The following is a 555,765-nucleotide window of genomic DNA, read 5'->3' as shown; positions in this document are numbered from 1 at the left end:
AAAAGGGAAATTCAATCCTTGATGTTTTGCAAATAGTTTTATAAATTTGAGGATGAGCGGTTAGGAATGGAAATCTCTGAAAAATTTTACTGTGGTTTATTGACCAATTACGCTCTACACAGTTTCAGAGAGATAATATTAGACCTCCACTGTTTTTAGAACTGTGTTATTCATAAAACAGCTTTAGCATTTAGTACATTACCTAGTTTGTTTGGAGAAGATTGGTCTTAAAGACACTAAAAAGTGAGATCTACCTAGAATACTGTTTGAATTGAAATTGTAAAATAATCCATAGACTACTCAGTCCTCAGATACTAAGCAATATTTCGGAAATACTAGTTGGCCAAGGGCTGAGGAGTGGGTTTGGAGAATGTATGGAGGTGAAGGTGTGGGGGCTAAAGGAAAATCTGAAGTTGCCAAGGTCATAGAGACACCTGCCTGGCCATTTTTTATCTACATATTCTTACAGCAAGGCCATACAGTGAGGGCATAGACCACCTTTGGAAAGAAGTAGAGAGTTAGGAATGCAACCGAGAACAGAAGTTGGGAGATGTGATTGGCTCATGGTTCAGTGCTCTGGCTGGATCCCCTTCTCAATTGGGTACTGATCTATGGGGGCGGGAAGAGGGGTGGCTCTTTGTAAGAAAGCTCTTTGTAAGAGAGAAGGAAACTTGCAATGCAGAGGGGCCTCAATGCCTGTGTGTATGGATTCATTCAGAATAAAATGTTTGTTATAGTTCTCAGCTTCTAGAAGCACTCCCCTGTGTTACAATGGGAGCAGCCCCAGTGCCAGCTAAGGAGTGTCTGGCCCTTATTAGTAGCACTGCTTTAGTGAGGGTGCTGGTAGGGGGTAAGAAGACAAGAGGGAGTAATTCAGCTAAAGTAACTTTGGGAAGCCAGTGGGTATTCATTGTTGGTGCAGTCCTAACCTGCATCCTGAACCCAAAGGCAGTGAGGTGTAGAAGTGCCTTGTGACCTCGAGAGTCACCTTCCTAATGCTCCAGTCCCTTGTCTGTGAAGTGAGTGTGATGAGCCTACCTCAAGGCATTGTTGCGAAGCGTGACTCAACACAAATGAAATGACTGCCACAGGTGGGCCATGTAGTAACTAGTGGCGAATATTTACTGTGCTTTTGGTGAGACTTGAAAGAAGAGGTCTGCTATACCATAGAAAGTCATTTAAAACAGCTTAGGTCTCCCTCAAGTCCAGAATTCAAGGATGAAAACTACTAGAACCACAGATACTTGCATCTTTGTATGAAAAGTATATTTTAATTCTTAAATAGTCAAATAGATTTGTATTGTATGGAGGTTTGGTAAGTTTCTAATCAATATAGAAAGCAAAGTTCACTAAATTATTTCTATTCCAGGCTCCACTTTGGGTCTGGTGTCCCTCCCTGCGGCCCCCGCTCTTTGCAGTCCTGTGGCCCTGACCTAGCTCATGACAGTGTCCATCCCAATGTCCTGAACATGATGGTGATCTTTACTGCTTCCCACAGTAGATCATATACCTCTCGAGGACACGGACTATGTCTTTGTTCAGCACTAGCCCCACAGGGTCCAGCATATGACATGAAATAGTACTCAATAAATATTTATTCAAAAAATGGATACATTGGCTAAATACAAACAAAATTGTCACTTGCCTTTTTATGAATAAATCTAGCTTTAAGAGCAATCAAACTTACAGTTAGAAAGGCATAGAGGCAAATTGGTCTTAAATTCAGTACATTCATTTTGTTTAATGTATGTCGTGTGCTTCTTGGAAAATTGTCACAAAGCCAGCAAAATGAGATTTCTTTTTTCTTTTCTTTTGGCCCTACATTATTTCTGAAAGTTATAGCATTTTAGATTTGTATTGTTTTATTAGCTGTCGTTTTTATTCATGTCCCCTTTTGTTTCTTTTTCTCTGGCCCTCTTCCTGGTTTAGCTCGACTGTTCTCTGGTAAGCCGTTCCTCATATGGAAAGTTGTCTCTTCATCAGCACACCATAAATAACCAAACCTGGGTGCACTCCAGTGCCTTCTCTGGCTCCACATGCCCGCTCCCAGCTGCACAGCTCCAATATTTTGTGGCCCCCGTGACATTGTTGGCAATAAATGCTCGACTTCATTTATTTATTAGAATTCTCCGATCTGGACTCATTTGCTCCATTCAAGCTGCTGACGTGCATTGTTAGGCACATATTTTACAGTCTCCCCTTTTCACTGAACTCCTGATAAAAAGTACCCTGGTAAAGATGATTTAGCAGAACAGATTTTTAGTTTCAACTTTATACTGACTTTCCTGACAATCAGCAGCTTATCTAGGCTTGTGGTGCCATGCCAATATATATTTTAATGATACCCACCTCTTCAGAAATGTTCCTTTTGGAGGTGAAATGTTTATTGTGTATCATATTTGGTCATAGTCATTGTTATCCCCATAAGAAACTGACTATAAGCACAGTTTTGCAAGCACAGTTTAAATTGGTGTTAGCTTACATTTTCCATACTCTGAAGTGTGAAAATGTTTCAATGTGTTGCCTAACCCCAGGAAAAAATCACTATCTATTGAAGGACACCAACTATGACAGCAAAAGAGAAGTTAAGATAACTTGTTCTAATTTTGATGTGAAGCTAAGCAAGCTTGTTGCTTTATTTGTTTATTTAATGAAACTTGCTCCCGTCTTCAAAATTGCCCACACCTCTTAGCCAGCCTAGCAGGAAAGAATTCGCCTATAATAGGGTGGCAGCATTGCCTCTGTTAGTATGCTTCAAGGGCACAATTTCAAGCAGTTAGCATTAGAATAGATCATTTTTGATAAATCAAACATCAACTAAGTACTATTCAGAAAAGAAAAGATTTTACCTTCTGTCACTAAATATTAATTTAATCTCCACCTAAGAGTTGTGAGGAGACCTCCAGCTGTTCTAGAGGCATTTGTAGAAACAGAGCGATGAACTTGATCTGGTTATGGCCCAAGTTGTAATGCATATCTTACTACAAAAATTTGGCCATGGATGGGATCCAGGTGGCTCAAACACATGAGCTGCATAACCATCCCTAAGCTCTGACTGTATCTGGAAGTAATATTAAGAGTATGTTCTTAGGAAACTAAAAACTGCCTTTTCCTAGTCTAATCCAAATTAAAGCATAGTTAAATTTTTCATAAGACATTCATTGAAACAAGGAAATTTAAAATATCCAAGACTACTAAGTCTTTCCAATGGTGTTTATTCCTGCTGGAGGTGGTGGGTGGGGTGGGGAAAGCAGGAGGGCAGAAGTGCTGTGTCAAGACCAGGCATGAGGAACTTTCTGATGACAGAAGGCCCAATGGGGCTCTATAAGAATAGTAGGAATCCTGGCTTTAGTGTCCAAGCAGCAAAATACCATTAATATTCTGGTACAATCTCAATGGAGCAAACAAAATTTGGCAATCTCTGTCAACCTAAAATGCACAGACATTTTGACCTAGGAACTCCACTTGTGGAATGTGTCTTGGAGACCTGACCACACAAGTGCACAGCCTCACTTGAGGGCGTTCGCTGCAGCACTGTCTATAGATGCCAAGGACCGGCATGCTTTCATGTCCATGAGAGCAAGTTAAGGAAATTATAGTGTACTGTGTGCTAGAATACCGTACTGTTGAATAAAGTGAGAAAGATTGAAGTAGCACTTCGTGTGCTGAAACTGTATTCTGTGGAGGAAGCAAGGTGCAAAACGAAGTATAGTGTGCTCTCTCATTTGCTCTTTAGAATGGAGGAAGAAAGAGAGGGCGAGAAGGAACTAGAGGCCCGGTGCACAAAATTTGTGCAATGGGGGGGGGTGGGGCAGGAGAGGGGGCGGGCCATGTCCCTCAGCCCGGCCTGCACCCTCTCCAATCTGGGATCCCTCCAGGGATTGGGCATCGGACATCCCTCTCACAATCCAGGACCGCTGGCTCCTAACTGCTCACCTGTATGCCTTCCTGATCGCCCATAACTGCCTCTTTCTGCCTACCTGCCTGCCAGCCTGAATACCCCCTAACTGCTCCCCTGCTGGCCTGATCGCTGCCTAACCACTCCCCTGCTGGCCTGATCACCCCCAACTGCCCTCCCCTGCCGGCCTGATCGCCCCCACCTGCCCTCCCCTGCTGGCCTGATCACCCCCAACTGCCCTCTCCTGCTGGCCTGATCGTGCCCCTAACTGCTTGCTCCCCCTGTGCCGACTTGATCTCGCCCCTAACTGCTTGCTCCCCTGATGGCCTGATTACCACTAACTGCCTCTGCCTCGGCCCCCACCACCATGGCTTTTTCCTGAAGGAAGTCAGACATCCGGAAGATGTCGGATCAATCCAGTCTAATTAGCATATTACCCTTTTTTTAATCTAGATGTTTTGCTGCATTTTTTTTTTTCAATCGAATAAGTGGCTTCTCTGGATTAAGCTGTAGCTGGGCTGTTATTGTTTCGGAAGTCTCAGCAAAATTGTGACGAAGGAAAATCTCGCCTTATGACTCAGCTTTAATGCCTGTGCATTTCCTTACCTGAACCCCTGTACCTGACAGAACCACATAGACAATGGCCCATGGCAAGGGAGGTGTCTTTTCAACACCTGGCATGCACAGATCCACACCTCCTTCCCCTTCTTGAGAGAAAAGAAAGATGAGGAAAACAAAGAAACTAAGACGGAGACCTACAATCAGGACAAAAGTTTGAGTTCATAAAAAGAATAATGCAGTGTATTTAACTCACATGTATTTTTATATGTTCTGTTCTAATTTCCTTTTTTAATACTGACTATCTCAGTAAATGGGTTTCACAGCCCACTGACAGGCAAATACAATCTGAAATACACTGCTGCAGACTTAGACTCTTTACCCTCTCTATCCATCACATCTTTTCTGGGCTGTCACTCAGTCCCTCAGTCCCTGCTATCTTGAGCTTGATGAGTGACTCATCTTTCCTCATGCATTTTACAGGCCTTTAGAAGGGTGACCTCAAGCCAAAGGGAGGACTAATGCAGACAGCCCCTGGCCAATGGGAAAGCCTTTGGTGCCTCTCGTGTAATGCCCTGGCCCTGCGTGGCTCTGGTGCCCTTTGGGAAAAAGGCAAAGCCATCACTTAGGAGCCAAGAATCATTGCTGTCCAGCTGAGGGTTCACCCCATAAGCACTGGGTTTTAAAACCCTTTTTCAAAGTTTCACTTGACTAGAGTTGTGCACCCTTTGGGTTTGGGTTGGGTTGGACTTGTCTCTCATTTCTTATCCTAATTCAAATAAAATGGTGTGGCAGAGATGGAGAAGGGAATGCAGATTCTGGCTGTACTGGAAGCAACAGTCTTCCTCCACCCTCCTCCCACTGCCCTCTCTCCTCCTGGCTAAGAAGTAGGTGGGAATGACCCTTTCCTTCTCTTCCCTGAAGCCTCCTTTTCTGTTGAATTCTCTGCCTCTCCAGCCTGCAGTATCCTGGGTCACAGTGGTAGGATGTGGTCAAAGGAAGACCTCTTGGACTTCAAAGTGATCTGTGTCCTTCCAACATCTCCCCAGGGAACGGTTCTACAATTAGACCAAGTCTCTCTAATTGATGCAAACAAATGCCAACTGCCCCTCCTATGTCAGGTCATTGGGGGTTGGAGGGAAAGTCTGCTTTTCACTCAGTGTCACTTGGCCTAAACCCCTCAAAGGTAACACCTCGTTAATTCTCATTCTCCTGTGTGTATTCCTCAGAGGTCTCCCTTTTTCAATTTTAGTGTGTTGACTTGAGGAATATAGGTCTGGTTCCCTTTTTTATAGCAGCTTAATCTGTCCCAAGTTGCTAAAAAAAAGTGTTTATGGAACTATTCGGGGGTCCTCCAAGGAGATTCCCAAATCAACACATAGTTCCTGAGTGTTTACCCTCCATGGAGAGCACACCCCCACTGTGAGGACCCGGCTGAGGGCAGCCTCGCTGGGCCGATCTCTCAGGCACCAGGGGAGAAGGAAACTGGCCAGTGGTGGGCAAATGAATGTTTTCATTTTGCTTTAATTTTCATCGGTGCACTGAAATACTACTTCCAACATGTTCATCATCTCATACGGAGAATAATAATGTAATCTAATAAAGAGGGAATATGCAAATTGACTGTCACACCGCAACAAAGATGGCGGTGCCCACAGTGGAGGGGGTGGATTTCCATAACACAAGATGGCTGCACCCACAGCGGAGGCGGGGTTTTCGTAACAAAAGATGGCTGCACCCACAGCAGAGGCTGAGTTCCTGTAACAAGCCTTAACAAGCAATCAGCAGGGACCTGAGGCTGTGTGGTGCTGGGCTGGGGCAGGGGACCTGTGGCTGCGCCCCCCACCTGGTGGGGCTTGACAGGGGACCTCAGGCTGCACCCCCTGCCCTGGCGCTGCACCCTCTGCCCAGTGGGACCTCACGCTGCACCCTCTGCCCAGTGGGACTTGATGGAGGACCTCAGGCCATGCCCCCCGCCCTGGCCTGGGCCAGGAGACCTCAGGCCACGCCCCCTGCCTGGTGGGGCTTGACAGGGGACCTCAAAGTGCGCTCCCCGCCCTGGCACAGGCCGGGGGAACCTGAGGCCACGCCCACTGCCACAGCACCAGGCTGGGTGACGTGAAGGTGCTCTGGGGGACCTGAGGATGTGCCCCCCACCTGACGGGGCTTGATGAGGGACCTGAGACTGTGCCCCCCAGCCCAGTGTCAGTCCGGGGGACCTGAGGCTGCACCCTCCGCCCAGCGCCAGGCCAGTGTACCTGAAGCTGCGCCCCCCCCCCCACTTGGTGGGGCTTGATGGGGTTGGGCTGGCGGGTCTGGGTCTTGCGCGATTTCGTGGCATACACGGGTGGGCAGGGACTTGATTCTGGGTTCCAGACTCTGACAGGAGGAAGATTTTCATATACATTTTACTAATTTTCTTTCATCTCTGACATTTCTATTATAGAGAAAGGGCAAATAGCAATATTAATATATTTACTCTAATTAATTCCCTTTTAATGTGTACAAATTTCGTGCACCAGGCCACTAGTTACAATAATAATTGTGATAATGCTGAGGGCCTTTATTGTTGAAAAGGGCAAGCTTCTGCCAGTTTCAGCCAGTTTCACAAAGAACTCATGCTTTTCTGGGCTCTGTGGGGTTCATTGGGGAGTTCAGTCCAGGACAACTGGGAAGATTTGTACATCACCAAACCCATGGGCACCAACTGGCTTTCTTGTCTGTGGCTCTGGAGAGAAAGCTCTGGGCCCCCAAACAGAGTGATGTGCTGAAGGATTGAGATCATAGGTAGGAAATCACGGTGCTGAGACCCAAACTTGCTCTCTCCTGGGACAAGAGAGTGTCTGGGGCTACAGGACCATCAGTGGCACAGGTAGTCTGTACAGAAGTAGCAAGAGGTTCAGGAAGACCTTCAGCATACTCCAGCATTAATAGTCCTTTAACCCAGGGAAGAAACCACTGAATTCTGGCTGGTGGTGAAGCGGGTAGAGGGGGTGGTAAAGCAGGTAGAGGGGGTGGTAAAGTGGGTAGAGGGGTAGAAAGCACTCACTCTCCTGAAGTCAGAGCGGTTAATGGTGTTGAAAGAAAGCAGGCTAACCGCTCTTTCTCTGGTTGTGGCTCACTTGTAAGGGCTGCATTAGCCTTGAGTAAAGTGAGTAGGCCCTGCCCCGCTGTGAGGTTTGAATTACACCTTTCACACTCGGCAGCACTGCAGTCAGAGTTGCAGCCAATCCTTAGCTAGAACCTGCTGATTTCCTACTAAGTGCCGTCTGACATCGGTGCCAATACAGGCAGCAGCAAGCCCCTAAAGTCATCACAATATTTTCTTTGAGAAAATGTCTTATATGGGCAATTCTTCCTGAAGACTGTTAAAATAGGACTCAGAAAAGATTAACAACCACCGAAAAGTCTTGAATCTGAACTCTGCAGAAAATCACACACCTCCCGCCAAATCAATGGGCCATCTTATTCTCCCCTCCCCCCATTTATTGTGAGCCTATGGTTTTACAGCCAAGCCATCCTGGGCTTGTCCCATCCAGAGAGTATGGGTGAAACTAACTTACCTCTGGCTCTAAGATCCCACCTTAGGGCTGACCTTCTCTCCCACACCCAGCGCAGCCTCCTTCTGCTTTCTTTCCTGTGACAGGGGTTGCCCCAGTCAACTCTGCTTGCCTCACCTCTCTGTTTGCACAGCTGTTCATTTGACAACTCTCACTCAGTCCTAAGGATGGAGCCATTCCTCAGAGGCCTCAGCTGCTCTTCCACTTGAATCACACAAGTCTAAGCCCACCACCTCAAACAGTGACACAGTTCTTTATTGGGCCCCTAACTGGGAGGTAGCCCAGCTCTCAGTTTTTGACAATGATCCTTTATTCCTTGTTTACCCTCTTTCTGCCCAAGTGTGAGTCCAGCTCAGTGGGGGGCACTGTGAGCCATAGGGTGCCATGCAGGCTGGCCCCCTCCCAGCAGCCTGCACGCCTGCCGTGTGCCTGTCCTTCAGCACTTCTGGCAAGCTTTCCACATCTGGAGCTCCATCCTGGCTGTCACCACCAGCGCAGTTGGTTTTCCCTCCCAGGCCTGCTCTCATTCCTCCCGCCCTCCTCCCCCAACCGCACGCCCTGATACGCAGCCCGGGCACCCTGAGATGCCAAACAGGAACTGCTCCCCTCTCCGCTCAGAATCGGGGTTCTGTTTCTTGTCTTGTTATAAGTCACACAATAAGCACAGAGTGGAGTCCTGTCTTCCAAGGGTTGAATTCTGTCCTCCATGAGGAAGGCAAACATCAAAAGCTGTCAGACCGAGCCGGAGCCCACGCAGCACAGGGCTCTGGGTTTTGTGAATGTTTACAAAGTACAGTGATGTCATGTCTAACTCACAGAACATATGCACAATGCACGTTTACAGTACTTATAATTAAGGTGGGGGTGGAGAATGAAATTTATAAAGGAAACCATTCAACCTGCACAATCCTGGGATGAAAGTGGAGGCTCCCATCCACAGGTGGGGAACTGCAGAGCCATTCCTCCCATCTGCCTCCGCCAGCCTGCCCACAGGACGGGAGCGGCAGAGGCAGGGCCACACTGGTGCCCTTCCTCCCCGGCTTTCCCGGAGCACCAGTGGTTCAGTTCTCACAGGGAAATGCAGGCCAGATGGGAGTCCATGGCATGTCTGTGCTGAAATTGTCCACTCTGCAGGGTGAGGAGCCCCCTGATGTTTCTGGTCTCCTGAGGAAGTTGTGCATCTCAAGCTCGAGGGCCTTGAGCTGCTTTTTAAAGGGACCTGGTTACCAACTAGTTAAGCAAAGGAAGGGCTTAAGTGCAGCACAGGTGACCAACAGGTCCTGCTCCAGACCGGTAGAAGCAATTAAATGAGTGAACCAAGCTCTTTATGCATTTCAGGACCATAACACTGTAAAAGTAATGACCTTGCTAAGCAACTGAGAATAGCATGTCTTGAACACCAAGGCAAAGGCCCATTCTTCTCTAAAATAAAAGGGTGCTCTCTTCTCCTAAGTGGAAAGGTCATCAGCTCAAAAAAGTGAGCCCAGGGCGGGGCGCTGGCAGGGATGACCTCTTGTGAGGTGGCATAGGCCCTGGACCCGTGGTCGGCAAACTGCGGCTCGCGAGCCACATGCGGCTCTTTGGCCCCTTGAGTGTGGCTCTTCCACAAAATACCACGGCCTGGGCGAGTCTATTTTGAAGAAGTGGCGTTAGAAGAAGTTTAAGTTTAAAAAATTTGGCTCTCAAAAGAAATGTCAATCGTTGTACTGTTGGTATTTGGCTCTGCTGACTAATGAGTTTGCCGACCACTGCACAATTGTTGACTGTGATTGATTAGTGCAGGGAAATTTGGAATTGAACTTTACTGTTTGGACTCACCTGCATTTGAAAGCAGTGTATTTAGTAGTCCATCTTTCAACACTGTATTTTCTCCACTTTCATATCTTTCTGATGAATTAAGGGCTTATGTAAGGTGAGGGATTGAAAACATTAGCCGCTGAATCTCTTTGTGGATCTGCTTGCCAGACATGGCTGGATGGAAAAACACAGGCACCAATTTTAAATGGTTTCTCCACCAATTCCCATCAGCCGTGGATTCGGATGCTTTCTTGGTTCAACAATGGGTGGATAATATCAAGTTTGTCATGCCGTTTTGAACCAGGTCTGCTAATTGAATTCAGTTGTTTGCAGTTTCAAATGCTACATGTTTTCCACAGAACAAGAATATATTAAACTCATTTCATCTGTCATCCAAGAAGAATTGGAGCCTGCATTTTTATTACCAACTGACTTGTGTTTACCTTTATACTAGATTTCTTTGCATATATTTGCAATGCAATTAAAAACAATCTAAGTTAAATTATCTATTTGAATTTGTCCCTTTTGGGGAAGGTTAAGGAGAAAAGGTGCTTCATTTATAATTACTTCATTTTTGCAGAGCATTTCTGCCTTCTCACACAGAAATACATGGTGTGTCTGGTCACCAAGAGCATTTTGTAATGTCACTGGTGATTTAATAATTACAAAATATTGTAATTAAATGTTCAGATGCTCACATGCGTTTTCCCATTACAAATGATGGTGAACTTGATTAATTGCAGCCTGTTTACAAAGGACCTGGCTCTGGTGATATTGTTTCCTGCAATGCACACCTCCAGGGAAGACTGTGATCTGAATCCTGAAGTCAGAACCAATTAAATTCTTGCATTTTCCCCACTGCAGCCCTGAGAGGAGCCACATTTTTCAGGCCTGGTTCAAGCAGGCTTGGCAGGTGTTGGGAGCTCAGTGCCTCTGGGCGCTGCATGCCTACTGCCAGCTGTGAAAAAGCATTCCCTGGGAGCAGCACAAAATAGGGACGGAAACCATAAAGCCACAGAGGCTGGGCTGCAGGGCACACGCGGGGGCCCAGGCTTGCTCAGCACCGGCAGCCTGGACCCGGTGAGGAAGCCCAAGGGTTGGATGGTCACAAAGGAGCTGTGGGACAGAAAATACAACCTCCCTATTAAACGTCAGAAGGGGAGAGAGGCCTCCAACAGAATTTGGCCTTTGGGCCAATTGAATACAGAAAATATGCTTAGATCGGCTGTCAAATAAGAAATTAGCAAGCGGGGGCCAGTGACCAAGTCTCCGATTTTTCAAGTGAGTTTTAATGGTTCCCCAGGCAATTCATAGAAACAATTTTAATGTCCTGCCTTTCTCCTTTAGAGAGTGGAAAGTTGTGTCATTTCGCTCCATCTGACTTTTTCCTTGACTTCAGTATTAAACAAACAACAACAGCAACGACCCAAATCTCCAGGATAATTAAAATCCAGCAATGAGTTGTCAAAGAAAAGTGTGTCCTCTTCCCAGAAGGAGCGCCGCCAGGCTGTTGACTTTGGAGCAGCGGTCACCAACCTGTCGGACCTCACGGACCGCCAGTAGCCCACGGACCACCGGTTGGCGACCACCGCTTTGGAGGATCCAAACCACGCTGCCCGGCGCAGTGACAAACGCAAACCCCAAATTGGCTGGGCCACCCTCTTTTTATCACTCTTTTTATTTTCCCTTTTATTTTTTTTTTAATGTTTAACCTTTTGCACTCGGATGTCGAGTGTGACTCGACACGGTTAGCATCGGTAGCAGCTCTTTTTATACTCTTTGAATGTATCAATAATTTGAAATATAAAAAAATCCAAATAAATAAGTTTGTATGAAAAGAAACTCCAGTTTTTTATTCTACTGCCGAGCTTTGTAAAATCTGGGGTATTTAAAAAATTAAATCCTGAGTAGAATAAAAGAATTGAGAAAAAAGCCAGCGAGTGCAAAGGGTTAATATCTATATTTTTATTGTTGATAGTATTACAAATGTCTCCCGACTCTCTCCCCATTTTTCCCCCTCTTCCCAGCCCCCTACCCCACCCCCCACCAGGTCTTCATCACTGTTCATTTATAAAGCACCTGGGCCGGAGTTTACAGCTTCAGAGATGAGATGAGCACCAGCGGGCAGGACCATCGCCGTGCAGTCTGAAGCCAGCAGCCCTCTGGGTTCCTGATCTCGGCTCTGCTAGAGGCATATCAGTATCCACTCTGCATCACCTGCACCTTCTCTTTGCTCCTGCTTCTCACACCAATATATGTCCATGTATTAATAAATTAAGATGAGTTCAAATCCTTCCAGATAGTGTAATTTGAGCAATAATTGGCTAAACCTTTCTCATTAATGCTGTGTCATTAACAGCCAAGCAGAAAACAGCAGTGCATCCTTTGTCTTTACAGGAGATGTTACCCATGCTGTCCTGATCCTTCTCAAGGAAATCGCCCTGCAGACGTGCGCCAGCACCACCTGGCAGAGGGAGGTTGCCGCCAGCCTCCTGGGCCGAGTGGAGACGGCCTGCTCTGGCCACCTGGGGGCTTGAACAGGCCGTGCCATCTTCCCCCGTGACTGAGCTGTGGTGTGGCCATGTTCCAGAGAGGCCCCAGCCCCGGAATGTGGTCCCCTGGTCATCCCATGTCCAGAGACTGAATACCAGCTGATAGCCTGGGGCAGGAGGAAGAAGCACCCACCAATCAGGAGGGCGTGTTTGGGGACCCAGAAAGGGAGTGGGGGGGGGGCCCGGCGTGCTGGCAGGCTGCCCTGGGCTCTGGAAAAGGCTTGGTCCTGCCGGTTTTGTGCTCCCAGGCTGCAGCACCTCAAAACAGGGAAGCAGCTCAGGCCTCTGCTGCCTGAAGAACCAGGCCGACCCAAGACCCAAAGCTTTAAGTCAGCCCTAGTCAGCTCCAAACCTGCCTTGAGGCTTGGGAGTGCCGGCCTCTGGAATGGGAAAGGGTTGATAACCTGGGGGAAAGGCCAATTTAAAAGGAAGCCAGGATGGCCCAGCTGGTGTGGCTCGGTGGTTGAGCGTCGACCCATGAACCATGAGGTACCCAGTTCGATTCCTGGGATGGGGTACCTGCCCTGGTTGCCGGCTCGATCCCAGTAGGGGATGTGCAGGAAGCAGCTGATCGATGTCTCTCTCTCTCTCATAGATGATCTCTCTCCATTCCTCTCTCTCTAAATCAATAAAAACATATTTGGAAAAAAAAAAAGTGAGCCAGTATGGAAGCACAGGGAGCTGGTACAGCCCAGGACCTGGCCAGAGGCTTCTGGGCCTGGAATGGCCCCCCACTGCTCCGTGGCCCAGGGGCGGAACCACGCATGGTCTGTGGGACTCAGCACTGTTTTCTCAATGAAGGATGCTGGCACTAAACCGGATTCCCCATCTTGGTGCTTCTGTTAAAATCCCATAACTTCTGAAGCCCAGTCAATTATGACTGGAGAGGGCTGTTCAAGCCGGGCCCGCCTCTCTCTCCCAGTCATTACCAGCTTGGGCCCATATAGGTTAAAACTCTGAACTGGGCTGAAGTGCGCCTTGCTAGATACTGTGGAGATAAACAGATTGAAAGGCAATGTGTTTTCTTCCAGGCAGCCTTATGTGGATTGACTACTCTGGTTTTCCTGGAAGTGTGAATGTGAAGGATAATTACCATCGTGTGTTACCTGAGATTACAGGGTTGTGTTCCAACTAATGACACCAGGAGAACCAAGTAGTTGTTAATATTTAATCAGTCTCTTGGCTTAACAATTGGATAAATGAGGTGCGTAATTACACAATTATAATAGCCATTTCAGACAGGAATGGTACCAGTATTAATACTGAAGGTATTAATACACCACCAGGTCACTTCAGAAACATTAGCGAAGTAGACCCTTCAAAGGGGTCTCTCTTGTGAAATTATAAGCACAGATCTTAAATGCTTTTAAATATGGACTTTCTCTCTCCCTTGGGGGTTCCCAATATCGAACATCAGGCCAGATGTTTTATTGCTATCACAGGTAACTATCACTGGACTACTTAAATGGGCCCCAAGAGGCAAGCTCCTGAGTTTCTTCAACTGCACTCTAAAGCCGAGTCATGTAATGGCCCTGTGTGCTGGGAATTTTGCTTGTTTTATTATTTTTTATGTTTGGTTGACACCTGAGACTAAATAAGCCAAAACCCAAGACAGTAACCACCAATGCCGTCTTCCTGAGCCGTTCCTACAGCCTCTCAACCCCCACCCCAGTCTGCACCTCCACTCCCCATGCCGGGTGGCACTTGTCTAACCAGGAAGCAGCCCAAGCCGTCCCTGCTAGAGGATGCTATTGGCAGGCACCGTGCGCTCCAGCTGGGCATCCCAGTTTCTCTCAGTCGCTCATAACTTCGCAGAGGAAAGTGCCATTTTCTAAGTGAAGGGCCCAGGCACTCAGTTATCTGTGTTCTCCCATGCCCAACACCTGGAAAACAGAGTCAAGAACTCATCAAAAGCATCTGGCACAATTTAGCACCCAAACTCGAGCTGCTGTCAACCAGGACAATGGCAGCTCCGTGACAGGAACCTCGGAGATGCGTGTGGAATACGTTGTAGGCAGCTCCACATCCCTCCAGCGTCACTTGTCAAAGTTGCAGACACCCTTCTTCTGCTGCTCCATTTGCTGACAATTCTAAGCATCACCAACTTCCCCCGTGCCCAGTGGTGTGCTGTTAGCAGCAGAGTACCATCTCATCCCCTAGCAGGCCTCCTTCAGGTCTGGCTCCAAGGCTCAATGGCCTTTCTTTCTGTCTGCGCTGAAGGGATGGATTTTAAGAAGCCTCTATTACACCTCACCTGTCTAGCAATGTTCCTCAGGATCCAAGTTCAGCTCATTGGCATGTGCTCCAGCTCTGGCAGGAAGCAGAGCTCTCCTCACACCTGAGCCTCTGAGGGTGAGCACCATAGCTCTGGGCCATGGGCCATGAAGAAAAAGGAGTCTAGAGACAGGAAGTCTCAGCTCATTTTGCCATTCAAAGGTTGCCCTCTCTCTGGGGCCTTCCCCAGTCTCCTATAGAAGTCATCTCCCTGTGCCCTGGGACCTAGTGAGTTTGTGAGGCTGAATGATGGCCGGGAGCCAGCCAGGGTTTGGATTCTGGCTCTGCCACTTACTCTCAGTGCATACCAGGAGTGATTGCCCTTCCTATGCCTCCATTCCTCAGCTGTAGGATGGGGTGTGGGGAGGGGAGAAAAGCCCAGCCCCAGACCGGATCTGGAGATGCTGGCTTTCTCCCCCTGATTCTGGCAAGGGAGATTATTGCTGCCACAGACTAGGGATTTCCCGATCTTAATGCCATTCAAGCCCACAGTAAGTCCCCAATGAACACGAATAATAATTTTCAGCTTTGTAGCTTTTTATGGTGGCCTCTGTAGCTTTTCTAAAAATCTGAACTTCACATTTTACCATCTTGTCTTAAAAAATCTGAGTGTATGTACCTGACATGAACTCATATACCTAAGAGTTTACTAAATAAATGAACTGAATGCATGTTGATGTTATGCCCTCTCACTGGAGGGTCATTGAGGCCGCATGATCGAAGCTGTCTGCGGGCAGGCGGCTTGGCCGGGGCTACTGACATACAGTATTCAAGCAGGTCCTTTGATATCCACATTGGTCTGCAGGCCTTTCCAGGGTCTTGGTCTGTGGGCAGACAGAGGCCTGGAGAGGAGGATCCTGGGTCTGAAAGATCTGAGCATGTCAGAGAAGCCTGTCATTCTGCTCTTTCCTTGGTCCAGGCTCACAGAGGACATACACCTTAAGCACAGTAGCCAGACAGGCAGATCATCAAAGGTTTGCAGTTAGAACCACCCAGTTCCAGGTAGAAAGAAGCACCATAAGCAGGTCTGGATTGGAATGTCTCTTAACACATTTGCACTTCAATTGTTGGGGGTTCTAGAGGAGAAATATTTAAATCACCATAATCACTAGATGGTCAAAGTAATCAGGGGAAAGCTACCACTAGCGCATGGAGATTTGGGTTGCTCATAAACCAAATCATGCAGTTCTTTCTTCAAACAAAAGTAAGATCCTCCAGTGTCTGTGTTTCAGCGAGAGGTCTGACCAAGAAAGAAAGCGAGCAGAGACCTGGGACCAGTGTCACTGTAATGTGTCCTCTTCATCCCCTCTCCGCCCATGCACCTCCTCCAGGCTCAGACCTCCTGGTCTTTCCCTCCAGGCTGGTGTTGAAAGGCAGTCCTCAGATAAGTAAATAGTACTGGGAGGAAGCCAAGGCACTTGGAAGTGAGTTAATCCTTTCCCCATCAAAATCCCCAACAGCAATCCGGGCTTGTTTAGCCACTCAGCACTGGTGTTTCAGTGCTTTTTCATCACACCAAGGGATCACTCACTTGGGCAGTGTCACTCACAAGGATGACCGCACTGTTCCTTTCATATTAGGAGATGGTTGTTACTCTGCATCATCTGCCTTGTCGTACAAGCATGCCTGTTACATGAACACCTCAATAAGAACACCGTTTCTCCTGAAGCTGCACACTCATTGGTCTGCAGGCCTTTCCAGGGTCTTGGTCTGTGGGCAGGCAGGGGCCTGGAGAGGGGACCCTGGGTCTGAAAGATCTGAGCATGTCGGAGAAGCCTGTCATTCTGCTCTTTCCTCCTGGGGCTCCCACTCTACCCTTTCAACCACTGGTGTCAGCCCTGAGGTAACCCAACATGGCAGAAATGCTGCTGTAGACTGGCCTTCACCTCTGCCCATCTATCCACCCGCGTGCAGATATACTCCAGTTAGGGACTTTGAATGGGGGTTCCAGACCCAATTCCAACCCCTCCCAACAAACAGTTCTCAGACATCAGCTGGGTGTCCTACAATTCAGGTCAATTCTAACAGTCTACTAGGAGACAGCACCAGATCCCACAGGCAAAGAGCTCAGTCCTCAAGACTGCCCCCTCCACCAACACATACACACATTTCAGAGGCCAGATGCAAGCCCAGGCTCTTCCCTATGCTTCTAACCTACTGGCTATAGACCGAAGGTTCCAATGACCTCCTCCACCTCAGAATGCCAATCGCAATTCCAGGTCGTCATCTGACCAAGTGGCTATAAATCAAAGGTTCCCTAAACCCCTCCTTGGGTCCAATTAAGTTGCTAGAATGGCTTGCAGAACTCAGAGACACATATTGCTTGCTAGATCACAGACTTCTTACAAAGGATATTGAAGAATATGGATTAATAGCCAGATGAAGAGATACATGGAGCCACATTCCCAAGGAAGGAGCTTCTGTCCTTGAAGAGTTTGAGAGCCAGCATAGTGGCACGTGGAAATGTTCTGCTTCCTCAAATTGGAAGCTCTCAGGAAAAAAAAGGCCAATGTGCTGTCCTCCTGGTTTTTATGGGGGTTTCATTACATAGTCATGATTGATTAAGTCACTGACCATTGGTGATTGTTTCACACTTCAGCCCTTCTCTCCTCCCCAGAGTTCAAGGGATGAGGCTGAAAGTTCCAACCCCCTTATCAAGGGTTGGCTCCATTGGCAATCAGCCCCATCCTTAGGTGCTTTCCAAAAGTCACCTCATTAACATAACAAGAGACACTTGTCTTTTTTCACTCTCAACACTTAGGAAATTAAAAGGGTTTGGGGAGTCATTAGGCTGGAACTGTGGCTGAACACCAAATCCTAATATATAAAAACCCTGGGTCTCTCACATCCGCAACGACAAAGAGGCTCAACCATTCACCAGGCTGCGAGCGCAGCAGGCGAGCAGGCTGAACTGCTGACCTCTTGGGGAGAGAGAGAGGCGGGGCTGATCAGCAGTGGCAGTGGCTGCTGGTGAGGCCGGGAGAGAGAAGCAGGGTGATCAGACACTGCTTCTCTTTCCCTCGCCAGCAGCCAAGCCTCTCTCTCTCTCTCCCAGAGGTCAGTAGTTCAGTCACTCACCAGCAGCCTGGGGCAGCTGCTGATCAGCCCCGCCTCCATGATCAGGCCCAGAGATAGGCCTGGAGATGCTGACTGGCATAGCAACTGACCAATCACAACCAAATCTGGATGAATTGCAAGGAGCCAATGGCTAACTAGGAGGCAGAGCTTTTGATACTGATTGGCATAGAAACCGACCAATCAGAACCAAATCTGGGTGAATTGTGAGGAGCCAATGGCTGCCTAGGAGGCAGGGCTTTTGACACTGACTGGCATAGAAACCGACCAATCAGAACCAAATTGGCCAGCAGAGGAGGGCATTTGGGGGCAAGATCAGGCTGGCAGGGGAGGGCAGTTGGGGGCAAGATCAGGCTGGGAGGGGAGGGCAGTTAGGGGTGACCAGGCAGGCAGAGGCAGTTAGGGGTGATCAGGTTGGCAGAAGAGGGCAGTTGGGGGTGATCAGGCTGGCAGGGGAGAGCAGTTGGGGGCTATCAGGCTGGCAGGGGAGGGCAGTTAGGGGTGACCAGGCAGGCAGAGGCAGTTAGGGGTGATCAGGCCAGCAGAGGAGGGCAGTTGGGGGTGATCAGGCTGGCAAGGGAGAGCAATTGGTGGGGACCAGGCCTGCAGGAGAGGGCCATTGGGGGCAAGACCAGGCTGGCAGGGGAGGGCAGTTGGGGCAACCAGGCTGCTGACAGGGGAAGGTAGTTGGTGGGGACCAGGCCTGCAGGGGAGGGCAGTTGGGGGGAACCAGGCCTGAAGGAGAGGGCAGTTGGTCGTGATCAGGCAGGCAGAGGCAGTTAGGGGTGATCAGGCTGGCAGAGGAGGGCAGTTGGGGGTGATCAGGCCAGCAGGGGAGGGCAGATAGGGGGGACTAGGCTTTCAGGGGAAGGCAGTTGGGGGCAACCAGGCCAGCAGGGGAGGGCAGTTGGGGGGAACCAGGCCTGAAGGAGAGGGCAGTTGGTCATGATCAGGCAGGCAGAGGCAGTTAGGGGTGATCAGGCTGGCAGAGGAGGGCAGTTGGGGGTGATCAGGCTGGCAAGGGAGAGCAATTGGTGGGGACCAGGACTGCAGGGGAGGGCAGTTGATGGGGACCAGGCCTGCAGGAGAGGGCCATTGGGGGCAAGACCAGGCTGGCAGGGGAGGGCAGTTGGGGCAACCAGGCTGGCAGGGGAGGGTAGTTGGGGGCAACCAGGCCAGCAGGGGAGGGCAGTTGGGGGGAACCAGGCCTGAAGGAGAGGGCAGTTGGTCATGATCAGGCAGGCAGAGGCAGTTAGGGGTGATCAGGCTGGCAGAGGAGGGCAGTTGGGGGTGATCAGGCTGGCAAGGGAGAGCAATTGGTGGGGACCAGGACTGCAGGGGAGGGCAGTTGATGGGGACCAGGCCTGCAGGAGAGGGCCATTGGGGGCAAGACCAGGCTGGCAGGGGAGGGCAGTTGGGGCAACCAGGCTGGCAGGGGAGGGTAGTTGGTGGGGACCAGGCCTGCAGGGGAGGGCAGTTGGGGAGAACCAGGCCTGAAGGAGAGGGCAGTTGGGGGTACCAGGCCTGCAGGGGAGGGCAGTTGGGGTCAACCAGGCCTGCAGGAGAGGGCAGTTGTGGGGGACCAGGCCTGCAGGGGAGGGCAGTTGGGGGTGACCAGGCCATCAGGGGAGGGCAGTTGGGGGTGATAACAGGCCAGCAGGGGAGGACAGTTGGGAGCAATCAGTCCAGCAGGGGAGCAGTTAGGTGTTAATCAGGCCAGTAGGGGAGCAGTTAGGGGGTGATCAGACTGGCAGGCAGAAGCAGTTAGGAGCAATCAGGCAGGCAGGCAGGTGAGCAGTTAGGAGCCAGCAGTCCCAGATTGTGAGAGGGCAGTCGGACATCCCCCAAGGGGACCCAGATTGGAGAGGGTGCAGGCTGGGCTGAGGGACATACCCACAGTACATAAATTTTGTGCACTGGGCCTCTAGTCTATATAATAAAAGCCTAAGCGACCGTTATGGCAGAACGACCAGAATGACCAGTTGCTATGATGCGCACTGACCACCAACAGGCAGACGCTTACTGCAGGAGCTGCCCCCTGGTGCTCAGTGTGCTCCCACAAGGGGAGCACCACTCAGCCAGAAGCCGGGCTCATGGCTGGTGTGCACAACAGTGGTGGCAGGAGCCTCTGCCGCCTCTGTGGCAGTGCCAAGGAGCAGCAAACAGGCGGTCAGTAAGGAGCAAGGGGTCCCAGACTGTGAGAGGGATGTCCAACTGATGGCTTAGGCCCACTCCCTGGCAGTTGGACATCCCCTATGGGGTCCTGGACTGTGAGAGGGTGCAGGCCGGGCTAAGGGACACCGCCCCCCCCCCCCAGTGCACAAATTTCATGCACCAGGCCTCTAGTGTCTTTTAAATCACAATATGTCAGGCTTACACTTTGCCCAGAGCAGGTGGGGAGAAGAAGAGGTGAGAGGTGGTTTGCAAAGACCCTGCAAGCTCTCTGCTATAATCTCAAGGGGTGATGCTGTGGAGGAGCAATGAGTGCCCAGATAGCACTGTGAACATCCTCAGTTCAGCTCTGCTCCTCCCACCAGAGGAGGTACCAGAGGCTGACCACAGGGGCACCAATATGTGCTCAATCCAAAATGCAAATGCTCCAAAGATGCAGCCTTTTAAATTAGCAGATAGGGCACTGGAGTAACTCATGTGCTGCCTAGTTTTACACAACCTCCTAGATATTTCTTTGTACTCTATTGAAACATGTACTATAATGTTAACGTAAGAAACATTCAAACCTGTAAAGAATTTTTGTGAGTTTGTTTGAGCCAAACTATCAACAAATGCTAGGAAGTAGAATCTCAATGAATTAAGATAATGCTCTGGAGAATGGTGGTTTTTCAACTATTTTTATACATTACCATCGAAGGAAGAGACATAAGTGGGTTACATGAAATCCATTGATGATAGATTAGGGAGGTGGGAGAAAGCAAAGTGAGGAAACCTCTGGGATTGAATAAAAAGTAAAATGATAGACACATGCTTCTTTTACAGAGGTGGGTGCAGGATAGGTAATAGTCAACAAGTAACAGGATAACAATAACAATGAGGGAATTTGTGGTCTCTGTCCTGGTGCCCTGGCACCTTGGTTGTGCCCTGAGGGGTTGGGGCAAAAGGGAAGTTACATGTTACCCTGACATTCCAAAGGTAGGTTATCTAGATGCAAAAAGACAATAGGCTCAGTTAAGACAAAAGTTGATCTTTGTCAGGGAAAATACTGGCCTACCACATGACTACCCACTACAAACTGCTTTTTAATTTAAAAAGTTTTAATGTCAGACCATCATTTGTGGTTACTTTAGGTCTCTGAGTTTGTGAGGCTGCCACGCAGACCTTCCCTGAGTTAGCTAGTTTAGCATGTGCCCCCTTTCGTCCGTCCACAATAATGTGAACCTGAGACCAAAGATTCCTTTGATATGAGCCCAAGAAAGAATTTATCTGCTGAGATGGATCCCAAGGTCCAATTTTGTAAATAATAAGAAGTTAGTGGTCATTTGTGGACTCTCGACTCCAGGAAGAACCTCAGACTGAACTCTCTTTCCACACTATGCAGTCAAACACTGCAGGGAAGCCCTGATTTCCTTTTTCTTCTAAAGGACTGAGACCTGCCCTGTCCAATCAGAGCTGCACAGTTTTGAGACTTCATTTATATAAAACTGACCTAACTGAGAACCAGAGCAGGAACTTTGGCTGTAAAATTTGGCCTCCCCTTTGTCTCAGTGAAACAGTGTAAGCTGCTGCCTGAATCTGTGTCTCCAGGATACAGCTCTTTTTGCTCAAATGTTTATTCTTTATCACAGTCTAAAATTAATTTTCACTTACAATAACAACCCCTGTACTTATGCTCCTTTGGAGCCAGACACTTCCTGAAAATATCTACCCTGTTACAAGTCAGGGACAAAAGGAAGAGCTTAGGAAGGGAAAGACTGAAATAACTGAAGTCACCTTGAAAGTCACCACAGAGAAGCAAGGCTCTGCCCCATTGATGGAAGAGGGTGGGAGGATTTGATTCCAGGGCCCCAACTCCTTCCAAGCATCTTGTTTCTCTCTTCTCTCTTCATTTGCTCCTCTTCTCTCTTTCCTCATCTCACCTTCGAATTCATTTCTCCTTTCCCATGTCACCATCTCTGTTTTCTCTCCTTGATCTTCTTTAGAGAATTTTACACTGGAAGTTGGTAGTGGTTGCACCCTCATGCACACCATTACTGAAAACCTCAGCGTCTTCACCTCAAAACAAATTCTTGGCCTGGGTGCTCCCTAGATTCCTTCCCATTACCATCCAACCCACCGCAGAAACTATCATCCCTTCACTGGTCCCCAGCTCTTAAAATATGTTTGTTTGTTTGTTTGTTTACTTATTTATTTATTTTATTGTCTAAAGTTTTATATATGTCTCCTTTTTCCCCAATTGACCCCCCTCCCCCAGCCATTCCCACTCCAGGCAAGCCCCCACCACCCCAGTGTCTGTGTCCATTGGTTATGCTAATATGCATGCATACAAGAAAAGAAACCATCAACAAAACAACAAGAAAGCCCACTGCATGGGAGAACATATTTGCCAATGATACTTCCGATAAGGGTTTAATCTTCAAAATTTACAAAGAGCTCGTACAACTTAATAAAAGGAAGAGAAATGATCCAATCAAAATGAGCAAAGGATCTAAATAGATACTTTTCGAAAGAGGACATGCAGAAGGCCCAGAGACATATAAAAACATGCTCAAAGTCACTAATTATCCAAAAGATGTAAATCAAAACAACAATGAGTTACCATCTCACACCTGTCAGAGTGGCTATCATCAACAAATGACAAGTGCTGGCGAGGATGCAGAGAAAAAGGAACCCTTGTGCACTGCTGGTGGGAAGGCAGACTGGTGCAGCCACTGTGGAAGACAGTATGGAGTTTCCTCAAAAAGTTAAAAATGGAACTCCCATTTGACCCAGTAATCCCACTTCTAGTACTATACCCCAAGAAACCAGAAACACCAATCAGAAAGGATATATACACCCCTATGTTCATAGCAGCACAATTCACCATAGCTAAGATTTGGAAACAGCCTAAGCACCCATCAGCAGATGAGTGGATTAAAAAACTGTGGTACATCTACACAATGGAATAGTATGCTGCTATAAAAAAGAAGGAACTTTTACCATTTGCAACAGCATGGATGGACCTGAAGGACATTATGCTAAGCAAAATAAGCCAGTTGGAGAAAGATAAATATCACATGATCTCACTCATATGTGGGATATAATGATCAACATAATTTGATAAACAAGAATAGATCCAAAGACAAATGGTAGGGTAGGAGGGAGTTAGAGAGCAACCAAAGGACTTGTATGCATGCATATTAAAATATGTTTAATAGGCAAATTTCTCAAGAATTCTAAAAAAGTAGTACGTCCCCAAATTTCCAAAAGAATCTAGAAAATTTTATTCTGCCTTTTGGTAGAAAAATTGCACTGCCATTGTCAAATCGTTATTTGACTATGCTGGACTCAAGTGCCAAGAAAGCAGTGCTTCACTGCTCTGCCTATGGCTTAGAAAGTGTCCAGTAAAACAGTTAATGCACATCAACTGAGGAATGGAGGAACCTCATCTTAACTTGGGTCCAGTTCATCAGCTTCCCCCATTTGACACAATGTCATGCATATGAGATGTGGCTCTTCACACAAAATGCTGTGTTGAGGTCATGCTTCCAAACTTGTGTGAACTTGAGAGAATCAACTTCAATAAAAGGAGCAACAATAAAAGGAGTTAGCTTAACTCTAGACATCCATTATGGGCATCACTGTCCCATTCTCGTGGGCAGAGCCATGTGAAATGCACTCAGCAGAAAGGGACATGGTCTGCAGAACATCCTCAGAACTTCCAGGAGGAGTTCATAAGTCACACCAACAGTTAGTTCTGGGCTTTCGCTTTAAACACTCAATCAAGCTTTCAATCTAGAAGATCCCAAACAGGAAGTGAATGCTCAGATGGGGCGTGCTTTTGAAATTTTCTGGGAGTTGGTTAATGATAAACACAGCTATAGTGCGTAATTATGAAAGCCATGCTTTCTCAGACGCAAATGTTATTGAATTGAACATTTTTGCTCTATCCTGTTGGAGTTTGTTCCTAAAAAATACCCCCAAATGTATTAATGGAAGCAAGTCTCTGAAAAAAGGTCAACCCAAAAATGCATTTAATCAAATGCAGTCACTTTCCACACTGAAGATGGAGGGCAGTCCCAGAGAAGGGGGAAATGGGAAAAGTGAACTAAGTTGGCAGGAACAAACCATTACTAAATCCAGCTTATTTCAGTAAAAACAGGCATAAGAGCAAAAGCAAGTTTTAAAGCTTGAATTCTTTCAAGATGACTCATGGGTCGTCTTTCCTATGCCAGTTTTCAATCTGTTTTTATAGATGAATGAATGGAGACTCACAACATGAGCCTAATCTTGAAATGAACAATGAGCACATCTGACACACCGTAGGAGCATGATGTTGAAGGGGGCTCTTCACCCAAACCTGGACAAATATTTGGATGCTTTTTTGGGAAAAGGAGATAACATCCCATTGGTCTGTTTTACAATGCATTTGTGTTAGGGGGATGGGGGAGGAAATGGGATTTAAAAATAAAAACATCTACTTCAGCGATGTGGGTTATAAAAGCATAAGTTTCTCTTTCAGGACTCTCTAAAGCTGGAAAGTATGAATTACATATACTCATTAAAACTTTTCATGTTAAATTCAAAGAGTAAAATTAGAAGCCACATTAATGACCCAACCATGCAGCAACTGGCCAACAGATGTGGAGCCTTATGGTTAAGAGATTACATGGTTGGAGCCGACAATTGGCTGTATGTGTCCCTGGCAGAGAGGAGGTGTAGCAAACATATTATCAGACGCAGAAAATATGCAGCCCCGGAAAGAGGGGACATGCACATCGGACTGCCTGCGATGCTTTCAAAGCTGCACATTTTCCCACTAAACTGCTATTTCAGAGACCTGAAGGGTTTTCCCCCCTTAGAAACGAAGTTAATCTCCAAGTTCAGAGCCAGAAACCTGTCCTGTTAAATCCCAGTGAAGACCGACATTCTTTCCAACTTCCGGACTCACAGTGTGGCCGAGTTTCCCGTGATGCACAAACTAAGCAGCTGCCATGCAAAGCAGAGCAGAGCCATCAGGCAGGCGTCAGGGTCTCTGGGATTCCAAGCTGGGGACAGCTCTCCTGGGGTGTTGGGCTCCCTTTGGGAGAAAAAGCCTGGGGAGTATGAGGAAAAAAAGCCTGAAAGGACAGGAAGGGCTGAGGGGAGGCTGGGGGGCTGGCCTGGTTTACACAACACCATGAAGTCGCAGTTTTATCCCCTGCCAAGGCGCCAAGGACACTAGTGGAAAAGTGTCCGAGGCTTCCAGTCTCAGCATTTCATTCCTACCCCTCAGAGCTGCAAATCACCAGGAAAAGGGAGATTTGGGAGTGAGCTAAGAAGGGGACGGTGTTTCCATGGGAGAGAGAGAAGGTGCAATCAGGATCCCTGTTAGGGTTGTGTCAGACAATCTGGCTAACTGGTCGTTTTCGTCGGGCTCCCTTAGGTGAGCAGGGGCTCGGGTGTGAGACGATGCTGCTGGGCCTGGTTCCAGGCTCCTTTTTCGTCATGAACTGCTTGCAGCAGTTTAATTCTCTTTCGGGACAGCTGGCTCCATTGTTTCTTTGGTTTCCAGGGTTTGTCCGGTGGGTTACCCAGGGAGCGTGGAAAAGTTCTGGAACATCTTTGTAGCTGACACAGCTGCCTTCTCCCAAAGGGGACTGGTAGATTTCAAGAAACCAACTACAAATCAAAGTTTGGGGGGTCCATGGCTTCCACTCATGCACCCCACATGCTAGAAATGTGTAGACCAAGCATGCCAAGCTCAAAAGGCTAACACGGGCCAAATAAACAAGGTTTAACTTTATGTGGGCCTCAAAAAAACAGAAGCTTCAATTTACATAGAAATGTAGGTTTATTTCGATAGAGACATGCTGAATACAAAGGACTGAAATAAATGAATAATCGTTAACATAAAATAATATAACATTTTAATAAAAATTAATATTTTTTTCTTGAACATTAACTTAACAGACATTGAATAACTGTACAGATTAATAAGCATAATGTAAATAAACCTATTTTTCTTGTTTTCCAAAAGCAAAATATTTCCTGTTGCGCACACCAAACAAGTCAGTTCAAGACTAATGACGTGGCATCAGCTGCTAAAATATTTGCTGCTGGTATTAGTGGAGAGAAATGGTGCGCGTAAGGCGCATAAGGGAAATAAATGCAACATGATTATAGTAATCAGTCATTAGCAAATGTTTCCAGTTTCTCATTGAATGTTTGCAGTTTCTCATTGTAGTTCATTATTAATAATCCTATCTAATAAAAGAGTGATATGCAAATTGACCATCACTCCAACACACAAGATGGCCGCCCCCATGTGGTCAAAGATGGCCGCCCCATGTGGACACAAGATGGCCGGCAGGGGAGGGCAGTTGGGAGGGACCAGGCCAGCAGGGGAGAGCAGTTAGGGGTAATCAGGCCTGCAGGGGAGGGCAGTTGGGAGGGACCCAGGCCAGCAGGGGAGGGCAGTTGTGGGGGATCAGGCCTGTAAGGGAGGGCAGTTGGGGGGTGCCAGGCCTGCAGGGGAGGGCAGTTGGGGGTAATCAAGCCTGCAGGGGAGGGCAGTTGGGGAGAACAGGCCAGCAGGGGAGGGCATTTGGGAGGAACAAGGCCTGCAGGGGAGGGCAGTTGGGGGGGACCAGGCCTACAGGGGAGGGCAGTTAGGAGGGTCAAGGCCTGCAGGGGAGGACAGTTAGGGGCAATCAGGCCAGCAGGGGAGCAGTTAAGCATCGATCAGGCTGGCAGAGGAATGGTTATGGGGTGATCAGGCTGGCAGGCAGAAGTGGTTAGGGGTATTCAGGCAGGCAGGTGAGCAGTTGGGAGTCAGCAGTGCTGGATTGTGAAGAGAGATGTCTGACTGCCCATTTAGGCCAGATTCCACCGTGGTCAGGCCTAAATGGGAAGTCGGACATCTCTCGAGGGGTCCCAGATTGGAGAGGGTGCAGGCTGGGCTGAGGGACAACCCCCTCCCCCATGCACAAATTTTGTGCACTGGGCCTCTAGTTATGTATAATAGGATATTGTAAAAATTAAGTTATGAAATTTTTATTAAAACTTTTCTTACACACCGTTATATTGGCTGGGCCACAAAAATATTCATTGTGGGCCACATGCGGCCCACGGGCTGTAAATTTGACATGCCTGGTGTAGACCAAGGGAGTATCCCTAGTGGCCATTGGCTGGATGCCTCCCACAGCCTGGCAAGCATGTCTACTTGTTAGAATGTCTACTGTGTCCCAGGTCTGAGCTGAGCACTGGGCAGAGAAGACAGGTTGGGCCCTGTAGCCCCAGAGCTCACAGTCTGAGGGGAGACACACACACCAGAACGTTCCACCCGCCCTGGGCTCTGTGAGGCAGAGTGTTCCTCACCTGCCACCTTCCAGCCTGTGCCTGACAAACTACCAACCACCCCTATTGCCTGACAGCGCCCCCTACCTCCCAGGAGAGTGAAAACACCAATTCAATGAGAAACTGCAAACAGACGGGCCACAATTCACAGTGAGGGAAGGCCAAGCAGTGGCTGTGTGAGACCAGGAGAGAGGGGTGGCAGCAGGATGCAGCGGTCCCTGGGAGCAAGTTCACAGACAAACCATTCAGAAAATAAAGACCGCGTGGCCTCGGGCCCAGGACAGGCCAGCGTCCACCAGGGCACTTCCACCAACTTCTAGTCACTCCTTCCGGGTCCCCAATCCTGGGCTTCTGCTGCAGTGCCCACAGTGAGCACAGGAACAGCAAGTTAGCCTGGGGAAGGGCCCCAGTTCTTGAGAAAGGGGATCCATGGAGAGAGCCCTGGAAACCCTGAGTGTGCCGGCAGGGAGGGGCAATACTGCCCTCTCTGGTCTCAGGGTGGCTCCTGGTCATCCACTTCCCTAAGGCCCTACTGACATAAAGACAAAAGTCCCTGTGTCACAGCTCAGAGTTCCCAATGGACTATCCTCCTCCTGCCCTTTGCAGCTGAGCTATGGAAAGCTGTGGCAGCTACAGCTGTGACTACCTGTGGACGTGGGGAATACCGGAGCCAGGTATCTGACGGGCTTCGGTTTAGGAGTTGTGAATCTGAACAACAGCCATCCCTCTAAAGAGCACTTTTCTTCCTGATCCCATCGGGGACGGCAGGGCTTTCAGGTAACAACCTGCACCCGGTGTTGGTGTTGGTGGTTCAGTGCCTGATACAACAGTGACCATGAAGAGTGCAGGCAATGAACAGAAATATGGGTTCTGTGTGGTGTAGAAGAAGGAGAAACTGTTACAGAGAAAAGAAATCAGGAAAGATGGGAGATGTGTCATTATAGATAGAATGGCCCAAGGAGGCCTTGTTGAGAAGGAGGCAATGAGAACATGAATGTGGAGGTGAGGAAGCCAGTTGGCTGTCCAGGAAGTACATGGTGTCTGGAGGGCAAGGCCCCTGAGCACCAGCAAGGGGCTGCAGTGGCTGGAGGGAGTGAGGGGAGCCTGAGGACAAAAGGCTGAGGGACAGAGCCAGGTCATGGCCTTCTGCTTTCAACAGAGAAAGACCATGAGTGACAGGACTTAACATAGTGAGGGCCTCAGAGACTCCCTCTGTGGCCTCAGGGACTCTCTCTGTGGCCTCAGGGACTCTCTCTGTGGCCTCAGGGACTCTCTCTGTGGCCTCAGGGACTCCCTGCAGAGCAGGGAACAAGGCAGGGGCCACAGCAACAATGCAGGCAGGAGGCAAGGGTCTTGAGCTGGACACTAGCACGTTTTCAGTAAAACACCTTGATGTCAGGTGTGACAAAAGGAAATCAGGAATAACATCAAGGGTGTTGGGCTTAGTGCCTTGGTGGATGGGTTTGCATCGTCAGAGGGTAGGTATGGGGGTGAAGTTGGAGATACCCATTAAATGTCCAAGTGAGGATGTCAGGTGGGCGGTTGTATGTATGCAGCCCACGTTTAGAGGTGAGGTACTGGCAGGAGACAGAAAGTTGAACTCACCAGCTTAGGAACTACTATATTTGGAGAACCACTCCCAGGGGACTGGGCATGGCCAGAAGAGGTGGGGCTGAGCCCTGAGGGCAGAGAAGGTTAGACTCCAAGGTCTAGAAAGCCTCTTGTTCAAGGGCGGATATGCTGGTCTGCTTGGCCTTTTCCAGCTCCTGAGGCCTGAGGAAACAAGTCCCCAGCCCACTTGGTCTTCTTCATAGGGCTTTCTCTGGGCCGTGAGCAGCACTGATGGCCCATGACCAAGTGCTGCATGCGTGGGCCAGCGTGGGCAGGAAGCTGCTCGCTGACCCACACAAACTGGCAATGCTGCCAACCAGACGCCAATGCTCAGGCCCCAGGACTGGCTTGGATTCCAGGCTTTAAGGACAGGTCAGCACAGCATTTGCAATTCTGAACCGAGCAGGTCCCTGTTAATGCACCGGAGCCTACAAGCAGCAGGTCACACTGCTTCCCCGCAGTCCCTGGGTGCTCCCATGGGAGGGCTGAACCGCCTCTCTCTCCTACTTCAAACCCTAGGACAAAGGTTTCAGAGGGATTCTCAACCTCCCACCGGCCCTCCGCTCTCTCATGAGCCTCTCCCCACTGGCAGCTTGGAGGTCATGGCTATGTTCCTGGGGGTGTTTTCTCAGTCATGCAGTCCCGTTTCTAGAAACTAGAAACTAGTCACCTGGAGATTTCTCTAGATTTTTAGATTCCCATGTTAGAGGAAACCTTTTGGTCACCTAAAACCACACTGAAAATTATTGACTGTGCAAATCCACATATCTGGTGTTTGCTTTTTGTTTTGTGTTGTTAAGCATGTGACCAGACAGGATATGGGGAGGCCATGGGAGGTGACTCAGCGTTTGAAAGCCTAGTTCTACCACTTGCTGGCCCTGTGAACTGGGGCGTTACTCAGCCTCTCAGAGCCTTATTCTCCTCATCTGTAAGATGGGAATAATAGACGTCCTGGCTCACAGGGTTAAATGAGTCAATTTCTTAGAATAGTGCTGACACATAATGACACCAAATCCCAGTGACTAAATATTCCCTGTAGGAGAGTGATAAATGCAGAGCCCTAAACCAGGCTGAAGCCATAGTCAGAAAATAGAAAGTTTTACATTATTTAAGCCTGCCCTTTTGCATATGCAGTCCTGTCACGTTAAACTGCAGTAGTAAGGGACCAATCGGAGACCTATTTGCGTTACCTGAAGGAGCTCTCCTACATGTTAGTTTAAACACAGCTAAGCAGGTGTACTTGGAAGCAGTACGAATTAAGATAATCTCATCCAGTGAATTAAATCCAGGCTTTGGGATCTAAAGGGACTGAAGCCAGATGGTAAGGCAGCTAGACAGATAGGAAACTGCCCACATTGTGGCATTTTCTTTCCCTCCCCAGACTTTACTTGTCCTCAGGCACCTGTCACTTCTAAGGACAATCAGGAGAGACACAGTTCTGGACTTGGAAGCTGGGTTCCAGACTCAGTGAGAAGAGCGAATTCCCTCTCCAGGGTGCAGTGTTCATTGCTGCTGCTCTGAAAACCAGCTGAGTGTTTGTGCTGCTCACCCGCCTCCCCAGCTGCTGGCTGGAGGGGACCTGGGGGACTGATGCTGAGCCTGTCACCCACAGCTACCTTCCTGACCTACACAGTCAGGAGAGTCTTTCCTAGAGGAAATTCTGACTTTTCCTGGGTGTCTATAACTGCAGTCATCCTTTGCCTGCTCACAATTTTGTCATTTCTGCTCCTATTTATGTAAAATTCAGGAGTGAGCACATGGCGCAGCCCCCGGGGCCACCTGCTTCAGCCTTCATTGAAGCAAGAACATCTGGGAAAGCGTAGGCTGGGAGTTTTAGTTCACTTTTTTTCCAAATAAATGTTAAAACAAAAACATAACTATGAAAAAAAAAATGTTTGTCTGTGTATCACCAAGGTTACCTAGGTTGCCTTGAACATACCATCATCACACGTGGGGACATGCTGTGCTGGGGGTTGTCACTGCCAGACCCAGGAAAGTCCGCAGAATCATGAAACTACCTTGTCTGAGAAATTAGGATACTGAGACTCAGGGGCAGCTGAAGGGGACTCCATACAAAGCAAGGCCCTGCCTACTTCAGGCTGAGTGAAGGCTTAGTCACATCCTGATTCCCCGCTGCCCTGCCCCCAGCCGCCCTGCCCAGAACACTCTTCGCTCTCTTGCTTTCTCCAAGATCCCAACTCCCATGCACCCTGGTCTCCTGGGAGCTCTGCACACCCACCGGCTTGGGCACCTACTCCTTGCTTTCACATGGTCTTTCTATGACCCCCCACATCCAGTCTGACCCACATGTATAGACGGCTCTCTGGGGCCACCCAAGAGGAACAAAGGGGAAAGAGCCCCAGCCCCAGGCCTCTGCCACGCACCCCCAGGGCTGCACAGGGGCTGGGCAGAAGCTTCCTGCAACTGTCACTCCCGAGGTGGAAGGCCTGGGTGTCTGATTGTTTTGAGAACCAGACCCCAGGGGAGATGTCCTCTCAGTTTTAGGTGTTTCACTGGATGTTCTAGAACTAAGGATCCATCAGCTGGTCCCAGCAGTTGGGTTCCATGGACTTCCGGTGTTCCTTGGGATGTTCTAGAAAAATGGGCTCTGTGACCAAGGAAATTTGGGCAACACGGCAGGTTCTATTGCCTCCTGGAGCTTTATAACCATGTAGCTTATGAAGGACTCTAAGTAATCCTAAAGCAGAGACATTTGTTTGGCCCAGCATTTTCCCACCTTACTTTATCACAATTTTTTTTTCCTTATAGAACACAATTGGAAATGGTAGAAAGCACTGGATTATATTAATGCTTTCCCAGCTCCATACCCTAACCTCTCTTTTCCTCTGGTCTGATGGTGAGTTCTCAAACTTTAGGACAGATAGACTGATTTTTCAGAGATGGCAACAATTTCTGATAATTGCATGTTAGAAGCTTTCCTTCCCCCTCTCTCCCATAGGAAACATAACCACAGAGGGAAAATCTGGCCTCAAATGGAAGTAAACAGCTGGAGCTGATGAATTCCAGAAGCAAGTATTCTTTTTGCCTGTAAGCATCTATGAGAGAGAGAGAGAGAGAGAGAGAGAGAGAGAGAGAGAGAGAGAGAACAGAGGCTATGTAAATATAATTATTTCTAAGTAGAGTATCTTCAACATTTTCCATTAGGTTGCAGGGAGGTCATTGTGAGGCCAGCTATCCAAATATGGCTGCTGATTCCCTTGAGTCAGCAAAGTATATAAAAAAAAAAGATCTTTGGGACAGAAATTTCTTGCCACACATTCTAGCAAATGTACGGGATATTATATTTTAGAGCTGTGGTTTTCCAACGTTTTTCAAAGCATGAAAACCCCTTTTCTCAAGGGAAATCTTATTCAAAATCCCTCCCTCCCACCCCCAGGCAGGCTCCTGCGGTATCTTCAGGAAACCCCAGGAATCTAGTCTGGAGACCTGTGGCCATGGGCCTGCTGCTCCCAGCAAGGCCCTCAGACTGGAAACTTCCGAGTCCCCTGGACGCTCGTTAGAAACTCAGCCTTGGGGCCCCGCCCAACCCGCCCAATGGATTGGGTTCACTTTAAAATTCTAGAGGCAGATTGAGGGGATTTACTCCTGTGTTTCTTCCTCTGTCCCATCATTCTAAATACCTGGATGAGACTTCCTGAAAATCAGTCCGGGAATTTTAGGTTTCCACCCCAGCTGCAGCTGTAAGTGGGGTAATCCCCGATAGTCATTTTTTTGCTTCTCTCTGTACCTTCTATTCCATTCCCCTCCCCCACGCCAGAGGAGAAGTGAGGGCTGCCTGGAAAAAGGAGAAGAGAGCAAAGTGATTAAAAGTAGAGACAAGAAACCTGGGTTCCTGGGTTTGAACCCAACACTCCCACCCTCCTCTGCGTGGACTTGTGCAGGTCAGTTAAGGTTCTATGCCTATTTGTCCCCATCGGTCAAAAGAGGTGGGGAATGATGGCAATGGTGAGGATGATGAGATGATGGATGAAGCCCCTAGAATCGACCCCATGGAGCCTTACTTTAAGGAATGCAGGGGGCACAGAAATCACCGTAGGGTTCTTTCATATAATCCCACCACTGAAAGTATGACCAGAAGAACAAATAAGATTTAAACGTTTTCATTACATGTATCTTCCTTTTAGACTTAAGTCAGAAAAACCTTTTTCTATAGGGGCTTTTCCACTTATTAGCACAATGAACTTGGCCAAGTCCCTTATAGATTTATGTCATCCTCCCTCCCCATCCAGGGTGGGGGTGGCAATGCTGCCCTGCCTAGCTCACAGGAACTCTGGAGGCTCGGTGGTGAGAATGGACACTTGAGGCCGCAAGCATCCAGAGTTCCCATTAGAGGCAAATGCAAGGACGCCCAATACCTAATCAGGCCTCGGGAGAATATGAATGCACAGGGGGCCTGCATTTCCAGGGTAGGGCCGTGGTAGGAAACAAAATAGGAAAGTGCTTGAAAGAGTGAAGAACAGGCAAGAAGTAGTGTTCTGGCCAGTATTATTCTGGACACTGTCTCCTGATTCTATAGAGCACCAGCAACAGCCACCTGCACCCCAGGCTTTCTCCCTCACCTGAGATAAAAGTGAGGCCCTCGCTAGAGCTCAGGCCAGGCTGTGATGCCCCCCAGGCAGTGGTTGCAATGCACCCTGAGTACTGGCTGGGCGGGTGCCTGCAGAGGGTGGTGCTGGCGCCAGGAAGCCTTTCTCCATTGCACTTGGAGTCTCTGCGGCCTCTGGTTTCTTGGCACCACAAGCTGCTTGATCTCAGTCCAGCAATTTGCTCTTATAAACAAGAGGGGGTGGGGGAAGAAAAGTTGTGAAAAACAGACACAGGGAATTAGGTCATCCTAGAAATTCTAAGCCATCAGCAAAGCTCTTGTTGAGCATGATTTAACGCAACCGCCACTGGCCACAGCCGGGCCTTGAAGGTGCAGGCAGAGGAGTATCAAAATGGCCTGGGGCAGACAGGAAGGGGGTTAGGGTGAGGGACAGCTCCAAACTCCACTGACCGCTTTCCTTCTGCTGCAGGAGGCAAGCTAAGGGCCAACTGGAATGGTGAGTGCGTTTGACGTTCTTTTTGATCTGGGAGTTTTGGATCCTGATGTAATAACTGAAGCAGGCTGCACCCCCTCCTGTAATTCAGCATCTAGTTCTCCTGCTGGCAGGACACTAAGCTGCCCCTCCCCTTCTCTGTGAGCTTCATCATTGGACTTCCACTTCCTTGATGCCAGTGTAGTGTTAATGGGGGATGGAGTGTTACCATCATAATTAGCTAGTTAGTATTAATGAAGGGAAGAGAGCAAAGGGGAGGCCAGACATTATAAGCATGGTCATCTGGGCAGCTTCACCAGGAAGCTACAGCTTCACGCTCCCCAAGGAACCACCTGTCCATTCCCTGCAGATCACTGGGTAAAGGGGTCCAGCAAAGGGGGAGATGGGTACATGCACATTGAAGTTGAGGTGATGCAGGGGAGGTGCTTGCCTGTCAATCTAGCCTGGGGAACAATGGATTGGCTAGGGGGTGGACCCCATCAGAAGTGTGCAAAATCTTGGGAAGTTAAAATCCCTAGACACAGAGTTCCTGCTCTCTTGCTTGCTTGCTCTTGCTCTCTCTTAACCATGGCCTGCACTTGCTCATACACTTGCATGTTCTCTCTCCATAGCCATGTGGCCTTAAGCAGTCGCATTGCCCATGGCCGTGCAGACTCAGGGTCCACAAGCAGGATGCCGGACTTTAATATGGAGCCGAAACTCTGGGCAGTGGCCTTTATTCTGGGCCTGCTGACGACAAGATTGGACTTCTTCCGCAGACAGAGATGAGACCTCGGAGGTGAACCCCCTTAACTTTACATCATCAATAAAGCTTCCCACAAAACCCCGTCCTCCCACCGGAGCCTAAAGAAATTCTTTCCTCGAGTCACTCCAGGAACTCCACTCCCACCAGTAACAGGAGCAGTCCCCATGATTTTTCCTGCAAAACCACCCCTAATGACTAAAGCTGTCTTCTGCTCTGCTGTAAGCCTTTAAGCCCCTTGTAAGGCTATTTTTACCTCAACTGCATCTTTCCATAGACAGTCACCAGCCATGGCAACACATTTACACCTTGGAACAGCAGAATGCATTTTATTTATTTATTTATTTATTTATTTATTTATTTATAATCCTCACCCAAGGACATGCTTATTGATTTTAGAAAGAGGGGGAGGGAAGGGGGGGAGGAGAGAGAGAGAGAGAGAGAGAGAGAGAGAGAGAGAGAGAGAGCCATCAATCAGTTGTCTTTCCCACATGCACCCCAACCGAAGATTGAACCTGCAACCTAGGTATGTGCCCTGACCACAAATTGAACTCACAACCTTTTGGTGTATGGGACAATGTTCCAACCAACTGAGCCACACCAGCCAGGGCCAGCAGAATGCATTTTAATTGAGTTAATCACACCTGGGAGAAGAGCAAAGATGAAAGGTCCTGATCCTGGGACAGCAGAACCACCTGTCCCAGGAGCCAGGGGCAGCATGGAAAGTCTCGCTGCTACTGATCCTGAGTGAGAAGGGAGCTGCTGAGGGGAAGAAAAGGGGACTAATGGTAGTGGTTGGATTAGAAACAAAGGAAAAAAGAGTCGTGAAATTGTGAGATGAGCACTGGTCTTGAGATGAGCTCTGAGGCTAATTATATAACCTATTTTCTCATCTGTAAAATGGGTGCAGTGATATCTATCTATTGATGTGATGGACATAAAAGAAGAGGAGGTTTCTGAATCCATTAAGCAGGATGCAGCATATTATAATATTCTTCAAAGGCTGCCACGGACATGCACTGACTGGGAGGTGGACACTGTGCTAATGATTGCAAGGCCATTGTCTCTTTCCGTGTTTACAGCAACCCTGAAAGGAAGACAGGATCGCTCTCATGTTACAGAAGAGGAAAGCCAGGTGAATTCACTTGCCCAGGGTCACACGGCTGGTAGGTGAGGGAGCTGAGCTGTGCCTGAGTGCATTCTTCACCTTTCCCAGAATCGCTGTCTTGGCTTACTTGGACTTCAAATGGGACCAGAATGCTGGGCGACTGTCACAGGACATCTCATCCAGTGCTTGGCATGCAGCCAGCTCCTCTGTGAGTCTACATCCCTGCAGAGTGTAAGCCTCCGTAACACAGATGCTAGGGTGGAGTAGCATTTCATCGCAGTGACTTCAGTCATTGCCAAAGTGCCCACTGAAGTCTACCTCTTCCAAAGGGACTTCACTTGAAGAGAATCTTATCCCCATTTTCTGTGCAAGGACATCAAGAAGCCACCTCCATCCAGTCTCCTTTTCTCTAAGCAAAACCTTCCTGGACTCTTGTCTAGGAGGTTATGGGATCCGGCTCTCAAAATATGTGCATGGTAGCATGAGGCTGCCTCCAGCTTCCTGCATCCAGAGCTGGTCCACCCCATGTCTGATCTCCACCCTCACCAAACACAACCTAGTGAAACTGCCACCCTCTTTAAGCTTCACCTGCCTCATTTGTAAAACAAGGGCACTCACATGTGGTGGGAAGATGGAGGGATCTGGTCACTCCAGACAGGGCTCTAGAGAGCTGGGTAATTAGGAGAGAAGATGGGTTTTCTGTAATTGTCCACATTATATTGCGATTCTTCATCTGCATTTACAGACTCCAACTTCCTGGAAAGTCTGGAAATTCTGAAAATCTTACCGGACATTTTCCTTCCAGAGCCAGTGAGCATTGAAGAACAAAGCTGGGGCTGGGCCCGTGCTCTGTGCAAGTGGGAGCTTGACTCCTGACCTGCTGAAAACCTTGGTGTGAGGGGTGATGCCAGGGTAGGGAGGAGAGCAGAAGGGGAGGAGGGAGGGAGGGAGAGAGAGAGCGATTTGCCCATACATAAGTGAATGAATGAACTGGAATGAAATCCAGTCGAACTCTAAAGTCCAGGCCTAATGTCCATCTAAGGTGCCTTAGCAGTTCCAAGTCAGATTGGGGAGGGTGGGGTTGGCTGTCCAAGTCCCCCCACTCCCAGTCTGCTCAGCCAATTGAAGGGAACAGGGTTTCTTCCTCTCTTTCCTTCCTCCTCCTCCCCATTTCCTTCCTCTCCCCTTCACTTTCCTCCCCCTCCACACTTTTACACATGCTTATCAAAGTACAAATCTATAATTAACGCACAATAAACTGCACATGTGTAAAATGTTCAGTTTGGTAAGTCTTGGCACATGCAGGCTTGGTGCAGGCCTGGCCCGGCCCTGCTGGAGCTCTTGATTCCGCAGGGTAAGAAGGGCCAGGTCTGACGGTCTGAGAGATGCTTCTCTGTCTCTGGATCTGTTTTTGTTCATCAGTTTATGTTGTTCATTATGTTCCACAAGTGAGTGAGATCATGTGATGTTTATCTTTCTCTGACTGGTTCATTTTGCTTAGCATAATGCTCTCCTGGTCCATCCATGCTGTTGCAAATGGTAAGAACTCCTTCTTTTTTACCGCAGCGTAGTATTCCATTGTGTAGATGTACCACACTTTTTTAATCCACTCATCTGCTGATGGCACTTAGGCTGTTTCCAAATCTTAGCTATGGTGAATTGTGCCGCTATGAACATAGAGGTGCATATATCCTTTCTAATTGGTGTTTCTAGGTTCTTGGTGTTTCTAGAAGAGGGAAGGTAGGGGAGGGTGGGGGGAAAGGGGAGAGTTCAACCAAATGACTTATATGCATGCATATATGCCTAACCAATGGACACAGACTCCAGGGGGGTGAGGGCATGAGTGGGGGTGGGGGGGGATAATGGGGCAATAAGGACACATATATAATACCTTAATCAATAAAGAAAAGAAAAAAACAAAGCTAATAAGTACTCAAAACTTGTCACTTCCTAATTATTTTACTACACTTTACTATTATCCATGCTGTTGTATCTGTAGTGGAAATACTATATAATATTTTACAACTACTCATCTCTTTGCAACTCCACGTTCAGTGATGTTAAGTTGGTAGTTTGAAATAAACCATAGTAGTAGTATTTACAACATGAAAATAAAAAAAAAAAAAAGGGCCAGGTCCCTGCCAGCCCTGTGTGGCCAGACTCAGGGAACGTGGCAGCAGCCATACAGTCATCTTGGATTCACGTTTCTAAGACTGCTGAGAGAAACCACTCTCAAATTGAAGCTAAAAGGAAGGAGGAAGGAGAAAAAAAGCAGACAAAAGAGAAGGCTAATAAGAAAGGAAGAAAAGCGACCATAATGTGGATTTAATTAAATTCCAGCTTTAGTATGGTCACACTAGTGTCCCAGTGCATGAATTCATGCACATTGAAAAGAAATTAATTAGTTCTTCTGCTGCAGGTACTAATGCAGGCGGTCCCGGGTGGTGGCTGGGCAGGACTGGGCAAGATGGGCCAGACACGCCTTGGAGCCAATCCCTGGCTGGCCACACCTGGGCCAGCACCGCAGATCAAAGAGAGTGAGCAGGGTCCCTCCAGCAGGTGGGGTCCCTCAGCCTGGCCTGTGGGTATAGGGCTAAAACCGGCTTTCCAACATCCCCCAAGGGGTCCCAGAGTGCAAGAGGAATCATGAGGAATCCGGCTCCCCCTCTCTGGTTCCGGGGTGCGTCACCCGAGAACCACAGCTGTCAAGTGACTGCAGCTTGGCAGCTCCTGCATTGAGCGTCTGCCTGCTGGTGGTCAGTGCACATCATAGCTACTGGCCGGTCGGACTGTTGGATGGTCACTTAGCCTTTCATATATATAGATTATGAGTTAATTCTTGCCTCCGAGACTATTTCATCAGAGGCAAATCCCACAGGCCACATGTTGTTTTATCGGCTTTTCTTCTCTGGTGGAGACACTGGGACTCTGCAGAGGGGACATGGAGCTGTAGCCAGAGAGTGTATTCTCCTGGGGGAAAAGAGGGAACAAATGAATGATAAACATCTTGTCTTCAGAACATCATAAAATGTTCAATACCAGGCCCCACGCACATTAGAGTTTTCATCCTTAATTTGAACACAGATGACTTGGTAACAGCACACACTATTTGCATCCCCCACAGTATGCTTTATTTTCTGTATGGGTCAAGAAGGAAAAAAGAAGACAGACCTACGCCTCATTCTGTTGTGTCTGTGTGGCATGACTGTGTGTTGGTTTCTTTGATCAAATGATAATGTCCCCTCTCTTTCCTTCTCCACACAAGGGAGAGACATGGACCAGGTGTTCATGCTTATATACTTGACATACAACAGCTTTCTGCATTTCTCTTCTGTGGTTCATTCCCAGACAGCTTGAGTTTTGAATGAAAACTCAGCAAACCTAGAAGAGGTCACAGGCTGGTGCCATCCTGACAGGCATCTCTGGCATCAGAGGACCAAGACAAGTGGCTACAATGTTGATGTTTGTGTTATTTCACCTCAGATGGATAACATTATTCTGTTATCAAAGGTAGTTACCCAAAACCCCAATAGTGGTAAAAATTCAGATTTTAAATGACATGGATTGAGTAGTGGAAACAGGCTGGTTGATCTGTCAGGTGATTAGCAAAGGCCATCCTCCTGTTCACTCTCACAGGCTGGGCACTGAGGAGGCCTCTGACCTGGCTCTCAAGAAGGAGCCGGCCAGCCAGCCCTGTGGCCTCAGCTCCAGGACCCGGCCCCACCAGGCCTTTGCCAACCTCACTGCTTTGTGGACCTTTGTTTGTGTCACCTCTTTGCACCACCATGCCCTATAATAATTTTTGCCATATCCACATTTACTCAAACTTTCTTCCTTAAATAGACTCATATTTTTACTTCAATCAATTAGCTTATTAGGAAATTGCCTATTACTTCACTATGGGAAAAGTAATATCCTTAGACAGACATAGAAGATAATCATAAAAGATGCCATGAAAACAAAACAGTGTCATCAAGATTTAGCTGTGGCCTTTGGAAGCCTCTGGGTCTGGGGCCTACTCTCTGCTCATCAGAAAGATTAGGCAGCGAGGAGAGGGGAATGGGCACTCCTGCTTGAGATGGAGGCTCTTTCGGACAGCGCCAGGTGGAATGGAAGAAAACAGGGGAGGGAACTGCTTCTCACCACGACTCGGGTTACTTGCAGGTGGCAGTTCTCCGAAGCCTAATGCTGGGACACTGTTTCTCGCCACTCTCTGGGCCCTTCCTTTTCCTCAGGCCACTGCAGTGTGGCCTAGCTCTCTGGGCCATCAGGAACTCCTGGTCCTGCCATTCTGTGACTTCACCGTCACCCCCATCATTCCGGCCTCTTTGTAGCATTCAACTCCCCTCCTCTCTGGAAACCCCTTCCCTTGGCTCTGGCACTGCTGTCCTGCCTTCCAGAAGGTTCCCCCTCTTCACCCACCATTTGGAATCCTCCCTCTCTTCCCATCATTTTCGTGCTGATGCAGCAAAGGGCTCAGAGCCACTAGGCACCTCTAATCTCCAGGACCACGAGGCTGCCTCACTGACTTCAGGGTTCTTGGACGTCACCTGTAGGACTGTGCTCCAGGTGGACAAGCTGAGCTGGGAGGAGTGAGCCGGGTCAATATGGTATCAGCTGACTGGAAGGCCTGCCAATGCTTAGAGCCTGGCCTCCTGGTTTTCAGGCCACTGGACACTTGGCGCCCGAAGGACAGGCCGAGCCTGGCACCGTCATGCTGGCAGGGCTGTCCTTGAGAATCAGACTCACGCTCCACAGAATCAAAACCAGCAGCCTGTGCTGCTCAGTTCCCTGTTCCAGTTGCGGTGGTTGGCCTGGGGGACAGCAGCTGTTGTCCCCTGAGGGCCTGCTCCCTGCAGAGAGCAGCCAGGCTCTCAGGGCTGGCCCTGCGCTCCTCTGGTAGGGTCCAAGCCTGTGTGCTGTCCCTCTCCTGCACCCCTCTTGCCTGGGGTGGGGGGGGGGCACTCTTTGCTGGCAGACACATCCTCTCTAAGGTTCTCATAAGTCTCGTGGCATCCATACCTGCCACCTCCCAAATATGCATTTTAACCTGGGACCACTTCTGAAGACAGCTCATTGACTCCATGGTGAGGAATCCCACCTGGTCAGGTTGGGAAAGAGTGGTTAGGGTGCGAGTTATGCCTGCCCAGTTACAACCTTCACAGCTCTTGGGGCCAGCTGTCTCTCTGCTCAGCTTTCCACTGCTGGCTGAGTGTGAGGATTGGATTTCTGCCCCTCGGTCCCACCTCAGAGGTGCATCAGGCTGACAGGGCCACTATCTGCCTCTGAGCACCTCCCTGGGTGAGTAGGGTCGCTTTGCACACATCGAGTCTCAGCAGGCTACATCGCAGGTCGGGGCAGAGGGTGCTGCTGCCCTGGGATGCTCAGACCAGGACTGTATTTTTGCTCAGAGCGGCAGGAAAGCACAAACCTGGTTCTTTCAGGTGAGAGACGGGGAAATAAAACTCACAAGGATTGAAGTGACTGATGGCAAAACCTCAGACAAATGCTTTCACATCATTGTGCAGTGACCACACCCTCAAGGCTACCTCACAAGGGCACTTCGCTGCTTGTTGTGAGGATGAGGATGGCCAGCTGACGGCCAGCTGACACAGTTGCGGCTCAATCCCAGGCCATCCAACTCCCAAGGCCAGGCCCTCTCACTGCGGTGGGCACAAATGTCTTGTTTTCACACCTATTGAAATGTTAACACTCTTAGGTTAGATTGTGATGCTAAGTGATTAGATTAACTGGATTTTCCTTGCCCAACGGGTTCTTTTGCTAGGCTGTCCTGGCCTGTGGGTCTCAGGCCTCACTTGGAAAAGACAGGGAACAAAGGCCAGGCCTGAGACACAATTGTTCTCTTTGAAATCAGGACTTTGGAAAAACAAAACAAAATAGTGCCTTGTCCCATCAAGCGTGGGTTAGCCACAAACTCTGAGAACCCAGTATGAGGGCTGGATGGAGACAGGGTAATGCTGGTGTCATGAAGTCTTGTACCCGTGTAGGGCGCCGTAGGGCGCCGTAGGACGCTCACCGTAGGACGCTCACCGCTGTCTCCACCATTGCAGCCATGTTTCCACCCCCCAGCCTATGGCAGTGCAGCCCCAGGCTGAGCTTAGGGGGGACATGGGGTTGACACAGTGTGGCCCAGGACCATTGACTTGGTCGTGTAGACCTGTGTTATAAGCATAAGACGGAAACACAACATTCAGCTGCCTGGTTTGCGGTGTTGAGACTTTAATAAAGCAGCTCTTTGACAAAAGACATAGTAATGGTTACTTGGATCTGTTTCAGTAGTTCATGTCACCCCTTGCTCTTGGAGATGTTACCAAGCTGTTGTGGACATGGTCCAGCGTCTAGTTTTACAACTTCGTTGCTTAGAAGTGCAACCGGGTGTTGGCTCAACTGATGTTCAATTCTTTGGAGGAGTTTAGGGGGGAAAAAAGATTAAAGTAACTATAAAACCACAAACTATGTACAAAATGTATCATGGACTTTAATCTGCAAGTTGTTCTTTTTCTTCTTTTTTTCCCTTCATACAGCCTGAGGCAGAGCTTTCCAGAAGAGGCTGCTGTTTGCATTTAAAGCTGCTTTGTAGAAAAACTCCATTTTCAAAGGTTTGAGCCTGGCTGGGCCCGGAAGGCTGGTTCTCTGTGAGTCAGGCCTGGCTGAGGGCTGGACTAGCTGCTCCAAGAGGCCTGCCTGCGTGGGGACAGGGCTGCCAGGGTCAGCCTGGGGCAGAAAACCCTAGAGCTCCAGATCCTCACCGGTTCCTCATCTGCCTCCCTAACTCCAGGGAGTCCTAAGTGCTTGTCTTCTGCCTTTGCTTTCTTGTTTCATTCTTAAGAGTTGGCATTCCAATGTGGTCTTTAGACATAAACGAAATCAACTACCTTGACCTTCTGATCCTCCAGTTGCTTATGAGTTCCAGGTGGCTTTGAGCATAGAACACAGTATTGTGAGGCTGTTAGGGGCAGGAGGCCTTTAGTTCTCTGTTGATGATGACAACCCCTCATGCTTTGGGGCCTCTCATCCTCTCTGTGTCCTGGATGGTGAGATCCTGTGCACGGTGGATATTTTTTGCTTCTCCTCGTGGCAGTGGGTTTGGCTTCATACACAGAGGATGAGCTCTTTCAAGCCAGACCCTTACAGCTCCTTTTTTTTGACCAAATGGTAAGAGGACTTATTACATAATCTGGATTGAATTGAAAGTCCGGAACCCAGCGTTCCAGCCTCAAACATCTGGGTCTGGAGGAGGAATGTAAGAGCAGCCAAATGCCTGGGATAAAGTTGCTGGTCACAAACTTGGCCTTTTAGTCTTAATCAGAAAATCATATGCTCAAGGGCAACATGAATCCTTTAAAACCTGCATCTTGTAACTTAGGTTCTGCCCTCCTGCCAGGTCTCACACTCAGGGGCGGGACCTTCAGCCCCCCTTTTCATCCACACATGTAACCTTGAGGGATCAGCTCCACCAGACCCTTCATTCTAGTCCAAGTTCTGATCCCAACTTGGCTAGGACTTCAAAGCAAGTTCTGTTCTGAGCATGATGATCATAAAAACCCCATCAGAGAGGGTCCAAGAGTTCAGTGAATCAGGAAACTTTTACTAGACACATGCCACATGCTCTAAGGTCTCAGAGCTGGAACTCAGATGTGCTGACTCCCAAACTACCTGGAGTAGTTTGCCAGGGCTGCCAAAACAAAGTACCACAAGCTAAGCATCTTAAACAACAAAAATTTATTGTCTCACAGTTCTAGACACTAGAAGGTCAAGGTCAAGGTGTCAAGCAGGTTGGTTCCTTCTGAGGGCTGTGAGGGAGACTCTGTCTCAGGCCTCTCTCCTAGCTTTTGGTGGTTTGCTGGTAATCTTTGTCCAGTCCTTGGCTATAATCCTTGGCTGAAAAGCATCACTCTAATCTCTGCCTTCATGTTCACATGCTGTTCTTCCTGTGTGCATATCTGTGTCCAAATTTCCCCTCTAATCAGGACACTAGCCGTATTGGATTAGGTCCCACCTTAATGATTTCATTTTCACTTAACCAATTACATCCATAATGACCCTATTTCCAAATAAAATCATGTTCTGTAAAACTGAGGGTTATGGCTTCAACATATAAATTTTGGGGTATGCAATTCAACCATAACACCAACCTATTTTTGGACCTTGGGTGAGTGAAATACTTCTGAACATTATTTTCTCCACCTGTGACATGGCTGATCTTTAAGATTCTTTCCAGTGCTTAAGCTCAGTGATTCTAAATGTCTATAGAGTATGATGGTCTATTTTATTTACTTTCTTAACAGTTTTTGAGTAATTCATTTCATTGAATGTCATATTTTAAAATTATTTGTCCGAGTTTTAAGGAACTTGTCATTTTTTTACCTTTGATCATAGTTATTTGTATGGATAATATTAAATATATTTAGTGACCATTATGTCAAGGCCCCAAGTAGTCAACGATCACTGGCCATTATAATTGCACTGGGACATACTGGAGTGTACTGTGTGGATCCAACCCCTGGCTCTTTCTGTATTGCCTTAGCTCTCCATTAAACTTAATATTTTTCTTCCAAATTTTTTTCTTGTTTTAAAATAATTATGTAATTATTACTGACAACTTTAAGGAACAAAATATCACTTCTTAGTAATACATTTTGGTATCTAAGTGAGTTTTTGTGTGTATTTTTCTTTTTGATAATTTATCCTAGATATTTTTCTGTGCCATTACATACTTTTGAAGACATGATTTCCACCAGCAGTATCTGAAAATATTTTAGTGATGTTTTCTCTTTTCTTATTTATTTGTAAGAGGTCTTGTTATATTTAAGAAATTAGATGCCTTTTTAGCAAATTTTGAAAATTACACTTTAAACTTCTTAAAACAAAGGTCAACATCTTATTAAATGTTTATCTTTCATAATATCAAGTTCCATGTCTTGTGCACAGTAACACCCAATCAATATCCAAAGAATGTAAAAAGATGACTTCTGCCATTGAGAAATATACACTGAGTGGCCAGATTACTATGATCTCTGAACACATAATAATCTGGTCACTCAGTGTGTGAGGCCGGGTGCATGAATTTGTGCATGGGTGGGGTCCGGCCAGCCTGGCCAGGGAGAGGGGACATGGGCAGTTTGCCGGTCTGCCTGCTGGTCGAACTCCTGGTCGAGGGGACAATTTGCATATTAGCCCTTTATTATATAGGATATACACTGAGTGGCCAGATTATTATGCGTTCAGAGATCATAATAATCTGGCCACTCAGTGTATATTGCAGTCAAAGATATATAAACAAATATAAACAAAAAGCAAAATGAAATAAATGCTGTAATGGAGGCACTAGGAAAACACTGTGGATCTAAAGAAGAAAGTGTGATCAAGTCCAACAAAAGAACTGGGGATGCCTTCATGGAGGTTCAATTTCATTTAGGTCTTGGATTTGATTTTTTTAACCAGAGAAAGAGACATTCTAAGTTGAAGGATCAGCATAAAAACAGCATATGGCATGCAAATGCCTGGCATGCATAAGAAAGAGAGGGGTTCACTGCCTCTCAATGCTAAGAGAGTCTTGAAGACTGCAAGACTTTGTATAGCAATGGGAACCAGGTGGAGAACAGCCTGCTTTGAACTGTGTTTAGGGAAGATGGTGCTGGTAGCTTTATCAGAAAGGTAAGTGATTTACTCAATAGAAAATACAAATTATAGTTATAAAGATGCTCATTGATGTCAGGAAAGCAATGTGTGAGCAAAGTGGGGATTTTAACAAAGAGAAAATATTAAAAAGTACCAAAAAATATAATATAATTGAGCAATATAATAATTGAACTGAAAACTTTAATAGAAGGGTTCAATTAGATCAAGTGGAAGAAAAGATCAGTGAACTCAAAGACAGGGCAGTGAAATTCATCCAATTAGAAGAGCAAAAAGAAAAAGAATGAAAAAGAGTTAACATGTCTTAAGGGACTTATGGGACATTATGAAACAGACCAATATACACATTACAGGGATTCACAAAGGAGTCAAGATAGAGAGGGCAGAGAGCTTATTTAAATAAATAATGGATAAAAACTTCCCTAACCTGAGGAAAGAAACAGACATCCAGATCAAGAGTTTCAAATATAAAGAATCTAAAGAGACCCATACTGAGATATATTATAATTAAATTGTCAAAAGTTAAAGACAAAGAGAGAATCTTAAAAGCACCAAGAGAAAAGCAACTCATTACATAAGGAGGACATTCCTGCCTCTACCCCCAGCCCCACCACTGACACACACACACACACACACACACAAGAGTATCAATAGATTTTTTTTTTTTAGCAGATATCTTGTGGGCCAAAAGGGAATGAATGGGATGATATATTTAAAGTGCTGAAAGAATAAAAACAGGCCAACCAAGAATACTTTACCTAGCAAAGCTGTCCAGAACCGGAGGAGAGATAAAAAGCTTCCCAAACAAAAGTTGAAGGAATTTACCACTAGACCAGCCTTATAAGACATGCTAAATGGATTTCTTCAATATAAAACAAAGGATAATAATTAGTAACATAAGTGAGATCATGTGATATTTATCTTTCTCCAACTAGCTTATTTCACTTAGCATAATGCTCTCCAGATCCAGCCATGCTGTTGCAAATGGTAAGAGTTCTTTCTTTTTTACAGCAGTGTAATATTCCATTGTGTAGATGTACCACAGTTTTTTAATCTACTCGTCTGCTGATGGGCACTTAGGCTGTTTCCAAATCTTAGCTATTATAAATTATGCTGCTATAAACCTGGGGGTGCATATATCCTTTCTGATTGGTGTTTCTGATTTCTTGGGATATATTCCTAGAAGTGGGATTACTGGGTCAAATGGAAGTTCCAATGTTAGCTTTCTGAGGAAACGCCATACTGTTTTCCACAGTTGCTCCACCAGTCTGCCTTCCCACCAGCAGTGCATGAGGCTTCCTTTTTTCTCCACATCCTTGCCAGCACTTGTCATTTGTTGATTTGTTGATGATAGCCATTCTAACAGGTGTGAGATGGTACCTCAGTGTCGTTTTGATTTGCATCTCTCAGATGATTAGTGACTTTTAACATGTTTTCATATGTCTCTTGGACTTCTGTATGTCCACTTTAGAAAAGTGTCTATTTAGATCCTTTGCCCATTTTTTGATTGGATTGTTTATCTTGCTTTTGTTAAGTTGTATGAGCTCCCTATAAATTTTGGAGATTAAACCTTTATTGGATATTACATTGGCAAATATGTTCTCCCATACAGTGGGCTCTCTTTTTGTTTTGTTGATGGTTTCTTCTACTGTGAAGAATCTTTTTATTTTGATGTAATCCCATTTATTTATTTTCTCCTTAGTCTCCATTGCCCTAGGACAGTGGTCGGCAAACTCATTAGTCAACAGAGCCAAATATCAACAGTACAACGATTGAAATTTCTTTTGAGAGCCAAATTTTTTAAACTTAAACTTCTTCTAACACCAGTTCTTCAAAATAGACTAGCCCAGGCCATGGTATTTTGTGGAAGAGCCACACTCAAGGGGCCAAAGAGCCGCATGTGGCTCGTGAGCCGCAGTTTGCTGACCACGGCCCTAGGAGCTATATTGGTAAAGATATTGCTACGACATATGTCTGATAATTTGCTGCCTATGGATTCTTATAAGATTTTTATGGTTTCCCATCTTATGTTTAAGTCCTTTATCCATTTTGAGTTTACTTTTTGTATGGTGTAAGTTGGTGGTCTAGTTTCATTTTTTGCATGTATCTGTCCAATTTTCCCAACACCATTTACTGAAGAAATTATTTTGACTCCATTGTATGCTCTTACCTCCTTTGTCAAATATTAATTGAGCATAATGGCATGGGTCGATTTCTGGGTTCTCTGTTCTGTTCCATTGGTCTATATGTCTGTTCTCAGACCTCAGAGGGAAGGCAGGGGAGGATGGAAGGGGGTGGGGGTAAGAGCTGAACCAAAGGACTTGTATGCGTGCATATAAGCATAACCAATGGACACAGACAATAGGGGGATGATGGCATGTTCTGTGGGGTGGGAGTGGCCGGGGAGAGGTCAATGGGGGGGAAAAGAGACATATGTAACACTTTAAACAATAAAGACTTAAAAATAAATAAATAAACAGAAAAAATATATGAAAGTATAAAATATATAGTTAAATTAAAAATCCACTGATATTGTAATGATGGTGTGCAAATCACCTTTAAATAGTATAAAGGTTAAAAGACAAAATAATTAAGCATAAGTATAACTATAATAATTTGTTAATGAGTATACAATATAAAATATGTAAATTGTGACATCAAACACATATAATGAGTCCTGGCCAGTGTTGCTCCATTGGTTTAGCATCATTCCGTGCACCAAAAGGTTGCTAGTTTGATTCCCAATCAAGGTACATGCCCAGGTTGTGGGTTCAGTCTCTGGTTGGTGGCATATGGGAGGCAATGGATTGATGTTCCTCCCTCTCTCCTTCTGACTTTCTATCTAAAAAAGCAATAAAAAATATAATGAAAGGGAGTATAAAAATGTAGAGTGTTTAATGCATTTGAAGTTAACTTATTAGCTTAAAACTGTTATAAACATAAGCTGTTTATGTAAGCCTCATGGTGACAACAAAGTAGAAATCTATAGTAGATAAACAAAAGACAAAGAGCAAGAAATCAAAGCATACCACCAGAGAAAATAATAAAATTACAAAAGAAGAGAGCAAGCAAGAAAGAAAGGAACAAGGAAATTACAAAACATCCAAAAAATCCTATCTAATAATAGAAAAATATGCAAATTGACCATACCTCTGACACACCCACAAGCCACGCCCACCATCCAATCAGAGAGAGTATGCAAATTAACCCAAACCAAGATGGCTACAGCCACAGAGAGCAAGATTTCCTAGGTAACAGAGGAAGCCAAGCTTTCCACCTGCCCTGGCCAGGCCTAAGCCTCCACTCAAGCTACAAAGTTTTAATTATAGAAGGTAAACAAATTCAAACAAATGGCGGCAGAATGGAGCTTGAGAGAGCAGGCCAGGGTTGCCACCGGCAACAGGGGAAGCAAAGCTTTTCCCACACCTGGCTGGGCCCACCCGCTTAAGGCAACAAAGTTTCAATTATAACCCCAACACAAATGGCTACCAGCCTCGGAGGGAGCCCCAGGCTTGGCTCTGCTCCAGGTTACAAAGTTTCAATTGTAGAAGGAAAATAAATTCCAGATACCAGGGCCTCCACTTGAGTTGCCAGGGGGCATGGCCTGCCTGCAAACCACCACAGGCCCCTTGCTCAGGCCGCCCCACACCCCAAGGGAACCCCCACCTGATCCGGGACGCCCTTCAGGGCAAACCAGCTGGCCCCCACCCCTGTACCAGGCCTCTATCTTACCTTATAATAGACAAATATGCAAATTGACCGCACCTTCGCTACGCCCAAGCCACGCCCACCAACCAAGCCACACCCATCAACCACGCCCACCAGGAAACCGTTGCAGGGACGCTGGGGCCGGTGGCTTACCGGGCCTTGGGCACCAGCCGGGTGCCTGCTCCGATCGCAGGGACCCGGCTGGGGTGCGGTGCGGCGGAGCCCAAGGACCGGAAAGCCGCCCGGGGCTTTCCGGGCCTTGGGCGCCAGCCGGATCGGAGCAGGGACCCGGCTGGGGTGCGGTGTGGCCGAGCCCAAGGACCAGAAAGCCGCCCGGGGCTTTCCGGGCCTTGGGCGCCAGCCGGGTGCCTGCGATCGGAGCAGGGACCCGGCTGGGGTGCGGTGCGGCGGAGCCCAAGGACCGGAAAGCCTTGGGCGCCAGCCGGATGCCTGCTCCGATGGCAGGAGCGAGCCGACCTGGGGGTCTGCTCCTGCAATCGGGTCGCAGGGACGCTGGGTGCAGCTGAGCCCAAGGCCACCGCCCAGGGCCAAGCTGGGACCCTGAAAGAAGGTAGAAGGCAGTGGCCACAGCCAAGGCCTGGGTCCCTGGTGCCGGCAGAAAACTGGTGCAGGCAGCCAGGTGAATGAAGGTCTATTGCACGAATCTTCGTGCAAACGGGCTACTAGTCCTATCTAATAAAGAGTAATATGCAAATTGATCATCACTGCAACACACAATATGTCTGCCCCCATGTGGTCAAAGATCCTGCCTGCATGTGGACACAAGATGGCCACCACATGATGGCCAACAGGAGAGGGCAATTGGGAGGCACCCAGCCTGCAAGGGAGGGCAGTTGAGAAGGACCAGGCCTGCAAGGGAGGGCAGTTGGAGGTGATCAGCCCTGCAGGAGAGGGCAGTTAGGGGTGACCAGGCTGGCAGAGGAGGGAAGTTGGGGGCAAACAGGCTGGCAGCGGAGTGGTTAGGGGGTGATCAGGCTGGCAGGCAGAAGCGGTTAGGGGCAATCAGGAAGGCAGGCAGGCAAGCAGTTGGGAGCCAGCAGTCCTGGATTGTGAGAGGGATCCCAGATTGGAGAGGGTACAGGGTGGGCTGAGGGACAACCCCCCTCTGTGCACGAATTTCGTGCACTGGGCCTCTAATAATTAATAAAAGATCAATAGCAAGTCTATACCTATCAGTGATTACTTTATATATTTTTTGTAATTCAATATTTTTCAATTATAATTGATATACAATATTATATTATTTTCAGGTGTACAATGTAGTGATTAGAAATTTTGTAACTTAAGAAATAAACAGAGTGGAGTGGTGGTTGTCAGTGGCTCAGATCGGTGGGGATGGGGGAAATAGGGAGAAGTTGGTAAAGGGTACATATTTTCCATTATAAGATGAATAATTTCTGAGGATCTAATTATAACATGGTGACTATAGTTGATTACACAGTACTGTATAACTGCAACTTGCTAAGAAAGTAGAAGTTAAGTGTTCTCACCAAAAAGAATAATAATAAAGGTAAATATGATGGATGCTAATTAAGGACCTGATGGTAGGAATCCTTTCATATATATATATATTTACATATATATACACACACACACACACACACACACACACACACACACACACACTTAGTGGCCAGATTATTATGATCTCTGAATGCATAATAATCTGGCCACTCAGTGTATATTCTATATAATAAAAGGCTAATATGCAAATTGTCCCCTTGACCAGGAGTTCGACCAGCAGACAGGCCGGCCAACTGCCCATGTCCCCTCCCCCTGGCCAGGCTGGCCGGACCCCACCCATGCATGAATTCATGCACCGGTCCTCATATATATATATATATATATATATATATATATATATATATATATACTAGTAGCCCGTTTGCACGAAAATTCGTGCAATAGACCTTCATTCACCTGGCTGCCTGCACCAGTTTTCTGCCGGCACCGGGGACCCAGGCCTTGGCTGTGGCCACCACCTTCTACCTTCTTTCAGGGTCCCGGTGCCTGCAGAAAACTGGTGCAGGTGAAAAGGTCGGCTCGCTCCTGCGATCGGAGCACGCACCCGGCTGGTGCCCAAGGCCCGGAAAGCCCCGGGCGGCTTCCCGGGCCTTGGGCCCCGCCGCACCCCAGCGTCCCTGCGACCCAGGTCGGCTCGCTCCTGCGATCGGAGCACGCACCCGGCTGCCGCCCAAGGCCCGGAAAGCCCCGGGCGGCTTCCCGGGCCTTGGGCTCCGCCTGCACCCCAGCGTCCCTGCGACCCAATCACAGGAGCCGGTTAGGCTGGCTCCTGTGATGGGAGCAGGTGCTTCCCTGCAACGGTTTCCTGGTGGGCGTGGTTGATGGGCGTGGCTTGGTTGGTGGGCGTGGCTTGGGCGTAGCGAAGGTGCGGTCAATTTGCATATTTGTCTATTATAAGGTAAGATACACACACACACACACACACACACACACTGAGTGGACAGATTATTATGTATTCAGAGATCATAATAATCTGGCCACTTAGTGTATGTGTGTGTGTGTGTGTGTGTGTGTGTGTGTGTGTGTGTGTGTGTATAATCTTAATAATCATAATGTTAGTACCCTTTAAATAGACCACAACTTTATTTGTTCATTATACCTCAATGAAGCTGAAAAAAAAAAATACCCATCTTTGTGACATCCAAAGCTTCACTACAGTTACCACATCTCTCAACTGCAATATCTCTCAATACCTCTTCTAGATGGAAGAATGCAGTAGCTCTAACCTTATTGTTTCTCAGCTCAGACCTAAAGGTGGATTTTCATGAAAGGAGCCAATCAGTCTCTGTGGATTTGCAATCCAGTTTCGAAGGTCCATCTCAAATTTCACCTCCTTAAAAGAAAGTTTTACTGACATAGAAATCACATACCATACAATTCACATGTTTAAAGTATATAATTCAACGGCTTTTGGTATATTCACAGAGTTGTGCAACCATCAGCACAATCAATTTTAGAACACTTTGATTTACTGCCCCAAAGAAATCTTGCACCCCTTAGCCATCACTCCTCTCTTATCTTCCCATCTCCCCAAGTACTAGGCAACCGCCAATCTACTTTGTCTCTAAAGATTTGCTATTCTATTGACAGCTTTTGGGTACAGTGGGGTAGAAGGATTGAACAATAAAAAAAAAGAGACAGAGAAAAAACTCATGGACAGGGACAACAGTGTGATGCTTGCCTGGGGAAGAGAGGAGAGTATATGGCGATGGAAAGAGGCTTGACTTGGGGTGGTGAAGACACAGTAAGTGTCACACCAATAAATTCAGGAAAAGGGGGGGAAATTTGCCTATTCTAGACATTTCATATAAATGCATTATATGAGGTCTTTTACATCCGGCCTCTTTCACTTAGCGTAACGCTTTTAAGATTCATCCACACTGTAACATGTCTCAGAACTTTATTCCTATTGTATGAATAGGCCATGTTTTCTTTATCCATTCAGCAGTTGTTAGACATTTAGGTTGTTTTTACTTTGGGGTTCTTCTGAATAATGCTGTTATGAATATTTAAAATGTTCCATCTCCTTTTGAAACCTTTTTTACCCTTTCACCAAGTATGATGTTCCATTATGTGATCCCTGTGTACTTGGCTTCTCTCCCATGACCTTAGCACCTCCTAACTTACACCCCAGCCATCCAGAGGCCCTTCCTAAGTCCCTCCTGGAGGCTCAGCCCTACAAGAGTGTTCCTTTCTCCTCTTGCCTCTGAGCACTTAGCTTGGTGGCTGGAGCCTCTCGGGGGTATTGCAGGACAGTCATCCCCACAACGGGGCAGACCTCTGTCCTGGAGACAGGTGAGTTGAAATGTCTGTATGGGAAAAACCAAAGTGGGCCTTGTTGCAAGTTACCCTACCAATTTTTTAAGTTCTTTCCACACTCAAGAAAAAGAGAAGCATTTAAAGCATTTAAATTGAAATCATTACCATCTGATGTAAAATAACAATACGATCAAAAGAATAGGCAATATGATTTCACCAGGCTGTCTAAGGCAGGGGGTCAAAATGCCATGGGGTTAAAAGTGGTTGTTCTATTATTAATAACACAGTCTATAACCCTCAGAAAAATACATTTTTCCAGCTTAATTGAAATTTTAATGAAGACCTTTTAATGTTTAGGCTCTAATGAAAACCTTCTTTTTTTTTTAATGTAAGATGGATATGACATGGTTGTGAGTTTTGAATTTTAAACAAGGACACATCTATCCTGGCCTCAGATGAACACTCCAGAGTATCCCTAGGTTCAGAAAAATATGGTTTTATGGACTTCAGATTTTTCTTTAGCCTTCCTCCAAATCCCCAATGCCAAGTGACTCCTCATGCCTCTGTCTGCCCTGCCCCCTTCAAAAGGGCAGAGAAATAGAGTCACAGTAAGATGTAACCAATACTGCCCTAACTGGTTTGGCTCAGTGGATAGAGCGTCAGCCTGTGGACTGAAGGGTCCCAGGTTCGATTCCGGTCAAGGGCATGTACCTTGGTTGTGGGCACATCCCCAGTAGGAGGTGTGCAGGAGGCAGCTGATCAATGTTTCTCTCTCACCGATGTTTCTAACTCTCTATCCCTCTCCCTTCCTCTCTGTAAAAAATCAGTAAAATATATTAAAAAAAAGAAAAAAAAGATGTAACCAATACTGAGGCCTATGTGTGTCTACCTTGGGTGCTGGCCTTTTCCCGGGGCCAGGATCTCTTGTCGTTAGGAAGGCCCTCCACTGCAGTCCAGTAGTCTGCTTATCCCCCACCTTTCTTTATGTTGTGTGTTCTTCTTAAAATAATCTTCCCCCTCTCCCAGAGTGTAGTGGACAGGTAGCAGATCTGGGGTCAGAGGGCTTGGATTTGGGTCTGCCATTTTCCAGCTGTGTGATCCCCAGTCAGTTAGTAAACCTCCCTGGGTTTTGGAACCAAACCTGCAAAATGGGATAACATGTGCCTTATTGATCATGGTTTAACCCACAATGGGTGCAGCCCCAGACACAAAACAGGCAGGCAAGTTGTGCACCTCCTCTTCCCCGTGTTTCTAATAGTAATTGCCCTGTCATCTGAATTTCTCAGAGACATTCAGTTTATCCTTTATTGCCATTTGTCCCCGTGGGCAGTAAGCCCTCTGTTCCGGGCTTCTCATTCTCCCCCGGCTCCCAGCAGAGGCCTAAACATCCTGAGGATACATGCTGCCCAGATGACTGTCTTCTCCTCTGTCTCAGGGAGGGGATCGCCACTTAATGTTACCGAATGCGGAAAGTATTCAGACATGAGGACCAAAGCCACCACCTGGATCAATTATTTTCACAGGATTTTAGTGTATACACATTTTCTGCTACCCTCCTTTTAAAGGCAGGAGGGGAAATCCCCTAATTCATCTGTGTGCTATTTCGTGCTGCTTCAAGGAGAATAAAAATGATGAACATGCTGTGGTTCTCACGGAATAAATAGTTCATATAAGTAAGTAAGGTAATTTGCAATATGGATTTTTCCCTCTGAGTTATTAGCATCTGTTCAGTCAGCACATTCGGCATCCGTCTCCAATGATATATTAAGTTAACAGCACTCGCTTCCAGCCCATCTCAGGTTGTGGATGGGGCCTTGAATTTGCCTTGGGAGGTTGGGCTGAAGGAAGAGGGAAGTGGAGGGAAGGTTCTGCGTGGTCAGAGCGATGCTCACTGGTTTACAGCTGCCTTGAGGACACAGCCCACTGAGAGCAAGGAAGGGGAAGGTGCCTCCGGTGTGCCTCCCTCCAGCCTGTGCTGCTGCCACAGGGCCCCACAGTCCCCACAGTGCCCTATGAATCATCCCCCCGCCTCTGCCTAAGAGGGGCCACAGAGACTGGGTGTTAATTCCCACAGGACCTGTCAGGTCTCCAGAGATGTACACCCATGTTCACCTGGGAGGTGAGGGGAGAAATTGCAAAATTTTAAAAAAGAAAACGGGTACAAATAGTTTTGCTTGTCTCTAAAAAAGCCCTCCTATAGCTAATTCTGTAAGATATCAGGAGCCATGAACTACGAGGGGTGGGCACGGCCACGCGGACGCCTCTCTCCGGGTGATGCAGCTCACCCATCTGGCTCCACGTTTCCCATATCTCTGAGTGGGTGAGTATGGGCTGTGATCACACTGTGTTGATTCACTTAGCACTTGCCACCTTCTAGCATTATTGCATTTTGTGATAATATTTTGGTTCCATTCGCCAGGGTGCCATGCACTTTCCTTTGCTTTCACTGAAATGATGGAAGAATACATTCACATCACACACATCAGGTTTGAAAAACCAGTGGTAGCTTGCAAAGTTCAGGTTTGATATATCCTGTTTAATAAGTGAGTCAGGACAGGCAGCTCCCGGGCCTGTGTAGGTCTTGCCATAACCCTGTCCTCAGGGTCTGAAGACAGAGGGCAGCCTATAAGCAAGACTCTGTTAGTATCTTTGGATTTTAGTGTCTTTGATGCCAGAAGTGCCCCTTCCCCTGCACTGCATACTCCACCGTGACAGCTGCTTGGTCCACATCGCTGAGCCTCCCATGGTCTTCTGCTTTCGTGTGCAAGGACAGTCCAGCGTCTTCACGGCATTTACTGAAGTCTGCCATTGCACCCTAACTCAGGAAGCCGTGCTGGCATTATGAGAAGTGACTGGCTCCAGGTGTCCTTGCCAAGAATTGAACCCCAAGTCATGAGTGACATCCCAAGTCAATAAATTCTCCCCTTTTTAAGCCACTGATTTCCCACTCCCAGTCCAGTGCTGCCAGGAGGTCCTCCCACACCTGTTCCCCAGTGCCTGCCAGATTCTGAACTCCTTCAGGAAGGCCACCTGCTCTAGAAGCATGGACTGCACCCCCCACTTGGGCTGGGCTGAGACCTAACCCTAATTATCTTCCCATCCTCAGAGGATGCCGAGGGCTGGAGGAGATCAATGGCCCGGCTCAACCAGTCAAACAGAACGTGAATTTGAGCTTTTTCTGCTTTTTTACTCTATTCAGGCCCTTGGTGGGCTGGAGGATGCCCATCACCATTGGTGAGAGCCGTCTGCTATACTCAGTGCGCCCGTTCAAATGTTGATCTGAAGACAGAGAGCAGCCTATAAGCAAGAATGACATTTAACCAGCTAGCTGGGAGTTCCGGGTCCCAGTCAAGGTGACACAAAATTAACCGTCACATGTGATGAGGTAAATCTTGAAAAGGAGACAAAGTATCACTTTGCAAGCTACTTGCTTCAGGTGAGGCCCTTGCAGGGTCTGCGGTCAAGGAGAGGCTGTCTCCTCTAGTAAATGGGAGTATGGAACATTCAGAAAAGTCAGGGTTCAAGACTTTGGGACTTCTCTACCCAAATGTCCCCATTTCAGACCTCAGGTTCCTACTTTTTCCCATCAGTGCTCTGAATTTGACATGGGAGACCTGTCAAAGTTGTGTATTAAGTATCATTTGTGGTTCTCTCAATCTGATTAGATCGTAGGTCTAATTATCAGCACAGCTTGCCCTGTGGACTGAAGGCGATAATTGTTTCCTTAGATGCTGCCACTGAGGCCCTTTGCTTTCACAGTGTGTCTTGAGTTGATAATTGGCACTCCTCAGCCTACCAGTCCTGGCCTACTCCAGTCCTTACAATCACCAATGTCTCCATACTGAGCAGATGCCACAGCCACCACCACCCCCAATACTTCACCTCCACCTGCACCACTCAATCCATCACAGATAACAACCTGAGTGATTATGACACTACTAGTGGCCCAGTGCATGAAATTCATGCACATTAAAAGGGGATTCATTAGAGGAAATATTTTAATATTGCTATTTCCCCTTTCTCTATAATAGAAGTGTCAGAGATGAAAGAAAATTAGTAAAATTTATATGAAAATCTTCCTCCTGTCAGAGTCTGGGGAGCACCGTGGGACCCAGAGTCAAGTCCCTGCCCACCTGCAGCACCTCAAAATCGCATGAGACCCAGACTCAGCTGGCCCCACCCCTATTGGGCAAGATCCAGACGTGGCCGGCCCCATACCCGTCAAGCCCCACCAGGCAGGGGGAGCAGCCTCAGGTCCCCTGGCCTGGCACCAGGCGGGGGCCACAGCCTCAGGTCCCCGAGTGCACTCTCAGGTCCCCTGGCTTGGTGCCGGGGTGGGGGCATGGCCTGAGGTCCCTTGGCCTGGCACCAGGGTGGGCAGCATGGCCTGAGGTCCCCTGTCAAGATCCGCCAGGGGTGAGGGGGCACAGCCTGAGGTGCCCTGGCCCAACACCAGGGCAGGGGGCACGTCCTGAGGTCCCCCAGCCAGGCTCCAGGGTGGGGGTTGCAGCCTGAGGGCCCCTGTCAAGCCCTGCTGGGTGGGGGATGCAGGCTCAAGACCCCTGCCCCAGCCCAGCGCCACACAGCCTCAGGTCCCTGCTGATTGATCCTTAAGGCTCGTTACGAGAACTGGGCCTCCTTTGTGGGTGCAGCCATCTTTGTGATGGTGTGATGGTCAATTTGCATATTCCCTCTTTATTAGATAGGATTGCACATCAGATATTATCATCACCCACTTACCACATGGCCACCACCATAGGCAACTGATACTCTTTTCTGAGAGACCTCTGAGGAATTTATGGTGCTGTCTCAGAACTTGCTGCTGGGGAGACAAAAGGCAGAAGCCTGCCTCTACCTGTCAATTCTTGCCCCCCATTGGTTGAGGATGAATCCACGGGCATTACATCCCCACAGTTCCAAGTTGCACATGTGAGTGCCAGGAAATCTCCCACATACATAGGAAATGCCTAGAATCAGGGATCAAGAGATAGGTCACTGCAGGAGCCTGGGGCAAGGTGCTGTTGGGCTGTACCCAGCAGAGCCAGTCAGTCTCCATGGAACTGGTCACTGGCTACAGCACAGATGGGGGTTAAGAGGATGTGAAATGATGCGTGAGGGATGTCCCATCCAACCGCCCATGTTGATGGAGGAATAATAGGTAATTACAGACAACATAATGCGATTGATTGGGGAATATCATTAGCATTTCTTTCCTATAACATCTGCCTTTTTAATTTGGTTCAGCTCAGATTATACTGAGATTGCAAGGATTGCACCCCCTAAGCACACCTAGATAGCCAGGGAGGCAGGGCGGGGAGGGGGAAGGGGGTTAACCCAACCTGTTATTTGAAATGCCCTGCACAGAAAACCCACATGCTATTCATTCATTCATTCATTCATTCCACAAGTAAGCATTATTCTGGGCACTGGGATTACAGCACTGAACAAAATATAATTAAAGAAACACACCTCTCAGACAGCTTACAATATATACAGGAATGAGGACCATGGATAACATAAGTAAATTAAACATGCCTCTAGAAGGTGAGAAATGCTCTGAATAAATATCAAGGTGGGAAGAGGGTAGGGGATGCAGGTGAGAGGGCTCGCTGCTTGAAACAGATGACATCTGAGCAGAATTAAAGGAGGGGCAGACCTGTGGCTACCTAGAGACAGAGTATCTGGGCAGGAGTAAAGGCCTCCAGTGGAGCGGGCCTGTCTGGTGGGAAATGGAAGGATGGTGGGGATGGGATGGGGGAATGAGCCACAGGGGTAGGAGGAGCCACCATGGAGCATGGAGGGCCCTGGGAGGCCTCTTTGGAGGGAGGGAGAAAGGAAAGGGGGAGTGAGGGAAGGAGTGGAAGAGGAAGGGAGGGAGGGAGAAAGGAAGGGAGGATGGAAAAGGGAGGGAGGAAGATAAGGGATTGGGAAGCACTGGAGGCTTTTGAGCAGAGGAGAAGGTGATGCTGTGATTATGTCTGAATTGTTTACACACTCACACTCCATGTGAAGCCAGGTCTCAACATGGTTCAGTCAGATATTCATAGGGCTGTCATCCAGCAGATGTGGCAACTCAACATAGCTATCAGGGAATGCAGTATTGAAGTCACTATCTGAAGACCTGGACAACGATGGGACTTTGGTCATAGATATGACAGGGCGGATGTTGGAGAAGTCAAGACACAGATAAACTTCCAAACTGCATGGATGGTCACCATCGAGGGACCCAGGGACCCAGGGGAATCCCCAGGGGAGGCCCTGGCTGCGCGCTGCACCCACATGGCGGTGCCTGCCCCGCGCCCTCCAGCCCAGGCAGGAGGTGCCCTGCTCTCCTGTCCTGCACAGTGTGTCTGGCACTGAGCTCTCACTTGTAAACCACACCGTTGACAAGCATGGCAATAAAACGTCATTGCTCCTGATGGCAGTAGTCTGTTTTCTTAACCTTTGGCTTCCTTTTTTTCCTGGTATTTTTATACATCTGGTTCTGGTAAAATAAAAAAGATTCACTCTGTTTACAACTGTACTTCACGCTCAGGCCAGGTTTCGCTCCCACCCCTCCAGCTGAGGGAGAAGTGAAGGTGCCCCTGCTGGCAAGAACCGGGTTCAGGCAGGTCAGTGCCCACTGGGTCCTCGGGCCCCTCCCTGTGTGGCCAGGATGCCATCTGAAGGTCACTGCGTAGGAAGGGGCATTCCAGCAGATCCCCTGGTGGGGCTCCCTGGGCCACCACGCCTCCTGAGATGTGGCTCTTGTCTGTGTGGCCTTGTGTACTATTTCTATCCTCTACCGTGTTTGCTTGTGTTGCAAAGCCTTCAATATGTGGGAAGCCCCTCACCTGCAAGTGCTCCCCAGCATCTGAATGTAGTAAAAGAGGAAGGAAGGTGCCAGAAGGACGAAGGCTCCTGCAAGGCCCACAGTGAAAGCCGCTCAGTGGGGCTGAGAGAGGGGGCTTGGTGAGGGGCTTTCCCAGGCCCTTAACTGCAAGTGCTTCCTGACCCATAAAGAGGGCCAGGCAAAGCTAAGGGTCCCCCCGGCCAGGTCTCAGGCTGCCCCTCAAGTCTCACTGTGTGACAGGAAACCTCACAGTCAGACAGACACCAGATGTGATCCAAGCAGATTCTTGGAGATACAACCATGGAGCAGGGCCCCATGGCCAATGCTACCCTGACCAGAGCAGCACACTGTGCGCAGGGCTCTGGCCGGTCTTCTCTCATCTCCCCCCACTCTTCCAAAAAGGAAAGGGACATCCTGACATTTCCACTTTACAGAAGAAGAAGAAAGCTCCTCAGAAACATAATTTGCTCAAGTTTCCACTGATCTACATGACTCCAGACCCACATGACTTTGTGGATATAAGTGAACAATACACACAGGTACACAAACACCCCACACCCACACATGCACACCTATACACCACCACCGGCACACACACATACACATTCAGCCCACATGACATACAACACCAAGCACTCTACACACCTCACCACATATATATATAAATGCATATCCAAAAATATGATAGAAAAGGAAAAAAAATTAAAATATTCAGATTTACTAGTGTTCAAAGAAGTACAACTTGAAGAAAAGATGAAACTGACCACATTAAGCAAAATACTACTCTGTGTGTTGAAAGTATGGACTCTGGAGTTAAACTTGCTGCATTAAGTGTCAGCTCTACTGATGACTTGCAAGGTGACAGTGGGCAAGTTAGTTAGCTTCTGTGTCCCCTCCAGCTCCTCTGTGATATGGGACAATAGCACCTACTTCAGAATGTGGGCTGTGAGAACTTAATAAGTAAAAATATGTGAAGTTCTCAGAATAGTGCTTGCTACTCGGAGAACTAACACACAGTCCAGTGTTATTATTATCGTTCCCGTTACTGCTACTGTTGAGGGAGCTACAGAACAAGTGCTCTCCTCGCCATTGGTGGAAAGGCCTCTCTGAAGGAGACTTGATAAGATATATCCAAATCCTTAAGAACTGTCATCCCATACCACCCGTAACCCCTTTATTCTGAGGACATATACAGAGAGGCAGTCACAGATTTGTATTCAAGCATGTTCATTGCAGCATTATTAATAGCAACAGAAAGAAAAAATGGAAACAACCTAAAGCTTCTAGAACAGGCCACTCAAGCAAGAAACCTTGAAGACATCCTTTGTTCCTCCCTGACATCCAGTTAACAGCCAGGTCTGTCCTTTCCACCTCCCTCAGGAATCTGACCACTCTCTGCAGCAACCAGTCAGGGCTCTGCCAGAGCAGGACTCCCTCAGCGAAGCCTCCCAGCCCCTGCCCCCCACTGACCGACCTGGTAGGGCCCCTCTGTCCCACACTGGCGTGATACCCTGCCCTTTCCCATTGCACTCAGCACTTTTGTAATGACTGGTTCCCACTTCTGCCTCTTCCACCAGGTGAGGAGCCCCACACAAGCTGCATGCTGCCTCTCTTATGTACTTTTGTACACCCAAAGCCTGCACAGTGCCTGGCACACACAGCTTCCTGCGTGAGGAACAGCAAGTGAAAGAAGGAATGTGACTCAGCCTTAAAGCTATATTCTTAACAAATCCATATGGAAAAATGCTCATGAATACAATATTAAATGAGAAAAATGTCTACAAACTGTCTATCACACAATGTGAACATTATTATCCATAAATATATGTGTAACAACCCAGATGAAAGGCACTAAATTGTTAGCAGTGGTTACTCCTGGCCATTTTAATTTTTTCTTCTTCATTTTTGCATCTATTTTCCAATAAGCATCTATTTCCTTTGTAATCATGAAAAGAATGGATGAAGATAGTTACAGCAAAAGATTCAGGACTTTTTAAAAATATATATTGTTATTGATCCAAGAGAGGAAGGGAGAAGGAGAGAGAGATAGAAACATCAATGATGAGAGAGTCATTGATTGGCTTCCACCTGCATGCCCCACACTGGGGATCAAGCCTGAAACCCAGGCATGTGCCCTGACCAGGAATCGAACCTTGACCTCCTGGTTCATAGGTTGACACTCAACCACTGAGCTATGCTGGCAGGGCCAGGACCTTTGAAATGAACCATAATTTGAGTCCAGGGTTGAGGCATCCTGTGAAATACCCACATTTGAACTGGCCTGAGACTTATGTCTAGTACACCTGTCACTTTCAGAGCAGCTCGCACAATCGCTGGTGTTTTCCCCAATAACTATGCCCTTCCTTTCTTGTGGGGACCCTTTAGGCTGAATGCAGCAGAGTGGGTAGGTGGAGGTTTCAGAAAGACAAGATTTTTTTTTCTTTTTCCTAAAAGAAAAATTCAGGGTAAACTAGCCTTTTTTTATTTTTAACTTTTATAAGTCACCATACTCACACATTCGGGTAAATGTTGTAGATGCTCTTACCGGAGGACTTATTCCTACGTCCCCATAGCAGCATATTTTACTGTTGAAAGGTGTCTATGTGATAGCCCCCACAGTGGGGCCATCAGAGTGTCTCTAGGCCAGACTTCCCAGGACTTGAAAACCTGTGCAAGCCCAGGTACCCAGCACACAGATGGAGGCCCTGGGACGGATCTAAGGAGGATGGCACCTAGTGTGAGGGGTGTCTACACAACTTGGGACATTGGTTTCAAATCTTGATCTGGACTTGGTATTTCCAAATTTCTTTTTTAGCCTGATTTCTCAGCACCTCAGTTTCCCATCAGACAAACTGGAATGTTTATGCATCTCTCTGAGGCAATTTTAAGGAGTAGTGAAATTCACAGCATGCCCCCTGGGAAGTTGGTATTCTGACCTTCTGCCCACAGGTCTCTCTGAAGCAGATCACCAAATGAGGAAGAGTGGAAGGAAAGAAGTAGGGCTGTTCAGCCCAGAGAAGAGTAGAAAAAGGAAGGTAGAACATAAAAATTGTCATCTTCACAAAGGACAGATCTGTTCCATATGGCTTCCCAGGGTAGAATTGAAGATAGTGGTGGGAGGTCTAAAAAGTCAGACTTCTGCTTCACTATAACAAGAACCTTCTCAGAACAAAAAAGTGACCCAAAAGTCTGCCTTGTAAGGTAGCACTGAGTATTTCAGTGGTGGTGACTGATCACAGGATGGTTTTGGTAGAGGGGGATCCCTGTGTTGAGTTGAAACTAGATAGATAACCTCTAATGGTCCTCCCAACTCCAAGAACTTAAGTTTATGCCATTTGGCCTTTTCACTTTTGGAACTGCTTGGAAATAATTCATAATTCCTCCTTAATACCATTTTATCTAGGCCCAGCCAGAGCTGCAATTGCCAGAGGGCCTCCATCCCTTCTCCCCACAATGGTGGAAACTTGTCTCATTTATGACTATCTCCTCATTACAGGAAAAACTCACAATATGGGGATTACCTTCCCAGAATGAAAATCAGAACTCAAATTCCCAACCTTCCTTGCAGGAAGGATGAAGTCTTGACCCTTTAAAGCAAGCATATCAAACTCACAACCCATGGGCTGCACGTGGCCCACAATGAATATTTTTGTGGCCCAGCCAATATAATGGTATGTAAGAGACGTTTTAATAAATGTTTTGTAACTTAAATTTTACAATATTTTGTTATACATAATCTATATATAAAAAAGCCCAGCAACTGGAATGGCGGAACAACCAGAATGACCAGAATGACTGGTGGCTATGACGCACACTGTGGCAGCCAACCAGCCTGATCTAGGCCCCGATCACCACCCCCCACCCAATCTGGGGCAGGGCCGGCTGGCCAACCACCTGCAGCCCCTCTCCCCTGCCAGCCTGGTCCGATGGGCCCCCATTGGGTGGGCTGGATGGACCCCACCCATGCACAAATTTGTGCACCGGGCTTCTAATTATTAATAATGAGCTACAACATTCACTAATGACTGATTACTATAATCATGTTGCATTCATTTCCCTTACACACCTTATGCGCAGACACAACATTTCTCTCCACTAATACTAGCAGCGAATATTCTAGTAGCCGATTGCCACATCATTAGTCTTGTACTGACTTGTTTGGTGTGTGCAATAGGAAATATCTCACTTTCGGAGAACAAGGAAAATAGGTTTATTTGCGTTACGCTTATTAATTTGTGCAGTTATTCAGTGTCTGTTAAGTTAATGTTTAAGAAAAGATACTAATTTTTATTAAAATGTTCTCTTATTTTATGTTAACAATTACTCATTTATTTCAGCCCTTTGTATTCAGCATGTCTCTATCGAAATAAACGAACGTTTCTATGAAAATTGAAGCTTTTGTTTTTTTGCGGCTCACATAAACTTAAACCTTGTTTATTTGGCTCGTGTTAGCCTTTGAGTTTGACATGCTTGCTTTAAAGGCTCCTATTCAAGACTTGAGTTTGGAAGTATAACTGAAGGGTTAAGGGGGAGACGGAGGAAATAAGAGAGAAAGGGAGTTCTGCCTGGTGCCTCCAGACTTTCTTAAAAGTGTTTTGATGGCAGAGACATCCGGCCTTCAGTAGTGGCAGCTGTTTCACAGATGTTGCAAGGTCAAGCCTGGGACCTCACGTTTCATTAGTTCTAGCAGAGGTGGCATGTGCAATCAAGCAGGTTTCTTACATTTAGTGTTTCTGAGTAGAGAGGACACTGCAGTCTACTCATCAAGTCTGTTGCTGGGGCTTGGGAGTGCTCCTGGAAAGTAAACCTCAGTTCTCACTCCCACCTGCCTGTGACTCAGTGCTCTAACATCAGCTACTATCACCTAAGAGAATGGATAGATGCTCACTTGGCCCAGTTTCTCTTTGTCCTTGGACACACGGAGCTAGACTGCCTTTCCTCCTTCTCCTTTCACTTGGTGTGATCATTGGACTGCGTTCTGTCTAATGGTGTGTAAGCAGACATGGCAAGCTTCCGTTCCTGGTCCCTAAAACCTCTGGGGCAGTCTCATCTCCCAGAAGAATCCAGTAGAAGACATCAAGAGTCCTAGAAGATGGGGATCCACTAGTAGAAAGGAGTCTGGGTTCTTGAATCCCCAACTGGACTGTGCCGTAAATGGGAAATAGGCGTCTTATTGTTTTAAGCCACTTTGAGTTGGGGGTTGTTGTAGGGTTAGCCCATCCTGATTAATATACTGAATAAATCAGTTTTCTGCTGAACTAGCCAAAGTAGATCTTATTTTTTATGACTAAGAGCTCTGAGTGTTTCACTTCTCTACTTCATCTGCCATCAAGAGGTCTGATTTGTTGATTAGGTAGTCACCTCTGCAGGTAGGCTCTGGTTCCCTCAGAATAAGAGGCATTGGGCTTGACTTGCAGTACAATACCTGCCCCATTGAGTGGGCTCCAACTCCTAGTGACGCTATGAATGAGTGATGTCCACAATATCCTGTCCTGTAGACTCATGCCTATGGCTTCTTTTAAGGAGGAAATTCATCTCATATTTGGACTTTCTCTTTCCCTACTGCCATGACTTGGACCTCTCCTCTAATGCAGGAGTAAGGGATGCAGCCAGCGCCCCACCCAGCAATCCCACCCTTCCTCAGGACCAGGCCACAGAAGTTTCTCCAAGGGAGAGTCAGCTTCTTCTCCTCTCTTGCCACAGCAGGGCCGGTGGCCTCACTCCAGACTCCCTGATGGAAGCTGAGGAAAGTCAGGCATGTTCTACTTGGTGCTCCTGAACTCCACCCAGGGAATTCTGCCTCTCCTCTTTGTGGTAAGAGAAAGCCAGCTCTGAGTCAGGAGCTCAGAGAACCATCTCTGAGGAAATTACCTTGCAGCTAATTGAAATCAGGCTTTAGTCAGTGTAGTAGATCTTCCGGCATCTCTCCCCTGCTCACCCTGGAGTCCCCAGACCCACAGGGGTTGGCCCATGGCAGCCATGCTTGTATCATGTGACTGGCTCCCCTCACAGTTGATTGGACCGGGACTAGAGGTGATCAAAATGGGGCCAATGCGTATTTTGTGCCTGAAATCTGGCAATTTCAGGCTGGGCTGCTTTGAGCCCATCTATTGAACAGAGCAGCTATAAATTGATAAATGGTGGATGGGGCCGCTTTCTATGCCATGTAGACTACGAAACAGGCCTAGAGGAAGCCAGTCAGCTAATGAAAATAAAGTAGCAGAAATAGAGAAGGAAAGGTGAGTGAATTAGAAAGGGAGTTTCTGAGCCTCGCTGCATCCCGGGCTGTAGGACCACGAGGAATACATTTTCTCTAGTCTGCTGAAGCTCCTTCAAGTTCATTTCTAAAGTCTAAAATTGAAGGGCCTTAACTGATTCAGGAAGAGGTAAAAAATGTTACCCCACAGATTGCCACCTCATGGACACTCGGCACCTCCTGGCTTGTCATGAACTGGGAAACCAAAAGGTACTCCGAACTAGAAAAACTATAGAGGCCTCATAGGCCTCTTGGGCCTTACTTGTACTAGTAAGTGGAAAGGACATGGCCCTTCTCTCCAGCCCAGCAGCCTCATCTCCCAGCGGAGCCATGCAGCCTCATCTTCCAGCTCCCAGAGGCAGCCTGGGTTGACGCTGGAACCCGAGTCTCATCCTCCCAGCTGCAAGGCCAAGTACAACCCCAAACCTGAAATCCCCCTTCCAGTGAGCGTCCCTTTCCCACCTGCAGCCCAGGACACTGTCCCGGGCAGAGCTAATTCCCCTCGCCGGGCTGGTCCCCTGTCCCGGCCCTGAGACGCCGCGCTGGGCGCGCACGTGCGCACTGGGGCGGGTGACGGACGGGAGCAGCTGCCGAGGCCCCTCCGCACCCACCCCTGCGCCGCGGGGAGGGCCCAGCCAGCCGGGCCTTTCAGAGTTAATTAGCCCTCATGCATATGGATGCCACCGCGCTCCAAAGAGGTGGAGCGGTCGTACCCTGACCACCCGAGGAGTGCGGGAAGAAAAGACTACTTTCTGGGCTCGGCCTCTAACAGAAAGCGGGGCAGCTGGGCGCCGCGCCCCGGGTGTGACCGCCGCCGCCGCCCGATTTCTCCCTCGGGAGCCGCGCTGAGCAGGCCGGGCGCCCCGCCCGCGCGAGCCGCACTCTGTGGACCCGCGGGGCTGCGCAGGCGGCCCAGCCTCGGTCCCCGTGCGATGCCGCGGTGGTGCTATCTGCACTGGGAGTTCATTCTGCAGCTTTCCTTTTCCGTGATGGTTTTCATTTCCTGTCTTTCAGAGCTGGAAGCGTTTATGGAATATCACATGGTTTTCGTTTACACAGGAAGTCAGCTGCAGTGGTGAGGAGATACCGACTGACTTTTTGTGTTTGTTTTTTAGGTCCCCCCACCCCCCCGCCACCAAAAGAGGGGGCGGGGAGCGCGCGCGTGCGAGCTTGCAGCATTTTGTTTTGAAATAGTTTTCCTTTTTCATCCAAAGTCACTGCTCTCCGAAGTGGCCTGTGACTACGTACAGAAAGCAGCAGTTTATTTCTGACACGTGGTAATCACTCTACGTGAAGAAAGCTCAGCAGGAAGAGATGCTTTTGCTTTTCCCGGAGCTAAAGCGTGAGCCCGGGGGATGGGCGAGGAGCCTCCGGGACTGGCCTCGGGGAGAGGCTGGGAGCCCAGCCTGGACCCGGCGCGGCTCTGGCCGCCTGCCAAGCTCGGTTCCCACCCTTCCGGGGGGGGGGGGGGGGGGGAACCCCACAAAAATGGCCATTACCGCCCAGTAACCCGCTAGGACCACTCTGCTTAAGCCTGCACGCAGCATTGTCTTCCCTCCCCCTCACGGACAAGGGCCACAGTAGGTCTCTTCTCATCCACCCCCAACCCACCACCCCAGCAATCAAGAGACTCTCAAGGCTTTATAACGGAGATGGAGAAGGACGTGGAAGAATTTGCGATTTGTTCTGTAAGCTCCGCCCTCTGGTCAGCACTGAGTTAGGAACTCCTGACTAGAACCTCCCACAAAGACAGCGCTCTCTAGTTACCCTCTCTCCTCCCCCCTGTGTGGTTCCAGCAGCTTCTCACCCTCCACCCAGGAACCTAGGGCAACTGACCACCCTGGGCAATAGCGCCACCACGTGGCCAGCACCCCTCTCCAAACATTTCTTCCTCTCCCTTTTCCAGGAGCCTGAACAGACCCTGTGGGCCCTGTGGACTGGCTTGAGAGCACCCACCGAGGGTTGAAATGGTCCCTCCCTCCTTTCTTCTTGCCCCTGAATAAACTAAAAGGAAAGCACAGAGAACTAAAGTCTCCTTTCCTGCCATCTACTATTCCACTCTAACAGGCCAGTTTCTTAGTTTAAGGCTGAGCCCCAATTAAATGGAAAATGTCCTTTAAGAGATAACATTTAGGCACCTATTTTAGGATGAACCAGTTTATCACCTTTTCCTTAGGGATAACGGGGTTCCTAGGGGGAGGGGGGCACCCTGAGGGGCAGGAGGGGCAGGAGCCAGCACTGCAGAGGCCATACTTCAATGGCAGCGGCCATCCTGTGCTGGGAGCAGGAGGTGGTGAGGTGGCTCTGGGAGGCAGGATAGGACAGTCCTGTGCCCATTTCAGTGGTGGGCAGGGAGCCCTCAAAGGACATCAAGTCTCCTTTGGGCCCCAGGACCCAGGTATCCCTGGCAGCTGAGACCCGTTTATTTATTCATTGATTTAATCCTCACCTGAGGATATGCTTTTTTTATTGATTCTAGAGAGAGGAAGAGAGGGAGGGAGGGAGAGAGAGAGAAATTAATGTGAGAGAAATAAGTTGTCTTCTGTATATGTCCCGACCGACCGGGATCAAACCCAAAACCTGGGTATGTGCCCTGACCAGGAATCAAATCCACCACTTTTGGGTCTTCACATTGAAGACGACGCTCCAACCAACTGAGCCACCCGGCCAGGGCCAGGTGAGACCCATTTAATTGAGACTCTGACCGCCTCACCATGACCATCTTCTTTTGCTCCTTTACCCCAGCCCATAAAACTAACAGCCATCTGTGTGAACATGAGCCCTACATTTTTATGGGCTGCCTACTGGCGGCTGCAGGATAAATGGGGGACAAAGGCTGATTGCTACAGCCCTTTCAGTCTCCCAATATTAAACTGGGTAACGTGACCCATTCCCTGAAACTAAATATTTTGCAAGGACACCCAGAAGGCACCTGGCTACCAAATCTCTTGATCAGGTGGGTCGTTTGTGCTGTGAAAATTCCACCTGGGGATTTTCTCAGCTTCTGAAGGTTCAGCAGGCGAAGCTCCCTCCCATTGCGCAGGGGAGCCTGGCTCCGCTGTTACAGGCGGGCCTGGGTTGGGGTGTGCAGACTGAACCTCGCCGGGGCCTGGGAGCTGAATGAAAGAAGCCCTGTGCCTCTGTGCCACGGCGGCTCTGGTCTCTGTCTGAGGCTGTTCTCCTCCCAGGAAACTGCAGCGCCTCCTGCTGCCCGTTACCTAATGGAGGACTACTGGAGGCATCAGGGTGCTTCCGAAGTCCTTCAGCTCTCAGTGAGCAGCCCACTCTGTGCTGAACCAAGTCATTTGGTAGGTTCTGAGAGGCGCCCCTTACCCCCTCCCCCTCTCCTACCCCGCACTCTTTTCTCCTCTCTCTCTGGGCCTATGAGGTCTATTGGTCTTGGGGGGAGGGGGAAGTGGTTGTCACAAACTTAGTTACTATAAACTCCAAACCCTGCCTGGCCGTTGGGTTTTAAGGTGATGGTCCCCAGTGAATCACAAGGGCTCTCAAGTGGCACACTCTCTGCTTAGGACTCTGCCTGGTCCCTGTGGCTTGACCCTCTGGAAAATGGGAGGATTTGCTGAGGAAAGGGGAAGTTTTAAGAGGGAAAATCAGATGCCCAACCCCAAAGGCTTCTGAGAAGCTCCGTGTTCCTGGCCGAGCCTCGGCCGGACAACCCTGCCTCTCCTGGAGAAGTCCGTCCCTGGAGGGTGAGTGACCCAGGCAGGTCTGGACCTACGGCTTTGCCATCCCAAGCTCAATTTTCTTTTTCTCTCTCTCTCTTTTTTAACTATAATTTTTTCATTATTGATTTTTAGAGAGAGGAAGGGAGAGAGAGAAACATCCATGTGAGAAACATCGATTGGTTGTCTCCTACAGGTGCCCTGACCTGGGATTGAACCCTCACCCTGGGTATGTGCCCTGACTGGGGATCGAACTGCTACCTTTTGGTGCACGGGACAAAGCTCCACCCACCTGAGCCACACCAGCCATGGCCCGGACTCAATTTTCAATATGCGTTTATTCCTGATGAATGTATTAAAAAAAAGACCTTCTGGTAATATGCCAGAATGAGGTATATAATGATGTTGTTTAGCAGCAACTGTGTCATTCTGTGTTGTTGACAGTAAAATAAATTAACGTAATAAACATAATTTGCTCAAAAACAGCTAAGGAAAAGCAGATGGTTAACACATTTTAGCAGGACCTGTTGGCCCACGTTTGCACGGATGTTTAGACAGTGCGCTGCCTGCAACAGATGCTCGCCTGGGTCTCCATGTGATGGGCACAGGTGACTCAGCATGGCCCGGGGGAGGGCTGGGCCACCTGGGGGTTGGCATCGTGTCCACGGCCCTCCCTGGAAGGGGGGTAATGCACAGCAGCCACTTGCCTAGGTCCCAGCCAGGGCTGGCTCAGGGCGGGAAGCCCGCCTCTGCCTTCCCCTGCCTTCCCCCAGGACAGGGCCCACGCTTTCCCAGCACCTGGCCATTAGCATGCGCAGCCTGTCCCTGCCCAGTGACTGTTCTTTGTGCTCCTGGAACAAGCCAGCTTTCTTCCCGAGAGGACGGCGTTCCAGCTCCTGCCCATGAGCTCCCCAGCAGCTTTGCTGGCCAGTGGGCCTCGGCTGGCCACGAAGAGTGGGTGCCCCATGGCCCCTAAAAGAGAAGAAAAATTTATTTCGCAGAAGGAGGCCCTGGCTCCCCCGTGCCTGGGAAGCAGGGCGAGGAAGGGGGTCTCCCTCCTCACCAGGTTGGAGGGGTTGGGGCTGCAGGTCCCTGCCGTCCCAGGTCCTAGCGGCCAGGACATGCTTCCTCCCCCAGCTCCTGTTTGCAGCTGGGGACGCCCGGCCGGCCACTGAAAGGGGACCCTTCCCAGCATTCGGACAGGCACACGAAGGTCCTGGGAGTTCCGCACTGCGTGGGCGCCTGTGCACAAAGCCTGGGCGCTGGACTGCAGACGTCAGACACGGTTCAGAAGTTCCTGACAGGAGAGAATTTGGAGGAGGGGTCCCAGCTGTCTGTGAAATACCCAAGAAAACCCTGCTGTAAAACAGCTCGCACCTGTCTGAGTCCATCTCCTTATTTTCCAAGTGGAATCATTACGAAGAGAGGGCGTAATGACTGTACAGGGTGCTTAGCACATGCCCAGCCTGGGCCACATGCCCACTAAATGGAGATGTTAATCTCCACTGCAACACCCAAGCCAGTCTCATAGGGAAGGCAGCGCTTCCCCTGGGCCCTCACCCCCATGCCCGGAAGGCCTTCAAACAGAGCTCGGCCAAGTCTTCTCTGTCCCAGATTTGCTCCTCAGCAGCTTCTGACTGAGCTGCACCTAATCGCTCCTCAGGCCATCCTCCTCCACCGCTGCTCGGCCCGCTCCGTCTTGCCAGGTGCTCTGAGCCAGAGTTAGAAGGCTCACAAGGGGAAACGGGTGAAGGATAGAGGAGTGGAGGGGCAGGAAGAGTCAGGGAGAGCCTTCAGACCAGGACCAGGTCTGACACTGGGAAAGGAAGGAGGAAGGAAGTTGGGTAGAAGAGCTGGGGACCAAGGACCGCAGTGGAGTTTTAGAAAGCCTGTGCCCACCCAGCGGGGAGCCCCAGGGTCCCTGTCGCAGTCAGTCACGGGCAGGGCGTGGCCTCACGACAAATGCTGGGTGGATCTGGATGGCATTGCAGCTGGAAGCAGTCAGTCAGCTGACCACTCTCCTCCCAGCAGGTTCTCTCCGGAAGGGAAGCAGGGCACCCCCTTGGCACCACACTCACCAGGAGTTCCCTTGCACTTAGAGCAAGCCCCCTCCTACCTTGTCCAACTCATATTCCCCCGCCCCACCCACTTCTACCCCAGCCACTGTGCTTCCATCCACGGAGCCTCGGACAAGCCGAGCTTGTCCCGATGTTGTGGCTTTCAGGACCGCCTAGAACACTGGCCTCCTCATCTCCCTTGGTGGATTCTTCAGGCGGTTCAGATCTCAGTTCAGGTGTCGGCAAGCTTCCCTGGACCTTCTGCTCTAGAGCAGCCCCCACCACTCTTCGCTCTGCACAGCAGCTGGTCTCAGTCTTGCATAGCCCTCCTCACTGTCTGCGTTTTGGGTGTTTCTTCGGCTTCTTGTTTATGTGCGGGCGTTTGCAGTGTCACGTTTATTGGACCAGAGGCCTTGCCTTCTCTGATGTGCTTACCACCCTATTTCTCGAGCAGGACTTGGCTCACAGTAGGCACACAATACATTCATGTGAAGGCAAGGCCTGGAAGGGCTGGGAGCACTAGAACTTGATAGCTGGGTGTTCTGGGCAAGGTGCTACCCACTTTTCAGAACAAAAAGAGTAAATTTTCAGAAGAAAAGGAATGCGGAGTGTGTGTGCCTCGACACGCCTAATAGGAAAATGTAACAGGAAAGTGACCCCAAAGCCAAGGACACTAGGCACGTGGAAGGTATTTATTCCTTATCTGAACCTCTCAGGGCTTTTAGCATAAGGAGCACTGTGATGTGCTAACAAGCTAAGGAAGGGTGGGTCCGAACCTCTCCCCCAGCGTCCCTTCTCTCTGAATAGTTTTTAAAAATTCTTTAACACAATAGGCCTGCTTTTGTTGTATAGTATAGGCTTAACTGTTGGCAATTTAGTTGTTACCAGCAGACTTGGTTCTAGAACATTCCAGTTACTGTGGCCTTGGGCACTTTTCTAGCATAATTCTTAGGTTATTTTGTGGGGACACTGGGAGGGCATATCTATATAGAATTCTTCTTGCTGACATCAAGCAACCCCCCAGAACCACACCCAACAACAACCTTAAAAGCCCCCACATTTCCAGTTATCCCAAATCCTCTTGATTAGCAGAACGTAGCCCGCTCAGTACTGTATGTACCGTGCTAGCAAATCACCCTACAACTATTACAAAAATCTCTGGGGCTGTGGCAGCTGCAGCACAGATGTTTTGCATAGCAGCTGAGCATTGTTTAGTATCAATAAACACTATCTTCGAGACATAAAACACAAACGTGGCACTAGACATGGCAATAACAAGAGCAATGATGACCATTTGCAGGGAAATGGAATAAGACTCGGGCTGTGCAGCCCCCCCTCCCACACGGCGTGCCCCATTTCGGAGCAGGCTGTTAGGTGTTGAGTGCTGGCCGGCCCCAGGGTCGGATCTCTATGCCAAATGGCCAGTTTGCTCCCTAGAAATGGGTGCCTGGAGTTTGTGCTAAACCCAAACACCCCAATTTGTGGTTCTCGGGGCCCATCCCTTGGCATTTGTCTTTCGGATGTCACCAAAGATTTAACTCTTCAGGTGCTGATTTCTGAAGCTGCTCAGTCTGTGCTCAGCTTCAGGTAAGGTGGGCTGGCCACAGGCAGTTTTTTAAAAAAAAATAACTCCCAACTAGATACCATCCCTCCAGGCTGTCCAGTGAGTATCTCTTGCTCTCATTTCTGCCAGAACATCCCTTTAGAGATGACAAATTGCCACATTGAACCCCAGAGCTCACCAGAGGTTCCTGGAAGGAACATGATGGAGCATTCAATTGACCACCAGCAGGAGGTGATGAAGCCAGTGCCACGCGTCAGAACACCATTGGACTTGAGCCTGGAGGGGAGAGGGGCTAGCCTAACCCTAATTTTTCATATGTGGAAACTGAGGCCAAAGCAATGATATGGCTGTTCAAGGCACAAGGCCAGGTGGAAGCAGCCAGAAATGGACCCCAGGCAAATCTGATGTTTGATGCCAACACCCACTTCCATTTAATCCTCCTTTGGTTGTGTCTCATCTTTTAGGTTTAAGTAATTATGGGGTGATTAATATATACTCATTTGAAGGAAAATTATTCAATCAATATTTGACATTAAAGAAAAGTCAACACTTTAAAATGTTGTTCACCCTGCCTGGCCAGCATGGCTCAGTGGTTGAGCATTGACCTATGAACCAGGAGGTCGAGGTTTGATCCCGGTCAGGGCACATGACTGGATTGCGGGCTCCATCCCCAGTGTGTGGTGTGCTGAGGGCAGCCGATCAATGATCCTCTGTCCTCATTGATGTTTCTTTCTCTCCCTTCCTCTCCAAAATCAATAAAAAATATATATATATTTTAAAAAGGTTGCTCACCCTGTAATATGGGAAAGACATGAGGTTGTAGACTAGACAAACTCCAGGGACATTTGTCCCTAGAACATAGGAGTCTCAGGGGTTCCATTGACTCTAACAGGGTTAAGATCCCAGAAAAATCTTGCTTGGATCTGTTCCCATCTACTCCAGGGTTAGTAGAGTTGTTGTGTGAGTCAGACTGTCGTGTGTTGCTCAGACTGTAGGGGGCAGGTCCAGGGTGGACACCTCTAAGGACTGCCTGTGCCAGGAGTGATCTGAGTCAGGGCCGGCCTCTCAGACCACCTGGAAAAGGCTTCCAGGAGCCTATGCTGGTCCAGACTGGGGTGACAGTACATATTCCCTGACCTGTTACCCTGTGACTTGTCTCCTTCAGCATCTAGTACCACTCAGAGAACTACTGCTAGGCCAAGGCAAACGTCCTAGCCCCACTATTGGTGGACGGCCTCTTTCAAAGTCAACACTTCACTTGCATTGAGCCTTCTTTCAGAAGACATTCCAGGTCAACCCTGATGACCTCACTTTCTGTAAGGATGTGGAGGTCCCCAGCTCTGCACCAGCCTCGGTCACTAGGCACTCATAAATCCTGTCTCTGTCAAGGTCCTACACACAGCAGCATCTTGTTTGTTTTGATGCTTGTTCAATACCAGTCTACATAATAACTCTTTGCCTGTCTTCTAAGGGTTACCCAGTGGGGATCATCCCTTCTAAGGCTCTGTAGCTGAACATTTTGCTGAAAGGCTGATGCACAACTTCCAGGAAAGAAAAAAATTTCAGAACTTTTTTTGACTAATGAGATTCTGCAAACTTCACCATTAAGTTTCAGTCACCCTATTTCAAAGGAAAATTATTTCCCAAAAGTGGCCTGTAGTGACTGTGGGATCAGTCCTGGTCCAGAACAAACCCATCAAATCCCAGCCACTGTCCCTCTGGCCCTGTGAGCCAGCTTTAGGGAACAGGAGCAGAGCAACGCCCCAGCATGTTGGAGTTCAGAGCAGCTGGTGAGAGGTGAGCAAGAATGGACACCTGCCTGAAGACAGCCTTCTGTCTTCTCATTGATGACAGCCCAGAGTGAGGTGGTGCTGGGGCACTCAACACCATGGTGGCTGATGCTAAGACTCATGGGAGGCAGATCTGGGAACATCTATCATCATTAGATCAACATTTGTTAAACATCCGCCACATACCGGGCTCTGTCCTGGGTGCTGGGACCACAAGAACTGGAAAGCAAGCTGCCACCATTAGCACATGCAAGAGGGAAGGTATTTCTGGCATCAGAAAATGCCCCGGTGCAGGTGGGGCCGGGTGTGAAGAGCATCTTGGGCAGAGAGAGCAACTCAAGCCTCAGCAAGGGTGGCAGATGCCGGTGGGTGAGCCTCTCACATGGTTCTTCCTCTGGACCATTCAGGTAAGTACAGCACAGGTGCTGACCTGGGCTCCTGTCGCTCTGATGTTTGACCTGATTTCCGTGTGTGTGTGCCTGGCTGTTTGCGGGCCAGATCGGGTTCTAAGAAGGCAGAAACAGGTAGCGCCCTGCTTCCTCACTCTGGCTAAGTGTGCTAAGGCAGGGGGTCAAGTCCATACTTTTGCACCTCTCCTTCCTGAGCTTCTCCTGTTCGTTGTGAAGATGGGCACGGCAGGCACACCTCTGCCACTAGTGGGGCATGCTTTGGGGGTGCCAGATTTTCAGGTATATTGGGTTCAATGGGGCTGAATGATTAATGAGACTGGGACTGAGGCTAGGTGCTGGGATTGATGCTCAGGCCAGGATCTTCCTCTCCTGGCTCCTGTTTACTGCTCTTGAAAGACAAGGCAGCCACTGGATCCACCCACCTGGGCCCAGGCCACACACCCCAGGAGCTGCAGGGCCAGCCTTGGCCAGATCTCCAGGCGGCTCTTCACGTGGGTTCTGAAAGCAGCACATGCATTTACCCAAGCCTGGTGGGATTAATAATCGCCATTTAAATATAATTAGAACTGATTTATAATTAATTTCAGAAATAGCCCTTGCCAAACAGCTCATTAAATATAATCTCCCCGGGTGTCAGGTCCACTCATTGTCAGGCTTTCAGGTCTCGTGAGAAGCAAGGCTGAGATTAGTCAAACTTTTCAGTCAGAATCTGTGCCATTTTCTACTGCCTTCCCGATTCCCGGGCCACCTGATGTCCCGGCAGAACCTGTGCTGTTCTCTGTGGGCTGGGGTGTGGGTGTGGGTGAGGGGGCCTAGGAGGGTACTTGGGGGGGGGGACACCTTGGTGACAGCAGGTGCTCTCAGGTGACTGCAGGCAAAGCCAAGACATTCTTATTTCTGTGCTCATGTCCTCCCTGATGTTCATTTTTTATTGTTGGGCTAAGTGCTGATGTGGAACAAAATCCAAGCAAATGGGAGGCTGTGCCTCAGTGTCAGTCCATGGAGCAAGTGGCAGCTGGGGTTGCCCAGGGGCTGCAGTCAGACAGTAGGCTGGGGCCTGAGCCCCTGTCCTCTGGGTTTGCAGTGGAACATGAGTTCTCTGAGGTGAACTTATATCACTGAGTGACCAGTGAGTGAGGGAAAGAGAGCTAGAAATGGTGGGCCACAGCGCCAGCCAGGTGTGCAAGGGGCCAGAAGAAGGTGGCTTGGTGAAGAGCATTTTCTTCCTCCTCGTGCCATGTTTGCCAGCAGTTGACTCTGCTTGTGCCAGAAGTGTGCCCTATTGAAAGTAATATTGGCCACAATTAGCTAGACACTGGAGACCCAAAGAGCAGTGACTCAAGCCCTTGCCCTTTGTTGACTCAGGCATCAAGATTGCTTCTAGCTTATGGGTCTGCAGTGCATGTCTTTCATCCCAACAACTTCTCATGGTCCATGATGGCTGCTGCAACTCCTTCCCATCATTCCAGGCAGAAGAAAGAAAGATGAGATGAAGAAGAAGGAATGTGAAAGACTAAAGATGCCCATAAGTTCCTTGACAATTCTCCCACTGAGAAGTGGGGATTCTGTCTTCTCCTCTTGAGTGGCCTACTTCTTGCACTACAAGATGGAACCAGTGATGTTGTGCTGGTTTCCAACCCAAGTCTTAAGAAAAGTATCTGGGAACATTCTGCCTGGAAGCCTTGAGCTGCTATGTGCAACGCCTTATCACCCTGCCTGCCATGCTAGAGAGGCCAGGTATAGGGATGCTGGCTGACAATCTCTGGTTAGCCCAGCTTCCCAACCATCTCCATCAAAGCACCAGCTATGTGTACAAGCCATCCTGGCCCCCATGGGTCAGCCCACCCACAAGCTGAGTATCACAAACTGAGCCAGTGGGCTCTATCTGAGTTTCATATACAAAAAATTGTGAAAAACAATAAAAATGATTGTTATTTTAAACCACCAAGTTTGGGGCTTTTTTTTTTTTTAATGCTGCAATAGATAATCAGAAGAAAATTTAGTACCTGGAAGTGGATTGCTTCCATAACAAAAATCCAACACATGGCCCTGGCTTTGGGACAAGACATGGAGCAAAAGCTGGGAGGACCTTGAGAAGATTGTTAATAAAAGTTAGGAGGACCTCAAAGAGACTGGTGATGAGAGATTGGAGGGCAGTGAGGAAAACGTCATTGAAGTCTAGACAGAAAGTTTGGCAGCGTTGTCACCTGTGTTAACATAGAAAACGGAAAGAGTACCCAGTGATCTATTGGGTCTGGCTGAGGGGATGCTAGGCAGAAGACAGAAGGTACCACTGGCTTCTTCCAACTGCCTGTGATAAACCATGAGAAAAGAGAGATGAACTAAGGAAGGAACTATTAAGGTGCGGAGCAGAGCTCAGAGAACATACAAAGAGGCCAGGACTATCTGGATAGGATAGTGATAGGATAGGATAATATTGCATTTCCATTGTCTTTCAACAAAAGTGTCTCATGATGAGAAATGGCTTCAGGACAAAGATCAAATCTAGGGAACTTTGTACAACACGGCCTCAGGGTAACAGTCCTAAGGTTGTAGCTGGGAAAAAAAAAAGACCCTAAGAAAGATTAAGGATATACCTAGTAGGGCTTCTGAGAATCTTAAAGGCATGCCTTATAGGCTTTCTCAAGGCTGACTAAGAGCCACTGGGATCCGCTCCCTGAAAGAAGGACTTGGCTCTACTCAGGTATTCGAGACAAATGTGTGCCTGGCCAGATTCCCAAACTGCTATGGACCAATTGCTGCTGCTATAGGCTTCCTTACCTCTCATCTTTTGAATGGTGTTAAATGGAGTTTTCTATCCTAATCTCATCACTGTTTGTTGAATGTATTTGGGGGGCATGGCATTCTCTTTCTAGTTCACAGGTCTTCAGAACAAGAGGAACCAGAATTGAAGAGCTGCTCCTGAGGAAACACCCAGATAGACCCAATCCTGCTTTAGAAAAGGAGATGCCAGACCTCAAGTTTGAGCCTGAAGCTGTAGTGGGAAGAGACTTTTGGGGGTCCTAGAATTTTGTATGTGGAATGAATGTAAGAAATTAGTACCAGAGTACGGTTGGTGGTGGATTAAATATACAGCAACAAGTTCTTTGACACTCACCCACAATGCTCTGGGATTGGATCACATACTAGCTGTATTTGAGGGTTTTTCATTTTGAGATGACTCTATAGTCTAGTTTAAATGCAAATGAAAACATTGAAGATCAGTCCTTGGAGTCTACAAATAATGTGTCCACACTTCAATTCTATAAAACCCAAGCTGAATTCTGAGTGGTAAGAATTGACAACATTGTATGACAGGTGGAAGGGCAGAGGCAGCAGTTGAAGACCTGCAGGCGGGTGACAGGGAGCTGGGGAACACGTGGTGAGATCCCAGTGACGGTCTATGAGAAACCACTTAGAAAAAGTGGGGTTTCCAGTTCTCTGTGGACATGTCCCTGAATTCTTTCCATGGGAGGTCACACATCTACAGGAGGGAGAAGTACATGAGCCCGTGGGAACAGCTTCCCTATTCTGCACTCTCCCTTTACTTTCTTCTTATAGCTCTGTGACTGTATCCAGTTTTGTCTGCTCAACAGTTCTTCTGAAACCATATTTATCCTCATCTCCCAAGAAACAGTTTAGAAATGATTTTTAAATCAACTCTTTAAGGTCAGGGCCCATGCGAATTCCACTGTGGAACATGAGCAGCCGTAACCGTGCAAGAGAGAGTCCCAAATGCTTCCTTCACTCCCCTCCCAGAAATGCCCTTTCTCTGTTCTACAGAAACGCTGGGCTTGTTTAAGCTCTTCCTTTAAGTAACTAAACCAAATAGATTTTATTGCACAAAATTTTAATAGCCTTGAGTTAAACAATAAAAAATTTTGACTAATATTCTGAGGTTTAGTTATAAAAAAAGCGAAGTGAAGTGCGCCAATTTAAGGGACTGGGACTGAGTTCCTCTGGGGAGAGAAGTTGGAGCTGTCAAACACCCAGCTGCTAGTCAGAGCTGTACTTCCCACTGCCGAAAAGTGACAGTTGAGAATGAGGCCGTAATGCCACACTCAGAGAGGGATGAGGAGGCCTGGCTGCTCCTGGCAGGGGGGAGGTGGAACTGGCACGGGAGTCTAGTCCTTATGTTCTCTTGATCATATTTTCCTAAATGAGCAAGTGCTCTGCTATAGAAATGTCAAGCATTTTCCAAGAGACGTTCCAGGTAGAGTAAGTCAACTCCCAGTTCTGAGAAAGCACTTAAACCAAACGTCAGGAGCACATGTCCGCATTTTAGAGCCTCCTGACATTGCTAGCGGTGCAGGTGGTGGCTAGCGTGGGTGTGTGGACATGGCAGGAGCTGGCACCGGCCAGGAGGCAGCACGTGGCACATCAGCCCCCAAAACAACCACCAGGGTGATGAAGGAAGCTAGGAAGGATGAGCTACATGCAGGGGAACATTTTTATTCCATAGCAGATGTGAACTCCCATTATGAGAGGGAACAGATGATCCCAGACGGCTGCTCAGGACCCCTGGTGAGGGGACCCGTGGGTGCTCTGGGCTGGGCCCAAGAGCTCACTCTTGAATGTAAGGTCTTGCCAACCTTCTGGAAGGTGCCTGGAGACCCTACCCTGGACTGCTATCTTCAGACCACTAGGTTGCTAGAAGCAAAGTCATGCAGTTACCTGGGTTATAGCAGAGCCAGTGCCTGGGCTGCTGGTGGCTCTGCACGTGGTCCCTGCACTGCATGGGTGGCTGTCCTGTCCCTCCCACCGCACCACCGCCACAGCAGCAAATGTGTCCCATCTGCAGCTAAGGGCTGAACTGAAGAACTTGTTTCAGGAAGCAACGTGGCCTCTGCCCTAATTGTAGGGGTGGGAGCACAAAGCAGCCACAGGTCTTTCCTTGCCAACAGAAAGGCTGCTGTTTGGTCTTCCCGGTTTCATTTAAAAGAAGCTTTAAAAACCTCTCATTTTGCCTAAGTGCTGCCTTCACAGAGTGAAATGGAGACTTTTATTTGTCTCTGCCCCCTTGTTTCTTCACCCCACCTGCTTCTGATGTGGTCTAATGAGTAAATCACCCATGTCCTGCTAACCAGGGCCAGGGCCAGGGAAGTGAAAGGTGCCAGATACCGCAAGGCAGACAGCGCTCCATTTTGCTCCTCCTCCCAGGGGCCCTGAACTTGTGCACTCTCTGCTTCCAGTTAGACCCTGGGCTCCAGCTGAGAGCCTCCTGGGGAGCCTGATCTGGGTTTAGTTGGGGAAAATTTGGATAAGAACTTTACATATGGCTTTTCCACTCATGCCTCTTGAATTGGCCATCAAGGTCTGACCCAGGGTTGTTCCTGCCACTCCCACAGCATGGTGGGCATGGCAGAGCCACAGGACCTCGCTTGATTCAGCTATACTATATTTTTTAAAGGAGTGTTTGATTGCTTAATGTTAGAAATTAAAAAAAAAAAAACCCCAAACAGTATTAAGCTTTTGGGTTCAGCTTTCAGTAAATCTAGCATTCGTTTTTAACTTAAAAGGTTTGATCCCATTTTGAGCTGTCATCTTACCCAGCTCATCCATTTAAAAGGTTGGGAGGCTTTGTGGATCTCCCATAATATTCTTAGCTTGGAGGATCCAAGATGGCGGATGAGGATACAGCAGGCTGCAAGATAGTGAGTAAGTGAAAGGAGAATGAATGGATGTGTGGGGAGTGTCTGTATTTGTGAGTGAGGGACAGTTATATTCCACAGGACATTGGGGGCTGGCAGACCAGGCTCCCCTGGCTGGGAAGCCTCTACTACCACTGAAATATCTCCCAAAGAGGCTGACTCTGCCACAGAGACCGTGCCATCTTGAAGGGGAGAGCAGCTGTAATCGGAAGCCTAGCCTTACCTTCAACTAGGGAGACCTTGGATCCCTCCCAGGACCCTACAGCCACAACGCCCAGGGACAAGCTGCCTCAGCTGCAAACCCACAAACACCAAGACTCCAGCCTCCCTGGCTGCAGGCACCTAAAAAGTTTGTCCAGGGGGAGACAAGGTGGTGGCCAAATACGCAGACAGGTCCCGAGCCTTCTCACAGAGCAAATAGAGGAACAGCTGAATCAAATAACATCCACCTGGAATTGGCAAATTAAACACAGCTGGTGAGGCAATCCATGGATGGAAAGGTCAGAGATCACCTGGAGAGAGGTGAGATCTGGGATCCAGGTTGGAGGGAGAAACACATGCAGCCGGGACTAGAGTCTCAGAGGGAGACTGCACCTCACCAAATCTGCGGCCCTTGGGGTCAGTGTAGCTCTCAAATGTGGAAAGGGGTCCACAGGGCTGCTGGCAGAGGGTAACTCTAGATCTAAGCCCACAGCCATGGGAGAGTGTTCCCAGAAAAGCAGCCTGAAGTTCTATACTGCCTGCACAGTGCCGGGGGGCGGAGGGGGGGGGTGAGGGAGAAAGACACAAGGTGGCACGGTTCCTTTGTCTTTTTTACTTCCTTGCTTTTGCTTGCTAAGCCCACTAGGATCTTCCAATTAAAAACACTCACCGAGACTGCAGGGGAAGGTGGTTTTTGTGGAAACTGGGGGGAAGAATAGGGAGAGATGAGCAGGAAACCAGCTCTGGGTCAGTTCATCCCTCCAACCCAGTCTTAAGTGTGGCAGGGAAAGAAGAGTCTAAACACTGGGTTGAGAGGCCATTTGGTCCCAGAAACTAATACAGAAACACCACCACTCAGGGGCTGTGTCACAAATAGATGCTTATCTAAATACAACTGAAGGCAGGCAGAGAAACAAAGTGAGCAGAGTGTTCCGGCCTGCTTAAAAACAAGGTTGTGGCTTATGACACAGAGGAGTGGTGGATCACGGGGAACTTCAACACTGTGCTGACTACCTGACAGGAAACATACATGCCAGGCAGAACAGTAGAGGAAGTGAACAACCTTCACTACTTCACTTTATTTTTTATCTTTTACTTAAGAAACTAAAATTTTTTTCTCACTTTATTTTACTTTTGTATTATTATAGTTTTATTTTTAATTATTATTATTACTATTATTTTACCTTTTTAAAGTTTTATTTATTTTTTCTTTATCTTATTTTATTTTTGTATTAGTGTTCTACATTCTATTTTTCTTTTAGCATTATTTTACTCTATATCAATTTTTCCTTTATGCCACACTCTTCCTCACTTTTTCCCTTTTTCATCCTGTTTCTCTTACCCTGTTTCTGTTTTAGTTGTTCTTTATCCTTTCTTTATATTTCCTGTTAAAATTTTATCTTACTCATATATCTAATTTTATCTCCCCTGCTCCAAGTCCATGCACACTTCTCTTTTCTCTTTCTTCATTAGCCAAATTTTTTTTCTCTTTCTTTCTGTCTTGTGGTTGTTGTTTGTTTGATTATTTGTTAGGTTTTCTTTTTTTGTATTTTACTTTTCTTCTTATACACTCATTCTATTTCTACCTCCTCTATACTGAATTGTGGCAATTTCCCCATTCATTCAATTCCTTGACCTTATCTTCTGGAAATAAGCTCTGCCTCTTCAGATTCAGCTTCCTTCGTTTTCTGGGTGTTTGTTGTTTGAATTTTTTGGATTAGTTGTTTGGTTTTTTGGAGTTTTCTCCCCATATACCAGTACATACATTTTTCCCACATCTTTTTCTTCTCTTTCTTTTCTCTCTTACATTTTTTTCCTTTTCTCAATATCATTTTTTCACTCCTTTCTCTCCCCTAGTTCTCTTTTCTCTGGTGTTCACCTTTATTTGGGGTTATTGGTATTGTAAATACATTTGCACTCTTTTCTCTTCCCTAATTCTCTTTTCTCTTGTGTTCAACTTTATTTGAGGTTATTGGTATTGTAAATATATTTGTGCTTGATGCCCGCTGTGTTGTGTCTGGTCATATTGTATTTTGTGCCTTTCAGCCAATGCATTATAGAGAGAGCTACATAACCAGATACCCTGAGAAGAGTGAACATGGGGAGACAAAGAGAAAGCCCCCATACAAAGGAAAAGGAGGAATCACCGGAAAAGGAAGTAAATTAAATGGAGGCAAGCAATTTGTCAGAGAAAGAATTCAGAGAAATGGTCATAAGGACGCTGAAAAGGATAGAAGACAAATTCAACAACATGTGTAAGAACCAAGAGGAAATGAAGAAGAACCAAGAAGAAATGAAGAATGACATTGCTGCAATAAATAACACAATAGAAAGCATCAACAGTAGACTAGAAGAAGCAGAGGACTTCATCAGTGAGCTAGAAGACAAGGTAGGAAAAAATACCCAAGCAGAGCAGTAACTGGGAAAAAACTTAAAAAAACAGGAGGAGAGCCTAAGAGAACTTTGGGACAACATGAAATAAAACAACATCTGCATAATAGGGGTGCCAGAAGGAGAGGAAACTGAGAAGGAATAGAAAACCTGTTTGAAGAAATAATGACAGAAAACTTCCCTGATATTGGGAAGAAAAAACTCACACAAGTCCAAGAAGCTCACTGAGTCCCAAACAAGATGAACCCAAAAAGACTGACACCAAGACACATTATAATTAAATTGGCAAACACCAATAACAAAGTAAGAATCTTAAAGGCTTTCAGAGAGAAACATAAAGTTACCTACAAGGGATCTCCCATAAGACTATCAACTGATTGCTCAACAGAAACACATCAGGCCAGAAGGGTATGGAATGGAATATAAAAAGTCATGCAAAGCAAGGGTCTGAATCCAAGAATACTATACCCAGCAAGGCTATCAATCAAAATTGAAGGTGAAATCAGGAGCTTCACAGATAAAAAAGGACTAAGGGAGTTTATTACCACCAAACCAGCAATGCAAGAAATGCTAAAGTGTTTGCTGTAAAAAGAAGAAATAAGAAAGGAAGAAGAAACACCAGTATAAAGAATAAAAATGGCAACAAACAAGTACCTATCAATAATAACTTTAAATGTAAATGAATTAAATGCACCAATCAAAAGACATAGGGTATCTGAGTGGATAAGAAAACATGACCCATATATCTGCTGCCTACAGGATACCCATCTCAGAACAAAGGACTCACACAGACTGATAGTGAAGGGATGGAAAAAAATTTTCAGGTGAATGGAAATGAAAAAAAAAAAAAAAGCTGGGGTAGAAATAATTATATCTGACAAATTAGACCTCAAAGTGAAGGCCATAACAAGAGATAAAGAAGGCCACTTCATAATACTAAAGGGAGCAATTCAACAAGAAGATATAACTCTGATAAACATATACTTTTTTTTCAAGTACACATTGGTCACTTTCAAAGATAGTCCACATATTGGGGCACAGGCAAAGTCTCTTCAAATTCAAAAAGATAGAAATCATATCAAGCAAATCACAATGGCATAAAATTAGAAATTAACTACAATAAAAACAATGAAAAAAGTCAAACACCTGAAGGCTAAATGGCATGATATTAAACAATGATTGGTTTACCAAAGAGATCAAGGAAGAAATAAAAAGCATCCTGACAATGAAAGACAATGAAAACACAACAATCCAAAATCTATGGAACACAGTGAAAGCAGTCGTGAGAAGGAAATTCATAGCTCTACAGGCCTACTTCAAAAACAAGAAAAAAAATGGTAATAAATTATCTAACCCTACAAGTCAAAGAGTTAGAAAGAGAGCAACAAGAAAAGCCCAGCATATGCAGAAGGACGGAAATAATAAAGATCAGAGTGGAAATAAACGATATAAAAAATTAAAACAAGAAACAAAAAACAACAGTAAAAAGATCAACAAAACCAAGAGCTGATTCTTTGAAAGGTTAGACAAGATTGACGAACCTCTAGCCAGGCTCACCAAGAAGCAAAGAGAGAGGACCAAATAAACAAAATCAGAAATGAATAACTCTATTCCAACAAAATGGACAACCTAGACAAAATTACATATTCTTAGAAAAATACAAGCTCCCAAAACTCAATCAGGAAGAATCAAAAAACCTGAATAGGCCAATAAACACTGAAGAAATTGAAGCAGTGATAAAAAATCTTACAGCAAACAAAAGCCCTGGTCCAGACAACAATCCAAAATCTATGGGACACAGCCAAAGCAGTCTTGAGAGGGAAGTTCATAGCTCTACAAGCCTACTGCAAAAACAAAAAAACAAAACAAACAAAAAACAAGAAACAATGGTAATAAATTACCTAACCCTACAACTCAAAGAGTTAGAAAGAGAGCAACAACCAGTTAAAAACTCCACAAAGAAGAGAACTACAGGCCAATATCCCTGATGAATATAGATGCTAAAATCCTCAACAAAATTCTAGCAAATGGGATCCAGCATTACATTAGAAAGATCATACTCCATGACCAAGTGGGATTTATTCTGGGGATGCAAGGATGGTACAATATCTACAAATCAATAAATGTGATACATCACATAAACAAATTGAGAGACAAAAATTACATAATCATATCAATCAATGCAGAAAAAGCTTTTGACAAAATCCAACACCCTTTCTTGATAAAAAAACTCTCAGCAAAGTGTCAATAGAGGGATCATACCTCAACATAATAAAAGACTTATATGATCATACCTCAGCATAATAAAAAGCTTTATACAGCCAACATCATACTCAATGGGCAAAAACTAAACTCATTTCCCCTAAGAATGGAAACAATACAGGGATGTCTGCTTTCACCACTCTTATTCAACATAGTGCTGGAAGTCCTAGCCACAGTGATCAGACAAGAAGAAAAAATAAAAGGCATCCAAACTGGAAAAGAAGTAAAAATGTCATTATTTGCAGATGACATGATATTGTACAAAGAAAACCCTAAAGACTGGACCAAAAAAACTACTAGACCTAATAAATGAATTCGGCAATGTAGCAGGATACAAAATTAAAACCCAGAAATCTATGGCTGTTTTATACTCCAATAATGAACTCATAGAAAGAGAAACTAAAAAAACAATCCCATTTACCATTAAAAAATTAAGATACTTAGGAATAAACTTAACTAAGGAGGTAAAAGCCCTGTGCTCAGAAAACTACAGGACATTGAAAAAACAAATAGAGGAAGACATAAACAAATGGAAGAACATACCATGTTCATGGATTGGTAGAATCAACATCATTAAAATGTCCATACTACCCAAAGCAATCTACAGATTCAATGCAATCCCCAACGGCATATTTCAAAGATCTAGAACAAACTCTCCCAAAATTCATCTGGAATTTTAAAAAGACCCCGAATAGTCACAGCAATCCTGAGAAAGAAGAACAAAGTTGGAGGGAGCACAATACCAGAAATCAAGCTATATTACCAAGCCACGGTTCTCAAAACTGCCTGGTACTGGCACAAGAATAGACATAATAGACCAGTGGGACAGAACAGAGAATCCAGAAATCGACCCAAGCCATTATACTCAATTAATATTTGACAAAGGCAAGAGCATACAATGGAGTCAACAGAGTCTCTTCAATAAATGGTGCTGGGAAATTTGGTCAGATACATGCAAAAATATGAAACTAGATCACCAACCTACACCATACACAAAAACAAACTCAAAATGGCTAAAGGACTTAAATGTAAGATGGGAAACCATAAAAATCCTATAAGACTCCATAGGCAGCAAAATATCAGACATATGTTGTAGCACTATCTTTACCAACACAGCTCCTAGGGCAATAGAGACTAAGGAGAAAATAAACAAATGGGACTACATCAAAATAAAAAGCTTCTGCACAGCAAAAGAAACCATCAACAAAACAACAAGAAAGCCCACTCCATGGGAGAACATATTTGCCAATGATATTTCAGATAAGGTTTTAATCTCCAAAATTTACAGAGAACTCATACAACTTAACAAAAGGAAGACAAACAATCCAATCAAAAAATGGGCAAAGGACCTTAAATAGACACTTTTCAAAAGAGGACATACAGAAGGCTGAGATACATGTGAAAACATGCTCAAAGTCACTAATCATTCGAGAGATGCAAATCAAAACAACAATGAGATACCATCTCACACCTGTCAGAATGGCTATCATCAACAAATGACAAGTGCTGGTGAGGATGTGGAGAAAAAGGAACCCTCCTGCACTACTGGTGGGAATACAGACTGGTGCAGCCACTGTGGAAGACAGTATGGAGCTTCCTCAAAAAGTTAAAAATGGAACTCCCATTTGACCCAGTGATCCCACTTCTAGGAGTATATCCCAAGAAACTAGAAACACCAATGAGAAAGGATATATACATCCCTATGTTCATAGCAGCACAATTTACAATAGCTAAGATTTGGAAACAACCTAAGCACCCATCAGCTGATGAGTGGATTAGAAAACTGTGGTAGATTTACACAGTGGAATACTATGTCGCTATAAAAAAGAAGGAACTTTTACCATTTGCAACAGCATGGATGGACCTGGAGAGTACTATGCTAAGTGAAATAAGCTAGTTGGAGAAAGATAAATATCACATGATCTCACTCATGTGTGGGATATAATGAACAACATAAACTGATGAACAAAAACAGATCCAGGGACAGAGAAACATCGATCAGATGCTCAAACCTCAGAGGGAAGATAGGGGAGAGTAGGGAGGTGGGGGGAGGAGGAGTTAGAGAGCAACCAAAGGACTTCTATGCATATTAGCATAACCAATGGACACAGACACTGGGGCCGTGGGGCCTTGCCTGGGGTGGGAATGGCTGGATGGGGGGGGGGAGGGGGTCAATTGGGAGAAAAGGAGACATATATAAAACTTTAGACAATAATTAATATATATATATATTCTTAGCTTCGCCTGCAGTCCTTCTTTGTCTCCCTTTCCATGCAAGTGCTCCATCACATTAGGGGGAACTATGACTTGGGAAATACTCTGTGTTCAAATGTAAATATTAAGACTTGGTTCTCAGTATACTCCATTTTACTACACATGTTTTGACAATGAGCATTGATTGTTTGGCATAGGAATTTTAGAGTCCAGATCAAGCTGCCTTTTTCACCACACCGACTGAACTATTTTGGAAAGAGCCCTTCTCCCTGTCCATTCTTGTATCTGGAGGGCAGGGTTAGAGCATGCATCACGGAGGCTGCTGGCCGCACAGCCTCCCCTCAGTGGCCTGATGGCCCATTTGAAGCGGCTTCCATCTCTGTCTACCTGAGGACCTGGGTCTGTCCTGGGCTCCAGTCCCAGCCCAGCCTGGGGGTAGAGTGAAAGCACTTGCTCACCTGGGGCAGCTCCCCTCACCCTACGCAGTCACACACTTCCAGACCTTACCTCCAGAGCACACCTCCAATCTGTGTTTAGTTCCCGAATGTCATTAGCACACAGCTCATCTTTTAGGACCTCTCCAATGGCATAGAATATATTCTGTAAAACTGTTTTTGTGTTTGATGGATACTCCCATGAGAAGTGATTTCTCAAGTATGACTTGGAAGAGAAAGTCATTGCTGGAAAATTAGGGAACCTTCAAAGTTTAAACACACACATTATGAAGTTTTGCAATAATAGATTATTAACCAAGTCTTTGGAGAGTTTTTAATGAGTCCCCTTCCCATGTTATCCCTGGACTATCGTCGGTGGTCATTAACAGCAACCAGGGCACTTGAGTTGCCAGTTAAAGGCATCCTGAGTGCACCCCACTGCTTACGGGCCTGCGCCACCCTTGTAACATGAGGTCGAGGCGGAGCAGGCTCAACTTAGCTGTTGAAAACAGCAGTTGTATAATGCCCTGACTAGGTAATTTGAAAGGTGCCCTTTGGGATCTATTTATTTTCATTGTGAGACCTTAAATCATGAGCAAGTTTATTCGATCAGGAACAGGCATGGGGGACTGGGCAGAGAGGAAGAAAGAGTCCACAAGGCCAATTACACCCACTCTGCACCCTTAATGGTGCTGGCCATGTCGTGCCTGTGAGACAGTGCTTATCATTTCACTGTCTGATTTGAGCGTGTGTCCGAGAGCAGGGACTTCTGCTTTCACTCAGGCTGATTTATTTTTCTTTTCCTTTGTAATTGTTAAAAGACAAAACAAAACCTCCTGGAAGACTCTTGGAACTTCTAGAAAAGTCCCCTTGCTGAGGACTGCAGGACTTAAGGAGTGGCAGGCAGAGCCAGAAGCCACCCTCCGCAGCCCTGCCTTTGCTGGAGCATGTCTGGGTGTGCTCGGGCTCCCCAGGATGCCACGAGGGAGCCAGAGGCATCTCGGAGCAGTCAGCAAAATAAACCAAACCAGAATGGGTTTGTGTTGGCAGGAGGCACTAGGAAACCTTGCTTATGGCATGAAAGGATGGCTGCGTCATTATGGGAATGAAATCCTCCTCCTCCTCTTTAATTACAAAGAAGAAGAAAATCACTAAAAATGTTTAAATGTCTTAATATAAGAGTCTTTGTAACCAAAAGCCACCTTCTTAGGCTTTGAAGGCCAAGTACTTTAAGGCAGTTTCCAACTGTGTCTGTTGCAGGGGTATCTAAAATGGTCATGGTGAGGATTCTGTTCCAATAAGTGTCCTGTCCTGGGTGGGGGTCATGCTAGGTGAGGAGCCTCTTAAAAACAAGGGGGTAGAAACTATGCCATTCGCCTCCTTCTCCAGCTAACTGCCAGTGTGTGCTTGGTTCCGGCCCCACCCCTCTTATCGGTGCCCATGAGGACACCTGGCCACCCTTTGGGACTCAGATCCCAATGCCTGCCTGGCACCGACAGGAGCAGATGCAGACTCAATCTCCCGCCCCCCACCCCCACCCCACCCCCACCACCCCAGCTCTCTGGGATTGCTCAGGCCATGGAAGTGATGTAAAGCCCTTACAATGTGATGACAGAGTGAGGACAATTGTGGCCTCAGAAGCCTCTATATACTGGACTCTGCATGATACCCTAGACCCGTGGTCGGCAAACTGCGGCTCGCGAGCCACATGTGGCTCTTGGGCCCCTTGAGTGTGGCTCTTCCATAAAATACCACGGCCTGGGCGAGTCTATTTTGAAGAAGTGGCGTTAGAAGAAGTTTAAGTTTAAAAAATTTGGCTCTCAAAAGAAATTTCCATCGTTGTGCTGTTGATATTTGGCTCTGTTGACTAATGAGTTTGCCGACCACTGCCCTAGGGTGCAAAAGCTGCCCCTCTCTTTAGAATCCCTGTTTCTGGTTGTATTGCCTTCAGGTGGACCTTGAGGAGGCTGCAGGTGACGGAAGAAAGGTCCAGGTGAGCTGCACGTACTAAAGGAAGAGGACTTGGTGGTCCATTGGGGCCCTTCAGCATTGGCACGGTCTCTTAGGCAGGTAGATCTGTAAATGGTCCCTTCTGCATCCCATTTCTGTGTCTGTGACATCATCTTGACCACCCGAGCACTCTTGTGAAGTCCTGCCTTACTTGTTTGCATTGCTACCCGTGGCTTATTTTTCCCATGGGGGTCTTGATTGTTTGGGGTCGATGTCATATCTTCCTATGAGACCATGCCCTGCCTATATTTACCTCCTCCTCGCCCGAACTCCCCAACCTCAAGAAGCTTAACAGTCTTCTGCACTCTGAAAATGAATAACAAGCATGTGCTGAGTCATTTACTCTTTTTTTAGGTAGACCCACCTTATTCTGGAAAGCATTTAAGGTGACTCATAAGATAAATAAAATACAGCTGGATGCAATAAATTATTTTTCTGATTGTATGTATTTTGGTTCTTTCCAGATCTGAGAACCTAAGGGTTGACACATACAAGATTCCTTCTACATCAAAATATGCACATAAATGGTCTTAAAATATACACATGAAGATACAGTCCTATTCCTGAGTCTGAAAAGGAGATCTACCACTTGGTAGTTCACATCTGGTGCTAGAGCCTCTGGATTTAGGTGGAAACTCTTAGACCTTCATGATAAACTGTGGCTTCTGGGTGACCTACTGAGACCCTCTGATTCAGGTTTGTGAGGATTTGAAATAGCGATTATTTGCAGGGCATTGCTTAGACATTTTTACCGATGAAGGATGGACATGCTTTGCTGGGTGATGATTTACAAGGTATTGCTTAGAGATTGTCCCAACAAAATTCCCTCAGTTCTGACACACATTTGTGTATGCAGTAACTTTACAAATAGTGTTCACGGTAGTTTTGTGTTATTGGTGTCTGTCTTCTGCATTCCTGGGGATGCTAGTGAGCCCAGTACTAGCCAGGGAGCAGTTATGATGTGTTAGTGCATTTCTGAAGACAGCTGCTCACTAGTCAAATGGATCAGAGCCAAATTTGGAGAGTCTTAGAGCAATCTGAAGACACCGTCCAGATCATCCATTCCAACTTCTTAATCTGAGAGAAAGCTGAGGTGCAAAAAGAGTGCTTAAAGGTTTCTGCTGGACTGGAACTCTATGTACTCCTTCTTAAAAGAACGCGAACACGGTCTGTGCTCTTCTGGCCTAGGAGAATGAGCAGTCAACATGAGCAACCCCCTGAAGCCTAGCAGTTTCTCAGCATTTTCTAATGGGTATGGCATTTCGTCTGCTTGATGTTTGTTTTCTCAATTGCTTTCTTCCAAATGCGCTGCTGCTGCCTTCGTTTTGAGAAGCTGCACAGTTGGCCCTCTTGGTGCACAGTCTGCATCTGGCTGTGACACACCTGTTCTCCCACCTGTTTCCCTGATGCCCCCCAAAAGGAGGGGAGGAGTCCTTCCCCTAGAGTGGGTGGGAGGCAGGAGCGGGCCAGAAGCTGCACAGCTGGAATCATTCAGTGCAGGCCTGGGGCGGGCTGGCCCAGCCCCAAATGGAAATTGTTTTCCATCATCTGCCCCACCTTCTTCACACAAAATATTCTCCTGGTTTCTTTGGGAAGTAACTTTACACTAGCCCATCTAAGCAGAGGCAAAGAGTTGACATTTTAGCGTAGGTGCATTGGGAAGCAGGAACAAAAATTAAACAGCACAAGATACTGTTTTTTTGCCCATTCTGACCCTGACTGCATGGCCTCCAGCTGGAATGTGGAGCGTGCACTGTGGAGTACACACTGAAACAGGTGGACTTTATCAATGGACCCCATGTTAACCCATTGGTTCCAGGAGTTGGGATTTTCTGACCCAAAGCACTAATATTTGCACATTTTTTTCTCCTTGCCTTTCTGACTTTTAAGGAAACAGGAGCACCACGTGTGGGCAAAGAGGCCAGTTTGGGTAGCAGCAGATTCTTTCTCCATCTGCTTCCTGCTGCAAACTTAGGAGCTCAGAGAAAAAGGGAAATACAATTCAAATGACCCATTTCTTTATTGTTCTTCACAGGTACGCTGCAGCTCCAGGCTCCTGTCCAACACTGTACCTTTTCCTCTAGCCTTTGGAAAACAAAACCCTAAATAACATTGACACTCATCACTGCTCCCTGAAACAATTAAATATCCGTAGGGATCTTGGACTGGAGATGGGGAATTCCCACCCTCTCAGGAGCGGGTACCACCAGGTCCCAAGAGAACCAAGTTCCCTCCTTCCACTGGACTCAGTCAGGAAGAGAAACAATAGTTTGTGGGTGCGTGGGCTGAGGGCAGGGTGTCAGAGGAGGCCAGAAAACAGGCAAACTTCTTATGCTCTTTGAGGATTGGCTTAATGTCTTTCTTGTCCCCTCTTCAGAGAGCTGCACAGAGCTCACTCACAGGAGCCTGCTGGTAGCGAGACTATAAAAGGAAACTAAACTAGAGAAGATGGGATGCAAATTTCCTACCCCAGACCAGTTAGTCTGTTTCCACCTCTGATAATTAGCTGTAGCACCCCTAGATCATGAGCCACTGTGAGCATGAGAGCAGTTACCTGAGAAATCCTGGTGCAATGCTGGGCGCCAGGATCTAGTCAGTTTTAGTTCCTGCTGCCCCTTCAGTAGCTGCATCTTATGCTCAGACAGAAATTTCCCTGCAAAGACCACCATCAGGCACATACACATCCATGGTCAATTGGCTGGTGGGTAATATTATTGGTATTTTCCAACGAGTTGCAAATGTTCCGAACTCATGGTTAAGCTGCACATATCTGGCACACGTTTTGATGCCGTTGTAATTAGCTAGTTATTAATAACTAGTGGCCTGGTGCATGAAATTCATGCACATTAAAAGGGAATTAATTAGAGGAAATATTTTAATATTGCTATTTGTCCTTTCTCTATAATAGAAGTGTCCAGCTGGCCCCACTCCCATTGGGCGATACCAAGACCTGGCCGGCCCCACCCTTGTCAAGCCCCGCCGGGCTGGGGGGCACAGCCTCAGGTCCCCTGGCCCTGGCCCACGCCACTTAGCCTCACCCAGACCCACCGTGCAGCGAGACCCCAGACCCACTGTGCCACGGGACCCATCAATGCACCTTTTTGGTCATTACGGATGAAAATAAAGTCATGCACTTAAGCATGCACATTCATTTTCAATGCCTGATTTGTCTACGTTCTCTAAATTGCAAAATAAATAAGATCTTCAGCCAGATAGCATCATAATGCCAAGTTCTCTATATAATGACACATACCATTCTCTCCACTCACTATGCTCCATTTGAATGGATTAAATGTATGTGACTCATATGAAAAGCACTGTTGCTTGCTCTTAATAGAGGAAGCATTAGCTCATTACCTAACGCCATAAAGTGGTTTAAATGGCATATACCGACTTGAAGAACAGAAGGAAAAATAACAGAAAAGACAATGTTCAGTGCTGTGGACAGCAGAATCCTCTCCCTTTCCCTTTGTTTTTTTCTGCTTTTCCCATGAACCTATTAGTGCTCTGCCTCAAAATCTACACAGAAGACAAAATCAGATGCTGTAACCTGCATTTTATAGTGCCATTTGAGTACAAAGAGGTGCTTTTCAATCTTTACTGTTTTTTTTTTTTAATCAATGCAGCTCAAACTTGCTCTTAATGTTCCAGGAGCCAGGCCAACATGGCTGTGCGGACATACCTTTGCTAGGTGCTGTCAGGCTTCAGGGCTGGGGCAGGGAACACGCCAGGTGTTGCTGGAAAGGCATCAGCTCTCCTCTCTACATAGCAGGAGTCTTTTCATTATAAAATGCAAAGCAGCAGCCATTTTCCATTACCCCCATCCCCAGGCCTCCTCGCCCAGGGGCGTAGGAAGGGGCTGGGAGGATATTTACTCTCGGCTCTTTGATTTCTCTTATTTAACTGAGCCCAGTGACAGCTGCTTCTCTGAGCGCAACGCCAGCCAGCTTAGGGCTAGCTGCACCTGGAAGGCAAGCAGCAGAGCTGACCAGGGGCTTTGACCAAGCCCGAGGGTCACAGCAACCTCGGCAGGCAGGCTGCTCCCAAAGACTCTAGGCCCCTCCCAGCTCCGCACCCCAGCTCCCTGCTCTCCCCCTTTCATCCACAGGCACCACCGGTGTGGTGTGCCCCAAGGTTTAGTGTGCAGACGCCAGGATTGCAGGTTCAAGATGCTCTGCCTCCTCCTGGCACTTTGAGCCATAAGCGCCGGCAGGGACCTTTCCACTTGGTCTTGGTCCTTGGTCACTGCTGAGGTTGTCTGGACTCTTGAGGCCAGGGACAGCCAGGACCTTTGCCTCTGACCAACACCATGCCTGCAGCCTGCCTGGGGTAACCCCAGCCCTGGGAAAGCGTGGGGGTGTGGCCAGCCTGGGTGAGGGGCTGTGGGGGTGGGTTGTGGGGAGGTTGGCTAGCCGTCCCACCCTCAATTGGGGTGGGAGAGGCTGATCAGGGGTGGGGCTGGGCAGGGCAGCCATCTTGCGACAGTGTTACAGTGTGAGGGTCAATTTGCATATTACCTCTTTATTATATAGGATAGGAAGGAACAAAAGGGAAAGCCAGACATTATAAGCATGGCCATTTGGGCAGCTTCATCAGGAAGCTGCAATTTTGCACTCCCCAGGGAACCACCAACCTATTCCCTGCAAAACACTGGCAGAAGGGGTTCAACAAAGGGGAAATGGGTGCCTGTGCAGTGAGTGAGTCAGGGTGACTAGGGAGGGTGCCTGTCAGTGGAACCTGGGAACAGAAATCATTGGCTAAAAGGGATGGAGCCACAGTAAGCCCAGAAAATCTGGGGATATATAATCCCCCCAAACAAAGGAGTGCTCTCTCTCTCTCTTGGCTCACTCTTGGCTCTCTGGTTCCTTTGGCTTTGCTCCTGCCCATGTTCCCTCCATGGCCATGTGGCCATGCAGACCCCAACATGCAATGGACTGATGGGCTGCAGTGGGGAACATAAACCAAGCTAGCCGGATGCCGAACTAGACACTGCTCCACTAAGGAGTGAAATTTCTGGACAATGGCTTTGATTTAAATCCTGCTGGAAGCCAAATGGGACTTCTTCCTTGGCAGGACAAAGGGAAATGAGACCTTGGAAACTCAGGAGTTTAATTCCACAGAAATAAAGTTTTCTACAAAATCTCATCCTCCTGTGCAAGTCTCAGAAAATTCTTTTCTCCAGGACATTGCAAAAAGCCCACTCCCACCATGGGGAGGAGGACCTCTCTCCTCTGGTAACAATTTGCCTTCCTGTACCCTTGCTGCCCCTTTCCCGGATACCCCACCCCTCCCTGGTGGACCCCGGCCTCAGCCAGGAGATGGGAAGTCTTCATTTTCAGGAAGTACAGCGTCAGGGTGGGGCCATCCTGCACATCCCTCCACAGCCCAGCGGAGTAGGGTGAGGCACCTAGGATTTGAGCGAGCACAGCAAAGCCACGGTACTGGCCTAGGAGAGTGGAGGGGTGGCGCTCTCACGATGCATGGGCCTTTTCTAAAGTGTTGTCAGGTCTTGGGCTTTCAGTGCCTGCATACAACCGACTGACCAGGACCAGGACTGAGGAGAATGCAGCAGACTCCCGTCCTCTGGCTGCAGGCGGTGATGTAACAGACCAGCTGGGAGAGGCTGCAGGAAGGACTGGAGACAGAGGGGCAGCACCCACTGCTGATGGGCCCACGACCCAGGCCTCCAGGATGTTCCAAATGCCGTGCTGGATGGGGCCCCGGAAACAGCTCCTGTAGCCCTCCATTCTGGAAACGCTGCCATTTGTGGGACTGGGTGGTCTCCTGCGAAGTGCAAATCCCCCCAGGAAGGGGGCGCTCAGAGTTTAGAGATGGTGCCCTCTAGAACAGGAGCCCCTGGGGTGCTGACGTGCAGGAGGAACGACAGGAGAAAGAGGAGACTGCTGCCATATTTTTCCTCCTTCACAATTATGCCCTGGGCAGCCCGGAGAGCAAATGGCAAAGCGGTCTTTTAACAAAAGGAAATAAGAAAAAGATGCAAGGACAGCTACTACTCTTTCCCTTAGACCTGACTTCCACTCGCCTGTGAGCACCCTGAAAGACAGCCCAGATTTACTTAAAAGGCCGGGATGATTTATGAAGAGGTGGAAGGGCAGGTGGGAAAGGAGCCGCTCAGGCAGGCTCGGCATGAGATGGAGGCAGCCCCACCCTGCAGCTGCTGCAGGCTCTGCTCCCTGCAGGGCTGGGACCCATCTCCATGGGAGGCTGGAGTCGGACGAGGGGCCCCCAGCGAGGCAGAGGGTCACCTGCCGGGATATCACCCAAATGCCAGGGAAAGAAACAACACCCGCACCCCTATTACTGGCTGGGCGGTGGCGGTGGCGGCGCTGCGGGGAAAGCCCGGTGCTGCGGAGTGCTCTGATCATTACTAGGAAGGAAGGCAGAGAATATTGAATTTCTGATTAGGCCTGCTGCCTGATACTCATCAACCCAGCTCTGATTCCTCACCGCCATGAATCATTTTTATGGCTGGTGAATAAATGATTATTATCTACATAATATCACTTCCGCAAAAAGGCGGGCCTGTGCTGACTCCAGTGCCACCGGAAGGGGTGGGGGAGGGGTGGGCCCAGCAGCCGTCCTGCTCCTAGAGGCGACCTGGGCGGACCTGACCCGACACAGAGCGGGTGCAGACAGCCAGGGCCTCGCACTCCTTCCCGCCTGGCCAGGGGCTGGGCTTGGGGAGAAAGGGGAAGGGTGGGGGGTGAGGTGCTTTCCTGTGTGGTCTGTAACTGGCAGGAGCCATCACGGCTCTGCCCATACTAAGCAGGGTGCTCTGCTGGGAGGAGGAAACAAAAATCCTTGTCTGAACCCCAGGTTTCTCCAGCAGAAGCCAGGGCCCTCCTAGCAGCGCTCCAATCAGCAGGCAAGGCCACCTGCAGGGCAGAGGCAGGGCCTCCTCTGAGTTGAGCTGAAGTGATAGGGGCTGCTCTTCCGTTTGATAAACAAACGGGCAGGCACACTCCTAAACGGGGTTCTGTCACGGCAGTTTCTTGTCCTGCCGCCCCTCGGGACACCCTCTCTAGACCCAAGGGCAGCAAAAGCTGCAGGCTGCCCGGCGGCCAGATAATGCAGGCACCGTGTTGCAGTCACATTTAATTTTCTTCAGCTGTCGCGTCTCATGGGGCCTCAGCCTTTGGAAGACTCATGGTCCCCTTCTGTGTGCCAAATAGCCCTGACTCCTACGTCTGCGACGGGCTGTCAATTAGCCGATGAAGTCAGAGATTGGATTGCCAGCCACCTGGCAACCATCCTGGCGTCTTCTCTCTCCCTTCCTTAGTATACAATTTCAGCCTCAGGATTCCCAGTGGGCAACTCTATACAAAGAAAAGACCCAGGTGGGGGCTTCCAAGGCCAAGACCAACTCCGCAGGCCCTGGCACCCTCCCCGGTGGGTGCTGGCCCTGAAGAAAAGCAGGGATTCCTGGTCCTCGCAGCCCCTCCCCGCCAGCAGCTTCCTTCCTCTGGTTTTGTAATCTCTGCTAATTGCCAGGCACTTTCCATTGTGACTTCATCGTGGACATAAGGCTCTGTCAGTTCAGTGAGTGGGGGCTGAGCCAAATATTTTCTGATCAACTTCATCCTCCAGTACACTCAGGGCGGCTGGGCACAAACAGGCCTTTCTTTCCCAGCTGCCGTTCCGGCTCCTGATGAGCCCAGGCGCCCTCTGCCGGCGGCAGGCCTCCACGGCACCCAGCTGGCCTCAGGAGCTGGGGAAGTCAACTCAGCCAGTTAACAGGCCTTCTTCTTGACACTCCCAAATAACTGTAAGGGAAAATTAAGACAGAATTTGTCCATCTGGTCATACTTAACTTGGTAACACCTACTTTCCTAAGCTGAGCTTCCAGCACTCTGGCTGTCCGTGTGTTTTGTGTACACAGTTAGGATGTATTCTCAGTGAGGAGGAGTCTCCTCGCCCTGCATGGCACAAGGCACAACTTCCCCCGCCCCCCGCCCCCGTGCTCCAGTGAGCTTCCTCTTATGTGGATTTTCTCTTTGCTTCTTCACTCAGGGATCTTCCTGAGATCCAATGCTGAACTTGGAGTTTGACCACAGCAGCTGTAAATGTTTCTGAATAAACGTGTGAAGCAGGGAGTGGTTCGTCTCTATGGGGGAGAAAGGTCTGGTCTACTGAAATATTGAAAGAATTAAAAAGGCACTGAGTTAGTCACCAATTTCTCTCAAAAGTTGTCCAACCTGGTTGGTACCTTCCCCGCAGACTACCAGTCCCCACTGCCTGACCTCTCTCTGTTAGCAGCCCACCAGAATCTGTAAGCTGGGTATTCTAAGAACATCTTCCTGAACACCCATCATTTGCAATTTCAGAGGTAGACAGTGTACAAGCATATAAGCACCAAGCCAGGACATGCAAAATATAAAAATAGATCAATGACCCACACAGTGTTTTTCTTTTCTTTCCTTTTTTTTTTTTTTTTTTTTGTTGTTGTTGCCTCAGCTGGATTTCCTGAGGAGTAGGAGTGACAAAGCTGTGAGCCTTGCCTCTCACCTCAGGAAATCCTGACTCCCCACATGGCGGTGGAGCAAACAGCCTCCAGTGGGAAGGGGCCTATTCAAAGGTCCCTTTGCCTGTTGTCATTAAGAGGCTGGGGGAGAAAGACAATGGTTTCTGTGGTAATCAGCTTGTCTTAAATGGAAATAATTAGCCACAACTTCTGAGCAGAGTGAGGCTCAGAGCGGCTGGCTGGCCCTGGTCAGTGCCGGGCATGCAGGGGCCCCACCAACCTAATCCTCACCAAGGTCTGTGAGGTTTGTATAAGTGGCACCTTGCCTGGTGACCTGCTAAAATAGGCCAGTTGTCAGAACTACTGGCGGTAGCCAGAGAAGGCCCCCCTCAGGGCACGGGGCCCTGTAGTTGCAGGTAGGCCTCTTCTCACCAGCCGCCTGCACCTCCCTCAGCTCTCCGCCCCATGGGGTCCAGCTGGCTGGCCCTTAGAGTCTGACTTCTTCTGGTATCAGGTCCAAACTCCTCTGGTGGCTCCGAGGCCCGCCTATTCTGACCAACACCCCATCCAGCTGTCTGACCCTCTCTGTCCTCCGAGTGCCCCAGGCAGTCCCCCTCCTGGCCTTTGCCTCTAGTTTCCTCAGCAGCCATACCTCACAGTCTTTCCTGGTCCAATCTCCCATTTAGCCTGCTGTGCCCAGGCCACAGCCCACCTCTTTGTCTAATGAGAACCTCAACTCAAATGCCGCCCTTTTGAAATCCGATGATGCTTAAGTATTTTTGTTTTTGTTGGTGTTTTTGTTTCTGTAACTCTGTAATAAATCCTTTTGGAGAGGTTCTGTGGTGATAGAGGATGAGCCACTTGTAGGCAGAGGGCCTCCTGGGCACTAGTTCTGGCTCCATTCTCTTCATTAGTCCTTTGACAAATTACCCCACCTCAGTGGATCTCAACTGGGGAGCCATTTTGTCCCTCATGAGCTATTTGGCAGTATGGAGACTTTTTGTTGTTGTTTTAATTCTCGCCTGAGGATACTTTTTCCCCATTGATTTCTAAAGTGAGTGGAAGGGAGGGGGAGAGACAGAGAGAAACATTGATGTGAGAAAGACACATTGATTGGTTGCCTTCCTCATGCTCCCTGACAGGGGCCGGGGATTGAGGTACATGCTTTAGATGGGGCATCGAGCCCATGACCCTTTGGTCTGTGGGCCGACACTCTAACTACTGAGCCAAACCGGCTAGGGATGGAGACTTTTTTGGTTGTTTCAACTGGGATGGTGCTATAGGCCTCTGTTGGGTGGAGGCCAGGGATGCTGCTAAACCTGCTACAATGCACAGGACAAGCCCCAACAAAGAATTATCTGGCCCCAAAAGTCAATAGTGGCAACAGTGAGAAAGAGTGCCCTACCTCTGTCTCCTCACCTGTAAAAGAGAAAGGTTGTGAAAAAATAAATGCACTGACATGATTTGTGTGAAAGCAGATGAAAACTGTGAATACTGTGAATGTTATTTATAATATGCTCTCTACACCCCTCCTTCAGTGTTTCTTTTTGCAAAGTAGGGATGGTGTGAGGATAACAGCTAACATCGAGTAGATGCTTATTGTGGATTATCTTGTTGGATCCCGTGGAAACCCAACTGCATAGGTTTATTGTGGTCCCAACTTCTCAGAAGAGAACACGGACGCTGACAGCCACCGAGAGGACATACTCAGTGGTGGGGCTGGGACCTCTGGGCTCACACTCTAATCACTGGTCTCATTACCTGGAAGCAAAGTTTTGTAAAAGCCTTTGAAAATGCTTAAACTCGGTTCAAGTCTCAAGTCTTTCTCTGGAATCCCTCTTGTGCCACCTCCTGCAACAGCACAGTGTTGGCCAGGCAGTTAAGGATCAATAAATACCTGCAGATGAACTCAGTGTGAATTCCTCTGGTGAGTCAGGAGAGGCTGAGAAACTGAAAGCTGCTGTGTGGCCTGGAAGCAATCGCTAGAGCCTTGGAAAACTCTAGAAGGTGGGAAGAGCTGCAAGGCCTCAGGGAAGCCCAAGACCTCGTGAGGAAGAGTGGTACACAGCCCCCACCAGGTCTGACTGCCACCCTCAGAGGTCATGCAGCCCTGTGCGCTTACCCGCACACTGCTCACTTGTTCAGGCAGCTGGTGAATGGACTCAGCAACCAGGGTCCAGAGCAGCCTTCCTTCTGGTGCCAGCAGCACAGTGGACAGGGCAGCAGTGCTCACACCAGGGTGGTGGGACCAGAGCTTGCAGGAGTGGGCAGCCAGCATCACAGTGTGATGTCCACAGCGATGCCATGTTTTCCACTGAGGAGGATGTTAACCTCCAGGGAGAGGCTGCCAAGTTTCCAATGGGGACATATGTCTGTGAAGCTGGAAGGCCAGCCTTGGCTGCACACATCTACCTAATCACAATTGACCATTTGCCTTTCTATCTTTAAAGGAAAAATGACATCATTGTGGCTTGCCTATCATGACCAGGCCAGCTTTGGGAAACAAAGTTCCTCATCACTATTCATTCTTTCCTCTTTGTTTTTCTACTTGGGAAGTGAGAGATTACATTTGGATCTGAAAAGGTTCTCTTCTGAAGATAATTCTGAGATTAAGAATGGTTATTCCTATGCCCTAGGGATTAAAGCCTTTAAGACTAATAACATTGAGAAAATTCTCTGGATGATATGCAGGAGGCAACATAATCCTTCTGGTAGGAAAAATACCAGTGCAATAAGAAGATAACATATTGCCCATTCCCCGGTAAATAAAACAGGTCCCATCAATTTCTCTTCTGCTGTGATCAATGACCAACTTATCAGGTATACACCGAGTAATGATTTTCCATGGGGACAGCAGCTCTTATGATAAAGTACTACTGCTCTGGCTGCATTATTATAAGAAACACCCAATTTATGGAGTTAGGAAGCAGATGCATTTCTCAGTTATGTGTCACGATTATCTAGAATGAGCCATAAAATCTAGACTGTCATGTGTTTTCTGGCTGCAAAATTCAAAGCATTAATATTCTTGTGAAGTGGTCTTGATCACAAGCCCAATTTAGAAATTAGTTGTTCAATATGATGATTAAATTCCAGACTTGGAACTTGTTCTGGCCAAATGTGAGTAGCCAAATGTGACAAATCTTATACAACTTTTCAGACGGAAGGAACTGTTCGAGACAAAGGGGATTTTTGGTGAATTTCCAATGAGGCACCTTCACCTTAGGAGAATGCCACAGGCTTGCCCGGCCTTCCAGAGGAAGATGAGTCACTGGTGTTTTCCGGTATTCAAACACTATGCCTGTCCGCTAGGCCTGAGTCAGTGTTACAGAGGGGGCAGGCGCTCGCCTGGATGAATCCTTGGCCTTTATGGATGGCAGAATCTCAACATTGCTCTCCCTGGAAGTCCTTAGATGGATACCCCCTGTCCTTCCCCATCTCAGGGAAGCCACACAAAGCTGCAAGCCTACAAGGCCCTAGCTAAGAACTAGGAGACATGAGATTGTGGAAGAATAAAGCTTGGGGTAAAATTTGAAAACATGACCCTCTAACATATGAATCTATGCCACCAGAAACTGAGTGGAAAGAGTGACAAGTGATGAGGATATTGCCACTGACTAATCAGTTATTTTAAATACTAGAGGCCTGATGCACAAAATTTGTGCACGGTTGGGGGGGGGGGTCCCCTCAGCCCAGCCTGGACCCTCTGCAATCCGGGTTTCCTCAGGGGATGTCTGACTGACGGTTTTGGCCCGATCCCAGGCAGACATCCCTCTCACAATCCGGGACCACTGGCTCCTAACTGCTCACCTGCCTGCCTGACTGATCACCCCTAACTGCCCCCCCCACCAGCCTGATCACCCCTAACCACCTCTGCCTGCCAATCTGATCGCCCCTAACTGCCCCCCTCGCCAACCTGGTCCCTTCCAACTGCCCCCCGCCAGCCTGGTCACCCCCAACTGCTCCCTGCTGGCCTGGTTGCCCCTCACTGCTCCCATCTGCTGGCTTGGTCACCCCTAACTGCCCCCTCTGCCAGCCTGGTCACCCCTTACTGCCCCCCCCCCACCAGCCTGGTTGCCCCTAAAGGCCCCCCCTCTCGCAGACCTGGTCGCCCCACTCAGCCTGCTTGTTAGTTGTTTGGTCGCCCCTCGCTAACCCCCCTGCTGGCCTGGTTGTCCCACGCAGCCTGCTGTTTTGTTGTTACTGTGAGGGTGTTGTGACCAATTTGCATATTACCCTTTTATTAGTATAGATACAGGTAAGACATGTGATAGAAAATTTCTTCCATAATATGTCAGCAAAATAGTTTTGTTCCATTAATTAGTTTGCAAAACCTATTTCAGCATTTAGTTTGCATTTAAATACATCATTTGTTTCTTTGGTCATTTCAGAAGTGCTCCCTGTTCTGTATTTATAGGCTCCCCAGGATGGTGATGAATTTTTAATATTTCTATTGATTTCAGAGAGGAAGAGAGAGGGAGGGAGAGAGAGATAGAAACATCATTGATGAAAGAGAATCATTGATCAGCTGCCTCCTGCAAGCTCCCAACTGGGAATTGAACCATGACCTCCTGGTTCATAGGTCAGTGCTCAACCACTGAGCCATTCCACCCAGGCTGGTGATGAACTTTGAAGATGAATTTTATGTATTGAATATGGCCCATTAAATTTAAAATTAAAGAGCCAAAAATAAGCATCTGGGGTGGTGGACACTCAAACACATAACTTGTGAAGTTAGATACTGTTCTGAAACTTGGGAAAAATAAGTTAGCAGTAAATATCAAAACGGATCATCCTTTGACCCAGCCATTTCACTCCCAGGAACTTATCCTAAGGAAAGAGTCAGTGAAGAGTTGATAAGCTCAGTGTTGCTTGAGCTTACAAATGTCCAGCATAAGGTTAAGTGTTGGGACATTCATGCAATGTAAATATATATATATATAGCCATAAAAATTATGTTATGAAATATGTGATGGCATAGAACCACTTAAAAAGCAAAATATATCATGTGATCTCAGTTTCATATAATAAAGGATATATTATATATGTTTGTGGGAGATTAATCACCAAAACATTAATAGTTGTTATCTTTGCAGGGTAAGATAGTGAGTTATTGCCAATTTTTCTTCTTTGTGCATTTCTGAATATCTAGCTAATAAAAGAGTAACATGCTAAATGACCGTACCTTCACGATGCCCACCAGCCAATCAGGAGTGTGTATGCAAATTAACCCAACAAAGATGGTGGGTTAATTTGCATACACATGTGCCAAGCAGCTGGAAACAGGGTGGGATACTTGCGTCGTGGCCAAGGCAATGATGAAGGCATTCTGCACCACCCCAGCTGCTCCTAGCCTCTGGGCAGTGTAGGAAGGCAGAAAGGCAGCTCCAGGCCAGGCCAGAGCAGAAAGGCTGCTCTGGCCAGAGCAAAGGCGGTGTCGGCAGCCAGGGGAACGAAGGCCCATTCTTGCACTAATCTTCATTTGTGCATTGGGCCACTAGTTGTATAATATACATGCATTACATTTGTTTTCAAAGAAAAAGAGGCAATATAATTGTTGAAAAGCATTAGTTAAGTTAGCAGAATGTTTATAAATACTGTATTTTCCGGCGTATAAGACGACTGGGCATATAGAAGATTTTCCTGGGTTAAAAAGTCATCTTATACGCCAGAAAATACGGTACTATAAGAATATATATGATATTTTATGTTATATTCTATTGGACCATATCATACTATAAGGTCATAGTTATCATGAGGCAATGGATGGGGGGCTTCCTGGCAGTTCTATTCATGACTAGGAGGTTTTCAGGAGAAGCAGGTGAGGGAAAGCCAGGGTCAACTTTTCTAAAGAGTTTAATTTGTGGTGATCTCACCTTGGAAGGATGGAATAAGTGTACTAGATCTGCTTTGGTTTGGAATTCACCATAAATTAGAGAGAAAATGGTCAACTTAGCCTATAACATAGCTTTGCATCCTGGTTCATTAGTCAAATTGTCTGCCCATGCAAGATAGAGCAGCGAAGCCAATACTGGTTATGTCTCCACTGCTCAGAGTGGATCTGGTGCCCAAGAACCAGTAGGAGAGGAGCCTGGCCTTGGGAGCTAGAGTTGGTGACTTGCATCCAGCCTGTTGGTGGCTCCATGAGACCCAGTCCTGGGCCTTCAAGTTTCCCCAGGCAGAGCCAAGAAGGGAGTGTGAGGATGGTTGTCCTCATCTACCACCACCCATGCACACCACCTGCTTTGAAGCCAGAGTCCATCCACCTGTATGTGCATGTGTGTGTCCCAGTCACAATCCATCCAGGTGTACGTGCACACATGTGTGTGTGTGTCCCCCAGAAACAGTCCATCCAGCTGTGTGTGTGCATGCATGTGTCCTGGCTACAATCCATCCTCATTTATGTTTGTGTGCTGGACTTATACATCCACATGTGAGTATGTGCTTGCCAACCAGAGTCCATCCACATGTGTGCATGTATGTCTGTGAGTGAGTGTGTGTGTGTGAGTGTATGTGTGTGTGTGTGTGTGTGTGTGTGTGTGTGAGTGTGTGCCAGCCATACTCCACATTGGGAGGGTCCTGCTTTGTTTTGGCACCAGGACTGGAACAACCAGGATGAGGCAGCTGTTGGTACCACTGGTTTGTTCTCTGTATCTTAATAAACAGTGATTTTCTCTTTTCAAGGTATTGAGGGTTCAGTTTCTTAGAATTATGGGGCTTGTTTAGGGGAATATATAATTTTATTATGCCCTCTGCCCCAAATTTCCTTTAGTATTTCTCAACAGAGGTGCTACTGGCATTAGAGCAAGAAATTTTTTTGTTGCATGGGATTGACCAAACAATGAAGCACTTCAATTTCCCTGGCCCTCCGAATGAATACCAGGAGGACCCTTTCTGACCTTGTGATAACCAAAACGCCCCTACCACTTCCAAAGCCACTGCAGGAGCCTCTGCCTCGGAGGCTGACTCTCCAAATTGGTCTGATTCTCAAAGCCTCAGGACCCGACTCCTCTCTCAGCCTGTGACCTCTCCTCTAAGAGAGTGATGGCTTTCCTATCGGTTATTCCTGGCTTTGCAATACTCCATCCCTCTGATCAGAATCTGTCTCTGTGAATATGTGGAACTTGTGGTCTTAACCTATTTTGTGATGTCATAAATCTTATAATATCAAAAAAAGGCTTCAAGGCTCAATATTTTAACTCACTTATTTCTTCATTCATTCTTTCAATCAACCAGTCAATCAATACTTGTTAATATTATTAGTTAGGCACTGGTTAAGATCCCGGGATACAATTCTGAGAAGAGACTACACAGTTGTAACTGAGGTGCATGTTCTGAGGAAGGCAAAAAATAGGTTAAAGGGGAATTTGTTACAAAGGAGCCATCCAGGCTGAGTAGTCAGAGAAGGTGTTTAGTGACATGATGCTTGAGCAGCGATCCAAAGGCCATGCAGGGTTAGTTTGGACGAAGGGGTGCTTGTGGTGGCATCTGATCATTTTAGTGTGCACACAGGCCTGTTTGAGAGGGCTCCTGGAGCACTGGAAGAATTAAAGAAGCCAGTGTGGCCAGAGCACACAGAATGAGGCGTGTTTGAATAGGGGCCTATAGTCGTGTCAGAGAATTGGTTTGTATTTTAAGGGCGTTGGGAAGCTATTAAGGTTTTTAAGTAGGGCACGCTAGGCTCAGCCGGCATTTGGGAAAGATCACTATAGATGCAGTGTGGGGATCAAATGGTAAGAGAATTGGACCAACCCCAAAGAGGTGGCCACCACAATCGTCCAGGTAAGAGGAGACAAAGGCAGCCTGGACTCAGGTGGTGGCAGTGAAGGTGGTAAGAAGTGGGTGGAGTTAGAGATATTTAGGCAGTGAAATGGTTGGCCCTTGGTGATGGGTTAATTTGGGTGGGAGAATAAAGGCAAAGATAACTATGGCTTTATTTTCCAGCTTATATCAGTTTGGGGATGGATGTCATGCCATTCATGGATGTGGAACCTCAGGAGGGGTCAGGTGGGGCTGGCAACCAGGCACTTATTTTTGAACAATGTGGGTTTGTGGTGTCTGAGACAATTTGAGAAGTCACAGGGAGATGCCTGGGTAGGGGAGGGGTGGGCACAGAGAGGAGAGCACAGGAGACATTGCAATACCAGGCTCACAGACCTTTGTGCACATTTCTTTCCCTTTTCTTGGTGGCTCTGTCAGATGCCGAGTGGCTGTCCAGTGTGACAAGCAGTGAGCGATGCTTGTCTCGCCAGCATCTCTTGAGGAAAACAAGAAGGAACTAGAACTCTGTTCAAAAATAGGAGTAAAAGTAATATTTTGTCTGTTGAAAACCTGAAATAATAGCATAGCGCATACACAGCCTAGAATCTTTTAATGAACCAGTAATATTGATGAATTGGGAATTAAGATTTAGGAAAACAATGTACAGAAGCATTCTGCCTTGTTAGGACTCCCTAAAGGGCCCCAGGGACCCTGGCTCCAAGGCAAAGGTGCGCCCGGCCTCTTCTAATATGAGCTGCAGGCCTATACATGTACGTCTTCAAGGAGGTTCTCAGAGGACCCTACCGGGGCCATTCATTCATGGGTGTGCTAGTGATGGCTGCCTCACATCCTGGTGGCTCCCAGTTACTTTGAAAGTTTAGATGGTGAGGTATTTTTCTAACAACCAATTCTCTCACCTCCCAACACAAGTGAGGGTTCAACAATTCACCTCAGTTCTGACACTAACTACCCAGAGTTAGGACAGATCCACAGTAAGGGCTCATTCCCACAAGTCCCGGCTTCCTGTATTTCTAACTGACCAGCTATAAGTAGGGATTCCCATGATAATTTGCTAGAACAGCTCACAGAACTCAAAAACACACTTCATTGCATTTACCAGTTTACTTTACCAGTAAAGGACATGCTGAGGGATAGAAATGAGTATCCAGATGAAGAGATGCAGAGGACAAGGTCTAGAAAGTTCCCGAGTGCTCCTGTCCCCACTGGGTCAGTGGGCGCCACCCTCCCAGCACGTAGATGTGTTCACCAATCCAGAAACTCACTGAATCCCATGTGTGCTATTGATTTTTATGGGAGCGTCATCATGTAGACATTAACTCAATCTCTGGTCCCTCTCTCCTGCCCAGAGGTCGGGGGTGGGACTTAATGTTCCAAACTTCTAATTAAGGTTTGGTTTCTGGTGACCTGCCCCATCTTGAAGCTTTCTAGGGCCTGCCCACCGTCATCTCATTACGACAAGATGCTCCTGTTTCCCAGGAATTGCCAAGAGAGATAGAAGCTTTGTGTCATGAATCAGGGACAAAGATCAAATAGATAGAACAAAAGATGTTCCTATCACCACTACCACTCCGAATATTCCAAGGGTTTTAAGAGCTCTGTGTCAGAAACCAAATATATTTCTTATGTTTAGGTACCTAGGTTTCTTATGTCTAGGTGCTCCTTGGTAGATTCAATCTTGTGGGAATTCTAGAAGGCATGTAGAAGCCACCTCGGCCTTACCTGCCCTGGGCACCACCCTGACCTGCTGGCAGAGGGAGCCCATCTCTGATGCACAAACCGCCTCTGACCTGTAAGGGGGGCATTCAGGAAGCCCCATGTAAGGGAATCTGAGGACTTTCTGGCAGGGGAGAGAGTGAGGGATGGAGATAAGGCCATGTTCACGCAATAGGTTCGTGCCTCTGGTGTATGACTGTCTCATGAAAACTCCTCCATCACAGGCAGTCACGTGTTCAGTGGGAAGAATAGGGCGATGCTCATCACGCAGAGCTTCTACTCTGTGGAAACATTCGCACACATTATTGCTAATTCTCAAACCCTGGAGGGAGGGGTAACTGTCCCCATTTTATAGATGAGTTACTGGAGGCTCACAGAGGTTTAAAACCTTGCTCAAGGTCACAGGTAAGTGGCAGAGGCAGGATTCAAACTCACATCTATCAGGTTCAGATGTCTGCTCTGTGCCCTCCCATGATGCCTCCTGGTTCACATTAGGGGGACAGAACCAGACCCCGTGTCTGATCCCTAAAGGCTGGCTAGACCCAAACAGCAGCTAGGAGACTTACCCCATAAACAACTAACGACAGAGCCCACAGGTGCCCTGGGGAGTCTGTCATGGTTTGCAGCAGGATATGGTTCAGTCAGCACCTTCACTGGCCTGCCGAGATGGAGGGGAATTTCCTCAACTATTGCCACGCTCTCATTCTGGTGTCTCTGAGACCCTATTTGCAGACTCATGCGTGTCGTCATGCAAACTGTCCAGCTGAGAGAGAGCCCTGGCACGGGCCCCTCTTCTCCCTACGACACAGCCAGTCCAGATCCTGGCCCACACCAGGCCCCTGGCCCCCTTCATGGGTAAGTGTTGGGGCAGGACGCAGGCAAGAACCTGGAAGAGAGTCCACCAATTGGCACAGACAAGCCATGAAGCTCAGTATGCAAACAGCTTTCCCTTTACTCCCCCGATCTCCCACGGAGAAGGGTGGGTCCCTCAGTGCTCCCATACTTACTGCTCACACTGCCCTTCCTTGTACTTAACTCACTTTCTTCGGCTAAAGAGACCATGGCAGGAGGCAATCCCACGTTGTCCCATTGGGCAACTCTGCTCCTTTATTCAAATCCACAGGTGCTTCCACATTTGCTCAAACACCATCCTCCCTGCGAAACCTTCCTCAGCCCTCCCCCACACACCTCACTCCCTTTCTGATCTCCTCTAACACTTCCTCATGGCACCATACTCTTTGTAAAGCAACTTGTCTGGAGAAGAAAATAACTAGCGTCACACGTTAAACTCCCTCCACCCCCCAAGTTACGTTTCGAGCTCTGTGGGTGACTTCACCTATATTTACCCCTCCTGGCAGGCAGTGTGCTCATGCCATCCTGTGATTTCCTCCTGGAAACGTCTATTTCGGAGGCACATTTCCATGCGTGGACATCAGTGGCACACCTGCCTTTCCAACGGCCCTGCAGTGGCTGTCACGTCCCGAAGTTTCAGGTTTGCTTAGTCATTACAGCATGGCTGGGCATTTGGGTTGCTTCCAGCAAGTTGCTATTATAAATAGCACTGCTGCCTCCCAGTCGCTTTTGCATTTAATCACAGGCTGCTGAGCTGTTTAACTGTTTCCTGGGGTACTCCTACCTATTATACCACAGAGAGGGATGTGGTTTAACATTTTGTACCCGATCACTGCCCACAGGGGCGCTGAGCCCAAGGGAGAGCTTCATAGTAAAAGAGCCAGTCACTTCCCAAGCCCTCACTACCTGCCAGCCCCCGCATAAGCATGGTCCACGTGTCACCTCCTCTCTGGACCTTGTGCGGTAGGAGCCACTGTGATTCTCATTTCATAAGTGGGGAAACTGGCACTAGTGTGGTTGGGTAATTTTCCCATCACACAGCCAGAAGGAGGTAGGGTGTGGGTCTGGCCCTGGCCACGGGACGGCACACACCTGCTTGACCGGTCTTACTGAACTTATCTGACCCCACAGGGGGACTCCTGGGCCTCACAACTGATACGCAGCTTGGTAAGAACTTCCTGCAAGAGTAGCTCCACGCACGATCCCGTGGCTGAGAGTTACCCACGTGCTTGCACTGCTCATTCCAGGTCAAAGAGCAGATTGGATGTCTGCCCCGTGGCCGCTGTGTGTCCACTCCAGCTCCTGGGGCCCCAGACTGGGTTTTCAGAACAAAAGGTGTTCCTCTGATTCCTACAAGTGAGGGGAGAAGGGGGACAAGGAGGACATGGAATTCTGCTCCTGGGGCCCTTTGTACCTCAAATATTTTAGAGGAGAGAACCACAGACGTGCCCTCTGCCTCGGAAGCTCGACCAACACCATGGCCCTGTGGTGAATGAAGAAGAGCCGGCAGGGCCGCAGCCTGAGAAGAAGGGTCAGAGCCAGTCCCTTCTTCGAAACTCCTGTCCAGGCTGTTGGCTCCAGCAGGCCTGGTCAGGCCCAGGACATCTGTGGCCCTTGAATTAGTCCTTTACTGTCACCTGCTCAGTGCTGTGAAGTGGAGAAGCACGCTACCTCTGCCATCCTTGTTTCTCTAGCCAGCCCTGTCCTAATCACATATGTCCATACCCTGAGAAAAGTGGCCTCACCAAGCAGGCTCCTTCAAGACAGAGACCAGAGGCATCAGAGCTGGAAAAGCCTTTCCAGTAGCACTTGATTTGGCCACCTGCCTTCCGACAGGTGATTAGTAGCCCCATTTCACAGGTGAGATTGCCGAGGTCCAGAGGGTCAAATCAAGGAGCGTCATAATGGACTCAAGATGGCACAACTCTGCCGAAACCGGTTTGGCTCAGTGGATAGAGCGTCGGTCTGCGGACTGAAAGGTCCCAGGTTCGATTCCGGTCAGGGGCATGTACATTGGTTGCGGGCACGTCCCCGGTGGGGGGTGTGCAGGAGGCAGCTGGTCGATGTATCTCTCTCATCGATGTTTCTAGCTCTCTATCCCTCTCCCTTTCTCTCTGTGAAAAATCAATAAAAATATATTTAAAAAAAAAAAAAAAAAAAAAGATGGCACAACTCAGAAGTCGCTGATGGGGCATCATGTGACATTGGATATGATCCGGAGTAGCAACTCACCATTATCAAACGTCTTTTTAAATAGCATGAGTTTTCTTCCTGATTAGAAAAGTAGTACATTCTCATTTTAGAAACTGTCAAAAAAGGAGAAATCCAAGCTGTCCATTCTCATCACTTGGAGATGACCCAATATTAATACATTAGTATAGTTACACTCTTCATGAACTCATGCTTTTTACATAATTATGTTCGTTTACATGAAATGTTTGTAGCCTACTTTTCTCACTTAACATTATAAACATTTTCCCAGTTATTAAGAGATCTTTGTAAACATGCTTTTCATAACTACATCATACATTTTGTTTGATATCAAGTCAAACTTATCTTAAGCATTGCCCTATGTAATAGTTGCTCAGTTCTAACTTTCTGCTATTATGAACAATTCTGGAATTAACATTTTCTGAGTAAGTCTTTTCTGCATTTTTGTGACTTTCCATAATACAGATTCCCCGGATGTGGAATTACTGAGTCAAATGACATGAGCTTTGAAGATTCTTGGGAAGTTGCTGTGCAGTGCCTGCTCCACCCCATCCTTTCCAGGTTGTGTTACTAAAAATTTAAAAATACATAATAAAATGATCAAAGCTCATCAATGTCTTCAGTCATGATTTTCTGATAATGACTACATTTATGGAGAGTGTCCTGTACACCAGACTCTGCTAAGATTGCATGTGATATCCCTAGCATTCCAGGTCAGGTTTTTATTGCCTTTGCTTTGTACATAAGAAACCTTAGGCACAGAGCACACAGCTACATGTGGTGAGCCTTCAATTAAAGAATCTGTCTCATTGCATGGGTCTCATTCCTGGTTCTGAGTGATGAAGCCATGATGAGCTTCCCCCCTAGTTGCATCATGGTGAAGTCAGGGGGTAAGCATGCCAGGGTCAAACCAACCATCCAGTAGCAGCTTTCCACTTTGCCCAATATATTCAACACCACAAAGTGTTGAGCTGTTTGTGATGTGCCCAGCTCTCTGCAAGGTTTAAGTTCAGAAAAACATCATTCTTTCCCTCAAAAGTTTATATACCAGTTGAGAGGTGAAAGTCAAATACACAAATGACTGTTTTATAAGATAGAATATATAAGGGCCTTAACAGAGGTAATATTTGAGGGTCTTGGGTATTCAGAGAAGGAAATGACATCTGGATGGAAGGTTCCACTGAGGACGTGCATGTGAATTCCCTAAAGAGTGAGAATTTATTTGGCAGAGATGGCAGAAGGGGACCCCAGGCACAAGGCTTCAAGCAACCCAGAGACATGGTGCTAAAGGAGCGGTGGGATATTCCATGTGGGAAATGAAGGAAGCTCATTTGAAGGGTAGTGGTTGCCAAGTCCAGGACTTTGCTCTCCATGTAGGCTGCAGGACTGGAAGTTGTGTCTACCAATGTCTAGGGATGATGCCAAATGCCAATAGGAATGGAGGGAAGATCTTTTTTTTAAATATATTTTTATTGATTACAGAGAGGAAGGGAGAGGGAGAGAGAGAGAGAAACATCAATGATGAGAGAGAATCATTGATTGGCTGCCTCCTGCACACCCTTCACTAGGGATCGAGCCTGCAACCTGGGCATGTGCCCTTGACCGGAATTAAACCCAGGACCCAAGGCTCTATCCACTGAGCCAAACCAGCTAGGGCATGGAGGGGAGATCTTTAATTCAGGCAAGAGATGAAGAGACTTGACCAAGGAAGATGGATATGAGAATGGGAGAGAAACAATACATCTCTCCCATTCCCATCCTACATAATAAAAGGCTAATATGCAAATCAACCGAACGGTGGAACAACTGGTTGCTATGATGCACAGTGACCACCAGGGGGCAGACACTCAATGCAGGAGCCGCCCCCTGGTGGTCAGTGTGCTCCTACAGGGGGAGCACCACTCAGCCAGAAGCTGGGCTTATGGCTGGCGAGCGCAGTGGAGGTGGTAGGAGCCTTTCCCGCCTCCACGGCAGTGCTAAGGATGTTCGACTGACGGCTCCCGACTCTGAGAGGGTGCAGGCGGGCTGATGGAAATGACATCTGGATGGATGAGACATCCAGATGGTCATCCTGAGACATCCAGTCTCACTTATTCCTACCCCCAAGTGCACAAATTTCATGCACCGGGACTCTAGTAGAGTTTATAAAGTGGAATTTTCAAGACTGGATGATGGGCTCAACGAGTCAGTCATGATTGCTTGAATCCCTGATTCCTGTCCTCCTGCCCCCCACACCAATCCAATAGCAGTCCCATTGGCTCTGCCTCTAAAACATCCCAAAGGCACCAGTTCCCTCCAGCTTTTCAGCCACCATCCACCGAAGCCCCCCTCATGGCTTGTCTATTTCATTGAATTCATTTCCAACTGACTTCTCAGCTTCCATGATGGATGTTGTCACACCATCTCCCTCCTATGCCCAGAGTCAGGGGAACTTGTGATTTGTCATCTGAACCAGGACACTTTTGAAAGTGAAAGGAGACACTAAATAGTTACACCAGGCAAAAGGCATAAACCAGGAGAGTACCTAAACTTCCTAGCCAGAAGGATCATTTGCAAACCTACTAGGTCTCATCACTCCCCTGCTTAATGGCTTCCCTCTGCAATTCAAATAAAGCCCTGCTGAGGTCTGCGAGATCTCACCTTCTCCCTCCGCACTCCCTTTCCCTGTGCTTTGGCCATTCAGGCTTTTCTTTTAGTACCAAAAACTTACATCTGCCAATCCCAATGCCAGACCACCCTCTGCTAGATATTCCTGCTGTAGGCTCCTCCCCACTGTTCAGTCCTTCTCCAGCTATCTCTCCAGACAGGCTTCTCATGACCTCACATGAGAAGCTCTGCCCCTCCTCCCCAGTCAATTCTCTAACCCTCATCACCATCTGAAAGTAAGTTATTTACTGACTTCCTGTTTCAGCTCCAACATGAAAAGAGCTTAGAAGTTGTCACTCCCATCCTTACAAAAGAAAAAGCTGCATGAACTGAAAACTAATGACTTTTTTGGGCACTCATTAGGTAACTGAGGTTGCAGGGCAAACCACTACCCAGAAATCTACAGAAACAGGCGAATCCAGAAAGTCACAACCAAAGGCTGATCACCTGAAGCAGAAGCTACTGCACACATAAACTTGTAGGAAAAATTAACTGGTCAATTCGATGAATTGCTGGAGGCTGTGTGTGGACTAGTGTGGGAACAACAAATTCCTGGTGACTGTAATCTTAGGGGAACTCCACATATTTTTGGGCTTTTTCTCTAGGAACTCCACCAGAATCTCATGGTGAGGGTCTGAGAAAGCTCCAGGGCTGTGGCTCGGGTAAAGGAAGAATGATTCTCCATTACTAAAGCCTGCCTTAAGGGAAAAACTTTGCCAGAGCTTTGTCCAGGACCATTGGATGGCCAGCCCTCCCAGCCTGGCCTCCTCTGGTCTTCCTACCTCACCTAGAGGGAAGGTACTGCACAAGAAGAAGCACTTATGCAGGTCACAGACCAGAGGCACACACTCACTAAAGCACTGAGATGTAGTTGGAAGATGTAGCACTTTCCTTTCCTCTACAGCAACGGGGCTCCAGGTAATAATAGCAGGTTGAAGCTGAAAGAGCTTTAAAACACAGACTTTCTTAAGAGGAGGACTTAGGGAAGCCCAAAGTCAAGAGGGAAGACAAAAAGCAAACACACGGACACTAGAGTCTTTGGCACCTATAGCTACAGAATACATTCAATAAAGCCAGCTCCTAGCCAGATCATCATAAATCTACACTAATAAAAGAGAAACATACAAATTGACCATCACTCCGCTATGCCCACCAGCCAATCAGAGCGAGTATGCAAATTAACCCAACTAAGATGGCGGCGGCCATGGAGCTGGAGCCAGCCAGAGGCTTGGGTTGCCCCTGGCAATGGTGGAAGCCAAGCTTCCTGCCCACCCTGGCCTGCCCTGGCCTCTGCTCAAGGCTACAAAGTTTCAATTATAGAAGATAAATAAATCCCAGATACCTGCTTCCAGCCGGCCCTGGCCTATGCTTGTGTAGCCAGGGGGCGTGGCCAGCCTGCAAACCACCACAGGCCCCTCGCCCAGGCTGCCCCATGTCCCAAGGGAACCCCCACCCTGATCTGGGACATCCTTCAGGGCAAACCAGCTGGCCTCCACCCGTGCACCAGGCCTCTATCCTATCTAATAAAAGAGTAATATGCAAATTGACTGTCACTCCAACACACAAGATGGCTGCCCCCATGTGGTCAAAGATGGCTGCCCCCATGTGGACACAAGATGGCTGCCACAAGATGGCCAGCAGGGGAGGGCAGTTGGAAGGGACCAGGCCTGCAGGGGAGAGCAGTTGGTGGGGGGACCAGACCTGCAAGGGAGGGCAGTTGGGGGTGACTGGGCTGGCAGGAGAGGGCAGTTAGGGGTACCAGGCTGGCAGGGGATGGCAGTTGGGAGGGACCAAGCCAGCAAGGGAGGGCAGTTAGGCATCAATCAGGCTGGCAGGGGAGTGGTTAGGGGGTGATCAGGCTGTCAGGCAGAAGTGGTTAGGGGCAATCAGGAAGGCAGGCAGGCAAGCAGTTGGGAGCCAGCAGTCCTGGATTGTGAGAGGGGTCCCAGATTGGAGATGGTGCAGGCTGGGCTGAGGGACACACACCCCCATGCACAAATTTCATGCACCGGGCCTCTAGTCTTTACATAAGAGGCCGATTTACCTATGCGCCTATTACCCAATACAGCTTGTCCAGCCTTCAATAAAAGGTTACAGTCTTACCTAAAACCATGGAAAATACAGTCTGAAGGAACAAAGCATCAAAATTAGGCTTAGAAAACACAGATGTTAAAAATGATCATATAGGGAACTTAATTATGACTGATTCTTTTTGTTAAGGGCTCTAATGGACAAGGTACACAACATGCAAGAATAGATGGGTAATGCAAGCAGAGAGAGGACAAACAGAGAGACATGGAAACCTCAAAAAGGAAAAGCACTAAGAGAAATGAAGACTGCCTTTTATGGGTTCATCACAAGACTCAACATAGCTGAAGAAAGAATCAATGAGCTTGGAGATATACTAGTGTAAATACAATAACCCCCACCACCCAAAAAAAAGTAAAAGAAAAGAAAAAAATCCAGAACATCCAAGAACTATGAGAATTACAAAGCTGTAATACACATGACTATAATATCAGAAGGAGAAGAGAGAACTGAGCAAAACAAATGTTTGAAGTAATGATGGCAGGGAACTTTCCAGAATTAATGACACAAAGCAGACCACAGATCTAGGAAGCTCAGTGAAATTAAACTAGCTACATTTGTGTTTGTCAGGTATTGCCTGCCCCACCCCGCCCTTGTATGCAGGCTCCTTGAGGACATCAGTCTTGTTTATCTCTGTGTCTCTGGAGTCCAGACAGGGCCTGGCACACAGTAGGTACTTAGTGAATGTTTATTGGATGAATGAAGGAGTCAAATTGTTTTGAGCCTGGGTGCCTGCAGACTGGTTCCACAGCTCCAGATGTGCAGGAGTCCCACAGTTCACAGGACCTTGATGTCCTGTTGCCTCTTTCTTGGCCCTGGCATCCTTCACTCAGCTGACTATGAATCCTTCTGATGAGGTCACAAGAGGTCACCTGCCTGGGTGGAGGGCCAGGTCAGCCCAGCTCACCAAAATGTCCCATAGCTTGGGCTTATGACCTCTGTTAGATTCCCCTGTAGTCAGTACACCAGTTTGGGCCACTATTGCCCCCTGCTTAGAGTGACCACAGCAGCCTTATGATCCGCCTGCCTGATTCTAGTTCTAGGCCCCTTCAATCCATTTTCCACACTTCAACTAGAGGAATCTTTATTAACACAAATATCAATCCTTTTATTTTCTCATTTCAAACATGTCAACAGCTCCTTATTGCATCCAGGAGGAAAATCTCAATTCATGATCATGGCACCCAAGATTGTCCTGTTGTCCACCCCATGGTGCCTCCCCCCTGCCCCACTCCAGTCTCACTTATTCCAGTCCCAAGATCATCCACACCCCACCATCAGCTCTTCAAAATGATTGGCAGATCTAGGTGCCCCTTCAAAGCCTTTATACTGCTTTTTTCTGCTTCCTACATCTCCCCCCAGACTTGATGCTATACCTGGTTAACTTGACCATCCTTTTGGCTGAGGGCTATTTTCCTGGGAAGCTCTTGTGCCCCATGCCCCAGTCTGAGGTCAGTGGCCCCCTTATGGGCTGACCCTGTAGTAACATGTCACACACCATTTTAACTACCTGTTACTTGTATCTCTGTCCCCCTAAAATGTAAGTTCCCTGAGGAAGTCCTAATAGTCTGAAACTTGGAAATGAGGTACAAATACCAGACAGGACATCACTCCCTAAGTCTGCAGTGCTGGGCTCTCTAAGGAAAGTTGTCTTGTCTGACTGATGGCTTGCTATTGATCAGTCCCAGATGCTAAAGTTACATGTGAACTTGTAGGAAATGGAGAAATTGCAAATAGTTTTTATCCAGTAGAGGGGCAAATGATTTCTGACTGATAGAAAAGAGTTACTGAAAATGTTAATGTTTTTATTAACATTTGCACCTGACCCAGTTTTGAATGTAATTTTGAAATCTGTTTCCCTCATTCCTCTTCCCACTGTATACAGAAACATGTATACTATAGAAACACTAGAGGCCCGGTGCACGAAATTCGTGCACGGGGGGGGGGGGGGTGTTGTTCAGCCCAGCCTGCACCCTCTCCAATCTGGGACCCTTTGAGGGATGTCCGACTGCACTAAATGTGCGGTCGGACATCCCTCTCACAATCCAGGACTGCTGGCTCCCAACCACTCGCCTGCCTCTGCCTGATTGCCCCTAACCACTTCTGCCTGACAGCCTGATCGACACCTAAATGCTCCCCGGATGGCCCGATTGCCCCTAACTGCCCTCCCTTGCTGGCCTGGTCACCCCTAACTGCCCTCCCCTGCCAGTCTGATCACCTCTAACTGTCCTCCCCTGAAGGCCTGGTTGCCCCCAACTGCCCTCCCCTGCAGGCCTGGGTCCCCCCCAAACTGTCCTCCCCTGCAGGTCTGGTCCCTCCCAACTGCCCTCCCCTGCAGGCCTAATCCCCCAAACTGCCCTCCCCTGCAGGCCTGGTCCCCCCAACTGCCCTCTCCTGCTGTCCTGGTCTCCCCCAACAGCCCTCCTCTGCTGGCCCAGTCACCCCTAACTGCCCTCCCTGCTGGCCTGGGTTCCCTGCAACTGTCCCCCGCCCCCTGCAGGCCTGGTCTCCCCCAACTGCCCTCCCTGCTGGCCTGATCACCCACAACTTCTCTCCCCTGCAGGCCTGGTACACCCCAACTGCCCTCCCTTGCAGGCCTGGTCTCCCCCAACTGCCCTCCCTTGCAGGCCTGGTCCATCCCAACTGCTCTCCCCTACAGGCCTGGTCCCCCACAACTGCCCTCCCCTGCAGGCCTGGGTCGCCCCCAACTGCCTTCCCTTGCTGGCTTGATCTCCCCCAACTGCCCTCCTCTGCCAGCCTGGTCAACCCCCAACTGCCCTCCCCTGTCAGCCATCTTGTGGCAGCCATCTTGTGTCCATATGGGGGCAGCCATCTTGTGTCTTGGAGTGACAGTCAATTTGCATATTACTCTTTTATTAGATAGGATGTTTCTATATTCAGAAACATGTATGTGTCTGTATTTTCTTTCCAAGCCCCTTCTGAACTTACATTACCATTCTGTTGCTTCTGTCATTAACCATCTAATGAATTAAGTCTCTGGCATGTGCTGTGAGGACGGCGGGCAGCTGGCAGCTGCTAGGTGCAGTGACTTTCAGTCCACTTCCACTTTCATGCCAGTTAGGCCTGGCTAGTGACTCAGCCCTGGAGGTCCTGGGTCTGGACATTTCAGCTCATGTCCTCAAGAGGGTTACCCCTGTTCTGGGGCTCCCCATGGATCGGCCAAAATGTTCTCAGAGCTACCCCTCAGTCCGAGGCTCTTCCTTCCGTACCCTGATGATATGTTTATTTATTTTAAAGAGAGAGGAAGGGGTGGGGGAGAGTAACATTGATGTGAGAGAAAAATATCCATTGGTTGCCTCTGGTATGCACCATGACCCAGGATGGAACCTGCAACCTATGTATGTGCCCTGACTGGGAATGGAACCCGTAACTTTTTGATGTATAGAATGATACTCCAACCAACTGAGCCACCAGGGTGGGGTTCCTTTTGTCTTTTTTTTTTTTTTTTGGCCCCAATACATGCCTTGTACTTCTTGAAGCTTGTTTCCTGAAGGGCCCCAAATATATCACCATACATATATCCATAGAGGGGTTTTGTTTATAGCTTTTTGAAAATTATGCTTTGGCAGAAAGTCAGATACAGTCATCTGTATCATCTTAACATGCATATCTAGCATAGCTTTATACCAATGGCTTAGTAAATATTTGCAGAACGAATGAACAAGAAAAAAACAATTTTGCTGTGTACTGGGAGAGCACCACAGTCTCAGTTTGATATGAACATAAACTGGGCCATATTGCTTCCAAGCAACTAGAAATGTCTCTGAATCAACTTAGACTCTAAGCTGCTTTGATGTCTTGCATTTGAAAGTGCTGGTGTCTTGCACATGACCTAATTTCTCCTCATGGAGTCTGCCAGGGCAGAAAGGGGGCAGGCATGTGACAGGACGTGAGGAAACAGACCTGAGTAGAAGAGAGAGTGTGACCTGCCAGGACAGAGTGGAGCTTGGGGCACACAGGCGAGGCCTCCTGGCACCAGGCCGTCCTATGACTCTGCCCTAATGCTGCTGCTGGGCTGTGGGCTTAGTGATTGTCCAGGCCAGGCAGAGGCTGCCATGGGCAGCAATGGCCTCAGCCAATGGGCTGAGTGGGAAGAGAGCCTGTTTTCTCAGGGCCCTGGGAAACAGGGAGAAATTGAAAGGTTAATTTTAAAATTCTCATAGTCCTGACAGGTACAAAATCTATGAAAACCTGTATTTAAAATTATATTTCTGCTCTGACCATTTTCTCTGGTTATTCAGCAAGATGAATAGATTATGAATCATCCCCAACTGTGGCTAATTAAATATTTGATAAATATAATTTATCACTTTTCATCTGCAGAGAGATTTCCTGACATTAACTAATTGATTCTAAGAAAGGTAACACCTTCATTCCATAGATGGCAAAACTGCCAAAGAGAAGACATTAAGACGTTTAAAGAAGGCAAAAAAAAAAAAAAAAAAGAACAGAAAAAGAAGTGTGTGTATATGGGGGCAGGGATCCTTATACAGAACCCCCGACCTTGGGGGAGTTTCATTTAATTGTGTAATTTCTCATGCTGTATCACTGCAATGCTGGCCTCGGTGGATTTTCATTCTGGAAGCCTCTCGCAGGGGCAGATAGAAAGGAGGCTGCAGGATGGGAATTGCACTCCCAGAGTCACTGAATTCAAGTTCTTTGTTTTGGATACAACTTCAGGAGTGGAGCTGGGGGTCATTCAAAGTCAGCTAGGGTCTTAGGGTCCTGGCGCGTGTTTTAGAGAGCATGACTCAGGTCAGTGGCTGGGAGGGGCTCTTCTGCGGGATTCCTCTGCTTCAGCTGATGAGCAACAGCGCCACCTTCTGGCCCTACAGCTCCTCCACTGCAGACCTTGGGTCAAATGCCAACATTTTTATTCTCTAATTTCCTTATTTCTTTCCCTGGCCAGTTGCAGCTCAGAGTCCTGACTTCTCTAGCTGGAAGGAATGTAGCTAAATTTGTCAGAGCACCATTGGATGTAAACAGCCTAACCCTATCACTGGAGGGTCTGGGGAAGGTGGGTTCCTGGGACTTGTCTAGAAGCTGTGTTTGCATAGCAAGCACTTTCTTCCTTAGGCTGCGCACTGGTTGAGGGAAGACTGGGGCAAGCAGGCGCTGATGGAGACCACAGAATTGACACAGTCACTGAGCTTGGCTTTATGAAGACCCCACCTGAGGCACCTGGTCAGATATCCTGCCACTTACTCCCGCCCAGTGTGAGGGCTCCATCTGCATCTTTTATTTCCCCCAAGTGAACAGAGATGGGGAAATCTTCATCTGTTCTCCCAAATGGTGGAACAAGTTCTGAATCACCCCCCGAGCCTAAGCATCCTTCCTCATTCAGAGCAAGGTGACACAGCCTCTCATTCCTGCCCTGCGGCCCAGGAGCTGCTGACTGTGGGCACCTAAGGAGCCCTGTTCACACAGATGCCCAGGTGGGGACTGAACCATGAGGCTTCTACAGTGAAGTGAGGTAAAACCCTTCTGCAGTCAGAGTCAGAGGGAGGATGGCCATGTCTTCCACACCCAGACCCGGCAGAGATCCGTCCTTGGGATGAGGAAGCTGGTGTCTCCAATGCCCCATCCGGCTTCTCTGAGGTTCTGGAGCCCTGAACTAGATCCCACTGGGAACAGGAGGACCCACCAGAGTGGCCCTGAGGACAGCCGGCCACTCCACCTTCCACACCTGGAGTCCTACTGAACAGGCTGCCAGGCTGAGCCCTGCACCTGAAACCAGAGGTGGATATCTCCTGAAGAGACGGAGAAGGCCACCTGCTGAGTTCCTCTGCAGACAAGGGCCCAAATTCCTGCTGGGGGCGTCCTGGCCCCAGCCCAAGTCCCAGGAAGCCTGAATGCTGAGGCTGCTGCTGCTCTAGTGTCAGTGGATCCCTGTCTTACCTCCACCCCCTGGCCCGCCTTCCTACATTATTGAGCAACCGCTCTGCGGTATTGCAGAGCTTCGCACATTCTGCTATTTCATACCACCTTGCTCGGGGCAGGTCCCCATTTGACAGATGTGACTGAAGGAGAGACACAGATAGGTTAGGGAACTTGCTCAAGCCCCACAGCTGTAAGTGGCGGGGCAGGGGCTGGGAGTCTGAAGGCCCCAGCCTGTGCTTCCCGGGTAGTCCCCCCTCCCTCCGTGTTACATGCCCACAGCCCCTCCCCTGATCTCAGCCTCCAACCCAAATGAGTGGGTAGGAGGCGCCAGGTGGGCAAATGGGGTCCTTTTTAATCCTTGAAAGAGTCCAACTTCAGATCAGAGATCTTGAGAGCTAGGACCCACTTTCTTTCAGCCACGTGGAGGCGGCAGGACACAGGGGAATCAGAGGCAAAGTCAAATTCAACGTCTACTATGTTCTAGCAGGGGGGGACAGGTGGGGAACCTGACCTTCATGGTATCACCTACACAATGGGGACCACAAGCACTCACAGGGATGCTTCATGGATGTGTGCAGTCGTGTAGAGAAAGCTGGCACAGGACTGGGAGTGTGATTCATTTCCCTCCATTCCCAGTCCCTCCTAAAGGAAGAGACGGTTGTGGGCTTTCGTGGGTCTCGATTACTCAATATTCACCATATCCAGATGGAGCACAGATCATCGCTCTGGGTGCATTTGGCAGAGCCATCTTGTGGTCAATACATTTCTGCAAAAATGTCACTATTGGGTAGAAAACCCAAACCAGCATTTCCAAAACTGTTGGCGGGAGATTTCAGAAATGCCTTTATATGAAGACTAGACTAGACAGGGACTGGAAAGCCAACACTTTTAATATTTGAATATAAAGGTACAAGTTAGAAGGGAGATCCTACAGTGTATGGTAAGCAGGTAAGATGAGACCAGAGGCCCTAAAAACAAACTCACTGCGTCACAGCAAGCATGGGTGCTACCCATTGGCCTAATGCAGTGGTCGGCAAACTCATTAGTCAACAGAGCCAAATATCAACAGTACAACGATTGAAATTTCTTTTGAGAGCCAAAAAACGACTTCTGCGCATGGGCCACGAAGTTTCAATCGCACTGTACGTGTGCCCTCGCACGTGGTATTTTGTGGAAGAGCCACACTCAAGGGGCCAAAGAGCTGCATGTAGCTTGTGAGCTGCAGTTTGCCGACCACTGGCCTAATGCATCCTGGAGCCCAGGAGTCAGCCCCAGATGATGTTGCCAGCTCGTCCTCTCACTTGAAAATGTCCTTTGCCCTGGACCAAGCAGTCTGTCCATTTCTAACATCCTTCACCCATATTGTACCTTTACTTTAGCCTTGAGGCTATAATTACTATTCCCTTCTCCTACCTGTTCCACAGCTGAGAGACTTGCACACCCTCCTTCTGCATCTCCCCTTTCTAAATATTCCCCTTTGGAGCTATTGCCTGATGGGCTGATGCCAGTTGCAGTGAGAAATCCTAACAGTCCAGGCACTTCCTCCAGGAAGCTGTCCTGATTGCTCCCTTCCCTCCTCCCTCCAACCACAAGTCCCTCCTTTGCACTCTGTATGTTTCCTAGAGTTGCTGTAACAAAGTAGCACAGACTGGGTGGTTTAACAGAAATTTACTGTCTCACAGTTCTGGAGTCTAGAAGTCTGAGATCAGGTGTTGGTAGAGTTGGTTTTTTCCAAGGTCTCTCTCCTTGGGTTGGAGTTGTCTGTCTTCTCTTTGTTCTGTTTTCCCTCTATGAATGCCTATCTTTGTGCCCAAATTCCCTTCACATAAGGACTCTAGTTATACTGGATGAGGGCCCACTCTAATGACCTCATTTGATTTGATTACCTGTAGATTATCTCCAAATGTGCGAAGGTATTGGGAGTCAGAACTCCAGCAGATCTTTTTCTTTGGGCAGGGGAGGGGCCACAGTTCAGTCTGTAACAGACGCCCATGGCATCTCGAGTTACACTTTTGGTGAACACTCATCATTTTCTTCCTGGAGTACACGGTCCTTGCGGGGTCAGAGCCTGGACATGACTGTGCATTCTCTGGTGAGGCCTACACTCTGTGCACTCATAAACACTGGAGTGAATGGGGACTGCCATCATGACAGGTCTGCGTGTACACACGTGATCCTAGGAACACATGTCAGCAGGTGACGTGGCTGCCACTGGAGTCTGACTGGACCTGTGGAAGGACCCTGCCAACTGCCAGAAAAAAACACATTTCCCACCAGGACCTGGGGTGCCATCACTGACAAATGAGGCGCTATGCCAGCTCTTTGTGATTCCTGATTTAAAACATGAATCTCTCCCCCGCCTCAGCCCAGGAAGCTCTGGTGTTTGGAGGGGAAGGAATCACTGCAGGTGGAGATGGAGGAGTAAGGGAAGCCAGGGGAGGAGTTAGGGTGCCTAATTTACGGTCGCCTTCTAGGATGGGCTTTGACCAACTAGGACTTACACTTCCCAATGCATTGTCTAACTGCTTACTTTCTTCTTACGTAGAGACCACCAATCAAAAAGTGCCCGTCGCCCTGCTCGCCTTGTCCCATCTTATTTTTCTTTGCTTCCACATAGGCTTAGGGCTGGCTCCTTGTTTAGTTGTTCAATATTTCTTTACTTTATGGAGCTAATACGTCCTGTTAAAACCATTTCAGGATGGATGCTAAAATGGTGTTCAGATGGTAAAGTTGAACTTAATTCAATGAGATTTAGTAACAGGCAATTTATGTAGGCCTCCAGTTCAGACGCATCAGTTCCAATATTTCCCTTCAGAGACTTCCTGAGCTCCACAGCATTAGGTGTTAAAGACCCTGCTTACCACTCTGATGAGGAATGTTAAACCGCAGGATTTTGGACAACCCCTGCCAGTGTTTGAGCTTGCATTCATTTCTACTCCTGGGACTTTCTTTTCAATGTTAGCAGCATGATAGAAAAGCTCAATAGAAGGCCAGCTCATTATTAGAAATGAGGCATGCTGGTCTGTTCATCTTTCTTCCCTATGCACCTGCAAGGATCAACATTATGCCCTGTATATTCAAATGGTGAAACCTGTGGGCTATTTCCACACAATCTCAACACTCGCAGCATATCCAGGGTCCTGAGTATAGGTACACAAAATCTCTGGTGTTTTCCCCTTACAAATCCATCTTTCCGATCTAATTCCTGGAGTATATCTATTGTAGGTCGTCCAAAGCAGCCCTAACATCTTTTCTCTGGTGCAGAAAGAACAAATGTATGCAATGCAATGCTTTTATTTTTTCAAAGTAAAATAAGAAGGTTTATTTGGGTCAAATGACACACCAATATAGTCAACTTTACATTAGTTGCATTTGAATCATTACCTTGATCTTTGACTTGTTATTGTCCCCTTGACCCCTACCCACTATCCTGCTGTCCAGAAAGGCTTTGTATGGAGGCCTGCTTTTAGAATTCTGGCCCTTAACTCTGGATCTGATATAAAGAAAGGCCTGCAAAAACGTATCTCCAACCCTCTTTCTGGGCCCAGGAGAGATGCTGCCCACCCTGTGAGAAATGTGGACCAGCCCCGGGGTGGGGGGAGGTCGGTGATTTAGCTTCCACACTGCCCCACGTGACCTCAGAACCTCTCTCTCTCTCTCTCTCTCTCTCACACACACACACACACACACACACACACACACACACACACACACACACACAGATAAACACCCAAGGACTGGTGTCTGAGCCCTACTAACAGGAAAATTAAGATGCTGAAAACAAATCAATTTTTCTCTTCAAAAATATATGAGCATGCATCTCTACATTAGTAGATGTAAAGAAAAATCTAGGACATTAATCAAATTATTAAAGTCCTTCTCTTTGGGAAGTGATGACAGAGACACTCTCCTTGATCAAACTTTAGTCAGACTTCTCTGAGCCTGACTGGGCCCTGTCCTTGGGCATGTCCTTCAAGAGCCCACTTTCAGCACGAATCTTGTCAAGTACGTTAGGCCAGCTCCCCAACCCTTGACACCTGATCACCCTTCTATCTGACCAGGGTCCACGTCCTGCACTGGTGCCCAGCTGGTGTCTGAGCCCCAAGATCTGCCTCAGTCAGATCCCTCCTTACCCTCGTCCTGATGTTTCCTCTTACTCATTTTCCATCCACTGAGCACCACCCCCTCTGCTCCTTGGCTATAAATTCCCGCTTTCCGTTGTCTATTCCGAATTGAGCCCAATTTCTTTCCCCTAGAGCAAACCCTCACTGCAGCGGTCCCTATGCCTATAGCAATAGCCCTTAATAAAGTCAGCCTCACTGTCTCTTTGTTATTGTTAATCCTCACCTGAGGGTATTTTTCCCATTGATTTTTAGAGAGAGTTGAAGGGAGGGAGAGAGGGAGAAAGAGAGAACATTGATGTGGGAGAGACACATTGATTGGTTGCCTCTTGCATGTGCTTCCACCAGGGCCGGGGATCAAACTTGCAACCTAGGTATGTGCCCTTGACTGGGAATTGAACCCACAACCCTCCAGCGGGCAGGTCAATGTTCTAACAACTTAACAACACCAGCCAGGGCTCAGCCTTTCTGTCTTAACAAGTTTCATGGATAATTGTTTAAGAGCAGCAATATAATATCTATGATTTTCAACTCCTAATTTATATATCCTTATAATAGTAATGTTTGCATTTTTCACATAGATCAGTGTTACTATTTTGTAAAACAGCTTTCTTGAGGTATAATAAACATGCCATAAAATACGCCTCTGCACAATTCAGTAAGTTTTAGTACTTTTACAGAGTTGTGCAACCATCACCACAATCTAGTTTTAGAACAATTTCCATCTCCCCTAAAAGTTCCCTGCACTCAACCTTCATTCCCACCTCCATCTCCATCCACCCTGATCTGCTGTCTGAATAAATTAGCCTTTTCTGGAAACTTCCCCTTATCTATCAGAAATGCATTCTAAGACCCCCCAGTGGATGCTTTAGACTACAGATAGTACTGAAGCCTACATATCCTGTTTTTTTCTATACATACTTCTTATGACAAAGTTTAATTTATGAATTAGGCACAGTAAGAGATTAACAACAATTAATAATAAAATAGAACAATTACAACATACTGTATGTGAATGTGGTCTCTCTCGTCTGATAACCAGTCTGCCCACCCAGATGGGTCCTAACTGACTAAGGATTGGGGAGCATCTACAGCATGGAGACACTGGACAAAGGGATGACCCATGTCCTGGGTGGGACAGCGCAGGAGGGACGGCACAAGATACCATCACACTACTCAGAACTGTGCACAATTTAAAACTTATGTTTATTTCAAGAATTTTCCATTTAATACTTTCAGGCAACAGTTGATCATGGATGGCTGGAACTGCAGAAAGTCAAACCACAGATAAAGGGGGGGACTGTAAATAGAATTGAACATGTGGCCTTCTGTGTCTGGCTTCTCTCACTTCTGGAGGTTTATCCATGTTGCAGTATGTATTAGTAGTTTGTCCCTCTAACTCAGGGGTGGGCAATGCCTGGCTTGAGGAACGTATGAGGCCTGTGAAATCATTTGGCCTGGCCCTGCCAAGGCATTAGGGGTGAGTGAGTTAATTAAATGTTTGACCAAATTTACCTGGCTAAATTTTTGTTGTTGTTGGTTAATCCTTACCCGAGGATATTTTTTCCATTGATTTTTTTAGAGAGAGTGGAAGGGAGGGGAGAGACAGAGAAACATTGAAGTGAGAGAGATACATCTATTGGTTGTCTCTCCCATGTGCCTGGACTGGGGCGGGGATCAAACCTACCACCGAGATACATGCCCTTGACCAGAATGGAACCCAGGCCCCTTCAGTCTGCTTTAATCATTGAACCAAACCAACCAGGGTTAGCAGGCTAATTTTTAAGTTGAAAATTTTGTATGAACCGCAAATGATGTTATACTAGTAAATATCCAAATGGCCCTTGGCAGAAAAAAGATTCCCCACCCCTGTTAACTGTTGGGTAATTTGTTGTACAGTGTACCACATTTTGTTTACCCATTTGTCAGTTGATGGATAAATGGTTGTTTACAGGTTTGGGTTATTATGAATAAGGTGCTGTGGACATTCATACACAAGTCTCTATGTAGACTTTTATAATCAGAAATAAAGAAAAACAACAAAAGCAAAGGGCCAAATGGATTTTCTGAAATGCATCCTTTACCAGAATGGGAGCTCCATGAGTGGGGATGAAGTTCTAAAATAAGGAGAGAAAGAAGTGGTCTCCTGAGCAGGCTTTCCCTGGCCCTGGCCTGGGCACCGCCTATCAGGAACAAGTTGGTACAACAGTTGCACTCCTCTGAAAACCGTTCACATTCAGATGTTCCTTCCAAGCCTTAGAACACACACAATGTCTCGTCTGTCCCACTGCAGCTCTGCTATCAATCCCAACCCAAACACCAGTGCCCCTCTGTAAAGCCCTTTAGCTCAAAAGCATCAAGTCGTGGAGTCACCAATCGCCTGACGCTGCTGTGTTTAATAAAAGCTCACCAGGGAGGTTTGCTTCCCCAGAGGCTCTGGAGAACGGCCCGAAGCACTGGTGCGGCATCCTTGGCCAAGTTGTTCAGATTTAGCCATTCTAGTTTTTAGCCTGGGTCCTTTCCCAGTATGCAAAGGTCAAGTCACAGCTATGAATGGAAAGGGACCAGAAAAACCACATAAGAGAGGATCTACTTCTGTAAGCAGGAAAGAGATATGGGGACAACGCAGAGGCAAAGAGGCAGGAGGTGAACTGGCAATGCAAGATGGGGAGCCCTACTTCTAGAGAAGAGGCGGGAAGCAGACTGACAGACAGCACTGGGGGACAATGTTTAATACAAGGCGATATACACGATTTGAAAGCCCTTGGTGGTAATGATTATTGCTGATGACACTTATCTATATCTATGGCAGGATCCCTAATGGAAGCTCTTATAGCAACCTGAGTCACTTTCCATGCATGTACGGATCCAGGTGACCTCTTTGAACTGACATAGGCAGCCCTGCCTCCCTCTCTTTTTTAGTCCTCACCTGAGGATATGCTTGATTTGAGAGAGAGAGAGAGAGAGAGAGAGAGAGAGAGAGGAACATCGATCGACTGGTTGCCTCTCACATGTGCTCTGACTGGGGATCAAACCCACAACCTAGGTATGTGCCATGACCAGAAATCGAACCTGCAATGTTTTTGGTATATGGGACAATTCTCCAATCAACCGAGACACCAGGCCGGGGCCCTGCCTCTCTTCTGCACATTCCACTGGCTCTTTGAGTCCTTCTCTGTTTCCCATTGCTTACTACCCATGGGGCCTATACTCTGAGCTCCTTTCTCTCCTACAGTTATTTATTTGAAAGAGTCCACTCATTTTGGTTTAATCTATAATTTCAAAGTGTGTGACTCCATTCTTTAACTTTCATCTTCCCTATGCCAGTTACAGTAACAATAATAGTAATGCCAGCAGGTACCTAGGATTTGACAATATTTAAGGAGCTTCCACTTGATCCTCACCAAGTATCAATTCTGTGATGTGGTCAGGAAAGCTGGTATTGACTCCTTTATTTATTTATTTATTTTTTTAAAAAAGGAAATGTAGGTAGAATACATCAGTGATTGTTCAGTATCACATAGACTTAAGGTGGTGGGACCATTAGGGGTTACAGTCCCATGGTGAGAGCATACAGGTAAGCGACCATGTTTAAGGCAAATGCCATCCAATATGTTAAACTTAAACCAAAGCGGGAGCAGTAGCAACTTACAGTAGGTCCATAGAATTTGTTCAAACTACGGACCTAGGATTTTAACAACATATGAGCCTGTGAAGAGTTTTCTGGCTCATTTTTAAGTTTTCTAAATGCCTTATATATTCAATATTTAAAAAGGCACAGAGATCCTGAATTTGAGATCTAGATATAGTTGTAGGTAAAGAGCTTCTGTTAAAGGATGATTTACAAAAATATGCCATTAATGTAGTACTTACAATTAATTTTATGGGTGGGATATCTGTCTATTTAGTCTTATGACCCTGTATAAAATCTTGCCCTAACCGCAATTAAAAGAGCAAATACTGTTTAATGGTGGAATATTGGTACTAGGCTAACATTTGCAAAAAACATATTTTTCAGAAAGGAACATGCTTAGAATTCAGTGTGAACCAATCAGTTAATTGCTGTGTTTATTCTGAAGCTTTTATTTTGGGGTCCTAGATTGCAAAATGACATGTTTAATGTTAACAACAGGCATTAGAAATTAAGGTTTTTTTTAATTTCTACTATTTTAGAGTAAAATTGTAGATAATGTTCCAAACCATCATCAAAAAAATGCAGAGCAAACTTGTATGTATATAAACTGTACATAAAAACAAGGCACTATACACGTTGGGGAGATATTAAGGTAGAAAGGTGAACTTGCACAGATTCCATGCCAGAATGTGCACATTTTCTGTCTGTTTTAGCACCGGAAGCAGCACTCAGAAGAAGGAAGATCTAACGTAATGCCGAAGAAGACGTTTCTGAACACGGTGAACATACGTATCGGCAGAAGCAACTCCATCTACTTTGACACCTCCCAAAAAATCTTAAAAGTGAATGAATACATACTGCTTTGTTAAATACATATTTGATTTATATGGTGTTTATATAAATATATATATTTTAGAATCCATAAACTATCAAAATAACACTTTATAAAGAGAACTGCTTAAAAAACATCGGCAACACTGAGCTGGAACCGGGGGCTGAGGAGTGCCGGTGAGCTGCACCGCGGATTTTATTAACGTTACCGGCTGAATCGCGGAGAGAGTTCCGGAGTTCTCTTAAACAATTTACAAAATACACAACTACAGGACAAGCGGTAGAGCTAATAACTTCAGGTTTTGAAATCTCTGATTAAAAAATATTTTTTAAAACACAGGTCCAAAAAATATCCATCTTCCTGGTCCAATGGTATTGAAAGTGACAACAGGTTCCACCAGCATCCCTCCACTCAGAACAGACCTTTGGCTTTCTTCAGGTTCACCTGCTTCCAGGCGGGCAGTGCACTGAATTCCTCTCTTGTCATGTCTAGTGCAAACTGGAAGAATTGAGAGAAATGCCCATGTGTTGAGGAAGAGGCCTCCCGTACCAGCCCACCATGTGGCTTACCTGCTGGCCTATCTGAAGGAACACTTACCTCAAAGTCCTCATCAGTGAGATAAATCTCCAGCTTTAGAGGGTCAACCCCCTCAGGCAGTGGCCTGGCCAGGAGATCAGCCAGTGGATAAATGGTTTTACAGAGCTTGGCTAACACATCTTCCACAAGGGTGATCTGGTTGGAAACTTCCGTATCCTAGAGAAGAGAACGGGGCAGAGAAACTCTGTGTCCTATATCTCAGCATGCTCTATCACGTGCCTGCAGACACACAAGCCTGTCCGATCTGCAGGCCAGCCTGGGGACTCTCTCTCAGGGGGAAACAGGGCTCTAAGGTGGAAAGGAATTGCTCAAAGCCCCCCGTTCTCCCAAAGGTCCAACAAATCCTGTCTCAGGGCTGCCTCAGAGAAAAGCTTAGGGGATTTCATTTGAGTGAATTATCACATAAGATTATTAAATTTGAAGTCTAAACACCAGAAGCATTCAAAAAATGATGCCTACTGAACAATATTTAAAAATAATTAGCCTTAAAAGGAATCACCTCCCCTCCCCCCGAACCAGGCTCTGTTTCTTAATCCACAATAGAAAAAGAAGGGAAGAAAATGCATCTAGAATACACTGCGGTTGAATCAGGATTTAAAATATATATATATATATTTATTTAAAAAATATTTTTATTGATTTCAGAGAAGAAGGGACAGGGAGGGAGAGAGAGAGAAACATCAATGATGAGAGAGAATCACTGATTGGCTACCTCCTGCATGCCCTCTACTGGGGATTGAGCCCACAACCCAGCATGTGCCCTTGACCGGAATCGAACCCGGGACCCTTCAGTCTGCAGGCCCGATGCTCTATCCACTGAGCCAAACCAGCTAGGGCAGGATTTTTTTAAAAAACCACTGACCAGCAGTGCAGCAATATCTGGTATAGACTAGTGGTCAAGAGGTGGGTTTCAGAGCCAGCCTGAGCCTAAGACCTGGGGCAAGCTGCTTCCTGTTTCTGTGCCTCAGCTCCTTCATTGGTAAAATGGGGATAATAATATGATTAATCTCAATAGACTGTTGTGGAAATTAAAGTAGAAATCAATGTAAAGTGCTTGGAGCAGTTCCTGGCACAGACCAAGCTCTCAGTGAACGTTCATTATTATTACAACTTGTTGACGTGGGAAGCCAACCGCTCATTGGCTGAAAGCCTGCAGCCTGCACAAGACATTGCACAGTCCTCCACCAGCCCCGGTGATGGAGCATGAATACAAAAAATGGCCATGATTTATGGCCTTGAACTTAGACTGCAGCAACAGTGCTCCTATTCCCTAGAACTTTAAAACTTGGTGGATCGCATAGATATCATGAACAGAGCCTTCTCCCTGACTGTGTTGGACAGCAGGCTGCGTGAGCCCTCCCTGTGCAGATGAAGTCCATTTGGCCACAGACAGGGTAGCACTGGTAGTGATGCCTGCACTATGAAAGGCTTCCTCCGTTGTTAAGCAGCAATGAACTTTTCTTGTTTAAGTTTATTCAGACCTCCTATAAAATGCACTCATGCCATCTCCACCCTTCTCGGAAAAACAGCTCTCCTACACAGAAAGAAAACCAAAACAGACCTACCAACCCATTACCCACCCACCCAAAACACTATTGGAACTGCTGTTGCTAGCAATGTTAAAAACCTCAGAAATTAAGAAATTCTATATAGTTGCAGGAAGCTTCCTTTTTTCTGTGCAGATGGAAATTATAACATTCTGGTTTACCATATTTTTTGGCAATAGAGATTCTGATAAATGCCTCATGTGCTAATACCAGGTGGTCTCATAAAAGAATATTAATGAGATAGTGAGCAGTACCTTATCAAGAGTGACTCATAATACATTCATTCACTTAGTTATCTGCATATATTAATGCATCTCAGAGTTATTCTGTATCTCCTTTAATACAAGGTCAACGTCTGAAACACGAGCTTTGTTGTGCCTCATGTGGCCCTTTAGAAGCAATAGATTTTTAGCTAACAGAGTGTAGAGATGTCAGCTTTTATTTGTGGATATTTTCAAAGTAATTAAATTCACCTTTGCTTTTCAGTTTTTAATTTGAGTACTATATGTAGAAAATTACCAAAACACTTCAATTGATTTCTCCTCAGGCTTTTCTTCTTCCTAAGCTAATTCTACACAGACTTGTTAACATGCTGTGAATGAAAAGACATGCTCTCACTTTGAAAATGCAGTGGGATGCTTCTCCCCCAGGGAAAGTCCACCCACAGTCCCCCGGGCAGGGACCCACCCTCCCAGGGAAGGGGTGTGCTCACCATTTCTGTGATCTCCGCAATGTCCTCTCTGTGCTCCCAACTGGGAAACATATTAGTGAACGTCAGGGGCTCCAGACCCGCGTGGATCAGGTAGGACTTGGGTGGCGGCTTCTTGAGATTTTTCCCTGTGGTTACACAGGATGCCAGTGTCAGCTGACCCCGAGTGGGCACGGAGACCCTGTGTCTCTCTGACTTCCCTTGAAACCTTCTCTTGTTTGTTTGGATCTCCTGACTTCATACTTGAAATCGAAGTAATGAGTATTTCATAACAACACTTGGATGATGTTTACATAACATTCGTTTCATGCATATGACTGCATAAAATTGCATGTACTCCCTCTGACTATACTGTCTGAACATGACAAAACGCGTCTGTGTCCTTGGACGGGAAAAAGCCTCTCTCTGTGCTTCTGAGTGGGACTGTCTCTTCTTCCTGCATTCAGTGTAGTCCTAATGCAGCGTCAAGTTCAATGAGAATTAAACAGCTAATGACAGCATTTTATATGCCACTTTAGCTTAAACATTTGGTGGGAAGTTTAATAAGTTATTTGTTACTAAAGAGCTTTTCAAGAACAGAATCCATTGAATACTTAGTGACACTAAACTAATCAATAAAACCTTTAAAATTCAGAGAAGACACTAATTATTGAAATCTTCAGTTTATATAAAAGTCCATAAATTTTAGATGGACAGTATAATAGAAAACCATGAGTTGACTATAGACCTTTCTTTTTAGCTATCATGCTAAAAATAATAATGAATGGTAACACGGTTGCCATTGGCTTCCCAGCCTGTGGGGGAGCTTTCTACTCCACAACAGCGTGACGCTGCATGTGGAGAGTGTCCGGTGGAGGCCAGCATGTCCCACACCATGATTGATCCTGAGTGCAGAAGGGTTCTAACCAGTCCAGGGCATTCCACAATGTATGTGACCCTGATCAACACAGGGGTTGAAGGTACAAACACCCCATGTGGATAAAAAAAATCCACATATAACTTTTGACTCCCCCAAAACTTAGTTGCCCCTTCTTATCCACAGAGTATTGGTTCCAGGATGCCCCACAGATCTCATAATCCACGATGCTTCAGGCCCCTATTTTAAATGAAATGATGTAGAACAATGCATGTAGTTGGCCCTCCACATCCTCAGATTTCAACTGTGGATCGAAAATACTTTTTGATCAGCAGTTAGTTGAATTCCTGGATATGAAACCTGTGGATATGGAGGGCCAACTGTATAATTATTGAAAAAAATCTGGGTATAACTGGACCTCACAGCTCAAACCTTGTTGTTCATGGTCAACTGTGCAGCCTCAAACCTCCAGGGCAACAAGTTAAATGGCTTCACAATATGAAAAATAAAAATGAAATCTCATTCATGCTGGCAGTTGAGAATACATGAATCTGAAAATTAATAAGCCTCAAAAGTTAAAGGGAAAGAAAACTGGTTTTATCACTGTCTGCCAGGCTTCATCAAGGCCGGCTGGCACATGCAGAAAGGGAAGGCCTGGTCTGGGACGCTGACCAAGTCTGCAGAAAACCAGCTGGGCACTAGCTTCTGAACGATGCTGGTCACCATCCCCCAGGGGTACCTGGCTGGCCCCGGCCCCGGCCCCCTCCTGCAAACGCCTCACCTCTGCAGTACTGGAGCACGGTCTCCATGGCGCTCTTTCGATCGGAGGCCCAGCGAATGCGGGCGGAACCGGTGATCTTGTTCTCAATGGGCCACCAGCCTTGCCAGAGGTACACCTCATGGTGATTGTCCACAAGAAAAAGCGCTGTGAGGGCAAGGACAGACCAGACCCTCAGAAGCTCCTTCCAGGCCACTCTTCCCCAGCCTAGCAGGTGCGTCCCTCCAGGCTGCCTCTGTCACGGGGAGAATCCCCTCGGCAGTTACTTCCAGGGGGAAGGGAGGAAGGGCCTCTAGGCAGAGAGGCGGCACTGATGGTACAGGCCGCTTTCCTTCCCTCTCCTCCTCTCTCCTCCTGTTCCTTCTCCCTTGGTTCCTCAACCGCAGACCTGCCAGTGGGCCTCTGGGAGTCCATAGGCTGCTAAGAGTGGAAGGGGTAATGCACATGCCACTCAAGGGGTGTTAGTACCATTTATCTCTTGAGAACATGAACACCTGGAGAGTACTTCATGCTTGCCCTGGGCCTGAGTTCAAGCCTGTGTATGATTGCTTCGCAGGTGATGTACATTCATGGCTCTTTTAGAGAGGAATGAGCTCTAAAAATGGTGCTCCCCACTTTTTCTCTTCATCAAACCATCCGCCTGCTCGTACTCCACACGGCATAGGGCCCTCACTTGCTAGCCCAGTTTGCTCTGAGTCCGAGCATATGTTTCAGGATTCTGTGAAATCCATACACTTGAAAAGCCAAGTGGAGGTTAGTAACCCATCCTGAGCCAGAGGGTGAAGAGGGTGGGGAGCAGCCTCCCTTTTTAAAAGACACTTGCTAATCTATCCCACAGTATGAGCGTACACCCATCACCCATCAAGCTTTTAACATGGTGACCTGGGCGGCCAGTGGTTCCAGGCTCTTGTTATGGGAGAAGGGAGAAGCCATGAGGCAGGGGCGGCCGACCTTGGGCTGGACTGCAGGGAGGGCAGGGAGGTCTATAAACACAGCCCAGTCTGCGGTGACTGTGACTGTCCTAACCAGAATGAGAGCACAGAGGTCCTGCCTGGAGGTGGTGGTCGAGTAGAAACAGACCTGAGCTTGGGCGAGAGTCGGGGCTCTGCTGTGCAGCCTTGGTACGGTGGACACTGCTCTTTGCCTAATTCAGCAGATACTCCCAACTTCCTGCCCCTGGGCCACTTGCTTTACCAGGCTCCCTTGCATCTGGGGTGGCTATGTGACAGAGCTCTAGCCAAAGGGTTGTAGGCAGAAATCTGCTGGGGGCTTCAGGAATAAAAGGGAGAGATGTGGCCACAGGGCCCAATACTGCTGTACTCAACCTTTTCCAACAGATGTATTTGGGTGAGTTAAGTAACTGAGTTTCTTATACAATGTGGTGGATGCCAGTTTTCTTTTGGGGTAGGTGTGAAGATTAAATGAGATGATATAAAAAAATGTTCTAGCAGAGTACTTGGCAAATAAACTGCCTAATAAGTAAAAAGGGGAAAGAGAAAGGCTTTTTGGAAGGCATATCTTCTGCTGCTCCCATGACCTTTGCCCGCCCTCTGGGGCCATACCTGGCTGCGGTGCACTATACAGATCTTCCTGCAGGAAGGGCATGGAATTGACCACAGAGGGGGCTCGGGCAGGATACATGAATTCTGTGGCCAAGAAATCCCCAGAGGAACTGCTGAGGATGAACAGGCGGGGTGTGAAGTTAAAATTTCCAGGATCTTGGAAAGAAAAGAGAACAAAGTTAAAGACAAAATATGTACCAAAGTAAATTTCAGAGGGATTAGAGAATTCATGTAAAACACAAAATAATAAAGGAATTAGTATAAAAATAGGTAGGGTTTATCTGCACTTGGAGGTGGAGAGGCCTTTTTAATTATAATTGCAAAAGAAGCAATCAAAGGAGAAGAGATTTATGCATTGACAACATAAAAATAATTTTTGCATTGCAAAAATACCCACAAACCAACAAAGAAAATGAAAAGGCAAGTGAAAAAATGGAAAATAAGGAAACTTAATATCCTTATTACACCAAGAAATTTAGTGAAAAGGTAAATACCTCAGTGAAAATGTGCAAAAATAAAACATTCATCTAAGTAGAAATACAAATGGCTGAATATTCATATAGAAATTGTTTAACAGTACTTCTAATCCTAATGTATAAAAAGCCAGGGGCTGTCATGACCTAAATGACCAGATGGACGACCGAACAGCAGGCTGCGTGGGGCAACCAGGCCGGCAGGGGGGTTAGTGAGGGATGACCAAATGACTGAACAGCAGGCTGCGTGGGGCAACTAGGCAGGCAGGGGGGTTAGTGAGGGACAACCAAATGACTGAACAGCAGGCTGCATGGGCAACCAGGATGGCAGGGGGGCTGGGGGTTATTGGGGGCCACCAGGCCAGCGGGGGGGGGGGGCAGTTGGGGGTGAGCAGGCTGGCAGGGGGGGCAGTTGGGGTAACCAGGCCAGCAGGGGGGTTAGTTCGGGATGACCAGTCCGGCAGGGGGCGGCAGTTGGGGGCAACCAGGCTGGCGTGGGGGGGACAGTTAGGGGTGATCAGGCCGGCAGGCAGAGGCGGTTAGGGGTGATCAGGCTGGCGGGGGAGGGGGGGCAGTTAGGGGCAATCAGGCAGACAGGCAGGTGAGCAGTTAGGAGCCAGCAGTCTTGGATTGTGAAAGGGATGTCCGACTGCCAGTTTAGGCCCGATCCCGGGGATTGGGCCTAAACTGGCAGTCGGACATCCCCTGAGGGGTCCCAGATTGCAGATGGTGCAGGGTGGGCTGAGGAGACCCCACCCCCGTGCACGAATTTTGTGCACCGGGCCTCTAGTTTACAATAATGAGTGAAAACAGTGTTTAGATAACATTTCCCCCATCAATGTTGGCAAAGGTGGGAAAGGTCATGTACTGTGTCTGTGACTGTGCTGGGAAATACACTTTTGTACACCGCTGGTGAATGAACCTTGGCACAAATGTTCTGTGGGTACACTTGGTGATATGGATATAGTTGAACATAGCAATTTCATATCTAGGAATTTACCTTAACTAGGAATGAATTCAGATCATTATTTTAAAAGTTATTTACAACTCTATGTTTATATAATAGAGAAAAATTAGAAACAAAACTCAACTTTCCAACTTTAGGAGCCAGGTTAAGTAGAAAATGTCATATATTAGAGAACATTCATGGTATGCCCTGCAGACATTAAAGTCTAAATATTAACAACTTGAGAAACTGTTCACAATAAACTAAAGAGAGAAACCAGCTTACAAACAATATGTACAATGCTATCCAAATTTTTTATTTTTTTGCTAATCCTCACCTGAGGACATTTTCGCATTGATTTTCAGAGAGAGTGGAAGGTAGAGGGACAGGCAGAGAGAAACTTCGATGTGAGAGAGAAACATCATTTGGCTGCCTGCAGCATGTGTCCCAGCTAGGGCCGGGGATCAAGCCTATAACCGAGGTACATGCTCTTGACCAGAATCAAACTCGAGACCTTTCAGTTTGTGGGCCAATGCTGTATCCACTGAGACAAACCAGCTAGGGCTGCTATCCAAATTTTATTTTATTTTATTTTATTTTATTTTATTTTATTTTATTTTATTTTATTTTATTTTATTTATTTTATTTTATTTTTTTATCCTCACCTGAGGAAATGTTTTTATTGATTTGAGAGAGAGAGACAGAGAGAGATAGAGACATCAATGAGAGAGAGAAGAAACATCAATTGACTGCCTCGGGTACGTGCTCCGACCAGGGATGGGTATGCGTCCTGACTGGGAATTGAACCCACAACTATTTGGTGTAAGAGACGATGCTCCAACTATCTGAGCCACACTGGCCAGAGCAAATTTTATAAAAAAAAAAAAAAAAAAAAAGTATGTATAACAGAGAAATGTGAATTCTGGTTATCTTTGAGAGATATGATTATAAGTGTCTTATTTTCTTTTTTACTTCTCTGTATTTTCAAACATTCTCCATCAATATTCATTATGAAAAAACTATAAAAATTTATAAAAATTGAGAGGTAGTATATTAGAGGGATTATGTGTACAGTCCATTTTTGTCCAATCTTGGGAAAGTTGATTAACTTCTCTGTCCTTCAGTTTCCTCATCAGTAAAAATGGAAGAGTGTTTGTTGAGTAGTAAGAATTAAATGTGTTAATGTCTATACAGGCGTCCTCAAACTACGGCCCGGGGGCCACATGCGGGTGTTTTTGCCATTTTTTGTTTTTTTTTTTTACTTCAAAATAAGATATGTGCAGTGTGCATAGGAATTTGTTCATAGTTTTTTTTTAAACTATAGTCCGGCCCTCCAACGGTCTGAGGGACAGTGAACTGGCCCCCTGTTTAAAAAGTTTGAGGACCCCTGGTCTATCAGGTGCTTACAGTGCCTATATCATCCTAACTGCCTAATAATTGTTAGCTTTTCTTCTTATCTTAATCTGCATTTAACTTGATCTTTACATATTTTGTATTTTTGCATTTAAAACTGACACACTCTCTAAGTTAAACTCCACCCCTTCCCTGCACCCTGGAAGCTGGCCACACTGAACGCATCTAGTTCCATAGGTTCACACGGTCATTGCTCATCTGGTTTCCTGGAATTTTCCTCTCCTCTTCCTCTCAAGTCTCACCTATCTCCAGATCCATGTAAATGCAGTGTCTCCGTGGAGCTGGGTGTGATTTTTCCTGGTAGAAGTAATGTTGTTAAGTTTTTATTCTCAACCTCCTTCACCTGTACCTCTTTCATGACACAGAATTTTTATTTGGCATTATAATTAGTTATACAAATTATTCAGCCTTGTTGGGTTGTAGGCCCATGAGGACCTAGCCTAGGTTTAATTCTGTATGCACTGTACATAGCTCAATAAATATGTATTGCATAAATGAGTGGCCAGAGGCTACAGAATGTGGTATTACCTTGAAGCATGCAGTCGTAGGCTTTCCTATCTCTCCTTCCTAACGCGTCCCAGAATCCCAGAGGCTCGGAGCCTTCCTCACACTCGTGTATTGTCACTTTGCTGCTACTATGCAGTCCTGCTTCCAGGGGGCATCTGTATGAAGACCAATCATTTTTATTAAGCTTTGAAAGTACTGACAGCACAAAATTATTCAAGATTAAATCTACAGGTGAGTTCGCCATCTCTCTTCTACTTTCTAACTAAATCAATTCTTACAAATGAATAAAAACATGCTCTGTGGGGTAGAGGTTGGTGTGGCCCTTAGAGAGGAATGTACAATTACATGTAATTTGTAATGAATAGAATACACATTTCTATATGTAATATATATATATTTACTATTCCTGGTCTTCTCCTGTGGGAACATAAGCTTCATGGGGACAGAGCTGGGATTTATTCACTGGCAAGTCCCTAGTCCCTAAACCTCTGCTTGGCACCAAGTAGGTGCTCAAGAATTGTTGTTAAATGAATGAGGGAATGAGTTCTTTGTTCTTTTGTTGTTGTTTTTTCAGAGGTCCATGTAAAGAACCTGATGGGCCATGAATGCCTTTGAATACCTAACAGAATGTCATTTATCACCCCTCCCTACTCCCTGGCCTGCAGGATGGTGTTTTGAGATGAAACATCTTGCCTACAGCCACCTGCCTGTTGAAAGTCCACTGGCCCTCCTTCTCTTCTCCGCCCTCTCCGTGTAGTGCTGGGTTTTAGAGCAGTCACAGGGAAGGCAGGCCCACAAGTTTTGATGCCCAGAGAATGGATTTTTACCTTGTGGCCCTGGGAAACTCCTCATTTTACTGTATAGATGTGACAAGGTCCTCCAAGTTCTCACTGAGGAAACGCTGGGCGTCTCCTGAATGACTGGGGGGCACTGGCATTTCTGTGTCAGGTTGCAGTGTCCACGCTGCATGAGCTGCTGGGAAGCGCAGAGCCCCAGCAGCAGCCTGCCTCTAGACTGGTGACCGGCCGGGACAGCCCCCTCCTGAGGGCCTCACTGAATGCTATGGCACCGTATGTTTTCTCTGTGCAAGTGGTCAATGCCAGTATCTGCCTGGGAGAGGAATAAAACCCTCCACCTGGTGGGCTCTGTCTGAGAACTGCCTCAGGGATCCCATAACTCTGTTAGGGGGCTGCTTTCCAGAATGCAGAAATACAGTCGTTCTCTAAAGAGGCACATCTTACTCCAAACTCTTCATTAGCTAAGTGCTTTTTAACATTCCACTGTTATGACAAAATTAAACCCTGAACTTCTAAAAGATATCTGAAATTTGCTCTGTTTAAGTAACACAGGACTTTTAGGCTTATAATTCAACAGCTGAGTCACACCCATAAAGAAACTAAAGTACTTGTTGAGGTCTTTTTCATCACCCCTCACTCTGCCTTTTATTGAGGCAGATAAACCCTCAAAAAGTGGGAGAAGCCCTCAGGTTGAAAGTTTTGGCTGAGATGCATCAGATCCACTTGGAATGTTAGACCCTGACAATGGTGAAGTCACTGTAAACACACTGGGATGTCCACTAGGAATCCAGGGAACCCTTCTGGCCTTAGGCGGCAAGTCCCACAGGTAACCCTCCTTCCAGAAGAGGCCCTCACGCCCACAACACTCACTGTTCTTTGATTTTATTTGCTGCAGTCCTTCCAACCTCCTTCGTGTGGGCTTGGGCTTTGCATCCATGCCACAGGTAAATGAGGGCTTTAGTTACGTTGAGAACAACCATGGACGTCCTGGACCTCAAGCTACTACAGTGACAGGCCACTTCCAGCAAATTTCCTTCCATGGGCACTTCTCCTCGCACACAGTACAGCCTCCACTCACCTGTAGGGGGCACCAGCGGCACAGGGTGAGGAGGTAGGCTGCACAGGGAGACTGGCCTTTGGGGGCCCTCCTCAGCAGTCAACAGCAAACTCCATTCTTTGACTTAAGGGAAGGTGGAGGCTGAGGCCATGGGCCATCTCACTGCCAACCCAGAACACAATTCCTTTTGGAGTTAGGAATAGGTTGTCAAAAGTTTACGATGCAGAGATACCATTTTTACAAAATTTATAAATGCCTAGGTAAGTCACAGAATAGGCATATATAAAAAAAACCTCTTAAGCTAAGGGTTTATTTTGTGTTGGTTTTTTTTTTTTTCGGATGCTGACCAATAAAAATTTATAATAGACAATCCACTGATTTTTTTTTTTTTTTTTTTTTAAAGAGAGAGTCACTGTGAGGATTCTGTTTAAGGTGAAGTAATCTTGCAGCCTCCAGCATACAATGCTGGATGCTGGGTCCACCCATGGGGGTGGGAGAGTGACAGCCCCGTAAAGATGCTTTATGAGGCAGACATCAGGTGGCTTTCGGTGGTAAAGCCATGGCCATATGAAGAGAGACTTACTCTAAACCCCCACGCCTATAAAAACACCTTCGAGGAGGGGGATGGGGGGGGAATCTAATTTGAACAGTAAAAGTGACTCACTTTGCGCATTTTCTTCCTCCTCTTCCCTTCTTCCGGAGTGCACCACCATCCCCCCCTGGAAGCACTGCAGGAAACAGGGGGGCTCCTTTCCCTGGAGAACCTGGACCTTTCAAGTTAAACACATTAAAATAAGTAACCTGCACTGGTTTTCCAAAGGCATACAAATTATATGCCCTATTGTAGAAAATGTGAAAAAAATACAAGAAACAGGAACAAAAGCCAATGACAATACTATTATCTAAAGATAACCACTATTAAAAATCTAGTGTATAACTTTACTTTCAAAGTATTTTTCAGATATGTGTTTTTTTCCAAACAAAAATATGACTATTGTTTCATGTTTGCTTTCTACCCTGATTTTTTCCTCTACCCTAATTTTTTCCACTTAAAGTTTGTCTGTTATTGAGTATTTTTTAAAACATGAATTTTGATATATAAATGGTATTTTGTGGTATAAATATAACATGATTGATTTAAACACATTTTTAACAAAGTACACCTCTGAGCAATGAGGATGACTAATCACCAACTTAGTAATCCTGGGGGAAAGAACTGTCTCTTTTGTAACATTTGCAAGAGTCTGATCAGAGCCTTTGTCCACCAACCACGGCCTCCCCTGGCCTGGTGACGCACTGTCTTCCACCAGGTGTTAGCTGCACCATAACAACGTCAGCGTTGAGTCAACTCACGCTTACTTTGGCAAGACATTTTCCCTTAAAGAGGGAAGTGTTTATTGAGGCTGGCAGTCGGGACACTGAAGGTAGGAAGCATTTCTCACCATGAGTTAATTTGTCAACCTCAGGGCCCATTTTGCATAATTAAATGCCATTTTGTGGCAGTGTTTTATATGCCTAAAGTGATTTTCCATCTGTTGGATTGATAAAAAAATGAAATGCTTCAACCGGATAGATTAAAACTCAAAACTCTAAAGATGATTTTGAGGGCATTCATTCATGGCCTTTCAAAAAAAAAAAAAAAAAAGGCAGTTGAAATTACTCATTATTACGAATAGATGAAAAAGCAACGGTCACTAATGACTATGAGTAAAATGTAGTCCCCAGCAGAAGAGGATTGGATCTCAGGAATCCAGAAGGCTGAGTGAGTAGTGCTGTTTCCGGAGAAAATGCCTCCGTTCTCCCTCCTCCTGCTATTGTTCACTGTTCACCCAAGATGTAAAAATATCTGCACCGAGAGCCAGCTCTTAATTACTGGTATTGAAGGATGGAACCTGAGGCACAGGTAATCCAAACCCTAAGAAAGAATGTTTACAAAACCTTGGATTTTAGTAGTAGTAGTAGTAGTAGTAGTAGTAGTAGTATCTGCCCGTTGTTAACCTGGCTCTGGGCTATAACTGGGAGGAAGACCAGGACAGATATGGTCTCTTTCAAGCTTGTGGGGAAAGACAGATAATAAATAAGTCAATAAAACCACCATGTAGTTTTACATAGCAGTAAGTGCTATGAAAAAAATAGCACATTGGAACATAAACCTGAATCAGACGAGCTAAGAGCATAAACCTGAGTCATATGGGCAAAGAGTTACATCCAGATCCAGGGGTAAGAGTGCACAGGCCCTGGGTGGGCAGGAAGAGGCGTTGAGGAGCAGCAAGAAGACTGGAGCAGTCGGGGCTTGTGCAAGAACAGGGAAGGTTGGAGAGATGTGCAGGGCTGCCCATGAGGGTGCTGGGAGACCACGGGACAGGCTGCTGAGAATGTGGGCCACGGGTGGTGGAGAGCCAGGGGTGATGCGATCTGGCCTGGTCTGGAAAAACCACTCGAGCTAGTCTAAGGAACGCAGATGTTGGAAACATTAGTTTTTACATTAATCTCTGCTATCTCCTTAGGGTGCATTTGTGTAAGTGGAATAACTGATTAAAGCTTATGAACATTTAAGGTTCTTGAGCCAAAGCTGTTTTTCAGGATGGCTGCTTCCAGTTACACTCCCAGCAGAAGCATGCGAGGTCCTCACCCACGGAGCCCTTGCCAGCGCCGATCCAGACTTAAAAAATCTCTACCAAGTTTAGAAATAGAAAATAGCATCTTTTTATTTTATTATGTCCATTTCCCATTTCCTTGATGATTAGTTAGGTGGAAACTTTAAAAAAAAACACTTATTAGCCTTTTGTCCTTATTTTGTGGATTTGCTACTATGTAAAACTACATGGTTGTTTTGTTGACTTATTTATTTTCTGTCTTTCCTCACAAACTTGAAAGAGACCGTATCTGTCCTGGTCTTCCTCACCATTAAAACCCAGAGCCAGCTTAATAACGGACAGTTACTACTACTGAAAACCAAGGCTTTGTAAACATCTAACATCTGCTATTTGCAGATACATTTTGATGAAGACCATGTTACAACAGGTGGGCCTTCCTGGCCCAGTGGTGGGGGGAGAAAAATGAGGCGCAGCCTGAAGTGTGGAGAAGCCCGACCAGGACTAAAAGTGTGTTGGGTGAGTTGTCTTTGTTCATTAGAATCGGGTCCTGAGGGGACCAGGCGGCCCATGCCGGGCCAGCTCTCTCATTTCCGGTGCAGCACTCTCCAGGACGTACCTGGGCACCCCTCTCCTCATCCAGCTCCACGGTCATCAGAGCTGACGTGCCCTTCTCACTCACAGTCGACTGCCGGCCTTGCCAGAAGAAGTAGACGCACTTCTCTCTGCCAGCCACCCTTACAGAGTGCTCTGCCTTCTGTCGGCTCCCCACTGCAAACACAGAACAGCAGAGGGCGGGGTGAGCAGCTGATAAGGCAAAAGAAGGGCAAGTGCAAGGCTCTCTTCTCAGGCTCTCTGAGGAAAAGCAGGAGAGAAGTAGCTTTTGGGCACCCAAGCTGAGGAGAAACCATTCATCACTGGAGGGAAAGGAAACCATACTGTGGGACAAGAGAAAACCCACCTCTCCCAGCTAACGGATCCTGCAACCTCAGCTGGAGGGAAGTGATCCTGATGCCCTAAGACAACACCTGCCATCCTAGAGGAAGATGGCGCACACTCCCAGGTGACAGAGGAAGTGGTGACGCCACAGCAGGACCTACAGCTCCCAAAGATGCAGGCGCAATTTCCGAATTATACCACTCTTTGGCAAAAGATGTGCTGGTAGAGATAATCTATTGAAAACAACAGCTGGGCCAGCTTTAAGCACAAAGGAAAACATTTAGTCTGTTAAAACTATTCTAGTGGAAAAAAACACACTTTGATGTCTCGAAGTTCTGTCAGAAATAGAAGAGATGAATCGTTGACATATCACTTTCATCAAATAATCTGGGATTTAAATATCTGTCACCGGGGCTGCAGCCAGGATTACTAGTAAGTGTTGCTTATCCTTACTGTCGGGCGCCTCGCAGGCACTCGCTACCTATTAGCAGCCCACAGAAGGCAGATCCCACTGAAGAACAGTCACAGAGGGTTAATTGGCCAAGTGGTGGTTTTGGACAGTATTTCAGACCTCAAAACCACTACGTTTAGGAATAGACCTCACTTTAGACGCTCCTCATTCATTTGCTCAGCAAATATTTATTGAGCAACTACTGTGTGCCAGGGGGACTCTTTAGGATTCTGGGGCTACAAAGATGAGCAGGACAGACACCTTCTTTGCTTTTGTTCTAATAAACAAATAGATGAGCAAGATACTTTGAGACCGTGGTAGCGATGAGGAAAACAGGCAGGGCCAGGGTGCATGCTCATGGGACTGCCTGTGGAAGAAGGCCTTTCAGCAGAGGTGGGTAAGTGGAGGCCTGAGTGATGATGACCTAGAAGGCAGAGTCTTTTAGGCTGAGTAAGGTCAGGACACCAAGCTCTTTACTAAAATGCCCAGTGGCCTAGTAAGTGGGCTCAGGATGCCAGTGGTTTTAACACCCATTATAAATGAATGATAGTAACTGTACTCTCTGCTCTATATTACCTTAATTTTTCTCAGCTCCAATCCCATGTACTAAATGACAGGTGTCCTGAGGTTTGAAGATAAGAAAAAAACTTATTTAAGATCTTAAGAGGTCAGAAGCCATATTTATTTATTTTGTTTGTTTTTTTGGCCCATTAGCAAAGTACTCTATAACAGTTCATAAAGGATTATAATTCTTAATGAATTTTGACTAAGCACTATCTTCAGTGCCACCTACTGTACACCTCAACTGGTCGAGCCTGTGTATTTTTAGTGGGAAAGTGAAATAGCAACCATCAATGAACAGGTTATAAATGTCCACGATTAAGTTGGAAGGCACCTGATTGAAATTTATGCAGATTTGGATAGGAATAAAGGTTTGCCTTTGATTAGCAACCTTCAACATAGTGAAATTTAGTTGTGTTAACCTGATTATAGGGAAAAGATATGCTTACAATAGGTCACAGCAGTTGATGCTTATCTTGGGATTTGTTAGCTCGTAAGTACATTGTGTAAATATATAGTAGTCATGCTCAATAACCACGGCTTGCACCCTAACATTCTAAAATGGACTTGAGTGTCTGTACCGAAAATAGAATTGTGTTTTATAAAACAGATTTTTCACTAATTTTTCTTGAAACTTTCTTCAACATATCCAAATGTAATCCTATATACAACTTAATTTTTAACTCATTTATTTATTTTTAATTTTAGCAAAGGAAATATTGAGCTTTTATTAGTAAGAACTTCTGAACTACAATCATTATAGCCATCAAATGCCTAATTTAAAGTGTTAATGTCATCAAAATACTTTCCAGAGTAAGTTCGTTAGCAGCAGTTGTATTTAGGAGAAACAGAAAACTGAGGTATGAACTCTCACGGTCAAGGGTCTAGAGCAGAACCCCCTTACTGATTGCTACTTGTAGGAACCCGACCTGTATCACGCTCCACGTGGCCTGGCCCAACATCACTGGGTACCTCAAGCAGCTTATTTCCTGACCTTCGGGGGCAAGAGCCATGCCCTGCAGCTCCTGAGGTGGTCCCTAGGGCAGGGCACCGACCCACCGAGGCTTCGGGGCTCCCTGCTGTGGACCCCAAGGAGCTGAACTCTGTGTGCCTGTGGCTGGGTGGCCGGTGTCCAGTAACAAGATGACTGTACTGCTGCTTTCTGCTGAGCATGCCCCAGAGCATCCTGAGCTCTGAGTTCAGCTCTGTTTGCAGGTGCAGCCCTTGTGGGATATGACTGATGAGCAGCTGGACTAGCAGTCAGCAAGGGGCCAGTGCTTCTAGGAGGGCCACATGTGACTGCAAATGCCATTGGTCTATGCTTTTCTGCTTTCAGAGGGACGGTCTGGAACCTGAGTGCTCCCTGCTCTAACTTAATTCTCTGAAGCTGGACTTCTTCAAAGCTGTAACTTTGCTCATAAAGATACTGCTGGATCTGGCTGTGAGAGGAACACATTGTCTATTTGGAAGAAATACAGAAAGTATTTGCCTGGCTCAAATCATTATTTCTTAGGGGCCTCCAGGGAAATAGTCTATGAAGACCTAAAATCTTACATTTATTTAGTTAATTTATTTTCATCTCATTTCATTCATTCATTCACTTGCTATTACTTTTTTTTATAACCAACAGCTCAAGTAAGGAAATGACTCAATTTTACACTGTAGAGCCCCTTCGTCTCCTTTTATAAAACAAGTGAACAGTTCCCCTTGTATTTTAAGAACATGAACTAGTCTTCAAAGGTTATTCCTTAAAGTTCCCTGTTCCACACCCAGAGCTGAGTAGTTTCTTCCCCACTAAATTCCCTCTTATTGTTTTTATGGCCAGCCAGCAGCACAGGTTATTACTTCCATTTGCCAATTCTGCATAGTGACTCATGGGAGTTGCTGTTGTTTTGGGTAAATCGACATTATCTCATCTTCACTTTAAAGGTAGTAATTATGCCATTGCTGCTGAGAATGTCAAGGATGATTATTTCCTGCAAGGCATATGCTAAACATTATACATACCAGCCTATAATATTCTATGAGTTGGGTGTTATAATCTCTATTTTCCAGGTGAGAAAACTGAGGCTCAGAGAGGTAAAGTAACTTTACCCAACTTGCAGAGATAATATGGAGGGCCTGAGAGAAGACCCAAGCCATATGGCTCCAGGGCCCGTGACCTTCCCTCTAAGTGACAGGGCCTCCTTATGAAAGGGAACATGGTTTCAGTGCCCAGCTCCGCTCTCTCCTAGCTGTGTGACTCCAGGTGAGTTACTTAATTTTGTGTCCTGCTCCTTATCTGAAAAATGAGCACAAGCACAGAACACATCTCATGAGCTCGCTGGGCACTCAGCTAGCGCCCAAGGTAAAGCCCCGTGTGTACCTGTGTGCTGGGTGGCCCCAGCACCTGCAGCCCAGCGCTGGGCACAACCCTGCACAGCCTCCTGTCCCGCCTTCCCACTGCGGGCAGTTGCCATCTCAGGGGACCGAGCTCTCTCATTGTCATTTATAACATACTAGAGGTCCCATGCATGAATTCATGCACAGGTGGGGTCCCTTGGCCTGGCTGGCAATTGGGGCTGATTGGGGCCGTCTCACACAGTCCCCATGGGGCCAATCTGGGCTGTCCGGCGGGACCATGGGAGGTTGACTATGGGAGCGCACTGACCACCAGGGGGCAGCTCATGCATTGAGCATCTGCCCCCTGGTGACCAGTACACGTAACAGCTATCGGTCAGTTGTCCAGTCATAACAGTCGCTTAGGCTTTTATATATATAGACTAGAGGCCCAGTGCATGAAATTTGTGCATGGGGGAGGGCGGGGAGGGTCCCTCAGCTCAGCCTGCACCCTCTCACAATCTGGGACCGCTGGCTTCTAACTGCTCGCCTGCCTGCCTGCCTGCCTGCCTGCCCCTAACCACTCACCTGCCTGCCTGATTGCCCCTAACCACCTCTGCCTTGGCCCCTGTACCTGGGACTCAGGCTTCCCTCCTCCGGCCAGCCTCAGGCAACTAGGACCTGGGCTTCCCTCCCTCTGGCCAGCCACAGGCACCTGGGACCTGGGCGGCTTTGCCCGGGCCGGCACCCGGGACCCAGGATGGTGCCGCCTGGGCCCTGGCTTTGTCAGGAAGGACATCCGGAATGACATCAGTAAGATGTATGCTCTATCCATTCTAATTAACATATTACCCTTTTATTAGTATAGATACTTCTTGAAGGCAGGGTCTGAAATATTGACTTGCTCCCTATAAAGTCTCTAACACACAGTAAATGCTGTGCAGTTGATTAAAAGCTTTATTTTTGATAAATTAGGAAAGAAATCAAATGGTTCTAAGTCTACAGGTGTTTAATCAGCAAACCATGTGGAGGCAAAGGGGATCATAAGGAGGTGAATCAATTCCTCTGTAGTTGAATCTCAAAATCAGAGTTGTGACATAAACTCCCTGCTGAATGGGTAGGGAGGACGGACACTGAGCATAACAATGATAAGGCTACTTTTTGGCAAAAAAAAGGGAGTCTTTCTCCAGAGTCCACTCACTGTCCTCCCTCAGAATAGCTTCTTTCATTTTTAATACATCATTTTTGTGCATGTATTTGCTATAATGTTACTATACCATTTGGTTTCAGTTCTAAATCATCCACATATGCTTTACTCAACTACTTTAATTTAAGCAGCATCCATCTACATGTCCAATGTCATCTGGAGGCAAATGATTACTTGGCTAGAAAAACCTCTGGGGACAGGGCAGGGGAGGGAATGAGGTTCCTGGAAAAATCCCAACGTGCAAGTTTCATCTCTGTAAGGAAAAGTCCCGGATGTTAGCAGTACTGGGCTGTTAGGCATTCATCTACAGGTTTACTAACTGGTACTCAGAGCGAATGAGTATGCTGGCGCGCTGCCCCCACGCAGCCAGCGTGAGACATGGCGCACAGGGAGTCGGGCTCCAGCAGCCCTGCGGCTCCCAGCCTCGGTGTGGGGGCTGGGCCTGCCTCAGCGTGAAGAAAATGTAAGTCACTAACCTGCAGTGCTCACCATGTACTTCCACTTGACCACATAGGCGTCCCCTTCGTGGAATTGCCCAATGCTCTGTTTGGGGAGCCTGCTATAGTCGAATTCGAGGATATGCCAGACATCCACTGAGACACTGGCAATCTCAAAGTGCCTGCGGTCATCCCCTTCCACTAGGCCATAGCCACGGCCCACGTTCACCCCATCCAGCACAGTGCCAGCTGTCGTCTGGGGCACTGGCACCATCCGGGTCACATCGTATGGCTTGACTTCAGCCCTAGGATCTTCCTACAGGGAACAGAAAATGTCTGATCAGTTGCCTATTTTTCAAGCCGTTTTGTCTCGCACTCCATGCTGCTTCACGGTTAACCGGACAGTGTAAGAGCACAGCTTTCACACTCTGTCCCAGGGCACTGAACTGCACTAGGGAAAGGCTGCATTTATGGGAAAGACTCGGGGAGGCCTGAATACCTACCCCACCATAGTGAGCGGGACGCCCATAAACCCAAAGGGGCAAACAAGGCTATTTTCACTCTTCGAGTTGGAATATAGTAGGAAACTGGTTTGCTTGTTCTACTAGTAAATCCTGGGAAGTCTTTTAGCTTTCAGGCCTCTTTTGTTGGGACCCAAACCAAGCCCTGAGGTTTGAGGCCTGGCCACCCGGAATACCTTCTGCTGGGCAAGTTCACTGGCGTTCTTCTCATTAGGTCTCTTCAGTTCGGTCCAATCGAGAAATTTTTCTTTGAACAAAATAGTCTCATTGTGTTCTGTAAGTCTCCCAAATATTGCCCAATCAGGCCGCCCCTGTCCTTTTCTGCAGGTAGGTGGGTGGTGGTGCAGACAGGAAAAGAGCCATAGTTAAGCCATGATAAAACAAAGGAAAGGAATCTAAAACAAATACATGTGGTTATTGAAAAAACACACACACAAAAAAACACCCCAGAATATATAAGTAGTATGTAGAATGGTCTGTTCTTTCTTATTTTACCAAATAAGTGACATTTTATTATTTTAGCCCGAAGCCTTGCAAAGCTTTGTGTCCACAGAATTATGAGTTGAGATGCAATGAGGACCATGTCAGGACTGGACTTTTCTTGCATCCTAGCAAATTCTCGTGTTCGGGAGAGCCTGGGGGTTGTGCATTAGGCTGGGAGCAGGTGAGGCAGGAATTACATGCATATCTTCCTGGCCTCCTTCATGCCGCCCTCAGGCACCTCAGCTGCTCACCAAGTTTCTGTAAAGTGGAATAGATGGGAGTTCACCTGAACTCTATTATTTTAAGTCATGTTACGACAAACTCTCCAGTCTAACTCTCCTCTGTTACTAAACTGAACATAATTTCATATACCATGAAGTTAAGGTTTGCATATTTATTTCTAGGCCCCTGGACGTGACAGTAGGCAGGGAGAGCACAAGGACACAGGGAAGGAAGTGGCACAGCCCAACCTGGAGGGCTGGTCCTGTCTCAGTACCTCAGAATGTGAACCTGTGCTTGAAACAAAAGGTGACCAAGAGAAAGGTACTGGCATACCTCAGAGATACTGTGGACTGGGTTCCAGACCACCACAGAAAAGCAAGTCATAAGCTTTTTGCTGGTGGAGGGTCTTGCCTTCAACGTGTAACACTCAACATTTGTGAAGCGCAATGAAACGAAGTATGCCTGTACATCTGAGAAAATACATGCTGTGGAGGGTCCAGCCCTGAGAAGAAGGTGCAGGCATTGCTCATCCTTCCAAATCAACCACTGGTTGTGAATTATGACCAGGATGCATATGACGCCTCAGACCGATGGGCCGTGCTCACTGGGCCCTGCTGTGGCTCCTGTTTTGGACCAGACTACAGCTTCTGGCCCAAAGGCACATCACAGAGGCTGCCTGTCTCAAAGGAGACCAAAGCAGGGTGCAGATACTGCTGCCTCATTCTCCCAGGGGACTTAAGGAACCAAGTATCAGCAACTATGGAAAATGCAGGACTCTCTTGAAAGGCTGTGGTCTTCACCAGAAATGCCGAATGACTGTCTTTTATATAAATTTGACTCTGCAGACTTGCTAAGATGCCTACAGGAAATGCACTTGGTGTCAGTTTTAGAAATGTGTCTTTTAAGTTGTGAGGCTGCACACATACGAGAGGGAACAGGCCTCAGAGTGACAGTGGGAACAGGAGTGGGAGCAGGTGTGCTTGTCCCCATCCCTATGACACACACTATCCAATTGGGCTAAGTCATGACACCTCAGTGGTTTCAGCCTCCTTGTTTCTTAAGAAGGGCTAGAGGCTTAATCTTGGCTGCACTTTAAAATGTCTGGGAAGCTTTTAAGACATACTGATACTGCACACGAATTGAGAACACATCTCTGGGGCTGGGGCTGGCACATGCATTTTTTTAGAAAAACTCCTCAGCTGATTCTGATCTGGGAGATGTTGAAAACCAGGGGGCTGAGTACTCCCTCAGCTGCTTCCAGATCTGTGGGCATGTCACTGCTAAATAGGAATTGTCCATCATATGGATTTTATGCTCACACATTGTATTTTTCATTTATTATACTAAGTAAGAGATTCTTTTTAGCCTTCACCTCTGTCTGTAAAATGCTAGTTATTACAATACTAATTTTAGGTTAAATGTGATTAAAAAGGGTTTGAAAACTTTTCACCTTATATCAACAGAATTTTTAATAGTTTCTATTTGATAATAATAAAATCAATAACTTGATTTTAAAACAGAAAACTAGGTAGGAAAGTTGAAATTTGTATACTAGCTCAATGGAAATGATTAAAATGCAGTTGTGTGATACCTATGCACACCTATTTCTATGACACACACTTCTTTTTTTCTAGTTGTTAAGAAAAAAAATAATCCCTTTGCATAAAGAATTATTTTTCTTATGATCACATTTCTTTGAGTTTGTGCGAATTCTTAGGATTTGCCAAATTACTTTAAAAAGTCCAGTATGCTGTAGAAAATAATAATTTTACAATCATTATTTTAATTCCATATCATCCCCCCTCCTTCTGAGAGAAGGCATAAATGTCACCTACTGCCAAATAAATGATAAACCCTGGAATTCAAGGGCTATGCTGGGACAGTATGAAGTTAGAAGGAAATGTGTTGCTTTTGCACCTTTAGATTAATGGCTGAATTCCAGACCCTGGGAAGTTTTCAGATCAACATGTAATTTGTTTAAACAATTGCTATTCATCTTTCAATAGCACCTGGAATGCTGCAGGTGAAAATAATTTGTTCACTCCAAGACATGTAATATAACAAACATCTTCCAGAAGACATCTGTATTTCTGTATTACTTAGGTAAAAGCTAAAGAAATGTTCCTTTGTAAATATTCATGGTACTGCACGGCAGTCATTTATGAAAACAAAAACCTATGAAGAGCAACAGTAGCCAACTGGGGTGAGAACTGAGGCCCCTGAGGGAATCTGCTCGCTCTACAGGGCCATGAGAGCTCACAGGAGTACCTGGGAATAAGCGGATTGCATTCTCCAGGATCCAGTGGGTTAATGTCACAATTCTCATAGTCAAAGGTTCCATTCCATAAGTGCTTTGCCAGCTGAAATGCTATTTTCCGTTGTGCCAATGTAACTTCTTTTCCGTGCCACACGTAAACTTCACTACCAAAATCAAACACCAGTACCTGGGAGAATGGCACAGAAGAATGTATTAACTTCAAGGATAAGCTCCAGTTGAATCAGGCTCCCTACTGACAGTGAGTCAAATGGGTGATGATACAAACCCAGGTGGAGCAATCAATACAAACACAAAAAGATAACAAGATCTACAAGCTGGCACTTCCAGCCAGCCTCTACCCGATGGGTAGAATTCTGTTTCATTGTCCTAAATGCCCAAGTTAATGTTCCCTCCTCTGAACTCTCAAACTACCTCAAACTTCTGATTCATCAAAGAGTGAAGGCCATCTTCCTATCATCCTTCCCTTTTCTCCCCCTCCTCCCTTTCTTCTTCTATTCATTCACTTAGTATATACAGGTCACTTCATACATTCCAGGCACAGAGATGACAGGTGTCATCTCTCCTCTATATAGTTCTAAGACGCTCAAGGGCAGAGACCATACCATACTTATATTTACAATAGGGTTTACTCTTTGCTGAGTGAATTCATGAATGGGGTACTATCTCTTATTTTCAAGCCTATAGTTTGTTCTACTCTTTCTTCCTAGAATAACTTCTCCCTTCATTTCCAATAATCCAAATTCTACTTAATTTCAAACAAGGCTCAATTTCACTTTCTCTTTAAAGTTATTCCTGATTATTTCTGTGACTGTTTTTTCCCCCATTTAAATGCCCACACATATGATACAATCAATCTAGTTTCAGATTACAGTCTTTATAATACTCTTTTATTCAATAAAATTTTGAGTAGCACTTTTTCTCTCAACACTTAGATTACTTACTTAATGGACCTGGAAATGTATGTATTTAATATTTAGGGTGGGAGAGAAAAAAAGGACATAAAATATGTATTTAATATTTAGGGTGTGAGAGAAAAAAAAAGGACATATAGAAATAATATATAATTTCCTGAAACTTAAGGACTGAAAATTATTTAATTTTTATACAAAAATCAAGAGATACGGCTAATATACATATACTGCCTAAAATAGAAAAAGCTTCAATAATTTATTGAAACTCCTTTGAACAATATTCTAAATTCTATATTAGTAATCAAGATGGAAGTAATGGTTGGAAATTACAAATAAATATCCTTTCAAAAGATGTTACCAACTCACGACAGTACTGACTGATAGCTAGCATTTATGGGGCACTTACTATCTATTTTATTGGGCAGCCCTGTGCAGACTGCTCCGCCCACTCCCTATACCTCTTTTGATTGCAGAAGGGAGCACTTTGGGATTTTCCCCCAGAAGTCGTCATCAGGAACAAGCTTGTCATCCACCAGACGGTAAGTGCAGTTTGTTTCTATTATGGCTGTTTCATACAGTTCGTCTTCCTTTGGGTCTCCAGCAGCTTTGGGATATGAATAATGAGAGGGTATTACATTAGATGTTGAAATGGGGCTGGTTTAGAAGGATGAAGTAGGGGAGAAGAAAGGATATTTAAGTCTTGTCATTCTCTAAAATACAGTAAACTCTTACATTGGTAACTGGTTTGGCCACCCAGAAGCTTCCAGAAATCTTTGGCTGCATGAGTGTGTGTATTAATTCCTTCTTCAATAGTTTGGATATAAGTAGCTCTACAACCGAGTTCCCTCTTTGTCTGAATTAAAGTTGCAAGTTCTGAGGCCTGAAAAAAGGGAGGAACACCATTATCTGTGTAGACAGCCTGTGGCTAGCTGGAGAGGCACACTCTGAAATCCAAGACCAGAAGTGGTGTGTCTGAAAGGAAAACCTGGTGACCAGGAGCCCAAGGCACTGGTGGATGAATATTTTCAACAAAATTAAGAAAATGTAACTAAACAACCAGAGGTATCAATTCTTTAGAGCTATAGTTCTTAATCTTCAAATTCAACAGATCACACGAATTGGTAAAAACTACCTGTTCGCTGGACTTTTCCCCATGAGATCCTCATTCACTGTGTCTGGAGCAAGATTTCACAGGGACTTGGGATAAGCAACTTTGAAGTGATGTGCCAGCTCCTTTTTTACACAAGAGTGAGAACAAAACCAGGACTTCAAACCTGGAGGGATAGGTAACAATCCCCCTAAAATACCACACGTGTACACCTACTGAAAGTTTGTTTGAGAGACATTCAGAACAATATCTATCCCTTCTCACTCAAATGAAACTGGGCACTTGAGAAGCTTTGCAATCATCTGGCAACGATAGAAGATTCTGTCGGTGTATAAAGGAGATGCTCAACTAAACTATCTTGTTGTTCGGATACCAACCTTCGCCTTTTCTATGACATTTGCGAACTCTCCTGCCCACAGGAAGCAGTGGTGGGGGGAGAGCAGGAGGAAGCAGTCCCCGCTGTTGAGTGACGAAGCCCGAGGTTCCACCAGTCTTGTCTGCACATGTCTTCTTCCTGAACACAAGGCAAAGAAACATCAGCTCCCAGAAAGGAGAACGCCCCCAGCCACAGGAAGGACCAGAAAGCACCCCGTCCGAGCATCGCTTTCAATTCTAAACAGTCTGGCCTACATATACTAGTTCCCGTGACTGGGAATGGCGGGGGGGGGGTTCAGAATGGCAGCATCATAGATTACGTTCCTTTTGGTGCCTTCCCAAATGCCACCATGTCCTCAGGACCACTGTCAGTTCCAGTTACAGCACAGATACGGGTGAGCTGGGGTTCCTTCCTCCAGGAAAGACAGCACCACGCTCCTTTCCCTTGTTCGCTCATCTCCTAGTCTTCCCAGGTGAGGGTGTGCCTTTCACAGCTTCGGCTTGCTCTAGAGTTTTTGGCTGGGAGTCCTTTGGGCATCAGCCTAGAGGCAAGCACTGCCTTGTGGATCTTTCTACAAACACACTGATAGTGTCGCCTCCGGGTTAGAACCAGGAATAGAGGCTGGTTATTGGAGCCTGTCACTGGGAAGGACAGTGGACATGCACAACATACGGGGAACCCTCCCAGACAGAGAGGAGATTTCATCTATCCTCTCCTGGTGATTAATATTGAGCAGTTGCCACTGGGACACATCCAAACCTATGCTCACAGCCCAGAGCTAGGTCTCCTTTGCTATGGATAGAAAAGGTGATGGAGTGGAATCCGGTTCTACCTCACTTGCTCTGCTTCCTCTGGATTCCTTCTCCAAGGATGTACCTCTCTCCCTCTGCCCTGCATTGACTCTTGTTTGTCTCGGGGAGGCAACTGTGTGGAGAGAACACTATGACAACTTAGGGGGTCTGGTAACTGCCTGACAGTGTGTGGCAGGGGCCCCGGGGTAGAGGGGGCAGCTGCCCAAGCTCTTTCTCAAATGGGAGAGACCTAGGTTCAATGCTGCTCAACAACTGCGGACCACAGGCACATTACTAAGCCCCTAAGCCTCAGTGGTACGCCACCTCCTGGGTTTTAAGAAGCTTACTTGAGAGGAGGAAGTTCAGCACCTGGTGCACTGCAGGTCCTCAAAAGCGTGAGGTGAGTTCCCTTCCCATGAGAGGCAGTTAAGGGCAGTCAGGACCCCTGATGCTGCCTGACTGAAGCCCCGGCCCTGATGTAACTCGTCCTGCTCTCACACACCTTTGATCTGCAACAGCATCAGCTTCTTGTAGGGCACTGCGCTGTTGTTAGAATTCTGTTCCGTCAGGTTGACGCTTCGCAGACTGACGCTGCTGAAGTTTTCTTTACTGGCTAAACCTGCCAGGGTGACTTCTGAGAAGTTGGAGTTGGAGGACACTGGGCCGATTGAATAAAGAAACACAAAAACACAGGGAAAAGCAAGATGTTCAGGTGAAATGACAATGTTTACAATCGGAAATTATTCATAACCAGCTATCTTTTTCTTTAAAAGTTAATCCTGATTAACAAGTCCGATTAACTATGCAGTGCAATGCTTAACCCCTCCCCTGTATTAAGAATTCAACACTGTACTGAAAGTATAAACTGCTATTGACAAGTGTCACACCTCACCACGTAGAGACAAGAATAGAGTGAAAATGTGGTACAGCTACTTTAGTATGAAATGAGGAACTGGACTCATTTGTTGAAATTCCACTCAAAGCTGTTAATTCCTAACAATGTTGAGATGTTGAAAATGCATTCTCAAGGAAGACTGTTAGGTGTCTTTCACCAAAAGCCTTTATTTTCTACCAAAAATAGAAAAGCAGGCATTCTATAAGGGATGGTTAATTTACAATCTTTTTCTGGAGGCAAAGTGATAAATTACTGATCCCCTGAGGTCCTCCTTTGCTTTCAACTTAAGATTGTAATAACAAGATGCTGAGTTTTCATGTGGACCAACAAACGTATATGTGCCAGTCACCACAAAGTGCCAGTCATCATCTGCACCCCCTAAAGGTGGAAATAGAGGAAAGATATATAAGACTTGTTTTAATAAACCTTCATTTCTCCAACTCATTGTTTAAAAAAATGTACATGCTGGAAAGGAATTCAGAAAAATTATTTTGCTGGGATTAGGTTCTAATACTGAGGAAATATATAACACATCTTGAGAATTCATGAGGCACAGTCATTTTGAAATATACTTTCTGAGTAAACCAGTTATGTTGACAAGACTCAATCACTTTATTTAGTTACTATATTTCTAAGAAAAGCTTTAGGAAATTGGTTTATGAGTGCTACAGGAAAATAAAAATTATATTCAAAATTGAAGAATATTCAAAACAGCACAATTATGTATGTCATTATCGCTACCAAGGAAACCTCTGTTTCAAAACTATGAAACTCCACCTTCCTGGGCAGGTAAAAGCAGAGCAGCACTGTTGCATGAGGCACACAGCCTGGAGCCTACCTCCTCATGCTCCTTTCACTGCCCCTCCCAACTCCCCCCTCTCCAACCAGCCCACATCCCATCAAAGACAATTTGCAGAGCACTGGTTTGTGCATTAATTAATAATATAAAAATCTAGGATTAGGCAAAGCAGTGATTTGGCACATTTTCCCTTGAGAGATCAAATGATTTCCTCTTGAATAAGATTAAGTGGAGAATTATTGTGTTTGGGCCCTACAGAGCTGACAATGGGGTGAATTACAAAGCCCCAAAACATCCTTTTCCTCCAATCTCTTGGAAAAAATGCAGAAGGGTAATTTGAATTTTCCAATTAACAGATGCTTAATGCTATAAGAATTTCTGTGAAAAGCCTTTACATTATACACAGATTTTTTGCAGGTGTGCACAAATTTACTCATTTTTATTTAATGAGTGTCTTATGAGCAACATTATTGGCCTTTGCAAGGCAGAAAAAGGAGGATTAAAATCACCACATCACACCCTGGCCAGAATGCTCAGTGGTTAGAGCATCAGCCCACACAACTAAGGGTCTTGGGTTCGATTCCTGATCAAGGGCACAGACCTGGGTTGTAGGTTCAATCCCCGGTCCTGGCCAGGGCACATGCAGGAGGCAAGCAATCATTGTGTCTCTCTCACATTGATGTTTCTCTTTCCCCTTCTTCCCCTCCCTTGTAGTCTCTCTAAAAATCAATGGAAAATATATCCTCAGGTGAGGATTAACAAAAAACTATATATTAAAAAATAAAACAAAATGTGCACCCTCAACTGTTAAAAAATATATTGCCAGATCACTAGTTCCCAAGCACAGAAGCAAGTTGGTGGTTCCAAATACTCACTCTTTTCTACTTTCATCCGTTTCGACTCCATAAAAGCAACGTTTAGTCTCTGCTCAGTATATTCCTGAAGGAGGTCTTCTCTTGCTGCCAGCATTTTCAGCGGGTTTTTGGAAGCCTGAACCCGGCGCTTGGGTCTAACTGCACGCTTGTGCTCGGCCACGGCAGACGTCAACCTGAGGAGCAAAGCAGAGCTGCAGCCTTGGTCTATAATAACTCCTGGCCTGTTGAGGTTCTCTGACCTGAAGCAATGGGCTCCACAGTTTTATTCCCTAATTTCATTATAAATCTTACAACTCTTCCTCCTGCCTGCCACTCTCCTGACATAAAGTCATAGTATCTTGGGGATGGAAGGGAGATTCAAGGAGAGAGTCATAGAGTTTAAGAACTCAGACAATTCCCAAAGCCCCCACTCACCCAACCCCGTGGGCTCTGCCTGAAAAGCAATAGTCCCTAATGGGGCAGCTTATCCCACTCCTACATAGCTCTTAAGGGTAGGAAGTTCTTCCCCAACCCTACACACTCACAGACCCGTTCCATCTCTGCCCCTTGTAATAGTACACATATCTACCTCTTCTGTTACTAGCAAGCCCTTCAAGAATTTACATCCAGCCATTGCTTCTCCATTTTATTCTCTTTCCTCCAAACTAACTTTTCTTTTCACAAAATAATTTTTCACTTCCCTCACCAACTCTCTCATAACGAGTCTCCTCACAACCCATTGCCCTCCTCTGAAAAATAACTACTATTTTGAAAAAATAGATTGAAATAAAATAGGCTCACAAAACCATCTATGACTGCTACACATTCACACAACTCTGGGGCAGAAGATCAGACACAAGGAGGTGGGAGGACCCAGTCACATGACTTCCCAACAGATTCCCGATGCTGCTCTCAACTTCCAACTGCATAGGTGTCTGCAAGTCTTCTTTATATATAATATTATCGTGTGTGTGTGTGTGTGTGTGTGTGTGTGTTTAAACATGCACATATATTTAAATTATATGTAATGATTTAAAAAATTTAAACAGTTGAGTTGGGAGAAGATTGAGAAATGGCTAAATAACCATGCACGCAAATACCCAAAATATTATTTAAATATGAGAAATGGTAAAATGTTAATTTTCTTAAGGTAGCAAATTAAATAAAAGAAGCATATTGAAACATGCAACAAATATATCAGAAGTAGTTTAAGGAAAAATTTATGACTACACAGACTTAAGGAAGAGACTGTCACTCTGATAAATTTTTATAAAATAGATAAATGTGGTCAATAGCTGTGGGTTTACCCTGTCCAGGGTATTTTTCCTGCTTCTGGTAAGAGCACCCTGACTCTCCTTTGGAGGACTCATCTCACTCCATCCCCTGCCTCCAAGCCCGGCTCAGGATTGGATCCAGAGACCAGCTCTGGCCAATCACTGTCTTGCATCTCTTTGGCCACAATGATTGCTTTAGGGATAGACTCACATCCAAGAAAATCAAGCCTGAAACTTCTGCTGGAACTACTTGGAAGAGAAGCTTCCTGTGCTGGAGTGGCCAAGTAAGAGCTGCCTCCCACCCCATGGTCACAGCCCAACTGAAAGTGAAGCAACCCAGAGGAAAGTAGGCAAGAGAGAGACCACATTCTGAAGAGGAATCATAAACCATAATTGCTTTCCTTAGGTGACTTAGTCAGGTTCCTATGTGAAGACAGGCCCTTGGACATCCTGAGAAAACTCTCAGATCTACTGATTTTATAAATTACTAGAGGCCTGGTGCATAACATTAGTGCACTGGGAGGCGGGGCGTCCCTCAGCCTGGCCTGTGCCCTCTCACAGTCTGGGATCCATCGGGGGATGTCCAACTGCCAGCTTAGGCCCACTCCCTGGAATAGTGGGCCTCAGCTGACAGTCGGACATCCCCCTATGGGTCCTTAGCGCTGCTGTGGAGGCGAGAGAGGCTCCTGCCACCTCCGCTGCACTCGCCAGCCATGAACCCGGCTTCTGGCTGAGCGGTGCTCCCCCCTGTGGGAGCGCACTGACCACCAGGGGGCAGCTCCTGTGTTGAGTGTATGCTCCCTGGTGGTCAGTGCTCATCATAATGACCAGTCGTCCCACCGTTTGGTCAATTTGCATATTAGCTTTTTATTACATAGGATCGTAGTTAAGTAACATGCTTTATTGATTTTCTAGTTAGTTGTATTAATTTGAGCCCATGAGATCCAAATACTTTTTAAAGTCATGAGTAAGAATGGTATGTCAAATAAAAGATGGTATAGAAATCTCTACTAACTGATGTTAATCTAAAAATATGCAGAACAATATTGGAGTATGTGAAAAATCCAGTGACATTTTAGGAACAGGGCAAACATCTGTGGCACATGCTCTGTCTGTAAGACTTTCTGCCTGAATGTGCATCGGTTCTGGGCACGCATGTTTCATCTACCCACAGCACTATGTGTCTGGTTCAGAGAATACAGTAGACCCCCCCCTTTCCCCCATCCACGGTTTCACTTTCCATGGTTTTAGTTACCAAGGGTCATCCACAGTATGAAAATATTAAATGGAAAGTTCCAGTAATAAATAATTTGTAAGTTTTAAATTATGTGCCATTTTGAGTAGCAGTATAACACTTGTTGCCATTCCATTCCATCCTGTGACTCATCCACTTTGTAGGTGTTCCCTGCCCATTAGTCACTTAGTAGCCACCTTGATTATCAGATCGACTGTGACAGTATTAGAGTCCTTGTGTTCAAGTCACCCTTATTTTACTTAATAATGGCCCCAAAGAACAATAGTGATGATGGTAATTCAGAGATGCCAGAGAGAAGCCATATAGTGCTTCCTTTAAGTGAAAAGGTATTTATGAAATACAAGAAAAAATATATATTATATGAAGAGTCTGGTATGATCTCCAGATTCAGGCATCTTAGAACATATCCTCCATGAATAAAGGGGGGGGGGGGCACTACTGTAATAATTTGTCTGTAATGAAGTTTTATCAGAGTGAGAGAAAAGAGCCTCATGAAAATACTGGGTAGAGGCCGATGAAGGAGTCCATTCTCAGTAGGTGAAAGACAGAAATTTCAGTAACTTACTTGGGGGCATAAGGGTCGAAAATAACGTCAAAGTCTTCTTCCAGCTCTACAGGGCTCCTTGGCACGGTATCATCCATGCTGCGGTAAAATTTGGCAAAGGTTTCGTCATCATCCAACTTCATCACCTCCTTAACAGATTTGCCCGTGACGGTGAGTACAGTTTCTTGCATCCCACCAACTATCAATAAACAAGCAAGTAAACGGAGTAAATTTGTATAAAATCATTATTCCAACTGCACCTCACAATATCTTAAAAATTATTCCCCCCTCCCTCCATAGTGATAGCCATAATAGTGATATCCAGGGTCCTGTGGATGCCTCCTAGGCCTTCCTTGCTTTCTCACAGAAGGACTTCCAGTGTGAACAATGCTTGCGCTGTGATGTGTAGAAAACAGCAAGGCTGGCCTTGCTGCATACAAGTCCACTAAGTTCATTTTGCTACTCGAAGCAGAAGTAGCCTTGGTCTCTAAATGAGGGGACAGAAAGATGTTTTTCTGCAAAGGGCCATGAAGTACATATTTTAGGCTTTACATGGAAGGCTATATGGCCTGTGTTATAACTACTCAACTCTGCTGTTGTAGTGCAACAGTGACTACTGCCAATACCTTAACAGTGGTCATGACTGTGTTCCAATAAAACTCAATTTACAAAAACAGGTGGTGAGTTGGATTAGACCCCTGGGCTAGATCACTGTTGAACTGGTTGCACTGCTTGCCTTGCCAGGTTAGTTATCCTATTACACTTTTACATTTCTGGTTTAAAGGGTTTTTATTGTTTGTGGTGGTGTTGTGTTTTTTTGTGTGTGTGTATTATTTCCAATCTATTAGGGGTCAGTGTCAATGATAGGGACTCCCAAAGTATAATATTTGATAAGCTTCAAGTACTGGAAATTTTAATTAAGAGATAAGGTTATTCCTGCATTTTATTCTTTTATTTTGTATACTCCATTGACTTTTGTATTGAAATATTTATTTCAACATATTATTTACCAAAATTTCCTTTTAGAAATTATTTGTGATTATAAGATATATCAACTGCTACCTTATTGGAAATTGACATATACAATTTAAAGTTCATCAGGCCCAAGATCATGTTGACTTTGTATAAGTAGAATAATCTGCTTTCAGGGTTAAAAGCAAAATTAAATCATGATTCTGAGTGGATGACACCCCAAGATTTAGATTTTAATAAATGTTATTGGGGGTCCCCAATTTAGTACATTATCAAATGGGTAAGAGCTTGGTAATACAATCAGACTTGACCAGTAACTTCATTTTTAAAAAGATAACAGCAAAGATAATGCTTATAGAATAAATCGGTCCAGTCATGTAGAAAGAAGACAATTTAACTGAGGAGAAAGCCATCCCAATTGGGACTTAGAGGTTTTGAGAGAGGAGCAGGTTCTTTTTAGGTTCCCTTAGCTACTCACTGAAATACGAATCGCAGTGTGCTACAGGTATATAAACCAAAGCTTCCCTCTGGCTTCTGGCATGTACCTTTGTTATTCAGCCTTCTCAGAAAGCTTTCCAGCCTGTCCAACTTCAGGTCCGATTCTAACTGCATGTCTGGTCTGGCTTCAATATCTAGGCAAGTAGAAACCATCAATGAGAGAGAACCACTGAGGACTCAGAGTCCCTGGCATATCGGGTGCCTTGGTGACTTACCTTCCAGGGGTTTGGAAATGGGTGTTGTGCCCCTTGTTTTACTGCAAATAGGGGACGCTACTGGTGTTATGGCAGTGGGTGATGCCAAACCTGCAGAACAAACAAGGAGCTGTTTAGTATCTCAGGGTCATTCCTGAAAATTCTCATGACCCTGTTGGATCTCTCTTATCTCCAATGTAGATTTTACAATTTATAGAATTTATACACAAACATGCATGTGCACATACAAATACATTTGGCAGGTACCATGACTGTGTAGGACAACTGCACATGTAGATAGAATCTGATAGTTTCTAAGGAGTGTAGTGGCTGATAAGCTGCCATTCCAAAACGAATAACGAGGATGTAGGAAAACATGGCCATAACACGTAAGTGGGATAAGAAAGTACAAGTCTATCAGAATATACTTGAACAAATGGAGTGTGAGCTCTGAAGGCCCTTTGTGGTGGTGCGCATAGTTGAGGAGGAAGTCTATTTGCACCATCTCCCACAGAGAAAGAGGAGAATGGATTGTGTCGCACTGGCTGGCAGTGGCTGCCAGCACGAGTTTCCTTCCAGGCTGAGGTGAGGTAGGGACAGTCTAGCCTTTGGAGCATCACTCCGAGGACAGTGGCTCTACTGAGCAATAACTGAAGAGTGCAAACCCTGTAGAAGAAAAGACACAAGAGTACACAGTGAAAATGATTTGTGATCTTTGGAAGGGCATTATCCATCTCTTGTGTGGCTGGGAACCTTGATATGCTTTCTCATATATTTATCACGAAGCAGGGTGGGGAATCTTTAAAGGGAGAAATGGTAAGGGACACATGAAAGGCAAAGAGAAATTCCAGCATGAAAAAGGTATCTGGTCAGAACAAGAAATTTTAATTAAAAAAAAAAAAATCAGCATCCCCTTCCTCCCACCCCCTGCCCAACTTAAGTAGAAGGATTTGGAAAGGAAAATAATTAGTACATTTACAAAGGACAAAATGAGGTGTTAATGTTCTGTGTATAAATGTGAAATCCTTAGATAACATTGCCACTTTGAGCATCCCTCAAAGCACATCTGAAGATGTGAGTCACTATCACCTACAAGGAAAAATAAATGAATGAATTGCTGTGCTCCCTTCTCCTGTGAGCTAGAGAAAGATGTATTACAGCATTAAAATTTTAAGGCAAAATACTGAAATCTAGTTTAAAACTTAAGTTTTAGGTGATATTCTAGAAGTCTTCAAGACATACATATATTTGCTTGAGGATGTCAACTTTTCAAATTTTATTTCATTTACCAGACCTGCAAAGGGTTTACATCAGTGAGAAAATAAATTTTTCCTGAAAGATAATAAAGATAGGTGAAATTTGGTTCACAGGCTGGGGCAGTAAATCATTACCTATAAAAAGGATGCAAAAGAGACATGGAAAGGTTCACTAGCACGGAGGTCATTAACTCTAAAGTTAAAAATAGGCAACCAGGAAACCTGGCCCTCCGTACTGCCCATTCAGACAGCAGCATGCAGGAGAGCTCTTGGATGTGGGCCACCTCTTTCCCAGCTAGATATTAGTATTCTTCTGCATGTGAGAGGGCAAATAGATTTAAATTACACACTAAAACAAAGCACTCCCAACACCTCTTTCAATGACTTCTACTTGCAATAACCATTGCCCACTCTCTTCAGGAACATTTTCACATCCCCTTGTTCAAAGGCATACTTTGAGTATTTTTCTTCCAGGAGAATAGTAGAATATCACAGAAACTTTTTGGAGTGCTAATTGTTACAGATACTCTAGGACAGTGGTCGGCAAACTGCAGCTCGCGAGCCACATGCGGCTCTTTGGCCTCTTGAGTGTGGCTCTTCCACAAAATACCACGTGTGGGCGCGCACGTACAGTGCGATTGAAACTTCGTGGCCCATGCGCAGAAGTTGGTTTTCGGCTCTCAAAAGAAATTTCAATCGTTGTACTGTTGATATTTGGCTCTGTTGACTACTGAGTTTGCCGACCACTGCCCTAGGAGTATCAAAGAGGGAAAAAGTCCTAATGAGGCTAGAGAACAGTAGAGTTTTCTGGCCTGAGAGAATGAAAATGATAGTACAGTGTGCCTCTTGGTAACTTACTGATACGCAGTAACTTGTATGTGCCATTGTGACCAGATGAAATGGGATGTCTCAGTGACTGTAGTGTAGGGGGTTACTCTATTCTATAGCGAGTATAAACCAGATGCCATATTACGGCAAATAAAAAACAGCTGACAACGCAAGTGAACCATATAACCCAGTAGGTGGTAACAAATACTAGAAAAATAAGGTACAGTGTTTTTCATTAGGCTAAAAGTGTAAGAAAATTATTTCCTGAGCCAACAATATAGCACCTGTTAAATAAAGATCTCTGATTTATTGAGGAAAATGTGAATGCAAACTCATCCACTGAGATAGGAACTTCTTGGATCTTGCTCTCCAAGCCCATGTAAGAGCAAATCTCCTTCCTCTGACAGTGCTGTGGACTAGAGCAGTGGGTTTTGGTAGTAAGTGGGCCTACTTACAAATCAATGTGATTTTTTAAATGAAAGAAAAATAAAAAGTCATCAGGATAAAAGTGCAGGCTAGATCTGAGCTCTAGTTCATGGTCTCAGCTTGAATTCTTCTTGATCAATGTGGGCCTTAAGGAGCTGCTTTTGATAACACAGGATGGGGCTCATATTAAAGTAGTTTAACATGATTACACTGTTCTGTGATTTGGTGAAAATACTCAAATGCTGCCTCATTTTGTGAGAGTAAATTATCTGCTATTATCTTTCGACAATTCCAAGATTAGTTAAGAATTTGTTAGAGAGGATTCTTCCGCCAAAATTTGAGTTAATCACAATTCAAAGGTTCCCCCTCCCTCTTTTCCTTCTGCAAAGATTTATTATGAGACTACAGTGAGTTAGGCACTATGTATGAGTGAGAATCGTGAAAGATTTTGAGAAAAGGCAAAGATAAACCTAGAAGAGCTAATGACAATATAAATGAACTCTAAGTGAATGTGAAAACCTTTATCACTAACTTAGAAAATTTGTTTTTAAACAATAACCCAGAAAATGAAGGCATGCACAATAAGAGACAAAGGGATCCTAATTCTAAACATTTCCTACAGGATATAGAGGCTTAAAGCTCTCTGGTGACTTTACTAACCATGTGATTCCCCAGTTTAATAAATCTTTGTTTATATGTTTCAAATTAGTTCCAAGAGCTCAGATGCAGAGAAATGACTGTCTGCAGGGAAATCCCACTCCTTGAATTGGGTATATCTTTTAAACATCTATTAAAACATACTTGGAAATCCATCTTTGTAAGCCAGAGAACTCAGCTTTATGGAAAGGGACCTCGGAATTACCCTACTCAAGGGAGAAGACGGAAACTCCTTCTTCATTGAGAAAGGCTAATTTGGGTTAACTGATTGCCAGATGGCAAGAAAATGTAAATAATTTGAAAGCAATTATGGGAAAGAACTAAGATTCATTAACAGATTTGCAATTGCTTTTGAAACCTGTGCTCAATTTCCAAATGGCTAAGTTTTGAAATTGAATTATGCTTTTTACATTGAAGATGACGCTACGTATAAAAAAAGGTTTCGGTAGGAATATCTCAGAAAACCGACCCCAAAACCATTTACACAACATCCGTGAGATTAAAAACTAAAATATACCATGGTGTGATTGTTTTCATTGAGCTGTCACGGACCCCCCTCCCCTCCATGGGTGACGAAGCATGTGCACACACATGTACACGTGTGCAACATGCACATTCGCAAACTGACCTTTCTTCACCATTCTCCCGGCCACGGTAAACTGGGTGGAGTCGTTAGCTGCCCCTTTGCCTTTTGTCTTCCAGGCTTCCTCTCTCACAGTAATGAGGTGCTTCCTCTCTTCGATAGTCATTTGGCTCTCTCGACTTTCTGTGACCTGCTTAGTTAAACATGTACAAAGGAGAAAACAGAAGAGGGAAATGAGAGAGAGGTGAATTTTAGTCCGTAGCATTTCGTGAGCTGAAAAGCAGGCAAAGAGGATACAACACTATCCGAAACTGGCCATAGCTATTCTGAAGTAGGTTTGACTTCCTTATTTCCAGCTTGGATCAGAGATCACCATCAGCAACACTGAAACTTTAAATCAAAGCCTAGTTGGTTTTTTAACTACTTGTCTGGAAAACTGGAACACCAGAATAATACTTTGTAAAAATAAACAAAAATAGAGACAGCCTTCATGCCAGGACCTTTACAGAGTTTTAAAATTGGTCTGTTTTACCTATCTGGTTAAACTCAGGTGATGAGAAAATTTTCTTCATATACAAATGTTTATGTGTGTGTGTGTGTGTGTGTGTGTGTGTATGCATACATATATATTACACATATATCTATCACAAAGAACACTCTTACCAACTAAGTACACAGGAACATGGTCAATTATAAAGCAGGAAAAGCTGATCAGGAGTAAGGTGTGCTGTAAGAAGGTTTTCTGGAACTTGACATGCTTTTTTCTAGAGCAACTATGTTACATGGGCAGTTAGTCAATCAGGGTCTAACTTGTAGGTCATAATATATCTGACATTGAGGATGGACTGTGCTACAGATATAACTTACATATATAATAAAGTTTTTATGTAAAAAATGCTTTTTATAAACTTCTAATTGGGGTTCTAGAGATACCTGCCTCTTCGCTTTCTAAGCCACTGGTGATACTCATTTGGCCCAAGGGAAAGCTGAGGGGCTGAGAGAGCAGGACAGGAGGGAGAGCTCAGGCTGCTGGGGCTGAGGTGAGAGGATGAAAAGCAGGAAGGAGGCAGAGGACAGGGCTCAAGGCACCCAGGCCCAGAGAGAAGGGGTGTGGCCCTGAGAAAGAGTGGGTGATGGCAGCAGGGGGGTTCGGGCAGGAGGCCTTCCAATGTTGGCAGGACAGAGCTTCACTATAAACCCCTCTCGGTGAAAGTATGGGCCCGGGCCTGAAGCAAGGGAGAGGGTAGGAGCCCTGGGAGCCAGTGTGGGGGAGGAGAGCCCCTCCCAGACAGGAGCCTCTGGGCTGTCCCCTCGAGGTCATCCAGGAGGGGCTCTAAAGATGGTGGGGGCCAACTTCCTGGGTTTGTGCTTTTGCTTTCACCTCAGGATCTTCTTAGACCGAGGAATGCCATTTCCGCTAAGGCATCTGGCAGTTTCCCCAGCTCCTCTTCTCTCTAAGGACTTTTCCTTTGAATAACATGAATCAAAGTGAGGGTCAGGCTTCCAATGACACCGTGTGAGTGCTAGGAGAGCCCTGAGAGGAAATACATCTGGGGGCCACTGATTCTTCCTCAACTCCATCCAAGTGGCAAATCAGCTTCCCTTAACTGACCAACAGGGCATAACTTCCAGATTTCTTGGGGGCCTCTGGAAGCCCTGGGATGATGGAGGCAGTGCAGGAAACAGGTCTTTCCTGCCTTTCCAGCCGCATAAAACCAGGCCTGCACTGACACCACGGGCTTAAGCCATGAATATGGAACTCGCCATCATCTCGTTTAGGAGTCTACCTTTTACAGACTTCTTCCATAGAGCAGTCATAGCCAGAACTGGTTCTAAGATCTTTGGTCACTTAAATTAGGTTAAAAACCTTTTCCTAAAGAGACAGGGCAACAAAATACAATGCATGGTCCTGGCTTGAATCCTAAATGGGGTGTGGGTATGGGTAAAAGGGATGTCATTAGGGGGAAATTGACACAATTGAAATATGAATCATGGATTAAACATCTATCAATGTGATATTTCCTCATCTTTTTTTTTTTTCTCATCTTGATGACTGTATTATAGTTGTATTATAGTTATAGAAGTGTGCCATAGATTGAATGTCTGTGCTTCCCTCCCCTCCCCATATTCATTGGCTGAAAGCTGATCCCTAATGTGATGGTATTGGGAGGTGATCTCTCTATATATAAAAGGCTAATATGCTAAGTGTCCCTCCGCCTGTCTGGTTGGTCGCTATGACACACACTGGCCCCCAGGGGGCTGGCGCTCAACACAGGAGCTGCAGAGCTGCAGTAACTTGGCAGCGGTGGATCTCAGGTGATGCACCAGAAACCAGAGAGTAGGGAGCCTGATTCCTCGCGGGGCCTTCTGATTCCACCTTCGGCCGTGGGTTATGTTGTTGCTGGGGCACTGTAGGCCCCGAATCTGGTTTACTGCCACACTTGCACACTTGTGTTTGCGTTCCAACCCTGTATGATAGCAACTTTGCAGAGTGCCCTCTCATACTCTGGGACCCCTCTGGGGATGTCGGAGAGCCGGTTTTGGTCCAATCCCCACAGGCCAGGCCAAGGGACCCCACCTGCTGGAGGGACCCTGCTCACTGCATAGACACCCTTTGAGCCACAGTGCCACCCCAGGTGCACCGGCTGGGGAGGGACCAAGGGAGGTTGGCTGCAGGGCATGTCCGGCCCATCTAGCCCAGTCCTGCCCCGCAGGCCACCTTCTAATTAATTTCCTTTCAATGTGTACGAACTGTGCACCAGACCACTAGTAAATATATAAGGGAAAGCAGCAAGCCAGACCGGGGTGGGGGATGGAGAGAAGAAGGGTGAGAGAAGTTGGGGAGGGAGCAAATGTCAACATATCAATCTGGTAAAAGCTCTAGACAGTTTGGCTCAGTGGATAGAGCATTGGCCTATGGACTGAAGGGTCCCGGGTTCGATTCCAGCCAAGGGCACATGCCCAGGTTGCGGGCTCGATCCCCAGTAGGGGATGTGCAGGAGGCAGCCAATCAATGATTCTTTCTCATTTATGTTTCTATCTCTCTCTCTCTCATTTTCCCTTCCTCTCTGAAGTCAATAAAGAAATATATTTAAAAAATAAATAAATAAAAATAAATTTGGTAAAAGATATATGAGAATACCCTGTCTCTTACAATGACTTTTCTATAAGTTTTAAATTTTATCAAAATAGAATTATCAAAAATGTTTAAAATCCTTTTTTTTTTAACTTTCCCACTTGCAATTGTCAAAATGACCCTAATTCCAAGTAACTCTGTGAATCACATACCTTTCTTAAATAAATTATGAGGTTGACTTGCCAGGAGGATATCATCAAAATTCATAACAGAAAATTAATTTTCCTTGAAAATGATGTCCCAGGAGTGAATTTTAATCAAATCAATATAGCACTTAACTTAAATACTTTTGGGGAAAAAAATATAATGTGCCAAGGTTTGCTTGCCAAGGATCCACAATCACTGGTCTATAGTGAACTCAGTAGCATCTCCAAGGCCCTGGGTGTGGTAGTGGGGTGTGGTTAATGACTCAGAAAATTGGTATCCCCAAGTCAGCAATTCCATTCCCCAAAGCACTGGGATTCCCCTGGAGCTCCTTTGAGAATGTGACACATAGGAACCTGGGAATGATACAGCTGTTTCATCTGTGTTAAGAAGGCATATTTTTTATTCCCCTCTAAGTGATAACATTAAACATAAAAGGTTTTGTTTCTCTAGAAGTTTCACCTTAACTCTGCTACTTAGTGGGGTTGGTTTAGGGCCCACTAATTCCTGCTATCTCACTCTACATGACTCTCCAATGAGATAAGAAAAATATTCTATATAATAAAAGCCCAGCGACCGAATGACAAAATGACCAGATCGACCAGTCAACCAGTCACTATGACGTGCACTGACCATCAGGGGGCAGACACTCAATGCAGGAGCTGCACCCTGGTGGTCAGTTTGCTCCCACAGGGGAAGCATCACTCAGCCAGAAGCCAGGCTCATGGCTGGAGAGTGCAGTGGCAGTGGCAGGAGCATCTCCGGCCTCCGCAGCAGGCGGACATCCCCCGAGGGGTCCTGGACTGTGAGAGGGTGCAGGCTGGGCTGAGGGACACTCCTCCCCCCAGTGCACGACTGTCGTGCACTGGGCCTCTAGTAGCTTGTATATTCACTGGAGAATCTAATTAAAAAATTGTCCCAAGTTGTATTAAATTATAGAACTCAAAATGTGAAAACAAGTAAGATGGACATCTTTGTTCATTTACTTTTTTTTAGCTTAAGACTTCATTATTGTACTATTTCAACTTTCTAAGTTTTTCTTCCCCACTTAGAGAAGGACATAATACATATTGCAATAAGTATTGGGTCAGTTTTCCAGGTTTATCCAGGTTTAGTCAATGACATTTAGGATTGCCAGGAATAGTAAGAAAGAGTTGTCAGAATATAAATAGAAGCCCTACCCAACCTGTGCTTCACTTGTTCCAACACAGATTCTGTGAACGAGGTGTGGAGAGATGAAGAGGGAGAGGGGAGGAAACGTGTGTGTGTGTGTGTGTGTGTGTGTGTGTGTGTGTGTGTGTGTTTAAAAGTCAGTTAAATAATTGAGAAAAGAGGATATTCTTAGGGTGGCCAGGAAAACAGCTTGAAACTGAGCAATGGGTCATCCTGCAAAAATGTTTTCAGGCTACCACCTGTTACTGATGGGTTTGCCTCTATACACCTACAGTTGACTCTTGAACACCATGGGTTTGAACTGCATGGGTCCATTTACTGGTACATGTGATGTTTTTTTTTCAACCAATACTGTAAATGTATTTTCTCTTCCTTCTGATTTTTCTTAATAACATTTTCTTTTCCCTTAGTGTACTTTATTGTAGGAATATACATAACACACAAAATATGTTAAATGTGTTAAATTTTATCTATAAGGTTTCTGGTCAGCAGTAGGCTACTAGTAGTCAAAAGTTACGTATAGATTTTCAACTGTGTGGGGTGGGGATCAGTACTCCTAACTGCTGCATTGATCTAAAGTCAACTGTACTGAGAAATTATAGTGCAAATCTCGCTACACGTTTCTGATACAGGGAGCTAATACCAGGGAGATTGGGACTAACCTGTATCATAGGATTAGTGCAAATTTAAGAGTAAATTTTCCCATAACTGGAGAGCTTTATGGGTGGAAAATATTGTGATGTGGCTTTAAATTTTTCATCTTATTCACATCTGCTTAAACTAAATTATAGAAAGAAATGATCAAAGAACATGTTAAGTAACAGAAATAAGGTAAAGTGACAAATAAGTACTTCTCAGTTTTCAAAAATGCTATTACCATTTAGAATTCTGTGCACTGTTAAAAAATTTAGCTTTCTCCCTGTCTTAAGTGATTTCCATCCAAAATGAGGGCATGTAGTCTCAAGTAACCAGAACAAAACATGAAGAAGATCTCAACTACGTGTAGACCTCAAAGTAACCATAACCTGGTCTTATCACCATCCACCAGCTTTTAAAATAAGAGGAGGAGAATTAAGGAAAATCTTATTCTGGTATAGCTCCATGTGAGGAAGAAGAAATTGTATGCTGAAGCTTAATAAAGAGACAAACAGTTCATTAGACACAGTGTGTGTTCCGTGTAAGTGCTGTTTTCTTCTCTGAGCCTTTGTCATTGAATGTTGACACCAGGACTACTGAGGAAAGCAGTCTCCTGACATCTGAGAAAACTGAAAAGCTAGTGCCACTAACTGGTACATAAAATATTTATCTGGAAAGACTGTCAAGAAATAAAAATAAAAAAGTTTTAAGACATTTTTAACTTTCAAGTGATAAAACATAGATTGCCTCTAGTGAATATATTTTTTAACTTAAAAATAAGAACTCTTATAACTCAGCAATAAGAAAACAACCAATTGAAAAATAGTAAAAATATCTCATCAGACATTTCACTCAAGAAGATATACAGATGGCAAATAAATACATGCAAAGATGCTCTACATCATATGCCATCAGGGAAATGCAAGGTAAAACAACGAGATACTGCTACACACCTATTACAATAGCAAAATTCCAAAGCCTTGTACTCACCAAATGCTGGTGAGGATGTGGAGCAACAGAATCCCTCATTCGTTGCTGGTGGATATGTAAAATGGCCACTTTGAAAGACAGTTTGGCAGTTTCTTACAAAATTAAACATACTCCTACCATATGATCCAGTAATTGGCTCATTAATACCCAAAGGAGTTGAAAAACTTCTAGCTACACACAAAAAGAACACCTGTATATAGATATTTATTGAAGTTTTATTTCATAATTGCCAAAACTAGGAAGCCCTTTGGTAGGAAAATGGATAAGCAAATTGTGTTATATCCAGACAAGGAATATTATTCAGCACTAAAAAGAAATGAGCTATCAAATAATGAAAACACATAGAGGAACCTTAACTGCATATTACTGAGTGAAAGGAGCCAATCTGAAAAGGCTGAATGATTTCAACTATACAATATTCAGGAAAAGGCAAAACTATGGTGACAATAGAAAGATCAATGATTGTCAAGGATTGGGGGTGGGGAGAGAAGGGATGAATAGGCCGAGCACAGAGGGTTCTTAGGGCAGTGAAACTCTTCTGCATGGTGCTATATTGATAGCTACAAGCTCTTACACATTTGTCCAAACCCATAGAATGCACACCACCAAGAATGAACCCAAATGTAAACTATGGACTTTGGGGGATAATGATGTGTCAGTGTAGGTTCATCAACTGTAACAAATGTATGTCTCTGATGGGGATGCTGATAGTGGGAAAGGCTATGTGCATGGTGGTGGGTACATGGGTAAATCTCGGTACTTTCTGCCCAATTCTGCTGTGAACCTAAAACGTCTCTAAAAACCAGTCTATTAAAAAAGTATGTATGTATATAATATATATGTTTCATATTTAAGGAACTCAATAATACATCTTTTAATTTAAAGTTGACTTATTTAGAAGAAATAACTCATGTGCCCCTCTAATTTCAACCTCATTTTTGGGTGGACACTGACTGGCTATGTGAGGCTGGGCTCACAGCCCAGCATGCCTAACTTCAGAGGAAAGAAACCAAGGAGAGTGAGGGAAAAGTCCACCTGCAGGAGTAGAAATGGGGAGTTTCCATGTGTGAAGATGCACAATACAGACAGAAGGGCCCCCAGAAACCTCTCTCTGGCAGCACTCTGTCGACTTCATGTTTGAAATCCTGCACCTAACACTCAAAAGCCTGTTTTATCACTACCAGGCCTAAGGAGACATTCCAGTCATGAAATTTTTAGCAGAGGCCACCTTAGAGCAAATAAAGTCCCTAAAAGGGAAGTGAGTGACTGAGCCAGGTTCCATTGGTGAAGGGAGAGGAGAATGTGGGGATCATGGCAAAGTGTATGTAGCTGCTTTTCATAGCTCTTCTGACACCAGAGACATTCCAAGGGGAATAAAAACCAATCATGGAGGCAAAGGGGGGTAGAGACTCCTGCAAAAATGTCAACATTAGAAAACCAATCATGAGTATTTTTAGCTTTAAAAATTATCACATATTAGGCACCAACAGAAGCCTTGAGCCAGGCTAGGTCTCCCCTCTGGGGTGGGGTTCAGATGGGGTACGGAGAGTAGGGGGCAGGAGGCTTTGGTTTTTCATTTCAATAGAACCACTGCAACCAGCTCATGCCATACTAGCCCCTTCCTCCCTGTCACTTCCACACCCCACACTGCCTCTACCTTATCCCTCTTGTTCATCGAGCTAAGCAAGATGGCATGATTGCTGAGCTGGAGCAAGGAACTCTCCAGAGCAGCAGTCGCCAACCTTTTGGACCTCACAGACCACGAGTGGTCTGCAGACCACCGGTTGGCAACTGCTGCTCTGGAGTATTTCTTAAACCAGTTTCATGATTATGAAGTGAATTAATCTCATCGGGTCTATCTGAAAGTCTGAGCCAAATATATGATACTAGAGGCCCGATGTACGAAATTCATGCAAGAGTAGGCCTTCGCAGGCCTGGCGGCTGCCTCGGCCCTTGCCGCCTCGGCATCATCTGGACAGTCATTCCGTTCCGCTGTTCGGCTGTTTGGCCGATTTGCATATTAAGCTTTTATTATTATAGATATGTGACTGACTATAAATATATGAACTGATTACACACACACACACACACACACACACACACACACACACACAGTGGAGTTACTTCCCTAAGTGAAACAAGCTTCCCTACTGCTCAGAAATGGCAATGAGGCTTAATATGTTTAGGCTTTCCTCACCTGATTAATAGATACAAAAGACAGGTGTTTATGGGCAGCAGGTATAGTAGGAGAATAAGTAGAAGCATATACAGGTTCCTATAGAGCAAAGGGAGAGGATTAGAGGTGAGAAGAGAAGACTTATCAGAGCCGGGTGGGGAGAGGGAGAGACAAAAACAATGATTTCTCTAACAGAATGTTAATTTTTCATTGCAATTTCAGTTAGCTTTTCAAAAGAGTCCTTCCCATTTGTTCATTTTTTAGAATGCTGACATAAATCCACAAGCACAGTAAGTATACTCCGGTCAGTTTTATGATTTAGAGAAGATACTCAGTTACAGAAAGGGAACCACGAGTTTAATTGAGTTTTAACATTTACCATAAAATATCTACTTTAAAGCCTTTCAAGGTTTTTCATTACATACTAAAAAAAATGAAGGACACAGGATAGCTCCCCACTCTGAATGAAAGTGACATCTTGCCTTGGGATAAGAAACCAAACCCAGAGGGCACTAAGGGAGTCACCCTGTGAGAATTATAGCTGGCAGGCATATTGCTATAACCCAGAGACACCTGTGTTAGAGTCAGGCTTACCCAAAGCAGATTAGAAACGACACTATCATCTGTAAATCCTCCTTCTTCCTACAGGTTAAAACAGATAGGTAACATTGCAGAGTGTCGGAAGAGCTGAGTCAAGTTAAGATGTGACAGTCATTTGCCAGGATTTTGTGCCTGGGTTCAGCCAGAGGCATGCATGTACTCACACTGGCAGGCGACACACACCAGGCAAGCTCACCCACTCCAGCAGGATGCTAAATTTTAACCTGGGCCTCTCTTCCTCCTGCCCTTGCTCTTTAAACTGACTTCACTCCTAAATTGTGATTTGCAATTTCAATGACAGCAGGAATGAGAATATGCATGTAGCAGATTTATCTTCCCTAAATTTTCAAAGACTCAATCTGGGGACATCATAGATCTTAGCTTAATTCACTGACCTGATTTTATATATTTTTAAAATTTACTTATTTTTATAATGGTAGTTTTTCTGTGTGTTTTCCTTTATTTTTTCATTTATCTTTGTCAAAGTATTACAGATGTCCCCCTTTTTCCCACCCATTGCCCCTTTCTTCCCCACTCCTGCCCCCTCCCCAGGCCTTCAGCACACTACTGTCTGTGCATGGGTTATGCATATATGCATATAAATTCTTTGGTTCATCTCTTCTCACCCGCACTACCCCATCCTTCTGAGATTCCTCAGTCTGTTCCATGCTCCCATGTCTCTGGATCTATTTTGTTTGTCAGTTTATTTCATTCATTAGATGCCACATATAAATGAGATCATGTAATGTTTGTCTTTCTCTGACTGGCTTATTTCACTTAGCATAATAATCTCCATGACCTGATATTACTGAAGGACAGCAAATATCAAATCCTAATTTGTGACCCAGAAGTAGACCCAGGATTGTAATGACAAGCTCTGTACAGGGTTTTTATTTTCTAAAAAAGTCTGATATCCCCAGTGATTATCTTAACAAAGGGGCATGGGATTCACTATCTGTATGCCAACATGAGTGGGAATTTAAAAGAATTATTTGTTTAAAATAAGTAACTGCAATGTCATTGTAAAACTTAACAAAAGGAAGATAAACAAACCAATCAAAAAATAGACAACATACCTAAATAGATACTTTTTGAAAGAAGACATAAGGAAGGCCAAGAGACATATAAAAACATGCTCAAAGTCACTAATCATCCGAGAGATGTAAATCAAAACAACAATGAGGTACCATCTTACACCTGTCAGAATGGCTATCATCAACAAGTCAACAAACGACAAGTGCTGGCGAGGATGCGGAGAAAAAGGAACCCTCCTGCACTGCTGGTGGGAATGCAGACTGGTGCAGCCACTGTGGAGAACAGTATGGCATTTCCTCAAAAAACTAAAAATGGAACTCCCATTTGACCCAGTGATCCCACTTCTAGGAATATATCCCAAGAAACTAGAAACACCAATCAGAAAGGATATATGCACCCCTATGTTCAGAGTGGCAGATGAGTGGATTAAAAAACTGTGGTACATCTACACAATGGAATACTATGTTGCAGTAAAAAAGAAGGAATTCTTACCATTTGCAACAGCATGGATGGAGCTGGAGAGCATTATGCTAAGTGAAATAAGCTAGTTGGAGAAAGATAAATATCACATGATCTAACTCATTTATGGAATATAATGAACAACATAAACTGATGAACAAAAACAGATCCAGCGACAGAGAAGCATCAATCAGATCGTCAAACCTCAGAGGGGTTTGGGGAAGAAAGCAACCAAAGGACTTGTATGCATGCATATAAGCCCAACCAATGGATATAGACACCAGGGGGATGAGTGCATGAGTGGGGGGGGGGGTATTGGGGCGATAAGGACACATATCTAATTCCTTAATCAATAAAGAAAAAAACAAAAAACTGCTAAATTACTTCTTTAAAATGTCACTTTGTTTCATTGCATTCACTCTTTTGATGGAATGAATTACTCTGCAGGAAACTGTCCACAGATTGTGCCCATGTGTACACATGCCACATGGTGTGGACCAGGCCAAATCTACAAACCAAATGGCTTTAAAACTAATTATATATGCTATAAAAGCAAAAACGTTTAAGTCAGGTTAGCACTGCCCTGGAATAAGCCAAGAACAGGAGAAAGAAAAGAGGAGGAAAGAAAGGTGGTAAGGGAGATAGGAAGAGAGGAGAGAGAAGGAACCTGAACTCTTTGTCAGAGGAAAGGACAGAGTCAGCTCTGTCAGTACTTAGTGCTCCAATTTACCAACTCTGTTTTGGGGGACAGATTTGGAAAGCAAGGAACTGCTGTCAAGTTATATATTCTCTGAGAAATGACTGATATTCCAATAGGAAAAGGAACTAACTTAGTTCCCCAAATCGATTCATGGGCGTAAAGAATATTTTCTTAACACATAGGCCCCCAAATGAGATGCTGGTTACTGCACCACAAATTTATTTTCTTTTGGGATAAAACCTTTGACAGAAACAAAGCAGCTATAGATTTTTAAGGCAACGTTTACATTTTTAATGTGGTACCTAGATAACATAAAATTACTATGTTTACTGGACAGCAATTACCTGGTATTTTCACAGGGGCAGTTCAAGCGATTTTGAGTCTTGTCTCTATTTCCTGCCTCCTCTGTGTTCCCATAGGCTACAACTCAAGGGACTATGCCTACAGCACACAAAAGCTTGAGGGGTACAGGGTGTAAAATGATTATGTGCTGTTTGATGAAATTGTGCAGGGAGTGATGACCTGGCTGAAAAGCCAGCTCCTTTCCACCTTGGTGGGAAAGACGGAAGGTTCTGGTGCTCACTCCCCTGAGCTGGCCCGCACAGCAAGGTCCCACCTGCAGAAACCACAGGTCAAGACTGTCCTTGCTCTCCAGGGCAGCATTCAGACTGCAGCACGCAGTGGTGTTTCTCAAGCACTCCTCAGCTGTTTGGGGACTGTCCTAAGACAGATCAGGTTTAAGGCACCTCACATCTGAGCAGAGTGGAGGTGTGACAGAAATTTACTGCTGGCCCTTGGGAAGAATTCAAGGCAAGGACTAATCAGAGGCCATGTGAAACCATTTGTTCTCCACAGAACCTGAGATGTCCCACTGTCTGCTACGAAAGCCTAAAATAGACCGACTTATTTTAACTTCAAAGAGCTGATTGTCTCAGGCCAAAGTGAATGAGGTCACTGGGGAGGAGTGGAGCAGTGAGTTCACCATTGCTTCCATTAGTCCAGAGCAGTGGTCGGCAAACTGCGGCTCGTGAGCCACATGAGGCTCTTTGGCCCCGTGAGTTTTTAGCAAAGGCCAGCTTAGGAGTACCCTAATTAAGTTAACAACAATGTACCTACCTATATAGTTTAAGTTTAAAAAATTTGGCTCTCAAAAGAAATTTCAATTGTTGTCCTGTTGATATTTGGCTCTGTTGACTAATGAGTTTGCCGACCACTGGTCCAGAGCATCACTCACACTCAAGCCCAGTCATGCTCAGAGCCCCAGTGCTTCCGTTGACTGGGATTTCCACTCCACCGGCAACTGCAGTCACCTTCTCCCATTGCTTGATTTCTAAAACCCTTAGTCAAGTGTTAATGTAGTTCAGATCACATCCTCTACTCACAGCCTCTGGTTTTCAGAGCCGCAAATGACCTGTCTTCTAAGTGGGTGGAGCACTTATCTCCTTCCACTATTCGTGATGAATCTATCTAGCTTTGTGTTTTGTACCTTTATTTGAATTTTCACCTGGCCATTGCGACTGCCATCTTCTCAGGCTTCTTTGTATCTTCCAAAATGACATAAGTGTTAAAGTTACTTTTGAACCACTGATTTCAAGACTTTTTAAAATAAAGTTTGTGGGCAATGGGACCTAGTTGAAGGACCCAATTTCTTTCACTTCAGGATCTCATTCTTAAAATCCAAACGTCAAATGTATGCAAATCCAAAAATCACATGGGATTATATTTGAGAAATTTACTAATGACTGAGAATTAAATGTTTTAAGTCATTATCTTTAAGATCATGTATGTTTCAAAAAAGAGAATTCAAATTGCTATTCCAATTTGACCTATAAAGACACAGAAAGTCTATATAGTATAGTGTCAGAACTCCCACCTCACAGTTCTGTGTGCAAGCATATTTCTGAGTTTCTTAGTGTATAAAGGCCACATTCATAATTTCCCTCTTTTACAGATGCCTAAGTTGGTGTGTGTTTTTTTTTTCTGTTTGAAGACTTTTGATGCTGCCCGTGGATGTGCCTGCCCCAGGTGTTCCCCTTGCCTCCAGCCAGCAAGACTTTTGCAATCACCAGGCCAAGCAGCAGGAAAGCCAATATCTGTTTTGAAAGTGTGCACTAACTGGTCAAATGCTGGTCATTATTACATTAGTAATTTAACAAATAATCAATACTTTTGCATATCAAATCCTTGCCAGTAATGATAATAATGTGTTACTTAATTTTAATTAAACTTGTTATATATCTTCCTGTATATTCTCAATAAAAGGCACACCTGCTCATTGTGAAATATGCTTACAATTATGAAATAAGGTTTCACTGACCACAAAAATGATGTCCCTATTTTGTATACTTAGGTTTTAAATCTCAGTATAGGACATTTAAGTCCATACTTTATATGCAACGTATAAAGTGTTAGTGGTCAATTAAAGTTGTTCATTATATAGGCTTTAATAACATTTTAAATTCAGAATTCATTTAAGAAGGTTTTAAACCGAAGTAAAAGTACACATTTCAGAATTTAGGAACTTGTTTGCTGATACATTATGCAGGTGGTGCTGTTACCAGTTCTATGACATCTCAAGACTTTACCTTTTGATCGCCTGAAGCTGCTGTGAAACAGACTTTAAGTGTGAACTCAAAGAGCAAGGAAGTGCTAGCGCCTCACAGAGCAGTGATCAGTGAAGTCATGCATGCCTGTTTGATGCACTTCCAAGCATGATGTCAGTGCTTTTCCTAACACGGAAAATGTTACCTTCTTCTTGAGTGACTGTTCCACTTCTTGTATGTGCAGGCTACTCGCAACAGTCGCTTTGCTGTACTCCTGCTTTCTCGTAAGTCTGTTTTTCCAATCTTCCTCCCCACTCTTCTTCAGCAGTGCTAATCTAAGGAAAACATGTCAACCGAAGAGTTCAGCAACAAACTCTTACTTGTGATAAAACCATAATGTAGATAAGTTAGAAGTCTTTGGCCATTAAATGACTATAGTTACCTAATTTTAATCTTTCTGAATTTCATTTATTCTGAAGTATGTCTAAAAAAATAATATGGGCATCCCCTTCTAAGATGGCCCCAAAGATTTTAAAGTTGATGGAAATGCAAAGCTGTAATTTGACTTGCCAGATAAAAACTGCATTATCATTCCCCTAAAGGAATAGCTGTTATTTTTTCCTTCTTCTTGGGCTGAGAGCATGATCCCAGAGAAACATGTATGCTAGTGGCCCCTTCTGGTCACTTGATGAAACAACATTTAATGACTTGCTAGGTAGTAATTTACTTGCAGAAAATATAGCAGAACTTGGTTTAAAAACTTAAAGCTATAAAACACTGACAATCTCTTAACATCATATCTTTCAATTACAGGGAAAGAAGATGTTTAAAATTGTTTCTCTTCCTGTATCCTAAGCCATGATTTTTTTCCCTTCAAACAAACTTGGTCTTTCCAATCTATCCTCTTAATACAGAAACTTCTCTACAAACCCACTTTAAAAGTTATTACTTCAACTTTCCCCAGGGGAAAGCTATACACAAAAAAAGAATCTAATTAACTGAGACTTTTACCTAACCTACTTTATTTCAACTATAGTGTGACCTGATATAAAGCTGCTTAAATGTTATAACCTGTGAAAGATTCTTTTGGTGAACATGAGGCTGTTTCAGCTAACTCTACTATAATAAGTGAAAAATACTTAGACATTTAAGTTAGACAAACATCTATACTAATAAAAGGGTAATATGCTAATTAGACTGGACATCTTCCGGAAAAAACCATAGTGGCAGGGGCCAAGGCAGAGGTGGTTAGGAGTGGATCAGGTCAGCAGGGGAGAGCAGTTAGGGGGCGATTGGGCTGGCAGGGGAGAGCAGTTAGGGGGCAATCGGGCCAGCAGGCAGAGGCAGTTAGGGGCGGTCAGGCAGGTAGGGGAGCAGTTAGGAGTATCAGGCTGGCAAGCAGAAGCGGTTAGGATGCAGGTAGGTAGGCAGGCAAGCGGTTAGGAGCCAGCGGTCCCAGATTGTGAGAGGGATATCTGACTGCCGGTTTAGGCTCGAGGGATCGAGCCTAAACCGGCAGTCGGATATCTCCCAAGGGGTCCCGGATTGGAGAGGGTGCAGGCCAGGCTGAGGGACCCCCCACCCCACCCCCCTGTGCATGAATTTCATGCACTGGGCCTCTAGTAGGAAAGATAAAAGGCAATAAATAAATAAATAAATAAATAAATAAATAAATAAATAAAATGGTGATCCCTAAACTCATATGAGCTAATGCTCAACAACTTTAAAGATTGGGAAAAAAATAATTAGACTCCCTTGACCTCTCTGCCCAGCCTGCTGGGCCGTGCCTTTTAAATATTAACACATGCCCAAAAACAGCACACCAGCTCCAGCCTGGCCATTAACTCTGGTTAAGTAGCCTGGTCTCCCTTCCTTATTGGTCATTTTGGGAACTGGACTACATGGTCTCAAAGGACCCTTCAATTAAGTTTCCTGATTCAATTAAATATTTGAATTGGAGATGGGATGTGATATACTCCATGATAAAATTTTGTTAAACAAATAAGAAAAATTTTGCAGTACTTAATAATCCATTTACATTTATAAATTGATACATGATCACACCTTATACTTGTCCATTCATTCAGTCATATAATGGAAAGCCATGAAGAAAAGAACCCCCCAAAGCGGGCAGGAGTTTCAGATCCCCGCCCCAATCACTTCCTTTCCCTTCCCTTCTCTTCCTTTATGCTTCATGACAGCAGTTAGACCTCAAATGTCCATTCTGTAAAACTGGTATAATGCCACCTTATCTATCTGCGATATTGCGACTTATAAAAAGAAATACATATTTTGTCTTTGGCCCAGTTTTTGGCCCAGAACTCCTAAAACTCCTGGAATTTCCTAAGTGATGAGAGCCATAAAGTGTCTTTTATTGTTAATGGCATGACTTTTGGGAATCACCTAAATATGGGGGCTGATGCCAGGAAAACCAACCAGGTGATTAGAAGGCTGAAACTTTCAGCTCCACCCCCTGACCTCTCCAGAGGGGCAGAGGCTGAAGACTGATTAAATTATTGACTATTTGCAACTGAACTTAATAGTGCTTATGTAATGAAGCCTTCATAAAAACCCAAAAGGACAGGGTTCGGAGAGCTCTTGAGTTGGTGGAACATGGAGACTTGGGGAGAGTGGTGTGCTTGGGGAGGATGAGGAAGCTCTAAGCCCATTCCCACATACCTTGCCCTACACATCTCTTCCACTGGCTGTTCCTGAGTCACATGCTTTCATGATAAACTAGTGATCTAGTAAGTAAATGTTTCTCTGAGTTCTATGAGCTGCTCTGGCAAATTAATCAACCCAACGAGGGGGTCGTGGGAACCTCTGAATTATAGCTAGTAAGAAGTACAAGTAATAACCTGGATTTGTGACTGGCATCTGAATTGGGGGTGGGAGGCAGTCATGTAGGACTGTGGTATCTGATGCTAACTCCAGATAGAGGGTGTCAGAATTGAGTTGAATTGTAGGACACCCAGCTGGTGTTAGAATTGCTTGGTTATGGGAGAAAAAACACATACATTGGAAATTGAAGTCAGAATCTTACTAAGAGAGCCCCCATTTGGCTCAAGGATCAATTTAGTCTTAAATTCTATAATCAATGATGTTTGACAAGACTCTGCTTGCTACAAGGGCTAGTTCTAAATTCCTTTTAGTGTTTTCATCTGAAGTTCAGTCTATATATACACCTAAGATTTATATTTTCTCCAATTATTCTCAATGAGTCAGCTTTTTCTAATAAGAAAGAAGAATCTAACAAAATCAAATCATGAAAAGATATAATTAGTATTTGCATGCTGCAATAAAGCTTTCAGAGTTTTCAAAATATCTATACATGAGACTTTCAAAAAGTAAATGTATTTTTACAGCCAAATGAAGGGGTACTTCTAATTCATCATCCTGTGTCATCTCACTTTTATCTTTCATGCAAACTGGTCTCATCTCTTCACTCTTGACACAGACCAGTAGTAATTCATCTTGGCCATCTACCCTTTTAAACCAATCAGATTTGATTTCAAGTGATTTGAGAGAATTTAAAAAAAATAAGAAATTCATCCTCAGGAGTTGGGTTTATTAAAAATAATGCACTACAGTTTTGAGGACCTTCTCACAAAAAAGCTTCCAATTCCTTGGAGCAATGACAACATCATCTAAATAATCATTTGGTTTCCCTGTCTGATTTGAGGAATTAAAAACTGACTTAGAAAAAAAAATGAGTTGGGGAATCTTAAATCACTTAATAGTCTACCTTATAATCTGCTGATCTTTATAGCAGTCTCTAAGAAACTAAATATTGTTATTACCAATCTGACAGACAAGGAACAATGCACGCAGACCCAGGATTTGGTTGACAGAAGCCACACTGTGTGTCAGTAGGACAGGCAGATGTGGCTCCAACACAGGCATGTGCTGCCTCCCACCAGGCTGGTTTCACAGCATTAGTGCATGAGCTGACCAGACACATGTTTGCCCTCAGGTTTCAGGAGCAGCACAGAACTCTGGCTTTCTTATAATGTTCTCCCTACCCCCATCCCGGGATGGCCTTCAAAGATTCCTCCATTCCAAGAACCTAAAATCTTGCTTCTGGATGTGCTGGCAGGGCCATCATCAGGGACTTCCAAAGACTACAGAGTAACCAAAATAATCTGGATGAAAACTGTGGTTCAATTGAGCCCACATGGTACTCGGTCCCAGCCCTAGCCTATGGAATGCTAATGGTGAATAACTTAAAAATAACACACACTGAAACTTTAATGTATTATTCTGTCCCTTTAGATTTCCACAAGCGGAGCAGAGCAAAAGACCTTTCCAAATGCCTTCTTGCCTCCTGCAGTCTCATGACCCTTCTGACTCACTGCACACAGACCACCGTGTACTGGAGAGGGCCGAGGAGCTAAAAGTCTGGCCTTACACATGACATAAACTATGGCCTATGCCATTCAAACGACTGTCAACACCTCTAACACCCGCCAAGTCCAAGTGCTATTTGAAGGGCTGTGATGTTGAGAGCTTGGGCATCTGCTTGGTCTGAGGCTGAGAACCTAGTGAGTGGCGCTGTATTAGCCTATTAACCCCAAGGCTTGGCCAGGGCCACCAGGACATGTGCTTGCCAGGCCGCCTGGGGAAATGTTCACCCCTCTTGCCACAACCCACACTTTTTCAGTGGCACTGACCTGACAGCCCTGCCTGACTAGAGCATGTTCTGCAGGCTCACAGCAACCAGGGCTGATCAAATTGGGGAGGGGCAAACCATGTGCCCCTAATCTTCAATGTGTCTTCTTCCCGCTTTAAAAATGTCCCTGCATTTCAGAGAATTACTGCACCTCACAGATTTCAGGTAGGGCTGGACAGTGCTGGTTAGTACTGACAATGCCTTGGCTAGTTTGCAGGCTGAAGGAGTGAACTGATGTGTCTTTTAAATGAGGAAAAGCCAGAGACCAAAAAAGGAGGGTTAAAGGGGAGTGATACCTTCATCCCTAATTCTTACATAAATCTGGGGCCCTCTGGTGGCTGACATCTCCCAGCTACAAGGCAGGAACCCAGAGTCTGCTGGGGAAGCTTGAATACAGCCTGTGCTGGGTGGAGGGCAGCAGGGTGGATGGAGGGGCAGGCGGGGAACACAGCGGGACCCCAGCTGCTCCCCTAAGTCAGGATTCTGCAGGCTGGCAGGAGGCATGGGAGAGTTTTCCAATATTCTTCAACTAAGTCCTCACATCCTACCAATTTCCCAAAGTGAAGGCATGGCTCCTTTGCCTTTTTTAGTAATCTTCTCCCTAAATATAAAAGCTCAGATTCAGTTGTTTCTGTAATAGTGGAAATAAGATTATAAAAGCCTAGTGTACTTTTAAAGAAGTATCAAAGGTTTTATCCCTAAATGACATACACATGATTTGATTTGCAGTGCTTTTCCAAAGAAGTTCCCAAACAGGAACAATTTACTCTCCGACCATTTGGACAGGTATGAAACAGTGATTTTATTAATCAAATGAAAAAAAGCAGATTGTATTTAAGTTTTATGCTCATTGGGGTTCAAACTTGACATTCTAGATGTCAGAAAAGATGAAAAAAGAAAATACACTTTAATATGTTTCTTCATGAGCATCAGTCATGTTCTGAAAGAGGAGTGGACTGAGGTGGATGGAGTCCAGCCCTGCTGTCAGTTCTGGTCACGGTGTGACCCTTGTGGACACTGGAACTGAACCCCTCCTTTGGCCAACTGAGGCAGTCAGAGGAAGTCAGAACAAGGTTTAAAAGTTCTATTTTACATGTCACCTCAAAAAAGAAAAGTAAAACCCCAAAAATTACATGGATAGCATTCTTATTTAAAATAGGTCAAGTTTCATTATCTCATTTAACAGAGGGGAGAGAATATAAACCCAATTTAGGGAAAAGTAAATGGATTGTAAGGACATATAGTTTTGTTATTTCAGCAAAGTAAGAGTAAAATACCATCAAGATCAGGGGGAGCCCAGCTGGTGCGGCTCAATGGTTGAGAGTCAATCTAGGAACCAGGAGGTCACCGTTTGATTCCAGGTCAGGCCAAATGGCCAGGTTGTGGACTCCATCCCTAGTGGAAGGTGTGTAGGAGGCAGCCCATCAATGATTGTCTCTCATCATTGATGTTTCTATCTCTCTCCATCTCCCTTCTTCTCTGAAATAGATTATATATATATACATACATACACACAGATCATGGGGGATCACTGGCAAAATATTTTGTATTAGCATAATTTATTATAAACACAGCTGCTAAATAAAGTGCCCCGCATCCTTTTTCAAACATCATGCAGGGAAACTTTGTTTTTTATGTGCTTCATTTTATTCAGCTTCACAGATGTTGCATGCTTTACAAATTGAAGGCAAGACCCTCCACCAGTGAAAAAATTAGGGCTCTCTTTATTGTGATACTTGCTTTATGGCAGTGGTCTGGAACCAAACCCACAATAAATCTGAAGTGTGCCTGTATATCTAACAATTAAACTGAATAGCAGGATATTTAACAAGCATTCCTGCCGAAACCGGTTTGGCTCAGTGGATAGAGCGTCGGCCTGCGGACTCAAGGGTCCCAGGTTCGATTCCGGTCATGGGCATGTACCTTGGTTGCGGGCACATCCCCAGTAGGGGGTGTGCAAGAGGCAGCTGATCAATGTTTCTCTCTCATCGATGTTTCTAACTCTCTTTCCCTCTCTCTTCCTCTCTGCAAAAAATCAATAAAATATATATATATAAAACAACAACAACAACAAAAAAAAACAAGCATTCCTTACTGTTATGGTTCTGAACAGTTTGGGGTCACCCTTGGAGACTGAGAGAGGTTCTGTCTCCCACTCACCAGAAAGTGCCTGTGCACACACAGTTGATTGAACACTTTCCGGCAGTTCCCAGAAACCTTGCAGCCATCCTTGAACTCCTCAACCATCCACAAAGCCTAGGTTAAGAAGCTGCACCTTTACTAGTATGGCATCTCCCATTTTCTAAAATGAGAGTCTTACAGGATTCAAACTGCTTTCTACAGGATTCAAACTGCTTTCAGAAAGATACAAATACATTAAAATTTATTAAAAATAGCAAATAAATCAATAATTATCACACCATGAATAGACATAAAACTTCACCAAAGTCTTAAGTCCCAACAGATAGATTATGTCCTCAAAGATGCGGAAATACCCCCTAGAAGCCTTTGAGAGAAGGAGTATCTTAGTATTTTCCATTGGAATTTTACCCCAGAAATATTTTCTGATCTATAGAACATCAGAACTGCATAGAGCGATATTTTCATTAATATCCTTAAATGAAATCTCTTTCTTCTCACCTAACCAGTTATCAATAGTTGGATCTCTGGGATCCAACTTCTTTGAGCCAGGTGTCCACAGAGGATTCAGGCCAGTTTCCCATATTCAGGACATCAGTCCCCTCACTTAGTTTACCCCGTCAGCCCTTCACTGATGCCTCCTCAGTCTAGTAAGTCTAATTTATTGTGAATTTTAAATAAGATTTAACAACCTTGAAAATGGCACCATCTAGTTAATACTTTAGGAATATTGTTCAAAAGCTCGCCTGGAAAAACAGAGTGAAGAATTTTCATTATGGTTGGATATACCTATTGTCTTAGGTAGTTGAAATGTAGCTAAATAAATCAGAGTGACTGGAGTCTAACAGAGCAAGAACACTTCTGGGTGGTGGGAGGTGCTAAGGAAGTCTAGGTAGGCAGAACCGTAAGGAACTGATGGTAGAAACAATTCTGCTCATCACATCGGGAAATTGACAAGACCTTCTTCCTGCCGTGTTCCTATCACCATTACATCTTCTGCTACTTAATTCAACTGAAGGTTAACAAGGAAAATACAACTTGAAGTATTTAGCTCCCATTCTTTGTTTCTGACCCATTTAAATATATCCTATCCTATCAATCCTCCACCATTCTTTTGAATTAAATGATGTTACGATGTTGATACTCAAATGTAATCTTTCATAGCTATTACCTGATACAAAATTTCTAAATGCAGTTCATAAAAGGCATCTAATTTATTTTCTGTAAAACAAACAAAACTTAGATCTTAATCCCAAAAATTTATATTCTAAATGACCCTGGTCAGTGTGGCTTAGTTGGTTGGAGCATCGTCCCAAACACCAAAAGGTGGCAGTTTGGATTCCCAGTCTGGGCACATACCCAGGTTCCGGGTATGATCACCCATCAGGGAGTGTGCGAGAGGCAATTGATTGATGTTTCTCTCACATGGATGTTTTTCTCTCTATCTACCTCTCCATAAAAATCAATAATACCAGTACATACTGATTTTCTAAATGAATTTATCTTCATTTTAAATGAATGTATCTTCATTTCCTCAAATAAATATACAAATCTGTATTTGTTTATATACATACTAGAGGCCCGGTGCATGAATTTGTGCATGGGTGGGGTCCGGCCGGCCCACCCCAATGGGGGCCAATGGGGCTGGGCCAGCTGGGGGGAGGGGCTGCAGGAGGTTAGCTGGCCGGCCCCACCCAGATCGGGGTGTGGGGGCCTATCGAGAGCAGGGCTGGCTGGGGGGAGGGGCCACGGGAGGTTGAGGTGGGCCAATCGGGGCCCCGATCGGGCCGGTTGGCTGCCACTGTGCACATCATAGAGACTGGTCATTCTGGTCAGTTGCCTTTTATAGATTTTATATAAACAGTCATAAACACTGAGTACATTAAATTTGATGCCATCTGGATCTGAAAGGGAAAGAGCCAAGCTCTCTGTTCCCATCACTGGATAGTCAAAAAATTTAATAAAAAAAATAAAATAAGACTGTAAACAGATGAAGCAAGCAAATGTCTGTTTCTGTGGTTTCCTCATATGAGTCTGGAACTGGCCCTCATCCAGCCTTATCCGAGCAGGCAGGGAGCCACTGCAATTCACTCCTGACTTCCCCAAAGAATTCTAATATAACAGCACATCTTACGTAGCTGGACTCACGATTTCATCCCTTTGCCGATTACTCAGATCTCTCCTTAAAAGTAAGTTGTAATTCCTCCCTAATAGAATTACTTTGCAGTCATTAAATCTGATTACCTTTCTTTAATTGACATGGTTTTGCTGGGTGAATCAAGGCTGCCCTCCACTGTTGGCGTTCTGATCTCTCCAGCAGCAAACATCGCACATGGATTCTTATAGTGCTTCTCCTGTAGTAGCTCTGCAGGCTCTTGCTGCTTCCAGGACGCTGGGGCTGCAGCTTGAACAACACTGTTCCCAGCAACTGTGCCGCTCTGCTCAGAAGTGGGTTCCCCGAACTCTGCCATTGGGAAGGAAAGGAGTGACGTCAGCACTTACTCCCCCAGGCAAGCATTCTTCCAGCTGTTCACCCCTCAACAGTCCTGCATTTGCAGTGCAAACTGTGGGCACATAGCCGGCTACCCAATCCAGTGGAATTTATGCAAATCTGTGGCAACTACATGGTGTGAGAAAACCAAATTTCCCAGTGGGCTACTCCATACAGCAAAAAATTGATCTCTTCCTGTGTGTCAGACACAGGAAGTTAGCTTTAACTGTAAACTACAAAATGTTTCTGTTAGGTTTGATCGAGCAATTGAGTTGATACCCCTCCCCCGGGAACTGGCTTTTCAGGTCATTTCACTATGGACATTCCCTTTGCTGAGACCACATTTCACTTGTGACCCCATTCCATTCTCTCCCCTCCGGGTGTGCATAAAGAAGTCTCTGCCCAGAAAAAGCCCACCGAAAGTCCTTTAAAAGCTGCTGACTCCTGTCACTGGGGGCTGGAGCCATCCAGGCTCAGCCACCTGGTGTGCGGATGATCAAATAAATTTGTAATCCCTCACCACTCTGGCCTAACAGTTTCTACTCCTCCAGAGAGTACTTTTGAATGTGCCATAGCCACAAGCCAAAACCATTATTGTAACTTACTATCACTTTATGTAAATGAAGAAAGAGAAAGAAAGTCCCATGCAATAGAGCTTGCTCGCCTACATTCGAGGAATGCAGAAGGAGAGCCTGGACATCCGCAGACCTGGGTTCAAATCCTGCTACCCTGCACGTACCCAGCCCTGGACATTTGTGGTCATCAACTCATAAAAGGGGCCAACACCGCTAGCCGCTGACAAGGCTGTTATGTGCTTTAATGTGACCAAAGATGTCAAACGCCCTTATCAAGACGTGTGAAAGAGCGTCAGGTATCTTTATTGCTGAAAAATGGATAACCCACCAAATAAGTGAAATTAAAGAGGAAGAAGAGTCTAGGGGAGAGTAGGATCCACAGTCAATTTGTAATCAACTAGTTATAAAGTGCCTTCATGATTTAATTGGAAACAATCACAAACACATGCAAACAATCCAGCAGAAACTAAAGACCCAGTCAGTTTCTCCAACTTTAGGAGCAGCAGCAACTTACCTCTCAGCGAAAACTTCCTCTTTGTGACGCTCTCCACGTCCACCTTCTCTTCGAAGGGCTGCCTGCCCTTCAGGTCTGGGCTCCCTTGAGCGGTGCTTTTGGCAGCGGAAAGCTCCTCGTCGCCAGGGTGGGAGACAGGGGCATTTGGTAGCTCTAGGCTTCCTTTTCTCGGAACATCATAGTTAGGCTCTTTATGGCCGTCTCCTTTCTGGACTGGGGTGAGGATAGGGTAGGACAGCTCTGCTTCCTCCAAGGATCTGTTTTTAACACCACCATCTCTACTTGTCACGATTCTCTTGCTTTCCGTCTCTCCATACTCTCTAAACATTCCTTTGCTCCCACTGCCCTCTACTGAAGGCTGACAGGGCTGGGGCTTCAGAGTGCTACTGATAGAAGAATCTACATTTTCTATTGAAGAAGGAAACTTATAGCCAGTGACACTTGTGTTGTCATCCATGGACGGCTTTGTCCGAAGGTCTCCTGCGTACATAGGAGTGACTGTCGATGCCAGGGTGGACACAGATGTATTAACAGTGGGCGAGAAAGGAATGAGCTTTCCACTTTGGACCTGGGAGGACAGAGTGAAAAAGGAAAGAGCTGATTTAAAAATAATGTCTAGATAAACCCCAGTGTATGGACTGACCTAGACTGAAATACTACATTTGGTACAGTTTTACTCTTGTCTTGTGGGAAACCAATGTTAGACACAGTTACACAATGCATCTCCTTAATCAAATCGCCTGGGTGAGAAGCAGACCGCGTCCTATTTTTCTCTCCAAAACAGGAACAATCCAGATGATTTCAGCAAGCAAATTACAAAAACAAGTAAAGAGAAACATACTTGGCATGGTGACTTCCTTAGGAATGAAGTCATTACCCATTCATCTACAAGTAACTCGGTGTACAGGTACACCACCTTCATCATATCACCAACCTGAGATAACCCGGGGCTCCTACAGTTTAAGAACATACAAGAAAGCTGGAATTTGATGACAGTGCACCCACCTGTTCCACCTCTCCAAGCGTTACCGGCTGAGTTTGATAGCGAGCATTCATTCTCCTCTGTCTTGTGTCTATTCTGTTTCGGGTAGAAATAGCCTTTGAGACTGGCTGGGACAATTTGTTAAACAAGGCCAACTTCTCTGCCAAGCTTAAAGTGGAGGAATCAGGTTCACCTTGTTCAGCAGAATCTTTGCCCTCATTTGCCTGGTCTCTGGCTAGAGCCTTTTGGTGAGCAGATGCCTGTAATCTGAAAGGGAGAAAAAGTCAGTAACACAAATGAAAACAAACACAAACCCACCGCTAATTTTGTATGTTAATTTTCTTTCAAGTGTCAATTTTGAAAAGGGCTTTATTTTTTGCCCAGATACATTTAAGACAGGTGCAGGCAGGAGTTTGGCTATTAAAGGAGACCGTAAGAAGCAGAGTAGTCGGGGTACACTAGCTTTGTCAATTTCACAAAGGGCAGATTTTTAGCTCTGAATTATCTCTAAAAATTGAATTTCCTGTTTTAAGAAATGGAGGTCAGTTTGGACATACCTTATTTTTGAGAAAAAACTTGTTAATATCAATAATAAATAAGGCTAAAAGGAGTCTTAAGGCATCAGCTATGGCATATTTAGACCTTATCTTAATATGTGGTTCAGAAGGTGGTCTTTTCATTTTAAATAATTAGCAAATAGAATGATCATGCTGTCCACAACTTTATCCACAACACAGAGTTTTGATTTTCACTTGCTAAACACAAATGGCTTAATTTTAAGGTTCTTTCACTCCTTCACTCTAGCACTTTCTCTCATAGGTTTAAATCACTGGCTGATAGGGCTCTTTTGTCCTACTTTATGCACTTCTGTACTGGCTGAAATTTTACAGTGAATGTGTATTTTTATAATTAGACATTAGAGATTAAAAACACAAAAACTCTCCAGCGGAAAAAAGTCTGTAATTCCCAGTAACTTGAAACATGAAGGGAATTTCAGACAATGGTAAGTCCCTCTGGCTCTCAGGCAGAGAAGGCTTCCAGTTACATGGCCACGGAGACTCCCCAAAGGTTTAACCTTTTGCACTCGGATGTCGAGTGTGACTCGACACGGTTAGCATCGGTAGCAGCTCGTATGTCAATTACTCTTTGAATGTATCAATAATTTGAAATATAAAAAAATCCAAATAAATAAGTTTGTATGAAAAGAAACTCCAGTTTTTTATTCTACTGCCACGCTTTGTAAAATCTGGGGTATTTAAAAAATTAAATCCCAAGTAGAGTAAAGGAATCGAGGAAAAAGCAAGCGAGTGCAAAGGTTTAAGACAAACCCCCTTCTGCCACTGGGAAACCCAATTCTCAGTCCAGTAAACAGTATATTCTGCCTTGACTCCAATTAATCACCACTTCACATGCTGCCCCAGACAAAAGAGCAGTGTCAGTGTTCCAGAACACTAGTGAAGATGGCAACAGGCACCCTGTCTTGGAGTCTTTCCTGAGGTCAACAGGTGAACTGGGAGGGCAACCTCAACCTCCTTCCCAAGTGAGGTCTCAGATTCTGGGCTGTGCCAGCTTTAGTTCTGCACTGTCATTTTTCTTCTTTTAGTCTTATTTTTAGCCTTTGTGTTCTGGCCCATAATAGCAAAACAGAAGGGCTATTTACATACCATAAGGACATAATTTTAAAACATAATAGTGAAACATCTTTCAGACACTATAAATTTTTAATATCCTGATTCCCAAATATAAAGGCATTGTCTATAATTAGAAACAGGTAGGATTGTTTTTAACACCTATTTATGTCTACATGTTTTTTTTAAAAAACCTGAGTATTATCAGAATTTCAACATTCACATTAACTCCCATTTTTCTACTAATCTTTATTAAGTGCTAGTATTTTAGCTTGAAGAATGACATTTCTTAGGGATGGCTATGTTTATGAAAAACAGAAACAAAGCAAATGGATGAGTGAATTAGCGTGATCCTTGTTCCAACACATCATGGACGCAGGTAGATGAGATGTTTCCTCGTGCAGGCCTACATGAAGCAATCAGTGTCTTGAACTATGACAAAACACTCCTGGAACAACTCATTGCACTGACTTGTTGTCAAACAAATGAAAGCCATTCAGGATTTTCCGACTCTTCTGTAGTCTACCACCTTTGCCCTCGGGCCACATGCTGCTATTGCTGTCCAGTACCTGGCAGGCTGCACAGTGCTCTTAGCTACAGTGGGACTAGGAAGTCTTGTCATTACAGGGTGGGTGGCCACAGAGCAGGAAGCAGGGAGAGGTTCACTTTAAAGCAATTGCCAAAGAAGGAACATTCATAAGGAGAGAGAAGAAAAGAAGCATTAAGGAAAGCATAGTTTTCCATCCAGAAACGTGAAATCAAATATTTAAAAAAAATTATTTGCTCATTACTTTGGGAAAACCACTAAAGAACTTGAAAAGCAATAACAAATGTAGGAAATAACAGACAGAGGCTACTCAAAGTAAATGGAATAAGAATAGGCTATCTTTAGAAGAAATGTCCTGGTTTAAAACAGTAATTTAAAAGAAAGCTAATGTCAACCACCAGGATATCAGTAGATTATACCCATTTTTAGATTGTTCTTCTCCATCTATATTTTTTACAAGAATCAGTGTCCTCATATAATCTATGGGCGCATCAAAGTAGACTCAGCGAGCCTTACATGGTAATAATTTTTGCTTATTTACCATTTTGCTTCCATGGGTAGGTGTTTTGTGTTTATATGGTCACTCAGATATAAAAAAAAAAAATTAAATTTAAAAAACTGATTTGCTAAGAGTTCCTCATGGGTATAGGATGTATTTATCCACAATCACACCAAAATGTTGAGGAATAGCTGAGGAAAGAAGTGAAGGCAGCTGACCAAACAGCAGGTTCACTGGAGTGAGAGGCACTCCATTTTTTCAAAAAGTGTGTGTGTGTGTGTGTGTGTGTGTGTGTCCAGGAGAAGCACAAAAACAATTTTTAAAAAATGAATAAAAGTTGCCCAGGCCAGTGTGCTAAATGGTTAGAGCATCGGCCCATGCACCAAAGGTTAAGGGTTCAATTCCCAGTCAAGGGCATGTACCTGGGTTGCAGGCTCGATCCCCAACCCTAGTCGGGCATCTGAGGGAGGCAACCAATCAATGTGTCTCTCTCACATCGATGTTTCTCTCTCTCACCCCCTTCCTCCATCTCTCCTACTCTCTCTAAAAATCAATGGGAAAAATACCCTCAGATGAGGATTAATAACAACAACAACAAAACAACAACCAATAACAGTTTTCACTTGATGGAAGTGATTATCCCTGAATGAATGAATGAATTACTTTGGGAAATCCATGCTGAACATATTAGAAAACACTGCTCAAAAATTGTTTAAAAGGTTATCAAACTTCCAATTAATTTTTTAAATTTTTGATTATTTAAAAACAAAAAGAACCCTTCACTTTTTGAGATATATACTATTATATGTCTCAAATATAAATGGGAGAAATGAAATATAAAATATTTCATTTTATATACATAAAATATTAATATTTCATATACATAAAATATTAATGGGAGAAATGATACCTTGTGTTTGCTTGAAAATAATAAAAGAGAAAAAGGGAAGTGGATGGGGATAGAGGTACAGCAGGAGTTGATGACTATTGAAACTGGGTGATGAGTACATAGGGTTCATTATATTAATTTATTTACTTTCATTTTGTAAATTTTCCATTGTTAAAAGATTAAAAAAATGCAGAGACAAAAAAAATTAAACAAAATTTCTCTTCATGTTTTTCTAGTAGATACAATAGATAACACATCCCATTATGAGGTTCAGAGACCGCAGTAAGAAAAATCCCTACACACCAACTTCTCTATGGCTTCTAACTAAACCATCTCCCAATCACCTCGTTTTCTTTGTAAGTCTTCAAATGTCTTTTTAAAAGAAGACAGTACAGCCAAGGCCAGAAGGGCAGAAGGGAGACTCACGTGGCTGCAATGACCACCTCCTCGGGGGTCACGGGCTGGGTGTGAGATCTGTCCTGCAGGCGCCGCAGCCTTTGCTCCACGGCCGCGTTTCTCGAACATCGCTTTGGAACATGTTTCTCATCAAATGACCTTTCCATTTCCTGAGATCAGAAACATGGTGGAATCCTCATGAATTCGAGGAAAGGAAACTGGGGCAGCAAAATGTTTCTACTTTGTTCCCCTACCCTGGGAAACACCCCGAGAGGTTTGAATCGCTATCGGAAGTGAACGCTTGTGCTGTGCCGGCGGGTGGTCGCATCAGCCAGGGATCTGAAGAGAGGTGGGCCACAGAGGGCCCAGGTGCGGGGCGCAGTGGACGCCTCCCTCAGGAGGGTGACAGTTGCTACTCAAACACTTCAGCGCATCTTACCCGGAAAAGCAGCCTCTTGGCAGCCACACTCAGTTTGGCTCGTTCATCCACCTTTTCTTCCTCTGTAAAAAGCCACGAAATAAAAACTAGACATCATTCAAAAAATGTATGTAAAGATTCTAAAAAGGTTCTCAAGGCTGACCTGAAAATCCTTTGACTATAAGAATGGAAATACTAAAAATCACAGTTGGCAGTGTTTCCCCCTTGCAGGAAGCCTATGCTGCTCCGTGAAAAGGTGCTCATTTCCATTGTAATTAACCAAACAAAATTCTGTCTGGATAGTAATTCTCTATTGTTCTATTTGACAAGTTGAGATTTAATAATAGTTTTTTTAGGGGAAGGAATGGCTCTTCTTTATTATTCAACAGCAGTAGCAGCAATAACAGGAAACCTACTTCTTTGGAGCAAATCAGTTATTTTATTATTGCTGACTTATCAATTTTCTAACTCTCTCAAAGATAACAGAAAGATCATCTGAAAACCCAAACTAGGTTTTGTTATATTGACAGAAAGAATGCCTGCAAAAGAGTAAGACATAGGTATATATGATAATCTCATTCTCAAAAAAGCAAAAATCTTATTTAAATCTAATCTGGGGGAGATGATAAAGAAGCAAAAGGAAAACAGATACTTGCCCTCAGCAGTTGGCATTTCTGAATTTGAAGTAGACCTAGGAAAGACATTAACAAATAACAATAAAAAATTAGCTGGTGGGAGTAGACGGTCCATATAAATTATCATAAAAATAAAAATGCAATTAAATTTTCTTAAAGAATATCATCCTCACAGTAATTCTAGTTGTGAATATGTATGTACAGTTAACAGACAACATGGAATGCATGTGCACACAGCCCAGCCAAGTGGACACCTTGTGGAGACAAACCAGAATCAAATGTGACTTATTCAACATGACTGATGGTAACTTTTTAGACAAACCTTATCATTTCCAGGGATAATCAAGTGATAATATAAAACTCAAATACAACAAGCAGGCAGACATTTTAAAAATGAATATTCCTCAGTTATTTTAAAATATGGTGAATACTTAACTTGGATTCTAACTTAACAAGGACATAAAAAATTAAAAACATTAAATGAAGAAAAATTTTTCCTCTTATAGTTTAAGTGCAATTAAAAACAGTATCTTGGGATTCCGTTGTCAAGGACAACATTCTTTAAAAATACATTTATATCAGCCAAGTAAATATTCCTTATCGATTAGATGGAAGAACTATGGAATCACCACATCCCATTTAAACAGCATCAGGACCATCACTGTGATGAAAATCCTGTGTGAGTTAGTTCCTAGACATACATGTGCCTACCTATCTGATTCCTTTCGTTCTGCTGAGGTTATAGGTTGAGTTCTAAATCGCTCAGAAGTTTTTCTACTTTCACCAGGAGAAAAATAGCGTCGTGGTTTCTGGGACCCTCTCTCCCGTTCCACACTGGTAGGCAAGCCAACTCCTTTGGTTGACCTCTCAAGCCTTGATTGGCTTTTAGAATCATCAGGAGAGAGGATATAGCAGAGGACCGGGGAGACAGAGAGAGAGAGAGAGAGAATAAAGCAAAGATTTATGCATCTCAGTGAGTCAAGGCACAGACACCACCAAATCCCGCTGCATCCCTCTCCCATGCATGCAAAGGAGATGGAGCATTCCAGAGACCCAATCCTCCAGCTCCCCATTAGTAGGCAAAGCAGAATGGTAGTTTTGGAGCCATGTCCTATATGGTCTGCCCTGCACACTTGTGAGCTAAGCTTAAATGTGACTCAATGCAGGACGCAATACAACTTGAGAAATTAATAATTTTGCCAAGGACGTGCAAGTGACACATCAGGAGGACTTTTGAAACATCACCTACAGTTCAGGTTTCTTGCTGGCACTGGCAGACTCCAGAAATGCACTTCGGAGCTGTGCAACAGAGACCTTGGTGTCCAGCATGCTCAGCTCCAAGTGGGGCCCCTCAGCTTTGGGACCCTGCGGCTCCAGCTCTCCCTCTGCAGCTGGGTGCTTACTCTTCAGGGCCTGGAGCTGAGGGGGGGCCGTGTAGTCAGACAGGGAGCGGGTGAGGACCTTGCGCTTCCTTCTAGGTGCTTCTTTCTTGTGACCTGTCACTCTGGCATCTTGGGATACAGGCTCGCTCTGAACATAGGAAACCATTTCGCTCCTGCCCATTCTCTCAGTGGACTGGTGCTGAGCTTGAGGTGGGTGTGAGAGACTTTCTGGCTCCTTGCGATGTTCTAAGGTGATGGTGCCAAGAACGGCAGGCTTCCCAAAGTCCTCATTTCCAGAAGTGTCCTCGTGGCTTCTCACAAGCCCTCCGTCCTCTAAATCCAAGAGTGCTTTCCTGCTTTTCTTGAGAGCTTCAGCAAGGGGCACATCTTCTTCTGCTTGTGATTCACAAATATGGAGAATGGGGGTATCTCTTCTCTCACCTTCGAGAACCTTCAGGGCAGGAGGCTGTATGACATTCTGGGTGGCTGATCCTACCCAGCTGCACTCAGACACACTTTCTGGGGTTTCTGAGGTCACCAGCATGGCAGTGTGCACGGGATCTGCTGGTTGGACATAGCCACGGATCGGCTGTCGTGCAGAGCCGGCTGCCTTGCTCGTGACCCTATCGAAGGCCGAGTTTTCTGAATGAAAGGACAGGTAATGCCCTGGCACGGGCTGACATCTCCTGTGAGTTAAGGACTCTGAGGCAAGTTCAGGGCTGCTGCGAGCACTCTCCTCTTTCACCAATTTTTCTCTAACTTTAACTCTTTAAGAAAGAAAAAGGTTTAAGTTGCAAAGAGCAGTAACTACTTAACAGGAAAGAAGCATGCATGCATCACGGATTACCAGTCAATGGAAATAAAACCAAAGAGAGAACAATTTGTGGAGAAGCATTTTGGGTAGTTAATATCAGAAGCCCACTGCTTGCAAAATGAATGATTTTGAAACGAGTTTTCAAATGTGCATTCAAATGCCAGAGTGGTGCAAAACTAACTCTACCCATAAAGCTCAGGGGTCAGATGCTGTCCTGGGAGAGAAGAGATGCCTTCTAACTAAATGAATACCCAGAAGCCACAGAAAAATCCCTCAATGCACGCCAGTAGTATGCACGAGGGCACACTGGGGCTGGTGCTGTGAACAGCAAGCTTTCTGCATGTACAGGCCTAGTATATGACTGTGGGTAGTTTCCAGGCATACCTACACCTACTGACCAAATGTGATTTCATCATCTTCTGGAAATGTAAGAGTATTCATGATTACTTTTTTATTGAGTTCAAGATACAACAAATAATCACCTCTTCCAAGCACACACCTCAACATTCACAAGCTTTTCATGCAATGCAGACTGCATTCATTCATTCATTCATTCATAAGACATGTCACCAGTTTGGTCATCATTACTACTAATAAGTGTAGCACTCAGAAGAATATTAGAGAAAAGATCATTGTTGAAAGAATTAATAAACTGAACATTTTTCTCTCCTCTGAAATAGCAATTCCTATTAGGCTGTTAGTTAAAAAGTAATGTAAAAAGAGATTACTCTAGTTGTTTCTGACAGCAAAACTTGAATCCATTTTAAAAGCTACTTTTCTATGTTTCCATCACTGCAGAAACAAAGTAGCCAAGAGCTCTGGCCGTGGGGCTGGAGGAGATCTCTGCTCAAAGCCTGACTCAGCTAGTTCTAGTTGTGTGGTCTCAGGCACTTACCTGCCTTAGTTGCTTTATCTTTTAAAGGGAAAGAATAGTGACAAAATGTATGTAACTTGATATTTACAAAACACATGGCTTTAATAGTCCTAGCTAGTTCTTATTTTTATTTTTTGAAATACCACATAGTGAGAAACGAGAAACCATTGAAACTGCTTAGGAATGGATTACTAAAAATAAAGAAAGCCTCTGAAGTAGGAAAAGTGATTTCTTGGGGAATGTAAAACCTTTATTTACTTAAGATTAGTCATCAAAAATAATTATTTCTGATATATACCTTTAGGAAGAGAGTATTTCCTTAAATGACCAATTCACCTTGCTAACTTTGATGTGAACACCTCCATGTTTTCCAACATGAGATGCAGAATATCTATATATACTTCATTAAAGAAAAACGAAGACACACGAAGGGCAGTAACTATGAACAATTTAGGGGAAAGGGATTCTGAGTTGTTATTTTTCTCAGACTAGCCAGTGTTGGATGTTTTCATATTTACAAGTTTTGTTAATCAAAAGAAGACTGAAATGTGGTTCAACTTTTCCTGTGGAATGTGTCCTTCTAATCAGAGACAATCTGAATGTTGTCCTCAGCTGAGAACAAAGACTGTTAGAAACTCAATATATGGGTGCTTTGTCTTGCCAGTGACTTATTCATTCTTACTCCTTCCGCCTCTCCCTGCCTCCAAACTGAAAAATGAAATGATAGGGGGTTTTGCCTGCTTTTAAAACCACAGGCTCTCTATTTAACTGTTGAGAATTAACTATTGGTTTAGAGATGAGGAGACATGAAAACAAGGAGGCTGCGTGCCTGGTGAAGGGGTGCTGACAAGATGGGACACCAGCTGAGTAGCTGGCCTCAGGAGGGGAGCAACCCAAAAGTGCCAGGTTGACTGGGAGTGTGGGAGGTGGTTAGAGAGGACAAAAACAAGAGGTATAGTAAAAAGGTTTCAAAAAGAGGAGCAAAAGGAAATGCTAGTAGAGGAGAGATTAGGACATTTGAAGGAGAAAAGCAAATGATTAGGAAGTAACTTCCAGCAGCTCTTTCTGAACACATGATTTTCAAATGCACTGCCATTAGAAAGAGGAGAATTAGCACTGGGTGATGTGAGAAACAGCAGGCAAGGCAGCAGGGAGAGCAGCACTCAGGAAACAAAAGCCAAGAGTTTCAATTTGGAATATACCTGGAAGGCCAGTTGATAAGTGAAGGTGTGTCCCCTTCGGAATCTTTCTGCAGAAACCACTCATGTTTGACTTTCCCTGTACTATCATGTACAAAAAACAAAACTTCAGACAATGTCTATTAAAATGTCCACACATACACAGAAATTAGACTCTTTATAGTTGGAAAAAAGTGGTGTCCCATATATCTGAATTGTTTATAGGCTACGGGCTAAATTGCTATAATACTGCAAATAGGGAAGTGGGGTGATAGGTTTGGGTGTAGAAAGACGGGGGATATCAGAAGTTCACATCTGATCGTAACAGACTTCAGTGGTCACAGCAAAATGTACGGAAGTGGTGACAGACAGGTTCTTGCCTGTCAGTGTAAACCAAAACTCAAACTAAAGCAATTTTAGAAAATTGATTATAATTTAAACCTGAAAGGCTAATTTCTGTTAAGTAAAGAATAATCCTGGCTTTTGAAAATGTATAAGCATATTTTGTCATGGGGTTTATATTCATGTCATGGAATTTCCAGGACATATGGTTCACTACTAAAATCAAGAGATTGAAATAAATACATCTAAAGCCACCAAATATAGTGTTTTTCAGGTAATTTGAAAGTATTAAGGGTTTGTAATAGTCACATTTTGCCCACAAATACCAATTATCTTATAAAAAATTGGATTAAAAATATAAGGCAACATCTCATCCCTAAGTTTTGTTAAGGTACATTGGTAAATTGGTAAATAGCTATATATAAAAACAGCATCTGAAACAGTACATATCAAATAAAGTAATAAAAAAGAAAGTCAATAAGATCATATCTTTAATTGCTAATCTTACATTTTCCTTTTATATTTATCACCAAATAATGCAGCCAACACAACAGTGGCCAATACTAATTCAAGTCTATTCAATTCATGTTTATTGAATTCCTGCTATGTACAAGGCACTGAGCTAAACTCTGAGAAGTAACAAAGGTGAATCAGGCATCAACCAGTCATTAAAAAGCTTATACCATGCTAAGCAAGATAATATATTTTTTACACAGTCATTCCTCAACACGAAATAGAATATAATGCAAGGTTGAATCTGACAGAGTACAATTAACCCTTGAATAACATAAGTTTGAAATGCACAGGTCCATTTATATGCGGATTTTTTCAGTAAATATACAGTTGACCCTCTGTATCCCTGGGTTTCACATGCATGCAGTGAATAAGCCACAGATGTGGAGGGCCAACTGTATGCATTGTCCAATGCCATCCTATCTAATAAAAGAGAAACATGCAAATTGAACATACCTCTGCTATGCCCACCAGCCAATCAGGAGCGAGTATGCAAACTAACCCAACAAATATGGCGGTGGCCAGAGCTGGAGCAAGCAGGAGGCTTGGGTTGCCCCCAGCGATGGAGGAAGCCAAGCTTCCCGCCCGCCCTGGTCGGCCCTGGCCTCTGCTCAAGGCTACATAGTTTCAATTATAGAAGATAAATAAATCCCACATACCAGGGCCTCCACTTGGGTCGCCGGGGGGCATGGCCAGCCTGTAAACCACCACAGGCCCCTCGCCCAGGCTGCCCCACACCCCAAGGGTACCCTCACCCTGATCTGGGACACCCTTCAGAGCAAACCAGCCGGCCCCCACCAGTGCACCAGGCCTCTATCCTATCTAATACAAGAGTAATATGCAAATTGACCATCACTCCAACACATAAGATGGCTGCCCCCATGTGGACACAAGATGGCCACCACAAAATGGCCAGCAGGGGAGGGAGGTTGGGAGGGACCAGGCCTGCAAGGGAGGGCAGTTGGGGGCAATCAAGCCTGCAGGGGAGGGCAGTTAGGGGTGACCAGGCCTGCACGGGAGGAAAATTGGGGGCGACTGGGCCTATAGGGAAGGGCAGTTGGGGGGGACCCAGGCCTGCAGGGGAGAGCAGTTGGGGGGGACCAGGCCTCCAGGGGACGGCAGTTGTTGGGGGACCAGGCCTGCAGGGGAGGGCAGTTAGGGGCAATCAGGCTGGCATGGGAGTGGTTAAGGGGTGATCAGACTGGCAGACAGAAGCGGTTAGGGGCAATCAGGCTGGCAGGCAGGCGAGCAGTTGGGAGCCAGCAGTCCTGATTGTGAGAGGGATGTCTGAATGCCCATTTAGGCCCGATCCTACTGGACAGTCGGACATCCCTCGAGGGGTCCCAGATTGGAGAGGGTGCAGGCTGGGCTGAGGGACACCCCCTTTCCCCCCCCCCCCCCCGAGTATGAATTTTGTGCACCGGGCCTCTAGTTTTATATAAGGGACTTGAGCAACTAAGAATTTTGGTCTCCTTTGGGCGGAGTATGGTCCTGGAATTAATCCCTTGCAGATACCAAGGGATAACTTTTTGGAGAGTCAAGTTAATCACAGTGCCCCTGACCACCATGTTGTTCAAGGGTCGGCTGTAATTATAGCAGGCTGAAAATATTTCAGTGAAAAATCATAGGCAAGGAAAGCTGTACTGACCTGTATCCTCCTATAATACAGAAAGGACAATGGAAACTCTACATTGGAGTTAAAATGTTTACCAGCTCAAACCCTTATCAACCTATCTGCAAGAGTGCTTCAATACCAGGATGCAAACAAATTTTAGGTCACAGCAGTTCCCAAAAGAATAGAATGATAATTGTAATAAAATTCTCTGAATTTTCTAAAATCACTTTACTTTGAGCTTTGGTTTTGAGCAAGGCTTTGTCTGTCATTACTTCTGTATATTTTTTATAAATATTTTGTTGTTGTTGTTGATAGTATTACAGATATCTCCCATTCCCTCCCCCCCTTCCTCCTTCCTCTGGGTCCCTAACCCCTGCCCTCAACCACGTCTTACTTCTGTACATTTTGCTGTGACCACTGAAATCTGTTGCAATTAGATGTGAACTTCTATTTCTCCAGTAACATCCCCCTGTCTTTCTACATCCAAACCTATTACCCCACTGCCCTATCTTTAGCATTATAGCAATTTAGCCCGTAGCCAATAAACAATTCAGATGTATTCTATAAAGAATCTAATTTCACAACATTTATATAAACATAGAATAGTTTAGCATATTAATGTGAAGCTTGAAAGGATACAATGCAACACAGCACAGGATATAGAGGAAGAAGGCATAATGGATATCTGCTTTTGAAAACCATCAAGTTAATATAACTAATATGCCTACATCACAGAGATATTTCAAGGCTCAAATACTTTTTGTATAAGAGTGCTTTGTCACAGACAATGGCTGGGTGAGGACCTGTGGTGGGGGGGTGTGAAGGACAGGAGCAGGCTGGAAGAGGTTTATGGGGGGGAAAGGAGGACCCATGTAATACTTTCAACAATAAGATTTTTTTAAAAAGTGCTTTGTAAACTGTGAAGTGCTAAACAATTTTCTGAAGATGTCTTCAGAAAAGAATAAAACTTGGTGAATATCACTATAAAAATTATCAGGAGAGTTAGGAATATATTTAGTCAGCATTTGTAAAACGAAAATCACAGACATGATGACTTGCTGTGCTCCATTTATTCATTACAACTTAAATATGGAACTTGCCAAAAAACCAAGTGACTACTACCATGTAAAGGGGCTACTCAAATCCCTCCCCCCTTTTTTTAATTGAATTTATTGGGGTGACACTGGTTAACAAACATATACAGGTTTCAGGTGCACAGTTCCACAATACATCATCTGTACCCTGTATTATGTGTTCACCACCCCAAGTCAAGTCTCCGTCCATCACCACTTATTCCTCCTTTATCCTCCTCCACCTCCTCTCTCCCCTCAGCAATCACCACACTGTTGTCTGTGTCCATGAGTTTTCTCTCTCTTTTTTTCTTTTTTGCTCAATCCCTTCACCCCCACCCAGCCCAAATAAATTTTGACATTTAATATATATCATAAATGTATGTAATGAGAAAGAACATATGTGAAGGTATTGTGCCGAGAATATCATAAGCCCTTCAAAATGCTGGTCTCCTCTTCTTCTTTCTTCATAGGCCACATACTATTGCACGTTTATGAATTACTGTTTTTATAGTTTAAAGAGATGATACATACATTGTCCCAATTCAGAAGTCCTGTGATTTTAAGAAGAATGTAAAAAAGGTCTCACCAGGAGGGCTTGAGTTTGACTCAAGTAAATTTAAAGCAGGAGTGATTTAGGACAGTATTTCTCCAAGTAAGGCTTTCAGGACACAGGTAGGCTAAGGCACTTATTTGGGTGAGGTTTTCTGCCATCAAAACCAGAAAACAAAGACAAGGGGGTGGGGAGAAACCTAAATGTAATTAAACACTGATTATTTAATTAAGCAAGGCTGTCCTGGGCACTTCCTATCCACATACTGCATGCAGACTGTGGTCACTTCTCAGTCCTTTCCTTACTCACCTACTAGAAGCATTTGATACACATGCCTTTCACCTGTCTTCTGTCTCACTCACCACCTGCACCTTAGGGTGCCCATGGCTCTATCTCCTTTCCTGCTCCATCAATAGTCGGAGCCTTAATGATCTCATCCAGCTTTCACTTCCATGGCCAGGATCTTGCAACATTTATCTCCACCCCAATCTTCCCTTGAACACAGACTCCTGCATTCAATGGGCTACTTGACATTTCCATTTGGATATCTAATGGACATCTTCAATTTTATGGACATGCAAACAATGAACTCTTCATTTCTCTCCAAGCCTCACTTCCACTGGAGCCCTAGTTCAGCAAATGGCCATTTCTTCTTCGTGGTGGCCTGGCCAAAAATTTGAACTCACTCCTCTTGACACATCTGTTTCTCTCATACGCCACAGCCACATCTAAGTCATGAGCAAATCCTGTTAACTTCAAAATATGACCTCTTTTCACTACCTCTGCTGTTATTCTAGTTCACCATCATCTCCCACCTAGATTACTGAGATGACCTCCTAATTATTCTACCTGTTTTCATGCTTGCCCACCTATACAGTCTGTTTTCAGCTTAGCAACCAGAGGAATTATTTTTAAATATTCATGCACCGGTACGGTCCCTAGGCCTGGTTGGCAATCGAAAAGTGAGCATCTGGCATGGAAGGGTAGGTCCCAGCTGACCTCTGGGCCCTGGGCAGCACCTGGGCCCCCGATTGCACCTGCCTTGGCCTGGCGCAGCCCGCTCACCTGCTCCACCATCCCGCTGTGGTTCTGCTCTTGTTGGGGCCTATTGGGGCCGGCAGCACCTCCACTGCCACCTGCTGCCAGTGCCGCGCCACCCGCCATGTTCCATGCCAACCCCTGGTGGTCAGCACACGTCAAACGACCACCCGATGGGATAATTTGCATATTAGGCTTATTATATAGGATTGGAAGGCAGGTCTGTCTTTCCTCTTTTCAAAACCATTATATGGTTTAATTTAGAGCAAACCCCAAAGCCCTCATGATGGGCTATAGGCCCTTCCAGACCTGCCTACCAGTCCCCACACACCTCATCCCCTCAACCCCATGCTCCTGCCTCACTGCTGACCCGGGGCCTCTTCAAACACTCCATGCTTAGTGTCCATGCGGGGACATGGCTTGCTTCCTCACTTTATGTAAGTTTCTGCTCAATTACTGTCTTCTCAGAGATACCTTTCTAACCACTTCATATGAAATAGCAACCCCCATTTACCTTCTACCTTCACTGATTCGTTTGAATTTTCTTCATAGCACTTACCACACCTGTCACATTACATACTGATTTATTGTCTCCAACTCCACTTTTTGAAAGAAGAGGCTGCTGGGTCATCAGCACTCAGACAGTGTATGGCAAATAGCAGGTCTCAATATATGTTTGTGAAACTGAGGAATCCTATATAATAATAGAGGAATATGCAAATTGTCCGTTACTCCATAACATCACGACTGTTCAGGAGGCTGCGCGCGCAGCAGGCCCGGGTGGGGACGTGAGCCTGTGGTGCCTCCTCTGGAGTTGGGGAGCTGATGACTGATGGTCTCCGGTCCTCCTCCAACAGCCCTCTCTAGCAGGCATGGGGTTGCTGAGACCCAGGCCGGGCCTCTGGCCACAGATCCACAGGTTCGCGGAGACCGACTCTACCAGGCCGCTCGGAGGTCATGTGGCTGGGCCGCAGGGTGCCTGAACCCGGTGACCATTCAAGACATGAAACAGAGAGGGTGGACACCTAGCAGCGTGAGAGGCCTGGCTGTGGGCCCACTTGAGGGGCGGCTCCCGGGCGAGCGCTGCAGCTTTGGCAAAGCAGCCGGCCAGGAGGCGGGCGGCCCAAGGGGCGCAGAGCAGCGCCCGGGTGAGTGTTGTGCCTTCAGTGAAGCAGCTGGTTAGGAGGCAGGCGGCCCAAGGGGTGCAGAGTGGCGCCAAGGTGGGGTGCACCAGAGGGGGCTTGGGCCGGAGCAGGGGGCCGGCAAGTGGGGATCTGCCTCGCCCGTGGAGAGTGAGGTTCTGCAGTGGCCCCAAGAAGTGGGTCAGTCCGGCGGGAAACAAGAGGTGATGACTGCCGGTGTGGACGGATGCCCGAGCGGAGGGGCGCGGACCCACAGCCCTGAGGTGGGGGTTGAGGGGCGGTGCCACCTCAGTGGAGGGGTGCTGCACTGCCAGGTACCCACTGCAGCGGTTTGGCAAAGCTCCCAGTGGTAACTGGGCCTCGCACCGGTGGCCTTCGCACTTGAGAGGTGGTGACTCCTGCTCCTGCCTTGGCCCAAAAGCAAGCCCACACCCACCCCAACCCCAGTTCCCACCCCACCCCACCCCATGGCAGTGCACACCTGCACGGTGAGTGCGAAGCCTACCACCTGCTCCCCAGAAGGAGGGGCAGTAAAGAATGGGGGCGGAGGACGGGGGAGAGGAAAGAATGTGGAGCATCCACAATGAAGAGGTGCTTGAGAATGAGCCTGACGGGAAGGTTTGTTCTGTTTGCCCCACGGCTGTCCCTTAGAAAGGGCGGAGAGCGCAGCTGTGAGGGGTCCTTGTGCACTGAGTCCAGTTCCACAGCCAACTGGAATCGGCCTCAGTTTCCTGGTCTGTAAAATGGATTAAGCGTGTCCCAGTGCCTTCACTGAGCTTTGATGGCCAAATGAGATACTATATAAAGAAAATGAGGGAAGAAGTGAGAAAGAAAAGGAAGGGTGAGCAACACAAAAGAAAGATTGAAAGGAACCTGTAAACCCATTGTCACTTAAATAGGGAATATAGTCAACAGTGTTGTAATGACGGTATGATGCCAGGTGGGTACTGGAAATATTGGGGAACATTTTGTAAAGTATATGATTGTCTAACCACTATTCTGTAACTAATATAAAACCTGAAAAAAATACAAAATAATATTGAATATAAAGAAATGAAAATAGGAGTGACATTTTTATAAATTTCAAAGTTTAAATAAAGGCTGCAAAGGAAGGAAGGGGGAGAATAAAAATAGTGTTTTTCATTTTACCACTTTATTGTCTTTTCAGTACATGAAAAAGTTGTCTTTATATGGTGCTTTTATACTTTCTTAAGTCATTATCTCATTTGATGTTCAGGGCAACCTAAAGACAAGATAATTATTCCCTCCACTATTCAAAGAAAGGAAATCTTGGTGTCTGGCCCCAATGATTCAATTGACAAGCCCTTATTGTAAAGCAGGGTTAGTGAAATTTTCTGTGAAGGGTCATATCTATACAAATAAAAGCCTTGGGGGCAATAAGGCCAGCAGGGGAGGGTAGTTGGGGGCAATCAGGCCAGCAGCAGAGAAGTTAGGCATCAATAAGGCCGGCAGGGGAGCGGTTAGGGGGCGATCAGGCTGGCAGGCAGAAGCGGTTAGGGGCAATCAGACAGGCAGGCAGGCGAGTGGTTAGGAACAGTGGTCCCAGATTGTGAGAGGGATGTCCGACTGCCGCAGGGATTGGGCCTAAACCGGACATCCCTCGAGGGGTCCGAGATTGGAGAGGGTGCAGGCTGGGCTGAGGGACACCCCCCCTGCATGCATGAATTTCGTGCACCGGGCCACTAGTTGTTAAATAATCTCTATAACAATTCTCTCAGGTATTCTTTTTTAAAAAATATATTTTTTATTATTTTTTTATTTTTATTTTTTTTACAGAGAGGAAGGGAGAGGGATAGAGAGTTAGAAACACTGACTAGAGCAAAACATCGATCACCTCCTCCTGCACACCCCCAACTGGGGGTGTGCCTGCAACCAAGTTACATGCCCTTGATCGGAATCTAACCTGGGACCCTTCAGTCTGCAGGCCGACGCTCTATTGACTGAGCCAAACCAGTTAGGGTTCTCTGAGGTATTCTTATCCTCATTTTATAGGTAAAAAGAAAAAGGTGCAAAAAGCATATTAACTGCCAAATTACAAGTTGGTTAATGAAAGGATGGGCTTAACCCAGTGCTAGGGCACCCCGGCCTAGATCTTCTACTCCTCCAGAGCTACAGGCTTCCACATTCTGGAAAACAACCACCTCCATAGCTTAAATGAGTCATGATGTAGTTGAGATGTCAGTGCTCATGGGCTCTAGGGCTCAGCACAGACAGCACAAAGGTGTGGTGGTCACATTCACAGATTTGACCACATGCTGGTCTCTCTAGCAGACAGTCACTCAATTACCTGTAAATCCTGCAAAACCCAATCACCTTCTTCCTCTCTCCAAACGTATGACATGAAATCAAAGGAGTCCAGCAGTAAAGAGCAACTGGACTCAGAGGGCACTTACTGCTGAGGTAGTGGTACAAGGGGGATGCTGGGGCCCAGACTTGGCAAGGCAGGTGAAATTTTGTCTCCTCCCATCAAAGCATTCTATATCAGAAGACCTGTGTAAGAATTACCCATTTGGAAATGAGAAAATTCATGGGAAGAATAAACTGAGAACAGGCAATACTGGATCTTATGTGGGAGGAATTATAACTACTCTGAGGACCGAGGGAATATTTCAACTCAGCTGGACTGATCTCTCAGCTATCCCTGCTCCTCAGTCAGAAAGAAATAATAATGTGACATGATACCTAATACATGAAACCTAATTCCCACTTTCCCAGGCACACTGGAGGCTCAACATCACAATAGCTAAAAGTCAACTGTTCATCAATAAATATCCATGCATTGGCCATGACACATGTATAACGCCAGCATCAGGGAAAATAATTTTAGTATGCATACTTGACTTGTGCTTTGAGTATTCACTAAGATATCTGAAATTAAAAATGAACTTTGTATAAACCACATTGTAAATATAAATTACAACCATTTAAGATTTCTTTATTCAGAATATTATAAACAATTAACATTAACATTTCTCCTATGATTTTAAATAATTTCATCAAATTCTAATATAACAGCTTTTGAATAGACAAAAACAAAATACTCTTAAAAAAACAATTTAAAAAAATCAATGAAACCAAGATCTGGTTCTTTAAAAGGATAAACAAAATTGATAAACCATTAGCCAGACTCATCAAGAAACAAAGAGAGAGGACCCAAATAAATAAAATCAGAAATGAAAGTGGAGAAGTAATCACTAAAACCACAGAAATACAAAGGATTGTAAGAGAATACTATGAACAAATATATGCGAACAAGCTGGACAATGTGGATGAAATAGACAAATTTCTAGAAAAATACAATCTCCCAAAACTGAATCAGGAAGAATAAAAAAACCTGAATAGGCCAATAACAACTGATAAAATAGAAGCAGTAATCAAAAAATTCCCACGGAACAAAAGCCCAGGTCCGGATGGCTTCACAGGGGAGTTTTACCAAACATTCAAAGAAGTATAACACCTATACTCCTCAAACTATTTCAGAAAATTCAAAAGGAAGGAACACTTCCAAACTCTTTTTTTGAGACCCGCATTATCCTAATTCCAAAACCAGATAAAGACACTACAAAGAAAGAGAATTACAGGCCAATATCCTTGATGAACATAGATGCTTAAACCCTCCACAAAATATATTAAAAAGATCATATACCATGATCAAGTAGGATTTATTCCAGGGATGCAAGGCTGGTACAATATTTGCAAATCAATAAACGTGATACATCACATAAACAAAGCAAAAGACAAAAATCACATGATCATATCAATAGATGCAGAAAAGGCATTCAACAAAATCCAACACCCATTTTTGATAAAAACTCTCAGCAAAGTGGGAATAGAGGGAGCATATCTCAACATGATAAAGGCCATATATGACAAACCTACAGCCAACATCATACTCAATGGGCAAAAACTAAAACCATTTCTCCTAAGAAGAGGAACAAGACAGGGATGTCCACTTTCACCACTCCTGTTTGACACAGTACTGGAAGTGTTAGCTATAGCAATCAGACAAGAAGAAGACATAAAAGGCACCCAAATTGGAAAACAAGAAGTAAAACACTCATTATTTGCAGATGACATGATATTGTACATAGAAAACCCCAAAGACTCCATCAAAAAACTACTAGACTTAATAAATGAATTTGTAAATGTAGCAGGATACAAAATTAACACCCAGAAATCTATGGCATTTTTATTCACCAACTAGAGGCCTGGTGCATGAAATTCATGCCCTCCTGGGGACCCTCAGCCTGGCCTGCGCCCTCTCGCAGTCTGGGAACCCTCGGGGGATGTCTGAAGCCGGCAGTCGGGCATTATTAGCGCTGCCACGGAGGTGGAGGCGGGAGAGGCTCCCGCCAACACTGCTGTGCTTGCCAGCCGTGAGCCTGGCTTCTGGCTGAGCAGTGCTCCCTCTGTGGGAGCACACTGACCACCAGGGGGGCAGCTCTTGCATTGAGCATCTGCCCCCTGGTGGTCAGTGCACATCATAGTGACCAGTTGGTCCACCATTCAGACGATTTGAATATTAGCCTTTTATTATATAGGATAATGAACTCACAGAAAGAGAAACTAAAAAAACAATCCCATTTACAATTGCAATAAAAAAAATTAAGATACCAAGGAATAAACTTAACTAAGGAGTTAAAAGACCTGTACTGGGAAAACTACAGGATGTTGAAGAAAGACATAGAGGAAGACATAAACAAGTGAAAGAATATACCGTGTTCATGGATTGGTAGAATCAACATAATTAAAATGTCTATATACCCAAAGCAATCTATAGATTCAATGCAATCCCCATTAAGATACCAATGGAATATTTCACAGACCTAGAACAAACTCTCCAAAAATTCATATAGAATAAAAAAAGACCCCGAGAAAGAACAAAGTTGGAGGGATCACAATACCAGATATCAAGCTATAGTACAAAGCCACTGTTCTCAAAACTGCCTGGTACTGGCACAAGAACAGACATATAGACCAATGGAACCAGAGTACCCAGCAATCGACTCAAGCCATTATGCTCAATTAATATTTGACAAAGGAGGCAAGACCATACAATGGAATCAAGACAGTCTCTTTAATAAATGGTGTTGGGAAAATTGAACAGATACATGCACCAAAAAAACCCCACAAAACAAAAGGAAACTAGACCACCAACTTACACCATACACAAAAATAAACTCAAAATGGATAAAGGGCTTAAACCTGAGATGGGAAACCATAAAAATCTTAGAAGAATCCATAGGCAGCAAAATAGGAAACATATGTCTGTAGCAATATCTTTACCGATACAGCTCCTAGGGCAATGGAAACTAAGGAGAAAATAAACAAATGGACTATATCAAAATAAAAAGCTTTTGCACAGCAGAAGAAACCATCAACAAACAACAAGAAAGCCCACTGCATGGGAGAAAATATTTGCCAATGTTATCTCTGATAAAGGTTTAATCTCCAAAATGTATAGGGAACTCATACAACTTAACAAAAGGAAGATAAACAATCCAATAAAGAAATGGGCAAAGGACCTACATAGACACTTTTTGAAAGAGGACATAAGGAAGGCCAAGAGACATATGAAAAACATGCTCAAAGTCACTAATTATCTGAGAGATGCAAATCAAAATGACAATTCGGTACCATCTCACACCTGTCAGAATGGCTATCATCAACAAATCAACAAATGACACGCGCTGGCAAGGATGCAGAAAAAAAGGAACCCTCATGCACTGCTGGTGGGAATACAGACTGGTGCAAGCCACTGTGGAGAACAGTATGGAGTTTCCTCAAAAAATTAAAAATCAAACTCCCACTTGACCCAGTAATCCTACTTCTAGAAATATATCCCAAGGAATCAGAAACACCAATCAGAAAGGATATATGCACCCCCTATGTTCCTAGCAGCACAATTTACAATAGCTAAAATTTGGAAACAGCCTAAGTGCCCATCAGCAGATAAGTGGATTAAAAACCGATGGTACATCCACACAATGGAATACTATGCTGCGGTAAAAAAGAAGCAATTCTTACCATTTGCAACAGCATGGATGGACCTGGAGAGCACTATGCTAAGCAAAATAAGGCAGTCAAGAAAGAGAGATAAATATCACATGATCTCACTCATATGTGGAATATAATGAACAACATAAAGTGATGAACAAAAGAGAGCCAGAGAAAACAAATATTTTAGAATATAATAGAAGTAATACTGTTATTTCCAGATTTTTAATAATTCCTACAACTTTTGTGATATTATACTATGTTAGTACAGTTTTGGTAATATCATTATATTTAAAATCTTTTTTTCTTGAAATGTTGTTTATTGCATGTAACATTATATTTAAAATCATTTTTCTTGAAATATTAAAAAAATACTCAAAGAATTTGTTCTTTATATTAAAAATCTAAAACTGTAGCATGGAAAATGGATTGCTGATTGTTAGGACCTGGGCGGGGGTCGATTACAAAGGCATAGGAGGGAATTTGGGGGCTAATAGAGTCATTCTATATCTTGGTTGTAGTGATAGTTACATAACTTTCTATATTTGTCAAAATTCACAGACTTGTACTTAAAAAGGGTGAATTTACTGTACATAAATTACACCTTAATAAAAATAATATTAAAACCTAAGCCTTCTAAAATCTCTAACTCAGCGTCCTTCACAGTGCTCTTGGTAAGAGTCACAGCTCAGGGATTTACTTTGACACAGATGTCTAGTGCAGTTAATGGGATTTTTAATTCAAATATCTTTGTTTATCCTTTAAAAACAAAATAAATGTTTAAAAAATGTGGACCACACACAGTCAATTCCACAAAATCTGTTTTTGATCTTTTTCTTTCTTTTCTTCATATTTTTTCTCCGAAGCCTAAAGAGACTGGGAAACCTGAGGTAAGAAATGAGGAGAGCCCAGAGTGGATCCTTTCAGTGTTTACATTGGTAAGGAAGCTAAATTCTTCATCTGGGAAGCTGATTAAACGCATGCCTTGGCTCCCCAAAATGGTGAAACAAGAGTACAGAGCTGTTCTGGCTAGCTAACCCCCAAACTACCCAACATACTGGAAGTTTGGGGCCAAGTTCTCCACTGTGGAGCACAGCTTGATCATAATACTCCAGGTGCCTGAGGGATGCCCAACCTCAGATTAAAAACCACATCATTGCATAAAAATACAAAATTAATTTCTGGCATTGTTTTGGAGAAACTGTATTACAGCAGGTTAGTTTTTTGTCTTTTTTTTAAAAAGGAGATCACTTCTGAATAGTGGTTACAATGTGTTGGGTTCTTTTATTTTTATTTCTTTAAATCTTGCATGGATGCTATTATTTTTTTTTTTTCAGTATTCTTTAATGTTGTGCTTAACTACTTTTCACAATTAAGGCTTGGTTAAAACACAAAGAGTAGGCAGGATTAGTTTTATATAATGAGTTGAATATATGATATGACCAGACTACGGCAGCTAAGTAGAGTCAAGAATCAGCCTGGCTGGCATGGCTCAGTGACTGAGTGTCCACCCATGAACCAGGAGGTCACTGTTGGATTTCTGTTCAGGACACATGCCTGGGTTGCGACTCGATCCCTAGTAGGGGGCGTGAAGGAGGCAGCCAATCAATGACTCTCTCTCATCATTGATACTATCTCTCTCTCCCTCTCCATTCCTCTCTGAAATCAACAATATATATATATATATATATATATATATATATATATATGTATGTATATGTATCAGTGTTGGTGGACAGAGGCACAGGGCTGATGGAAACCTTTTCTATTTTGACTGGGGTAAAGGCTTTACTTTTCCCCAAACTCATCAACCTGCATCATCCTTAAACTATGTGAATTTTGATGTATATTATACCCCAATTAAAAATATATCGCTGTTGAATTACAGATTAAGGACTTTTTGAGTAATAAAAGGTAGAAATTTAGAGTCTTCTTAGGGCAGATGCAGGAGAAACATGTGAGATAAGCAATTTCTTCCATCTCAGCTAACCTCAGTGTTGAATGCTGAAATGCTGCAACCTCAGCCAGTAAAGGGTGATGTCAGGAGGAACGTGCATACACACAGAATTGTCCGAGAAAGCACTGGGGTCTGAGGAAGGGCTGTGGTGGGCCTTCTGAAATGGATCAAATTTGTGATTCCCAGTTGAATTTGGATTTCCATGTCTCCTGCTTGAATTCTAATGGCCCCTCCTAGAAAAAAACGTAATCCAGTCTCAAAACAGCCAATAGTGTTTTTGCTCACTTATTGTGATTCCCACTCACAGCTTAACATTTATGAGCACACTGACTCAAGAGTATAATATAAGAATTCTAACCTCAAAGTGGAAAAAGCCTCAGAGCATAAACACTCAAGGGTGTTCTGCTGACCGGTGCCACTGATCCATGGTTAGATAAAAGGCTTGTGCCAGAGAAAGGGAACATTGCTAGCCAGCTGACTTTTCTTTTATAGAATGACTCTGTGGATGAATGAAATGACCCATGATTTACATTCAGGTGAAAGTCTCTATAGACTGTGGGCTAATAAATGGTTCAAGAAGCACTGCTATAGTTTGGTGACACTAAGAAAACAGAAAGCAGGAGAACATTCATTCAAAAATCACTTATTGAGCCACCTGGTATGTGCTAGACGCTGGGCAATAGCAGGGAAGAACACAAGAAAACGACTAAGACAAGGTATCTATGTTTTGGTAAGGCTTCTACTAAAGTAATGCTGTCATTGAGACCATCCTTACCAATCAATTTGGCATAATATCAAATTCATGGTTCCATTCATGGTTTGAGTGAATCTTGACAAACTTGCTAAAATCCCTTCCTGCGATGCCAGCCTTGTAGGATGTTGAGCATTTGAATGTCCTTCTTCCTAAGACTCGAGGTGTGGGGGAAGCTGCATTTATGAGACACCTAATTTGGTTCATGATCTCTCTCTTCTTTTCCCTTTTGGCAGAGTCATCATCAATGATGAGCCAGACTGATAACATTAGGACTCCCTATGCCAAACCAACCTTCAGCTTTATAACTGTGCTGGGAAAAAGACAGTGAGAAGACAGACTGGTTTGAGAGTCTAAGTACGAGAGAAGGTATAAGAGACTCCAAAAATGATTCCAGATTCTATTAATACAGAGAGAGGGTTATAAAAACTTGGAAAGGTCAAGAATGCAGGGTAGATGGGAAGGTAGCCTCTCTGGACATGTTCTTATTTGTCAACAACTCAATTAGAATGAGAGACCCAGATGTCATCTGACACTGCAGACAACAGGTGGGCCAGGACCACTTGTGCTATTGACAGTCCACCTTCATTAGTGTACCCAAGATTGGAGTAGCCATGTTGGTCATCACATAAAGACCTCACTGGCGACTAAAACTCCTAAGTCTGTTTCCCATGAACTACTGTCAAATCAGGTTTCCCAATTCTGACCTTGTACACTGACTCCCCCCATCTCCACCCCCCACCTCTAAATACAGAACTTTATGAAATTGCATCTTGATAGTTTCCAACCATTATTCCAGGTACATGTGATCCCTTACCTCCAAGCTCCTGTTCCCTCTCCTCTCTCTCTGGCCCTTCCTCTCATCTCTCTTCCTGTTCCTTCCCTCCCTCACATCTCTCTCTTTATGTCACCAAACATACTTACAACCCCTCTTCCAGAAATCTGATCACCCTAACATCAATATCTTCCAGATTATTTAATGAAATGCCAAATAGGACCAAGTTAGTGGCAAAGCTTAACTTGGAACCAGAGACTTCATTATCTCATATCTAGGTAACTGCAAGCACAACATCAATGGCCTCAATAACCGGAATCAATTCTCCTTCAGATCAACCCTCCACACTCCTCCAGAGTGATCTTTCTAAAATGCATAATCAATCATCCTTGCTCTAAAATCATTCAGGCACTTCCCATTGTCCACAAGGCAAAGGTCAATTGCCTTGATGTGTCATCTGAGGCACTCCAGGATTGGTTCCCACCTGGCTCTCAGCCTCATCTGTCCCCTTCCTTCTAGGTTGACAATGGACATCTGTGCCTTCCTATCTGGGGCAGCCTCTGTCCAGTCCTACAAACTCACCACATTCTTAAGGATTTGGTTCAGTTATGATCACTTCTCCAAGAGAGAAGAAGTAATATACCATTTTTGTTTTCTCATGTTACCCAACCTTGTCTTCTAGAACTTTACTCCATTGTGCTATGGTCATTTCCCATACATTTTTAAAAATATGTTTTTATAGATTTTGAGAGAGAGAGAGAGAGAGGAAGGGAGAGGGACAGAAAGGTAGAAACATCAATGAGAGGGAAACATCACTGATCAGCTGCCTCCTGCACACCCCCTACAGGGATGGAGCCAGCAACCCTGGCATGTGCTCTAACCAGGAATTGAACCAGTGATCTCTTGGTTCCTGGGTCAATGCTCAACTGCTGAGCCACACCGGCAGAGCTATTTTCCACACTTAAAAAAAAAAAAAAAGATATTCCCAGCTAGAAGTACAGTGACTGGAACACAGAAGGCTCAATGGCTCAATATAATTTTCTTCAAAACTATCTTAGAGCAGAAATGAAGACATAAGTCAACACCTATGATGTATGGACAGATGGACGGATGCCTGCCGAGTTGGAATCCTCCTAGACTACAAGTTTTCCTTTTGTTTATGAGGACAAGGCTTTTCTATAATACCCCTGATCTTCTTTCCTACAATCTCTAACCTTCAAAGGGCAAAAACAGCAAACTCTCTTTTCCACTATGATGGAAACCAGAACTTCCATAAACAACAAGAGCAGAGTATAATGGAAAGAACTGATGGATTCAGAGAACTTGAATGAGTAAATGGGTGATGGCTAATGGGCTCAGTTTCGTCAAAGTAGCTATGTGGTTTTAATCCAGTTATTTAAGTGCTTTTATCTTTAGTTTCTTTATGTATAAACTAGATTTTTAAACTAAATAATCTCCAGGGTTACTTCTGTTTCTAAGACTTTAAAATTATTTAACATCAAGTATCTATTTTGTGGGATCTTGGGAAAGCCAACTTCCCACAGGGCAGAAGCTACCTTCCCTGGGCGAGGACTACAAGGTTACTGTGGATAAGAGAACCATGAGATAGTGAACTAGGTTGTAATAGAACCTTTTTATGATGGGTAACTGGCTGGCAGAGAATTATATTACCAGGAAATACATTGAGTGGCCAGATTATTATGATCTCTGAACGCATAATCTGGCCACTCAGTGTGCATATATATATATATATATATATATATACACACACACACACACACACACACACACACACACACACACACATATATACATACATACACACACACACACACACACACACATATATATTAGAGGCCCGGTGCATGATTTCGTGCATGGGTGGGTCCAGCCAGCCTGGTCAGGGGGAGGGGACATGGGCAGTTGGCTGGCCTGCCTGCAGGTCGAACTCTTGGTCGAGGGAACAATTTGCATATTAGCCTTTTATTATATAGGATATACACTGAGTGGCCAGATTATTATGCATTCAGAGATCATTAATAATCTGGCCACTCAGTGTATAATTGTCACAGAGGACAGGAATTGCTGTTGGTTTCTGTCCCTCAATATATAATGTTATGCCATAACATCCTATAACCGCTAAGAGTCAACAGAGTACAACAGTGCTTCCTGATCACAAAGTGAGGTCAAGTCCAGCACAATAAAAATAGTTTCCAGCTCTAATTATGTAACAGCTTCTCATTATAAAACATTAGTCAGCTTAAGAAAAATGGCTATTAACTTTCAGCATCTCATTAAAATGAACAGTTTATTTGCTGAAGTTACTTGTTTAGAAGAAGTGCTAATGGTTGCTTTGGACATACACACAGGCATATGAATGTTCAAGGGCTCATGCACATAGGCAAATTTCTGCATTTAAAATTCAGCAGACATTTGAATTTTCAGGACATAGTAGCAAGTATTTTGGGTGACATATTCATATTGAAGCCAATGAACAGAAATTGATGCTTGCCAGTGAGAAGCGAATAAAATGAAAAGAAAATGGGAGTGAGTTCAGCATATGTTAATATCCAAACTCGGAGAGCAGGGCGAGGACAGCAGTTGTGGGGGTACAGGGACTAAAAGGTGAAAAAGATGCCATCCCAACACTGGAAGGAACCTCAAAGTCTCTTCTTTGGGGAGTGGATACTCAGAAGTCTGTTTTTCAGGATGTTCTGCTGTGACATGGAGCACGTGTTCCACAGCCTTCCTGCCACTGGAGAGACAGGCAGAGACAGTAATGCTGAGGGTCAAGAGGCAGTTACCTCCCTCAGCATCAGCCTCATGTGGACATTTCTATCAGTGCAGGTAAGCAGACAATTAACTAAAAAAAAATGAGCTTGAGGACCTGGGGATCATTTTTAGAGGCACACCTCTCAATGGAGACAAATGCAATCAGAAGGCAGCATAAGCCCCTTTACTTCTTAGGTGGCCCAGTCTGCATGACACAGTGTTACAGAAAAGGTTCATTGTGGAGGCTGCCCTGGCCTATCCTGAGCCCTCCACAGCTCTCTGCTGTTACAGGGAGCCCTGCCCAAACCATCTTTTACCAGTGGCAGCTGTCTCGGGTCAAATTTCAGCATCATCACTGCATGGAACCACTAGAATCATTTTCTGGTCACTAATATTACAATTTATTCAGTGAGAAAAGGAGTGATGAAGATTGAAGTAGAGCAACAATAAAAAAAATGAATGAGGGTTTTCTAGAATAGATCACCACCAGAAAATTAGATGTCATTCTCCCCTTTGCCAGTCGCATAGTTCACTGGGAACAGGGAGTCACAGTTGATACTCAGGAAAACAGCAGATGTGGGTTTGGATAAAGTGTTTCCACTCAGAAGTAACCAATATGGTACATTTTAAAATTCTATCTATCTATCTATCTATCTATCTATCTATCTATCATCTATCTATCTATCTATCTATCTATCTATCTATCTATCTATCATCCTCACCTAAGTTTATGTTTTTATTAATTTTAGAGAGAGAGAGTAAGGGACAGGAGAGAAAGAGAGAAATATCGATGTGAGAAGCATCGATCAGTTGCCTCCCGCATAGGTCCTGACCAGGATCAAACCTGCAACCCTTCGGTGTGTGGGATTCCAACCAACTAAGCTACATCCACCAGGGCTATTTATTTTTTTAATATCAAGAGATACACAAAGTAGCAAATTCAATAAGAGCTTTGATTCAGGATTTCTAACAGTATCAGCTCAGATTTTTAAAAATTTGAATAATCCATGGCCCCAAATGACTTTAAATTTTATTCTAAAATCCACAGGGGGCTGAATGAATTAACAAAGAATGGTTCAAGATGAACAACTGGTGTCATTACAAAATAAATCTTAATTATTTTTAATGTCATACTTGTCACACTAAAAATAGTATTAATAGTATTTATATTATTAATAGTATTTTTTTTGTTAATCCTCACCCGAGGATATTTTTCAGGTGATTTTTAGAGAGAGTGGAAGGGAGGGGGAGAGACACACAGAGAGAAATATCGATGTAGAGAGAGACATATTGATTGGTTGCCTTCCACACATGCCTTGGGACCCTTCAGCCCCCGGCTGACACTATCCACTGAGCCAAACCAGCTAGGGCACTTTTGCACTATTTTTAATGTAAAGATAGATAGATCAGATGTTTCTGTCTATATATGAAATGATTTGTGTTTCTTTGCCTATAAGTCATAGAATTGTATACCTTGAATGATTTAATAAAATAAAGCATGTGCTTCCTCAAGAACTCCTTTACAATTTCTTAGTTCTTTTAAGCCTTTCTTTATGGTAAGGCAATGTGAGGCTAAGACTAGGCTTAGGAAACTTCTAGGAAATATTCCTCTTGAAATAACTTAGAAAGAAGTATCTCAAGATTTTAAGTTATATAATATTTTGAATATTAAGATTTGAACCCACACAAAACTATTAATTATCCTATCTTTTTACCTGAAATACTAAACTAAGCTTTAATTATTATTACAACTGATTCAAAATATCACCAAGAATCTATTACATACTAGTGGCCCGGTGCACGAAATTCATGCACATTAAAAGGGGATTAATTAGAGGAAATAATTTAATATTGCTATTTGCCCTTTCTCTATAATAGAAGTGTCAGAGATGAAAGAAAATTCGTAAAATGTATACAAAAATCTTCCTCCTGTCAGAGTCTGGGCACGCTGCAGGACCCAGAGTCAAGTCCCCGACCACACGCAGCGCCTAAAAATCATGCGAGACCCAGACCCAGTCAGCCCCACCCCCATTGGGCAAGATCCAGACCCAGCTGGCCCCACCCTTGTCAAGCCCCGCCAGGCAGGGGGGTGCAGCCTCAGGTCCCCTGGCCTGGCGCCGGGCGTGGGGCGTAGCCTCAGGTCCCCCATCAAGCCCTGCCGGGTGGGGGACATAGCCTCAGGGCCTCCGTCAAGCCCCGCTGGGCAGGGGGCGCAGCCTCAGGTCCTCCAGCGCCAGGGTGGGAGGAGCGGCCTGAGGTCCCCTGGCCCAGCACAGGGGTGGGGGCGCACCTTGAGGTCCCCCGTCAAGCCCCGCCGGGCAGGGGACGTGGCCTGAGGTCCCCTGTCAGGCCCTGCCAGGCGGGGGGTGCAGCCTCAGGTCCCTTGGCCTGGTCCCAGGGTGGGGGGCACAGCCTCAGGTCCCCTGCCCCAGCCTAGCGCCATGCAGCCTCAGGTCCCTGCTGACTGCTCGTTAAGGCTCATTACGGGAACTCAGCCTCCGCTGTGGGTGCAGCCATCTTGTGTTATGGAAACCTCACCTCCGCTGTGGGTGTTGCCATCTTTGTGATGGCATGACAGTCAATTTGCATATTCCCGCTTTATTAGATAGGATGATCCAGATGACTAACCTATATACTGTGATAACAGCTTAAACAATTTTCATAATATGGCAACCAGAACATAGGTTCCCCATTATTTTTTTAAAACCAGGTCACTGTAAATCTCTTTCTTCCTAAATTGGAATGTTAGGTTTCTTTGTCTTTCTCACAGAGCACATGAAAAATTTTCTTTGATAGAAATTAATTAAGCCAAGAACACGGTTTCTACTATGAAATGCAAATTTCCCAAACACCAGTCTTTCTTTTCAAAATATAAGACAACAGGTCACAGTCCCTAAATGTCAAGTAAAGTCCAAAGGCTGAACAAAGGCTCTCAAAATACAACCTCAGGATCTATAGCATTTAACTATCTTTGAAGCTGATGTCACTAAATATTTCAGTGTGGATGATCAAGTGAGTAAAGACGGACCTTTACTAAAACACATGAAATTTTTTTCTCATACTGCAAAACCCAGAAGTCAAGGTGGCATATTAAGGCTTTACATCATAATATAAGAGTGGAGGAAAAGCTCAAATGTTAAAGATCACAAAACCTCTTTCTTTTTCTTAGAGGGCCCTCTCAGGTATGTGAAATTATTCTGTCATGATGAGTATCAGAGAGCTCCAGCTTGCAAGTCCAGGTAGCTGAAAAGATACTTTGTAAAAGAGGCTACTCAAACTGTGGCTAAGATAGCAACTGCAGAAAGAACTGAAGATTGGATTAAAATGATCTGCTTTAGATGTAATACCACTACTTAAAAGCAATCACATTTACTGCTCTGTCCTTATGTGAAATAAATAGAAGTATTTTCCAACCTTTTTTTTCTTCAGAGTAAATTTGCTTGACCTTAGATTCTCACCCCTTCTCAATTCACCTGTGAAGCTAATGCCTGCTTGAGCTAAAAAATACACTTTTGAGTTTACTTAGACCTAGCTGACCTAGACAATTACCTCAAACCTTAAAGTAGAATGTTTAAGTAATTACATTTTAAAGATGGTCACCACACTTTTTAAATTAAACCTAAATATTTAATCTAGAAATTTAAATTTAGAAACATATACTCTCTTCTGGTATTTGACTTTCTGATTTTATGCCTTTTCCGATTTTTCCAAATGAGAGCTGTATTGTCTCTGGTTGATCTTATTACACAGTTATGTCTCTTAATGGCTGATCTTTTTAATAAGGCATTCTTACAAACAACTATATTCTTAGTGTGTTGATATAATCACATAACTACATGTTATAGTTATCGTCATTATATACTGTAGTCACATCTCATACCTTAAACCGAAACCCTTCCACTGGTTAGTGGTGGTCCTTCTACTTTGGGATTTTAAATGACAACAAAAGCAATCAACAAACAGTCTTGGGTATGATTACAGAAAAACAAATAAAGGAAAAAGACAACGTTAAAAGGCAGTTGAGAACCAGTAAAAAGAAGGGCCCTAAAACAAGGCATCCATGAAAGTGCTCCCATGGCACTTGTTTAGTTTATTAAAAAAAATAATAATAAGGCTTCCTGCTTTGGTAGAACCTGTTTTGATACTGTGAAAATTAAAACATCATATATATGAGCCCAGATTCTAAATAATGCCAGGAATACCCAGACTCTAAGACCTTTGAGGCCATGAGAAGACAAGTGGTCAGTAGGGCTGAATGCTTACCTTGATCGAGCTTCAGCAGGGAGTGGCGGGTCACCAGAGTGGCTTGGGGAGGCTGGCTGCCCAGGTGAAGAGAGGGGCATGCTGTGCATTTGCTTTGGGGACTTTGGCACTTCACTGAAGGAGCAGTCTTGCCCGCAAAACTGGAAGGATGAGGAACTCTCAACTGTGGGGGGCAGGTCCAGGGCCTGCTGCCCAGTGGCATTCAGCTGTTGACCTCGTCTTTGGTTTTCCATGTTTAGCAGCACCTCTGTGTTGGAAACACCATCCCTGGCATGGAGGGCATAGTCCTGGGATTCAGCCACGCAGGTTTTGAGCCTTGGGATCTCCGTGCTGGAGTATAGAGAACTGAAATCTTTGCTTGACTCAGCCGGCCTGTCACTTTTTCCTCCCCTTTTCTCAACAGCATCTGGCTCCCTCCTGGACTTGGTATATCGAGACAAAGATTCGGAGTCTGCTTCAGAATCCAGAGCTAGCCCATATTTTTCTGCCAGTTGCCGTCTCCTCTCTGCTTTGTACCTTGCAATCCTTTCAGCTTTGGACTCAAGACCCTGGGTGTCCATACCTGAACTATAGGATGAGTCACCATGGACACCTGAGGTTTCTGTGCAGTGTTTAGGTTGAGTCTGCTTTTCTAAAGAAGAATCAGAAGTTTCTTCCTCTTCATTTGATCGGCCTACAAGAAGATCACATGAATAATAAATATAAATTTAAGTAAAGATATATTTACTATACTCTGTTATGTACATAATACACACTTGAGCACACAGGCTGTGAAGGACCAGTTTCTCACACAGGTGTATCAGGTACATGGTTACCTGGGATGTTGGAGGTTAGAGATCTGCAGTGAAATACATAAAGGCTGGGAATGTTCTATGGGCTCTACAAGTCATGTAAAGCAAGGGCTAAACTAAAGCTCAGTCCCTCATTCCTGAGAGCTCTTCAGTCCTTGCCCAGGGCTTATATCCTCTTACTAATATACTGTTTTTTATTTCTGAGTTTAATATTTTATGTGTGAGACCAGAGGATGAGTTCAGAGCCCTCTAGAAAAAGATGATATTTGAACTGCTGTAATCTGACAAGTGAGAAATTGTGGTTTCATAGGATCTGAGAATAACCATAACAATAATGGCTCATGTCAGTATTCACCAGGTTTTTTAAAATAGAAGTGGATTTTTCCAACTGTAGCACACATGCTTGACATAGAAAATGTCTACCATGAAAACATAGGAAGGTAAAAGTCCAAATCACCAGTAATCACTAATTTATAATAATCTACCTAATAAAAAAGTAACATGCTAATTGACTGTATTTTCATGATGCCCACCAGCCAATCAGGAGTAAGTATGCAAATTAACCCAAATGAAGATGGAGGTTAATTTGCATACGCAGGTGCTGAGCGGCTGGGGGCAGGGTGGGATGCTTGCGTCATCCTCATGGTGACGACGCAGGTGTTCTGCACCACCCCAGCCACTCCGGGCCTCTGGGTAGCGTGGGAAGGCGGAAAGGCGCATTAATTTAACCCTTTTTCTATTACTGGGCATTTAAGTTGTTTCTGTCTTTTAATCAGTCTGATTCTCCTGATTACTATCTCAACAGACCTGTAAAACTGCTTTATCAGGAGGTACAACATTTTTTTTTTTTGCCTTCACTCTTTTTTTTTTTTTAATTTAAATTCTTTATTGTTTAAAGTATTACATGTCTCTTTTATCCCCATTGACCACTCCCTGGCTACTCCCACCCCCCAGTACATGCCCTCACCCCTCTACTGTCTGTGTCCATTGGTTATGCTCATATGCATGCATAAAGTTCATTGGTTGATCTCTTACCCCCAAACTCACTCCCTGCCTTCCCCCTGAGGTTTGACAGTCTGTTCAATGCTTCTGTGTCTCTGGCTCTATTTTTGTTTATCAGTTTATGTTGTTCATTATATTCCACAAATGAGTAAGATCAGGTGATATTTATCTTTCTCTGATGAGGTTATTTCGCTTAGCAAAATGCTCTCCAGGTCCATCCATGCTGTTGCAAATGATAAGAGTTCCTTCTTTTTTACAGCAGCATAGTATTCCATTGTGTAGATATACCACAGTTTTCTAATCCACTCATCTGCTGATGGGCAGTAGGGCTGTTTCCCAATCTTAGCTATTGTAAATTGTGCTGCTATGAACATAAGGGTGCATATATCCTTTCTGATTGGTGTTTCTGATTTCTTGGGATATATTCCTAGCAGTGGGATTACTGGGTCAAATGGGAGTTCCATTTTTAATTTTTTGAGGAAACTTCATACTGTTTTCAACAGTGGCTGCACTCTGTTTTAATATACATGCTAGACTGTCAAATTAATTTCTATAAAGTCTACATCAATTTACACTTGAATCTGCAATATATACTCTCCTCTTATAAACATTGAGGGCTAGCTAATTTTTAAAATTTCCTTTGATTACTAGAAAAAGAGAATAAACACATTTTTCTATTGTTTACTAGTCATTTGTATTATCTTTTTCTTCTCTGAAATACCTGGTCAAGCTTATTGCTCTGTATTCTATTAATTCATAGTGTCATTTTTATTGCTTTGTGTCAATGTTTATAGGAGGAACATGAGTCTTTATCTTATAAATATTTCAAACTTGCTTAACTTTCTTGTGAAGTCTACTTGTAAGATTTTCTTTGGAGTACAGATGTTAATCATTATGTAGTCAAGTCGATTGACCTGGTCATTTGTGATTTCCACAGCTGTTTCTATGTTTTGAAAGTCCTTTTCAATTCAACTTAAATTATGTATTCACCTACATTTTCATGTTTTTTATTTTATTTAAATTAATCATGTAATTAATTGGAACTTACTTTTATATTTAGTGTGAAGTGAGAAGAGAAATATGTTCCCTACCCCACCCCACCCCACAAGCACCCATTTTTCCAAGAAAAATTTATTGAATAACTCTTCCTTTTCTCACTAACATGTGATGCTTAAATGGTCTTATAATACACTAGAGGTCCAGTGCATGAAATTCATGCACTAAGGGGGGAATCCCTTAGCCCGGCCTGTGCCCTCTCACGGGACCCCCAGGGGATACCTGCCTGCTCTCTGCTCTTTAGCGCTGCCACAGGGCGGGAGAGGCTGCTGTCACTGCCGCTGCGCTCGCCAGCCGTGAGCCTAGCTTCTGGTTGAGCAGCGCTCCCCTCGTGGGAGCACACTGACCACCAGGGGGCAGCTCCTGCATTGAGTGTCTGCCCCCTGGTGGTCAGGGTGCATCATAGCGATTGGTCATTCTGGTCGTTCTGCCATAATGGTCGCTTAGGCTTTTCTTATATAGACTAGAGGCCCAGTGCACGAAATTCGTGCATGGAGGTGTGTCCTTCAGCCCGGCCTGGACCCTCTCCAATCTGGGACCCCTTGGGAGGTGTCCAACTGCTGGTTTAGTTGGACATCCCTCTCACAATCTGGAACCACTGGCTGCTAATCGCTCGCCTGCCTGCCTGCCTGATCACCCCTAACTGCCTCTGCCTTCCAGCCTGATCGCTGCCTAACTGCTCCCTTGTCAGCTTGATTCACCCCCAACTGCCCTCCCTTGCCAGCCTGGTTGCCCCCAACTGCCATCCCCTGCTGGCCTGGTCACCCCCAACTGCCCTCCCCTGCTGGCCTGGTCCCCCACAACTGCCCTCCCTTGCTGATCTGTTTGCCCCCAACTGTTCTCCCCTTCTGGCCATCTTGTGGCAGCCATCTTGTGGCCATCTTGTGACAATGTGGTGGCAGCCATCTTGTGATGACATGAGGGCGCGAGGGTGCGAGGGCCACCTAGGCTTTTATTAGTATAGATGGTTTCTGGTTTCTCCCCCAGAAAGGGGTGTTGGTCTCACTGCATGATGTTATTGGTTTGCATATCTCTATAGTTTCTGATCATTTATGGCGTGAAAACTTGAGAACTAAGATTTTAAAAATTACATACACGAAGGATTAAAAATAGAGTACCAAGTTTATAGCCAGAAATAAACCCTCGTGTGTATAAAAGGTTAATCTATAATAATAAAAGCGCAATATGCAAATTAGACTGGACGTCCTTCTGGATGAAGTCAGGGTTGCAAGGGAAGCCTGGTCCCAGGTGCCTGCCTGTGGCTGGAGGCAAGCCCAGGTCCTGGGTGCCGGAGGAAAGCCTGGTTCCCTGGTGCTGGAGGGAAGCCCAGGTCCTGGTGCCAGAGGGAAGCTGGTGCTGGAAGCCGGGAGAAGGAAGCCCTACTCTTGCACGAATTTTGTGCATCAGGCCTCTAGATTATACTAATAAAAGGGTAATATGCTAATTAGACCAGGTCAACCGGCCATCTTCTGGATGTCTGACTTCCTTCTGGACAAAGACACAGTGGCAGGGGCCGAGGCAGAGGTGGTTAGGGGCGATCAGGCCGTCAGGGGAGCAAGCAGTTAGGGGTGATCAGGCCAGCATGGGGGAGCAAGCAGTTAGGGGTGAGATCAGGCCAGCATGGGGGAACAAGCAGTTAGGGGCGAGATCAGGCTGGTGCGGGTGAGCAACCAGTTAGGGGGCAATCGGGCTGGCAAGGGAGGGCATTTGGGGGTGATCAGGCTGGCTGGCGAGGGCAGTGGGGGGTGATTGGGCTGGCAGGGGAGGGCAGTTGGGGGCCATTGGGCCAGCAGGGGAGGGCAGTTGGGGGTAATCAGGTGAGCAGGGGAGGGCAGTTGGGGGTAATCAGGTGAGCAGGGGAGGGCAGTTGGGGGCAATTAGGCCGGCAGGGGAGTGGTTATGGGGCAATCAGGCTGGAAGGCTAAAGCTGTTAGGGGCAATCAGGCAGGCGGGATAGGGCCTAAATGGTCAGTTGGACATCCCCAAAGGGGTCCCATATTGGAGAGGGTACAGGCTGGGCTGAGGGACACCTCCCCCAGTGCACAAATTTCGTGCACCGGGTCTCTACTCTTATATAATAAAACCCTAATATGCAAATCAACCAAATGGCGGAATGACAGGTAGAATGACCAGTCACTATGACATGCACTGACCACCAGGGGGCAGATGCTCAACACAGGAGCTGCCCTCAACCAGTCCTGTGAGGAATACAGAGTGGACATAAATGTGTTGTTGATGTTTTTAACAAATATGTGTAATAATAAATAACTACACCTACACAATTTACTTTTGTGGAGTATCTCACTTTCCAATCCCATTAGATAAAAAGGCTATGCTGGAGCAGCCTGCCTGATGATGGCCACCAGGGATGCTCACCGGTGTGGGGGCTGGTCGGGTCTGTGGCTCGCATGTATCTGGGCGTGTCTTCTTCTAGTAGCCGGTGAGTCACTAACCCTGTGCAACTCTGCAAGAGGATGGGCTGGGTGTCCGTTTCAATTCCTTCTAAGCGCCTGGCGATTCTTTCTTTTCTGTGCAAAACACCAAAATAAATAAATAAATAAATAAATAAATAAAAATGGAAATCAAATCTAAGGGAAAATTGAACACTGCTTTGCCAAGCTCTTCTACTTGCAAATTACATACAATATATCACTTACCTTTTCATTTTTAAAAATTCTTTCCTCTTTGCTTCAAAGATGTTTCTTAATTCTGCAACTAAAACAAAATAAAAGAATAAAGTAGTCCAGCATTTACCAGTCATCCATTCATTTTACTCCTTCATGCAACATATATTTATTGAACTCCTATTTCTGCTCTTGGCTCCCCATGTAACAGTGACACACAAAACTGACACAGTTCCTGCTTTCCTGGAGGTTGTCTTCTAGTGAGGCAGGCAGGTACCAAATGAGAGTTTACACACAAATACACACACACACACACACACACACACACACACAGGATGGGCTAAGAAGTAAAACCATAAGAATAAGGGACAGTGACAACAGCAAGGTGCATTTCATTCAGGGAAGTCAGAGGAGGCCTAACTAGTAAGATCTCCCTAGCAAACAAAAATCTCAGTAACTATTTTTAGTTGTTATTAGAGTTAGGAAATATTTTTAGCTTTTCATTGACATTTGCAACAGTAGAGATTAATACTATGGCCCATCCTACCCCCGCTCCGCATACCCATCAGCAAACTACACCAGCCAAGACTCATCACTCCTATTTCACCCTATCATTTAACCTGTAAATATCTGTAACTACCTAATTGTGTTTCCAGTGGTACCGACATTTCATGAATATTAACACAGTCTCTCAGCCCCTCCCACAGGCTTTCCCTGGGAGGAAATGTTAACATGTGTTTCCTTGCTATAATTTAGGTGCATGATGGACAAAGTGATTACTGTAATTTTCCTAGCAATACTGGATGACCCGATGAATGTTCTGATGTGATGTTGCAAGGATCTAATGTGATACTAACTACAAAGATATCACTAAGATGCCAAATAATTGTTTCTTTGGAGAAATAGCCCAATTTTTGTGGAGAATAAAGGTCTCTCTTCTGGCCTCCTCCTCCTCAGTCACAGGAATTTATGAGGGCTCATCTGAGTGGTTCCTATGGAGGACTCAGGAAGGGTTAGAGAGAGGGGTCACTGACAGTCCCCAGGACCCACAAACTTTTTAAAGGCTGAGTTAATTTTTAACTGCTTCAATTGCTACATGTTGTTTTTTTTTTCCAAAGTGGTCATTTTTAGTAATGAGTCAAAACCACACACACACACACACACACACACACGCACACACATGGCTTTTATACTAACTATCCTTTGTGTTCAGAGGTACAAGCCTTGTTTTTTTCATTTATTTTTAAATGATAGGCACCTTAATATTTAAGTTAGGTTGACTTTTGTTAAGATTGTTGGCTTCAAAAGAGTCTCTCTCTCACTTGGCCTTCCCAGGAACCAGAGTAGCCAGAGGCAGAGGTGTGCTTGCCCTGCTATGTCAATTATGGTCCTATTTAGAAGACAAGGGTATAATGATAATGGGGCATTCACCCTGCTGCCTTTGCGGGAAGCTTGGCTAACAATGGCTCCTCAGTTAACAAATTAACTCTAGTGAGATGATATAAGCCAAAGAATATCAATTATTTATTTAAAGTGGAGGATGGAGCTGTATTTTTTACAAGACTGCTCAAGAAGCTATTGAAACCAAATTCCAAGTGCTCTCAAAGGTATGCCTTATGCCTATGCCTCAAAACCGTACCTGAGAAATAGAGTATGGTTGTAGGGTCTTGAGTAGCACAATGACATGCACATGCCACTTACCTTTTTTCCCCCAAACCTACTTCAACTAGGTATGTTATGGTCTGAAAGTTTATGTCCCCAACCTCCCCTGCCCCCAATTCATATGTTGAAATCCTGCTCCCCAAAGTGATGGTATTTGGAGGTGCAACCTTTGGAAGAGCTTAGGCTCTGGCCTCAGGATTAGAATTAGTGCTCTCACAGAGCTCCCTCTCTCCTTCCACCATAAAGGATACAACCAAAGGGCAGCTGTCTGCAACCCAGAAGAAGGTCCTCATCAGAACCTGACCTTGCTGGCACCCTGATTTGGTCTTCCAACCTCTGGCACAGTGACAAGTAAAATTTTGCTGTTTGTAGGCCACCCAGTTTATGGTATTTTTGTTATAGCAGTCAAAATGCATATGACAAGGTAAGGCTAAAATCTATCTATACTAATAAAAGGGTAATATGCAAATGGTTGGGATGCCCTCACGTGTAACGACCGATCAGCAGGAGGCTGCATGTGCAGCAGGCACAGGTGGGCAGGGACTTGCAGCATTGGGGATGGGGGCAGGGCCCGGCGGAGGCCTCTGCACACCTTCGCCGGGGGTCCGCAGACCTCCGTGTGGCCCGGCCCGGAGGTGGGGCCCAGCGGAGGCCTCCGCACAACGAGGTCTGGGGGTCCCACGGCTTCATGCAGCGCGGAGGCGTGGGACCCCTGGCTCCGGCCACCTCTTTGGGGCAATCCATCGAGGAGCCCCAGATGGGTAGGTGGGGCCTACCTCTTTGGCGTGATGGATCGTGGGGCTCCTGCACTGTGACAGGGCACAGGCCAGGCTGGGGGACACCCCCCCCCCACTGAGTGCATGAATTTTTTGCACCGGGCCAGTAGTATTACTATAACACACATAGAGTGGCATATAATATCCATTGGGAAAAGTTAAGACATATGATTTTTTAAGACTGTGAAAGTCACTTTTAAGTCATTAAATTTTTAATTTTTTTCTATAAATATGCAACTAAAGAAAAAAAGTAACCTCAGCAGTACAGTGAGAAAGCTAAACAACAAGCTCTTTCCTAACATTATTTTTTCCCATATTCTAGAAGGAAAGATCTACTAATTGTGAGATTATGCAAATGTTCCACCCACAACAAAACTATACTTTTCCTACTGCCATTACCACCCTGTTTCAGTATTCTATAAGGACTAAGATAATGTGAGAAGGGGGCAAGCTAAATGATGGTCAGAATATAGTTCATCACAGACACTGAAGCCCAAGAAGTCTGGGGCAGTGAGAAGAAAGAGAGGGACAGGGCAGGTAAGCCAAGTTATCTTACTCTCCATCTCTGTACTTTCTGAACAAAACAGGCTGGGCAACCCAGCAGTGAACACTGTCCCCTGTTAGCCATTCACTGCCAGGTATACGAAGTCTTGGGGGAGCATTTAGCAGACATACAGGTGCACCGCATCAGGGTCACAGACTCACAGAAGGCTGGCTCTGGGGTAGATCACAGATCACTATGGCCTTTTGAATGGGCAATATCTTTGTTGTAAGCCTTGCACTGCAGGATGGTGAGTAGCCATGGCTCTCCTACTAAATGCCAAATCATCTCCAGTTGTTGTGACACAAAAATGTTCCCATGAGTTTGCAAAGCCCCCCTTGAAATGGTACTGTCCTGGATTGAGAACCATTGAACTCAGCCCAGATATTTCCAAAAGGCAGTCTGTTCCGAGATTATGCCATAGGGTATACTAATGACAGACACCACTAGCCCATCACTGCACTCTTTTCAATCAAGCCTAGATTCAAACTCAAAACAATTTCAAGCCTAAAATCTTATAGTCCTCTCTGATCATGTACCGAGAAATGCAATGAGGTCATAAATCAAACTATACTTTAAATGTATCAGTGAGCTTATTGATTTTAGTGAAAATCTACAGTAAGTATATTAGAAAAGTTAAAAAAAAAATCCTCCAGCAAAAATATCACCTCTCAATCTGTTCTTTCTTACAAATATATTTATCATTATCAAGATTTGCCTCATTCTTATAGACATGAGATTAGAGAAGAAAGGAATGATGTGGAAGACAAAAAGAAGTAACAGCTATCTTGAGTTTGGCTTCCTTTCCCCAAGTATATAATTTAAAAGTAAAGTCAGTAAAACAACATGTAATATAATTATTCTAATATATCTATCCCATGGAAAAAGACCTCAGTTTTATAAAAGAGAATGATGCTTTATTTGAATTGGTGATGTGTTCTTTATCACCCCTTTCCAGGAAAAAAACAAACCCCTCATATGGGCACTTGTAGTCCTCCTCAGGTCCTCTCACTAAAATCTGGTCAGGTTTATCACAAACACTGGATAAAAGCTAACACTAGGAAATTATAATAGTTCCCCTTGCTGTAGAAATCTAATGTTGTCAGTCCACTGTTTCATTTATAGATATACCTACGGTTCTACCACAGCTATCTTCTACCTAATAGTCTTGATAATAGTTTATTATTGTTCATGGTCTATCAAAAGAAGTTTTCTTTCCTTTAAAATTTTCAGCCCTGACCAGATGACTTGGTTGGAGCATCAACCCATACACCAAAAGGTGATGGGTTTGATTCCTGGTCAGAGTACATACCTAGGTGGCAGATTTGATCCTTGGTCAGGATGCGTATAGGAGGCAACTGATCAATTGATGTTTCTCTCTCCCCCACCTCTCTTACCCTTCCTCTCTCTCTAAAAATCAATTAAAACATATCCTTGGGTGAGGATTAACATTTTTATATAATTTCAGATTTACAGAAAAGTTAAGAGACATCCTTCATAATATGTTAACATTTTACTATATTTGGTTTATTTTTATACTCTTTTCTCTCTTCATATGTATATTTGTATGTACATGAAACACATGCACACATATTTACATATTCATTTTTATGAACCATTTAAGAGTAAGTTACAGCATGATGCTCCTATATCTTTAAATTCTTCATATTTCCTAAAAATAAGGAATAAGAACATTTTAAAAATCCAATTACACAGCCATAATTGAATTGATTGTATGCTGTGTCATAATGTATATAATTCATAAATGGTTCAGGAAATGGTAATAGTGATTAATAGTAATCCACATATAAACAAGCACAGCTGATTTACCTTCTGTTGTAATAAATTTTCTACTTTGCTTTCAAAGACATTAAGACTTTGACATGCACTAAATTATCCCTTTATCATACCCATATTTTAGTCTGCTGCCCTTGCTTGCACAATATGTATTTATGAGTCTATATTTTTAGTGATTTCTGATGGGAATTTGTCAGTTATTTTCCAAGTAAGACAATTTGAGGGGATTTGACATCAGGGCTATAATGCTACATAAAATTATTTAACTGCCTAGTTTGGTTTGTAATAATATTTAATACCAATATTCAGGTCTGCCAGGTGCTTTTCTTGGGAAACATAAGTTCTTCATTAGCTCTAAGAAACAGGCTTTCTGGTAAAGTTATTGTGGAGTTCAGTTCTCCAAACCTGAGTACACAGATCTTCTAAAGAAACATAAGTGGCAGGGGGACTGCCAAGAACTAATCTCTCTTACACTGCGTTTGACAGCTGGAGAGCACAGGCCAGGTCCAGAATATTCTGAAGACTGACCTTCCTCTGCCCCAGGAGGAAGCACTTTAACTTCACACTTGGATGAAAGCCACTAACGTAAAGACAAGCAGCTTATAAAATAACTAATTACAAAATTAGTGTTTAAGGGGAAGGGGTGATGGCTAAGAAGTGTGGGGTTTCTCTTTGGTGAAGAAAATGTTCTAAAACTGGCAGTGGGATAGATGTACAGCCCTATGGATTCCACTGAAACAGCCTCCTTCAAATGGATGGGCTGAATGGTATATAAAATATATCTCAGAGGAGCTATTAAAAAGGTAGAGTAATATATCTGGTGCATTTCATAATTACTAAATGGAAAATCTATTTTAATATTATAGTCTTCATATAGGTAAAGATTTTTAAATCCCCTGATTACCTGTTGGTGACACAGTTAAAGGAAGTCCCTGAGAGGAAACTCAAAGATCAATTTAGTGCTCAGTTTCACAGAAGCAAAAACCCTCACTAAATGAAGAGAAAGAAACTTCTAAACAAACATAAAACTCTGCCATTAAAAGTCCTAATTCCTATTTTTAACATTATATTGCCAAGAGCTGTTAGAATTATTAACATATCTGTTATGATGATGAAATGAAAAATTTTCCTGTAATGCATGGTCTTTTCTAACATGCTCGCCCACATCATAAAGGTTGTGAAAAACAACTGTGAGAATTCAGGCAAAATTCAGGGAGGCAGAGCTCTGCCACCTTTTAAGCATCTTTTAGAGATTTTGTTATTTAGAAATAAAAATCTCTGACGTGTGAAAATTATGTTTTTATGACCAATTGTGATAAAATTTCTAATAAAACTGGTTACTATGCTTATATGTTTTAAAACTTTATTATATACTAGAGGTCCAGTGCATGAATTTGTGCATGGGTAGGGTCCAGCCAGCCCAGGCCCAATCGGGGCAGATCAGGGCTGGGCCTGTCAGGAGGAGATGGTGTGAGGTTGGCCAGCTGGCCTGCCCCGATTGGCAGATCAGGGCCTGCCGACTAGGGGAAGGGGCAGAGGGTGATTGGCTGGTGGGCCCCGCCCCCGATTGGGGTTGGGGGGCCGATTGGGGGCCAGTGGCCTAGGGGAGGGGCCATGGGTGGGGCTGGGTGGGGGGAGGGGCTTCAGGAGGTTGGCCGGCCAGCCCCAACCCCTATTGGGGTAGGGGGTGCGATCAGAGGCAGGGCAGCCAGGGGGAGGGGCTGTAGGAGGTTAACTGCCCTCCTATTGGGGCTGGCTGGTTGTGGGGAGGGGCTGCAGGTGGGGCAGGCTAATCAGGGGCAGAGTGGCCAGGGGGAAGGGAGGCAGCATTTGGCTGGCTGCCCTGCTCTTGATCGGCCACCCCGCTCTTGATTGTCTGCCCAGCTTTTGATGGGGTGGGAGAGTCCCATCAGGGGCAGGCCAGCAGAGGGGAGGGGCTGCGAGGTTGGCTGGCCAGCCCTACCCCCTGATCAGGCCAGTTTGCTGGCCACAGTGGGCATCATAGCAACCGGTTGTTAAGGTCGTTATGGCCTTTATGGTTGCTGGCTTTATATATATATATATTTATATATATATATATATATATATATATATATATATATATATACACACACACACACACACATATATGTATATATATGTGTACATATAAAGTTATAAGTTGTTAAACCTTTAGGAACTTAGCATTTCATATTGCTTTTAATTTTTCAAATCCTAATGTCTATAGTATTAAAAAAAAAAAAAAAAGAACTGGGATAGAGAGGAAGAGGGAGCCTTCATACAGGTAGAAAAGACTTTTGCTCTATAGAACTTTGCCTAATCAGTCAAATCTTCTAAACTATTTCTAAAATCAATCTGTTCATTCTTCTACTTTGTTCTGATTATCTTCATATATTTTAAATTTGGCTCAGATCAAATAGAGTTTCTCTGTCTTTCACAAAGTCTTAGAAATTGCAAGGACCCTTCCATTCCATACCTGGTCCACACACTCAGCCAGGTAGCAATCCTCACAGCCTCTCTCCTACCTGAGTACATGGTCACATGACCTGCCTTGTACATTTAATGAGGAGAGCTGATGAGATCACAATGCGGAGTATTTCACTCTCGGTTCTATGAATTACCAGAATTTTTCTTCTTATATGAAATCTCATCTACCTCCTTGTAATTCTACACATTATTCTTACTGTTGGCCTCTGGAGCAACTTAGATGAAGCCTATATTTCAGTTGACAGTTTTGTAAGTACTTGACAAAATGACCCGTTTAAGCGTTCTCCACCAGGCCAAATTCCTGGGTCCTTCAAATATCCACCTTTACCAGACTATGTCTAGGCATATCACCCATTCAGTTCTTTAGAATGTACCTCAATTTGTCAGTGAACCTTTTAAACTTTAAGTTTCCATTAAAATATTTTTTTTCTGGGCTAATTTCTTTTGGGCTTGATTTTGTGGGTGGTTGTTTTTTTCCTTTCCTAAGTAGAAAAATAATCTGACCTTGTGCCAAACCTGTTTCTTCTGAAGTAAGGGTTACACAGCTCATTCAGGAAAAAGACAGTTTGTAAGCTGGTACTACCCCATGCTAGTGTTACAGTGGGTAGAGACAAAGATCAGGTAATGTTCATATCACTTCACAGGCAAAACTAGGGGTCCTCAACTGATAGCAGTTGAAAATATTTTACTGCATGTGCATCTTTACCAATGAAAATACAAATTCAACAAATGCGAGTGCCGACTTGGGGAAGAAGAGAGGTGATGAAGAGACAGTCTGCACTCGGGCGCAGTGTTGTAGCCCAGTGGGGAGCTACAAGATATTGAGTGTAAATGCCACAACACTGGAAAACGTCAAGAGGCTGGAGGAAGGGGGTGTGTGAATGGAAAAGCAATGGGCACATGAGCAGAACTCACCTCCTTAGGAGATGGTGAAAGCTAGGAGAGAGGAAAGAAGTAAGGTTGATTCTAGGAACCTTCTCACCCCACCCCCGACCCCCAGCCTCCAGTGAAAACTTGAGGATGCCTAAAATGCAAGGGAAAGAACACACAGGAAGGTAAGGATTAAAAGTGCAAGAGGAAAGTTTAATTGAGGTTAATTCTTAGATGAGGCAGAAAGAGACACAAAGGAGAATACATGCTGGAGGTTTCAGAGTTCTCAAAGAAAACCAGATAACACAATAATTATATGCTCAGGATTCTGGTCAACTATTTAGAAAAAGCCTTACCTTTAGGAAGTGCAGTTAAAAGTTTAGCATTGATTCTTCTTTCGCAGTTAGTAAGTTGTTCTTTATTTTCAAGCAAGAACTCTTTCTGAAAGCTAAAAATATCTTCATTAATAAAATGTTGCAAGTTAATTTAAATCAAGATATATGACATAAAGAAAAAAAAAAGGTAGAACATAAAAATTATGCTACTGTTATATATACTTCAATGTGTATATGTAGATTATAAGTAAAAAGTTTTATTTTAGGGAATTGGTAACTTTTTCATATACTGTAAGTATACGTTAATATTATCTTTTGTACAACTAAATAATTTCATTCGCATAGGCAGGCAGCACAGCATAGGGTGGTGAGAACATCGTTCAGCCTGACCACTTCATCTAGAGCCGCCACTAGCTGTTTCAGCTTGGATCATTCACGTGACCTTTCTGTGCTACACTTTGTTCCTCAGAAAATCAGCAATCTGTCTAGGTGATGCACATGCTTTCCTGTTTTGAAATTACATTAAAGTAACAAATGCCTTCCAATAACCAAGCGATCAAAGCATGGTGAATAGGTCTAAAAGCCTCATGAAAATGTGTCTGGGAAGAAAAGAGAGGAAATGAAAGGGGAGAAGAATAAAGGGATGGAGCACTTACTACGTCCTTTCCTTCTGTGCTAAGAAGATGCCACGTGTTACCTTAGGTACCATCACAAAATGCTATGAGGTGGGAACGAAGTGCTCATCTGATAAATGTTTAACAACTGCCTCCTTCCTCTTGGGTGCCTGTCCCCCTCCCCTCAAAAGCACTTGCTTTGTTTATTAGCTGGTAGTGTAAATTAGCCCACTACAGCCGATTTTCAGGCTCTCCATAGAACTCGCAGAGCTAAGAATTGGAAGAGACACACACTGGCTCTGATAGGGACTGGAGCTGGCTCCAGCATGCCACCACAACAATTATCATCCTTGGTTTACAGACTAGGACACTGGTAAATGACTTGCCCAAGAACACATATTTGGCAAGAAGAGTACATGAGATATAACTCTAGCTCCTGCTCTAACACTATGCGCAGTTGCAGCCCCAAGACAGCTGTATGGACAACTCCACAGTCTTCCATTGGAACGTGCCTAGAGTTGGGCAAGATGGAGTTACTGCCTCGCAGGAAGGAAACAAACCCAGGAAAACAAAAAACTAATATTCCCCAATGATATAATCATCCCCAGAGAGGTGAACAATTGGTCTGAAAACACATTCAATGCAAAGCTGATCTTCCCCATGTACTGTCCTCCACTTGTGTTCTGTTCTACAGGGTACACAGCCCAAGAACAGACTGAGAGGGTGCTGTGCATACTGGGTAAGTGGGACACAGGGATAATTTGTATGATATGGAAATTAAATGTCAAGGAACCTGCACACAATCCACAGAATGGCACACCATCCCATCTTCCTACAACCAAGTTCATCTGAAGCCTCGGTTACTGCTTAAGAATGTGGTATGGCTTATATTCATAAATAAGAGTGTAATGTATTTATATTATTTAATAAAAATGCTTGAAACTAACCAGTGTTTATAAATCACAATCCAAATGGCTTAAAAAGATCCCAGGAAACCTGCTTAGATCAGAAATTTAGGATTAATACTGACTTCTAAACAGTGAATTGCAATGCAGTAACAACTCCTTTCAGTGTTTTATTTATATGTATGATTTAGTATAAACCTAACAAATTAAATAATTGCATAAATGTGCCCTACTTAAGGAAGGACATGCTATTTTAATTGATTAACTTATTGTTTAAATATCTTTATAAAGTTCTGTACTTTGGGAAACTAAAGTCTCAGGGAAAAAATCTGTATTAAAACAAAATGATGCAATGCGTGAAATATTCAGCTTCTTAAGCCATTGACCTTGGGGTACAAATATTATCTCATATTTTCAAAAATAAACATCTGTATGTTTCTATTCCTCCCCCCCCCCTTATTTTTCTGCTTATCAAAAAGCTTAATAAAGCCACTAATGAAGACTTAGAAATCACCCCCAAGTTTAACATTTTGCTGAACTTTTATAGAGTTCACAAGTCATCACCTGTCAGCCACTGGCTCCATATGCACTTACTCTCTTGAAACAAGCTACAAATAGTGTCAGTACTAATCAAAAGTACAACCTTTCACAGTTGGTCAAAAACCAATGTAGAACCAAAGCACTATCAGGAATATCTCTCTTGCCTCTTTAATATGGTTTACTGTACTAGTAAATGCTGCCTCGAACTGAATTTCCTCTTCTCCAGCCTCTCCTTCCATCCTGGCTGAGTCCTCTCCTGATCTGGGCCTCAGGGTAAGGTCATTTCCTCAAGGAAGAACCCCTGACCCAGGCAGTGCCTGTCCCAGCCAGCACCGAATCTACATTATGCACCTATTATTCTCTCAAATTGTATCCTATTTTCCTATTTGTAGAATATATTACAAGCGTCTTATTTTTATTAAAGTCAATAAATATATGTTGAATAAATGAAATAATGACTACAATAAAATACTTTCAATGTATGCTAAACTCACTCTGAAGTATCTTATGTATACACTTAATACACTGTTGATAGGGACACAGAGTTTTAAATATTGAAAAGGGCATTAGAAGGGCACATATTTAATAATATCAGTTATAAGCTTCCTTCCTTCCTTTCTTTCCTTCTTTCGTCTTTAGAATATGTGATTGGGAAAACATCTCTCCTTATCACCATTGCTTACCTTGCATATATGAATGAAAACATCAGTATTCTTTGCATAGGTTTATAAACTTATTCTACTTTTAAGTCTCCATCTTGAGGGTAAACTTTTATTACTGGAATCGTTGTGCTTGTCTTTACATGTTGTTCTTGCTTATATTACCTCTCTCTCATTACCACTAAATGACGGGCAACTTCTGAGGAAGCAGATGAGCAGATCGGAAGAATAAGGAGAACTGGTTAGAAAGTATTGCTCAGACTCATGTCACAAAAGCTGTGACCCAGGGAAGACCTCTCAAGTCAATATGAAACCAGGTTTTGAAAAAAGTCATGTCTCTTCCCTGGACTTTCTGTACCCAAGGGCATAGTCAGCAGTGAAAATGTAGGCAAGATGCACTAATGATGGTCCACACTAAGTTCTGCAACATCTGTGAATGAGTCATCCTTCTTATCATGTAATGGCTGATGAAACGTGATTGTTCAAAGGAGCCTTAACATCCTCCTCCTCTCACTTTTCTGAGCAGTTGGTGACTGTTAGGGCCCATTCTGGACTCACACGATTGCTAACTCAAGCACTGAGCCCCTGATGCTGGGCCATGGTCCTCCTCATCACTCATCCCCTCCGGGAGAAGGGGGTCTCTCCCTGGACAACTTCTGCAGCCTTGGTGGGTTGCCATAGCTTAACCAAATGGTTCCGTATTTCAGTATGAAACCATTTCTCCACATATAACTAAAATAACTAAATTAAGAGGCACCATTTGTATTTATCTACCTTCATCTCCTCCGAATCACTGCTCACTCTTTACGACTATTTTTTATTAGTCTGCCCCCTTCTCTCTGTTTCCATAATCTAAGAAGAGACTTCCCCCAGCTTCCATGGTCATTTATTTAATGTGTCCCATTAACCTACTTAAATGTCCAGCAGCAGCAACAAGGGGGAATTTTATTAAAGCAGAAATTTTATTTCTGATTTTCCTATCCTTGAATACTCTGCTGTTATTACCTTCTATCTTTTACAAAATGTGAGATCTACTTTTACATGACTATTCAGCACCCATGCTGTTAAAGGCTTCCCTCACAATCTGTTCATTCTCCTACTGAAGTTTAAATTATAAGATATGGGAATCCAAAACCCATTGTCTGATATTTTCATCTCTGGTGTCTGGTTGACTTGACTTCTCTGAAGAAGGCAGATTCTTGTATCTCCAGCCCATTTTACACTTAGTACCATGGCAAGGAGGCCACGATTTTCATAGGTACACATGAAATAATACCCACCATGTCAGAACAGCTATGTCCCTCTGAGCTTCTCTCCACGGAAGTGTCTGACCTTCATATTTTCTGCTTTTCCTATCCTTGAATAGCAATATCTTCCTGTCTCCCTTCCCATTTATTCCTTTTTCTTAGTCACTATTAAAGCTAAACCAACCTGATAGGGTCATCCTGGGAATGAAGCTGCTATAGTCTGAATGTTTGGGTTCCCTCAAATTCATATGTTGAAATCCTAATGCCCCCAAAGATGATGATGTTAGGAGGGGGGGTCTTTGGGAGATGATTAGGCCATGAAGGTGGAGCCCTCATGAAGATCAGTGCTCTTATGTGACCCAGCGACATCCTTTGACTATTCTGTCAAGTGAGGACATAAGAAATTGGCAGTCTGCACCCCAAAAGACAGTCCTTACCCCACCATTCTGGCACTCTGATCTCAGATTTCCAGCCTCCAGAACTGTAAGGAGTAAATTTCTATTATTTATAAGCCACCTAGTGTATGGTGTTTTGTTATAGAAGCCTGAATGAACTAAAACATCAGCCTTAGATCCTGTTAAAAACATGGCAGAGATGAGAAATATGGGAAATTGTGTCGAGCATTAGAAAAGCAAGATTTCATGAGTCAAATAAAACAACCTTCCTGATGACCCTGACTCATTACTGCTCTAGTTTACCTGGTACTAAAATGTGGATGAAATTCATCAAGCCTTTATCCCCTTTTGTGTGTGCATACGTCCAATTCTGCCATTTTCAAATGCAGAGCCAGGCTTAGTCTGATGAGAAGTCAGACAGCTGTTTATTCCAATGCTATTGAAATGCAAACCTTTTAAGTAAAAAAATAATGTCATACATAAACATTAGGGATAAGAACATCTGAGTGGAGTTAGGAGTAGATGGATTTGGGTCCTTCTAGCATAAGGAAGTATAGGCTGAGATCCACACCTTTGTGTAAGGGATAAATAACATTGTGCCTCTACATGAAAATCTCAAAATCTATTAGGAACAGTAATCTAAGACAACCTGAGATATAGCTATCTTGTTTGGCACAAACTTTAACTTTTGTATTATCTTATATCTGTGATGATGCATCACAGAGTTGTAGCACACTAGGTAAATCAAATTAGCACCCATAATACCCTGCAGCCAAGGAAACTGAAGTGCAAAAAGGTTAAAAGAGCAACACCATGTCATGTGGACAAATGGATGGATGAGCGGGAGTTGGGGGGGGAGGGGGGAGGGTTAAGGAGGGAAAGATAAAAAAGGGAGAAAAGGAGGAGGAACAAGGCTAAACCCTTTTTAAAAAAATCAAAATCTCCCTTACTTGATGGACAGATTGCAAAAGGACAACCCATGCTTAGAGGTAGATATGAGAGAAAAAAGATAACAGCTCTTTACAAGTTTGCAATTACAGAAGCATCAACATCCTGTTCTGCAAATAGTTCCTACAAACAGCATTAAATACATAAAAATAATCTTTGCTGGCCAAATGTACTATTAAGTTAGCTTGCTTCATATATTTTAACAAACCAAACTCTGGAGAGAAAACATATTGACAGACATTTAAAAGGGTAAATTAGGTAGGAGATAATTTTAAAAGCTATTACAAATATTCAAAACAAGATTTCTTGGGCAAAGACCACTTTACCTTGGAACTTTCCTTTGATGTGGGAATCCAATAAAGCTTAAGTTTTTCTTGTTGAAATCTAAGGGTAAAGAAATAATGTAACATTGAGTTAGCTATACAGTAAGTTAAAAAAAATAATGAGAAAGTTCTTCAAACTCCTCTTGAACATATAATTTAAGAAAAATGAAACCGTCAACAAGACAAGACTAATGAATTAAAAAAGTGACACCTTCTACGAATCAAATTCAGCAACATACATTTTACATAGCAAGGTTTCTAGTTTTCCTAGTGAAAGAAAGTCAATATAATCTGTGGGTTAAAAAAAATCTGACATAGTTCAATGGCTTCATTTAAATTCATATAGCTACAAGAATAACTCAAAGCAATTAAATATCGAATAATATAGTTAAAAATTTTGACCAAGGTAACCAGAAATGTTGAAAATCATTACTGTCTGATATATTTGAGATGCTCTTAAAGACTGCATGAGGTGGGGGCAAAGAGCAGGGGGATGCTTAAGTCATGTTCTTATTGCCTTCTTTAAAACTTAAAAAAAATAACAACACATCAAATAAACCACTTATTTATTTTTGAAGACAAAATAGATGTGATGTAAAGCCAGCTGGGAACAATCCCATGCAGCAAAAACAAACATCGAGTGAACCAGTTAATCAAAACCAGTTGCAGACAAATTTATAACCAGCCTAATGGCAAGTAATCTGTTTTACAGCTTTTGGCATAGCAACCATTTGTCCACCAAGACAACCACAAGTGGCCACTTACAGAAATCTTCCCCTATGGAAGTGCCTTTTACTGGTTAATATTTGGGGTTAGAAGCCTGAGGAAAAGGAGGTACAAAATACACCACATGCTGACATATCATTATCCATCACAATACATCCAGAATCCTGGAATCTGGAAAGTCTGACCAACTAGAGAAATATAATAAAATAAAAAGAACACTGCCAACTGAACATGTAGGGTTTTCTCAGAGTTATACAAATACCTAGTTATATATTTTTTAAAAAGAGAACTCAGTTCAAAAGCTATCAAATATTATAGAAGATAATTCCTGAATTTGAGGCTTGAACTCTTCCAATCACTTCCTAGTAGTGCATTTGTGCTAGAAAATACTTTCACATACAATGGCTGGATTTCAAATGTGACATTCAAAATAACCTCAGCATTTCATCGTTGCTCAATCAGTGAACTGAGTCAGTGACACCACTTCCGTGGTTAAATTAAGAGCATATATTTTCCTTTGTGCTAGAAAGGAAGCCACTAAAAGACAACATTTTGTTCCAAAATATTTCACATGAAGATTTAATAAAAAGACATTCACCACTGCCTACTGGAAATAATTTAATATATAGCATTTGGTTTAGAAAAAATATTTTAGCTGAAGTTCAGAACTTGATCCAAAGTTTGGGCATTCCATTTGAATTGGCATTTTTTTCCTACATAAGGCTTTAGCGGTTTAGTAATATCTTTAAGTTATAACAGAAAAAAATATCACATTTTTCAGCAATCCTAAAATAAGCTAATTTAAACTCAATTAGATATTTAAAGTGTCCTTTGAGAAAATTGTATAACTAACTGGATGCAGGAGGATACAAGGTAAAATGGAGGATACAAGGCATTCATTATGTTATAGAATATACACAGAAGTGCTTTTTCAGTTTCTCTTGCCTTACCTTGTTTCTCAGAGAAGTTGAAAGCTCCCAAATAGCTGGAAAACCCTGGGCTTCTGATCATGGTTACACACAGAAAGTGCAGTAACAGAGACTGCACTACAGCTAATTCACAACCAGCCACAGCCTCCAGCCGCTCTAAGCCACACTGGGATGAGACTTCACAGCGCAGGGCTAGAGCAATCAGACACTCGTGTCCTTGAGAGTATGATAAAGGCAAAGCAAGAGGCTGCAGGCTGGAATAGCTCAAACCCCGTAATCAGATTGCAAGCAGAAATTAGGCCTGCGGATGCTGGAGCAGCCTGGCTCCTGTGATGGGCACTGGTGATGTTACTACTTAAGTCTCCGGCCAAAGCACAGCACGTGCAGCAGCTAAGTAGGCAATGCTGCACCCTCGCCATCATCAGGGGAGTCAAAATGACTCCCCCTTCTCCTAAATATAAACAAACAAGAAAACAAAACAAAACACATACAGAGCCTCTCGATGTTCAGGAAGGAAGGGAGGCTGCCTAACTATTCTCAGGCTACTCTGAGTCTAGAGTCTGCTTTGCCAGGTTAATGAAAAATGTTGCCTTAACAGGGAACCAAAACTCCACAGTTAAGATTTATGAACAACATAGGAGTGAAATTGTGGGAAAAGGAAAAATATATATTACTAGAGGTTCAAAAATTTTAATTTGAGACAGAAGCTCTTAAATTAAGGATTATCTGTTTGACTGCCCCCTTTTGATTTTATTATCACCTCTTAAAAAGACTTAATTTTCTTAGAGCAGGTTTAGGTTTACTACAAAATTGAGGGGATGGTACAGAGATGCATTTTGAGTTAATTTTTGTGAAAGGTGTAAGGCCTGTTCTAGATTCATTTCTCTGCATATGAATGTCCAGTTGTTCCAGCAACATTTGTTGAAGAGACTATCTTTGCTTCATTGTATAACTTGTGGGTTTCTGCACTGGGAAGTCACAAGTCCCTGTATGGACTTAAATGTCTCTCCAATCTGGGGGGCAGTAGTTTGCCCTGTGTCCTCCCTTCCCTATGGACTCAGGAAGAGTCATTGATTTTTCAATTTGTTCAACTTTTTACTTGTTGTTAGGATGGAGCAGTGACTTCCAAGCTCCTTCCACACAGAACCAGTAACCATGGAGCCCCCCTGTTTGTTTTTAATTGCAACCTGTAGCTGGTGGGCCCAAGCAGTGATAATGTAATTCCAAGAAAAATATGCAATAATTAGACACCGACTCTTATACTGCTAAAAGGGACATTAAAAAGAAAGTAGGAAAATCATCTCATTAACAAGATGAGGAAACATAGGATTAGAGAAGTAACTTGCCCATGGATAGTCACTTGTTTGTGATGCAGCCACAGGATCTTGGGGATGTGAGATCAAGAACATGATTTGCCCTCAGGCACCCCCACCAGGAGGCAGGGACCCTTAGTATGTCTGTCCTTGTATCTTTAGTACTGAATACTAGTTGGTACACAGCAGGCCTGCAGTGAATGTTTGCTGAATGACTATATAAACTAGTGAAATAATCTTCTCTAAAAGCTAGGATCATACTACAAAGTGATTTGCATTGATTTTATATCCTGCTGTCAAACCATATTGACTTGAACTGATTTCTAAACTACAAACAAACAACCCAAATTAATTATGGCACATCAACAGAGGGTTCATCAGTGCTGGCCATGTGCATTTTCTCTATACTGCTGATAACTCCAACTCTTACAAAGTGGGAAGAAATATAGCAAATAGGGCAGTTACAAAAAACAACAACAACAAAAATAACTCGGTAAGGAAGAACTTAAGTCCTGTGGATAACTGTAGTGGAAACTTTATTGAGAGGTCATGGCTAACTAGGAACAAACAGAAAAAGGGAGGAGTTGGAAGCAGAAGAGGGAAGGGAGGAAATAGTGGCAGCAAATGACTCTGGAAATGAATAATTTAGGTGGGATTAAATAATAGTATAAATAATTATATAAATAAAATATTTATTGCTTTAAAAGAGAGAGAGAGATGATGGGGAAATATGAGAGAGAGAGAGAGAGAGAGAGAGAGAGAGAGAGAGAGAGAGAGAGAGAGAACGAACTGTTGTTCTACTTAACTATGCATTCATTGGTTGCTGACCCAGGGATCAAACCTGCAACCTTGGTGTATCAGGACGATGCTCTAACCAACTGAGCTACCCAGCCAGGGCCTAGTTTAAATTTTTAAGATGCAATTCTAGTACAGAATAAAAAGACTTTGGATATTCTTTTTAAGTTGGCAATGGGATTTTACTAGAATTACTTGCCTTACCCATCAATAATGACACAAAGAAGACAGATTTAAATATGGCTTGATAGTTGAGAAGGAAAAAAAAATAGTTTTTTTTTCTAAACTATGAATAGACAATGTAATCTCTTTATGTATCTCATCTACATGAAGCCAAGACTATAAAGAAAAGTACATTTTATGTCAGTAGAAAGGACCCATGACATTTTTTTCATTTACTCTTCAGTAGTTATAAATGATGATGATGATATAACCACTAATTTTTATTTGTTTTTAATTGATTTTAGAGAGAGAAGGGAGAGGGATAGTGACATAGAAACATCAATCAGAGAGAAACATTGATTAGCTGACTCCTGCATGCCCCCTACTGGGAATAGAGCCAGCAACCCTGGCATGTGCTTTGGCTGGGAATCAAACCAGTGACCTTTTGGTTCATGTGTCAACACTCAACTACTGAGCCACACCAGCCAGGCACAACTATTTTATTAATTATTATTATTATTATTATTATTATTATTATTATTATTTCAGGCTGGCTCATTCATACAGGGGAACTACAAACGAGGCAAACATTTCCTGACACCATTCTGTAAGTTAACGTATTTTATTTGTCTGGAGATAAATTAATTTGTAGTTGTGATTTTCTTAAATTTTAGGGAGAAAACATCTTAATTTAAACTTGTGAAGGTGCTATATTCCCTTTCCAACAGCATCACTTAACTACCACCTCAGCATGGAGAATAGAAATGCACAACGCTCTCTGCCACTCTTTCCACTCAGAAACACCAATCTTTTCCATTTTCAAAGCACTACAGTCTTCAAAATGGGATCATTGGAACAACTGAATCAGGACTTGGTAAAACAAAAAACCTTGGACTCAGAAAATGGGAGTTAAAGGGGTCTTTCTGATAACCTGTTATTCATTTTGCAAAATGTTAACAAAGTCACACAGTTTAGGGTATGGCAGTGCCAGACTGGAAATCCACATCGTCTCACCATACACACTCCTTATCAGCCTGAACACCAAATAACAGGGGCCACTGCTGTACACTCTTCCTGGATTGAAGTCATAGGGTCTCCCAGATCTATAGCTCATGTGGGTTTAATTGCTAAGGGGCCAATCTCACCCCCAGAAGGAGGAGTCAAGACAAGCTGCTGGTTGCTTTTTACAAATCTCAGATGATTTCTTGGTCTATTTTAGGTTCCAAAGATGTTCTTCAAGCCAAAGTGGCCTCCAGACATGAAAAATAGGGCATGTCTGAGACCCTAAGGCTAAGACAGAGGTCAGTGAGCCTGAAGGGGGTGTGGGAGTGTGTCATACAAACAGCTGATCACTCCATTCTTCTCCCTTCTCTTCCCAGGGTTCCCATCTCATTAAGAAGGACAAGGAAGGGTGTTATTAGAAGAGTATATGAAATAGTGACTCAGTAATCCTGCTTCTGGAAATGTTCCCAAGGAAGTTACTATGAACGAGTACAAGGACATTTACCTCAGTTTTGTTTATAAACATAAAACTGGAACCAGCTTACATAGGGAGCGATAGAGGAGAATGGGTAAATGAATTACACAGAGAACCAGGTAGGAAATAATTAGTGATTTGGGAAATGTTTCATGATGTTGTACTAGAGATACACACAAATACTTTACCTGGAAGATAGCAAGTAGACCAAAACATTATCTTACAACTCAGAGATAACTGTTTATGTTTTCCCCTTTCTTTTCCCAAGTTTCCACAATAAGCATGAATTGCTTCCGTAGTACTTACCAAAACAATTAAGTACAAATAAAGATGAAAGATATAGGTCCTCTTGAAATCCCAAAGCTTAGACTTGAGCGAAATATCTGGGTGAAAATCGTGGTCATGAATGCAGTTTTTCCCGTGGACTTGCCTATTTCTCCCACATGCATTTCTTGGCTATAAATTGCATTGATCCAGACAATTACCAACATCCTAATAACACGCAACACAGTGCTCCTCAAAGCCTACCCCAGGTGGACCACGATCACATGGGAGAGCCTGCCAACCACACTGAATCCACTGTTGAGCTCCTTGATACCTTTTCTTCTCTTTCAGTGCTTCTCTACTGCCAATCAAACCTTTCCTGCTCAAAAACTTTCACTGTCTCCTAGTTAAGAATTATTAAAACTCGAGGAGCAATATGTGAGATACACTTCTGGGGCATTTCTAGCATAGTGCCTCGCTCAGAACAAGGGACTATAAATCCTGGGTGAATGAGAGAATAAATGAACCAAGTAAGCAGACGAGCAATGCAATCACCTTTATTTTTCCTCATTCTTAGAAACCACCTCATCCACAGACAATCTCTTTAGTTTGCTTTTTAAAATTACAGTTTACTGTACATTAAAAAGCCAATTCTATTTCTTCAGTAGTTGTCATAAAGGAAAAGTATTACCATTCTTTCCTTAACTTGAAACTCCCACTAGAGTTTTGTCTTTCCTAAAATGTGAAGCAATAATGTGGAACATAAATATTTGTATGTGGGGAGAAATTAGGAGAAAATGTTAGATTTGCCAGGACATGATGGAATGGGAAAAACTGGGAAGATGATCCTATAGTCCAACTGGGAACAATGTTGATGTGAGTCCAGGTAAGAAGGATCACCTCCTAAATTGCCAAGGTCAGAAACTAAGGGGTTAGATGACCCAGGATCAAGATGTTACACCCTCAGGGACCATGCAGCGCAGAACACCTGTGGCTCAGGATTACGTGGAGGTGACAACTCACCATTTTCCAGAGCACCTGCTGTGATGATGTAAAGAACAGGGTAAGACCGGATCCTCACCAGGAGTGGGCACGATGCCAAGTGCTCTAGGCATTAAACTCATTCAGTCCTCACAAAGCCTGCAGGAGACCCTATTGCTATCCCCATGTACAGGTGAGAGACTGAGCTATGGTATGATCTAGGAGAAACACTGAAGCCTAGGGTGACCACTGAAAACCTGTTTCCAAGAGGAAAAAAACCACCTTCTCCTAATCAGCCAAAATAAAATCAAAGATGTAAATATGCAGGTGAGGATGCTATTAAATGAGAGAAAGGATGAGGAAGCACTCTGAAAGATGGAGCATGTTATCTAATCCACACTAGGATATACAGTACCTGATAAAGAGAGATACGGGGTATGTGCAGATGGCATACCCTGACCAGGCCGATGTAAGGTCACCTTGCAACCTTGCATCTCCTCACTGAGCTCCCTGAATAGCACTGAAGCTCTCCAGGCCATAGGAAAATGGGCTGACATGGAAGTGGGCAATACCGGGCAGAGATAAATTATGAAACAGTTGTGTGTGTGTGTGTGTGTGTGTGTGTGTGTGTGTGTGTGTGTAGTTACTGGTTCATTTCTAAACTTAAGAAGAGCCACAGGACAATTTTGATTAAATCTACTATGACCTACTAAAGACGATGGATGGCTGGGCTGAAATTCCAAAGTGAAGGATGTATTTCTATAGCCTAGTAAAGAACTATTCTGTAAGCTAGAAGCAGCTGTAAATGGTATTCTCATTTTCTTTGGTGGATTTTGTGTAGACACTTAATCTGGGGCAGAATTGCCTGACATGAGGTAATCCCACCTGTGGGGAGCTCACTGAGTCCTTTTCATTTTTCTATTATATTTTATACTCATTATTCAGACATTCCAGATTCCTGACTTTAGTGTAATTCTCTCCTGTCTGCACTGTGAAATGCTTTGTGAATTCTAGTTAGTGGTAAGCTTTAGGACAAATCTGCAAATAATATTTTGTGCTGCATCACTAAGGTAATTTAAAACAGGCCACGTATGTAGAGATGAAAAGGCAAAAGTACTTCCAATGAGAAATTTTATAACTCACAGATATGTCTTTATTAGATGTGCTGAAGAAGCCATGCCAGTCGTGCTATATTCAACAGGCTTTTTAAAGAAAAGGCATATTGCAATATCCTAAAAGACTTATTATCCTATATAATAAAAGCCTAATATGCTAAGTGTCTGGTTGTCTGTTCAACCAATCAAAGTGTAATATGCTAATGATATGCTAAGGCTGCTCAGCTGCTCGCTATGATGTGCACTGACCACCAGGGGGCAGACAGTCGACTGGTGGACAAGTCGCTATGACGTGCACTGACCACCAAGGGGCAGACGCTCCAAACAGTAGGTTAGCTTACTGCTGGGGTCCAGCCAATCGAGACTGAGCGAGATGGGCCGGACACACCCTGGAGCCCTCCCACGGTCCCTCCCCAGCTGGCCAACCTCCAGCATCCCTCCCTGGCCCCAATCGTGCACCAGTGGGGTCCCTTGGCCTGGCCTGCTCCCTCTCGCAATTCGGGACCCCTTGGGGGATGTCCGAGAGCAGGTTTCAGCCCGACGGCAGAACAATTGTGCACTATGACATGCACTGACCACCAAGGGGCAGACACTCAACACAGGAGCTGCCCCCTGGTGGTCAGTGCACTCCCACAGGAAGAGCGACATTCAGCCAGAAGCCAGGCTCATGGCTGGTGAGCGCAGAAGCAGTAGCAGGAGCCTCTCCCGCCTCTGCGGCAGCACTAAGGATGTCCGACTGCTGGCTTAGGCCTGCAGGGAGTGGGCCTAAGCCAGCAGTCGGACATCCCTGAGGGCTCCCAGACTGCGAGAGGGCGCAGGCCTGGCTGATGGACCCTCCCTCCCCCGAGTGCACAAATTTCATGCACCGGGCCTCTAGTCTTTACAGTAAATGTTCAAACAAGCAACGTTAAAATTTGTAGTGAAAATTATCTCTAATCATTTTAAAATGTGGGTGATTTTGAATCTATAGCTAATGATTCTTGGGGAAAATAATTCGGTAGTTTAGGGGAATAGAGGCTGGTCAACCGCTTCTCAGAGTAAGAAAATAAAGACATACGTTAGTTCCATGTATAAAATGTACACTAAAATATACATACAACATATTATTTAGTCTTAAAAAGAAATGAAATTCTGACAGAAACTATAATGCCAACACACATCGGGTCCTTAAACAATGATTTGACAAATCAACATACACAGGTGTTTTCTGCCTAGAATCTGAAGCTGCATCCTAGACCATCATAAGGCACAGAATGCTGTGTCTTTAGACTCAAGGCCCCTCTCACAGAGGGGGATCCCAGTTGGCAGGAAGGGGGCCAACACAATTACAATTATCCAAGGAGGTCTGAGAAGGCTCCTGCCAACTCCAATCATTTGATACTCACTATTTGATGGTTTTCACATGAACTGAAAGCTAGGAAATACTGAATCATCAGATATGAGAATTTTTATGAGTCTGAAAATCCAGATGGTAGACAAGTAAGTATAAAAAATGACTGCTGATACCTAATAGCTGTTCTGGAGTTTACTTGGATGATTTGAAGGAAAGAGCCTTGAATAATATTATTTGTGGGTTCTCTTTAAAGGGGCATCATAATAAAAACAACAATGGCAACCTCAACAACAGTAACTATAGAAACCCAAGGCAAGTTCAGCAACTTGCCATTCCCAACGTCTCTAATGTTTCCACGAGGTTACTGGTACCTTAGAATTTACTGGAGTCTCAGAACAGGTTCCCAATGCATTTGCTGACTAATCAGTGAGATTTGACGTGCTCATGCCAGCTTTTAGAATGAGCAATAACCACCAAGAAAGTAGATTGTGTGCCACAGAGTGGCTGGCATGAGGAAGTTATGACAAAGAAGTCAAAGGCAGTCTGTACTGCTTGTTGAAATGACTAAAGATATGTTTGTACTTATGAACATCTGATATAAGGTCAATGATATCAAACTCTGTCACAGTCACATGAGATGCATGTTGAAAATGAAGGTCTCCCTACACAGGTATTAGGAAATGCTCCACAGTTCAAAACCATTAGTGCAAGCCATTCATGGTATTATGTCAATGACGAAGGAGAAAAACTGAATCAGGTGGAGAAGTTTGATAAAGGAAGGCTTCTTGGAGAAAGTGACTAGAGAGCCAAATGGTGAATGAAGAGGACAGGGTTGGGCATGCCAGGAGGAAGAGGTGACATAAGTGTGAGAAAAGGAGTAAGAACGAAGTGAACTTAAATGGGGGCATATTCAGAAGGAATTGCAAGGGGACCGGATAGGCCATTCAGAGGTGGGAAGGAGGCAATGGAGAGCCTTCGGAAAGAGGAGATTCATCTGCCTTGAAGAAACATGGAAGCTGTTACAGAAGTGCAAGTAGAAAAAGGAATTCCAGATTCTCTTCCCAGCCTGACACCAAGCTGGAATACACAGTGCTGCATGATCCTGAGGTGGGGAGAGAATACTTCCTTAGGAACATGGATGTACTAGCCCAGTCATTTCCTAATAGGTAGCCTGCATGCCTGTCACCATTTCAACCTCTGATCTGGGACTGTAGACAGTGGGATGAAAAGATTATAAAAGTCAACTTTTTTTTTTTTCAAATGATGAAACTCAGTATTGTGATCCCTTGATCTTGTCCATGGCTACTGGTACAGTGCTACCTGGACTTTGTCTCCATTAACAGACTAGGCCAGCCATCATGTCACAGCCATTTGAAGTGGTGAAACAGATACACTGCTAGGACGTAAGGTACAGGGGGGATTCAGTGTTGGGAGGAGATGTAAATTGGAGGCTGACATTTTTCATTATTGACATAATATTCCTAGTTAGATACTCAACTATCTATCTGAACTCACTATGCAAGAGACCAATGTCATGGATTTTTGCCCCTACCCTCTCCTGACCCCTACCTCTCCTACCTCCCACAGTGTATAGTCACTCCATCTCCAGATCTCATCCCTGCCTCCCACACAGGATTCGCTGAGCTACTACTAGAGCTTAGACACCAGGGCGGTCACTAGTCTGGAAGAGTTCCCGCCCTCAATAAATTCACAGTCTAGATGAGGACATCACCTAATACATTAAGGATGGAGTCTTGTACATATGCCAAAGTCCTTTTGTTTCACTTTTTTATCACTGACCCTTTTGAGGTTTCCCTACTTCTTTTTATGCAATCAAATATGTATCTATGTCTTCCTCATAGAAGATAAGTTCTTCTTTGGTAAAATGAGAGACAGTTCCCTTCGAACTGCAGGCCAAGCAAGAGCACAAGCAGAGCTGAAACACACATGGCAGGATTCTGCAAGAACTTCCTTTCTAGAACAGAGAACATTTCCCTCTTCCTTCCTCTTCTTTCCTTCAAAACACCTGTTGCTATGAGCTGAAGCAATTAATCGTGACAATGCATGCAAATGAGTATGTAAACTGGGGTGTCCTAGACAAATGTAAATCATCATATGACTTTTTACATTCACACTGACTTGGAGAGAAATATTTATTATTGCTTCATGTAGCTAATCAGTTATTCAAGTAATTAAGAGTCAAACACTACCAATTAAAATAGTACCATCCATTTGAGTCAGTGATTGAGTAATTTTCCTCCCCTGAAAAAGGCAAAAGTTCTTTTAACTTTCCAAAACCTATGAGTATTGCTCAAAATCAAATAATCTTTTATCATTAAAGCTATAGATATATTGGGCAGGGGTGGAGGGAGATGAAGGAGGGTATGAGGGAAAAAATGGTGATGGAGGAAGGCTTGATTTGGGGGTGATGAACACACAATACAGTGTACAGATGATGTATTAGGAAATTGTGTACCTGAAACCTATATAATTTTGTTAACCAGTGTCATCCCAATAAATTTAATAAAAAGGAAAAAAGATATAGACATATTTAAAATTTAAACTGGAAAACTCAATTGCCTATCTACTAGAATTCTAACTTGCTCGTTCAGACAACTAGGATGTAAAAAATTCAAGCAATAGACTTGGAAATTACAATATGGTAGACTTTGGTGACTTCAAATGCAAGGACTCACAGTTTATGCTCCAACAAGAAGCCCCTTCCCTGACATCTTTGTGATGCACAAAGAAAATGTACTCACTGAAAGGACTTTAGAGACAGGAGAGGCAGTTTTAGGGAAGGGTCCATAGGGGAGAAATGCATACGTGACGGACAGAGATAGCTCCAATTTACAAGAATATTACAAGATAAGGGGAAGAAGAAAAGGGGGCACTGCATGAGCTTTGAAACTGATACCATGCAGGGAAAAGGGGGGAAATGGCCAATTAGGAAAAAATACAGGGGACATAAAATAAGGAAGGGTCCAATTAGAAAGTGGGATGAACTGACAAAGAGCAGCCAGCATTTATAAACCCACAGACAAAGAGGCTCACTGGACTGTGTTTTTCCCATTTTAGAGAGAGAGAGGACTGTTCCTATTTTGGGGACCCCACCCCAGGGGGAATTTGTATACACTTGCAATAAATTTCCACACTTTTGCTTAAAATCTTTTAGTCCACGAACTTTATTCTTCAAACTTCGTAAGACAAGAACGTGAGAGGAGAGTTCCAGCTTGCCATTCGGGGTAGCAACACTACGGAGGTTTCTCTCTGCTCCTTCGTGTCCTGGACACACAGCTAATCTTTTCTCTATAACATCTGAAGGGCAGTCACTTTTCCCTTGGCCAGCAAGCTCTGCATTGAGTTTCAGGGGTCTTGTAAAGTCCTAGTGGCACCTAACATCAAGCTAACAAGTTCCTTTTGGTACAGGTCACAGGTTCATGTTATAACAAGTAATTGAAAGGCATCCAGTGATGGGCACCCTTTTGAGCTTGGTGTGTCAAACTTCGCCAAAAAAACTGAGCATAACTCGGGTAGTGTGTCACTTTGAGGAAAAAACATTATTTCGCGATATTTATAGTTTAAATAACATAAATGTATAATTGTTATATATAATTGTATTTAATAAACCAAAAACTAAATATTTAGTGCTGACACGCGTGTCAGAGGTTCGCCATCACTGGTAGCCCATGCCTTGGGGAGCCAAGTACTCAGTGGAGATGGCAACAGGTTTTTAAAACTGGAAAAGAAAGGATTTTTTCAACAGGAGGGCCAAAGTGATTTGACCTTTCCCTGAACAACAAGCAGCAGACACAGGTCAATTAAAAGAAGATAGGAAACAAGGTCAAAACAGACACCTAGCCACCAGCACCTCAACTGTCCTCTCCTGCTGCAAGTCCATGACACAGACGCAAGGCATAGCTCCAGCGGTGGGAGCCGTCCCTGTTCACATGGAAAGCAGGTGAGAGAGGAAGAGGAGAACCTGTAAGTGTGGTGATGGGCAGTTAACCTTTCATACCTTCCTTCCTGGTAGGCTGGCCAGTGCCTGCACCAGGTACATGAATATTAAACTGAAAGGGAAACTGGTGTGTGGTCACCTGCCACATGACTAACTGTGGTTCCTCCTCCATCTGCAGATTTCTCACCTGTAGCTTTGATTCATGAGCCAGAACTTCTTACTTTCAAGAATGGGAGCAAATCTGAACAAAAACGTCAGTACAGAGACTTTCCCAGTCTCTAGCTCTCTCTCAAGTTTTAGAAAAAACTCAGAAGAGAAAAGATGGATTCAGCCCAAAGCATGTAGATTTCCCTTGGATGTTAAACTGTGGCTATTAACCACCAATACTCATTAAACCTTATTACTGAAGAGAACAGAAAGGCCAAGGAGAGAATGTTACAAATGTAATTTTGGATGAGACATTTATAATGGAGAGGTCATTTAAGAGAGCTCATTCAGTCTAACCCTACATTTTATAGAGAGCAACGGAAGTGACTTGTCCAAGGTCACTTAGCCCACGTGAGATACTAGGGCCCCTGGTTCCCAGGACTCTGCACTTTCCACTGTACCAACTTACAGCTTGGTGATACTTCCTCCCTGGCCCACACATGACCTCAGCACTAGAAAGACTTTACTATGAAACACAAACAATATTCTAGAGTCTCCAAAATCTTTTGGATTGAAAGGAAATCATTAACCATTTCCTGATAAAGTCCATACTCCATAGCATAAGCCCTGATACAGGACATGACAGAACAAGCTGCACAGTAAGTAAAAGCCCTGGGAAAATGAGATACACCACTCTCCTTCGGGAAGTCACCTCTGTTTTCCATTCATACCAGAAAGTGTGTCTGCCAAGGAGAGTGCATATTCTTGTCACTACAGTGCACGAGAATTAATTGAGCAGTACTAGGCCATGTCTCCAGGGTTTGGGCTCTTGGGCTCCTTACAGGACGCAAGCCCACTCACTGCCAGGCCTCTGCTGGGCTGTCCCCAGACAACAGCCTTCCCGGCCTGCCTAATAAGGCAATGTGCAAGGTGACTGGCTGGCTTATAGGTCACCCTCTGTTGATTGCACAGACTGGGTTGGCAAGCAAAGCAGGAGCCTACCTTTTGGCAGACAAAGGGTTACCCTTTGCAAAAACTCTTAAAAGTCTGCATTGTTACTCTATTTACATAATAATAAACTCTGCAGCAGAGCCTGCCCCTCTCTAGACACAGAGTCTTCCGGGCAGGACTGAAGGAGCTTCACTTCAGCTGTGGCTGCCGGGAGCTGTGTTGTACACATGGAACTTCTCTGCTTCCCCAGCTCCAGGGGAGAACTCAGTCAATCTTCGGAGTAACTTATTTAGCATATATTCTGACTCACTGAGGCACCCCCCCCCCCCACTTCAAAAATAGCCACCGACTATCTCCAAATAGATTGCATGTTCTGAGTCCTTAAAAAGGAGTCACTGGGCCAGGTGCAGAAACAATCCTTAGCATTCCAGAAAATAAGCATGTGCCAGCAAAAAATAAACGGTATTTTCAAATAAAAAGGCTGAGCTGTTGGCCAAACCATTCTTAAATACAAACACCCATTATTTTTAATTCTGTTAAGGTCTGGGCTTGGAAACTCTCCCCGACCAGGCTCCTCCGGCTTCTATACATATAAGGAAAGGAATACAGCTGGGGATTAAGTGCAGCACAGCCCTCGTTGCACACATTTCCTTTAGCTCGCAGCCATCCATCCTTTTGTCATTCAGAAGGCATTCCACCCAATGGTTCACCAAACTCTGATATGTCCCAGCAGAGCTCTGAGCACTACCAGCACCTCAAGTATCAGCAGCGGACTGCGATGCTGGACCGGGGAGAGGAGGAAGGGCCAGGGAGCACAGAGCAGCAAACCTTTGAGGACAGGACTCACCAAACTACTGGTTCCGTGTCACAGGGGAAGTCAAATGTAGAGACAAAATATGTGGTTATGGAAAACAAAACCTAATCTGACAACCTCCTTATTTCACTCTTCCCTTCAGGCTAGTGTCCAGTGTTAACGTTTTGTATGTGTTAACAGATAATCCCTTTACAGTTTCTCAGAGCCCCCGAATTTATCATATGACAGCCATTCTTTTGCTTCTCAGAGGAACAGAGTTTGGAGTGTCTGAAACCAGAGTTATGAAAAACGGATGTTTAGTCAATGCTAATAACATGTTGGGGATGTAAATATTAGACCAATTTTTAGTTTTCACTAAGCAGGTTTACCTGTTCAGTCTCTGTGGGATTCTCTTATGTGGCAAAAAGAAACAGTGAGAAACCAAAAGCATGCCCTGTGGCAAAGAGCCTTAGAAAGCAGAGTCTAAAAAAGTAACATCAACCCCTGTATCTTTCCAACATGTCTTTGCCCTCACAACCTTAACTCTAAAGGAATCAGCTTGAACTTGCCTTCACAATCTCCAAATTAGGCAAATAGGAGAGGAACCACAGGTAGTCAGCAGGTGTGGCCAGAATCGGGCTGGTGTAGAGTTGCTCTGGGCCCCTTGGAAAGCAGAGGAGTTCACAGTCAGGTGCCATTTGCAACCACTGAACTGGCGGGCTTTTTGTGTTTATTTGCCTCCCAGGTAACTAATTTCCCATTATTTAAGGCCATGTTAGAGAGCACTGAAGCTCTGTGATTCCCTTCTCTTTTTTAACTGCCAGCTCTTTGGGCTGTTTGATCCTTAATTAGCACTTCCACCAGAGATGGCCAGGAACAAGAAAAGGAGGTGAGACAACTTAGCTGCTGGCTGCCAACTCTTGCCAGCAAGCTGTCAATCCATCATCAGACTCCTTGAAGATGAGAATGCTGCTGCAAAAGACAGGTGTGACCTTGGAGAGTGACCAGAAGCACCTTGCAATCCCTATAGGCCAAACCTCAGGATGTTAGTATATGCAAACTGATGGTAGTAAAAAAAAAAGATCAAATAATCAGCAATAACTACTGAACTATAATATTAAATTCATTTTAATTAAATTTAATGTTATAAAAGAAAATTCCTCTCTTCCAGTCCCTGACTCTCTCCTTAACAATAAAGATCTTCCCAGACTTACCCTCCCACTGGCAGTTCTATCTTAAGGTAGGTTGTCCAACAGGTTTCCAGCACAAGAGAACAATTCATAGACTTGATTATATTAAACCTGCAACTGACACCCAGTTTGAAGGTATATATTTAACCAGCATCCATTTAGCTGAACTAGAACCACTGCATTTCCTTACTGAAATTAAAGCTGTGCCAATTACATAGGCAGAATGGATTTTTTTTTTCTTATCAGATCTTCTCCCGTTCAGAAGTGAAAAGAGCATATATGCCATTTGATTGGGTGGCAGAAAGTGATTTTGAAATAATTAAAAGCTAAATCTTCATTTGCTACCCATTTATATAATACTTATTTTTAAGCACATTATCAGGCTAATTTTATAGATATATTTTTAACGTGGACACATGCTCACCCTGTGTTAAGTTTATATTATGCTGATAAAGCTTTATACCTCCTCTTGCAGTACTGGTTTAGCTTGGTCACAGTTACCCACATCTAAGAGGATTAGCTCAAGTGCTAACATTTCTTTTAAAAAGAAGTCATGGAAAACTTGATTCCTTAACTGCACTATTTTGCCCTCTAGTGGCAGAAAGGAACTGATTCGTTTGACAAAGTCAATTTTACAAACACCACTCAATAGAAATCCTCAAGTCAAGACATCCTTGTTTATAGCAATTTTAATATCTCTGAGATATGTGTATATATATATATATACATATATATATATATATATGCTTAAATGTTAGCAAATTATTTCATTCATCTACTCAACAAATATGAGTAACCTCTAGGCCCTGTTCTGGGGCTGGGAGACCATGGGAATCAGTGAGGATACAGTAAGAAAATTCTATTCTAGCAGTTAACAACTAAAACAAGGGTATACTATAATGTCCCACATGCCCAGTCACCCTTTATTTTAATGTATGTGAAACATATATTATGTGAGTTAAATATCAAATATTCTGGAAATGCTAGTGGTTTCTCTCTTGAACTCCTTGTCTGTTGTCACCTCCCCCCAGGCAGGCCCAGAGCTGTCCAAGCTGGACTCTCAAATAAGCATCAGTTTAATAAAATAACTGTGGGCTGTGAGTACCCATGGAATCCAAACTGAGGAGGCTTTATTATCACCTAAATTAAAGGGTTTTTGCTGTTTCCAGTGGTCCATATTATAAACTAAAATATTGATAGCTATAAAAACATAAAAGGCCTATATATATATATATAAGCTGATACAATAATATTTCACAATAACATATTCTTGCATATATAAACCTTACAACGATGTGAACATTTTATTCAGAATCTCACATCTGACGAAATAATAAATTCCAAAGCCACAAAATGCTATTGTTTACTCCTCCCATCCCCACCTCTTTTAAACTGGCAGGGTCAGAACTAATGTTCCTAAAAATGTGAGATCTTTCAGAATGTCAGTGTACAGGCAGGTGTACAGGACACACCAAGGCAGCTGACAGACCCTCCAGCCAACCTGGCCCACTGGCCATGGCTGTGCAAAGCTCTGCGCTGAGAAGGGTCCTCACAGTCAGTCCCACAGGAGAGGACACCCAAGTGCCCCAGGTCTGCCCCGGGCACAGGAGGGAGGAAGGGCGGAGTTCTACATGCACACACCCTCTCTGCTGCTTTATAGGAACCCTAGGTACTGCTCTTAGGCTTAGGGCATGTTAAGAGGTTTCTTGAAAACAATGCAAATGCTTTTAAGTGTTTGTTAATACACATAGTCTATTTTTCAACATGTATATCTTAAAATATGAAAATAAAGCCACTTGAATATTTCACAAGGGGCAAGATAGTCTTTCAGGAGCATAAACTCTCACAAAAGCTGAATACACGTAGGTTCCCCTTTACTACAATTCCAAAGTGAAAATTCCACCCCTCTCCCCTCTGACAGCTGTTCATAGTTTCTTGCTGCCAAGATTTAAACATCAAGGGATCCACAGATACAGGCTCTCTGATAGTTATGTAGGACAGGGCAGGTGGCATTTTGCAAGACCTAATATGATTCAAATTACCAGTAAGCATACATAACCACTGTTAAAATATGCAAAGTGAGCTTTGTTAGATACAGTGTTCTCTTAGAAAAGAAAGCCTAGATGATTTTCAAGCAACATTACAAGTCGAAACAAAATTCAAATAATTTATTTCAATGTTTCTTTCATGGGCATGGCTCAGATAAAAGTTCATTCTACTCATTTATATTCTTCCTCATTTTTAGGGCTAGAAAAGGTAGTAGAAATATGTTTAATTGTAACCCAGTGTCCAAATTTAAAATAAAAAAAATCTCATTTACTGATTTGTTATACAGAAGTTTTAAACAAAAGCAGGACTTTGGATAACCAAGGTCACAATCAAAGTTATCAACTACGGTAATCCAAGCTTAAACATATCTTGAAGATTGTGGCCCTAATCTCTGTTATACCTAAAATTTTTGATAGGGGCATGTAGGAGGCAACCGATACATGTTCAGCTCTTACCTGGATGTTTCTCTTGCTCTCTCCCTCTCCCTTCCTTTCTCTCTAAAAATCAATTTAAAATATTTTAAAATAATAAAATAAAATTTCACACTATTTTATAAGTACAAACAAGGCACAAACTGTCCCAGAGTCCTCTGCAGGCTCTGACAGGTGCTAGCAGTTGGAAGTAAACTGGTTAGTGCTTAAAGTTTGCCCTGAGACCTTCATATGAGGAATATCCCTGAAGTTTCCAAAATATTTCAGTTGTGGAACCTGAGGACATTTCTCATACCCTTCCTGCCCTCCAGGAAGTTTCCAGGTAAAGGGAACTCACACATGAGGTCCCCAGTTACCTGTTTCATCAAAAACCTGGTTGTCTTCACTCAACACTGACCAAGCTGATTATCAAAACCCACATGTCAACTGCCTGCTCCTCCCTACTTCCCTGCTTCCTTTATTGTGGAGAGAAATTCAATGCTTGGGCAATACACCTCCCACACAAACTGTGTAAGGAAAAGAATGATACGTTATGGAAGTTTCCCAATTAGCAATATAATACAGGGGTGGGCAAAAGTAAGTGCACTGCACCATTGTGACATTCTTCTGAATTAATAAAGCTATTGTAATAATCACAACCTGCATGTCTTTTTCCATAGGAACAACTGTAAACCTACTTTTGCCCACCCCTGTATTTTAGACAATGTGTCAAATTTTACTAATAATATTTAACACGATACACATATTAAGCTATCGTCAATGCACGTATTACATAAATCCTATAAGTGTTTTTTTTTTAAAGACAACATGTTGTCATATGTACTGACTCCAAACCCTATCCTTGAAAATTCAAGAGCCCTTTTATTAATGTACACTCATTACTACAAAGCTTGCTTGTCTCCTCGCCCAGCCCCTGCTGAGATGATGATGAGAAGCTTCTGGAAGGTTAAGGCCACACTAAACAGGGAGGGGGCTGGGGCTAGTCCAGGGGTGGAGGACCCCTTAGCATCTCCCTAGTATATCTTTGCTGCCCAATACCTACTGAAGCAGGAATTGGAAGTCCATCAAGATTGGATTTGGGATTCTCCTGAGAGGACCCTTGGAGGAGGCACAGTTGCTGCAGTGAAGGCTTGGGGGCCCCAGATTTCAGAGCACACAGTGCCCTGAAAGCAATGACACTTTTATTTACTTACATAGGATAGTGAAATGGGAACATGTGGGTGACAGTTATTAAGTTGAGTAGCAAAGAAATCGAATTCCATTCATTCCTCTAAAATAGTTTCTTAGTGAAAAAAGAACAATGAGTAATATAAAAACAGAAAAGAAAAAAAAAAACCGTTAGGGTGGGCAAAACTTTTAAACTCATTTGTTCAAGACAAAAATAGATACCGCAGAGAGAAAAGGCCTGCAGCTCATCCTTGCATTCGATTCCAGTGCTTCTCTGTTCCTACCCCCATGAGCTGGCTCCACCTCTCCCTGCCACTCTTGCAATCTCCAAATGCCTGGGGGTTCTATGGGCTCAGTTATGCTCCACCTTCCATGGCCCTAAGCACAGAATGAGGGTGCCTGGCAATAATCGGACTTGCCGATGAAGGGACCCACTTCACCTAGCTGCCCTCCCACTGGCATCCACATGCACCACCTGGTTTCCCTTAACCTTAGGTGGGATTTTGGCCACAGGGGGAAAAGCCACTGTCCTTCCTGCTCTTATGGTTGTATAACCAACCTGTGGGCTCATCACTCTGCAGGCCTTGCTCAGGGACCACTCCAGAACTTCTTTTAAAAATTTATTTTTTAATAGAATTTATTGGGGTGACATTGGTTATTAAAATTATATAGATTTCTGGTGTACAATTCTATAACAAACCATCTATATATTGTATTATGTGTTTAACACCCCAAGTCAAATCTCCTACCATCACCATTAATCCTCTTCTATCTCCCACCACCCTTTTTCCCTCTGGTAATCACCATACGATTGTCTGTGTCTATGAAGTGTTTTTGTTGTTATTGTGTTTTGCTTAATCCCTTCACTTTTTCACCCAGCCCCATAACCCATCTCCCCTCTGACAGCTGTCAGTCTGTTCTCTATCTATGAGTCTGTTTCCATTTTGTTTGTTTGCTTATTTTGTTCATTAGATTCCGCACATGAGTGAAAACATATGGTACCTGTCTTTCTCTGATTGGTTTATTCACTTAGCATAATGGTCCATCCATTCTGTTACAAAGAGTAAGTTCTCCTTCATTTTTACAGCCAAGTAGTATTCCATTGTGTAAATGTACCACAGCTTTTTTACCCACTCATCTACTGTTGGGCACTTGGGCTGCTTCCAAATTTTGGCTATCTATACTAATAAAAGGGTAATATGCTAATTAGACCGGGAGACCTTCTGGACAAAGCCATAGTGGCAGGGCTGAGACAGAGGCGGGTAGGGGCGATCAGGCCAACAGGGGAGGGCAGTTGGGGGTGATCAGGCTGGGGGGGGCAGTTGGGGTGATCAGGCTGGCAGGGGGGGCATTTGGGGGCGAGCAAGCTGGCAGGGTAGGGTAGTTGGGGGTGATCAGGCTGGCAGGGTAGGGTAGTTGGGGGCGAGCAAGCCAGCAGGCAGAGTGGTTAGGGGCTATCAGGCAGGTAGGCAAGTGAGCGGTTAGGAGCCAGTGGTCCCGGATTGCGAGAGGGATGCCCGACTGCTGGTTTAGGCCCTGTGGGATAGGGCCTAAACCGGCAGTTGGACATCCCCTGTGGGGTTCCAGATTGGAGAGGGTGCAGGCCAGGGCTGAGGGACACCCTCCCCCCCACACCCGTGCACGAATTTCATGCACCGGGCCACTTGTTGTATTTAACACTGCAATGAACATAGGGGTGCATATATTCTTGTGAAATAGTGTTCCAGGTTTCTTCAGATATATTCCCAGAAGTGGAATAACTAGGTCATAAGGCAGTTCCATGTTTAATTTTTTGAGGAAACTCCATACTGCTTTCCACAGTGGCTGCACTAGTCTGCATTCCCACCAACAGTGCATGAGTGTTCCCTTTTATCCACATCCTCACTAACACTTATTGTTCATTGATTTATTGATGATAGCCATTCTGACGGGATGAGGTGTTATCTCATTGTGATTTGCAGCTCTCTGATGATTAGTGACATTGAGCATCTTTTCATATGTCTCTTGGCCATCTGTATTTCCTCCTTGGAGAGGTGTCTATTCAAGTCTCTTGCCCATTTCTTAATTGGATTATTTGTTTTTTTGGTGTTCTTTATAAATTTTGGATATTAACCCCTTATCAGATGTGTCACTGGCAAATATGTTCTCCCGTGCAATGGGCTGCCTTTCCTTCTGCTGACGGTTTCCTTGGCTGTGTACTGCCGTGTCTCCATAGTTGAGCATGATGAGGCGGCAGGTTTCACACCTGAGAACACAGGCAGCACCATAGGCCCCTGCCCCTATGGGAACTCCTCTGCCCCTGAGAGCTCGCCTGTGCCAGGTGGACTCTGCTGCCCTGCACCCATCTGTAATTTGTCTTTTGAAAATTCCTTTCCCTTTGGAAGCAGAGTTCATGGTGAGAGTATTTCAGCAAGTCATCAGCCATCGAGTAACTAACGGGTCTGGGAAATTATGCCACAGCTAACAAGGTATCAGGGTGCAGCCATGTTTTCATGTGATCCTGTCCTATCTTCTCACACAGAAAACCAAGTTCTCACCCCGTGCCAAGTACAGGAGTCTTCACATAGTAAAGCAGAAATCACTAACACTATCACTTAATGCAGTTTTTCTTTAAAATATATTTTATTGATTTTTTTACAGAGAGTAAGGGAGAGGGATAGAGAGTTAGAAACGTGGATGAGAGAGAAACATCGATCAGCTGCCTCCTGCACACCTCCTACTGGGGATGTGCCTGCAACCAAGGTACATGCCCTTGACCGGAATCAAACCTGGGACCTTTCAGTCTACAGGCCGACGCTCTATCCACTGAGCCAACCGGTTAGGGCTTAATGCAGTCTTTAGCTGCATACAAAGTGCTTTCAGTATCTCATTTAATCTTCACAAAAATGGACATCTTACAGTGTTTTTTAATTTATAAAATATTTTAGTCAGCATGTTTTCATATGATCCTGCTGCCAGGAAAGTTAGTAATCCTGTCCCCATTTCACAGATGAGGAAACTGACCTCCAGAGAGGCTAAAACAGGGCTGGTGAGAGATGAGGGAAACAAATGGTTAACTGCTGGGTTCTGTAATGTGGGTGTGGGACTGAGGAGGGGCTGTCTGGTCTGTAAAGGCTGAACAGAGCCCTGAACTCCCTGGTGAGTGGTTAAAAACACAGGGAATCAACCTGAATTGCAAATTCAAGTTTGTGAGCATGGCTGCCCCCAGTTCTCTCTCCAGCTCCAGAAGAGATTTGCAGACATTAGGGAAAGGATGGATGGTTCGAGTAAGCTCCGAAACTCAGCAGCAACTACCTTAAGGGCAAGTGGGGAATAGAGCCTGGAAGTGTGTGTCTGGGGCTAGCGGGACAAGCACCTCCAACTCTGTGAAAGCCTGTTAGGTTTTATTCAAAACTGCTGCTTTCAAGTCTTGGCAATTTGGACTGTGTAGATGCTGGACTCTGGCTAAGGAAAGGGAGAAGTGAGAGAGAAACGATTGAAACAAAATTCTCGCTACATTCTTCGGGGGACAGATTTGGAGCATGAGCTAATGCACACACCAGCCCAGCCAAAACTGAACAAAAACAATGCTATCTAGAGCTGCCTCGGGGCATCTTTCTGAGCACAAAATAGCCTCTCCCCAGCTCCCTCCCAGCAGAAGCTCAGTTATTTTTCTTTTTCTTTTTTATTAATGCAAGGGTATGGATAATCCTTGCAAGCCAATATGTCATTTTGTTTAGCTTCAGAAATATTTGATCACATTGATTTGGAGGGGAGGGGGATGTTCTATAGCAGGAATATTTAATCTCTGCAGTAACTAGTGTGAGCAATTCAGGGAGGGATGAGACACAGAATATGGGCCCCAAACAGTGGGGGCCTCGTGACTGACAGGAGGACAACAGTTAACTCCTTAGCCTGACTTTGACCTTCGGGTACACTCACAGGGTAACAGCTGTTTTTTCCTATTGCCTGAAAAATTTAGAACGAGTTCTAAATCACAAGAATCTTTTCCTTTCTTTTATGTTTTCTACATTTTTTTTTTTTTGGTTCAGTTTTGTTTTAAAATATTTTTGTAATCTTCCAGCGGGAAGCAAAAATAACAAAATCAATTCCCAGATGGTCACATAGACAAGATTTGGGTTCTTATGAGATGAAAGAAGAATGGCCCACAGAGTGAATGCAATTTATAGTGTGGACGAAAGGGGCCACATGCTAACCTGACAAGCTCAGGGAAGGCCTGCAATGGCAGTCTTGCAAACTCAGAAACCTAAAGTAACCACAAAGGATGGTCTGAAATTAAACTTTAACTAAAAGCAGTTATGGTGGGTAGTTATATCCTAGGTCGATATTTTCACTGACAAGGTCAGCCTTTACCTTAACTGAGCCTATCTGTCTCTTTGCATCTATAAAAACATACCCTTTGAAATGTCTGGGTAACTTGTAATTTCCCTTTTTCTGGACCCCTTGGGGCACAACCTAATGTGCTGGGCGCCAGGACAGATACCTCAAAACCCTTCATTATCATGTTAATTGTTCCTGCACCCACCTAAGTATGTGTCTATCATTTTACTTTTTATCCAATCCCAGGGGTTTCCCCACTTTGCTTTCTCCCGCCTCTCTGGTCTATCACCAATGGATTTCATGTAACTCACCTAAGTCCCTTTCCTTTGATTGCAATGTATAAATATAGATGTAACCCACCATTCTCCAGAGCATTATCTCAATTCATTGAGGTTCTGCTTCCTCACATATGTCGACAGTTTGGCTCAAATAAACTCACAAAAATTCTTTACAGGTTTCAATGGCTTTTTAAATTAACAATAGTATATGTGAAAGATGTCCATCAAATATACACTAAATAGAGTAATGTTAACAATTAACATTAACAAATAGTATATGTGAAAGATGTCCATCAAATATACACTAAATAGAGTAATGTTAATTATAGCCCTCTTGTATATGGCTGTTCTGAATGTTTGCTATTCTGAATGGGGAGAAGTGAAAGTGGAGGTTGGAGACCATTTACACCAGCGGTTGCCAACCTTTCAGACCTCACGGACCACCAGTAGTTCATGGACCACCAGTTGGCTACTGCTAATTTACACATAGCCCATGAATGAACTGATAAAATACAGCAAAAAAGAGGTGCTTTGGGCTAAATGAGATTCTTACAAGGATCACTGAAAATTTAACTGAATTTTGGTCCTTAGTATATATGACACAGACTAGAAACCAGCAAGGGGCAGTGAAATTCATCTGGGACCTCCTGGTCGAATGACCTTTAGGGCCGGAAAGGGCTTTGGAAATGCTCTGGGTCAGTAGTTCTCCACTGCAGCTGAGTGTTGGACTCTCCCAAGGAGCCCTGAAACCTCCCCAAGCCCCAGGCACACCCCAGATGGATGGCACCAGAATCTCCAGGCAGATCCAGGTCTGGGAAGATGGTTAAAAGTGCAGCCTGGGGTGAAAACCATGGCTCCTTGAACCTCCTCATTTGATGGAGGAATGCACTGGTTGGCTAAGGTGCATGAAAGCAAAGTTGAGACTATAAGACAGTTTCTTTTTTTAAACACCAGCATCACTTATATAGTAAAGTTGACTGCCTGAAGGTGCATTTAAACAAATATTATTAGAGAATATACGATTACAATTTGATTAGTCGCTGAGCTTGGGGAAAAAAGGACCCCGCTCAAACATTCCGGAGTGAAATTATAATAAACATAACCAAACAAGTTCCCAGTGAATCAGGAAAAGGAGGAGATGAGACAATGAAAGATCCTCCTGACTAAAATCCCACTGTTGTATCTGCATAACCCCTCCCAGACCTCTCCACTATGGGGTCCCTTTTGTAGGAGATTACATTAGAATGATCCACTGACCCAAAGGATACCATGATTAAGACCCGGCTTATTTCCAACCCTCAGATGGTGAGCTTCTAGAAATCAGATAATATAACCCCAGGACACAGGCACTCCCTTGATTCCTGTGGTGTTCCTTCTTGAAAATCCTTTTTCCTGGCTCATTTCTCTCTGTCATTAATATACATTACTCATGTGCTAACTTGAAAGGTTTACATTTTGTTGTGGTTTTCCCCCTCCTCTGCATCTCAGAAACATGTTACTACAATTATACAAGTTTGTCATCCAAGGAAAATAGCTAACAATACCAACATAAATCAGTTCCCAGGGCAAAGGCATTAAAAAAATCCCCCCCTGGAGTTTTATTTCTTCACTTTGTTTTCCAGAAGGCCACATGCCATGTTTTAATCTAAAACCAATGTACACTCAGATTGACCGAAGACCAGAGTTGGAGCTACAAGTGATTTTAAAGATCAAAATGTGCTAGTCTTTATCCGTGAAAAGAAAAGCTTAGTTCTAAACTAAGGGTTGTGTTTTCATGCATTTCTCTAAAAGAGGAAATGTGTTTGGGCCAGCAGAGCCATAAGCATTCTTTCACCCTAGCACCCCGCCACTTCTGGCCCCAATTTTGGGAGGGGGTTAAGCTGGTTTCAGGATTAAACCTGAGGCTTTCAGCTCTGATTGTTAGAGAGTGGGAATTTTTGAGCATGCTTCCAGAGAGACCGTGGACTATGCCCCAGATAGAGATCTCAGTGCTAACACCAGGCCAGGCCTTGAGATAGGGACTCATGGCCCCTTCCCAGCACGTAGGCCTTCTTTCATAGAACACTGTCAGCTTTCTGAAGAACAGGATGACACTGTGAATAACATGGTCGTCATTGGCATGATCCTGACGTTGCTTGGGAAAAACTGTTTTGTCTTGGGTTACTTGTTCTGCAAAAACCGGATGTGGTTAATGTGCTTAAAAGCGGTCCTACACAAAGGGTCGCTGCTGCTCTCTGGTCTCCCTGCGTGGAGAATGGCAGAGCAGTCGCCGGGTCGCCCAGCCGCCCGGCTAATAAAGGCTCCCTAAATTTTAATTTGGTCTGGGCTCCAGTGGTCGTTCACTCGCACCCGCTCCACAACACTGATGTAGGGGCAGTGACTAGTGATACACCACAGATGATACTCCATGCAAAGGCCCCAGGCTCTTGAGACAGACAGAAGTTTAAACCCCAGGTCTGGTGTTTTCTAGTTAAGTGCCAGTTAGGCTAAGTATCCCCCTAATGATAGTTAGAAAGTTGCTCCAAAAATCGAGGGCACTCATGTCTGTAATGACCCAGTGGCGGTATCTACAGATATCCTTGCCAGGCCATCCTCTACAGTTCCCCACCAACCTTCCTCTCTCCATTCCCTCTCTGTCCGTTTCTTCTCTTCCCATCACAGATTTCTTTCTAATGTATCTCCTGCACATTTAACGCTCACTTGGGCCATTATTCAGCTTGCATTACTCTTCTTACGGTTTCCCCTTTATCAGTCCACTGCTTGTTGGCATCACTGTAAATTCCACTCAGACCAAATCTGGGGCAATGTTTGGTATCTATGTGATAGATTTAGTCCTGTTCTTTCAAAACATTATCGTTTATATGCCAATGTTTTTGCTTTTAACAATTTATGGAACTATTAGCAATCTGAACCACCTACAAAAGAAATGCTGTCCATGCCAATCCAGTTTTGATTATTCTATAACTAGAGGCCCGGTGCACGAAATTCGTGCCGGGGTCAGGGTGTGTGTGTTCCTCAGCCCAGTCTGCACCCTCTCCAATCTGGGATATCCCTCTCACAATCCAGGACTGCTGGATCCCAACTGCTCACCAGCCTGCCTGATTGCCCCCTAAACACTCCCCTGCCAGCCTGATTGATGGCTAACTGCTCCCCTGCTGGCCCAATTGCCCCTAACTGCCCTCCCCTGCCAGCCTGGTCGCCCCTAATTGTCTTCCCCTGCAGGCCTGGTCCCCCCCAAATGCCCTCCCCTGCAGGCCTGGTCACCCCTAACTGTCCTCCCCTGCAGGCCTGGTCACCCCTAACTGTCCTCCCCTGCTGGCCCGATCACTCCTAATTGCCCTCCCTTGCCAGCCTCGTTGCCCCTAATTGCCCTCCCCTGCAGGCCTGATTGCCCCCAACTGCCCTCCCTTTCAGGCCTGGTCCCTCCCAACTCCCCTCCCCTGTCGGCCATCTTGTGGTGGCCATCTTGTATCCACATGGGGACAGCCATCTTGGACCACATGGGGGCGGCCATCTTGTGTATTGGAGTGATGGTCAATTTGCATATTACCTCTTTATTATATAGGATGACTTACAGACAAGAGAAAACATTATGGGCTGTTCCAGGAAGGACCACTGACATGGTACATGGCTAACACTTCCCATTTGCCTGCCTCGACTTACCACCCAGCTCTATAAGTCCAGATAGACTACACACTGCAGCAGGTAATTGTTCCTCACCAGAATGATTTTTTTGGGGAAAAAAAATGTTTCTGTGGTAGGCAGTTAGACAGACATGAGCAGAGCAAGGACTATAGTCTAGGTACAGAAGTTCACCAGGATGGAAGCTCTGGGTGACTAGCAAAGGATAATTGTAGGATGGGACCTCATCCCCTGGGTGACCTTTCCTCACCTAGCACATGGCTGGTCATGTGGTTTAGACCCCCTGACCTCAGGACCAGCTATATTAACTAAAGACACTGCCCTGGTGCCAACCAATCAGTCAGTAAAGACTCCAGCCCTGAAAGGACACACCTGGAAAATGGATGAATATTCTATTAACCCTTTGCACTCACTTGCTTTTTTCATATGAGCTGCTACCGAGGGACCTCCCCTAACATCTCCACCCTTAAAACCCTCTCCCTCCAGGGAGCACACCCATGCCTGTTCCTACTCGCCCCCCCTCAATACCCTCAGGCACATCCCCTTTACCTTCCTCATTCCTAAGCTCCAAGGGCCCTACCTTTACCTCTGTGTCCTGTTTCCTCAGCCCATTTCTTCTACAAATTACTGCGTCTATCTCAGTGATTTTCCAAATAAGTGTTCTCTTACAGTTTGAGTCTTGGCTCTGAATTCTTCTCTAGCTAGACTCAAAAACCGAGGTTGCTGAACTCAGGTCTGGTCTCATCCTACTGGTCTAACATGTGGTACTTTTCCCGCTGCTCACAACATTTCCATTCATGAATACAGTATAATATACATGCTGGTGAGATCATGCCTTCTAAGTAAAAACGTGTAAATCATGTAAATTTTAAACTGCAGTTTTCGGGGTTTTGCAATAAACTGTTTAAAGATGCAAACTATCTGAAAGATGGCTAAGTCTAATTGTTTTAAAAAGAGGGAAGAGATAAAAAGATTATTTGAAGTACTTTCATTCCCGTTAAGATGAATATGAAGGACTTCTGAAGACCTGACTACTGGAAGCTCAGAGAACCTTCTTCACCCTGTTGGGCATTCATTAAAACATGCTGAGCAGGACTGCTGTTGACATGACGGCACTCAGTCCAGGGGAGGGAATGTCTGTGAGAACCCCAGGAGCCCTGCCCTTTTCTCACATCTTATGGACACAGAATGAAAGAGCTAATGTTGTTTCTAACCCCTATTCCTCATAAAGAAGAAAAATGGGGGGAGGAGAAGTGAAGAATTTAGTAATTGTCTCCTGAATGACTAACAATTGAAATCTTTGTCTTTCAAAGGAGGAGTTCTGTGGGCATGGTGTGAAGTAAATAAAACAGGTGCTAATGTGCAGCTTTTAAACCAAAGATGACAAAGCATTTGGTTAGCAAACAAACACTTGGAGCCTGGGACACAATAAAATAGCCCTGGCTCCAGGCTAAAAATCTCCCAAGAATCATCACATAATTTTTGCAGACAGTTTATCTATTGTTTTCACCTGCAGTGTTGAAATGTACTTGGTATTTTTTAGTTAATGGAGCAGCTGGCTGGATGGGCAGGTGATGAAATGACAGAGGAGTGAGCTGAGGGAGCTTCCCTCCAGAACAGTCACAGCATCTACTTCATCAAAGGAGCCACCCAGGGCTGGTCAGACCACATTCTCAACAAAACATATTGAAAAGCACATTTAACGGGCACCTGAGGGCGCATGTTTTCAAGTGACCTAACTGTTATTTTTGGACTTTCACTCAATTCATATAAAATTCTACTGCTAATAGATGTAATACATAAAGCCAGAACTGGTCTGCAAAGGTGACTCAATGTACTGAGCCTATAGTACAGTCTTTTAAATGCAGTGTATGGTTGTAACTTCTTGATTTATGGGATTGGAATGAAGCTAAAAAGTAGGAGAAGGTTCACAGTGAAATATTCTGGTTTTCTTCTTTCTTACTCACCAGTTATTCATTTCTTGTTTGTCTTTACAAAATTTCTTTATTCAAGCAAATACAATTTTCTTTTCTTTTTTATATACAAATATAAAGTACTAGAGGCCCGGAGCAAGAAATTCATGCATGGGGGGGGGGGGGGGGGGGGTTGTCCCTGAGCCCAGCCAGCACCTTCTCCAATCTGGAACCCCTCAAGGGCAGTCGGACATCCCTCTCACAATCCAGGACTGCTGGCTCCCAACCGCTGGCCTGCCTGCCAGCCTGATTGCCCCTAACCACTTCTGCCTGCCAGCCTGATCACACCCTAACCACTCCCCTGCCAGCCTGATCGACGCCTAAACTGCTCCCCTGCTGGCCCAATTGCCCCTAACTGCCCTCCCCTGCAGGCCTGGTTCCCCCCAACTGCGCTCCCCTGCAGGCCTGGTCCCCACCAACTGCACTCCCCTGCAGGCCTGGTTCCCCCCAACTGCCCCCCGCTGCAGGTTTGGTCACCCCCAACTGCACTCCCCTGCAGGCCTGGTCCCCCCCAACTGCTCTCCCCTGCAGGCCTGGTCCCTCCCAACTGCCCTCCCCTGCAGGCCTGATCACCCCCAACTGCTCTCCCCTGCAGGCCTGGTCCATCCCAACTGTACTCCCCTGCTGGCCTGATTGCCCACAACTGCCCTCCCCTGCTGGCCATCTTGTGGCAGCCATCTTGTGTCCACATGGGGGCAGCCATCTTGGACCACATGGGGGTGGCCATCTTGTGTGTTGGAGTGATGGTCAATTTGCATATTACTCTTTTATTAGATAGGATACTTAGCGATGTCCTTTGAGGATCTTTCCATGTAGGCAAACAGACAGCAGCCTCATTGTGTTACAGCTCCAGAGTACTCCATAATTTACTTAACCAGCCCCTCCTGATGGACATCAAACCCTCTAATCTTTTGCTATTCCACACAAAGCTATGGAGTATAACCTTGAATGTAAGCACAACTGAAGCAATTCTGATGGAAACTGGCAAACTGCTCCTCACAGACACTGTATCATCTTCCATCCTGTCAGGGATGGTTCCTGTTCCCCAGTCTCAGCAATCAGAGCAGACAACAGACTGCTGCTCTGGAGTCTCCCAGTCACAGCTCAGCCTTATTTCTCTTACTATGAATGAGGTTGAGCATCTTCTCACATGTTTTAGATCCTTTTTCTTTTTCTGTGTGCTGTCAGTTTAGATGCTCTGCCAATCTACAGTGTTGCTTTCTTTTAAGATTTCTGGAAGGTTACATATTAATTTTTAGTCATATATCTGTGATATAAGTTGTGAATAGTTTTCCTAGTTTTTCCTTTTTCTTTGTTGGTTCCCTCGCCCACCCACTGCAAAAGTTGATTTTAATCAATCTTTTATTTCATGGCTTCTGGGTTGTAAATCAGTTGGAATTGTCGCCAAACTCATTGCTATGAAGAAATTTTCCTATTTTTTATTCTGGTATTTAATTTTTTTGGTGTTTTTTTTTTTTTTTTAAATTTAAACCCACACAAAATGGAGATATTGCTAAAACAATCCTCCTATACTCGCACTATATTCAACAGGGTTTTGCCAACTTATTTTATTATCTCTTCTCTATCTACAAAGTTATTTGTGGATACAAAAGCAAACCCAATATATCAAGTCATTTTAATCTTATATACTTCAATATGCATTTAAAAAACACAGTAAATGTTTTCCTGCATAACCATTATGCTATTATCACACATAACAAAATTAACAAGCTATTTGGTATCATCTAATACTTGATCTACATTCCATTTTCTCCAATTGCCTCAAAAATCTCCTTATACAGTTGATTTGTTCAGGATGTCACTGTGTTTTAATGTTTGAAAACATTTAACTATTTAAACTTTTTGTCTTTTGCTAGACATCAGAGGATTTACTTAGAAAGAGCCTGTTTATTTTTCTTTTGTTTCCATTTTTAAATCATTTTCATTTTTCAATTATAGTTGACTTATTATATTAGTTTCAGGTGTACACCCCAGTAATTAGACATTACATAACTTACTAAGTAATCAGCCTGATAAATCTCGCACCCATCTGACACCATACATAGTTATTAGAATATTATTGACTATACTAGTGGCCCAGTGCACAAAATTTGTGCACGGGGAGGGGGGGGTGGGCGGGGTGTGGTGGTGGAAAGAGAGTGTTCCTCAGACCGGCCTGCACCCTCTCCAATCTGGGACCCCTCGAAGGATGTCCTACTACCAGTTTACAGGGATCGGGCCTAAACTGGCAGTCAGACATCCCTCTCATAATCCAGGACTGCTGGCTCCAGCTGCTCACCTGCCTGCCTGCCTGCCTGATTGCCCCTAACCACTCTGCCTGCCAGCCTGCTCGCCCCTAAATGCCCCCCCGCCAGCCTGATCACCCCCAACTGCTCCCCGTGCCAGCCTGATCACCCCCAACTGCCCCCCTGCTGGCCTGCTCACTCCAAACTGACCCCTCCGCTGTCCTGATCACCTCCAACTGACCCCCACTGACAGCCTGCTAACCCCCAACTGGCCCCCCTGCTGGTCTGCTTATCCCCAATGGCCCCTGACATCCCATCCTGGCCTGATCATTCCCTCCCACCCCCCCGGTGACCCAAGGTCCCAGCCCTGCCTTTTTTCCTTTTTCCTTTTTTTTTTTTTCAGCACCTCCTTGAGCAGAGGCCAGGGCCAGCTGAAAGCAAGTATCTAGGATTTATTTATCTTCTATAATTGAAACTTTGTAGCTTTGAGCGGAGGACAGGTCCCATCCAGGGTGGGTGGGAAGCTTTGGCTTCCTCCATCGCTGGGGCAACCTAAGCCTCCTGCTTGCTCTAGATCTGTGGCCGGCCGCCATCTTGGTTGGGTTAATTTGCATACTCACTCCTGATTGGATGGTGGGCGTGGATGGTGGGCATAGAGGAGTGATGGTTAATTTGCATGTTTCTCTTTTATTACTGTAGATTCCCTATGCTATACTTACATTCCCATGACTATTCTGGAACATCCAATTTGTACTTCTTTATCCTTTAACCTTATTCACCCATTTCCACAAACCCCCTCCCATTTGGCAACTGTCAAAATGTTATCTGTTCCTATAAATCTGTTTCTGTTTGCTTGTTCATTTATTTTGTTTTTTCAGATTCAACTGTTGATAGATATGTATTCATTGACATTTTATTTAAATACTGTTTTTTCTTTCTTCTTCTTCTTAAAGAAGACCCTTTAAGATTTCATGTAATACTGGATTGGTGGAGATGAACTCCATTACCTTTTTCTTGTCTGTGAAGCATTCTATCTGTTCTCAATTCTAAATAACTTTGCTAGGTAGAATAATCTTGGGTATAGGTCTTTGCTTTTCATCACTTTGAATATGTTTTGCCAATCCCTTCTGGCAGCAAAATTTCTGTTAATAAATCAGCTGACAGTCTTATGGGAACTCCCTTGTAGGTAACTAACTTCTTTTCTCCTGTTGCTTTTAAAATTTTTTCTTTAACCTTTCGCATTTTTAAAAAATATTTTTTTATTGATTTCAGAGAGGAAGGGAGAAGGAGAGAGAGATAGAAACATCAATGATGAGAGAGAATCATTGATCAGCTGCCTCCTGCACACCCCCAACTGGGGATTGAGCCCACAACCCGGGCATATGCCCTTGACTGGAATTGAACCCGGGACCCTTCAGTCCACAGGCCGATGCTCTATCCACTGAGCCAAACCAGCCAGGGCTAACCTTTTGCATTTTAATTATGATATGTTTTGGTGTGGGCTGGTTCATCTTGTTTGGGACTCTTTGTGCTTCCTGGACATGTATTTCTATTTTCTTCACCAGGTTAGGGAATATTTCTGTCATTATTTCTTTAAATAGGTTTTCAATTTCTTGCTCTCTCTCTTCTCCCCCGGCACCCTCATGATGCAAATGTTATTATGCTTGAAGTTGTCTCAAAGGCTCCTTACACCATCCTCATTTTTTTTAATTCTTTTTTTTTCTTTTGCTGTACTGATTGGTTGTGTTTTGCTGCCTTATATTCCAAATAGCTGATTTAACTTCCACTTTATTTACTATTTTTAAAAATATATTTTTATTGATTTTAGAGGAAAGGAGAGGGAGAGAGAGATAGAAATATCAATGATGAGAATCACTGATCAGCCACCTCCAGCATCCCCCACTGGGGATTGAGCCTGCAACCTCAGCATGTTTCCTGACCAGGAATCAAACTGAGACCTCCAGGTTCATAGGTTGACCTTCAACCACTGAGCTACACCAGCCTGTTGATAACCTATAAATTATTCTTCATTTCAGCTAGTCTATCCTTCATTTCTGACTAAACATTTTTTATGCTATTGAGGTTCTCACTAAGTTCATTGAAATCCTTAAAACCAGTGTTTTGAATTCTGCATCTACTAAATTGTTTGCCTCCATTTTGTTTAGTTCTTTTTCTGGAGTTTTGTTCTGTTCTTTCATTTGGACCATGTTTCTTTGTATCCTCATTTTGGCAGGCTCTCTGTGTTCATTTTTATGTATTAGGTAGAGCTGCTACATCTCCCAGGCTTGGTAGAGTGGCCTTATGCAGTAGGTATTCTGCAGGTTCCCATGCCCAGCCTCCCTAATCAACAAGCTGGGCACTCGAGGTGCACCTCCTGTGTGGGTTGTGTACTCCTCTTGTAGTTGAGCCTTGGTTACTGGCATGTCAATGGGAGGGATTTACCCTCAGACCAACCAGCTGCAAGGACTGGCTGCAACCACTGACCACTGACCTCCGACCACCACAGAGGATCAGCTATGCAGGAGGCCCATCACATAGAGCAGGACTTACTTCAGCAGAGCTCTGGTGCCCACTGAATCCACCCCTTCATTATATTGCTTGTGGAGGTGGTTGGGTGGTGGTGCTTCTATGTGGTCTATGATGCTTTTAGATTTCTAAGGAAAGTGATAAAGACCCTCATCAGTCACTGCCCAACTTGGATCTGTAGTCATTTGAGCATCAGACTCTCTACTTCCCACCCTCCCACCTACCAGCTCTGTATCTCAGCACCTCACTCATCAGGTGTTCTCACTCATGGCCATCCACAGATTTTTAGCCTGGGAAGGATTAGCTTCTCTACTGTGAGAGAAATGTCAAGGTAGCCTAAGTGAAGGCTGGAAGTTACCTCTCTACAAAATCCTTCTCTCTCACCAAGGTCACCTGGCTCTGCCTGCACTTCTGCAGAACCTGCCTGACCTCCATCAGGTGGACTCCTGAGAAATGAGCAAGCTCACCGCAGTGAAGTCGGCATAACCTGGTCCTTATCTCAGGTATGTCCTGTGGCTCCCCGAGGATCTTAGTGATGAATCCCACTTGCGTCTCTTCCATTCTTGCAGAGATATCTGTATCCAATCAAGTCCTCACACTGGGCAAGTCTTTCTTCACTCCCTCTGGTCCCTCCCTTTCTCTTCCTGCTGTTGTCATCACAGTCTGAGACTTGCACAATCACAGTAGCATTTTAGCTATCTCCTCAGTGCCTCCTCTTCCACCCCCCCACCCCCCTTCATGCTGTGTGAGCATCTGTCCCATTAAAACTCCCATGGTTTCCTGTGGCCAATAAACACACACCACTTATTTTATCATTCAGGCTCTTGAGTGCCCAAACAGTGTGCATTCATTGTACCTTCATCTGCACTTGACCTCCTCCATCTTACCACTTATCTAAATCCTACCCTGCCTCATTCTCTCTAGGTGAGGAGGGGAGTCTCCATGAAGTCTACAGGACTCAATTTGCCTCCTGCTCCTCAATTCCTACACCTCATCACATACTTTACCCATTTGTGAGGATTTGTGTGTGTGCTCACCTGGAGCTTCTGAGCTGCCAGAGGAGCCTGTGCAGTACCCAAAGCACTGCTTGCTCATAAAAACTCCCAAGTTGCAGGCCTGCACGCAGGAATCAGCTATCTCTGCTCTTTCAATATGTAACATCTTGCATTTCTTCCTGCCTTTTTAGTTTATAAGTAACACTTATATAACACTAAGTGACTGAGAAGAATGCGGCCTTCTTCTTCTGCTCAGCCCAGTGACTGTAGCACTGGTGCCAATCTCTACAATCCAAGTTTCCTGTGGCTTTCTAAAATCCCTGTTACTGTAATTCTTGGTTTACTTTTGTTCAGTGAAAAGGAAGATTGCCCTGGCTGGTTCGGCTCAGTAGTTAGAGTATCAGCCTGTGGGCTGAAGGGTCCCGGTTTCAATTCTAGTCAAGGACGCATGACCAGATTGCGGGCTCGATCCCCAGTGTGGGGCGTGCAGGAGGCAACTGATCCATGCTTCTCTCTCATCATTGATGTTCCTATCTCTCCCTCTCCCTTCCTCTCTAAAATCAATAAAAAAAAAAAAATATATATATATATATATATATATATATATATATATATATAAAGAGCCAGGGTCCATAACATCCAAAATGACTGAAGGGACGACTGAACACCAAGGAGCGCACGAAGCAGGCTCAGGTGGGTGGGGACTGGCAAGCGGGCTGAACTGCTGACCTCTTGGGAAGAGAGAGAGGTGGGCTTTGTCAGCAGCCGAGCCTCTCTCTCTCTCCCTCTCTCTGAGAGGTCAGCAGTTCAGCCCACTTGCCAGCAGCCTGGGGTGGCTGCTGATCAGCCCCACCTCTCTGATCATGCCCAGAGATGCTGACTGGCATAGAAACCGACCAATCAGAACCAAATCTAGGTGAACTGCGAGGAGTCAATGGCTGCCTAGGAGGCAGAGCTTTTAATGCTGACTGGCATAGAAACCGACAAATCAGAACCAAATCTGGGTGAACTGTGAAGACAGAACCTAAGGTGGGGGCTAAGGAGGGTTTTGTTTTTTTTTAATATATTTTATTGATTTTTTAAAATTTTTTTTATTTTTATTTTTTTTACAGAGAGGAAGGGAGAGGAATAAAGAGTTAGAAACATCAATGAGAGAGAAACATCTATCAGCTACCTCCTGCACACCTCCTACTGGTGATGTGCCCGCAACCAAGGTACATGCCCTTGACCGGAATTGAACCTAGGACTCTTCAGTCCACAGGCCAACTCTCTATCCACCGAGCCAAAACGGTTAGGGCTAAGGGCTAAGGAGGGGTTTTAAGGGCAACAGCTATTTGGTGTAAGGTGTAAAAAAGTGGTTCAATTTTTTAATGACCACTTTGGCAGTATAGTGCATATGGCTGGCTATCAGTCCAGATATAGGGATTATGTATTTTTGTCTGCCAAGAGCATCTCCTCCTGCTGAAAAAGGCTCCCTCCCCCCTTTTAAGCAATCCTATCCTATATAATCTATCTATACTAATAAAAGGGTAATATGCTACTTAGACCGGGTTGACCGGCCATCTTCCGGACATCCAACTTCCTTCCGGACAAAGCCATGATGGTGGGGGCCAAGGCAGAGGCAGTTAGGGGTGATCAGGCCAGCAGGGGAGGGGAGTTGGGGGTGAGATCAGGGCAGCAGGGGAGGGCAGTTGGGGGCGACCAGGCCGCCAGGGGAGGGAAGTTGGGGGTGAGATCAGGCCTGCAGGGGAGGGCAGTTAGAGGCGATCAGGCAGGCAGACAGGCAGAGGCAGTTAGGGGCAATCAGGCAGATAGGCAGGTGAGTGGTTAGGACCCAGTGGTTCCAGATTGCGAGAGGGATGTCCGACTGCCAGTTTAGAGATCCCCAAAGGGGTCCCCAATTGGAGAGGGTGCAGGCTGGGCTGAGAGGACCCCCCCGCTCCGTACACGACTTTTGTGCACCAGTCCACTAGTATAATTATAAAAAAAAAAAAAAGAAAAAGAGAAGGAAGATTGTTTTTTTATCTTCAGGCCACAGTTCCTTCACATTTTTTTTTTATGTCTCAAAGCATTCAAAAGCCCAATGTTTTTAAAGGCTTTATCTGTTTTAAATGTTAGGGCGGGGCACTGACACAGTACAGCTCCTGGTCATCTCAGATAGAAGCTGCCGTGGGAGAACCGCTAGTAACTGTCAGGTGGTTGCTCAATCCCAACTACTCCTGAGCCAGGACAGGATGTGATAAACGTCTCTTTTTAGCTCTGGAAGGCTTGTCCCTATGACATAGGATGGTTCAAATGCTACCCCTTACTTAAAATAAAAGTTACTTGGCATTTTTAACATCCTGGAATATTCTAAGGAGGAATGGGGAACAAACCAATGTCAAAGGTAGAGAAGTCTTTGAATTCAGTGGTAACCAGAGGTAGGGTTGACTATCATTAGATGTGGCACAAGGCAGTGAATCCCCAGCCCTGTAGTATCTTGCACATGAGAAAAAGGAATATCTCAGAAGCAAACTACTTGGAGAAGTTTTGGTTACCATCAGTCAGAATTTAGAGTGACTCCTTCAAGGTGACTGAAGCCAATTGGTTCAAAAAGTACAAGGAACTGAAAGCTCCCTAATGAAAATTTAATTTATAACATTTTGATTCACTCAAACATTCTCTAGAAGGAAGGTGATTGTTTTTGTTTTAAACAGTTCCAGTTTTATACTGCAGGTGACAAGTGAGGAATACCCAGTTTTAGGTGTTAACAAAGTGAGTAATTAAACACAGAAGGTACTACTATTAATATTGAAATTAAGCTTGTCATTTAATCCAGTGCTGTTTTGAATTCACTTTGTGTATTGATGGGGAAAATATACTAAATAATATACTGTTGAAGTTTTTAATGTAACTGAGAGAATTAAGATACTTTTAAAAGGTTTGAAAACAATGTGACAACTGTCTAGGAAATTGTTTAATTAAATCTGAAGTAAATCCTATATATCCTATATAATAAAAGGCTAATATGCAAATTGACTGAATGGAGGAACAACCAGTTGCTATGATGCGCACTGACCACCAGGGGGCAGACTCTCAAGATAGGAGCTGCCCCCTGGTGGTCAGTGTGCTCCCACAGGGGGAGTGCTGCTCAGCCAGAAGCTGGGCTCACCGCTGGCGAGTAAGACATCCGCAGCAGCAGTAAGGATGTCTGACTACCCCTGGGGAGTGGGCCTAAGCCGTCAGTCGGACATCCCTCGAGGGCTCCCGGACTATAAGAGTGAGCAGGCCAGAATTTCCTCTAGATCACGCATGTCCAGATGAATAACATAAAGATATTCATCTACAATTTGACATCTGAACCCAAAGAATGTTCTCTTCTTTTATGTTGCCTTTTAAACAAACCCACTTAAGAGTACTAAAACACAGATAGGCATTTTAATATGAGTTCCAAAAACCCACTCCACTCCACCTAGGTAGGAAAGTTTTCCTTTTCCCTTGTGGAATGTATAAGAGTTTGATCAAAGCTTTCTCAGTGTGAACCAGCTACAGAATGCTGGTGACATGATAAACTGAGATTCACCTCCTCAGGAAAGTGGCATTGGAATGACCACTCAGGCATCAGAAGTAGTCATTTTCTATTATTGTTACTAAAATAACATAATTGATTTAAAATAATTTTAAATTATTTCTTTTTAGAAAGGAAGGGAGAGGGAGAGAGAGATAGAAACATCAGTGATGAGAGAGGATCATTGATCAGCTGCCTTCAACATGCCCCACACTGGAGATCGAGCCCAAAACCCGGGCATGTGCCCTGACCAGGAATGGAACCATGACCTCCTAGTTCATAGGTCGATGCTCAACCACTGAGTCATGCCATCCAGAAAATCCACTTTTTAAATGAAGAGATAGTAAACCACTTTCTTAGCTTTCAAAAAAAAATCAATAGAGTACAGCCAGAGTACACCCAAGCAATGCTATTCTTCAACCTGGGTCAGGTCCACACAGAGGCCAAGCTGCTGGTTAGCTCTTGAATATTCTCCCACGTGCCAAGGTCTTCATGCGTGCATGTGTGTGTCCTTGTGCATGTTCTCCATGCTACTGTCAAGATATCTATAATAATATAAGGCTAATATGCTAATTAGACCAGACGTCTTCTGGACATCATTCCAGATGTCCTTCCTGACAAAGCTGGGGCCAGAGGGAAGCCGGCTGGGGTCCCCAGTGCCTGCGGGCAGCCCCGAGGGAAGCCAGCCAGGGTGCCAGGTGCCTGCGGGTGGCCGGAGGAGGGAAGCCTGGGTCCTGGGTGCCAGAGGAAAGCCAGTGATGGCAACTAGGGGAAAGAAGGCCTACTCTTGAATGAATTTTCGTGCATCAGGCCTCTAGTCTATAATAATAAAAGCGTAATATGCTAATTAAACTGGACGTCCTTCTGGAAGACCTTCCAGATGAAGCCGGGGCTGCAAGGGAAGCCCGTGTCCCAGGTGCCTGCTGGCAGCTGGAGGGAAGCCTGGGTCCCGGGTGCCAGAGGGAAGCCGGTGCCGGCAGCCAGGGGAAGGAAGGTCTACTTTTGCATGAATTTCGTGCATTGGGCCTCTAGTTTAAATATAAGTCAACTAGAGGAAATGCAAATTCACATTAAGAAATTCTGTCTACACAACTAAAAAAAAAATCTCCGTGAAATATATGAAAGTAAATCCTTTTCAGAGATTCCTTGGAGAGATCCTCCAAGTGACATGAGGCTTCTGTGTGCCCTCAGGTGGACTTGTTTCAAATGGTTCCCTATTTCAATTGGGAGGATTAGACTTTTCCTCAATCTGTTTCTGTGTGGCTCTCTGTAGAGCAGGGAGTGGGTGGGGACTGGCCTACAGGCTAAATATGATAGCAAAGGATTGATGCTAGTCTGAATATTCCACAACATGGCCAAGATTAACATATTTAGGTTTTCAAGCCCTAAAACAGTCAATGTCATGGACCACATAAAATTGTCCTAGTCACCTCCATTCACGTGATAAAATTATTGTGGGACAGCATCCATAGAGATGTAAGACAGCTCCCAAGGGGCTCATGAAAACCAGAGGGAAGAGGAATGTTCTCATGGAAGGCTAATTAATCCTGTCTTCTTCGGGATGAGAGAAATATTTAATAAATTTGACTTTAAACTTACACGGTTCAGATTAAGGATCAAGCCCTCAACACATAATTCTTAGGGATGGGAATAGTTCATCAAATTCAAGTTTTACTTTATTTTCATCTGGCCATGGAAAGGAATCCACTGTCTCTCCTGACCATGATAGGCTGTCTGCACCTCCCTCACATAGCAAAGTCCTGCTGTAGAGAAGAGGCAGGGCCTCGGGCCTCAGGCAGAGTTTTTCTGCATTAGTGGCTGCACAAAGCAGGGTCAGACCCACATCTTCCCTAGTGCCTGGTGCAGCCTGGACCCTCTCAACCACTGATGCCTTGGTTCTAGTCATGTGTGACTATGCAAATACAATTGTCTAGGCAGACCCCAGAATCTCTGGGTCCTTTCAGAGTCAGCAGTCTCTGCCCTAAATCCTCTGCTGCCCCTTCCCTTCCAGGTTATAGGTGGAGCTTTTCAGCAGACACCTGAATGCAGACCATTGGTGTGGCGACCAAGGGCTTTAAGGATCCATAAGCAAATGGGGGTGGGGAAAGATTTGTGCTGGAAGTGACAACTCAAGATCCAGGTGGCTCTGCTAGCACCTCAGTAGCCCAGAATGACAATGTTCACATCCCCCAATGAAAAATAATCAGAAGGTGAACAATGGTAGTGACTTAAGGCTTTAGAATCGAAACAGAAACTCTAAAATTCATGATTCCCTGTGAATTCCTCAGAGGACTGACAGAATAACAATGCAAAAAAACATTTTTTTTTTTTTTCGGTTAGCCATGTCTAAGTTATTTTATGTACTTCGTGTGCTTCATAGTATATATATTTAAGAAGAGTTTCAATACCAGAGAAGAAATGTTTTCAAATGGACTATATGATAACCTGTCTGCAAAAAAAACAATGGATTTTGTATAATCTGGTGGGGCTGTCAAACTTTAATGATGCTTTCTGCCAAATGATCTTGGTCAGTGAAAACCACCAGACAAATATTTATGATCAGGGTTCAGAGTCTTTATCCTCCAGCAGTTAGCTTTTAAAACAAAAGAGCTCTGACTGAAGGTGAGCCAAACGCAGCCTAAGCTGGTGCGCACACTCCTTGGAAGAGTGACTCTCACAGCCTCCACAGAAAGCCGACCAGTTCCCAGCATCAGCCACGCGTAGAGATGAACATTCGTCTCTTCAAGGCAGCACCTATTTTTAAAGGCCAGCGCACACACATACAATATGATATGGTTTCCCTCAGAAAATCAGAACTGCCAAGTCATTACCACATTTCTAATTTTAAATTTGAGTTAACAAACACCGAAGTAGAAGCTGAGGCTTGATTTTAATTGTTGCTCTACTAAAATTAAACTAGAATGTCATGTACTCACTTTCTCCTTATTACTACCGGCAAACTACATTTTTTAAAAATGTAAGTAGATTTTTTTTTGGTTGTTATTCATATCTATTCATATATACACATATATAAACATAGGTAACAGTGAAGAAAAGATTATCAATTCACTTTAAGAAGAAACGCGAGTCTCTTTCCACAATATATAATAATGCTTAAAAATAAGATTCAGTTTCAGACTACAATAATTTTTAAAATATCATTTGTCGTATTAACAGCATTACTATGAGAACTGTTTAAAGGGAGTTTTCATGTCTATACAAATATATTATCTATAATAATGAAAGGGTAATATGCTAATTAGACCAGAAGTCATTCCGGATGAAGCTGGGGCCAGCTGGAAGTCGCCCGGGTCCCAGGTGCCTGCCTGGGAAGCCCAGGTCCCGGGTGCCAGAGGGAAGTCGGTGCTGGCAGCCCGGGGAAAGAAGGCCTACTCTTGCATGAATTTTGTGCGTCGAGCCTCTAGTATGTATATATATGTTTTTAAAATTATCATTACACACATTAAAATCAGTAAAACTTACAGATATCCATGGCTATGTTGCTGATGCCTTGACTTATCAGCTAAAGTTGAAAGAGGAGAGGCAGCAACAGAAGAGAAAATATGAGAAAACAGAAGTAAAATAGGAAGAAGATGAAAATGGAACAAGGAGAGGAAGGAAGGGAGGCAGGAGGGAAGGAAGGAAGAAAAGGAGGAAGAAAGGAAGGGGAGAGAAGAGGGTAGCTGGCAAGTGGAGGCAGAGGAGGAGGTTGACTCTCCTTATATTGCCCCTAAATATTCACCCACCCCTCTGACAAACCAAAGAAGGTCAGGTGGTAACTCAGATAGTCAACCGTGTTGGTTATTTTCAAAACATCCATTCAGCTCAACAGCTGAACTATTTTTGATATATAGTCACCTAATCCAATTAACATATTTATTCATCCAGGCTTGTTGTAAGGATTAAGCAGGGGACATGAGGAAATACCCCTGCCTCTTTATTCCTGGTACTGTGCTTAATAAAGGCTTTCTAGGTTCTTTTAAGAAACAGGTAAGTCTTGTTGCATTTGTGAGTGCAAAATCATCCTAGTATGTGTTGATTTTTAGATGAAAAGAAATGCAGTGGATAATGACCGGGCCTTCTGTGTTATTCTGTATGTTAGGACCCGTGCTTTCCCTGAGCCTGCTCAGACTAGCCAGTGGCTTCAGGAGGGTGAAAGGAGGATGGCTTAATCCCAGGGGAAGTTTCCCAGTCAGGCAACAAGACCACTGAGGCTGGAGGCTGAATGGGATGGCAGGAGAGGCATTCGAGACTGAGGTGAATCCAATGCAAAGGCCGATTAGGGAAGGCCATGGCATCCGGAACGGGACTGCCATTGTGGTGAGAGCCCAGGCTGCAGAGGGGTAATGACTGTCTCAAAAGCAATTCACCAGCCCTCCAAAGGACACCACCACCTGGCCTGTGGACCCATGGACAACGGGTGAAGGCCATAACCTTGGACATTAACTGTCTCCTTCTTCACCCTGACACATCCTCCAGCCCTACATTTCCTGCACTGTCCAAGAGTTCCCATCTTCTTCTGTTACTGGTTCATTCTAATAATAAAGGTTCTGGGAGAAAACTAAGCACATACACACATGTCAGAGGCTTGAGAGCAGAAAGAACCTTAGGAATGGTGTGGATCAACAGTTGGTGTTTTAGATGAGAGGTTAACTGACTTGTGCAGGTTCACAGGGCTTCCCATCATACCGCTTACTCCATGTTCTGAACTGTCAGAGGCACTTGAGAGAAAATACACAGTATCACCAGTAGCCACAGTACATACTCAAAAACAACTGGAATGAGTGAATAAATGACAAGTGTTTCATATGGTTCGCTTGGTAAGTACAAGATGTCACACAAGCCATCATCACAGAAACGTCTCCTAATGATACACATCACAGCCCTGTTCCCAGAGCTCATCTTTAGTTTATATCCATAAGTGTAAAAAAGTTAAAAGCAAATTATTTAAACTAATTGCTCACAAAATCCCATGACCTTAAACTAAATCAAAACTTAGGAAATAATAATAAAGCCGCCAAAGCACATGTTGGCAAAATGTGACATTACAGACCCCTGAGCCACTTGGTACTCCCAGACTTCCTAGCCACACTGATCATTAAGCAAGTGCTGCCTTTCATAGAAGCCTGAAGGACTCAACTCCAATGTTATTAGCAATGGTCAGACTATTTAGAGCAAGGATCTTTGGATACAACATTCAAAGTAGAAATGAACATTTAATGTGTTCGGCGCACAAAAGAACCTACAACAGTGCACTGTGTGTGTGTGTGTGCGCACGCGCGCATGCATGCTTGCACTGGGGGTGTGTATTTGTGGATTGTTGGGAGGGTTGGTGTAGCTAAGCACACTATTTTATTTTTTCCCTTGCAATCCAAGACTCACAAATCATGTGGACACATCAGCAGGTGATGCACCATGGTCCTCCAACTCTTATCAGCAGATGCATAAGGTGCAAACCCACTTCCTCTGAACTTGCACTGTGCAGATCTACTGCAGTTCGAACTCAGTAAGATGAAGTCAAGTTCAAGTTCAATTACTCAGTCACACTAGCCACACTTTGAAGTGCTCAACAGACACCTGTGGCTCATAGCTACCCTACAGAACAGCACCAACCAGATAGTATTTCCATCAACACAGACTGAACAGTGATGACCCAGACATGTGAGCGGCCCGGACCATGTTTCAGTGAGTGGTTGTGCCACTACAGAGCTGTATCCTCCAGATGGCATCACATAGAGACCTCTAGGTGCTTCTAAGATCCTCAGTTTTATACAAATAACCACATTGAGACGTTAGTCTCCATGTGTTTGTTCTTAACTCTTTGGGAGTCACAACCCCTTTAAGAAACATGCTGAAAACAATGGTTCTCAATTAAATGAGTTTTCAAAAAAAAGGGAACATTTTCATATAGTTAGTTGTTGGGAGATATTCTAACGTTCTGTTCATGAAACTGTTTAAAATTATCTGCTCAACAAAATCATTTCTATCGTGGTCATCTGAAACATAATTTCCCTGCAATAACAATTTTGTCTTCATCCTGCCCTATGGTATCCACCTGTCAGTCTTTTTTCTTTCTTTCTTTCTTTCTTTTTTTTTTGTTGTTGTAATTTGAGCTCATTAATTATGGAAAGCATCACCAGCTCTCACATTATTAGCCAGAGAGACACTGCATAAAAATTATGCATAGCATACTCAGAAAACTCTCAGTTCACAAAACTCTCTCTATTAAAATACCAAGGTAATTTGTTCTCAAATCTTAGAGCATCCATTTACCATGTAATTGCCATTTTTATCTGGAGCTACTGAATAAGTTATAATTTACTTTTAATGAAATAATTATCTAGTGAAGGGCAAATGTTGGAATGTTTATAGCCCTGTGAACCAAGAATTGGTCTTCACAACTTGTGCAAAATTAAATGTAAAAATAGTACTAACTTACAATGAAGGCAGGAAGGTGGCTAATGTACTAGTTTGAATAAAATAAGCTTCCCCAGTGGTAGAGGTGACCAGGTAAATAATCTTAAAAAAGAAAAACACACAGAAAGTAAATTATGAATTCCAAAGTTTCTGTTGTAAGATGGCTTCTCACACTACTTGTGACACACAATAGTTCATCTGATAGGACTTAAACTGTTTCTACATTCACTTCAAAGTCTTCAGGTAAAACTACCTTTATTTTCAATTTTTGCTCACTTTCATAATAAAAGTTTTGAAAGAGGAAAAGTCTGAAAAGTACTACAGAAGTCCAGTTGATTAAATGATTTATTTCTGGAACATTCTGGTTGAATGATATCAATGTCAATCTTTGTCTTGGCAATGAACCAAGATTTATAGATAGTACTTTATGACAGTGGAGAGAACATGAGTTAAAAAAAAAAAAAGAGATGGGTATCTGACCTATAGTTGCCTAAATTTAACAGATTAAAAAAAAACATATCAACTTTATCAGTATAACTTATAGGGAAGGAGAGAATTTTGCAAGGTGGAAAATGCAAACAGTAGGTAGATACTAACTATAGTTAGGAAGCATGGCAGGTACTTTAAATTCTTTCATTGAAGCACTTCAAAGATAGAAGGCTGAAAATGAAGAGAATTCTCAGGGCACTGAATGTGACTCCATTAAAACTTAGCTCCACGAAGACAGAAATTTTGTTTTTCATTTTTCCTTCCCCATCACCTATGCCAGTCCCTGGCACATAGTAAGAGCTCAGAAAATAATTGTTGATAAAGAATGAATGTTTGGCAGTGAGTTAACAAACTTAAAGGGGGTGGGAGAAACTGAGCACAACCTATTCCTGTTGTCAGCAGGAAAATTTTGTCTCAGGCATCAGGAGAAAGAGCAAAAGTCCAAAGAAGATAAATCAGGTTTGAGGAAAGAAAATTTAAGTACTTATATAAACACAAAAGAAATGAGAGCTTAATCTGAAGAGATGGCAGGAACTTCAAAAAAAAAAAAAAAAAGGGACTGAAGAGACCACAAATGGTGATTAAGAACTGAGAAGGAAGCATTGGCTGCACACTTACTTCACAGAAGCCAGCAAGTACAGTAAGAGGACATTTGCTCAAGACATCTCTAACTTGTCCTGCTCCCACCTGAACCACCACCTTCCAGACAGGGTCTCCTTCCCAGGGAAGGTCAGAATATTTTCAAGCTCTGAAATCTTGAAATTACAGAGTCCAAATAAGTAGAAGGACCTTAGAAATCCTTCAGCCCAACACTCATTTCAATAAATGAGGCTCAGAGAGGTTAAGAACTTACCCAAGATCACACAGCCGGTTATTAAGATCAGGGCTGCTCCCAAGTACTTTTCAGGGTCAAACACCTTCAATTTCCAAATTCTTCCTCCACTGAGAGCAGGGAAAACACTTCCTAGGAGCGTTGGGAGGTGGTCAAGGCTGGGCAGAGCACAATGCTTGTTTGTTATCCTTTCACATTACTGTCCTCCCATGTGTTCCCCACTCCACTTCTTACTGTAACTCTCTTAAATATTTAAGAACTGTTAGCTCCCTGAAAGGGCCTTGAAGCCTCCAGAGAGAACTGATACAAACCCAAATCAATAAATTCCATCTCAAATGGGAGGATACTGTTAGAGGTACTATGCATCACATGAAGCTTACTCATCCTAGCCAACTGCATTACAATATTTATTCACTCACAGAATTTTAAAATATTCAACCCTTTCCATCAAAAATGTATGAAATGATAAAGCCAAATGATTATGCATATGTGGCTAAAATGGGCATCTGGTAGAAATTAGGACTGTGAGAATAATTTGGAGAGCCATATACCTTAACATTCCCACTTTTTTTCTCTAACCTGGCTCAAACCTATAGAGTCATCAGCTGCATTAGGTACCCAAAGCAATACTTAAAAAAAAAAAAATAATAGACATTAAAATGTAATTTGTCTTTGGATTTCATAATATCAATTGTTAAAGGAATGAACTAATTGCAAAATAAATGAATTTGGCAAAATTCTGTGACCACTAGTACATGGTAAATTAAATTATCTTTTCTAAGAAAATCTGTACATAAAAACAGTACTAAAACTTTCAAAAATTATTTTACCTTTCATAACCTACCTACTTCTTAATTTAATATATTTTTTGCTACTGAAAATCAACTACTTGCCTGATTGAGTCTTTGGCTGGAGTGGCTTGTTTTTATTATTGAGTGTGCAAGTACAACATATGTATATTTAAAAATTTTGGTATAAAGGGAGAAATTAGATATAGTATTTCCAGAAAGTATAAAAAGACCAGGGGCTTAAAATATTTAAAGTATTCAAAATCTTAAAAATACAAAAATATCAATATAATTCTTCTGTTTAATGACAGTTTATATCCAAGCCTATGTTATTTGCCAACTTTCCATACTTGGGAGGTAACTAAAAATCCAGAAGGTAATTAGAGACCTCCAATTAATCAAGAAACAGTCCACAAATTGTAGGTGCATTATTTATAAAAGCCCTTTAGGTCTTCTCTTGGAAGCTACTTGTTCTTTTTTATACATAATTCTTCTATCAATAGTTGTTAAATAGGATACAAATCCAAACATAGCTAAGTAAAAGTGAACAACTTCTAATTAAAAAAAGAATCTAAACTATAAAGTCCAAATGAATATATTCCATCTGAAATAGACAGGACATATAATTCACAGCATAAAGAGCTGAGCAAGTGAAGAGAAAATGATTTAGAAAATAAAGGCCTATCGATAGGATTGCTCTGCAGTCTGTGGACATTGAGTGCAGAGGCCAGAGCCCCATCAGCCCTCCACACTTGAGATGGGATCCTTACAAAGAGGTGCTCAGAGGTAAAGCTCAAGGAGTTCAAAGCAATTGGGATGTCTTGGAGAGCAGTGCCCACTGAATTGTGGGTGTTGAGGAGTGAATAGGCAGTGAAAGAAGTAGGTGATAGCATGAGGTCAAGGAGAGCTTTATTTAGGATGGAGGAAACTTGAGCATGTTTTCAAAATGAGGAGAAAGAGCCAGGAGAAAGGCAGAAACTGGAAGGAAGAGCAACGGGGAACGACTGTCTGGGCAGAGCAGGGAGGGGTAGCATGCAAAGCACAAAGGAACAGGCTAGCCTTGGAAGACCACCTCTACCCCTGGGAAGCCTTCTTTAATCCCCATCTGACTTCATTCCTCCTAACTTGGTGGTTCTGCAAGGGAGACATTTAGAAGAGTGCTACTCAAAGGCGGTCCTCAGACCAGAGGGATCAGCATCACTTGGGGGCTTGGCTGCTGCTATCTGGTTCTACCAGGTCTACTGCATCAGAATTTGCACATTAACAGGATGGCAGGTGATGCCTATTGAAGTTTGAGAAGCAATGGTTTCAAGCAGTGACTATAAATATGAGCATCGAAGGTAGATATATCTGGGTTCAAATCCAGCTCTACCCTGATACCATGGCATGAGCCTTTGGGACAGTGTCTCTAAGCCTGAGTTTTGTCCTCTGTAGAATGGAAATAATGATAGTAATATTTCTCAGGTGCCATTGTAAAAAATTAAATTAGATAATGTAAGTAGAGAGCTTGGCATTGAGCTTGGAATGCAGTAATAATGGATGGCATGTTATTATTGTTCATTGCTTCCAGCCTACTTGTATAATAGCTTCGTCATGTTTATGTCTGAACCCATGCCGGGAATGAGTTCACCAAGGACAGAGAACACACTTCAGTTGTGTTCATCTTAAGGCATCTTAAGACCTGTGTGCAATAATGAAGCACTTAACCTGCTGAAATGAATCCAGTACTGTGACATGAGTAAATCAACTATCCCAGAGCAAATGTTAAAGCTCTTTCTTTGACTATACTGACATAAAAGCCAGTTAGAAATAGGTTAAGAACTTGTTTGGGATTAAAGGATCAACTTTCAAAAGAGAATAATGAAGTTATGAGGTGAAATATATTCCTCTTCCAAAACCTCCCAAAACAGAGTGAGACAGAGCTCTCTTTGAACAGACATCAAGGTGGTAGGCTTCCCTCCTGAGGTCAGCAGGGCAAACCATTCCGAGATGTTTTACCTAAAGGATAAAGTATAATGTTTGGGAAAGGTACATAAGTGAAATCACACCACTAGATGAATTCCTTCATTTTAGGCAAAGCTCCAATAATGAAGTGACTGATTTCATCAAATGTACCTTCATTTCCTGTGTTGGCAAAAGCACACATAACATAAACCCTATCTGGCTTGTAATAGTAAGACAAATGTTTCTGCTTGCATTATTAGTTATGGGAGAAAACATAGCTTATAACACAGAACACCCATTTCTATAGCGAATAATATATAATACTGGCAAAAGCATTTTATGAAGTAGGGTTAAATTTGATATAAAGAATTCACGAGTCCTTCCAATGCAATTCGGTTCAATCAACTTGCATTTGTGGGGCACCCGCTGGGCAGCAGGCACTGGGCTAGGTCTTGAGCTGGCAAGAGGGCTGGAGCCCAGAGGCAGAAGTTCAGAGGAAGCGTCTGAGAAGATTTCATCTGCTACGACCTCCCTGGCAGGCAAAGGAAGGCAGAGCACTTCAGGGAGGGGTGCCAGCAAAAACAGTGGCATCAAAGACCCTGAAAGAGAGGCTCAGGAGTTGAGCTTTAGCCTTTAATCAGTGAGAAACCACAAGGCTTGTAATAGTAAGACAACATGCAGAGCAGCACACTCATCTTTGTCTAGGAGGGTCATTCTGAGGATGGACTGGGCAGCAGAGAACCTGGGGACAAAAAGTCCAATTAAGAGCAATATAACCAGGGGGTAAGGGGCAAGGAGGCTCAGGAGGAGGTGGTAGGCAGGAGCATGATTTCAGAGACACACTTAGTGGTCTTGGTGACTACTGGGAGAGGAGTGAAGGTGACAGCATGACTTCTGCTTCAGTGACAAAACAATGAAAAGTTGAACTGCAGGAAACTCCAGATGGGGTAATTCTCCTGGTCACAGGGAGGTCCCTGAGATGTGTGCGTTAATATACAATTGCAGTGAATGTCCAGAAAGCAGAGTGAGGAGACACTTCCTTTGCATAGGAATAATAAAAGGAGGCCCCTGGTGGCTCATCCCCACAGCTCTCGGTGAACCCATGAACCAGCGAACTTGTGCTACCTTTTCTTTGGACATAATCCCTCAATTGCAGACTTTTTAATAACCCCAGGTATTGCCAAAAAAGTTCATTCTAACTGAAATTCAAAATCTTCCAGAAACGGTGTGTCTCAAAGGATAAACAAAGATCTGGTTTGTTGAATGAAGTAATGTAAGGAGGGTGCTTTAAGCGAATTTTCCTTTGAAAGTTATGCTCCCAGTTAGACTAATCTCAAAACGAGTTTCCTGAGGATTCTCTCAGCCTATCTGCATCATCACCTCTCCTCTTAAGAGGAGTGACAAGGATGATCCACTCCAGGCAGGACACCCAACTGCTTGGCTCCTCAAGAGTTCTCCTGGTTTGGTGAGAAGAGGCAGCCGAAATAATCCCAGCCCACTGCTGCTTTTGCTGTTCTGGGGGCCCAGGGGGTCCTACCAGAATTTGGGCCAGGGCAATGCTTTGTCTTATGTGACTAGCACACATTACAGGCTATTTACAATTCTTAACCACATTCTCTGTTCATTGTTGTGAAAACCAGAAACACCCCCAAGTATTTCCAAATGCCTGTCAAAGTTGTAGAACAAACTTTGGTTAAGAACCACAGCAGTATTAACTGATGAAGCTCATTTCTATAAATATTCTGTTTTTCTACCTTATAAAAATAATTATTGCTCCTACCGTCCATCTGATTCGGTACAAAGAAACGATATTTTTTTAAGGAGAAATATGCAAAATAATTCTCCGATAGCTCATTGATATTTTTTAGCAGAAGCAAATCACCAAGCTAAATTACAAAGAGACCACAGCCATCTTTAGGGCTTAAAAAGTCTGATACAGCATTTTTTCTTGGATAATTCAGAAATAAATACAGTTTAAAATCTAGAAAATAATGTATTTGTTAAAATAAATTCCGGGACATCAGAGGTTCCATAAATCAAGCTTGAAGAATCAGAGTACCAAGATAAAGAATTCTCAAAACAAAGATCACACAAAAGGCTCACTGGTTATTTATATTTCCAATTGTATTAATAATAGGAACAAAATAGAACATGCCTTTCTGACATCCACCCCCCCCACCCCCATTTTTGAGATATTATCATTGAAATACTTTGTATTGTAAATACACTTTTTATTCCAAGGCTTCAAGTGCTAATATTTAGACAGAATGTAGTTACTAAATTATATATACATACATATATATATATATATATATATATATATATATCATATTGTTAGTATGAACCTATCAGTACTATAAAGTAAGTTTTTTTTAAGAAAACAAAAATCCACTCATTCCACAACCAAAAAACATGCTCTATTGTACCTATAGGAGTAATTTCATGAGCTAGCACACCCTGGCAGAACATGCCAGTGCCCAAAATCAACACAGCCTCGGGAGCACGCTCATAGACAGACGGCATGGAGAAACCACTGCATTTAGATTTATAGGAAGACTTTTCACTTACTTCAAATTTCTTTATAATCCTTGTTCCTCTATGTTAAAGGGGAGGGGTGAACCACAGTGTAACTTCCTTATTTTTCTAATTAAAAAATAAACAAAACAAAACAAAACACAGTACATCCTCGAATTGGCTTGGGTGTCCTCAAGTATTTTCTTTGGGTCTCTTCCTTTCAATGAACACTACTTTCAAATTCTAAACAAAAAGTAAAATATCCAAAGTTAGGCCAAGAAACACTGTAAAAAAATAAAATATCACAACACAAACCAGGCAAGTGCATCTATTTGAAGTGATGATTCAGAACAGGATAAATTTAGAACGGTGCTCTCCACAAGGCATTTGGGTGCCAACTGCAGTACACAGGTGAAGGCTGCATCCCAAAAGTTTCTCTGAAAAAATATCGCCAAAATATTATTAAAAAGAATCTTCTTTTTGAAGTAGTCAGTCCTCCGGTGTCCTTGACACTTAACTTCCCCAATCTGGCCTTGGCGTGGCCATCCATTACTGGGTAAATCCACGTGAAACCTGAGGACACTCGGCCTGGGAGGACACAGTCAGAAGCAGTGGGCAACTCGCAGGGGACCGGCCTTTTATGGTCCGAACTGGAGAGCCTTGATTCCAGCTAATCTACCAAAATAGCTCTTGGAACTCGGAGAAGCCCATCAGCTGTTGCAACAGGCCTGGCCAGCAGCTACCTCAAATGCGATGAATTCGTTCACATTGTCTTTCAGCCTTTTATATAGAGAAATTAAAAAATGCAACACGAGTCTACTGAACAGGCTAACAGCAGTACAGAATGGCGAGGGCACACATTTGTCTAACTCTAGTTTCTGAGTTAAAAAACAACAACACATAATCAGCTCAGAAGCCAACCATTCAGAAAGTAACATACATATAAATGTATGCACATGAAACAACATGCTAGAATGGCACGGGTCTATTTACAAGTTTAGAACTGTGTAGACATCTGTGGATTTCTTCTTACTTCCAATAATTGTAGAAAATGAGTCATCAGAAGGAAGAATTGTGTTACAAGTACTTTCTCTAAAACAATACAAATATTTTGTCTTAAAACCAAAGACAATGCTCTGAACTGGTAAGATCTATCCTCAAACGGATCTCAGGTCGCTCATCTAAAAAATCAGAGGAACCTTAACTAATTAACCTTAACTAAAACAAACAAAAATCCAAAACTAAACAACAAACAAACAAAGCCTATCAAGCACAACCACTTCTTAAAAAGCTATTTGCATTTGTAGATATTAAAACTGAATTACAACCCTGCTTACAAAAATACTTACAATTGTAGGTGTCCTTGTTGTTAGAAAGAATGAAAGAAGGTCTCAATTGTACATCCTAACTTCAATATAAATCACAAAGCCAGAGCTCCTGGGCTATAGCAAAAGCTGTGCTTCACGCCATCAGGCCTGGGTCTTATGCCTCTGGGTGTCCCTTCTCAGACCACCAGCTGCATCAGTCACCAGAGGCCTCCCAAAGAGGGATCTGAATTCCTGTTATTAATTAACCCTGCAGGACAATGCCTCCCCCTAAGCAGACAGTCCGTGAGCCAGGTGAAAAGACGGCAGAAACCCTGGACAGCTGAATAATTAAACACCAGCTTCCTGACTATTTTGTGCAAAGATTAAAAACAATTTGTCCAAGCCAAATTCCTCAACTTATTTCAAGATGACATTTAAAATTTCACAGCATGACTTCTGCTTCCTAATCTCAGTCCTGGCCCTCATCTTATGCTCCCTTTGACCAATTTTGCCTTTCATCAATTTTTAATTTTATTTGGTCCTGTGTGATATATTTATATAAGCTGATTTAAACTCCTCCTGGAACAAAATAGAATAAAAAAATATCTAAACTTATGTAAAACAGTTGCCCATAGGGTTTTTAAGAAAAGACAGGAGGAGAAAACGAACCACTATTACTGTAACAATGCAGTTATTTTCTTTAAAAAGATTCAATCATACAAAGTAAACATCTAACTTTTGGATGCCTCTTAAGTTGTGGCTCACTGCTTCTTTAGAGCAACCAAACTGACTTAGATTAATGCATGAGAGTCTAAAAGAATAATTCTTCTCATATGCCTGTTTTGTCTTTGTCCAAATCCAGATAATTCTACCTGTGCAATCCTTTTAATAAATACTTCCTTCAAATTTTTCTGCTATTTGCTGAACTCAGGAAACTTTTGTCACACACACTTCTTTCTAAAAACTGACAATAATCAGACCTGATATGCATGAGAGTAGATTTCATGATATCCTCATGAAGAAAATAAAAAATCATATATTATGAATTTAAATTAAAGTAAGAATTAGACTTATACTAAACTTAAGACATTTTCAAGATATTTGATAAGTAGCTATTTCTCATTTGCTATTATTCAATACTAGAGGCCCGGTGCACGAAATTCATGCACAGGGGTTGGGGGGGGGGGGAGGTCCCTCAGCCCAGCCTGCACCCTCTTGCAAACTAGCAGTCGGACATCCCTCTTGTAATTCGGGACTGCTGGCTCCTAACCGCTGGACTGCCTGCCTGCCTGATCATCCCTAACCCCTCTGCCAGCCTGCCTGATCACCTCTAACTGCTCGCCTGCCTGCCTCATCACTCCTAACCACCTCTGGCAGCCTGCCTGATTGCCCCTAACCACTCTGCCTGCCTGCCTGATAACCCCTAACCACTCTGCCTGCCTGCTTGCCTGATCACCCCCAACTGCTCACCTGCCTGCCTGATCACCCCTAACTGCCTCTGCCTCGGCCCCCACCACAGCAGCTTCGTCCAGAAAGATGTCCAGAATGATGTCCAGAAGGTCATTCAGCTGTCCGGTCTAATTAACATATTATGCTTTTATTATTATAGATTAGTATTGTAACAATAAGGTAATCTATTATTTCTTTCTACTAACTGATCATTATATCTGCTTTATTATGAGTTTTAATCTGGTTTTGTTAGCTAATCCAGGAACCATATATTTTATGATATGTGTTTCTAAGAAAAACTACATTCATATCTCTATAACTTCTATTTTATAACAACAATTAACATGTGGAAACCAAAACTGAAAACACATTTAGATATAAACTTACACAGGATCTGTATGTTGTAAAGTACATAATGATGATAAAATACATCAAAGAAGACCTAAATAAATAGACATATACTGTGTTCCTATATTGGAAGAGTCAACATAGTAAAGATGTCAATTCTCCCCAAAACCATCTATACATTTAATGCAATTCCTACTGACATCCCAGCAAGATCTTTGGTAAATTTAGATAAATTTATTCCAAAATTTATATGCAGAGGCACAGGCTTTAGAATAGCTAAAACAATCTTGAAAAAGAGGAATAAAGTGCCAGCTAGAGTGGCTCAGCTGATTAGGCATCATCCTGTGCACCAAAAGGTTGCCAGTTCTATTCCCCGTCAGGGCACATACCTGGGTTTCAGATCCTATCCCTGGTTGGGGCACGTATGGAAGGCAACCGATCAATGTTACTCACTCACATGGATGTTTTTCTCTCTCCATTCCTCTCTCCAAGCATGTCCTCAGGTGAGGATTAAAAAGAAAAAAGAGGAATAAAGTGAGAGTAATCAATCTATCCATATTGAGCTATTGTGCAACTACAATGATGAACTAGAAACCCCAGAAATAGACTGACATAAATATACCCAAACTGACTTTTGACAAAAGGTGCCTTTTCAACAAATCCATTGGGAAAATAAAAACACCAGAAAACATAAATAACCTTTACCTAATCCTCACACCTTTTACAAAAATCAACTGGAATGGATCATGAAATTAAATGTAAATATAAAACTTTTTGAAGATATACAAGAAAATGTAAAACTTCTGCTTTACGAAAGACCCTGTTAAGAGAATAAAAAGAAATGCTACAGAGTGGGAGAAAATATCTGCAAATTACATATCTGAAAAAGAACAAATATCTAAAATATATGAAGAAGTCTCAAAACTCAACAGCCAAAAACACAAACAGTTCAATTAGAAAATAGACAAAAGATGTGAAGAAACAATTCACTAAAGAAGATACACAGATGGCAAATAAGCACACAAAAAGACATCATTAGCCATTAGAGAAATGAAAATTAAAACCACAACAAGATAGCCCTATATACCTACCAGAATGGCAAAAATAAAAATAGTGACAACACCAAATTCTGGTAAGGAGAAACTGGATCATCACACATTTCTGGTGGGACTGTAAAATGGCATAGCTACTCTCAGAAACAGTTTGGCAGTTTCTTAGAAAAACAAAACATGCCAAACCAAACTACCATATGACCCAGCAATTGCACCCCCGGATATTTTTCCAGAGAAATGAAAACTTATTTTCATACAAAAACCTGATTTAAAATGTTTATAGTAGTTTTATTCATAATAGCCCAAACCTGGAAACAGTCCAAATGTCCATCAATAGATACATGGTTAAATAAACAGTGGTGCCTCCAGCCCATGGAATACTATTTAGCAATAATATGAAACAAACTTTAATACACACAACCAACCTGCATGAATATCCAGGGAATTACTCTGGGAGAAAAAAAGCCAATCCCAAAAGGTTAGATGCTACATGATTCCATTAATATATCATTCCCCAAATGACGACATTGCAGAAATGAAAAACATATTAGTGGTAATCGGAGGTTAGAGCTGGGGGAAAAGTGGCTATCACAGGGTACCATGAGGGATCTTTGTTCTGAAACTCTTCCACTGTTCCACTGACTGGATCAATGCCTATATCCTGGTAATGATATTGTTTTATAGTTTCCCAAGATGTTACCATCGGGGGAAATGGGTAAAACATACACAGGATCTCTTTGTATTATTTCTTACAAGTGCATTTGAATCTATATCTCAAAATTAAAAGTTTAAACATTAAATAAAAATCTACTTCAAAGAAACTTACAAATGCAACCCATTTGTAAATGGGCTACTTTCTGTAATTGTACTTTAAAAAAATCTAATTAGATGTTCCTGTCATCAGTGCCATCTTAAGAAATCCAAATTGGAAATGTTTCTACAAAAAAAGTCATTGGTCCAAAGTAAAGTATTTTATACTGAATAAGAAATGAAAGCATTGTGTCCAATTAAAAATGTTTATTTGACAGGTTGTATGGGCACTTAAAAAGGACTTCTAATACCCAGGGTGTCTCTAACATAGAGCAGGATTCCTTCAAATAATTTTCAGAAGTTCAGTCCATTCCCCAAGATAATTAATTTTCAAAATCTGACTTATATTTGAGAAATATCAAGAAAGCAACTCTTTAAGAAAGGGAGGTGGCTGGGCTATCTCAAATATAATGCTACTATAAATATTTCAGAAAACCAGTCTTTGAACTCCAGAGTTCTAAAGACTTGCAGGTTTTATTCTTGAAAATAAAAAGATGAGATAAAAGTTGGGCCTTCTACATGGAAGAATGAGCTACTGAGAATGCTTCAGTGCCCTCCTGCTCTCGGATTCCATAAAACCAGATCCAAACCCTGAACTGTCCCTGCTGAGGCCAAACCTACTCACACTGGACGTTCCTGTTAGAACTATCCCTATCAGATTAGCCCTGGGGCCGCCACGGAATGCACTGATGAGAGGAAGCTTCTATTCAGTTCACTGGAGGATAGGACAACAGACAAGAAGACGCTCCAGCTTCTCTCATCTGCCCTCCAAGCCTCTTCAGCCCACCCCTTCTCTAAGCCCTGCCTGCCTTGTGTCTCTTTTTAAAAAAAAAAACTGAATTCACTGGGGTGACATTGGTTAATAAAATTATATAGGTTTCAGGTGTACAATTCTAAAATACATCATCTGTACATTGTATTGTGTGATCACCACCACAGGTTAAGTCTCCTTCCATCACTATTCCCCCATCCCCCCTCTACCTCCTTCTACTTTCTCCCACTCCCTTTCCCTCTGGTAATCACCACACTGTTGTCTGTGTCTATGGGTTCTTTTACTTTTTGCTTAATCTTTCCACCTTTTTCACCCAGCTTCCAATAGCCCTACCATCTGACAGCTGTCAGTCTGTTCTCTATCTGAGTCTGTTTCTATTTTGCTTGTTACTTTATTTTACTCATTAGATTCCACATATAAGTGAAATCATATGGCACTTGTCTTTCTCTATCTGGCTTATTTCACTTAGCATAAAACTCTCCAGGTCCACTCATGTTGTCTCAAAGGGTAAGATTTCCTTCTCTTTTACGGCCAAGTAGTATTCTATTGTGTAAATATACCACAGCCTTTTATCAGCACTAATCTTCCACAACCAGACTCCCTGCCCCTAGTCCCTCTAGCTCCCTCATACCCAGAAACTGCTATCAGTTTTCCAATTTGATTCTAGCTCCCTCACACCCAGAAACTGCTGCCCCCAACAACAGGCTCCCTCAGTGGACTCGGCCTCTCCAAGGCATCTGATCCTTTCTGACCACTTCTACCTTCATGGAACATGCTCTTTTGAAACATTTCTTTGCCTCTCCCCATGCCGTGCTGCCCGCCTCCCAACCTTCAGTTGGTTCCTGGTCCTATCTTCCCTTACTCTTCCTCAAATGTCTACTTCCCAGCACTCTGACCTTGGCAGGCACACTTCGCACTCTACCTCTCCCAGAGTGAGTTCAGCCACACCTAAGACAGAATTCAGGATGGCGGTCATTCCTGGGGTTCAGAATACCAGGTATCTCACAGGAACACAGGCCTCAAGACACATAATGCTACACTGGTCCTCTCCTCTCCCATCATGACATGTGCCCCTGTTTACCTGACTACAGCTTCACTCAGGCTCATCACTCCCATCCCAGCCATCACCAAGTCTTGCTACCTAAAGCTCAGCCTTCCTCAATACTTCCACTTTCCCATCATACTCTCATTGCCTCTTGTCAGGACTCTTGCAAGAGCTTCCAACTGCCCCTCCCACATACTCCCAAACACATCCTCTCCACTGCTTGCAGAATGCCTTCCACCCAGCCCAACCTGGTGCATCACTCCTAACCAAACCCCAGCACTAGCTCCAGCAGTGGTTCCCCAAGAGGGCCTGGCAGCTGTAGGCCAGGCAGCCAGTCACTTCTCAGTGCTGGACAAACTTTTTGAATTAAATATTCTTGGAGAATAAATGTAAGACTGTCCTTGTAAAAGAGTTACTTTCACCCTCTTGCATTTAGATATTCATCAGTAGGAGAAAAAAAAAAGAATCAAGTTACAAATAAATACTTGGCAAATGACACTTAACCCAGGGATTATCTCATATAGACCAAGATCTATGGTGACTTACTTTACAGATGTATTACTAATAGCTGAGACATTACAGGGTACTTTAATGCCATGTTTTATCACATGTGGACACGCCCAGGAGGTGTGTGACACTTGGATAGCATCCAGCACACGTGGAAGGTGGAAAACAGAGCACCAAAAATGCCTGGCCTAGTGGAGATTCCCAAGTCCCTGTCTCTGTGACCTAGCCACTCTCTACCTCTTAGCCACATATCCCACCCACCCCCCCACACAAACCCACACAGGTGGCCATGAGAAACCACAGTGACCATGATTGCTGTGTCCAAGCTGTACTCTTTCCTTCTCACTTAGAAATCCCCTAAACATTCGTTAGACTCAGTTAATATTATTTCTCCTATAAGCCCTTCCCTGATATGGTCTCTGATTTCCAACTTCTATTCTATTAGCATCCAGAAGCTAGGGTGCTTACCTCTGTATCCACATAACCTAGCAATGTCTGCCACTCAATAAAGATCATACATGTTTATTTATAAAGACTGAAAACTAGAATCAAAATAGCTTACAGTTAGTTCTTTTTGTCTCATTTTAATTCAGCTACAAAATTCTATTTGTTTTTCAGGTTTGACTAATCAATACTTAGTATCCCTCTGAAGTTCGAGAGTGACAAGTTGGTTCCTCAGTTTACAGACAGAAAATAAAATAGATAAAGCCAGCTTGAGAGCTTTTGGACAACAGCCTCACTTTCCATCTTTCTCTCTGTAAAGCACCTATTTCTGAGGAAGGATGATGTCAGAACTTTGGCCAGAACTGTCAGTGCAGGGAGAGCAAGACAACAAAGCTCTCTAATTGATCTGCCTTCTGAAAAGTTCCGCTTTCTTAAATGGCAATGGACTTGAGCAATCATTAGAAGTATTTTTTTAAGCTGCTCATTTCCAGGGGATGAAAAGACTTGGCAACCAGGATCTGTACATATTATGTCCTAATTTCTGCTTTGACAAGACCAGACTTGGAATCATTTCAGGTGTTGTTTATTTTTTCCATAAACTTAAAATTGTGACATCTATAAGTAAAGACAGGGACATGCCTTAGTATCCTAACATTTACACTGACATACCACTGTGAGTCTAGGATTGTGACCTCTGTACCATGAACAAATAATTTTATTTTGGGGTAGATTTTTTTAAAAAGGAAAAAAGGGGTGATATTATTTTTGGTTAACAATATTTTTCGACCAACAAATCTCCAGATAATCTAAATCAGCCAAGCAATGAGTCTGTCTCACTGTCTCTTTCTCAAAGCTTATGAAGAACTTCACTAGCTTCAGATGACAATCTTTCAAGCTCCAAGGTCATGTGTAGGTCACTGGCTTGAACAACAGATGAGCAAGCCAACTCTTTTCTCCCAGGCTGCTGCCTGAAGAGCATGGGCGTGTAGCAATGCTCAGCATGAACAGAACTGCTGGCCTCACAGTCAAAATGAAATGTGAGTTTGCCAAGGGGGAGCCTGGACCATGTTTATGAGGCCTGGCTCCAGGGATGCAGCCTCTCACACAGCTGGACCAACATCACATTCCTGGACAACAGGCTCAGAGTCTTGAGAGTAATTGGAGATGTACGAAGAATGACATGATCCATTTAGGCTACTATATATCTAAAAATATGGGATTTCTGTCAATTCGTCTCATAGCAGAGACATAGAGGTTCTTAAGTGGGAACATGAGCTTAAAGTGGTGCAGCTGGTGGAGTGAGGCTCTCCTACTCCACAGAAGACTCTAGAGGCTCTTTCTTTTCTATTCTATTGTTGACTCAAAGCTTTGCACCACAGTGGTTTCCTTTGCTGACCCCAAGCACCAAGAGGGAATGAACAATTCTTACTCCTGAATGAAAAAGAAAAGAACCTATGTTTCTTCTTAAGGACTGCATGAAAAGACAAATATTTGGCCCATGTTACAAAGGAGTAACAGGAAGAATATCCAGACCTCAGAAATACACTGGAAACAAGGAGGACCTGGGCAGCTTTCTTTGCAACCGTGTTTCCCCAGCCTCCACAAACCAAGAAACTCCATGTGCCCTTGGTTGGTAGCACTGTACCTTCACTCTCCAGCTCAGTTTGGTTCCTATTGTGAAATTCATTGTCATTTTCCTCCAGAAACAGTTATAAGGGATGGCTGTGCACTTGGGCCAACCCACAAAAGCCTGATAAACCTGTAATAAAGTGGAACCACATTACCAATAATTCCATAAAACTGAACCACTATATGTCACAGCTTAAAATGTAGTACTCGTGGCTCCAATTGGATAGCCTAAAACACAGCTTCCTAGCAGCACAAATGGTGACTTCCTACCCTAAAGTTTAGGCAGCAACTCTTGTTTTGGGGCAGGGGCTACAACATTGAGAAGGGCACTATCTGAAGACCAAGGTGTGGGAGAACGAGGTAGAGGGATGAAGTCAACTGTGAGGGCAGCAGAGCGAGTGAGGGGGGGCTGAGTTCAGGAGGATGAGTAATTTCTGCGGTTGGTGGAAGATACTAAGAACTAAGAAGTTTAAGAAAAGAAAATAATGGGAAGATAATGAAGTTTAGTTTTCTGAAACATTTACTTCATTTTCTTATATTTCTCATTTTACTGCATCAGGTAATAACTTGGTTTCAATCTGGAGACCAAAAATCACGTATCTAGATTAAGACTCCTACAGTCCCATGCAGTTCTGAAAAACTGAGATTCTGTAATTCTGGGGCAAAGTGCTGCCATCTCATATTCACCAAAGTAGAGAGAACTAAGAGAAAGAAAAGAAAGCAGGGAATAATGATAAGAAAGAAACAGGAAATAAAGACAAGAAGGGGATATTAGGAGAAAGTATGTAACACAAGACATTTCTGGAGTGAGAATAATTAGAGAGTATAATAGTGAACAAAAATGATCCCACCTCAGCTTCCCTCTAACACAGACTCAGTCTATAGCAGACAATCCGTTCAAAGACCCTTAAGTTATCCCATGGACTCCCTATACCAGAGTGGGCTATTTATTAGCATGGATGAAGAACTCCCTTCAGGGCTATCTATGAAAAATACAAAATTAGTGGGGTAGTGTACATTATGTCAGAGGAAAGACAGGAAATAAATAGGCAAATATACCCTCAAATGACTACATTTACTGAGTTTTTCCTGCTACTCCTAACTCCTTCTGTGGCTTTCTTCAGTTCATATTCCTACCACAGTGCCACTGCCCCCTAATCTGAGTTCCATGAGGACAGATTTTTTTCTTTTGTGTTGAAGTTGTCTGTTAAACTCCAGTATCCAGAATAGTGCCTAGGACATAGGAAGTGCTCAATTAACATTTGTTGAAGAAACAGAATGAATAGTACATATTTTACAGGGAGAGTGACAAAACATAGAGGTTTTTCAAAGGCTAGTTGCCCTCTCATTGCTTTCCCCACCCTGCAATCTATGATCACAGTCCCTGCTGGTTTTAGGGAGACTATTCCACAAGCCTGAATTATTTTGCTTCCTTCCCAAGTGTCTCTTTAGGAAGATTTTCCTCATTAAGCAGTGTGTGATTTCAATGCAGGACTGCCTTGCAAGTCTCTCATGCATTCTGACCGAGGCATGGTATCACGTACGCCAATCCACTTCACCTGGACCAAGTGCATGCAGGGCCCTGCCCGCAGCCTCTCAGGTAAGCTAAATGATGTGGTAAACCGGAAGACAGCGTCACAACAGGCCAGCCTGAAATGTGTTCTGGTGATGGCTGAGTGGGCAAGTCCAGTCCTTTCTTTCCAGAAACACAACACTGCTCTCTATACCAACAAGTATTAATTCAAATCCCTAGTGCACAGTCCAGGATATGAAAATTACAGTAATCTAATCTTGTAGAGGAAGAAGTATGAATCATCATTACATGGTCTGACACAGAGCAGAAAGATGAATCCAAGGTTGCACGGAGGTTAGGGTCCACAGCAGCGCCCCCCACACCAACACCAGAGCAGTTTGTGTCCCAGGGGAGCGAAAGCAAGGAACAACAATGGCACATTCTCAGGGCCACACTTTAAGGCTGTTTATTCTGAGGGAAATTCTGTGACTAAGGGGGCAGAGGAGGAGGAATTGGGGGCTAAAAATTTTGCCTCTTCTATCTTCTGACTGGTAGAAATGGCTTCAGTTCTGAAGCTTACTTACAACTGTCTAATCATAACACCAGAGAAAATGGCCAGAAACCCCAATTCTCTCCAGGGGAAAACAACAGAATATACACAGGACAGCAGGACAATGAAAAACAAATCCAGTCAGAATGTTCTCTTAACCACATCACAGAAACATCCAGTTCTGGCCTTTTCCTGAAACTTTCAAAAGGACCACCGAAGCTCCCCATCAAGAAACCACAGCTCCAGTGCACTTGGGAAGTTGGTCAGGGTGCCCACAGCCCTGAACCATCGCTTGCCTTTCCCCTCAACTTTTTTCTTGTGCACAGCTGTGTTCAATTTTCTGTCCTTGGGGTTTTTAAAGGAACATTTATTCTAGGGCCAGGATTCTCAAGTTTTATGGTTATACAACTCCCTCTCCCAGAGCCAAAGAATGTTTGAAAAGCCTAAACCCAGCAAAGAGAATTAGTAAAAGTATCCAAATGAAAGTGAAATAAAAAGTTAATATTTGTTCCAATTTATATTCAACCTCTTAGTTAATTGTACTGTACCTTCTGTTTGTCTGACAAGATGTCCGTTACTCACTTTTCATGCAAATACAAGTATGTGTGTGTGTGCGTGTGTGTGTGTGTGTGTGTGTGTGAGAGAGAGAGAGAGAGAGAGAGAGAGAGAGAGTGAGAGAGAGAGAGAGAAAACAGGTAAAGAACAGAGAAGTCTAAAGATGTATTTATATTCTTCCATGATTTTGGTTTCCTGTTAAATGGGAAATTTTATTATAAATAAAGTCTAAATCTTACATGGGATTTAATAAAAGATCACAACGAAAGAGATTCCTTTAGGAGTTTTATGTGCTTGTTTTCCCTATTTAGAGAGCTGGATAGTAGTAGGATTTTTGGTAGAAGGACAGCGGTTTTAAAAGTAAAACTACAGCCTGGCCCGCATGGCTCAGTGGTTGAGTGTTGTGGGCTTGATCTCCAGTGTGGGACGTGAAGGAAGCTGCTGATCAATGACTCTACCTAATTATTGATGTTTCTATCTCTCCCCCCCGCCCCTCCTCTCTGAAATCAATAAAAATATATTTTAAAAAAATAAAACTATATTTTACTTAAAAAGTCAAATTATTGGCATTTTTAATTGTAATGCTCTACTAAGAACATTATCAACATCCCCAAATCATCACCACACACACACCAAAAAGAGAGCATGAGGCCCCACCAGCCCCTGAAATGCTAGCCAGGTTCCCAGTGCAGCTCAGACCAGCAGCCCCGTACCTGTCCTTGCTGTTCTTCTTTCTTCAGGTCACCCAGACTCCCACGTCTCAAAGCAGTTTGCCCAAAGGCTCTGCCGGCACAGGCTCACAAAGATCACTTTCATGTTTGTCCCAAACGCTAGCTGACTGCTTCCTACAGCTCATCTGATCTGACAGACAAAGCAAAGTGCAGGCTCTGGACCTGCGGTCTGTGACACAGCACACCACCCACAGGAGAGGCCTGGCTGCATGCCAAAACAAACACGACATTTTCTGAGAAAGAAAGCAAATTGCATAATCCACCCCGAGCAGAAAAAACTCAATGCATCCTCCTCCACAAAATGATCTAAAATGTTGTCAGTAGCACCTGCCTAATGCAGTCCAAGTTTCTGAAACACTCAGGAGGCTAAAACTAGCCTGGCCTGGCCCTTGTTATGATGGGCCTGCAGAGGGTTCTCTCAGAAAGCAGTTAGTTGTGAGGAGAGCAGACCAAACCCATTCTCTCTACAACCACTTTCATTCTTTTAAAATCATATTAAACCACAAAATATTTTCTTTTAAAAAATGAAATGAAATCAATATATGAAAAGCACCCTTTGGCATGGCTCTGGGGGCAAAATAACAGGTTGAATGAGGTTCAAAGATTCCTCCCAGATAACCACTCATTCTCCTGTGATTGGAAGATGCCAGAAGTTAGTAAAATCTCTAAACCTAAGGCAGAAGATGCCTGAAAAAAAAACAAAATTCTAAAGTCAGAGAATTTTTTTTAAAGCTGGTGATTTCCTATTTCTTTGTGAATGACAATCTAGCTTCTAACCAGATAGGACACTACAAATATTGGTTTATCATTATAATAAATTTAATACCCTATGGATCTGTGCTCTAGAACAAATTAAGATGCTTCTTTCAGAGGAAGAAAGTAATACTGAAAAACTCTTCCCTCAAAATCCCCAAATACATGTCCCCTCCATATAAAACAAAACATAACCAAACAATAACCATATAATTTTTTTAAGCCACACACACAATTTTATAAAGATTTTTATAAAGAACACTTATTTAACCAGGGCTTGAAAACAAGAATATTTTCTAATTTTGTGCCATGCCAGTTAGAAAACAGTGTATTTTAAATACTGCTTTATGATAGGCTGTTTATATGCCATATCAGAACAGAGATTTGAGTTAGAACACTAAGATATAACTTTAAAAATATGAGTCACCAAACTGTGTCATGTGCATGAACGCACGCATGTACACACACACACACACACACACACACACACACACACTGCTTGGACTTACACAAAATGAGCAATCAACAGACAGGTGCTTCAAACATGGTTTTTGCCCAAACCATCAAGTGGGCTTTCTAGCCTAAGTAGCAGTCCATTTTCTCAAGAGAAAGTAAAAATTGGGTTGTTACTTTAAAAGCTGTTTCCACACAATCTAAATTAGTAAAGAAGGATAGGAAAGAATGTGCTAATGCCAGTGTAAGAGGCATGGTGAGTGGACTTCTGAGGTTTGTGGAATGTGTATGCTCAAGCATTTGTATGTTTGCCTTTTTAAAAAGTTACCACTTTCCCCTCCACCTACTTCAGGACCCGCTAGAATCTGGATGCAGCAGTGATGCATGTACAGCCAGGACTCTAATTTATAAAGACTGCACCTGAAAGCCTGGAATGCCTTTGCTCTTTATTCTCAGTTCAAATAAAAATTTTCAAACAATTTGACCTAAACTTCAAAAAGCACATTAATAAAACCCTGCTTTCAGCTTTTTCCCAATCACGATAACAAAAGAAAATAAAAACCATGAGAGAAGAAAGAAAAGGATAACCTTCCTCTCTGGACCCCAGCCCAGCACTGCCCTCCTGCCCCACCCCTACCTACATACATGCAGGCTCCACCCCTAAGAGCTGGCTCCAAGGAAGAGAAGGCCTTCAAACCTCGCCAACTCTTGGGCGTTTCAGCAGAGCAGAAAGAAAAAGATTCTAGAGCAATTTTCACCTGTTGCCTAACTCTCACCACTTGAGCACTTATATTCCCCCTTCAACCCACTCTGACCTGAAGTCTCCACTCCTGAACTACTCTTATCAAAGTCATGAACAACAACTACCCTGGCAGTTCCAAAGGACACTTCTGTCCTCTTACTGACCTCTTAGTCACACCAGCTCTGTGGACCCCTCCCTCCTTCTCAAGTCTGGGTTCAGTGACACAGCATTCTCCTACTTTCTTCCTTTCTCCCTGGCTGGTGCTCCTTCTGTTTTCTTTGTGGTTCTCCTCTTTCCACCTCATCCTTAGCCTTGTTCATTCTCATTCCCTCTCCCTCTCTGTCTCTCTTTCTCTCTCTCCCCATTTTCACCTTTGCCTATGGATTTACCTATCATCTAAATTTTATCTCCATCCAGGTGCACACTCAACTGTCTACTTAAAATCTCTAATTGGATATTTAACAAGTACTCAAACTTAGTATGTCCACAATAGAACTCTGGATTCTCAAAGCTGGCCCTCCCCATTTAAAAAACAAAACCCTCAAAAAACAAGAACTCCCAGTCTTTCCTCTCCTTCTCAGAAGTTGTCATGGATAAAACTTAGGAGTCATTTTTAATTCCTCCTTAGTCCTTGCTTCCATATCTCATCTATCACCAACTGCTGGCAATCACACCTTCAAAGCATATCCTGCTTTATGTATACAACAGCTTTACTGATACACAAATCACATACCAGACAATTTGTCAATGTAAAGTATACACTTCAATGGTTTTTAATATATTCATAGAGTTGTATAATCATTAACAAAGCCATTTTAGACATTTTTGTCACCCCACAAGGAATCATGTACCCTTTAGCCCTCACTCTCAATTTCCACCTAGGCATACTACAGTTCAGTTCTAGGCAACCATTAATTTCCTTTCTATCTCTATGGCCAATTTGCCTGTTCTGGAAATTTCATATAAATGGAATCATGTAATAGGTGGTCTTTTGTGTCAGGCTTCTTTCATTTAGCGTTGTTTTCAAGATTCATCAATGTTGTAGCATGCATCAATTCTCCAACCCTTTTTATAGCCAAATAATATTCCATCATATGGACATACAACATTTTCTTAGTCTGTTCATCAATTTGATGTTCATTTGGATTGTTTCCATTCTTTGATAATTAAAATAATACTGCTACGAACATTTGCATTTTCGTATAGACATAAGTTTTCTTTCCTCTTGGGTATATATCTAGAAGTGGATATGCCACATCATACAGTTCCTCTATATTTTCCTGGCTGAGGAACTGCCAGACCATTTTCCAAAGCAGCTTCTCTGGAAAGACTTTTCCTTTCCACTAGTAGTGTAGGAGTTTCAGTTTCTCCATATCCTCACCAACACTTGTTACTGTCTGTCTCTCATAATGGAATGAAATAGTATCATTGCAATTTTGATTTGCATTTCCCTGATGACTAGTGTTATTGAGAATCTTCTCATGTATTTATTGGTCATTTGCATATCTTCTTTGAAGAAATGTCTATTCAGATCTTTGCCTATTTTTTTAAGTTTATTTCTTTATTTAAATACTAAAGGCCTGATGCATAGAATTCATGCAAGAGTAGGCCTTCCTTCTCCCGGCTGCCTGCACCAGCTTCCCTCCAGCACCTGGGACCCGGGCTTCCCTTGCAGCCCCAGCTTTGGCTTCATCAGAAAGGATGTCTGGTCTAATTAGCATATTACACTTTTATTATTATAGATATTTTTATACATTTCAGAGAGGAAGGGTGAGGGGAGAGAGATAGAAACATCAATGATGAGAGAGAATCTTTGATCGGCTGCCTCCTGCACACCCCACAGTGGGGATCCTGTGGGGATCGAGCTCGCAACCCAGGCAGGTGTCCTGACCGGGAATCGAACCATTACCTCCTGGTTCAGAGGTCAATGCTCAACAACTGAGCCACACAGGTGGGGCAATCTTTGCCTATTTTTAAACTGTAAGAATACAGCTGAGGTGTAAGAGTTATTTATATATTCTAGATACTAGTTTATTATCAGATTAGCGAATATTTTCCCCCTACTCTGTGGGTTGTCTTTTCACTCTCTTGATAACGTCTTTTGATACACAAAAATTTTTATTTTGTTGAAGTCCAACTTATCTATGCTTTTTTGTCACTTGTGCTTTTGGTGTTATAACTAAGAAACATTGCCTAAGCAAAGGTTATGAAGATTAACATCTATATTGTTTTCCAAAAGTTTTATGGTTTTAGTTCACATTTAGGCCTTTGATATATTTTGGATATAGTGTGAGGTAGAGGTCTAACTTCATTCTTTTCCATGTGGATATCCACTTGTCCCAGAACCATTTGTTGAAGAGACTATTCTTTTCCCATTGAACTGTCTTGGAACATTAAAAAAAAAAATCAATTATCATAAATGTACAGTTTTATTTCTGGTTTATTAATCCTATTCCAAATATCCTATCCTTAATCACACTATCTTGATTACTGTGGCTTTGTGTTAAATTTTGAAATTGGGAAGTGTGAGTCTTCCAATTTTGCTGTTTCTAGATTGTCTGGGTTATTGTGGGTCCCTTACATTTCTATATAAATTTTAGAATGAGCTCTTTCAATTTCTGCAAAGAATCCAACTGAGATTTTTATAGAGATTGTATTGAATGTGTAAATCAGTTTAGGAAATATTTCCATTTGAACAACATTAAGTCTTTTGGTCCAAAAACATGGAATGTTTTTTCCATTTATTTAGATTTTCCTAAATTTCTTTCAATTATGTTTTATAGTTTTAAGAATATAAGTTTTACACTTTTTAGTTACATTTATTCCTAAGCACTTTATTATTTTTCATATTATTGTAAAAGAAATTATTTTCTTAAGAATTTCAGAGGTTCATCATAAGTGGTCGGCAGTACAATTAAAATTTGTATCCTGCAACCTATCTGCACTTGTTTAGTAGTTCTAATAGTTTAGTGGATTTTCCATAAACAAGATCATGTCATCTGCAAATATAGTTTTATTTCCTTCTATCTAATCTAGAAATCTTTTATTCCATATTTATCCTGGAATTATTCCATATTTATTCCTCTAATTATCCTGGCTAGAACTCAGTAGTACCATACTGAATAGCAGTGATAACACTGGACATCTGTCTTGTTCCTGATCTTCAGAGGAAAGCTTTTAGTCCTTCACAATGAAGTATGAAGCTAGCTATGGGTTTTTCATAGGTACCCTTTCTCAGGTTAAAAATGTCCCCCTCATTCCTATTTGTTGCTGTTGTTTAGTGGGTTTCTTTTCTTTTTTTATCATGAAGAGGTATTGGATTTTATCAAATGCTTTCTCTACATAAAACATAGACCCTTGCACTCGCTTTTCCCTGTAAATGCTCTCTCTATACTATCTCCATAGCTCATATTTCTCATATTTACAGGTATCTAAATCTGGGCAGTCCTAGACCATCGGATTCAAAAGTCCTCATCCACCATTATCTCTTCCCTAGTCAGTCTATCATATAACCTTCAGAATATTTAGCCATTATTATTATAAGCATAAACTTTGATAACACTTGTATAAGGTTGAGTAATTGCCAATACATATTTATCATTTTAACCCTCACAACAACCTTACTAGGTAGGTGGTATTATCACCAATTTATGGGTGTGGGAATTAGTCTTGTTCAAGGTCATGCAGTTTATAAGTGGCAGACTCAGGATTAAAACCCAGGCTCCCAGCCCTAACTGGTTTGGCTCAGGGGATAGAGCGTCAGCCTGCGGACTGAAGGGTCCCAGTTTCGATTCTGGTCAAGGGCATGTACATTGGTTGTGGACACATCCCCAGTAGGGGGTATGCAGGAGGCAGCTGATCGATGTTTCTCTCTCATCGATGTTTCTAACTCTCTACCCCTCTCCCTTCCTTTCTGTAAAAAAATCAATAAAATATATAAAAAATAAAAAAATAAAACCCAGGCACCTTAGCTCCCCAGACCATTCCCTTAAATATGTTATCATGCCTGTCAATAATTGTTCTTACTTACTTCTTACCTTACTTACTATCTATACACAAACATTGCCAATCTTATTTATTGTCCTGTTTTTAGAATCTAACACCATACCTGGCTGGTGTTCAATAATCCTATATAATAAAAGGGTAGTATGCAAATTGTCCCCTTGGACCTGGAGTTCTCCTAGGAATTCAACCAGGGGGTAGGGCCAGCCAGGGGGAGGGAGGCCCTGGCTGGCAGCCTGCATGAATTTCATACAATGGGCCTCTACTTCGTTTAATAAATAAATGGAATACTGGTCTCAAGGTGACCCATAAGAAAAGAGTTCCACAGGACTCTGGTAAGTACTGACAACTACACACACCCATGTTGTTTCATAAAGCTCACTCGTTTTTGAGATCCTCCAGTAAGGAAGATTGTTTAACTTTAACCCCATGTTTTCCAAACTCATTTGAGCACAGACCTATCATCCTAACCCTGCCCTCACTGCATCAATAATCTAGGGAACACACTTTGAGAAATACTGCCCCAGAGAGGCAATTCAGATAGAACAGTTGCTGGAAGGAAGCTTCCACTTCCCTTTTAGTGGCTGGATCTGCTCTCATTTGTTTAATGAACAAATGGAACCCTGGTCTCAAGATGATCCTTAAGAAAAGAGTTCCACAGGACTCTAGTAAACTCTGGTGACCACACACACCCATGGAGTCCATGCAAGTTCTCTCATAGCCACAGCTCAGTTAAAAAAGAAAATCCCAATCACAGAGGTGGCTTTAATTTTCTTAGAGCTCTGTTTTGCTGAATCTGATTCAAACAAATTCACCCTTCATAATGTATTTTTAACTATTCTCAGAATGCAGGCAAAAACCAATGGTGTGTTAACCACAAAACTGTTTTATTTCTTTCCTAAATACTTACCGCAATGCCAATATTTAAATCATGGCTTCAAATGTAGAACAACTTCAAAATCTTCCTATCTCAGCTCTCTTGAGTCTTCAAGGTCATGCACTCAAACTCTCTCTGAAAAGGGAGAAAGACAAATTTCCACTTTGAAATCTAAAAAAGAAAATAGCAAATAATATAAGACAACCACATGTATGAACAAAGCAGGATACACTGCTGTGATTAAATTTCTGCTTCTAAAGAGCTTTCTCCCTTTCAATTACTTATTTTCATCAGCAACTACAAATTACAAGCAGTGGTTACCATATCTTTTTAAACCTCTTAAAAATAATTTGAACACAAACAAGGCGACAGCCCTGAGATCCTGGACTACAAAAGAAAGCCTCTGGGTTTACCAGTTGGTTAGCTGGTTAAGTGGTTAGGGTTGGCTTTTGGAAATTTTTTACTTTATGCTACTGAGGCGCTTCTTCCGATCTCCTCCCCATATTTATTCAGAACTTGCTTGTAGTGCCTTTTGAAAAAGTCATCTTAGGAAAGAGTTTGCTCAAGCACAGAGGAGTCTAAACTGGACAGCAGCCAGTGATACACCAACACTGTTAAGAACCAGAAGTGGAATCAGTTCTCAGTTTTTAGCAGCATATGGGAGGCATGGTGTCAGAGACTATCTTACCTTGTATTGCAAGAATGGGGTTCATCTCCAGGCTGAGGCAGCTTATAAGGAAAACAGCCTGTGGTGTTGACCCGTGTGAAGTTCCCACAAAGTAACATCCGCCCCCCCCACCCCCGACCCCCGCTACACACACACACACACACACACACATTATTGTCATCACTGCTTGGTGACATTCAGACAGTCATGAACTCATGACTGGAAACCATATAGGTGGTTGTGATAAACACAGACAAACTATTGGGTTTAAGTAGGTTATTTTTTTGTGACAAGAATAAAATCATTTCCCCTCCTTCTCCATAAATCTATTTATTACTAAAAAGCTTTGTAGCCTTGTAAACTGGGCTAGACCAATTTAAGCCTCTATTTCCTCTAGGACTCCTCCTCAGGATACTAAACTGGGAAATAATTTGCCTGCTTTGAAAAAGGAAAACCTCTTTCTGTATTGGCCACAAAAGAAGGAAAAGAGGAAAGTATTCAAAAAGAGAAAATGCTGAGAGAACCAAAAGAAGCCAAGTGGCAAGGGCAGGGAGGAATCCACACCACGCCCTCTTCTGAGAGAGCTCCCTGCTCCACCTAGGCCAGTGATGGGCAACCTTTTGAGCGTGGTGTGTCAAACTTCGCCAAAAAACTGAGCATAACTCGGGTAGTGTGTCACTTTGAGGAAAAAACTAACTCCAAGACTAGTCGCAAATGTTTCATCCTCAGGAGCAGCAAATGTTTCATCCTCGGCACGCGGCCGCGTGTCATCAGAAATGGCTACGCGTGTCAGTGCTGACACGCGTGTCATAGATTCGCCATCACTGATGGGCTCACACTTCTGTGGGTCCTCTGTGGGTCATAGGCCTTGGCCCCTCCCTTAATCACCCTCTGGACCAGTCTTCTCTAACTTGAGTGTGCAGAACAATCGCCTTGAGGCTCTATATCTGTCAGTCTGTAAGAAGAAAATCTAGTGGAGATCAAGAGCCCCAGGACCCAGAAAGAGTTTGAAAGGCCTGTACCTAAAACTTAGCACTAACCCCCTGAGCCATGGGCATTTCCTCCCTAACCTCATAGGAACCTCAAGATACATTTCAGGATTCAGCACAGATATCTCCAGTTTCCGTGTGGCCTTCCCTTACTGCCCAACTTCTTCCTCAGAGACCTTACTCTCTCCTGAATCCATGCCAAACATCTATAATAACATAAGCATAATATGCTAATTAAACCAGACCCCAAGGCTGCAGCTGCGGGATCAAGGGATCCAGGCAGCTGCGGCTGTGAGGGAGGGATAGAGGCAGCTGCTACGGCTGCAAAGGCCTACTCTTGCACGAATTTCGTGCATCGGGCCTCTAGTCTGATTATATACTTAATTCTCAACCGTCCAGGGTTGGACTAGCCATAGCAATAAATAAATAAGTAAATAAATCAATGAATCGTGATTATTTGAACATTTGTATTAAAAAAAAAGAACATAGCCGAAAACCGGTTTGGCTCAGTGGATAGAGCGTCGGCCTGCGGACTCAAGGGTCCCGGGTTTGATTCCAGTCAAGGCATGTACCTTGGTTGCAGGCACATCCCCAGTAGGGGGTGTGCAAGAGGCAGCTGATCAATGTTTCTCTCTCATCGATGTTTCTGGCTCTCTATCTCTCTCTCTTCCTCTCTGTAAAAAATCAATAAAATATATTTTAAAATAATAATAATAATAAATAAATAAATAAATAAAAGAACATACAAGAAAATACTTTAAAGTCGACAAAACCACATATCTATTAGAAGATATCTATTGACTAGAAACACACAATAGCCTACAGATGTCACCATGGGTCTGTAGCAGTGTGGGGACAGCCCTATTCCATCACCCCTCAGACATGTACTTACTATATTGGTGGCCAAGGTGTCACTCTGCTAGCATTCATTATTGGGCCACACAACTTGATGAGAAAACTATTGGTAAGTGAGTAGACTGTCATGTAGAGGAGCCAAGATCAGAGGCAAATGAACAATGACAACAGTGGGAAGATGCTGCAGGAGACACGGCAGCAGGACACTAAGGGGGAGGGACTCCCTTCAAAGACCACTGGGCCCACTGCAGCACCTTTAGGAAGAGGAAAGGACAGCTCTCAATGACACACTAAACTGCCTAGGCTTCCTTTTAATATTTGGGGGGAGGGTGCAGAAAGCCTGAAATAAAACAAATAATAGAACATTTTAAGAGTATTAATACCCATTTTATTTATCAAGAAATTTATAGGAGTTTTTTTTTTTACCTGGAACTATTATTATTGTAATGTTTTTACACATTAGGATAATAGCCACAGAACAGTGAATATTTTCCAAATACTGGACTTTTTACTAAATAAATGTTGATAGTCTTCACGAAATGTATATTAATGTGCATTTCAATGTACAATTTGACTGTAAAAACTTTTTTATACTCTACTTGTCTTAAAAGTTATCTGTATTTCATATGTGTGTTTTTTTTCTCTAAAACAAGACTGGGTTTTTATAAGCAGGATTCTTATCTTGTATTGTATGTTGTTATTATTTCATAGGAACGAGTCCAGTGCTCAACAAATAGAGGGTGACAGGGGTATCAGGGGGCACAGGGGTAACTCATTGCCCTCCCCGCTACCCCCACCAGGAGGGCTTCTGGCCATCAGCATACCATACTAGCTCCAGGAGCATGTTCACTATCAAAATAGCAGCTGACGTGGGGGCACATGAAGGAGAGAGAGCTAAAATAAGCACCACGAGCCCTAGCCAGTTTGACTCAGTGGATAGAGCGTCTGCCTGCAGACTGAAGGGTCCTGGGTTTGATTCTGGTCAAGGGCACAGGCCAGAATTGTGGGCTTGATCCCCAGTAGGGGGCATGCAGGAGATAGCTAATCAATGATTCTCTCTCATCATTGATGTTTCTATCTCTCTCTCCCTCTCCCTTCCTCTCTGAAATAAAAAAAATATATATTTTAAAAATAATAAAATAAAATAAGCACCACGATGCTCCCTGGTGAGATCCAGACACACCACCACCCCTTTATGCTGCTATTGGGTGAGCTTTCTACATATCACATTACAGCACAGGTTCTTAAAAGGCAGGGTCAGGCTCTTGTACATTTTTTAATATGCTCTGGCAAAACCCCGGGAGGTCTTAAGCTTCAAAATTCAAAGGAGGTGGGTATTACCCAAAATCACAGGCAGAAAAGTTAAGTTAATGGGCAGAATTCTCAATTTTAAGTTCTCTCATTTTTTTTCTCAAAATTTGTGGTGCCTCCTACTACTTGCCTAATAACCACCACAAAATGAATAAACAAGTAGCAAACATTGAAGAAAAACTCAGCTTGCTGTTTGATAGATATATGTGCTTGTGAATATGATTTTATATTATATTATTTACTAGTGGCCCAGTGCACGGATTTGTGCACATTGAAAGGAAATTAATTAGAAGAAAGATCTGTACGGTAATTGCATTACAGCACAATTGACAATGACAGATTGAAACACACACATGCGACTGGTGCCAGCAAAAGCTTTATATGTATCGCGCATGCACAAGTCAACGTTTATTTTTAAACTAGTAGCCCGTTTGCACGAAGATTCGTGCAATAGACCTTCATTCACCTGGCTGCCAGCACCAGTTTTCTGCCGGCACCTGGGACCCAGGCCTTGGCTGTGGCCACCGCCTTCTGCCTTCTTTCAGGGTCCTGGCTTGGCCCCGGGCGGTGGCCTTGGGCTCGGCTGCACCCAGCATCCCTGCTAAGGATCGCAGGAGCCGACCCCCAGTGGTTTCCTGCGATCCGTGCAGGCTCCCCGCTGGTGCCCAAGGCTGGGAAAGCCTCCGCCCGAGGCTTTCCCGGCCTTGGGCTCCACCACACCCCAACGTCCCTGTGACAGTTTCCTGGTGGGCGTGGTTGGTGGGTGTGGCTTGGTTGGTGGGCGTGGCTTGGCGTAGCGAAGGTGCGATCAATTTGCATATTTGTCTATTATAAGGTAAGATTGCCAGTGCACATCATATGTACTGGCTGGTTGGTCAGTCGAAAGGTCGGACGGATGGACTGTTGGTCACTTAGCCTTTTATATATATAGATAGCATCCAATATAGTTTTATGGACTGAACATTTGTGTCTCCCCAAAATTTATTTGATGAAATCCTAACCCCCAGAGGCATGAGGTAGAGTCCTCATGATGGGATTATCAACCTTATAAGAAGCATGTAATTGTACAGCAAGAGGGCAGCTAGCTGTAAACCATGAAGTGGGCCCTCACTAGTAACTGAATCTGCCAGCACCTTGATCTTGGGGTTCCCAATTTCTAGTACTGTAAGAAATGAATAGATTTTTTTTTTAAGCCAATAGTCTGTGATATTTTGTTATAGCAGCTCAAACTAACTAAGACATATGGAAAAAGCCAACTTTATACTTAGTAATTCAGTATAGATAGGTAGATAGATAAATTGATAGATATGTCTGTACACACACACACACACACACACACACACACACACACACAGAGCCAACCCTTCTTATCTTTGGGGGATATGTTCCAAGACCCTCAGTGGATGCCCAAAAACATACTGTATTTTTTCCGGTACATAGATACCTATGATAAAGTTTAATCTATTCTTATACTTTGGGGCCACTTTATTAAGTAAAGTAAGGGTTACTTGAACAGAAGCACTGTGATACCAGGACAGTCAATCTGACAACAAGATGGCTGCTGACTAAGTGGCGGGGCGTACACAGCATGGGGATGCTGGGCGATGGTGGGATTCATGTCCTGGGTGGGACCAAGCAGGATGGCATGAGATTTCATCACACTATTAAGAATGGCAGCACAGCCGAAACTGGTTTGGCTCAGTGGATAGAGCGTCGGCCTGTGGACTGAAAGGTCCCAGGTTCGATTCCGGTCGAGGGCATGTACCTTGGTTGCGGGCACATCCCCAGTAGGGGTTGTGCAAGAGGCAACTGATCAATGTTTCTCTATCATCGATGTTTCTAACTCTCTATCCCTCTCTCTTCCTCTCTGTGAAAAATCAATAAAATATATTTAAAAAAAAAAAAAAAGAATGGCAGCACACAATTTAAAACTTCTGAACTGTTGATTTCTGGAATTTTGCATTTAATATTTTCAGGATGCAGTTGACACAGGTAACTGACACCACAGAAAGCAAAACTGTGGGTAAGAGGGGACTGTACATAAACATGATACATACATTATATATATATACATATATATATATATATATATATATATACACACACACATACATACACTAGTATATTAGTGTGTGTGTGTGTGTGTGTGTGTGTGTGTATATATATATATGTGTGTATATATATATATATATATATATAATTACCAAAATACATAATGTCCTAAGCTGTAAGACAGAAAAAAACAGAATGCAACACCTGGACATTTCAGTGTGCCTCAAGGAGCACCATGTCTCTCTCCAATTCTCCTTAAATTTCAACAATTCTGAAATCCACCACACGAGCATATTTTTACAGGCAGTTCAGGAGGCACTCTAAAAGTATAGCTGCCACAACAAGAGAACTAAGATCCATCACAGAATGGGGCACTCCCTGTTTCCTCTGCCAGGGCACCTGGGGGCTCCCTGTGGATGGCCATGGGCTCAAAGCAACCATGATGTCCTGACCCCTCTTTGTCCTCCCAGGCACAGTGAATCCATGCAATTCAGTGCTTGGTGAAGACAAATATTTTCTATTGCTCTTTACTGGCTGCACATGTGCATGTTTTTCCAAAAAAAAGATTATCTTAGGCCTTGCTCTTTTTCCCCAACCGAATAACAAACACTAAATTAAAAAACCCCAACCTATTGATATGTGAGTTGCATTTGATAAGAACAGTGTGCACTAGGGCGGAGTTCCCTGTCCCACATACTCTGCCTAACTCTCCTGACAGGTAAGGAGGTAATAGGTCCTGCCTGCCTCTGGGCCACTCTCACCTGCTTTCTCTTATCTATATATATAAAAACCTAAGCGATCAGCCAACAGGCCAGTAGCTATAACACACACTGACCACCAGGGGGCAGACGCTCAGTGCAGGAGCAGAAACCACAGGCATAGAAACATGGAACAGACTGATGAATCTCAGAGGAAAGGGGAGCAGGGGGAGGGCAGGACGAGATTAACCAAAAATATTATATGCATACTAGAGTCCCAGTGCATGGATTCATGCACCAGTGGGGTCCCTCGGCCTGGCCTGTGGGGATTGGGCCGAAACTGGCTCTCTGACATGGTCCCGGATTGCAAGAGGGTGCAGGCCAGGCTGAGGGACCCCACTGGTGCACGAATCCATGCACCAGGCTTCTAGTCTTTAAATAATGTCTCTAGGCACGTGTTACAGAGGTGGATCTCAAGAGCTTCAAGTATAAGAAGCTCCTCTGTAATGTTATGACTTTCTTGTTACTGCACCCCCTTCCCATACCAGCAGTTGCATGTTTAGTAGGACACACTGAAAGGCTACTATGAATTCAGTAGTGCATCCCACAACTTCACGTTTTGTAAGTCACAGCTCTTAGAAGCATTTAAAGAAACAGTGTACTTGTAAGATCCGAGTCAACCTGCAGACAATGTTCAGAACAACATAAATTCCCTCACCCCTGCAATAACTCTGAAGTGCATGAATGAAGCAGCATTGTGCTAAAGCCAGTGCACACTTGGGAAGGCCCACCCTGGCCTTGAGGGGCACAGATGGACCTGCTTGTTAGCTGTGTGCATGCTCACTGTGCCACAGGACCACACGCTGTAGCCCTAAGGTAGAGCCCCAAAACAGAGGCAATTTGACTGCATTTCCACATATCACAATTCCCAAATGAGAAAGCCAGGCCAGGTCTGTTCCCTGAAGAGATGGCCACTGTAAAGAAATGTCAGGAAAAAAATTGCTAGGCTGCCCTGGTTAACTGCCTCAAGTTGGGTGAAGAGTCATCCATACACCAAAAGGATGTGGGTCTGATTCCCGATCAGGGCACATATCTAGGCTGTGGGTTTGATTCATGGTCAGGGCACGTATGAAAGGCAACTAATCAATGTTTCTCTCAACATGGGTGTTTTTGTGTGTTTTTTCCCTCTCTCTCTGTCTCCCCCTTCTCTCTCTCTCTCTCAAATCAATAAACATATCCTCAGGTGAGGATAATAAAAAAAGTTGCTAAGCCAGGCTAAAAGATAATCATTTTTGTATGGAGATAACAATAAAAAATAAACAAACAAAAAACTAGGAAGAGAGAGACATAATCAAAAATCTTGTTACCAAACTTCTAACCCTGACATAGTGACCAAACTGTGGTGGATTCAACCCTTCAAATGGAGAAAGCAGGGACTGAGGGAGGAGGATAGAGTACCTCAGAAATCACAACTTCTTCCTGAGCCTCCAAAAAGTGAGAGAAATAAGCCAGCTAGACCCAAAAACTGATGCCACTTAAAAATGTGACTTGAGTCAACATATGTGAGTATAAATACATGCATCTGAGGATAATTAGAAACTGGACATTATTCTAGGTAATGTCATAAAATTCTGGTTCTCACTATTAACTGAATTTTTTGTCATTCTTTGAATAAGCAGCTAGTACCTGCAAGCTGTAAAAGTGAGACAAATGCATGGAAAACACATTTTATTGGTGACAAAGTTTAGTTAATAACAATAACAGCAGCAACTAACACTCATATTATTTAATATTTGCCAGGCACTGTTCTATTCTAAACACAATATACATATTAATAACTTCACCATCACTACTAGCTACTCTTATTATTCCCATTCTACAGATGAAGAAACAAAAGCACAGAGAGGCTGCCCAAGGTCACCCAGGTGGTTAGTAGCAGCATTTGGCTCCAGAGTTCTCACTCTTAATCACTATGCTATTGCATCACCGATTTAAAAGTAATGTAAAAGCTTTGAGAGAAAAATCTGTTCAAAGATCCTACATACTTCATAGTTTTCTCCAAATAAATCTATATACTTTTTTTCAGTTTCCAGTGGTTTTTTTTTAATTTATATTTATTGTTGAAAGTATTACAAATGTCCCCCTTTTTTCCCCATTTAAGCCCTCCACCCTGGATCTGCCTCCCCCCATCTTTTGATAACCACAGTTCTTTTTCTCTTCTCCACCTAGGGAAAAATACAAGTAAAAGTCCAAGCATGTTGTCTATCCCACAGCTGGTGAGAAATACTAGGAATCTCTCCCTAGATCTGGAGTAGGGCTCAGCCACCTTGTGCAGATGCCCCTAAGCTTGCACACTTGCACCAAAGTCCCGCTCGGGGCTGCCAGTACCTTTGGCATCCGTCTAATTTAGCTCACTACAACCAAGACAAACAGATATGAACTTAGCATTATGTGCGGAGACGGAAAATAGAAACTCAGGCAACAGTAAAGGGTGGAAACACTTTTAAATAAAAGTAATTTTAAAGGTCCAAGTATAAGAGACTGGAACACAAGATTGAGGGGGTAAGGGGGAGAGAGAAATCATGAGGTTTCACTTCAAGAAGAAAAAGTGCTCTGGGCATTAGTACTTGAGGGTTAAAAAGTAGCTCAGGGAACTTTCACCTTTCTTGTGGGAATGGAAAATAGTACAGCCACGCTGGAAATCAGCTTGGCCATTTTTTTTTAATGAAGTTAAACATATACTTACCATATGGCTCAGCAACCCCACTCCTAGGTATTAATCCAAGAAAAAATGAAAACGTGTGTTCTCCTAAAAATGTGTTTTGAGAGTTTTATTCATAATCATCATAAACTAAAAATAACCCAAATATCCATCAACTAGCAAATGGATAAGCAAACTATATATTCACACAACAGTATATATACTATCTATAATAACCCTATCTAATAAAGAGGGAATATGCTAATTGACCCTCACTCTGTAGCAAAGATGGCGGCACCCACAGCCAATAAGGAGGGAATATGCTAATTGACTGCCCCGCCCTCAAAGATGGCGGCACCTACAGCCACAGATGGCAGTGCCCAGTCCCCTCAGCCCTGCCAGGGTGGCAGCCATGTGCCTGCCTCCATAGTCCCCTAGTCCCCTCAGCCCCACAGCCACCCAGGGCCGGCCCAAAGTGCAGGCAAGCTTCGGATGGCAGCTGCCCAGCTGCCCAGGGCTGCCCGAGGCTCAGGTAACCAGGGCCGGCCAAAGCTTGCGCTGCTGGCAGTGGCAGCAGCAGAGGTATGATGGGGGCATTGCCATCCCCTGATCGCTGGGTTGCCTCCTGTCCCTGAGGGCTCCTGGACTGTGAGAGGGGGCAGGCCGGGCTGAGGAACACCCCCCTCCAGTGCATGAATTTTCATGCACCGGGCCTCTAGTAAAAGCATAATATGCTATTAGACTGGACAGCCGAACAACCTTCTGGACGTCATTCCGGACGTTCTTCTGGACGAAGCCATGGCGGCAGGGGCGAAGGCAGAGGCAGTTAGGGGTGATCAGGCAGGCAGGTGCGCGGTTAGGGACGATCAGGCAGGCAGGCAGGCAGAGGCAGTTTGGAGTGATGAGGCAGGCAGGCAGAGTGGTTAGGGGTGATGAGGCAGACAGGCGAGTGGTTAGGGGCAATCAGGCAGGCAGGCAGGTAAGCGGTTAGGAACTAGTGGTCTGAGATTGTGAGAGGGATGTCCGAGGGGTCCCGGATTGTGAGAGGATGCAGGCAGGGCTGAGGGACCCCTCCCCCCCCCCCCGCCCCCGCCTGCCCCAGTGCACGGATTTCATGCACCGGGCCTCTAGTTCAGAAATAAAAGGAACAAACTACTGGGAACATGCAACATTGGTGGATCTCAAGTGTATTAATCTAAGTGAGATTCAAAAAGCTACATACTACTTAATTTCATTTACATAACACTTTGGAAAAGACCAAACTATAAGGATAGAAAAAAGATCAGTGGCTTCCAAGGGCTGAGTGGAGGAACTGATTAAACGGGCACAAGGAATGATTTAGGGTAATGGAAATTTATATATATATTTTTAAAATATTTATTTGTTTTTATTTCAGAGAGGAAGGGAGAGGGAGAGAGAGATAGAAACATCAATAATGAGAGAATCATAGATCGGCTGCCTCCTACAGGCCCCACACTGGGGATCGAGCCTGCAACTGGGTCATGGGTCCTGACCAGGAATTGAACTGTAGCCTCCTGGTTCATAGGTCAATGCTCAATCACTGAGCCATGCCAGCCAGGATGAAATTTATATTTTGCTTATGGTGGCTACACAATTGTATGCACTTATCAAAACTCACAGTTGTACACTTTTAAAAAGAATGAACTTTTCTGTATTTAAATTATATATCAGCACACCTGAATTTTTAAAACTAGCTCAGAGCAATTATGCCAACAAAATTATCTCATGGAATGGGGCTATTTTATCTTCTACAAGGTTCTACAAACCATTTATCCAACTTTTTATATTAACTCCATTTTCTTCTCATACAATATTTATAGAAAGATTATTGGTTGCTCATTTATAGGATAAAAGCTCCTTTATGAGGGCATGTGCCGGGGGCTAGGGGAGGCAGGAGGTCAATGGGGGAAAAAAGACAACATATGTACTACCATTTGTAATACTTTAAACAATAAAATAAAATTTAAAAAAAGGTCCTTTCGTCATATACACTTTCTTAAGGTAACCTTTGACTATTTAGATAATTATGGGAACTCTTCGATATTAAAAATAGTTGACTATGTGGCTCTTTCTCCTGGTGCTAAAAATGTGCCTGCTAATCACCCAGGAAAGAAGGCAAGTAAGATTCCAATGGCTGTCTGTCCACACAGACTGCCACTATAAAACCATTAAATTACCAAGAAGTTCAGGTACTGCCATCCTTACTCCGAACTACATCAAAGGTAAACCTAGGTTACTGCTGAAATCTTTAGGGAACTAAATCTAAAATAAATCTTGACGCTGAATGGCAAACCATTAGTAGCATAGGAAAATTAAAAAAAAAAACACCATATGTATGATTGAACAATATAACTGCACTGTGATTTGGTCTCCATATACAGACCAAAATCTATGTGAATAGTTCTGGTTCTTTCCTTCACTCAAAACTGAGCAGGTACATCTTGATTGCTTGTGTGTGCTAGGCATAAAAGATACAATGGTAACCCAGTGTCCCCATCATTACAGAGCTCACATTTTCTTGAGAGACACAGATAAATTATAAATAAATTAATGAACAAAAAACTGGTTAATCAATAATAGACTGCATGTCAGTTAGTAAGAACTGGAGGGGGCTTTTATTTTAGATAAAGTGGTCAGGTATCTCTGAGGTACTAACATTTGAGCATAGCCCTGGGAGAGTTGGGGAAGAATGCTGGTGAATATCAGGAGGGCGAGTGTCAGGAGGAGGAAAGAACCAGTCTTAAGATAGTGTGACTGCTATGACCAAGGGACTAGCAAGGTGGCCATGTGGCTGGAAGGGAGCGAGGGAAGAGAAGAGTTCCTGGAAATGCTGGCGAGAGATAGCTGAGCCCAGATCATATAGGCCCTCTACCAAAGGAGGACTTTGGGTTCTTTTCGAAGTCACCAGAAGCCACTGTTGGGTATGGGCAAGGGGGTGGCATGATCTTGTTTTAGTTTTAAGGAATCATTCTAGTTGCTCTGAGGAAAACAGACTTTGGGGTTATGTGAGAAACCACCTATTGTCTTCACTAGCAGAAAGGGGTGGAAAGGAGTCTGGAAGGCTGGTAAACCTTGAGGCTCTGGCAAGGGTCAGAGCCATACACCCACTGTCTAGTTGAGACAAAGGGAGCTGAAGCAACTTCCACCTTTTAGTCCTAAGTAAATCCTTGCTGATGGGCTATCACCGAGCTATTACTGGAATTGCTTGCCTAAGGGCTATGGGTGTATCCCACACCTGAATAAAAGGGATGGCAAGGCCAGAGCAAAGCAGAGTCCTTCCTTGGGCCTGGCCCCCAATTTCCAAATTATTATTTCTTGTCTTGTCTCTTTCATTTGCGCACGGCCTCCTCCAGAGCCCAAACCCGAACCCTGAACCTGAACCCTGAACCATGCAGGACATGGGACACTCGCAGGGTTAGGTAAATATGGAAGTGGACAAGAAGAAGCAGAGAATTTGATAGAAGGTCACCACAGCCATTAGAGCAGAGCCAGTAAGCCATAGATTGGGTGGTGACAGTGGAGGAGATGAGAAGTCGTCAGACTGGACAACTGGGTGAATGCATGATAGTACCACAGACTGAGATAGGATAGTAAATTAAAAAACAACAACATATGTACTATGTGCTGAAATGGAGCAAGTTAGTTCCATAGTTAACAGCTGCTGAGTTACTGGAAAGTGTATGTAATATTGTTATCAGAGAGAGGGGTGAATTAAGATAAAGAAAAGGTTAATTAGACTCAAAGAACATTATATCTTAAGATTTTCTTTACAATGGAAACAGTTAATTTAGATACTAATTTGATCTTACAATAACAACCCCACTGACTAGGTTATTTACTACATGCAGCTAAGAAAAGAATTTTTTGTAAGAAACTATACACTCCATTAGTGAACTTTCCAGGAAACAAAAGCTTCAAAGCTTCCTGCAATATATCAACAATGCTTTGAAGCTCCCCTTTATTTAACCCTTACTGAAAGAAAATAATTTCAACCAGATTGTAGAATGCGAATATGCTTTTCTAAATTTACAATATAAAAAAGCTTTGTCTGATGGGAAAGAGGAGTCAAATTATAAGACTCTTTAATTGGTTTACATGTTAAAGCCTTTTATATAAACAGTTTGCTGGACATAATCCACATCAAAGCATTTATCTGCTTCACAGATTATTTTCTTCAGCTGCCCTAAAATGTCCCTGTTGAGGAAGCTCTTTCTGAGCTTTATGAAGCTGCATCTCACCTAGAAAGAGGCCAGAAAAATAACACACAAATGCCCAATGGGATCAAGTTGATGCCTGCAAGTCGGAGTGAGGTACAGTAGCAGGAGAACCAGCAAAGCTCAGCTTCCACATTATGAGACTGCACACGTCCCCAAATCACATCTGTTTCCAAGACAAGATTCATGCCCAGGGTCCAAAACACAGGAAAAAATTCAAATAGTTTTGATTGAGATAACTGTAGCCTGCTAACATGCAGAATGTCTTCCAGAAAGATATCAACTCCCTCATTTTCCATCTTTTCTTCCTTTCTCCCTTCTCCCTCCCAATTCAATCTTCAGAGCAACAGCACAGAGCCTGATGGGTAACCATATCAGAACACTTTGGGATGCTTAGCCTAGGGAACTCCAGAGACAACAGCCACAGACATCACTTTTAATCAATCCAATTTGAACCATCCAAACTTGAAACAATCTCATAAACTTAGTCTGCTTTTGATTTTTCAAAAGTTTTACTCAAAAAAAATTAGGTCTCCAAAGTAGTCATACTTTTCCCTCATTAGCCAAGAGAAAATCTTTTAGTCACAAAGGGCCAGAATAGGTGACTTATATGGCTTCCCAATGTTTCCTTTCGGTGACATTTCCGAAATCCTTTAATGGTTTTCCAACCTCTCTCTCTCTCTCTCTCTCTCTCTCTCTCTCTTAGGATATACCAGTACTCTTGGAGATCTGTTCTCAAAAAAACTCATAGTTTTGCCGCAATTTTCAACCAGTGTGTCCTGATAATTTTTTAAACATGCAATGCCTGACTAGTTAGTCAGGGGCACTAACCTCTTTTCCCTTAGATTGTTAAATAAAAGAAATGACAACAGCCGACGCAACAGTAGCTATCTGGTGTGAATAAATCAAATTATACTTTTTTTTTTGTCAGATTGGCAAAATATATATTTTTGGGTGTGCTGCAGAATTTTAGTAATTAGTTTACATGTGCCATGAGGTGAAAAAGGTTGAACATCACTACGCTAAAAGAATTCCTTACTCAAGTATCTGAATTTAGTGACTTTTCCCACAGTATCAGCTGTTTCAGACAGATTTTTCTAGTTTGTTGCTTTAAAATGTCAAGATGTGTTTTGTTTTTTTAATCTGGACTTAGGACTTCCTTTCACACAGCCCCTCAGCATTACACTAACCAGATGCTTCTGCCTTTTTCCAGATGACAGAGCACCAAGGCTTCGCACCCTAGGCTTCTCCCAGGTCATCAGTTCAGATCTTTACCTTATTTTTCCACTTCCAGACAAATTTCTCTCTCTCTCTCTCTTCTCTCTCTTCTCTCTTCTCTCTTCTCTCTTCTCTCTTCTCTCTCTACTCTCTCTCTCTCTCTCTCTCCCTCTCTCTCTCTCTCTCTCTCATCTGTAAGCACAGACATACCCACACAATATCAAATCCTCTGCCAAGACGGCATTAGTGTGGTTTTCTATTTGGTCTCATCTATAATGACCTAAAGATGTATTCTATCTGGATTCTCAGAGGTCTGTTAAATATTAATCACAAAGATGTGAAATGTTAGAAAAGTAGGTCAATCTGAACCTCCACTATTAATCTTGTCGGTTATCATTTCTTGGTGAGAGTCTATAGCCCATTCTGAAGCTGTCACTGACCACTGAGAAGTGAATAGGACCCAAAAGCTCCTTCTCCAGAAATATCCCAAAACAAAATGGTGGCTATAATTGCCATTCTAGAACAGGAGTCAGCAAACTGCTGCTCATGGGCCAGATCCAGCCAACTGCCTATTTTTATCAACAAAGTTTTCTTGGAACACAGCCATGCTCATTTGTTTCCGTATTATTTATGGCTACTTCACACTACACCAGCAGAGTTGAATAGTTTTGACAGAGACCCACAGAGCCTAACGTATTTATTCTCATTCTTTCCAGAAAAAGTTTGCCCACTTCTGCTTTAAAACCCATGACTTCTAAGACAATATAAATCCCACTCTACATGGTTTTATAAAGTTACCTAAATATTATTCTCCTAAAATTAAATGAAAGAGTTATCCACACAAGTGCACAGCACAGTACCTGAGATTCTGGAGGCAATCTCTACTAATAAAAGGGTAATATGCTAATTATACAGGACGTCTTCCGGACAAAGCCAAGGTGGCAGGGGCCAAGCAGAGGCGGTTAGGGGCGATCAGGCCGGCAGGGGAGAGCAGTTAGAGGGGATAAGGATGGCAGGGGAGGCAGTTAGGGGTGATTAGGCTGGCAGGGGAGGGCAGTTAGGGGCAATCAGGCTGGCAGGCAGAGGTAGTTAGGGGACGATCAGGCTGGCAGAGGAGCAGTTAGGGGCGATCAGGTAGGCAGGGGAGCAGTTAGGGGCATCAGGCCGGCAGGCAGAGGTGGTGAGGGGTGATCAGGCAGGCAGGCAGGCAGGCAGGCGAGTGGTTAGGAGCCAGCAGTTCCGGATTATGAGAGGGATGTCTGAGCAGGATCAGGCCTAAACTGACAGTCGGACATCCCCCAAGGGGTCTTGGATTGGAGAGGGTGCAGGCCGGGCTGAAGGACCTACCCCCTCCCTTGCCCGGGGCATGAATTTCGTGCACCAGGACTCTAGTCCTATATAATAAAACCCTAACATGCAAATCAACTGAACGGTGGAAGCACCAGTTGCTATGACGCTCACTGACCACAGGGTGGGGGCGCCGCTCAGCTGCAGGCAGGCAGTAAAGAGTGAGAGGTCCTGGACTGTGAGAGGGCACAGGCCGGGCTGAGGGACCCCCCTCCCCCAGTGCATGAAATTTCGTGCACCAGGCCTGTAGTTAATAATATATATCCACTTCTTCCACTTGTGAAACTGTTTCTGGTCCTTAGGTACCTAGTTTAAGAGTCTCTTCCTTTCTGCTGTATTCTCCCTGCAAAGTTGTAAGCTTTCTCATCTTGGCACCACAATTTATTTTAATACTGGCTATAGCATAGTCTCATTATCTATCCACTCATATTTCTTCCCATCTAGAATGTGGATTCCTCTAAGAAGTGCCATATCTTATTTCCCTTTGTTTCCGCAGTGCCTGGCATACAGTAAGATCCTAGCAAAGATTTTTTCAGAGAGTGAGTGAAGAAATAGTAAATCAACACTAGAAATATTCTTAATTCTAAAAGATACCATGCAAAGATCATTAATAATATTAGTAATATTAGTAAATAATACCAGGCTTCCCAACCGGAATTTCACAAATAATGAGCAATTTTTGGTCACCAATTTAAGGTTACAACTTGCTACATATTACAGAAGTATTATTAAACAGGCAAAGGGCAAGTTAACTCTCCAATCATGTGTAGTTACAAAGAAGTTCCTAGAAGCCAAGGAAGTAATAATGATTCTTGTTTAAATCCAACAACTTAAAAAAATCCTCTAACCAAACCTCTCATCTTTGAACGACAATGTAAAGTGTGATATTCTTTGTCTATAATAAGAGCCTGGATTTAAGATTTCTAATAATAGTGATACACTATAAAATAAACTCTTTGAAAAGATAGTTGTTTCTCATGGATTTAGTTTAAGAAGATTAATTCATTTGAATATGAGTCAAGCAATGAACTAGGCATTGTGGATATAATAGTGAAGAAACCCTATTAATAGTGAAGAAACCCTATAATAGTGAAGAAACCCGACTCGGCTCAGTGGATAGAGCGCCGGCCTGCAGACTTGAAGGGTCCCAGGCTCGATTCCGGTCAAGGGCATATACCTTGGTTGTGGGCACATCCCCAATAGAGGGTGTGCAGGAGGCAGGTGTTCGATGTTTCTCTCTCATCAATGTTTCTGACTCTCTATCCCTCTCCCTTCCTCTCTGCAAAAAATCAATAAAATATATATTTTTAAAGATAGTGAAGAAACCTTGCCCTTGCTCTAGTAAATAAATGAGTTTAGAGAGATCTTAGAATTAATTTTGATAAGATTCTTCTTTGAGTTATTTATATTACATAAATTTTCCATTATATTATATACCATAAATAACTAAGAGGGTCTCATGTTTCCAAAATAGAGACATTTACATATTGCATTATTGCTTATTGTTGCTATAACAAATTACTACACAATTGGTGGCTTAAAAAACACACAAATTTATTTAGTTATTTTTAAACTTTTAATTAATTTTATTGGGGTGACATTGTTTAATAGGATCATATAGGTTTCAAGTGTACATTTCTATGATGCATGATCTGAACATTGCATTGTGTGCTCATTGCCCAAAGTCAAATCATCTTTTATCATCATCTATTTGGTAATCTTTACCCTTTACTACCCCCTCCACTGCCTTCCCTGTGGTAACCACCATACTGTTGTCTGTGTCTATGAGTTTCAGTTTTACTAGTATAACCCACACTAGAGTCCCGATGCACAAAATTCACGCAAGAGTAGACCTTCCTTCACCCGACTGCCGGCACTGGCTTCCCTCTGGCACCCGGGACCTGGGATTCCCTCGCAGCCCTGGCTATGTCCGGCAGGTGGTCCGGAAAAACGTCCAGTATAATAAGCATATTACGCTTTTATTGTTATAGATATGATTCTTAGCTGTTTCCAAAAAACAACACAAATTTATTATCTTAGAGTTCTAGAGGTTGGAAGTTTGAAATGGGTGTCACTGGGCTAAAAAGCAAGGTGTTGGTAGGACTGGTTCCTTCTAAGGGCTCCAGGGCAGAATCCATTTCTTTCCCTTCTCAAGCTTCTAGAGTCCGCCTGCTCATGGCACCTTCTTCCATCTTCAAAGCAACAAAGGTTTGGAGACTTTATCACAAGGCCTCACTCCAGTCTTGTGATAAAGTCTCCTGTCTCCTTCACTTCAGAGAACTTTCATGATTACATTCGACCCACCTGAATTACTTAGATTATCCAGAATAATCATCCCATTTCAAGGTCAGTTTACGAGCAATCTCTATTCACCATGTAATCTAACATATTCACAGCTTCTGAGGATTAGGATGTGAACCATGATTCTTCAGGGAGCCATGATTTTTTTTACCAAACATTTCTCTGTAGGAATCATGTCAATAAGCCCAGTCACATGTATGACCCCACATGAAACCTGAAACACCATGAGAAACCAGCCCTCCCACTTGCCAGAACATCACTCGTACCAGCAGTCCCTGGCACCTCACAGAAGCACACCACCCATGTTCTTCTACAAGCTCCACCGGAGGAAGTGGCCATTTCCTAGTCATCAAACTATGTTCTATCCAGGTCTCAACTCTTCTAAGAATAAAACTAATGATTTTCTTCTTATCCTCCTCCAAATTAAGGGAAAACTAAGCCTCTCTTCCGTCTTTCTATTCTAATGAAGGATAAACCCCTGTGACCTGTATTGCACAAAGATTTGTTAATGGCAGTAAAGATTTATTCATCGATGTCCTGTTGCTGGGTAGCTAAGCATACATGTTCATTCATTCTTCTTCTTTAAAGTTCAAAGAATAGGTGTGTGTGTTCACATGTGTGTGTGATATAAACTCTTGGAGAGCAAAGCCTATTTAATGTACTAAGCACAGATGCTCAGTGAATACTGCTCAGCTTACCGAAGACTAAGCAGTCTTTGACCATGACAATAAAACAAGTGCTCTGAGACCATACACAGAGCCTTGTAGAGAGTTCCTCTTGTCAAAGGTATGTGGAAAGAACCTCGAGGAGCAGCTGCCTGCAACAGGGAAAAGGTCATTTTGGGCCCTGAGATGTCACCTTAAGGGGTAAGAGCAGCTGGCTCTCAGAACACAGAGTTGGATTCTGGCTTGAAAGAATTAGAAGCCAGCTCTTCTTTTTCTGACAACAGCCTTTGGCCACACATGATGCTCCATTTCAGCTGGCATGAGCCTAGGATTTAGCGCCCATTTGGCTGCAGGGAATAGATTTTCCAGCTCTCTTTTCCTGCTGGCACTCAGCTGTGACCCTCGGTACTGGAAGCATCTGTTGAGAACCAGCCCTAGTCACTTGTACAAGAGTTCTTCCCAGGTCATCAGACCCCATCTGTCCACTAGATAGAGATCACTTACCTTAGGAACATTTCAAAACAAAGGTTTATAAAATACCTTGATCAACTGGGTATTTAACAACTTCTATTTAATTGTGATCATTATCAAAATTTCAAGTAAGAAAAATATAAACTTAAGGAAAGAGACAGTCTCCATGTGACTGTCCCAGACACCCAATGTCTTTTTTCATGGATTCTCCCTCTTCCCTTTTCCCTTAACTGCCAACTCTGACTTGGGAACACAGATGGCAAAAAGATGTGTTCAGTTCCTACCTCCAGCTAATGCTTCTATGTATGAGAGGTGAAAACTGATGAAAGATTTCCATTTCTCTTAGTCCTTTGTTGGCTATGCACTGAAATATCCCCAAGCCAAAGTAAAAGTTTTATCAGGAGAACCAGCCCCTATGCTAAAAATGACAACTGAACACAGTTTCACTGGCTACTTATTGTGAAAATTCCATGAAGAAAAAGGGAACATAACAGCCCTTTCCGTGTGAGTACTGCTATTTGCACTGTCAGGTAAATAGAAGCTCATTCATGTCTGATGCTTCCTTTTGCCTTCATCACACCGTAATGCTCTACATTCAACCCAGAGAAATCCAAAACAGGCAAGCAAGACCATCCAGCTGAGACCCCCTCAGCTAAGGGTGAACAAGGCCTGTGACAAACGAGTTAATGTCACTAGAAAGTCATTAGTCTGAGACAGAGCCCAGCAGAGAAGCCAAAGCCCACTTTACCTGCAAGACAACTGGTCTAGAATCTTGCTGGGGCCCTGCATGTGTGAGTGTCAGCCATGTGTCAGAGGGAAGTTAAGAGATTTTTCCCTGGAGGAGTTACATCCAGCACATAACAAACTAAGCTTGAGTCTGGAAAACAAGCTCTTGTCCAAACAGAAATGACTAAACACGATAGAAGCTTCAGAGTTTGGTGACCATTGAAACACCAATCCCTCTCCTTGTCCTTTGCTCTTTCTATGATTTCCTCTTATACTTTATTTGGAGGGGAATTGAGTTGATTGAAGCTGAAGGCATGATCATCTTTTTTTTTTTTTTTTAATCCTCACCTGAGGTTATTTTTTCCAAGGATTTTTGGAAGGGAGGAAGGGAGGCAGGGAAAGAAAGAGAGAGAGAAATATAAATGTGAGAGAGACACATTGATTGGTTGCCCCATGCACCCTGGCTGGGGCCAGGGATTGAATCTGCAACCCAGGTATGTGCCCTTGACCAGGAATCAAACCCTTGTGGGCTAACACTCTAACCACTGAGCAACGCAGGGCAGGGCACAATATTCTTGTATTTTTCTTAGAGCAGCCCATTTATAAAATTAAAAATACCACCCTGGCCAGTGTGGCTCAGTTGTTTGGGTATCATCCCATGCACCAAAAGGCTGCTGGTTCGATATCTAGTTAGAGCACATGCCAGGGTTTCAGGCTCAATGCCTGGTAGGGAGCGTGCAGGAAGCAGCCCATAGATGTTGCACTCTCACTTAGATGTTTCTCTCTCTCTCCCTTTTCTTTGCTCACTCTGTCTCTAAAAACCAACTAAAAACAACAATTTAAAAAATTAAAAATACCTAGGTTGATGGCTGCTTATAGGCAGTGGAGGAATTATCTTGCTCCACTAACTTTTACTAAATTTTTAATTGTTGTGGTAAATGCATATGGCAAATCCTTATGAGAATAAAAGTAGTGAATAAAGCCATTTAAGCCATTTTTTTCAAGAATGTGGCAACTTCAATGTACAAGCTCTATTCCTCTCTGCATCAGATAGAACTTCATTAAATATTGTTAGAAAAACAACAACCTAAATCAAAAAGCATTGAGTATATGTTGGTAGGTGTAAGGACAAATGATCTGAAAGCCAGATATTTTCTAAATACCTCTGTGTTAGGTGCAGTGAGAGAGGCCAAGGATCCAGTCCTGCCTTTACAGCAGTCCAATTAGCTGGAAATCAACATCTAAAACATGTAGTTTGAGACATGCTCTAATATGAGTTTTGTCCAGTGGGGCCAGCAGCCTCCCTCCCCAACAGGTGCAGCTGACCCAGATGACTGCTTTGAGGAGGCACCGGAATGACACTGTTAGGGATCAGTAAGGTTCAGCCTGCTGAGAAGGAAGGGGAAAGGCACTCCAGATGGCAGAAACAGCATGGGCAGGGCCACAAAGCTGAGACTGAGCCTGGGATTTTCAAAGGGCTGATAGTAATTATGCACAACTAGAACGTGGCACGTACAACAGGATGAGGGATAGAAGCAGGCATCAAAAGGGCCTGCATGCCAGGCTGAAATGTCAGCTCTAAGGCTACAGCCGAAGATTTAGGCTATAACAAGTACATGCATTTAAGAAGGGTGACAGAGTGCAGTGCCAAATCAAGAAAGGCAAGGCAAGGGGGGAAGGGCGGGAAAATATGGTCACAGGTGAAGTGTCCAACTCGACCAGCATGCTGGGCATTACCTGCTGGGCTCACCCCACTAGATGCCAGGGTGAGTAGAAGGTGAGAATCATGAGGGAAGCACGGGCCCTTCAGGGCTGAAATGAGGAGCGGGGGCAGGAAAGTTTTCACATGGATTTGCATTTGCATTGTAGGGAATAGGATTTTGACTGATAACCTGGGAAGGTGCTGAAGCAGGAGAGATGGCAGGGCTGGAAAGTAAGCCTTAGGGCATGTGTAAGAAAGGATGGGGGATATGTCGGCAGCAGTAATGTGACACAGAATGAAAGCTTCATAAATACCTGGGGTGAGGAAGAGAGACTCTAGGTACCTTACCACAAAACCTGACATGCAAACCTATGACAATTTCTGTAGCCGGAATGATGCTGTGTGTGTGTGTGTGTGTGTGTGTGTGTGTAGGGGAGAAGCATAAGTCCATGGATTCATTAAATTAACATCTCGTGACTCTCTCAAAATTATTCATCAGCTGACAAAAAGACAACTATTATTGTGCCTTGAAGTCCTTGTACCTAACATTTCTGTGCCAGACATACTCACTTAGCATAGAGGTTCTGGAAAAATCTGGCCACCTTCCTCCTCCTTATGATCACTTGGGAGGGGAAGCCAAAAGACCAAAAGTTACCCTCAGGGCACCTCCTCAAAGATATTATTAGATCATCAGAATTAGATTTGATTCTCCCCAGCCAGACTTTGTATCCGCTACATATCAGATTATGACCCTTTCAGTGAAGCTCCTCTCTGTGCCCGTTCATTTATCTAAACAGAGGCAGGACTTCAAGCACAGGCATGAAAGGGAAACCAAAGGGCCACCTCAGCCCCTGTCAGGGACTGACATTCTGCTTCCCTGTGATCTACCACACACTTCCCCTCAGACCTGACCAGAGGGGAAGACTCACTGTGACATCAGCACACGCCCTTCCTGCCTCTCCAGCCCCACCCCACCCCACCAAGGCCCATCAGAGAGGCTTCCTGGGGGGGGACTGGTGAACACAAAAATTAAAAGGTCTTGTATGGGCACCAATGCTGGCTCGTGGCTTTTATGTCCCTTCCACATTTCATTTGTAAGCATCTTGGAAAGAATCTTCTATGGTTTAAGTAGCAGATAGGTACAGCCTAAACTATAGTTACCCATATAGGGGCAACACAACATGCCACTTCCTCAGCCCTCAGAGAGAGGGCACAAATGTGTGTTCTCACACCCCACAGACCAGCGGCCAGTGAAGAGAGCAGCTGCTGTGTCAGCCTGTTCCAGGGAACTTATGGTTTGGTCTGGGGATGCATTTATTTACCTCATTAAGTAAATGTACATGGATCACCTACTATGCACCAGACATTGTTCTAGTCACTTAGCATAAAATAGCAAACAAAACAGAAAGTCTTTGCCTCATGGAGCTAATATACAGTGATAAGTGAGGAGGCCCCTTCTCCATATATAGTCAATAAAAGGAACCAGATTAAAAATGGTGGATGCTGCATGGACATGCTCCAGGACCAAACTGGAATTACAACTAAAATACAGAAAAACTTCCTGAATAATCAATGGAAGACTCACTGGAGAGAACCCAGATAACTGAGAACTGAAAGTGGAGACCACATACACACTGGTAGGAGGGCAGAGGCGCAAAAGGGCTGGCGGTGCTCCCATAGACAGCAACTGAAGTTCCAGAGAGATATCTCAGCTGTGGGGGGTTGCCACTGAGAACTCTGGGGTCTAAGGCCCAAACTGGTCCCCCAGCAGAGGGCACCAGACTTCAGGAGGGTACCCACATAACATCTGGCTGTGAAAAGCAGCAGGGGTGCTGTCTGCCAGGGAGAGACAGCTGGAAATTCAGGCAACCTCTTAACGGGCCAATGCACAAATTTCCTATGGAGCCACCCACCTTGTGCTCTGGCAGAGGAAAGGCAGAGTGGACTGGAGCTGTGTGAACAGAAGCCAGGATTGGCAGCTCTGGGGTTAGAGCTCAGAAAGCAGAAAAACCAGTTTCCTGTGCTGAGTCATTCCCTCATACCAGCGAGGTCATCTTTCTCACACAGACAATTGCTATACAGGTGGCTTTGCCTGGGTGGAAGACAGCTGACCCACCCTATTGGAAAACACCTTGCCCCAGAGTGCTGAGTTTGACACCCAGAGACTGAGAATAACAGCCTCCAGGCAGAAGCAACTGCCCCACCCTGTTGAAAAAAAAACTCTTGCCACAGCTGTGGATGATTGCCTGAGGGCAATTCAAGCAGTCTGTAAATAGAGGCAGTCTCTGGAGGATTTGAGTCTCTGCCTGATCTAATTAGTCAAAAACAGCATTTGACATTGTCTTGCACCAGAAACTGAGAGGTGCAGCAGATCTGCCTAACACAGTTACAAACACCAACAGGTAGCCAAAATGCAGAGACAAAGAAACAATCCACAAATGAAAGAACAAGAGAATTCTCAGAAGAAGAGATAAATGAAATGGAGATAAGAAATGTATCTGATATAGAGCTCAGAATACTTGGTGTACCAGTTAGTAATGCGGATTTTTTTCAATAGATGGAGTTACACATATGTTGATATACATGCAATTTGATATGTATTTTGTTGTATTGACAACAAGCTTCAAAACTTCATATGTCAAATTTGCTGAAGGTGTTAACATCATAGATATTTTTACACTTAAAAATGTTGAATTTGGTGCCAAAAAAACCCCAGCATTTGCGGGAAGTTTTAATTCATTACTTTATTTTGAAGAAAAGTGCTGCTAAATACTTCAGGAAGCTTATGGTGAACATGCTCCATCTCAAGATACTTGTGAATGCTGGTTTAAATGCTTTAAAAGTGATGATTTCGCTGTGAGAGACAAAGAACATCCAGGTCAACCAAAAAAGTTTGAAGACCAACAATTACAAGCATTATTGGATGAAGATGCGTGTCAAACTCAAAAACAACTTGCAGAAAGATTAAACGTTACTCAGCAAACAATTTACGATCATTTACAAGCAATGGGAAATATTTTAAAGGAAGGAAAATGGGTGCCACATCAACTGAACAAAAGACAAATAGAAAACCAAAAAGTCATCAGTAAAATGTTGCTTCAACGGCACGAAAGAAAGTCCTTTTTTGCATCCAATTGTGACTGGTGATGAAAAGTGGATGTATTTTGAGAATCCCAAATGCACAAAATCATGGGTTGATTCAGGTCAACCATCAACATCGACTGCAAGGCCAAATCGCTTCAGAAAGAAGATAATGCTCTGCATTTGGTGGGATCAGGAAGGTGTGGTGTATTATGAGCTTCTAAAACCAGGTGAAACCATTAATACTGATTGCTACCGACAACAAATAATCAATTTGAACCACGCTTTGATCGTGAAACCACCAGAATGTGCCAGAAGACATGGCAAAGTAATTTTGCTTCATGATGATGCACCATCACACACTTCAAAACCAGTTAAAGACACGTTAAAAGATCTTGCCTGGGAAGCATTAACCCACCTGCTGTATTCACCAGACCTTGCTCCTTCAGATTACCACTTGTTCCAATCAATGGCACATGCACTTTCTGAGCAGCACTTCAAAACATACAAAGAAGTGGAAAATTTGGTCTCTGAATGGTTTGCCTCAAAACAAGAAAAGTTCTATTGGGACAGTATCCGCAAATTACCTGAAAGATGGGGGAAATGTGTAGCTAGCGATGGACATTACTTTGAATAAAGCACTTTTGATGTTTCTCTTGAAATTATCCTGTTTTCTTTGATTACAAAATCTGTATTATTAACCGATACACCTAGTAATGATGATAAAGATACTCAACAGTTCATATAGTAACTTGAAAACAGAAATAAAGAATGGCATAGCGTAAATAAACAACACATTAGAAGGAATACACAGCAGATTAGGGGAGGCTTAGATCGAATCACTGAATTAGAAGACAGGGCTGAAAAATATCACTCAATCAGAGAACCAAAAAGAAAAAAACAAGGATAAAACAGAAGGACAGCTTAAGGGAGCTGTGGGACAACATGAAACATAACAATATTAGAATAGCAAGTATACCGGAAGAGGCAGAAAGGGAGAAAAGGATAGAGAAAGTGTCTGAAGAAATAATGACAGAAAACCCCTAACCTGTAAAAGAAAAAGTCACACAAGTTCAGAAGGCACAGAGAACCCCAAATAAGAAGAACCCAAAGAGGCTCATACCCAAACACATCATAAATAAAATGCCAAAAATTAAAGACAAAGAGAGAATACTAGAGGCAGTAAGAGAAAAGCAAACTGTTACTTACAAAGGAGCTCCCATAAGGCTGACATCTGATTTCTCATCAGAACTCTACAGGCCAGAAGGGAATGGCATGAAGTACTCAAGGTAATGGAAAGCAAGGATCTGAAACCAAGATTACTATATCCAGGAAGGCTATCATTCAAAATACACGGTCAAATAAAGAGCTTCTCAGACAAAAAAAAAAAAAAAAAAAAAAAGGCTAAAGGAGTACATTACTACCAAGAAAGCATTACAAAAAATGCTAAAGGGAATGCTATAATGAAAAGAAGAAATAGAGAAAGAAATCTGGGCATAAAGAATTAAATTGGCAACAAATAAGTACATATCAATAATAATCTTAAATATAAATGGATTAATGTTCCCATCAAAAGACACAGAGTAGCTGAATGGACACAAAAACATGACCCAACCATATACTGTCTATAAGAGACCCACCTCAGAACAAAAGAAACACACAGGATGAGAGTGAAGGGATGGAAAAAAATTTTCCATACAAATGCAAAAAAAAAAAAAAAAAAAAAGCTGGAATAGCAATATTATATCCAACAAAATAGACTTCCAAATGAAGGCCATCACAAGAGACAACAAAGGTCACTACATAATACTAAAGGGATCAATCCAACATGAGGATATAACCCTGGTAAACATATATGCACCCAAAATAGGAGCACCTAAATATATAAAAAAAACAAAACTTCTATAGGACTTTAAGGGAAAGATCAATGATGATACAGTCATAGTAGGGGACTTTCCTAGTAACATCCTGCTGACTTCACTGGATAGATCTTGCAGACAAAAAATTAACATGGAAACAGGGACTCTAAAGGACACAATGGATCAGATGGGTTTAATTAGCATCTGTAGAACATTTCACCCCAAAGCTGCAGAGAATATACATTCTTCTCAAGTGCACATGGATCATTCACAAAGACAGACCACATGTAGGACACAAAACAAATCTCTACAAGTTCAAGAAATCATATCAAGCATCTTCAGTGATCACAGTGGAATGAAATTAGAAATCAATTACAGTAAAAACACCTAATAAACATTCAAACACATGGAGGCTAAATAGCATGTTACTAAACAATGAATGAGTTACCAAGGAGATCAAGAAAGAAATCAAAACCTTACTGGAAACAAACAAAAATGAACACACAACAACCCAAAATCTTTGGGACATAGCAAAATCAGTCCTGAGAGGGAATTTCATAGCACTACAGGCCTACCTCAAAAAAACAAGAAAAATTAACAATAAATTATTTAACACTAAAACTTAAAAGAAAACCCAGAGTAAGTAGAAGGAAGGAAATAATAAACATTAGAGCAGAAATAAATAACATAGAGACAAAAAAAAAAAAAAAATCAGTGAAACAAAGAACTGGTTCTTTGAAAGGATAAAGAAGATGGATGAACCTTTAGCCAGACCCTTCAACAAACAAAGAGAGAGGACCCAAATAAATAAAATCAGAAACGAAAGAGGTTGAATAAAAACTGACACCACAGAAATATAAAGGATTATAAGAAAATACTATGAACAACTATATGCCAACAAGCTGGACAATGTGGATGAAATGGACAAATTCCTAGAAAAATACAATCTCAAAAACTGAATCAGGAAGAATCAGAAAACCTGAATAGGCCAATAACAACTGATGAAATAGAAGCAATAATCAAAACAGTCCCACCAAACAAAAGCCCTGGTCTAGATGGCTTCACAGGGGAGTTTTACCAAGCATTCAAAGAACTATCACCCATACTCCTCAAACTATTCAAAGAAATCTAAGAGGAAGGAACACTTCCAAACTCTTTTTATGAGGCCAGCATTATCCGAATTCCAAAACCAGATAAAGACACTACAAAAAAAAGAGAATTATAGGCCAATATGCCTGATGAACATAGATGCTAAAATCCTCAACAAAATATTAGCAAATTGGATCCAGCAATATATTGAAAAGATCATACACCATGACCAATGGGATTCATTCCAAGGATGTAAGGCTGGTACAATATTCACAAATCAATAAACGAGATATATCACATAAACAAATTGAAAGACAAAAATCACATGATCATTTCAATAGTTGGAGGGGGGAAAAAAATTCAACAAAATCCAAAACCCATTTTTGATAAAACTCTCAGCAAAGTGGGAATAGAGGGAGTATTTCTCAACATGATAAAGGCCATATATGACAAACCTACAACAAATATCATACTCAATAGGCAAAACCTAAAACCATTTCCCCTAACAATAAGAACAACACAGGGATGTCTGCTTTCACCACTCTTATTCAATGTAGAACTACAATCAGACAAGAAGAAATAAAAGGCATTCAAATTGGAAAAGAGGAAGTAAAACACCCTTTATTTGTAGATGACATGATATTGGATCTAGAAAACCCTAAGGACTCCACCAAAAAAACTATTAGATTTAATTAATTAATTTGGCAATGTAGTAGGGTACAAAATCAATACCCATAAATAGATAGTTTTTTTATAAACCAATAATGAATTCTCAGAAACTAAACAATCCCATTTACCATTGCAACAAAAAAATTAAGATACTTAGGAATAAAGTTAAACAAGGGGGCAAAAGACTTGTACTCTGAAAACTACAGGACATTGTAAAAAGAGATAGAAAAAGACATAAACAAGTGGAAGAGACCATGTTCATGGATTGGTAGAATCACCATCATTAAAATGTCCATACTACACAGTCACTAGGGAGGTGAGGGCATGTTTTGGGGAGTGAGGGTTGCTGGGGAGAGGCCAATGGGGGTGAGGGGAAGGAGACATACTAGTATGTAATACAATATGTAATACTTTAAACAATAAAGAATAAAAAAAAGTTCCTACTACCCAAGGCAATATACAGATGCAATGCAATCCCTATTAAAATATCAACAGCAGATTTCACAGATCTAGAACAAATACTCCAAAAACTTACATGAAATAAAAAAAAGATCTCGAATGGCTGCAGCAATCTTGAGAAACAAAAACAATACCAGATTTCAACTTATGCTACAAAGCCACCATAATCAAAACAGCCTGGTATTGACAAAAGAACTGGCATATAGTTCAATGGAAAAGAACAGAGACCCCAGAAATTGTCCCAAGCCATTATGCTCAATTAATATTTGACAAAGGAGGCAAGAGCATACAATGGAGTCAAGAGAGTCTCTTCAATAAATGGTGTTGGCAAAATTGGACAGATATATGAGAAAAAATGAAACTAGACTATCAACTTACATTATACACAAAAATAAACTCAAAATGCAGAAAAGACTTAAATGTGAGTCAAGAAACCATAAAAATCCTAGAAGAAACCATAGACAGCAAAATCTCAGACATTTCTTGTAGCAATATGTTTATGGATACATCTCCTATGGCAAAGGAAACTAAGGAAATAAACAAATGGGACTACATCAAAATAAAAGCTTCTTCACAGCAAAAGAAACCATCAACAAAGCAAAAAGGGAGCCCACTGTATAGAAGAACATATTTGGCAATGATTCACAAAGGATTAATATCCAAAATATATACAGAACTCATACACTTAACAGAAGGAAGACAAACAATCCAATTAAAAAATGGGCAAAGGACCTAAATAGACCCTTCTCTAAAGTGAACATACAGATGGCCAAGAGACATATGAAAAAATGCTCAGTCACTGATCATCAGAGACATGCAAATTAAAGTGACAATGAGGAATAACCTCAGACCTGTCAGAATGGCTACCATCAGCAAATCAAAAAATGACAAGTGCTGGCTAGGATGTGGAGAAAAGGGAACCCTGGTACACTGCTGATGGGAATGCAGACTGGTGCAGCCATTATGGAAAACAGTATGGAGTTTCCTCAAAAAATTAAAAATGGAACTCCCATTTGACCCAGTGATCCCACTTCTAGGAATATATCCTAAGAATCCTGAAACACTAATCAGAAAGAATGTAATTAGAAGATGGCTGCTGACTGGAAGGCAGGCTGCAAGATAGTGTGTGAGTGAGAGAACAAAAGGAGAGTGTATGGATGTATGGGGAGTGTTTATTTGTGAGTGAGGGACAGCTATATTCCAAGGGACTGTTGGGGACTGTCTCTTACCATTTGAGACAGCATGGAGAGTACCATGCAAAGTGAAATAAGTCAGTCAGAGAAAGACAATTATCACATGCTCTCACTCATATGTGGAATCTAAGTAACAAAATAAACTAATGAATGGAGTGGATCCAGAGACATGGAAGCATGGAAGCAGAATCTCGGAGGGAAGGCCTGGGAGGATGAGTGGATGGGTGGGAGGTAATCAACCAAAGACCTTGTATGCCTATACGCATAAAGCATGGACATAGACAAGGCTGGTGAAGGCCTGGGGCAGGGGATGGGGAGGGGGTCGGCTGGAGGGGATCAATGGAGGAAAAAAGGCGGACATATGTAGTACTTTCAACAATAAAGAATTATTTAAAAAAAAGAAAAAAGCCTGGAAGGATTTGGACAAACACAAAAAATCTTTTCCTCTTTAAAAGATAAATTGACTATTTAAGGCAAATTTAACAACAATGAAGTGTGGGTTTTACAACTTAAATAAATGTAACAAGTATGACAATAGCACAAAGGACAGGAGGAGGGGAAAATGGAGGTATATTACCAAAGGCCCTTATAACACTTGATATTATACATCAAGTAGTATAATATTATTTGAAGGCAGACTGTGATAAGTTAAAGATGCTTACTGTAAACCCTAATGCAGCTAGGAAAAAAATAAATAAGGACAGTTTGTACACTAATATAGGAGGTAAAATAAATATTATAAAATACTTAATCCAAAAAAATGGCAGAAAAAAGGAGGATAAATAAAAATAGAATAGTTTGGGGAAGGACAAACTTTTCTTCTACTCTGAAGGCCTTCGAATTAAACTGAAACTAACAGATTAAGGGGGTAGGGAGTTTCAATGTATATGGACTGCACAAAAGAATTGGCTCTCTATACAGCTAAAGAGCCCTAGCGGTTTGGCTCAGCAGATAGAGCACAATGGCCTATGGACTAAAGGATCCCAGGTTCACTTCCGGTCAAGGGCACATGCCTGGGTTGTGGGCTCAATATCCAGTAGAGGGAATGCAGGAGGCAATCAATGATTCTCTCTCATCACTAATGTTTTCTATCTCTCTCTTTCCCTCTCCCTTCCTCTCTGAAATCAATCTATACTAATAAAAGGGTAATATGCTAATTAGACTGGGTCTTCCTGACATCTTCCAGACATCCGACTTCCTTCCGGACAGTTAGGGGGCGACAAGACCGGGAGGGGGGCAGTTAAGAGGGTGACCAGGCTGGCAGGGGGGGGAGTTAGGGAGCGACCAGGCTGGCAGGGGGGCTGTTAGGGGGCGACCAGGGCAGCAGGGGAGCAGTTAGGGGGCAGGCAGGCTGGCAGAAGGGCAGTTAGGGGGTGGCCAGGCCAGAAGGGGGGCAGTTGGGGGCGATCAAGCAGGCAGGCAGGTGAGCAGTTAGGAGCCAGTGGTCCTGGATTGTGAGAGGGATGTCCGACTGCCAGTTTAGGCCCCATCCCATTAGGGATCGGGCCTAAACCGGCAGTCGGACATTCCCTGAGGGGTCCCGGATTGGAGAGGGTGCAGGCCAGAGTGAAGGACCCCCATCCTCGTATGCACGAATTTCGTACACCGGGCCTCTAGTAAAAATACAATAAAAAATAAACAGCTAAAGATAGGACTTATATACCTAATTTAATATTAGAGAGAGAGGTGAAAAGCTTCTATGAAAAGAACAAATGGGTTTCTAGGGGAATAAACAGGAGATCAGAAAGCTTTTCATACTAAAATAATAAAATAAAATAAATAAAATAAAATAAAATAAAATAAAATAAAATAAAATGGAACCAAACCAATGACATAAAGTAAGGACAAAGTGACGCGGCATTAAGAAGGAAGGAGTAGGAAATAATTCTTGCTGGAATAAGGGCAGTTTCATGAGGAATGGGAGCATAAAAACTTGATTAAAACTCAAATATGCCTTTATAGGCTCAAGTGCTCAAGTGTATATTACCTCCATAGATGGTCATGGCAGACATTTAGATATTTTCAAAAATGGTTAGCACATGGCGCTTTTCTCATGTTTAATGTTGATGCTCTTTGCTGTCCCCAAGGAACCGTCAATGGGAGGCTTGGCCTAAGGAGACACTAGGGCAGTGGTCGGCAAACCGAGGCTCGCGACCCACATGCGGCTCCTTGGCCCCTTGAGTGTGGCTCTTCCACAAAATACCACATGCGGGCGCGCAAGTACAGTGCGATTGAAACTTCGTGGCCCATGCGCAGAAGTCGGTTTTCGGCTCTCAAAAGAAATTTCAATCGTTATACTGTTGATATTTGGCTCTGTTGACTAATGAGTTTGCCGACCACTGCACTAGGGGAACCAGGGTGGCAGAATGGGTGGGGTTCAAAGACCAAGCTAAGATCCTAACAGCTAGGTGGATAATCAACTCATGGTAACCTCCCTCCCAACCTAGCAAACCACCGACACACTTCAGACAGTTGCCCTGAAGCACCCTCTGAGCAGCTCATCACCACAGAAGTGTTTCCACAAAAAATTCTCTCTCAGGACAGCCCTCCAACGTCATGAGGTCTAAGAGGGAGCCATTCAGGAAATATGCTTCAGAATGACAGTATCAAGAAAGTCACCCAAAAGCATGATAGACGCACCAAGTGCAATAATCTAGTTTAATTCTTTGCTTAATTTTTTAAATGTGTGTGTGTGTGTGGGGGGGGGGGGGGGGGGGTGGCAGGGAGGAACTGTTTGCTTTCTTTGGACCATCAATTGAGAAACTGTAGAATTCCTTTGGGATTAAACAGACCTAGAAAACCTTCTTCCCAATTCAGCCAGGCTCCCCTTCAGCAATATCCTGGTCGGACAGGTGTCCAGTTTCTGTACAAACATCTCCATCTAGGGAGAGCTACCTCCAGGCAAAGGAACGTGAACATTAGACAGAGATTTCAAAAATTCTCCTGATTCTTCTTTATAACCTCAACCCACTGACCCTGGGACCGACATGATTAAAAAGTATGTCAGTATTCCCTGGCTGGTGTGGTTCAGTTGGATGGAGCATTGTCCAAAAGATGGCAATTCGATTCCTGGTCAAGGGCACATACCCAGATTGAGGGTTCAATCCCTGCTCAGGGCACATGCGGGAGACAACTGATTGATGTTTCTCTCTCACATCAGTGTTTCTGTCTCTCTCTGAAATCAATTTTTTCAAAAAAGTATATTAGTATGAATTTAAATATGATTTCTTTTTTTAACTAAATCCAGCCATTAAGCAGAACACTTAAAGAAGAGGGGAAAATAAATTGCTACTTTGAGAACTGGTGAGCAGGAACTGTGGTTGTCCTTAAGAAAAAAATATTGTGAATAGATTTTAGAAAGATGATCTTTTGGAAAACAGTTTCTGAGACCTAAGCTTCTGGCTGAGAGTTCTGGGAGACAGGAGAACTGAGGGCATCCAAAAAAAAAAAAAATTCTGACCTGGAGAGGATAACCAGCTTAGGATTAGCCGGCTGAGAGAGAGGAGCTGCTCCTGGAGCCCAGCCAAAGAAATAACTGCTGTCCTAACGTGAGGCCATCAGTTGTCACAGGGCTTAACTGAGCTGGGACTGGGGAAAATGGGAAAGCAGCTGGTTATTAGGTTTTACCAAATTTGTGTGTCATTAAAATGAGTCCCTACACTGTAGCGGTCTTTCTATAACTTATGCCTGTACTCTCACATTTTCTCTCTAAATGTGGGATGTCACACAGAACAGGCACGGGGGATGTCCCTTGGGATGTGGTCTAAGAAAAGGAGTATACTGCCTAGCTGGGTTACACTGTAATCCTCAGGTATACCTACCTGCAAACGCTTATTTAAGAAAGACATGCTAGGTTTTCTTTTTTAAAAATCATAACTAAATCAGAATGATACTAGTTATTTTTTGGTGAGAAAAAAATATTCAAAGTCTTGTTTTTTGTTTGTAGGTAGCCTCTACCACAGTATTGCAAACAAATTCTGAAATCATCAACAATTACCTTTTATTCTAGTACTCGAACCTCAAAAAGAAGTCACCATCACTTTATGGACTTCTCTAGTTTTAGAAAACAACCAGTCTTCAATGTAGCTAGAATCTGGAAAAAAAAAAAAAAAAAGATTAAGGAATTGTAGGATGTGACTTCCAAAGCTGAGAAACATACACATACATGACACAGAACAAATTAGTTGTGCTTAAGTAAACCTCTAAAAATACTGAACTTCTCCTAGTTTATCAGCATGCTTCAGTCCCATGTGACCCAGCACAGTGCAATTTAAAACGGACATATAATTTTTATAATTCCCTAGTTTTTTTCTAGTTGGCAATTTGAATCATGACTAAAATTGCCTTTACTGAATCTACCTTAACCTGACTTAACTTGAAACATTTGCATTAGCTGCTTTAAATAACCAGGTTACCCCAATTTCATCAAAGCTTAGTTCCCTTTCTTGCCCAATAACCACCACGGTGTTGTGACAAGTTATGTGAAACAAGCATTGCAAACAGTTCACCCACATGTGCAGAGGAAGTGACCACATGCACAGACCAAAGTCGATATTACAAGTATAGGAAGGAAAAAGTGTACAGTATGCTTCTTTTATTTTTTTCTTTTTATATTTTTAATTTTTTATATTACAGTGTACATTTAATATTATTTTGTATTAGTTTCGAGTTTCCTTTATTTTTTTATTTAAATCTTTTTCATATATATATTTTTATTTCAGAGACAAAGAGAGAGGGGGAGAGAGAGATAGAAACATCAATGATGAGAGAGAATCATTGATCAGCTGCTTCCTGCATGTCCCACACTGGGGATCTAGCCCGAATTCCTGACATGTGCCCTTGACCGGAATTGAACCCAGGACCCTTCAGTTCAGGCTGATGCTCTATCCACTGAGCCAAACCAGCTAGGGCAAAGTTTCCTTTATCTTGATAAGAGGTAGCAGATCCAGTTATAATGGATGAACAAATTATTCCCCAAGGGTGCATTGAAAATGTCCAAGATCTGGAGTTAAAAATGCAAAGTGCTGTAATTTTTAATAATGTATGATTAACTCATTTAGTCTTTGGCTACTTTGCTGCTGTGATGGCCTCCTCTCTAGCTTTGTTCTCTGGACCAGACAGTGCAACTTCAGGAGTCACCAGTCACCAACCTTCCCAGGTGATTGGATATTAGGTATGATGTTCAGGGGCAGCCAGGTACCTGAAGATGTCATCCAGAATCTGGTTTTCTGAGTTGTTCTCTGCTTCCTTTGTTATTAAATGCCAGACTCCCCAGGATTTTCCCTGGTCAGCAGCAGCAAAACACAATTCGTTTTCCTTGTTCCTCCCCCTGCTTCACTCAGCCAGACGCTTTGTCTGAGTTTGTTTCTTCCTGTTTACAGCAGCAGCAAGAGGCACTTAAGTACTGAAATGCACCCAGGACTGTGCTACAGGTGAGATGAATTTTTGAAATAATTGTCTGCTATAGAGATGTCTACAGTAACATGGCCCTCCCAAACTCCCCAAACATACAGAGATGCTCAGTTGCCAGAATACATTGGGCAAGACATATTTAAATATATTAAAACATATGTACTCAATAAACTATCAAGCAGCCGTTAAAAGAGATAAATGTGAAAAAGAAAAAAGTAGAAAAACACTTATAAGAGGTAGCACTTGAAAAGACTAGAATTTAAGTTTGTTTGAAAGTGCTGATTACAACTTTACCAAAAGTATGATTACATATGGAAGTAGCTACTGAAATTATAATGTACAGTATACATACTAGAAGCCCAGCACGCAAAATCATGCGGCCCCGCCCACCCACGCCGTCTTGCCCTGCCACGCTCACAGCCCTGCCCACCTGCGTTGGTCTTTGGTCACTGCAGCGTTAGGACCACAGGCCTTTTATAACAGAGAGTAGAGGCCTGGTGCACAAATTCGTGCATGGGTGGGGTCTGGCCAGCCCACCCTGATCTGGGCCGATCGGTGGCAGGGCTGGATGGGGAGGGGCTCCAGGTGTTCGGCCAGCCAGCCCCGCCCCTGATCAAGGTAGGTGGGTAATGGGGGGGGGGGGGAGCTGGACAGGGGAAGGGGCCACGGGCTGTTGGCCAGCCGGCCCTGCCCCCTGGTTGAACTCCAGGTCAAACTCCCAGTCGCAGGGACAATTTGCATATTAACCTTTTATTATATAGGACTAGAGGCCTGGTGCATGAAATTCATGCACGGGGGGAGGGGAGGGTCCCCTCAGCCCAGCCTGCACCCTCTCCAATCCGGGACCCCTCAGGGGATGTCTGACTACCAGACATCCCTCTCACAGTCCAGGACCACTGGCTCCTAACTGCTCACCTGCCAGCCTGCCTAATCGCACCTAACTGCCCCCCCTGCTGGCCTGGTCACCCCCAACTTCCCCCCAGCAGACATAGTTGCCCCCAATGGCCCCCCTGCCGGCCTGGTCACCTCTTAGTGCCCCCCCCACCAGCCTGGTCGCCCTTTACTGCATCCCCTGACAGTGTGGTTGCCCCCAAATCCCCCCACCCCCGGCCTGGTTGCCTCAAACTGCCCCCCTGCTGCCCTGGTCACCCCTTATACCCCCCGCCAGCCTGGCTGCCCTTTACAGCACCCCCTGCCGGCATGGTCACCCCCAACTGCCCCCCCACCGGCCTGGTCACCCCTTAGTGCCCCCCCGTCAGCCTGGTCACCCTTTACTGCACCCCTCCACCGGTATGGTTGCCCCCAACTGCCCCCTCCCGCCAACCTGGTCGCTCCTCACTGCCCCACCCTGTGGGTCTGGTCACCCCCAACTGCCCCCCCTGCAGGCCTGGTAGCCCCATGCAGCCTGCTGCTCAGTCATTTGGTCGCCCCTCACTAACCCCCTGCAAGCCTGGTAGCCCCATGCAGCCTGTTGCTCAGTCGTTTGGTCACCCCTCACTAACCCCCCTGCCGACCTGGTCGCCCCACACAGCCTGTTTGATCGTCCATTCAGTTGTTTCGGATGCAATGGTGGCTTAGCCTTTTATATACATAGATTATATACTAGTACCCCGGTGGCCAGATTCACGCACATTGAAAGGAAATTTATTAGAAGGTGGCCAGCGGGGCAGGACTGGGCAAGATGGGCTGGACATGCCCTGGAGCCAACCTCCCGCGGTCCCTCCCCAGTGCCACAGCTCGAAGGGCATTGCAGAGTGAGCGGGGGTCCCTCCAGCAGGTGGGGTCCCTTGGCCTGGCCTGCAGGGATCAGGCTGAAACCAGCTCTCTGACATCCCCGGATTGCGAGAGGGCAGTTCTTGGGTGACACACCCCAGAATCTGGCTCCCTCCTCTCTGGTTCTGGGGTGCATCACCCGAGAACCGCCATTGCCAAGTCACTGCAGTTCGGCAGCTGTTACGCTGAGGATCTGCCCCCTGGTGGTCAGTGCATGTCATAGCTACCGGTCGACAGTTGGACAGTTGCTTAGCCTTTTATATATATAGATATAACTAGAAAAAGGAGTAGGTTGATGACTATTAAATTCTAGGATCCTATGAAAATAGCGATAAAGCTCTTAAAATATCCAATCACAGAATGTTGTGACTAGAAGTTTCTTTAGCTCAACCTTTGCTTTACAGACTAGTGAAATTATACCAAAAGAAATGAAGTGACTTGTCCTGATCGTACAATCCCTCACTAGCAGAACTGAGACAAGCCCAGGGATTTCCACAGTCATGATCTGTCCTCTTTTCTACAGAGCACACTGCAATGAATTCATGCAAATAAAACAGGGTGTCCTCATTATTTGAGAAGTCTTTATCCAAATCCCTGCATAGATAGGAGCTTTTCCAAGGAAGCATGCCTTTAAGACCTTAAAATACTTCCTAACAAACAACCATTTCATGACTTGAACCCCCACTCTAAATTCTGTCCTTGTTCACCATCAGCATCTATACTTGATCCTGTCTGTTAGCATTGCACAGATGTCCACTGCAAGGTAAAGTTGCAAATATTCCCCACAAATACAGAATCTTATGAGGTTAATCAAAATGACATTAGGGAACGTGCCCAGAAACAGAATGAAGCAATGGCAAATGGGGAGTGAGCAGTTTGATGGGGAAACTATCATTTAAGAGAAAAAAAATTTAAGTTGGTTCCAAGATAGGGATTTCAATACAGAAGGAGTTTAATATTCAAGAATCTGAAAGGCCCAAAGAAAAATGAGTAAGACCTCAACTATTTTTGTAAAACTGACCATCATGAAGATGTGATGTAAATGTCAAATGTGAATCATATAATACCACAATGTCAGCAAAAATATTGCTGTGAGAGATGTGTGAGATTTTACTGCCTATGTTTTCTTCTAGAATTTTTGTGGTTTCGAGACTTACATTTAAGTCTTTTATCTAGTTTTAATTTATTCTTGTGTATGGTATAAATTGGTGGTCTAGTTTCATTTTATTGTATGTGCCTGTCCAATTTTCCCAACACCCTTTATTGAAGACACTGTCTTTATTCTGTTGTATGCTCTTGCCTCATTTGTCAAATATTAATTGACCATAAAGGAATGGGTTGATTTCTGGGCTCTCTATTGTGTTCCACTGGTCTATATTCCTGATCTTTTACCAGTACCAAGCTGTTTTGATTACAATGACCTTGTAATATAGTATGATATCCAGTATTGTGATACCTCCAACTTTGTTCTTCTTTCTCAAGATTGCTTGGCTATTTGGGGTCTTTTTGGGTCCCATATAAATTTTTGAAATATTTATTATAGTTCTGTGAAAGATGCCATTAGTATTTTAATAGGAATTGTGTTGAATTTATAGATTGCTTTAGACAGTATGAACATTTAAATGATATTAATTCTTCTATCCCCGAACATGGTATATGCTTCCATTTATTTGTATCTTCCTTAATTTCTTTTCTCAATGTCATATGGTTCTCCAAGTACAGGTCTTTTATCTCCTTAGTTAAATTTATCCCTGGCTACCTAATATTTTTGTTGTTGCAATAATAAGTGGGGTTGTTTTATTAATTTCCAGATAGTTTATTTCTGGTATATTAAAATGACATCGATTTCTGGGTGTTGATTTTGTATCCTGCCACTTTACTGAATTCATTTATCAGATCTAATAGTTTTTTAGTAGAGTCTTTAGGGTTTTTTATCTATAATAATAAAAGGGTAATATGCTAATTAGACCGGATGTCTTCCAGATGTCATTCCGGACATCCTTCCTGATGAAGCCAGGGACAGAGGGAAGCCAGCCGGTCCCATGTACCTGTGGGCGGCCCGAGGGAAGCAGGCTGGATCCCAGGTGCCTGCAGGCGGCCAGGGGAGGGAAGCAGCCCAGGTCCTGGGTGCCGGAGAGAAGCCGGTGCCAGCAGCCGGGGGAAGGAAGGCCCACTCTTGCATGAATTTTCATGCATCAGGCCTCTAGTATACAATATCCAGGGAAACTCAGGAAAAGATAAACAAATGTGACTAAAAAAGCTTATGCGTAGCAAAAGAAACCATCAACAAAATGAAAAGAGAACCCACTGTTTGGGAAAACATATTCATCAATGATACATCAGATAGGGGGTTAATTTCCAAAATATATAAAGAATTTCTATAACTCAACACCAGGAAGACAATCCAATTAAAAAATGGGCAAAGGATCTGAATAGGCACTTATCCACAGAGGTCATACAAATGGCCTATATGAAAAAATGCTTAAGATCACTAATTATCAGAGAGAAATACCTTACACCTGTCAGAATGGCTACTATCAGTACATCACAAACAACTAGTGCTGGCGAGATGTGGAGAAAAGAGAACCCTTGTGTACTGTTGATGGGAATGCAGACTAATGCAGCCACTGTGGAAAACAGTATGGAGTTTCCACAAAAAATTAAAACTGGAACTGCCATTTGACCCTGCTATCCCACTTCTGGGAACATATCCTAAGAATCTCAAAACACCAATCAGAAAGAATATATGCACCCCTATGTTTATAGTAGCATTATTTATAATAGCCAAGATCTGGAAACAGCACACGTGCCCATCAGTAGATGAGTGGTTAAAAAAGCTATGGTACATTTAAACAATGGAATACTATATGACTGGGGGAAAAATGGAACTTTTACCCTTTACTATAGCATGGATGGACCTGGAGTATATTATGCTTAGTGAAATAAGCCAGTCAGAGAAAGACAAATGCCATATAATCTCATATTATGTGCAATCTAATGAACAAAATAAGCTGACAAATGCCATATAATCTCACTAATATGAGGAATCTAATGAACAAAATAAACTGATGAACAAAATGGAACTGGAAGTATGGATACAGACTGGCTGGTATCTGAGGGGAGAAGGTTGGGGATGACTGGATAAGGAAGATGAAGGGGTTAGCTAAAGAACTTATATGCATACCCCATGGACATGAACAAATTTGGTGAAGGTCAAGGGAGGGGGATGAAAGGTGGAGGTTGGCAAAGGGTGGAGGTGGGCAAAGGGTGGGGGAATGTTGACATAACCTGAAATTATGTCAACATTAAAAATGTTTAATTAAAAAAAAGGAGTACAAATTCCCAGTTATAAAAATAGTCATGGGGCTATAAAGTACAGAATAGGAAATCCTATATAATAAAAGCCCAGGTGGCATCATGCCCTTGCACAATATTGCCACAAGATGGCTGCACGCACAGCGGAGGCAGGGCCCGGTGGCCGCTCTGTGCAGTGAGGCCTGGGGGTCCTGTGGGTCTGGGTGGTGTGGAGGAGGCAGGTTGCGGCAGGAGAGGACAGTTGTGGGTGATCGGGCCAGCAGGAGAGGGCAGTTGTGGGCGATTAGGCCAGCAGGGGAGAGCAGTTAGTGGGCAATCAGGCCAGCAGGAGAGCAGTTAGTGGGCAATCAGGTTGGCAGGCAGGCAAGCGGTTAGGAGACAGCAGTCCTGGATTGTGAGAGGGATGTCTGGTTTAGGCCCAATTGGCATCCCCCAAGGGGTCCCAGATTAGAAAGGGTGCAGGCCCGCTTGAGGGACACCCTCCCCTGTGCATGAATTTTGTGCACTGGGCCTCTAGTATAATCAATAATATTGTAATAATTATGTATGGTGCCAGATGGACACTAGACTTACCAGGTGATCATTTCTCAAGATATATATAAATGTCTAATCACTATGCTGTACAACTAAAATTTATTGTATGGCAAATATAATTGAAAAAATTTTTAAACTGCTATAATTAAAAATAAATGTATTATTAATAAAATAATAAATACATAAAGTTTTTAAAAGTATCACATGTACAATCATTAAAATTTGGCCAAAAATTATTCCTCTCAAAACTATCAACATTTTACTTTTGTATTGCTCATTCTAAGAGAGTCATAATCAAAATGATAATCTAAATTTTGTTAAATATAAACTAAAATAAATATATTTTCATAATATTTTTGTGTTTTTTGCAAGATAAAGTCCCAAAGCTTTTTTTCATTGTATTATGAAGTTTTGGTCTCCTTTAAGTGAATTCACTTTAAGTGGCCTTTTTCTGGTTCTAATTATCCTCAGCTAAAAAGACATGATGTAGAATCTTTAAAATTTTTTTAAGTATAAACAGTAATATGGACAATATTTATATCATTTCAAGCCAAGAATACATTTTAGAAGGAGGAACTTCAGATCCAGAATATGAAATACTAGGGAGACATGGTGTTTTTATTTTGCCTCTTTGTTATAAAAAATAATGCACTTATTTTATTTTATACTAAATAAAAAAAAAGATTACAAAATCATAATTGACTACATTTGTTTCAATTCTTTTAAAAAGTGTGCAACTGTAATAATGTATTTACCATCCTGAATTAAAGTTAAATTTCCAGTTTTACATCCTATTTTATTTGAACAAAACCATGGAAAAATTTTCATAAAGTTCTTAATAGTTGCTTATTTGCATATTGTGATTAATTCTACCATTTGCAATTATCTGTGGTTCTGCATAATTCATGGTCTGAACTTCACCTGAGAATAATGTAGTTGTCTGAGTTTTCCTTTGGTCAAATGTTTATTACACAAAATAGTTAATATCCAGGAATGTCTAACATTTATTTAGATAATAAAGGTATTCTAGTATCATAAAAACACAAGGCTTCATTTTAGAGGTATCAATTATTCAGTGGAACATTTTCTTCTAGAAGAATGAGGACAGTAAAAAAATATTTTTCCACTGAATAAAATTGCAGCATTCTATAGTAGATATTTGTCCTTTACTTTCTAAATATGTACAATATTAGGAGTCTAAATAACCAATAATAAACAACTTAAAGTATGTGGTATAATAAATAACATTTAAAGATTTACTTATTGAGGACTTTCCAGCTTCTGTGACCAAAATAATAAATAATGTATGATTCAGTTCCTTTACTAAATCCTGTCTCTAAAGTCAAGACTAAGATTATTGTCTCAATCTTGCTTGTCAAATTTGCTTATCGCTCAGATGAGTGTAAATGTGTGGCTTAGGATTAAGATGTGACTGATAGTTCCTTCCAGAAAGGACAACAAAACCCCAGCTACAGTTACTGGAGGCCAAAGAACAAAGATGTAGAATACCTGCCATGCTCTACTGTAGACACTAAATTATGTCACCACTGTGGTCTAAGAACAAGAAGAAGCTGCTCAAGGTCATCTTCCCAAATACTTGAGACTCCTGCCACACAAATCAGATGAGGCCTCTGCTAGGGTCCCTCCTGAATGGAATTAGAGAGCAACTGGAAATTCTAGGCCCTACTCTAGCTTACTCAAGTAAGTTACTTTGGTTGTTTACAGATGTAAAAGGAGGGTTTTGTGCAGGGAAGCTTGATCAAACATAAGAAACAAGAAACCATGAATTGGGCTCCTTGTTTGTGGACAACTGACTTAGAAGCAGAAGTCTATCAACATTAAAACTGCCTTTGAAAGGAAATGCATTTACTAGACTATCAATAAGAGATACTGTGATTAAGATGATAATAAACCAAACTAACTCTCCTCTGCTGTGCTCAGCAACCTTCTAGCCCCGAGGTCAGCAAATTGCGGCTCGCGAGCCACATGCGGCTCTTTGGCCCCTTGAGTGTGGCTCTTCCACAAAATACCACGGCCTGGGCGAGTCTATTTGAAGAAGTGGCGTTAGAATAAGTTTAAGTTTAAAAAATTTTGCTCTCAAAAGAAATTTCAATCGTTGTACTGTTGATATTTGGCTCTGTTGACTAATGAGTTTGCCGACCACTGTTCTGGCCACCAGGGAGGCAGAGTATTCCCTCAGTATAAGCAGGGTGTCCAAAGGGGAGAGGGGGAGGACGACAACACAGGGTCAAATAAAGTACAGCCACTTCCAAACATGGGCAAGATTCCTCATCTGTCCAAACCTCTTTATTCTTCTGTAAAATGGGTAGAGGAACACACTCATAAGATTCTTACAGCTTTAAGTGTCAAGCATGCATCACAGTGCTGGCATACACAATGCTCAAGTGGTTATTCCTTTTCCTGCTACATAGAAACTAGAAAAACATTCTACCTTCTCTGAAAGTTGGGGGAAGCCATATTAGACATTTTCTCTAATTAAAACTGATCCTTTCCATCCAAAATTGTTACTAAGAATTTGTTTTTACTGCAAAAATAAAGAAAAAGTAATACTTCAGAATGCAGCCTTCTAAAAATCCTTTTTTTCTTCACAGTTACTCCAGAATAGGTATGATTCATATGATTTTGGTTTAATGGTCACTAACACTGACACAGTGCCAAGCACTCTAAGTGTTTTCCATGTGTTAACTGATTTAAAATTCATAACAATTCTCTGGGGTAGGAATTGTGCTCATCCTCATGTTACAAATCAGGAAACTGAGAGACAGAACTGTGAAGCAACATGTCCAGGTGTCAGAGCCAAGCCAGGATTCAAACCAGCTGGGGCAATTCCAGAGTCCACACATGACCTCTGTTTTGTGTATTTATTTGGGGGTGGGGTGGGGCAGGAAAGGCAGGGAGGGGAAAAAGGAAAAAAAAACATTCTAGAAGATTCTCCTCCCTGCCAACACACACATTCATAGCAACAGAGATTTCAGTTATGAAGACATCACCAAATACATTCTCATTGGCTGGTTCTTCAAATAAAAATGCTCGATCTCTTACTAAAAAGACAGTATTTTCCTAGAGCTATATGGAGAAGTGAGAGAAAAGAGAGGCCTGGGACGAGGCAGAAATGGTGTCATGCAGCAGCACAGAGAGATGAGAGGACAGTGTCATTCCAGATCTTACTACCATCTAAAATCAAACTGCTTTATTACTACGGGACAAACACAACACACCTGTAAATTCTAGATCTTTCTCCCTCTGTAGAAACAATCACATTCTTTCTAAATATGATGCCTTCAAAGGCAAGAAAAGCCAGAATACCAGAAGCTACTACTAAAACAAGTATGGAAATATACGTGCTTGGCCTGTGCAAATCCATTACCAACATTAATCAAATCTTCACTCATCATTAAATATTATCCCTACTAGAGGCCTGGTGCACGAAATTCATGCACTGGTGGGGGTGGGGGGTGTCCCTCAGCCCAGCCTGCACCCTCTCCAATCTGGGACCCCTCAGGGGATGTCCGGCTGCTGGTTTAGGCCCGATCCCTAAGATGTTTAGTTGGACATCCCTCTCACAATCCAGACTGCTGGATCCTAACCACTTGCCTGCCTGGCTGCCTGATTGCCCCTAACCACTCTGCCTGCCAGCCTGATAGCCCCTAACCGCTCCCCTGCCAGCCTGATTGACATCTAACCTTTCCCCTGCCGGCATGATTGACACCTAACTGCTCCCCTGATGGCCCGATCACCCCCAACTACCCTCCCCTGCCGGCCATCTTGTGACAATGTGGGGGTGGCCATCTTGTGACGATGTGGGGTGGCCATTTTGTGGTGGCCATCTTGTGATGACATGGGGGCAGCCATCTTGTAATGATGTGGGGGTGGTTATCTTGTGATGACATGGGGGCAGCCATCTTGTGATGTGAGGGTGTGAGGGTCAATTTGCATATTGCCTCTTTATTATATAGGAGGATTTTAGAGGCACTCAAGAGGTAGAGCATTTTGCCTGAAGCCACGGACTGACTGAGACAGATACTAAGGTTATATATCATGCAATTGCAATTGCAGCTTCCAGAGTCTATGATGGGCCAAAGAGTCCAGTGAGGTTCCTGAAAGACTACAATCTCCCCCAACCCATAGAGAGACCCCTGAGAATTGTGATGGGTGACCAGTGCACCCCAGTAGGAAGATATATACCTGAGTAGACAGGAATGGGAATAACAAACATTAAAACAGTTACCACTGTGGTTATGGTTAATATAGTTATGGTTGCATCATGTTTCCCCAAATATAATTTAATGCTCTCTTAATATAACAAAAAGGGGAAAGGAAAACTAAAGAATTCAGAATGTGTGGGAAACATCAAGGAGAGAGACTGACACAATAACAAATATGAACTAAACCTCAGGGACAGAATTACAAGGAAACTGGGGGTTTGGAGTAACTGAATTTAGAAGGAAAGATGGCTAAAGAGAGAGAGGGGACTGAGAAATCTCTAGAGTCAGGCTCTTCAGCACACAACAACAACTCACAGTGTTTTGGGGGCAGAAAAGGGGAAACTGGAGAATCAGGGCTCCCGGGCTTAGAGAACAATTTCTGCTAGAGGTCAAGTAAAGACAGACTGGAATGGGGATGCACCAGTACAAACCCAGGGAGGCATCAGCCACAAGCAGCAGCCAACCTAATTGTGCAGAATGGACTTCCCTCTGCTTTAAAATACTCATTGGTAATTTCAGAGGGTGAATAACCCTGATATCTCCCATGAGAAAAGCCTCCTGCATGAAACATCTCACTCCAAAAGAGGGGGCCAATTTTGAAAGGAAATAAATCCTGTATTTAGTAATTTTAAAAAGATGATTAGGTGTAGACAATGGGAAACATATTCATACAAATAAATTGCCTGAAGTTTTCTTCAAGCTCCAGTGCAGAATCAAGATGGATGAAAAAAACTGTCATAACAGGTGGACAAGGCGGTGAGGTTCTGTGCCCAATGTGGCGACACCAGTTTAAGCAAATAGGAGATAGCCCAGCTGAAAAAGCACCTTCATCAAATAACACTGGAAAACTATGTATTTTAATGTGCTCAAAAGACACATCTGAACAACTGGTCAGTGGGCTGGATTTAACTCAGCCCTGGGTTTATCTGATAGCTGAATAAAAGAATGAATTTTTTTTTAACCAACTTACATTTGTTTATATACTTATTTATGTATTTATTTATTTTTAAAGGTAATGTTTTAATTTTATTTTTTTATTGATTTCAGAGAGGAAGGGAGAGGGAGAGAGAGAAAGAAACATCAATGATGAGAATCACTGATTGGTTGCCTCCTGCACATCACCCACTGGGGATCAGGCACAAAACCCAGGCATGTGCCCTTGACTGGAATCGAACCCTGGGACCCTTCAGTCTGCAGACTGATCTCTATCCATTGAGCCAAACCAGCCAGGGTAAAAGAATGGATATTAATAATTGAATTCAAGTACAGGGCAGTCAACATATTTTTAATGATAGCTGAGAACATGTTGAAGCCAAACTGGCAAAGAGATTTTTTCAGCAAGATTTGCTAAATATTTTAGGAGAAGGAAGGGCATTAGATGTGAAGCCAGATGGGGCCAAACACCCAGGCAAAAGTGGAAGGGGCTCAGGCCTAGGACTCAGGGCACCTGAGGGCACTCGCAGGCCCATGTGGCTCTTGGAAAACACCAACTGCCCAATTTCTGCTGTACAACTGCCCAATTTCTGCTGGGCTCTATGTGGCCAACCCTCCCTTCTGACAAATTTGTAAGGAACTAGAAATGATTTTTTTTTTTTCATTTCAGAGATAGGAAGGGACCAGGAGAGAGAGATAGAAACGTCAATGATGAGAGAGAAACACTGATTGGCTGCCTTCTGCATGCCACCTACTGGGGATCAAGCCTGCAACCCCGGGCATGTGCCCTGACCAGGAATCAAGCCGTGACCTCCTGGTTCCTGGATCGACACTCAACCACTGAACCACGTCGGCCTGGCAGGAACTGGAAAGTGATTTTAAAGGCTTACTCTACACTAATGGGCTCTGGCTTACCAATTAAAGATGACAGAAGGAAGGTTTCCAAACTCAGATGGAATTGCTATTTTTCTTCAAAAGGGAAAAAAAAATGACACAGGTGGAGTAAATAAATTCACCAGAAATAAAGAGCGATTCAACATGCAAGCTTCTTTAGGAGATATTTTGCCAAGACAGATTGTTTACTGGGTAAAACTGCTGAAATAAAATGGTAGCTTGAAAGCTGAATGAAGACAGTGCTTGAGGGACCCCTGAGACTCTGATTTCGTTTATGTTTGATGAAAACTTATGGTAGAAAAAACATCATCAGGCATGTTCTTCACTGAGAAAGCCCACTGATAAGTATTTCCCCAAAAATGCTCTAAACCACCACATGATGCCAGAGATGTCCTTTCACAAAGATGACACATTTGCAAAATCTTTCTACCAACAGGAACCTGAAAATGTCACAAGAATAATTCTGCGCACAACCCTCCAAGTGAATCCCCTCCCATCATTTCTAAAACAGTGAAGAAATCGTACTATTTCCATTATTTATGTGAGACAATATTTGACTGCTTCCCTCCACCTTCCATCATGAGTTCATATTCCTGGCTATTTGGGTACTTAAATAAAACCAAGTTTGAGGAGCATTGTGCTTTAGCCCATAACCTCAAGGCTCGCCTGACTATTACCAGCAGGAAGAAGAAAAGCAGTAGATACCACCACTGTTGCCATGTTTCTCTTTACCATACTCAGCCCTGCGGCAGCCCAAACATGACACATCTCATGTGGATTTTGTCTGCTCTGTACCCTTTTTTCATATGGGAACTCTTCCTCTCTCCCCAGCATCATGCTTCACCCAGTCCTCTATCCACAGCAATGGGCATGTGACCAAGTCATAAGACTTGATTTAGCAACACTAGAAGAAAGAGGGTCTCTCTTCTTTCTTTTTGGGTTGAAGCTGTAAGAGCTGCCAGCAGCCATATTTCAGACCCATTCACTACAAGAGAACAGGAGACTAATATGCAGAGGCACCTGAGTCCCCAAGGAAGCCAGCTTCACCCTTGGATTTTCCTAGGTCCTCAGTCAACAAATGCTTCAGCTATTTGGTGTTGGGGGAGGGGAGATGTGTAACCCCCATCTTTCTTCAAGAAACTGAAATAGTTGCTTTTTTTAAAAAAAAATTTTATATCTAATAATATATCTAGTTACCACCTCCTATAAAAAGATTTCTCATTTGGCCAGGAAATAATTTGTCACAAATATATTCATAAAATGGTCATATACATTTTGCAGAAAAGTTTTCTAACTTGATATATGAAATCTTATAAGTAAATGGTTTAATTACAAGGCTCCAAGTTATCTTTTAATATATCATGAATTTCTAATAAATTTGAAAGATCACATAAAAGACTTTTTAAAGAATTATATGATGTCAGACAGGACATGGTGGCATCTTAAAAAACAGTAAGCAAAGGTGTTTCACAATGAACTGTCCCAGGATAAAGCCTTCTAAAGATTCCTAAAAGGAATGGAGTAGGTACTACTTTTGGGGTGGTTTTTTTTTTTCTAAGTATGACTTTTTTGATAAACAGTCGATCAAAATAAGGAAAGCTACTGAAAGAAAAGACTTCACAGCCAACAGCACAACTAGACATCTTCTGGCAGTATTTATATGTCCTGGGAACCTGACCCAAAGCCATCCATTGAAGACCAATGTTTATCAGATGTGGCAGGACTAATCAAGAAAGTTACTCCATTTCATAAGCAAGGCAACCTTAACAGGCATCAGCTCAAATGTATTAGGGTGACACTTAAAATAAATCCCTAAACGGACAAAGTTCACAGACCTTTGCCCTTTCATGATTTTCAAACATACTATCTGTGGACAATCTGCTCACCTGACATGTCACCTCCTCATACAGCTGTCCAGGATACAAACCTCCAACTTAGGACTCACCACTGATACCTTGTTTTCAGCCTTCCTGCCTCCTCTGGTGTGCCACAAACTCCAGGTGAGCAGCAATGGAGTCTTACTGATCTCAATTACTGGCCTTGATTCTAATGGAACTGGACAGGCTGCCTAACAAATAAATATTCATTAAGTGGACAAATTGTGTTTCCTTTCACTTTGCTGCAAAAACAAACAAACAAAAACCTTGGATATTAAGATCATAATCAGATACTCTGAAAATGTGAGGGGGCCCAATGTAGGCTTAGAGGTAATGCGAAATAATCTAGACAACTATTTTTACTACAGAAAAAGGAAAAATTTAGTTTTTATAAAGAGAAAAAATTCTAACTTTAAAAGAGATCCATGATTCTTCCCCATTTTCACAGTTTTCATAAGTACTTAAAAACTCCTCTGGGTTCAGTTATTTAAGATTCCCTCCTAACACTGCATTTGAAGATAACTTGGGTCAATTCAGGGTCAAACACCCGATACTGAGCACGTCTGCACTTCCTTCATGGGCTGGTTGTGCTGATACAGAACCGTCAGCCCCTCAGTCATCTCTGCCACCAGTGTCAGAAATCCCTATCTTGAAAATCACATCTTCCACCCCAAATGCATTCCTTTCTCCACTCATGTGCTACTCATTCATGACAACTGAAGCGGGAACAGGGCAAGAGGACAGAACACAGCCCCTCTGTCAGACAGTTCTCCAAATGCACGCGGGCAGCCGCTGAGGCGCTGGGCTCCACACAAAGACCCCAGCATGGAGCCAGCAGGGTCGACAGGGGCCCAGGCAGGAGACCTCTGCTAAGTGAAGGGGCCAGCCATCAGTGGCCTCAAAGGGTGAAGAGAGGCATCAGTGGGGATTCCCTGGACCTGCCTGCAGGTAAGAATGCCCTGAAACATGGGGTGCTTCCCACCCCATATGGAATTCCTCAGCAGCCCTGAGAAATGATCCAGTCGGGGATAAAGGCAGAGCCGCATGTTGAAACCTACCCCCCAATGAGATGGTATTTGGAAGTTGGGCCCTTGGGAGGTGATTAGATCATGAGTGGAGCCCTCATGAATGGGATCAGTGCCCTTATAAAAGAGACCCCCAGAGAACTCCCTCTACTTTCCACCACGTGAAGACCCAGTGCGAAGACAGCTATCCCTGAACCAGGAAGTGAGTCCTCACCGGACACCAAATGTGCCAACCTGATCTTGGACTTCCCAGCCTCTAAAACTGTGGGAAATCAGTGTTTGTTATCTAAGCCACCCAGTCTGTGTTATTCTATTATAGCAGCCCAAACTAAGACATTTATTAATGTCAATGGTTACAGATAATTCCTGCTTCCAGGGGCTAAGCTCCCCAGTCTGCCACCTCCAATTGCAACCATTTCTTCCTCAGTCAAATCTGTGATTTCCCAGTAAGTTTTCCAAGTCCACAGAGCTCGCGCCACTCCCTAAACCCCCTAGCATTTTATGTGTGTTCACTTAGTAAGCTGAGCATACACTAAATTGTAACATAAAATACCTTCTTTTACAATATTTTCTCATACTCTTTTTTTTAAATCTCCAAAGTCTCTAACATAGGCCCATATAGAGTAATTTCTCAATTATTCACCAAATTCCATCTAAAATTTAATTTCTCAGGTTACTGATCATTTCCCCCAAATGTACTCTTCATCTACAAGAAAATCATTTACTAATGAAACTGAAAAATTAACTATTATTCACTTTCATTTGAGGGAATATGGGAAAGGAGATCCTAGAACACAAACTCTTCAAATGAGAAAGCCAGGATAAAAGAATCAGTACTTGATAATAACATTACTCTGGGGGTTTACTCATTTATTCACAAAACATGCTCAGCTTTGGAGGGACAGTGACAAATGCATCACCTCTGTCTCGGAAAATTTGCAGCAAACACAGGAAAGAGGACGTCTGAACAAAAAGGTACACTGCAGTTCCGAGTGCTATGAGTGTAAATACCCACGGGCTCTTGCACACACACCTGGTGCTGCCATCAATATCTTCATGGGCCCAGCTACTCCACAAACTTCAGAGCTCACCGTTAGTGGCACCTCCTCTAGCAGACTTCCCTGACCAATTGGTGTAAAGCAGCCCCGTCCCAGCCCCATTTTCCTCACAGCACACTTCATGGCACATAACACATTTGTAATAATGGATTTCTTGTTTCAGTGTTCATGTCTGTCTCTCTAGACTGAAAAATTCTTAAGGACAGGCCAGGCCTGTTCTCTGCACCCTGTTACACCTAGCACAGTGCCTTGCACAGAGAATGGGTGTATGAACAAATGAACACCATCATGAAGCTACAAATGCCAGGGTCAATCCCATCACCATGATCAAAGGCGGGGGAGTCAGAGAAACTGTCACAGAGGAAATCCCTGAGAGCAAATAATCACCCACAGGCACAGAAGACCCAGGCAGGCTGAGAGGCTCATCTTTCTCCCTACTTTTACTTACATAAAATGGGCATAGCAGCCACTAATGGGGACACTGTCAATGCCCCTAACATAGTACATGGTACACATTACCTCAGCAATTATGCCACTTCCTCCACTCTTTTCCTAAAGCAGGTGATCTGGAAAACACACATACAAAACGTAAAATCCTCCTCAGCATGTTCTAATTGATCCCGGTCACCAAGAAGGGTGGGCATGGGATGGGGGAAGGGCACATGAAAAGCAGCAAGGGGGTTTACATGAATAGAAGGAAACTGGAGCTTACACTGAATTGGGTCTGACCATTCAGGTAACTGTTCAATTTCACTGTTCCCTCCCTCATATCCTCCATCCGCAAGGATAACCCAGAGGAACTCAAGACCTAACCTCCAAAAAGAAAAGACATGGACAGATACCTCTCAAAAGTCCTGGTGGGTAGGGCACTACCTTAACATTAATACATTTAAAGGAACAATATTTACCCCTCACATATCAATTTAAACTACGTGTTTTTTTTTTTGCTGCAAAAAATAATATTTAAATTTAAATTGATATGCTTGCAATGAATCTGTTTAAACCATTTAAATGTGGTGCCCATTTTTAAGAAATTCTTATCTTTTGAAATGTAAGGAGACTAGGAATGAGAGCTTCACAATTAGTTTTCTGACTACACATAGTATAAACCATGAAGTGTTAGTTTTTTATCCTTGGAAAAATTGGGGGGAGGGGGAATTTTCTTCCTTCAATCTGCAGCTTTCCCAGAGATTTGCAGTACAGCCATAGATAATGTAGGCTGCATAAATAGTCCTGCATAAATAGGCTGAATACTGGCCCCCTCAACATTCATGTCTTAATCCCTGGAACCTATAAATGTTGCCTAATAAGGCAAAGACTTTGCAGATGTAACAAACTTAAGGATCTTGACATGGGGAATTTCTGAATGGGCCTAACATAATCCCCAGTGTCCTTAAATGAAGGAAGCAAAGGGAGATTAACTACAAAGAAGTTGTGCCATGAGGCTGGAAACAGGGACTGGAGTGATGTACTTTGAAAATGGAGGAAGGGGCCACAAGCCAAGGAATGCACATGGACACTAGAAGCTGAAAAAGGCCAAGGAAACAGATTCTTCCTTGGAACCGCCAGTAGGAACCAGCCCTGCTGGCATCTTGATTTTAGCCCCATAAGACTCATTTTGGATTTCTGACCTCTAGAAATGTAATTGAATAAATTTGTATTGTTTAAGCCGTTAAGTCAGTGGCAATTTTTTACAGTGCCAACAGGCACTAGTAAGATATGATTGTTTTATTCCAAGTTATTGGACCAAAAGTCTAGTTCAAGAAAGAATAGTTACAAATTTTCATACCCAAATATGCAAACTTCTAAGTTTAACCTAATAAGTTCCATGCACCTTTTCTCTTTGCAAAAGTTAGAGCTCTAGTTCCATTTCAGACCAAGACTCTCCAATTATTATCCTATTCAGGATATAATTGGAAATCTGTATTTTGTTTTTGTTCTATTATAACGGTATTTTTTTAATCTTATAGTGTTAATTTAGTTCTTAGATATTATATGAGGCCCGGTGCACGGAATTTGTGCACTGGTGGGGAGGCGTGGCCTGCGGGGATCAGCCCACTGTGGGAGAGCACTGACCACCAGGGGGCAGCTCCTGTGTTGAGTATCTGCTCCCTGGCGGTCAGTGCACATCATAGCAACTGGTTGACCAGTCATTCTGGTCATTCCGCCATTTGGTCACTGGGCTTTTATTATGTAGGATAGGATTAAGATGAGAAATATATATTGGAATTATTTCAACTCTAATTTTACAATAGAAATAAAAGAGACACAGAAATTTACTATACCAAACTTTTAAAGACTATAACTTATCTTTCATCAGCTCTGATTTGTCTAAGGCTGTATTTGTTGGCTAAATAATACACACAGAGGTGTACTAGGTATACCGGTTAATAATGGTGGATTTTGTAACCAAAGAAAACACAGTAATTTCAAGAGAAACATCAAAAGTGCTTTATTCAAAGTAATGTCCATTGCTAGCCACACATTTCCCCCATCTTTCAGGTAATTTGTGAATACTGTCCCAATAGAACTTTTCTTGTTTGAGGCAAACCATTCAGAGACCAAATTTTCCACTTCTTCGTATGGTTTGAAGTGCTGTTCAGAAAGTGCATGTGCCATTGATTGGAACAAGTGGTAATCTGAAGGAGCAAGGTCTGGTGAATACAGAGGGTGGGTTAATACTTCCCAGACAAGGTCTTTTAACAAGTCTTTAATTGGGTTTGAAGTGTGTGATGGTGCATCATCATGAAGCAAAATTACTTTGCCATGTCTTCTGGCACATTCTGGTGGTTTCATGATCAAAGTGTGGTTCAAATTGATTATTTGTTGTTGGTAGTGATCAGTATTAACCGTTTCACCTGGTTTTAGAAGCTCATAATACACCACACCTACCTGATCCCACCAAATGCAGAGCATTGTCTTCTTTCTGATTCAATTTGGCCTTGCAGTCGATGTTGATGGTTGACCTGGATCAACCCATGATTTTGTGCATTTGGGATTCACAAAATAAATCCACTTTTCATTGCCAGTCACAATTCGATGCAAAAAAGGACTTTTTTCGTGCCATTGAAGCAACATTTTACTGATGACTTTTTGGTTTTCTATTTGTCTTTTGTTCAGTTGATGTGGCACCCATTTTCCTTCCTTTAAAATATTTCCCATTGCTTGTAAATGATCAGAAATTATTTGCTGAGCAACGTTTAATCTTTCTGCAAGTTGTTTTTGAATCTGACATGCATCTTCATCCAATAATGCTTGTAATTGTTGGTCTTCAAACTTTTTTGGTTGACCTGGATGTTCTTGGTCTTTCACATTGAAATCATCACTTTTAAAGCATTTAAACCAGCGTTCACAAGTATCTTGAGATGGAGCATGTTCACCATAAGCTTCCTGAAGTATAGAATAACTTTTTCTTCAAAATAAAGTAATGAATTAAAACTTCACACAAATGCTGGTTTTTTGGCACAAAATTCAACATTTTTAAGTGTAAAAATATCTATGATGTTAACACATTCAGCAAATTTGACATATGAAGTTTTGAAGCTTGTTGTCAATACAACAAAATAGCATACATATCAAATTGCATATATATCAACATATGTGTAACTCCATATATTGAAAAAAATCCACATTATTAACCGGTACACCTAGTAAATGAGAACTCAGAATTTATTAATGTTATCAATGTTATAACCATTGCTTTCTCTCTGCTTCTAGAAACTGTTGCAGTAGTAACTAACCAATGTTTGATCTATACAGAGTCTGCCTTGGTTGAGAAAATGGGTAAAAGTATTGGCTAATAAAACTTTCCAGAACCTTAAACTATGATTTATCCTGGAAACATATGAAGCATTACAAACAACATAATAAATAAATAAAAGAGAATAGCCCCATATTTGCTTAATAAGAATAATATGTAAGAGTTTAATATCTAAGAATCAACAGAGAAAATAAAGTCAGTAACTTTGGACCAGAGTGATTTGAGTGTATACACTGAGTAGCACATCTTCTAGTGACTGAAAAGAACTGTAGGAAATTGTGCCCCTTACTTGGCAGCCTGCTGCTGGTAGTGCCACTGAGGTTGGATTCAGGTACTCATATGTGTACTGTAGGCAGCATAAAGCAAATGTCTAAATCTATACCTCCTCTTGAGAACCAAGTTTTCAATGTGGGAAAAGGAAGATAAAATATAGAATTAGAGAAAAGTGAGGAAGGACCCTGTGAAAGTGGATTTGGATGGGAGAGAATTAGTATGAACTGAAAACTTTTTTCCCCCAGAAAAGGCCTAGATACAAAGGTACCCATCAACAGAGCATACAAGACACCCAGATTTTGATATCTAAGTACCATTCCCCCCAAATTAACCAGGCTCCACAGAGAAATGTCTGGTTTCAAATCTGTAGTAATGGAAGAACAATGGAAATCTAAAGCTAATATTGTTCCTTTAAAAATGGAGAGATCTTATGATTTTCACCTAAGTGATCACACTTTGAGCTACTCAAAGTAGGATAACCTCATTACCCCTGCCTCCTGATGTGACCACACAAGAAGTGCACAGCAGCCCTTCTGGACAAAAGTCTTCACTTTGAATCGAGTCATTAGGAACCAGTGAAGCAAACCCAGAATATGAGGTATCTGTCATGACCACTAGTCCAGAGTCTGAAAAAGGACAGTTTCATAAAAAATCAAATAACAGCAAGAGCTCTATTCTTGATTAGAACAGACTAAAGAAGTAAACCAAAAGAAATACATGAATGCTAATTGATCTGGGGTTAAAAGGGCATAGAAGGCATTTTAGACAATTGGAAAATTTTAAAAGGAACTGTATAATCTATACTCATAAAAGCCTAGGAGGCCCTCGCACCCTCACGTCATCACAAAATGGCCGCCCCCCATGTAATCACAAGATGGCTGCCCCCACATCATCACAAGATGGCCGCCACAAGATGGCCACCACAAGATGGTCAACAGGGGAGGGCAGTTGGGGGTGACCAGGCCAGCAGGGGTGGGCAGTTGGGGAGGACCAGGCCAGCATGGGAGGGCAGTTGGGGAGGACCAGGCCAGCAGGGGAGGGTAGTTAGGTGCAATTGGGCTGGCAGGGGAAGGCAGTTGGGGGCCATCGGGCCAGCAGGGGAGGGCAGTTGGGGGCCATCGGGCTGGCAGGGGAGGGCAGTTGGGGGCCATCGGGACGGCAGGGGAGGGCAGTTGGGGGCCATCGGACCAACAGGGGAGCAGTTAGGTGTCAATTGGGCCGGCAGGGGAGCAGTTAGGGGGCAATCAGGCTGGCAGGCAGGTGAGTGGTTAGGAGCCAGTAGTCCAGGATTGTGAGAGGGATGTCCCTGCGGGATCAGGCCTAAACTGGCAGTCAGACATCCCCCAAGGGGTCTCAGATTGGAGAGGGTGCAGGCTGGGCTGAGGGACATCCTCCCCCTCCAGTGCATGAATTTCATGCACCGGGCCCCTAGTAGATAGTATAATTTAATCAATGTTAATTTGTTTCAGTGTGATGATGGTACAATATTGTGGTTATGAGGAAATTGTCCTTATTCTTAGGAAATGCCTTCAGTACTTATTTAGAGACATATTTCATGGTGTTTTCAACTTTGAATGGTTCAGCAAGGAAAAAAATGTATATGCATAACAGTTGGTAAATCTAGGTGAAAGCATAAAAGATTCATTAAATGGTTCTTTCCACTTTTGTATAGGCTTATACATTTTAGAATTTTAAAAAGTTGAAAGAAAAATTCCAAAGAAAGGAAACTTTAAATGTCTTCAAATCTAATGCAATTACTTTTGTCTTAAAATAATTTCTGCTAATGACTATGTCTGCTTGCTTGAAGATATTCATGGTAGTGTTGAAATAATAGTGGCAGCAACCATGGTTGTAGTAAAGAACCAAAGAAACAGTATTTTACAGATTAGACATGCTTTTAAAATAGTAATTAAATGGACTATAACCAGTCAAATATAATATAGTACATTTATAAATAATAATATTGAAAGCCACTGTGCTATGTATTTTTCATGAATTATATCATTTACTCTCATAACACTTCTGAAATAAGTACTCTTATCATCTTTGTTTTATAGATGAAGAAATTAAGATGCTAAAAGGTCATATATGGTATAGCTTACATATGTACACATATATAACATATAGAGTGTCCCCAAAAAATGCATACACATACTGTGAATAATTATAAAGGCAGGGTTTCTTAAAGTACACTTCATTTTCAAAATTGAGCTATCAGCTGTTAAAGTGTATATACATTTTTGGGACACCCTGTATATATACACATACATACATACATGTACAGTACACACAGCTAGTCTATTTCAGGGCTGTGATTTAAAATCAGGTAGTCTGACCCATTAAATTGAGGGAGGAAATAACTTTTCAAAATGTGTAAAGTTACATTAGTGGAAAGAGAAATCAGTCATCAGGAAATAAAAGATTTTGACACACTTTGAGAAGATGAATATAACCATAAGAACATGCAACTAGAAAAAAACAGGATGCAGAGTATTTAGAAAAACATACAATCTGGAAACAAAAAAAGAGCTAATGATAGTAAAAAATATAATTATCAAAGAAAAACTTGAATAGAAGTGTTAGAAGATAAAGTTATGGGACTCTCCCAGAACCCAAACCAAAATGACAAGGAGATGAAAAATTAAGGAAAAGATAAAAGACAGAAAGGAAAAATGCAGGAAGTCTAACATATGACTAACAAAATTTCTAAAAACCACAGAAATGTGGGGGGAAAAGCAAAGGAAAAAATTATAAAAAAGTATAAGAAAATGTCTATAGAGAGTTGCGAGTTTTTAACTTAAGTCTGTGTGGCTACCCTGGCCGGTTTTTCTCAGTGGTTAGAGCATCAGCATGTACCTAGGTTGCTGACTCAATCTTGACGTGGTCAGGGCACTTGCAGGAGGCAACCAATCGATGTGGCTCTCTCACATCGATGTTTTTTTATCTCTGCCCCCATTCCCCTATCCTCCCTCCCCTCCACTTTCTCTAAAAAAAAAAAAAAATAATTAATGGAAAAAAATATCCTTGGGTGAGGATTTAAAAAAAGACTACGTGGGCTGTGGTTATGGTGGAACTGACTCTCAGCACCAATCCACCCTTCTCTGCCCTCCTTTGCGATACTGAGCTAGAACCTGGGACTCTCTCTCCTTTGCCAGCTGACATCAGGCTAAGCTTTGTTAGGTGCTGGGGGGAGTACAGCAGGAAAGGGCTTCTTGTCCAGTGTCTGTGCACGCTTGTTCCTGTGGTGTCCAGTGGCCAGCAGCACTCTGGCAGCACCGTTGCAGGTAGTTTCCAGTGAGCCTGGCAGGCACCCAGAGGGCTGCTTCTGGTGAAGTGCAGCAGGACCAAGCCTGGGAACTTTTCTCCAGTCGGAACTCGTAGGCATCCGAAAAGTCTTGTAGGCATGCAGTGGGGGGATTCCCAACAAATTCTTAATAGGCAGTGTGCTGCGCCTTGCTGAACTGCGTTAGCACAGTGGCAACAAAGCCATGCCCTGTCCAAGGGGATCTGAGGCTCAGTAAAAGAGAAGGCTCATGCCTAGACAGAAATTGGATAAAAAATTTCAGATAGAACTGAAAACATTTGTAGCCAACTTAGCTAAGGGGCAGCTTTCGCCTAACACCCACATTAGTTGTGCAAAAATGGAACCAGTTTCTTCCACAGCTATGAGAAAATTATCTCTGCTGACAGAATTCCCATTCAACTAAGTCTAGGTCAGATTGCTCCAGAGGTCACTGGTTAGTAGTAACCTATGGGAAGAGGAGGAGGAGCTGCAGTTGACCTACAGACCTTGCCTTGGCCCTGTCCCAATCTTCCAAACCACAAACTGTCTCTGGGGTCAGAATTCCAGCCCTAAGATTTGTCCTCATGGCCTAGCACAGTAGGAAGTTGTCCAACCTTTGAGGCACGCTCGTCAGATCCTTTAGAGACCACAAATCATACAAGACTTCCTTTGCTGTACTCCTAGAATTCCTGGGTGCTATGGAATTAGACAAGGAAGCAGCAGCTGCAGAATAAGAAAAGTGGGAATCCATACAGGTGCTGACGTGAGGTCCCTAGATTTAAATGTGAGCAGCCCCTGGCCTGCCCTGTGCAATACAAGAACCACTGGCCACATAAGACTATTTGGAATGTGGCATGTGCAACTGAGGAAATGAATGTGAAATTTTAATTAATTTTAATTGATTGTATTTGTTTTTAAAAACTGAAGCAGTGTGAAATGTTTTTCCGTTAAACACAAATGTATTACTTTGGGAGGACTACATTTCACTTTTTAAAAAAGATTTTTTAATTGATTTCAGAGAGGAAGGGAGAGGGAGAGAGATAGAAACATCAATGATGAGAGAGAATCATCGATTGGCTGCCTCCTGCACTGGGGGGATTGAGCCCACAACCTGAGCATGTGCCCTGACCTGGAATCAAACCCTGACCTGTGGTTCAGGGGTCTACACTCAACCACTGAGCTGGGCTATATTTCACTTTAACTGCTATATTGCTTAAGATGGTATTGGTGTATGGCATTGTGTGACTCTACACCCAAACACAGCACTGATCTACTTGGTGTTAACAAGATAATTCAGTTTAAATGATTTTTTGTATCCACTGATAAAACACTATCATGTGTTCATTGGAATATTTTATGCAGACAGTAGAAATTATAGTGATAATTATATAAATCACAATTAGTAGTTAAATTGAAATACTTATTTTAACAAAATATTTGATTAAATTATTTTCCTAGTTTATAAAATACATGTAGTAAAATTTCCCATTTTAAACCAAGTCTTTGTACTGACATAAAATCAAGTGAAGATACAAAAGCTAGTATTATGATCAGAACAATAATAAAAGAAAAAAGGGAGTGGAAGGAAAAAATGTCATGACCAATGACAATTATAATTTGCTATAACAGAGCAAAATGAATATGCTGTTTATTACATCAAAAATGCAAAGATAAAGCAGACAACTTCAGCAAAGACACAGTGAATCTGATGCTTGATTTCATTTCAATACTCAAAAAGGAATCAATGAAATTGGTCACCTGAAATCAGAATTAAATGGCCAACAAAAATATTTTTTTAATTTTTTAATAATTCTTAATAAAATCTGAGCTTGTAATTTTGGCCAACAATAAAACATCTTGGATTCTTGCACAACAACAAAACTAACCCCCATTTTTACGTAGGGAGACGGTGAAAGAAATTTTTAATTATGGAAACTTGTTCAGAAAATTATGAGAAAAGATAAAAAAGATCTTGTACAAAAAGTGACAGATTTTTAATTGAGCAACCAAACAATTGCCCATATAATACAATACCTTTCTGATAATATGAAGGTAATAAATTCTAAATTTGAAAAACCTCAAATATTTTTCTTTAGGTTTAGATGAGTCATCCTATATAATAAAAGGCTAATATGCAAATTGTCTCCTTGACTCGGAGTTCGACCAGGGGGCGGGGCCGGCCAGCCAACCTCCCATATTCCCCCCTCCCCTCAACCCCCAGCCCCGCTGGCCCAGCCCAATCGACCCTATTGGGGCAGGCCAGCCGGACCCCACCCGAGCATGAATTTGTGCACCGGGCCTCTAGTATAAAATAAGAGACACTGTCCAGTTAGTATTTTGGGTATGTTTTTGTCTCAAAAGACTTCCAAAATTTATGAGAGATATTGTCAATTTGCAGCCTAAAAAAACTCATGGCATAGGTACTTTCAAATCTATTAAATCTGTCAAAGAATAATTTCAGCTGGATATGAAAACAAAAAGCTTCATCATGACAAACTACTAGTATGTTCCAACTACACTGGATCAAAATTCCAGACTTACTAGACTTTCAAAACAAAAAAACAGGTATTTCTCTTAGTGCTTTTATCTACTATACTAGAGGCCCAGTGCACGAAATTTGTGCACTGGGGGGGGGGGAGGGGTTTTTCCCTCAGCCCAGCCTGCACCCTCTCCAATCTGGCACCCCTCAGGAGATGTCCGACTGCCAGTTTAGGCCCGATCCCAGGGACTGCTGGCTCCTAACCACTCGCATGCCTGCCTGCCTGATTGCCCCTAACCGCTTCTGCCTGACAGCCTGATCACCCCCTAACCACTCACCTGCCAGCCTGATTGATGCCTAACTGCTCCCCTGCTGGCCCGATTGCCCACAACTACCCTCCCCTGCCAGCCTGCTCCCCCCCAACTGCCCTCCCCTGCAGGCCTAGTTGCCCCTAACTGCCCTCCCCTACCAGCCTGGTCCCCCCCAAATGCCCTTCCCTGCCAGCCTGGTTGCCCCTAACGGCCCTCCCCTGCCAGCCTGGTCCCCCCAACTGCCGTCCCCTGCAGGCCTGGTCCCCCCCAACTTCCCTCCCCTGCAGGCTAGGTCACCCCTAACTGCCCTCCCCTGCCGGCCTGATCTCCCCCAACTGCCCTCTCCTGCTGGCCTGATCACCCACAACTACACTCACCTGCCGGCCATCTTGTGGTGGCCATCTTTGACCACATGGGGGCGGCCATCTTGTGCGAGGGTGTGAGGGTCAATTTGCATATTACCTCTTTATTATATATGATGATATTAATTTATAGCCAGTTTTCTGAAGTACAGTCCATATAAACTGTCATCAAAATTGTTAGATTGTTCAGTATATACACATAAATACTATGCATTACCAACAGTTTACAGAATTGCTGAAAAAAATTGAAGACACTGAATTCAATAATCACATCTTTGTCAATGATCTTTGGTTGAGTAATGGCAGAGTTTTACTGTACAGTTAACTCCAATTCACAATGTTCAGCTTATTAAAGCTGTACAGTTAACTCCAATTCACTGTACAGTTAACTCCAATTCACAATGTTCTTTAAACAAAAAGAATGCTTCCCAAATAATAAAGACCAGAAATATAGCAGTGTGATTTATATTTCTCATAGATCTCACATTGCATATAAACAAACTAACTCTTAACCTCCAAGGAAAGGAAATGTTTATTTATGACATAGCTAGAAAAATATGAGAATTTATATCAAGTTTATACTTTTCAGGCTCTGGCTAGCTAGCTCAGTTGGTTAGAGTGTCATTCCAATATGCCAAAGTTGTGGGATCAATCCCTAGTCAGGGCACATACAAGAATCAACCAATGAATGCATAAGTAAGTGGAGCAACAAATCAATGTTTCTCTCCCTCTCTCTCAAATCAATAAATAAAAATTTAAAATAGCTGCTGTTTAAAAAAATGTATACTTTTCATATGACAAGTAAAATATAATGGCTTTATATATTTTCAACTTAAATCAATATGAAGATTTAATTGGAATCAGGAGCATTATATAAATTTCCCTTAAAATCTACAAGAAAAATTTGAAGAACACTTTATTGAGATTGATAAATTTAGAGTTAATTTTTACAATATCCTTTTGAATTTGATGTTAGTAATTATGAGTTGGTGTAAGTTAGCGAATTTATATAACGTAAGCAAACATAGCTTTAAAAATTATGTGCTTGCCCTAGCCGGTTTGGCTCATTGGATAGAGCATTGGCCTGCAGACTGAAGGGTCCCGGGTTCGATTCCGGTAAAAGGCACATGCCCAGGCTGCGGGCTCAATGCCTTGTAGGGGGTGTGCAAGAAGCAGCCAATCCATGATTCTCTCTCATCATTGATGTTTCTATCTCTCTCCCTCTCCTTTCCTCCCTGAAATCAATAAAAATGTTTTTTAAAAAATGATATGCTTTTGGCCCTAGCTGGTTTAGCTCAGTAGATAGAGGGTTGGCCTGTAGACTGAAGGGTCCTGGGTTTGATTCTGGTCAAGGGCATATGCCTGGGTTGTGGGCTCAGTCCCCAGTAGGGGGCATGTAGGAGGCAGCCAATCAATTATTCTCATCATTACTGTTTCACTCTCTCTTTCCCTCGCCCTTCCTCTCTGAAACCTATATACTAGTATATATGCTTTTGTTTCAAAAAGTCAAATCAAGTCTTCTAAAAAAGATGAACTAGTTTTATCAATCTGGATATAAATATTAAGAAAAATTATTTTTGACACTTGACTCACTTACTTGAAAACGTATGTTTTGAACTTAGTTACACAAATCTTTCTCAACTACAGACATACCTTAGAGATATTATGTTTTTAGTTCCAGACCACCACAATAAAGTGAGTATCACAATATAAGGGAGTCTTAATCTTTTTGTTGCAGGAGGGTCTTGCCTTTAATTTGTAAGACACACAACATATGTAAAGTGCAATAAAGTGAATTTAATAAAATGAGGTATACCTGTATAAATTTAATGAAATCTAAATATAGAACAAGTATTTCAGATGAAAAAGTAGTGTCTGACTTTTGAACTGCTATAATTCTATCATACATACCAAATTCCAAGACAGTACAATAAAAATAAAATGTCCAATTAATATTTTTATATTGATTTCATGTTGTGATAATAACATTTTGGGTAGACTGGGTTAAAGAAAATATACTATTAAAATTAGTTTCACCTCTCTCTTTAACTTTTTTCAATTTGCTACTAGAAAATTTAAATTACATATGTGGCTTGTTATATTTCAACTGAATAGTTAGAGACCCTGGCTACTCAAAGTAATCTTTTCCCAGAAGCATCAATATTACCTCAAAGTCTCTTAGAAATGCAGAATCTTAGGCTCCAGCTGAAATAAACTGAACAGAATCTGAATTGTATTACAAATTCCATATTTGGCCAAGATGAAGTAATACAAAACAGATTTATCCATTTGTCTGAGACATTTAAAAAAATTAATTAAAAAAATACAAAGCAACTGGACAAAATATATAAAACAACTAGAGGCCCAGTGCACAGATTTGTGCACATTGAAAGGAAATTAAGCCGAAACCGGTTTGGCTCAGTGGATAGAGCGTCGGCCTTCGGACTGAAAGGTCCCAGGTTCGATTCCGGTCAAGGGCATGTACCTTGGTTGCGGGCACATCCCCAGTGGGGGTTGTGCAGGAGGCAGCTGATCGATGTCTCTCTCTCATCGATGTTTCTAACTCTCTATCCCTCTCTCTTCCTCTCTGTAAAAAATCAATAAAATATATTAAAAAAAAAAAAAAAAAAAAAAAAAAGAAAGGAAATTAAGTAGAAGGTGGCTGGCGGGGCGGGGCGGGACTGGGCAAGATGGGCCGGACATACCCTGTAGCCAATCTCCCGCAGTCCCTCCCCTGCCAGCTGGCCAGCCGCACCTGGGATGGTGCTGGACTCGAAGGGAGTCTGCGGAGTGAGCCAAGTGTCCCAACAGCAGGTGAGGTGCCTCAGCCTGGCCTGCGGGGATTGGGCTGAAACCCACAGTCCGGGGATTGGGCTGAAACCCACAGTCCGACATCCTCTGAGGGGTCCTGGAGTGCGAGAGGGCACTCTGCAAAGCTGCTGTCACTTGGCAGCTCCTGAGTTGAGCATCTGCCCCCTGGTGGTCAGTGTGTGTCATACCTACAGGCCAGTAGGCCAGTCGGCGGGTTGCTTAGTCTTTTATATATATAGATGCTTTTCAGGAGACAGAACATCAGGAAGCAAAGGAAGTGAGCCTACGATGGTCCCAGCTTATTGCTTTAATAATTTACTAGCCAAGACAAGGGGAGGGAGGACCCTAAAAGAGTCCAGCAGACTCCCTGGTAATGATACAGAGCTGAAAGTCTGGGGAGGACAAGGCAACTAGTGTTTGGAGGACAGAGGAGAGAGCTCCACAAAAAGAGAACTCTACATATCTACAGAGAGTCACCCTTGAGTATTTAGCTGAGTACTTGACCAGTGCATGTATGTGAGTAAACTACCTATGGCTTGGGAGGGGAGGGGGAAGGGAAGAGGGGGTATTAAATACCAGAAAGGATTAGAGATAACAGTGATTGGTTCTCAGGACTAATAATAGTACTGTTCCCATCAGATAGACTAGAAAACCTCATCATTCAGGGACATTAGGTCTCAGAAAGATCTTGTCTCAAGTAAGCTATTAATTAGCCCCAGACTGAGCAGTGCTCCAGTCCCACCTAACAAACCTTAAAAGCAAGATACAAATGAATCAACTGTCTCCAACTAATATAGCTATGTCTCAAACAAAGCTCAGGAATATTTATAGTAATACAAAAACAACCAGAACCCAAGAAAATAACTCACAATGTCTGGCATCCAATCAAAAATTATCAGGCATGCAAAGTAGCAGGAAAGAACAACCTATAATGAGGAAAAATGTCAATTATTTGCAACTGACCCAGAATTAAGACAGATCATAGAATCAGTAGACAGGGATGGATATACAAGATTTTAAGTACTGATGTGAATCTATAAAAACATAAATTAAATTTCTAGAGATGAAGCCTACAGTGTGAGATAAACAATACACTGGAGCCTAATCTGGTTTGCCTCAGTGAATAGAGCATCAGCCTGCGGACTGAAGGGTCCTGGGTTCGATTCCAGTCAAGGGCACATGGTTGCGGTTGTGGGCTCAATCCCCAGTAGAGGGCATGCAGGAGGAAGCCAATCAATGATTCTCTCTCATCACTGATGTTTCTATCTCTCTTTCCCTCTCCCTTCCTCTCTGAAATCAATTATTTATTTATACACGCACACACACACACACACACACACACACACACATATAATACACTGGATAAAAAAAATTTAAAAAAAATACACTGGATAAATGGCAGAGCAGATATCACAGAAGGGAAGAATAGAGATCTTGAAGATATAGCAATAGAAATATCCAAAATGAAAAACCAAAGAAAAGCATTTATAAAAATGAGCAGAGCATGTGTATACATGTATTGAAACCCTGGGGGTGAAGGCAGAAAATAATAGTTGAAGAAATAATGGCTGAAAAACTTCCGAACAATAAAAATGTAAATCCAAAGAAACAAGGAGCTCAACTAACCCCAAGCACAAGAAACACAAAGAAAAATACACCCAAGACACATATAATCAAATTGCTCAAAACCAGTGATAAAAAAATCTTAAAAGCACAGTTTAAAGGATACATCAGAGAGAAACAAAGATAAGAATGACAAAGCAGATTTAATGTCAAAAACAATGCAAGTGAAAAGGCAGTGAAGCAACATCTTTAAATAACTGAAGGGAAAAAAAAAACTATCAATCTATAATCCTCCATTCAATCAAAATATCTTTCAGAAATTAAAGGCTAATAATGACCTTATCAGACATAAAAAAGTAGAAAGAATACATCATTAGCATTCGTGCAAACTAGAAATGTTAAAGGAAGTCCTTTTTAAGCAGAAGGAAAATTATATCAAGTAGAAACATGGATATACACAAAGGAATGAAGAGACTGAAATTGGCAATTATCTAAGTCAGTGATGGGCAACCTTTTGAGCTTGGGGTGTCAAACTTCGCCAAAAAAACTGAGCATAACTTGGGTAGTGTGTCACTTTGAGGAAAAAACTAACTCCAAGACACTAGTCACAAATGTTTCATCCTCAGGAGCAGCAAATGTTTCATCCTCGGCATGCAGCCGCGTGTCATCAGAAATGGCTACACGTGTCAGTGCTGACACACGTGTCATAGGTTCGCCATCACTGATCTAAGTAAATATATAATTTACTCTTTAAAAGAAAGTGACTTCTAAAACAAAAATAATAACTTATGTGGAGTTAATTACATATGTAAAAGTAAGATGTATGACAAAAACAATACAAATGTCAAAATGGAAGTTTATTATTATACTAGAGGCCCGGTGCACAAAATTCATGCATGGGGGGGGGGTGTCCCTCAGCCCAGCCTGCACCCTCTCCAATCTGGGACCCTCGGGGGATGTCCAACTGCCTCTAACCACTGGCTTCTAATCGCTCGCCTGCCTGCCTGATCGCCCCTAATCACCTCTGCCTGCCTGTCTGATCGCCCCTAACTGCTCCCCTCCAGGCCTGATCATCCCTAACTGTCTCTGCCTCGCCCCGCACTGGGACCCAGGATTCCATCCTCTGGCCAGCCGCAGGCACCCAGAACCCAGGCCGGCTTCGCCCGGGCCAGCTGCAGCTGCAGGGGACTGTGGACAGGCGGCTTCAGCCAGGCCGCAGCCGCAGGCACCTGGGACCACAGGGCAGGTGGCTTGTCCCTCTCCCAGGCCGCAGCCGCAGGTACTGGTGCCCAGGATCTCAGGGCATGCTGCTTGTCCCTCTCCCAGGCTGGGCCACAGGCGCAGCCATTGGTGCCCAGGACCACGGGGCATGCGGCTTGTCCCTCTCCCGGGGTGCAGGCACAGGCGCAGCTGCTGGCACCCAGGACCCCGCGGTGGGCGGCTTGTCCCTCTCCCAGGCCACAGCCTGGCTGGTCCCCATTCCTCTCTTGCGAGCTCATTTGTGCCTGGCTGGTCCCCATTCCTCTCTCCCCAGTGTTGAGTGTCTGAGCCATTAATGGCATGAGGGCATGACAACCATTTGCATATTAGCTCTTTATTATATAGGAAGGTTCTTATACTATATATAAAGTGGTACAACATCACCCAAGGTAGACTGTGATTAGTTAAAGATGCATACTTTAAATCCTAAAGCAACCATTGACATAACTACACAAAAATATATAGCTAATACCCCTCAAAAGAGAAAGAATGGAATCATAAAAATACTCAACTAATACAAAAGAAAGTAGAACACAGGAAGATAAAACACAGGAAAAATAGCTAGAGGTTAGAATTCAAACTAATCTTACCAATAATTACATTAAATGTAAATGGTCTAAATACCTGCAATTAAAAGATAAAAACTGCCATATTGGAAAAATAAAAGTAAGACCCTTCTATTTACTAAGCAGTATATAAGCAAGAGATGCACTTTAATATAGTAGACATAAATAGGTTAAAAGTAAAATTATGGAAAAGAGATACCATACTAACACCTACCCAAAGAAAGCTAAAGTTCCTTTATTAATATCAGACAAAAGGTATTTTAGAGCAAAGAATATCATCTAGTATAAAGCTCATTTCATAATGATAAAGTGTTCACTTCATCAAGAGGCCATAAAAATCCTAAGCATCTATGCATTTTAACAACCACGTTTCCAAATACTAGAAGCAAAAACTTCAAAAACAATAAGTTCACAAGAATAGTCACATATTTTAACACTGCCCTCTCAATATATTAAACACCACAAGTAGAACAAGCAGACAAAAGATCAGCAAATATATAAAACCTTGAACAAGATCCCCAGGTGATCTGCATACACATTAAAATTTGAGAAGCACTGTTCTAAAATACCCATAATGGGTAGACAATTGATAGTCAGTAGGTCAACTTTTGGAAAATTTTTCTTCTCACTTCTTACTGGTGTCATCTAATGCTCTTTAGTCTGGCTTCCAGGCTAACTAGGGATTAGAGGAGAAGGTATTTTCAGGAAAGCTAATTAAAAATAAAGAAATAAATCATAGAATTTAGAAATGGTAGAGTTGAAAGACCGCACTTATTCATCTTACAGACCTGGAAATAACACCAGCCCCACCAGACTTAAACTCCTTGAGATTAAGGTACTCATCTATGGAACTCTGCTAAGAGCTATAGTCAGTTAACATATAGACAATGCCTTATACATAGTTTAACACAGAATGCATGCTCAAAAAAAACAACCACATTTGTTTCCTTCCTCCCAGCACTGACTAGTCAATGTGAACACTCCTAGTAGAGAGATTAACTATTTAGCACATCTGTTTGAATAATCCAAATAAGGATGGGGAAGGTCAAAATCTTCAACAAAGTATGCTGGTATCTCCTCCATTTCGGTCACTGAAAATTCTGAGACACCAGCCAATACTTTTCCTTCTAACCCTCGATGAAGAGCTTTACTTTATTTATGGTAGTAATTTACATTCTTCTAACAGCTGTTGTCTTACATGTCATAATAGATTAATAGAGAAAGGAGGAAGTTGGGCAGCTTTATAATTAAGTTTTAAATTGTGATACGTCATAAATAACCATAACTAACTTTTTAAAAGATCCCATTGGAAAATCTCTATCACTTGTTACTGAGTCAATCAAATCAAGAGTGAAAAAACAGGGTTAGGAATTAGAAGATATGATTTCTAAGCCAGACCCTGTTACCTGCTTTCTTTATGATCTTACAGAAAAATTTTTCACTGGAGCTTTTTTTTTTTCTTTTAATCCTCACTTTAGGGTATTTTTTCCATTCATTTTTTTTTTTAAACATGTTGAGAAGAGGGGGAGGGAGGAAAAGAGGGGAAGAGAGAGAGAGAGAGAGAGAGAGAGAGAGAGAGAGAGAGAGAGAGGTGAGAAAGACACATGGATTGGTTGCTTCCCCTCAAGCACCTCGACCATATGGGGGATCAAGCCTGCAACCGAGGTACCAGGGAATAAAACACATGACCTGAGGTCTGAGGGCCAATGCTCTAAACACTGAGAAAATCAGCTAGGGCCTTGGAGCTTTTTAAGCCTTAATTTCCTCATCTATAAGAGAACATACTTCAGTGTAGGATATTTTGAGTGATTATAGTCTTGGTTCCTCCTATTAATATAGAAAATCAAGAGATAACTGAAGGGGGAAAACTGTTGAATATCAAGCTACTATTTTTCTACTTTTTAGATTTATGTACTCAATATTGTGTCAGCAACCATTAGTTTTTAAAACTCAAAATTTCCCAAACTATTACTGAAAAGGTTTATCTGAAAGTAACAAAGAAGTATAGTAACAAGAATTAGTTTGAGTAACTCAGCCAATACTATATCAAAAAGCCCTAGAAGTTAAAAATTTTGGCTTAACATTGGCCCAAATGTTATCTAAAAACCCCGCTAAAAGTTAAGAAAACAACGGCAACATTATACTCTAATAAAGCTGTTTTAATTTAAAAAAAAAAAAAAAAGAAGGAAAGGGAAAGAAAGAAAGAAAGAAAGAAAGAAAGAAAGAAAGAAAGAAAGAAAGAAAGAAAGAAAGAAAGAAAGAAAGAAAGAAAGAGAGGAAGGGAGGAAGGGAGGAAGGGAGGAAGGGAGGAAGGGAGGAAGGGAGGAAGGGAGGAAGGGAGGAAGGGAGGAAGGGAGGAAGGAAGGAAGGAAGGAAGGAAGGAAGGAAGGAAGGAAGGAAGGAAGGAAGGAAGGAAGGAGATGGGGAGGAGGAAGTGACAGGGAGGGGGAGAGGGAGGAAAGGAGAGAGAAAAGAAAAAGAAAAGATAGGAAGGGAAAGGGAGAGGATGGGAGAGGCAGTGGCCATTGGAGGATACACATATTAGAACAAAACTGATTTCACAAGTTGGACACAGATGTGGGGCAATCAATGTCTTTACCAAAAAGCAGGTAAATACTAAATCCTATTGTCCAAACCTAACATGCACTAAAGAGCACTAAAAATTCCAACCCCAATTTGATAGTTTTATTCTTAAAATTGTATTACATTAGCTTCAAGCTGTACTTCTAAACCCCCCTAATACATGTGTGACCTTCAATGTGATATCACCACCATTTATTTATCAGCTTAGCTTACGGGGGAGTGGACATGACTTTAGAGTTGGAAGATCTCAATTTGAATCTCAATCCTGTCACCCATTAGATAAACGATTTTGCCAACTCACTTCATTTCCATGAGCCTAAAAAGAGCTTCTCTATGAATTTGGAATAACACTACTTACTCACATGGTGGTGGTGATTAAATGACATCAGAAGTGTGAAAGGGCCTAACAGAGTGCCCTGCACATAAATGTGTTCATAAATATCTACAAACCTGCATAAGCAATGGCTATTCATGAGGAATCATTTTCATTTTACTTTAGCTGAAACTTCAGTATTCGTCGTTAAGAAGGTATTACTCTTAGCAAGAGCTATTTGTCCCACCAGACTACTAATGATATTTCAAGTAATGATAATGACCATAACAATAATAGAAAAAACATCTTAAAGAGAAAAATTACATTATACTATGAAGTCTTTTCATCTTTTCAACTGTCTCCCCTCTCCTATCTATCCCGAAACTAAAAATATTCAACCCTCAGGCATCCTCATATTTGGTGATGATCGATAATTCATTAGGTAAGCCTAAAAGCAATGGGAGGCAACTCTACCACAGCTCATTAACTCTCCCCATTGCCCCTAGAATCTGAAACAATGAGAAAACTACTTGGAAAATATAGGATGAAACAGAAAAGCCATTCTTAGGTAGCTATCGGCAATCCATGAGAATTTGGCAACCAAGAGGACAAAACAAAAGGCTTGGAGAAGAAAAAGGTCTTGGTATTGTTTATGCAAACATAGCACTGAACTTGTTAAAGCCAACTTCTAACTGAAATGGGAAATGCTGGCAAAGAAAATGTATATTGGAAACCATGGTTATGGGGCAAAAGAAACATGCGTGGGTTTATAAATGTTAGTATTTCTATAACCAGATAAAGAATATTACTATTTAAACCTAGAACCAGTATCTGTGCTCAAAATGAAAGTGAGAAGTTTTCGACAAGTTTGCAGTTTCCTCTGAGTATTTTTTTTTAGAAGCCTAGACATTAAAGATGGAACTAATTTGTTCATGGAAAAAAAAAAAAAAAGTGCTTTCACTGCTTGCTGTCACTAACTTGTGTTTTCTTCCAAACTGTAACTGTGAGAACCAAGTATAGAAAACATGACACAGATGAAAGCTTTTATTTTTTTTAAGTGATGAGGAAGTCTTTTTTTAAAATCACACAGATGTTCGGTTTACATAATCAACCAAAACATTTTTCTACCATATAATTTTCTGGTCAAGCATGTAATATGTTTTTTCCTAGAAAATCAATATCAGGAGTATATAATGATGATTGTTTTTCAACAGATAATTATAATTGGATAATTCTGAGGTCAAAATGAAACATATATATATATATATATATGTGTGTATATATATATATATGTATATATATATATACACATATATATATACATGTGTATATATATATATATATATGCATATATGTAATCTTATTTAAAAGTCTTAAATTAAATTCAGTTTTAGAAATGAGATGGAAATGATCTATGTTGCTTGAAGTAAATTCTCTCTAAACTTGAACTCTTGGCCTATCATTTTTTTTTCCAGAAATGCAGGTACTTAGCCTTATTCTTAGAGATTTTAGACTTAAAATCCAACGAACTAAAAGAAAATACAGTCTTTAAAGAAAAGCATGTTTACTTCCAAATTTTCAATCATGGGATTTCCTCGTGTAGCCACAATTCAGGGGTAGAGGTCTGTCTTTCTACTTACACTGCTATCAAGAGCTGCATCTGGCCTTCCCTGGTTTGGCTCAGTGGATAGAGTGTTGGCCTGCGGACTGAAGGGTCCCAGGTTCAATTCTGGATGGGGTCACACCCAGATAAAAAAGAGCTGCATCTGAATGAAGACATACAGACACAGCCCTAAAGCAGCATATACTTCCCAAAGTTTCTTCTTCAGCCCCAGAGTGATTACCCTGAAGAAGGCCACCCCTTGTCCTCACTGGTTCCCTCAGGAAGAAGGCAGGATATCGCTTCCCTTTTGAGCCTCTTCTTACAATCCCAATGGGTTTGATCAGAAATATAGACTTGCAATCCTTACAAGGCAGAAAATGGGAGGTAAGAGAAGGTAGCCTACACCTTGCTGGATGTGAAGAGGAGACTTAGAGCTGGTCAAGTGCGCACTGACAAGCTTCTGCTTGATGAGGAAGTTACTCTTCCCTCCAATGGGCCTGAAATAAAACCTCTTTCCTCACCCAAACAGATGAGAAACAGCAAGGCAGAAACCAGAGGCTATTGACTACAATGCACTGCACCAAGAAAAGAGGCAGAGAGCTGTGGGGTACAGGCCCTCCTAAGTGACAATGAGCCTGGCAGTTTCTGCAAAGCCTAGCAGAGGGAAAAGAAAGTCTCTTTAGAAATACAGTTGGCAAAATACTGACTATAAAGGATCCTCTGAGAAAATGCATAATTACAGACTCAAAGTCACTGTCTAGACTAGATCCCCATGTACCTTTGACCCTCAAACAATCAGTCTGAACTGCATGGGTCCACTCGTGTACAGATTTTTTCCATAAATATAGTCGGCCTTCCATATCCCCAAGGTTTCCACATTTCAGATTCAACAAACTTTGGTTGGAAAACAGTACTTTTGATCTGCAGGTGGGAGCCTGCAGATGTGGAAGGCCAACTGTATGCAATGTTCTACATACGATTTTATTTTTTATTTGTTTTTTATAAGAATTTTTTAATATATATTTTTATTGATTTCGGAGAGGGAGAGAGAGATAGAAACATCAATGATGAGAGAGAATCATTGATGGGCTGCCTGCTGCATGTCCCCTGCTAGGGATGGAGGCCGTAAACCTGGTCATGTGCGCTGACCTGGAATAAAACAGTGACCTCCTAGTTCAGTGGTCGGCAAACCGCAGCTTGTGAGCCACATGCGGCTCTTTGGCCCCTTGAGTGTGGCTTGGCGTTAGAAACACTTCTTCAAAATAGGCTCGCCCAGGCAGAAAACTGACTTCTGCGCATGGGCCACGAAGTTTCAATCGCACTGTACATGCGCGCCCGCTCATGGTATTTTGTGGAAGAGCCACACTCAAGGGGCCAAAGAGCCGCATGTGGCTCGCGAGCCGTGGTTTGCCGACCACTGTCCTAATTCATAGGTTGACACTCAACCACTGAGCCATGCCAGCCAGGCTCAAATAAAGACAGAATATGCAAATTGACCATAACTCAGCAACAAAGATGGCAGCGCCCACAGCCAATAAGGAAGGAATATGCAAATTGACACAAGGCGGAAGGCGGAAGGCAGCTCTGGGCTGGAGCGAAAATGGAAAGGTGGACCTGGCCCTGAGCGAAGGCGGTGCCGGCAGCCAGGGGAAGGAAGGCCTATTCTTGCACATATCTTTGTGCATCGGGCCTCTAGTTTTATATAAGGGACTTGAGCAACCGTGGATTTGATATCCACAGGGGTCCTGGAATCAATCCCTCACAAATACTAAGGGATGACTGAGGAGTCAAGTTATAGTCGGATTTTGGACTGTGCAGGGTTCCAGCACCCCACACCCACATTGTTCAACGGTGAACTGTATATCCTTTATATGACAGTGGCATAGTCTAGGTGCCTACTGCACATCCTTTACACAAAAAGGCCCTCCAGCTTCCTTCTTCCTTCATTACATTTACTGATGGAGATGGACAAAGCAGGAAAATAAACCTAGAAAGATACTGATGCCTTCTCTTATTTATTGCATAAGGTTTATGACTTTGGACCTGAATTAAAACCTAGGTTCTACTTATTACCTTACCTCATTTGAGGTACTTAACCTATCAAGGCTTCCACTTATACGATCCTGCTGATTAAAAGAGGTATAGCATGCCAAATCCTCAGCACAGGGCCTGGCATATGTTACAATCAATCCATGATGCTGCTCTCAGCACGCTCACCATCACATCCTGTGTCTCTTCACTCCTGGAATATACCTCCATCACAATACTGGTGACACCTTCCTATGTTTTTGTGATTACAAATATCTCCCTATGTAGGGAAGCATGGGACTTGGTTGGAAAGTCTGTAAGGAGGATTCTCCAAAAGGTTGGGGCCTCTTAGGGGGACCCTGCCGAAGGCGGCAGCCCCTGCCTTGACTTTTCCAAACAAATCCGAGCCCCTGGGTGTTTTGGTGGAATCTCTATGTTTTGTCTTTAAACCCAACCTTGTAAAAGCATGTGCTTTCTCAAGGATACTTACCCTGCTGATTATATTTAGAGGTTAATTTTAGTTCAAAATGTTTTTACAATAAAAGCCTAATGAGGCAGGCAATCGAGGCTGTTTTGGTTTCTAAAGCCAAACAGTCCCTTAGCCTTCTCTTTCACAAAAATATGTGTCAGAGTAATCTATTCACCCATCACTCAGGGTCTGCTGGTCAGCCCCGGCATCTCTAGATTGTATGCTCTGTGAGACAGGACTTGTTCTATATTTTCTTTTTTATTTTTATTTTTAAAAATTTCTTTATTGATTAAGGTGTTACATGTGTCCTTATTCCCCCATTACTCCCCCTTATCCCCCCCACTCCTGCCCTCACCCCCCTGTTGTCTGTGTCCATTGGTTAGGCTTATATGCATGCATACAAGTCCTTTGGTTGATCTCTCCCTCTTACCCCCACCCGCCCCTACCTTCCCTCTGAGGCTTAATGGTCTGATCGATGTCTCTCTGTCTCTGGATCTGTTTTTGTTCATCAGTTTTTGTTGTTCATTATATTCCATAAATTAGTGAGGTCATGTGATATTTATCTTTCTCTGACTGGCTTATTTCACTTAGCATAAGGCTCTCCAGTTCCATCCATGCTGTTGCAAATGGTAAGAACTCCTTCTTTTTTACTGCTGCATAGTATTCCACTGTGTAGATGTACCACAGTTTTTTAATCCACTCATCTGCTGATGGGCACTTAGGCTGTTTCCAAATCTTAGGTATGGTAAATTGTGGTGCTATGAACATAGGGGTGCATATATCCTTTCTAACTGGCGTTTCTAGTTTCTTGGTCATTCTATATTTTCATTACAAACATGCACATGCACACACTCACCATGTGGTTAACAAATGTTTGCTGAATAAAAGAGTAAATGAATGAATAGTCCATGTCCGTGGTCAGCAAACTGTGGCTCATGAGCCACATGCGGCTCTTTGGCCCCTTGAGTGTGGCTCTTCCACAAAATACCATGGCCTGTGTGAGTCTATTTTGAAGAAGTGGTGTTAGAAGAAGTTTAAGTTTTAAAAATTTGGCTCTCAAAAGAAGTTTCAATCGTTGTACTGTTGATAGTTTGGCTCTGTTGACTAATGAGTTTGCCGACCACTGGTCTATGGTATTACTTTCTTTTCTTGTTTTTATATAATTCCAACTTTAAAAAGCTTTCTCCTGATGTTGTTATAGATGGACAACTAAACTTGGTGACCACATCAAGATCCTGCTAAAATACCAATTAAAGAATGTTGCTGGACTGAACCCAAACTGGCGGCGTAGGTAAACACCTAAACTGCTGCCTTGCACAACAATTTCAAAATTACAACCAAAAGACAAAATGTCTATCACCCAGAACCACGGGAAAGCTGGCTGAGTGGAAGTTCTACAACTAGAAGGAAAGAGAAAAGAGCATTCAGTGCACAAACGCTGAAAAGCTGAGGTACGGAGGTGCGCGTGATCCGGGCTGGCGGCGGGCGTTGCTTTCTTCAACCCAAAGGGAGACAAGCTCCCGATTTCTCTGAAATCCAGTTTCTGGGGAGACACGCAGGACCCAAACTCCTACGGGGAGAAGCTGGACTGTCTGCCATCGGGTCGGAAAGTTAGGGTGGCTTGCTTGCAGAGCTGCGTGCAGGAATAATCGCTGGCTGTGCTGAGGCGCGAGACGTGGGGACGCGGTTGGAGGCGCGGGAATGGCTGGCTGGTAGCCATCACTGTTTGCCACGCCCCAGCCTGGTGACGCCCTGAGACCCTGCCCCACACATCCTACAAACCCACCCAAGCTCCAAGCAGCAGCTTTTGCATATGAATGGCCTTCACTACCGCAGCTTAACCTAGCAATCTTGCAACCCGGTTCAGACAGCTCCAAAATCTCCAAATCCCAAGCAAAGAGGAGAAAACTGTAGTTCTCACTGTAGCTCCTGCAGGGTGGCCTCAGACAGTAGCTGACCTGCACCCCATTGGAGATCCAGAAGTCAGTGTACCTAGTGGTCAGTGTGAGACACCAGATTTCAACTCCTCACATCCATAAGTGACACATTCAAGAGGCAGACTCAGTGAGCACCAAAGCCCCACTGAAACAAGTCCTGCACCATAAGCGTGTCTCCAGCGCAGCAGTTCTTTCATTATAAACACAGCGGGTCCCCACAGCCAACTGGTCTGGAGGTCAATTCCTCCCAGTGTACCAAGAGCAATCAAGGCTTAACTACACCAAGAATTTGCACTCAGCCCACAAAGGAGTATACCAAGAGCATACACCTCAGGTGATTGGGGAGGCTGAGCTACTGGCCCCTATAGGTCACTGAACACACAAAGCCACTCCATCAACACAGGGAGGCAGCCAAAATGCGCAGACACAGAAACATGTCACGAATGAAAGAAATGGAGGAAAGCAAACTACAGGACGACATAGAGTTCAAAACCACATTTATAAGGTTACTCAAGCATCTTCTAAAAACCGCTAAGAAACTTTATGAGACCTTCAAGGGCCTTAATGAGAATGCCAAAAAAAAAAAAAAAAATGGAAAAGGACCAGTCAGAAATTAAGCATACACTGTCGGAAATAAAAAATATACAGAAACTCAACTGTAGATCAACATACCGCAAGAATCAAACCAAAGATCTGAAATATGAGGAAACAAAAAACACCCAACCAGAAAAACAAAAAGAAAAAAGGATAAAAAAATATGAGGATAGTGTAAGGAGCCTCTGGGACAACTTTAAGTGTACCAACATCCGAATTTTTGGGGTGCCAGAAGAGAGAGAGCAAAATATTGAAAACCTATTAGAAGAAATAATGACAGAAAACTTTCCCTACATGGTGAAAGAAATAGACTTACAAGTTCAGGAAGCGCACAGAACGCCAAACAAGAGGAATCCAAAGAGGACCACACCAAGACACATCATAATTAAGATGAAGGGCAAAAGACAAAGAGAGAATCTTGAAAGCAGCAAGAGAAAAACAGTTAATTACCTACAAGGGAGTACCCATACAACTGTCAGCTGATTTCTCAACAGAAACTATGCAGGCCATAAGGGAGTGGCAAGAAATATTCAAAGTGATGAACAGCAAGAACCTACAACCAAGATTACTCTACCCAGCAAAGCTATCATTCAGAATTGAAGGTCAGATAAAGAGCTTCACAGACAAGAAAAAAGCTAAAGGAGTTCATCACCACCAAACCAGGATTACATGAAATGCTGAAGGGTATTCTTTAAGAAGAGGAAGAAGAAGAAAAAGGTAAAGATAAAAATTATGAACAACAAAAAGACATCAAATACCTACCTACCAAAAAGTGAATCTAAAAATCAAGTGAATAAAAAATCTGAAAACAGAATGGACTGGTGAATATAATAGAATCAGGGACATAGAAAGGGAGAGGACTGACAGTTCTCAGAGGGAAAGGGGTCTGAGTGGTGTGGGAAGAGATTGGACAAAAATCTTACACCTATGGATGAAGATAGTGGAGGGGGGTGAGGGCATGGGGTAGGGTGGGGAATCAGGTGGAGGGGAGCTATGGGGGGGAAAAAAAGAGGAACGCCTGTAATAATCTGAACAATAAAGATTTATTTTAAAAAAAAAGAAGAATGTTGCTGATACAATGAATCCTTGGTCTGTGTGAGTTAAAGTCTATACTGGGGCAAGATAACTGGGCTCCCTCATAATTGAGAAGTTCAAGAACCAAATTCCATTTTGGCACAGGTAAAAATCTTTTCACTTTTTTCAGAACTTAAAAAAAGAAGAGCCCTGACCAGTGTGGCTCCATTGGTTGGATGTCATCCCATGTTACAGGTTTGATTCCCGGTCAGGGCACATGCCCAGGTTGTGGGTAGGAGGCAGCCAATCAATGTTTCTTTCTCACTTCAATGTTTTTCTCTCCCTCTCCCATCCTCTCTCTCTAAACATCAATTTAAAAAAAAATCTTTAAAAAAAGCCAAGACCGGTTTGGCTCAGTGGATAGAGCGTCGGCCTGCAGACTCCAGGGTCCCGGGTTCGATTCCGGTCAAGGGCATGTACCTTGGTTGCGGGCATATCCCCAGTGGGGGGTGTGCAAGAGGCAGCTGATCGATGTTTCTCTCTCATCGATGTTTCTAACTCTCTATCCCTCTCTCTTCCTCTCTGTAAAAAGTCAATAAAATATATTTTTTAAAAAAATCTTTAAAAAAAGACTTTGGTGTAAATTAACACATACACACACCACAAAAAAAAAAAAAATCAGAAAAGAGAAATTTCCATGCAGTGATTAAGTACCAGGTGGAATTGACCAGTATCTCATGGCAAACATTCTGGCTGAAGCCTCACCAGGCCTGGATGTTATCCCTGCAGCTCTGGCTCAAGGCAGGATGAGAACATCCTTTCCCACTGCTTCCAACAGCCAACCTGCTCCAATCCTGACCCTGAGGGTGCCCCTCCATGTTCAAAGCTTTGGAAAGAAAAATAAAAATTCCTAAATCAAAGATCTCACATTTCTTCAGTATTTTCTCATGGACACAGGATCCTTATTAGGAAACTAGTGACCCAGTGCATGGATGTGTGCACATTGAAAGGAAATTAATTAGAAGGTGGCCGGCGGGGCGAGACTGGGCGAGATGGGCTAGACACACCCTGGAGCTAACCTTCCGCGGTCCCTCCCCGGCCACACGACTCAAAGGGCGTCTGTGGAGTGAGCGGGGTCCCTCTGGCAGGTGGGATCCCTCGGCCTGGCCTGTGGGGATTGGGCCAAAACCAGCTCTCTGAGATCCCCTGAGGGGTCCCAGAGTGTGAGAGGGCACTCTGCAAAGTTGCTGCAAATGCAAGTGGACAGTAAACCAGATTCAGGGCCAACAGCACCCCAGCAACAACATAACCCACACGTGGCCCCACGAGGATTCGGGCTCCCTCCTCTCTGGTTCCAGGGTGCATCACCCAAGAACTGTCACTACCAAGTCACTGCAGCTCAGCAGCTCCTGCGTTGAGAGTCTTCCCCCTGGTGGTCAGTGAGCATCATAGCTACCATCGGATGGACACTTAGTCTTTTATATATATAGACTAGAGGCCCAGTGCACAAATTCGTGCACCTTGAAAGGAACTGTGGGCCGCAAGACTGTGGTGGGCACAGGGGCGGGTCTCGGCCCATCCTCCGTGCCCCCTCCCAACCTCTCCCTCCATGGCTCCCAGTCCCGTCTGCCGGCAGCCCTGCTCCTGCTGCCGCTGCTCCCACGTGCTGACAGTGCCAGCCCGCTCCCACCCGCTGATGGCGCGGAGTGATTGGGGCTGGTGCCATCAGTGGATGTGAGTGGCGTCTGCTGCCCCAATTGCTCCTAGAGCAGAGGGAGGTGGAGAAGCCCTCACGGGTGATTGGGGCCGCCAGCCACTGCTCGCACCCGCTGATAGGACTGAGCGATCAGGGCTAGTGCCGGGCACCAGCCGCGGGTGCAAGCGGTGGTTCTGGTACTAGCACCAGGTGTGAGCGCCCGGCAGAACCGTGGCATTCGGGAGCAAAGATTTTCAGTAACCACCAGAGGCTCACCCTAATGACAGCAACCAGCGCCCCACCTTGGTCTGGTGCCCCCACTCACCTGCTCCACCATCCCGCCTCGGCCAATGCCCGCCATGTTCCGCGCGCGCCCCCTGGTGGTCAGTGCACATCATAGCGACTGGTTGTTCAGTTTTTCCGCCATTTGGTCTATTTGCATATTAGGGTTTTATATATATTTATATATATAGACTAGAGGCCCGATGCACAAAGACTCATGCAAGAATGGGCCTTCCTTATCCTGGCTGCCAGCACTGCCTTTGCTCTGGCCAGAGCTGCCTTTCCGCCTTCCCATGCTGCCCAGAGGCCCGGAGCAGCTGGGGCAGTGCAGAACACCTGCATCTTGGCCACTCGGTGCCTGTGTATGCGAATTAACCTGCCATCTTTGTTGGGTTAATTTGCATACTAACTCCTGATTGGCTGGTGAGCGTCATGGAGGTACAGTCCATTTGCATCTTACTCTTTTATTAGTGTAGATACCCCAGATGAGCCTCTGGAACAAATGCCTCAGCACAGTGTTAATACAACCAATCACTCATAACTTACATGCAAGCTAGAGTGGCCACAAAGTACAAGCTGCCTCCCAAGATCTTTCAGAAATATAATTTTTTATAAGAAGAATAAAATGTTAATTCTTCTCTGTGTTTGTACAATTTCCATTTGCAAGGGAAAGCCTATCCAAAAACAAGCTCATGGTTCTGTTACTTTCCAGGTACTGCCATGTGAAAGGAAAGCCAAAATAAATTTCAAACCCTTTTCCCCAAAGTTCAGGCTTTTGAAATGGCCTGACCTGACCGGCTTCAAAACTGGTGTATCCAAGTTTCAATTCCAAAGAACTGTATTTTTAAAAGCAAAGTTTCCTCTAAATAAAAACTGTGACAGAGTATTATCCTAATTAGTACACCCAGTGCAAATGGCAGCCAAACAGGACTGGCTCCGGATCACAACTGCAAATTGTTGAGAAGAACAAATAAGGCAGAAAGGATCTACTTCTTAAGAAGCACTGTCAAAAATGGGAGGAAACATTATATATTTGAAAGTAGATAACGGAGCAAATCTTAAAAGTTCTCATCACAAGAAAAAAGTTTTGTAACTGTATGTGATGATGTATGTTAACTAGACTTATTATGATGATCATTTTGCAATATACACAAAGATCATCAGATCATTATGCTGTACACCTGAAACTAAAATATGTTATATGTCAATTATACCTCAATAAAAAAAAAAAATAAGAGTGGTAAAAAGGGGGTGTGGGGAGGAAGAGAGAAAGAAAGAACAGGGTAGCCCTGGATAGAAACAAAGACATAAGACACATTCTGGAAACGCAGGGAAAATGCAGGCACAAAGGGACAGGCCGATCAGCCAGAAGAAAAGCTGACAGAAGTGAGCAGAAAAAACAGCAAGTGGGAAAACCTACCCCGTGTCAAAAAAGCAGGCTGGAGGGTGGGGGAAAGCAATTAAACACCAATGACAGATGGAGATAAGGGCATCCAAGGCAAAGCGTCCATCCGTAAGACACTTGAAACCAAGGACTGCCAGGAGGTGACTGGGCGAGCAGCAACAGACCAGGAGCAGGAAGGGCAGCATGTCAGAGAGAAAACAAAGGGTCTTAGAATGAGGAGGAAGCTGCCAAAGTTAGGGAGCAGGAGGGGGGACTGTTAGGCGTGTGTGAGGAACAGGACAATGGCTGCACAAGTAGTATTAGAAAAGCCCTAAAAACAGGAGGGCCCTCTACTGCACCCCCAAAGCTCATCACCTCTTAGAGGTTTCAAACCTCTACCGAGCACGATGTTGAAGGGACAGTATGGTCACCATTACCAAAAGGTGTTGGCTCATGTTTCAACTGTCCCCCTTGTGGAAAAGACAAGAGTAAACTCTGACCATCCATCTATAGCTGACATCCATCAAGTATTGTGTAGCATTCCAAACTATTAACCAAGAATAAACACCTTGTTGAAATAAACGTGAGGTCATCTTCTGAAAGGTGATGGCTGGATAATGGATCCAATAGCCATTGTTGGGCCTCTGTGTGTATCTGTGTGTATGCCTGTGTGATGGGAAGAAGGGGTCCATGTGTTAGAAAGCTGGCAGTTGCACTTGAGAGCCAAGACTTAAAAACATAACATGACCAATGAGTGAACTAGTGAAATGCACAGGAAGTATAATAAGAAACAGTGATCTCAGGGAAAGCGCCCAGTGAGGAGCGCTGTAGTCCCCACGCACAGTGAAGCTCAGCAAGGAGGTGACTCAACTTCTCTAGGTTTAAGGTGATCCTTTCGAGACTCTGGCAGAGAGAGTGCTGAGTCTTGAGTCAGACTTACATGCTAATTCTAGCCCAGGCAAGGTGCTCAGGTGCCAAGCCTCAGTTTCCTCTTCTGCAAAACAGAGCCCCTAGGACCATCAACCCTGAGAGCCTAACAGAGTTCTTGAGTCTCAAGTGAAAATGCCAGTAAAACCAATGAAAGCTGAAACATTGTGAGAATCTAATGTCACTGTGCAAAACAGATGAGGTAAAGGATACATGAATGTGTAAATGGAGCCCAGAAGGGATTAAAGGGTTTAAAATTGTGGGTCTAACTCAGCAACTGTGAGTAGCTGGGGATCTGAAGCAACAGCAGTTTCCAGTTCAAGAGCCTCTAAGAATTAGCTGAGACTCAGAGTCAGAGGGTCTTACACATGTCCAAGTGATTATGACTTATTGTATAACCTCTTCTAGAACAAAGGGATGGAAGCTGACTGAATTCCCATAAAGCTCTATGATTTATGCTGTATCTTCTAGAGATCATTTATTCATCTTCATTCACACTAATTAGAAGGGCAAAATACATTAGAGAGCTGGGCGGGAGTTGGGGTCTCCATGCAAAACACAAAGCCTTCTCTTTTCAATACAGGTACTCACAATTTGATAAACCACATAACGCTTCTTCTTTCTTCCTGTACTCAGACTCTCCTCGATTTTTACTGGCATGTCAACTTGTGACTCAGACTTTATTTGAGCTGACAAGACTACACCACCAAAAGTATTACCAAAAACAGTGCCTGAAGATGTAACTGCACACAAAAGTGCTGCCTCTGTGTCAGCCCTCTGGTGGTATTCCTTTAAGTCTGTTGTTTGTCAGCTGTGAGTCCTTCTGGGGCTGGGCCTAAGCCCTTACTTATCTGCAGAGTTCTTCAGGCCTGCAGCACTGTAAACACTCAGCAAAAGATTCTCTGAATTAAACCAAGAACCAAATCACCTTGGATAAGTGAAAACTGCTTAGAAACTCAAGTTTTCTTACAGATAAGATAAGGGGTGTGGACAAAGTACCTTCTAATCTTCAACTCTAACAAAGGCAAAATAACCCAATCTTCTGAAAACAAAAAGGCAAGGTCTAGACACACATTTGTAACTTTTATACATTTCATGCAATAGAAAAATGTATGTAACTAAACCTGATTCGTACGGCCATTTAAAAAAACACACACCTTAATTTTAATATTAGACCCACTCCTTGATTAGTCAATGAAATACAAAAGCAGCCTAGGTTTTAAGTATGGAAAAACTATACGTGTTGGTTATCCTTAAAACATTTATTCAGAAAAATACATTAATTCTGACATTTGTTTTTAAACCTTCTGCCCTGACAGACTGTATCTAGAATACCATTGACATAACAAAAACAAATAGACTACTTAAAATGGCTACAGTTTAACAAAGGTGTTTGGATTTTTACCTTCTTCAGTTACTGCACCAAAGCAGCAAATGTAAGTACAGTTGCCACAGCAGCTGGCAAGTTCTCCCATATGGGAAGAAGTTTGTGGAACAGCTGGGGAATGCAAGATGCTCTCGAACAAGCTGCCTGTTCATCTTCCTACAAAGGAAGAGACAGCCCAGGGCAGGTTTGGTGCAAGCCCTGCAGCTGCTTTCTTCCCAGGGGGAGCTCCACAAGTACCTACAAATGAAGTGAGATGCACAAAAGCAGGGACCTTGCTCCTAACCCTTTGCATACTGTCATTTGGTTCCTCAACCGGCTCATTTTCCAGGGTGGCAGAAAGCTATATTTTGTATCCAAGTGTAAAACTGATAGAGGCTTTCAATGGCAATCCCTCCCTGTGCTCGAGTGCTATGCACTTCTTGGTGACAACATTCATGATCCGGTGGTGCTTAGGGACATTATAACATTTGCAGTATTTTAGCCCATGATTGTTTAAAAGATACATGCAAAAATAAAATCAAGAATTATAAAACAGCAGTGGAAAAGGTCTTTCAAAAACAACCTGACATACCAAAAGAAAACCATTTTTCCACCTGTATTTGCTAAATGGAAAAGCATTCCAGTTTTGTAACACATGAAATAGCTATACTGTCTGTTGACTAGTTTCGCTTAACTGAACATAGATGTGTCTTTTTGTCACCTTCCAAAAGTTAGTTTAGCAATTTTCAGATCGCACATAGTTTATCTTATGTGAGCAAATGTTTTTGAAATATTATCTCAAACTCTCCTCCTTTCACTATCAATTTGGTGGCTCACCTTTAAACCAAGACTGTGCCAGCATAATTTTCACAGAAGCTGATAATTTTCTTTAGTGTTATAAATGGCTAGTAAATGAGCAAAGAGAATACTTGCTTCCTTTTCTCCAGTTTGTTTGATTTGGGTTGTTGTTTTTTTAAATACTATCATCTTGGTCATTAGAATACTGGCTTCAAATTTAAAGGAAAGAGAAATGACTGCAGGGGTGGCCACAAAATGACACAGTTGTAAAACTCAGAGGAGAGTTCTTCGGTTCCTTATAAATTCCTTGGGCAACTAGACAAAGTTTTCCATCAGTGCCAACCGCCCCCATAACCACGACCACTTTCTGATGAGAAAGAATCACTAACTGTACTAATAAAGAAGAAAAGGGAGCTCAAGACAAGTGTCCATCATTTCACTTTTTTGGCTGAGGGAAGGAAGAAAAAGAGTCTGTTCACAAACACTACTAAAGGCCTGGTGCACGAAATTCGTGCACGGGGAGGGGGAGTGTCCCTCAGCCCAGCCTGCACCCTCTCCAATCTGGGACCCTTCGAGGGATGTCCGACTGCCCATTTAATCGGACATCCCTCTCACAATCCAGGACTGCTGGCCTGCAACGGCTCGACTGCCTGCCTGTCTGATCGCCCCTAACTGCTTCTGCCTGCCAGCCTGATAACCCCCTAACCACTCCCCTGCCAGCCTGGTCACCCCTAACTGTCCTCTCTGATGGCCTAGTTGCCCCCAACTGTCCTCCCCTGCTGGCCTGGTTGCCCCCAACTGCCCTCTCCTGCTGGCCCGGTCACCCCTAACTTCCCTCCCCTGCAGGTCTGGTCACCCCTAACTGCTCTCCCCTGCAGGCCTGGTCCCCCCAAATGCCCTCCCCTGCAGGCCTGGTTCCTCCCAACTGCCCTCCTATGCAGGCCTGCTTCCCCCCAACTGCCCTCCCCTGCTGGCCTGGTTCCCCCAACTGCCCTCCCCTGCCAGCCTGGTCCCCCCCAACTGCCCTCCCCTGCCAACCTGGGTCCCCCCCCCCCCACAACTGTTCTTCCTTGCAGGCCTGATCGCCCCCAACTGCCCTCCCTTGCAGGCCTGGTTGCCCCCAACTGCCCTCCCCTGCAGGCTTGGTCCCCCCCAACTGCCACCCCCCACAGGCCATCTTGTGTCCCCATGGGGGCAGCCATCTTTGACCACATGGGGGTGGCCATCTTGTGTGTAATTTGCATACTACCTCTTTATTAGATAGGAAGGATGGTTATTAGTGAAAATGTGTTGAGCAGCTACACAGCTTGAAACCAGAAGTTATTATATCACCTCTATCTTAGAAGAGCAAACTGAAGCTCAGAGAGGCTGAGCAATTTGCCCAACATGACAGAACTACAAAGGGTGCAGGTGGCATTTGTAGCTGGCCGTTCGGACTTCAGAGGATTGCCCTCAGTCACCATGCCTGGACACCTCCACAACTGGTGACACTGCCCTAGGACGTTCTGAATCACAGACTGTCATCCAGACTTCAAACAACATATTTCCTTAAACATTCCACCTTAAGTAAAGCAAGACAATACCAACGTCCCATACCATATACTTGAGCTTGATAATGGATAAAGGTGTGTGAATAACACCATGTTCTTAGACGCCTAAAAGGATTTTTGGAATTTTAACTCATCAGGCAGTTAAGGTTGGCCATATTTCCAAGGCAAATGTCACTTCATTTTAAACACATATTGAGAAGATGGCAAAGTCACACAGTTATAACAGGGTGGGAACTACAAGCCCTTGGGGCAGGGAAGGCAACAGAGCTCAGTGCTTGTAGAGTTCCAACCCCAGGCCCACCTGCCTGAGGAGACACCACATAAAGTAAAGGACAGCTATTTCTGACTCTCTTTGCAGTTGTAGGATAATTCTAAGGGTTTAAATTGTCTTCATATACCTGAAGCATTACACTAAGATTGTTTTACTTGAGGCACTGGCCCTAACAAAAGCAAGCAATATGTGAAAAGTCTATCTAACCCTAATGCCTAATATCAAACCCAACCTAGGGTGACAGCAAATACCCCGACTCTTCCATCAGCAACCCACAAAAACACTTTTCAGGGACACCCTTTGGCAAAGACTGGGGTGAGCAAACAGGAAGTACTTTTTGGAGGAGGACAGACCCTGGATCCTATAAATATCTTTAAACCTCAGTTTCCTCCTTGTAACAGAAAGAACAAACCCCTTTGGAGGAAACTGTAAGGTTTAAGAAAGAAAGGTGAAGAGTCTTCCAAAGTGTACTTGTAAGATCCTCTCCTATCTTAAGCTCTTCAGACAAACCAGTTTCTGCATTTTCCCTACTACAGGAGAAGGGAGTGGCGGCAGATAAAACAAATAAATTCTATCCATTGACACGGAGGGATAAAGTTTCACACCTGAGCAGAGGACCCTGGGTTTCCCCTGGGCAGCACCTCCTCCTCTGCGTCCAGCTCCGTGATGTCTGGTGGAGAGGAGAGACTGCCCTGCCATTTCAGTGGCAGTACTTGTGCATGGGCTGGGGGTTGTACAGTTACCAACACTCGTGGAAAACAAGGAGCTCTCCTAATTTCCCCTGCTGCCCTCTCCCTTCTTGGGAACTTCCAATGGCAATACACTGTCAGACTTCACCAGAGCTGTAATGCCTGCGCCAGAGCGCTTAACCCCGCACCTGACCCAGACTGCGGCCTGGACTGGAGCCTGCCAGCCGCTAACGCACAGTAATGCAATTACCGCCTGCGGGAGCTCCGCTCAGGGTGCCTGGGGCTGCTGGCAGTCACCTGGGACTAAACAACTCCCTTGGGGCGCCCGCACGCGTCCAGAGTCTGCAGGGAGGGGTGTGGGCCGCGGGACGGCTGGGCCCGCGCGGCGCTAGAAGTTCAAAATCGCGCGCGACCCTAGGACCTGGAGGAGAGAGACAGGGGCCACGGCGGCTTTCGCCATTCGCCCGGAAAGGAAACAGGCGATGTCGCAGTTCTGAACACACGCACGCCCGGCTGCCCCCTGTCCCGCCCCCCCTCCCCGCCTAACGGGCTGCGAGGCTAACTTCCCGAAACTCGGAGAGGGAAACCCTGGCCTGGCTGACTCCTCCGGGCTGCGCGCGCCTGGGCGCGCCGGGACGGAAGTGGAGGGGAGGAGTGGCTGCGCAGCGCCTTTGTTACCCAGCGCTGGGACCCTGCGGGCCGCCGGGAGCACCCGCAGCCGCGTCCCAGGGATGGGCCAGCCCGCCCAGCCCGCCGTGGTAAAACTGGCCCCACACCGGCCCCGGAGGAGGGCGCCGCACCTCGTGTCCTAGCGCCGCCAGCCTTAACCCTCTGCTGCATTCCCTGCCCCTTGGCCACCGCGTGGAGGGACGTTCCTCACCTTCCCGAGCTTTCCCCAGCCCTCCGCTGGGCAGAATCGCCGCTTCCCGCCGACAGCTGTCCGCCAGCCCCGACTTCTCCGCAGCGCCACCACCACTCCCCGCCTCCTTTCTCAAAGCGAGGAGCGGTCCCGTCTCCGGGTGACTCACGGCGCTCCTCACCTGGAGGCTCGCGCGAGTCCCCTCCCTCTGCCGGCCCGCGCGACCATTGGGCGCTGGCGCCCTCTGCCGGGTCACCCGGGGGGGGCACCCTGGCGACAGCGAGGAGCAGGGCAGAGGGGTCGGGAACGTGGAGCCCCACCGAGTGCGAGGAACCCCGCGCCTCCCACCGCAGGGCACCCTTTCCCCGAACAGGGGCCGGCGCGCGGGGTTCCTCCGGAGCCGCTAAGCCCAGGCCGGAGCCAGACACCGCGCCCCAAGTCATCCACTAGCGCCCCGAGTCGCCCCACTCGGCCCCGCCTCCAGGGGTGTCCTGAGGAAATCGCGATGACTCGCGTACGCCCGTCCTGTTTTAAAACACTGTAAAGGCAGCTGTGCTGCGTGCAAAGGAAGTTTGTGGCTGGTATCTCAGTCGCCCTCTTCTGCCCCAATGAGAGGCTCCTAGGGGAGGGCGGTGGCCCGTCACGGGTCCTCGCACGGGTCCTGGGACTAGGAAGAGGCTTGTGGCGAGGTCCGAGGTCCCTGGTGCAGCAGGAGGTCGGCCTTAGGGCTGGAGGCCGGGCCGGCCGGGAGGAGTGGGTCCGGGTGACTCGCTCTTTCATCCGAGTCAGCACCCCCGGACCCGCCCCCCAAAGTCCTGAGTAAAACTTTGGAGGGAACCAGGTTGGTGGTTCTGCCCCGGAGCGCTTCCACACACACACACACACACACACACACACACACACACACACACACACACACACACACACACACCCAACGGAGCGACCCCACTCACCTACTCCGCGCGCCGCGGAAGAGCCCGAGCGGCGCCGGCCTCCCAGCCCACCTGCCGGGCGGGCCGCCGCACCAAGTTCCCCGCGGGGACGGAGGGGGCGGCTCTGCCGCGGGCGGACACTCACGGGGTAACCTCGGCGACGGTGGCGCAGTCACCGCACGACCTGGCTCTCGGCGAGGGGCCCAAGAGAGTCTGCCTGGCCCCAGTCGCCACAACTGCGGGAGCGGAGCAAGTTGCGAGGCTGGGCTGGCGCACCCGGCACCCCCCTCCCGGGCCGCGGGCGCAGGAGTCCGGCGCGGCGGGCGGCGCCGGGTATGAATTGTATCGCCTTGGGTGTCGGCGGCCGGGCGCTCTGAGTGGCTCGGAGAGCGGGCCAGGCGGGCCGGCCCGCACCACCCACCCCTCGGCTCACGCCCGCGCGCACGCGCCCCGGCTCCCCGGCTCCCCGGCTCCCCGGCTCCCCGGCTCCCGGTTCTCACCCGCGGCAGCCCCGCCGCTGCCTGGATGCTGGAGGGCGCCGCTCACCTTAGAGACCCCGAGGGAGCGGCCGCGCTGCGCCCAGTCGCTCCGTTAGGTATAAAACCTACCGAGGTCTTAGAACTTCGGAGTCCTTCGCGCTCCGGGCCCAGTTGTCAAGGAGACCATCCTTGCGGGGCCACTAACCGCGAAAGAAGTCACGTCACCCTCCCAACTGGTCTGGACAGGGACCATACCCTATCTCTGTGTTTCTCACAAATTAAACTTTAGCTAATCAGAACCGCTTAGATTTGTTCAAACAGATTGCTGCCAACTCCCAGCCACCCCCCACCCCCCCACCCTTTCTGTTTCTTTAATCAAATCCTCAGGGGCCCGGAGAATTTGAGTTTCTAACAGGTTCCCAAGATTTGTGGAGCACTTGGTAATTTGCTAAGCAGTAGACAAATGTAAACATGTTAAATCCACTTGTGCTACTTGTCTGTTTCAGTAGGTAGTGTTCACTTTTAATTTCTCTCCAGCCCTTTCTTCTTTTCCTCAGAATGTTAAACGCTTTCATTTTTCCTCTTGAGGATACACCAAGCTTATGTATTATAAGCCCCCATAAGAAAAATGAAAGGTGAGGAGTGTATTAGCTTGTTGGGGACTAGAAATCCAAGATCAAGGTATCAGCAGGGCTGGTTTCTTCTGAGGCCTCTCTCCTTGGCTTGTAAGTAACATCTCCCTGTGTCTTCACATGGTTTTCCCTTTGTGTGCATGTGTCCTAAATCTCCTCTTCATGCTAGATGAGGGCCCACCCATAAGACCTCATTTTAACTTGATCACCTCTTAAAAGACCCTACCTCCAAATACAGTCACAGTCTGAGGTACCGGGAGTTAGGATTTCAATAGATGAATTTGGGGGGGGCACACAACTCAGCCCATAACAGTAAGCTTCACGGTCCCTAAGATCCTAGAACAGAAATTGAACTTCTGCCTTCCCTATTCTCTCCTCCATCCCTATGCCCTCCACTAAAGGCTGAGCTGTGGACTGGCACAAAGACAATCAAGTGATTCGATCTGGAAGGACTTAAAATTTTGTAAAGAGCCCTGACTGGTATGGCTTAGTTGGCTGAGCATCATTTCATGTACCTGAGAGGTTGTAGGTTGGATTCTCAGCCATGCCACTGGCTCCATTCTCAGTTGTGGGGGGGGAAGGGTTCTGGGAGGCAGCCAGTCAATGTTTCTCCCCTTCTCCCTTCCTTTCTCTCTAAAATCAGTAAAAACTTATTTTTTTAAAATCTCATAAAGAAACAGCCCTCACAACTCTAGAAAACATTAGAACAACACTCCCAATTTGCGAAAATATTAGGACTCTGTCAGGAATTTGGGACCCCTACCCAGCAAACATTTCAGAACTGGTTTTTTACTCTTTGTTAATGACCCTTACCTTTGTCCTGCCTTGTTGAAGCTATGCTCTCTGCCTGGCACCTGTGTCATCTCCAGAAGGTTCCTGAAAGGAAGGACTGTGGGGATAAATACATTAGAGACTCTTCATTACTCATGAGAGCTCTGGTGCATTTACAGCTTAGAGAAGGCAGTAAGGAAGTGAGGACAAGGGCTGTTCGCACTGACCCCACACTAACTAGAGCCATCCAAATAACCGACCTTGAGCAAATCAGTAATTGTCCTGAATTTGGAGCCTTCCTAAGGCCACATCCCCATTCTTCGGCTGGTCCTACTTCATATATTTGCTTTGTGGCTTCATCTAACGTGAGGTCAGACCTCTCCCCAAGCTCCAGATCCAAGTAGGTATTGTATCATCATAGGTACTCCAAACTCAGTGTGCCCATTGTTGAAATCTTTCTCCAAACTTTATCCTCTCTCTCTGCATTTCCTGTCTGCATGGGTGGTACAAATGCCACTGGTCACGCCTGTCAGAACCCTGGAAGTGATTGGAGACACGACCTGCTTTAACCCGCCTGCTATTGTGTCCTTAGTGCCTCTCAGAGGTCTCCCCTCTTTTCCATTCCCACTACCACTGCCCTGGCCAGTGCCCTTTGCACTATTTCTCCTCTGGTTTTCAACACCAGCCTCCTAAAAAGAACTGCTGCTCCAGTCTGCCTTCTTGGCCAGCCTCCTCCACACCTCTACTTCAGGAATCTTTCAAAATCGGAAACCCCTCAATGGATTCTCTTTATGTTTCCAGAGAAAATTTAAGCTCCTTTGCTCATCTCTCTCCAGAGGTTCATCTCTAATCATTCTTCATCTGTGCCCTTCACTGCAACCATAAGCACCCCACATCATGCCCTGAAGATTCAAGATGTTCTAGGCCGTCTGAACACAAATACTGAGCACTTTCTTGGTCTAGAGAGGTGTCACTCCCGTTTCAGCCTCTTCCAGGAGTCACCAGCTCCAGGAAGCCTGCCCAACCCTTTCTGAACGAGGGACCCCCTTGCTGCTCCCACAGAAGCCCCTGTGGGTCTCAGTAATAGTCCTTAGAACCCTGGGCCATAATTACTGTGTCATTCCCTGTGTTCGCCATTAAACCATGAGCTCCTGGTAGGTAGGAATCTTATCCATTTTTGTATGTTTGAAGTCTAGATCAGACTTAATGCTCAAAATAAATTTTTTTAAGTTTGTTTTAAGGAATGAATTAGTTCTTAAAAATTCAGAAGATCTGGTCAAACAGTATTTGTTTGCAAATACCTTATTTGGACCAATCTTCACTTTTCTGACAATACTTGGTGAACACTCTAAAGTCACCTTCTGTTTGAATTATAGGTTCATTCTTTATAACCTCTGATTAGCTTCTATGCTTCCTAAATACCCAAGTTCCTTAGAGTTTTTAAAAATGCTGGTCATGAAATCAATTCTGTGGGTAAAGATGAGCATTTTTGCTTTATGAAATAGGATTAGAATTAAAAATACTCAAGTGTATCTTACATAGTAAGAATTGTTTTCATGAAACATTTTAGTTAACTTCACTTATGAGTTGTGTGTGTGTGTACAGGATTATTGTGTCAGTCACATTTATTCCTTCCTGTGGGTCATGGTCAAAAAGTCGGAGTGACACAATCTCAGGCCGTGCCAGAGCTGTGCTCACTAGAGGACACTTGTTGAATGGAGACATTGAAGACAGTGGCATGAAGCAGAGAACACTTTCTAAAAAGATATTCTGAGCTAGTCTTTTAATCAAGGAATTGGCAGAGTGGAGAGTGAAACACAGAATTCCCTCTGCACACTGTAGGTGCTTCATAAATGCTTTTATTGACTGGTATATGGGTGGAGGTGGGTGAAAATATGCAAGATAGATATGGGACATTGTCTCAGCTGGAGTCTGTCAGGGAATAAGAAGAAATGAGACTAGTGGCACAGAGAAGGGGAGGGAGGCCTGGTTTGTCCCCAGGCATTGCTGGTGTTCCTTGAGATTCATCAACATGAGCAAGGGTGTAGCAACATGGGATTTCCTAACCTGATTCTATCCCAAATGTTCCAAGATCAAAAGCATGTGATTAAGATAACTTTTGCTGAAATAAAATTATTGCTTGCTCTGTGAGGAGATGTAAGGCAGTGCGCAGACAATGTGCTCAGTTCAAAAGTTGAGTTCTCTAATGTCTGATAGTCCACAAGTTTGGAATGCCTAATAAGAGGGGGGCAGGAGTGAGATGGAATTATGTAACAAAGGAAAATAACAAGTGGTCCTTATAAAACTATAACCTTGAGAGTTATGCCAAGTATTTCCATCCATATTAAATGACTTCAACCAAGGAACCTAGATCAAACCCACAAATATTTAGAAGGTGCTGTTCTCACTCCCTAGTCTAAAGTTTAGAATCTGTAAAAGAAAGTTGCCCTGTAAATAAAGAATACATATTATTGCTACTATATTTTTTTTTATTGCTTAAGTCATTCTTGTCTGAGCAGATTAGAAGAATAAAAACTCAGGCCAGGGGAATATGAACAAGATTTTTTAAAAGAGAGACAAATCTGGGAGAGGCCACGCGTCCCTGGGTCCAGGTGAGGCCACGTGCCCCTGGGTCCGGGTGAAGCTGGATCCCGGGTCCGGGTGAGGCCGTGTGCCCCTGGATCCGAGTGAGGCTGGGTCCCGGGCCCGGGTGAGGCCACGCGCCCCTGGGTCCGGGTGAGGCCATGCGCCCCTGGGTCTGGGTGAAGCTAGATCCCGGGTCCGGGGGAGGCCATGTGCCCCTGGGTCTGGGTGAGGCCGTGTGCCCCTGGATCCAGGTGAGGCTACACGCCCCTGGGTCTAGGTGAGGCCACGCGCCCCTGGGTCTGGGTGAGGCTGGATCCCGGGTCCGGGTGAGGCCATGTGCCCCTGGATCCGGGTGAGGCTGGGTCCCGGGTCTGGGTGAGGCCGCACGCACCTAGGTCCGGGTGAGGCCACGCGCCCCTGGGTCTGGGAGAGGCCACGCGCCCCTTGGTCCGGATGAGGCCACGCGCCCCTGGGTCTGGGAGAGGCCACGCGCCCCTGGGTCCGGGTGAAGCTGGATCCCGGGTCCGGGTGAGGCCGTGTGCCTCTGGATCCAGGTGAGGCTGGGTCCCGGGCCCGAGTGAGGCCACGCGCCCTTGGGTCCGGTTGAGGCCGTGTGCCCTTGGATCCGGGTGAGGCCACACACCCCTGGGTCCGGGTAAGGCCACGCGCCTCTGGGTCCGAGTGAAGCTGGATCCCAGGTCCAGGTGAGGCCGTGTGCCCCTGGATCCGGGTGAGGCTGGGTCCCAGGCCCGGGTGAGGCCACGCGCCCCTGGGTCCAGGTGAGGCCGTGTGCCCCTGGATCTGGGTGAGGCTGGGTCCCGGGTCCGGGTGAGGCCGTGTACCCCTGGGTCTTGGATTGGCCACGCGCCCCTTGGTCTGGGTGAGGCCATGCGCCCATGGGTCCGGGTGAAGCTGAATCCTGGGTCCGGGCGAGACCGTGTGCCCTTGGGTCTGGGAGAGGCCACTCGCCCCTTGGTCCGGGTGAGGCCATGCGCCCATGGGTCCGGGTGAGGCTGGGTCCCAGGTCCAGGTGAGGCCGTGTGCCCCTGGGTCTGGGAGAGGCCACTCGCCCCTTGGTCCGGGTGAAGCTGAATCCTGGGTCCGGGCGAGGCCCTGTGCCCCTGGATTCGGGTGAGGCTGGGTCCCGGGTCCGGGTGAGGCCGTGCGCCCCTGGATCCGGGTGAGGCCACACGACCCTGGATCCAGGTGAGGCCACGCGCCCCTGGGTCCGGGTGAAGCTAGATCCCGGGTCTGGGTGAGGCCCTGTGCCCCTGGATCTGGGTGAGGCTGGGTCCCGGGCCCAGGTGAGGCCACGCGCCCCCTGGGTCTGGGAGAGGCCACGTGACCCTGACTCCGGGTGAAGCCGTGCCCCTGGGTCCGGCTGAGACCAAACCAGAGGGAGTCAGACCTCCGTTACCACCATTTGTCCACCATCCAGAGCTGAGGGGTCAATGCTGACATTTACACATAAGGAACTGGTGGACATTGATATTGGGTCTCAAAAGAACTGTTGGTCCAGAAAGAAACCCACTACAGACTGATTCATTAGCCTGTCAGCATTACTATTATTGCTCGTCTCACATTCAGTTCTTATAAGTATATCTCTAGTGACACATGATCTCGCTCATCTAGGGGAAATGATGAACAACATAGACTGATGAACAAGAACAGAACCAGAAACAAGGAGGCATCGATCGGACTGTCGGGCCTCAGAGGGAGGATAGGGGAGGGTGGGGGGAGGGGGGAGAGATCAACCAAAGGACTTGTGTGCAGGCATATGAGCCTAACCAGTGGTTAAGTTCAACAGGGGGTTGGGGCATCCGTGGGGAGGGGTGTGGGATGGGAATTGTGGGATGAGGACAAATATGTGACACCTTAATCAATAAAGAAATAAAAAGATAAAATAAAATAAAATAAAGTGAAAAAAAATAAAAGAGAGACAAATAAGGTGGACCAGAGATAACCATATGTGAGTTGTGTGTGTAATTAAAGAAATTCTAGAAGACAACCTCTCTGTTCTTCTGCTTCTAAATAGAAATACACTTGGCCATGAATATTATTATAGAATTATATTTAATCATGGAAGATGGACAAAGTCTGAAAGAAATCAGACTGTGGCAAGCATGAGTTTTAACAAAACTTTAAAACAGGTTCCAGATTCTTCCTCAGCTTTTGGAAAACACACACACACACACACCAGGATGGGTTGGCAAAAAAAAAATAGTCATTTGGAAAAATTTCTAGAGGCTAAAATATTCTTTGCTACTATTTGTAACACCATGCACGTCTCATACATCTGAACTAAACTAAATAGGTGTCAATTGAATTTTTTCCCTAAATACAGAGATGATTATTTAGCTATATTTCATCCTCCACTCCTTATTCTGAATAATTGATTAAACCTTCTTTAATACTCTGAAAGTGAACAGTAGTTTGGATACCAAGAGGAATAGATAACTGAATGTTCTAATAAAAAATGGAAAATGTAGGTATGGCAGAACTAGCTTAACAGAAGTTCTTTATCTCCTTCAATGCAGCTGCTGTAGGAGGCCATGTACCCATTTCCTTTATGTTGCTGCCTCTTTTGGCACAGGCAACTTTTCTTTTTTACACTTAATGAAGAAATTTTTTTTTAAATTTTTTTTTATTATTATTTTTTCTTTAAAAAAATTAATTTCTTTATTGATTAAAGTATCACATATTTATCCTCATCCCCCCATTCCCATCCCACACCCCTCTCTATGCATGCCCCCACCCTGCTGTTGTCCTTAACCACTGGTTAGGCTCATATGCATGCACACAAGTCCTTTGGTTGATCTCTCCCCTTTACCCCCATCCTCCCCTACCCTCCCTCTGAGGCCCGACAGTCTGATCCATGCCTCCTTGTTTCTGGGTCTGTTCTTGTTCATCAGTCTATGTTGTTCATTATTTCCCCTAGATGAGTGAGATCATGTGCTATTAGAAATACACTTATAAGAACCGAAAATGAGACAAGCAATAATGGTTATGCTGACAGGCAAATGAATCAGTCTGTAGTGAGTTTCTTTCTGGGCCAACAGTTCTTTTGAGACCCAATTTCAATGTCAAACAGTTCCTTATGTGTACATGTCAGCACTGACATTACAGTTCTGGATGGTGGACAAATGGTGGTAATGCAGGTCCGACTCTCTCTGGTTTGGTCCTGGGCAACCTGCAGTGATGCACAGCTGCTAACTGCTAGTATGGGAAGGCCACGTCAGCATCTTCCATCTCTGGACTGCTTCTCTTCTGTCTTCATGGCTGGAGTAGTCCTGTCGATTCCTCTCTGTTGCTGGAATCCACATGGTCTCGGAGTTGTTTTCTGAAAATATACAAACATATTCTCGACCAAAATAAAGGAATATTTTCTATAAATTTGACTTGGGATCCTATTTCATTTTTTGCCCAAATGATTTTCCTCTGGCTTGTTTTGACACCTTGTGTGTTTTTCATGGGTGTCTTGCTTTTAGCCTTACAATTAATTTTCTAAAGTATTAATTTTCTAGATATAATTTACTTACAGGATATTTTTCCTTACATATTCTTCTACTATCCCCCCTTTTTTGATTTAAATATTAGGAGGCTTTTGAAAATTTTATAATGTAGTCTTGATGGCTTTTAAATTTTAACTTTTTGCACTATAATATGACTGTTTTAGGTTCATTACATGGTGCACAATTTTATCATGAGATGAACTACCAATAAAAATTTTAGTTAACACTTTAGGAACACCTTTTTGTACAGTACAATTAATTTTTCTAGAATATTTGCTTGTTTCAACTAGCCAATTTAAATTTGCCTGAAGACTACTATTTTACTGTCAAATTTATTACTCTAACAACAATCTTATTTTATCCTGTAAATATTAGTGGAAAGGATTATTTGCCTTCTTGAGTAGGTCCTGAGCATTCCTGGTGGTAGCTGGATTTAGATATCATAAACCCACTTCCCACACCATGGGTACAAGACAACTCAAACAATTCTTGTTGGAGTGAGAGGGCAGCTGCTGTCGGCCAAGTCTCTGTCTGTTACCCGGGTCCCGATTTGAGCTGGGCATGGGATGTTAAGCAGCCCTGGGGGCAGGAGACTTCCTTCAGAAGGGGTGAGTGTTCAGGCCCCTGCAAGGTTGGGGGGTGAGGGTCTGTGCCCCACCTCTGTTGACCCTCAGGTTCTCTCCTGATGGCCCCTCTGTGAGTGTGCCTGACTTAGGTTGTTCCTTCCCTGAGGAATCTTACCCATCTCTGGCTAACCAAGCCATCCTCTGGGGCCAAGCAGGGTGATGTGAGGTTCAGTTCTGCCTCCTTGGTAGCATATGCCCCCATGGCCACCATGCCCAGCACCTGCCTTGGGATCCCCTTGCCTGCTGGTGGGGCCCCAGCACTGATCACATATCTTGGGGAACCCGGGTTTCTTCTCCAGGGAGGGCTCAGTTTGCCCCCCTGGGCGAGAGACAGATCCATGGTACCAGTCATCATGAGGCTTCAACCTCAGCATGAACAGAAAGCTCAGGCAACAGCTGTGAGAAACTGAATTGTGAGAAGAGGGTCCCTCTTGGCCTAAAGGGCAAGTGGGACCAATATAGAATGCTCAGGTGCCTTCCCAGGAGGCCTTCTACACAATGAAAGGGATTAAATCCTTACATGTCCTTTTTAAAATGCTGCCAGTTTGTAAGTTTGCTTGGGATAATTGTATATTATGCTGTTGTAATTCTAAAATATCAAGAGATGTGTTACGTTTGTCTCCAAGTACCAAACAGATGATTTTTTTATCCCCAAGGGTACGAGGAACTTATAAGTAATGGGGGTGATCCACATCTGGGAAAAATTTTAATGACAGTGTAGAATAATATCATGTAAGGATATTATTTGTTCTAGTCCATGGCAATTCCCTTTCAAACTGGCTGTCCATTTCTTTTTATATAGACAAGGTCTTAGTTACATTTTCTGCACCTCTACCGGGGGAAAGTAGTGATAGTAGTGACACCCTTTCTTTGGTGTCCACACAAGCCAGAAACCTCTCTTTAATTGTACACACAAAGGGGTATTGTTTTGATTTTGTGTCATTCAAAAGGGAAGCTGGGTGGAGACCCCTGTGTATTTATACTTTCTTGCCCCACCCATGGACCTCTTGGATGACCAAGGTGTTTAGTATTATTGGTAACTACATTAGTCAGGGTATCAGCCCACATAAGGGGTCTTACCCATGAAGGGTCAGGAGCATAAGTCCAAAATACTTCCCCTCTTGTCTAGGTAAAATTACCGCACATCTGATGATTGCTAGCATGGCTAGAAAGGCGTTCTCAGGCATTCTTGGGTTTCTGGTTACCTCACAATTTCTTCCCCTGAGGTTTGACGTTCTGATTGATGTTTCTCTGTTTCTGGATCTATTTTTTCCCCCATCAGTTTAGGTTGTTCATTATATTCCACAAATGAGTGAGATCATGTGATATTTATCTTTCTCTGCCTGGCTTATTTCACTAAGCATAATGTTCTCCATCTCCATCCATATTGTTGCAAATGGTAAGAGCTCCTTCTTTTTTAACACAGCGTAGTATTCCATTGTGTAGATGTACCACAGTTTTTTAATCCACTCATCTGCTGATGGGCACTTAGGCTGTTTCCAAATCTTAGCTATGGTGAATTGTGCTGCTATGAACATAGGGGTGCATATATCTTTTCTGATTGATGTTTCTAGTTTCTTGGGATATATTCCTAGAAGTGGGATCACTGGGTCAAATGGGAGTTCTATTTTTAGTTTTTTAAGGAAACTCCATACTGTTCTCCACAGTGGCTGCACCAGTCTGCATTCCCACCAGCAGTGCACGAGGGTTCCTTTTTCTCCACATCCTCGCCAGCACTTGTCATTTGTTGACTTGTTGATAATGGCCATTCTGACAGGTGTGAGATGGTACCGCATTGTTGTTTTGATTTGCATCTCTCTGATGATTAGTGATTTAGAGCAGGTTTTCGTATATCTCTTGGCCTTCCTTCTGTCTTCTTTCGAAAAGTGTTTATTTAGATCAGTTGCCCATTTTTTTATTGGGTTGTTTATTAAGTCTAATAATTTTTTGATGGAGTCTTTAGGGTTTTCTATGTACAGTATCATGTCATCTGCAAATAAGGACAGTTTTACTTCTTCTTTTCCAATTTGGATGCCTTTTATTTCTTCTTCTTGTCTGATTGCAGTGGCTAGTATTTCAAACACTATGTTGAACAGGAGTGGTGAGAGTGGGCATCCCTGTCTTGTTCCTGTTCTTAGGGGAAATGGTTTTAGTTTTTGCCCATTGAGTATGATGTTGGCTGTGGGTTTGTCATATATGGCTTTTGTTATGTTGAGGTATGATCCTTCTATTCCCATCTTGCTGAGAGTTTTTATCAAGAAAGGGTGTTAGATTTTGTCAAATGCTTTTTCTGCATCAATTGATATGACTATATGATTTTTATCTCTCAATTGGTTTATGTGATGTATCACGTTTATTGATTTGCGAATATTGTACCATCCTTGCATCCCAGGGATAAATCCCACTTGGTCGTGGTGTATGATCTTTCTGATGTACTGCTGGATTCGATTTGCTAGAATTTTGTTGAGGATTTTGGCATCTATGTTCATGAGGGATATTGGCCTGTAATTCTCTCTCATTGTGTTATCTTTATATTCTTTTGGTATTATGGTGATGCTGGCTTCATAGACGGAGCTTGGAAGTGTTCCTTCTTCTTGAATTTTCTGTAATAGTCTGAGGAGGATAGGACTTAGCTCTTCCTTGAATGTTTTGTAAAACTCCCCTGTGAAGCCATCTGGCCCCAGGCTTTTGTTTGCCAGAAGCTTTTTGATGACTGCTTCAATTTCTTCCATAGTTATCAGCCTATTGAGATTTTTAGTATCTTTCTGAGTAAGTTTTGGAAGGTTGTATTTTTCTAGGAATGTGTCCATTTCCTCCAGGTTGTCTAGTTTGTTGGAATAGAGTTGCTCATAGTATTTTTTGACAATCCTTTGTATTTCTGTGGGTTCTGTTGTTATTTCTCCTCTTTCATTTCTGATTTTGTTTATTTGGGTCCTCTCTCTTTGCTTCTTGGTGAGCCTGGCTAGAGGTTCATCAATCTTGTTTATCCTTTCAAAGAACCAGCTCTTGGTTTTGTTGATCTTGTGTATTGTTTTTTTCATCTCTATGTCATTCATTTCTGCTCTGATCTTTATTATTTCCTTTCTTCTGCTCTCTGTGGGCTTTTATTGTTGCTCCCTTTCTAATTCTTTGAGTTGTTGAGTTAGATGATTTATTACCATTTTTTCTTGTTTTTTGAGGTAGGCCTGTAGAGCTATACACTTCCCTCTCAGGACTGCTTTCATTGTGTCCCATAGGATTTGCATTGTTGTGTTTTTATTGTCATTGGTCTCCAGGATGTTTTTAATTTCTTCTTTGATCTCATTGATAACCCAATCATTGTTTAGTAGCATGCTATTCAGTTTCCAAGTGTTTGAATTTTTTGGAATGTTTTTATTGTAGTTTATTTATAGTATTATGCCATTGTGGTCTGAGAAAATGCTTGATATGATTTCAATCTTGTTGAATTTGGGGAGACTTTGTTTGTGACCCAATATGTGGTCTATTTTTGAGAATGTCCCATGTGCACTTGAGAAGAACGTATATTCTGTGGCTTTGGGGTGAAATACTCTGAAGATGTCAATTAGGTCCATCTGATCTAGTGTGTTATTTAGAATTGCTGTTTCTTTGCTGATTTTTTGTCCAGAGGATTTATCCATTGATGTCAGTGGTGTATTAAAGTCCCCTACTATGATTGTATTGATGTCGATCTCTCCTTTGATATCTTCCAGGAGATTTTTTATGTATTTGGGTGCTCCTGCATTGGGTGCATATACTTTTACCAGAGTTATATCTTCTTGCTGGATTGTTCCCTTTAGTATTATGTAGTGGCCTTCCTTATCTCTTATTATGGCCTTTACTTTGAGGTCTATTTTATCTGATATAAGTATCGCAACCCCAGCTTTTTTCTCATTTCCATTTGCCTGAAAAATGTTTTTCCATCCCTTCACTCTCAGTCTGTGTGAATCTTTTGCTCTAAGGTGGGTCTCTTGTAGACAGCAAATATGTGGGTCATGTTTTCTTATCCATTCAGCTACCCTATGTCTTTTGATTGGTGCATTTAATCCATTTACGTTTAAAGTTATTATTATAAGTACCTGTTTGTTGACACATTTTTCCTTAGTGTTTGTGTTTCTTCTTGCCTTTCTCTTTCTTCTTTTTACAGCAGCCCCTTTAGCATTTCTTGCATTACTGGCTTGGTAGTGATGAACTCTCTTAGCCCTTTTTTGTCTGTGAAGCTTCTGATTCCACCTTCAATTTTGAATGGTAGCCTTGCTGGGTATAGTATTTTTGGATTCAGTCCCTTGTTTTGCATCACTTTGTATATTTCATTTCATTCCCTTCTGGCCTGGTGTGTTTCTGTTGAGAAATCAGTTGATATTCTGATAGGAGATCCCTTGTAGGTAACTTTCTGTCTGTCTCTGGCAGCCTTTAAAGTTCTTGCTTTGTCGTTGGTGTTCGCCAATTTAATTATGGTGTGTCTTGGTGTCAGTCTTTTGGGGTTCAACTTGTTTGGGACTCTCTGTACTTCTTGGACTTGGATAGTTTTTTCTTGCCAATATCAGGGAAGTTTTCTGTAATTATTTCTTCAAACAGGTTTTCTATTCCTTGCTTCTCTTCCTCTCCTTCTTTTATCCCTATTATTCGAAAGTTGTTGCGTTTTGTGTTGTCCCAAAGCTCCCTTAGGCTCTCCTCTTGCTTTTTAAGTCTTCTTTCCAGTTGCTGCTGTGTTTGTGTGTTTTTTCCTACCTTGTCTTCTAATTCGCTGATGCGGTCCTCAGCCTCTTCTACGCTACTCTTTAAGCCTTCCATTGTGTTCTTTATTGCAGCTATGTCGTTCTTCATCTCCTCTTGGTTTCTTTTCATGTTGGTGACATTTTCATTCAGCTTCTTATAGTTCTCATTGAGTTGTGTGTATTTGTCATCCATCCATTTAAACATCCTTATAACAAATACTCTGAATTCTTTCTCTGTTAAGCTGCTAGCCTCAAGTTCATTTAACTCCCTTTCTGGTGATTCCTCTTTTTCTTCCCTTTGGGGATTTCCTTTTTGTCTCCCCATGTTTTCCTGTAATGTTTTAACCTTTTGCACTCGGATGTCGAGTGTGACTCGACACAGTTAGCATCAGTAGCAGGAATCGAGAAAAAAGCAAGCGAGTGCAAAGGGTTAATTGTAGATCTAATTGCTTTGCTACCCAGGTTCTTTTGGTGATGGTGCTACTGGTGAAATCTCTCAGTTCTCCTGTGCTTGGTAATCTAGTGTAGTTCCCTACTTGAACTATTTGGGTTCTCTTGATGTAGGCCTGCGAGTTTGAGAGGCACAACTGCGGTGTCTAGAGGTCAGCAATCATGGAGGGTAGTATCCCAATTTTTTCTGTCTTGTACCCTAAATTGAAATTACGCTTGCCAAGTGGGGACTCATAGTGGCTCCAAGGAACCGTCTGTTGGGGTGATGTGGCTCAGGGGGCCTGCACTTTGGAAAGGCGTGACTGTGTTGCCCATAATTCTGTAGTTGTGGGGTGGGCAGACTCAGCTTTTGCTGCTGTACCTGTGGTGGATAGGTGCTTACTCCCAGTGATGGCTCACAGGAGCACCTGTGGTAAGTTTGCCAGTGAGGCACACTGAAGCACTCTGAAGAGCCCTAGCAGTGTAACTGTGTAATTGAGGTGCCTAGCTGCTAAAGGTTTTTCTTTTGGGCAGTTCCTATGGCCTCAGGGAGTATTCAGATTCTATGGTGTTAATCAGGGTGGAATCTGGGTGTGGCTATATTGGTTGCCTGGAGACTGGAGGGAGGGGCTATCTCTCAGGAGAAAATGGCCACCGGGGATCAGATGTGACTCAGTACCAGATCCGCTTCCACTTCTCCTGGACCTGTTCGCTGCCTACTCTCCCCAGGTTCCACAACTCCACCCCTTCTCCTGCACCTCAGCCATGGGTAAGTGAAAGGTCCTACGAACTAGGTTCAGTGGAGAAAGATGCATGCCCCAGCGTGAGGAGGGACCGTGTCTTTACCAGCTCCTCTCTTGCCGGCACTGCGCGGTCAGGCAGTTAGCTCTTCAGGGCTTCCTTTGAGCTCAGATCCCAAATCAGACTCCAAGGTCTAAAATCTACCACCTCCCGCAGTCCCGTATACCCTTTTTCTCACAGTCAGATGCTTTGCCTGTCCTCAGGGACACAGCTTGGTGCCATGTAGTTTTCCCCTGACCTTCTGGGCTTAGAGATCCAGCAGATTCTATTGCCCAGATCCTTGTTTTACCTTTTTCCAGGAGATCTCTGCCCTTCCCAGCTGCAAACTGTCTCACCAGCCGCATCTCCTTCGCCAATTCATTTCAGCTGCTCCCTCTATTTCCTCCTGGATAAGGATCAGGACACATCTGCCTATTCCACCGCCATTTTGGAAGCTCTTAATGAAGAAATTTTTATTATATTCCTTTAAATACTAGTAATAATGAAACTGTGACCACTATCACTGTTGCTACTGAACATAGCAATGGAGTTTCTCACTAACACCATATAGAAAAAAAAAAAAAGAAGATCTAAGAATAAGATGGTAAGAGCTGAAACTCATTGTTTGCAAACAATGAAAACATTTATCTAGAAAAGTTGATAGAATCAACAGACAGACTATTAGAACTGATAGCTGAGTTTTGTCACTTCGATGGACACGAAGATGCACTGCCCAGATCCCCTTCCATAGAGAACTTGTCCCTGCTGCTGGGAGTACAGTCAGCAGACAGCCTTAAGCTGGCAACCCTTTTGGGGATCCTTTCTGCTACACAGAGCTGCCTTGCCCAAGGTCAAGTCCTTCCTAGGGTATGGGGAGAAAGTTACATAAGTAAATAAATAATAGGAGAGGCACCTGACATAGACCAAATTTGAGAATGCATTATAAACTTTGAGTGTGAATAACTTATCCCTCTGCACCAGAGTTAAATCAAATTTAACTTGTACAAGGTTACAACTTATTTTTTGGCTATTAAAATTGGTAGTAAATTTTCGTCTTTTGCCAACTTGATTTTTGCCCACTCTGCCTCACCTAGCCTCCTGTTGGCTGTAACCTGTTTCTAGTTTAACAATGGAGTTTACTTGCTTCTCCATCTTCTCAGGGTTATAGAGCCAGCCTGCTTGGGTTCAAAGCTGTGTTACTTTGGGCCAGTTATTTAACCTCTCTGTTCCTCAGTTTTCTCACCTATAAACTGGAGGTAATAAGAGCAACTGTTCTGAGGATTGTTGTCAAAAACTTAGAACAAGACTTCAAACATGGTAAGTGGTTAATAAATATTGACTATTCATTTAGTTATAAATGAAAGTTTCAATCATCGTCCTCTCAGTTAATCACTTATTGGTAGAAGGACTGCTTCAGACGTGGTCAAAGTTGTCATCAGCCTATGGATGCTGGGATGGTCCCTTTGTGCACCATCATAAGTATTTCACCGTTTTTGCAACAAACTTTTCCTGAGCTCCTTAGGCCTTGTGCCAGACACTAGGTAGAAAGTAATTTTTTAAAATTTTTAAAGAAATAGACCGACACCTTTGAATTTGAGATAACTAAGGAAATATTCATTATTTGTGGTCACCAACAGGTAAAGTCTGAGGATGTCTGAGTTATTTTTCTATTTTGTTTTTCCCAAGGGACTGTAAGCCCCTTATGGGCCAACCTCCACTGCCTGACTGAAAGGCAATTGCCTTTGCCCTTTGTTTCCTTTCTAAGTAATGCCCCGGATTCCCAGGCTTGCTTATCTTATTTTCTGCCCCCTGCCATCAGTGGAGCCCCTCAGGGGTGCCTCTCAAAGCTAATCTCACAACCTCCGACTTCCAGATGTGCCAGGGGCTGGACTCAAATGCCTCCAATGGTGCCTTGTGTCAGCGCTGAAGCCGAGGCATGAAAACAGAGGTGCCAGGGGACACCTACAAGAGACCAAGTCATGACAGATGCTTAGAAATTAGCCAGTGAAGAAAGGAAAAGAGAAAACCTCAGGAAGACCTTCTGCTTAGCATTTCAAGTGTCTTGTTACCTTACCTATTTGCTTCAGAGAGTAAACATTCACTTTTTTGCCAGCACAAGACCACCTGAGTGACCTTGAGAAAGCCATCCCTACCTGCTGCAAAATTGATCTAGTGATCCTTCCAGATTCCACAGGACAGGTGAGTGTCCTGGAGTGGTTCACTCCCCTCACTGACACTCGCTACAACTGCGGGAAACAGACCACAACCCAACACAATCTATGCTGTTTTGAAAGTTTCTTGAACTTCTTTCAAGCCAAATCTAACTCAAAGCCCATGTGCCTCAGTTTAAGCCCATTTCCTCCAGTTCTATTCCTGGGTGAGACAGCAAACCGCTAGTTGTTGATTATGCAGCAGACAATAATTCTTAACAGAGCTGGAGTTCCTGATGTTTTGTTCTATCACTGAGCTACTGCAGAGATGTTTATCATTCCACCCCTGTTTATTAAAAACAGCCCATTTATCCTCCTTATAAAAACTTGCCTGACTCTAAACCAGGATTGTATTTAACGTGGCAGGATAAAAAACAAGTCATTCTCCGCTTCCGTATGAACTAGAACAGCACAGGAAATAAAAGACCAGCCATGCAGTCAGAGGCTGGCAGAGCCCTTTCCTGCTGGGGATACTGATCTAAGACATGCCTTCTGACCCTAACCTGATAAGTCTTGGAGAAGATGATGTAAGAAAAGGCTTACAGAAACTCAACTCCAGAAAATTAAACCAACATGCTTGCTTAGCCATGACATAAAGTGTATTTGAACCATCCAAGGCTGTCCTCGACCTGAATCTGTAGAAATGGAAAGGCCTCCCCTATCATGCTTGGACAGGTCTGCATGCAGGGGAGCTCAGCCGACACAATCAGGAGGTTTGCAGTCAAGTTACAGGACTGCCTTATGACCTGCTCCTGGAAATTGCAGTTAAACCCTTCAGGCACATCCCTCAAGAGGGCAAAAAAAAAAAAAAAAAAAAGCCTCATAGGAAATCTGTGCTGAAGATCAAAATCTGGGGTTAATCCTGGGTCTTAAGAACAGCATTTTCTTCCAGACAGTGTAATAGATCTTTCCTAAGAGATTAAGACTACGGTTGCAGAGTGGGCCAGCAAAATGCCTATGTTGACAGGGCTCATGCTAGGTTTCTGGGGGTGGCAGACAGGCTTGCTGCTGCACACTTTCTGATTGTCCCTACTGCTGTGTTCTTGTCACCTGTGATGCTAGTTGTCCCAACTCTTTCCTTCCCCCACTCCACATTACCCTTTAGTTAATGGGAAGATAGTAGATTGGTTAAGTTGCTTTCAGCTCAAAGTAACAAAAATCCTCATCCTGTTGGCCTCAATAGTGAGGTTCCACTGAGGGAAGTCCAGAGGTTTTTAGGAGTCTCTCGGTCCAGTGGCTCTAGGTCTGTTTTTCTGTGAGTCTTTTTTGCAAGCTTCATTCTCAAGATGATTCCAGGCATCATGTCTGTGCTTGACAATAACGTCCACAAGAAGAAAGAAAAAGTCACTTCTGGAAGCTCTTTAAGAAGACTGAGAAATAAATTTTCTCCAAACCCCCTAGAACTTGAACCCCCTATTTAGAAGCCATTGACCTGAATTCCATGTGCTCTTTTCTAAATCAATCACCAGCAAGGGAGATGGCAGTGCCCCTTGACCAATCAGGTCTACCATGGTGTTGAGAGTGTCAGTCATGTTCCCTTGAGGCCTTGTGACTGTGGGGGGAAAGGAGAGAGACTTGAACAAAATTGGGGTTCTATTACAAAAAAAACAAGTATGCGAATAGACAGCGATGGTGTTTTCTGCCAAAGGTTGTTTTTATTATAATTTTATAATTTTTAATAATAACAACAACAATAAAACACATGGTAATGTTATGGTGTTCCCCAAATATTCTGTCCCTCTGCCTTTAGGGCACATGGTAGCATTGTACCACTTGGCTACCTTGTGAGGCCAGGTCACTAGATTTGGATAGTGAGCTGTGTACTGAAGTGATGTGTGTGACTTTTGGACCAGAGCATTTAATTGCCTGCACTAGTCTCTCCAGAGAGTTCTTTTCCTCTCCACAGGGACCAGCAATGCTTCAGACAATGGCTAGCCTGTCAGCTTGTGTCCTGGAGTAAGGACAATGCAGAGCAGAGCCTCCAGGACACCTGCAATGGGCAAGTAGCACAATAAAGAAAAAAACACGCTTTGATATTTTGAGATAATTTGTTACTGCATCAAAGCCTAGCAATTTTGACTGATACAATAGCTAACATCTACTGAGTGTTTACTACATTTCAGCCGGCGCCATCCCCCCTTCCTCATTGGCCCACTGGTCACCTCCCACAGAGGGAGGCCAGACTGCCCCTTAGGCCGTCAGTCGGACATCCCTGAAGGGCTCCCAGACTGTGAGAGGGTGCAGGCCGGGCTGAGGGACCGCCCCCCCCCTCCCCCGCGTGCATGAATTTTTGTACACTGGGCCTCTAGTTGATGATAAAATTGGTGGATAAGTGTATGATGGAAAATAGAATGCATACATAAACTGAAAATATCTCCTATTCCACTCACCCTCCAATAAAGACTAAATTTACAATGGAGAAACTTGACAGACATTATCTTAATCAAGGGCTCAAAGTAAACCTCATCAGTAATGAGACATTAGTATCATGTGCCTCCTGATGTGATACACTGAGAAATATATAACATTGCTTCTGTAATATTCTTGCCAGATTATGTATAACCTGAATTTAAACATGAGAAAACATCAAACAAATCCAAACTGAGAATTATGCTATTTGATAACTGGCCTGTGTTCAAGATTGTCAAGGTCATGAACAGCAAAGGAAAAAAGAGAACCCTCCAGATTAGAGACTAAAGAGACAGGACACCCACATGCAACCTAAACCAAACATTACATTCAAGTAAGACTGTAGATTATGTAATAGTATTGCATATTAATGTGAATTTCCTCTTTCTGATAATTATACTCCAGTTATGTAAGATGTTGACATTTAGGGAAGCAGGGTAAAGGGTGTACAGGAAATCTTTGTACTATTTTTTGCAATTTTTTATATGTCAAAATTATTTAAAAATTAAAAATTAAAAAAGAGAGGGCATTAAAGGAAAAGAGGCCAGTGCAGCTAGAGTGTAGGAAGTGAGAAGAGGCTGGTGAGGCAGGGGCAGCCTGAGATTGGGGATTTGTAGGTGAAGTTAGAGATTTGAGTTTTTATCCCAAGAAAAAAGGAACACATTAAAGGGTTATAAGCAGGGCAGTGATGGATCATATTTGCATTTTGCAGAGATCACACTAGCTACAGTGGGGAAATGGTTTTTAGGCAGCCCAGAATATATGTAGGAGGTCACTACCAGGGTATTGCAAGAGTGCAAAAGAGATGATGCTGCAATTTGGTCTAGGATGATGCCAGCAAGAATAGAATTACTTCATAACTGTAATTTTGCTACTGTTAATGAATCGTAATGTAAATATCTGTGTTTTCCGATGGTCTTAGCCTCTACAGTTTGAGAACCGCTAGCAGGGTTGCCTAAGACCATTGGAAAACACAGATATTTACATTACGATTCATAACAGTAGCAAAATTACAGTTATGAAGTAGCAACGAAAATAATTTTATGGTTGGGGGTCACCACAACAGGAGGAACTGTATTAAAGGGTCGCAGCATTAGAAAGGTTGAGAACCACTGTTCTAGAGGTATTTAGGAAGTAAAGTCATAGAGTAATGTGGGTGTGGAGAATGACAGAGATGTGGGTATCAAGGATAACTGTACATTTTTGTCCTGGCCAGCAAGAGAAACAGAGAAGCTATTCACCAAGAGAGAGCAAACCCTGAAAAAGAAAGTGATGTAGGTTCAGCCTTGCATACTTTTGAGTTTGAGGTCCCTTCGATGGATCCAAATGAGATGTCAGTAAAGGCAGTTGGATTTCAGAAGAATCAAGCTCAGGGACAAAGTCTAAGGTAAAAAATGATCATTGAAGCAATCTGTCCCCAGAATAGCAGGGGAGAGACATGCAAACAAAATAGTTATAATTATTCAATGAAGTGCAAAATTGAGTTATGAATAAAGTTCTGTGTGAGCAGGAAGGAGGTACAGCTCCTAATGTAGGTAACTGAAGATGGTTTTCACAGAGGAAGTGCTACTGAGATGAGCTTAGAAGGATGGACAGAAGTTTGTTAGGCTAACACAGAATCTTTGGACAGTTTGCATGAATATTCTTATATTTCTTTAATTAGTAGGCAGATCCAGCCCCTCAGGTCCAGCTAACAGGTGGTGGCTTAGTCAACTACTTGGGCTCTACAAGTAGAAAGGAGGCAGGTGGTGTGTTTTTAGTCCTTTAACTGGTCTTTTTTGCTCTTTTCTCTTATTGGGTGTGTTTTGAATTTTATCTGTCGTGCATGAATGCTCCAGTTTTCCTCAATGTCCCCGCCTTTTTAATGCCCCTCCCATAAAAAAAATCCCCAAACCCTATCCACAGGGCACTATAGACTGTTTCCAAGGTGGTGATGGTTCCTTCAAACATTACTTGTTGGTTCATGTGTTACCACTTGAAATGACTTACTTAGGTTATCACCGCCCAGGGATTTCCATTTTACTGGTAACAAGAGATTTAAGCACTCCCTCCAGAACCAGTTCCAAATTGTGGAACAATAACAGCATTGGAGCAGGAATTACAGGTTCAAAATAACTTTTCTTCATAGCCTCACACGAAGTTCTTATATTGACAATGACCCCATGCCATTAAGAACTATTTTCTACGCCCACACATTGAGAGATCCACTATTCTCCCATCAATAACTTGGCCTGAGTTCATAGTGATCATAAGAGTGGGAACAAGAGGCAGGATACCTGCCTGAGGATTAAATATCAGAATCTCTGGTGATTCTGAGAAATTTCCCCGGAGATTCTGAGAAGCTTAGGGGAAGAACTTCTTTCTTCCCTTTCCCCCCAAGTTGGTGAACAACTATTCAAAAACCTTTAACTCCTCCTTCCACAGAGTTACACTAACTGAACTTGGGTCTCTAGGATGACTAAATTACCATGACTAGCTTCTGGTTGAGGACTCACTACTGGGGAAGCCATTTCTTAGGCATTTCCATCCATACACACTTTTCATGAATTTCTTCAGATAGGTTCAAGAATGCTTCTGGATAGCACATACTCTTTGCCCATTGCTATTGTTAAAGACTAAAAGAAAGGACAATTTTAGCAGAAAGTCATATTAAAATATCTACTGAACTAGCAACAGCAGTTGGTAATTAAAATTATAATAAACAGTACCATTGACAGTAGCATCAAAAGACATGAAATATTTTAGGAGAAATTTTGAAAAATATACACAACATCTAAATGATGAAAACTGCAAAATGTTGCTGAGATAAATAAAGGAGACCTAAGTAAATGGGGAAAAATATTATGTTATGGGATTGAAAGATATTATTTTCATATTAGTTCTTCCCAAATTGATCTATACAACTAACGCAATCCCAATACAAGTTCCAGCAGGTTTTAAAAATATATAAATAGACAAGCTGATTCTAAAATGTATATAGAAATGCAAAATATCTGTAATAGCTAAAACAATTTTGAAATAGAAGAGTAAAATGGGAGGGTTTACACTACCTAATTTTAAGACTTACCTTAAAACTATAGATATCAAGACAATGTAGTATTAATACAGACAACTGATTTCTTACAAAGATGCCAAGGTAATTTAATGGAGGAAAAGATAGACTTTTCAAAGTGCTAATTATATACATGTATTTTCAGTACATGTAACAAAGTATTTATACTAGAATATTTAAGAACTCGTAGAACTTAATAATAAGAAACAATCCAATAAAAATGATTGAAAAATTGAAGAGACATTTCATACAATAATGGTCAATTAGCACATGAAAAGATTCTCAATATCATTAGTTATCAGAAAAGTGCAAATTAAAAGCACAAGAGAAAACACTACCCACCTATTAGAATGTCTGAAATTGAAAAGGAAAACCAGATCCATAGCCAATATCAGCAAGGATGTAGAGCAATAGAATTCTCATGCATTTATGGTGGGGAAGCAAACTTGTGCAACTACTATGGAAAACAATTTGGCAGTTCCTGACAAAGATACATTTTATTTAATTAACTTATTTATTTTTGTTAAAAAATTCATAATTTTGACATTATTGCAGGAGGCTCCCTCTCCACCCCCTTTGCCCACCTCAACCCTCCCCTGCCTCCCCCTTCCTTGGCCTTTACCAAATTATTGTCTCTGTCCATGGGGTATGCATGTATACTCTTTTTTTTTTTTTTAATTAAATATGTCTTTACTGATTTCAGAGAGAGGAAGGGAGAGGGAAACATAGAACATCAATGAGAGAAAAACATGGATCATCTACCCACTAATGGGGACTAAACCTAAAACCTGGACATGTGCCCTGACTTGGAATCAAACGGACGACCTCCTGGTGCATGAGAGGATGCACAATGAACTGAGACACACCAACTGGGCAGCATATGTGTTCTTTAGCTATTTCCTTCGCTTTCTTTATCTAGTCATACTCTAGTCCCCTCCCCTTGGGCACCAGCCAGTCTGTATTCATGTTTCCGGTTCCATTTTGTTCATCGGTTTATTTTATTCATTAGATTCCACATATTAGTGAGATCATATGGTATTTGTCTTTCTCTGCCTGGCTTATTTCACTTAGCATAATACTCTCTGGGTCCATCCATTCTGTTGCAAACTGTCATTATTTGCAGATGATATGATATTGTATATATAAAATACTAAAGACTCAACCAAAAAACTACTAGATCTAAAAATGGATTCAAAGTTACAAAATCAGCACTTAGAAATCCATAGCATTTTTGTACACCAATAATGAACTCTCAGGAAGAGAAACTAATAAAACAACCCTATATACTATTACAACAAAAGAAAATAAGTTATCTAGGAATAAATTTAACCAAGAATGTAGAAGATCTGTACTTGGAGAACTATATGACATTGAAGAAAGAAATAGAGGAAGGTACAAACAAGTGAAAGCATAAACCATGTTCCTGGATTGGAAGAATTAACATCATTAAAATGTCCATACTACCCAAAAGCAATCTATAGATTCAATATAATTCCTATTAAAATAGTAATGGCCTATTTCACAGAACTAGAAAAAATATTCCAAAAATTTGCATGGAACCAAAAAAGACCCCTAATAGCCTCAGCAATCTTGAGAAAGAAGAACAAAGTTGGAAGTATCACAATACCAGATGCAAGGCCATTGTAATCAAAACAGCCTGGTATTGGCATAAGAACAGGCATATAGACCAATGGAACACAACAGAGAGCCCAGAAATCAAACCAACCCTTTATGGCCAATTAATATTTGACGAAGGAGGCAAGAGCATACAATGGAGTAAAGACAGTTTCTTCAATAAATGATGATAAGAAAAATGGATAAGTACATGCAAAAAAATGAAACTATGTCACCAACTTACACCTATGTAAGTCATGAAACCATTTAAATCCTAGAAGAAAACATAGGCAGTAAAATCTTGGACATCTCTCACAGCAATATTTTTGCCGATATATCTCCTAGGGCAAGGGAAACTCAGGAAAAGATAAACAAATGGGACTACATCAAACTAAAAAGCTTCTGTACAGCAAAAGAAACCATCAACAAAATGAAAGGAGGAACCCACTGTATGGGAGAACATATCCGATAGAAGATTAATTTCCAAAATATATAAAGAAGTTCTATAACTCAACACCAGGAAGACAAACAATCCAATTAAAAAATGAGCAAAGGACCTGAATAGACACTTCTGTAAAGAGGACATAGACATGGCCAATAGACATATGAAAAAATGCTCAAGGTCAGTAATCATCAGAGAGATGCAAATAAAAACGACAATGAGATATCACCTCACACCTACCAGAATGGCTACTATCAATAAATCAACAAACAAGTGTTGACAAGGATATGGAGAAAAGGAAACCCTTGTGCACTGTTGTTGGGAATGCAGACTGGTGCAGCCACTGTGGAAAACAGTATAGAGTTTCCTCAAAAAATTAAAAATGGCCCTGGCCAGTTTGGCTCAGTGGATATAGCGTCGGCCTGCAGACTGAAGGGTCCCGGGTTCGATTCCAGTCAAGGGCATGTATCCTGGTTGCGGGCGCGTCCCCAGTCGGGGGTGTGCAGGAGGCAGCTGGTCGATGTTTCTCCCTCATCGATGTTTCTGGCTCTCTTATCCCTCTCCCTTCCTCTCTGTAAAAAATCAATAAAATATATCTTAAAGAATTAAAAATGGAACTGCCTTTTGATCTATCAATCCTACTTTTTGGGAATATATCTTAAGAATTCCAAAACACCATCAGAGAGAATATATGCATCCCTATGTTCATAGCAGCATTATTTACAATAGCCAAGATCTGGAAATAGCCCAAGTGCCCATAGGCAGATGAGTGGATAAAAAAGCTATGGTACATTTACACAATGGAAGACTATGTGGCTGAAAAAGAGAAGGAAGTCTTACAAAGATATACTTTAAAGCATACATCTAGCCATCCTCTAACTAATATTTACCTAATAGAAAGGAAAATAGATATGCAAAGAAATACATGTAGATAAATGTCCATAGAAGTTGAATTCATAACAGCCAAGAAATGGAAACAACCTTAATTTCATCCATAGGTAAATAGATAAGCAAATTGAGGTATATTCATATAATGAAATGCTAATCATCCAAAAAAAACAGGAAGAGCTACTGCTATACAGAATGCCATGGTGAATCTCAATAACATTATGCTGAGAAAAAGAAGCCTGACACATGAAAGTCTGCACTGTATGATTTCATTTATGTGAAATTCCAGAAAAGACAAATCTAATCTACAGTGACAGCACATCAGTGGTTGCCTAGAGCTGGGATGGAAGGATTAACTGGGAAGCAACCCCAGGGTATTTTCTGTGGTGAAGCAAATGTTCTGTATCTTTATTGTAGTGGTAGTTACTTGGTTGTATAAACTTGTCAGTACCCATCAAAATGTACATTTTAAATAGGTGCATTTTACTGAATTAAATTAAATCTCAATAAAGGTGGTTCAAAGAAAGAAAACATTAAATAAATAGAAAATACTATACTACACAAATATCAAATTGCGAGAAGGCTACAGATAGATATAGAGAAAGTAATAATAAAACACACACATCTTCATGGCAATCCCAAGTCCTTCTGGGAGCCGCCTTAGGGACTTGCCCTGGGACCTGGCCCTGTGTTCAGCTTTTGCCATCTTGGGACTCCGTTGTTTGTGCTGAGTCATGGGAAGAGCTAGGAATCTTGTTTCAGCCCTTAGTTGAAGGGCCTGGCCTCCTCTTACAGGCTCCCGTCAGCTGGCTGATTTAGTAAGCTGCTGTCTTTTTACTAAGCTGGTTTAGTAAGCTGCTACTTCCCCAGAACTCGAAGTGTGTGAACAAGCACATGCTTGCCTAGCTGGCTTTTCACCTGAGGCTGAAGTCTTTTCAAAGTTCACAGAGAGAGGAAGCATAACTACTTTTGCTTTCATCTGCTCCCTTTTTCTCTTCTTCTCACTGCTTTTTCTGTCTAGCCCCCCACATCACATTCTATTTCTATTGGACTCTCCTTGAACTTTTCTGCCTCCTCAGTTCTTAGCTCCCATCCCCTGATTCCACGTCTGAAAATCAGCATGACACAGCATGTGGAAAGATTCCAAAGTTTCCCTTTGATTTCAGAGTGTCTTAAGAACTCAGGAAAGGATGGGATGGCCCTAAACAAGCCAGTTGCCACCAGGGCAATGCCTGCCATATTGAGACTTCGGTGAAGCTTCTTCTGAGGAATGGCAGTTGGACATTTATCCAAAGATAATCTATTTAAATGTGACTGGTGGTGCTAGTTACTATGACAGGGAAGAAGGTGGTGGTCGTGTGTACAGGAAATCGATAAGTTGAGTCTGTGGTGTCTGCTGGTTGTGGACTAATGGACTTGTGGACTAGACAGTTTGCTATAGGAGTCTGGGGTTCCAGGGAAAGGACGGGGTTAGGGATATGAACTGGGAGTCATGAGCTGTTTAGGGCGGGCTGGAAAGGCCGGCTAGGGAGTGAGTGCATGCACATCCCACCCTGCTGGGCCTGTGTCTAAAAGCTGATGCAAACAGAAAGGCCTCTTGACTTTATCTTTCTCGTATGTCTTTCACCAAAACGCAGTGTTCAGCATTTCCCGGGCATGTGAGAGCAGGGACTGTCAACTCTGGGACAGGAGGGCTCCGGGACAGCCTTTCTCAACAGCACAGGAGTTGGTTATTATTTATTTTGCATATTAGCCTTCAAAATAAAATTTTTTGAGCAAAGGATTGCATTAAAAGGTTTGAAAAATCACTACTTTAGAGTTTCCTGCTTTCTTCTTCTGTCATTTTATCAGTTTATTTATTTCAGTCTTTTTTTGTGTGCTAGGTCAATGTTTCTCCAAGTGCTGTCTGAATGCCCCCTCTGTGCTTGCTTAAAATGCAGACTTCTGGGCCCTTTGTTCACTGGGTCAGCATCTCTGAGAAAGGTGCTCAGGACTCTGCATCTTTCATAATAACACCTGGTGAGTTTGATATAAAATAAAAGTAAAGACCATAAATGCATGTATAGCCTTGCTTAGAGGATGATAAAATAAATGGTTATCTGAATTCCTTTCCAGGTCTGTGAATTTACTAACAGAGTCTGGTCTCTCTGTGTCTGGGGAGAGAAATGTTCTTTGAGATACTGAATGGGGAAGAAAGGGAAGCATAGTACCAAGTCTCACGGTGGATTATCCTGTCAGTAGTGTTCACCTGAGGTGGGCGGGGGCACAAGGGTGGGAAGGAATACCAGGATGAGGGCCTCTTTAGAGCTTTGACTGCTCACCTTCCCCATGCCAAATCTGAGTCCCAGACCCACCCATTATGGGTGGGTGGGTAAGAGAGTGGACAGAGGGGGATGCAGATAGGAAGGCTATTGGAACTAGTATAGGAGCTTTTCCAAAAGGCACAGGGTACCCCTTTCCTGGCTGGAAATTACTGATCTCAGCATCTCATCTTATCATATGGATCTTCTCTTGAACTGGAAAATTACCTATTATTATTTATATAAGCACTGCATGATACCACTTCTAACATTATTATTTTTAATCCTATGAAATTCTATTTGTTATATAATAATTCAATATTTGTGTATATTGTGAAATAATCACCACAATGTCTGGATAACTAGACTGTTTGAAATGCAAAAATTGATGTTTTCTCCAGCTAAAGTTCATATTGTTATTATAGTACTTATTACATGGTATTTTAATAGTTCCAAAATTTGAATATCCCCCTGGCTTTAAAAGCAATTGCTATCTTTTATCTGATTCTGAGACTTTAGCTGTATTAAAAAAGAATTGTTGAATTCTTATAGAAATGGTCAGAAATAGAATATTTGTTTACTGAACTTTTGATGTGACCTTACATTTGGTTTCACATGTTGTTCTTTTTCTTTTTCACTTATTTAGAGTTGACATGAGATTTGTATTTTTATCTGGGTCAATTTAGATAAAGAGAAAAATCTCAAGGATGTTATGCTGTTTGTGTTTTTTAAATGTGTGTTTATCTCTTGGTATAGTTACTAGTACATAGCAATCTGATCTAAGAAGGAAACAGTTTTGGAAAAGAAAATTGTGTATTGCTTGTTTTTATCTTCAGATAGTTAACTCTGAAAACATGTTTTAGAGAAGAATTCTGTGTTGCCATTTGTTTTTAATTTCTGTGTTTTCTGGGTAGTAAAAAACTATATAAACAAGGAGGGACTTCAGCAAGTCCTGGCACTAGTCATCTCTCTGTCTGTTTCTCTCTCTGTGTGTCTCTCTCTGTCTCCCTCTCTCAATCTCTCATTCTCTATTGACATTTACTATGAAAATGAAAACACTGAGTCACAAACTGTAGCAGAAAAATCTACGGCATAAAAAACTGAAGAATGGTTATCAACAGTCAGTTTTCCCGCCTCTCCACTGATTAAACAGGGTTCCATGACAAAATAACTGCTGGTAGGAGATGTAGACCCTTCAGTTTACATGGAAAATGGAAAGCTAGGCATTCTTGTGCTGCTAAAGTTGTTTTTGAATAGTGGGAGCGCAAGCTTTTCCAGCCAGACCTGAACCTGATGATCACATTCTGGCCTGAACAATGTGTACTCACAAAGACAAAACAGTTACTTCAGTCCACTCGTTACTCGTTGCTCCATGCTCTGTTGTCTCCCATCAGTTCAGTGGTAAACTAGCTTTTGCCCTGGCCCACTGTGCCCAGGTCCCCAGGAACCACAGGGGGCCATTTGGAGTCAAAAGGAAGGGCACAGGGAGACCTAGTGTAGGAACATCCCCCCATTATCCGTGTTGCCTACGCCTGAGCCATTGCCAGACTGAACACCAGATCAGCTTCACCTGACACATGAGAAAGTCTGTGGAACAGGTAAGCACAGGTGGATAATGGCGCTTTCTGCAATGAATAGAAGAACTGGAAGGACTTTTGAGGACAGTAGGAAAACAGGCCTTTTGAGATCCCATGACGTATGTTCCTTTTCCTTTTTTGCAATTGTTTCTTTTTCAGCCTTAGGAGGAGGCATTTGTGGTTTATGTTGTATAGAGCGATATTCAACCAGTGTGCCACAAGAATTTTTTAAAACATGCAATACCTGACTAATTAGTCAGGGGCACTGACCTCTTATCCTGTAGACTGTAAAAAAGACACAACAGCCAACACAATAGCCATCTGGTGTGAATGAATCAAAATTATATCTATTTTTTGGTCAGATTGGCAAAAAATATATCTTTTGGTGTGCCACAGAACTTTAGTAATTAGTTTATGTGTGCCATGAGATGAAAAGGGTTGAAAATCACTGCTCTGCAGAAGAAAGGAGCGTGGAAATTCTGAGTATGCCTTAGGAATTTCCAATGTCACTACTTCTGAAAAATGACGGCCAATTTAAAAATGATAAATGGAGTACATGCCCATTTAAAACCTCAAAGGTCTTTTTTCTTTATGACGGCCCACTACCTAAAGATGAGCACTGTTAACAATTCCTTATATGTCCTTCCGCCACAGGCACCTCTCACCGACACCAGAGAGGTGTTGCTGGACAGGACAGCCCCCTGAGCCAATGGGAGAGGGCTGTCCCCAACTTCGATCCTTGTCTTCTCATATAAATGAATTTATATAAGAGACCTTGACTGATTGGTGAAAAGCCAATTTATTAAAGCATGCACCTTTGTTGAAAAAGCAAAGTAAGCAAGCCTATACATCTGGCTTATGAAGCCCAGAGGGGATCCCCGCTAATCTGAAGAGCAAGTTGGGTGGGGGTCCGATGCGTTATATACCCTATTGTCCATAGGCTTCACAATTCTTCTGCTGACTATTTTGGTACAGATTAATCTTAAGGTCCGTTGTTTTGTTTGTTTGTTTTGTTTTGTTTTTACTTTGTGTGGCCTTCTCAGAATTCATGAAAAGCTCCTGGCAACTTCATCTTGCCAAGCCTTGAGACTGCTGGCTTCTCTGCTTAGGGAGTAAAACCACCTTTTTTGCTTTCACCCTCCCATTCTGCATTCTCTCCTTAGGGAGAATTTTAACCATTTGCCCTGTGTCCCTGGCTCAGGAAGATAACTGCTTGTTAGTTACAAGCTGGCTACAAATTGTTCACACTGTCTGGCCTCATTTTAACTTTCCTGTCTCAGTTTCCCTATTCCTCCTACTCTGGAATCCTGTAACACTTCCAGAGTTTTCTATGCATACACAGACATTGTAAACACATACTATAAGATTTGTATACACTGTTATGATACTTGTTTTTTAAATGACTATTTATTATATATTTAATAATTATCTTGGAATATTTTATTTTAACACATACAGATTTACTTTTTAGCTATGTTGTATTCTTTAATAGAAGTACTTTGTAATTTACATATTAGTCCCCTATTGATGGACATTTAAGTTATATATAGATTTTTTAAAATTACAATTTTGCAGGGAACATTCTTTAGTCATATATTTTTGTACACTTGTGCAAATATATCTGTAAGATAAATCCCAGGAAGTGAAATTGATGGGTCAAAGGGTATGTGCCTAATTTTTTTTACAGATATTACCATGCCCTCCATAGAGATCTTTATATTTGACCAACAGTCTATGAAAGGGACTATTTCCCTACACCCTTACCTACTCTGGGTTGTATTGAACTTTTAAATCTTTGTCAATCTGATATGTAAAATGCAAACAAAGAAGGTGTCTTTTTTGTTGCAATTTGCATTTTTCCCTAAGTGGCTCCATTCAATGTTTTAGCAGAAAGAATGCAAAACATGTTGTGCAGAGATCCCCCTAAAAAGGTGATTTGTATTCAACAATATTCTGTGTCCCTTGACCTCATTATTTCCACTATCCAGATATTTTCATGAAGCAGGTAAGTTTTGAGAAAATACAACATAGGTGAGGTAAGAGATGGTTGTGCTGATGAAGAAACACTGATGATGTCGTCTAGGCAGTTCCTACTCTGCCACTCTTCTCATCCTGTCCACAGGACACCCATTACATGGATGCTGTCGACAGCAGGAACACTGTGGTTGGGCCTTGGCACCTAGCAAAGCCAGGCTCACCTTATGCACACACTCCCAGAGAAGCCCTTTGGTTTCACTTTTTGGGGCTGGCAGCGGGGTGGAGAGGTGGGGGAACAGCTTTTAGATTTCATGCATAAGGCATGGATTAGCACTCTGCTTGTTTTCTTTTCTCACTGTATTTGCCTTGTTGTGATCCTATTGGGTGTCACAGCAGGTATAGAATGAGCAGATCTAAGGGAGGGGCGGAATGGGAAAGTGAGTCTGTAAAGCTGCACAGATTTCAAGCTGCTTGTCACATTCCGTGGTCATTTTTAGAGACCACATTTGCTTCCTTTGTTATGACAGGGACTGCCACACAACTGACTTGGTCACCCACGTGCCTCCAGCTGTATCTGGTGTCCCATCAGGTCAGGGCACCAAACAGGCATGTTTGAGGTCCTGCTTTGGTCCTGGCTTAAGAGCGACACAGTGGCAGTCTCTTCTTTCCCCAAAATTTTCTCCTGAGCCACATGGAAAAGTCACTATGTAGCATTAACACTCAGGCTCATGAATCTTATATGGTGGGGTCTGAATCTCAACTCCTCCAAGTAATTGCTGTGTGACCTAGAGAAAGCCACTTAACCTGTGTGTGTCTCAGACTTACAGATGATAATCATAACTAACTCATAGGCTATGAGGCTTCAAATAGGATAATTACCTACTAGGTGAGTGTTTGGTTAAAGTACCCATTCAATAAATGTTGGCTGGTATTAGTGCAACTAGGCTGAGACTCCAAGTATCCTGATATGGAAAACCTGTAATTCGTTTTCAGGTCTGAGTAATAGTGAACCAGAAGCTCTAGGATTCATCAGAAATCATCTCTCTCTCTCTCTCTCTCTCTCTCTCTCTCTCTCTCTCTCTTCCTTTATTGACCTATGTTATCTGGTTTATTGGCTTACTCAGTTTCCCTGTGATGACTCAATCTTGAAGCAGCAGGACTCACGTGGGAAGTTGCTCAGGCTCCGGTTAGGAGTTCTGTACACTGCACACACTGAAGTTTCTCCTCCACTGCCCACCAACCGTGGTTATGGACTCAGGACACCTGCACTCATGAAGAGCTTGGAGTAAATGGTGTCCAGATGTGGGATCTTAGAAGGGGGGAGAGGCCCTGCTCACTGGCCAGGCTCAGGTTGAAAGAGATTAAGAGTTAAGAGAAAACCTTTTTCCAGGATTGAATGGTGCCCTTTGCTTTCACACCCTAGACTAATTGTTTTCATGTAACGAAGGAAAGAAGGCAGAAATCAGTGGTGCTCTCTGGTGTTTCGTGCTGTGTTCCTCACTCACAAGACAGCTTATTTCTTATAGGACGTCTTCCGTCTATAGCAGAGTTAGTCTGCTCCCGGAGGCAGTGAGTGACAAAGAGATAACTGCCACAATTGTGCTGGTTAAATAACAAATTGTAAATTCAAACGAGTTATGTAATCTGGGAATGTGACTGAGGTTGGTTATTCTACAGGAAGAACAGTTTCCATGCCATTGAAGGTTAAGGAGATATTGTGCCTCAGACCTAACTTATAGTTTACAGGAAATAAAGGGGACAGTGGGGCTAAATTACACCAAGATGCACACACTGGATATTTCCTGAAGGTGAAACATTCTTCAAGAAAACTGAGCTGGGCTATTCAAATAGGAAAGTTTGGGAGATTGTCCTAGATGAAAGGTGATGATTAAAGAGACATAAAACCCCAAACCAAGATGCAAATCTCAATTAGATTCTTGTTCAATAAAATAAAGGAGACTTGCCTTCAAAGACATTGGAGACAATTAGAGACATTGAAATATGGCTGATTCTTGGGTGATACTATGGAATTATTGTTACTTTTCCTGGGCATGATAATGCCATTGAGGTCACCGAGAGAGTGTTCTTCCTCTCAGGGATGTGTGCCCAAGTAGCAGGAGTAAAGCATTATGATGTATGCTGTTAATTTTCCAATAATGAGAGAGTGTGAGAGTCAGAGAGAAGAAATGTGGCAAATCTGTCAATTGTTAAATCGAGGTGAGGCTTGTTCCAGGTGGAGGGTTGTTCCAGGTGGAGGATTGTTCTAGGTTCAACCTAGGTGGAGAACACATGGGTGTTCATTGAACTACTTAAAAAGTACTTTTTAAACTTTTTTTCTGAGTGAAAACTTACAAGATGAGAAATAGGGTGGAGAAAGAAGAGTTTATGGATCTAGGAAACGTGCATCTTTTGGTGGTGTTTGTGTGATAACATCCCTTAAGCATGAGCAAGCCTCTTCCTATGGGAAGGATGGAGGCCTCTTGATATCATGTCTGTTCTTGAGCTGAAATTGTCCTAATGGAGGCACTCATCCCCTGAGGCTGGACCGAGGGGACACCTTCCTAAGTCAGCAGCATCTCCAGGCCCTGGGCTCTGAAAGCCACCATCCTGCAGAGGTGGGGTCTGCCAGCCTCATTTCCCTTTATAAAACTCTCCCTTCCCTTCATCCTCACTTGGTGCAGAATACAAGACTATGTACAGAATAGGATTGTGTGAGAGTTAAATGTAAACTTTACTTCTAGTGTGGAACTTTACATCATTGCTCAGCTGTCCTAAGTTCTGCTGACATTTATACTCATTGCTCAGAGTTCAAGGTCCTCTCAAATTTTTAAGATGCAGGTTGAACATTATGTTGGTCTTGTATCTTATTTTTTTTACTTCATAAAACAGAATAATTTAATCCAAGGAAAGAACTCTATAATAGCAGGTCTTTCAGGCACAGGCTGTAGAGAGAGCTTCTGGTTAAAATGGTTCAAATCATTGAATCTTGAAGGCAGACACCTTCCTTGAAGAGAGACTACAAAACACTCCAAGCAGTGGGAGTTCACACTATGCCTCTCACCAAATGACAAATCTTTAACCAACTGTAGGAAGCTTACTTATCACAAAGTTAACAAACTTTAACTGGGTATGGACAGCCAAACAGGTGGTTGGCAGTGGAAACCAATACCAGAGGCACCATTTGCAGAAGAAAGTCAGAGCTGTGATGCCCAGACATTAACATCCAATTATAAAATATTCATTTAAGCCCAGCTTGCATGACTCAGTGGTTGGGTGTTGACCTAAGAACCAGGAGGTAATGGTTCAATTCCTGGTCAGGGCTCATGCCTGAGTTGTGGGCTCGATCCTCAGTGTGGAGTGTGCAGGAGACAGCTGATGAATGATCCTTCTCATCATTGGTGGTTCTATCTCTCTCTCCCTCTCCCTTCCTTTCTGAAATCAATAAAAATATATTTTAAAAATATTCATTTAAAAAAATAAGAAAGACCATGTAGGGATTGGCAATTTTAAATTTTTATTAGAGAAACAAATAAAATCTGTCCTCTGTTGTTACCATCATCTCATAAAATAAGGAACATTTGATTCCAAACAGGTAATAAGGGCCTGATTGGAGAATAAAGATGCCTGGTCCAGAGGCCAGATAGGGCCTTGATCAGCAGGATGACCATGACTAGATAGGTAAAGGAATTGAAGTGTTAGCAATCTCCATTAGAGTGCTGTCAAAAAGCAGAGCAAAAAGCATCAAAAGGATTAAAGGAGGAGATGCTCATTTTCAAAGTCAGCCCCTGGGCCTACTTTTCTGACATCTCATGTTTCTAAGACAATATGATGTGTTAAGGATTTACTGTGCATTAGAAAACAATTATGCCACATATTTCATGATGCCAATAACAACCCTGTGTGTATATATAAGTCACTTTATATTTTTAAAAATTTAAGCCTCACAATCACAAAATGAGGCTCTCACAATAATTCAAGTATCCCATTTACAAACCATTTTACACTTGAAACTGAAGTTCCCAAATGGGCTCCTATTGAATCAGCGAATAACCAGATAGTATCAAATGTCAACTGGCAAATTGGTCTGGATCTCAGTCTTCTAGGCAATGCTTAACCAAAGGAATCCAAACTTTTAAAAATCAAAATTGCTACAACCTTCTTAAGGTCTTTAAAGTGCCATCCAAACATACTCTGACCCAAATAAACAGAATCCAAATGAATAGTCCAGAAGCAAAGAATAGCCTAGATACAAGTTAATTCTGGAGACAAAAATCAGAATTCATGCCTAAAATAGACATTAAAAAAAAATACAAAGGAATTGGATCATCATCACAGTTTTTGAATCCTCTAGAAAGCTAAGCCTGAGGCAGGATTAAGCTATTGACATTGGTGCAAGAGGTGCAAGCCTAATGCATGGGGACACAGGACAAAAGGGAAGTGAGGCAGGAAGGATGCAAGGCCGTGTTGTGTTGCATTGCACAAGCCAGAGACACAGTCGTGGCTCAGGATCATGTTCACTGGGCAGTCAGGATTTCTCGAGAAGGGTCTGTGGACCCCTGGTCATACTCTTGCACCCTATATTTTTCCTGTGTGTCAGCGGTTACTCCAGAACAGATTCCAGACTCTGTGATGTGTTCTGTCCAGTCTGAAAGCAGAGGGGTTTGGGGTTCTGTAGAGAGAGAGGAGGGTGGGGAGAGGGAGAGAGAGAAAGAGGTCCTGCACAACCATTATCACTTTCTGATATAAGTACGAAGCCACTTTGTGCTATTCAGAATTTTTGGTCCTATTGGTTAGTGCAATATCAGTTAAGACATCAGGTAGCAGGATGGTAATTTTCAGTACTCAGAGATATTTCCTGAAGGAATTTCTCAGTAAGAAAACATGGAAGTGTTCAAACAGACACAGTTAAATTTTACTTACAGTGACCACTTAAATCAAGAATTTTGCCCAAGATTGAGGATATTGAGAATTGCTTAGGTCTACAGGTCCATAAGAACTAGAAATGTTTAGATTCTAGGTTAAATATTAATATCTGAGACATTTACTTTGTCTTAATTTTTGTTCCTCCAGAAGCTGACCCAATATACGAGGATTTGAGTACAGGTAGTTTAGTTACCAGATGAAGGAGAGGCCAATGAAAAAGGGGGGAGTGAGAGAAGGAGAGAAAGCATGTGTTTTCAGGCAGGTCATCACTGTGGGTAAGTGAACAAAATACTGCTGGGATTCTGGGAGCCAGTCTCCTCAGAGTAATTGCATGCAAGGTGCAAGGGAGCTAGACTATTTATATACCACATTCTATCGTTGGTTGGTTGAAAGCTGCTCCCTGGAGTGTTTTGTCTCCAGAACTTCCCACCTGCTTTGGGAGACAAAGTGGTCTCCACTTTTTAGAGAAGCCCGCAGGCAAAGAGATGGAGATACTAACAGCTGAAGGTCAGGCCTGTGCACCACAAGTCGGGTATGGGCAGGGTACCCACACAATGGGCTAGAAGTGCTTTGTGCTACCTTGTCACCTTTCAGGATGACATGACTCAGCAGACACCTTCAGATACTATGGTACTTTCAAATTTTTAAAAATGTTTAATATTACTTGCCAGAAGCTAATTCCAGCATGTCAGCAGGGCTGAATCATCTGGAATGGCTGAGGGCATTTCCCCAAACCTGAAAAGGATGCATAAATGATTGCTTGCTGCCAGACAGCTGAGGGCATTTCAATTTCCATGTTATTGCCTCCTGCTGGCCAAACATCTGAACAGCCATAGGCAGTTCCTCCAATCCAACAATGCCTCTGTATACTAAACCTTGGCCTTTGATGTGTATACCTACCTTGCCTTAAGACAAATTGTGTTAATAAAGAGCTAGGGGTCTGGAGATTCAGGAGGACTTGGTTTCTTTAGCTAAGTCTCCTCTGGCCCCCCAAAATGCCTTCCAAAATTATGTTTAGTCTCTAGACTTTAATAATTTACCTCAGCCCTTCTCCAGATTCCTGAACGCTTCTAGATGCTGGATAAGACCCCCAGCAATTACTAACACAATATCCCTTCTTTGTGAAGTAGATGCTTTATTTGATTTTAAATCACTGTGGGTGCATTCTAATGTATCCTTATCAAGAAGAATGCTTTCTTCTTTGCAAAATTCAACTTAAAAAAATAGATTTCTGTGTAGGTAGCAAAAATAAGAACACTTTAATGATGGCAAATTTGTGATTTTTTTCTGTTACAAGAATATTCCTATAAAACACACATACACATACACACACACACACACACACATACACAAAATACTTTACGAAGTTAACTAGTCTTGCCAGTTATCTGAATTGTGGAGGTGGGAAATTATTCAATCAGGCTGACTAAATTTAACTCAGAAGCGAAGCAACTTAGCAGACAGATTGAAATGGTCACACAAGCAGAGGACTCTCAACTTCAGTCCCTGCACATGACACCTAAAAGTTCAAGGCATCTAGTCAAAGGCAGGTGGGAAACTCTTGGCCACGATCCATTAACATAAGGTGGTTGAGCAGGTATTGATAAAGAATTCATGCATCTAATTTACGTTCATTTATGTTATTGCAAGAGCAATAAACAATCATGTTTTTCTCAGATCACACATTGAAAGAATCTAAGGACCAGTGTGGTGTCTTTGACATGAAATCAGTGCTAAGGGGACTTGAACAAGATTGCTATAGTTCTGGTTGTTTCATGCATAAAGAGCTCCTGAGTCTCTTCTCTTACCACGGCTGGGGTCTGTGCTGGTCAGATCAAAGAAGTAAACATTGTGGAGGGACACTGACATGTTTGGAGAGAAATGGGAACACATACAATAATGAAAGAGTTACATTTAAAGGTAATTTGTGGATACCGTCCCAATAGAACTTTTCTTGTTTTGAGGCAAACCATTCAGAGACCCAATTTTCCACTTCTTCATGTATTTTGAAGTGCTGCTCAGAAAGTGCATGTATGAAATAAAAAAAGACTCTGAATAGCTACAGTAATCCTGAGAAAGAAGAACAAAATAGGTGGGATCTCAATACCAGATATTAAGCTGTATTACAAAGCCACTGTTCTCAAAACTGCCTGGTATTGGCCAAAACCGGTTTGGCTCAGTGGATGGAGCGTCGGCCTGCGGACTGAAAGGACCCAGGTTCGATTCCGGTCAAGGGCATGTACTTTGGTTGCGGGCACATCCCCAGTAGGGGGTGTGCAGGAGGCAGCTGATCGATGATTCTCTCTCATCGATGTTTCTAACTCTCTATCCCTCTCTCTTCCTCTCTGTAAAAATCAATAAAATATATTTAAAAAAAAACTGTCTGGTATTGGCACAAGAACAAATATATAGATCAATGGAATAGAATAGAGAACCCAGAAATCTACCCAAATCACTATGCTCAATTAATATTTGACAAAGGAGGCATGAACATACAATGGAGTCAAGACAGTCTCTTCAATAAATGGTTTTGGGAAAATTGGACAGATACATGCACAAAAATGAAACTAGACCACCAACTTACACCATACACAAAAATAAACTCAAAATGGATCAAGGACTTAAACATACAATGGGAAACCATAAAAATACTAGAGGAATCCATAGGCAGAAAAATCTCTGACATATGCCAAAGCAATTTCTTCACTGATACTGCTCCTAGGGCAATGGAAACTAAAGAGGAAATAAACAAATGGGACTACATAAAAATAAAAAGCTTTTGTACAGCAAAGGAAACCATCAATAAAACAACAAGAAAGCCCACTGCATGGGAGAACATATTTGCCAATGATATCAACGATAAGGGTTTAATCTCCAACATTTACAGGGAACTCATGCAGCTTAACAAAAAGAAGATAAACAACCCAATAAAAAAAATGGGCAACTGATCTAAATAGGCACGTTTCGAAAGAAGACAGAAGGAAGAGAAGGAAGGCCAATAGACATATGAAAACCTGCTCAAAGTCACTAATCATCAGAGAGATGCAAATCAAAACAATAATGTGGTACCATCTCACACCTGGCAGAATGGCCATTATCAACAAGTCAACAAATGACAAGTGCTGGCGAGGATGCGGAGAAAAAGGAACCCTCGTGCACTGCTGGTGGGAATGTAGACTGGTGCAGCCACTGTGGAGAACAGTATGGAGTTTCCTCAAAAAACTATAAATGGAACTCCCATTTGACCCAGTGAACCCACTTCTAGGAATATATCCCAAGAAACTAGAAACACGAATCAGAAAGGATATATGCATCCCTATGTTCATAGCAGCACAATTCACCATAGCTAAGATTTGGAAACAGCCTAAGAGCCCATCAGCAGATGAGTGGATTAAAAAACTGTGGTACATCTACACAATGGAATACTACGCTGCGGTAAAAAAGAAGGAGTTCTTACCATTTGCAACAACATGATGGAGATGGAGAGCATTATGCTAAGTGAAATAAGCCAGGCAGAGAAAGATAAATATCACATGATCTCACTCATTTGTGAAATATAATGAACAACATAAACTGATGAACAAAAATAGATCCAGAGACAGAGAAACATCAATCAGAACGTCAAACCTCAGGGAAGGTAGGGGACAGTGAGGGTAAGGGGGAGAGATCAACCAAAGGACTTATATGCATGCATATAAGCCTAATCAATGCACACAGATAACAAGGAGGTGGGGAGCATGAATGGGAAGTGGGGGGTAATAGGGAAATAAGGACACATATGTAATACCTTGATCAATAGAGAAATTTAAAAAAATAAATCTATAGAAAACATTAAAAAAAAAAAAGAGCTCTTGAGTGTTCTCAAAGCAGGCCTGAGTGAAGCCTTTCTCTCATGATGGCCTCCAGTGAGTGTCCACAACACGTTTGCTTATGTTCTTTTGTTGTTGTTGTTAATCCTCACCTGAGGATATTTTATTTATTTATTTATTGATTGATTGAAGTTTTGGCTGTATCTCTTTTTTTAAAAAATATATTTTTATTGTTGATAGTATTACAGATATCTTAGATAGAATGGAAGGGAGTGGAGAAAGAAGGAAAGGAGGAAGGAACAGAGAAACATCAAAACATCAATGTGAGAGAGACACATTGAGTGGTTACTTCCTGCACACACCCTGACTAGGGTGGGGGATTGAACCTGCAAACCAGGTATGTGCCATTGACCAGGAATCAAACTTGAGACCCTTTGGTGAGTAGGCCGAAGTTCTAACCACTGAACACACAGCCAGGTCTGCTTCTGTTCTTGATGCTTCATACTGTGGTCTCATATTTCAAGTCTATCCTCCCTCAGTCAGGGCACTTTCTGGCTCATTGCTTATTGGTTGTTCTCACCCGGAACTTGCATAAGCTTTATGCCATTTTCTCTTCTTGCCTCATTTCTGATTTTTCTTTTTGTTCTTCAGTGTTCTTTACAGGTTTGGGTCTCTGTCCTATAGTTCCTCTACTATTTTGTAAGCATTTTCTCTACAGGTCTTTAGTCTTACACATCATTAACTATGTTTACAGTTTTAAAAACTTCTAAATCTTTAAGCAAATAAATACTCAAAAACTATGTAAAAGTCACCAATGAAGTAAATAAGTGCTCAGAAACAAGTGCAAGTCTTATAAACACTTCATGAGCTGTATTAAGTTGAAAATAGGTGTTGTAGAAATTATACATTTAATTTTAGAAGTATGACATAAACAAATGGTTCAAAATATAAGTGTTTTCTCCAAGAAATTATCACTCACGTGTCATAAGATGGTGTGGTGTATTCATTGCTGGCAGTGACCACATGAACTCTTATCTGAGCCTTAGTATTTTTTCCATCTATTAAATTAAAATATTAATAATACCTACCTCATAAGTTTGTTCTGAGAATTAAAGAAGATAATGTATATAAAACACAGCACTGAGCTCAATCAAGTACTGGGTTCAATTTGCTATTATTATGTAAGATATTTTTTTCTTCTGTTTGGAGTGAAATTTGAGGAGATAAAAAAAAGCAGCTTCTCACCACCACAAACCCTGTTTTCTCACTGCTTCTGAGAGGGCTGACATTGCAACAGCTGTCTGGGTGATGCTGAAGGAAGCAGAACTCAGCCTTTCCAGAGTCACTCTTGTTGAGCTGTTCCTCTTCTTCCCTTTCCCCCTGTGATCAAAACGTAGTTGAGAAAAGAGAAAAGAGTCCCTGCCTGATGAGGGAGTGTTGGGATGGACATGGGAGTCACCTCAGGCCTTGTACAGCCCCCAGCCTCTGCAATGATGGCCCATTGAGTTTTACTTCGGAACCCAAAGAAAAACATGTAAATAGGCAGAGAATAATTTCATTTCAAAATCATATTTATGCTTTATTTAATTTTAAATTCAACATTTCTTTTGTGGGAATGACACTCTTCACAATCTAACACAGCACTTATTTTTCTATTTGTTTGTTTTTTCTTGCCTCCCCCGCCCCCCCATTCCCACCCCTATTAATGTGAGATCCAAGTGGACAGGGGTGTAATGTTCTGCTAACCACTGTAGCTCTGCTGCCTAGAACTATGCCTGACATGTAGCAAATGTTCAGTAAATATGTGTGAATCTTTGAATAAATGAAAGAATGAAATAGGCAGGAGTCCTGGGGACTGTCTAATGTAATTTTTCTTCTTATAAGGGACAAACTGAGAGGAAGAATTAGGCTATTCCAGGGAGAAGAATCAATAAAGGTGGAAGGGGCAGAGGGTCTGAGAGGAAAGAGCTGCTCAAATAAAGGCTGAGAGTTCAGGGTAAGGACTGAATTGACTTCCTGGGAGGGGAGGAGAGATATGTGTCTGAAAGATGGATTGGTGCCTGAGTGTGAAAGGCCTTGCATATGGGTAAAGAATTTGCATCTACCCTGAAGCAGTGGAGAGACAATGGGTTTATTTAAAGCAGAAGACTGACAGATACAAAATCTTAAAGGAATTGCTTTGGAAGCAGTGGCAGCAAATTGATTTAAGAGATGAGACATGAGTGTCAGAAAGTGGAAGTAAGAGAGACATGTTTGGCCCGAGGGAAAGTCGCTCCATTCTGAAGTGTGTGGACAGCCTTGGTACAGGACTAGAAGGGTATAGAGAGGGGAGCAAGCTGCAGGGAGCAGCCCAACATGGCTGGCAATGGAAAAATATAAAAAATGGAGCAACTTTGAGATGGCAAAGATAAGCTTGGGGAGCCCATGGGATATACTAATGGCGATGTCCAAAATCAGTTGGATTGATAGGTCTGGAACTCAAGAGCTAGGTGGAAACGAAAGACCTGTTAATTGGGAGACATCAACAAAATTGAAGGTGGGGAGTAGATTAGACCATCCTGGTTGGGCGTATAGATATAAAGGAAGACCCAAGGGCAGACCTCTTGAGAACAGGAAGTAACGGCATCTACTGTGCCCAATGCACAGTAATAAGCAAAAGCCATATTTTCATAGTAAGTGTTAACATTTTTAATGACTCCCTTCTGTTTGTGTTTTCTAAAACTTATGAATAATAAACTAACATTGCTAATGTGGACAAGATAATAGACTCCAGAGTAAAAAAAAAGATAATTATAATGAAGAGAAACATCAGAATCCATCATTCAAAATTAACACAGGAAATAGAAGTGACAGGCACTATACTGGACCTGGAAAACAAACAGGTTTTCCTGTTAGTTGGAGAAAATAACAAAAAGAACCTAAAATGTTTGAAAATATCCTTCATCCTGGATGGGTAGTATGGTCCAGTGATCCAGCCAGGGTGTGAGTATGGTCCCAGGACCATCCAGTCCTTTCGTGATCCATGAGAAAAATTCATTCTTTTTTTGCAAACCAACCTGTACTCTTTTGTGGTTCTACAATAATTTGTCACTTGCTAACAACCTTTGGTTAAGTTTCATCAAGATGAATCAAGAAAGTTAATCTTGTTTGTAGGTCCGAAGGAGGAATACAGGAGACCAAAGTGGTGAGGGATTACGAATTTATTCAATCATCCACATACCAGGTGGCTGAGCCTGGATGGCTCCAGCACCCAGTGAGGGGAGTCAGCGGCTTTTAAAGGACTTTTGGCGGGATTTTTCTGGGCAGAGACTTCTTTATGCACACCCGGAGGGGAGAGAATGGAATGTGATCACCCCAAGTGAAAAGTGGTCTTCAGCACAGGGAATGTCCATAGTGAAATGTCCTGAAAAGCCAGTTCCTGAAGGAAGGGTATCAACTCAATTGCTCCATCAAACCTAACATTCCAGCTTTTTTGTTTTATGGAATAGGGATGAAGGTCATATTTTCTGTAATTACTTCCTGCTGAGTCTGGACATATCTTCTGTAATTACTTCCTGCTGAGTCTGGACGTCGACATCACAGGAGGTTGGCCTTTGATAGTAGTGGGCCAGACAAGGGGTGCAGCAGCATGATCTCCCTGAGAGACTGGTTGGTGAAGGCTTGAGAGCGATCCTGTTGAATGACTTGGGAGGTAAAAGCTGGTCCTGAGGCTGCCATGGCATCACTTGTCTGGTTTTGCTGCTTTTCTGGTCTTGGAGCTGAAATACAACTGAGACCAGGATGTTATTTTTAGGGGGGAAAAATTAAGGGTCTAAATTGCCTGACTAGAGATAGGAAAGGGAAGGATATGTTACCCTGAGGGCGAGGTTCTTATTTTCCCAGTTTTGCCCCTTCTGGGTACCCACGGGTTTCTTGCAGGTCCTGAGACAGGGTTTCAAAATAGGTAGAGCAATGGCTAGGCCCCCTATGGCAGTTCCAACCCCTGCTGTGATGCCAAGGGATATGAGGAGAGGGATTATCTGGACTCCACTTTTGTATCAGATATGATGGGTTATGGGGACAGGTAAAGACTGATTATTGGGGGCTGCATCTACTTTGGGTGAGAGATAGATGAGAGTACAAGTTCCTGTCCAGCTGATGGGGAGACAGATGTATGTGTTTTCCCCACAGAGGAAGAAAAATCCCTGATCATGGAGACAAGCTGATAGGTGTAAGGAGAAGAGGTGGACTAACGGCTATGAGATTCCCTTTCCCAGTTCCATGCTCCAAGCTGAGAGGGTAGTCACCATGGCACTACCAATAAGGGGTGACAGATGAGTGGTTGAGATTTTATTGCAGTGAAAGTGGGAGGGAATGCTAGAATGGGCTGTTACCCAAGGGAAAAGAGAAAGGGAAGGAAAGGAGCAGTGGAAGCCAGGGACCTGATGGTTGGATAAGAAGACACTGCACTGGCTTAACTTCTTATTTTTACTGAACCTTAATCCTTGCTGTTTTTCTGAATATTTTGGTTTAGCTTAAGAAGTATCCAGCAACCTTGTCCTGCCAGGCTCGGAGACTGAAACCTCACTTTCTTGCTCAGAGTAAAGTGGCCCTTTACAGTTCTTGTAAATAGTTAACTTTAGAACTTCTTTCTTTCAACATTTCTCTTTTCCTTCTCATCACATACACAACCTTCACAAAATTCACACTTTCAAATTAGCCTTCAAACCTTCTTTCTATGTCCTTCAAAAATGCATAACCATGCCTCAGACCTTCCATTAAGTATTTCTACTCTAATATTCTTTCTTTTTTTCTTTAAAATGCATTAGAATTCTTCACTCTTAGAAACCTTAATTTTTCAATGAAAAAATAAACAGCCAACATTTCTTAGACTGACATTTTTCAGAGCATTAAAGGGGGTGAGAATGTTGGCCTTGGGATCTAAAGCCTCAGTGAAGGGGTCCCTTCACCCTGTCATGTCATAGAGGAGCTTTGCAAGAAGACTGAAGTTGTGAACCCGGAGGCGAGAGTACCCAGTGAGCCTGAGAAAGGAGAAAATTTCTTGTTCAGAGGAAGGGAGTCATAGAGGAGATAAGGAGATAAGGTGTTTACAGTCCAAGAAATGGCTCTGCCTTGTGGGGTGAGAGAGTGAAACTGAGGTAGATGAGTGTGGTTTGGGACAACTGGGCTTTATGAGGGGGTACATGGTAGCCCTGGCTGGGCACCGAGGTAGAATGAGAAAAGAGTGAATGGAGGAATTTAGTAAGATGCAGTGTAGATGTGAGGTGGCTAATGGCTGTGAGACTAATCCGTCAATCCCCATAATAGAGACTGAGGAGTGGACAAGGGTCCCAGTGAATTCAGAGAGGGCAGAATAAGTGGCCCCAGTGTCAATTCAAAAGGAGATCAGCTTACCTGCCACCACAGTCATTACCCGAGGCTCTGTCCTGGTGATGTAAGTCTGTGTGACCCTGTCAGGGCCCGGGCAGCTTCTTCGGTGGCCAGTCCCAGGGGGTCTGGGAGCTCCAAACCAGATCCAGAGGGCAGCTGTGCTGGACTGACTGAGTTCCAACCTGGAGGGGCCAGACTACAGGGGCCTTCCTTTCTGTGCCTTGGGCAGGGCTCAGGTGGGGGTCTCAGGTTTGAGCAGGACTTGGTCAGTGTCCTTCCTTGTTGCATTTGAAGCATGGGCCCGGAGGAGGCTTAGCCCCTGACTTACCCTTGGTTGGAGGACCAGCACTTCATTTGGGGTTCATGAGAGCGGTGGTTAGAAGCTGGAAAGCCTCCTTCTGGGCCTCAGCCTTGGCCTGATCTCACCTTTGTTTTTGGATTTGAGTCTCCTTGTCCCTATTATTAAAAACCTTAAATGTCAGGTTAATGAGGTCTTTTTGAGGGGTTTGTGGACCTGTATCTATTTTTTTTAAGTTTGTGGCGTATGTCGGGGGCTGATTGGGATATAAAATGGGGGTTTAGAAGAAGGGCTACCTCTGGGGAGATGGGGTCTAAGGTGGTAAATTTCTGTAGAGGAGGACAGGGGGTCATAGATGTCATGCCAGGTCAGGACATAGGACTGGGTCAGGCTCCTTAGGAAAAAGACCTGAGATGCCTGTCAATCTGTGTGAGGCTAGACATAGAGAATGGGACGTGTACTCAGACTATGCCCTCAGTTCCTGCTGCCTCCCTCAGGAGTAGAATGGACGCGGGAATAGAAGAGGCTGTTGAGGAAGGCAGTCTTTGGGTGGCCTGAGAATGAGTGTTAGATGGGAAAGGCTGTTTTGGAGCTCTCGTTCTCAGGATTTGGGCTCTCAGGGACTGGGGAGAAGGTGGGTGCTGGTTAGGAGGGTCTGGGTTTTGGGAATCTACTGCAGGTGAGGGAGAGGATGTATAAGGGGGTGGAGGTTGGTGGTCTGCTGGGTCAAGAGTAGATTCAGAATCAGAATGTTAGGGGTAAGATGTTTTGTGTGAAGGAGAAAGATCTGATGGGTAGAGCAGGACTGAGAGAGGATTGGGACTGAAGGGTGAAAAAGGCCTGGATGTAGGGAATCTCTGACCATTTTCCATTGTGATGACAGCAATTTTGTAAATTGCTCAGTGTGTTAAAATTGAAAGTGATGTTTTCAGGCCATTGAGACTTATTATCTAGTTTATGTTGTGGCCAAACAGTGTTACAAAATAAAGTGAGGTGGTTGGGCATGATCTCCCCCGCGAGTGTGCAAAGGGAGTGTGGCGTGGCCCACGAGAGAGGAAGGATGAGTGACAGACCACAAACCCAAAGGTGACCGTTTAGGGCAAGTGTCCCTGCTGCTAAACAAATCACCATGAGAAACGAGAGGTGACCCTCTGGACTGGGTGTCCCCAATCCAGAAGGACCCAAAGCCAAACGGCTGAGGATCTTCTGGCCTAGCACTAGGACTTTCGAGATGAGAGACTTCCAGGAAGTCAGAGAGAGAGAGTGGGCAGAAGACCCGAGACGAGGGGAATTGTGTCACCTAGAGAAGATTGGCTGGTGTGGGATGGAGGGTCAGCAATAGAGAGGGAGAGATTCCCGGTCCGGCGACCTCCTTGGCTGGCTGGGGGGGACCCCATAAGGGAAGGAGGCCTGATTGAGGCTGGCAATCGAGTCACCTAAGTAGGATTCGGAGGTAAGCCCAGGACAAGCTGCCGTTGCCTACTGCTCTCCGAGTAGCAAACTCGGCGTGACTGAAGCCGGGACAATGGCTCCCCATCCCCATGGAACCCTCCTGGGTTTCAGCACCAAATGTTAGGTCACCGAAGGAGGAACGCACGAGGCCAGAGTGGTGAGGGATTACGAATTTATTCAATCATCCACACACCAGGTGGCTGAGCCTGGATGGCTCCAGCACCCAGTGAGGGGAGTCAGCGACTTTTAAAGGACTTTTGGCAGGATTTTTCTGGGCAGAGACTTCTTTATGCACACCTGGAGGGGAGAGAATGGAATGTGGTCACCGCAAGTGAAATGTGGTCTCAGCAAAGGGAATGTCCATAGTGAAATGACCTGAAAAGCCAGTTCCTGGGGGAAGGGTATCAACTCAATTGCTCCATCAAACCTAACATTCCAGCTTCCACTTTCAGTGACCACATTCCATTATCTTCCCTCTGGGTATGCATAAAGAGGTCTCCGCCCAGAAAAATCTGACAAAAATCCTTTAAAAGTCACTGACTCCCCTCACTGGGTGCTGGAGTCATCCAGGCTCAGCCACCTGGTGTGCGGATGATCGAATAAATTCGTAATCCCTCACCACTCTGGCCTTGTGCGTTCCTCCTTTGGCGATCTAACACTCTTGTTGACTGATGTGGGGATTTGAGACTTGATTGCAGAATTCTTCCAAGAGAAGGGCTACAGAACAAGACAAGGAAGAAGAGTGTCTGTCTTCTCAGGTACCCCTTCAAATCTATACTGTGGCACAGGTTTATGCTTCCCCCAACTACTCATCTTTCAACACAGACTTCAGGAGTCACTCTTTCTGGGAAGCTATCCTGATCACACAGCTCTCCATCCTGCCCACCATCTAAGTGCCCAGAGGCAAGGTTAGGGCATCTTCTCTGAGACTCTATTAATCCATTCTACATAAGTCTATCTCTGGAATTTAATTCATTTAATAGCCATCTGTTTACCTTTCTCCCGCACTAGACATGGTGAGTTCCTTGGGACAGGGGTTGGTGTTTATCATCCATTCAGAACCAGCACCCAGCGTGGTGCTCTCCTGGAGCTAAAAAACAGTGATGCTGACTAACCTGCCCCCTGCCTGACAGCAGCCCTGGGACCTCGCCTCATACAAGTTAGCTTGCCTTGACCCTTGCTCTTGACCTGACCCAGCTCTCTGTGACTGAGTATCTTCTTGTCCACCTGCTCTGCCTCTCCTAAATGTGAGGACAAGGGCAAGGAGAGGAGGGAACTGAAAAATCTCCCCCAGGCAGAGGAGGCAAGAGATCTAAGAGGAAATGACAGGCAGCCACAAACTTGTAGCAGAGAACCCATCACACAGGAAAAAGAGTGAGAGGCAGCTGAAACCTGTCTGGGGTGAACACACAAGAAGCTATTGATTTTCCCTACATTTAGAGAGCTGGTGACAGGGGCAGTGAAGATGGCCTCCTCTATGGATTTGCCTGGATATGTTACAATTCTGACAGCTACATTTGACACAGTTATTCAGTTAGACAACTTCTTCTATAGCAAGATACTATTTCCAAAAGGATATTCCTATCTAGTATCCTGTTGATCCTATTAGAATGTAAAATGGGTCTTACTCTTTTAATTTTTAATTATGAAAATTTCAAACACAAAAACAGAGTAGACTGTAACAGACTCCGAAATAAGCTTCCTCCTTAAACAATTATCATTTTGCCAATCCTGTTTTCATTTGTCTTCTACTCCCCTTCTTTTTCTTTTTCATTAGAGTATTCTATAGCAAATTCCAGATAACCTTATTTTCATGATGCCATTATTACACCACAAAAATTGTAAGTAATTCCTTTATATCAGTTGATAGTCATTTATAGAATAAGTATCCTTACCCATTTTATCAACAAGAAAACTAAAGCTCAATGACAAAAATGATGGGCTCAATGTGGCTGTCAGGAAGCGCACTGGACCGGAACCAGGCTCCTCCGACCACAGAGCAATTTCTCTCTACTCATGTGGAAGAAGTGGGGAGCAGTCACAGAGCCTAGGAGGCAAGAGCCAGCTGTTTCTCAGTAGGTAAGATATTGCAGCTGCAACCCTTTGTTCTTTGTGAGAGCTGTTTAAATCTTTTCCCAGAATCAACCTACATAGTGTATTGTAGACAGAGCACACACCCCATGCTGCTCAACCTCTCTAAAGCCATCCAGCATGCTGGGAGCTCTGAGGCTCCCACTGCTTGTTAAGGAAGAAATAGCTCTAGATCTCAGGGACTCTCATCTGTTCAATAATAGCATGAGATCCAGTTCCTGCACCCTGTCACTTCCTGAAGCTCTGTGAGTGCTGCCAGGAGAAAGGAAAAGAGTCTAGAAGAGTGAAGGGAAAATCCATGTGCTACCAAACCTCCCCCTGGGGTGGAAGGAGAGGTGTGGTGGCCAACCTGGTGCCTTACCAGGTAATGCTTCCATGGATTATCAGGTCTTGTCTCCTGATCAGGGTTCCCAGCCCTGTTTGTATATTCTGTTCCCTGCATACCTGCTCTGGTTCTTTTTGAATAAAACAAGCTGTTGGCAGGCCTCTCCCAGGCAACCGATGCTCATAATATGGGCAGAAAATGGAGTGATAGACACAGCAAGATACCCCAGAGAATGAGAAGGATCCAGGAGAAAGACAAAGGGACAGAAAGCCCAGGATGGAGGGGAAAGCCTGTCAAAGCAGCTTGTGACTGGGGAGTCCTTAGCTGTGAAGTGTTAATTTTAGTCATCCTGAGTCATCAGCTTGACAGTCTTCCCAGCAGGAAGGCTGTGTCACTCCTGATGTTGACCTGTGGCTGGGAGGCAGGAAACCTCAGAACAGAGGAAAGGTGGCTTTCAACTAACAAAAACAACCAACAGAGACATGCTAACTAGGTCATGGGGCCAAGATTCCTTCCTCAGCAGGCTCCAGAACCAAAGGACATTTCAGAGTGCAAAAAAGCCTACGCTTTTTAGATCTTCAGCCAAAGGGAGTTAAGAGTTTGGGACTGAGCAGTGTGGTTTGCATTTTTTTCTCTAGGAAAAAAAGTCCAACTCACTTTGGATATTTAGCATTTTAAAAGATTTAGTGTTCATGTTGTTATACTTTATAAAACACACGTACTCAGATATATTCTTTTGTATGTATCAAATATTGTATTGTACATTGCAGGGGAGTTGGAATAGCCATTTTGAAACCAAAAATATGGCGGTTTTAGTCTCGAGAACACAAAGAATGAAGCCGCAGACAAAAACAATTAATGAAACCGAAGTTTATTGGGAGAAGCCAGTCCTGGAAAAGGTGAAGCTGGGGTTCAGGAGCAGCCCAGTGTCCAGAGCTTCCTTTCCAAGTTACAATCAGGAGTAGTTCAGCATCCAAGCTAATTGAAGTCTATTATCCATGCGTGGAGGCCCAACAGGCCAGAAGCCACATGGGCCACAGCGGAAGTGCTCCCCCACAGGAGAGGCAAGTATCCATTATGCGCTGGGCTGGGTGGGGGCGAGGAAGGGGAAGGGCGTGCTTTTTGTATAGATACTTGTTAGTTTCTGATTGGTTATCTGCACACTGTCTGTCTTAGTAATATCCATACATTTTAAAGTTCATGCTCTCGAGTTCACGCTTTCTTCCCCGCCCAGTTGGGGTGTCTTACTAACTCCGCACAGCTGGGTGCCTTGTTTCACTTTCTCCTCCCATGATCCCTCCCCTATCTACCTAACTTTTTTTCTGTCTCAATTCTTTTCTTGATTCATCCCATGAAGTACGACTAAAAACCCTGGATGTGACATACAGAACAAATAAAAGAAGAACCTTGAAGGTTTTCTGCTGATTTCTAAGTATTCCAGACTTAGAGCTGAAAAACCTGGGAATCTGAAAATGCCGATGGGTATAAATAAAGGAAGTCCCTGAAAGATTAGCATGGTGGTATGCAGGCAGGCTAAATAGCCATCTCAGACAGTGGATAAAGAAACACTGAATTATTCAAGTAAAGGGGAATGAGGATGGGATAGCAAAGGGAAGGGCTGCACAGCACTGAGCCAAGGGGACATTGGGTTGATGATGACAGACCCCAGGAGCTGTAGTTCCATCCTTATATGCAGTCACTGGTGGGAACCTCTTGTCAGTGGGTTTGGGGACTGAGTTGCTGGGCTTGGAATGCAGGCGTGAGATCAGGTGTCTTTAGGACAGTTTCACTTCCTTATACAGTCTGACTCCTGGTGTCCACCAAGTTTTTCTTGGTCTTTGTAAGCTCCTGTGGCAGGAAGCTTACAAATGGCCTTTAAGGATTGTATTGCCCTATAGTCCTAACAGTCCCCCAACAGCCTGCACTCTTTAGCCAAAGGACCAAGAAAGGGGCAGCCTGGTAAGACAGAAAACTTTTAGACAATAATCGCTCTACTCCCACTACACACCACAGAAAAGACAGTGGCCCCACTTTCACCCAGGCCAGCAAAGACTGAGTGAGGAAACTGAATTTCTACCCCTCCTCCCCACCCAGCAACAAGGAGTAGCCCCTGCCCTGCCCTGCTTAGGTGGTATCAGAGGAGACTTAATAGAAATCAGGACTGTTATTACTGCCCATAGGTAACCAAACCACCATCCTATGGTGTCAGAGGAGGCCACATAGGGAGTAATGAGGGACTCTTACACCCTCTGTCACCCAACCTGTTCTGTTTCAGGGACTTTCAGGCTCTTGACTCTCACAGGAAATAATTCAGGAATAAGTTGGAGTGAGAACTAAAGCAAGTTTTATTCAGGTGGAGGCTAGGGCAGTGGTCGGCAAACTCATTAGTCAACAGAGCCAAATATCAACAGTACAACGATTGAAATTTCTTTTGAGAGCCACATTTTTTAAACTTAAACTTCTTCTAACGCCACTTCTTCAAAACAGACTCATCCAGGCTGTGGTATTTTGTGGAAGAGCCACAATCAAGGGGCCAAAGAGCTGCATGTGGCTCGCGAGCCGCAGTTTGCCGACCATGGGGCTAGGGCATGCAAAAGGACACATACAAATGGACACAGGCAAACTCGCGAGTGAGTTGGGACCTTTGGACAGTCAGTTCCTAAAATTTAATGTGTTTCCAAGGGTAGATATTTCTGAACTTTGTGGTGTCAAATTGTGACCCCTCCTTCGGGTTGGGGAGGCGGTGGGTCTTGTTCCTAATATGTTCCATTCTGGAATTGTCATGGTGATGAGGAAAATAAGACATTTTTTTGGGGGAGAGACTCTGTACCTAGTTAATCAGTATCCCTAATGCACATTCCTGTTAGCCTATAGCAGTGATGGGCAACCTTTTGAGCTTGGTGTGTCAAACTTCGCCAAAAAACTGAGCATAACTCGGATAGTGTGTCACTTTGAGGAAAAAACTAACTCCAAGACTCTAGTCGCAAATGTTTCATCCTCAGGAGCAGCAAATGTTTCATCCTCGGCATGCGGCCGTGTGTCATCAGAAATGGCTACGCGTGTCAGTGCTGACACGTGTGTCATAGGTTCGCCATCACTGGCCTATAGTCTAGTCACTGCCCCTTCCTTAATTATCTGGTCTTGTAACACCTATTTAACTAAATACTCACATTTTACAGAGGCCATAAACCATGAACAGTACACAACCCCCGGAGGGGGTCAGGCCAGGCCTTTAGGTGTGGTCTCACGGCCCCCATCTCAACATACAGGGCTTTTTGCAAAGCCTTCAAAAGGTCCAGGAGTCTGATCCTTATTTGGGGAACAAAGAAACCAAAGGGTATAAAGAGAAAGCTTCCTTCATATGGGCTTGCTCAGGATTTGGAAACAGGCTCCCTGAGTCACGGTACTAGTACATCTGGAAATAAATGGGTATTTCCGAGTACTCCTGTGTATTTTTCGGTCACCTGGTAAATTCTGTAACAATGGCATTGGTCATCCTCAGCCCACCTTCTACTTGTGGTGTCAGTGTTCATTGTAATGAATTTTGGGATCAGTTTCTCTCTGGTTAATTTTTCCTCCATCCTAGATAGATCTGGTTTTAGCCAGTCCTTGTTGTTGTTGACTTTTGTGACCACAGCAAGAGTTTTCTGCCATAAGCTATTTTCCCTTTGGTCATCGGTGGAGGTGGAAGCTCTGATTAGAGGACCTAGTGGCTTACTGACCTAAGATGTCTACTCCTACTTCCTCATTCCATTTGTTTTCTCTAACTTCTTTCTATCCTGCCTCACTTCCAGCCAGGGAGGTGTCAATGGAGGTGTAATGGAGGACTTCAATTTCTGCTCTCATCTGGCAATAATGGGGCGGCATCCACCCCTTCCCCTACAGCAGTGATGGCGAACCTATGACACGCGTGTCAGCACTGACACGCATAGCCATTTCTGATGACACGCGGCCGCATGCCGAGGATGAAACATTTGCTGCTCCTGAGGATGAAACATTTGCTACTAGAGTCTTGGAGTTAGTTTTTTCCTCAAAGTGACACACTACCCGAGTTATGCTCAGTTTTTTGGCGAAGTTTGACACACCAAGCTCAAAAGGTTGCCCATCACTGCCCTACAGAAAGGATATGAATAGAGGGGTTAAATGAAATTCAGAGATTCATAACATAATATGCCCCCAAACTAGATTTTAGTAGAAAATTACTTATACTATGAGCCAGAAACATTACAAACTGAATGAAAAAAATTAATAAATACCATCACCAAGATGACAGAGATGTTAAAATTATTTGACAACAATTTTAAAGCAGCCATCATAAAAAATATTTCAATGAGTAATTGAAAACACACTTAAAGCAAATAAAAAAATAGAAAGTCTAGCCAAGAGATATTAAATCTTGGCAAAAAAAATAGGACATATAAAGGAAAACTAAATGTAAAATTTAGGACTGAAAATTCAATAATCAAAATAAGAATTCAATGGGTGAGATAAAGAGCAGGATGAAGGGGGAATAGAAAATAATCAGTGAACTTGAAAATCGAACAATAGAAACTACGTAATCTGAACAATAGAGAGAAAATAGACAGAAAAAATAAGTAGAACCTTAGGGGCTTATGAGATAATAACAAAATATTTTGGATTTATGTCATTGGAACCCTGCAAGCAGTGGAGGAAGAGGGTAAGGCTGAAAATATACAAGACTATAAGATATGAAATAAACATAAAAATTGTACAGTACTTCAATATAATACCAATGCATACATGAACACTGATATCAAAAATATGATACCAGCCTTGGCCAGGTGGCTCATTTGGTTGGATTGTCATCCCATACACCAAAAGGTTGTGTGTTCAATCCCCCATTGGGGCATGTACTGGAAGGCAACCTATCAATGTTTCTCTCTCTCTCTCTCTCTCTCTCTCTCGCTCTCTCTCCTCCTCTCTCTCTGTCTCTCTCTCTCTCTCTCTCTCTCTCTCAAATAAATAAAACATATCCTTGGGTGAGGATTTTAAAAAATACATAATTTATAATTGCTCAAAACACAAAATATTTAGGTATAAATATAATAAAACATGTACAAATTGTGTGTGCTAAAAACTACAACATGTTGATGAAACAAATCAAAGATCTAATTAAATGAAGAAACAGACAATGTTGATGGAGTTGGGAAACTTAAGAGTAAAAATGTTAATTATCTCCCAATTGATATACCAGCTTAATACGATTTCTATCAAAATCTCAGCAAGATTTTTTGTAAACGTAAACAAGATTATTCTAACATTTATATGGAAAGGAAAATAAAATAAAATAGTTAAAATAGTTTTTAAAAAGTAATGAAGTGGGAAAAATCAGACTATCTGGTTTCAAAAGTTACTATAGGAACAATGGTGTTGGCAGAGAGATAAACACATAGATAATTGGAATAGTATAAAGGACCCAGAAATATGCTCATACTAATATGCCCAACTTGTTTTTCACAAAGATGCAAAAGCATTATGATTTCAGACATATTCTTGAAATTCTTCAAGTTCAATTCCCAATTCCTGCAAGGCAGTTGTGAGTTAACTGGATACATCTAAACAAAAAGTCAGACTACACTATCAAAGAAAGTCTCTCAGCTTGTACCACATGTCCAGGTGAAAACTAAATGGCAAAGTGACGAAGAGGTTTTCCAATGATTCCATCTCCCTACAAAACTCTGCATTACTTACTTCAGGAGATTTTTTAATTTAAGTTTTCTGCTGAAATACCACTCATATCCCCATTCCAGAGTCTTCTCCAATGGAACTCTGTTATTGGGAGAGATGTTTTTCTTTGTTTCTACCGGATCTGGAACTTATGTCTCTAAAGTCTTGACCAAGTTAAAATGCTGACTCTTTGTTAAATAGGAAAGCAGTATGTTTCTAAAGTCAACTCCCCTTAAAATATTTACTGATTACAAAAGGGGAAAAAAGCCTACCAGGCATTGCCTCCATCAAGTGATCTAAGTGAGAACGCCCATCACGGGACAACTGGAAATCAAGGACTGTGGACAGGACACAATGAGAAGAACATAGCATCACTTTCTAGTATTCTTGCCAGATATACAGAACTGAATGTAATCATGAGGGACTATCAGACAAACCCAGACAGGGGGACATTCTATAAAATACCTGGCCTGTCATCTTCAAAGTGTCAAAGTCACTAAAGTCAAAGAAAGATTGAGGGCTGTTCTAGATTGAAAGAGACTAAAGAGACAAGATAACAGGAAGCAATGTGTGATTCTGAACTGACTCTTTTTGCTATAAAAAAATTTGGAAAAATTGGTGAAATTTAATGGGTCTGAGGATTGGGTGGTAGAAATGAATCACTGTTAATTTCCTGATTTGGATGGTTGTATGGTGGTTATGGAGGAGAATGTCCTTGCCCTTATTCAGGAGGGACAAGGCATCTGATTAGGAACTTACTCTCAAATAGTCTAAAGGGAAAAAAGTTACTTGCACTAGTAACTTTTCTGTAAGTTAGTGATTGTTTTAAAAATATTATATATATTAGATATGCCTTACATATTGGAGAGCTAAAAAATAATTTTTGTAGTCCCCCTCCTCCCTCTGGGCCCAACTACACTTGAAAAGCATCTTTTTTTTGCTAAATATCTTTCTCAGAGTGGCATGATGCTGCTTTAGGGTTAATGTACTGCCTTCAAAGGATGGGTTCAGCACTGAAATTGAGCATATGAATGTGAAAACAATTCATGACTGTTGAAAAACACCTCATATAGAATTTACTAATTATTTCAAACCAGGGCCTAGTTCAGGAACCACAAAGTATGTGGTATCCTTACTCTCACACTGAACTGTTAGAATCGAGAGATCAGTATTCCTTTGGAATTGCCCTTCATAACAAAGCACTATCATCTCCTAATAAGGTTGTCCACACTCTCAGACAGAATTAGCCACATAATGCAATTCAAGTTCTCTGTGCATGGAATGCCAGACAGCAAGGCAAATATCTATTTATATGTTTAGTGATAATGATGTTTATCTATCACTTGATCATTTCTCTTATATTTTATAGAAGAAGCTCTGCTCTTGGTAATGATCCTGGTTTGCATTATTCACAGCCAAATATGGGGAACTTGAAAGTTATACACAATGCAGTCTAAATAGGCATGGTTTCCAACTTTGCCAAATTTTTACCATTTTAAAGCTGAAGATAAGGTATACTAGTGGTTAATGAGTGAGGCATAATCTGGAGGTAGTGGCAGCAAAGAATGAATTTAATTTGGCCAGAGGCCTAGAACTAAGTTTCTTTTCTCCTGAGAATGGCATTTTATTATGTTTGAGGTGCATTGCCTTTTTGGTTTGTCCCAAACTAAATTGAGAATGGAATGCACTCCAGTACAAACAGAACTCAGCTCAACAATTAAACCTGCTGGTAATGCGTTGGAGTATTATCATCAACAATCTTCCTGGAGGAGAAGGAGAAGGAAAAAGCCACTGCGGCTGATATGTGTGAAAACCAGGGGCTGTTCACAGGGAGCCATGGAGGTAAGAAGTGGTTGGGACATAAAGAGAAAATTCAAAGTGATCAGCCCTGGGGAAGGCAGTAGGGGAAGTCCTCCAAAGGGGCTTTGGAAGATTTGAGAATGACTCCTAGGATTCAGAGACTCTTTGGGCAATGGACAAATTTTTCCTCCTTAAAAAGACAGGTGTCTCATGGACAAGAGGAATCTGAAGGAATTTATCACTACCAAACTGGTATTACAAGAAATGTTAAAGGGACTTTTTAAAGAAGGGAGAGAAGAAGGAATAATCTAAAATATGAATAAGAAAATATTGCAAAGAAAAAAGTTCTCACTGCAAACACATAATCAGAGCAGTGGATCAACCAATACTAAAGCTAATACAAAGGTTAAGAGGCAAAAGTAGGATGATCAAGTGTAATTACAACAGTAAAGTAAAGGATACACACAAACACATACACTAAAGAAGTAAAAAAATAATGACAAAAACATAAATGTGAAGGGGGTGAGTAAAAATGGTAGTGATTTTAGAATGCATTAGAACTTAGGTAACCATCAGCTTAAAATAGACTGCCATAAGCATAGATTGGTATATATGAAGCACATGGTAACCACAAAACAAAAATCTACAAGAGGTATACAAGAAAAAAAGAGAAAGGAATCCAACACAACACTACAGAAAGTCATCAGCATACAAGAGAAGAGAGCAAGAGAGTAAGAAAGGAACAGAGAACCATGAAAACAATCAGAAAACAATAAAATGGCAATAACTACATGCTTATCAATAATTTCTTAAATGCTGATGGATTAAATGCTCCAATCAAAAGGTGAGTGGATAAAAAAGTGGTACAGATATACAATGGAATATTACTCAGCCATCATAAGAATGAAAATTTATCATCTGCCACAATATGAACGAACCTAAAGGCTGTTTTGCTAAGTGAAATAAGTCAGACAGAGAAAGACAAATATTTAACTTATATGTGGAATCTAAAAAACAAAAGAACAAATCAAAAACAAACTTACAGCTATAGAGAACAAACTAAGGGTGGCCGGAAGAAAGAGGGGATAGGTGTAAAAGGTGAAGGGATTAAGAAGTACAAATTAGTAGTTACAGAATAGTTACAGGGATATAAAGTACAGCATAGGGAATATAGTCAATAATATTATAGTAACTATGTATGGTATCAGGTAAGTGCAAGACTTATAGGGGGATCACTTCATAAGTTATATAAATGTCTAATCACTATGTTGCACACCTGAAACTAATATAATATTGAATGTCATCACTAAAAAATAAAATGGTTCTAAAAAGAGAGAGAGGAGTGTGTTTGGAGGAGTTTGGCCTAAGAGAGTCTTTTTCTAATTATGAGTTATGAAACAAATATTCATTCACTAGGCCAGTTTGGAGATGTGCCAGAAGAAAACAGTAAAACTCTAACCAAGACTAGAAAATGTCTGTGGTGCAGATGGCATTGAATGGTATGAAGGAAACTGACCTGGGCATCAGGACCCCTGATGAGATGCACTTGCAGTATTGAGATTAACTGGTGGTGTGACCACAGAAGAAGCCTTTAAGGACTATGACTCAGTTTTCCAACCTGTAAAATGAGTGAGTAATCTATAAGGTCCTTCCTGGATCCACACTTCATGGTGAAGACCCAGCAAAGGCAAAATAAAGGTGCTATCCCCCCTGGAACCCTGCTCAAGGACCATGTTCCACTGCTGTGATATGGGGAGAAATAGGGGTTCAAAGAACACAATAAATGCTGTCAGAGGCCAAGATTTTCCTTTTGCTCTGGCTTTGACTATTGCATCAAAAACCCAGGTAGAAAAATATGCCCTTATTTCCTGGTGGGAACTCCCGCTCAAATCCCACTTGCTTTGTGACAAAACTGAAGTGACATCACTACTAAGATTATGATGGTTATGCTACTACCTACAATAAGTAACACTTAATGAACACTTACTGTTCCGGGCTCCTTTCTAAGTACTTGCATAACTCGTGAATCCTCTCCATAACTTGCTTTTTAAAAAATATATTTTATTGATTTTTTTTTTTTTTTTAGAGAGAAAGAAAGGGAGAGGGAGAGATAGAAACATTGATAAGAGAGAGTCATTGATCAGCTGACTCCTGCACGCCCCCCTTCCCGCCCCTGCCCCGCCCTGGGGATCAACCCTGCAACCTGGGCATGAGCCCTGACTCGGAATGGAACTAGAAACCTCTTGGTGCATGGGACGATGCTCAATCCACTGAGCCACACTGGCTAGTCCTCTCCATAATTTTCATATTTATTTTCACAAATGAGGAAAACAAGGCATAAAAAGCTTGGGTTACTTGAGTTAGGTCTTACGACTAGTAAGCTGTGGGGCTGCTACTTGAACCCTAACAGGCAATTGCTGTCAGTGCGGCTCTGGCGCCACCTCTTACACACTACTTGGTCACACCTCTTTTTCTTGTCATATCACTCCTTTGCTTAAATTCTTCAATAGCGCCACATCCCCTCAACTACAAGATAAAATCAGCCCTCCAAGAACTGTCCCTGGCCACCCTGCCCAGTCTCACCTTGCTTCCCTTGCACTGAGGCTCCGATATGAGGAGTCATTTGCCTTCTCTGAGTGGACCATGATTCCTCCCTCACTGTTTCTTTTGTCCAGTAACCAGCTCACGTCCATGTCATCTGGCAAAAGTCCTGATCAGGCTTCAGGTCTTGCCCAGGGTGAACTGCTCTAGGTAGACACTTCTGACTCTTCCAGGCAGAAGGAGGCACTCCCTCCTAGGTTCCTCCACATTCTGTCCCAAGTTTGCACATCTCCCTATTCTAGACTGAGCACATTGCAGCAGAACTGCCTGCTCACACCTGTCTGTTTCCCCATTAAACTGGAAGTATTACAGCATCTTATTTATTGTTGTGTTCCCAGTGCCCAGCACATACTGGGCTTTCAATAAATATTTGTGGGGATAAATTTATTGCTAGGTAACTTAAATGTTTTCCCAAGACAAAATTTATATGTTTTCCCAAGACAGAATTTAGATCCTAAATTCTTGGAAGACAAGAATGATTCCTCCCCTAGTGTAGATGTCCCAGGGCTGGCAGCATTGTTGGTGCTAAGTAAGTATTTGTTTAGTCATTGGATAAATCAACAAATACTTCCTAGAAAAGCTTTGACATGAAATGAGTAAGAAGGAAATCTTGATCCAGTTATCAGAAAAAAAACATTTTTTTGCACATTATGCACAGAAATAACCAATGGGGGTGAAAATAGTAGATGGTGAGAGACAAAATATTTCAGGAACAGAGAGCAACTAAAATGTCAAACAGGGAGCATAGCTTTCAAATTAGGAAAAGATACTTGATAATAATATAAGATTCATTGATATTTTGTTCAATGAGAAATCTATCTCCAAATTTTTTTCTTGAAATTGAACTATTTATATTAAACCAAAAACTACTTAATGCATCAATGCCATTGACTAACCTTTACACTCCAAGAAAGAAAATGCTCCCAATAGCCCATTAAAACAAGCTTTTTTCCTTTGTTATTTCTTTGTTTACTCTTTGTCCGATTATATGCCAATAGCTTTATAGTTCTACAGACTGCAAGGTAATGAGATGTCTGACCTTGAGAAAGTAATTTTCAGTTGACAGATATAAATCTTGGAAAGTATTACTAAACCACAGAGATATGTTTAAACAATGACAGATTCCCTTGTTACTTTTTTTAAGGATTTACGTTTTTTTGGTAATTCTTATTTCCCACTTAATGCCACTTAAAAGGAGACTCCATGGTAAAATTTAATTTAGAACCCTCCCCCCCCCACCTTGATCTTATCACTCCCTAGAAACACTTCACTCTGAAAGGTGTTCTTAAGAATGGGAGTATGTTGTTGTGGTTGTTTTTGGGTAGAAACTACCCTTATGGCTCTTTATTTACTTCTCATTACTTCAAAGGCACAGCCCTTGAGTGGAATAAATGAGCAAATCTAATGTGTGTTTTAAACATTTTCTTAATTGTTTCTGTATGTCTTTCTGGAAAGAAGGACATTTTTTGAGAAAGAATAGTCACGCACATTACTGGCAAATAGAGTTCATCTGGAAAAGTCTATAAAAATCACATAGTTTTAGTCCTGGCAAGGGTTGATGGTCTGGCCCTAATTTTTCAGATGAGGAAACTGATGCTTTAAGGGCCTTGAGGAGACCCCAGACACTGTCTGAGAGGCCCACAGTCCAGGTTCCCCAATGCCCATTGAGGAGCAATGGTTCACAGTCCCATGGCACAGCCAAAGTCCACTTGTTCACCATGACTCTAAAGGAAATTGTTGGTTTAGGAAATTCCAACCCTAGAAAGCATTCTTTGTGGAAGAAGATGCTGAATAATAAACCTACTTTACAAACATGTGCGCTGTTCAATGGCAGGAAATGAAGAGTAAATAGTACAGAAGTGAGGCCAGTAACAGGAGAACACCTGAGTTAAAAAATAACTTTTATAGGTTTTTTTTGGAACCCTCACTCAAATGATCTCCCTCCTTCCCCAAAACGGATAAGTCATCCCCCAATAAAAAGGATTCTCTGAGTCTTAGAAGTCATAGGAAACACTAAACAAAAATCATAAAGTCAGAAGGGAATGATAGAAATGTGGAAATAGGTATAAGGTAGATAAAGAATTGTCATATTACACATGAATGGTGCAAATTTAAACCTTTCATTACAATGGAAGGGTTGAGAGGGTTAGAAATGGACAATGTACAAATGTGGAAAAAAGGTAAGATACCTGCTCCAGGTAAAATAAGGCAGAGATGAGAAGTGCCACACACCAGACATAGGAAATGTGGTGTTAAGGACCCTCTGGACAGTGTCAGCCAGTTGGGAGGTATACAGCTTCCTGCATGGAAAGTTCTTTCGTGTGGAAAAATGAATAATTCAATAATAAATGTCAAAATGTAAAATGTATATAGCTTCAGTCCAACAACTCAACTCCAAGGGATTTAGTCTACATATACATTCACAAATATGTACCAAATACTTGTAAAAGGATGTACTTCAGTATTATCTGTAATTACAAAACAAAGGAAATAACCTACATGTTTATCAATAGGAACTGGTCAAATAAGGAATATTTGCTACAATGGTGAGAACTGGGAGGTAGAAGTATATGGGCAGGAGGTATACTTTGGAGGTAGATCCCACAGGATTTATTGATGGAGCAAAGTGAAATAAAAGAAAGTTAATGATGCTCTGGCTGGTGTGGCTCAGTTGGTTGGATGTCAACCTGTGTACCGAAAGGTTGCCGGAGTCAGGAGGCAGCAGATCAATCTTTCATCTCTCTCTCTCTCTCTCTCTCTCTCTCTCTCTCTCTCTTTCTCTCTCTAAAAATCAATAAAAATACATTTAAAAAAAAAAGAAGTCAAGAATGACTCCTTGGTTTTTGTCCTGAGCAATTGGCCATGTGGTAGTACTTAAGATCAGGAAGATTCTGGAAGGACTGAGCTTAAGAAAGAGGAGAAAAAACAATATCAAAAGCTGTGTTTGGGTTTTGTTCAGTTTAAGATGCCTACTCAACATTCAAGTAAAAGTGTTAAATATGTACCTGAAACGATTAGAGCTAGAGACCAGGATTTCAAGTTAGGCATAGCTACATATAACAGGCAATCCCAAATATCAGTACCCAAACAAGGACCAAGGCTATATCTCTCCCAATTAGCAGTAATCTGGAGACTGGCAAGTCAGAGTTGCTATAAGGGCATCACAGTGTCATAAAAATCCAGGCACGTCTTTCTGATTTGTCACCCTCAGCATGTGAGGGCCATCCTCAAGGAGCTCTCGCCATTAATTACATGTTCCAGGTGGAGGAAGAGTGGGGCAGCTGCATCTCCTGTGGAGTCAGCTTCCTTTGAGATGCCTTCCTTACACCCACCCTTGCATCTCATTGTCCAGAACTTAATTATATGGCTGTAGAGGGTTGTGTGAAATGCAATCTTTTCACAGGTGCATTGTCAACCATAACAACATCTATCACTAGGCTTCTAGATAATGGGTACAGTCTCTGCTATAGAGTCATCAGTGAATAAGTGGTATTTATGACCATGACGTTGGATAATGACACAGTCAGAGAGGGAAGAGCCAATCATGGGAAGCAGCATGAACAATTATAAAACGCCTCCGGAACGTGGAGCACAAAGCACAGGAGCTTGGCTTGGCATTAGAAGTCTCTCTTTGTCTTATTCCTGGGCTTTATGTTTTCATAGCCCTTGTTTTGCCTTCTCCTTGGCCCACTTTACACTTAGATAACCTTGTTGTGTTTTACACTCTTTTTTAAAGAAGTCTTTCTAGAATAAGACTGTGCAGAAATAAGTAAACAAATCATTGACCAGTCTTCCTCTGGTAGAACAGGGAAAGGAGACATAAGAAATAGAGAAAGAAGAGAGAGAGAGAGAGAGAGAGAGAGAGAGAGAGAGAGAGAGAGAGAGAGAGAGAAATGGAAGGGAACAGGACCCACAGGGAAGCAGATGAGTTACGGAGGAGGATTTTTTGGAGGGAGGAGAAGGTGTGCTTCAGAACTTGTCTATTTATATGCATCACCTGGACATATTGAAACCCAGGTTCAGACAGTCAGTTTCTCTTCAGCCAACTGCTTCCTGGGGCCTGTCTGGAGAGAGTATCAGGGGATAATTCTTGACTAGGAGTAATGATTACAAGGGCCTGGGCAGCTGTTGTTAGCAAAGGAAACACATTTCTTCTTGATTACCTGTGACCAGTGGTTTGTGTCTCACAGAAAAACCTCTTAATAATAGAAACAGAGGTGAGCTCCCATATGTAATTATATAAAGAACCTTGTGATTTTGGCTCAGGCAATGGTCTGTGCTCCAGATATCTTCTGTCCTCACTAGTGATGGCTGATACTGAAGTTCCAAGGTCTCTGGTTGGTGCCTAGAATAACTGCATGGGTACAAGAGAAGTCAGTAAATACTTTTTGAATCAAAGAAAGAAGTAGGTAGACATAATGCCTTCCTCAAATGTCTTCATTGCACCATTAGTAAATTCCATGACTCAGAGCAGAATGAATTTACAGTCCACCAGGGACCAGGGACCCACCGAAGCAAGAACGACTAGACTGTAACTGAAGCAGCTGGGCTGCCAGAGTTGGAGCCAGAACAGATGCTGGGACTCAGGGAACTTTGTAAGCTTCTCCCCCCTTTTTAAACCTCTCACCACTTCATCCAAAGCAAAAATGTAAGGCCACCACCAGGACTGTGTGCGTCCATATAGCACTGCTGTGCCATTGGAAAGGGCAGCCTTTCTTCTGGCAAGTGTGGCTCCCCTGCCAGGGCCCAGCTGATGTCCTTGTAGTAAATACAACCTTAGCTTCTACTCACTTCACGTAGTATTCCCACCTCAGGATGGAACTCTCCCAGTGCATCGGCCCCGGCGGAAGTGGACTCTGAGACAGAGTTCAGTATGTAGAATGTTTGTGGGAGCCCCTTGAGGTCAATCCTGTGGAAGTCAGGGCGGGAACAGAGGTGGGCAGAGGGGGCGGGGGTCAAGCTGCTGTGACATTCACTGACAGCCTTGTCTCCCCCACGGCGAGCTACAGTGGTTCTCCAGTGTTGGACCAAGATGGTCAGGCCTGTGTACCCCACGTGGGTCAGCCGCTGGAGAGGGTGTGATTTGGGGTGAAGCCACTCTCTGCAGCTGAGGCAATCCTTAACCCTTTGCACTCGCTTGCTTTTTTCTCGATTCCTTTATTCTACTCGGGATTTAATTTTTTAAATACCCCAGATTTTACAAAGCGCGGCAGTAGAATAAAAAACTGGAGTTTCTTTTCATACAAACTTATTTATTTGGATTTTTTTATATTTCAAATTATTGATACATTCAAAGAGCAATTTTAATCTCGACATCCGAGTGCAAAAGGTTAAAGGAGCTGAGGGCCAGGCTTGGCCACAAGCACTCCCAGCAGGAGGGTAACAGGCCTTTCTTTGAAGAAGAATCTAGAAGACACTTCACAGTGCACACCACCCCATCCCAAGGCTGACCGTTAGTAACCTGCCTTCTTTTGACGACTGCCCTTGATACTAAGTTTCATCAATTTAGCAGTACACCAATATATGAGGGGTGAGAAAAAATATCACTTTCTGTAAATTGCCTGTGGCCTTGGACATCCTTAGGAAAGCCTTGCCTTACCATGATACTCAGAGAAAGCTGTTTTTACTCTTATCCTATGCACCTCTCAATTCTGACTCTAAATTAAGCAGAATGCCGAAGGGATGTTGGGGCCTCTCAGAAAGGGTCAGAAAGGGCAGGAGTTTGCTGGGTTCATTGGTGCGGGTCCACAAGGGAATGCCTCCCCTGTGGGGTCTCCATGGGGATGACCCAGTTTATCATTCCCACATCCCCTTTGAGACATGCCACAAAACTCCAGCAGGAGTCCCACATGCAGCCTCAGGGGAGAAAACCCAGTGAGAGACACAGAAAGGAAGAGGGTGAGGGGCCCCTAATGGGAGGTGTGGCCCCACTGCCTTATTCCAGGCAGCCTCCACTGGTGTTTCCTAGTAACATGGCCAGGGACAAGCAGGGGGCTGCTGCGGTGAAGAGCTCTGATATCTTCGGGAAGTTACTTAACTGTTTCGAGCCTCGGTTTCCCTATCTGTGAAATAAGGAGCAATGACAGTATCTACCCCATAGGATCAACACATGTGAATCGCTTAGAAAAGAGCCTGACATATAGTATGTTCAGGAGAAAGCTCCAAGATGAAAACAGAGAGGTGCTGTGGCTGGGCCTCAAGTTGAGGCCAACTCCCCAGTTCACCGGGAAGTCACGGGATGAGAGCTGCCCACGCAGGCAGCCTCAAACAGAAACTGGGAAACTTTCAAATGCTTCAGTGTGGTTATTTACCCAGTTAGAAGTGATCTGCAAAGCAAATTTTCCTCTAATAAACAGAGCCATTTGTGAGTTTTTAGTTTTTGTTCCTGGAAAAAAAACAATTGTTATAGATGGAACAGAGAAGCAAACAATGCAACATAGCCCGAATCAAGGACTCTAATTGTAAACCTCAAAGACTTAGCCTCAAAATTACTGTTGCACTCTGAAACAAACTTTATTTTGAAACAATATTTAATAAACTGATTAGAGCAGGAAGAGAATCCCTGCAAATGTAGGAAGGGACTTTCATAGAGTAAAAAGAGAGAATAGTTTAATAGGTAAGAGTTGTTTTCTACAATCCAGCTGTCTGGGTTCTGGTCCTGGCTCTGCCTTATACCAGCTGTGTGATCTTGGGAAAGCTACCTAACCTCTGTGAGCCCCTTTTTGTCTCAGATATAAAAGGAAGATGATAATAAAATCTTACACATAGCTTGTGGTGATACTTGAATAGGGTAATATGTGTAAAGTGCTTATTATAGTAAACTCTCATTAACTGGTAATATTATTGTAGTAGTAATACAAGAAATACAAAGTAAAACAAACTAAGAAATTAAAAATAAACACACATTGCTCACTCCACTTACAATCAGTATTAGAAAGTATCATGTAGGTTATGCTGCAGTAACAACACCCTCCAAAAATCAGAGGCTTATGAGAGAGAGATGGAAAGAAATGGAGAGTGGGAGAGGGAGCTTTCAACCTCATAGGTGGTGTCTGGCACACACTGATGGGCGGGCAGAGTCTCTCTGGTGGCTGTGGTTGCATCAGGGAGGGGAGGTGGAGAACCAGACACTGCCTCTTAAATGTTCCCACCCGGAAGTGACACATATCACTCTTGCTCATTTTTCATGAGCCCAAAGAGTCAGATAGCCATGTGAAAACGCAGGGGAAGGGGGAAGTCAACACATACATATACCCTCCGCCAGTGCCCAGAATTAGGGGAAGCAGATATTGGAGAGTAATGCTAAGTGGCACCCAGCAACACCCAGAAACACACACCAAGCTCATCCCAGAACTCCCCCAGACAATTTCTGCAGCTCAGCAGGAGAGTGAGAGGTGAGTCTCCCCCAGGGACTCCAGTCTCTACACATGGTTCTCAGGCCCTCTTAGTTCCCTGCCCTGCCCCAGCATCTGTGTGGTTTGGGAAGAATTTTAAACAGTTACTGATGCCTATAAAACAATTTTTAAAAATAGCTCCATAAACCTGTTCAGTGTATAGTATGTTTAGTGATATTCTACAATTCTAGTTTTTATTACTGGATGTTTTCCCCTATTAGAATGCATAAACAAAAGCTGAGAACTTGATGTTGACAACTTCTAATTTAACATTTAAAGCAAAATGCAAAACTAGGTATGCTATCAATTATCTCTCACTATCATTTTTGCTTTTTAAAAGAATCACCTTTTCCTCCTAATTTTTAAAGATTTTACAAAATGAAAATGTCAAACACACTCAAAAGCAGCGATGATAGTGCAATGAACCCCTTTATTTGAAGACTTGGTATAATTTCAACACTGCATACTGATGTATGTATCTCTTAAAAATATGGGTATTTTCTTATATGACTACAGTGCCATTATCACACACAGTAATTCCTCAGGGTCATCTCATACCCAATCTCTGATTAAATTTGCTCAACTGTCTAAAAATTCCTTTTTGAAGTTGGTTTGTTTTAGGTAGGATCCAAATAAGGTCTATTCATTGTTTTGGTTGTTTATATCTCTTAATTGTTTTTTTAAATTGGAGAAGCCACTATTTCTTCTGAATGCCGGGACTGATTACAGAGACTGGGGCATTTGTCCTGTGGAATGTTCTACATTCTGGACTTGTCTGTTTCTTTCTTTCTGATGTCTTATGCTTTCTTCTTTTGGGTTCTGTCTTTCCTGTCTACGCAAGTTACCTCTAATGGCTTGATTTAGTTTGGAATCAACTGTTTTGGCAAGGAGATGTCATAGGTAGCTGGGTGGTTCTTACCACATCTCATCAGCAGGCGCAAGACATTATGTTGTCTATCTGTGTGATGCTCAATCAAGCAGCGGGGTCAGGAGGTGACATTGGAAGTCTTCTATTGTAAAATTCTTCCCCAGTCCATCCTCATGCAGATTACTCAGTGATGATTGTAGCTTGAATCAATCATTTCATTAGAGGCTGTGAAAGGCTGTTTTAAAAAATTCATTACTTTTTCACATGTATTACATTCCTTAATAAAGTGATTTTTTCCTCATTAATAAGGGCTATTTGGTTACCTTCAAATATAGTTCATATAGAAAAGCCTGAAAAGTGCTTTAAATCTTTCCCTTTATGTGCTTATTTTCAGAATAAGAATTTGGTACCCTACTTAATTCCAGTGGTATCCAGAGAGTTTGTTGTTGTTGTTGTTATTTTGTTTTGTGTTGGTTTCTTCACTTTTGCCTCGATGATGATGATGATGATGATGATGATGATACACTGAACTCATGGGCTTTTAGGTATCCAACGTGTTTCAATCAATTGCATTCACTAATCCTTTTTGTTCTTACATAGTTCCATCTTGGCCAATGGAAGTTCTTTTGTGATGGCTCCTGCGTCCTTTTCACGACTCATTAACCTCTGACTGCTTCTTTTCATCATCACACAAGATGTCTCAGCTCCTCTTAATGTATTTCCCACTGAAAGTTGGAAGGAGCCATTTCTTCAAAGAGCCCTGCTTCCTCCTAGTAAATCTATTGATTACATTTTAAAGCCCCCAATACTTGTCTCTTTATGTCCATCAGCCTGGATAGGAAAGATAACATCTATTTCTAGACCACCCCTTCCCAAAGCCTCACACCCAGTGGCTCTACTTTATTCCAAAGGTCTGGAATGGGTGATGGTCTGAGGTCCAGTCACAAAGCCACATTGCATTCCAAATGTGTAAATGCTTTTATTCTTGCTAGGGCCCTGTTGCAGCTGTGGCTGACAATTGACAGACACAGTGAGATGTAAACCAAAGCATAAGCGAATCAAAGGGAGATGTAAAGGTTCCAGCTAATGGGACACTGGAGGTCAAGGGAGCAGTGAGACTCAGGTGAGAGAACCAGAACATGAGGTGACGGCAGTTCTTGCCCTGGACACATATGCCAGCCCCGAGGGACTGTTCCCCTTCCTCTGGTGACATCACCCTCTTCGGAGGAGATAACACAGATTCCAGAAGGATTCCCAGGGAACAGAGGAGGGGGAAGGGGACCTCTAACCGAGATCAGCTGAATACACTCAAGTCATCAGTGGGGGAAGAGACACCAGAGACAGGCATCCACCAGAAACCAGTGACTTTGGGAGATCAACTGCACTTTGGAAAGACAAATGAGCTGAGCTGATAAATGAACAAGGGAATGCTGATGCCATGTCCCCTTGAACTTGAGCAAGGGGGAATTTGTACAGATTATCAACATCAATAAACCAACTGCCAACTGAGTTATTTTTTTATTATTATTCTCACCCAAGGATATGTTTATTGCTTTTAGAGAGAGAGGAAAAGAGAGAGAAAGAGAAACATTGATGTGAGAGAGAAACATCGATCAGTTGCCTCCTATATGTTCCTCGACTGGGGATCAAACCTGCAACCTAGGAATGTTCCCTGACCAGGAATCAAACCTTCCACCTTTTAGTGTATGGGACGATGCTCCAACTGATCGAGCCACCTAGCCAGGGCATCAAGTAAATTCTTGAATCACTAGCAACTTGGAATCCAGAGGAGAGCTCTTTAGAGACCTGGCATTGACTTTCTAGCTGGGTAAGGCAAAACAAAGGTTTGATTTAACCAACCATTCAGGTCCTTACTTGGCATAGCAGGTTACTTTTCAGAGAACTGCAACATGGATCTCGTCTTCTCTTTGACTTTGTATTAGGATTGAAAGAATACTCCACTATGTGGCTGGGTATGAGCATAGACTGAGAATTAAGAATCTAGCTAAATTTATGCTCTGGGCTGTGGTCCATCTGCTGAGCAATGTTGCTCAATTAGCAGATCTTTCCTTTGTAAATCATGTGGCCTACTGCACAGTTTGAGTCCCTGCCATCAAAATAATGTTTATGTGGGCAGTCAATGCTCAGTGTTCTGCAAGTCATTTTTCCCGCTTAAGACCATACAAGGTTAGAGTTTGTGTCTACTTAGTTCCAAGGTTCAGCTTACTAGGTGCTGCAGGATCTCTCACATGCTATTCAAAGGAGCCCAGAGTTCTGTTGTTCCAAGAAGAAATATAGGGAAATAAAACCCACAGTTGACATATGGAAAAGACTGACAGAGAGAATCTGTGAACTCTCTCTGAGAGTTCATCCAGGTGGGCTTTGCAACATACTTTGCTGCAACATCCCGTGTTCAGGCAAAGCCCTGATATTTTAACCAGACAGTAAATTGGCAGCGAGCCCCCTGGCTGATTGGACTGTTGATGTCATTCGATGCCTGCAATGACAGTATGTTTACTAAGGGCACAGAAACATGTCTGAGATGGGTTGGAGATAAACACATTCAGAGTGTGCTGACTTACAAGCAGTGTGTTTGTGATCTCAGCGCCCCCGGGACACTGAAATCCAACAAGAAAACAGCACCCAGAAATTGCTAATTGGGCGGGGGGGTAAATTTGGAGCACATGGCCAAGCATTTGTACTTCTACTCCCTACGTTTATCTTCCTTCTCTTTCCTCTTTTGGTGCCCCTTTCCCCACCAAAATACCCCCCAGATTGAGAAGTGGAAGTGTTGAGTTGGTTAATACTGGTTGGATGTCAGAGCAGAGGTGACCACAGAGTGCAGGGGTGGCCAATAGATCTCAGTGGGGGTCTCTTTAGGGAGGGAGTCCCATCTTTGCTCTTCCAGGAATATAATACTTCTGAAAACTCCTGCAAAAAGGTTTTTGTTTTAAAAGCATAAGGTGCACATTCATCTGGTCGAAGGCCTCCACTCCTCGATCGATAAGAAGAAATTACAAGAATGTTGAGAAAACAGCTGTAGGGATGATTTCATAGCTTGACTTCTGGACCTTTCTTAGACCTCATTCAAGAGCCAGTTCTAGCAGCAGCAGCCATCGTAAATGCCCTCATTGCCATTATGTTTTATTCTCAATGTTTCCAGTACGATTCAGGGGCCCTGGGAATGTGGAAGGAAGCAGAGACCGAGGCTTGCTTCAAACTCCCCTAGAATGTCAGTGGGGTAAGCATGTGAGGCCCAGCACACACTCAGCTCTTAACAGACTTCCTTTTTTCTTTTTTTTCACCAAGCTTGTCTTCAGACTTTCACCTGGGTTGGAGGCAGAATTAAGTGCCAGTGGTCATGAGCCTGTCCAGCCACTTGTTGCCCAGGGCCACAAGACTGCACACATAGTAATGTGTAGGCACAGGCGGCAGGGCCTCGGCAGAGGGGCCAGGCCTGGGCTCAGAGGATCTCCCTTTCTGATGCCAAGGTACAACCCATTTTTCTGCTCATCTTTTCTCTCTGTCCTGCTACATATGGGCTGTTTCTCCTCCCAGCCTGGTCCCTGTCCACCATTTCCTGTCTCCTTCCCTTTCCCTCTTTTGGTTCCCATTCTTTTTTCCTTTCCTTTGTCTACATGTGATCTCTTCAACCTGCACCATTTCTATCTCTCAGGTCACTTAATCAGTCAACTCACTGAGCACCTGCTATATGCCAGGCACTGTTCCCAGCACTGGTGTGAGGATGAGAACAGGGCAGAGAGATCCCACACCTCCAAAACGGACATGGTGGGAAGTAGATGGTGGGAAAGATTGCCATCGAGGAAGCAGAGAGGTAAATATGGTATTTCAGGAGGTGAGAGATGCCAAAAAGAAGAAATTAGACAAATATGACAGAAAGTGATGGTGGGAAGGGGAGCACTGTTTTAGTCAGTTTGTTCAAGGAAGGATTGTGTGGGGTTTTTTTTGAGAAGGTAACATGTACTTCAGACTTGAATGCTGAAAAGGAGGTAGCTATGTGGAGGTTTGGGTAAAGGTATGACACATGCAGAGGTCCTGAGGCAGCAAGGAGCTTGTATCTGAGACAGGAAGGAGGCCAGTGTGGCTGGAGCTTGGTGAGTTTAGGGTACAGAGGAAGAATATTAAGTTGCAGAAGTTATAATCTGTACGGAAGGGTTAGGGTTGATTCTGGTTGAGTAAGGAATTTAAGTAGGTGAGTGGTGAGATAATATTTGAATCTTAGAAAGCTTCTGTCTGTGCAGACGGGCAGGACGGGGCCAGGAGGCCAGCGGGAAGCTTTGCGGTAGCCCAGAGATAATTAAGGCTTTGGCCATTAGAGTAGCACAGTGATTTTCAAGCATTGTACCGCAACATTTTTAAAACATGCAGTACCTGACTATTTAGTCAGGGACACTAACCTCTTTTCCCTTAGATTGTAAAAAAATAAAAAATAAAATAAATAAATAACAACAGTCAACACAACAATAGCCATCCAGTGTGAATGAATCAAAATTATACCTATTTTTTTTTTTGTCAGATCAGCAAAAAATATAATATATATTTTGGTGTGCTGAAGAATTTTAGTAATTAGTTTATGTGTGCCATGAGATGAAAAAGGTTGAAAATCTCTGGAGTAGTAGAAGAGGAGGTGACAAGAGGTCAGGTTCAGAATACATTTGGGAATCGGATCAGATAAAGCAAAGAGATGAAGAGGCTGGTTTTCCTTTCCTCTCCATTCTCTTCCCCTCTTGTCTCTTCCACTCCTCACGTTTTCTCTCTCTTCCCCTTCCCTCTGTTCCCCTTTCCTTTTCTTTTCTCCCCTCCCCTCTTCAGCTCCTCCTCCTTCTCCTTCTCCTTCCCAATTAAATCATGCCATATTCTAAGAGCATCAGGTTTCAGGTAGTGAGAAAACAAAAGATGTATTTTGGCCCCAGCCATGGCTAACCTGTAAGGCAACTTTGTGAGAGTTAGAAAAGGCACTCCCCGTGGAAGAAGGTACTTCTTTTACAGTCAGGGCAGAGCATACACCAGAACTCATGGCTTAGCAAACATGACACAGGCTGGATTCCAGCCCCTCTAGCCCCCGTGCTGGCTGCCTTCGGCAGGGCACAAATGGGACAACAGTATATGGTGACTCTGGTCGGGGCCATATTACAACTGAGATACCTGTTAAGCATCTGAGTAGAGAGGATAGAGAGCTGAATAGGTAGGTCTGAATTTCAGGGAGAAACTGGGGTTAGAGATATGAATTTAGGAGACATAATAGCGTGTAGTATATAAAATCAGGGGATTGGATGGGAAGCCCTAGGCTGAGTCAGGAAGCAAAGTGGGCTAGGAGGTAAGCCTGGGCACTTCCACTATGTAGCGGTTGGGAAGAGCAAGAGAATGCAGTAGAGAGACCCAGAAAGAGCTATTGGTGAGATAGGACCTGGAAAACCTGGAAAATAATGACCCCGGCATCAAATGAGGAAAGTGCTTTAGAAGTAGAGATGGGAAGATAGCAGAGTAGGTGAATGCTGTGCTCACCTGCTCCATGACCAAACCGAAGTCATAGAACAATCAGCCTGGAGAACCATCTGAAGATAAGCTGAACAGAACTTCTATAACTCAGGTATAGCTGCAACTTCATTCTTTATCAACCTAATGGTAACCACACACCCAAATCCCCAAACCAAGACACATTGTTTTAAAAAAAGCAGAAATAAGTATGGAATACCATCAAACAAAAACAACAGACAGAAACACAAAGGAAAAGAACCAATGGAGGCACTGAGCTACCAGAAAACAAAAGATAAAACAGCTATAGGAAATGTTCATCCTATCTAATAAAAGAGTAATATGCAAATTAACCATCACTCTGTGACAAAAATGGCGGTGCCCATAGCCACAAGATGGCGGTGCCCAGTCCTCTCAGCCCTGCTGGAGTCCCCCAGTCTCAGGGAGGGTTGCCGCTGAGAGCCTGCAGAGTAAGCGCCTTGCGGAATGCTGCCCAGAGGCCCTCCTGACCCTTTATAAAAATCAAAACCAAATTCACCCCCATGGCGCGATCCCCCTGCCAGTGGAGGCAGCCTGGGCTGGGGTCTCAGCCTGGCAGGGGTGCACATCCCCATGGCGCGATCCCCTCCCAACAGTGGCAGCCTGGGGTCTCAAACACTGAGTCACACCAGCCAGGCAGATATGGAGGAATCTTAAATGTTTCTTTTTAAAAATATATATTTTATTGATTTTTTACAGAGAGAAGGGAAAGGGATAGAGAGCTAGAAACATCTATGAGAGAGAAACATCTATCAGCTGCCTCCTGCACACTCCCCACTGGGTATGTGCCCCCAACCAAGGTACATGCCCTTGACTGGAATCGAACCTGGGACCCTAGAGCCTGCAGGCCGATGTTCCATCCACCTAGCCAAACCAGTTAGGGCTGTCCAATATGTTAAAGAAAGAACCCTATCTAATAAAGAGGGAATATGCAGGAGAGGGCATTTGGGGGTGACCGGGTTGTCAGGGGAGGGCAGTTGGGGATGATTGGGCTGGCAGGGGAGCAGTTAGGTGTTGATCAGGCTGGCAGGGGAGTGGTTAGGGGGTGATCAGGCTGGCATGCAGAAGTGGTTAGGGGCAATCAGGGAGGCAGGTGAGCAGTTGGGAGCCAGCAGTCCTGGATTGTGAAAAGGATGTCTGACTGCCTGACATCCCCCAAGGGGTCCCAGATTGGAGAGGGTGCAGGTTGGGCTGAGGGACACCCCTCCCCAGTGCACGAATTTCGTGCACCAGACCTCTAGTACATCAATAATTACCCTAAATGTAAATGGTCTGAATTTACCAATCAAGAGGCACAGAGTAACAGAGTGGATCAAAAAACAAAACTCAACCATATGCTGCCTGCAAGAGACACACCTAAGCTGCAAAGACAAAAGTAGATTCAACATAAAAGGGTGGAAACTGATTCTCCAAGTAATAATGTCCACAGAAAAATAGGTGTAGCCATACTTATATCTGACAAAATAGATTTTAAGATAATAAAGATAACAAGAGACAAATATGGACACTTTATAATGATAAAGGTAATACTACATCAAGAAAACATATCTGATAAACCTTCAGCTAATGATTCTTTGAAAGTTTGGTAAAACTCACTTGTGAAGCCCCGTGGTTGAGTATCGACCCATGAACCAGAAGGTCACAGTTCAATTCCTAGTCAGGGCACATGTCCAGGTTTCGGGCTCAATCCCCGGTAGGGGGAGTATAGGAGGCAACTGATTGATGATTCTCTCTCACCATTTATGTTTCTATCTCTGTCTCTCTCTTCCTTCCTCTCTCTGAAATCAATAAAAACAACCTAAGTGCCCTAAGTGAGGGATTAAAAAGCTGTGGTATATCTACACAATGGAATACTATGCAGCTGTAAAAAAGAAGAACTCTTACCATTTGTAACAGCATGAATGGACATGGAGAGCATCATGCTAAGCGAAATAAGCCAGTCAGAGAAAGATAAATATCACATGATCTCACTAATTTGTGGAATATAATGAACAACATAAACTAATGAACAAAAATAGATCCAGGGATAGAGAAACATCAAACAGACCATTAAACCTCATATGGAAGGCTGGGGAGGGTGGAGGAGAGATCAACCAAAGGACTTGTATGCATGCATATAAGCATAATCAGTGGACATGGACACTATGGGGGTGGGGCATGTGCTGGGGATTGGGAGTGGCCAGGGAGGGGTCGATGGGGAAAAAAAGAGATGTATTTAATACTTTAAACAATAAAAATAAACAACAACAACAAAAACATATTCATTTGTGAAGCCACCTGATTTAGGACTTTTTTGTTGGGAGGTTTTTGATTACTGATTAAATTTTTTAGAATTAATCAGCCTGTTCAGATTTTCTGTTTCTTGAGAACTCCGGGTTGGAGGATCAGCAGCTTTGTTATCACATGGGAGCTCATTAGAAACGCAGGCTCTTGGGTACCCCATCCCCACCTTCTGAATCAGATCTGCACTTGGACATGATCACCAGTAACTGATATGCATGTAAATGTGTGTGAAGCTCTGCTTCAGAGAGAAAGTATTTGGCAACTATTTTTTAAATTTCTGGGCTTAATGTTCTCCATACCTCTTTGGTATTTACTTATGAGATGTTTTGCTGGAGAAAGACTAGATGAGGAGGGTCTCTGGGTAACTGCAAACTGGCCAGCAAGAAGAGGTTTATCAGAGAAATTTATTTTTATTTTAATCAAGGATAAAATATCTGTGTTCCACTATGGGGATCATCTTCTAATTCCTCTTTAGCTTTGCCTGGTTCCAATCTCCCTGGGATGGTCAGGATTAAGGCAGGAAGGCCGTCTCTTTGGGTGAGTTGAATAAACTGAGTTTACCTCCATAATCTGTACCTGATGCAAGGGGTGAGGGATGGGGTGTTTTCCATCTGGGAAGTAGCTCCTGGCTCAGCCAGCTGCCAGGGACAGAGGCTGTGGCCCAGACCCTCCTTACTGCTGGACCACATTCCTAAAGCCCCATGAAATTTGCCACCTCCAGCCAGCTCTTCACTGAGAGGCAGGGCAGACTCCACAGGGGTGGCCAGGATTATGACTGAGGGGTCCTGGCAGAGAGAAGTGGAAAACAAGGTCCTGATTCCAAGCCCAAGTCATGGTTGTAAGCCCCTCACTGCTTTCCAACAGAGCACTAATGCATGCTGCCCTCAGCCAGGGCTCTGAGCCCAGCTTCCCCTCCCCACCCCCTGCCGCCCCTAGCAAGCCCCACCAGTGTCCACTGATGTTGGCCCCCACTCCCCACAGGGAGGAAAGTCGCTCTGGCTAAAGGGTAGGTCCATAGCAAATGTCAATGACACGTAGCTTTACCAGTTGAAGAGCTCAGGGAGTAGCTGGGCTCCCCTTGTCTTCCCTACCCCTCTTTCTTCCTGTCTTTCTCACTCTATCAGGGAAGGCAGAAGCAAGCTGGGCTGGGCTATGATTATTCTGTCTTAAGCTGCAGAAACTTAACTTTGTTACCGGGATAGTAACAAAGTTACCGTCAGGATGGAAATTCCAAAGCAAGGGCCTCTCTTCCATCTTGAATTTATCTAATGGACTTCTGCCAGTCTGGAAGAGCAGATATAAATATAATCCCATTTTAATTTTATCCAGGGTTGTAGGATAAAGTTTGAATTTAATAAAGAGATAAAATACGGTTGCAACATGGGAAAAGCTTCTGGAGGTTCAGGAGTATATTGTAAATATATCATACTAAAGGCCCGTTGCATGAAATTTGTGCACTTGGGGGAGTCCCTCAGCCTGGCCTGTGCCCTCTCACAGTCTGGGAGCCCTTGGGGAGCGGGCCTAAGCTGTCAGTTGGATATCCTTAGCGCTGCCACGGAGGTGGGAGAGGCTCCCGCTACCACAGCTGCACTCGCCAGCCATAAGCCCGGCTTTGGGCTGAGCGGCACTCCCCTTGTGGGAGTGCACTGACCACCAGGGGGCAGCTCCTGCAATGAGCATCTGCCCCCTGGTGGTCAGTGTGCATCATAACGACTGGTCATTCCACCATTCAGTTGATTTGCATATTAGCCTTTTATTATATAGGATGTAAGTTCTAGCTGCTTCCCCAAACAAAATGTTCTGCAAAGTGTTAACATGTCATCATAGGTCTAGACCTGTGGTCGGCAAACTGCGGCTCGCGAGCCACATGCGGCTCTTTGGCCCCTTGAGTGTGGCTCTTCCACAAAATACCACGGCCTGGGCGAGTCTATTTTGAAGATGTGGCGTTAGAAGAAGTTTAAGTTTAAAAAAATTGGCTCTCAAAAGAAATTTCAATCGTTGTATTGTTGATATTTGGCTCTGTTGACTAATGAGTTTGCCGACCACTGGTCTAGACCAAGATAGATTCATGGGCCCAGCAACCATTGACTTGAGCTGCTCAAATTCAGTTTGTTGCTTGTTGCTCACTCACTCATCTGCTGGGGGAATCATGATAGTAGGCAAAAACTGAATTCAATAGTTCTCTGAAGAGCAAAATAAAGATGATTTTGCCCCTCACCACACCTCAGCTATAGAGAAGGCAATTCTGATCAGAAGCAATAAGCATTGAAATGAGGAAGCAAGGTGTTTTCACATGACCCCAGGCAGGAGACAGAGTGGCTGCAGGGGTGCTGGGAGGAGCCTGGGTTTAGGGCAGAAACAGCTGGGAGAGCATTTTAACTCTGGCCCTTATTGAGAAGCTGGGAGATTGGGTGAGAAGTTACCCTTTTTGAGTCCCAGCTCCTTTAGTTTAAGGTGACCAGATTTTAACATTGGTAAAGCGGGACACCATTGACTGGGAGAGGGGGGGGCGTTCTTGATTAAAAATTTGGTCTATATGGAGCAACAAAAATTTTCATAGAATGCAAAAATAGTATTGTAATATATTTTTTAAATTTCAAAATAAGTACAATTTACAAATATAATAAAAAAATATGTATAGTATTATTTTATTCTTTGGCATATTTCTCATTTGAGTGAATTTTTTTTAGTAGATTGCTGTCGTTGTTTAAAAGGTCATGAAATTTTTCACAAGAATTTGTTAAATTATATTTCACACATAAAATGACTTTCAAAGTCTCAACACTTAATTGTGATTTTTCTGATGTCCACACTTTATTTACCGTAGAAAAAATGCGTTCAGTCGCAGCATTAGTTCCTGGTAAGGACAGCGCGTAATCCACATTATTTATCCTGGCTAAATAGCCACATGGCCGCTGAAAAACGTATATTCCTTTCCCGTTCTCCTGCCGTTCCCTAGCTTATCGTGCATTCTTTCCAAAAATTGGGACTTTTTTAAAACGCCGCGGGACGCAGGACAAATTGTTAAAAATCGGGACTGTCCCGCCAAAAGCGGGACGTCTGGTCACCTTACTTTAGTTGTCTAATGGGAATAGCAGTTTTCAATACAAAAATTTGTTGATTGAATGAGGAACTATCCATACAACACCTAATTCTGTGCCCACTACACTGTTGGTGTTAGTAAATATTAGTTCTCATTGTTGGCATCAGAGCTTCTCCACAGAACTATGGGAGCGAGGAAAGGCATACCACAATGACCTTCCATTTAACCTCTGTACCGCTATCTCCCAACTCCCCAGCTGCCGCAAGGAAGGTATTCAGATATACTCCCTCCCACCTCCACATCTAGGCCCTTGAAATTCACGGCTGTGTAGACCAGTGTCTCTGATGGTGTTCTTTGTCAGAAGTGCCAGTTCTCCCAGGAGCCAAACATGCTGAGTTCCAACACCAGGCATGAATGCATGTCTCGGAGGTTCTGTCTTAAGCCCCAGCAGTGCCTTGGCTGCAGGAGAGGACTCAGTGGGGGTGGGATGGGTGGTGGTGGGTAGGGGGTGGGGAAAGGGAAAGAGACCTGGGAAGGAAAGCATAGGCAATAGGCATCGAAGACTACTGTGGTTCTCTCTTTCTAATGCCAAATCATTTGTTTTGTGATTGTAAACCTGATGTTTTTATAGTGGAATCTTTTCTTACACCAGACATTATAGTTTATAAAGATTGTCTAAATAATCTCAGTAGAAATCCCAATTTTAGGAGCCAAGTTTTTACCACATGATGGCATCTTGAAAAAAACATCTTTCCACAGATATTTCTGGACTTCAGCTTTCAAAACCAGCATTACTCTTGCATATATCATAGAAATATCTAGAAAAATTTTTAGAAGCAATTTTTTAAAAATCTGCAAATTTAACTTTGTTTTTCATCTTAAAATTTTATGAATGGTTTAAGACAAGCATGTCAAACTCAAAAGCTAACACAGGCCAAATAAACAAGGTTTAAGTTTATGTGGGCCGCAAAAAAAACAAAAGCTTCAATTTTCATGGAAACAGGTTTATTTCAATAGAGACATGCTGAATACAAAGGGCTGAAATAAATGAGCAATTGTTAACATAAAATAATAGAACATTTCAATAAAAATTAATATTTTTTCTCGAACATTAACTTACCAGACACTGAATTACTGCATAAATTAATAAGTGCAACACAAATAAACATATTTTTCTTGTTCTCCGAAAGCAAAATATTTCCTGTTGAGCACACCAAACAAGTCAGTACAAGTCTAATGATGTGGTAATTGGCTGCTAAAATATTCGCTGCTAGTACTAGTGGAGAGACATGGTGCACCTGTGTGTAAGGCACATAAGGGAAATGAATGCAACATGATTATAGTAATCAGTCATTAGCAAACATTGTAGTTCATTATTAATAACCAGAGGCTCGGTGCATGAAATTCATGCATGGGGGGCGGGGGCGGTGTGTGTCCCTCAGCCCAGCCTGCACCCTCTCCAATCTGGGACCCTCTCACAATCCAGGACTTCTAGCTCCCAACTGCTCACCTGTCTGCCTGCCTGATTGCCCCTAACCGCTTCTGCCTGCCAGCCTGATCACCCCCTAACCACTCCCCTGCCAACCTGAGCGACGCCTAACTGCTCCCCTGCTGGCCCAATCACCCCAACTGCCCTCCCCTGCTGGCCTGGTCCCCACCAACTGCCCTCCCCTGCAGGCCTTGCCCTTCCCAAATGCCCTCCCCTGCAGGCCCGGTCACTCCTAACTGTCCTCCCCTGCAGGCCTGGTCACCCCTTACTGTCCTCCCCTGCAGGCCTGGTCACCACCAACTGCCCTCCCCTGCAGGCCCGGTCACCCCTAACTGCTCTCCCTTGCTAGTCTGGTCACCCCCAACTGCCCTCCCCTGCAGGCCTGGTCCCCCCCAACTGCCCTCCCCTGCAGGCCTGATCGACCACACTGCCCTCCCCTGCCGGCCATCTTGTGTCTACATGGGGGCGGCCATCTTGTGTGTTGGAGTGATGGTCAATTTGCATATTACCTCTTTATTATATAGGATTATGTAGAAGAGGATATTGTAAAAATTCAGTTACAAATTTTTTATTAAAATGTTTCTTACATACTGTTATATTGGCTGGGCTGCAAAAATATTCATTGTGAGCTGCATGCAGCCCATGGGCCGCAAGTTTGACATGCTTGGTTTAAGACATTCAAATAGGGACACATAGTCCCATATCTATCAACCACTTTGATTTGTATTGTTTAAAACAGGAGGTATTGATGAAATCATGATATGTGAGGATAAAAGCAAGAGCATAATGAACACAGGCTCAGGATGGTGGCTACCTTGTGTGGAAGGTGAGGAATTGGGATGGGGAGAACCACATACTAGAGGGGTCTGTCAGGTCTTGGCTTTCTTAGGAGATGTCAAACCAAATGAAGTCTATTAAACAATTCTGCCTCCACAATTTTATGAAACAGAGAAAATTCTAGATCTCTCCAAAATCCTAGGTCTAAGAAAGGACACTAATTTTTCAGGTGACACACTTCATTTTTTGGTGACTATGCAATTCAGACTCACAAACCAGTAGGCCAGAGTTATGTAGTGAAATAACTCAACTTTTCTGTAATGTAGTTTGGGCACCTCCAAACAGGAGAATACCACACTGTGCCTACTCTATTGAAAGTTAAACAGCCCTGGCCGGTGTGGCCCAGTTGGCTGAGCATTACCCCATGCACCAAGAGGTCCCTGGTTATCATTGGTTACTCTCCCATGCACCGAGAAGTCACCTGTTTTGGATTTTACTCCTGGTCAGGGTCCCAGATGATGTTTCTGTCACATTGATGTTTCTTTATCTCTCTCTTCCTTTCTCCTCTCTCTAAAGTCAATGAAAACTTTTTTTTTTAAAAAAAGAGAGTTAAACAAATCATACAGAAAGCATAAAATAAAGCCCAGGTGAGCAGCATGCATATAACTCTATGTTATAGATCATTTCCCCTTTTCAAAGGAAAGGCATTTTCATAAAGTGAGTGTATTTGCTATACATCTGGTATCAGACCTATTTAAGATTCCTATAAAAAGATTATATAGCTCAATAGCTACTCTTGTTTACTACATAGCTTACATCATCATCCCATATTGTTACACTAAACAGCATTTGACCCACTTTTATTGTATTTGTTATCAAATCTGTGGCTCATGCAAAACGCCTTATAAAGAGGCCCAGAAAGTAATAAATAACATGCAGTTACAATCTTCTCTGGGTTTGAAGGTTGGTTCCAGCTGGGCCACACTGGTCCAAGGACAAGCCCCTTCTCTCTGTCCCCTTAGGCATGCTTCTCTTTTATTAAGGGCATTCCTCAAAAGGAGGGAGGCGATATCTTCCATATGTACGGAGCCTAGCAGGAGTATGAAACCCAGCCAGGATCCACTTCACCTTGTTTGGTAATAGCACCCCAGTTTGGCAGGAACGAGGATGGAAATTACTTCTCCCCCTTGGGATGTGCTTTGGGGAGATCGTTGTTCGAGGTGCTGTGCCTTTCGTTACTTAAGGGACAGTCGTCTGACATGTGCTAGCCTGAGTGAGCTCTTCACCATTTAGGAGCATCTCTGGCCTTTGAATCACAATCCCACTTATACAGGGGAAGGCAGGGGACAGAGATAAAAAGACAAGAAGTCATTGGAGCTCATTAATTTGAGTGGTGGCACTTGGGGTTATTGAAATATATTTCTAGGTCCAAGAAGGAGCTGCTCCTGCCCGAGGTGCCATGTCAGCAAAACAAAATTTTAATAACTTTGGCGTCTCTGCAACGCTCTGCTTGACCAGAGACACGGTATATGCAGTCAGCCAGCCGGTCCTCAAATGCCCAAGCCAACTCTGGAGTCTGTGCTTATTTCCTTGTTCTTTATTTGTTTTCTATCTTTTTTTGTCCTTGTTCTTTATCCTACAAAAGCTTCTCGCCTTCACCCCATTTTGCAGGTCTTGGACCCTGGGGAACAGAGACCTCCTGCTTCATGAAGTGTTAAATAAAGTTTGTTTGTCTTCTTTAATCATTTTTTTAAACAAATTAGACTCTCACCAACTTCTAGGTTCAAATCCTTCCCTTTATTGTAATGATGCTAGAGTTTCCATCTGTTGCTTGCAACCCAAGAAGGTGGCGTCCAAACCCTGGGACGGTCCCTCCGTGTCTGTGTGATCTTGGACAGTGTAACTCTAGGACCAATATAATACAGCTTGTCCTAAGGTGTCGGTCCCATAAACTGGCGAATTGAAGTCACTGATATGGAGAGAGATGTGGAGTGAGTTCACATGCACTTCTGAGCCACCTCAAAGCTGTGGACTATATATAGAATTGATTCAGACTGCAAAATGGATGCTGACTGGCCCCACCAGCTCTGAATGTTGCATGTATTCTCCTTCCCACTGGGGGGAAAAAAAAAAACCCCAGCAGGAATGTTGTGCTCTCTTTTCTGTAAAGAAATTCCAAGGTGAATCCAGGGGCTGCCCTATAAATTTCCTTACATCGTTGTTTGCCATTCCTCTCCCTCTACACCTTTAAAAAAATGACGGGCAGTGCTTCATTGACTCGCAGCAGGAAGCTGTGCCCATCCCATCAGCTCCTGGCAGCTCTGGGAAGCAACATCAACAAAGGGAAATTGGCCACCACCACCCGCTTCCAGACCTGGCTCAGGAAATGTTCCAGGCCCAGAGATAGGAATGTTCTCATGAAAACGAAATCCAAAACAAAGCAAGCAAAGCTGGATGCACACCAGACTTTGTCCAATGTGGAGCCATGCCCTGCCAAGGGCCCCTCTAAGGCATTGTACCTGGCTATTCACTAGGGCAAATCCTTGTTCTTGTTGCGTAGCATTCATTTCATTGGCAAAGCACCTGGCATTAGTCTAATTTCAGCACAGATGCCGAGATAGTGTTCTAGCTACTAACGCTGTGCAAAACAGCCATTTTATGTCGCTTGCTGATTGGGGTGGCGAACACAGACAGGGCACTGTAAGGCTGGCTGTCCCTGTTCCAGGGTGCCTGGGGCCCTGGCTGAGGGCTGGACAGTGGTGGCAGGAGGATGTATTCTGAGGTGGAATTGTCACCGACATGGTCCCATACATCTGGCACCAGGGCAGCAACGGCTGGAGGGCCATATTCAGCAGCATTATAACCACAGAATCAAGCATGGCAGTCCGGGAGGTGGCCCACATTGCCTGCCTTTTATACCTGAGCCCAGGTACCTGGCCTCACTTGCCCTGTGTGCTTCTGGTGGAAGCAGCCACCATCTGGCCCAGATTCACAGGGAGGGATGCCAAGGAATTGGGAGCCATGTTTAAAGCTACCACAGGCCAGTGAAAGACTGTCTAAGAGAGTTGTTGGGAAGGCAGGAGGGAGTGCTGGAGAAGCCTGGTTAGGCCATTGTTAGAATTCACACCCAGCTTCCTCACCTGGGCTCCAAATACAGCTCTCAAAAGACTTCTCCCTACTGCCTTTCAGCCTGCCAGGGCCAAGGGCAGTGGTCTGAGGACTGCAAGGTCAGCCACAGCAGGCTTTCATGCTAAGCCCCACAGGACCCAACAAAGAGCCTTCTATACTTTCCCATCTTGGTGAAGCCCGGTGGGGAGCAATGCCACTGTGGTTGGGCCTAAGCAAAGAATGACATGGCCTAAGCCAGTCCTTTCTATCCTTTGTCACCCTCCACATACCCTCTGCCACCCTTGACTATCTCCTGCCCCCACACCAGTGTCTGGCCTTCACATGCATGAACTCCTCACAGAAGCAGTTCCAAACTTGGGACTCCTATGGCCTTTGCCTGCTGAGTCTGCAGGCCCCATAACTGCAGTCCCTGTAAGCAAACCTGTGCAGCCTGAACTCTTCCCTCTGGGCAGCCTCAGAACTAGTGAGCTTCTGTGAGGATGGGCTGGGGCATACGGAGCACTCTCCAGAAGGGCGCGCACAGTCCAGGTCTGAACGGTGCTGGGGGTCTGCCTGCTGGGACGTGCCAACACTGAGCACCCTCATGGGCTGAGCAGGAGGACCATGATGGGCACACGTGCCACTTGGTTATTTTTTCCTAAATTTATTTATTTGTTTGTTTTTATCTTTACTGTTCAAAGTATTACAAATTCCTCCTTTTTTCCCCATTGACCCCCTCCACACTTCTCCCACCCCCTCCTCAGGCCTTCACCACACTAGTTTGTGTCCATGGGTTATGCATATATGCAGGTAAGTTCTCTGGTTAATCTCTTCCCGCCCCTCCCCGGCTACCCTCTGAAATACTTCAGTGTGCTGCATGCTTCAATGCCTCTGGATCTATTTTGTTTGTCAGTTTATTTTTGTTCATTAGATTCCATATATAAGTGAGATCATATGATACTTGTCTTTCTCTGCCTGGCTTATTTCACTTACAATAATGCTCTCCAGGTCCCTCCATGCTGTCTCAACGGGTAAGAGATCCCTCTATTTTATAGCTGCATAGTATTCCATTGTGTAGAGGTACCACAGTTTTCTTATCTACTGATGGGCACTTGGGCTGTTTCCAAATCTTAGCTAATGTAAATTGTACTGCTATGAACACAATTTACATTATGGTGTTTCTGGCTTCTGAGGCTATATTCCTAGAAGTGGGAACACTGGGTCAAATGGCAGTTCCATTTTTAATTTTTTTAGGAAACTCCACATTGTTTTTCATAGTGGTTGTACTAGTTTGCATTCCCATCAGCAGTGCACTAGGGTTCCTTTTTCTCCACATCCTTGCCAGCACTTGTCATTTGTTGAGTTATTAATGATAGCCATTCTGGAAAGTGTGAGGTGATACATCATTGTTGTTTTAATTTGCATTTCTCAGATGATTAGTGCCAGTGAGCATTTTTTCATATGTATCTTGGCCATTTGCATGTCTATTCAGATCTTCTGACCATTTTTTAATTGGATTGTTTGTCTTCCTTTTGTTGAGTTGTATGAGTACTTTATATATTTTGGAAATTAACCCCCTATCAGATGTATCATTGGCAAATACGTTCTCCCAGAGAGTGGGTTCCCTTTTCATTTTGATGCTGTTTTTCTTTGTTATGCAGAAGCTTTTTATTTTTATGTAGTCTCGTTTGTTTATTTTTTCTTTGTTTCTCTTGCCCTGGGTGATATATCTGTGAACATTCTGCTACAAGAGATGTCTGATATTTGGTGCCTAAGTTTTCTTCTAGAATTTTTATGGTTTCACAACTTACATTTAAGTCTTTTATCCATTTTGAGTTTATTCTTGTGTATGTTGTAAGTTGGTGGTCTATTTTCATTTTTTTGCATGTATCTGTCCAATTTTCCCAATACCATTTATTGAAGAGACTGTCTTTTTTTTTAAGAGACTGTCTTAACTCCATTTTATGCTTTTGCCTCGATTGTCAAATATTAATTGAGCCTAATGGCTTAGGTCAATTTCTGGGTTCTCTGCTCTGTTCCAATGATCTATATGCCTGTTCTTGTGCCAGTTCCAGGCTGTTTTGATTACAGTGGCTTAGTAGTATAACTTGAAATCCGATATTAGGATCCCTCCAACTTTGTTCTTCTTTCTCACGGTCTTTTTTGGTTCCATATAAATTTTTGGAGTGTTTGTTCTGGATCTGTGAAATATGCCATTGGTATTTTAATAGGGATTGTATTGAATCTATAGATTGCTTTAGGTAGTATGGATATTTTAATGATGTTAATTCTACCAATCCATGAACACGGTATATTCTTCTACTTGTGTATATATTTTTCTATCATTTTTCCAAAGTCCTGTAGTTTTCTAAGTACAGGACTTTTATCTCCTTGGTTAACTTTATTCCTAAGTGTCTTTATGTTTTTGTTGCAATGGTAAATGGGATTTTTTTTGTTTCTCTTTCTGAGAAATCATTATTGGTATATAAAAATGCCATCAATTTCTGCATGTTAATTTTGTATCCTGCTACATTGCCGAATTCATTATTAAATCTAGAGTTTTTAATGGAGTCCTTAGGGTTTTCTAAGTACAATATCATGTCATCTGCAAATAATGACAGTTTTACTTCCTTCTTTCCAATCTAAATGCCTCTCATTTTTTCTTCTTGTCTGATCACTGTGGCTAAGACTTCCAGTGCTATGTTGAATAAGAGTGGTGAAAGTGGACATCTTTGTCTTGTTCCCATTCTTTGGGTGAATAGTTTTAGTTTTTGCCCTTTGAGTATGATGTTGGCTGTAGGTTTGTCATATATGGCCTTTATTACATCGAGGTATGATCTCTCTATTCCCACTTTGCTGAGAGTTTTTATAAAAAATGGGTGTTGGTGCTGGGGGTTGGGGGGAGGAGGCTGGAGAGAGGTCAATGGGGGGAAAAGGAGATATATGTAGTATTTGACACAGTAAAGAATTTTTAAAAATGGGTGTTGGGGTGGAATGCTTTTTCTGCATCTATTGAAATGATCATGTGATTTTTGTCTTTCAATTTGTTTATGTGATGTATCACATTATTGATTTGTGAATATTGTACCAGCCTTGTATCCCTGGAATGAATCCCACTTGGTCATGGTGTATGACCTTTTTAATATATTGCTGGATCCAATTTGCTTATATTTTGTTGAGGATTTTAGTATCTATGCTCCTCAGGGATATTTGCCTGTAATTTTCTTTTTAGTGTCTTTATATGGTTTTGGAATTAGGATAATTCTGGCCTCATAAAAAGAGCTTGGAAGTGCTCCTTCCTTTTGGAATTTTTTTTTTTAAATAGTTTGAGGAGTATAGGTGTTAATTCTTCTTTGAATGTTTGATAAAACTCCTCTGTGAAACCATCTAGACCAGGGCTTTTGTTTGCTGGGAGTTTTGGGCTTTTTAAATTACTGCTTCAATTTCATCAGTTGTTATGGGCCTATTCAGATTCTCTGCTTCTTCCTGGTTCAGTTTTGAAAGATTGTATTTTTTTTTTTAAGAATTTGTTCATTTCATTCAGGTTGTCTAGATTGTTCATACTATTTTCTTACAATCCTTTGTATTTTTGTGGTGTCAGTTGTGCCTCCACTTCTTTCATTTCTGATTTTATTTATTTGGGTCCTCTCTCTTTGTTTCTTGATGAAACAAAGGTTCACCAATCTTCTTTATCTTTTCAAAGAACCAGCACTTAATTTCATTGATCTTTTGTATTGTGTTTTTTGAGTCTCCATGTCATTTATTTCTTCTCTGATCTTCATTATTTCTCTCCTTCTACCTACTCTGGGCTTTCCTGTTGTTCTCTTTCCAATTCTTTTAGTTGTAAAATTACATAGTTTATTAGAGGTTTTTCTTGTTTCTTGAGGTAGGCCTGTAATGCTATGAACTTCCCTCTCAGGACTGCTTTCTGCTATGTGTTCATTTTCATTTGTTTCCAGAAAGTTTTTGATTTCTTCCTTGATCTCATTGATAACCCATTCATCCTATATAATAAAGAGGTAATATGCAAATTGACCCTCACGCACTCGCATTAGAAGATGGCCACCCCCATGTCATCACAAGATGGCCACCCCCACATTGTCACAAGATGGCCGGCAGGGGAGGGCAGTTGGGGCAACCAGACCTGCAGGGGAGGGCAGTTGCAGGGGAACCAGGCCTGCAGGGGAGGGCAGTTGGGGGGGACCAGGCCTGCAGGGGAGGGCAGTTGGGGGTGATCGGGCCGGCAGGGGAGCAGTTAGGTGTCAATCAGGCCAGCAGGGGAGCAGTTAGGTGTCAATCAGGCTCACAGGGGAGTTGTTAGGGGGCAATCAGGCAGCCAGGCAGGCGAGTGGTTAGGAGCCAGCAGTCCCAGATTGTGAGAGGGATGTAAGAGAATACAGCTGGGGCTAGGTAGATCTCCCAAGCTTGGATGAGGACACAGAGAGACCCAGCCTGCAAGCTGAAGCTTTATTTTATAGTCAGAGCACAAAAAGTAAAACAAGGGAAGTGGTCAACATGTTTATAGTGTTCTTGTGAGTCTTACCTTGTTTTGGCAGCACTTGCTGCACCTCCCACAGCCCATTAGCTACCTAGGAAGGCACTAGGGAGAACTATAAGATCAAGCTTAATTATGCTAGGAGGGCTCTGCCCTCCAAGCTGGGACTTGTTTGTGGCTCTTCCACAGGTCAGTCCGAGGCTTGATTCTATAGCTGCTCCCTAAAATCAGATACACTCTAAGGCTGGTTTGTTAGCAGTGATGGGTCAGCAAATATCCCCTGGTTCTCCAGGCTCCACCTCCACCTGTCTTCATGTGCCACCCAGTTGTCAATCCTAATTACTCAAAAGTCTGTTTCTGGAAGGGCTTTAGGCAGACTTGTGAGTTTAGACCTCTGGGTCTCCTATAAGGGGGAGGTGTTGTTCAGATTTCAGGGAAAGTGTTGGGTGTGTTTCCCTGCCCCAGAGCTACTCCTCTGAGAGTGTCCCCGAATGTTTTCCTGCCCTCAGATGAGCAGAGATCCTCGTATGTATCCAGTGGGATCAGCTGAAAACCTGGAGCTTCTATCAGCTCCTCCATTCAGAGAAAGCACCAGTCAGGTTCCTGGGTTAGTGGGGCAGTTGACCCCACACCCATGCCAGTGACTGACACTTCCTGAGACAGTTCAAAGCCCTGTAGTCTTGGCCTCTGTTGCTGTCTCCTCTGCAAAGGTCAAGATGCAGGGTGTGGCAGGCAGGGCTCCTGAGGGTGGGGCGGGCCATGTCACTGAGGGCAGTGGTTTTTTCTTTTCCTGAGCTGTGGCTTCTGAAAGGGGCCAGTTCCTCTCAGGAACTATGATCAAATGCAGATCTCCTGGCTGCTTCTTCTCCATGTCTTCCCCCAATGCTTCCTACCCCAGTCTCTCCTCAGGCACCTGCAGTCTGCATCCTCCTCCCTCCACTGAAATTTCTGGTAAGTAGCAGCAAAAGGAAATCCCATGCTCTGGGTTTTAAAAACAACAACCACCACAAACTGCGGCTGTATCTCTGACCAGCTCCAGACTCCCCAGCGTCAGGAAGCCCTGCCCCCTTTCATGGCTGGATGTTACATGGGCCGCTGTTCTTGGCTCTGTGGAGCTCAGTCTGGGTTCTGGGCCTCAGTCTTCTCAGGCAAAAGATCCTCCTGTAGCCGAGAGAGCCCTCCTCACTCTCCACCTGTTGCCCATGGAATCTGGGTCAGCCCCTCTGGAGACCTCGCCCTTTCTACCTGTCTCCAGGTGTTTTCTGTCCTTCCTTGATTTAAGTCTCCTTCTCAGCTGAACCTCAGTTGGTAATTTCAGGTGAATATTCCCCAGTTTAGTTGTATTTTCAGTCTAGCCCTGGGAGGAGAAGCAAGAAAGGTTTGCCTATATCCTCCTCCTATACTAATTATCCATATCCACTTAAACATAAAAGAAAGGAAGGGGGTGGGAAAGAAATGTTATAGAGCTTACAAAGTAAGCATAATAACCCTGCATGGAGGAATGAAATTCCAGAGTTTCTGGGATAAAAGGTGAGGGGATATGAGTATCGCTTAAGAATTCCACACAGAAGGCTAAGGAGATGTCAGTGCCCACTCAGCCTGAATGGGTCCTGAGCCCCTGGGCACCAGGCAGGTCTGGCCAGCTCTCAGGGCTCTCTCCCTTCAAGAGAACACAGTGTGTGGTCAGTCCTATGAGCTGTGAATGTGACTGTCACCAGAGCCAGATCCTGGCTCTTTTCAACTCTCCTCATAAAATAAACTGGACCCCCATGAAAAGTTGAGGTCTGGCCTTTTGCACTGATATTCCCCATAGGTCCAACTGTGCACCAAGAAATAAAAACACATGTATAAAACTGAGGCCCAAGAGGTAATTTATGTTACACACAGGAGACCTTGAGTGCTGGGGGAAGCTCTCTAGCCCCCACCCTCAATAATATGGAGAGCTCTAGCATACAGCTCTGAGCTCCTGGGACTGCTGAGTAACTTTCCACACAGGCTGCTGAGCTCTCCCGCCCATCACTCACCATGTGTTCTTGCATGCCTGCTCACTGTTCTTTCCCTACATTCCTTGAACCTGGCTTAATTTTGCAACTGGTTAACTCAACTCTAAACCCTAGCCTGCTCTACTGGAGCACTGAACCCCTCTCAGCCCTTCCCCCACATGCAAAGTCTTATATCTTTAATTAGATTAGCCAAAAATTTCCTGTCGCTCAGATCTCCCGGTCTTGCATTTTGTACTCTGTGGAGGAATGAGTTTTTGTCCCAAGTCTTTATTACTTATTTAATTATCTCTATGTGTTTACCATGTGAATTTACACTATATACAACTAGATTCAGCAAGTACATTTTCCTGTCCCATTATTCTGGGTTTGGGCACCTGACTTGCTTTGGCTGATAGAATGTAGGAGAACATGATGTGAGCAAGTCTTTCAATGTGCAAGTGTGGTTTGGCTTGCTCTGGTTGTACTCTGGTTCTAGAATAAAATACACAAGGAACCATCCTAAACCCAACATCAAGCACAGAGATTCCCCAGCCAACCGGCAGACCTATAAGCAAGAAAAAATAAATGTTTGTAAGCCACAGAGTTATACAGGATGTTTGAAGTAAAAGCTGACTAATACAGACACCATGAGGAGAAATAGCCTGCCTCATGGGCAATTTTGTTATCTTTCTGAATTTATGTTTGCAATTGATGGTCTCTCCCATGAAAGGCCAATTGCACCAGCCAGGTCAGCTCCTTCCTCAGTCTCCCTCAACTCCCTCCCACCTCACAGGCTGGCTGAGGATCCCAGCCACCTTGATACCATATTGATAGCACTTAACTTAAGAACGTGGGAGCATTTAGTATTTACTATTTTATTCTCAAGTTACACAACTTATGATAGATGAGCCTGATGGTTTTTCAACACAGATCACAAAATTGATCCAGAACTATGATACCCTTTGATCATCCTTCTCCCCTGGTTAGGGAAGTTCTGGTGATGGACAGAGGTGGAGATACAATTGTACAATTCCTCCTGGCAGGGGCCTCGTCTCTCTTAACTATGGTTAACACTGCTTTTTAAAATTGTTATAAATATATCTTACATAAAATTTACCATTTTAACTATTCTTAAATATAAATTCTGTTACACCACCATCCATCTCCAGAACTTTTGATCTTCCCAAATTGAAATTCTGTACCCACTAAAAACTAACTCCCTACTATTCTACTCCCCAAGCCCTTGGTAACTACCATTCCTTTTATGTCTCTATGAATTTTACTAATTTGGTTACCTCATATCAGTGGAATCTCATAATATGTGTCTTCTTGTGTCTGGTTTATTTCACTTAGTATAATGTCTTCTAGGTTCATCCATATTGTAGTATGTGTCAGAATTTCCTTCCTTTTTAAGGCTGAATAATATCCCACTCAATGTATATACCACCTTTTGTGTATCCATTCATCTCTCAATGGATATGTGAGTCACTTCTACATTTGGGCTGTTGTGAATAATGCTGCTATGAGCATGGTATACCGAAGATGAAGCCTGGTGCTTCCTAACTAGGGTATATACAGCTGGGTATACACCAGGAGTTTTATTTCAGAGAAGTGCCAGATTCCAAGCTGGAAAATGAATTGAAGCCTGGAGTCCCTCTCACCAGGCTTGAAGTGAAGAAGAAGCAGGTTGAGAAAAGTGCCTTGGCAGTCCAACAACTTTTTCCAAGGAAACTTTCTTTCTGATTGTCAACTTCAAACATGTTAAACCTTTGGTTGGTCTAGAGCTAAGGGCTACAAAAGTCTTTAGTCTTTTCCTTTGCAGTTCTGCATAGGTAGTTGTTGTCTGTCATCTCCAAAGGTGGTCGCCATCACTTCCTTCTCTCCCTGTATATGCACCTAGTTCATTCCTCAGGAAAGTGGAGTATATTACTGCCCTGTCCCTTCTGATTTCACATGGCCCCTTGATGGGCCTTGACTGACTGAACATGGTGCAAGTGATGCTGTGCTGGTCTGGGCCTGGCCTTTCAGAAGCTGGACATCTTCTGCTTTCTCCCTGGGAGGAATTCAGAAGCATGTAGGAAGGCCAGTTACCATGAGCTCCATGCTGCGAGGAAGCCCACGCTGGCCATGTGGGGAGGGTGCACTAAGGAGAACTGAGGAACCAGCTGACAGAGGAATCAAGGCCCCCATCACATGACCCTACTACAGCCATCTCAGCCAGTAACCCCACACCTCATATTTTGGGAATTCCAGCTGAGGTCTAGATGTTAGTGGCATGGGCACATTCCCTCTATGCCTTGTACAAAATTCTGATCCAGAGAATTTTTGGAAAATAAAATAGTGTTGTTTTATTGCACCAAGTTTTGTTGTCTGGTTATGCAGAAAAAATACCTGAAGCAGGGTCTAGCACTTCATTTAGGAATGTGGGAACACTTAGAATTTACTGTTTATTCTCAGTCTTTTGGAGCCTCAGCAGAAAACGAGTCAAATAAAATCCCATTTTAGCATCTTAGTACATGCTTTTCTAGATATTCTGGGAATATTGAGATGTGATGCTTTGTTAACCTTTAGCAGCCTCTCTTGACAGACACTATCATCAGGAAGAAGCCTCTACAAACACAATTCTGATAATCAGCAGTAAGCTGGCTCTTAATGTTTCAGAGCTGGGGGCAAGAGTACTTATAGAGACCAACATACCATGTGTCTAAATATTTAAAGGCAATAAATCAGGCTAACAACCTAGTAAACTAAATAAAATATGTTCTATCTTGCTGCTTTGAGAAAAATACCTTCATAATGATCCTAATGGCCAACTTCAAATTTAGAATCCTCTACTCTATGGAATTGTACATTGGAATATGGTGGCACTGGAGAGCTGGCCCTAGCTCATGTCCTTTGTTCCATAAGTTGCCTCTTTCCAGGGAGTCAGGAGGGCATTCCCTCATCTTGGTCATGAAAATATGCACAGAGCATTGCTAACGACAGAAGCCCATCTGAACCTTGGTGTGCATGCTCTTGATTGAGTCTTGATCCTGTACTGCCAGCGTGGTTGACCTTTAGTCTCCAGACATCTAAGAGGTTGGAACTGATATAGTATGTTCCAAGTTCCCATGATAAATCATACTGCTACGATGTGCAGTGGCTAAGCCCCTCGGAAAACAAAGACCCTCTTACTAATGGACATTCAGAAGCCTAGAGATCACCTCCCAGTAGCCAAGAGTGAAGGCCAGGTTTCTCTGTAGGTAAGGCTAACTCTTCACTTCACAGGGGCCCAGAATTGGGCTCCTTCTGCCTAGGTCTGGGGTGGCACTGATCAGAAACATGCTCTATGAAGTGACATATGCCCAGTGGGAATGACACAGCAGATGCTATGTGGCTGCAGAGTAAGTTCTCTGAAGAGACCATGCTTGATAAGGGAACAAGGGATGGGAGGAGGCTCCAAGTCCAAGAAGAGAGACCAAAAGTAACAGGAATAATGTCAGGAAGGCCTAGGATGAACTGAGGCTTGTGAAAAAACACCGGCCAAATAGCCTTTTAATGAAGAACAACCTGGTCTGTGACAGTGGGTAGAGCTCCAGATCTGCTCTCCTGCTTCAGAAAGCTCCCTGGAGGAGGGCGATTTGTTCACTTGTCCAATGAGAAAGTCAAGAAAGGTACGAGAAAATTAAAGCCAAAGAGAGCAAAAGGCTAATGAGGAAATCCAACCTTTGCATCCCATGCAGGATGGAGCAAAAATAGGGTTACAGTCATGAGTACACGAAACACAAAGTTTATTCTTGTATTATTATTTGTTAATTATTATATTATTTTCGATAGGAACAACTGTATTTTACTTTTGCTCCACCCTATACTTGGATTTGGTCAGGACTCTGAAAAACTCCCTCAAAGTGAGTGAGATAGGGACACATAGACCAGGTGACAGTGACAGCAGGTAGATTTTTATCTGGCTGTAGATCCCTGTGCTCAAAAGTGGATTACTCTCCACTGGCAAGGTGCCTCTGATGGCCCTGTTTGGGTTCCTCATTTTTATTGTCAACTTGGATCAGGTAAAAGACATTCTTACCACTTTATAGATGACATTTAGCTGGGGCGGGAGGGCGGGGAGTGGTCACTGATACCTTGAAGAGACTATCGGGACTCAGCTGGATCTTGGCAGAACATAACAACAGAGGAGTATGAGATTGCTATATATTCTATAGATGTTACACGTGTTACATAGCTATGAGCCAGGGCAGGCCTGGCTTAATTGGATTTTCTGTGACCAAAGCTGAGGAGTTTTTAGTTATTGGGAATTCTTTATGAGCCCACAATATAGTTTCCCAAAATATGAATAATACCTTAGAATGCATCGAGAGAAACAAAGCAAATAAATCTATGAGGGTAGCAGCAGTTCTGCTGGGGTTTGTACTGGTTAGAGCTCCTCTGCTAGGCTTCCTATGAAACAATCAGGTCCAGAAATAGTTGGTTCAAGTGATGATGACTCTGGAAATTGCATCACTTAGAACTGGTGGCAGAAGCTCAGTGTTTTGTGTCTGAAACAAGAAGGCTTAGAGGAGACTTGCTAGCTGTCCTCTAATACTGAAGGGCCATCATGTGATGGATTTATTCTGTGGTACTCAGGAGGGGAAAGATTAGGATGAATGAATGGAAGTTAAAGGTTTCAACTCAATACACAGGAGAATTTTCCAAGATGAATCCTTACATAATAGTTCCCATTGCTCGAAGGATCCACATAGTGATATTACAGAGAAGGTTTTGGAATCCATGAAGATACAATATCTAAACAAAATGGAAGATCCCTAATGGGGGAGATTTCAAACACTGTGGAAGGCTGTGAGGCTCATCAAGTTAGACCAGGAAGCAGCTGTCTACTGCCCCTCCAGAAATGAAAGGATGGCTCCTGTCCCAGGACTGGATTACCTTCCCCCTTAGGTTTGAAGATTTGTAATAAATCAATAGCTTTGTTGCACTCAGACTGAGGTTCTGGCTTTTCACATTGGCAAAAACAATCTCCCATTTGACTGTAATATAACTGGAATAAAATTAACTCACTTTCCATATGGCCAGGTGTGCAGAAAGCCCACGTTCGTATTCATTTTTCCTGGATTGTGCTTCTTTGTATGTTTCAAACATCTGTACTGCTCAAGGTCTCCTATTCATAGCTGAAGAGATGTTGATATGGCCCAGGGGCTGATTTCTTATACTTACTCTGCTATAAAACTCACAGCAGCTATAAAAACTGGCTATTTTCTAGAACTTGTACCTCTATTATTTTTCATATGCACAATGTGGCACCTGCAAAGATATATCTTTGCTGACCTTGTAAAAATTAAACTTGGCTTTCCTTTTCACTGAAAAGAGCACATGTGATGAAAATCAGATGGGATATGAGGTCATAAGTGGGAGTTTGCCAATGGAGGTGTACTTAAGGGATGGGCAAATAGCAATAGACGCCATATCCTTAGGCTAAGACACTACTTACTGTGAAATGGACACTTTCTGAGGCAACAAGAGTTTATATAAATTTGCATAAGCTTAAGAAAGTTCTGGGGTGTTTGGGGCCTGCAAGGTTGGAAGAAAAAATTCCCCAATACTTATGAAGCTGACTTTCCTGAAAATGCGACACATTTTCCCTAATTCATGTTTATGCATGTCATTCTGACTCTAGTAGATAAATTCTCAGAGGCTATCAGGAAAATTTGTAGCTCATGCTCATGTGGCTCCTTTTGTTGTCACCCTAGGATGAAGACGGGAGCCTGCTGTCTTAGCACATCAATATGAGGTTTTCGATGCTTGGTAACTTGATAAATTGTCATTGCATTTACTTTCACCCCAAACTATTTTCTTTTCTTGCATTTAAAAATGGATTTTCAATGTTCTCAGAATTTCTAAGAGTCTGAGAAAAGAAACAACCTCATAAATGCCATATGTAATGCTTTACCTAATCAATGAGCTTTTGGTAAGTACTAATTGGGAAATAAACTCAGTCTTTTCAAAAGCTAATCACGAATTTACCCCATGGCTTGAGGGACACCCTTGTCCTACCTTCTTTGTTAAACCCTTTGATGAAGGAAAGAGAACATTGGAAGCGTGTGTTGCTGTTGGCAGTTGGTTGAGGACTTGCATCTTGGGAACCTCCAGCCTCTGTGCGTGCAGACCTGCCATGTGCAGATGCATACAGGCACCTGCAAAGGCCAGAGGTGCTTGTAGGTGGACTGGATAGTGCTTCTGGCAGTGACAATTGAGCAAATGCAAGGCTTTGAGGAAGTAAAACAAAAGTCCAAATTGATCAATGCCTGGGCTATAAACCAGACCAACTTAATTACGAATATCCGGGGGTAGGTAGGGCTCGGGCAATCTGTATTTTCTAAGCTACCCAAAGGACCACTGATCCTGGCACCATGCCTTTATCTCACATATTGTAGTCACACCATTAACTAAGGCCAGAACTGGAGGTAGACACCACAGGTATGTTCTTTTTAAGTATAAATAACCCAGAAGGGAAGAAAACTGACCTTAATTCTTAGTGTCTCCAGCCTTAGTCTTTCCACCCTTCCATATTTTCTTCTTTGGTTATGTCCCTAGTTCCCCAGTCCTTCTGGGCTTCTGTGCCTTCAGTTTATCCTCTTCTCGCTGTCCTTGGATGTTTAGGAGAGACCCATTCACAGCCATTGTGACTGATGTGTGTTTACTGCTCCTATAATGACTCCAAACATTTCCCTCCCCTGGATATACACATTTGAACATATTTCAAAGCCCTTAAAGATCACCCTTCTGGGACTTCAGTTTTATCACTTGGAAATAGAGTTTGGGGTTTAAGAACACAGTTTTCACACTGGAACTGTAGGTATTAGCAATGGGTAGAGGAGAAATTCTAAATTGAGAACTTTTGTAATCCTTGAAATCTTACAAAGTTGCCCACACTCTGCATTTTAACATGACTGACTCTGCCGTGTGTTCAGTCCAAAGCATTGATTCAATGCCCATTCTGTGCCACTGAGGGAACCACATAAAAGCTTTATCCTCAGGGACCCATGCCATTCCTCATGCCATTCAAGCAAGATAAGCTCTTCTATCCTTCTTCAGAAAATCCAGGAGTCAGCTGTGAGCCACCTAAACAGGAAAGGTGGGCTGAAAAAAAAAAATGTTTTTCCTAAAGAAGAAAATAAAAAAATAATTGGACTAAAGAGTAAGAAAAAAAATTTTAAATGTGTATAGTGTTATTTATGAATAGTGAACTGACAGATGCTTTAAATGTTTTATTTTTTAAAATATCATTTAAACAAAAATTTCTGTGACATGTAGTCTTTTTATAATCAGAAAACACAAATGAGTATTTTTTTAAAAAAATTTAATCTTTACTGTTCAGATTATTACAGATGTTACTCTTTTTTCCCCCCACAGCTCCCCTCCACCTGGTTCCCACCCCATCCTAGGCCCTCACCACCCCACTGTCCACATCCATAGGTACTGCATACATGCATATAAAATCTTTGATCAATCTCTTCCTGCAGTCCCCACACCCCCTTCCCTCCAAGAATTGTCAGTCCATTCCATTTCCATGCCCCTGATTCTATTACATTCACCAGTTTATTCTGTTCATCAGATTTTTTATTCATTTGATTTTTAGATTCACTTGTTGATAGATATGTATTTGTTGTCACTTTGTTGTTCATAATTTTTATCTTTACCTTTTTCTTCTTCTTCCTCTTCTTAACATTTTGCACTCGGATGTCGAGTGTGACGGTTATTGAATGTATCAATAATTTAAAATATAAAAAAATCCAAATAAATAAGTTTGTATGAAAAGAAACTCCAGTTTTTTATTCTACTGCTGCGCTTTGTAAAATCTGGGGTATTTAAAAAATTAAATCCCAAGTAGAATAAAGGAATTGAGAAAAAAGCAAGTGAGTGCAAAAGGTTAAAGAATACCCTTCAGCATTTCATATAATACTGGTTTGGTGGTGATGAACTCCTTTAGCTTTTTCTTGTCTGTGAAGCTCTTTATCTGACCTTCAATTCTAAATGATAGCTTTGCTGGGTTGAGTAATCTTGGTTGTAGGTTCTTGCTATTCATCACTTTGAATATTTCTTGCCACTCCCTTATGGCCTGCATAGTTTCTGTTGAGAAATCAGCTGACAGTCGTATGGGTGCTTCCTTGTAGGTAACTAACTGTTTTTCTCTTGCTGCTTGTAAGATTCTCTCTTTGTCTTTTGCCCTTGGCATTTTAATTATGATGTGTCTTGGTGTGGTCCTCTTTGGATTCCTCTTGTTTGGGGTTCTCTGCACTTCCTGGACTTGTAAGTCTATTTCTTTCACCAGGTAGGGGAAGTTTTCTGTCATTATTTCTTCAAATAGGTTTTCAATATCTTGCTCTCTCTCTTCTTCTGGCACCCCCATAATTCGGATGTTGGTACACTTGAAGTTGTCCCAGAGGCTCCTTACACTATCTTCATGTTTTTGGATTCTTTTTTTCTTTTTGTTCTCCTGGTTGGGTGTTTTTTTGCTTCCTCATATTTCAAATCTTTGACTTGATTCTTGGGATCCTCTAATCTTCTGTTGAATCTCTATATATTATTCTTTATTTCAGTCAGTATATGCTTAATTTCTGACTGGTCCTTTTCCATTTTTTTGGTATTCTCACTAAGATCCTTGAAGGTTCCACTAAGTTCCTCAGAGGTTTCTAGAAGATTCTTGAGTAACCTTATAACTGGTTTTGAACTCTATATCCAGTAGTTTGCTTTCTTCCATTTGTGACATGTTTCTTTGTCTCCACATTTTGGCTGCTTTCCTGTGTTTGTTCCTATGTATTGGGTAGCTGCTAAGTCTCCTTGAGTTGATAGAGAGGCCTTGTGTGGTAGATGTCCTCTAGGGCCCAGTGGCTCAGCCTCCCCAATCACCTGAGGTGGACACTCTTGATGAACCCCTTTGTGGGCTGTGTGCAATCTTATTGTAGTTAAGCCTTGATTGCTGTTGGTATCACTGGGAGGAATTAACCTCCAGGCCAATTGGCTGTGAGGACCAGCTGTTTCTACAATGGAAGAGCTGCTGTGCAGGAGATACCCTTATGCGGCAGGCCTTGCTTCAGTGGGGCTTTCGTGCTCACTGAGTCTGCCCCTTGAGTGTGTCACTTATGGATGTGAAGAGTTATAATCTGGTATGGTCTCACACTGACCACTGGGTACACTGGCTCTTGGATCTCCAAGGAGGTGCAAAGTCAGCCACTGCCTGAGGCCACCCAGCAGGAGCTACAGAGAGATCTGCAAATTCCTCCTCTTTGTATCAGGTTTGGAAGTGCTTAGATGAGGCCCAGCTGTGAAGCTTTGGGGCTCCCTGACCCAGCTGCAGCTCCCTTGACAGCTTTTAGGCTGAGAAAGGACAGGCCATTCATATGCAAAAGTCGCTTCCCACAGCTTAGGTGGGGTTGTAAATTGGGTGGGGCGGGGTCTCAGGGAATCTCCAGGGTGGAGCAAACAGCAATGGCTACCAGTCAGCCCTGCACCAGGGAGGTCCCAGCACAAAAACAATGGCCACTTCGAGCACCTCCATCTGGAAAAAAGCCGCCCATGCATTCCTGCCCCAATGCCAGATAGTCGAGTTTCTCCTTGTATGTGTCTGGGTCCCCCCGAGTCTCACCTGGCACTGGAGGTCAGAGCTAGCAGGAGCTTGTATCTTCCTCCCGATTAAAAAAGCAGCATACCTGGGTGCTAGCCCGTTCCACACCGCCGCACTTCCTACCAGTCTCAATGCATTTTCTTCTTTACCTCTCTAGTTGTAGTACTTCCACTCAGCCAGCTTTCCCACGGTTCTGGATGATAGTTGTTCTGTCTTTTAGTTGTAATTTTGATGTGGTTGTGGGAGGCAGCAAGTACGGGTGTTTACCTATGCCGCCATCTTGGTTCCTCTCACCAATGAGTATTTTTAAAGAGCAGGCACAGTTCTGGAGGTTGGCCAGCCTCCAGCCCTCTTGTAGATGTTGACATTGTGCCAGCAGGTGCCCGATCCTCTGACTGGAGCTTGCCAGCTCGAAGTGGCACTGCTTCTGGAGAGGGAACTTGTTGAGCCTTATTAAGCATTCGTGCCGCAGTGTGGCACTTTTTGTAAGATTCTTCCTTGGGAGCAGTTTTGACAGCTGGTGGGTAATAGTTCAGGAGCCAGGGTGCAGAGGTGGGGAGCCAGGCCCATGCTGGAATAAGGCTTGCAGAACTGTGAGAATGGCTTGCAGCCCTTAGAAACTTGCCTTCTCATGGCATGAGGAAGTTGAGTGAAGGATTGACTCAGGTGAGCCCACTTTTCCCAAGAAAATGGAGGGAGACTGTTGACTCCCAGATAGGAAAAGATAGGGAAATGACAAAGGATAACTTCCTTCCTTTCTGCATGAATATAAAGTGGCTTTATCTGTAGAAATAGTTGAAAAAAAGAAGCATGAGACATATGAAATGAAAATATGTACTGGAGAGGTGTCTTTGTGTGTAAGAAATCCATTCAGTAAATGTTTACTGAAGTTGCACTTGAGATGTATGCATGACCCAGATGAGCAATCTCTTCTTCAAGGACTATATGTTAGTGTAGTGCAGGGAGACAGGTGACAAACAGAACCATAAATAAGGACGTGATACGGGGTGGTAAAAGGTGCTAAGTGTACTGAAGAAGCCAGGTGTGAGGACATAGCAGGACCAGAACAAGCATCACTGAGTCCTGGGAAGGCATTACACAGGATTTTTTTTTTTTCCAGGTGTGGAGGGGAACGGGATGCAGCCAGAGGACTGGTCTGTCTTTGGAAGAGGGTGGATTCCTTAAAGAGTGGCTCGGGGAGTTAGTGGTGGAGGGATGCAGATGTCCAAGTCTGGAGTTTCATTCTTGTGGGCTGGTGACCTGCAGAAAGAGGCTCACCCTGTTCTTGGGCTGGATGACCTAATAAGGCTTCTTCCATCTTGCCTGCTTCGAGTCTGGCCTGAGAGAGGACGCCCTGTTCTCCCTGGCAGGCACTGCAGAAGCCAGTGTTTAAGATTTCTGAGCACCACTGAATGTTCCAGCCAGACTCTCCATGTGACTTTAGTCTGTGTATGTGGGAGGAGTACAGGAGGGAGGGGACAGTGAGGGAGGGGAGGAGGGTACAGGAGAGAGAGGAGAAGGAGGGCAGGGAGGGTACAGGAGGGAGGGGAAGCGAACCGGAGGGAGGGTACAGTGAGGGGATAGGGAGGGTATGGGAGAGGAGGGAGAGGTGAGGGAGGGGAGGGGAAGGTCAGGGAAGGGAGCTTCCCATTTCAGTGTCTGGCACCAGGCTATCAGCTGAGACAAAGCAGACAGGACGGAGGGATAAGAGAAAAATGCCAGGGCTCCAGCTGTATATTGACAGCTTTTCTAAAGTAGTTGAAGCTGAGGAGAAAGGTTATTGAGAAGGTGAAGAAAATAAAGGACTATTGAGACAGGGATATTTAGTTGCGAGGCACTTCTGCAGCGTTTCTGTGTTAGTCACAGCATTGCTTCTCTCAGGAGCTCACTGGGCAGCCACGGGACTGGGCTCCTCAGGTTTCACTTCTTCCCTTGCCTCCTAGGAGAACATGGGAGAGGACTCCTCCACCTGGAGAGAGGAAAAGGAGTTTGCTTTCCATTCTTTTAGGAGCTTCGAGATCATGGAGTCACATGCTGCCTTTACAGAGGAGGATGCTGGGGCCTTGGAGAGGCGGCACAGGGTGAATGCTGGCCTGGTTCCTTCCAAAACCCATTCCCATTTCTAACATGACATCATGGGTGTCATTTCTGCAAGGTAGTTCTCTGATCTGCGACCCATAAATAAAAGGCTGGGATGGAAGATTGTGTCTGTAGAGATTTTTGTTGTTGTTTGTTTGTTGTTGGGTTTTGTTTTGTTTGTTTTTTCTTTTTGCCATTAAAGAGCACATTTGACAATTAAAGGTATCTCTTCTCATCAAGAGATGGGAAGTCAAGGCCAGTGGGAGCTATGCTGTTAAAGTGGTCTTATCACCAGCTCCACATTTAATAAGTCACCCAAGTGTGGTCACTAGCATGCACCCACATGCTGAGGCCTGGCCGGGCCTTTGGGACCAGGCAGGGGGCATTGTCTCCGAGCACTGGTCCCAGGCAGGGGCATGTCTGAGTGCTCAGTGTTATGTTAGAAAGCAGTTTGAGGCTGGGGCTGGGCATAGGGAGAGTGCAACTCCTGAGCTAGAGCAAGGTGCCAGCCCCAGCTTGGTCAGTAACGCCCTGGGTAACCTTGAGTAAGTCCCTTCCCCTCTCAGTCCCTTTGTGTATGATCATTGCAGTGAGGTGTTAGATGAGACTGCTGCTTCTGGAGCTGTGCTGGTTGGCCAGAAGGAAGGTAAAGAGAGCTTAGGGGAGGGGCCGGAGCTGCTTTTATCCATAGCACTTCTAGCTTTTTTACCATACCATATTATACCATACCATACCATGTCATACCATAACATACACATCATGTCATACCATACCATACCATACATATCATGTCATACCATACCATACATACCATGTCATACCATACCATACCATACTATACCATACCATACCATGCCATGCCACATTATGTCATGCCATACCATGTTATACCATTCTATACCATATCATACCATACCATACATACCATGTCATACCATCCCATACCATACCATATCATGTCATACAATACCATGCCATGTCATGCCATACCATACCATACCATACCATACCATACCATACCATACAATACCATACCATACCATACCATACCATGCCATGCCATGCCATGCCATACCATACCATACCATACCATACCATACCATACCATAAGATTGTATTTGAAAGGATTTTGTGGCCTAAAAGTTTTGAAAACCCCTGTGCCAGGTGACTCCTGAGACCCCTGATCCGTGATTCTAGTATTCATTAAACAGCCCTGAGCAGTGCCAGAGAAGACTGGCAGTGTTCGCTTTGCTTATTTAAGAGTCTGAAAAAATGCCAAGAATTCACAGTCAGAAAAACACCCTTTGGCTCCTCATTTATCTAGAGAGCAAAACAAACTCACTTGACAGATTGTGTGGTTTTAGTGACATGCCAATGTGATGAAACTCTCTCTATAGCTCAGGGGCATTTACTGTTTCCAGACAATTCCACATTCACTGTCCCTGGGACACACCTAAGCAGGTGAGGCCAGAGCTGGTCCTGGGTCAGTGGGCAGAGCCCTGGAAAGCATCTGAGCACCACAGGCCTTGGTCATGTGTGAAGGCAGTATCTATATTTCTTATTGTTTGTGAGGAAACTTAAGATCAGTGACAATGGTGATATGGAAAACCCCACCATAATACAGTAAGTGGGGCCCCAAACTTCAGTCTCATGAAAGAACGAGTTGCATTATTGAAGGTTAAATGAAGAGGTGAAGAGGGTGTAGGGTGAATCTGTGCAGCTGGTTTTGGGGAAGGTCCGGCTAGATAAAGTCCACCTCAGCCCAGCTGCTGTCTGGGACCAATAAGTATGTCACCTTCCTCCCTGAGCATTCTCCAGTGTTAAAGAGGGACTGGGCTTGGGATGAGTCTTCTTGGCCAATGACATTGTATGTAAAATTACATCATTAAGGAACTTTACTATTAGATTCTAGGAAGGAAAAACCTGAATTGCAAATTGGGAAAGCAAAGTGCAGTAGCAACTAGTTTGGCCAACTTAGCATTTCAGGGTATGGTTTTATGGTTCTTTACCTAATAAATATTAAAAGTCTGCCATGTGTTGCCCTGGTTTGGCTCAGTGGATAGAGCGTTGGCCTGTGGACTGAAAGGTCCCGGGTTTGATTCCAGTCAAGGGCATGTACCTTGGTTGCAGGCACATTCCCAGTAGGAAGTGTGCAGGAGGCAGCTGATCAATGTTTCTCTCTCATTGATGTTTCTAACTCTCTCTCTCCCTCCCTCTCTGTAAAACATCAATAAAATATATTTTTTAAAAAAGTCTGCCATGTGCCCTGCACTGTTCTAGAAGAGTGGGTTACATCAGTGAGCAAAATAGACAAATTGTCCTGTCCTGCCTTTGAGAGGCTGATAGTCAATTGTCATTCATTGTCACTTGCCGTGTATTCCAGCTCTCTTGAAGGGATGTGTCACTTGGGTGTATGTGGGGGAGATTGTAGCATAGCTAGGGTGTTGGCATCCGATACCTGGGTTCAGAGTCCTTGCTTCTTACTGGCTTGGTTCTCTCCTTAGTCAGGTTCAGGCCTATGACAGTGCCTGGTGCAGAGTAAGTACTCAGTGCCATGCCCTGCCTGCCTCCAGCACTGTGTTTTTGCCAGGACCCTCTATTTGGTTGCCATGGCCGCTGTGTTTGGGGAGAGTGCAGTAGGATATGGGGCTGTCAGACATTTGTTTCCTCTGCTTGGTGACCCTGGGAGCAGGTGTTGCCTGGGGAAGGGAGAAGCTGCCTGCCCCCAAGTCAGAGGCCTCTGTGCCAGCCTCCCTTGCACAGGCATTCAGGGGGCTGCCTTCACCTTTACGGCTGTGCCCACTCGGAACACTTTGGCTTTTTGCAGTTGGCAGGATGCCTATCCCGGATGACATTCCTTCTGTTCAGACTCTCTGAAGCCTGACTGCTGTGCCGAGGCACAGTGCTCTGCCCTGGACTGGCTGTGTGACCTGAAGTTGATCATTTTACTTCTCTGATCTCAGTGTCGTCAGCAGTAGAATGAAGATAATAATGCTCACTGCTGAGGGTGCTGTGAGCATCAGGCAAGACAAGAAGGTGAAATATTATCTATAATAATAAAATGGTAATATGCTAATTGGACTGGACATCCTTCTGGATGTCCTTCCAGACGAAGCTGGGGCCGGAGGGAAGCCAAGTGGGTTCTGGATGCTGGAGGGAAGCCAGTGCCGGCAGCTGGGGCAAGGAAGGTCTGTTGCACAAATTTTCGTGCATCGGGCCTCTAGTCCTACCTAATAATAGACAAATATGCAAATTGACCGTACCTTCGCTATGCCCGCGATTGGCCAGGAGGCGCGGGGGGGCGGGACTCGGGGTGGCTGGGGTGGCCGATTGGGCCGGCGGGACGCTGAGCTCACATTGCCAGTGGCGGCTTGCGCCATGGCTGTGCTGCGGCACAGAAGGGGCCTCTGGGGCAGTGAGCTCATGTCCCACCACGGTCCATCAAAAGCGAGGGAGCTGGGTGCCTGTCCACTCAGGCACCAGGCCTTTCAGAAGCATCCTGTGGGGCGGAGGCTTCTGAAAGGCCTGGTGCACCAGCGGACAGGCACCCAGCTTCCCTGTGATCGAAAGCGAAAGCGTGTAGGGGACCCTACACGTGCATGATTCAATCATGCACTGGGCCTCTAGTATAACTATAATCAGGATGCTCATTCCCTCATTGAGCTGCACAGCACAGTTCTGTTTGGCCCAAATCTTTGCTGGCCCAGCACGTTAGAGCTATATCACTCTCACTTCCTCCAGTATTACCTTCCAGTCTTCACTGCAGTACAATTTTTCAGCACATTTAGCCCCCTCTGGGGTCACAAAGCCAGTGGATCCTGGCAGCATAAGTCGCATCCCCCTCTGTTGGACTAGAGGCTTCTCGAAGGAGGGCCAGCTGCATTCCCTTTTGCAGCCTCACCATCCCCCCCACCCACCTCCACAGAGCCCAGCAGGTAAGAAGTGCTCAGCACGGGTCTCTCCCCATGTGGGTGCATACACACACACACAAACACACACACACACAAACACAACACACACACACACACACACACACACACACACACACACACACACGAGTGAGGAGATGTCCTTCTTTCCCAAAGATCTGTTCATGTTGTGTCATATAAAAACTTTGGTTCTGAAACTATGGCTCAGGGATTTAAATTTAGACTTTCCTTCTGTCACGAGCCATGGAATAGGCTTGAAATGTATTTCTCATGGCCTGACTTTCTTTTTTGGGCTCTCAGAGGCATGGCTGAGTAGCCAAGTCTGGGGCAGCTTTCAGTTCAGCTTTGGAGAAGGTTCTTATTGAGCATAGGTTTCTTGTGCCACCCCTAGGCTTCCTGATGACACCACAGGCTGGCCCAGATTAACCCTGTGTGTGCTCCCAGCCCTCTCACTGGTCCAGATTAACCCTGTGTGTGCTCCCAGCCCTCTCACTGGCTCCTAGGTGCTCTTCTCAAGGTCTGCCAATGACATCCAAGGTGGCTCAAATGTGATTCTTCTGTCTGGGAATTGAAAACTACATGGGGTTCTACACATAACACCTGGCAGGTGAGCTCAGTTACGAAAGCCCAGTGGGGACTTACAGCTATCTTAGGGTAATGTATCCAAATCCAACTTTACCCTGGTTCTGCTTACATTTTTTTAGCTTTAGAATGTGAAAGGTTATAGTCGGTGGTGCAGTAGTGCACAGGAAGGCTAAATAGCCATGTCGGACAGTGATTAAAGAAACATTTAATTTAAGGAAAAGGCGATAGGGAATGGGGATATCTAAAGGGAAGGGTTACACAGTACTGAGTCAGAGGATATATGGGGTCCATGATGGCAGCAAAAATATACTTGAGACATGAAACAAGGAAGGACATAGAAGAAACAATAGGAAAGCCTGGGCTAGACTGCTTTGGCTCACTGAGAAGTCAGAGAAAAGGGGGCCTTGGAAACAGGTTCAGGGGGTTAGCATGGGATGAGCTGCCACTGCCCGTTGCTCCTCTGGTTGCAAGTCTTGTGGGGTCTCTTAGAGGCTGTGTAGTAAGTACCTGTGGGGGAATGACATGGGTATGCTCCTTGGAGGGAGAGCATGCACTGGGTCCTTTGTCCTGAGCATATTTATTTCTTTTTTTACAGTTGGAAGTCTTAGGGGAGGCCTCAGGGGAGGGTCTTAATAGAATACTCATCAGCTTTCCAGGTGTGCTCGTCAGGGTACTGGTCTCTACTGATTGGTTGGTGTCAGAGCAGGGGTTCATTAGTCAAAGCAGCTGGTCCTGAGGCAGTCACAACGTCACTTGTCTGGTTTTGCTGATTTTCTGGAGTTGGAACTGAAATACAACTGAGGCCTAGATGTTATCTTTAGAGAGGAAAAGTCAGGGGGTCTAAGCTGCCTGACCAGCGATATGCTAGGGGAAGATAGGTTACCCTGGGGGTGAGGTTCTTATTTTCACAGCTTTTCCCCTTGCTAGACACATTCAACACTTTATTATAAAGGGGGTTTTGTTTAGATTATTTTGCTGACTATAGCTAAATGTAAGTGTTCTGAGCATGTTTAAGATGGGTGAGGCTAAGCTATGATGTTTGGTAGGTTAGGTGTATTAAATGCATTTCAACTTACAATATTTTCAACTGACAATGGATTTATCAGAAGGTACTCCCATCATAAGTTGAAAAGTGTCTGCATTTGATAAAATGAAGACATTAATACAGGAAATAGCCTTCCTGAAGGGTTAGATTAATTACTTTAATCCTCCAGTCCCCGTTTTTAGTGAGATGCTGGTTGTAATCAGTCCTGTAATGAGAGTCACCAGATTAATCTGGGCAGGGAGAGTACGGTGATCCAGAGGAACAACATATGCCAATGAGAGCTAACGAGCAAACAGAGCATCACCAGTGCCAGTGGGAATTAACGACACTGAGTCTGTGGGCCAGAGAGGAAATCCCTCTCACCACACTGGCTTTTCACCTGCTATTGCATGTTGTCATTTTGAAACCCGTGGATCGCGACTTCTCTTCTGTGGTGATGGAGCGGAAGAGCGCACTTGCATTATGGCACACGTGGCTGTGATGCTGAGAGTTGTGAGATCTAATTTGCTCCTTTTCTTTTCTAGGCAATTTTGAGTTACAATTTCTCCTCATTCGTAAAGGGACTCTTAGAATAAGATCACTTTCCTCTCCAAATACTTTGAGATTTTATAATTCATTAGGGGGTTCGGTGGGAACCAGAGTTTTCTGCTGTTATCAGGCCCAGGGCTATGCGTTTGAGAAGTTTCCAAGGCAGCAGAAAAAAACAACTCAGATCAGTTTCAAAACAGATTTGGGGCAGGGTAGGGCAGAGCAAGATCTTTTAAGGAAGTATCTGGAAACTGTGGAACTCTATACCTCTAGAACCCGTAGAAAGTTTCCTTTGCTTCCCCATTCTCATAGGAAGAATGGCTTTCTGATCATGGTCAAATTTCTCTCCTTTTCAGTGTATGTGGAAAGACCTCAGGTTAAATGTTTAGAAATTACATAGATTGGGCATCAGGGTTAGCTTTAGGCAAACTCTAAAGTTATATTTTTCTGTTTCTGGCCCTTCTTTTCTCTCGTTATTCCATTCTCCAGCTTCCAACCAGTAGTAGATGTTCACTGTCTTTCAAATACTTATTTTATGAAAGTATCCTACCTAATAAAAGAGTGATATGCAAATTGACCACACCTTTGCTACGCCCAAGCCATGCCCACCAGCCAATCAGGGCGAGTATGCAAATTAACTCAACCAAGATGGCAGTTAATTTGCATACATAGACACCCTGAGTGGACCCCCTGCAACGGATTGCAGGGAGCTGGGGGTTGCTTCGGCCTGGTGCACCAGTGGACCCTCTGTGATCGATCGAAGGGAGCTGGGTGTCTGCTCTGGCCCAGGCTGAAAGCCTCTGGCGGAGGCTTTTGGCCTGGTACTGGAGCAGAACCCCTGCAATCGATCACAGGGAGCTGGGGGTCTGCTCCTGCTCAAGAGGCTTTCAGCCTGGGCAGGCCTGGGCAGGGGCTGAGCCGGTGATCAGAGGAAGCTGGAGGGGCCTGCTCAAGCCTAAAGCTTCAGCCAGAGGCTTTAGGCCTGGGTAGGGCCCAGCCCTCGATTGGTGTGAACTATAGAGGAAACACCTTTTCTGACTGCACATTGGCTAAGCTTCCTGTATGCCACTGGTAATATTCTTAGTAACTTGGGTAATAAGAATCCAAAAAGGTGATCTAGGGTTTTTCCACCACACTTCTGGAGAAACAAAACGAAGGTCCACTGCTGGAGGGACTAAGAAAGATCATATCTTGCCCTAGCTGGTTTGACTCAGTGGATAATGCCTTGGCCTGCCGACAGCAGGGTCTGGGTTCGATTCTGATCAAGGGCATGTACCTAGGTTACAGGCTCCTCCCTGTCCAGGGCCCAGATCAGGGCTCATGCAGGAGGCAACCAATCAAAGTGTTCCTCTCACTGTGATGTTTCTCTCTGTCTTTCTCTTTCTCTTCCACACTCTCTAAAAGTCAATGGAAACATATCCTCAGGTGAAGATAATAAATAAATAAATAAATGCATATCCTATGAAAGACACATCTTGAAAATGCCTAAAGAAAGTTGTCATTTTTTCTTGGTGAAGGGACTGGAGTCCTTGTTGATGAAAACACCTTGGTGGCTGTGGTGACTGGCAGTGGCTGCAGCAGCGGGGTGATGGGGCTGCTGCCTTCCCCTGATCAGCCCAGTTGCCTCCCACAAAGGGAGGCCAGACTGCGGCTTAGGCCCACTCCCCGTGGGGCGCAGGCCTAAGCCATCAGTAGGACATCCCCTAAGGGCTCCCAGTATGTGAGAGGGGGCAGGTTGGGCTGAGGGGCCCCCAACCCCCAGTGCACGAATTTCGTGTACCGTTGAATATAAGCCACATAGTCTCCAGTATAAATAATGTGGGATTCTAGAATCTCAGAGTTGGATAGAGCATAAACTCTATCCACACTGTAGTGGGTTAAGTGGAGGCTCCACAAAATATATGCCCACCTGGAGTTTTGAATGTGACCTTATTTGGAAAAAGAGTTTTTGCAGATATAATTAAGTTAAGGATATTAAAATGAGATCATCCTGGATTATCTGGATGGGGCTTAAATCCAATGATAAGTGTCCTTATAAGAAGAGGAGAAAACACAGACAATGGAAACAATAACAGGACGCCACATGATGATGGAGGAGTGACTGGAGTTCTGCACAAGCAAAATTTAGTATGGATTGCATGCAGCCAGGAGCTAGAAGAAAAGCTCAGAACGAATTCTCCCTCAGAGCCTACAGAAGGAATTAACCCTGTTGATACCTTGCTTTCAGACTTCCGTCCTCCACAACTGTGAGAGAACAAACTTCTGTTGTTTTAGCCAGATAGTCTGTAGAAATTTGTTATGACAGCCCTGGGAAACTAATATATATTCCATCCTCTAATTTATCCTTGAATTCCTTGCATAAAATCTCCAAGTGACTGTCCACTCTGTTTGAAGACATTTAATCTAATCTAGTGCATTCTTTCTTCTACCAGATAATTCATTTTTTGCCAAATCTGTCATTGACAGCCCTATCAGAGGACTCCTCCTATTTCACACTTTTTTTTTAATTTTATTGATTTTTTACAGAGAGGAAGAGAGAGGAATAGAGAGTTAGAAACATCGATGAGAGAGAAACATCGACCAGCTGCCTCCTGCACACCCCCCACCGGGGATGTGCCTGCAACCAAGGCACATGCCCTTGACCGGAATCGAACCTGGGACCCTTGAGTCCACAGGCCGACGCTCTATCCACTGAGCCAAACTGGTTTTGGCCTATTTCACACTTTTAACATCAACATTATTGAGATATATTGATATACAAGCAAATGTACCCATTCTGAGTGTACAGTTCAATGAATTTTGAAAATGTATACACCCATGTGACCACTACCACAATAAAAATGTGGGACATTTCCATCTCTCCTCAAATTTCCACATGCCCCTTTGTAGTCAACCTCCCACCCCCACCAATGTTGGCCTGAGGCAACCGCTTTCTGCTTTCTGTCATTCTAGATTAGTTTCGCCTTTCCAAGAATTTCATATAAATGAAATCATACTCCATATTTTATGTTTTCATAAAATAAAGGGGAAAGCCAGAGAAACCCCATCGAAGAGAATGGGTGTCACTGATGTGAATGTGCTGACCAGCTGGTCCTGGCACAGCCCGATCTGAAGGCAGAGCCAATGCGGCGTGCTGGAGCTCAGGCTGCCTTCCTCTGTGGCACTCTGTGTTCACTACCACTTCGCTGCCCTCATTCTGGGAGCCGCATTGCCTTTGGCCCACATCTGCCAACTGGGAAAGTAAACAACTAACGAAACCCCTGGAAAAGCATCTTTGCTGAAGAGTTTGCTAATCTTCCAGGAGAATCAGACAGGAAGTGTGTCCACTCCGTTCTTACTGACAACCCAGATAATGTAAACTCCCTGTTTCCTCTACAGCTGGCCCAGGAATTGGCTTCTCTGATACAATGAGGGAAGCTTGTTTCTCATTATGTAGCAGTTGGACGCCCCTCACTCTGTTAGCTCCTAGTGCTACTTTTCCCTCTTTTGTCAAGAGTTTTGTTTTCTTTCTTCATCTTATTCACCTCCAGGCTGAAAAAAAAAAGTGTGACAGAGAATAATGGTTTAATCTTTTCATCATGTTCTCTTCTCCCTAATCCTGTCCGGTCCTTCACCCATGCACAGAACATTTTTATGACTGAGTAGACAGAAATGGCCTTTTGGAGTCCAGCGCACAGTTGACATATTGTTGCTATTCTTCCTAGTAAAAGAATTTCCAGGAAAGAGCGACTGGTGGTGACTGAATATGTCTTCAGAAAAGAGAAAATGAATTTGCAGTCCATATAAACCTGAGGACATTACCCTTCTCCGGTTCTCCTGAGAATTCCAGTGCCGGCAGGAGAAATGCCTGTGCCCCGCCCCCCCCTCCTCTCAGTGTGTAGGCTGGACCAGTGCTTCTCAAAGTGTGGTTCTTGACCAGTGACATCAGCATCACCTATGTATTAGTTATCTGTTGCTGTATAACAAGTTATCCCAAAAGTTAGTGGCTTTTAACACCAATAAACATTTGTTATTTCTCACAGTTTCCATGGGTCAGGAATTCAGGAGTGACTTAGCAGGGACATCTTCGTGTAGGGTCTCCCATGAGGCTGCAGGCAAGTTGTCACCAGAGCTGCTGTCACCTGCAGGCTCTACTGGGACTGGAGCATCAGTTTCTAAGGTGGTGCCCTCACCTGGCTGTCAAATTGGTGCTGATGTTGGTAGCAGTCTTCATTTCCTCCCTAGGCTGCTGGAGTGTCCTCAAGACATGGGGTTTGGCCCGCCCCATGCTCTGAGAGAGAGGGCACAGAAGCTGTCCTGCCTTTGAGAACTTTGTCTTGAAATCATATGCCATCACATCCATTGAATATAGTTAGAAGTGAGTGACTGAATCTGACCCACACTCAAAGGGAGAAAAATGAGACCCCTCCTTTTGAAGGGAGGAGTGCCAAAGAATTTGTGGATGATTGTTAAAAATATTTTACCTGATTGAGAAATGCAAATTCTTGGGCCACACAGACCTATTGAATCAGAATCTCTGGGTTTCAAGTACAGCAATCTGTCTTCACAAGCCTTCTTCGTGATTTTATTCTGGCTAAGGTTGGAGAACTATCAGGTTAGACCAGTGATAGGCAACCTTTTGAGCTTGGTGTGTCAAACTTCGCCAAAAAACTGAGCATAACTCGGGTAGTGTGTCACTTTGAGGAAAATACATTATTTCGCAAATGTTTCATCCTCGGGAGCAGCAAAGGTTTCATCCTCGGCATGTGGCCGCCTCAGTGGCCGCGTGTCATCAGAAATGGCTATGCGTGTCAGTGCTGACACGTGTGTCATAGGTTCGCCATCACTGGGTTAGACTAAAGAACACTGGACACCTCAACTCACTTGTGGGTAGCTGAGATGAAGCCTTACTTACCAGGGTTACCTTTTAGAAGCTGAGTTTTAATAAATTTAACAAAAGCTACTAGCCTTAATTCAAGTTAATCCACAAGAAAGATGTAGTAGGTAGAATAATGGTCCCCAAAGATACCCACATTGTAGAAGACTGTGAATATGATACCTAACATGGCAAAAGAGACTTCACAGGCATGATTAAATTAAGGCTCTTGAGGTGGGAGCATATCTTGGATTACCCAGGTGGGCCCAAAGTAATTGCAGGGTCAGAGTCAGAGAGAATCAGAGAAGAAAACATGATGATGAAAGCAGAGTAAGGGGAAGGTATGGGGGACAGGACCTTCACCCATGTCTTAGCTAGAACAGCTTCCCTCCTCTGTGTTTACCTGTTGATCTCATTGCACCATTTCATTAGAAAAAACATCCCTTGGCTTTCAAAAGAGGAAGAAAAGTTTGAAACCCTGAGGCTAGAGGGAAGTTACTTGCCTGCCTCTTCTTTGTCCCTTCCATCACCTCCTGGAAGTCATTTAGACAAGACTCCTTCTCAAGACCATGACCAGAAGCAATAAATCATTTGAACTTGAATATTGAGATAATTCATCATCTGGAGTTTCTGTATTTATAAAAATTTCTTCAAAAAGTTGATATATTGCAATGGTGAACACGCAATACAATATACAGACGGTGTATTACAGAACTGTACATCTTAACCTATATAACGTTATTCACGAATGTCACCCCAATAAATTCAATAAAAAATATAAAGCAAGTATTAATTCAGTGCTTTACTTGGTTAAAAGCAATTAAGAAAAAAATTTGATCTAAAAACTTATTTTCAAGGATGAAGTTAATAGAAAAAGTAGTGTATTGGATTATTTTCCTTCTAGGATTAACTAAACTTTTTTATATTTCTATTCTCAGAAACACTGTATTCTGTTCCACTTAAACATACACATGTGAGTGCACATACTTTATAGAACATACTGTACATGTCTGTTGCAGTAAAGTTTTACACTGCTTCTGACCCAAAACAATAAAGTTTGGATAAAAGAGGAGGGCCTTTGGAAATTTCTTCAAGCCACATAATTCTCAACCCCCAAGGGGCTTCTTAGCAGAGCTGACAGCCTCATTGGCTAAGGAGAGGCTGGTTTGTCAAGAGGTGGGAGCCTCACACTTGGTAGGTGAAGTTATTAAACTTTTTACATTAAACTAGAGGCCTGGTGCATGAATTTGGGCACAGGTGGGGTCCCTCTGTGTTGCCTGTGGGGATCAGGCCAAAACCCATAGTCCAACACCACCTGCAGCTCCTGCCTGACACTCCCGCTCATCCCAGCCCCACTGTGCCTGCTGCAGGCTCACACCCAATCAGTCTCCATTGGGAGAGACTCACGCTGCTGCAGCAGCGCTCACCAACCATGAGCCCTGGGTCTCGCGTCTTCCAGAGGGGAGTGGCCTGCAGGATCAGGCCGAAACTGGCTCTCCGACATTCCCTGAGGGGTCCCAGATTGCAATGGGGCACAGGCCAGGCTGAGGGACCCCACTGGTGCACAATCAGGGCCAGGGAGGGACCGCAGGAAGGCTGCAGGGCGTGTCCAGCCCCATCTTGGCCCAGTCCCAATTGGGGCCAATAGGGGCTGGGCCGGCCGGCCGGGGAGGGACATGGGAGGTTGTCCAGCTGGGGAGGGACCCCGGAGAGGGCTCCAGGGCATGTCCGGCCCATCTCGCTCAGTCCCGATTGCAAGCTAAGCTACTGGTCAGAGCATCTGCCCCCTGGTGGTTAGTGCACGTCATAGTGAGCGGTTGAACAGCCTTAGCATATCATTAGCATATTATGCTTTGATTGTTTGAACAGTCGACTGGTCACTGGACAACCCAACAGTTAGCATATTAGGCTTTTATTATATAGGATGTTAAAGGTGTTGAATGGGTTGAGATCACACTTCTTGCCTCTGACAATAATTTTACGTTTATCAGATACCGTTTTGTGTTAAATATATATATATTTCCCCAACTAGAGCAAATTCCCCTGGGAAGGGCGGGCATGCCCGTGCTTCTCTCTCCTGGGCAGAATTAATGTGTGATAAGTTCCGGCTGGGGCATTGTCCTTGGTTTTCTGGGTACGGACCCGCTCTAGGTCTCATCCCTGAAAATCTCATCCCTGAAAATCCAGGTTTGTGGGTTAGAGGAGCTCTGCTTCTTTTTAGTTTTAAAGCTCTTTGGTTACTTGATGGGTGAAAATAATTAGAATAAAATAATTCTCAACTTTAAGGTAAGAAGGGAGACCTGTCATGCTTGACAGTAGTAACAGAAAAATTAGGCTATACTTAACACAATCATTTCCATGTAAACTACGATCCCATCTACAGCAATGTGTCAATGAGAACAATCCTCATTTTAAAACAACCTGGAACAAGTAGGGCTAGAGGTGGATTTGCCTGTAGCCCATGAGGCTAACACTTAGGTGGCTCTCATTGGTGCAAACTCTCCCTGGGAAAGGTCGTAGCAATATCATTGCATGTTCTTTTATTTTGTAAACCTGGAAAAGTACAGTATTTTGGCTGTCATCTATTAAGACTGCCATTTCCTCCCATTTATGCTTCTCCTCCTCTTGGCTAGGGCTGGGGAAAACGGTGGGCCTTTTATGGATCCAACTAAATATACCCTACTTTGAGTGTAGTAGGGTATATTGATGTGGTTCACTCTGAGAACTTTAGAAAATCACAGGTCAGAACACAAACCTGAGTTGTGGGTTCAATCCCTGGTGGGGTGCATACAGTAGGCAACTGATTGATGTATCTCTCACATCAATGTTTCTTTTCTCTCCCTCTCCTTCTCCCTCTCCTCCTCCCTCTCTAAATCACAAACACAAAACAAAAGCAATTGTTGGGAAATAGGAGCACAGGAAAGGAGAGGAAAATGAAAAGCCAGAATGAATAGTTTATCTTTGAATAATCAGTCCTGTTTTAATAACCAGCAGGGCGTTAGAATTAGGCTTGTCAGGAACAAGGGGTTTGGAATCAAGCTGGGTTCCAATCTCAGTTGTACCAAGTGCCAACTATGTAATTATGAATAGAATATTTTTCTTTGAATCCACTTCCTCACAGAATATCTCCCATGGTAGTTGTGAACTTTTGATGCTTTAACATACATATATACACATCATAGGCAATCCATAAATTACAGCATTTTGAAAATTATGCCATTGAATGTTCTCTTATAGTGCACTTAATTTAAATATAAAAAATTCCAAGCGAGGAAAAAGATCTCCTTTAGAGATTGTTTAATTTTGATGGGGCCATGAGAACTTTAAAGGAGGAAATTGGGGCTTTGTAAGCAGTGACTTGCACAAGTTCATGGCCCTTGGGAGCAGCAAAGCTGGTCTTAAACCCCACCTGTTGTACTAGGATTGCAGTTAGGATGTGTGGGTGCAGGCACGAAGTACTCTTGGTGCCAGCAAAGAAAGCAGTTGTCTTTGATCAGTGCGTAGGCACTGCATGCATACATAGTATCTCAGTATACACCTCACCAATGCCCTGTGCGGAAGCTGCAATATCGCCCATTTTACAGATGATAAAACTGAGGCCAGAAAAGCAAAGAACTTGCTCAGGGTAACACAGTAATGAATGTCAAGACTTGAATTCAATCCTAGGTTTGTACAACCCTGAAGTCAAGCCCCACCCCTCATTTCACACTGCCCTGTCCTCTAAGACTCCAACCATTTGGGGATCAGTTGCAACTGCAAAGCCACTGGCTGTGGTTCCATATTCTTCCCTCCGATGCAACCTTGGTGATGCCACAAAAGCCACCATTTTCGGTTACCTGAACACCGCTGGAAGAACCTGTCCTGGATGTACCCAGGCTTTCCTTTCAGGGGTTTATAAAGTGTTTGTCACAGTTTTCACAGAAATATTTTTCACAAAGTTAAAGAATTAGGGAAACAACTCAAACATTTGTTTAGGTCATTGCCTCAGAAGACACACACCTGAACCCAGCCAAACGTATGCAAACTTCTTTTCCTTTAGTTCAGTGGCTCTCAACCTTGGCTGACATTGGAACCACTGGAAAGGTTTTAGGATGATACTATGCCCAGGCTCCATCCAAGACTAACAAAGTTGGAATCTCCCAGAATGGGGCTTGACATGGCAGTCTAGAAGCTCACCAGATGAAGCGAGTGAACGACAGCCGAGGTTAAAGATTGCATGGCCTTCCTCAGCAATCCTTTCCAACTCGAATTTTCTGACACAGAAAAATTGCCTCATTCCTAACCAAGCTCCCTTCTGCGGGAGATAAGTTTCCCTGGCAATTATATACAGTCGTATGGAGGTATTGATTAATACACACACACACACACACACACACACACACACACACACACACACACATGTAAGGACAATTTGTTACTATATTACCAAAATCTTTAAAACTGCATATCCCTTCATCTAGCATTTTAATTTCTGTGACTTTATCCTGAGAGGAAGTAAGAGGTGTCTGCAAAGAAGTTCACATGGAAGTTCATTAAAGCATGATTTATGACAGTAAATTTTGGAGACTATCTAGATAGCCAGTTGTGAGGCTGACTGAGTGATGCAACCATTACCTTTCTATTTAGGTGTATGTCAACCAGCATAGGAAATACTGTACTAGAAACAGTACAAGTCAAGTTTTGGTTAAAAACACAGTTATTTTTCACATGCATGGGGAAAATATTGAAAGAATTTACTTTCAAACATATTATGTCTCAGTTGTTACCTTCAATGGTTGGCTTATGACACCCCCCATCACCTTTATTGAGATATAATTGACATGTAACATGACTAATGTTTTAAATGCTCTTTTGTATTATTATTGTTGAATTAGAAAATCCTAATTTAAAATGCAATCTAGAAACGAGTGTCCCTCCATTGTTTACTTACCTTTCATGTGTTATTTTTCATTGCAAGCATCAGTGGTATTTGCTAAAACAATTGTTCAGGTATCTTCTGAAAAAGATCTTCTCCTTTTTTGTTGTTGTTAAACTCAGTTGTCTTCAGGACAGACTAGGACATTCTCTCTTCTTTAAACTACCCAGACCCCCTGGACTAGAGTGAATAGCTAAGGTCAGGTGAATTTTTGAGAGAGCAGCAGCTAGACCCTCACATAGGAGGAGCTGCTGTAAGGAAAATCCACAGGACGGCATTGAACCTGGCTCTTGGTAAACAACTTATATTTGCTGGATGAATAAATGAAGAATGTATTTGTTAATATTCTTACAATAAGAAAACATAGAGAAAATCGTATTTGTGCCTTTAAGAAGAAAGAACAAGGAATTTTTAAAAATAGCTGCACTATCCCTTTAAGAATTGGAACAAAGCATTCCACAGAGAAAGTGGCAGTAAAGTGAGAATGAAGTAGAGCATGGAGCTGGAGTGAGGAGAGAGCTCTGAGAGTGAACAGACATCCCTATGGGCTCTAGAAAGAGGACTGCATCATGTCAGAGCAAAGTGCCCTACTTGATTTCATGATGGCAAATAAAGAAAGTAACACTTTTTAAATCTCCAGTGCAAGTCAGAACCTAAAGGAGGTTCTGAGGTTAAAGGAGATGCTATAAGCATTACTAAGATGTCACGTTCAGATGGGGCAAGGAAAGGAAAACGAGGCAAGGGAAATGACAGCTCCATGGAATGTGCTCACTACAGCCCCCGAAAGAATTTGGTCCAAGGGTCCCATCCATACCTCAGTAGCTGCTTCCCTGTCCTGGACTTGGGGCTGCAGTCAGGGCTGGGCTGGAGGGAGCAGTGGACATTGTTTGACACCTGCTCAGGAGTTGCCGGAGGCAAGACGTTAAAGAGAAGCATGGTTTTCCAATGGACTTGGGCAAAGGAATATCTATTCTGTGAGAAGCAGAGGTTCCGAGTCCACAGTGGCCGTTCCAGGGAGTAGGCTGGGCAGGGTGAGGAGGTTCAGGGGCCCTATGCCCATCTGAACTGAGCCACAGAACTTTCACTAAAGCAGATCTGCTCACAGATTAATGTTGATTTGCCCAGCGACAACTAGGACTTATTCTTCCAATGTTTCCTAGGCTGACGGCAAGGACCAGGGGCCATTCCACATGATTTCTTCCCATTACAGATGTCCCTCTAAGTCCAGCCTGGGTGAGTGAGTGAGAGCATCAGCTTTATTTGTCCCCCTTGTTGACAAGCAATGCAAGCATACTCCAGGTCCCTGCTAGCAAAGGAGACAGGTGAGTGCCCATGGGCTGTGGTTTCAGCCAGTCTTGGGTTCAAACCCAGCCTGGGCAGAGACAAGATCCAACCAGGCTGGGATAAGGGTGAGTAAGACTAAGTCCTACATGTACAAGGTCAGATCCTGTCTTTACTTGGAATTTTGACATTTTATTTATTATGGGTATTTTTTTATTAATTTATATTTTCTAAGATATTACATTAACATATTCTTTGCCCTGATTGCTGAGTTTGGGGGCCTCCTTTATATTCTGTTTCCATCTTGAGCTCCCTCACTTGCTTCCCAAGTTACAATTTTGGCTAGCCCAATCACTGACCAGCTCTGGGCAGCAGGGCATGTCACTTTAAATCTTGCTTCCATCATCTGTAAAATGAGGTAATTGAGAAAGCCCATCTTATGGGGTTTTGTAAAGTTAAATGAGATCATGACTGTAGGCCTCTGAGCACAGGCCTGGACTACAGTTGGTGCCTTTGCCTTTGCTTGGTCTTCCTGTGGCCAGGACTGGCTGTTGTAGGCAGCAGGCCTCAGGGCAGTGCGTGCCTCCTGAAGGAGACATAGGCTTGAAAAGAGAACATGGATGGGTCAGGGCCCCAAAAAGCATGTTCTTGCCAATAAGAACCGCCTCCTTAAAGACAGAAAATGGCCCATAAGCCACTTCTGGACACTGACTGATATTGCTCAGCCCATTTATAGTGACCGGACTCTAACTCAGCTGGGCTCCCAGTTGTTAAAAACGTGAACAAGTGCACAGTTCCCAGGGAAGAAGAAATGCTCTTTGCCAAGCATCAGCCAAAATCATGGTGTGGGGTGGAAAGCCTCAGCAAGTGCTCGCCTCTTAGACAGACTGGCTTCAGCTTAGAGATTTGCCAGACATGAGTAGGAAATATAGGCAAGAAATAGACTAAACTCCTGTGAACACACTCACCAACCAATGCTGCTCTATGCCCTCAATGCACAGAAACCTATGCTGTGAGTGAGTTCAGGGTGAAAAGATAGGCTAAGAAATACATTTACCAACTATACACTTCCTTCCACACATTCTGGGACACAACAGTTTATGCTAAAATGAACATTTTACTATGCCAGAAGAACACCATTGGTACATAAAATCGCTATATTGGTCTCATAAATATACAACAGTAAGACTGGATAGATCTCATGTTTACCAGTAAAATTGAAATCCTCCCTGAAAATTTTAGAAAACTTTCAGCTGAGAGATTCAGCCGAGAGATTGTGGACTAGTGAAATTTGTGAAATTGTTCCATGTTTAAGGCTTTAAGCACTGAAAACTTCTGTTCTATTTTCTAGGGTAAAATTCAATTCTTAAAAAAATGACAAAAAAAGGAGACATATGTAAAACTTTATACTATAAAAAAAAAAAAAGAATAAAATAAATGGTAAAATACCAAAAAAAAAAAAAATGACGAGGGAAATGATTGGCAAAATTTTAAAAAATGTTTTTATTAATTTCAGAAAGAGGAAAGGAGAGAGCAAGATAGAAACATCAATGATGAGAGAGAAACATCTATCAGTGGCCTCCTGCATGTCCCCTACTGGGGATCAAGCCCGCAACCCAAGCTTGTGCCCTGATGGAGAATTGTACCATGACCTCTGGGTTCATGGGTTGATGCTCAGCCACTGAACCACACCAGCTGGGTAAATGGCTGCAGAACTTTTGACTTCAAATGTCTTTACTATGTAGAATATAGAAATAGCTTGAGATTGGTAGAATAACTCCCCCACCCACCAAAGAGGTCCATGCCCTAATCCCTGAAACCTGTAAATACATGACCTTCCATGGCAAAACAAAACAAAACAAAACACTTTGCAGATATGATTAAGTTAAAGATCCTGAGATGGGGAGATGATCTTGCATTATTTGAATGGACCCAAATTAATCACATGGGTCTATTTAAAATCAGAGAACCTTTTCCTACAATAGTTAAGGTATATGTGATGGTGGAAGAAGGGTCAGAGAGATGTAATTTGCTGGCTTTAAATATAGAGGAAGAGGCTACAAGCCAAGGAATGTGAGCAGCTTCTAGAAACTGGAAAAAAAGAAAAGAAAATGGACTTTTCCGTAGAACCTCCAGAAAGGAACACAGCCCCAAGAACACCATTTTAGCCCAGTGAGTCTTGTGTTGAACTTATAACCTACCAAACTGCAAACTAATACACAGAAGAAATTATATAACTTTTTACTAGTCACTTTTATAATATACTAGAGGCCTGGTGCACGACATTTGTGCATGGGGCGGGGGGGTGTCCCTCAGCCCAGCCTGCACCCTCTCCAATCTGGGACCCCTTGAGGGATGTCCGACTGCCCTAAATGGGCAGTCGGACATCCCTCTCACAATCCAGGACTGCTGGCTCCCAACTGCTTACCTGCCTGCCTTCCTGATTGCCCCTAACCACTTCTGCCTACCAGCCTGATCACCCCCTAACCACTCCCCTGCCAGACTGATTGATGTCTAACTGCTGCACTGCCAGCCTGTTTGCCCCCAACTTCCCTCCTCTGCCGGCCTGGTCTTCCCTAACTGCCCTCCCCTGCAGGCTTGATCACCCACATCTGCCTCCCTTGCAGGCCTGGTCCCTCCCAACTGCCCTCCCCTGCTGGCCATCTTGTGGTGGCCATCTTGTGTCCACATGGGGGAAGGATCTTTGACCACATGGGGGGAGCTATCTTGATCTTATGTGTTGGAGTGATGGTCAATCTGCATATTACTCTTTTATTAGATAGGATAGAGGCCTGGTGCATGGGTGGGGGCCAGCTGGTTTGCCCTGAAGGGTGTCCCAGATCAGGGTGGGGGTTCCCTTGGAGTGTGGGGCGGCCTGGGTGAGGGGCCTGTGGTGGTTTGCAGGCCGGCCATGCCCCCTGGTGACCCAAGCAGAGGCCCTGGTATCTGGGATATATTTATATTCTACAATTGAAACTTTGTAGCCTGGAGTGGAGCCAAGCCTTCTGCTCACTGTGGCAGCAGCCATTTCTGTTGGGGTTTATTTACCTTTTATAATTGAAACTTTGTAGCCTGGAGTGGCCAGGGCAGGTGGAAAGCTTGGCTTCCTCCATCACTGGGGGCAACCCTAGCCTGCTCTCTCTAGCTCTGTGGCTGCCGCCATTTTTCTTGGGATTTATCTTCTATAATTGAAACTTTGTAGCCTTGAGTGGAGGCCTAGGCCAGCAAGGGCAGGCGGAAAGCTTGGCTTCCTCCATCAACCGGGAAACCCAAGCCTCCCTCCTGCTCTCTCCATGGCCTCAGCCATCTTGAATGGGTTAATTTGCATAATCGCTCCTGATTGGCTGGTGGGTGTGGCTGGTGGGCATGGCTTGTGGGTGTAGCGGAGTGATGGTTAATTTGCATATTACTCTTTTATTAGATAGGATTATGTATTTACAATCATGCACCACTTAATGACTGGGATATATTTTGAGAAATGTGTCATTAGGCAATCTCATCACTGTGTGAACATCATAGAGTGCACTTACACAAATCCAGATGGTATAACTTATTACACACCTAGGCTATATAGTATACTATGTAGTCTGTTGCTCCAAGGCTAAAAACTTGTACAGCATGTTACTGTACTGAATACTGTAGACAACTGTAAAACAATGATAAGTATTTGTGTATCTAAACATATCTAAACATAGAAAAGGTTCAGTAAGAATAAGGTATTAAAGATAAAAAATGGTACATCTGTGTAGGGCACTTATCATAAATGGAGCTTGGAGAACTGGAAGTTGTTCTGAGTGGGTCAGTGAGTGAGTGGTGAGTGAACATAAAAACCTAGGACATCCTATATAATAAAGAGCTAATATGCTAATTAGACCAAACAGCAGAACGACAGTCTGGACGACCTTCTGGACAAAGCTGAGGCTGTGAGGGCCAAGCCCCTTGCATGAATTTCATGCATTGGGCCTCTAGTCCTATCTAATAAAAGAGAAACATGCAAATTGACCGTATCTCCACTATGCCCACAAGCCACGCCCACAGGCCAATCAGGAGTGAGTATGCAAATTAACCCAACAAATATGGTGGTGGCCATGGAGCTTGAGCAAGCAGGAGGCTTGGGTTGCCCCCAGCGATGGTGGAAGCCAAGCTTCCTGTCCACCCTGGCCGGCCCTGGCCTCCACTCAAGGCTACAAAGTTTCAATTATAGAAGATAAATAAATCCCAGATACCAAGGCCTTCGCTTTGTCACCAGGGGGCGTGGCTGGCCTGCAAACCACCACAGGCCCCTCTCCCATGCTGCTCCATGCTCTAAGGGAACCCCACTCTGTTCTGGGACACCCTTCAGGGCAAACCAGCTGGTCCCCACCCTGCACCAGGTCTCTATCCTATCTAATAAAAGAGTAATATGCAAATTGACTGTCACTCCAACACACAATATGGCTGCCCCCATGTGGTCATAGATGTTACCACAGATTCTAAATACATGTGCCGAATGGGGAACACTGAAGCAGTTACTTTTGAGAAGCATCTTTGGGAAATTTAGATGAAAAAAAAAACCCCAACTTTTGTTTTCTAGAACAATAATGAAAAGTGACTATATAGGATCTATTCTGAGATATAGTTTTGACTACATAGCACAGTCTAAAAATAAGTAAATATTCATGTTTCGATGTTATTTATTTATTTGAAGGAGAACCATTAACCTTTACAGAAGTCTCTCCTGAGAATGCCATCCATGCATTGTGCTGAGCTCACAAGGAGAGGTGGTTGAAGTTGGTTATCAGATACTGGTTATGTCTCAGCAGGACATGGTGGAATTAGTTTAGATGGGAGGGTGCTTTAAAAACCCATCATTACTCACATATTCAGAAAAGCCTCCATTTATAACTTGTTAGTGAGTCTAGGTTGCCCTGAAGCTTCCATCAGGTGCTTTTATCTGTTCTTACATTCGTGACTATGACTAGATAATTTATGAGGTTGCCTTGCCAGGGCTTGTGGGTTCATGGGTAATCTTAGCAACTGAAGCATTTGTGGCCACTGACCAATAATATAATCTGTATTTTTAATAAAATTATAATAAATCATTTGACTCTATAACAAGTCTTTAATCCATCCCCCACCCCCGTCACTTACCTAGCAGAGTTCTTTAGAAGTTTTACTGCTTAGAAAGAGGAAAGTCCCTTTGCTAGAATGTTAGAACAAAGGAAAGATGTTACTACAGACTCTAATACATGTACAGACCTCTCATAGGGAGGACATCTCACCTTCCCCATGTTGTTTCCATTTTCCTCCTCATCCAGGGCCAGCAGACATGGTGCCCACAGAAGCTCTGACTAACAGGGAGACACAGCAGCAGTGGGCCCAGCCCCACCCAGGGTGACTGGCTGGGAGCACAGCTAGACTTGACAAGAGTTTAAAAGTACATGCTTCGGTGTTCACAAATTCTCTCATCTGTCGGTAAGTGCTTTGGGAAATTTAAACCAGACTCATTCTTAGTAGTTATTCACTATATAAAGTCTTCTTACACTAACCCTTGTCCCCTTTGTAATTCCAACATTGACAATCTCACAGAGCGCTCTCTAGTAACCAAGGCAATGAGCATTAGTCCTGGTGCTCTGAGGAACCCAGCTCTCTGAAGGAAGGAAAGGCATCCCCTTCTAACTGAAGTCCAGGTTTTTCTTCCTTAAAATCAGCGTGAAATAGTCTGCCAGTTTATGGTGGTGTGCTATGATGTGATCTGATGTGACACAGGGGTAATGGGAAAGAAGTGCTGTTCTAATGACAATATCTCTTTGTCTTCTTATTCCTCCTTGATCATATTGTTTAAAATACCAGTAATAACAATCATAATAACAGTAACAATAAAGAGAGCTGGCATCTATTAAACCTTGATTTTGTGTCAGGTGGTCTGTTAAGCACATTATTTACGGTATTATATCCTCTCATCCTCAGAACAACTCAAAAGCAAGGTGTCATTAATATATTCATTCTTATTTTACAGATGGGCCTGGAATAATGATGATATTTGACATTTAGGTCAAGCATTGTACATACTCTTCATGCTCTTTTTGTGCTTTTAAAATGTGTTCATTGTTCTTTCAACAAAGATTTATTGACCACCTACTGTGCCCTAACTCCTGTTTTAGTCCCAAATACTCTGGGGAAAGACATGATCAATTCAATAAACCTTTTTGGCCTAAAAGAAGAAAAAAGTTAATGTAAGAGTGGTAAGCTTCTGAGAAAACGAGGGAATGCTAACTTCAAAGTTTACTGGCTTCCTACTTCTGCCCGAGGGACAGTAATAAGAACCTCATCTTTCAGGTGGATGTCTGTCTTATTCACCCTTTCACCTGGGTGATGGGAATGACATTTGGGGAATGTGAAATATTCTTACTCCAGGCTTTCTGCAAAGACTGAAAAGAGCCATGGGGCCTGAGAAACGATGGGAGAATTTCCAGGTGTGAGAAAATTTACTAATGTACTTGGAATCCTGGAATCTCTATTGAAAGGGCCAGAGTCCAGCCCTTAGGCCAACTCTCTGTTCAATGAAAGATTCCCCTCTTAGTAAGTGGTCAGAGCACCTCCACTTGCTTACTTTTAGTACTGGGGAACTCTCTACCTTACAAGGCAGCCCATTCCAGGTGCTAAAGGCTGTTCTTCACAATACTGAGCCAAAAACCTGCCTCCACATAACTTCCGCTCTTTGGTTCCAGCTCTGTTCTCTGATGTTATGCCAGATAAATCTAATTCCTCTTTCACAGGAATGCCCCCAGTATCTAGAATCAGTGATTTCGTCCCCATTAAGATTTTCTTCTCTTGCTCCTCCAGTCTTCTTTCATGTGTTATGATTCCCAAACCCTTCACTCTCTAAGCTGGAGCAAAAGAAACTGGAAATTTATGGGCTGGGCGACTCAAGGCTTCTTGGGAAGAGCTATTCACAAACACACTAGAGTGGCAGGAAGCTGTGAAGAGCTCCTTTGGCCATTAGGACATGGTCAGAGAGTTGAAGAGATTTCTGAGATCAGAGCATTTGAACTCCTAAATAGTGCTTAGGACATTTGGAATAGTCTTTAGAAGGCCAGGCTACAGAGTCTAATGCAGGACTAGGGAAGCAAATTGAATGGCTCTAAGAGAATCCTTGCAGTTTAGGCAGTCTCTGGAGGGAATTTTATTTATAGGGAAGAAGGGTATGAGTGGAGTTAAAGCTTATGGATTCTTTGATATTCTAAACTACCTTGGAAACAACCACTATCAAATACCCCAGTTTCTCCACCCTTATAAATTCGTTTTCCTTATATTTTGTGAAGAACTGAAATCGAGAAAAGGCCACCAGTGGCACCCTGACAACGCCCACTTTACCTAAAACCATGATGCCCAACCTCCTTCTGCCTGCTCTAAGAGTGAGTATGGGCTTTTAAAGGAAGTGTTTTAGTGATAGAACCAAAAGACCTAACCGTAGGCATCTAGGCTCTACCAGTACTAGTAATAAAAATTCATCTTTAGTATTTATTCCCTGTATAGGATGGTAAATTATTTTGTGTTTACCTCACTGATGTTTTTGGAGGAATTTGTCTGTTCAGTGCATGAAGCTAGGTTACAAGCTCACTTGTAGGTTGAAAGTTGTGTTGATATAATGGAGCAAATGTTACTTGATCATGATTTCCTCTGCTTAACAGCATAACTCTTCTTACTTGTTACTTAACCATGTTCATTGCTATACTTTGCCACAAGTTTAATACTAATGAATTCTTTACAATGCCTAGGTAAGGGGGGTGGGTAGTATTAGCTCCATTTTGTAGGTCAGGCAGCTGAGGTTGAGATGGCGTCAGTGACTTACATAGGATTTCATGACTCTGAATAATGGAGCCCAAGTAATATTTCAGTCTTCTGCCTAGTGCAGTTCACAGTGCAGAATTCTTCAGGACATGAACTAATTACAATGGAGGTATAAGAATTAAATTCATGTAAGCACATTTGAATTCCAGATCACTGGAAAATACTAACAATAGTAACTCAACCCATCCACTGAACAATTAAAAATAACAAAAACTTAATTGTCATCTCCTAAACAAAATAAGGAAAATGCAAGTTTATACATCTTTGAAAATCTCCCCATGGGTAAGTTTTTAAAAGATGTGAGTTATTCTGCGGTGGAGTAAGCACTCAATCATACTTGATTTTCTAAGTCCTTAGAGTTTTCCTTTTTTCCTTATCTAGGTAATTTTAAGGACTCTGCTGAGAGTAAGGCATGCAAAATGCTTTTATTAAAGAAATGTTTGGTTGTCAAAAGACTGATATCACAAAGATGGAAAACAGGCCTGTCACTGAAATTTGGCGACTTTGAGGCCAAAGCCACATATCTGGCTAATCTCAAACAGCTCTCTTTATTAAAGAGTAAAATTGAAGGAGCATTCAAGCTAACTCTTTGGAGGTTCAAGATAAGCTCTTGTTGACTGGATACAGTAATCTATTTTTTCAGTGGTAACAATATTCTTTTCACTTTTGTGTAAGAAATGCGTTAGTCTTGAAATGAAAGAAGAAATTTGTATCCAAGATTCTCAAAGAACTTTTCTGAGATTAATTTGTTTTGGGAAAACATAGTGTCTTTGCTTCCATTCCACTGATATTTTAATGAGTCCTGATGGATAATATTCCTTTTCCAAAGAGGGTGTACTACACATAGGCTGAGTTCTTACTTGGCTCAGAGTCTGCCATCCTCCAAGTGGACAATCCTCCACTTCACTTTGAAACAGAAGAATGTGAGGATCCACAATCCATGTTAAGAGCATGAATTTTGAATATTGATGCCATATATATCCAAGAGAGGAGACTGAGCAATTGCTGGGCCCAGTGTCTTCATCTGACCATCTATCACCCACTCATCTATCAACCAGCCAGCCAGCTGTTTATTCATTCAGCATTGAGTAATGTAGGTGAGTACATTCTGAAGCCAGTCTGGGTTGAATCCCAGCCTCTCACTTACCAGCTGCGTGACCTGGGACAAGTTATTAAAATCTGAGTCCTAGTTTCTCATCTATAATATGGAGAGTATGATAACATGTCCCTCACAATATATTGTAAATATATTGCTGTAAATAAGCAAATATAAACAAAGTGCTTGGAATAGTGCCTTGCACATAACTAGCAGTATTCCAGTGATTGCTGTTGTACTATTGTTTTTATTGATTGATGAAACAACTCAGGCACAGATAAGATGAGTGACCCACCTGAAGGTATAAGATAAATGAATCAGGAGTTAGAGAATCTACTTCTTTGATTGTTTGTTTCTCTTTTCCAGAATGTGGAGCACAAGAGCCAGAGAAGAGTGAAGGGGTAAGAGAAGTTTCTGAGAATTAAATTAATTTGGCATGAGAGCTGAGTTCTGGGAGTGTTTTTCTTTTGTTTCTAATTGTTATTATGATTGTTATTTCATTTTGTTTTTGTTTTAATTGCAAATCATTTCCAAGGTCTTCAAAAGAAAGTCAGGAAGAGTCATTTACTTATTAATCTATTTGTCTGATCAACTAGATCACAAACCCCCCAATGTTCTATCCTGTCTGACATCCCAGTATCATAATCTCAGCACCCTGGATCCTTGGGGTCCCTGAGCATCAGAAATAGATGAGAATGTTTGCAAAGAAACAGCCCAGACACTATCTTTGGTCTCAGGGAAGGGGAAACCCATTGAGGAAATTTCTTGGAGCAGGACACAGGGCAGGCCGTTAGGTCAGTATCCAGGCGGCCGGGAGACGAGCATTAGGCACCCACAGAAGAGGACTCTGCCTCTCTATCTCCAGAGGCGCTGTGGTCAGGACACACAGCTCAGCCCAGCATGGAGGGTACAATCAAGGATAGATTAACAAACAAGTGCACCCCACAGAAGTGCCTAAGAGAAGACGAACAAAAGGAGCTGGAAGAGGTTGAGGACTGTTGCCCTGATACACCCTAATTGAACTTGACCCCAGTATATACTGGTCATCTAGAAGGGACTAAACACGAGGCCTTGACCTGTTCATTGCAGGAGAGAAACGTTTCCGGAGAATCTAGGCCCTGCCCACACAGCTCCTTTCTGGAGAAGGTCTGGCCCCTCTACTTCCTGACAGGAAGTAGAAGTTTGTAACCCCACCTCAGATTGTCTGACTTTTAAAATTTTGCTCTTAACCAGCAACACAGATGAGCTATGATTCTTGAATGGGGCAGGAGACGTCATTCTGAACCAGAGTGACCAACTGTCTCCATTTTCCTGGATTTAGTTCTAACACTGAAAGCTCTCAGTCTCAAGCAAACAGGAGCATTGCTCACCCTAACCTGAACCTACCATGGTGAGTACGTGACAGGAATAATATGGGAAGGACTGCCTGAATAATACATAGTTTGTTCACCTCTCTGAAACCTACTCAACATTTCAGCTCATTTAGCTTATTTATTAATTATTGAGACAGCAGAGAGATATGTGGATTGCACAGCAATAGTTTTTGTGGAATTACATTTACTGAGATTTCCTTTGTCCCAGATGTTCTGGGTCCATAGCCAGGGTGTTGAAAGAAGTGGCCCTAAGCTGCTCACTGTATTATTTCCTGTACAGATATCACTGAGGCTTAGTTCACTACATTTCATGCTGTACCCCTCCTGAGGAGCCGTGGGGGGAATTTCAGTATTGGGGAGATGCCCGCGTCCTGCCTGATGGGAAGGCAGGTCCTCTTTGTGGCCATCCTGTAGCACATCGCCATTCCCTGGCACATGAAGTGAATGCTTCCAAGTTCTCTTCATTTTCCTTTTTGCTCCTTTGTTTTTGTCTAGTGTGTGTTTTCTATAAGTTATCTATAATAACAAAAGCATAGTATGCTAATTAGACTGGACACCCAAACATCCTTCTGGATGTCCTTCTGGATGTCCTTCCGGACATAGCCACAGTGGCTGCAGGGATGAGGGCAGGCAGCCACTGTGGCCAGCAACAGCAGCAGCGGTGGGGTGATGGGGGCGGTGCCTTCCCCTGATAGGCCTGGTTGCCTCCCACAGAGAGAGGCCAGACTGTGGCTTAGGCCCGTTCCCCCATGGGGGGCAGGCGGGGGAGCAGGCCTAAGCCGTCAGTAGGACATCCCCTGAGGGCTCCTGGACTGCAAGAGGGGGCAGGCCAGGCTGAGGGAACCCCCCCCCCCAGTGCACAAATTTTTGTGCACTAGGCCTCTAGTCTATATATATAAAAGCCTAAGCAACGGTTCGACCGGTAGCTATGACACGCACTGACCACCAGGAGGCAGACGCTCAATGCACAAGTCTGCAGGGATCAGGCTGAAACTGGCAGTCTGACATCCCCCGCGGGGTCCCAGATTGCGAGAGGGTGCATGCTAGGCCAAGAGACCCCACCAGTGCACGAATCTGTGCACAATATATAAATGGAATAAAAATTAAGTTATTTTTCTAGCCATAAGTTACCAGAGCCATTTGACTCAATGGAGATGCAATGTGTTAGGTTGTTTGTCCATGGTAAACTCTGAGACATTCCCACCCCTGATGGTAGGTACTAGGAGACTCTTGTGGTCCTTCTGTCTCAATAGCAGGAAGTTATTTAAGGAAAGCAGCAGGAGACTTCTGTTGGGGCTGAAGTGAAAGACTAATGTCTTCAGGGCCTAGTAGGATAATGTGAACTAACTAAAGCTTTAGTCCCCCATCTGTCCTTGTCATCGACAGAAGAGGGATAAGGTTTGGGTCTCAAGTATGGTAGGTCACATGTACTGCCTTCTCTGGGCCAAGGAATATGAAAAGGCAATAAAAATGCTTAGGGGAGTCAGCAGAGGGATCCTGAGTCTTACTTTTCCTGGGCCCAGCTCTGGAGAGGTGATAGGATCCCCAAACAGGAGTGACTGGTTGGGAACTAGAGCCATCTGAGGTCCTGGCCAGCCTCTCATGATTCCCTTGGCCACCTGTCCTCAAGTATGCCATGGAAGTAGCTGAAAGAGAGTGGGCCTGAGGAGTCCTCAAAAGGGGAAGCTACCTGTATGGGGACTGAAGGCTGAGCTACACTGGATTTCTGAGGATGCAGGTGTGAATTGATGACAACCTGAGGGCCAAACTTGCACCAGTTCCTTCCCATTCCCAACACCTTGATGATACAGAAGTCACCCCTTCTCTGGCAAGGAAAGGAAGTGACCTTGAGTTGCCAGAGATGCATTTTCTCCAAAATGGGGGCTGAAAATAGACATCAAATTTAGTCTTTAAAAAAAATTGTTACATTTCCTTCACACCTGACCTTATAGATGGAGATGGGTCCTTTCTTGGGTATCACAAGGATGAGAACAGTCATGATGGAGCCAGTGCGGACTAGCGCTGATGATGTGTCTGCTCCTCTGCTAAGTGCTTTAACTCATGACATCCTTGCAGCAGTTAGTGACTGCTAAATCCCCACTTTGGAGGACATTGAGGCCCAAAAAGATTAAGTCATTTGCTCCAGGTCCCATAGGAGGATGCGGGATTTGAACCTGAGTAATCTCAATGACCCTTAGAGCAACACACTTAATGCTTATAAACCAATCAGTTAGAAATTCTTTCTAATCTCCAACTAAAGCCTTCTGTGGGAGTTTAAACCTCTCCTTCTTGTTTGTTCTTAACAGAAAACACTATATTTTCTCCATTTTCTCATTTCAAGCCAAAACAACCTCAGTCACTTCAGCCTCTCCTCAGAGTGGCTGTGACCCCAAGCTGTCACTATTTTGCTATTTCTGATTTGCTCACTGCTTTAGTTTCTGGACCTGAATTGGAACAGAGGTCAGTGTATGATGAGTATTCTAAGAAGACTGAATCTCTATGATTTCCAAATTAATGCATTCTGGTGTTACATTTGGCATTTTTTTTCAACAGGAAACAGTTCAGTCCCATGATCTCCCATGGTCTCAGGTCTGAGCTTGTCATGCTTTTACAAAGATGCCCTAATGGTGTTTTTCCTTCTGCTTTTTGTTGTTGATAACTATAAATATAACTAGAGGCCCAGTGCATGAAATTTGTGCACTGGGAGGGGATGTCCCTCAGCCCAGCCTGCACCCTCTCCAATCGGACATCCCTCTCACAATCCGGGACTGCTGGCTCCCAACTGCTCGCCTGCCTGCCTGCCTGATTGCCCCTAACCACTTCACCCCGCCAGCCTGATCACCCCTAACCACTCCCCTGCCCACCTGATCAACACCTAACTGCTCCCCTGCTGGCCCAATTGCCCCCAGCTGCCCTCCCCTGCTGGTCCGGTCACCTCTAACTGCCCTCCCCTGCAGGCCTGGTCCCCCTCAACTGCCCTCCCTCTCCTGCAGGCCTGGTTGTCCCCAACTGCCTTCCCTTGCAGGCCTGGTCACCCCTAACTGCCCTCCCCTGCTGGCCTGATCGCCCACAACTTCCATCCGCTGCCAGCCACCTTGTGGCGGCCATCTTGTGACCACATGGGGGTGACTATCTTGTGCGAGAGCATGATGGTCAATTTGCATATTACCTCTTTATTATATAGGATGGTTTTTGATGCTGCTTTTATTGGCTTAGCATTTGAAGTCATAAGAATATAAATGTTTCCTCATGGAAAATATATTTGGGGATTAATTGTTTCTTTTATTAAAAAACATTTTTGTTATAAAGAGAAGAAAACCTAAACTCAGTCATGATCCCAAATAGGAAATAGAGAGCAGAGACCACCACTCATTTGTGTGGGAAATCAAGGGATTGGGGTAGGTCAAACCTGGGGGTCCCATTTTAGGAGGATGCGTTTACAGAATGTCTTAAATCCAATGATTGTCACATTTAAACATATTCATATTTGGGTCAGGTCACATAATTAGTAAAACTGATTTTTTTCAGCATTTTCTTCTATTAACTGACCATTGCTGTTCTCTTTTCATTCCAGCTTCTCAATGAATTTAAGAAATGGCTATTGCTTTTTCCTTATCACCCATTTCCCCCATGTCCTCTACAATCTGTCATTTACCCTCACCATCTGTTGACACTGTGCTCTCAGAAATCAGCAAAAACTTGCTTTAGGTCACATGGATAGAACTAGTGTTCATTTTTGTTGCTCTCCCTGAGACTCTGACATTGTTGACCATGTCTCCCTCTCCTGCAGGCCTCCTCAGTCCCTGCTTCTTTGACACCTTGTGATCATTCTTTTCTTGGCAGGTGTCCATCCTCTCTGGAACTGGCTCCAAGGCTTAGTTCCTATCTCTAGACTTAATTTTCTCTATATAAATCTTGCCTTAGGTTCCTATCTCCAGCTGTCAACATTATTTATGTATTTCCTAAGTCCACATCATCCACATCAGTCTCTCTTTGAGCTGCCAGCCAGTATCTCCATGACCTTCTGAACAATTTTATTTGTTAATTTGCTTTACCTTGGTGCCTGAAGCTCAGCAAACTACCTGCCAAAATAAAGTTTTGTTTTTTTTTACCTCTAAATTTACTCCTTTTGAATTCCCTCCCAATGGCACCATCATTTCATCTCTGAATCACTCACACTGGAAAACTCAGGGTCATGTTTTACTTCTTTCCCAGACTTTAAGCTCCAAGGGGAACAGAGGTAGTGTCCGCTTTTTCCCCACCATCTTTCCAGAGCCTGACACAGTGCATGGCACATAATATAAACTCAATATATATTTGCTGAATGATTGAATGAATTTTCTCTTTCATTATTTCTATTCCCTCAGTCATCAATTTACCCCATCTACACATATGTATTTGGGGTGACTATATAGGGTACTTGTTGAGAGTTGGAGCTCTTGTGTTATATTTTCAGGTTTGAATCTTGGCTCAGCTGCTTCATAGCTAGGTGACATTAAGAATGGTAGTTAACCTCTCTATATTTTAGTTTTGATCTATAAAATGAGGAAAATAATAGTTAATGTGAGGATTAAATAAGATAATATCTGTCAATTAGATATAATAAGTGTTCAATAAACTTTTTGGCTGATGGTGATGATGATAATGGTAGTGATAATGATGGTGGTGGTGGTGATGGTGATGATGAAAATAATGATAGTGATGGTGATTATGCTAATGTTGATGATGATGATAATGATACGGTGATAATGGTGAAGATGATGATGATGACAGAGGTGAGGCATAAACTGGGCCTGATGAGGTTTGGAAGTATGTGAGGACATCTTTCAGGATGATGCCAAGCAACAGATGCAGGATGCCAAGGTCAAAGGTATGTTTAGAACAGAACGTAAAAAAATCTGATGGGCATGAAGAACAATGGGAGAAAAGGCAGACTGAAACTGACCTGGTAAGAAAATGGGCTCCAATTGTGCTCCTCAAGGCCCTGGGGTTTTCTTGGAGGGGTCTCAGAGACTGTGGATAGGGATAGGGGTAGGGATAGAGATAGGAATAGGGATGGGGATAGGGGTAGGGGTAGGGATAGGGATAGGGATAGGGACAGGGACAGGAATAAGGATAGGGATGGGGAAAGGATAGGGATGGGGACAGGGGAGGGATAGGGATAGGGACAGGGACAGGGACAGGGACAGGGACAGGGATAGGGATAGGGATAGGGATAGGGACAGGGATAGGGATAGGGACAGGGACAAGGACAGGGATAAGGATAGGGATAGGGATGGGAACAAGGATAGGAATGGGGACAGGGGTAGGAATAGGGATAGGGACAGGGATAGGGATAGGGATGGGGAAAGGGATAGGGATGGAGTATATGGTGGCTAAAGGATTGGAACTAGAATGTACAGGATTGTGCTGACTGGAGTGGGAGGATGAGCTGGGCCTATGCACTGGTTTGAGCAGAGTTGATCTGCTTTTGTCCATTTTACATCTTGATTTCCTGAGTAATATCACCTTTGAATAAAGAGTCCTGCTGCTTTACAAAAAAAGTGTGAATATCACTGGTCTGAGCTTTACAGGGTGATCAATGAGGAAGCTGCAGGGATTTAGACAGAAGACTCAGAAGACTAAAGTCACACTTTGTTGAAACTCCTCTTATAACTCGTTTCCTAGTGTGTGTGTAGTTGGTGGAAAGGAGAACAAACACATTGACCAGACAGGAAGGGACATTAAGAGACTGATTCTTCCTCCAAAATACCTGTTCTCTCTGTCCTCTGTTGGGCAGTCTTGGCCAGCACTGCAGTCCCATGTCCTGCCTGAATCATGGCAGCAGCCCTCTGACCTCTGCCTTCAGACCCTGGCCTCTCCATCCAGGTCAGCTCTGCAAAACACACATCTTGTCATTGCATCCCATGTGCCAAAGCCTGCAGTGGATTACCCTTGGTTATGGGAGGAAAAACAAACTCCCTTGCTTAGTATTTAATGCCCCAGTGTGACAAACTCTACCTTTCTAATCTTATCTGGACAGAGTCACACTGTTGTCTGCAGCTGGCTAACTCTTCGTACAGCCTCGATACCCCCAAACATAGAATACTTATTTTATTTTGTGCATTTCACATTATCCCCTGGTCCTGGGATGTACCCATCAACACACACACACACACACACACACACACACACACACACACACGCATGCACACACCTATACCACTTTTACTTAGTTTACTATCCACATAAATTCCATCAGCCTTTTGGACCATGTTCAGCTATATCTGTGTCTCCATCTTACACTGGCAGTGATCAGTATTTTTGGTTAAGTGTCACCTAACATCATGCTAGGCTCACTGCACACTAAAAAGCCAAATAGTTTAACAGATAAATAGTTTAATCTAGCTGTATTAGGATCATCCTGATTTCCTTTACTCACATCTTATGTGTCCTTCAAGACCAGATGCCACCTCATAACCTGCCCATGCCAGTCCCTCAGCACCGGTCTCCTGTCCCCAGTCTAGCCTGAAACACCCTGTTGAGTCACAGCACAGGAATGCTCAGCGTTTTGTTCAGTTGCCTGTGTTTTCAGAGGTGCCTTGAGCCCAGTCATCATTCCTTCTTAACTGGGACTTTTTATGAAATGCCTTCTTGACAAAGGCAGCGGGATGGCGGTTCACCACATTGTTGATAAAGGAACGAAAGCCCTGCCTGACAGGCCAGAGCAGCAGGCTGAGGCAGGCCCAGCCATTGCTGTTCCAGGCCCCGGGGCCTGCATGCCGTCCAATCAGAGGCCATAGGAGAAGACTGTGACCCGACCAGAGGTAAAGCCCTCCTGCTCCCCACAGGCAGAGGGACAGGATCAGATCCCAATGGAGGTGGAGGCAGTGAAAAGGCATTTTCTGTTCCTCACTTGACCCGGTGTCCATTCGCCAGCCCCCAAGCAGCACCACTTCCATAAAAACCCTCCTGTGCCTTGCAAGTGCAGATGTTCTGTGAGAGACACTCTCCATAGGCCCGTGTCACTGGCTTCCTCCAGCAGGCTGGTTGGTTTTGTTGCCACTGCTGAATCTCCCGCCAAGGACCTTTCTGAGCTGTTGTAGGTACAAAACAAGCAAGTACTAGATGTGCCAGGTTCTCATCCTCAGGGGGCTCCAAATTTAGGTGGAGTGATTAAATATGGCAAAAAATAAAACTAAATTGACAAAATAAAATTTAAAAGTTTCCAGCTAGCACAGGCTGAATGCCAGAGCAGTTCAGAAAGAGAATTGGAAGATATGGGAGGGGCACATCGCTCTGACTTGCTTATCTGACTGGCTCATCAGCAAGGATAGAAAGGATGTGATCTTGACCTTAAGGAATGAACAGCCTGAGATCAACTGAAAGAGAAGAAGATGGATTCTACCCAAGACACTGTGTCCAAGATTAGGGAGGCGACTTGACCTACTTCTATACTGGATGCGCGTCTCCTCTGAGGACAGAGAGTGTCTTTCACTCGATGCAGCCCTGCTGTGGGTCTGAGCGTTACAGAAGAGGGGCACAGGAAGGCCCAGGCTTATCCTGGTCACACCTCACACCTATGGTTTCTGGCCACACCCTGTGCTAGGGTAACCCAGAAGTCAATGAAGAGACCAGATATTCGGAGTAAGCACCTGAGCCTCAAGTTAAGATGGGACTACTGTCACCCCAGCTATCACAGGTGGGACAGGTTAAGGAGGGTTACAGGAGACAATATGTGAAAAGCCACCAGGCTACAAATAGAGAGCAGTCTTCTCATTTAATGCCATGCAGGGACCTCATCTTTTTAGAGGGTGCTTATGTGTAGTCAGCTGTGAATATTTTTACTATGTGGGAAAAGAAGCAGCATGGAAAAACTCAATCCATATACAATTATTTGCCCCTAAATTCAGTCATGGTTTCCAACATCTTCCTCATACAACCTCTGCTCAGAGACATCACAAAATGGCAAAACTGTTTGATTTCATTATTCTTCTGCCTTCAATGATTAAGTTGGTTGACCTTGAGCAAGCCAATTTGGCACTCTTTCCAGTTGTATAATGAGGATGGTGCTAGTCTGGGGGCACAGTGGTCTCTTCCAACACTAACATTTTATGACCCTCTCCAATAATTCCATTCCCTCCGCTGTGCTTGTAAGCAGCAGTATAGGACAGTGGTTAGAGCTTTGCTTCTGGAGTTGGACAGACTTGGTCTAGAAGTGAGCCCCTCTCTCTGATGGAGGTTGGTCATGAGCACTAAACGAGCTAGTTTGGCCTTGATCATCCAAACCTACGTACTGAGTCAAGCTTGAAATGAATGGTGTAAATATTGTTGATTAACCCAGCCGGCATTTCTCAGTGGTTGAGCATCAACCTATGAACCAGGAGGTCACAGTGCAATTCCTGGTCAGGGCACATGTCCGGGTTGTGGGCTGGATCCCCAGTGCGGGGTGTGCAGGAGGCAGCCAATCAATGATACTCTCTCATCATTGATGTTTCTATTGCTCTCTCCCTCTCCCTTCCTCTCTGAAATCAATACAAATATTTTAAAAATAAATAAATATCATTGTTTAATAGGATGGGGACCCAGCTTCCATTTCAGCAATGTAACACTCAGAGAAAGCCAGGAAAGTGTCAACATGCTTATCTACACTAATAAAAGAGAAACATGCAAATTGACCATCCATCTGCTACACCCCCCAGCCAATCAGGAGTAAGTATGCAAATTAACCAAAGAAAGATGGTGGTTAATTTGCATACGCAGGCATGGAGCAAAGACTGAAGACATTGTAGAAAGAAGCCAAGCACTGCAGAAGGGAGCAAAGTGGTGGAGAAGGGAGTAAGGCAGTGGAGACAGGAGGGAGCAAGGCAGCGGAGGCAGTGGAGACGGTTGCGAAGCCCACCTCAGCGGGCTTCACTCCCTTCTCTGCTTCACTCAGGCCACAGGAAGCCCTATTCTTGCAGGAATCTTCCTGCAATGGGCCTCTAGTTGGAATATAATTTATCAGGAAGACAACACAGACCAGGGTGAAGCCTTTTGAATGTGGATGTAGCTGTAAGAATGGCAAAGGTCCACTGGCATGCAGGGTGACCTCGGCTCCCACCGAGGCAGGGAGGTGCTCAGGCCAGACCCCTGAGGTGTGACTTGGGAAGAAGCCCATGCCTCTTAGTGGCCTGCAGCTGGGGGAGGCCTGAGAGTGACCTTTTGCTCAGTGGGGTGGACAGGAGGTGGGGTGGGGTGGGAAAATGTCCTACATGAAACCTTTTTAATTATTTGTAGGGAGAGGATTTAACGGTAAAAAGAGGAATTTATCAATTCCTTCTTCCCCAGAGCAGAGAAGGGCACATTTTTATGACTCTTTCTCTTAACTGTTCCCTCAAAGTTCTGGATCTGGGGTCCCTTCTATGCTTCTTATTTATACTTTCCTCTTAATTGGGAACTTTTAGTAGCATCACAAGCCCAGGGAATTTCTGATCACCCGGCAGTAACTGGAAGCTGAAGGAGCAGTTTCCTCCTGGCAGGCGCGGGGCCCTGGCTAAATGCTCTGGTGAACGTGGCCAGCCTGGCGCTTGAGGTGGCTGGCCTGCGGGGGAAAGGGAGACAGGACCTACCAATCTCCTCCTTCTGTCACAGGCACATCTGTGTCCCACCAAATAGGCCTGACCCCAGGGATTCTTTTCAAAGCCGCCTTTTTATTGGGGTTCCCTCCTTCTCTGCGAGCTTCCTGTCTCCCCTGGGCCATGTTGCTGCTTACCCTTGGAATAGCCCATGCTCGTGTCAGGCTGTTCTATTGGGCAATGGTATGTACTCCCCCCACTCCAAGGGTATGGGAAAAAGCACAAATAAGTCACAGCTCTGAAGCCTTCCGTCAGATTTTCTTGTCTCACATGCTTTATAGCAAAAGGATGGAGGACTCTTTTATCTTAGAAACAGTGAGTAGGGAATGAGATTCTAGAGAAGTTTAAAGGAAGCATTTGCTTTTAAGTTTCAGGACACAAAGGGAGTCTGAGTCCCAGGAAGCTGACTCTGGTAAGGAATGCTCCAGCCACAGGGCATAAGCCGCCAAGCTGGTCAGACACAACCATCACTTGAATAGAACATCCTGTGATTGGGAATACTGGCCCTTGCTTATGTCTCAGACTATTACTTGCCTTGATGTAGGAGCTCCATGTTCGGTTGCACTGATGTAAATAAATAAATAAGTTTTGGAGAAATATGTAGTAATAGTGACCAGCTGAGAAGGCTGGGAGACTCATGATGCTCACTAGAGTTTTCCTGAAAATGAGGTTAGGTAGGAAGAGTGGCCCTTGGCTGGGCCGCCTGGCCGGGTGGGCTCTGGGTATCGCCAAGGCCCAGCAGCAGGGTTTTCGGTCGTCCCATGGTGCGTGACCGAGCTGTCTCTGTGGTTCAGATCCAGGAACTCCAGAGCCTGCCCAGGAAATGGTCTTCTGCACCGAGGCTGAGAACAGCTCACCCTACATCAGGTTCAGGACCAGTTTCACAAGTTTCCATAGAACGGAACCTAATTGGAGAAGCATGCACCTCTCACCCACCAAGGACAGATCTGGGGTTTGGGGGCCAATGCTCACTCAATTTGGGAATAAAGAAAAGAATACTACAATATAAAGGCAAAGCCAGTGACAGGCTCTGGAAGGGGCTTGGGCAGGGCTGAGGCCCTGAAATCTAAGCCCGTGTAACTTTCTAGTAAACTGTCTCTGCCATGGTTATCAGCAGAGGATAGTCATGCTGCCTACTGCAAACCTTCCCTTTGGGCAGGGGGGTCACAGCAGGGCAGGGACGATTGCCCTTGGTGGCTTGCACAGGCTTTGGTTCTCTCAATAACTTAAGCTGCACCTAGAATCTCTGTCACAGAGGGGGTAAAAAAAGCCGTGTGTCCCCCAAGTCCTCCAAGTGCAAGTCATGCTCTCCTGAGGGCAATTTTTCTTACAGCCTCACCTCCCCGAGGGCCTAGCAGAGTGCCTGGCACACACCAGCACATGATGGACTGAGTGCTATGGTGAACAGTTAAATTGAAGGAATAAATCAGACCCCCAAGTGAGAGCCTGAAATTTCCAAACTGGGTTCAAAGCAAAGGGGAGTTCCTTTTCTATACCCAGGACATGTGTGCATCCTTGTTTGGCCTGCAGTGGGATGGCACAGGCATACATTGCAGAATGCAGATACTGCAGGTTTGGTTCTAGACTACCACAGTTATCGCAATAAAGTGAGTCACAGAAATTTTTTTGTTTCCCAGTGCATAGCCTATATAATAAAAGGCTAATATGCAAATAGACCAAACAGAGGAATGACCATTAGCTATGACACACACTGACCACCAGGGGGCGGACACTCAATGCAGGAGCTGCCCCCTGGTGGTCAGTGCGCTCCTACAGGGGGAGCGCTGCTCAGCCAGAAGCCGGGCTCATGGCTGGTGAGCACAGCGGAGGTAGCGGGAGTCTCTCCCGCCTCCACGGCAACACTAAGGATGTCCGACTGCTGGCTTAGGCCTATTCCCTATGGGGAGCAGGCTTAAGCTGTCAGTCGGACATCCCCTGAGGGCTCCCGGACTGCAAGAGGGAACAGGTGGGCTGAGGGACCTCCCTGAGTGCACAAATTTTGTGCACTGGGCCTCTAGTAAAATTATATTTACACTATATTATAGTCTACTAGTATTACGTGTGCAATAATATTATGCCTAAAACAAAACAAAACAATGTACATACCTTACTTCAAAAATACATTGTTGCTAAAAAATGCTAGCCATCATCTGAGCCGTCAATGGATCTTAATCTTTTTGCTGGTGGAGGGTCTTGCCTCTATGTTGATGAAAACGCAATATCTGCAAAATGTAATAAAGCGAGTGATGCCTGAAAATCTCTCCTGGTTTGTCAAGGACAGGGGTTTCCCTGGAGTGGCCTCTGGGACCACTGAGGAGCTCCAAAGCCTGGACTCCCTGGCAGATTGTAATTTTTCTCTCTCGAGAAGTTGATGTTGGAGGGACTTGTGGACTTGGTCCTGCTTGTGCTCCTGGGCCCAGGCACACCATCCTGGAGTTCTGCTGAGATTGGCCAAGGAGGCCTCTCCCTCATGGTCCTGTAGCTGTGCCTGTGCAACTGTGGAGGCAAGAAGATGGAGGAGTCGACCTCAGCCCATGAGCAGAGGGAACTGCCAGCCAAGCAGTTCTGGAAAGTCAGTGTCAGGGAGGAAACCCCCCTGCAGGGTGAGATTCTGTCTGTGGGAAGATGTGAAGGGAGGAGGGGATGAGAAGCTGTCAACAACAGACAGGCTGCCCTCTGTCTTCTGGCCGGGCTGCCTCGCAGAGGGCGTGTCAGTGTGCAGGTCCCAAATGATGGGTGAAGGCAGTGCCCCACAGGACACTGACCCAGCAAGACGCTGGGCCACAAAAAGGGCTCCATGGCCAAGCAAGTTTAGGAAACAACATACTACACCCCCCACTTGGAAATTTGTCAAGTATTCTAGCATTCTGAAGTCTGAAAATTGTTAGAGTTGAAAAAACAAACCAAAATAGTGTTAACTTTGTTCAGCATTTCCCAGGTGTGCTGGGTCACAGAACCCTTGCTCGTGTACCACCTGTGTGCACAGGACAGTGTGCACAGGCAATGCTGGGACTGAGTCAACGGCCGCTGGCTGAGGAGGAAACTGCCTGAGCTGGAGGAGGACCTGGGTGGCCCTCGATGGCCAGAGGAACAGGGAGGGGAGAGATGTGGTCTAGGGTGTAGGTCTCTGCCTTGCACTACAATCACCTTGTAAAGACTGTGAAGGAAATTTTGGGAAGAGGAAGGACAGAGAGAGAGTAAAGAAATCCTCAGGAAATAATGCATGTCTTGGCTGGGCAAAAGAAATGGGGAAAAAGGTGTCACACTCTGTGAGTTAACATAAAGGTAATCTGGGGAAGACTGAGAACCTGCTAGGAGAGATCTGCTATGATGGCAGGTGTTAATGGAATTGATGTCATCATGATTAGGCATATTAGTGAGACACCTAAAATATTACTGTCTTATTTATTACCATGAATGGTACTACCAACATTTAAATGATACTTCGTTGTTTGCAAAGTTACTTAAATATCCTTTTCTGAGGAGAAAAGCTCTGTGAGATACATGATGGGCCTCAATATTATTCACACTATGAATAAGATAGCAAGTTAAGAATGACTTGCTCAAATTCACATAAACAATACAGAGCTGGGACTCATGCCTGGGCAGCTGGCTGTAAGTTTTTGTCCGCATCATAAAGAGTGGGTAACTGGAAGGAGGAAAGACTGGAAGGAGCGGTCTGGCCTCTGCCTTTATGGCAGCATCAGAGGAAAGGCTCCCAGGTGCTTGGCACTTGGCCTGCCATTTGCTCAGAGCAGAAACTAAGAGGACAGTGAATGCTCATGCCCTCTGAGGGTTTCCCAGCAGCCTGAGGAGTTGGGGATGGTTGGGGCTGTGGGAAGAGGCCACAAAGTCATCTCCTTTTCCCTCATGTTTACCTCTTGGTCCCTACTAAGCGGTAGAAGCAGGGAATATAACTCTGGCCTGTGAGAGTTTTTCTAAAGGCTTTACAGGACAGGCACAAATACCTCCCTAATTATACCTCAGTTTTCCCCCAAACTGGAAAAATGGATTAAAGAAACCTGATCCATTTTCAAGCAGTCTTGAGGTATATGTAGGATTGTTCTGGGAATCTGTGAGCCTGAGCAGATGAGCTGATTCCAAAAATTCCACCCCAGGGCCCAGAGATGCAGCTGGGCCCACCCAGCCTTGGGTCAGTATGGATCTGGAAGCCATTCTGGGAAAGCTGTAGCTGCAAACCAAATCTGAATATGGTCCAAGGTCCTGAGTAACCCCTGGGAGCAACAGGTCCAACCCACAGGCCACCTGGTGTGTGTCTGAATGCTCTGAGAGCCAGGTGTGGTTGTAAAGCAGAGTCATGGCCAGGCCTTTAGTCTTAGGATCAAGGAAGATTTAGAACACAGAGAAACCAAAGCAGTACTCTGGGACAGTGGGAGGCACCACATGGGGTGTGGGGTTGACTGATTGGGGATTTAGTTGGAGGGGGAGGTACCCAGAGCCAAGAGATGTTTGGTGGTATGGAAAGCAAATGAGTGTGTTTGGGAGAGGAAGGGACAGACAAGAGCAAGTACCGTGGACTGAGATAAGATAGAAAGTATTAGACAGGCAGGCAGAAGGAGGGGGCATAGAGTAGCAGGGAAGGAGCAAGGATGTAATGGGGTGTGGTGGGGAGCAGCAGGAAGTTGTTTCTTGGGCACAGTACTGGTGAACTTGATCTACAGTCTTGGTTGGTACAGATATTGGGGTGAGAGTAGAGGTGTGGAACAGAATGAGGAGAGGAGCTGACTGTGCAATGAGAGAATCTTGGGGGCAGCTCTACTCAGGAAAACGAAGGCTCATAGGGTCACCAACAAAGAAGCAACAGTTTGGCGCTCCTTCAACACAAGCAATGGAGCGAGGTGTCATGAATGTATTTTCTAGACCACCCTTCAGAAGTTCATTTGACCGAGACCTGCATTGATTACTCAGACCAAAAAGGAATCTAAGTAAGAAAAATCTACAAGCCATTCCCAGTGCCCTGCCTGAGGAGCTCCTGGATCAAGCTACCACCTTCTCCTTGTCAGTCCGACAGCCCAACTCTTCTCCCAGGAAACCCTACAGCCCTAGGCCTTGCAGAGCCCCTTTGGGGTCAACTCTCTCTCTTTTTTTTTTTTAATTCTCAGCTGAGGATATTTTCCATTGATTTTTTAGAGAGAGTGGAAGGGAGGGGTGTAGACACAGAGAGAGAAACATCGATGTGAGAGAGACACATCAATTGGTTGCCTCCCTCATATGCCCCAACCAGGGCTGGAGATTGAGCCTGCAACTGAGGTATGTGCCCTTGACCAGAATTGAACCCCCGATCCTTCAGTCCTCAGGCTGATGCTCTAACCACTGAAGAAAACTGGCCAGGGGAGGGTCAACTGTCTTATGAGGACACTCCGTATTATGTCTGTGCCTTCTTGGCCATCATGCTTCTTGTACCAAGCTCACCTGCTTAAATCCCCTTCTCCTAATTGCATCACCTTCCTACCTTGCTAAGAAAAGTTATCTATGATGTAAAAATAAAGCAAAAGAAAAATGTGTGTCTTTTAATGTCATGATGGAGTTTGATCCAAAAGGCCTTTCCAAGGATTATTCAATTACCCATACCTTTGCTCAACTCACCATTTACTATTTGGTCAGGACCTAGATCCACTGAAGTTACTTGGATATTTATGCCAGAAAGCAATGCAAATTATTTCTGTCAGATAGGAAAGATAACCTCAAAGGATATGATTGTGGAGGGACATAAAACCATTTTGAAAATCTAACCTAGTAGCTGTCTTATTGCATATACTTTCTTCAATGGCTGCCAGTACTGTACTTCAAATGCTATCTGAGTCAGCTTGTCTACTGCTTGTTCATTCCTTAATGACTTAAATAAATCTTTGACACATGTTTATTCTGTTTCCATTTTGGAAATTTGACAGTTTTAGAGATTATTCCATAGAAAGACTCAAGTGGGCTCACTCAGTAGAGCCGAGTCCCATGTGATATTGGGCCTATGCCTGACCTTTCAAGATGTAATTGAGGAAGATACAACAAGATGGCAGCATAGTTAAACACCTGAACTTGCTGCCGAGCACCAACCATATCAAAACTACAACTAAAAGACAAAACGAATATCATCCAGAACCACGGGAAGGCTGGCTGAGTGGAAATTCTACAACTAGAAGGAAAGAGAAAAGTGCATTGAGTCCGGTAGGAGGTGCGGAGGTGTGGAAGTGAAGTGCAGAGGTATGGAGGCATGCACGAAAAGGGCTAGCAGCTGGGTATGCTGTTGTCTTTTTCAATCAGGAGGGAGATACAAGCTCCCGACTGCTCTGAACTCCAGTTCTGGATGAGACTCTGGGGACCCAGACTCATACAGAGAGAAACTGGACTGTCTGGCATCAGGCCGGAATGGGAGGGTGGCTTTCTCTCAGAGATGCTTGCAGAAATCATTGTTCCTGCAGAGTGCCGAGGACACAGAGACCTGGGGACCTCTTCAGGGCAGGGCTGATGGTCAGCTATTGCTGTTTGCTTCACCTTGGTGATTCCCTGAGACCCCGCCCCACCCAATTTACAACCCCACCCATGCTGTGCACAGAGACTTTTGCATATGAATGGCCTGCCCTTTTGCAATCTAAACTGCAGCTGGGTCAGAGAGCCCCAGAGCCTCCAAAAGAAGGCCCAAGGCTCCACAGCAGCTTGCATTGCTTCACAGTTGGGCCTTATCTGGGCACCTCCAAACCCCAAACAAAGAGGAGGAATCTGCAGATCTCTCTGTAGCTCCTGCTGGGTGGCTTCAGGCAGGGGCTGACTTTGCACCTCCTTGGAGATCCAAGAGCCAGTGCACTCAGTTGTCAGAGTGAGACCATCCAGGTTACAACTCTTCACATCCATAAGAGACACACTCAGGGGGCAGACTCAGTGAGCGCCAAACCCCACTGAATTAAGTCCTGCCCCATAAGGGTGTCTCCAGCACAGAAGTTCTCCCATTGTAGACACAACTGGTCCTCACAGCCAATTGGCCTGGAGGTCAATTCCTCTCAGTGATACCAACAGCAATCAAGGCTTAACTACAACAAGACTGTGCCCACAGCCCACAAAGGGGTGCACCAAGAGTGTCCACCTCAGGTAATTAGGGAGGCTGAGCCACAGGGCCCTATAGGACACCTAACACACAAAGCCACTCTATCAACACAGGGAAGCAACCTAAATGCGGAGACAAAGAAACAGGTCATAAATGAAAGAAATGGAGGAAAGAAAACTACTGGATATATAGTTCAAAACCACGGTTATAAGGTTAGTCAAGAATCTTCTAGAAACCTCCAAGGAATATAGTGAGACCCTCAAGGATATGAAAAAGAACCAATTAGAAATTAAGCATACACTGACTGAAATAAAGAATAATATACAGAGATCCAACAGCAGTCTAGAGGATCCCAAGAATCAAGTCAAAGATTTGAAATACGAAGAAGCAAAAACAAACAAACAAAAAAACCCAACCTGAAAAGCAAAAAGCAAAAAGAATCCCAAAATATGAAGATAGTGTAAGGAGCCTCTGGGACAACTTCAAGTGTACCAACATCCGAATTATGGGGGTGCCAGAAGAAGAGAGAGAGCAAGATATGAAAAATATGTTTGAAGAAATAATGACAGAAAACTTCCCATACCTGGTGAAAGAAATAGACTTACAAGTCCAGGAAGCGCAGAGAACCCCAAACAAAAGGAATCCAAAGAGGACCACACTAAGACACATCATAATTAAAATGCCAAGGGCAAAAGACAAAGAGAGAATCTTAAAAGCAGCAAGAGATAAACAGTTAGTTGCCTACAAGGGAGTACCCATACGACTGTCAGCTGATTTCTCAACAGAAACTATGCAGGCCAGACGGGAGTGGCAAGAAATATTCAACATGATGAATAGCAAGAACCTACAACCAAGATTACTCAACCCAGCAAAGCTATCATTTAGAATTGAAGGTCAGATAAAGAGCTTCACAGATAAGAAAAAGCTAAAGGAGTTCATCGCCGCCAAACCAGTATTATATGAAATAATGAAGGGTATTCTTTTTTTTTTTTATTATTTTTTTTATTTTTTATTGATTTTTCACAGAGAGGAAGGGAGAGGGATAGAGAGCTAGAAACATCGATGAGAGAAAGACATCGACCAGCTGCCTCCTGCACACTCCCCACTGGAGGATGTGCCCGCAACCAATGTACATGCCCTTGACCGGAATCGAACCTGGGACCTTCCAGTCCGCAGACCGACGCTCTATTCACTGAGCCAAACCGGTTTCGGCTGAAGGGTATTCTTTAAGAAGAGGAAGAAGAAGAAGAAAAAGGTAAAGATAAAAATTATGATCAACAAAGTGACAACAAATACATATCTATCAACAAGTGAAACTAAAAATCAAATGAATAAAAATCTGACTAACAGAAAAAACTGGTGAATATAATAGAATCAGGGGCATAGAAAGGGAGTGGACTGACAATTGTCAGGGGGAAGGAGATGTGGGGGGTGCGAGAAGAGACTGGACAAAAATCGTACACCTATGGACAAGGACAGTGAGGGGGCAAGGGAAGGGGGTGGGGTGGGAACCAGGTGGAGGGGAGCTATGGGGGTAAAAAGGGGAACAACTGTAATAATCTGAACAATAAAGATTTATTTAAAAAAATACACGATGTAATTGAGAACAGCCTCAGTTTTCATTATGTCTGTGTGAAGTACATTTTCTTTTTGTGTGAAAAATATTCTGACCTCTGGAGAATATTAATAAAGAGATGATATATTCTCTTAAATGCATTTATTCAGATGGATTTATAGAGAATTATAACCACTTACTTATATCTAATATATCCTGAATTTCTAGAAAATAAACTGAACTTCTAATATTTTAGTTGTTCTGGTCTTTCAAGGGAAAAAAAAAATGGCCTTCTCACAGAAACTGCTGTTCAGAGAACTTTTCATTAAAAATCCAAGTTTACATAAGCAAGACAAATATTTTAAAAAATTGTTGCAGCTATTTGGGATCTTTCGGGCTCCATATAAAATATTTGTTCTAGATCTGTGAAATGCACATTGGTATCTTCATAGGAATCGCGTGGAATCTGTAGTTTGCTTTGGGTAGTATGGACATTTTAATGATGTTAATTCTTCCTATCCATGTACATAGTACATGCTTCCACTTATTTGTATCTTCTTCAAGTTCTTTCCTCAGTGTCCTATAATTTTCTGAGTACTAGTCTTTTACTTTCTAGGTTAAATTTATTCCCAAGTATTTCTTTTTTAAGCAATTGTGAATGGGATTGTTTTCTTAGTTTCCCTTTCTGATAGTTCATTACTGGTGTATAAAAATGTCACTGATTTCTGGATATTTATTTTGTATCCTGCTACTTTACTGAATTCACTTATCAGTCCCAGTTTTTGTTGTTGTTGAATGCCTTTTATTTTTTTATATTGTCTAATAGCTATGGCTAGGACTTCCAGTACTATGCTGAAATAAGGGTGGTGAAAGTAGACAGTCCTGTCTTGTTTCTAATTTTAAGGGAAATGCTTTAGCCATTACAAATAAAGAAAATTAGAGGCCAATATCTCTGATGAACATAGATGCTAAATTCCTCAACAAAATATTAGCAAACTAGATCCAGCAATACATTAAAAAGGTCTTACACCATGATCAAATGGGATTTATTCCAGGATGCAATGTTGGTACAATATCTGCAAATCAATGAACATGATATACTACATAAACAAAATAAAGGATAAAAATTACATGGTCATATCAATAGATGTAAAAATAAAGCATTTGATAAAATTCAGCAGTCATTTATAATAAAAACTCTCAGCAAAGTGTGAATAGAGGGATCATACCTCAATTTAATAAAGGCCACAGCCAATATCATATTCAGTGGGCAAAAACAAAGTGTTTCCCTGAGGTAGACTATTGAAACTTTGGTCCAACTGTATTTCAGAATATATGACTTCCTTTTTACCAGGATATAATTAGACAAAGTAATTATGCAACCAAGGTCATACCTAGACCTAGATTAGAATTTAATCTTTAAAAATAAATTGTATTTAATCAGCTGGGCCCCTACCCAGAGTGGCGCCACCAGCCACCAGACTTCCAGAGGTGTTAGGCTCTTTTGAGCCCCTCTTCCATCTCCACTTGCTCTATCCACTCCTCACCCCATCCATCCCCATCAACTATGGTGGCTTCAGCCAGAAGCAGTGGGTTCTGTTATGTCAAAACAGCAAAACCCCCAAAAGGAAATTGAGAGAGCCCAGCTCTTTATTACCTAAGCCTTCCTGACACCTGTAACCATGTGCCTTGCACCAATTGCAAAATAGATGACAAGCAGCAGCAAAAAGTAAATAAGTAAAATAGAAGTATATGGATACATATAATACTTAATAAGGGACCCACATTATCATTTTGCGTCAAGCTCTGCAAATTATGTAATCAGTTCTATATGTATGTGTGCATGCATGTGTGGATGAAAGGGGCTATGTGCTAACCTGATTAGCTCAGGGAAGGCCTGCATGGCCATTATGCAAACTCAAAGACCTAAAATAACCACAAAGGATGGTCTGAAAACTAAATATTTGACTAC

The 555,765-nt window shown here is 43.7% G+C and overlaps 1 protein-coding gene and 2 long non-coding RNA genes across 7 annotated transcripts; 1 reads left to right on the top strand and 2 right to left on the bottom strand.

Annotated features, from left to right (window-relative positions):
- Nucleotides 1-131,191: 131,191 nt before the first annotated feature.
- On the bottom strand, nt 131,192-239,394 carry SVIL (supervillin). The gene is made up of 33 exons (XM_054716600.1): nt 239,382-239,394; nt 230,926-230,983; nt 230,645-230,796; nt 225,420-226,092; nt 198,384-198,418; nt 197,749-197,810; nt 197,340-197,479; nt 195,548-195,643; nt 193,374-193,617; nt 192,369-192,936; nt 191,033-191,252; nt 182,186-182,315; nt 168,434-168,578; nt 164,660-164,749; nt 164,492-164,578; nt 162,996-163,173; nt 159,923-160,095; nt 157,856-158,011; nt 156,564-156,700; nt 155,811-155,958; nt 155,537-155,682; nt 154,158-154,333; nt 151,361-151,505; nt 150,703-150,979; nt 145,369-145,520; nt 142,820-142,925; nt 141,969-142,176; nt 140,323-140,456; nt 136,963-137,118; nt 135,404-135,547; nt 133,770-133,894; nt 131,511-131,666; nt 131,192-131,411 (listed from the first exon to the last, which is right to left on the bottom strand). The coding sequence occupies exons 2-33, from the start codon at nt 230,931-230,933 to the stop codon at nt 131,325-131,327; spliced, it is 5,454 nt and encodes a 1,817-aa protein (XP_054572575.1). The 5' UTR covers nt 230,934-230,983; nt 239,382-239,394; the 3' UTR covers nt 131,192-131,324.
- Nucleotides 239,395-244,994: 5,600 nt separating this feature from the next.
- On the bottom strand, nt 244,995-406,478 carry LOC129149181 (uncharacterized). Of its 5 annotated transcripts, XR_008556168.1 has the most exons (5): nt 405,210-405,274; nt 351,108-351,203; nt 316,856-316,957; nt 288,873-289,020; nt 244,995-245,052 (listed from the first exon to the last, which is right to left on the bottom strand). It is a non-coding gene; the product is annotated as an uncharacterized LOC129149181 (long non-coding RNA). The 5 variants fall into 5 exon arrangements; XR_008556167.1 differs by lacking the exons at nt 288,873-289,020; nt 405,210-405,274 and adding an exon at nt 406,142-406,478; XR_008556166.1 differs by lacking the exon at nt 288,873-289,020.
- A 14,045-nt stretch (nt 406,479-420,523) lies between these two features.
- On the top strand, nt 420,524-424,856 carry LOC129149031 (uncharacterized). Its single transcript, XR_008556013.1, has 3 exons — nt 420,524-420,639; nt 422,764-422,849; nt 424,767-424,856. It is a non-coding gene; the product is annotated as an uncharacterized LOC129149031 (long non-coding RNA).
- The last annotated feature ends 130,909 nt before the right edge of the window (nt 424,857-555,765 follow it).

This window comes from Eptesicus fuscus, chromosome 5 (assembly GCF_027574615.1).
Source record: "Eptesicus fuscus isolate TK198812 chromosome 5, DD_ASM_mEF_20220401, whole genome shotgun sequence".
Lineage (NCBI taxonomy): Eukaryota > Metazoa > Chordata > Mammalia > Chiroptera > Vespertilionidae > Eptesicus > Eptesicus fuscus.
This window is presented reverse-complemented; position numbering and strand designations above follow the sequence as displayed.

Excerpts from the sequence above, each read along its gene's own strand:
- SVIL (XM_054716600.1), bottom strand. Across the intron at positions 168,579-182,185 it reads AACAGTCACTCAAGAAGAAG|GTCACAGAAAGTCGAGAGAG; the intron begins GTAACATTTTCC and ends TTAACTAAGCAG. Across the intron at positions 137,119-140,322 it reads CTACGACTGCATGCTTCAAG|ATCCTGGAAATTTTAACTTC; the intron begins GTAATACCACAT and ends TTTCTTTCCAAG.